The 462167-nt window shown below is 41.0% G+C and overlaps 26 protein-coding genes and 2 pseudogenes across 33 annotated transcripts; 18 read left to right on the plus strand and 10 right to left on the minus strand.

Annotated features, from left to right (window-relative positions):
- Positions 1-9384: 9384 nt before the first annotated feature.
- LOC111220932 lies at positions 9385-9799 on the minus strand (annotated as a pseudogene).
- Positions 9800-10045: 246 nt separating this feature from the next.
- Positions 10046-10606, plus strand: LOC111221061 (histone H3). The gene is made up of 2 exons (XM_022744387.1): positions 10046-10060; positions 10173-10606. Exon 2 carries the CDS (start codon positions 10185-10187, stop codon positions 10593-10595), a length of 411 nt encoding a protein of 136 aa, XP_022600108.1. The 5' UTR covers positions 10046-10060; positions 10173-10184; the 3' UTR covers positions 10596-10606.
- Positions 10607-13711: 3105 nt separating this feature from the next.
- LOC111221060 (leukocyte cysteine proteinase inhibitor 1-like) lies at positions 13712-14597 on the plus strand. The gene is made up of 3 exons (XM_022744386.1): positions 13712-13858; positions 13957-14043; positions 14251-14597. Exons 1-3 carry the CDS (start codon positions 13796-13798, stop codon positions 14377-14379), a joined length of 279 nt encoding a protein of 92 aa, XP_022600107.1. The 5' UTR covers positions 13712-13795; the 3' UTR covers positions 14380-14597.
- Positions 14598-15466: 869 nt separating this feature from the next.
- Positions 15467-17999, minus strand: ccdc58 (coiled-coil domain containing 58). 2 transcript variants are annotated; one of them, XM_022744373.1, is made up of 5 exons: positions 17799-17999; positions 16954-17079; positions 16719-16865; positions 16003-16062; positions 15467-15902 (listed from the first exon to the last, which is right to left on the minus strand). In XM_022744373.1, the coding sequence occupies exons 2-5, from the start codon at positions 17062-17064 to the stop codon at positions 15852-15854; spliced, it is 369 nt and encodes a 122-aa protein (XP_022600094.1). In that variant the 5' UTR covers positions 17065-17079; positions 17799-17999; the 3' UTR covers positions 15467-15851. The 2 variants fall into 2 exon arrangements, with proteins under 2 accessions (XP_022600094.1, XP_022600093.1); XM_022744372.1 differs by having other exon boundaries at positions 15468-15902; positions 17776-17999.
- A 638-nt stretch (positions 18000-18637) lies between these two features.
- Positions 18638-22076, plus strand: fam162a (family with sequence similarity 162 member A). Its single transcript, XM_022744241.1, has 5 exons — positions 18638-18796; positions 19847-19948; positions 20364-20475; positions 20974-21082; positions 21267-22076. Exons 1-5 carry the CDS (start codon positions 18754-18756, stop codon positions 21390-21392), a joined length of 492 nt encoding a protein of 163 aa, XP_022599962.1. The 5' UTR covers positions 18638-18753; the 3' UTR covers positions 21393-22076.
- Positions 22077-22459: 383 nt separating this feature from the next.
- Positions 22460-29649, minus strand: kpna1 (karyopherin subunit alpha 1). The gene is made up of 14 exons (XM_022744240.1): positions 29593-29649; positions 28895-29028; positions 28514-28627; positions 28286-28385; positions 27967-28061; positions 27648-27779; positions 27318-27406; positions 27097-27196; positions 26745-26908; positions 26268-26346; positions 26028-26153; positions 25813-25940; positions 25251-25426; positions 22460-24382 (listed from the first exon to the last, which is right to left on the minus strand). Exons 2-14 carry the CDS (start codon positions 29018-29020, stop codon positions 24195-24197), a joined length of 1617 nt encoding a protein of 538 aa, XP_022599961.1. The 5' UTR covers positions 29021-29028; positions 29593-29649; the 3' UTR covers positions 22460-24194.
- Positions 29650-31516: 1867 nt separating this feature from the next.
- Positions 31517-32014, plus strand: LOC111221039 (nanos homolog 1-like). The gene has a single exon (XM_022744364.1). It carries the CDS (start codon positions 31517-31519, stop codon positions 32012-32014), a length of 498 nt encoding a protein of 165 aa, XP_022600085.1.
- A 766-nt stretch (positions 32015-32780) lies between these two features.
- Positions 32781-39161, plus strand: LOC111220933. Its single transcript, XM_022744228.1, has 7 exons — positions 32781-32880; positions 33013-33157; positions 33272-33385; positions 33732-33876; positions 34032-34180; positions 38542-38681; positions 39010-39161. The coding sequence occupies exons 1-7, from the start codon at positions 32781-32783 to the stop codon at positions 39159-39161; spliced, it is 945 nt and encodes a 314-aa protein (XP_022599949.1).
- Positions 39162-44671: 5510 nt separating this feature from the next.
- LOC111221004 (cylicin-2-like) lies at positions 44672-50046 on the plus strand. The gene is made up of 8 exons (XM_022744322.1): positions 44672-45184; positions 45801-46346; positions 46804-47419; positions 47507-47574; positions 48313-48453; positions 49143-49303; positions 49439-49529; positions 49710-50046. The coding sequence occupies exons 1-8, from the start codon at positions 44719-44721 to the stop codon at positions 49790-49792; spliced, it is 2172 nt and encodes a 723-aa protein (XP_022600043.1). The 5' UTR covers positions 44672-44718; the 3' UTR covers positions 49793-50046.
- Positions 50047-80651: 30605 nt separating this feature from the next.
- Positions 80652-127107, plus strand: LOC111220962 (vasoactive intestinal polypeptide receptor-like). Its single transcript, XM_022744270.1, has 13 exons — positions 80652-80705; positions 89634-89724; positions 92725-92835; positions 104536-104636; positions 106895-106992; positions 111038-111170; positions 117474-117627; positions 117775-117835; positions 117946-118018; positions 121056-121147; positions 121817-121946; positions 122560-122601; positions 126853-127107. Exons 1-13 carry the CDS (start codon positions 80652-80654, stop codon positions 127045-127047), a joined length of 1335 nt encoding a protein of 444 aa, XP_022599991.1. The 3' UTR covers positions 127048-127107.
- Positions 127108-139671: 12564 nt separating this feature from the next.
- sec22c (SEC22 homolog C, vesicle trafficking protein) lies at positions 139672-145364 on the minus strand. The gene is made up of 7 exons (XM_022744231.1): positions 145115-145364; positions 144108-144319; positions 143755-143918; positions 143395-143574; positions 143106-143224; positions 142640-142705; positions 139672-142541 (listed from the first exon to the last, which is right to left on the minus strand). Exons 2-7 carry the CDS (start codon positions 144287-144289, stop codon positions 142341-142343), a joined length of 912 nt encoding a protein of 303 aa, XP_022599952.1. The 5' UTR covers positions 144290-144319; positions 145115-145364; the 3' UTR covers positions 139672-142340.
- Positions 145365-145471: 107 nt separating this feature from the next.
- Positions 145472-160496, plus strand: nktr (natural killer cell triggering receptor). Of its 2 annotated transcripts, XM_022744233.1 has the most exons (17): positions 145472-145533; positions 147923-148001; positions 148534-148608; positions 149675-149782; positions 150196-150240; positions 151768-151855; positions 152708-152737; positions 153150-153295; positions 154132-154354; positions 154496-154663; positions 154753-154840; positions 155310-155458; positions 155539-158262; positions 158509-158592; positions 158881-158940; positions 159829-159930; positions 160155-160496. In XM_022744233.1, the coding sequence occupies exons 2-17, from the start codon at positions 147944-147946 to the stop codon at positions 160222-160224; spliced, it is 4218 nt and encodes a 1405-aa protein (XP_022599954.1). In that variant the 5' UTR covers positions 145472-145533; positions 147923-147943; the 3' UTR covers positions 160225-160496. The 2 variants fall into 2 exon arrangements, with proteins under 2 accessions (XP_022599954.1, XP_022599953.1); XM_022744232.1 differs by lacking the exons at positions 145472-145533; positions 147923-148001; positions 148534-148608; positions 149675-149782; positions 150196-150240 and adding an exon at positions 152122-152147 and having other exon boundaries at positions 151772-151855.
- A 3148-nt stretch (positions 160497-163644) lies between these two features.
- zbtb47 (zinc finger and BTB domain containing 47) lies at positions 163645-184518 on the plus strand. Its single transcript, XM_022744268.1, has 6 exons — positions 163645-163786; positions 178226-179599; positions 181345-181492; positions 182049-182164; positions 183206-183350; positions 184069-184518. Exons 1-6 carry the CDS (start codon positions 163784-163786, stop codon positions 184512-184514), a joined length of 2232 nt encoding a protein of 743 aa, XP_022599989.1. The 5' UTR covers positions 163645-163783; the 3' UTR covers positions 184515-184518.
- Positions 184519-191368: 6850 nt separating this feature from the next.
- Positions 191369-194830, minus strand: klhl40 (kelch like family member 40). Its single transcript, XM_022744269.1, has 6 exons — positions 193657-194830; positions 192961-193121; positions 192752-192859; positions 192403-192588; positions 191952-192101; positions 191369-191600 (listed from the first exon to the last, which is right to left on the minus strand). The coding sequence occupies exons 1-6, from the start codon at positions 194779-194781 to the stop codon at positions 191489-191491; spliced, it is 1842 nt and encodes a 613-aa protein (XP_022599990.1). The 5' UTR covers positions 194782-194830; the 3' UTR covers positions 191369-191488.
- A 2217-nt stretch (positions 194831-197047) lies between these two features.
- Positions 197048-202252, minus strand: hhatl (hedgehog acyltransferase like). The gene is made up of 11 exons (XM_022744356.1): positions 202147-202252; positions 200587-200654; positions 200391-200504; positions 199512-199706; positions 199186-199395; positions 198292-198463; positions 198012-198156; positions 197880-197915; positions 197589-197790; positions 197359-197500; positions 197048-197259 (listed from the first exon to the last, which is right to left on the minus strand). Exons 1-11 carry the CDS (start codon positions 202250-202252, stop codon positions 197048-197050), a joined length of 1602 nt encoding a protein of 533 aa, XP_022600077.1.
- Positions 202253-204848: 2596 nt separating this feature from the next.
- Positions 204849-212589, minus strand: LOC111220973 (glycine--tRNA ligase-like). Its single transcript, XM_022744283.1, has 17 exons — positions 212479-212589; positions 211659-211760; positions 211411-211513; positions 211094-211235; positions 210900-210988; positions 209135-209211; positions 208866-209011; positions 208616-208765; positions 208373-208535; positions 207938-208102; positions 207724-207831; positions 206678-206823; positions 206485-206570; positions 206278-206387; positions 206082-206175; positions 205521-205711; positions 204849-205426 (listed from the first exon to the last, which is right to left on the minus strand). The coding sequence occupies exons 1-17, from the start codon at positions 212521-212523 to the stop codon at positions 205313-205315; spliced, it is 2031 nt and encodes a 676-aa protein (XP_022600004.1). The 5' UTR covers positions 212524-212589; the 3' UTR covers positions 204849-205312.
- Positions 212590-213604: 1015 nt separating this feature from the next.
- On the minus strand, positions 213605-220523 carry LOC111221002 (glycine--tRNA ligase). The gene is made up of 17 exons (XM_022744320.1): positions 220245-220523; positions 219711-219812; positions 219142-219244; positions 218894-219035; positions 218441-218529; positions 217805-217881; positions 217550-217695; positions 217316-217465; positions 217050-217212; positions 216591-216755; positions 216393-216500; positions 216121-216266; positions 215927-216012; positions 215723-215832; positions 214868-214961; positions 214574-214764; positions 213605-214120 (listed from the first exon to the last, which is right to left on the minus strand). Exons 1-17 carry the CDS (start codon positions 220494-220496, stop codon positions 213995-213997), a joined length of 2250 nt encoding a protein of 749 aa, XP_022600041.1. The 5' UTR covers positions 220497-220523; the 3' UTR covers positions 213605-213994.
- A 4912-nt stretch (positions 220524-225435) lies between these two features.
- On the plus strand, positions 225436-256974 carry ctdspl (CTD small phosphatase like). Of its 2 annotated transcripts, XM_022744263.1 has the most exons (8): positions 225436-225973; positions 243123-243289; positions 244638-244670; positions 248064-248165; positions 253401-253457; positions 254677-254769; positions 254881-255066; positions 255761-256974. In XM_022744263.1, the coding sequence occupies exons 1-8, from the start codon at positions 225898-225900 to the stop codon at positions 255884-255886; spliced, it is 840 nt and encodes a 279-aa protein (XP_022599984.1). In that variant the 5' UTR covers positions 225436-225897; the 3' UTR covers positions 255887-256974. The 2 variants fall into 2 exon arrangements, with proteins under 2 accessions (XP_022599984.1, XP_022599985.1); XM_022744264.1 differs by lacking the exon at positions 244638-244670 and having other exon boundaries at positions 225437-225973.
- Positions 256975-258739: 1765 nt separating this feature from the next.
- Positions 258740-273831, plus strand: LOC111220921 (villin-1-like). Of its 3 annotated transcripts, none has more exons than XM_022744213.1 (21): positions 258740-258841; positions 260012-260050; positions 264364-264447; positions 264587-264661; positions 264784-264983; positions 265421-265529; positions 265894-266004; positions 267587-267792; positions 267936-268014; positions 268110-268208; positions 268460-268613; positions 269230-269330; positions 269441-269578; positions 269692-269850; positions 270162-270341; positions 270466-270611; positions 271057-271201; positions 271691-271879; positions 272194-272262; positions 272444-272785; positions 273485-273831. In XM_022744213.1, the coding sequence occupies exons 1-21, from the start codon at positions 258797-258799 to the stop codon at positions 273596-273598; spliced, it is 2784 nt and encodes a 927-aa protein (XP_022599934.1). In that variant the 5' UTR covers positions 258740-258796; the 3' UTR covers positions 273599-273831. The 3 variants fall into 3 exon arrangements, with proteins under 3 accessions (XP_022599934.1, XP_022599935.1, XP_022599936.1); XM_022744214.1 differs by having other exon boundaries at positions 264369-264447; XM_022744215.1 differs by lacking the exon at positions 272194-272262 and having other exon boundaries at positions 273485-273828.
- A 142-nt stretch (positions 273832-273973) lies between these two features.
- Positions 273974-289707, minus strand: LOC111220922 (1-phosphatidylinositol 4,5-bisphosphate phosphodiesterase delta-1-like). 2 transcript variants are annotated; one of them, XM_022744217.1, is made up of 15 exons: positions 289525-289707; positions 285648-285806; positions 281546-281774; positions 281262-281391; positions 280928-281156; positions 280620-280821; positions 279005-279149; positions 278706-278858; positions 277509-277658; positions 277241-277397; positions 277008-277124; positions 276722-276900; positions 275573-275708; positions 275271-275420; positions 273974-274917 (listed from the first exon to the last, which is right to left on the minus strand). In XM_022744217.1, exons 1-15 carry the CDS (start codon positions 289553-289555, stop codon positions 274826-274828), a joined length of 2259 nt encoding a protein of 752 aa, XP_022599938.1. In that variant the 5' UTR covers positions 289556-289707; the 3' UTR covers positions 273974-274825. The 2 variants fall into 2 exon arrangements, with proteins under 2 accessions (XP_022599938.1, XP_022599937.1); XM_022744216.1 differs by lacking the exon at positions 289525-289707 and adding an exon at positions 288201-288351.
- Positions 289708-291953: 2246 nt separating this feature from the next.
- On the plus strand, positions 291954-303131 carry dlec1 (deleted in lung and esophageal cancer 1). Its single transcript, XM_022744319.1, has 37 exons — positions 291954-292038; positions 292123-292263; positions 292387-292588; positions 292687-292871; positions 293276-293499; positions 294203-294287; positions 294414-294501; positions 294811-294984; positions 295089-295225; positions 295321-295413; positions 295640-295730; positions 295860-296022; positions 296374-296566; positions 296725-296801; positions 296970-297132; positions 297230-297328; positions 297475-297603; positions 297764-297916; positions 298006-298136; positions 298334-298484; positions 298660-298776; positions 298943-299064; positions 299224-299409; positions 299505-299572; positions 299681-299832; positions 299926-300041; positions 300155-300225; positions 300425-300645; positions 300811-300969; positions 301059-301181; positions 301300-301394; positions 301555-301642; positions 301771-301968; positions 302078-302239; positions 302368-302518; positions 302776-302893; positions 302986-303131. Exons 1-37 carry the CDS (start codon positions 291973-291975, stop codon positions 303098-303100), a joined length of 5007 nt encoding a protein of 1668 aa, XP_022600040.1. The 5' UTR covers positions 291954-291972; the 3' UTR covers positions 303101-303131.
- Positions 303132-306469: 3338 nt separating this feature from the next.
- On the plus strand, positions 306470-344822 carry LOC111221016 (mitogen-activated protein kinase kinase kinase 3-like). The gene is made up of 18 exons (XM_022744335.1): positions 306470-306828; positions 315964-316047; positions 316720-316764; positions 323072-323175; positions 324425-324462; positions 328596-328695; positions 328949-329065; positions 329460-329574; positions 331684-331817; positions 332717-332790; positions 334343-334404; positions 336023-336094; positions 336711-336875; positions 338397-338545; positions 338697-338828; positions 340015-340144; positions 341507-341684; positions 342636-344822. The coding sequence occupies exons 2-18, from the start codon at positions 316029-316031 to the stop codon at positions 342862-342864; spliced, it is 1863 nt and encodes a 620-aa protein (XP_022600056.1). The 5' UTR covers positions 306470-306828; positions 315964-316028; the 3' UTR covers positions 342865-344822.
- A 705-nt stretch (positions 344823-345527) lies between these two features.
- Positions 345528-351146, plus strand: LOC111220990 (cryptochrome DASH-like). The gene is made up of 14 exons (XM_022744304.1): positions 345528-345696; positions 346325-346497; positions 346937-347030; positions 347130-347260; positions 347437-347585; positions 348013-348101; positions 348236-348309; positions 348417-348506; positions 348777-348856; positions 348943-349002; positions 349135-349292; positions 349451-349570; positions 349801-349977; positions 350591-351146. Exons 1-14 carry the CDS (start codon positions 345634-345636, stop codon positions 350696-350698), a joined length of 1566 nt encoding a protein of 521 aa, XP_022600025.1. The 5' UTR covers positions 345528-345633; the 3' UTR covers positions 350699-351146.
- Positions 351147-351537: 391 nt separating this feature from the next.
- LOC111220934 lies at positions 351538-354532 on the plus strand (annotated as a pseudogene).
- A 3007-nt stretch (positions 354533-357539) lies between these two features.
- On the plus strand, positions 357540-360865 carry LOC111220968 (myeloid differentiation primary response protein MyD88-like). Its single transcript, XM_022744278.1, has 5 exons — positions 357540-357995; positions 358426-358557; positions 359162-359339; positions 359856-359947; positions 360042-360865. The coding sequence occupies exons 1-5, from the start codon at positions 357686-357688 to the stop codon at positions 360194-360196; spliced, it is 867 nt and encodes a 288-aa protein (XP_022599999.1). The 5' UTR covers positions 357540-357685; the 3' UTR covers positions 360197-360865.
- An 862-nt stretch (positions 360866-361727) lies between these two features.
- Positions 361728-399386, plus strand: oxsr1 (oxidative stress responsive 1). Its single transcript, XM_022744285.1, has 18 exons — positions 361728-361950; positions 370041-370153; positions 376372-376480; positions 383252-383393; positions 390284-390339; positions 390611-390720; positions 391151-391252; positions 391380-391513; positions 391866-391914; positions 393274-393339; positions 393442-393564; positions 395906-395941; positions 396099-396278; positions 396441-396496; positions 396701-396753; positions 397093-397161; positions 398837-398901; positions 399237-399386. The coding sequence occupies exons 1-18, from the start codon at positions 361881-361883 to the stop codon at positions 399309-399311; spliced, it is 1608 nt and encodes a 535-aa protein (XP_022600006.1). The 5' UTR covers positions 361728-361880; the 3' UTR covers positions 399312-399386.
- A 5637-nt stretch (positions 399387-405023) lies between these two features.
- On the plus strand, positions 405024-409324 carry slc22a13 (solute carrier family 22 member 13). The gene is made up of 10 exons (XM_022744292.1): positions 405024-405569; positions 406275-406378; positions 406703-406857; positions 407372-407543; positions 407652-407772; positions 407858-407952; positions 408038-408252; positions 408369-408477; positions 408600-408794; positions 408888-409324. Exons 1-10 carry the CDS (start codon positions 405189-405191, stop codon positions 408961-408963), a joined length of 1623 nt encoding a protein of 540 aa, XP_022600013.1. The 5' UTR covers positions 405024-405188; the 3' UTR covers positions 408964-409324.
- Positions 409325-410690: 1366 nt separating this feature from the next.
- On the minus strand, positions 410691-424447 carry LOC111221066. 2 transcript variants are annotated; one of them, XM_022744390.1, is made up of 10 exons: positions 424384-424447; positions 423827-424012; positions 423611-423698; positions 423071-423439; positions 422639-422717; positions 420393-420538; positions 419850-419897; positions 414066-414196; positions 411430-411613; positions 410691-411314 (listed from the first exon to the last, which is right to left on the minus strand). In XM_022744390.1, the coding sequence occupies exons 2-9, from the start codon at positions 423952-423954 to the stop codon at positions 411445-411447; spliced, it is 1158 nt and encodes a 385-aa protein (XP_022600111.1). In that variant the 5' UTR covers positions 423955-424012; positions 424384-424447; the 3' UTR covers positions 410691-411314; positions 411430-411444. The 2 variants fall into 2 exon arrangements, with proteins under 2 accessions (XP_022600111.1, XP_022600113.1); XM_022744392.1 differs by lacking the exons at positions 410691-411314; positions 414066-414196 and having other exon boundaries at positions 411436-411613.
- Positions 424448-462167: the final 37720 nt, after the last annotated feature.

Genomic DNA, 462167 nt, shown 5'->3' on the forward strand with positions numbered 1-462167 from the left:
TAATTTAATATAAAAATGCCAAATAAATTTATGTTCTAATACCTTCATCTTATCTAAAAGATGATGAAACCAAATCATTACTGACCTGTTAATTATAATATTAGCTTATGATACAAATACACTCCAACCACCAAACTTCTTCATATTTCACCCAAAGTGACTCATTAATATTTCAACTAATACTCCAATGAGCTAATGAAACTCACTTGCATCATACTAAATCTTTATGTCCTCCATACACTAAGAAAAAAAGTGTGGTCAGATGGGCAAGAATTCAATAATAGTTATGCTGTGATGATGCAAAAAACCAAAAAAAAAAGAAAAGAAAACAAGAATAACCTCTCATGGCTTGTTCTGGATATTTTTATTTTTTTATACTCATACCTGCAAAATATATTCTCAAAAATAAATAAATATAATGAAATAAATAATACTGGTATGTCTAGGTAACAAACCTCATATAAGAATAAAATCTGTCAAACATGTTGTAAAGGTGTCTTGTTCGTTCCGTGCAGTCTCAGGATCGGGTAGGAAAAACAGATTTCCTATCACTGGTTCTAGACTGAGTCTCTAGAGTTCCACCAGTGAACGCGACAAGTTGTAGTTCGGCCTGACGGATATCACCCTATTCAGACGGAACGTTTCCTCACACAATAATGCTGAGAAATAGCAGCCATTTACATTTGAGGGACGCGGTGTTCTGCTTCTATGTCACTTCTGCTATTTACACTGCATTACACAGACTTCTGACTTGAAGGACATCTCAGTCTTGTGGTGATCAGTCTCAAAGAGAATTCTCATGTTTGCAGTCAACTGATCTATTCTAGCCCAGATTCACACTCCACTTTCCATAATCACCCGTGCGCTTCTGCTCGATGTGCATTGGAAACTATCCTGTGGTAGTTAAACCAGCCACCTCTGTATACTGGATTATGCATTGCAATAATATCGAATTTCTAGCAGCCACAGTTGTAGAGATTTTAACGAATATGCTCAGAAATACGAAAGCCACTACTGAAAACAAGACAAATGAAAAATAGACAAAGAACTCCAACAGCCACAGCAGATTAAAACAGCTATAAAATCAGCCAGGCGCTCTTATTCTTCAAAACTTATGCAGTTTCACACTTTGTTGTCTCTTTGGAAACATGCAGATGGACCAAGACAGGTAGTTGGTTATTCCATTAGTGGAAACTCAAAGATGAAAATCTTCAGTAGAAAGAATCAAAAATAGAGCATTTAAAGAAGCCAACCAGAGACCGTAAACATGACAAATAGGCACAAAATCACAGATTATTATCGCGTGTCCTATAAATAGCCTCATAACTGAGTTACTGATACAAGGGGCTAACATTCATTCACTACAGAATGATCCCTTCATAGACCCTGTCAAACGTCACGAGGCTCCCTCGTTCTGGTTCTTTGAAGAAGTGAACTGGTGCCTTTGCCTCCATTACCAGGATTGGTGGGAGTGGCTCTATTATAAAGAGGAGAGACCTTTTATGAGTCCTGTTTTGTCTAGATCAAAACAAGATCTCCCATTCTTTTGCTCTCGAGGGGAGAAGATTAGGTGCACTGGTATTTGCTTTCGAGCCGAGACCTACTCTGACACGAGTCCAAACGAGAAATTTCAACTTCCCATCGAGTCTCTCAGCTACTGCCCAGTACTTGCTTCTAGGCATGCTTCTCTCATTTAGCTCTATGCCGGCAGTACGTACGGCCTCGATAACAAAGTGGAGTGAACCTCATAGGAAGACACGCCTTGACTCGTGCGGATTTGTTCGAATCCCGGACGTTGCGCATCTTTTAGCTATCGAGCAAACAAAGATGAAAATGTACCCTTCACTATTCTCCCCCGTGCCGTAGATGTTTGGAGGTGTAAGTGCTCGTGTGAACCAGTTTCTTCAAATTGCTCCACTGAGGTAATCCACATCTCTCTGGCTGGGACCGAGTGTCTTCTCGCACAAGAAAGAGAAGCAGATGAAAGGAGAATATTATTGTATTTTAGTGAGGTGCAAAATTGCTGCTCCACCTGCTGGCAGTTGGATTCTTGATCATCATCTAGATATTGAGCAGAGCGTGGTAAACATGCACAATGATATTTTGAAATGCAATACACATCACTGTGCAAGTGTATATGGAATTTAGGTGCGTTCAAATAGCGTGTGTACTCACGATCGGGTACAGTTCTCCCTTGCTGTTGCATTGCGCGAGGTAGAGGGCCACGTCCGACCCTTGATACTGACCGTCCCACAGCTAGGGACTTGAATGATAACTCCAGAAAATCATGCACACGAACATAGTCTCTCATTAATATGTACATTACATTTGTACACGATCGTCGAGTGCTGCGCAGAGGAAGTTGTCTCTGCTGCCAAAGTAACTTTGCCTGGTAAGCTCCTCATAGTCGAGAACTCATCTACACAACGCAGCACCGTTTTCAAAGCACTGGTACTAAGCCTAAGTCACAGATGTCTCGTCTCGCTCAGCAGTACAGTATGCAGGCAAGTGTCACTTACGAATTGTGGTATTGTGGGTAAAATAAGAAGGTTGATGGTGAGACTAGAAAGCATGCTCGCGCAGCACTCAGTGCCGAAACACGCTACCACGCAATACACGCAAAGTCGTACTCTCACAACTTGGGTCGTCTGGATTGCCTCTGGCCGACAGTAGCACTCCAACGTCCCAGATGGAAAAACTTAAATCAAGTGCCAGAAGTGCTTCAAGCGCTCTTGCACAAGCTATAAGAGCGTCTTGAGAACGGTATATCCATGATCTGCCAGTGTTCCATGCTGGAATACCCCTGAGATAAGCTGGGTGAGAAGTAAGAAAAAGCTTCAAATCTGTGAGGGATACTCAAAGGACAGCCGAAGCACAATGGTGAGATTGAAATGTGCAGAACATGGATCATTTGAATCATTCTATACGCTACTATTGTAGCCCATCTGGATGTATCAGTCTTATTTACTCTGGGAGAAGAAGTTATTTGCCTTTTCATCTGGGCTGCATACTCATGTATAGTACTCATTTCACTGGAAGTTAGCATCGATCACCTTCGTTACTAGACAGCTTAGCACCAAGCTGCCATCCACAAGATATCGAAATGATTGTAGGACTTTGTGTGGCTTAGTAGCATAGATATTTTTCATGGTTATATAAGTGGGTGCTCCAAGTAGGTGAGTTAAACATCTCAGAGGAGCTATGTTATATGTCTGTTGGCCGCTCAGCGTGACACTCACCAGCCCTCATTCCACTAGGATGATTTGTATTCTCCGTACTCTCCAGGTTGTAAATCTGATTTTGAGTCAGGTTGTTGAGTGTAACATTAGGTGATAAGGCCTGAGCGATCGAGAGAACTCAAAGCAAACTCAGTAGAAAAGTGACATTAATAGTGTGTAAGAGTGTGATGGTCTCCGTAGAAGCAAGTGTTAATGCCTCACCACTCAAGAGGCAGTACCTGTCAACAGCCATATCTCAGTAAGGGCATCGGTGCCTTGTCTACAAAGACTCGTAGATCTTATATGTTCCACCAACAAACAATAAGTCATATTACTAATGTTACAACAGTAAGCTTCAGTTGAAGTTAGAAGGGTCTTCTGTTATCCGTTACATCTCAATTGTGAGGTCCCTTCCTAGCGTGCGCCCGCCAGTGCGCATCGCAGAGCCGGATCTCCAGCTGGGAAGGCGTCCGCTGCAGTAAGCATGCTGCGTCGCCGCCTTCAGAATCCCTTGCAGTTTGCTGGGTCAAGCCTCACCCTCACGACAGTTCTTTCGCCGGACGCCCTATTCGTGGTTGTCCTAGACCACTAGTGTAGCGCGCCTGTACCCCGGAATCATTCTCGAGTCGGTTTTAGCCAGAGTGTGTTGTCCACTCGCCCACGGCTGTGGTGCCCATGCAAGAGCACGGAAATTGCACCGAGCCAACGACGCGGGAGTCACAGAGCCGGCAGCGTCCCGCCGGTCTGAGTCCAAGCTGTCTCCAAGCTTTAAATCCTCTTGACTCCTGATATCTCCATCATCGAGAGACTGTCACCATCACAGATAAGACGACCCGATACAACGGAGTTTGACATACGTGAGAGTGCCAGGAGATCCAGATGACCTTTAAAAGTGGCACCGACCGCCAGTGCGAGTAAAAGTGCAGAGAGTCCTACCTCGGGGTGACGAGGCAAAGCACGTGACGCCACAAACAGGGGCTGGGTCGACCGAAGAGACTTGACAAGAAAAGTTCGACGTGCAGGCGTCGAGTGAGTAGAAAGCAGAGTCCCACAGACTCGAGCCTCGCGCGTGTTCTCGGCCGCAGTCACCAAGCCCACGCTGATTAGACGTCTATCTAAATTGAGATTAAACATCCCGCGTTATCGTGATGTATGCAGCGGTTCCCGGTTGCAGCTTGCCCGCCTTCGCGTTCCTCCTCTTCCTCGTGCTATTGCTATCCTCTCTCCTGTCCTCTGTTACGCTCCACCTCTCCCCTCATCACCCTCGGGGATACGTACACGTTTACATCTGCGCGTGTCACATCACGGGTTTTTATATCTGCTCTGCTCCTCTCTCTCTCTCTCTCGTCTCTCTCATCCTCCTGTCTGCTCCCTCTCTGCCTGACGTACCTCGTCACCTCTCTGTCTCTCGGTAACCTCCTTAATTCACTTAGCCGCTTTCGTACCAAGTAAATACTTCCAGCGAGGTCATCCGCTTCTGTGCCTCCTCGCTCGCATAGAGCAGTGTGCTGTACAGTGATCCGAGAGACCAGGACCACTCTTGCGCTCCGCGGATCCTGGGCTTATTATAAAGCGAGAGTCGCGTGAAAAGACGAATCACCTTCACAGAGGTTGACTCTTTCTTAGTACAAAGTGGCACCTCCCCGAGAGTCCCTTCCATTGTGAGTCGTGTCCCTCATTCTCTCTGTGCATTTGGCCCGTTTGGCAATAGCAGGAGAGCCGCTTCAGCTCCCTGAGCTCGTCGTTCCCCTGCCTCCTTACCGGGTTTCGGGGTCACTGTGTTCGAGGTACTCAGTGCACCTGATGCGCGACATCCACCGCCAGGGAAACTCTGAGAGGAAATTAAAAACTACTAGATAAAACACATTGCGTGCGACAGGCCCTTATTTCCACTAGCTACGATTTCCTCCTCACGAGCTGACGACGCCACTGGCTTCCTGAAGCGGCTCAGTCGAAGAATTCCGGTTATGATACACGATTAGGCCTATATAAGTCTTCGCCGCTCTCATCCTTGAGACCCCAAGTCTCAGACAGAACGAGCTCATTTATATAAGAGCCCCACGTCGCACATGCTTGATACAACAAACAGAGTGCCGTAGAGTAAGTCTTCGTTTGCAGTGCTAGGCTCGCGATGGAGTGCGCTAGCACTCTTCCCCCAGTCCAAACCATCAAACTGTTGTGTGGTGTAGGTTGAAGCAAAAGTAGATACACCAAAGGATAAGTGGTGTTGTGCATAGTAGCACATGTGGGCATGGAAGTTCTGTAGATTTCAGAGGGATTGTGTGATGCTGTGAGTGTGTGTAGGCATTGAGTGGCGATGATAGAACTATCTTAAAATGTATGTCGCGAGTAGACGATGTCGTTTCGATGGATGTAGTTATTTAACAGCGAAAACATGAGAAATGTTATGGAAAATGCGGATTGTGTGGTTTGAGGTTGGTTACGTCAATAGCACTGTCATGAATGAGTCTTGGATACCGCTATTGGCTAATTAACTCTCTAAGCTGCGCAAACATCGCGTTTTGTACACAGACCTCGCTGGACAAAGCACACCACTCGCTCCTCTTATAGTCTGTGCTTCGTAGACCCACATGACTTCAGTGCGGCAGCTGGGCTAATTAGAAGGCGGTAGACGTAGAGCCAGAGTAATGCCTGCAGCGCAGTTCAGTAGAATAATCATTCGGCCAATCTTAGCATCGTCCACATATTAATAGATGATTGAAAAGTACTTTAGAATATTGCACTCCCCTTAAATAAAGCTTATAGAGTAGAGCCCAAGAGCACGACACGTGTGCACCTCACCCGGCACAATATAAAACACACAACCACACACACACACACACACACACACACACAGTCGCACCGCACGGCCCCACACAACTTGGTAGAATACCGAGGACCCACCACTCTCTCGACTGTACAATCCCTTTTAATTGATCATCTTCACAATGATGCTAATATAACATGTCATTTCTGGGAGCCGTATATCCTCTAATTGTAAGTCTTAAAGACGAAATCAAAAGACCTACCAGAATCTGTCTCTTTTCCTCCTCCTCGTTGTGTACCAACACCTCAAGTTCGAGTGCCCTGATTGAAAGTACGAACGCATCTCGAGTAGGTCTTGAATTTCATATTCGATCTATGCTTTAAGGACCAACAATTAAGGAGTGGCATATTACCTGAGCTCCCAGTGCATCTTACGTCCAGAATACTCAATATGATCAGTGCTGGGAACCAGCGGATTCCACTCAGAAAGGGTAGCAACCTTGACAGTCACACCTCAATTGTGATTCCGTAATTTTGCACACAGGATTGACTTTGAACACATTTTTTAAAATAGTGTACGGATGGGGGCGTGGTCTCGGTATACGAGGTTAGTCGGTGTATGAGTGATAGATGGAATGTGTGTGTTAGTGTGTGTGTGTGTGGTATATGTATATCATGTGCGGGATTGCTGGGCGTGATACGGGCGGGCTGCGGTATATAAAACAGGGTTGACCAATTATATCCACATCACACTCCGCTCTGGATGAGAACGGATTAAAATTGGCACATTTTAGCCAAAATAGGTCTGAGCCCTTGCCGTACGTTCTTACTCCCCTCTTCGCTCGCGAGCACTGCCGTGACCTACATATTCGTGAAGTAGGGGGCGTGTTTCAAATGGGGCTGTAAAGCCGTTTAGGCTAATACGCAGATGAGTCACTGTCCATGGCTAGATGGAACTCTGTGTCAACATACTACCTCACACACACACGACTGTCGACACAACCGCCGACACACAAGCACACACAAGCACACAACACACACAACACACACACACACACACACAAGCACACAAGCAAGCGACAACGACCTGACAACTCTCTTTGTCTTATGTGTCACACACCGGAAGTGTGTTGCCGAGTTGCGCACTCCACTGCACTCTCACACACCACTCACACCAGTTTTTTAAACTGGCAGGTATATTACGCACTGCTGGAGACTATGGAGAGCGAACAACAGTGTGAATGAGGTGAAAAGATCTCTGCACCACTGACGTTCAGCGGAGCTCTAGTTGCTGTAAACGTTGTGTCAGTGACGCAGCCTCAGCTGCTTTACAAAGTGCTGTCAGAGGCCAATTATTTCAATTAGTATTCTTCATTACTCACGAGAAGTCCTGCCGCTCTCCGTACTCGAGACTAATATCCTGAACTGAACATCAAAGGTGAGTATGGCAAGTATAGTGTGACGGCTCTTCAATAGAGTCCCATCTAGAGGGGCTCTGTTTCAAACGGAAACCGAAATGAGCATAAAGGAGGAGATCGGGGTGCATTTGCGATAAAGACGGCAACTTAGGGGTGATTTTTCTTACGGAGTTGTGCTTTATATTAGGCTGGATTGCGGGAATGCGCTGCTAGGTTCGTTCCCTATTTCTCAGTAGATGTGTACTGCTGTGGTGACATACCTGAATGACCTGGTAGGACCGCTGGACTCAACAGCAGCAGAGATGTACCTACAGGCTAGCGCCAGAGAAATACCAAAGGTCTAAAGTTGACTAAATGATGGTTTACCGTTAGTGAGAGCGAAGGAATGCAGATGTGAGCCCGACTTCCTTATCTTGGAAATATTACAGTATTTACACAAAGATGAATGATGAGAGGAGTTGAAGTCACCTCCTCTTGTTGTGAGTTAGGACTGATTATTCAAACAGAAAACAACTGTATAGAGTATGAATGTGTTGAGGATACTTTGATAGGTGGTGCTGAGCGAAGAGAGCAGAGAGCAGAAGTGCGTCATGTCCAAAACCACTGGCTTGTTTTTTGCTTTTGGCTCTTAACCATATGATTGTTCCCACAGTAACTAAGAAATAAGTGTGGATAGTTCATTTCCACCTGAATGGTGTCTGGCAGTTTTGGGAGCTTAAGATGATGATGTGAGAAAATAAGTCCATGGCAGGGAGTACCTCTTTCAAACCGACGGTGATTCAAGTTCCTGCAGAGAAGACAAGTAATTATCAATATCAAAGTTCACAATGAGCACAATAGGTGTTGAGTTTGGAGACAACTGACGGAACAGCGAGGTATGTCTTGTTACTGGCACTGACTGGTGCAACAAAGCTGATGGGTCAAAAGTGAGAGCTATCTCCTGTCGAGGCCACAAATTCGACGAATATGACCTTTGCTGTCGAGACTGAAAATAAAAGGAGTTTAATACGTCCAAATTCATACTCAGTCTATATCATGCCGAGATGGCTTTGTGACCTCCGACCGTGCCAAAACCGGCGCCATCTCATTGGGATCTGTTCTCCGCCTGCACGTCTGCAACTTTTCTTTATTCGTCCGCTGACCCCGCTCACCTTGAGGGTGGTTGCGTACCGAGCGGGCGTAGACTTATATATTCTCGGCCACATCACTCAAGAGTATGTACGAAAGACATACAGGAATTTTAAAACAACGTCAATTTGTGACATATTCGATGATAAGGACACCAACAAATCTTCCTGGAAGAAAGTTACACAAGGACATAATTTAGATTTACATAGGCTTACATAAATCCAGAGAAGGATTAAAGATGGGACGTGTCTATGTGTCTACATCGAATTTAGAGTTTGAAGTTAGTTCAAGTAATTTAATAAAAATGCCAAATAAATTTATGTTCTAATACCTTCATCTTATCTAAAAAGATGAAACCAAATCATTACTGACCTGTTAATTATAAATTAGCTTATGATACAAATACACTCCAACCACCAAACTTCTTCATATTTCACCCAAAGTGACTCATTAATATTTCAACTAATACTCCAATGAGCTAATGAAACTCACTGCCATCATACTAAATCTTATGTCCTCCCATACACTAAGAAAAAAAGTGTGTGAGTGAGTGAATTTAGTGGATTTTCACTTCCTCACAAAATGCGTAGATTAATTAGAGGTCTGCATGTCATCTCATTAATGTAGCTCTTAAGATTGTATATGGTGTTTTATTCCACTTACGTTTTGGTGGGTATATTCTGTAAATCATGCCAAAAACGAAACAAAAAACATACACATCACAAATTGTGCATTTTTTGGTAATTGAAGAAAAAAAAAAAAAAAAAAAAAAAAACACATTTTCCTCTTATAAACATACAAAAATATGCATCAGAGACACGAGGATCTGCTCTTGAGAGGGATGTGTGTGGCTCTTAAAAGAGCCTTTTGGTTTGGTTTCCAAGCAGATCTTTTCTTGCGGGCTTCTCGGTCTTCTTGGGCAGAAAACAGCCTGGAGTTGGCAGCCACACCGCCCTGGAGCGATGGTCACTCCGCCCAGGAGTTTGTTGAGCTCCTCGTCGTTGCGGACAAGCAGCTGCAGGTGCGGGGATGATACGGGTCTTCTTGTTTGCTCACGGGCTGCGTTTCCTGCCAACTCCAGGGATCTCAGCGGTCAGGTACTCCAGCACAGCCGCCAGGTAGACGGGGGCACTCGCGACAGCGCTCCGCATAGTTTCCTTTGCGCAGCAGCTGTGAACACGACCGACCGGGAACTGGAGCCCAGCACGGGAGGAGCGGGTCTTTGCCTTCGCTCTTGGCTTTGCCTCCGGTTTTGCCTCTTCCACTCATGTTGTTTCGATATTGATCTCTACAGAGTAAACTCAGAGAAAATAACTGCGCCCGCTCACTGACACAAGCCTCCTTTATATCTCCGCGGAGAGAGCGGGACTGTTCCTGTCAGACCAACCAGGAAAGAGGCTCCAGCAGAGCAGCAGAGGGCGGCCTGCTCTGAGATTTGGCGGCCATTTCGAAAGGACTTTTCTCCAATGAGCAGCCGAGGATCAGCGGCGGCTCGCTCCTGTGGGCGGTGCTGAGCTCCAGGAGGAGCCCGTCACCAATGAGGACCGGGGATCTGAAGCAGCGTCACCGTTACACAGCCGGTCCCACGCTTTAAGAGCCGAGCGTCGCCTCTAGTCCTCACACTTTTCTACTTTGTTTAGAGAGACGAAGTAAAATGGCAAGAACTAAGCAGACCGCCCGTAAATCTACCGGAGGCAAAGCCCCCAGAAAGCAGCTGGCCACCAAGGCTGCCCGTAAAAGCGCCCCAGCCACCGGCGGCGTGAAGAAGCCTCACCGTTACAGGCCCGGTACCGTGGCTCTGAGAGAGATCCGTCGCTACCAGAAATCCACGGAGCTGCTGATCCGCAAGCTGCCCTTCCAGCGCCTGGTGCGAGAAATCGCTCAGGACTTCAAGACCGACCTGCGCTTCCAGAGCTCCGCTGTCATGGCTCTGCAGGAGGCCAGCGAGGCTTACCTGGTCGGACTGTTCGAGGACACCAACCTGTGCGCCATCCACGCCAAGAGGGTGACCATCATGCCCAAGGACATCCAGCTGGCCCGCCGCATCCGTGGAGAGAGAGCCTAAAGTCTCGGCCTCCTCTAACATCAACAACGGCTCTTTTAAGAGCCACTTCACTCTGAACCAAAGAGCCAAATCCTCTGCTGCTGTTGCACTTAATAACCATCAACTGTTTGGAGTAAAGTATCAATAGTTTGAAGACACATGGCATGGAGTTCTGTAGATTTCAGAGGGATAGCATAGTCAACAAAACTATCTTAAAATGTAGCCAAACACTTTCATGTGAGAATTTAACACAAACAAGAAATGTTATGGGAAATGCATTGGTATTCATTTACTAGAGCTGTGCTGCGCAGCATAACTCTCAAAGCTGCCTGTTTGTCAACTGTGGCAAACAAATGCTCTCGTTAGCTTCTTTAGCACAGCTGGGCTAATTAGCTAGCTAACCAGGTATGCTGAGCGCAGATACATGCCAATTAGCACGTGCTAACATATTAATAAGTAGTACTAGAATTTCACTCGCCTTAAAAAGCAGGAGCACAGACTGTGTTGTGATCAGCCACTCAATAAACCATAATGAAAAATTCTCCAAAAGGTACCAACACCACAAACATGGCCCAGAAGTCACCTTCAGTGACTCAAACTAGCTAAGGTGTCACTGAGCATCTAGCCAACTATGATGGGCACCCGTTCCTCAAAGCAACCATCCCCTCAATTATAATTTACATGACTTGAACACATTTTAAATAGACGAGTTATATAGAAAGTTGTCATGAAAGAGGAATTTAGGTATAGAGACTACCGGGCTGTTGACATTACTCCTGCTGTAAAGTTGGCCATTTTAGCACGAGTCTACCTGGATTTACTCCCTTTTGGAGCCAGACTCAAGTGGCCGTTCAAGGAACTCGTTCATCTCCTGTGTGACGGAGAAGCGACTGAGCTGTGTGGTGTGTGGGAGGACAACAAGAGAAAAGACTGCACCACCCTTGTCTAACGTGATCACGCTCTCTGCTACAGGCTGCAGTATCATACCAAAAGGCCCTGCGCCTTTATCCTGAAATGATTATATATTCCTTAATCATCCCACAGCGTGCTTCTATTTCTCAGTAATGTGAGGGGAAATTCCCTCACAAGTACCTACAGGCAGGTTCTATCAAAATGCATTGCTTCCTTATCTTGAAATTACAGTATTACACAATATGATGCGGTTGAATCCCTCCTCTTGTTGTGAGTTCTGATTATTCAAACCAGGAAACACTTTAGATTATTGTTGGTTACTTTTGATAGGTGTGCTGGAGCAGTCTCATGTCAAAATGCTTTTTTTTCTTTGTCTTGGAATTATTGTTCACTACAGAAATACTTTACAATAATGGTGTCTGCAGTTTGGGACTAAGATTTGTAATAATCCTTCGTACTCCAGCGTTTTATTCCTCAAACATATTTCTACAATTCAATGCACATGGTGTTTTTGACAACTGCAACATTGTTTGTTTTCATGTCAAAGTGATGGTCAAAATGTTCTATGGGCTACAAAGAAATGCCTTTGTTGAAGTGAAAATAAAAAGCACTCATTAACATGCCACCACTACTGAGCAGGAGGAAGACTAAAACAAGACTAATCTTTGAATTTGAGATCAGTATCTCTGCAGTTGGGATCCGTACCACCCATTCATGTATTCAATTCTAGATTTGCTGTTATTTCCTTCATAAACAGGTGAAGCCCAAAGTAGGGAAGTCCCCTGAATTCATAGCTGTTCGTTTTTTGGCCGGACAGTAAAGACCAGTTATTAAACAGATCTCTGAAGGTAGAAAACCCTCACTCTTGAGTAACACAAGATGACGACATAAACATTTATTTAAATGTCCAATTTTCCTCTCTTTTTCCCGCAGGTTCATGTTGGAGGGGTAAACTACATCCACCTGAGTGTCTTCCAAGCACTTCCATGTGATGGAGGACAGGTTGTGTTGCGTGGTGTACAAGAGCATAAAACCGAAGTTGACCCTCTTGTACCTTTCTAAAGTGCTCACACTGCCTGTGTCAGCGGTTGCAGTGTCATATTAAAACGCTCTGCTTCTTTTATTTTGAAATGATTCTACACTGCAATATTCCTTTAAAAGTGATTTGAATCTTTGACTTTAAATGAATTAATTGTCTAGATTTATCTGGTGTTGGGCAGGAGCAAGCTGAATGCACTACTTTCTAAAAAGAAATAAAATAAAGCATTTAAAAATCCTTACATGCTGAATGTTCTTTTCTTGTGTGAAGTCTTATCTTTAATTGACACAGGCTTGGCTGGCCAATATGCTAACAATTAATCAAAATAATAATAATTTATAATAAATATAATCTAATTATAAATTGGATTTTCAGAGTAAAATTACTTTTGCATGGTGTCTATGTAAATTACACTTTCTGTGAATGAGGAGATTGATGTTATAGTCTCCACAGGATCCTTTCTTTAGTATGGATTAATGTGTGGTTAAATTAATCCCACAGTCTCCTGGTAAATCAATCCACCCATCAAACACCTGTATTTACACGAACTTATTTGAAGTGTTATTAAACTTCCTCATGTTGCAGGTTTGGATTACACAAACCAGAAAAACCCTTCCTTATTGCCTGGTTCCTTCGAAAAGGTGCCCTTAACAAGGAATAAGATATCACACATACTTGAGACATTACACAATAAGTGAGGATACAGAATCCAACCAAATGAGGAAATTAACTGACTCCGACTACAGTCCTGTCTGACAACTTTCCTGAATTAAGCCAAAACAAATTAGCTCTGTAAGACTATACTGAGGTGCTGCTTTGACCTAAATGCTAACCTTAGCATGCTAACATGGGCTATGGGCTACAAAAGAAATGCCTTTGTTGAAGTGAAAATAAAAAGCACTCATTAACATGCCACCACTACTGAGCAGGAGGAAGACTAAAACAAGACTAATCTTTGAATTTGAGATCAGTATCTCTACAGTTGAGATCCGTACCACCCATTCAGTGTGATCAATATTAGATTAGATTTGAAACATCGCGTTTTTAAAAGTTCCCACAGTATAAATAAGAATTTTGAAAGGACTTCATAACAGAATAACAAAACTTTGCTTGAGGTTACACATGTAGCTCCTCCCAACATGAAGTGGAGCCACCTGTCACGTATTGCCACGGTTGGTTACACAGGTATAAATTCAGGCACATTTGATACAGTTGAAGACTCATAGCCGACCTTTCTTCTGACTTCAACAAACCTCATCACTTGTCAAACATGACCGGACAATTTAGTGAGACCAAGAATGCCACTAAGGAAATTCAGGTGATTTGTGATCAGGTAAGTGTCAACCTAAATTTCTTTCTTCAAACCTTTCACTTTGATATGTTACAATTTGTATATAATTCTAGATCTGCTGTTATTTCCTTCATAAACAGGTGAAGCACAAAGTAGAGAAGTACCCTGAATTCATAGCGGTTAAATATAGAGAGCAGATTGTGGCTGGACAAAACTTCATCATTAAGGTAAATGAGACCGATATTTGATGTGTGTTTTTACATAATATACAGGTTGAATCATGAATAATATTACGTCAAATATTTTGGCCGGACAGTAAAGACCAGTTATTAAACAGATCTCTGAAGGTAGAAAACCCTCACTCTTGAGTAAAATAAAAGATGACGACATAGATATTTATTTAAATGTCCAATTTTCCTCTCTTTTTCCCGCAGGTTCATGTTGGAGGAGTAAACTACATCCACCTGAGTGTCTTCCAAGCACTTCCATGTGATGGAGGACAGGTTGTGTTGCGTGGTGTACAAGAGCATAAAACCGAAGATGACCCTCTCGTACCTTTCTAAAGTGCTCACACTGCCTGTGTCAGCGGTTGCAGTGTCATATTAAAACGCTCTGCTTCTTTTATTTTGAAATGATTCTACACTGCAATATTCCTTTAAAAGTGATTTGAATCTTTGACTTTAAATGAATTAATTGTCTAGATTTATCTGGTGTTGGGCAGGAGCAAGCTGAATGCACTACTTTCTAAAAAGAAATAAAATAAAGCATTTAAAAATCCTTACATGCTGAATGTTCTTTTCTTGTGTGAAGTCTTATCTTTAATTGACACAGGCTTGGCTGGCCAATATGCTAACAATTAATCAAAATAATAATAATTTATAATAAATATAATCTAATTATAAATTGGATTTTCAGAGTAAGATTACTTTGACATGGTGCCTATGTAAATTACGCTTTCTGTGAATGAGGAGATTGATGTTATAGTCTCCACAGGATCCTTTCTTTAGTATGGATTAATGTGTGGTTAAATTAATCCCACAGTCTCCTGGTAAATCAATCCACCCATCAAACACCTGTATTTACACGAACTTATTTGAAGTGTTATTAAACTTCCTCATGTTGCAGGTTTGGATTACACAAACCAGAAAAACCCTTCCTTATTGCCTGGTTCCTTCGAAAAGGTGCCCTTAACAAGGAATAAGATATCACACATACTTGAGACATTACACAATAAGTGAGGATACAGAATCCAACCAAATGAGGAAATTAACTGACTCCGACTACAGTCCTGTCTGACAACTTTCCTGAATTAAGCCAAAACAAATTAGCTCTGTAAGACTATACTGAGGTGCTGCTTTGACCTAAATGCTAACCCTAGCATGCTAACATGCTCACAATAGCATTTAAACATGTTTAGCAGGTATAATGTTTATCTGAGGCTGATGGAAATATCTTCCGTTTTGATAGTATCTGGTCATGAATAATAAAAAAAAAAATGACCTGATGTTGATTCTAGATGGAAAATTAAGGATTTGAGTTCTTACAATTCATCCTGAGATGGACACGAGGTGGACAAAATGGCGTGTTAATCCATCCAACAGTTGTTGAGATATTTCTGTCTGGACCAAAGTGGTGCCGCACAAACCAAGTGACTGGCAGAGTGACATTCTTCCCAAAAATCTGTATTGATTTGTACAAGAATTTAAGACAGCCCGGATTAAACTGTATCACTCATTTTTTTGGATGTAAAAAAACAACTGAATCACTCGGACAACTTGTGTCACTTGAAAACATTTCACTGTCTTTTTAAAAAACTGATTTTGTACAATGTTTCTCATTAAAGAAGAATACAGATGACTGTTTTACAGCGGTGGTAATGCAGTACATAATCACGGTGGAATAGAAGTTGGAGAAGAGGTCAGAGAGGTCTGGATGGTGAACAGCCTGCGGTCACGACTCTGCAGCGGGTCACAGTCACAGCTCCAGTCTGGGTTTTGAACCTCAAGCGAAGCAGCTCATCTCGCCAGACAGAGCTTCACTTCACCTTCGGAGGCGTGTAGTGGATTCTGCACCTTTCACTGAAAACCTGAAGAAAGGAGATCAGGAATAAGTAACATACTGTATCAGATAATGGCAGATCATTTATGTCTGACTATAGGGTTTTAACGGACGAAGAGTGAGCATACCTTCAGACTTCTATCATTGACGACTTCTTCAACATTCAGCTCTGACTGCATGAGCTTTAACTGGAGACGAGGAAGAGAAAAACAAAAAGTTGCATATCTCGATGTATTATTTTCACTTAAAGTAAGATAACTGATTATATCATTTATATACTTTAAAACAGTGTACTTCAGTGATTTTGTATTGCACTTTCATAAAGTTGTTTGATAAACATGAGATAAAATGGTAAAATTGAAGCAGCAGAGGCTGAAATATTGTGACTTTTAGTCTCAAAGATCAGCCAAGTTCCAATCAACACTAGATCCTACGATTCCCATAATGCTCAATCCATTAGATTCCCCCTTGCCTCTTAAATGTCACACCTTAGGTTTGAAACACTGGCTTTCTATCAAAATAATACGAGTCTCTGAGCCCTCTCTTAAACAACCCTGATGACATCACTATGACATCATCAGGGCTATTTTGCCCTCATATTCACATGTAGCAGTAGAAGCGAGGGAGTGGACATCTTAGAATTTGGCCACATAAATTAACGTATCCCCTCAGATGGGTGAGAATATTTTGTTTTTGTGATTTGAGTGAACGGAGCCTTATTCTCTCTGGGTGAGGAAAATCTTCAGTGAGTCTTCCAGCTGCAGATGGACCTACTTAACAGTACTGCTCACATCTAACAGCTTTAAGGGGTTCAGGGCTTTCTAATATTCAAAACAGGATTTACTTTGGTCTGCTCCTTTCTGAGTTGCTTGTTGACTGCCAGGTTTTCCCCGTCTTTTGCTCTTTCCTCGCGCAGTTGTCCGACCACCTCAGATGTTTGGGCTATACAGGCCTTGATAGCTTTGTCTCTGCTCAGATGGGCCTCCATCATCTGTGAGGAGCAAGGAGGAGAAAATAATTTGCAAGTGACGTACACAGCCCAAACACAAACCGATTTCAGCCGTGACAGTCAAACTCACAGATTCGTAGAGTTGTTTGCATGTTTGTGTGGCATCCACTTTGCCTGAGAAGGAGACTGTGGGCACGGTGGTGTTCAGGGCGTGGACGATGCGGTCATCTATGGTTCGCATCACCTTCAGCACCTCCTGAGAAACGCACAGAGGGACACAGAGACAGCCGGCAGCTTCAGTTAACTGAAATCATCCTTTGAAGGCACGGCTGGCCTCACTCTTGAGGATGAGGTGAGGAGCTCAGTGTAAAGCTGCTGCTGCTCCCTCACATATAAAAAGGAGCAAGCTGAGGTGCTAGTGATGCTAGTATCAAAAATATTTCAAACGATACCCAGCCGTAGCTTATAACTAATGTTTTTCACTGACAATGCAAATTCAGGTTTCTGTAGAGAAAGCAGTGGTTCCAAAGCTTTTTGGCTTGTGGACCAATACGTGTGACTCATCATAATAAAAAAAAACTGTGAGTAGCTGATATTTCTGTTCTTAGATTGTCTGATTTGAAGGATTTCTGGAAGCCTAAAGAGTTGATATTGTGCAGTATTTCACACTTTTAGTAATAACAATATGCCATTAGATAAAACTGTCTGAAGACCAGTATACAACCGCAGGGGATTTGTTATTTTCTTATTACTGTTATTAAACCACATGTAGCCAGTTCAGTTTCCAGATCCAGATCCCACAGTGAGCATTAGTGCTCAGGAGGGTCACTCATTCACTGGACTACACGGAAAATAAACAACACGGCACCGGAACCTCCGAGGAGTAACGACTCGGATCGATTCCATTCCGTGACACGTTTACACAGATCAATTAACGCTTCGTTAAAATTACCTGAAACATTGAAAAGTCCTCACAGTTTAAAGTTCCACCGGGCGCCGCCATAGTGGACTGCGGGGTCCTCTGCAGACGCAACGCCAGGTGACTGTTCGCGAAGATGCCTGAATGAATGCTGAATATATACTTACATTATTACGTATTTACCGAATTTACTCGTGATGTTAATGGGTTTATCTCACTATAACGTACCTCGAAAAAAATGTAATGTCTGTATTTAAACAAACGGCCCTTTTTACAGTTAGTTACATAACTTGTGGTGAAATGCCTGGGTCAAAGTCTGGTCACTTCACCAGTGAGAAAAACAGCGGTGCCTCTCCTCCATGGATGTATTTGCACTGCGCCACATCCTGAAACTGCGCCTTATCTATTTTGGCATTGCTTTTATACATAATTATAAGTACGGTTCATTCATGAATGTTTTTATTTTTAAAGTGAGTAGCACTTAGAGACCTTTAAATCTTGCAGTAATAAGGCTGTACAAAATGTTAATGAGTGTATTGTTTTACCGTCTTTACTTAACTTCATTCAGTTATGTGTTTTTCTATTTCTGCGTTGTTTCTATTTCTGTGTTATAACCTTAAAACAATAGACAGGCGCCCATTTGAACATTAATGGGCAGGATGAGTACTTACAGCGAGCAAAACCTGTTTAATATTCATATAAGCACCTGATTATTGTTTTAACATAGACTTATCTAAAGTCAAACTTAAAGAAAAAAAACAATAGTCATACATCTTAGTGATGCCTAACCATAACTTCAGCTGCAACGCCACCCGCGGAAACAGACTTTAACATAAACGCGTTGCCATTTTTGATCAGGCGCATGGATCCGGCTCCTATGATTATGTGACTGGGTCCTGTTGGGTAGTTAGTTGACTTTCAGCAGCTGATGGTGGGCTATATGTGTTTGGACCGTATACTACGACGCATGGCCTGATTGACTCATTGAATTTTATTAATTTTATCAAAAACATGAATTTCGTCAGGTCTCGCTTTTCCATTGGCAACGTTTTAGGTTCGTATCACGTTGAATTCCTGTGTTGTTTTTGGCTTAATAACTGGGTCGGACTGACTCTTCTCCCACTTTGTATTTGTAGTTAAGTTGATTGTTAAATTACCGACTGCAGTTGTAGCTAATTATCCGACATATTATCGCCTGTTTTCTCATTGTTACACCACGATTCAGTTAAATGATGTTTGATTATGTGGCTGTGAATGGTACGTGACTCGACATCTGTATTGATAGATATAACGATGATTACAGTTCCTGTATTGTGACATTTTTTTAGTCATCCCATAAAAACGTCTTACTGAAACACTTTTTCAGTTGTTTCATTGCACGATATTTAATTTTTATTGCCCTGACACGCCTCCATGTTATCATGACAGTGAGCAGCTCCTAGAATATGGGTTATATTGTGACTACTTACTGGATTTATTCATGTAAAACTGGTTGCTGTTGGGTTTATGTATGTATTATGCATACATGTTTTTGATAGTAAATTGACTACTATTTTTTGGGTTTGTGGACTGATGTTCAGACTAAACAAGCAATTCCAAGAAATCACCCTGAGCATTAGGAAATTCCAACAGGCTTTTTTTTTCACTTTTGTGAATATTTTTCTGACAAAATGATAATCTAGGAAAGTAATTAGCATACTAACTGACAATGGAAATAATAGCTATTTGCAGCCCAAATTAAGGATAAAGATTCTCTTCAGATCCGGCACATCAGAGTTGCAATGATGTGTTGATCAGCTGAAAATAAGTGGCAAAAACTCTGATAATCAATTAAATTTCAAAACTGGTTAATTGATTCTAGGATTTCAGCAGCTTTAATGTGAGAGTTTGACGCTTTCTTCTGTTTGCTGTCATTGTAAACTGAATATCTTTGAGTTTTGGACTAAAAACCAACTAAAACAAGCAGGTTGATGCTGTCACCTCGAGCTCTGATGAAATCATTGCATGAAAAGAATCTGCACATTGATCCAAGTAATGAAAATCATAGTTATTTTTTAGCCGTTCAGCACATTTATTATTTTTGTTTGTTTACATACCCCAACAGGTCAGAGGTGCAGGCAGGCCGCTGAAACATGGAGCCACAGAGGGATGTGCAATAAACCGCAGGAGGTCAAAGCAGAGTCTCTGCCTGCAGCCCCAGCAGAAGGTAGAGCTTTGGATCCAATTCAGCCACAGAAATTTACAACCACTCATCCGCTCTTGATCTCAAGTCTCATAAACTTGGAAATCACCGATGAAAGCTTTTGATAGGAAAACGGATAGCTCAAATCAATCTGGTGTGAAAACGACTACATAAGATTTAAGCACTAGCACATATATTTAAATAGACATTTACATCACAGGTCACTTGTTGTTGTCATAGCAAAGTGCGTGAGCATTCTCCAAGTCCCAAGGAGGAACACAGGAAGTGGGGTCACAGTCAAGGGTTTTGGATCTAATGAGTGGGGCCTGTGATACTGAACTTCTCTCCATTCACTGTTTTTTTAATCACTATTTGGATTTGTGGACTTCTGCTCTGTTTGTTTGTCCTTTTTGAATGCGTGCTTTGTTCTGTCATACAGCAGCTCGCCCTGCGTTCAGAATCCCAGGCTCCAGACCCTCGGAGATGGACAAGAAGTTTTTGGTCTGGTCGGGACGTTTTAAGACCCCAGACCAGATACCAGACTTTGTTTCGTAAGTAGCCTCTTCCTGTTTATACCAGACCTCCCACTGCACTTGAATCTGATTGACCCGATGTGTGATTTAGTTAAGCTGCATCACAAGAAACGGAGCTTACTAACTGGATGAGCGGTGGTGAGACTGCTCCAGTTCAAACATGGGGTTTGTTTGCGGGGAAGGTAATTACTGACATCAGGGCGGAGATAATATCTGATCTGCTGCTTTGATAAAAGACTTGATTGTCACGCATACAAACTGCAGACCTCCCACCTCACGTACACACAATGAGGTCAGGCTCAGTATCATAAAAACACTTGCCTGTTTTGAGTCATTGTGTGGACAAGTGTCAGACGACTGAATTGTAACTCAGATTAATTGCTGCAGCTCAAACAAGGAACATACACATCACTTTTAACACTATACTAGTGTGCTGTGATTTTCTACATTGTTTTCTGATGTGTGTTGAAAAGACTATTCTTGAAAGTACTTTTCATACACCTGCCTGTGCCGCAGGTTCGAGATGCTCGATGCTGCCAGAAACAAAGTCAGAGTGAAAGCCTGCTATGTGATGATGGCGGTCACAATTGGAGCCTGTCTGGTGACGGTGATCCTGGGCAAGCGGGTGAGTAGGTGACGATACACGAGTGCGCCGTGTCCGGTATCTGATTTACAAAGAGTTCCAAGTTAGTTGAATGGTTCACAACTGTGTGAATCTAAATCTTAAAAAAAACCTAAAAAGGTTGCTGCTGTTTATGTATTTCAGGTGACATAAATAGCATCACCTGTGTTTTGTCCTGTTTTCGCAGGCTGCAAGCAGGCACGAGTCCTTGACAGCGTTAAACATGGAGAAGAAAGCTAAGTGGAGGCAGGAACTACAAAAGGAGGGGGAAGCTGCTGCTGCTGCCGCCGCTCTGTCTCAGAAGGCTCAGTGATGAGGGACGGCTCGTCTCTGCACAACCATGTCATTTTCCCCAAATACTGCGCCAGTAGTGTCCCCCCCTCCTTACTGTATGTATCACAGCGTCGAAGCTCTCCACTCCCGTTCCTCTGTGAGAAGCAGAGCAGCAAAAAGGTATCAGAGCAATTGATACTTAGTCGTACTTTTTCAACCAGCAGAGCACACAATTATGGACTTTTTTTTCATTTCATCACTTTGAAACCCAGTGTGTGATTGTATTGAGGTTAATAACTGGCAACTGTTTTTGGGGAAACGCCGCTAATGTGGCGGAATCTGGTTATATTAGAGGAGAATGGAAAATGCAGGTTTTAAAATGTTTTTCAAACAATAAATCAGTTGCACAGACCCACCAGTTGGGATTGAAGTACTCTGTCAATGCTTCTAACAAACCTCTCAAGCTCTCTAACGTAAATGCCTTAGATGTCCCTGTTCTTAAATCTGCCTCAGAGGCAACAGTCTTTGTTTTTATCCGCCTTGTGAAGACACTTCAGACCTCCAAAGGTTTGAAATGGTCTTCAGTTTTCTAAAGCGAACATCAAGAAGTGGCTCAGGCATAAGATCCATCTGTACAACGGTCAGAATCATGTGATCAGGTTTGTCACATTGTATATAGTGAGCACCAAAGGAATTCAGTTTAATAAAGTGATGTTTCTTGAGATTTTCTGCCTGATTTTTATGAGCTGATCTAATTCTGGTTCATATAAACTAATTCCACAGTTTATGGTCTCAGTTGAACTGAAGTTATTACTTTTGTTACGTTAGTATTTCCTCAGTAAATACTGACAATACATTTTCCTTTCACTATATAATGTAGTGTGGTAGATTTTGAAAATCCATGGATCATTTTTTTAAGCAGAAAATGAAACTGTTCCACCTTCATTTGCTGTTTTTCTTAGTCATGAATTTGTCAGTATATTGTGACATCTACAATAAAAATAATAGGTTGCCGCCTTACACAGAAGGTTAAAGTACTACCATTCCATGGCAATAAACGGATCCTCAATCTGAGTCCTAATTATAGTGAAACAGATTCACTTAAAGTATGGTTCATGAAACGGCTTTTATGCAAATGGCATAACAGGACAGTTGCACAAACAATACAACAAACAGTAATGTACATGTAGAGCTGGTCATCTCTTGCAGAGATTTCGACAAAAAGTAAGCAATGTAAAGAGGACTTAGTAAACAAACATTCAGTTTAGCTAACTAAGATGATCACCAGTATTTTCAAGTTTTAATCTGGATTTTCGTTGAAATTATCTGGAAGGATTTTCTGTAGAATAAGGATTATGGCACCATCAGCAACATGACAGATGCTAACCTAAACAGCCAATTTTCCAAAGAGGGTTTGATTTACTTCTTGTTCTTAGTTCTTGTAGCTTTGCTGAGGCAGTATGATCTACTGATTAGTGTGCTAACAGTTTCAGTCCACAATCTGCTTGAGTCCCTCTGTAGGAAGGGTAAACAGTGAAGTACATTGTAATCCTTGTTACACCAAGAAGGGGACCGAGGATACAGATCACACCTCAACACCTCGCTTCCTGAGGAGGGAAGAGCCGTGTCATCAACCAATTAAATAGTTAATGTAAAAACTATGGTATACTCTCAATGAGGCATCAGTCCTGAACTAAAGTGCTGCAAATGAAATGAAAGTATGGTAAAGATAATAAAAATTCCCGCTGGTCTGCTGCTGGACAGAATCCAGGGTTAAATAGTCTGTTTTGTCTTGTCCAAGTCTGTCCAATTGCCTCAGTGCGAGGGAAGACTCCAAATCCCATGGTTCCATGGGGTTATTCACATCACACCAGAGGCAGGAGGCAGTCTAAACTCTTCAGGATGGAGCCTGTGCAGGAGGAAAAGTCCCATTACTGGACAGAGGAATGCATGATATGAGAATCCAGGAGGGAACGCAAGCAGCCTGGTCTGTAACCAACAAGCTCCACCCCTCAGCGACACAGTCAGGTTCCTAATTTGTCCATCTGTGGTCACTTATCCAATGGCCGGAGAGGAGGTAATTCACCCCCTTTCTTTTTTTTTTTTTTTTTTTTTTTTTTTTTTTTGAGTCGTTTAAGTGCCTTTTGTAGAGGTCAGTTGAGTCCGAGGTTTGGGACTGGCCACGTGGCCCCACTGTGGGCAATTCAGTCCAGTGACCACAGTTAAATATGTGGTCAACGTCTCATGGTCAGTCCAGTGTTTAGGTTGGATCATTCTTCTGTGTGTGTGTGTGTGTGTGTGTGCGTGTGTGGGAGGGGGGTAAAATCACGTCCATGGTTGTCTGTCTTGCGAGTCATTAATGCTTCAATCAGACAAGCAGTGCAGTCCTGAAACTCCCACTGACTCAGAGATAGGGATCGCCAATCCTACGGGAACACGGAGAAGTGCTTTTCATTTGGGATGATCTGAGGAGGAATTCCAAAAAAGTAAGACGAGGGTGGTGTTACAGCGAAAATCTGCTAGTAGGAGATGCTGGGGCCTGAGCAGGTAGGAGGGCTCCAGGTGCTGAGGAATTAGGCGCAGAGGTGAGCTCAGCGCAAGACAGAATGATGAGTGAAACCTTCACGAACTGGCTGACAAGACTGCGGAACTTGACCCACGTTGGACGTACGCGCACACACACGTGCTCCTGTAATGTTACATTTTTCATAATCATGATAATGATTAAAATCAATCGCCGAGGGTCGTCGTCGCCCTTGATCATGGCAGTGGGCAGAGAGCGAGAGAAATGAGCAGAGGTGAGGATGAAGGTGGAGCACAGGGGGAGAGGGAGGATTCAGCATTATAGCTGGAAGCCCTCCATCGGGGCCTCGCACTGCTGGAAGAGGAACTGCTGCTGCTGCAGGTCGACGGCCGGAGCCAGAGACGGGTCCTCGTCTTCAGTGTTGAAGTAGCGTTCGATCAGGTCGAAGGCTTTCTGGTAGATTTCCTGGTTCTCGTGCCCCTGCAGGAACTCCAGCTTGTCCAGGCCTGAGAAAAAGAGAGGAAGCATTAATCAACTGACAAATAATTCATTTCCAACTATTGAAATCAATTGCTTAAGTAATTTATCAACCAAATCTGCCTAGCGGTGCAACAATTAGTTAATTAATTGGCATCTATTTTGTTAGTTATCATTTTCAAGCAAAAATGTGTAATATATCTTGTTACAGCTTCTCAAATGTGATGATGGAGGTATTTTTCACAATTTTCTGCCAGTTTTATTAACAACACAATTATTAGTTAATGAAAGCAATAATAGATTAGTCCATAATGAAAATAATCCTTAATTGCAACCCTAAGACTGTCAACCATTCTCTGGTCACCTTCACCTTTTTCAATTTGCTGATTTTTTCTATTTTATATTACTATAAATTCAACATAGTTGGGATTTGGACTGTCCCTTTTTGCTTTTGTTCTTTATTTTTTACTAAATAAAATAAATAAATATATATATATTAAAAAAAAAATACTCATTGGTATCAGTCTTAGATAAGCGGAGTATACAACAATACATGCTAACACCATAAGCTCCATTATTGTATGCATTTTTTGCTAGATCTCCATCTTAACGGTATGCTAATGGGGTCTTTTTCTAATGAATTATATTATTGTAACTGCGGATAACAAACTGGTCAACCATGTGTCTTTGGTTTGTTCATGTCAACTGCATCACACGCTATAGTGCATAAATATTTCCTAAATAAAATTATTTGGTCCATTACTTGATGAGCAGCTGAGACATTTAGGCAATTATTTACTACTTAGTAGGTGTTTAGGGCTTTTTTAAAATTTTTTATAAAACCTCACAGTTTGCACCTTCTAATTAAAATTGTTAATTGAACATATAAACACCAACCGTAGGCCTCTTCGATGAGTGCACAGTAGGGGTTGATTCCTCCTCCTCTCTTGGCCTCCAGTTCTCCCAGTCGCAAGATGTTCTCTAGGCCGTTTAGAGCCACCTGAACTATTTTGGAGTCCATAAGTGTGAGCAGGTCACACAATGGTTTTATGCAGCCCAGCTCCACTAAGTGCCTGCAGGGGGCGGCACACACATGAACTCAGCACTCATCAAACATGATAAGGAATCCACACATCCTGCATCGATTAAACTACACCACAGTCATTACACCAGCTGAAGGAATGTCTATGACAACCTCCTATGTCACAAGATGAAAAACATTCTGATTAATAACAACAGCTCATTTCCTTTAGATTACCATTTTGCAATCAGCCAGTCTTGAAATACAAACCTAACAAACCCATAATCTTTCTTGATATTAAGTGGTACACCTGTATAAATTAATTCCAAATGAAGGTTTCAGAACTCTCATAATATTAGGGACATACTGTACATTAGCTGCTGGCAACAGAGGCTGCATATACTGTACAGGTTTGTTAAAATGCATCAGTGTTCTTACCTGATTTGCTCTGCAGAGCCCCCCGAGGTGGCATTGGTAATGGCCCACGCTGCCTCCTTCCTTGTGCGAAACTCTGCTACTTGCAGAATAGTGATGAGAGGAGGCAGCAGACCGGCATCTATCACCATCTACAAAGAGAGAAAAAAGAGTGATTACAATGCTCGAGTCCGCAAGTCAACACACGCCCGGTTAGCCTGAGGCACACGCACACAGACCTGTATTTGTGCTCGGTTTCCTGCAGTGATGTTGGAGATAGTCCAGCAGGCTTCCTTCTTGATGGACTCCTTGGGGCTGCTCAGGAGGTGATGTAGGGACTGCAGCGCCGAGCAGTTCAGGATCACCTACAGAATAACAAACGCAAATTACAATCAGAGTTAGAAATATTCACTTGTCAGTATCCGGTTACTTTTTGCATAAGTAGTATAACTTCATTTGTGTCGACATGTTGCTTTTACCTGTGTCTGCAGATCATCTCCAGTCACTATGTTCCCAACAGCTCGCAATGCAGGGGATACCACCTTATAATCAGAATGCCTGGAAGAAAGCGGATTTATAGTGTCAGATTGCTCTGATCTTCTTTATATAAGTTTGAAACTATTGACATGAAAAAAAAAATATTTGTCCTCCAGTTTCCAGATGTTAGCAATAACTGTTGAGTCACACTTTCTGTTGTTTTCACATGGAAATACTACTGGGACAACTTCTGCAGTTTGCCACAGCTGGTAATGAATTACTCAAAACTGAATAATGTCCGGGAATATTCACAACACACCCACATCTGGTCTGTCACACCCAATGTAGTGGTGACAAACGGTGCACATAGGAGACTCTGAGGGAAACACATAGCACTAGCGTGTTATCGGCCTGTCGTGCCTGTTTTCCACAGTCAAACCAGAAACCTACATGTGTCTCCAACAAAACTAAAGCCTTACATCAGTAATTCCACCAGCCTGCGACAAACTCCTGAGTCAATAACAGCCTGGATTTTGTCATTGGGGCCATCAGATAGGTAGGAAAGCGCCCAGCATGCGTCAGCCAGGATGTCTGTGTCGTTGACGAACAGCAGCCAAGACAGTACACTGAGACATGGGGACACCTGAGAGAAAAACATGGCACAAAAAAAACATGGTGGGCAGGCTCATTTTGGTGTTAACGTCAGGGGGAGCAAATGTTTTCCAGTTTAGATATAAGCACCTTATGACCTTGGAAAGCGAGATATGATGTACTTTAGCAATGTGAGAGGTGTGCTGTTGCCATGGTGATATGTTTATCTTGGCAAATTACCTTAGTGAAGTCTGGGGGTGGGTTCTTCCCTCTGCATAGGTTTGAGAGCGCCCACACCGCGTTCCTCATCATTGTTAGACGATTCTGTTTGGCCAATAACCTGCAAGAGGAGTTTTGCCAAACATGTTTTACCAAGGACAGAGGATCAAAGGTGTTCTTTATTTTCAAGTGTAACAAGAAGATTTTGAAGGAAGATAATGTGACACCGAGTTCCTACTTACTGCACCAGGGAAGGCAGAATGTTGCAGTCTATGACAAAGTCTCTGCATTCTGTGCTATCTCCTGCTATGTTTCCCAAGGCCCACACTGCCTGAAGGGCACAGCAATAATTCAGGTTATACAATAAATAATATCACAATATATTCAATTACAGGTTTTAGGATAACAGACTTGCAAAATGTTAATGATATAAAATGTTTTAAATCATCATCACTATGTTTTATTCAACCTAATAAGCCAAGCTGAATATTTATAGCAGCATCCAGACTGGCACATTATTATGTAAAAACAGCTAAGAGACATTTTAGTGACTTTCAGTGAACACTTCTTACTTGTTCCTGTACGTCTTCAAAGTCCGAGCTGAGCATCTCTATGAATATGGGCACAGCTCCTGCCTGGATGACCACCCGTGTCTGATGGGATGTACCTGATGCAATGTTGGTCAACACCCATGCAGCCTCAAACTAAAACAATATTCAAAATAAATAAGAAACTATATTAATTTAAGACCTTGTGTTGGTTTAACTGTCAAATTACACATACTACATGCAGTGTTTGAAATTCATTATTAGGACATTAGGAAGAACACTTTACAAACAAGGATAAGAAACTGCAAGAAGCTGAATGCCCCCTCAGATTAAAGAAATGTACCTGCAATGTGCAGTTTTCTCTCCTCTTCAGGAACTCAACAAACCGCTCCACTACCCCTGGAGTGGCAATGACTTCATCAATAGGTGGGTTTGGTTCTGTGTGAAACATACGAGTACAGGTTGACAATATGGAAAAAAATCATATTGTGAATTCCTATCACACAGTCTCTTGATATCTTGATATCAATAGATGAAAATGTTTACTTAAGTATTCAAAATTGTAATTTTTTCATATTGAAGGCATTAAATTATCATCTAGTCCTAGTGAACAGAGGTGAAAAGAACTCATGGCAAATAATAATCATCTCCAGCAACCTTACCTTTAGAGAGGAGTTTCCTAAAGCGCTGAGTGCCTATTAGCTGCTGCTCAGGCGAACTGGAGAAGATCATTTGAGTCATATCTTCAGAGATCACCCCACCCTGTGCAGCATTGGAGATTAAAGAGAGATTTGATCAAACACAAATGAAATACTGCCACATCTGACTTTAAACATTATGCTAAACTTTAATATAAAAAAAATGATTTTATTCAATGTTTTTCTTCTCACCATGAGTGGGTCCATGTTGTTAGCCTGGGACTCCAGGTAGCCGCTATCGGCCATCCCATCGTCCTCCAGGGGGCCATCATCCTCAACTGTGGCAACATTCCTCCTCTTAAACAGCTGGAATACAGTAGTATTTAAATGAGTTATTTTGATCTTATTTGGCACAATTCTTCTTCACAACTGCAGTGTTAGAAAAAAAATAGCATGGTGTCAAGTTTTCTTCCTGACATTAGCAACATTGACAGGAAACAAACTTAGACCCCTTAAGATTGTTTATGTTTGATGGAGGTCTGTTAAGAGTGGTCACAGTGTCCTTTATTTGATTCGTTTGAGAACAATTCTACCTATTAGGAGGACGACGTTACTTGTCTACACTTTGCTCACCTGTTCGTCCTTCTTCTGTTTGCGGAGCTGTAGGCCTTCCTCTTCCCTCCTTCTTCTCATTTCATCTGTGTTGAGAGACTTGTTCTTGTAGCTCTTAAGTCGTGCATTGTCCTTACCTTGACTCATTGTGTAGCCTTGGAATATGCAGAAATATACATGTAAATATTACTCGGACAGCCTTGTAAACAATCACTTACTAAAGCTGCTAAGTTGATATCGAAATTCAAACTGTATTTTAAATAGCTAACTAAACAGGAGATAATTCCTCTTAACAAACATTGTACATCAAATGGGGGCATCTAAGGATACTAGCTAGCTGGTTAGCTTTATGTATATTGACACTGCGTAATTAATAAGCTACCAAACATATCTTTATCAAATGACCCGGTGTGGTGCTTCCTTTTACGATCCACTGATCACCAAAGCACAGAACAATATTAATTACACGGGAAGGCTACACTTAGCTCAGCTAGCTAATGTCATAGCCGTTGTTAGCACAATCTACAACCGAAAGCTAGCTAGCTAGAAGTGGCTAGCCCATTTAGCTAACGTTAGCTCTGAAATCCAACGTTAACGTTAGCTCGTGCGACATCCCAAAGTTTTCCAAACGTTGTCGAAATTGAGAATTAAATTAGCGTCTGATTATAAAGTGTTTTCACACAAAGACTGCCAAATATTAGTAATTATTATTATCTGACCTGTCAAATCGGGCTCTGTAATCCCCTTCTTTGCTAGGCCACCGTTCTTACAGCCGTCGCCGGTATGCTACTGCGCATGCGGGATGTTCAATTCACCACCACCACCACCCCCCCGCAACTCCCCCGCACTTACTTACACTCCACCCCACCTACGCGACGCTAATGCCCTGTAAATAACCATAGACTGCATGTAAACAACTAGAAAACCAACCTCCANGGCGGGTTCAATTCACCACCACCACCACCACCCCCCCGCAACTCCCCCGCACTTACTTACACTCCACCCCACCTACGCGACGCTAATGCCCTGTAAATAACCATAGACTGCATGTAAACAACTAGAAAACCAACCTCCACCATTAATATAAAATAGACTGTACGCTTGTTGTAAATATGTAATACGTAGTCAACAGATACGATACATATTCATAATGTTCTTATATTATTTAGTTTAGCTGGCTGGCTGCAGACTTTATTTCAAGCCACAATATCTAAACAAGCACATCAAGCAGCTTCGATAGCGACACGATCGGGGGAATAAAACTATACATTCAAAACGCCACCGTGCCAACTTCAAGGTAGACTGAATGCATCCGTCGGCCCCTCAGTTCTGTGAAAAAGCCGGCTTATAGGTGCAGGTGTGAGACTGTGTGTCGCTGTAACAATGATGCTGTTTTTAAGTGGAGCACAGACGCCCCGGCGCCAGCGGTCATTAGATGTTAAATAACACACACAAACACATACAAACACACACACACACACACACTCAACCACCTAGGTTACCCCCTACCCACAATCATCATCATATTATTCCTGTAACACCAGAATAACACCTTATACCCCCTTTTTCCATCATCATCATTATCCATATTATTGTAAACAATTTACAAACTTATTCACAACAAACATAACAAGGAGACGTTTCATTATTTTGCCGGGGAAAACGAATGGTTTACATGTAAATGTAAACAAAAGGAAAATAATGTAACAACAAATGTTATTAATCATCATCATATCATCTTCTCCTCGATGATCCATATTCTTGAGAACAAATGTTCCAAACATCAACAGCAAGCGGATAGCCCAAAGAAAGATGATACAGGAGCAGTAAAAAAACAAACAAACAAAGGTAATATAAACACACCAAATCTTTAGATTTACATTAAAATTAGCGCACATAAAAACAAATAGCCTTCATTTTCTTCCTTGTGATATATTAACTTTTTCTTTTTTTTTTTTTTTTTACTCAGTTTAACTCCTCCGTTGTTTGAGTTGCACATTTGTGTTGGAGAGGGGGTGATGGCAGGTGACTATTGACACTCTGTCTGACCCTTCAGCACTTAAAGCATGACAGGTGCACTGTCTGCAAAATTGGAAACAGTAGACTCCACTATTCAACCACCTAGGTTACCCCCTATACCCACTTATTCGTCATTTCATTGTGCTGTACATGATCATTTAAGAGCTTTTTTTTCAAGAGTTTAAGAGCTGGTAAGAATAAATGGTTTTGATCCACCCATGAAATAGTGTCATAGCATTCTTTACATTGACATATAAAATTAGTGAAAATCAATATTTAGTTGTTTGTGTTGTGACTCATATGAGTTCACATTGGACTTTGTTTGTCTTCCTGTTTGAATGTGATCAAATAGTCTAAATGATGTATTATAAATCTATGGGAGCTGTTGTTTTTGTTTTCATGAAAGTTCTTATAGAGGTCCTGACACTTTCCAGCCGTGTCAAGCCTCTGAGATGAAAGGAAACCATCCAAACTGCACAATAGGATTTTTTTTTCTTCCTCCAAACACCTGCCATCAGTCTGCCTATTGGAAAAAACATTGTTGCACTTTAAAGCCATTTCAGACCTCTACAAATATGAGACGCTACTACACACGCACAAATTTGGTGCGATTGCTCTCTAAAAATGTCAACAATGCAAAGACAAGTCGGGGTCCAGGGCTCCCTCCTCGCTGATGGGGACTGCTTCGATATGTGGCACGACTACATGAAGCTGGGCAGGCTGCTGGAGAGGCTGTGCCGCGGGCGTGAGGAGGACCACAGAGACGCCGAGGGCCCAAAGAAGGACCAGGCCGCGCCGTGGAGCCACATCCAAGTCTCATCCCGGCAGGAGGAGTACAAACACTCCACAGAGAGCAGCTCGGCCAGCAGCCTGTCTGACACCAGCTGCAGCGGGACTTCCTCAGTCTGCTGCCGCTTCTGCAAGCAGAACGGAGAGTCTCCGATGGTGTACCGCTCACACAAGCTGAAATCCGACGAAGGGAGAGTCACCTGCCCCATCCTTCGGAACTACACCTGTCCCATCTGTGACGCCACCGGGGACTACGCTCACACACGCAGGTACTGCCCGCAGGCGCAGCGGCGCGAGGCTGCGAGGATGCTGCGAAGGGGCACGTTCTGGTAAGCTGCTGCTGATGGACACTGAAAGACTGAGGACACTGAAAAGACTGTAAATAATTACCAAAAAAAAAAAAAAAGAAAAGTTTTTGGCCATGTGTTCATGTGCGCACAGACTGTTTCAGGTATAGAAATGTGCAGCTTGGAGTGAGATGTTTCATGTTTGGAGCTTCCCTATGTTTTGTAAATATTTGGATTGTAAATTTTCTGAAGTTTTCTAATGCGACGTCTATGTTGCAACAGACTTGGCTGCACTTGTTGGACACTAATTTTGCTAATAAAACCTGATTCTACTGAAGCCTGATTCCGTTTTTTTTTTGAAATACCAATATTGTTGTGCACAATTTTGAGGTACTTGTACTTTACTTGCTGGATTGGATATGAACTCAGTTACGAAGCAGGAAGTTTCTTCATCTCAGCTGATAGGATTTTTTTTCCTTTTCATTCAGTCCATGGTTTGAAAACAAAGGGCACACGAAGCAGATCTCTTAATGCTGATGATATACATTTCAAACACGTACACGTGCTGAAGGGTCATAAAGGCTTGGCTCTTACACAACCTGCCTTTTATGAAATAAAAAGCTCCTCCTCGACAGCTGTCTTTGTGTTGCATTTTCCCTGCTTTCATCCACGATCAACGGTCTGTCTTTATTCATGTTAATATCGGTGCCATTTGGTCTTAAGACTGAGTTATCATCAAGGTCTGCTTCTTACATTATAATGTGCTTTGACTTATAATCCTTGTGCTTTTTAGATAAGTCAACTTAGCCACAATGGCAAAACATAACATTAGCCTTCTGATTGCCATGGTGCTGGCTTTGATTTTCTTCATTATTACCATGGTGTTCAACGTTCTGGCAGGCCCGGGAATATGTAAGTCCAAGTTTTGATGCTTTATATATTATTTTGTTATGTATAAAATTTAAATTCAATGTAATTATTTATTGTACCCTCCCCCCCCCACGAGCCCCCCGCACACAGAGCACAACAGCACAACACACACAGATCCATTTTTGTCGACCACTGGTAATGTTTCGGATGAGTTTGAAACCGAGATCACGCCAGCAGGATGGACCTTCGCCATTTGGTCAATCATTTACACCTTTCTGGCTTTAGTGTTGCTCTACCTCTTCTCCGGCATCTTTCGGAAGTAAGAACCTGCCTAAATTGAAAGTTTTTCATCTTTTCAAAAACAATCAAAGGTTATCTTTCTCTCCTGCACTCTACCTGGCATGTTGAAGTGTACTGTGATTTCTTTCTCTAGGAACGTCTATGGTTACGTCTACTGCAGCCCTGCTGTTTTGCCACACGGATTTTACGTGGCTTGGTGCTTGAACCTGGGCTTCAACACTGGATGGTTGTTCCTGTGGGACAGAAAGTGAGATAACACCTTTTTCTTCATTTTCAACTGAAATCAGTCTGCAATTTATTTCACAGTGTTGAGAAACCATCTTCATTTATATTGTTACAGGTAAACAATCGGTATTGGTAGCACATCTTTAACGGAAAACAACAGTGTCCAGTGCAGATAGTAGACACATGCATTGGACTTTAAGGTGGATTTGGAGTCCTATGTTGTACAGATTGTCGTGTAGATAAAATTGACCTGGCTTGATTGAAAAAAAAGCAGGATATCCACACAAGAAACGCTTTTATTTTTTACTTTATTTCAACTGATCACCGTGATTAAACATACTTTTTTCTATCTGTCATCTCCATCAAAGGTTGATTCCTGCTGCCCTGGCTTTCCTCATCCTGATCGCCTTGACTAACTACATCATGATATTCTTCTCCTGCTTTGGTCTCCATAACTACGGAGCCTGGCTCAACAAATACCACCAAGCAGACCTGTGGCTCCACCGTGTCTTGGTGAGAAGTGCAGCTCAATTTCAAGTTTATTCTTATCTGCTACCTCCCAGCAGCATCTTTTGCGCCAACTTTTTTTTTTAACTAATGTTTTTCTTTTAAAGACATATCTGCCTCCGTCTCAGCATCTAAGTCTTTTCTGTTGTCCTGTATTGCAGATTCAAAATGGAGTTGCCATCTATGCAACATGGACAACCATCGCATCCCTCGTGAACCTGGCTGTTGTGCTGAAATACAATGCAAACATGTCCCAGGCGGACGCCGCCACTGTCTCTCTCGCTGTTCTGGCTGTAGTGTTATTTGTGTGGTAAGGGCAAAACAAAGGAAAATCATTTCAAATTTATAAATAAAAAGTAGAAAACATATTTCTGTAGCAAATGTATCGTCTCTCTCTCACAGGTTTATGCTGGAAAACTCTGTCCTCGACAAACACGTGAGGTTCATTTTCACCATTTACCCTGTTGTGATCTGGGCGCTGACGGGGGTAGTCATGAAAAACACTGCAGCTTCTTCTCGTAATAATATCTTCACTGGTGAGGAACTAAAAAAAAAAAAAAAAAAAATCTTAATCTTAATCACATCACTTGAATGTTTCATACATTTTTCTATTAATTTTCCCCTCAACTACTGCAGAGACATACTGTATTTGCAAAAGCCGAGATATAATATAATGTTTTTCTTCCACTATAGATGCCCTGTTGGCTGTAGCCTGTTTTTTTTGTAGCGCACGGGTATTTTTGGTCACCTGGAAGCAAATCAAACAGCCATTTTACAAAGACTTCAACCTCGAGGTCCTGTCTCCGATGGAGGTCGCTGAGAAGCAGAAGAAGATATTTAAGTGATGCTGAGTGAATATTTTTCTCTGATGAACCTTGGTGTTAGAGCCATTGTTGTCTCTGTATGAGATCTACTTCTAAATGCTTTGTGTATGTTGTAATTGATGACTTTTGTTTTGCGTTGGGAGACACTGCTGACACAGGATGAAGCTTCAAAACATAAAGGCGATGTGAAATTAAAAGATGCTGAAGCTGTCAATACGTCGTATACTCATCCTGTGCTCTGACATCCCTGACAGACACAATTCATGATGCACTTCACCGTTATTTTTCATACAAATGTGAATACAATTGTGTGTCTTTGTGGAGTGATTATAGAGATAATGAACTGTTTCATTAAACAGTACAAGAAACATCCCTGTAGATATAGAGTCTGGATGATGGATGACGGTACTGATCATTCTGCATATCATAAAATCAGGACTACTTTGTGTTGCTACTCTTCTGCCTCCGCTGCTTGTTGAACCACATTGTCTTTCCATGTAATTGCACTGTACTTCCTGTCAGATTTTTATGCGCTTTATTGCTCCATCCTTAGCCTTGTAATAATGTTCCTGTCAGTGTTTGGTACCTGCTTTTCCATTCCCAACATCCCTCTTCTTCTTTCTCTCTCCTTTGCCAATTGTAATTATTACATTTACGGTATCTCTTAATCAGATTATACTTACATATCACCCAGTTGCAATGATATCTTCACTGGTAAGACAAAGATAGTTCAATACGAATGATACAGCTTTACAGCTATGTTTTGTTTCAAAATGAACTATCATCCATTTATTGCCAATATTCCTCTTTAACCTTGACTGACTGCTCTCTGGACCTTTTATGGCTTTTTTCTAACATTGCTTGCTAACACAACTCATTAGGCTCTGATACGGAGACTATTACAACACCTTACAGTATAGACTCTATATTTTAAACATTTGCCAGAATTTATTTTCTATCAAATGCCAACGTATCTTGCAATTATTACTTTGGGTGAAAAAGCTAAAAGTTGAAGATGAAACACAGTAAAAAAAAAAAAATGGTGGCTCAGGACTTTTTCTGTTGAAAACGAAACAAAGAAAATTTTCAGTTTTCATAAACTTTCCACATGTTCACAATTCACAAAAAATTTAAGTGCAAAAGTCGGCAAGAGTTTCACAGTTTAGGAGCCAAACCATTTATGAAAAAGACATAACGTGGTGTGATTGTCTGTATGGCCTCTGTATTTACTGCATAGGACTGAGTATTATCACTTGCCCTGCTCCTCGGGAAGGTCAAAGGTCAGGTTCTAATACAGGTCAGGCTCAGGGATACTTAAAAACATTCTAAGAATTTTCTCATTCAGTACAAACTACTGAGATGAACCAAATGAAACTAAGTACTAGGCTCTATAATGGTTTCTATTTTCTATAAACTGAAAGTCTGGATGTCTCACTGTGGTAGTTCTTTACCAAATATGTAGACTAAAAAAATTAAATACATTTACCAAAATAAAATATTGTATTAATTTAGAAGCAACATATATGAATGATTTCCTAATTGTGGCATGTATGTGGGAAAATATTGACAGTTTGTCTTTTATGATCCACTGCACCGAGGCAACAATGTATACAAGATAAGAGACGCACGTGACGCTTTGTGAGGTGGTAAACTTTCCTCTTACACAACCAGCTATTCTATAAAATAGGCAGTCCTCAGTCACACTCACTCCTGGTCTTCACTCAGGGAGAAGCAAAGAAAGGTATGTGTTGTTTGCCTTTATCGTGTCTTAATCATGTGGGCACTCTTTATGTTAAGCTGGCAACCTTTTATTACCCTGAAACGCAGCGTGTTGCAGTGGCATGTGGACAGGTCTAACAAACATACTACTGTATATACAGGTAGTTTTGAAATGAGTAGTTTCCAGTCTAATTCTGTCTTTAAAATTTCAATGCTAAACATAATTCACTTAGAATGACTTTTTTTAAGTATTCCCGGTGAAAAGCTTCAGAAAAGGTTATAAGACGGCTGGTGATTCACGAAAAAGCTGTAACTTAGTGCAACTGTCTATATGGCCTCTGGATGTACTCCATAAGGTGAATGATTATCATCACTTGTATCACTGCCCCTCAGGGAGGTCAGAGGTCAGGTTCAAATGCAGGTCATCACCACTGAAGTTGAGAGGGATTAACTTGGATGTTTCAGAACTTCTTTTTCAGTACTTTTCAACATATGAAAATAACTGTGTGGTTATGTGCATGTGGCTTAACTAAAATAATCTTTTCTATTTTTGAATCGTTGCCATTTATCACAGTGGATCACAATGGGAAAACATAACTGTGGTCGTCTTGCTGCAATAGTGGTTTCTGTTGTCGGCTTTGCAATAAGCTTAGTGTTCAATGGGCTGTCAGTCGTTGGGATAGGTAAGTCAAAAACCTGTTTTTCTTTTAGATACTTGTTGTTGCTTGTAGAGGATGTTAAGTGACACTGTGAATGGGCACTGCGGGATTATTGAGAAATAACAAATATTATGTGAACATGTCATAAGCCTCTATAATCTTGCCTAATGTTTGCATTACGTCTCCCTCTAGGTCCTTATAACACCACTACAGCCAATGTGTCGGCTGTGTTTGACACCCAGATCACACCTTCAGGATGGACCTTTAACATCTGGAGCGTCATTTACATCTGGCTGACGGCCATGATTATCTACATCCTTGCGAGTCTTTGCAGAAAGTTGTGACCAAATTTTATTTTTTTTTTTACATTTTCATGTTTAAAATGTTAAAATAATGCAAAGCATTCCCAAACGGGTCAAAAAGAATAATTGTCTTTCACAAGCAGAATAATCGGGGAATATATAATACCTGTTATACCTATTGTATATATATATATTGCCTGTTTGAGATGACACATTTCAGTTGCTTTTAGAGCCACAAACAAGAATCAGTGACTAAACTGACAATTTAACACAGATCAAATGTTTGACTTTGGCTCTTTTGTCTTGTAGGAATGGTTATGGCTACGTTTACTGCAGCCCTGCAGTGCTGCCTTATGGATTCTTCATTAGCTGGTGCATCAATCTGTGTTTCAATATTGGCTGGCTGCTTGTTTGGGACAGAGGGTGAGCGTTTTGTCCACTGGAGCTTTTAAAGTGGCTCCGTTGACAGTTCCTCATAAATAAGCTCGCTGTGGTGCATATTATAGGTTTATGTCTCACTATGTTTTTACAACAACTTGTACAACTGTAGACTCCCGTATCGGCTTTTTTCAGACATTCAAATGAAAATATGTTTTTCCGCTGTTATTGTCCTTTACTAAAGAGTGATGATCGCTGCACTGGTTTTTCTCATCCTGGTCATCTGCACAAACTACTCCATGATATGCTTCATCTGCCATGGGCTTCATATTTATGGACCTTGGCTCAAGAAGTACCACAATGCAGACCTGTGGCTGCTCCGCGTGTTGGTTAGTACGATAAATGTACAGCATTTGCATCATTAAGTGTATATGCTAAGGTTTTAATCTTGCATGTGCCAGGTTATAGGAGCCTGTTTTGTTCATGTGGTTTAAATGCATAATGTTTACTAGTGATTTTCTCAATATATTAAACTAAAACACTTCTTAATACAGGTTCAAAATGGTGTAATGATATACACAACATGGACAACCATTGCAACTCTAATCAACCTGACCATTGTACTGACTTATGATGTAAAGATGTCCCCAACGGATGCTGCCACCATCTCATACTCTATTTTGGCTGTTTTGTTGTTTGTGTGGTAAGTGGTCGTAATTAATAATGCAAAATCTCAGATGTGCATGAGTGAGATTATGAAGCAATGTGTTTGTGTTGGGTGTTTCACAGGTTTATTCTGGAAAACATTGTCTTGGACAAACATGTGCGGTACATCCTTGTCATCTACCCTGTTGTGATCTGGGCTCTGGCTGGAAACCTGGACAAAAACTATGACGCCGAATCACCTACTCGCAACGGCATCTTCATTGGTAAGACACTGTAGACAGTTACATATGAATTATATGTGATAAATATTTGATAATCTCTACAGTTGGCTCATAAACAACATCATAAAAAGAGTGAATAAACACAATATTAAGGAAACCATATACTGAGTACAACCTATTGTGACTTTTCAGTAAAATAAATCCACAGTAAAGACAATCTAATTACAGCACATGTGAAAACAATGCTCACATTTCCTTTTCATCTCTAATAAATGAGGAACTATTATAATGCTAAGACTGTGCACAGCAGAAATATTGGTGACCACAAATATCTGGTAAAGGTTGTACTGACTGTATTTTCATATCTCAGCTGCGCTGTTGGCTTCAGCCTCTGCGCTGTTCATCACACGGATTGGCTTGGTGATTTGGAGACACATCAAACAGCCACTTTACGAAGATGTCAGCCCTGACGCCATGGAACCGATGGAGATTGCTAAGAAGCAGAAGAAGATATTTTGCTAAACATATTTCTTAACATTTTTATAATATAACATACTGAGGGTTCACGCCTTATGTCATAGTAAAACGTGTAATTGTTTAGCATTTTATATTGTTGATAATAATTAACAAATTTAATTTTAATGATATATAGCATGTTTTGAAATGCACTAAAGTATAACTTGCCTCATTTTGATTTACCATATTCCTCTTTAACCTTGACTGACTGACTTTTTATGGCTCTTTTCTAACATACAGATTGCTAACACAACTCATTAGGCTCTGATAACACCTTACAGAATACTCTATACTTTAAACATTCGCCAGGGTTTGTTTAATGTTTGTTTTATAATTTTCAGCAATTATGTCTAATGCTCTGTAACTGCAGTACCATTATGATTTATGTCTGTATTATTGACCGTATTATAAATTCAATCTAGTTTGAATTTAACAATGATTAACCTGTAGGGGGCAGCAACGCGAGGCGCCCTGTTTGAGTCAAGTCTGGCGAAAAATAAAGTGTAGAAGAAAAAGAACATCCTGTGAACTCTGAGCGGTTTTTTGCCCAGAGAATTGTTTTTCAGGCAGCAAGTCCACGGCGATCCAAGGCTTTGTCCACCGGTTAGACAGACGTTTATGCTACACTTTTATTACGTTTGTTATTTTTTGGTTTTAGTGGAAGATTTCTGTGGCGGAGATTGTAGGTTATCACCTGCCAAATTAGCAAAACATTAGCGATAGTGCTGCTGAGAGACTGAACTCAGGGCACATAACCGGAACATCAGAATGCGCGGGTTACTTACAAACTGTAAACAGCGGTATTGTTTTGCTAACGGTAACGTTGGTAATCAAGTGAACAAAACAACTGGCCCACCAGCCTTCACATAATTGTGTACTTATTCCTGACGTGATTTTTACAGATTGGAGTCAGATGAATGCATTCTAGGGGGAAGTTAAAAAAAAGAGGTATTGAAATCGAAATGATAGCTAGCTAGCTGCTAGCTTGACTCTCGCCGTCGGAACAGTTGTCTAACGTTATCGTCAAAAAGAAGACATAGCTGGCTGTCATAAATGGAGACAAAGTACCCTACCTTGGTGAGTTAGAGGCTTCTTTTTGTGTGTACATATGTCTGTTGTGCTCCAGAAAACGGAGGACCGAACAAACATGTAACAATAGCCAAAAGACGAGAGAGGGGGCTGACCCCACTTGAGCAAACGTTGAACCTCACTCGGTTATCCCAGCTTTTTAAACAGCTAAAATAGTATCCGACTGTAAATGCTACCTCCGTGAAGGTTATAATGTAATGTTTTGTGTTGTTTTAGAGATGAGTTGATTCAACTTCACGGTTATTGTGCAAGCCGTGGTCTGGGATTATGTTACATTACAATATGTTATACTCGGGTTGGGGGGTTGTCCATAATTCAGTTTTCCTTTACCAGTCGCCATAATTTTGTACTTTTGGGTAAAATGGCGAGATACATTTTTGGACAAAGTAACGAAGAAGTGGTTGCACAACTATCAAAATTGATAGAAAACATCGCAAATTAAACACATGGAAAAATAACATATAAAGTTAAAGGTAGAATTTCATTGTATGAAATGGCTAAATTATGTTAACCCATAATGATGAGCTGCGTCCTACTGTCTTTTTTTGGAGGTGGGGGCATTAATTTCCTTCAATATATTTAATCTTATATGTAAAGTATATTCAAATTATAGAATATTTTTTAAAAGAAGAAGGGCTGCTGTGTTAGGGAATAAACTACAGTAATTTTAGCTCCGTGTACCTAATTGCATAGAATAGCCTAGGGCATAATATTCAAGTGATGTTGTTTACCAGTTTGCTTTTTCCCAGTAATTTGCAATGTAACCAAATTACAATAGTCACAATTAAAACATGGGGCTAATTTTCTATGTACTTGCTGTCTGTTCACAGAGGAGACCAAAGAGGAAGCTCTGCTACCTTACAAACAAAGAAAGGTACATTTGAACATGTTGTTTCAAAGGGAATGTCTTGCAGTTTTATAACTTAAAATAGTTTCAGTGTTCATGTGCTCTGTGTTTTACTAAAGACAGAAACTAGATAGTTGACAATTGGGATTTGCATCTTACCCACCTCAAATATAATAATTACAAACTGGAGATTATAGTTTTAAATAATGTTTTATCTCACTTTATTTCAACTGTTACAGCTATTTTAACTTTGACATTTGTGTTTTCAGTGTGACTAAACAATGGCAAGGAACACTGACATTGGGAGATGTTGATAAGATGTTTGATGACTTGGGTGAGTTGAGTATGTCATTCATTTGCTTAGTTAGCGTTGCATTTTTATTGTGTTAACCTATACTGTACTATTCTTTTCAGATTCTTGCTCAGAGGATGACCTCTTTGCCCCTTCTCTTACGCTCCAAACCTCTGATTGTGAGACAAACCAGAGTGAGAGAGAGGCTTCACCAGTCCCACAGGAGGCACCCCTAACCAAAAAACCTCCAATATGCCAGATGGTAATGTCAGGTGTTCTTCTGCCAATACATATAATATAATAATTTACATATAAATAGTCAAAAAGCATCCTGTTTTGACATAAAGGAATTTTATCTTAATATCCGCTGGGCTTTCTGAATGTATATAGCCACAATGTGCCTGAGTGCAGCAGCTCAATTAATGACATATACAGTTTCCACTTTCTGATTATGTACTTGTTGTTAGACCCAGCAACTCTTATATGTCCTCATGGACTTAATCTTAAATGAGACTAGATTTAATACTTTTAGAAGTGCTGAGCCATTGAATGTATGTTTTGTAATTCTAGGGTCCTAAGGGAGATGTCCTGCTTCCTGCAACAGTGTCACCCAGTCCTAACCTGGACATTGGTAAAATACTTTTATTCAAACTCTTTCTAAATGTACATATTAAATGTGTTAAATGTTTTTCTTGTTTAAGGCTGGTCCTTTTTTCTTGTTTCAGATTTGGACATCCCGTTCGACGTGCACGGACCTGTGAAGACATCCAGCCCTATTGAAGATAATGCGGTTGTAGAAAGTTTAGAAGAGGAAGGCAATGAAAAAAAGCAAGTTGAGCCCCCAATCTTCTTTGACTGTGAAGATGATATAAAGGAAGACGCCAAAACCCAGAAACCCCAGTCCGATGGGCACATTAAAGAGGAGTAAGAAATACATTCACTTCTGTAATGTAGGAAATGTGTAAAACGTAGGATTCTTGTGTCAGCGCTAACATTGTGAGTCAGCATATTTTTTTTTCCTCATTAATCCTTCTGTCAGTAATAATTCTCATTTCCTTTAGAAGTGATGACTGTGAGTTGGTGTCTCCTCCAAGCGCGATTACTTTTAGCAAATCCATGATGTCCAGTCACAAAAACAAGCTGCAGGGTTCATGGTACGGGCTTCTTCGTTCTCAAAATAATGATTAGTTTGCTGCAAGCGCTTCATTGGTATCTGATATTGAATCAATGAGCATATGTATATTTATTTTTTTATTTTTCTCTGCAGCAAAGAGAGTCAACCAGTCAGAGAAAAAACACACAAAAAAACTCAAACACCTGTCATGGAGGGCAAAAGAAAAACCGCAAGGTAAGAAGTGATGACTTTTAATGTATAGTTAGTTATTGTGCACTTTTACTTTGGTCCAGTGACCTTACACTACTGGATATTTAAAGTAACAGTATCTTCATTTGAGAATTTATTAACTGGAAGCAAGATTTACTATTTGCATACATTGCACTGGCCAATCTCTGAGTGGCCAGTCCAACTGCCACTAGTAACAGACAGTAAATAGATTTGTAAATTTTGACCTCCCCAGAATTTCTCAATTTAAGAGTTGTAACAAAGAAATGTGTTGTGTTAGAATATATTACAGTGGGAATACAAGAATAATATAATTCAAGTATAATTAGAGTCTAATATAACAGTAACTTAACTAGACAATGACATCATTATGATCATGAATAACTGTAAATTAAAATAACAGCAAAAGTGTGATAATAAATCGAGTCAAAAAATATTTATTTCTCATTACTTACTTTACTTTTGCAATTTAAAAAAAAAAAAAAAAAAAAAAAAAAAAAAAAAAAAAATGGAGAATGAAGAATGTAATCCCTGAAAAAAGTCACACATTGTTTCATGCAGCAGTTAAATATGCTGTGCAATTTCTAATNCGCGATTACTTTTAGCAAATCCATGATGTCCAGTCACAAAAACAAGCTGCAGGGTTCATGGTACGGGCTTCTTCGTTCTCAAAATAATGATTAGTTTGCTGCAAGCGCTTCATTGGTATCTGATATTGAATCAATGAGCATATGTTTATTTATTTTTTCATTTTTCTCTGCAGCAAAGAGAGTCAACCAGTCAGAGAAAAAACACACAAAAAAACTCAAACACCTGTCATGGAGGGCAAAAGAAAAACCGCAAGGTAAGAAGTGATGACTTTTAATGTATAGTTAGTTATTGTGCACTTTTACTTTGGTCCAGTGACCTTACACTACTGGATATTTAAAGTAACAGTATCTTCATTTGAGAATTTATTAACTGGAAGCAAGATTTACTATTTGCATACATTGCACTGGCCAATCTCTGAGTGGTCAGTCCAACTGCCACTAGTAACAGACAGTAAATAAATTTGTAAATTTTGACCTCCCCAGAATTTCTCAATTTAAGAGTTGTAACAAAGAAATGTGTTGTGTTAGAATATATTACAGTGGGAATACAAGAATAATATAATTCAAGTATAATTAGAGTCTAATATAACAGTAACTTAACTAGACAATGACATCATTATGATCATGAATAACTGTAAATTAAAATAACAGCAAAAGTGTGATAATAAATCGAGTCAAAAAATATTTATTTCTCAGGAACATTACTTTTGCAATTTAAAAAAAAAAATGGAGAATGAAGAATGTAATCCCTGAAAAAAGTCACACATTGTTTCATGCAGCAGTTAAATATGCTGTGCAATTTCTAATTTAGCTAAAGAACTTTGCTCAGTCAATTCTATTTTTTTTTCTTTTTGTTTATCACCAGGCAAGAATCTGAGTCTGAACCCGCGGCTCCTGAGAAACGATCAAAAAGTGTTCACGGCCAGCCACCGGCAGAGATGTCCACCCGTGTGGGAAAAGACATGACAGCGTTTCTACAGAAGCTTAGAGATGCCAGACAGCCAAAACCTGCATGGTGAGTTAAGATGGGAGTACATCTTTGTAATTTGTAAATACTAATGGTATTTAAATATGAAAATATGAAACAATGAAGAATCCATTCAATATTCATTTTTCTTTGTTGTTTTTTTGTTGTTAGTTTCAGGAAGTCGCTGTCACCAGTAAAAGTTCCCAATCCTCCTGAACAAGAGGACGATTTCCTGATTTTGGAGGATGATACACCTCTTTGCTTTTCCATCCCAAGTAAAACTGCCACCAGTAAAAGACAGAGCAGAACTTCCAGCACAGACAAAGACAGTTCAACAGACAAGGGGACGAAAGACAGCGCACTAGAGACTGCGCAAAAAGAGGAGGAACCAGAAAAGGCCAGTGTCAAACTGAGAGTTCAGCCTGTTAATCAGAAAATGAAGAAGAAGAAGAAAGGGAAAGAGAAGAATGAAGTGAGTGGGCCTGGAAATGATGAGGATGATTTGGCCAGTCCTGAGGATCCCCCTGCAGGTGACATGGTGGAACCAGAGCAACCAAATAAAAGGAAACAGCAACGACTCAAGAAGATTCCATCAAAAGAGAGTGACAAGGCAAAGGAGGAACCTAAAGACACAGTCAGCAGGAAACCAGATGAAGAAGAACCAACTCAGAAAGTGGAAAAGAAATCTCAGAAATCCTCTGAGATGAAAAGCTCGAAGCTGTCGGAAGATGGGAAAGAAAAAGCCAAGACAAGCAAGGCTAAGTCATTAAAGGGGACCAGAAAAGCGAGGCAGGGCCCCGGAGACATAAAGGAGACGGTGTATGACGAGGCTGTGAAGGAACAAAGTCGGGAGCAGAAGAATAAGAAGCATGCAGATGGTCGAGACCTGGGTTCCCTCTCAGGTAAAAAACCTCCTACCCTTAAAATCTCTTCCCATGTGTTGACATTGAATCTTTCTGAATGATTTCCTCCTGTTTCCTCCCGCTCCTTTAAAGCCGGAGATGAAAATACATCCAATTTTAAGCCTTTGTGACATTTAAGTAGCAAATTTATTGGTATAATTTGAACTTTAAACATCTTTGTTTTTGTAGTAGCAACAGCTGTAAGTTCAAACACATAAAAAAAAACACAAATTCTCTGTGATATCCCCTGTTTTTTGTTTTTTTATCTGTTTGGCTATACTTTTATTAAATTCATTATTATTATTATTAATTTATTTTTTATTGGGCTCCCCATTAGCTTCCACAACGTAGTTGCTTGTCGAACCCCGTTCCACACTGAACAAAAATGTAACAATAAATTGAGTCTGATACTGTATCAGTGACACAAGAAAAAGAAGAATAAGCCAAACATAGTTTAGTAACTTTACATATGGAAAGGGAAGCATTAGAAACTTGGAATGGAAACATGACTATAACATCATATGTACTGGAAAACATTTTTAGCAACAATTTTCCATCCTTCATTCAAAATCAGTATTACTAATTTTTAAAGGCATTTTTTTTTTCTCTTCCACAGACAAAGAAATGATGAATTCTGATGCGCAGACAGCGAAGGACTTAGCAGACGGAAAGGCTAAACAGAACACGCTGTCGGTCGTGTCTGAAGGGAGCTTGTCTGAAGAAAGTCAGAATCTCGGGAAACGGAAAAGAAAACAGACCGGACAGTGGTGGTTGAGTTGTAGTCAGAGCGCAGAGGAAACAAAGGCTACAGACAACCAGCCAACACTCAAGAAGTCCAAACAGCACAACAAAGAGCCCAGCGCAACAGAACCATCACCTGTGAAGGCCAAGAAGGACAGACCGTTAAAGAAAAGAAATCAGAAACAGCCTGCGCCGTCGTCCAGTCAGAGCACAACTTTAGCTAAAGAAAAGAAACCAAAACAAAATAAAAAAGGGGGAGTCTCACGAGAAAAGACAAAAGCAGCAGATGAAGTATTTAACACGATTGAGGCAGAGCAGTTTGAAGAGCAGCGGCAGGAGGAGGAGGTCCCGGATCACGACCTGGATCCTGGGCACTCAAGCCCTTTGGTCTTGGCACACAGAGACCTCAGTCTTAACCCAGGTAAGGTCAGAGGTGGAAGAAGTACTCCTTTTCAATTTCTTGCATTTAAAATCCTACTTGAATATTAAAGTATTTGAGTTGTTTCTTTATTGTTAATACTCCCTCAATGCATCTTTGTTTAAGCAGTGTTTTACTGTTGTAGCTGCTCAAGATGAAGTACTATATATACAGCTCGATTAGTCCAGTGGTTCCACAAGATAAATCTGAGGGCCAAGAAATGATAGATTGAAGACGAGAGAAGAAAAAACACAGTTCTGCTACAAAAACCTGTTTTGATTTTTTGACTTTTTTAAATCTTGAACTGATAATGATATATACACGTTTAAGTTCCAACTGAAATGTGTTTTCAGTTTGTAATCAGGTGTAACTAATACCTGAATTTGAGTTTTTGCGAATATGAAGACCAACCAATAAGGTTTGTAACTTACTAAGATGTTCCATGTGTGGTGTTTTACAGGGGAGCAGTTATTTCAGAGGGTCTACAATCATGTCTCCGGCACACCAGGGCGTCTCTCTCCCAGAAGACCTCTGGAGAAGCACAGGGCAGCAGAACGAGAGAGACGGAGCAGGAAACCTCCTGGTAACTGGTGGACGGTTAATGATATGTCCGAGGACGTGGGGAGCGCCTCCTCACAACCTCAGCAGCTTAATCCCAAGGAGCCCAAATCTCGTAAGGACAGAAAAAAACAGAGCAGATCTCCTAGACTTGGAACTCCCAAAAACGGCAACATGTTGGTCTCATCAAAACCACTGGGGGGAGCTCATGTTTCTCCGCTGAAAGTGAAGCCACTGTCTGCTCCAAAGACTGTCAAACGCTCTCTGGCCATGTTTAAAGAAATTTTCACATCGGGTGCAGAGACACCGGCTGTACTCAGCAGCAGAGACAAAGGTCAGAATAACACACATAATGTCAACGCGCCTCCTGCTGAGGAAGTCACTGTTACTGACTGTTACACGGTCAGTAAGACTGATAAAGAGATACTCAGCTTGGATGCTGGGGAGTTCAGGAGCTCGCAGAACAGCTCCATCAATCACGACGTTCCACAGGACAACAAGTGTCAGCCAGAGAACATGTAAGGAAAAAAATATTGTTACTCTAAACTTTTCCGTCTTTTTTGTCTGCGTATGTTCATTTGTATCATGTTTACTTTTTATGGCAGGTTAAAAGATTTAAGAAGTGGACCATCCTCTATGATTGAGCTGGCCGAGTATGAGGAGAGTGACTCATGTATGTTTTTAAACATTAAATTTTATATTTCAGTCACACTTTTTGATTTACATATATATTTCTTTTTTTTCTTTATGTTGAGTGTTTCTATTTTCTTTTTCATTTTGGTCTTTTCCCACATATTTTTCTTCTTTAAAAGTGACACATACAACTCTTTATTACTATTATAAATAAATATATTATCATATTATAAATATAATCAGTTTGAAGGTTTGCATCTCTTCCTTGGTGCTGTTTTCTAGAACAAAACAGGTTTAGGGACACGTTTACACTGGGCTGCATTCAGTACATGGCTGTAAAGTTGCATGTAGCCCAGAGAATATATATGCACGAACAATTCAGACTTTTTATGGCTTACTTTATAACTCACGATAGAAACCAGAGAAGCCTGGGTGAATATAATGTTCATTGTTGACACAGTAGAGAGAAATGTCAATGTGAGTTCAGTCTTGAATAAATAAAATGTAAGATCTGAAATGTGGGCCGCCACACTACGATATTTACACCGAGCACTTTCACCTTCTTTGAAGAATTAAAAATGCAGCCTTTGATACCTGGATATGTCGCTCTCATCACCAGGTTAAACAGCTTCATCTGGTGCTTTCTTTGTTAACTTTAATCGACTTGAATGACAATTGTTTGAGCGACTTTGTAAACGTTTAAATGGTGAAAATTGAATTTTCTGATTGATCACCAAACTAACCATTGACTTTTCCTTTTATGTTGACTTTGTTCCAGGTCTGCCATCGTCCAGAGTTCATGCTGCGCTTTCTGTATCAGATCTGTGTGCTCCTCCTCTCAAACCGCTGACCTTACAGCCGAAAGATAAGGCCAACCTGACAGAGTGGTTTAGGACTCTCTGGTCTACCACTGTCAACGGTAAGAACATTTTATGTCTGATTTATACATATATTTGCACAGATTTTGCGGATACATGAATGTGGGGTTTTGTTTTTTTAGAGAAACAACGTCCACCAGGTTACAGTAGTCATCATTCTTGGACAAAATAACCACTCAGCATGTACAATATTTGCCTACTGCCATCTGCATACTTCATGGAGCTTAGCAGGTTTACTCCAAGAAAGAGTTTCAGCCCTGTTTATATTTAATTTCCAGTGTTGTTTGTTATGTTGTGTATTATTTAGACTTTTTTTTACATTCTGTATGAAGTGAGAAGTCTTTTCAGAGATGATCTTTGACCTCAAATAGGCCAAGATTCGATTTAGTTATGAACAATAATCATCCCAGTAGTTTATTTAAATTGTAAGATGAAACTTGCAAATGTATTTTAACAAACAAGGAAGTAAGGCAAAGACATTGTGAATAAAATGAATATATGAACAAATATACAGACTGATGTTCATCACACCATTGCATCAAAATTTATAATAATACTAAAGTAATTTTCACATCATACAGTGAGTTGAATTAGACGTTGCTTTTTATCTGTATTGTAGACAACGTGTTTAATCAAATCTTTAAATGATTCTTATGTAAGGATATAAAACACAAGTGATTTCTCACTAGACCTCTCATTGAATAATCTTTACTGTGTAACATGGTTTTAGATGGTACTGACATCACTCCGGACCAGTTTGACTGGTACTTCTATCAAGGCAGAGCGATCGGCGTCCTGGCGGATCTGAACTGTGGCTCCATCTGTAATGGAAAGATCCTGCTGGGCTCCTACATGAAGAAGCCTCTCTTGGTGGATCACAGCGCCACAACAGTCAGTCAATTCATTTTCTCATTATATTTCCCATACGATTTATGTTCTATTAGAGTCCCCCCAGACCTCTTATATATCGGCTACTTTAATTCTCCTATATTAATTTTGTTCTTTATTGTTTTGTTTTTTTTAAAGGTTTTTAACTTATTAACAAGCTCTGTGAATGTAACCATCAATGGCATGAAGTCCCACTTCAACCCAGGACAATCCTTCATGGTGCAGTGTGGTAAGAATACAATATGATCACATGTATAAATACTGAATTTAAGTTGTTTAATTTAATGAACTGTTTCCTCTCTCTAACGAACTTGGGAAATGCACAAACTTGTTAATTGTGACCACATATCTACTAAAACCTTTTAGCTTTTAGTAGTCTTATTATTAAGACTGTGTTCTGTTCACACAGGACATGCCTACAGCATCCAGAACGTCACTGCTCAACCTGCAGTTCTGTATTTCACCAGGATATCAGCAGAGAGTTCAGATTGAAGTCACCAGCTGGATGGTGGATGGATTACCAGCCACATGTTCCTAAGAAGTGACCAAATACCTAAGGGTTAAAGAAGAGACTGGTGATGTGTACAGTTATTTTTATATTTAAATAGGCTTACTTTCTGTATTGAAATATAAGTTGTAAATAGAAAAAAATGGGTGTAAGTTTTTAATGATCTTATTTGATCCTTAGCTTTCCTTCAATTGATCGATAAAACTGATTTGTGAATAAACTTTTGTGCTATTTGTTACTTGAGCTTCATTTGGTCATTTCCTTTGATTGTGCAGTTATTGCTTTCAGCCTCTAAAGGGCAGTGTGCAGCTGTAGTTTCATTTTGTTAAGCTGAGTTGTCAGCATGCAAAACAAGGCTCTTAATTTTGCTTGGGTTTAAAAACACTTGACAACAAATAAATAAATAATTTCATCAAAATGTTCTTTTAAAAAGTTTGTGTGTGGCTCTGTTGGTAATTCGGCAAACACAATTTGGATTGTTTCTAAAAATCGATTTTTTTTTTTTTTTTTTTACATCCATCACCGAGAACTCTACGACAAAAACTGAATACTCTTAAGATACAGTATATGGAGTTTGAAACAGTTTTTCAACAACCAAATGCACAGATGTGGAAGAAGTATTCAGATTCTAGCAATGATAATACAGTGAGTCCTCTTTAACCTATCACAAGCAAACGAGCTCATGCTGGTCTTTTTCAGTGTTATGTTATTTTTTATATTATATTATTGGATTATTATGGTTGCATTAACATGTAAGCCATCTGAAGGATTTTTTCCTTTTAATTAGGTTTTAGGTATTACTTACACATAGGTCCTAAAAGCTGTTCATAGTCTGTCTATTCAGAGCTGTGAATACACTGATGGAATCCACCTGGTTCAGTTACCAATAACAGTTCTCATAGCAACCAAGTTCCTGAGGGCTAAGTAACTACGTATTAGTATTAATCATCAAATGTCATGTCATGTCATGTCATGTCATATAATAATATATCAGTCTTATGTACTTTTATTGAAGTAGGTGTTTTCATGCAGGATTTTTACCTGTAATGTAGTATTTTACATTGCTGTGTTTGTATCCACCACTACCAAGGTTGTAGCACAGCTCAGGGACAGACTGTCTTCCCATGAGAAAGTATTCCTTATATAACGTGACTTAGAGTGAAAGTGATTCTTTGTTCAAGATTTGGTACGTAAAAGTCTCCACATGCAGTCGTGTTATGTGACTTTAGTTCGGGCTTGAATACACCCTGTAGGGAGGACTACCTACAGGTGGCATTACATAGTGTTAGCTGTGCTGTTGTTATCTCTATTCTCCTCGATCGAGCTTCAGTAAATGCTTCAGCTTAAGACCCGCGGGTCTGCTGACAACTCTTTGAGCAGCTCACATGATTTCATCACAAGCCACGTTTTGATGTTGCAGAGTAGTTGAGAGAAGTATTTCCCGACTTCACCAAGACTCCAGGTTGAGGAGCATTAACGATGCTTGACTTGGAGGCACAATGAGGGTTGCTGGTCCACTAGTGTTAACAGATAGTACGGGGGTCCATCATCAAAAAATAACTCTCCTCTTAAACAGTGTGTGTGTGTGTGTGCGACATCTTCGGAGTCATTACCATCCATCTCTACCCTGCTGTCTGCTCAGGCCTCCCCCTTACTTTTGAAAATATTTGGATTTTTTCATTTCCAACTCAGTGGATATAAATATATTCACATCACCAAATTGTAAATTAAAAGCTACTTCCCACATGTTACAAGACAGCGTAGAAGTCACCTGTTAGATCTTCTGTTGAAGGGAAACTCCACCAGTTTCAAATTGATGAGTAAATTAACATTGGTGGCAAAAATAAGAACTACAGCAGGTGGGAAAAGAAAAAACATTCACTGGAAAATGTAACGCATTTCTTTTAACCTCTGGTGCCGATAAAATAAAAACATTTTCAGATATGAAATTAGACCACTGAATGTTAAATGTAAACACTTGTAATGCCCTGTTTGTATTGTTCAGCACAAAACTGATCATAAAAAATCATAATTGAATAAGCAAGAGGTTTGTCACCAAACCGAGGAACCTGAAAAGCTGCCGCTCTCACACCGACACAACGCGCACCTTCTGGTGGGCAATAAGTCACACCCACTGTTCTGTCATTAAACATTTACTGACCTACTTCATGAAGGCTGAATAATTTTTCTGTAAGCAAATCAGTTATATTTTCTCCCCTCACCATACTATTGAATAGTTTATGATACAATGAAACAAACATGTTTCTGAAACAATAACCTTGGGATTGCTATCTGATATTTGAATAAGCCTTGACCCCTTCACCCTGCGATTTAGCTGTTAACTTGATAATGTAATATACATGGGACTGTGAAGATATATATATATTTTTTTTTGTAAATGAAGGTCTTTGTCTGTTTCTGCAGGCTACAAAATATCCATCACTGATGCAGACACCCTGACTGAGCCACTCAAATTAAATTAATCAACATCCATGACTTGAATACAAAACAAAGGAATAAAGAGTCTTCTCCACAGTAGTGCTTTCAGCCGCCTGCCAGTTTGATAATTTATCACTTTTGAATGTGTACTTTTGGCTGTATATGGTTCTCCAGCAGTCTGACTCGCCTCGGGGCAGGATCTCCTTCAGAGAAGTGGATGCTGCTGCGACCACCAGAGTACACACTGGAACGGCCTCCCAGGTCTGTAATTATAAACCATGTCTATGACCAAATATGCTGCCTGTAACACAACATCTGTGCAGTCCAGTGCTCAAGATACATCACATACACTCTGTTCCTGTGTGTGTGTGTGTGTGTGTGGGGGGGGGCACAAAAACAAAGTGTGAGTGACTTGTTTGTGGGAGAATTTGTGATCAGAATGAACATTTTAAGATGAAAGTGTTGGATTTTCATTTGTTAAGTGTCTGTTGGTGATTGTGAAGTATTTTTGGTTCATCAAGGCAATGAATTAACACGTTTTATCTCATGATGTTTGTTGACAAAGAAAAATGTAGAATAATGCTAGCCTTACCCTGCTAATGCTAACTTCAACAATATGACGTGTCAGGGTTAACTTGGACATCCTGTATCTATATTTCTCACTTTTTAGGCAGTAACTTCGAAGGCTAGGCTAGCTGTGTGAGTGTGCGCAGCAGTGCTCTTGAGCTAAATACTGACATCAGCATGCTAACATATGCTAATCAGCGCTAAGCACAAAGTTCAACTGAGAGAATGTGACTTGTTTCTGCAGGTATTTGGTTATAAACCGCAAATTCAAGACGTGAATAGAAATGTCTGTGATCAGAAATAAAGTGAAAGGAATGGGCTGTGCATTTGTCTTGGCTGCCTTGACTTGAGGTAAAGTGAAAAATGCAAACACCCAGCCTTGGATAAGTTGGTTTAAGTGGGGAGACAGCCACTGAATAATGTATTCCTGAGAGTCTGCCTCACACACAGCTTAATCTCGGCACTCGCCGACAAAATGCACTTTCGTACTCACATCTCCATCCCTTAATGCATCTGACACCTGAAACAGTAATGAGTCATTTAACCACCAGAGAAAGCACACTTACCTTTGGTGGTCTCACTTCTCTCATGAGTATTAACATTGATAAAGTTTCCTCCCAGATGTCAAGTTGTGACACTGACAAGACTGATTTTTTGTTTTTTTGTTTTAATCTGCAGAGATATCACTCTTGGAATAAGAATTATTCCTCCAGTGGTGTAACCCAAAACGGTCGTTAGATCAAACTGAACATACTAAAAATTCAGCTGGAAGTGTGGTGTGCTGCTTCAAGCCTGCTCCAGAGATATGAATAACCTCTTATACTTTAGTCCTTCCAGTAGGAAATGTTTTGATGAAAGCATGTTGTTGTTGTTGTGATGTCTGGTTTGATGTGATTTCCTTTGCAAAGTGCCACAATATAGTAAAGTGCTTATCAGCAAATAACTTTTACTGTGAGAAAATGAGACTTCCAGACATTTCATTTAGGAACTGGAGTGTGCATCTTTTCTTAAAATATATGTTTTCAAACACATCTTTTTTCGGTGCGGCAAAAAGTTTCTATAAGCCACTTATACTCAGCAAATATTTACATTTCTGAATACCAAATTCAGCTCACTGCATTGTAATCCTGAATTGAAGCAGCAGAAAGAAACAGTATCAGTGAGTAACTTGGCCGCTCGTGAGCACATTCAATAATTGGAGAATATTAATTACACGGTATTTGCTTTCGCATGCCCTGAATTCATTTGTCCACACAAAGGCTATGCAAGTCTCAGCTCTTGGAACAGAATTCAAGCATTGAGTATGATTTCCTTCCTTTGTTAAACTTGGCTCTGAACACTCTAGCTAAGTCGTGCTAACAAGCACAACAGTGAATAATAATCTCCTTACAGTGAAGGTGTTGTGTATTCTGTTGTGTGTTGCTCTATAAATCATCTTCTAACAATCTAGGAATTCTTGCAGGTTGAGGCAAATAACCCCAAATTGTTTTTTAATGTTCATTTTAATTCTTCACACAATGGTGCAATTGATTTAGAGGGAGAATTAAAGGCTGTTAATGTTTTTTCTGGAAGAGGCATTTGTGCAACTCTTACACCCAGATATGCATCCTGAATTAAACAAGAAACAAAAAGCGTCACATTCAGGCTGATATCCCACATCCCTCTACCTCTGGTGTGTTGGTTTACATCCTGGTTACAACCTTGTTGACAACTAACAGAAGATGTTGACGCATGCAGCACAGAGACAACTGGACTTTGAATAAATCTCTGCACTCCCTGTGATTAATTATCCACAAAAGTTTTGCTGAAGACTTCATTCTTATAAACAACGTTCAAGTCACTAGGACAATAAATGATACACACAACCGTTGCGCAATGTGGAATTACACAGAGGAAACACAAAAACACCACTTATGTCTGAAGAAAATTCTCTTTACTACATGGTCATTTGAAAGACTGCCGCAATATTGTTTACATGCTTTATGACTTGAATTTTATGTTTGTTTATGATTGAATCAGAAGACGAAACATTTTTGCAGCATGAGATCTTTTTGGTTGTGTGTTGCATCTGTTGAGGGTAGTGCTTGGAGCAAGGTGTTGAGTCTTTGTGACGAGAAAGAAGGAAGCAAGGTTATTTTCCTTTTATTTTACAGGTTCGCTATTTTTCTCACCATTTCTTTCCGGAAAGTACATGTAATTTTTTTCTAATTATAGGGAATTAGAGACAGTTGCTAAATGTCCAGTTGATCAATGGCCAAAAAGCAGACAAAGTTTTTCTTTCAAGGAAATTTTTCTGAAAACCAACACTTCAACAGAACCAACTGAGATAACAGAACACTGTATCCTCGCTTGAATTAGCACCAAATAACACCGTTCTTTCCAAGCCACTCTTATAAGGACACTATGGGCCTGTAAAATGAAGTGTTACTGTCGATACTTTAAATTACAGCCTTCGTACCGTATTCTTACTGTGTAATGGCAGCATTAAAAGGAGAGAACAGCCACACAATACATTACAGCCCACACACTTTATTCTTATGCTGTAATCAAAATAATTAAAATAATAACTAAAATTAAAACAATACGTATTATAGTTTCCCCTCATCAAATGATGATAGAATTGCATTTATAGCACATTTTCAAAAGTATGGACCCATATCTCGACGTGTCCTTATTTCAGATAATGCGTCGACGCAGAATACATAAATATGAGATACATTCCTCTTTTACACCATATTTTCTCCTACACATCTAACACCATGTTAATGAGAGAAACTAGGCTACAACATGTATTTTACAACACATGATAAAACTAAGGTATATGAGCCGTAATATAATGTAATATGTGTGGCTGTTCTTCGCCTTTTAAACTTAAGTTAGACGGTAAGGTCAAGGCTGTTAACAATTTTTTCCTAACTTCAGTTTTGTCTTTCCAACGGACTGTATTATTAAGTGTTACCATTCATTCATTCATTCATTCATTCATGATTCTTAAACAAATTTCTGTGTAAGAAAACTAACTTATGTAAATCAGGGACAGCTTTCTGGGGCTCCGGGGGAAAATGGGTTAGGGCAAAACATGTTATAAGAGAATGAACTGAGCTGCATTACTACATCATCTGTGTCAGGAAGAACACTTCCTAATGAATGCAAACTCGACTTTTTTTGCATACACTAATTGGACGAGGTACAATTTGGTCAATACTTGATGAGATTTCATGACTTTTTGATTTTTATTTTAGGGGCATGGAGATTTTTTTTCTTTTTTTTTTTTTTAATCTACATGAATGACAGCATAGCATTTACTGTGATAAGGTCTTGTTACGGCGTGTTCGGTGAACATTGTTAGTGAATCAAGTAACTTTTCTAAAAACAGAAATAACCAAAAAAAACGAAAATGTTTCTGTTTTGAGTGAGCTGAATTAACTTGTTTTATGATTACATAACACCCACGATGCCCTGTGTATCCCTATGTGATGAAAATAATGAAAAATGATAGTGCTTGTTATGGAAATTTAAACTAAGAACATATGTATGTAAAAGTCACTTCTCAGCATTAACCTATTAGTCTGTAAATGGAAAGATCATATACAGTAATCTATCCCTAGAGCACTTTAATTTAAATCCATGTGGATATTTCACCTTAATGACTTCTATCTGTCTCAGTCCCCAATCCCCAACCTCACCTCAATCCCATCTCATCCACCCACGATCTCCCATGTTAATTGAGTCTTGGTCCTCTGATCCTCTGTTGCACTTATTATTACACAGAGGAAGGGCTGTCAGAGGAAAAGCATACAGGTTTGATATATGTTAGACCCGAGTTTCTCTTGAGAATGAAGCGAAATGAATTATACATGGTACAGTAGAGCACACGTTCAGGGCTGCAGTCTTGATGAGGCTTCTGGGAGCAAAAAACAGCTGTTGAATCTAAAATTCCAATTATCTTTTCAAATATCTTTTGACAGCTGGGTTGGGCAGCTTCAACCAAACATGTTCCTTTGTCAGCATAATAGGTTTGTTAAGAATTATCGTTTGAAAAGGAAATCAATGCACAAACAAAAAATTACAGATGTCCGCGCTTATTTTCTTCTCTTTGTTATACAACGCACAGTTGATTTAGTGGCAAAGTCATTTTTCATCAGGCTGCTGTAATTTTACACACACTTCAGGTATCCTCTCTGGATGCCTCATTCAGTATTCTCTAACCTTGACTTCAGTCTGCTCCCACTGAGCACTTTCAAAACTGTAAATTAATTATGACAGCAGCAATGCCACTCTATTGAGCGGAGGACTGTGAAGTCACTCCACCAATATGAAATAAATAGAAATTACAATTTGATTTGGAAATAAACATCCACAAGTCGGCTAACACTTGAACACCACTTGTTGTGATTAAGAGTGCATATACAGTAGTTTGCAAGCTAACAGTGAAGTGTAACTAAAAGAAATGAACAAACAAATTTGCCTTTTAAATAATAAACAGAAGACTGAAATAGATCAAGTAGTCTCATTGATGGATGGTTAAAACAGTTAACAGCTAAAAGTTAAGGATAAATGCTTGAAATTGTTTGCTGAAAATAATGAGTAGATGTAAATGTTTGCCAAATGGGTAAATGGTTAGTTAGATAGCTTATTACATTAGCTCAAAGTAGCTACTGGTTAAACACAAAATAACTTGTTGCCAAAGATACTGAGTAAATGATATAATTGGCTAAATTAGTGGAACTTAAATAGTTAGCTAGCTAGAAGTTACGGGTAAAAAGCTGGAGTAACATGATGGATAAATGATTCAAATGGATAGCTTAAACTAATGGATAAAAAGTTATTAGCCAAATTGGCTGCAATTCACCAAGGTGGTGCTCGTGAGATAGTCCTCATTGAATGGGAGCAAATGGAGCTAAATTGCTAACACATCTGCATCTAGACAAAAAGCCCAAATTTTATATTAGTTTTTCCATATAGCATTGAATAGAAAATAATACAATAACATAATATAATGGAACTATATACACATATTGTGCCTATTCCTCTGGATTAAAGTTGCTCAGTTGTGTCCCATTTACATAAGACATGACCTCTGTGTCCTCAGCAACTAAGTGAAAAACACGCAAACTATCTGAAAAGAGAATCCCTTTCCAGCATATTAGAACTGCTCATCTCCTGTTGCTAATCTGATCCAGTCCGCGTTAACGAAATGTCATGGCAAATAAATCAGTTTAAAATACAGTATCATGTACTGTACGTTCATGGCAGCAGTCAATTTCACTCGATTCTCAGCATCCTTCCACATGGATCCACGACAGAATGTAAATGTAAATATATAAGATATGGCTTGAACTTTTCTCCTGCTGTCCTAGATAAATGAAAATTGCTTGTTGATTTCCAATAGTTTGCCAACAGCAGTATAGCAGCAATAAACATTTTCTATTTTCCCATAGCCCTTACAACTTTGCAGTCAGATTTTATTGAATTCAGTCATTGCAGCATGACTACCAGCTGAAAACTTTATTTCTCTCTCTGTGTCTGCAGTTTGTTGGTGGTGGAAAAGAAGAAGAAACAAAAACTTTCAAAGTCCTTAAGACTAGAATGAGTGAGAGAGATAGAGCTTTAGTCACAGTGACGGGCTGGAAAAAAGAAAAAGAAACAGATTAATTGGTGTTTTCTGCTACAGCGGCTTTCAACCATGTGCCGCTGGAATCCATGGGATTTCACTCCAACCAAAAACCAGCTGAATGGTTTTCTAATGGTTGAGAAGAAGAATTGGGAGATGTTTTTTTTCTTTCAAAGTGTACAGCTCTGGTCGTACGTAGCCCTGACATCCCAGGTTCAGCTGGAGCTGTACCGCATGTCCTCACCGACTCATTTTCAACGTTCCTGTTCCTCTTTATCTTGATCCAGTAAAGCAGAAATATAGTCCCCTTTATAAATGCTGAAGTTTTCTCCTTATTCTTTTTTGTGTCATTTAATACGCCTACACTGCAATCCATTAACAGCTACACATTTCTCCCTAGAGTTATATCTGTATAGAGGTAATTATTGATGACAGCTCTGCTTAAGCTTTATTACAAACTACTGATACAACTTGACAGTCAGTGTCCCCAATTTATCACTGAAGATACTGTGAAAAAGATCCTCATGCCTTTTTAAACTGAGAGAAACCCTTCATGTAAACATCACACATACATTTTATTAAAGCAACGTAATCTAATAACAATAATAGATCGCAGATACAGGGATGGGCACAAAAACACAAACATATCCAATACAGTGTAATCCAATAGAATGGCCCTGCAATGAAAGATCAGATTTAACTGTTGTTGACACTGTGTCAGAGAAACGTTGAGGCAAATGTAATTTCTGAGGCTGCAGTTTGTGGTGTTGTGGTTGCTGAAACTATGGTGTTGTCACAGTCTGCTCTGCTGCTCAGCCACACCCCTCATCAGCCTAACTGCTTCCACCTGCTGCTCTCACCTGCTCACCATCTCCAATCAAGCCAGTAGATATGCAGCTTCACTCCACTCACTCTCTGCCGGATTGTGTTCGCTCTCATGCCCAACTCTCCAGCGCTTGTTCCCGGACTGCTTACCTGGTATCGACCCGACTTGCCTCCGACCTTCGCCTCACGTCTCAGCCCCGGTGAGTCCACCAGCCTTCTGTCCCCGACTACGAGTATTGCCTGCCTGTTTTCTGTTCCTCGTCTGCCTGTGGCTGGTTGGCACTCAGCCTGTTCCTGCTCCACCAAGAGACCCACCTTGTCAGCTGGGGACGTCAGCCGAACCGACTCCGTCTCAAGGTCCGGATCCACACCCCGCCATATTCACCTGAATCCAGTTCTCTGCTGCCATCCTCGGGTTAGCTGTGTACCTGTTTTGATCTGCCAAATAAGACTAAAAAGACTGTTTCCAGACTAAAACCTGGTTCACTTGTGCTGCTATTGGGTTCTCTCCATACCCGTTACAGTACACTGAACCGGCGAAGGTTGCATTTGTCATTAATGTCGAATATATAGCCTTCCCCAAACAATTAAAACCAGGAAGAGGGCGTGACTAAACCCCATGGTGACCTGGAAGGGATCTCCCACTACCTGTTACACATGCTTCATCCGTCTCCTTCCTGGGGTACCTTGTGACACAAGGCAGTGTGCAGATGGAACCGGCAAAGGTCTCCGCCGTCACCTCCTGGCCTATTCCTGACTCCCGCAAACAACTACAGCGCTTCCTGGGGTTCGTCAGTTTCTACCGCCGCTTCATCCGCGACTACAGCTCTGTGGCCGCCCCTCTCACCGCCCTCACCTCCTCCAAAGTGACCTTCCAGTGGACTTCGGGAACAGAGAACAGAGAATTATTGGCGGTAAAGATGGCTCTGGAGGAGTGGCGGCATTGGCTGGAGGGCGCCAAGGAACCCTTCCTGGTTTGGACCGACCATAAGAACTTGGAATACATCCAAACAGCAAAAAGATTGAACTCCCGCCAGGCCCGCTGGTCCTTATTCTTCACTCGGTTCAACTTCACCCTCTCCTACCGTCCAGGGTCCCGCAACATCAAGCCTGACGCCCTGTCCCGGCAGTTCCAGAAGGGGGAGGATTCTGCTGAGGGGTCTGCCACCATCCTTCCTCCTCCCTGTGTCATCGCCACCCTGAAATGGGATATAGAGGAGAGAGTGAAACTCGCCACGGAGGGCCAACCTGGTCCCAGCGCCTGCCCGCCTAATCGTCTGTACGTCCCGCAAGCCCTGAGGTCGGAAGTGCTACTATGGGCCCACACCTCCAAACTCTCCTGCCATCCGGGTTTGTCCTCCTATAACGCTTCTAGTGGCCTGCTCTGTCTGCAACCAGCATAAACCCTCCCATCAGGGCGGGACTCCTTCAGCCTCTCCCAGTCCCACATCGCATGTCTCCTTGGTCTTTGTCACGGGTCTTCCTCCTTCCAACGGCAACACGGTCATCCTCACGGTGGTCGACCGTTTCAGCAAGATGTCCCACTTTGTGCCCCTGCCCAAGTTGCCATCAGCTAAAGAGACGGCCCAGCTGGTCCTGCTCCACATCTTCCGCCTGCATGGTCTCCCTGCCGATGTGGTGTCTGACCGGGGGCCCCAGTTCTCCTCGGTCTTTTTGGAGGGAGTTTTGTAGCTTGATAGGAGCCACTGCCAGTCTCTCCTCCGGGTTCCAGAGGAGAGACTGGCGGAAGAACCAGGAGATGGAGACGGCCCTTCGCTGCACGGTCTCCTGGAATCCGTCCTCCTGGTCGCAGCAGCTCCTATGGGGGGAATACGACCACAGCTCCCTCACCAGCTCCGCCACAGGCCTCTCGCCCTTCCAGGGTGCCTACGGCTACCAGTCCCCGCTCTTCCCGGCCTTGGAGAAGGAAGTTTCCTGTCCCTCTGTCCAAGCCTTCATCCGTCGCTGTCGCCGAACCTGGGTCCAGGCACGCACTGCCCTCCAGCGCTCCGTGAGTCGCTACACCGCCCCAGAGGGTCATCAGTCCAACAGCGGTGAGACTGAGGTTTCCGCGCACCATGTGTGTCCATCCCACCTTCCACGTGTCCAAAGTGAAGCCGGTCCACGAAAGCCCTCTGTCACCGGCAGCCCCACCTCCTCCTCCTCCTCCTCCTCCTCGCCTCATCGATGGGGGGCCAGTTTTTTCAGTTCTGCGCCTGATCCGTTCCCGTCGTCGTGGAAGGGGCCTCCAGTACCTGGTCGATTGGGAGGGCTACGGTCCGGAGGAGAGGTCCTGGATTCCTGCTCGCCACGTCGTCGACCCCGACCTCATCTCCGACTTCCACCGTGATCACCCTGACCAGCCCTCCAATACCACCGCACCACCTAGGGGTCCCCGTCCGACGGTCCACGCCTCTTCCCTGCCTGTTCCCTCTGACATGGATCTCCCTGCGGAGGGGCCATCCGACGACGAGGGTTCCCTCCGCCGGACCCCCTCCACCCACCCACCAATGTGACATAAGAGTAAGAGGGGCTTTACATTTGTAGCTTATCATGGCTCTGTGTGGAAATAATTTGTGACATCATGTTTGTGTTCTCTCTGTATATCATACCTATACCTATTTATCATCCAGTTGCAAGCACATCTCCGTGACGTCCCTGTATATGCATAGTGACTTGGAAATTGACAATGCTATTGCATAGTGATTTAGGGAATAATCATGCCAGCGGACAGGCATGGAAATATAACGTCTGTAAATCCACCGAGTGGGGGTGGAGACCCATGTGAACATGTGATTCGAGCAGGGTGAGGTACTGCCACAAACATATTAAGAAATACAATCTTTCATCCTTTTTAAGGTCTAAATTTTCAAAATCCGAGTTCAATACAAGCTGCCAGTAGATATTTTCTGTGAGAAATACTTCTGTGGAATATGGCACTAATACTAATCTTTACAGAGCTCCAAATGTTTTCGAAGCTCAATTCATCCGAAGGAAAGAATGAATTTGCTATTTATATAAAAGAAAACTACCAATGAAGTCTCATTTATGGGCCATATCCAAGGTTAGACAATTAAGTTTTGTTCCATTTAAGTGGTACTTCAACTGAAGCGCATGGACTCTGAAGACGGACATGCATCACTCAGTTAGTGTTTACTCTCACATAAGGAGAAAACGTGTATTTTCATTTTAAAGGACAAAGCTGGTATTATTTTATACATTTTTTATTCTCACCAAATCTTGAAATTCAATTCAGTTCTGATTAAGTAGACTACACTGTTCTATCTCAATGGATGGATGCCTCTTAATCACCCTTCACTACGATGGCAGAACTGTGTGGACAATCCACTCTACCTTCTATGGTTTGAGGCTGATATTTCTCCGTGCCACAGACCTCCACTGTTGTCCAAAACCTAAGATAACACATTAATGAGCCAACCTTTTGCACTGGGTGACATGTTCCTTCATTACCATCAGCGCAGGCACTGTTTATTTTTAGTTCATACCACATAGAGCGTTCTGCTGCTGTAAATACCAGCTCTATGTGAATTACGTCCATATCGGACAATAATGCACCTCATTATTTTCATTCCATGCCAGTGATCAGGAAGTAGTGTGTCCTAGCGAGGGCGGAAGTTGTGTTGATGGTGGATGAGTATCAACTTAATGCATTCACATTTTTATTACATACCGTAGTTGACTTGCTGTAATGCTGTTGAAGGTGAGACTTTTAAAAATATTGGCACAGGACAACAATGATGTCATTAAACATAATCTTGGTTTTACAGAATCATAATGTATTGATATTCTTGTCTGATGATAGAGTTGGTAAATACTCGCAGTTGCAATTATTAATCTGCTGCTGAAGATAGTTCCCAACAAATACACTATTTGCTCATGTTTAAGTAAGTTTTCCAAAAACTACAATGCCCAGCTTTTTAGAAATTGTTTACTCTTTTAAATATTAAAGTTTTAGATATATGTAGGAGCCAATGGGCTTGGGGCCACAAACAGTGTTGGAAAGTCTAAGAGACCGTGTTAGACATGGTTGGTTTGGGTTTTTATCTTGATGACAACAAGAAAAGAATAATGAAAGCTTAACCTTTAATCAAATATTCACATTTGTTCTTCCCTTCCCAGCCCTTCATCACCCAGCTGTGTGTCTCAACAGGAGGTTCACGGTAGGAAACTGAGGACAGGATAGTCACGGTCAGGTTTATTTCTGGCTACAATCAAAGTTGTGCAGTTGGCACCATGTGGAGGGATGTTGTGTCAGGAGACTCATCAGAAGCTGTTAAAGGAGGACTGCCCACGTTCTCTTGCATTCATAAAGCCACCAATTACTGTAAAAGCTCTGTGGATCGTCCCTCTTTCACCTTGCGAATGTGGCATTTGGAGTCAGATATAATGGTGTTGAAAAGTAGCCAGTAGCCTCTGAAATCCATCTGTGGTCTGAGTATATTAATCTACTGAAAATACCGACTCAGCCCTCTCAGGTACTTCTGCCTTCTGCATACTGATTTAAGAGCCCAAGATAAATAGTACCTTTTTATAAGGATGTGGGTTGTTAAAGAGCAAGAAAACTCTCCCTCCACTGATTTTAATGGTTAATGAAGAGACTCAAAGTTTGAAAAGAAACAATGAAGACAAATTTAAAGGAAAAACACACTTTTGGATTTGCGCACTCTGTTCTCCATCATCAATTTATGTTAGTGCATTAGGTTATTTTATGATGAAGTGCTGCAATTTACTCCAACTTTCTCTGAGCCGGCCTTGTTGTTATTCTTTTCAGGTAGTGATTTCCTTTATTTCCTTAAATTACCTCTAACAGCCACCAATGAAGATGGCAACCTGTTGAGCCAACCTGTTTTACACCCAATTTGCATTAATTTGCATATGTAAATGTAATAAGCTTATATCAGAAGAATTTTAAGGCCAAAATGCATTTATGAGACCTAATTCGAAAAGTAACATATTTGTAGTTTCTGAAAATGTTCTTGTTTTGCATGTGACTAGAACCTAACCTAAACTATATCAGCTCATACATGGTATTTTTTAGTATTCTTTAATCCTCACCCGTAAAAGTCATATTACATAACTACCAACAGGATATAGCCTATTTTATACAAGAACAAAGAAGAAGCTCCACAATATTTCTAAATCTTGTCAAAAACTGATCTGGGAAGCTTCAAGGCCTCTAGGCCTAATAGTTTAGTTTAGTAGGACTTTATAGTTCATTTTTTGACTGGAGCCCATAAACCTCTCTAAAAGGGAAAACTGGGAGAAATGTGCTTTAACTCTTTAATACGAAATAATAGAAAACATACTGAAGCATTTTGATGCCTAAGAAATCTTTTGGAACCATTCAAAACAGACCTGACCCTTGTCAGTCTGATACAGCTCAGGCTGCAGGCTCTCAGCTGTTTTCTCACACCTCTCAAATCCAATTGGCCCTGCCTCTGAAGTGCCAACCCCCCCCAGTTTGCTCTGATTGGTCAGAGGAGATGTCTATCTACAAGCTTGTCATTCAGAAAAGCTGTGGAAAAAAACAGGCTTTTTTCGACAGGGAGAACACATTACGCTCGCCGTCTTCCCCCGACCCCCTTGATGTGAAACATGATTGGATCTTTACAGGGAGGCCTCCATTTTGTAGCCAGAAAGCTAGCAGCGGATACAAATTGCTTCTCATGATGATATTCATGACTTGGAATACTTTTATAAGGAACCCTTTTGATTTTTGTGATTTGTGTACCCTTACTGACTAAAGCAATACAAATAATATGGGAATGGAGAGAGAATCGGAGTTCTAAATGTTTAAACGGTATGCAGTCACCACGCTCTGCTGGCACACAATGCTGGTAGATATTAATAAATCATATTTATGTGCTTGTGGTTAGCGCAAAATGAACTGAATATTTGAATTCTAGAGACTCTAACCAATCTAACCAGGTGCAGGCTGTCTATATTGACAAACATTTTAAAGTTTACTCCATCAGAACACTTTCAGAACCTTCTACTGGGCCCGTACACGGGCCGGCGGGCCGTATGATTAGAGGCTGTGTATTACAAGTTTTAGCTAGACAGGCAAGGTCAAAAGTGATTTTTTTCTTTTCCATTTCAGTTACAGATTTTACTCATGAATGCACTATATCTTCTGGCTCTGTTGCATTATAGTCTGTTAATGCTACCATCACAGGAGATATTGATTTTTCGGCGCCTTTTGATTCAGAGTCTGACAACAATACCTGATCATAACTGCAGACATTTGAAATAGAGAAAATTATTTCTGTTTCCAAAGTTGATTTGTGGTTGAGATGAAAATATGTTGATGCGATGTTGTCCATGTATGATCAGTTAATTATGAGAATAAGAAATAAGCATCACACCACTAAAGAGCACATTGTCGGTCGCTGCTACTTTAACAGTGTGTCAGCTAGTGCAGTATGGATTTTACCTATAAATTGGTATTTGTTGCTTGTTTCTGGCTTCAGAAATGTCTGTCATTTGTTCTGCCGCTTGTGTTGTGGACAGATTTTCCAATAAGAAATGAGGGAACTGTTCCAGATAATTAGGCAGGAAACTGTATTGTTTCTGTGACATTTGCCATGTCCAAAACAAGACTTCAGTGATCAACAGCAGCTGGATGCATAATTTCCTGGCAGACATCATCAGCATTCCACTCACAACTTGGTTATTCAATTTTCTTGCAAAAATGACTGAACCATATGCAATCTGTAGGTCTGTGACACCGTGTAGCATGTGGCGTGCTGTCTGTAATGGGTAAATTACACTCTTAGCAGTAATCGTGTGGGATGTTTCTCCCAAGGGTGCCAAAACGGGAGTAACATAGAGCCTGTGGTCCTTATTGTGAGTGCATGTTGTGAAGCACAACCCAAGGTAAATGCACAAAGCAGTGTAGTCTGTAGTATTACAGGAAATCAATGCAGTGGCTGAAGCTGCCAGCTGATGTTTCGCGCTTAAGTCAATTGCAGCTGCAAAAACATATTGCGGAGAACATTATTTTTATGTCATGTGTTTGCGTTTTGGTCCGAAGCCTCGATATGATCTGCATTTTAAGGTCAATTCATGGTTTCCATGGCCAGAAGGATCTGCATGGATCCTCGTGATGTAAATTTCAAGGGTGTGCAGACCCTGTGCAGGTGTCCACAATGCAACCCACAATGCAGAGACTGGTGATAATCACCATGAATGACACTGTTCACACTCCATACAGCTATTTCATCCATTGTTGATACAGACATATTCATTAGTGCAGCTTTAAGTTTCGGCAAATAAAAGTGCTGATGAGAGTACAGGAGGAGATGGGACATCAACCACAACCTCTACTGTCAAAGTCAGACACCTTGTTTCTTTGAGCATTATAACAATGCCATGCAACTACCTTGGAAGTCTCATGTCAGGAATATTAAATCATAGGTTTTTTTTTTTTTTAAAACATTTGAACACACAAGCGGTGTTTCCTTTTTTTTTTTTTTTTTTTTCTGGTGAGGAGAGTCTCAGTTGCAAGAGCCCCTCTCTTCTGAAACATGTAACTCTATTTTCTATTTTATACTCGACCAGGTTGACACACAAAAAAAGATTAAACAGTGGTGCTTGCCAATTATTATGTCTCATAGGTGGTATCAGCACTTTTAGATGCGTTTCCCTTTCGGTAGCTGAGGCAGCAAGTTAAAATTTCCGATCACTTTGGATATTTCCAACGCAGTAGAAAGTTTTTTTGGTTTTTTTTTAAACTCTGCAATTTTTAATTGAATGTGATCACCATTCAGACCTTGTATAAAGAAGAGGCAATGGCGAGTGACAGCATATACTGTGGTCCAGGAGCAGGGAGCTGTAAATTCAGTAAGTGCACATCTTCTTGTGCGACCACAATTGAAGTGACAGGTAGCTCAAGCAATCCTCCAGGCCTGAGGTTAAGCTGTGGGGGGTTTAACTGATGGTGATGATGGGCGAAGAGTGGCAGCCTGTGGCAGCCTGGTCGGTGACTGCATAAGTGCAAAATGAGAAGTGAAGCTTAGCGAAAGTTCAGTCAGGGACACTATCTCCTTGCGAACGCTTTCTAAGTCACAAGCAGAGTTTGCCGCTATCTCCAAGCTCCACCACCTCATTTTTATCTTCATCCAATCACATCCTGACATGCCAATTAGCCAATCACTTGTAAGCTGTCAAACGTTGAGCGTTCTCTCTCTCTGCTGTCATTCAGCTGCCATTACGGCACCGTGTGACCCACCTCCACGCCCGCACCACCTCGAGCCTGGCCCTCTCCAATCAAACCCTTCGATCGGGAGTTTCTCTCTCATGAAGATGTCCCACCCTTGAGCTTCATTCCTTCATGTCTAGGCTGTGGGGGAAGTTTACTTCATATTGGAAGCACTTAATTTAATAACTTCCTGTGGTGAGTCAAAGCAGCAAAGTCTTTTCTTCCTGTTCAGAATAAATTTGATTTTACTTCAAATTTTCTCATTCTCTTTATCTCTCCTGACTGAAAAGTTGTTAATGCAGTTTATTTGTGATTCTGTTAAGTATCTCCATGTTCTTTGGTAAACTGAATCTTGCCGGACACCTGTTGTGTAAGAAGGAGGATGTGAAAACATGTTTGTTGGAAATTTCAAATTGGAATTTCACAGTCTTCACAGTGCTGAGCGAAGCTTTATTCTAGTTTTATATGAGCTGTGACTCTGGTTGTGTTGATAAATAAATAGCAGTTTCATACAGAGCTGGAATCAAAGGCTCTGCAAGTTAATATTCTGTCCCTCTCTGTGAGCTCTGCCATGTACTGTGAGGTGACAGTGCAAACTAAATGAAGGATGGAGGAGGAAAGATAGTGTTGTAAAAAATATTTATGTCCACAAAATGCATTTTTTGGTGACTTAATTTACATGGTATCATAAATTTGCATCAATACTGTATGGGGATTAGCTGTCGGTCTGTCATGGTAAAGAAAGTTCTCTGGCGTTTTTTTTTTTTTTTACAGACATTGCTCCTGCTGTGGCGATGGTACCTTTTGAAAGAGATTCAGAGCCTAACGGATGGACACTTCTGAAATTCAATTAAATTAATCTGGCTTGCAGAGCATTTGGAAAAGTGAAAGGTCTGTTGGATAGAAACCAAGTTTGCACCGGGGAGGCATTTTTAATAGAGTTTTACACTTAGTAAAATAATTAAAAAGTTTAACTGAAGATAATGAATAAAGAGAGTGACGCATGTGGAGAGGAAAAGAGCAGGAAGTAGCACAGCCTTTGTCTGGACGAGGCCCACAAGGATGTTAAAACATTTAAGCATTGCACTGTGTTCAGAGTCCATCCTCGGACGCCAAGGCAATATTGATTTATGATGTAATCAAGCAAATCCAATTGGTGTGAAGATGGAAGACCGGTATGTGTGATCACTGGGGTTGCACAGCACCTAACCCAAAAATACTGGTATTAGAGAGCTACTGGAAACAGGTGACTTGACATATACTAATAAAAATGATGATATTCTTTAAATTTACATGTTCTATATTCTTTTACTCTACTTGTCTTTATCCCCAGTTTTCTTTATAAACCTGCACTGTACTATACATGAAGCTCATAAATGTCAAAAACTGAGTAATATCAGGTGTCCTAATCGCATATCTTACTGTGTTTTTTTGTTTTTTTTTTTTTTTTTTTGTTTTTTTTTTTTTAAACATTGATTTTTTTCTCTGCTGGAGTTAGGAAGATAAGGCGAGGCGTTCTGTTTTCAGGCTGTGCTGCAGTAATTTAGAGCGGGTTTATTCATTGGATCAGATGAACCCTTTAATCCGGTCTCTCTAATGAATCCAACACAAGGCCTCAGCCAGTCAACAACCACGGAGATACCAATTCAATACACCTGACTGACATGAACATGGTGAAACTTTGGCGTTATGAAAATTTAGCCGATCGTGTAATTAACCTCTGCTTTTAGATGCAGTGCTTCACATCATTTTCTAAGCAAAACTACCAAATGTTTACTGGCTCAAGATTCTCAAATGTAAAGTTTTGCTGTTTTTTTTTTGTTTTTGTTAAGACAATTAAATTAAAAGGCTAATGTGGGTGTTCATGTTTGAAAATAATGAAGTGAATTTATAATATGTTAAAGGTTCTGTAAGTGATTGTCACTGCCACTGGATGTTGCACTTGACGACCGGCATTATCATGCCTGCTGTAGCCGCTCACTGATGAAAACAGACATGTAACATTATGCAGCCATCAAGTTACTTACACATCAAGGAGGAGAAAAGCCAGTTCTGAGTTTAGTCTTCAGGAGCTTGTTGCTTATTGGAGCTTATCTCCATTTCGGAAAAGCCAGACCAGTACTGACTGGTCCACAGTCAGACTGGAGAAGAAAATTCAGCCCTGGATTTATCCGCTGGAACAAGCCACATGAATGACACTGATGGAGCTGGTAAAAAAAAAAAACAAAAAAAAACTTAATGGATGTTTTGACAGTCCACCGGCTTCATTGTGAACCCTCTCCCAGCATGCACTAGGTAGGGGAAACACCTTGGACATGCTGCTACTGGCCATGCTCTACTTTAATGGTACTTTAATGGTATTCTGTTTATAGTTATTTTGTGTCAATAGATTTTTAAAAAGTTACCCTGCTGCTCCACATGAACAGCATCGATTCTCAGGATCAAAACTGTGACTGGCAGCGCTGAAGCTATAGGCAAACGCAAGCACGGTTCTCTTTGAGTGCAGAGAATATAAATGTCTCTATGTAAATCTATTCACTGAGCCTTTGGCTTTCACCAGCTGTCTGCGGCCAGGGCTCCACAAGCCTGCAGTCAAAATTGTGAATGTTTTTGTTCTTTTTCTTTTTTATCCACAGACAGCAAGCCTGCAATGACTCGGTACTCCCACTCCCAGCAGTGATGTAATTACACTAGACAATCCCATAAGCATATTGTGTCATCTCTGCTCAAAACAGACAAACACTGCACTTTGAAATTATGGAAGGCCATCTGATACGCCACACTGAACTACTCGTGCTGCTCTTCTGAATACAGAAACATAAAGCTAGAGGTGATTCACTCTGCTGGTTTGATGTGGAAGAGGCAGCAAAATCACAGAAAACACAGAGTTCATGCAGATGGGGAGGCTGTGCATCCTACTATTACGATTGGAGAGCAGTCCGTCTGTTTGTCCATCAGTGTAACTGCTCTATGTAGGAAACAGCTAGCTTGCTTCACTCGGTCGTCGTTGCAGCATCTTTCCGTTCTTCTTTTTTTCCCCTTATATACTGTATATATATATACCTGCATATACTATGTGATATACAGTAATACTGTGACAAGGCATGAGGTTCACTGCAGTTCTAAACTACTGCATCCGAGGTGCTGTAGTGTATTTCTACTAGAAGCGGACAACAGTAACAGTAGGATAGTCAGCAAGATGTGAAGATGCCAAACGCATGAGATTTAGCTGCAGTACCAAATTTCCACAGAAGTTGGGTAATTATTAAGTACAAGGAAATGATTGAGTTGGCATCTACCTCCTGCAACCAGTAATCACTCACAGCCAGCTCCACACATTTTCCTCCAGGTTTTTTTATTTTCCTGCATTTATGCTGCCCGGAGTTCAGCTGGTGTTCAGTTTGGAACAATAACTGTAAAACAAGGTTTTAAAAAAAACAAACAAACAAAAAAAAAACAATTTTAGGTGAACTAAAATAGATCAACACTGACTGATTGAAATGGTCTCAAAATGCCAATATCCGTGTGTCAAAGCTGCGTCTACATCTGGCGGTGCATCTTCAGATATTGCACATGCCACGTGAATCGTTCAGAGCGAGGCCAGATTCTGATTTATTGTTTAAGTTCAACAATCCTTTTGACTTTCTATTTCATGAATCCCGTCTGGAGTCATTTTTCCTACCGTCTCAATTCTCTGCTGGCAGACATCTCTGTTGACTCCCTGCAGGTTAAAAAATTGTAACTCAACGGTGAACGCGACCCACAACAAACAGGCGTCAGATTTTCACATCAATATTTGAAAGAATATCTGATTGTTGTAGAAAAAAAAACCCCAAGATATTCAGTTTAACTCAGCATAGTCACACTTACTACATTGTAATTCTCCTGAAAGTAGACTGTGTATTAAGCAGTAAAAAATAATGGAGGTATATAATTTTGGCAAGTTTTAGTCATTTGGCAGGTGGATGGGAGAATCACAAGCTGCTCATACAAATGTCACATAACTAGTCACGGAACAATAATGTTTCCATTTAAGCTGTCACTGCTCTGACAATTGAAGGCTGCTGAACAAAAGACTTTCCGCAAAGTGACTCTTATTCAGCAGCACGGCGGTTTAGAAATGGAGCAATTTCATTTTGATTCCCGAGGCAGCTCCTTAGGCGTCCTTGCAGTGTGTGTTCAAAGTACAGATCCTCCAGCGAGCTTTAAAACACACCGAACTGTACGTTAAGAGGGCTATTAACAGGGAGCAGTGGGAACGTTAAGTAAAACCCTCCGGCTCAAATGGCGATGCGCGTTCTGTTCTCTACATGTTTTGGTGTTTGCTACGGCCATGGCAACGTTTATCAGTGCTCTTGTTGGCTTGTTGGGCTCATCAAAGTTGATATACAGTATTTCATCCTGAGGGGAACTTGAATATTTTTGTATCAAATTTCATGGCAATCCATCCCACAGTCAATATATTTGATTATAATTAATTTAGTGCCAATCTATCAAGTAGGTACTGTAGATGTTGAGATACTTTGAACTGCTGCTGTGGCTGTAGGAGAGGTTTCTGAGATATATCAGACTGAACCTAAGTGGTTGACCAACAGACAGACATTGCTATCCTTAGGGCCAATGCTGTTGGCAAGGCTAAAATCACACTGATCAGTCTTATCCCTTAAATCAACCTTTCTTTTCTTTTTTTCAGTTCGGTGACGGTTTTATCATCTGGTTAGGACCCCCTCCTGGACGCCTTCCTGTGGAGGTATACTGGGCACAAACAACTGGGAGAAGGAGACCCAGAACACACTGGAGGGATTATGCGTCCCATCTGGACTGGGATCCCCCCCAGGAGAGGCAGAAGTTACATGGCTTTCCCCCTGCTGCTAACACGGTCTGGGCCAAGGTAATCCTCGCAAATGATTGTAAAAGATAGACAGCTCGACTACGTGATCCGATGGAGCTGCTAAAATGAATGGTCCAAATTTCAGCCATTAAATACCTGTATCTGTAACACTACTGATCAGATTGAAAAATTAAACCTAGTGCAGGATGTTCAGTTTTTTTCACTCATATTTTATGAATCAAACACATAAATGCTTAGCTCGGGAGCATCAGTGATATTATTTTCACAGGCAAAACTATTTTCCACCAACAAGACAACAAGTGCCATGTTACTGAAATTGAAGTTCAAAAGTTCTTCAGCCCCACATTAGGCTACTCCCTTTTTCTTTTTTTTTTTTTTTTCTTCCCCCAGACGGTGTAAAACACTCAGGCCCTTCAATTACATTTGAAGGCCATAACCATTTTACACTCCAGACAAATAATGATTACATTGGGGTGAAAGGTGAGGTCTCGGTATGAAATAGCATTCTGCCGGGCTAATTTCCCCTCTGGGAGGTGTGAGTGAGGAGCAGGTCTCTGTCAAAGATGGACACATTTTTTCTCTGCAGTAGCTCTGTGACACTAATCCACATACAGTATCCGAAGGCACAGACGAGTTTTGGTGGAGGACTGTACACCGTGACTCTTGACTTTTTTTTCTTTTTCTTTTTTCTTTTTTTTACAGTCACATCATTTCTAATTATGTAGGGATCATTATCAGGAGAGTGGGCATTTTAAAAACATCCAGCACAGATTGCAGCTCAATCCCATACTGTCTTCCTATTGGCTCACTTACTATTGTTGTTGGCCATAAACCTCAGTGATGAAAATGATGCGTTTTCCTTCCTTCAGCATCAGCAGTCTGATTATTATAATAATTTCATGATTGCCAAGTACAAAATTGTGCATGCTGAGTGAATCAAACAGGTGAAAAGAGGCTTGCTAAATAATTTATATTTTCATAATAACAATATAGGATGTGAAAATGTGTTGACAATATGACAATGTGAAAATCAAATCTGCAAGCTACCCTTGACTTTGTGGCGCTTTAATCTGCATTTCATCTCATTGTTCAGTTTGTGGTTCACTCTCACTGCCCCCGAAGTGTCGTTTTCAGCTGTACAGCAAGCAGCTGTTTTCATTGAAAAAGCTCTATAAACCCCACTGTGCACTAGCTGCTCGGGGGCCAAACAGCCGACAGACACAGTTGCAACTAGTTAATGAACATAGTGGCTCATTTAGAAGCTAAAGAGCTTTTTCTCAGGAGCTGGTAGAGACCAAAAATAGAGCTAAAAGAGAGTTAATATTGGACTTACATTCACAAGGTGGCAGCAGACATGACTCCGAATAAATGTTGCTCCATAACTGCTAAATGTGTAAATAAGTATATTTGCCAGTCTGTCATTTCAACTTAAAAGGTCATTATATGTCAGTGTTTTTTTCACAACTTGTTTCTGCAGCCCCCAAGTGGCATTAAAAGAATGTACTTCAGTAAAAGTATGTGAGTATTATCAGTGACATTTACTTAAAATATAAAAAGTAAAATCTCTATTTATTAGCCACTAATAGGTCAAAATGGAGTTATATTGTTATATATTACCCTAACGATAATTATTACTGATGCATTAAAGCAAAGAATGTAAAACAAGATAAGACATTCTTCTTACAAATGAAAAGGGTAAAACTGCTGCATTTTTCAATCCAATACACTCTCAGGTTTCGCTGATGCAGCCTTAGCTGGCTAATGTTAGCTAATGGTAACAAACTCGTGCATGCAGATATTTCTGTGTACCTGGTGTCACTGAGTAATTTTGCAGATTTTAAGAAAAGGTAATACACACTCGCATATAAAAAAAGGTCCACTTACTTGCTTGTTTTTGCTTGAAGTGAAGCTTAATCTAGCTAAACTGTTGTCTATTTCATTTACATTATAACAATATCATATTTCATATAGTCATTGAAGTATAGGTTTTTAAAAAACCATTCTGCAATGGCTGTCAAATAAATGTGGAGTAAAAAAGTACAACGTTTCACTAACGCAGCAGATCAGAGGTATAAAGTAGCATGAAAATAATAAAACGCAAGTGAAGTGCACATGCATCATTTGCTGCAGAAATTTGCAATTTAAAGTGAAATCTGTAGCACAATAAAGTGTGAAAAAAGTGAAAGGGTCTGAGTACTTCCTGAGGCCACTGCACTTCAGAATTGTACTAAAGTACAGTGCTCAAACAAATGTCTTTGCCTTTGTGTTTGGTCAAGTGGCGCAGACCAAACACAAAAGGCAGAGAGAAGTCCATGCGGTGACAGACATGAATGAGAATATACTGTATATCTATAGAGTATAAAAGATGACAGCTGAGTGGCCGTACCACAGCCGGTAGCCTGCTCTTCTGCTCTTCCATAACTCACCACTGAGAAAATCAAGGCGGCTGTCGAGGTGATTGCTCTCACTACACTGTTCCCTTCATTATGATGCATCATGTATATCACGTTTTCACCTTTCCCCTCGTTGCCAGCAGCTCGCAGAAATGTTTAGCACATCTCCACTGCAAACAGCGCAGCAGCCAAGCTAAAGTGCAAACCCACCTTAAAGACACTGGGAGCCTTTAAGCAAAGAGAGCTTATCCTAAGCTGCCAGATCACATTGAATGCTGGAAAATGGGGTTTGGCACTGATTACACAAACGCATGCCTCCGATACTGACATGTAAAAATCCCACTAAAGTAAATAATTCCAGCCAATAGGTTGCTTCACTCACCACGGAGCCAAGTGCCTTTAACCATGTGTACGGAAATATATATGACTTTCGCAAACCAAACAAAGGCTGGGATATAACGTCCATAGTAGAGCAGGGAGAAAGAGGCTTTTTTGTCATGCATTTGCCCTCCGGAAATATTGGCATATTTGTTACTTTGTGCATCACCAAGCCGGTCTTTTGACCATGAGATTCACCTAAGGGGGAAGTCTAACCACTGGAGCAAAATTATATTAATCATCACCATTGCCTCCTCTGCTAAGTGTAGAATGAATTGTTTTTTTTTTAAATGCTGTAAAACTGCAGGAAGAGGCCCTTCTGATTGTAGCCGCTCAGATAAAAGGAGAAGAGATCGACAGCAAAAAGTTTTCCATACAATATTTACACACGATGTAAAAATGTGGAGAAGCATCTATGCAAAAAAAAAAAAAAAAAAAAAACCCAAAAAAAAGTCTGGAGATAAAACAGTAGCTCTGTCTTGCTGTCAGCTTTAAACTGTATTGATTCGGGTCTCAGCTCAAGCTGTGTGTTCGCCGCTATCGCTGCCCTCTTTTGTGTCTCTGAACAGCTAATGAAAAACTCTGGCTGCGGACCCTCCCATTCAATTCATTCCATTCATTTCAGATTCATGATTGACTATCACATACTTGACCTGAATCAACAGCAGCATGCTCATAATTCCCTTTTGTTTGCAGATTACAAAGAGATATCTCTAATGTAAAATATTTTTGTGATCATTGAAAAAAAAAAAAACAACACAGGTTTAGAAACTCCAAACATCCAATTTCCTCTTGCTCTATTCACTGTGACCAGGCTCAGCTTGCTAACATACTGTAGGCGTTTGAATCACAAGATGACAATGACACACACTACACCAATGCTCTCACCTTCACCTTGGGTTAAGGCTTTTTTTTCTTTTCTTTTTTTTTTTTTTTAAATGGGAGCAGGAAAGAAATGTTGCTTGGTGCTTTTATAAATGACAGCCACAGTGGAAGGATTACTGGAAACATATTGTGTCGTAATAGCTGGGGGTTATAATGATGATGAATATACTGCAACTCTAGTTTCATTCTGTTAATTGTCCTCAGCTATTGTTTAACGCACACAGACAAATGAAATGTGGATCCACTTTGAGGGGCAAAACCCTACACACCGTTATTCATTTTAAATGTTACGTTTGGTTTATGATATTGTGCTGATGCGCCTACAACTTCCATACATTAACAATGCCGACTCGCTCAGGTAGTAACCGGCAGGCAAATGAAAAGAAGGTGATTTAATGTTTGAGAAGAAGTTCTGATGATCATCAGAACTGGAAGAGAATCAAGTTTATCATGCAAGGTTAAGGTTAAGATTAAGATTAAATGCAAATAAATAAACATTAAATAAGATGATTTGTATGTTGAAATCATGCTAAAGAAACGGAGATGGTTGAAGCGCAAGAGGAATGTCTTACTTACAGTGTAACCTCCTCCTTTCTGTGAGGCCTTCAGGAACAGTTTATCCTACTTGTAAATAATTAAGTACTTCTATGTGTTATCATCCGTCAGCTCTTCAGTGTGGACACATCTGACACAGGCAGCCCAAGATTAATTCAGTAGCAAAAGACTCTTGACCTTTCTAGGATAGAAATCCCTTTTTTTTTGTTTTTTTTGGGGGGGGGGGGGGGGGTCCTTTAATTTTCCATAGTCTGCTAGTCTAATACATCACCCTCCTTGATGTACAGGCCAAACCTGTTTCAGATGCAACTAGGTTAAAGAAACTATTGATCTCCTTTCATCCGATGACTTATGAAATTGTCTCTTTCAACACGAAGGCTGCTCTTTGTTATTCATCTAAAAAGAAAGAGGTAGGTCAGTTCATGCTGTCAAACTTAAATTTTTAAAAGTGCGGGCTGCACAACAAGGACATTTTGTTTTTCACTTTTTGCATTATTTAACATTTATTGTTATATTTATCACTTGGTGCTTGTCAGCATGCTCTGACCCTTACAATCTTATTATAACTAGAGTATACAGTGGAGCGTTGCTGCACACAGATGGGTGTCATGCTAAAATGAAAAGGCACTATGATAGTATTCATGTTCAAATTAGACTTGGACCATTTAATGAAGCGAGACCACAACAACAGAAATAACCTGTGATGTCACGTTGAAAAATAACATGAAACATTTTCTTGTGTTCTTCATGTGGTTTCATGTTGTTGTTGCGTTCTGCTGCCTTGTGCGAAGCGTATTTTACATCAATATTAACGGGTGGGCTCATGCAGAGAAATGCCTCGCAGGGTGAACTCGGCCCCGTCACAGGGACTGAAGATGAGGCTGTGCTGTGAGGTCCAGTCGGCTGTGAGCAGGAGGTCGATCGACTTGACAGCTTGACCGTGGGATTGTGGTTGAAGAAAAGAGAGAGGAGATGAACGTTTGATGTTGCGGCCAGCAACCCGGGATGGATGGTGAGTGTATTTGTGTGGTACTTTGGGACAGAGTGGTTGTAGAGGTACCAGGAGGGCTAACGGATCATTTTGTATCCCTCCCTGTGACCCAAAATCCAACTTGTTGTCCCCCTGTCACCATCTTTCTCCACTTGTCTTTGCATCAAAGTCTCACAAATTGATCTATCTTCTGGATATGGACTTCCACAGCATCTTATTTTTGATTACACCTTTCTCATCTTTATGCATTAGCAATTGCGAGAGGATGCGCTAGAGTAATTTGGGTAATGGACTTTTTATCATGAAAAGCAGGCAGCTGTTTAGTGGATTCCTCTCTATATGTCTCTTTCCCGTGCTTCACAAATTCTGATGTTTTATTCCCACATTACAGTAAAAAGCTGCAGGCTGAGTGTCATTGTGGTTCATAAATCCAACCTCATATTTCCAGACTGTTGTCTTCAGGAATTATTCAGGAAGTTCTACATGTTTTTTTTTTTTTTTTTTTACTTCAGATGATCATTTCATTCATCCAAAGTGGGGATGTGGGGATTTTTACAAGCCAAGATTTCTGCATGCATATATCCCCATATTGCACTAAATTACTGTAAGTGATTATGAGAGCGCACAGTGGCAGTGACACTCATTAACCTTGTGGGAACTTAGTTCACATTTGATGTGACAGAAAGCAGTTTATACTCTACAGTTAAAAGCACCTTGTAGAGTTCTTGGCCCCTAGTACTGAGAAATGCTTTTATGTGTGGCATCTTTTATATATATTTTTCTGTATTGTACATGCACATGAAGTTGTGCGCGTGCACAGCTCAAGCATGCGGGCCACTCAGTACACATTCCTGCTGTTTGCTGATACGCATACAGTTGATTCAGAAAGTAACCACACCCATTCACTACGATTTAATGGATACAGATGTTTTCCCATCAATCTACACTCAATAAATCTTAACGACAAAGTGAAAACATGAAACAGAAATTTCTTTTAAATTGAACTGAAATCTCTCATTTGCAAAGGTTTCCAGGCTCTTTGCTGTTGCACTACAAATTGTGGTTAGATGTATCCTGTTTGGTTTAATTTTGCTTGAGATGTGTCTAGAACTTTATCGGAGTCCACCTGAGGCAAACTGGATTGATTGGACATAGTTTAGAAAGGCACACACCTGTGTGTGTGTGTGTGTGTGTGTGTATATAAGGTCACAAAATTCCCTCTGCATGTCAGGAGAAAAACCATTCAAGTCATTAAGTCCAAGAGTCTCTGAAGACAATAAAATTGTGGCAAGGCATAGATCAGAGAAAAGGCAGAAAACAATTTCTAAAGCCGAGCGCTCCCAGGAGCAGAGCAGCCTTAATAAGTGTGAAATGGAAGAAGTTTGGAACCACCAGGAGTCTTCCAAAAGTTGACCGTTGACAAAACTAAGTAACCGGGCATGAAGCGCTGTGGTCGGGGGAAGTGGTCATTCTAAGGTCATTCTAAAAGAGATTGGGAGGACCTGCTGAAAAGAAATGACGACCATCTCAGTGGCACGCCATCAATCAGGAAGAGTGGCTAGATGGAAGCCACTCTCGAATATACTGCATATACAGTCTGCTTGGATTTTTTCCAAACGGCATTTAAAAGGGCTCTGAGAGCACGAGGAGAAAGATTCTCTGGACTACTGGAAAGCGCTATGTCTGGCGAACACCACACGCTGCTTGTTAGTTTAGTTCTGTGTATAAACAGCAATTTATTCCTCTCGACCTAAAGTGGCAGTCTCAAAGATTTCCATTTAAATAAATGTCTGTCAAGTCACTATCTATCACTGAATGACGTAACACAATGGTGGCTGAGCCAGTGGCCCACTGTAATAGTATTGCAATATTTATATATTTGCAGTATTGGGAACTCTGTGTCTGTAGAGACATTCCTGGAGAAAATGGTGTATTAAGTTATTACCAATGCAAACAGAACATTTCCTACTATTGTGGCTTCACATTAAAAGCATTTAACAAGCGAAACATGAGTTGACTTTTATTATGAAGCATTCACAGGAAATGCAATGTGTTTGTCAGCGAGATTAGCACTTTAAGCACTCATTCATTTTTGGTATTTTCAGACTGCGGATCATTTTTAAATATTGCAGCCGGAGCTGTGGAAGAAGGAGCGGCCACAGTGAGCTGGTAGATGAAGAGCAGCAGGTGACAGGGCTGCTCACCTCCAACTCCTTTCACCGTGACCTGCTGTTCACAGACCCGTGCCGTGTGCAGCGTAAAATCAGATCACAGTTGCTCACAGAGTGATGGGAAACCGGTCAATTGTTCCCAGAATATCTTTATTATTATTTTTTATTATTTAGTTTGTTTTGTTGCCTCCTGAATTCTCTAACCTGTACGATTAAATCGCTTTTTTGTTTTTGTTTGTTTGTTTCCACCAGTAACTACAGGTGTGACCAAATCAACCAGGATTGAAATCTTTGAGATAAGAACTTTAAATAAAAAGTTGCAGAAAATGTAACAGAAAAGCCCACTAATAGGCTAATGAGAAAAATATAAATAATTGTCAACATAATTATTTGTTGGTTGAGGGGGATGTTGGTATTTGTAATTCCTGGATACGGCCCTGGCACTATAGTGGAAAGATGAGAATATTCAGAATTACTGTAATGACATGATTCTTGTGTCACAACCACTTCAAGGCCCTTCAAGCTGTGTCACAAAGGAGGAGTCGCTGATTGCACAGCAGTTAATTAGTGGCCTCTTTACTTGCACCATCCTCCTCCAACCACATTAGTCCGTCTCCAGCAGCCTTGTTTAACTCACAGTCTCCTGGGACAGGCGGTGTGGAGTTGTGAATGGGCGAAGGGGCGGGTACGGTAGCTACAGTCGAACAGATGGAGCTCTCCTCTCCTGCTGGAGGAGCGCACGCAGAATGAAGCGCAGTCCGATGGAGAGGCAGCGGCAGCAGAGGCAGCAGCAGCGCTAAACCTCACACATTTGAACACGCACGCACGCACACACGCACGCACGCGCGCGCACAGCCTCGCTTTCTTCACACAGACCGCAGCAGATTCACGGAGGAGTTTTGGCCAACATCGAGGAGTCTTCAAATAAGAAAACTCCTAAAGTAAAAACAGGATGGATGCATCACAGCTGTCCTTCCTGCTGCTGCTGTACCTTTATCTGCCAAAAGTAAGTGCCTTTTACAATGAAATTATTGTTGTTATTATTTTATCATCAAACTGAAAAAATATATTTTGTTTTATTGTTTTTAATCGTCAGTTTGCGACGAAGCAACTGCATGAAATTAAGGTTTAATAGATATTAACACAGAGAGAGCAGGATGAGCTGTTGTAAACCCTATCTATCTATCTATCTATCTATCTATCTATCTATCTATCTATCTATCTATCTATCTATCTATCTACTTTTGGCAGTAATGGATACTATGTTAAGAGGTTTAGTATTTATAGTGATATATCATCTGCTTTTTGACAAAGGTTTGCATAAGATCTAAAAAAAAACAAAACAGTGCCTATATCCGATAGTAATTTTGACTCATCTGGACTTTTCACCTGTTTAACATTTCATATCTTTTTACTTTTTTTTACAATGTTCTTAGTTCATAAGGTACATCTCATCTTAAGACGCCTGACTTTAAGAATTCAGAAACATATTTCATCCCTTTGTCTGCATCAGAGTCTGCACTTGTGAAGGTGAAGTTTCTTCCATAGCTGGCAACAATACCAGTCTGCTCTTTACTGCCAACACTAAAACATGACAAACGACACAAAGAAGTCAAACTAATTCAAATAAATCTCTTTAGACTGAGACTGTGTTCCTACAAAATCAGATTTTTATCAGAGGAATGATCCCAAATATGGCTGTGCTCAAATTCAGATTTTTTTATTTATTTAATTTTTTTTGCTTTGTTAAAAAGCAGATGTGTCTGACTTCAGCAACCCCCTTATTTTTAAAGAGTTTAATTTCCTGCTCTTTTTTTAGATGACTTGCATAATGTGAAAGATTACCACAGCTAGTAAAGATATCAACTTTAATGACAATCCGATAAATATCATTACTGATTGTGATAGTGAGACATAGACGGACAGTGCTAAGATAAACTTAATACACACAGTACTGTAAATTAGTGTCTTGTGACTACATCTAAGTATACCAGCCTCTAAAATATTTACAAGTACTGATATCTCATCCACTGCAGGGTTCACCATTATTTTTGATCGATTGTCTCGCATAGGTGATGCACAGTAAATGAACTGGACTAAATTCATGGCTGTGCAGGAAGTAGTTACTCTCTCTGGGTTTAGTTAACCGGACTGAAAGCCTTTGAGCATTGCCACTTGGTAATATGTCACCGTTCAGTGTAACTGTGCGTTTTGCTGCAGCGTATTGTGAAATGACCACTGAGAGTGCTGGATGATGTAAACTATGTGTTTTCAATTACACGTAAATCTTTTGGGGATTAAATGAACAACAAACATGGACGTACACCAAAATCCACCTGGTAGCGATATAAGCTGATTTGCCTCAGGAGTGTAGTCTTTTCATTAGGCTCAAAAAGCCCAAGTGTCATCTGCACTCATGCCTTATTTTTCAGAGATGTTTTATCTTTATTAAGAAATGTCAGAGGTGTTTTGCTGCTGTTGCTCTCACTGCACACAATTCCTGACAGGGATTTTGCCTACTTGTGCATCTTATCTCTTGTCAGGTATCTGTAATTCCAGTGATCAGGAATGACTGTTTTTGGTACAATTTAGGAAATATATGAGAGAAAATCAAAATTAATTTGACTCTAAGAAGCTTAACATTTCAGATTATGATAATGGTCGTGGCTTGGGTGGATTTTAGTCATTTGACAGTCAGCATGTCTTTCTTTAATGCATACCAGTGAAGCTCTTTCCGAGCAGAACGACTGTGAACATCTAAGTGACTATGTGAAAATTCCTTCCTCCTCTCACCTCCGACAATTCTCAGATGTCTGGCCCACCCCGAGGCTTTAAAAGATCAACCAGATACGTCATGTGTTGACATATTTTAATGGCTCTTATAGGCACCAGTGTGGAAAACATTTAACGGTTTGCCGGTGTGCTTCTGATGTGCTACAATTGTGTTTTTTCCACAGTCCGCGGTGGCTGCTTTACAATAACACACCCTGACATCACATCAATATATCTAGTGAGGAAATGTGGTGTTGAGAGGAGAACAGAAAATCCCATAAGTGGTTAAAAGTGCATGTTAGTGGTTGAATGTCACTGTTATCAGTTTAACATATTGCAGATGGGAAAGGAGGAGAAAGAATATTGAGGGTGGGAGGGGGGGCATGACTTCTCCTTGTCTCCTTCCAAACATTAAACTGATAGAAACCGAAAGAAACTTTTACACTTATTCGCTGTGCTGATTTTAGATGAGACGATCATTAACACTGATATGTAGGCCACTCTAAATCTGAAGCTGGAGGCGGAGATTGTTTATCTTAGCTTAGCTAGTTACTACAGATCATTTCAAATGGCAGCAGTTCACTGAATCAGGTTGTGCCAATAAAACTTAAGAAATTGTCTCAGCTAATAAAATTTTTTAGATAGGCTGTGTGTAAATTGGTTGCTAGAAAACAATGGTAGCGCTGTACAATTAAAATAATTAACTGAAGTTAATGTGGCACACATGCTGTAACTGCCAGAACATACACTTTAAGAGGGGTAAACAATATATTAAATTTACCTGCCTGGTAGGAATTATAGGTTTCAGAGTTATAGTAGAGGAGTTTATGCTAACCTAGCTAAGGTTATAACGGTATTTAGCGAAACACTATTGGCATGTTGTGCAATTCGAGATATGTTTTTTGAGAAATGTAATTTAAATTCTTAGTTGAGCTTTCTTAGTAAAGCTACGACTCGTCATGTTCACATTTCTGTTTGTGATAAGATCAAACAAACAACAGAGCCAGGCAAGCTGTTTCCCTCTGCATCCAGTTTTTATGCTAACTTAGCTAACTAGCTGCTAGCTGTAGTTTTTTATGATATTATATATTATTATTCAAATTATGTATAATTATTATATTCAACTTCTGGCTCTAGCTTCATAGTTAATGCACAGATTTGACCGTGGTGTTGATGTTATTATCTAACTCTTGGTGAAACATGAATAAGGACATTCCTAAAGTATTTCTTGTAGACATTTGAAGATAATTATTTCCAGATCAATTTACAGTTCTGCTCAACATTTCACACTTCCTGCGTTCATGTTTGTTTGGCTGGAAAAAGTGAAGTTAACCTTTACATCTTGTCCAATACACACATTGAGCTTTTACTGATTATTCAGCCTGAAGCGTTGGAACATGAGGTGACGGCTGATGTACACGCATGATGTAGATGTTGCTCTCCAGTGAAGTGTAGGATGGGGATAAACGCATTACTCTGCATTGTGTGGCCACACACAGACACAAGTTTCTCCTTTCCTTTCCATTTTCCTGTCAGCTCGCCTCATTTTTTATTTGATCGTTATCTTGTACACAAACGAGGCAAGACCGGCAGCCATTTCATATGAAAACAATCACTAAAAACAGCTTGCCGGCCTTTGTGGTCAACTCTGTGCTAACAAACTATCAAATCTGGCAGGTATTTATGTAACTTTTTACTCATGGAGACACTAAGTGTATGTGTGTGTCCCGGAGGCTTGGCAGAGGTCCACTTATCATCTGCATAGGGATTGTCATTTTGTCATTGCTGGTTCATTGCTCAATACAGCAATATAATAAGTATGTTTTCTGTATCTCTTACTAGCGAACACTTAACATTTGTCTCCAGCATTTTGAGTTTAGGCATAAATCAGTGTCAGGACCCCCCCCCATCTCTTGTATTTTCATAGATTAGGAAATCTAACCCAAATTCAGCCATCCCCATAAATCACATACTCTTAACCTTAACATTGTTTTGTTATCATTTGGCTCCCTCTTTGTGTATTCTGGGTTTTTTTTTTTTGTTTACCAGTGATTTGCATTTCCCAAATGCCAGAAAACACAAAAGCAATGCATATCAAATTAAACTGAAAATCTAAGTTGTTAGCTTGATTTATTTTCAGATTGAAGAAAACCCCTCAGCCTGTTCCTTAATCAGAATCAGAATCAGAAAAACTTTATTGATCCCTACAGGGAAATTGGTCTGTTACAATTGCACAACACTCAATTAGGAAAAAGGAATTAAATCAGTAAATAAAAGTGAAAACTACAAAAAAAGAAAAAAAACGAGTAATTTATACATGAACAGAAAAAATGTACAAATGCAAATGTACAAAAAGTAATGAGGTAGAATCTCTGCACCTCTTTAACATTAGCAGAAAGCAGGTCCAGGGTCCTGTCTCCTCTGGTAGTTAGCAGAGGGGGTGAACAACAATCAAGATGGCGTGTGAGTGGTTTGGACATATAGCCCCACAGCTCAATGTCGGGGATGCAGAAACCTTCCATCCTTTCTGCCTGAACCGTCTGAAAAGCTATCGATTGTAGCAAAGGGATCCCGAGTATCTTCCTGTAGGCACAACTCTGTAAAACACATAACACTGCACTAACAGGAGCCCCTCAAATTCTTCACTAGGGCTGCTAGCTTGTCCATCTTATTGTGTAGTGATCCCCTATTGCCCATGATGATAAGCGGGGGATATGCTCTTCTCCATCAGTCTGTCTGGACCCAGCTCTCTGATTCCACCTCTGCATGCTCTGTGTGTCCTCCTCCTGATGTGTGTTGTCGTGGTTGCCGTGCCTGCCAGCTTCAGTACGATCAGCTGCTCCCCCGTGTAAGCAATGCAAACGCAGAGTTCCTGCATAACATGAGAGTAGCTGAATGATAGCATTCAGAAAAGCAGCTGAATGATTAAAGTAAATCCACTACAAAAAAGAAAAAAAGGCTCTCTGTTTAGAGAGGGCGCATCTTAGTCACAAGTCACAAGTTACAAGTCACTTGTAAAAATGTAAACAACCATTACAGAAGAAGAAAGACAAAGAGTTGGAAAAATAAGAAGGAGCAGGAGCAACTGCAACAGTCTGCATTCACAGTCGGCGCATTTTTAATTTTAAGATGAATAAATTTAAATGTTCCACGAGAAGAACGTCATCTTAAAGCAAGAATATGTAACTTTTGCTGAGCAGTGGCAACCTGTTGCAGCCTCTACGGCCTCTTTATGTTTTTTCGATTTAATCTGAACTGAGCTCTGTTGATTACGAGCCAGGTTATATATTAATGAGATAATGAGCTAATGAGCAACTGTACCAATGAATAATGTATTATGTATCATTGAAGGGCTGATAAATGAAACAAAGCAATGGGAATAAAATGTATTATTTACATCTGTTCCTTTCAAGTCAAAATGTCTCCTATGAAAAAAATTGATTTCTTTGCCACTTGTTAGCAAGCACAAATAGTAGACACAGAGATACGTTAGCATTTATTTGGAGTCGTGTTTCTGACCACCTGATGAATGTAAGTCTAATATTTGCTTCCTTTTAGCTCTGTCTTTTCCATCTCCACCAACCCCTGAGGGAAATATGTTAAATGCTCCACCATGCTCACTAGCTAGTAGCTAACTTTGTCCTCCATTGGGTGATGAGTTGGTGTCCAGTGGGTCTATCAGAGGTTTTGGCTCAGAATAGCTGCCTGCTGATGGAAACAGGGTTAATGAGAGTCCTGAAACTGAATCAAAACAGTACAATTATGCATATGTGATGAAGCCCACGCCAGAATGCACCATACTGTTAAATGGAAACTGGTTGGGTCATAACAGCAGCACCATTAACATTTGGCTTAGTCATTAGAAAACATTAGTTTGTGTTGTGTTATGTTTTCTTCTTCTTGTCCTTTTTGGTTTTCACTTCCTGTTTTATTTTGGTGTGTGTCTAACCTCTCCTCTCATTCTAGATTTCCACTTCCTGCCATCATGTGTTTCCCGCTCCCGTGATTGTTGACCCCGCCCCCTAATGTGTTGCACCTGTGTCTCGTTGTCTTCCACTCCTAGTGTATTTACTCTGCGTACTCTCTGTGCCAGTTCGTCTTTGTTTGTAGTATTAAAACGTACATGCAATGTGTCCGTGCGCTATCTAGTATGTTTTCGACCAGTTTAGCCGTAGCCCGTTGGATTTGTTTGCCTGTTTTGATTGGTCACCCGTGTACCGACCTTGCCTGAGTTAAAGACCCTGCCTTGGATCACTCTGAGTCGTGCATTGTGAGTCCTTATCTTGTGGTTGTCAGTTTGTGCAGCTTTAGCTTAAGTTCTGCTGTTATAACACGGTGCTCTATAGCTAGCTCGTTAATTCTGGGAAGGCAGGGATTACAGAGAAGTCCACAGTTATGCTGCTTTGGCCTGTAAACGGCATAACGTATACATTTGTTTTGAACCTTGTTACTACTTTTGTAGAGCATTATTATATTGGAGTCATACTGGTTTGCATTCATATTGAAACGGCTATCGTCAGGATGCAGTGAGAGCTGGATAATTTAATATTTTATCATCTTTTGGCAGAACCATATTGTGGTGATATTATGGCTGTGAGGGGAGCCCAAGGGAAAGAAATTGCTGTGTGGACATCCTATCAACAAAACACACACCTTTCTTTAAAATATGTTATTAGCAAGAATAATAAAACCAAAATAATGTTGGTATTAAAACTAGGCTTCAACAAAGTGCCTCATATTTAACACCTATTGCCCATGACCAGTTAAATGATCCAGCCTTGGATGATGTTATGTTATCATTGTGTAATAAAATGAGCTACTGAAGTGTTTGTTTTCCAAGTGTGAGAAGTTATGTGAATATGTAATGTATAATAGTGGCACAAGGTTCAATGCACTGAACATGAAACAGTTTGAAAACAGTTTGTTTTATTGTTGTATTTTTAGTAGCTCTAAATAATCAGACATTTAACTTGAATAATGTAAAAGTAGCCTTGCTTGATATTATTATTATTATTATTATTATTATTATCATGATTACAATACTGATGTTAAAGTCATAGATACACCTCGTAGCAGATTATTATTATTATTATTATTATTATTATTGTGTTCTGTTTTAAGTACACTGTGATGATAAGATATTACCTTTCCCTCTGAGGGGCTTTTGGACTCGAATCCTCTCTTAAACGCTGCACTATTACGTTGGCCGACAATCAATTCCTTGGTAGTCAAAAATAAGGTTACCAGAGGGTCTGACCAACATGAGATTTCCTCCTCCATCCATGTTGCAGTGCACAGATAATGTTAGCAGATTAATCTTTTGCCTCCCGGCCAGTGCTGCTGCTATTACTTCAGGATATGTTGGATTTTCTGCTGTAATAGGTTGCAGGCAAAGACTCCTGTGAGCCATGTTCTGTGGATTATGATAGTGTCAGGACGACCTCATCCATGGGGGAGAGGGGAGTGAGTGTGGCGATGAGTTTGTGTGGAGATGGCAGTGTGGAGAAGTGGAAATAAATAACATGGAGGTAATTTGCAGTGTATGTCTGTGCATTTTTGTGTCATATTTCCATGAATGTTTTCCACCAAGAGGTCGCTAACCTCTGTGGCATGAACATGGTGCACATCACTGCGCTTGAGGTAGAGTTGTTGTGATGCCTTTACAGGTCAACAGTTGCTCATTTGGCTCTGATGATTTAAACATAGCTACAGCAGCATAGCTGTATTTTAGGAAATCAGCCACCTTTACCTTCAGCAGAGTCTTTAAAGCCCCTATGCAGGATTTGAATGTTACACAAAAATGTTCAATTATCTTAGAAATTCTTAAAATGAAATGAAATCCAGAATCTGCTGATATTTGAAATTTTTGAATAAAAATGTTTAAGGTTTCAAGTTTCCACATCAAACTTGTGTAAGTTGCATGTTGGACCGTGATTGTTTTCCAAACTTTCTATGAAGTCGCAAATTCTTCTCGTGTGTACATCATCTGCTCCTAGCCGATGTCACGATGTGTGTTAATATGACTGTGCTCTCAAATAGTCCTGCACAATTAGACATCACATACAGCGCATTATTTGTTATGTACTTACTGCTTGTTTTTAAATAATGAACACAGCTTATCTCTGAGTGTATTCTGCCTCATTACATTGAGTCATTACACCACTGCGCATATTCTCTTATTGCTTGTTGGTCTCACGCCGAGAGGAGCCGTTTGCCATAAATGGAAGTTTGGGGGGGGGGGGGGTTTGTCATGTCTGAGGTGAGCGATGCACTGCAGACTGCTTTTATAACAAAGATTTATTGTGAGCTCAACCCCGGACAAAACAGGGCATTTGTGGCTGATTGATGAGGATCATTTCTTGTTTGACAGCTCCGGGGTGGTTGGGGCTCACGAAGGGAGAATGTAAAGACATCTGCAAGGACCAATTAGAGAACATGAGTTGTACAATTGTAAATAGACAGTGGTCTTTGTGCTGCATTACTCCTCTCTCTCTGTGACCTTTTTTGCCTTTAGTCATGTAAGTGTTGTCACTTTGGTAGTAGGGTGCAGGGTGAAGCTCTTCCCTGGGAGTTCATGAATACACTCTGCCTCATGTCGACTTCTCCCCCTCTCACTCTCTCTCTCTCTCTCTCTCTCTCCTCTTTCTCTCCCTTCATCTCCACTGACCTGCTCAAGCTCCTCGCTGCTCATCTTACACATTTTCATTGACCCACCGGCTCTCCGCCAGCGGCTGTCAGCCCGCATTTTTCAGCCTTTGTTGACACAGATGAACAATCGCAGGAGATTACTCAGTGGCTCCCTTCTCCACTTCCTAATCCATTTGCATGATAGCATCTATTTGCCAGGCAAGAGGGAGCTTTGTTTGGATTTCAAACATGGAGAACATTTCTGTGTGTTTACTGTATTATTAGCCGGGGGTTGGTTCTAATAGGAAAACACAGCATGAAAAGCCGTAGTTGTAGGAATGTGATAAAGGGAAACTAAAATATTTATTAGCAATTTTTTTTTTTTCCCCTTGCAGGTCGCCACTCTACCAGCCTTGATCTCACTGGATATGAATTCTTTCACTTACCATAGATGCAATGTGATGGAAGCATATTTGATTCTTGATGCCTAAATGTGCTTTTTTTTTTTTTTTTTTTTTTTTTGCCTCTTCCACAGGTGTTATCGGTGCAGATGTGCGACGTGGTGAACGAGATCGAGCTGGAGAGAGAGCGCTGTGAGAATAGCACCTCTGGGAACGTCAGCTCAGGTCATTCTCTGAAACATTTTCCTCTCTCTGGCTGTTTAGAGTGTGCGGCGGGAAGAGGCTATTTAGAGGAAATGACAGTATGAGTAAATAAATAGTGAGGTATAAGGTAATACAGTGTGGGAGTTTATCGATAAAGCACTGTAATAGGCAAGGAAAAATACAGACTGCAGATTTACTAGAGACGTAGTTGAATTACCCTGACTTTAACCTCAGCCAGCTCTTACAATAACTTCTGGCTTCAAGGTAAAAGATCCAGCAAGTCAGTGTGAGTTGTCAGATGCTAACAACCTTGAGAGAGCAGTTCAACACACATTAGTAAATCAAGCAAAATCTTAACCATGAAACAGGGTGGGGATCAGCTTTGTGAATATTACATTTTTCCAAACCAGAAGAGAGTTTTAACCCTTATTTCTTGCATCTTTTAGACTGGGGCAAATGACACCTTTTCAGTATTTTAATTTCATACAGATTCGGGGGGGGACATCTGTTGTGTCCAAAATCATTCCCACACTCTATAGTTTACTCTACCACAGAAGTTTTCAAACAGCATCCCCATAGGGTCACTAAGAAGTACAGAGTCTTGCCTGAGGTGAAAGGCAATTAAGGTACTTTAAAGTCCATAGAGCCAGTTTCTGCAATTTGCATTAAAATTCCTTCTTCCTCCGTCTGTGAGTCATAACTCTGTCAAATCTGAACACGCAGAGGTGACACACACATATTTTTAGATTCAGTGTGACTCACACTTCCCATGCCCTTCGTCAATAAAAATCCATGAATCTGCCTAGAAATCATGGGGGGAGGGGGGGGTACTCCGTATACCTCCTGGACTTGCCTGAGAATCATCATGTTTTTAAGTTTTCTTCAGTATCAAATTCATCCGGTGACAGTTGTCTGTACATCGATTGGCACGATGCGAACCAGAACTGCTTATAGCTAATTTAGCATACATCTCCCAAATCATTATGGGAACTATAGTTACAAAATGTGTATGAAAGCATGTTTATCCCCCAAAGCAAAGTAAGACATAATAATAATAATAATAATAATAATGTAGCAGTGACAAAAGCAATTAACATGAACTTTTTTCATCATCACTGACAGGTGTTTTTTTGCACAGCAGTAATAATCATATCAACAAAATGTAAAGCATGTAGAAAGCATTGTACATGCCATGGTCACTACTTTTTTTCTTTACATAGTGGGAATGTTTGAGGGAACTATATAGTGCATCTTATAAGGTAAAATCATGAATACAACTGGATGAAGTCACATGGATTTTACCCAACACCGCCACTCAGTCATGAAAACACTTAATGATGACCTCGTTGTCTGACATGAGTATGTAAATATATAATGTATTTACAGAATGTAATGTCTTACTCTACTCTGAATGAACACGCCTCATATGCTCAATAGAATGAGACAGAATATAAATATGAAGCGAACGACAAAGTTTAGGTTTCAGTTTGTTCTCTGGCCCACTGAAGAATCTGGTTTGACCTACTTCCCGTGACCTTACGAACACAGCGAAAAACTCATCTGTTTCAACTTTGTCAGTGCTATCTCCATTTGCTCTCACTGCGGTGAAGAATCGTTGCACGAGCCGTGCATACGGCATCGTGCATTAAGAGAATATACATGAACTGCTTGCGTGGAAACAGCTTTCCTCCTTATCTCTGCAATGACCCTCATTTCTCTACTTCCCTATCTGCTTCCTCAGCAGGAAGGTAGAGGAAGCTGCTTTCAGAGGTCATGTCCCTAATAAATGAATTAGCAGTGTGTGCATTCGTGAGCACCCATACATTCACAGCCGATGGTTATACAACATATTAAATATAGAGATAGTTCAACAGAACAGACATAAAAATGAAAATGTCCTGACACCTGACACAGAAATAACTTTAGAGATTGTTGTACAGACTTGAAGAAGCTGTCTGTACTCTGACAGAAATAGTGTATAAAGTTTTTAACTGTGCCACCATTAGTTTCTGAACTTCTGGAATCTCTTTCTCAGAAATGGTCCATTGCTTGCGTTTTTGTTATTTCACACATTTCTGAACATTTGCTCAGGTGTCGTAGGTCTGTGTATGGCGCTGCTGAAATACGCTTTCAGACAGAAAGTCTTTGACTCTCATTTCAAATATAGAAAAGAGTTTAATTTCTAACAGAGTGCACAATTGTAGTATTTTAATTCCAGTTATTCCATCCGCAGCCAAATAAACTCTTGGAAAAATTATGTTCTGCTAATCTATGGCATGTGTGTGTTCATGCCTCAGTATACACTTTGTCAGAGGAGAAAAAACAACCAGTGATGGTGGTGATGCAGGATTCACTTTTTAGTCAGATGTTTATGGAAGAGAACTGAGATGACTGAAAGCATAACCAGAATAAGATTAAAGAGTAATTACGCACAAAAAAGTTTGAGGAGTTAAATGGGTGGAAATACACAACAGTTACTGAACGTTTCTGTTTAGAAATACAAGGAGAAGGAGAGTTCATTCTCTTGTCCTTTTTGTCATTGTTTGGAACAGGGTTTAGAGAAATGACAAACTACCTGATTATGTATTGATTTTTTTTTATTTATTTTTTTTTTAAATCAATACATTCTACATCTTTCTATCCAGACAGCGAAGATATGAGTCTCTAAATGTCTTGGATTTAAAGCAGATTGAATCACCTGAGATTTTTTTTTTTTTTTTTTTTTTGGCGTCCCTAATATTGAAATGTCTGCAGCATTAAAACACTGTAATTCTGTTTGACCAAATTTGATTAAATAATAGTTTTCTGAATTTAAAGGAGAAAAAAAAAAAAAAAAAGCAGCCACTAAAATCACTGATTGTCCTGAACTGTGCTGAGCAGTCGCTGCACAGCACACACAGTGATTGTGTTTGGGTGTCATGTTAAGCACGCATGATTTCATTTTGTCAATCGAAGTGCTCGTCTGCGTGCGCGTATGTCATAATATGATGCCATGTTAATGGTATTGTCTCTTCGTGGCAGGTTGCCAAGGCACGTGGGATATCATCGCCTGTTGGCCTTCAGCCAGTGTCGGAGAGGTGGTAACAATAACCTGCCCCACGTACTTCAGTTACTTCAGTGACCAGCACAAAGGTGAGAACATCCTACTTCAGTTAATGTAAATATAAAAATACTGTCCATGTCAAGTATCGTCTCTGTAAGAGAAAAACTTAACTTATTTAAATGTCATGTTAGTCATGCTGTTTTAATGGAATTAATTTATTTTGTGGCCTACACACGCCAAAACTGGACCATTTTTGCCACCAGCTCATTTATATACATATATTTTTTCCATTAGTTTGTATTTTTCTTGCTGTGACTATTTTGATATTGAAAAGGGTATTTGCATACAGTCAGGCCTTTGGGCAGATACTGACGATGAAATGTGTTACTGGCATGCAAATGGACATTTAAAGTCACCAAACTGGTGGTTTCACCATCACCGCCTGTGGACATGAGAAAATTATGAGAAACCCTGCAGAAGGCCCAAGGCAAACAAGTCAGAGAAATATTGATTGATTCATGAGCCTCATAAAAAGCTTCATTACAACATTGTTATTTACAGGACTAATCCGTAAAATCGTCCCCATGTCTGTTGTGTTCGTAGCAAGAGGAACGGACTTTTCTCCCACACTCTCTCCCAGTGGTTTTAACAGCACTGCCTTACAGACAATGCTCTTGAACAATTTTATCTATAATAGCGTTGACCCTGTGAACATGTGGTGCATTAAAAACATGTTTCAGGTGGAGGAGGGGAGGGGGTGTTCTCCAGGTGCCTCAAACCCAGGATCAAAGTTTATCCAGGTTACTGTAAACAGTATGTAGTGTTTACACGAGCCAAATGAAAGAGCAGATTTAAACTGCGCATGTAAACTCAGTCACAGATTACTGTGCGGGTCTGAGAAAACAAGCAGGAATCCAGGTCATCCTCTAACCTTTGTTTTGGAACGAGCTCAGAGACGGCTGATGGGGGAGGAAGAGAGACGTTCCACCAACATAAGATAAGAAAGAGAAACATCACTGAATTTTGTGTTTTGTTCATTTGGTTCGTTTTGTTCATGATTATGAGAAAATGGGCCTCCGTCGAATATAGGAGCCACAGACTGAAAAGCTGTGTGTTTTTGTGCTGGTTTTGAACCCTTGTGGTTCTTTGTGTCCCTTTTTGTTAGTTTAAGATCTTTCTGGTTGTTTTGTATCTTTTGTGGTAATTTTTTGTCTCTTTGTATTAATTTTGTGTTTGTTTTTGGTTCATTTGTGTCCTTTTGTACTTGTTTTAATCTCTTTTCAGTTTGTGTGTCTGTGCTATTTGTGTTTATCTGTGTTTCTTTGTAGTAGTTTTGCATATCTGATCATTTTGCATCTCTTTACGCTTGTTTTGTCTTTCTTTTTTTTTTTTTTGTCGTTTTGCATTTATCTTTTTAATTCATTTGGAGCCTCTTTCTAGTTGTTTTATGTATTTCTATTGTAGTTTTGCATCTCTGTGGTGCCTGTGGCCCCTTTTGTGGTTGTTTTGTGTTTCTTTGGGATCATTTTGCATCTCTTCTTAGTTTTTTGTGTCTCTTAATCGAGCTGTATGATTTTCAAACAAGAAACAGTCACTTGATAAAGAGGCTGTGGCTCAGTGGCTCCTTGACATCTCTGGGGTCTGTAGTCGGTGGGTCCGTTCAGTAATACAGCCATGGTTTAATTCATTGAATCAGCTTTTGTCTCTCAACCAGGAACCAAGGTTTTCGACTTTTGGCCTCAAAAAAGTAAATGTTACTTCATTGACAGGGTTTTATTTTCTTCCTGACCTATTTTAGCTCAGTGATCCTTTGTTTAAAAACTGGTGCTCAACGTTGTGTTTTTGCTATCTTCTGATGTCTGATTCGGAGTCCTTCTGTCTTGGATGCATGTCTGCCGTTCACTTTCTTTTCTTTCAAAACCGCGTGTCCTTGTTTAACGCCCTCACCACATCAGCTCCTCTGCTGCCTGTAAATTCTCGGGGACCTTCAAAGTTGCTCAATACCTGCACTATCAGAACTTCAGTCCTGACTCAACAAACTGGGTCTTATTTCCTGACTCATTGGCTACCTTTTTAAATCATAAAAATAAAATGTCTGACATTGTCACCACCAGTTTGTTTTAAATGGTGATTTGACACTGATTATCTCTAATGTTGCGTTGCTGTCTATGTCTACAGAACATTTCATGTATGTAGTATTTTTCCCACGTCCCCGTCGGTGATGTCGCTTTTAGAAACATCACTGCGCATGACCACCTGCGACCTCTAGCCTATCTGACCTATCAGAAAATGTCCCCTTATGAAATCGTACACAACACATTAATGGATCCTTCAATATAGGACACTTTATACTTTCCTTTTTTTCAAAGTTTAAGCAAACAAGATATATGTTAAATGAGTTTGTTTTTCACGTTCAGACAGAGCCGAGCTAGCTGTAGCTGTCCCCTGTTTCCAGCCTTCTTACCAAGCTGAGTTAAACTAACTATTCTGTTTTTGATATTTAACTTTGCACCACCTTTCTCAGACCAGCGCTGCTCTTCTTGATGAACTTTAATGCTTGTGTTGACCTGGTGCTCCTGAACCCTGGTATCAGTATCTTTGACTCGGCCTGAGTCGGACCATGGGCCTCGTGAGTTGTGGGGTCCCTTAGTGTCCCAGCCTCATTTGTATCCGCTCAGTCTATTCTCCTTTTCCTTCTCTTATTTTACTTACTTTTCCAAGGGTCAAATAATCCTGAGGTGTAAGATCTGAATAGATACTCAAAAAAAAAAAAAAAAAAACCATGCAGCTTGAACATTTACCGTATTGAAGACATCAAATGTTTGATTGTGCGACGTTTCATTTATTGAGCTGATGGGGGGGGAAAGGAAGAATGCCATCTTGATACATCAGACCTATTATTCCTCTGTGACCTCCAGACCGGTGCTCACTTACTGGCCACAAAGCCAATTTCAGGAGGTGAAGTCGGCTTTGTGGCCGCTGACTCTAAAACAGAGCATCACTATATCTCAACTTTTGTCAGTTTTAAACATTATTTAGATATTTCATCTTTTGGTAATACTATTCTGATCTTGTACATCAATTAGAAGTTTTTATAGTCACTAACTTTGTGCTGCACTTTGATCAACTTGCGTTTAATGTTTTTTTTATAGTTTAATGAGGCTCAATCTACAATATGAGCAAAAGCCAGAGTTAATGACATCCATGAATATAAACTTTTTTTGACATGCTTTGCAAAAGATTTTTTTTTTTTCTTCTTATTTGACTCAAATATTGAGTTATTAAATTAAACACGCATCACAGCAGGGTACATGGTGGTTCAGATCAGCATGAGCACCAGTTTGGATGGTGTGGATTTGGTTTTCTGTGATGTTCCCTGACCCAAACCTCTCCTTCAGATCCTTTTTTTTTTTTTCTTCCCCTCAGAGTCATTTTCAAATCAGTGCTGATGGATATCCATTTCTTCTTTTCAACACCTCTGGGCTTTTTACCTCCCGCGTTTTACCTGCTCCTCTTGTGCTCCAGCCTGTATGACCCAGCCAGTCAGTGTTCATTTTTGCCCCCTGACTGAGAGATGTGCTAATATCTGACTATTGACAGCACCGCTGGGCACAAGAAGATGGGGCTTTTACTGCTGGGTAACCAGTAACACACTGATAGATATTACCTCATCGTAAGACATATTCTGTATGTACAGACCATATACAAACCCTCCAATGAGATGAATAACACAGCAACTTTGTTAGTAATCTGACAGTTCAAAAGGATTTCAGCAGGTTTTCACTGATAAAAGGGCATATTTGGGAAAAGACCAAAGCCTCACATTAGTTTCTGACTTGGTGTGAATGTAAATGTATAAATCCCTTCCCTGTGTGCAGCCCTTTTCCCCTCACGCTCTGTTTTAACATTTGCTGGTTCCCACATCAATTATATCAAGATACTATTTCATCCATCTCAAGATATAATAAAAAAATAAAAAATGGTTCATTAATCCTCAGTTTCTCCCTACTGCCATTTGTAGCTCTTTACCTGAGCAACTTTTATTGTTTTTCTTTGACTCTTGCATTACTGTTTCCATTTTCATGGTTTAACTTTAAGCTTATACCAAAGCTGAAGAATACATACTTGAAATGTTGTTTCTTTAACCCGTACGTAAATGGAAGTGAAAACAGTAATGTATGGTTTTAAGTGGAGGGTAGAGTTGGAGTTTTAGATTTGTTATCTTCAGAAAAAAATACTCTTTCAAGCTAAGCTAAGCTAACAAGCTTAATATTGAAAGGACTTGAGAGGGATATTGATTTTCTCATTCTTGGCAAGAAAGTGAATGAGTGTATTTCTTTAATGTGCTGTAAAGGATAATTAAGAGTAAATCTAGATGAGCTTGTAATTTATTCTCTAATTACTTCCAGTGTTGTGATTAAAACAGGATTGGATGGCTGGAAGGATACGGCCTTGTTTTGGCTCTTAAACCGACACTTCTCATGCTGACATCATTTGTCACAAAGTCTCTAAAGTTTCAACCACAACTTTCAATACATTTTTTTTCCTGTTAACTACAACTAAAAGTGGGTGCACTTTTACTTTGCATATATTGTGGGTGTGAAAAAAGCCAGTCCATCACCTCTTAAACAGCCAGTAAAATTACAAACATGGTCTCTATCCATGTGTGAATTTTTTCTCTCTCCCTCTCTCTGGGAGTAATGATGCACTCATACAGGCTTTATCACCTAAATGTGACACTTCAAAGATGGAGGATGCACTTAAAACCCCACACGTACCGATGGCAGGATGACGGCAAAAAAAAAACAAACAAAAAAAAACTTCTTTTAATGCTTTGAATGGACATGTGAGATTAAGATAGACCACCACTGACAATATCTTAGAATTTGGTAAAAATGTCATCGAATAACTTTTACAATTCTTTAACAATTCACCTAAATACCTTCTCTCTCTTTCTGTTTTGTGTTTTTTATGCGTCTGCAACAGTCAGGGCTAGAGGCATTATGTTTTCAGGTTGTCCGTCTGTCCATCCCATTCTCCTGAACGTGACATCTCAGTAATGCCTCGAGGGAATTTTTTTTTTCAAATTTGGCAGAAATATTTATTCGGACTCGAAGATGAACTGATTAGGATTTGGTGGTCAAAGGTCAAAGATCAAGGTCACAGTGACCTCACGAAACACGTTTTCGGCCTCTTGTAGTTTTGTCTGGGTGAAGGGAGAGATGTGAGGGGTAAGCTGCAGGATGCATCTAAATCTACGCGTCTTCTCAAAGTCACAATTCAGTCAAATCAGAACAGACGTGTTTTTTTTGTTTGTTTTTTTTTAGATTCAGTGTGACTTACACTTTTCCTCTGATTTGTGTTGCAAATAAACGTCCATAAATCTGCTTTTAAAGAAAAGAAATTTATAAAAAGACTTTCCTCATGACTCCAGAACTCCCCTAAGAATCATCATGTTTTTAAGTTTCCTGTTGTGTAGTGAAGTAATCCAGTGATAATTGTCTGTACATCCATGTGCACATTGCAAATAAGACCTGCTAGTAGCTAATTTGGCAAACTTTTTAATGGTGCCAATTTGCCAAAGTGTAAACTAATGTAGGCTCAAAAAAAAAAAACAGGACTCAAATTGTTCCCCATCGCAAACTTGACACCATGGCAACACTGCACTTCCTCTATGTGGAAGAGTGATTTGAAAGTAATAAAGAACTACATTTGATTTTATTCTGTTACAGGGTTTTGTTCATTTTTAAATTGAAGTCAGGATTGCCTTGAAAATTTTCACTCAGACTCTTTCAACTTGAGTCATATATAAATGAATCATATGAATTTCCCCAAATTTCAGCTCCACTTTCAGCAGGTTTTTGATGTAGTTAAAACCTATTCCTCTTTAATGTACATTTCACCTTGTCATCGCCACATAGGATGTTTTGGATTTTAATATCTTACTTTTTTTTTTTTAAAGCTGTCATATGTAACTCCATCCTGAAAAATTTTGCAGGTGTTGCAGATGAAGCCAAAACTTCAGTAGTTACACATGAACTTTACTTTGAAACCAGCCGAGTTTTTGTCAGACTAGGTGAAGTGGGTGTCTGCAAATTGAGGCAAATGTCACTTTGTAATGAAAAGCTTCACTAACTCTTCCTTTCCTCACTTTCATACACACCGAGAGTACAAAATATTCATGACCTTTTCCCGATATTGAGTCGCGGCTCCTTTCGCTCACTCCACCTCTCCGCTGTCTCTCTGAGATTTAAAATATTATTGACTTTTTATTTATTTTATTTTTTTTTCATCTGCATCTCATCCTTTGTGATTGCTTTGCCTTTGATAAGTAAAATCAATAAGGAGTAATAGCTTTTACCTTGATTCACCTCTGATTCATCTCTGTGTTATATGAAAAGAAGTTTTTTCTTTTCAGACCTTCACAACAGCTTTTTTTGTATTAAGCAGCGATGGTACCAGTTTACTCGGTGCTCCTGTCCTCTGGGATATGGGTTCGTCCCGCTGCACTCCAAGATCATTATAACCACCGCCGCTCATGAGGCTTGTTCCACTGAGGTAGCCAGCCACACACACGCACACACACACACACACACACACACACACACACACACACACACACACACACACACACACACACTCTCTAAGTGAGAAAGATTACAGCAGGGAGGACACACACCTTCTAGACTCCCATTCATGTAATGCATTTTGAAACTGTCACCAACAAGATGGATGGGTACTTTTGTTTACCTGCTATGACCTCAACTGTTCTGTCTTTTTTCTGTCTCCCTTGTCAACCTTTTTAATAATCATAACAGTTTAATTTTGCTGTGATTTCCTTCTGAACTCTGCTGAATTTCAACATTTAAACTGTGCAAACATGTGTCTTTAACATGCTGTAGAAAGGGTCAATACACCAAAACCGAAACATGAAGTGTAGATTACTTCTTTAGCATGAGAACAGTCAGCCAGACATTATTTCTGTGCCACTCTGCAACGAGTGGATGTTTTTCTTTACCAGTCCACTTCTACGCACACGTCACGGCAATTAATCTTTCGCTGTGAGAGATGACTACGAATAAATGCTCATGTAGATGATTATGCACTTTGCAGCTACAATCATGCACAAAACGCAGCACTACATTCAAGTAGAAATCAGAAACAGAAAAAGCCAATATTGCTCTTGTCATGATTCCATTCCTAAACCTTTTATCTTTAAAGTTTCTTCTGTATTAAAGTAAAAAGTGAACGCCAGACTATCAGGCATGGGCCCCACAGCTTTATCCTTTGTGCAGATTGAGACTGTTAAGTGTGTGACTTGACCACTGTTCGTATCTCATCTTCAACCAGCCGCCACATTGGTTTCTTTTTACCACGACCTTCATCTTTTTCTAACCATAACTCCTTAATCGCAAGGCATCATGGTGGCAGATCAATTCGCCAGCTGTGATAGTCTTTATTTTCTTGTTTTAGTTTTGAGGATTTGATTTCATAGTTGCCGCTCGATTTCTCTGAAAGAATTTGTGTATGTTTAGATACAAGCAGCTCCAGTAGTACAGAAGGGGGTGAGGGGTGTTGCCTGGCCCTGTTCTTCTGCGGCAGCACCAAATCACAACATGCAATCGTGGACAACTGTCAGCATTGGCAAGGCGAGAGAATCTGACAGGGCGCAGGTGTTTTTAAAAAGAACCAATGGCATCTGGCTTGATAAAGCGGTTACCATCACGCCTGGAGGACAGGTCGCCAGCGCTGGGTGTGGCAGCCTTCCCGCTACCTGAACGGCTGCGGCAGACGTCACAGTAGCATCATCAGAAGTGACTTGGACTTTTAAAGCTGTGGAATTCACATTTAGTCAAATATCTGACTTGTTGGAAGTTTTGTGACAGATCCCTCCGAGCCACTTCTCTGCACCCATGTGTGGAAATGCCTACAGGACGTATACTGTGTTTTCAAGATGTCTGAAGTATCCGGTAACAGTGAAGTTATAGGGAGATTGGTGGCTGCTAGGATAGAGTGACTGAACGAGTGCTCTGTGAATTTCTGGAAACCTGTTGTGAAGATAAACTGCTCCATAAAATCTCAATAATGGAAAAGGAGGCTCAGTAAAGGTTTGATGGTATTACCCCCTGTGAAGACAGGGCTGTTAACAAGAATGACACACTGTGCATGCAAATAGTGCAGGAATTTACCCTCAAACTCAAGGCAAATAAATTGAGACGACAACAGCTTGAGGTTAACTCCTCTGCAGAGATGTACAGACATGGACTGAGACTGTAGCTCAGGGATAAATCTTTCTAAATCCACAACTTCACAAACAAAAGTAAAACTTCATTTTATCTGGTTTAGCTCTTATTTTCTTTTTCTTTTTTCTCCTTTTATTCTGTCTTCCTTCCTCTCTGACTCACTCTGAGTCTCAGACACACAAATGGGCTCTGATGGCAGGTTGATACGTCTGCTGAGGTTCCACCATTTTGACATTTCCAGGTTAAGAGGACACTTGTAAAGTCTGACTGATATGACCTGGGGGAGCAACATGAAATGACATCCGTCTGTCTCATGTATTTTATCACATCTATGTTTTATAATTGATCTATTAATCTAATCTCGTCTCTGTGCATCAGATGACCTTATGGTAAATTTACATGTCATCAGTATCTGAAATGACGGCCTTAACTGAAAACTTCACAGGCGGGGCGTGTTAATGGTTCCTCTGAACTAGTTCTTAACACTCGCCGGCCATGCCAGACATCAAAAGCGCTTGTAGTTATTTCAAAAGGCAAAGTGAAAAACTCCCACACTTTGACCCTGGTGCTACTTTAGGTGTGTTTTGGTCTGCACCGAACTCAATCATCAAACCACCTTGACAAATTATACGTCGTCTGAAAGCTCTAAATTTCCTGATTCCTTCTGTGCAAAGCGTTTTAGACTTAGGTGAAATGTCAGAGAATCACCAAACATCATCATATGAAATTTTAAATGTGACCAATACTTTGGTTTGAAATCAAATACCTTTTATCTTTAGTGCTAATTAGCAAATGTTAGCATGCTAAAAAGCTAAGTTACAGTAGTAAACGTGGTAAATATCACACCCGCTAAACATCAGAATGCTAGCATTTAGCTCAAAGCTCTGCTGTGTTTAAGAACAGCCTCATAGAGGAGCAAGCATGGCTGTATACTCTTTTTTTTTTTTTTTTCCAACTAAATATCATTTCATCACTCAACTCTTTGACATATTGTCTGATCTCAAAGTCGGCACCAAACCGGGAGCACCTGCAGTACTGCTGAGGGAAACGTCCAGGTATCCGAACACTTTAGTTTCCAAGTGTCTTTTTTTGCACTTATTGAGTTTTTCAGGCAGACACTGACAAATATGCAATATCCAAAAAAAAAAATCAATATCCAACAAGCTGATGCCACTCCTGTGCAACACCAACTTTATTTGTCTAATCTGAAAACATGTCCGTCATCACTCATGCTACACATGCAATCAATCAAGTGCCTCACCTGAATCATAAGGGTTTGCAGGCGCAGCCTGTATCTCGGCGCACTGCTGGATATGCTGCAGTCGACACTGACTGTTTTTTCACAGAGATGACCAGACAAAAACAAACAGGGATGTTTATTGTGAGAGATAATTACAAAAAAAAATGATGTTTGTCCTCTGCTGGTTATTTGCTAAGGGCACATTAATTCACCGCAGGAATGACCGGAGGTTTACTGCACTGTACTTTTAGGTTAGAGTTACCACTGAGCATGCACCCTGTGTGAAAAGACGTGTTGTCCCAGGTGACCGTGACTCAGCATGGCAGGGTCATTTTTTTTCCTCTGCAAATGGCTTGATGCTGTGGCCAATGACAGAGCTCCTCTTCTGCTTTTTTTTTTTTTTTTTGTTACACATGAGAGAATCTTGCTGCTTGAATCAGGAGCCGCATCATTTAGGACTTAATTTGATGAAATGCTCCTCCTGCATGAGAATGCACAGACTAAGCTGTTAGCAGTAGTAATGGGGCTCTCGGAGGTGGCAGTCTTCTGCTCTTCTCTGTCATTTGTGGATACAATATTGTGGCTTCGTCTCTGCCTGAGTAAAGAAATTATAAGAACAAAAGAAAAAAGCTCATAGAAAAAATGTAGCAAGATTGTCAACTAAAGAGTAAAAGACAAAAATTATTGAATGGTAACGTTAGAAATGTAGATGTTGAATAGTTTTTCAGTTTTTTGTAGTTGTTGATTTCTCCAATACTTCAGTTTATGACTTAATACTAATGACATTCCCATCGACTTCAGCTGCACTTTGTGGTTAATGTTTACCTGCCTATACCTGGTCCAGAGAGTACTTACAGAGACATGCTGCTGTGCACATGAAAACAAAGACTCGAGCACTAAAATGATTAAGTCTGTTCAAATATTCTATCAAGAAGATTTGTCCGTCTGTGAAACAGCCTTGAATTCAAGTGCAGTGACTTTGCTATCAGGTGCTTTTTTTTTTTCTTTTTTTTTCCTCCTCCTTCCTCCCCCTGTCTTCCCTTCCGCAATATTCTGCAATGCAGAAATAAATCTGTTGAAAAGAATGGTAGCATACCATTCAGACTACAAATGAACACAGAGTCCAAGGGCCTGAAAGATGACTTCACATCTACTTTACTCAATGTTTCATTCAGGAGCCTCAGGAGAATTCAGCCCACGCCTTCCTACAGCACCACCTCCAAAAACCTCTGAAAAGTTCTTTGGTGACAGCAGAGGAAAGTGCAGGATGTTGGTTTAATGATACTGAAGCTGGGTGTGTGTGTGTGTGTGTGTGTGCGTGTGCGTGTGCGTGTGTGCGTGTGCGTGTGCGTGTGCGTGTGTGTGCGTGCAGCAAACCTACACATCCATGAAAGTGTGTTTAGTTAATAGAGGAAGGTATTTAGGATAAAATGAGAGGAGGAGATAAGGGAGAATTCACATCATCCCAGCATGATGCTCAAATACAGCCACAACAGAGATTAAAAAAAACATGACATTTCAATCACATGACCTTTTCTCTGACTGAGCAAATACCGACCTCCTACTGGACGTTCTTTCCCCCACTGCTCATTACCTGCATATGATAACATTTGGTCCTAATTGGCTACATTTACACGCACAGAGCAACTTAGCTGTCGGTCACATTGTGGTTAAGGTCTCATTCCGGTTAAGCTATTTACATGAACCTTTGATGCCCCGCAAATGAATAAACCATGAATAAATCCCATGAATAAACCAAATATCGGACTATTTCTGGTGCTCTTTTCACAGAGCATTTCAGCTGCAATTAAGTACAAACAGTCTTTTTTAGGTTTAGAAATATAGCAGGTTATTTCTAATGCTGGGGAAATTATATGAACAGTATGTTTTATAATACTGTATTTGACAACCTATGTTTTTAGCAATTTTTTTATATATATATATATATATATATATATCCTATCTTATTAATGTAACATATTGAGCAGTGATGTACAAGTAGACAAGATGGGGTTCAGAATGTCAGCGTCTGTAACAGCCAAGTGCTTTTCTGCAGGCACAGGTAATGCACAAGTCAATAACGGCTCACATTAGTGGGAGAGAGTCGCACGGTGGTTTCTGGAGCTTGTGGTCTTCTAGCTGTTTGCAGTGACCTAACCAATGTATGAGGTCAGTTTCAAAGTCACAGTATGTCACACAGATCATGGAGTGTTGCGTCAATTTTAAATTAAACTGGTGAGGAGATAAAAGAGAAATCTACAGCCTGGGTGGCCCGGGTGACCTCTCTATGTCATCTGTGTCTCCAGGTAATCTCTCCAAAACCTGCACAGCAAACGGCTGGACTGAGATGAGGCCTATTGACATTGCAGTGAACTGTGGATACAATCTCAACAGCACTAGCGACGATGTAAGTAAACCGCCATAGTCTATAAGAGGCAGCGGGACAGATACCTGATGGTCCTACAGTGACACAGTGGGAAACCAAATGAAGAGCCAGTGGGCAGGAAGGATGGGACGAGAATGTCTTTATTTTTCTCGGTGGGTGGGTGTAGTCGGGTCTATCAGAAAAGTGGCTTTACTGATTGTTGGTTTCACGACTCAAGTGTTCCCTCGTGTTTTTTCTGTGCCTTCTTTCTATCCTTTTTGTTGTGTTTTTCTCATGAATCCCCTCAACTGGCTTTGTGACATGACTTGATGTACCAACAATCTAAAACAGTTTGAATGTCCATATTAGGGCTTCAAATGAGGGAAACTCAAGAAATCTGTTGAGTTTTATTAAAGGAATACTTTACTAAGACATTTTGCTTATTGGCTTTCTTGCCAAGAGATAGAGGAAATACTGCTCTCCTCTGTGTTTGAAGAATGGAGCTGGAGCTACCTTGCGATTAGCCTAGCCTAGCTTAACATTAAGACTGGAAGCAGGGGAAAACGGCAGCTACGTTAGCTGTGTCCCCCTTGCCTCTATGCTAGGCTAAGCTAATCGTCTGCTATATCTGCACTTTAACCTGCAATAGCTGTGGAAATTTTTTTCATCGATTTGGAGAAAGTGCAAGCAAGCTGTAAACACAATTTTAAACATAATAAACACATTAGCATTTATTCTGAGGTGCGTTACTGGTCACCTGACTTTTTAACTCTGATTTTGGTCTCCAGTAACTATCTTATCTGGCTCTTAAACCTCTGAATGCCACACTATGTCATTAGCTAGTGGCTAACCTGGCAGTGAGGACAGAGTCGTGATAAGTATGTGTGGGTTTGTAACTGTGGCCGCTCCCTTTCACATTACACATAATTATTTATTGCAGTGTTAACTATCCACTTGAACCCACCGACAGGCGAGTGATAGCATAATTGAACTCTCGACATGAAGGTTAATTAATGAATTTCCACACTGTTGAACTATTCCTTTAAGATCTTATACAAAGAATCCATGACCCTAAAAGAAAAAATAAACTAACTTCATTGAAAGTGAATGTACCAGTAGGCTAAGTCAACATCCTTCTTTATCCGCTGTAGCAGGCACATGTCTTTGAAGCACAACACACTTGATTTTCATTGACAAGGCCGGGTCAGTTAGTAATTCCTGCCTCTGTTATCAGGCATTATGAGTCATTAGAGGTTATTCATGTTGCCTTCAGGGACAGGAAGGGAATAAATACATCAAATGTTGGTCTTATTTTGTTTAGTTTAAATGCAGAGAGAGCTAATCTTGTCTGTGTTGACGAAAGTGGAGCAGGGTGAAGAGTGGATGTGCAGTACAGGGTGGTAAAAGCCTTCTTGGTGGGCATTCTGCTCTCAGATCCACGGAAGCAGGAAGTCAAGAGGGACCTGGCTGCTGAAGTACTCTAAAAGGAATTTGCTGTCCATCTTTCTGCATACTTGATAAGTCCATGTGCCACAGGATTCAGAGCTCTTAATCTCATTTTCATCAAGCGCAAAACATACAGTGCCATGACAGATGCTACTCTGAAAGGATCTTAATGTTCATGTAGCGACTGAAGCCAGTGCTTTCTAAAATCCACTATGCTAATAAAGTATATTAGACAACTGTTAGTTGCCCGCTGGTGTCTAGCTGATTTTCGATTTTTCATTGCATGTATTAGATTTCATGAAGGATAAGAAAGAAGAGGTGTCGTCCTCAGCTCTGGTGTTGATCTTAACCTTGTTATCTGTTACAATAGTATAAAGTCATAACTCCGAATCCCAGGCCACATGTCTTTGTGTAGGGAGTAGTTTAAAAAAAAAGGGTGATTTTTTTCTTTTCTTTTATTCCTCTTGAATCCCTGAATTGAAAGTAAAACGATACCATCCGGGTAGAATCTCCAATTAAATTGTAACTATAATCCTCTCCTCCGGTTATGATGGAGACTGTCAGGGCACAGAGTTCAACAAGCTCGATGCACAGCGACTGATGTGACAGACAAACCCAAATGGCATTCAAGTTTCAACTAGGCCGAAACTTTCTTTTTTTTCTTTTCAAAACATTACTGGATATTATCCCAAAGGCTCTGTGGAAAACACTCATGCACTGAGAAATTTAATCGGTCTCTGATTAAATATTACCTTGAGTAAACGCAAAAGAAGCTCTTAGCCATTTATGTGTCTGTTTTCTTCACCGTGACTTATATTGATGCTGTTTATTTATTTTTATTTATTTTTTTGCAGGGCAAGTTTTTCTGGCAAGTGAAGATTGGCTACACCATTGGCCACAGTGTTTCCCTCATCTCTCTCACCACAGCTATTGTGATCCTCTGCATCTTCAGGTACGTAGAGATACAACGCAGTGTTCTGTCAGAGAGGTTCCTCAAACTGTAGATAAATCTTTTTCCTGGCCTCATGTGGTCACTTATTTTAAAAAAAAAAAAAAGGATGAGAGGATGGGATGAAACAGAAGCAGTCAGTCAGTGCTGCAGGACCCTCTGTGTGGGGAATTAGTAGGAGCAGTTTACCATAAAGCACACTGACATTTTCCCTGCTGCGTGATTTTATATAGGCAACATTTCAACGTCAAACATCAAACATTTTTCACTGTGATTTGATCATCTCTGATAAATGCAGCCTCACACCCGAGCAGAAAGAGGAGGCTTATGTTTAACTATGAAAGACGCGAAGAAAGAGACGGATAATTCCTGAATGAAATTAATTGTCACTCAAATTTGATGAACCTTGATCTTCCGATGACGCACGTCTGCAGTGGTTTGGAGATTATACATCTGAAGTATAGTGGGTTTAAAGAGATTGATGTTTCCTGTTTGACAAGTCAGGGTTTTATTGTAAGCTCCTCAACAATAATTACACTTTTGATATCAAGAGTGGCTGAGATCACAGCTTTAGAGCGCAGCGTTTTCACTCTAAAGGAATGAATAGACAATATGGTACACGAGCGTGACTGACATAATGCTGTAGATTTCTTCCTCTTTGTCGTAGGCCATTCCCCTATATCACTTATAACGTTTAACTCCCAAAAAGGTTACAAAGAAGTGACAAAAATCTTTTTACGTCTAAAAGAAGACAGATGTTCTACATGTAAGTACAGAAACACTCTTTTTATGCCTCTCTGCTGGCGACAGTCGAGGTGTTATGTTCTCAGGTTCTCCACTACGTATAGGCTACGTCCCATTCTTGTGACTGCAGTACCTCAGTTACGCCTTCAAGAAATTTCTTCAAATTTGGCACCAACGTTCACTCGGACTCAAAGATTAACTGATTAGATTTCGGTGGTCAAAGGTCATCAGGTGGTGGCAAAGTCGCTGTGACTTCAAAAAACATATTTTTGGCCTTTTGAAAGCAAGGTCTCAGGAATGCCTTGATCTGCCCTTCTTCACTTCTTCTCCCTGAATGGCCACCAGGACACGGGGCCTCCTGTTTCTCCGGGAGTCCACCATAAGCTCATCGGTTTAGCTGATAGCTCCGTACAAGTCCTCAGTACTCCACTGTAATAACGGTCTCTTAAATTAAAGACAGCATGTAAACTGCAACCGGACTAATTCTAGTCTCTCTTACATTCTAAGAAATTGTTTTTTTGGCAGCATTTTTCATGCGTCCTATATTCAGCCTCTGCCACGACACTGTTTACTGCTGAGTTAGTCACACAGAGCTACTTTTCATGTTTGCCACAATTCCTGCACAAGGTGTGAAAGTGTGACCACTAGAGAGTTTTCTCTGCTCTCGCGAATCAGTGGCACACGCCAGACCGAGGTCAGGATAATAAAATAAAAACTGAACGCCTGAAATTAAAGGCAACCAACAGATTTGAGCCTGAAGGAGAGTTATGACAGGGCGGTGGGAGGTGAGCCTAGCTTGGGGGGACAATGGGAAGGGGTTTCAGTGGGACAGGGAGAGTCACACCTGTTCTTAAAAGACACTACAGATCCACAAGTAGGTAACTGTCGGCCACATTTGTGCTGATTAACCACAATGTGTTGAAATATAAGCCTCAACAAATGGGCCTCAATGGTAAGTTTTAGCAAGCTGGTAATTCCATAGTAGCGCCTACTGTGTATAGGACACCTGCTACCTGTGTAAATGTGAATGAATATGAATAGTTTGGTTACATAGGTTGATGTTTTATCATCAGCTTGATTGATAAGTCTTATTCTTTTCATTGATTACAGCCTATATATGATTTATTTATTATTGAACTAAATCGGTCATACAGCGTGTGAACGGACATGAATTGTTGCAGATCTAGTCGAAGCTGTACATATATTTACATATATTCATTTCATGTCCAGTGTTGAATGTCTACTGGGTTGTTATATGTGGGCTGTTTAAATTTGTATGATGTCATTATATTGTGTTGTAACACAGTGGCAAGTCAGCAAGTGACAAATCAGAGTGCTTGGTTTGTTGTTGATTAATGTGTCTGTAAATGACCAGATGCAAAAATAAAACAATTCACTGTTCAAGCAAATAAACAGTAAAATGTTAAATTAATATAATAGAATAAAATAAATAATGATCAATAATAAAAATGTTTATGAAACAAAATAAAACAAAGAACGATGATGATAATAAACAAAATAAGTTTAAACAAAAACATAAAAAATTATAAACCAGTAAGTTAGACTGAATAGATGGGGGTTTTTGTTTACATTTAAAAATATCTATATTTTTCTCAAATCCTCTAGAACAGTGGTTCTCAAAATGGGGTCCTTGAGGGGGTTCCTGGGGGTCCCCAGCAAAAAGGGGAATTTCTTATTTTCACTATAATTGCATCAATAAGTAACACAGTGACGGACTGTATGGCTATTTTGGCCGTAGGTTTAAAACACTTCCTGTAATAAAACATCTCAAAGTAAAAATCTTATTAGATCGGGGACCCTGGGACAAAATCAGATCAGATGGGCGTCCATGGTCTAATTTGTGTCAGTGTAGGGGTCCTTGATGTGAAAAAGTTTGACAACCACTGCTCTAGAAGTCGTGTCCAGTGTCTTGAAGCATAATGGCTGAGAGCAGCGTCACCAGTTTAATAAAAGAATTTTAAAATCAATATGAAAGTTAGTAGGTAACCAGTGAAAAGACTTTAGAATAGGTTTAGTGTGTGCTCTCCTTTTTGTTCTAAGTCAGCGGTAATGCAGCAGATTTTTGGATTAATTGCAGCTGATTTATTGCATTCTTCAGTAAACGAGAGAGGAGAGCGTGACAATAGTCGACCCTGCTAATGATGAAAATGTGCATCAGTCTTTCTGTGATGCTCTGAGAGAGAAATGGCCTCGCTTTGGAGTCGTTCTTCAGATGATTAAATGCTGTCATTCATTCTTTGTGCTTTCAGCAATTGAGCCTTAAAAGAAAATGTTTCTTTCTGTGCACCAAGGTGCATCACCTCTCAACAGGAAATTATACTTGTGGTAAACGTATTGATTCTCAGCTAAAACGAACAATAATCTCTGTTGTGGGAAATTAGAGTCTGTGGTGACCAGTAGCCTATTGTATCCGTGCAGCGCTAGCATAATGATACAGATAAGAGCCTTCATTTGCACTCAAAGCACAAAAAACTAAATGGTAACATGTGATGGTTCATCACTTTCATTCTGCTGAGCGTCACTCTTTCTCAGTCTGAGTCCGACCGCTTAGACTGTGATTTCACTCAGGCACAAAATGCTCCACATATTTAGAACTGGCGAGAAATGTTAACGTTTGCATTGCAGCAGCAGTTGAAGAAAACAAGCATTAAATGAAATAACAGTCACAGTTTGAAGTGAAGAAGACATTTGGCCATACAACAATTGGTGTTTTAAACAGCTGCGACGGAATGTGAACAAGCTCTCCTGGCTGCGAGATAAGGTTAGATGAAACTTTCATGACTCCCGAGGGAGACATTAAGCTATTGGGCTCGAGTCAGATCGCAGCTAAATATTTCCCCGCCCTGGGAACAACCGCCATCGACGTAAACAAACAGTCGGAGCTAATGGGAGCCTTGACACAACTGCTTCGTTCTCCCTTTTAATCATTTGATCTTCTCAAGCATGATAATGAAATCAAGAGATGTTCAAAAATGGATGCTTGAGGATTTCGAAATGTTTATGAGTCGCAATTTTGAAATCCACCTCTTATCTTTATTGGGGAGGTGTGTGAAGGACCATAAAAAGCATTCATTATGCTCTGAAGCAGAGCCAACCACACACTGACAAAGGGAACTAAGAGGCTTAATTATGAGGTAATTCGGGCTCTGATTTGCTCTCATTTCAAGCTATTAACTCCATGGACATTAGATAATAAGCATAACAGCCCTCTTTATTGAATATAAGTGAGTGTGTTGTCTCCTGTCTTGACCTGCAGTCTTGTATCTCTCACCATGTGTCCCAGGAAGCTCCACTGCACAAGGAACTACATCCACATCCATCTGTTTGTGTCATTTATCCTGAAGGCCATCGCCGTGTTCGTTAAGGATGTGGTGCTCTACGAGGTCGGCGAGGTGGACAACTGCTCCACAGGCTCTGTGAGTTAATTGTTTGCCGCGGGGTGTTTTTGGGATGAGCAATCCTGGGATTGTCGGTGTCCTTGAACTTTTTAAGACGTCAAAACTAAGGAGCTCAGCAGGTGAACGCCGAACGCTCAGGGTGTGCAGAGGAGACGCAGAGCTGGTCGGCTAATTATCCTCATTAAACCCCATAATGAGAGATGTCAGGCCAAACGGGGATGAAACGATGGATTGGTTTGAAGACGCGAGAAGGAAATTGGAGTAGTTTCGTGAAACATTGTCCATTATCACAAAGACAAAATCAAGTCGAGGTGCAGGTTAGTACAAGACAATGTGACTATTCTCAGTTTGTGTAGTAGAGGCCAAAATTGATAATAGATAATTGAGTCAGGCTTGGTATTGTATTGTATAGGGGTGTGAGCGGCATTATTATATGATAAGAAATGTTATTGCTCTATAAATTACAAAAATCGACTTTTGTGTTATTAATAACGTTGACTGTGTCTGTACAGCCATGAGGTGCAGCAGAGTTAAGGTTAACAGCGCTCTGCAACCCCTACACACACACACACACACACACACTCCAGAACCTCAACTTCTCATAAGACTTTGAGAAGACTCCTTAATGTAGTTAACTATTTAATTAAAAACAAAAACTCCTCACTTTCAATCCCTTTTTTCTGCTTCTTTCTCTATCAAAAACAGCGAGTTTAATAAAGACCTGTTAGCTGAACCCTAGTGTCCCCTTTTCTATCATTGAATCAAGAACTGGTGAAGGAAAAATCAATTTTGAATCAAACTGTGACACCAAGAATCAGGGTCAGATTGAATCTTGAGATTCATACATTTTAATCTTTTTCCACTGGCTCCAAGTCTATTTGAGTAGCAATTTGAATGTTTTATTGTTTGTTTAAAAGGCTCTGAATGCTTTAACACCTCCGTACTTAGAGGACTGTCTCTCCTGTTATCCACTGGCTTAGATAATCAGCTCTGCATCTGTTGACTATACCAACATGTATTACAGACAGATTAAGACTTTAAAACTTAAGATTTTATCAAATCTATGGAATTAAATCTTGTATTTTCCATTCTGTTTTATTGTATTTCAAACTGTTCGCTTGCAAGTATTTAAACTAAAGTTTATTTTTAACATAAACATAGAACTTCCCTTAAATTCAGTTATTGAAGATTTGCAACCTGGACATGCAGTGAAAAGGAAACATGCTAAGACTTTGTACTGTAAGAAAGGTGGAATAAATACATTGGGTATTTAAAAAAATATTCTTTTCATAGAGAGGCTCAGAGCAATTTCCTTTTTTTAGATGGGAATTGAATAATTGAATGGATATTGATAATGTAAATAAGCCATGATACCCAGATGATGTTGGCTCTTTCTCAGAGGGTTGAGTTATTGGCAACAGAAACAAGAGATGTGCTGAATATTTTAATATGAGAGCTCTTAGGATGCCAGAATGCCTTCCTGGCATCCTTAAGTTTTATTTCATCTCTGTACCTTTCAAAAAAGTATATATGTAGAAAACAGAAAAAAAAAAAAAAGCTAAGCTAAAAAGCAAAACCACTTATGCTTAGACTTACATCAAACGACAGTGTCTGGATGTCTCCCGGTCAGCTTTCTGTACCACCACCACCAGCAGCTCACGACATACCGCTGAACCACAGAGCAGTGGGCCCCTGAGGCCACAGTCAGGCTCTGTGAACGCGAGGTTTACGTTACATGACGAGGCCACAGAGGCCAGAGAACGAGGGGAGAGCCTCAGAGTGTGTTTGTTAGTGAGCTCTCTGGCCGGCTCCAGTGTGTTAATGGAACTATTGTGTTGACAGGAGCCAGCCGCTGTCATGGGTTGGCTGAAAAAGACATTATAGAGGAAGGTTTGGTGCTACAGCGCTCATCATGACCCTGACATTACTTCCATTACAACTGCTGGCTCGGTTACTGTCGCTTTCTCTGTGTGTGTGTGTGTGTGTGTGTGTGTGTGTGTGTGTGTGCGGGTGTGCGGGTGTGTGTGTGTGCGGGTGTGTAGGTGTTCTGCATGCTTGGTTCATCACCCTTCTTGTATAGCTTCATGTTTGCCTGTGCGATCCGTTAGATTAATTCATGATATAATCGCTGTAGGGAAGCTTGAATCAAAAATAAATGCATTATTTACGGTACCTGTGCGGTTGTCACTGTGCGTGTGTGCACGGGCCTGTTTATTCAAAACCATCTTTTTCCCTGTGTTTTTTCCAGTAGCAAAATATCTCACCATTCATCCACATTTTACCAGTGGTAGGCTTTTTAAAATGGAGCTCCGGTGAACAATTTGCTCTGATTTGCACGCATTACAACCAGCAGAAAAGGTTCAGACATTTACCTCCCCTCAACATACCAAGCGGGAATCCATTCACATAGGCTACAAAATCCCTGTCAGCTTCACTACCAGCTGCTTTAATGAGCCGTCCCAAACTTTACCTCTGTGCTGAAGAAGTGGATCCAAACAAAACAAGACAGGAAGCTACGTTCCTCGGTTGCGTAAACTAGTATCCCCGGTGTATTTGACTCAACAAGCAAACTTACCGGCCTTTTACGAGAGGCTGTTCTGTGTGAAATTCTCTGTCAACATGCCAAAAGAGGAAGTTTTCTCCACTTGGGGGGAAAAAAAAAATGTAGCTCGCATGGTTAAGCAGATCCTAATATGGACAGTAGAAGAAGTATTCAGATCTTTAACTCAAGTAAAAGTATAGTAATAACATGAACTCCTTATCTCCCCATGATGCCTGTATGATTCAGACAGCACTTTTCAGCTGGGCAGAGAGTGGAAATCTCCCCAGCTTCCTCCTTTGTGCGCAAATACAGTGGCCTCTTACTTTACTAGACTTTCCTCTAGGCGGATAAATTAGCATCTATATGCAAAGAAATGTCATAAATTCCCACATCCTACCATATGTGGTTCTTAAATGTTCGGACTAAAACATTTCCTCTGTACATTCCCGCATACGTTATATAAACATACTGCATGTACAAAGACATACATGTTTTTTATGTCATTTGTATTCTGGTGTTGACTATTACGCCATTATTATTTTAGAAGTACTTCTGACTTGTCTGTAAAATATAAAGATCAATATTTATCTGCATCAGTGGTAATGAATATTAGTTTAATGAATTGTTGATGATTAAAAAAAGTAGTAGTAGCGCCATGTAAAAATACTTAATTACAAGTTCAAGTCTGGCACGATTGAAATAAATGTACAGAATAATTAAATGCAAAATGTACTTATTGGTAAGTATCAATAAATATACTTACTTGGCAGATGAAACCTGAGCTTTCACTTGGATTCTTATTACTGTCAGCAGTATTTCTTTCTGTCCTGAGTCCTGGGAAAACCAGGTATCTCTCTCAAATGTCAATATTTCATGAGCTAAGAAAAAGAGCCCTGTGTTTTCGCCTTTGCCAGAATGAGGGGAGTTTTTGATTCTTAAGTTTATCTGAAAAAAAATTGAATCACTTGATACATGGGTTTCTTTAGACTGCAGCAGTTTGTTAACTTTAACTAGCTACTTTATGCTGTAGTTAAGTCCATCCCAATGCATCCATTTTAGCTCTTCATAGGTTAAAAATCATTTTAATGTGCGAGCTGGTAACCACAGGTGTCAAATAAATGTGGTAGAGTAAAAAGCACAATATTTACCTCTGAAACGGAGCTGTAAAGCTCTGTAAAGTAGCATTAAATGGAAATAATACACAAAGGTACCCCCTAGATTTTATTTAAATACTGTACTAGAGTAAATGTCATAATCTGCCATTAATTACAACCACACCATTACATACGCATGGTTCTGTAATCAGTTTTAACATGTACTGAGATGCCCGTGTTATCCCAGGAAAGTGCTGAAAGATCAGTGTACTAAACTAGAAGCATGTTTGACGTCCACTTCTTCAGCCTCAGTGATGATTGATGCTCATGTTTTCATGAAGAGTTCCACTCTTCTGCAGAGGCTCGGGCATTTCGCTGGAGTTCATTTGTCATGTGACACATTTCAAGTTGAAGTAAGAGGTGTGGCATTTTCAGCGTTATGTCACGACTTGTTTGTCCTTGTTTCGGCTTGTGGGAGGAGGATGAGCTCAGTCTGAAAGAAGAAGAAGAAGAAAAAAAAAAGAAGCTTTTAATTACATCTTTGTTATCTGTGCATGTGTGCTCTACTGTCCACATCTCTCCGTCCATAACGTGCATCAGTCCATCCTCAATCACACACACGTCCTTTTCTCTCTCTCCTCCCGTTTCATCCCATGTCTCGCATCTGGTAAATGAACGATTTTTTTTTTTTTTTCTCGCATTTAACGAGAGCATTTTCAACAGCAGGATCCCCGCTCTGCGTTCGAAAAGAGCAAACTGAATTTTGAATGAATTCACTCGTCCTGATGGAAGGGTTGTGCTGTTGTGCAGTCAGCCAACCAGAGCACAGCTGATCGTATTATCCTGCATGGTTGTTTCAGCTTTCCTCACGCGCTTAAATATCTGCTGGAACAGTTTCTGCACTTTGCTGGCTTTGCTTCCTCTGGTTTGGGAAGAGATTACATTTTACATTTTACATTCATCTAACTATGTGGCTTATATCACTGGGATGCTTACTACTGAAAAATACGCTCACCAAGCACTTTATTTATTAGCATCCTAATGCTGGGTTGGGTCTCAAAACAGATCTTCATGGCATGAATTCCACAAGATGTTGGAAACACATGTTGACATGATTGCGTCACATCATTTCTGCAGATTTTTCAGCTGCTCATTCATGCTGCAGATCTTCCGATCTACCAAGGTCCCAAAGGCGTTCTGCTGGATTCAAGTCTGGTGACTGGGCAGGCCACTGAAGTACAATGAACTCATTGTCACGTTCACAAATCCGATAAGAGACGGCTTTTGCTTTTTTTTTTATGCCAGAAGTAGCCATTAGAAGATGCTAAATTGTGAGCAACAACACTCTAATAGGCTGTGGCATTCAAACTATAATTGATTATTGGTATTAAGGGGCCCAACGTGCCAAGAAAACATTCCCCACACTAACACCAGCCTGGACTGTTGACACAAGGAAGGTTGGGTCCGTGGATTTATGCTGTTGAAGCTGAATTCATCAGAGAGATTCATCAGACCAGGACGTGTTTTCAGTCTTCAGCTGTCCAGTTCTGCCGAGCCTGTGCCCACTGCAGCCTCGCATTTCTGTCCGTGGCTGACAGGAGTGGATCCTGACATGGCCCTCTGCACGTGTTCTGCGTCCTGAGATGCTTGTCTTCTCACCACAGTTGTGAAGAGTGGTTATCCGAGTTACCGTAGCATTTCTGTCAGCTCCAACCAGTCTGGCCTTTCTGCTCTGACACTCTCTCTCTCTCTCTCTCTCTCTCTCTCTCTCTCTCTCTGCTTCTCTCTCTTCTCTCTCTCTCTCTCTCTCTTCTCTCTCCTCTCTCTCTCTCTCTCTCTCTCTCTCTCTCTCTCTCTCTCTCTCTCTCTCTCATCAACAGAACTGCTGAGGCAAACAGTTGCTGCTCACTGGATGTTTGTTTGTTTTTGGCCTTCTGGGTAAACTCTAGAGACCGTTGTATATGAAAATCTCAGGAGATCAGCAGTTTTCACAAACACTCATACCAGCCCGTCTGGTCATACCACGGTCAAAGTCATTGAGATTACATTTTTCCCCCATTCTGATGTTTGATGTGGACATTAACTGAAGCTTCTGACCTGTATCTGCTGGACTTTATGCACTGCATTGCTTCCATGTGACTCATTCATCATACAGCTTCATTGAAACGCTACCTAAGGAAATTACCATTATTACACATATTTTAGGCTAATGTTAGACTATAAAAACTACTTTTTCAATGTAGAAAAATACCTTTTTTAATATTAGACTGTCATTTATTGTTCGCTGGAGCCTCAGATTTAATCTGCAATCACATGCACAAAGTCATATCAGCTGACTTGTGCTACTCTCAGTTTACTACGTGAGACACTGTTGTTGATGGTACTCTCTGTCCCTGCTGTTTCACTTGATTATGCATGTGTTTGTGTTAAAGTGCTCGGCTGAATCACGAAGAAGACATTAATTGTCATTTTTATTTTGAAGTTGGAGTACAGGCAGCCTGCATCAATTTTTTCATGCATTTCCATGAGTTTTTCCTCTTTTCAAATTTTTTTTGTCACTGAAGAGAATGAAATGGCACTTTAATAGCTTTGTTGAAATCTTGTTCTCGTTCATTATGTATCCACCTGTGTATCTCAGATGATAACTGTGTAATTTATGCTTTTGTGTATTCTGTCCATCGCCAGGTTGGCTGCAAAGCAGTGATTGTGTTCTTCCAATACTGTATTATGGCCAGTTTCTTCTGGCTGCTGGTAGAAGGCCTTTACCTTCACGCATTGTTGGCCGTCTCTTTCTTCTCGGAGAGAAAGTACTTCTGGGCTTACATTCTGATCGGCTGGGGTGAGAATGTCTTCCTTTTGTGCCTTTATACGCCTCTGCTGTCCCCACACTAACTGTCCGCTGAAGGACTGACTACAGGTCGTGACCCCTTGTTGGTGGAATGCAGTAATAACCTTGTTGTGCATTTTTTTTTTTTTTTTTTCCCAGGAGGTCCGACAATTTTCATCACAGCTTGGAGCATCGCTAAAGCCTACTACAATGATGTGGGGTAAGAAAAGCACCAGCGAATTGGCAGCATGAAATCTAAAGGTTTTATTTTTTTTGCTGTGATTTGCATCATCGCATCTTGTACATGAATATTGTTTCATGTCTTACCAGATGCTGGGATATAATAGAGAACACCGATGTGTTCTGGTGGATCATTAAAACTCCTATTTTAGCATCAATCCTGGTAAGTTAATAAGCCTTAAGCACCTTTTTATCACTCAAACTCTATTACATCAACATTTAGGCACACTGAGCTCCCAAGTCAGACTTTTCCAAAAGTAAAACCAATTGCCAGTGAGAGAGAAAAACGTGTCAGTTATCATCAATCCACCCCAGACTTAACTGTCAGTGTAATTTATGTGAATGCTTTTGAGCTGCAAATCTTTTTGGTAGTCCTACTGTATGTCAGTGCAAATGAGAGGTTAGCATGACCTCAGAGTTCTCATTTCACTTTGCAAAGTTGGCAGAAGAATCTCCATCAAGTCTTTCTTGACTGACAGGTCATCATCCACTTAATTTTACAGCATCTTCATTGCCGTCTTTCCCTCCATTCCCATTCTGAACACAGTAACAGCCTCTACAGAAACATCATCATCATCGTCAGACAGCCGCATACAGAGAGGTTGAAGACAGGGATGTTCGTAGATGTACTGGTCTGATTCACCCAAAAAATAGTCAGACTTTTGATTTACTTTGGGTGTTCAAGGACTAGTTTGACATTTTTGGAAATACCCTTATTTGCTTCTTCTTTTTTTTTTTTACCCAGAGTGACATCAGAAGATCAATATCACTCTCATAGCTGTGTGTTAAATATGGAGCTTGTCATAAGAGGCGATGATCTTGGCAGCAAGGAAACAGTTCAGCCGCTGTTTTCCAAGAAGAAGCACGTAACTCTTTGTGTACAGGTTAAATAAGCAACATATAACATATTAATTAATGAGGTTTATAAGGTCAAGTTAAATCAGGCTAGCTGTCTCTCCTTGCTGCCAGACTTTATGCAAAGCGAACCTAACTGCCTCCTGGCTCACTCTAATATTGTAATAGGATATTTTGAGAAATATGGCTTTTCACTCTCTTGCAGCAAGTTATGACAAGGCTGATACCATGTCTACACAAATAGCTACAGCCGGCATCCAGTTAGCCTAGCTTAGCACAAAGACTGGAAACGGCCCCTAGCTCTGTCCAAAGGTAGAAAAACATCTGTAGGGAGTCGCTGCTCCTTGCCAAGATATAGTTTGACCATTTACCCCTACAAAACCACAGTTTATCAGTTCAATACTTCCATTTTGTACTGAACAAGATATCATGTGTTTATTTGTGAGTTTTATAGGGGCTGGTGGCTAGATTTTGAAGCTGACTGGCTGCTTACCCTTGTTTTGTGCAAAAATAACCTAACAGGCTCCTGGCTTCATATTTAGCATACTTTTCTTAAAATAACTGACACTCCGCAGTGTGTGTTTGTGTGCGTGTGTGTTTGTGTTTGTGTTGGTGTGCGTGTGAACAAATTTGTGGATGTGTGAGGAGTGATAAAAGAAGACACTTTCAGAGAGGTGTGAAGAGGAGGGTAGAGATGAGTTCAACAAGCCTGACTTGAGAAGCTACAGTGGAGCATGTTAAGTTGTGACAGGAAAAATTACTTATAGTACAGGAACTGCATCCAGCCCAGCATTTTTGCACTGTGTTATTAATGCTGTATAATACACATCTGTGATTTCCTATTGATTATCTAGGAAATTTCCTAATAGAACTATTAAATTTGACACCAATTACAGGGACAATAGCTCTTTTTTTTTTTTTGTTTAGTTTCATTGAGTTTCTAAGCAGTTATTTATTTCTGAAATAATTTATTTGAAAGAGCTGCTTCATTTCACCCCAAGAAAACATTTAATTTTGCTTTATTTTCCATATGTGTTCAATTGTATTCTTATTTCTTTACATATTTTCTTATTAGCCGTGCTAGCAGCACGGCTCTAGGGCCGGCAGTGCTGTAGCAAATGTTAGCATAATAACAAAAACTGAGAAGGTGAACATAGTAAACATATATGCTAAACAGCAACATGTTAGCATTGTCACTTTGAGCAAGTTAGCATGCTGTATTAGCATTAAGGTCAACTCAAAATATTATTGCAGGTATAGCCTGACAGAGCTAGCATGACTGTGGACCGTCTTTTACTCTTTAGTAGACTTTTTTTGTTGGACTCTAGGTTATGGAAATTAAATTAACTAGGAAATGAATTTGAATTTAGCAGTTGTACTACTTGAATAATGTTTCTATTTTCCCTATTCTTGATACCAATTAAATAAAATTTAGAGTAACATATTAGTTCCTTTCAAGAAAATTCAAGGAAACCATAAGAACCACAAGACGCATTGTCAAACTTTAAAGGGAATACAAACACCAAGCATCTACATATTTACAGTAAATGAAATATAACTGGTTAATAAGGGAACTTCAAAGATGGTGGTTGAGATTGTGTTACCTTTGGACAGAGCCACACTGGCTCTTTCCCTGTTTCCAGTCTTGCTGGCTTTAGCTTCATATTTACCCCACAGACATGATAGTGTGTGGTATTGTTGGTACTATTACACTGACAACCTGATATTCAGTATTTGCGCCACCAGATTTGAAAAAAGACTTTATGGTATACACAAAGCAAACAGTCTTTGAGATCAAATTCTCATCCTTTACTGATGTCTGCTGAGGTCCTGCTTTGTCTTTTTTTTTTTTTTTTTTTGTTTCCTTGCAGCAGTTGTTGACAAAGCAGGTTCAGTTGTGTTATTTCACATTAGGATCAGCATGAGCGGCCGGGCTGTCAGGTCGCTCTGTCTCTTTCTCTCTGCAGCTGCTGAGTGATGTTTGTGAGTGCATCATGATGTGAGTGATGTGTTGCCGGTTCAGAGGTCCAACCCAAATTAACAATTTAGAAATGCTCATTTTCCCACAGGGCAGCACTACAATCCAATCAGAGCAAGATGAAATTCAGCATCTGGCTTCTATGAGCTGAATTTCTCAAACGTTCCCCCAAATCCATTTGATTTGACTGAAAACATAAAGAGGAGAAGTAGTGACTTTCTTTAGAACAAGCTTCTTTCCATCCAGGAATATCATATTGGAAAAATGTAATATTTTTAAAGAAATATTTCATTAACCAGCAGCATTAAACCCCCTTTACACTGTAAAATACCCCTACACTGTCCTCACAGTTGGATATTCTCCACAGATGAACTTCATTCTCTTCATCTGCATCATTCGAATACTACGCCAGAAGATCAACTGCCCAGATATCGGAAGAAATGAGTCCAACCAGTACTCGTGAGTCTGATTTCATGTCTGTTTCATGCTGTAAAATAAAATATTCATCAGCTGAGATAAGATGAAATATTATTGATCCATCTAAGGACATTGTGAATCCTCTACACCACTTAAACAGTTTTCTGTGTTGGGTTGAATTCAGTCTACAATCTGTGAAAGTGAACTGCACTCACAGAATAAATGAAGATTATCTTGAATAAGTAAAGAAAGCTGAAATTAAAATACATATATTTGTCCTGTAGGTACAACTGGTGCTGTAAATTTAATTTTTTTTTTTCTGTGACTCCCTTTAACTCTTTTATATGCTCAGAGCAATACAGGATGACCAATCCTTTTAGACTTCAGAAAAGAAAAACTAAGCATGTGATGCTCAGAACAGTGTAGTCTCCCCCTGGCAGCTGCTTTATGCAGAGATATAGTGCTCTGTGTGTTTAAGTGATTTTTTCCTGTGTTGGAGAGCCAGCTGCAACGCATGAGCTATTTTCCCACTGACATTTTTAATGATGCGTTTTTCCATCTCTCGTCCATCCAACTCCTCTGAGTTGAAATGTAAAAATGAAAAGTACTCTGGAGTTGCATTTCATTATTGTCACATGTAGAGACAGACTTAAAATTGGTTTCACCAGAGGGAGAAATGCGAATGTGTTTTTTTTTCCTTTGTCGTTTCAGGAGGTTGGCGAAATCAACGCTGCTTTTGATTCCGCTGTTTGGGATCAATTTTATTGTGTTTGCATTCATCCCAGAGCAAGTGAAGACTGAACTGCGGCTAGTTTTTGACTTGATTCTAGGGTCATTTCAGGTACGACATCAACTTTTTAAGAACAAGTGATTAGAAAAACAAAATGCTACATTTTACATTTTGCAAATTTCACTTTGAACTCTTATATTAGAATTTAAATTGGATGCCTTTTGTGAAATATTTCCCCAGAAGGTCAACTTACACTGAAAAAAAAAAATGTTTATTTAATTCTGAAACAGAAGTCCATTTCGGGTCCAAAGTAAAATTATTTGACTATTGACAAAACCCTGGCAGAAAATTGTGGCAGGTCTCCAGGCATTTTGCTGGCCGATTCAGTGGCAGTGTTACCTTTTTAAGCCCCCGGTGTTATTTCAGTTCATCACATAAGGATGAGGAATGATGGAGAGTGCAGCTCGACAGCACAGCTGCATTACAGGCCGCCTGGAAACCAAGGAAACTATTCCAGCACATTCCTCCCATCATTCTTCTCATCCCCCCTTATCATTATTACTATAAACTAGCCATCGTATGGTATGCATTGTTTTTGTTAGTGTAATCCATTTACGTCTCATGAATGCCACACTTTATTCTTAAATTAGCAAATAGCTGTAAAGTCTAACTGGAGTTTTTTACCATAACAGCTCTCTTATTTATGTTTTTCTTCCCCTTTTAGGGCTTTGTGGTTGCAGTCCTTTACTGCTTCCTCAACGGAGAGGTAGGCACCCCCCACACAGTGATGTAAACAGTTTACATACACACACTGTTACATGTCAAGATTCCCATGCAGAGATAGCCCACAGTGCTGCTGTGGTAATTCCCAGAAAATGTAGTTTCTCTGCGGCTCCCCCGGTGCACCATTACAGACACAGGCCTGAAAGGTGGACGGCGCTGTGAGTATGCGTCACCACCGCTGGTCATTCCAGCCTTGGGCTGCTCGCGGTATATTTTCCATGCTCTGCCTGCAGGGTGGGAGGGCTGTAAAAAGCACATCCTTTATGGCAGGGAGCTATTCAGTGATGTCTGCAGAGGCTCTCTGTGGGCAGATTAGTTCTGTTTCCAGCGCTGGGCCAGATTGAATCAAAGTGATGGGCCGGATGGCAAGCCTTGACACTATGCTGCCTGAATTTTAATCCGGTGCAATTTCCAGGTGTCCTTTGTTAGGTGTTGTGTCTTGGTGGTGTAGTCTTTAAATCAATGGAGCCTCAAGAGTGGTATACAGTCCACAACAAAACATGTGGAATGTTTTATCAACAAAAGACAGAAATTACAGGAATTATCTATGAAAACAAAAAGAAACAAAGGGCATAAACATAAGTATTATGCAAGAAGACAAAAAAGCCCAAGAAGAGCTTATTCATTACCCCCCCCCCCCCCCCACACACACACACACTTTAAAAAAAGCTTACCAAAGTAGTAAGTAATTGTTCATGCAAGGCCAAATATGCCTCATCTCCAGTGTCCACACAGGCTGGGATTATTATCACAGTCCAGAAATGTACAATGAGAATGATTTAAAGGGCTGGTCAAAAGGACTGTACATTAAGCCAGACTGAAGAGGGACACATAAATCAACCTACACCACTTAGCTGCGGCCGAGTCACTTTGCTTTCTGATAAAATCAATAAAGGGACACCAGCGAATTTACTGCCCGAGCCAGATGTGGAGTATCTAATCTCCTCTAAATAAAAACAGGAAACCATATCGTTGGCCCTGTCCAAACTTGGCATTTAAATGTACAGGTGTGAACGCACCCAAGATGCATTGAAGATAAATTCGAGATCCAATCACTCAGACCACATTCAGAGGTGGTCTCGGCCTCATGTGGTCACATTCTTTTAGCAGTGTGAACACACATGCGTCCTTGGCCGCATTGAATGAACACCTACTCAACTGCTGTCCTCTGACACAGTTTAATAAGTCCCACCACAGTTTCATAATGAACTGAAAATATGACTATTTCAAACAGCTAAAACCTTATTTCATTGTGCCCAGTGCAATGATTCCCTCAGTCTCTCTGTGTCCCGCTCTCTCTCTCTCTGTTGCTCTCTCTGATACGCACAAACACATTGAACACGGACCCGTCTGTCACAGTCCAATTGGCTAATAACAGCATACATGTTTATTTGCATATAGAGCAGGGGAGTGAGATCCGATCCGATCTATCTCGAGATGCAAATAGAGACCCTTGCGAAGGCCAGGTGTGAACTGGTGCACATAGAGCTGTCCACCGGTGATCAGATCACCCTAGACGCATGTTAATGTCAGGTCTGAACAGGGCCATTGAGCCATTTCCTAAAACAAGGAATGAAGTTACTTCCGGTCTCTCAAAATAACACTTTTTAGGGAAAAACATACAGAATATTAGACATTTTAGGGAGTTTTCAGACCAGCCCAAAACTGCAAGTGCACAGTCTGGGTCAATTATACTTAGTAAATGGATACATTCTTTTTTTTAATCTGTCTCATTTGAATCTTCAAACTTTATGGAAATGCAGTCAGTGGAGTGCAATTTTCATCAATGACATACATTGAAAATTCAGAAGAATGAGGCTTGAATGGGAAAAAGAAGATCTTTTGCAAAGCTTTTCAAATCACTGCTTTGCAACAGATTTGAAAATCGGCTTAGTGTAGACATACATCCAATATAATAACTTTACTCTGTACAGTAAAACCTGCCAGATTTAGAGCAAAAAAAAAAAAACTCTGCATCACTCCTCAGTGCCTTATCATCTTCGTGAGGCAATGCTAATGCTCCCTCTACTTTCATGCTGCAGAAGGTCCCTTTACGTTTTAGTTCACTTTCCTCTGTCTTACCAGAATGAAACGTAATCTTTATGTGGGAGCTTATTTTTCATATTCCTACACTGAGTTGGAAAGCTCTTCAGCTTTGGTTGCTGGCCATGCAACACCTAGTTCTTCTTCTTCTCTTCTTGTTTAATGTAAACTGTATCACGTCTTAGGTACTAGGCAGTTTTTGTTTTGTTTTTTTGCATGGAAAGAGGAACAGGTGCTCTAAACAACACATCTCAAAGCCTTTATGAACTTGGTATGCGTTGTATTATTATTGTCTTATGCAGGTCAGTGGAAGAGACATACAAATGGGGAAAAAAAAAAGGTTCACAATAATTAAATGTAGCTACTGTGGAAGAAAACAAGACCATGGGGAACAAAGGAGTAACAACTGAACATTTTAGAGGAAGGGCACCCCCCATCACTACCACCACCAGAGTCACAAGGTGATAGGCAGCTGGCCTGTTGGTATAATGGATGGATTACTGAATAGGCTTCCTGGGTGTACAGGCGGAGGACCCTTGGATCAAAGCTTCTGTATGAAGTGTCTTTTCACATTTCTGGTCGGAAAGTCAATGGAACGACTACAAAGACGCACAAAATGCTACAAAGAGAGGCAAACACAAAGTGACAAATAACCGCAAAAAATGGCTAAAGTGATGAACAAAACCACCTCAAAGAGATGCGATATCATCCCCTTGTAACTCCAGTCTCTTTCCATCATCATGGTGCCGATTATTGTGAGCTAATGTTTCTGTTTTGGTGATTTTTTTATTACTCGAACTTCTCATACAGCTCATTTTTGAATGACAAGATGCGTCTCGCTATTTCTGAGCTTGACTTCCGCAAGCACAGCTTCAGTATGGAGCCGTTCCCACAGACTTCAGCCAAGAAGGTAACATTATGCTTATCTCACTTAATTAGCATTGTCCGGTATTTTGTTTTCCCTGCATGATTATTGAACTGTTGAGCTTTCAGATAAAGTTTCATTAGGTCTCTTTCATTGCATTAGATTACTAAAATTGGTACAAATACAAGTTCTGTAGTGCGAGAAATATGAGCTAGCTAACAGCAAAGATGTTGTTTCCAGCCTTTTTCATTAAACAGTTAACTAGTTAACAGTCAACTGAAGGCAGCCAACAGCCAGTAAAGTTAACTTTATTAACATTACTCGCCCACTGCAGTGTAAGTATGTAGCTAACTTGTGTTTACTTGTTGTACAGAGTTGACTGTACAACTACAAATGGGAAGGAAGGGAAGATTTTTCAGAAGCAAGTGAGGACCTGGACTTACTAAAGTGCTCCTCGATGATAAAGAAGTGAGGTGAGTCAGAGTGTTATTATTATTAAACCAGATTAAACACATTTTATTGTGTCTGTTCATTTAAACTGAATGACATTGTCATATTAGCCTAGTATTGTCGTGTTTCGCTAACATGCCGTGTTTTTCTGTTCCTAAATTTTTTTTATTGTTTGTTCGTTTGCCTTACAGGCACTCGTCATTGGTGATTGAGGATACCAGCCAAACTCTGTATCCTCATCCTCGCTCACTGGTCACTTTCTCTTCTTTCTTTCTGCGTTTCACTTTTGCTGTCATGCAGTTCACATTCACTTGGGCAAAAGACTTGTTTCCATGCTAGACTGTGATAGTTCTGTTGCACTGTTCGTGATGCTGTTATACTTCAGCATATGAGGATTTTATTGGGGACTTCTCTATAATATGGTTATGCAGTACCTTGTCGGTTTTGTGATACAAATGTTTCAGGACATGTAATAAACTACAGCAATATTTTATTAAATGTGTATTGTCTTGCTTTAAGTTTGTTTTTTTTTAATTTGGGGATTTGTAGGAATCAAATGCAAAAGTGATAGATTGTACTCTTTAAAATTACAGTAAAACTCTGTAATCCATTATACAGTAATGTACTGTTAAAATAATTCACAGTACATGCACTGTAAAATGGCATCTCTGCTGCCAGTTTTTCACTGTAATTTTTTTAATGTGGGTCATAATTACTCATTTTACAGATACGCCCCCCCCCCTTCTTTAAAACTGTGGCACACCATGCCTGGTTTATTGGTTCCTCATTTATACAACAGGTACAAGATTACATGGTGAATCACTGGCTTTATTATAAGCTGCTACCCAGACTTCTTACTGTTCTAATCCATCGTAGGTCCAAGGAGAGATCAAGAGGAAATGGCGGAGGTGGCACCTGCAGAGATACATGACCTCCGACACCAAATACCAACACCCGTCTATTGGCAGCAGCAGCAACAACTTCAGCACCCAGATCAACATGCTGACACAATGCAGCCCAAAAACTCGCCGGGGTTCCTCCTCCTGTCATGACGACTTGTCTAGCATTTGACTCACGCGAACGGTGATACAGACGTACATGCTGTTCAAAATACTCTCGTGCCAAACATCAGGCGGGACACAGCATATGTGAGCTCTGGAAGAAAAAAAAAAACACACACACACTTTCTCATTAACACATGCACTAGTGGAGGATGTGATGCTTGAGTGTAACAGGGATAAAGGACAGTGATGACAGCACAAAAAAAAAAAAAAAGATTTTAGACGACAGTGTGACAGTAATCACTTTCTAAGCAGCTTTTAATCTCCACGCTTATTTAAAAAAAAAAAGGTTTAAGTTAAAGTGACAAAAATACAAATGCATTGCTTTACAAGCACAGCTTCTGCACATTTGAATGCGGATCATTGAATCTTTGTCCTTCATTTCATGACTCAGTGCCTGTACAGGTGAATTTATGAGTCATATCGTTGTGGCTCATTTGGTCAATTGATATTAAGTTCCCTGTGTGCTCTGACACTGGACAAAGCAAAATGTCACATATTAATGGGGTTAGGTGAGGGATCCAAATGTGAACTCCACCAGCAGACACACAATCTGATCTAATTATGTGCTGATTAAAAATCACTTAGTGGATTCCTGTAGCTTCAAATGATCAAGGCTGGTGCAAAGACACAACCATTGGAAGAGAGGGAGCTGATGGTTTTTAACACAAAGTCCTGTTATTTATATTCTTAGTGTGTGCACTGACATCACAGTGGAAGAAAAGTACCAGGAATGCATTATGGGGTTTGTGTTTGAGCACAATATGTTTCAAAGCATTTGTTTAGGCAACCAAAAAGAACAAATCAGTGTGCAACATTTTGTTTTCCTCACTGTGTAGGAAGACAGGAAAAGAGAAACTGGCTGATAACCAGCAGGACACTTTATTTCCATACATGCCAAATGGTTGCGGCTTCAGACCAGGTGACCAGTGTGACGCTGATTCACAACGATGGGTTTGGAGTACAAATGCCCTTCTCTGCACTATCACTCTCATGAGAGACCGATTGCCCTTTGCCTTCCATTTCATCAGTACAGCCTTCCCTCTTGTTGTGTGTGACTCTGAGCCTGTGGTAAGGTTCATGTGTTTTATTATTTGAGGCACTCTGGCAGTTTTGTGCTGATCGCTGACAAGTGCCTGTTTCAGTATTTCGAAGTGACACTTTCAATCCAATCTTCACTGGCTGTGGGGCTGAAAAGCAGCTGTGGAGAGGAAATGCCTTTAAGCAATTCAGTCCTCGAATGTTTACATTTACTTGTCCGGAGTCATTTACCATTGTACAGCAAGTATACGGTGTAAAGTATAATAAATTACTATGGACTGTTGTGCCATACTGATTGCTTTGTGGCTACAATATCAGTAATATGTCACTGTAATTGTTTTTGTTCATGTTACTGCAACGTGAGATTTAATGCTGCGCCAGGTACATAAAATTCTCTTGTACAAGCTTGTTTATGTAGCAGCCAGTGTTTTATTGTCATGCATAAAAGCTAAATAGAAGACCCTGCATTGCATTTTAAAACAGTCCTTGGATTCATAATAAAGAGTATTACATGCAGTTTGACGAGAACCTTTCTTGTTGATGCTTTGGTAGACTGACATTAGCTTTAACTCCAGCATCCTTTGATTGTGCAAAATATTTCCTGACTTCTCCTGACGTGCCAGGTTCAAATTTCTCATTTGAAGGAAGTTGAACTTGACAGTATGTATGTAAAAGCAAAGCAAGGTTACAAGGATGACTGGTGCTGTCACCGGTCTTTTAATCTAACAAGGGTAGACTAGTCACTTCAATGCTTGTGCAACAGGGAACATCCAGTTCAGTCCAGTTTTACCTGCAAAAAACCATCATCTCAACCCACTGCCGATTTAAGGGGTCATACATAAAGCTGTGTTCCAACACACAAGGAAAGCAAAGTTTCACCTTGCATCATTCATGCTAATTTTGCCATTTTCTGGATAGACTGTATTTACTTTCTCTAAACAGCCAATGTATTTTACCAACTGTACAGACATTAGCTGTATGCTAGCTAGCAATGGACGCACCAACCATATCTGTGGGAGCGTGTTTCTGTGTTGGTGTTCAGCTCAGCCTCTGACTGAACTCATAACTCACCAGAATCCCCAGTTCTTTGTTATTTCCCTCCAGGCTTTCTCTGTTTTCCTCTTGTCTCTGTACGGGTATGGAACAGTTTTAAAAAAAAAAAAAAAAAAAAAAAAAAAAAGCCCCTGGATATGATTTTTCACCAAGTTGAAACATTTTTCAACTTGCGTGGACATGAATTTCCTTCCAATAGCGTTGTAACATTGACTTTGTATTCAATTCAAAATTCACCTCACGTTCTGTCTGAATCAAGTGAAATTGAAGAGGAGTAGAGAGGATGAAGAGGAAACAAAGAGCAAAGTCATATTTGATGTTTGGTTGGTAACAAAAGCTTAAAAGAATTTTGGAATAATGTTTATTTGCTTTCTTTCCAAGAGTTAGCTGAAATGGCTGATACCTCTCTCATGTCTGCAGGGTAAATATTTAGCTGAAACGAGCAGCTAGTTAGCTTAGCTTAGCACAAAGGCTGAAAGCAGGTGGAAACGGCTAGCATAGTTTTTCTGAAAGTAACAAAATCTGCATATGACCTCCTCAAACGCACACAAATTAAAATGTCATATTTCTTTCCTGTGAAGTCTTGTTGTCAGGAAGCTAACTGTTCCTGGCCAAGAAACTGTCAAACGCATAACCACAACTCGTTTTTACACTCAGGCTTTCGTACAGATTTAATGATAAGATACTTAGATAATTAGTGAGCTTTTGTTACCTTTAGACAGAGCTAGGCGAGCTGTTTCTACCTATGAAAAGTCCCTGTGCGAAGCTAAGCTAACCGACTGCTAGCTGTAGCTTCAGATTTACAAGGGTATTCCTCTTGTATTGTAATTCCTTAAATTGTTCTGTGCCCTTCTTCTGTTGTCAGTAAAAATTTATGTAACTGTGTGAATTTGCCAATGTACGTCTCATGATGGTGAAATAGATTTGTACGTATGAAAAAAAACAGGTTTCGTATACAGTATTTTAAAATTCAGCCACTGTTGCTAGATATTACCTTTTAAGTCTTTTTGTAACCTGGCATGGTTGTTGTGTATCAGTGAGATGATATTAAAAAGGGACATTGAATCAACAATCATTCTAATGTGCACTTACAGTAACTATTCAGTATTGAAATATGTGTAATATAGATTTGTTTATTTAAAAACTGGATATTGTGTGGTGTGTATTTAAGAACTGAGGGTTGATTTGTTTGGTTTGTTGTAATTGAATTATATTGTAACACTGGTGCAGTGCATACCATTGTGAAGCTACAAATGTACTGTAAGTATTTATTAGCTTAAAGTCACAGTTGTGTACACATAAAACCACTTCTTAGTTTTGTTTTTGTATATTATCATTATTAATTTTGTTGTACAGTGTATGTAAAGAGTGTTACCGTGGCGGAAAATGTAACTTGCATAACAATTTGACATTGTTTCACTCAAACTGAATGAAATAAATTATTTACAAATATACCAAAAAGGCAGAAGTTTATTTTTCCAACCTCATACTCCAAGTCCACGTCATACTTTGCTTAAATTGTGTGTTCAGTGTCTTTTAAAGTAAAAGGATCTCATCATTACTATAAAACTCTGGACCATGAACAGTTTTAATTTCTTCAATGAATGCAACATATAACATGCTGTTGCCTAATTGAAGCTTAAGTGCTCTCTTCTACAGGGACTCAAAGCTGATTCATTTTTTATTCAAGTACCAGAGATGCTCACTTAAAGCTCAAGACTCAGGTTGTTTATGCCAATTTCTGTTACTGAAAAAATTATGTTCAACGAGCTTCATTCAGGTCTTTTTCATTTAAATATTTATATTTCACAGTCGATGCCTCCTCAACAAGCATTCTGTTCATGTAAAGCTTAGAAACAGATGATGATTTGATTAAAAATGCGTAGTTCGAGTATGAAAGCAGACGGCTTGAGGTTCCAGCTGATATTAATGTGTAATATTATTAGAAAGTGTAGCACATTAGGTTCTTTAGGAAACAAAATGTAACAGACAGCTCAAAATCTTAGAAACTCTCACTTCGGCTCACAGAAATAATTATCTGGATAACTGACTGTACTTTTTCACTTGATTGTGTGCTGCTACAGGTCACAATGTCCCTAAAAAAAGACAATAGCAATAGACAATTTCTGAAGAAGTAAAAGACAAAACCACTTTCAGAGCTTCAGATTTTCAACTCTGCAAAGCCAGTATAACCATTTTAACATCATTTATAAGTGCTGCAGAAATCAGCGATGGACAGTAACTAAATACATTTATTCACATACTTTAAGGTAGGTTACGTGTACTTGAAGTACTACTTTGTACTCTTTTATCCCACTACATTCATCAAATGATGATTATTATAGTTGCAACTACTAAACAATAAAGCTGTCTGACTTTACTGCACCACCAGGACCAGCTACAACAAAATTACACACTGCTGTTGCTTTATTGCAATAATATTTTAAAGGCACAAACTGTTACCACTACTAAACATGTGCTTGTCTGTCACTCCCAAATTAATCGACATTTCTTGTTTCAGTTTAATATAGATTATGTATCCATATTAGCTCCACCGCAGCTACAATATAAGAAAATGCTTTAACAATAGTCCCTCTAACTCTCTAAATGGGGCCATTTTGTTCAATCAGTACATTTATTTTTGATATTTTCAGTACACTTTGTCATTTTTATGTACTCAAGTAAAATTTTGAATGCAGATCTTTTACTTGTAATACAGCATTTTATGCATTTAATAAAATTAAAGATCTCGGTAGTTCATCATCCACTGAGTAAATGATATGAATCATTTGTCCATTGGTCAGAAATCAAATCTGCTTGCTCCAGTTCCTCCCAGTGTCAGTTGAACTTCAGTTACAATATTTGACAGGTATGACTAACCTGCTGAGTTTGCTTTGGTGTATTGAAAGTGCAGCTATTTGAGATAATCCGTATGTTGTTCCTCATGTGTATTGGTCCACTTGCTGCCTTTGAGTACGGAGGACCTCTGGCTGTGCTCAGCACCATGAAGAGGAGAGGATTCAGCCAAGGCAAGAAGCCATGTGCTGTAAAAAGATTAACAAACACACCCTGCCATGCCTGGTTTCTCAAATCAGCCGCTCTTGGGTCTAATGTTTCATTAGCTCTTTCCATGAAGTGGAAATGAGCATGCATATAATACGATTAACTATTTATGGGAATTGTAATGATTGTAAATAAAGGGATTTCCAGAGTTGGGTTAGATTTTCTCAATAAAACTGCCTGCATATATATTAAAAACATCAACCCAGAGGCCGATGTGTTGAAATGTGCTGATCAAAAATATACAAATATGCTTTGTTGTATATTTTGTAATCAGACGTTTGGCACTTTTGGTCTATGTGTCTGATACCAGCTGTCAGAATTCATTAAACAGACGCAGACAAGAGAGAAGATAGAAGTTATTTTCAGATTCTCAGTGACTCTTAAAATGTAAGACAGGTGTCTTGCCTTTGAGCATCTTTCAATATTCATGACATCAGTTAAATATTCATGTGACAAATAAGGGAAAGTTTGGTAAGGCGAGTGATTGAGCAAACAAGTGAGCTCCGTCCAAACCACTAAGAGGCTGCTTTGATCACCTCCGCTGTCCTCACACCAACTCCGAGAAACTGACTCCTGATTTGAAGACAGGTTGTCTGCCAAATGTGATCTGATCTGCGGCCGCGAGTCATGCTGATCAGAGGTTTGCCCACTTTTCAAAGGCAGAGCTGCAGGAGAAAGTCATTGTATATCACTGATTTCATGACCTCTGTGGTTGTGATTGGCTGCAGTACTTGGTTGTAATTCACAACACTTACCACTTAAATGAATGAATGATGACAAATGCTTGACTTTCTCTTCCAGACAAAGACTTACGAGGGGGGGGGGGGCATCTTACTTGGCTCTGATCTTTTCATTTGCATATAACAGAGAATGTAAAAACAAACTGTGTTACCTTGAATTTTTTGAACATTTCACTCATTAGCATGCCAGCTGGTATTACCCAAAGATTGATTGTGCGGCATACAACACAATGGGGTTTTACTGGAAATGTGCCGTAGTTTGAGAATAAACTGAATAAAACAAATAAAGAAAATAAAAACATTAGAAAGTCCTGAATTTGAAACCTTTAATATTTAGTGGTTTCTATCATTCATGTATCAAAACCTCATAACTGAAAGCATTTGAACTTGAATCTGCGGCATGTAGATATTTCCTGTCAACGCTGAATGAATTCATAACAAAACAAAAACACACAATTAATTATTTTCTTTTTTTTTCTTTTTTTTTCCTTTGGTCCTGGTGCATTGTTGTGCTGCTCTTTCATCTTGATTTGTAAGGTACACACAGTCATGACTAATGCACACCACATTTTTTTTAAAGCCATTCTTCTAACATATTTACTTACCCTCAGTATGTAAAGTGATCTGTCACTGCTGACACACACTATAGAAGAAAGTGATAGAGCTACACTGTTTGACTCATGTTTAACCAGGGTGTAAACAAGCTTGGGAAATGGTTCCACAGATTCACACAATGACAGGATGCTTGATCTCACTTCTGATATAAATACATAATTCAGTTAGGGAAAATGTGACTCGTGTAGTATTTGAAGTATGCTGCCTCATCTGGGCGAAGCGATTGCATTGTTTTTAGGTCTGGGCCGGTTTGGCTGGGAGAGTTCTGGCATGAGTTTCTGAAAGTGGCGTGTTACACAGAAGCAACTCGCTCAGTGTTTTTGAGCCTTAACGTGGAGAGTGAAGCCGGTCCTTCCCAAATCTGTTGTTGCAGCTAAAGGTCTAAAACCCCTTTCACGACTCCAATATACTCTAATACTAATTTAATGGCAAAACACTTTTATACAAATAAGTCAGTTTCACATACAGTGTAAATTATTGCCACATATATAATATAAATAAACAATTCACTGATTTATACAAACAAATGTCATCTATACTTTTGGGTGCACATAATAGCATAGCTGCAGCTAAGCTCTCACACGTAACAAATACAATGCAGAACATGCTATACCAATGTGGCAGAAGCTTTATACAGCATATATGTCGCATGTTATGTTTCATAAATAATATAATTGATACAAACTGATTCCATTGAACTTCTGTTTAAAAACTGGATTGAATCCTAAAATAATTTTGTTGAACAGATTTATGAAAATAGCCTTGACTTTGCTTTCTTCTGATTTCCTCTCTAATATTTGTGTGCAGCAGCTTTATGGAGAGCTCTCAAAGCAGCAGTTATTGTCGGACTGATAGCAGAGTCAATTTCAGCCTATCTCTGTGTTCTCTGAATTTCATAAGAAGAGGGGACATGGATGAGAGGAAAACAAATAAATCAATTGACTTATGGAAATGTTTTCTTTATCAGAGCAGGCAAATGAAACGGCACATCTCAACAGAGTCTGCTCTTTACACAGATGAAAAGATGTTTTTCGAAGTTTAGCATAGTTTATATCTTTTAGATAGAGAACAAAGAACGAATGAATAGAAGACATGTATATTCCACGGACGGATAAAGGAAAAATCAGTGTATTAGACATTGCAAACAGCTTTTGGTCATATCTCATCACATGTTATCCTTCAGCAGATTGACTTTAACCAGTAATGTCACAGAACTGCAGTTCAAATGTCTGATGAAAATCATGTTATATAATGAAAAGTTCATGAACAGCTGGTAAATGGATCTTGTGTTGAGATTGTTTTTCTTAATACCATTTGATACACCAAACACTAATCTAATGGAGGACAGATAATTACATATATAGGGATTAATATTTTGTTTGTCAACTACTATTCAAGAATGAACTTTGAACCCCAACATTTCAATTATCATGGACGAGAAGTGTCAAAGGTTCTTTGTAACTCAGGAAAAATGACTCCTGATGAGGGTCGTGTAATATGATTGAAGGCTCTACAACAGCTACTAAATGGACCTTGTTTTGAGATTGTTTCTCTGTTTCCAAGGCCACGAGTGAAATTCGACGCTCAGGTTTTATCAGAAGTAACCCCTTGGTCAGAAATGGTTTCTCCTCTGATCCGTTATTCTCACAGCTCCGACTGGCAGCAAATCCATGTGGCGGGAAAGAAAACTTTTATTTTTTGATTTGTCTTTGGTTTGTGATTTCATGCATTGGCTCAGTTAAGTCTCTGTGTGGGGAACATCAAAGGCCCTGGGTTTATGAATTGTTGAGCATCCTAATAAGCATAAGGGACATGCCGTATAGCCTTAAGGTCTGGAGTACCAGACTGCAAATCAATGCATCATAGCTAGAACCTGGTGTGAATGAAAGCTTAGCCATTATTTCTCCCGCAGTTATGAAATCACACCATAGAGAATGCATAAATAAGGAAATGCAAAGGTTTCTGGATTAAAATAATGAGTAGTTCCTCATTCCAGATCTAATTAAATGACTTTAAAGCTACATTAACCGGTACTTTTATATTAACAATCAAACAAGTATTTGTATGTAAGAGGGGTCGCATATACTGACAAATCCACAAAGAATGATCACCTGACACAGTTCTTCTTAGCTTTATGAAGCATTTGAGCATCTTTAACAAATTTTGGCTTTACTTCCTGGAACTGTATTGTTTGGTTTAATCTTACAGCTCTCAGCAGCAGACCTTTAGTGATATAACTAAAACCCACCAACCCTGTTTCCTAGAAATTTTGTTTAGAGACAACTAAATATGTAATTACAAACAATATGTTGTTGGGCGGCATGGTGGTGCAGTGGTTAGCACTGTCACCTCATACCTAGAAGGCCTCCAGCCCTCCTGAAACCCTTTAAGGATAAGCAGTATAGCTAATGGATGGATGGATGGATGGATATGTCACAAATGTGTTGATATCGAACATGTCAGTGCAGTACAATATCCACTTGTAGTGGAGCATTATTCAACTTTTTTATGGTTGGCAAAAGTGGCCAAAAACTCCAAATACATCCTAATGTTGCTCTGGATCTGTAGGCTGATGTTTACATTGTGTTGTTATGCCCCTAAGTGGCCAAAAACATCTGTTAATGCAGGTTACAGTGGACAAGTAGTGTGGGCAACAAAACAGAAGGAGAGTAAATATTGGCCTTACATTCATCTGGTGGAACCAACAGAAATCTGACTGCTAATGCTCTGTTACTAACAGATATGTATAAATAGGAAACTGGCTGCTAACAAGTTCGCCATATCACCGTAAAAAGGTATTGTGTGCTTGTGTCCACATGACTCTAAGTGGCCAAAATATGATACTGATTGTAAAATGATAACACGTCGTCTGTCTCCTGACCACCCAGTTACGTTTTTTTTGTGCCCAAGTGCATTTAAAGCAGAGAGGGAAAAACTGTCGAGGTAATTATTCTTAACTTCTGATATTGGAGACCTCCACAGAGAGACTGCTACACAGAGGGCACCCAGAAAGAGAGATGAATGATGCGTTTGAAATTAATGGAAAACGCAAAAGTGTAGGCCGCCAGCATGTGGCACGGGCACTGAACCTGAGACGATTAAATAGATGAGTGGATGCCAGAGTGACTCACCTTGATTAAATCTACCACAGCTCAGAGTAATTTCAGTACTAGTGTGTACTCCGGGAGACTCTGCCATCATATTGAAATATCAGAGGAGGTCTGTAAGGTTGTTTCGTTGGGTTCTTGCAGCCGCCACAGTCAGGGTAACCACAGAGCAGTAGTTCCAACCTCTTTGTCAGACATGCCCCGCAGCCTGTAGATGAATTCATGCACCAAATGCTCTTTTGAATGATTTTAATTATGGCTATTAATTATATGACAGTTGATATGACAATAATGTTTTCAATTAAACTGTTTATGTTTAGGTCAGTTTGGTCAAGCAGTGGCAGAAGCTGGATTCATGAATTATGTTAAGCTATTTGCACCTTTCATCCATTACTTTTTACTATTTTATCTATTTTAGCAAGCTAACTATTAACTAACAATTACTTCTAGCTAAATTATTTAGCCATTTATCCATTATGTCCAGCTAATTTTAGCCTCTTACCTATTTTGGCTAACCATTTCAAACATTTATTCATTACTTTACGCTATGTTAGCCATTTATCTAGTTAGCTAAACATTTATCCATTATTTTCAGCTCATTTTAGCTACTTATCCATTACTTTTAGCTAGCTAAACCATTTAACTATTACTTTTAGAGATTTAATGCTAACCACAACCTTTAGCAAATTATTTAAACTGTTTACTGTTAGCTACAGGCCTATATTTCAACATCTATTACTTTTAGCTAACTGTTTAGACATATCTCTGCTTGCTTGCTAACTAGTTTGCACACACTTTGTATTGCAACATGTAGTGTTCAGATGTTACAGGTAACAGATACATACAGAATTTTTTTAATGAGCTACTTCACCACTTTTGTAAAATATAATACAGCAGCCCCTACTGTTGACCTACATCTTTATTTTCTGACTCTTCTGCAACACTTAAAACAAACACAGGTCAGCTGTTGTCATATGTTTGACTGACGGGGATGCAGATGTAATGCCTGTCAGCAATATGTCCGTCAATGACAACAAATAGCACAGAGACAGGAAATGTGTGTGTAATAACCATCACATTTGATATTTATTAAGAAACATTAGATTATATCACTTCTATAATACAATGGAGATGGAAATGGTCGCAAATGCTGGATTAAGTCATCTGTCAAAGTCATTTGCTGTGTAATTTATCATTACCTGGAGCTGATAAGGCAACCATTTAAAAAACAACAACAACAGTGCTGCTGTTCTGTGAACATGTAGGAGCAGAGGAGGCACTTGTCTGTGAGCAAAAGAAATGTGAATTATAAACATTTCAGCAGGACCACCCATGCTGTTAAGCCTATTTGCTAAGGGAGAGAGGGCAGCTTCTCAACAGCAGGCGCTTCTGCCAATTAGGATAAAAGAGGTTAATCCCTGCAAGTGAGGACCACATCTGAAACTGATCATTTAATTTGATGCATTGTAGCAGGACTGATGGTACTGCGGATTTATGATGCCACTGTGAGTTCCTGGGGACAAGTTTCATTTATTTCTAGGTTGCGACCTCAAATTTCCCTCTTTAATATACACGAAGATGCTGATAAACACTCTGCCATGCTTTATAGCTTTTGACCTCACTACGTCAATGTCTGTAAACTAGTGTCAACGTCGCAACAAGACAGTGAGTCAGATATTTATGGGAGGGTTTTATATGTGTTGCACAGAAGCTTATTTGTGACATTAGTGGAAATTGCAATAAGTGATATAGGTTTAGGTCAAAGGTCGTGAATCCCAGCATATAGAGGATTAAGAGATTTATCAGTACAGACCCTTGCAGTGAAGCCTTAATGAAGACTGGAGCCAATGTTCTGGCTGAGTCACCTATAAAAGTCCTGGATAAAAGAAAAGAGCAGACATACAGATTTAAGATTTAATTGAATCCCTAAGAATCTGAAAAACAAACAAGATAAACGCAACATGGAGCACTGGCAAATAAAATACTGTCACCCTAACTGACCACCTCAGACACCATCAGCACATCAAAAGCGAAAAACTTCTTATTTAATTGTAACTTATTTCAAAGCCCAAGTCCATCTTTTGATGTGCAAGTCTTTTACCTAAAGGGGAGCCGCATGAAACACACGTTTGCTTTTAATATCTCCTTTTCAAATACAAGCCTTGTCAACAAAAAAAAAAAAAAAAATCTTTTCAGCGCTATAGCAGATTGCACTGAATGTCTCAAGGCTTCTCTGTCTGACACAAGTGTTTGTTCTGTTAGTAGGCATTATGAGAGGTTCGTCTTAAAATATGATCAGTATTTCTGAAAAATAAAAACTCTTACATGACCACTTAATAAGAACACAGATATCTGTCTGGACTTAAAATTGACATGCAAACCTCATAGTTGATGTTGGATGAGGTAAACAAATTTGCCTTGAAGTTATTCATGTAGCTGTTTAAACCTGAATGTGATCCATGTAAATCAGGGTCAGCAGTTCTGGAGGACTAATTGGTCTATTTTCTCAATTGTTAAAATGTTTCATCTAATAATATAATTCATTATTCTGTGCATTTTATTCCCTCCTGTTTTTTTCTCTGAGGCTACACAACACTTTGATCTAATGTATATTTGCAGGAGATGAATCATAGGCCTCCTGTGATGAATATTATCAGCTGTTATCATATTAAACTAGACAGGCGACAATATCTGCTGAGCACAACACAAACGAAAAGGGAACATCAAGATTACTAAGTGGTGAAAGAGCGCCATCTGGTGTAATAATGAAAAAACACAGCAATGAATTTACATGTGGTGCTCAGGTTTGTCAAATCAATTTTTAACATCTTATTTCCTCCGTTTTTTGTTTTTTTTTTGTAATGCAGCTTCAAGCATCAAAACACTTTCTCAGCTGGATGTAGCTTATAGACATTTTTTGAAAAGAAAATGAGCCAAATAATCAAGGTAATAAAATATTTCTTATTGCGTCATATTGTTGATTTTGTGCACACACACAGATAAAACATTAACAGATGGAAAAAAAGACACTGTTTATTAATGAAATGTCAGTTTTACCACAGCAGGAAAAAATAAAGCCCTGTAATCACCAGTGTATTTGGCAGTTACACTGAATGACAATATTTCATTACTTCCCATCATTAGAAACAGACTGCAGCCCACTGAAAACCCATTGAATCGACCTTGCGTGAGTCAAATTAGATACGAACAACTTTTGAGTGTTTGGTATTGAACAAAAGAAAGTGTCCTAGAAGCTTAATGATTTTCAAATTTACAAACTGTGATCATTTAAGACTTGATGTCAGTAGGAAAAGAGATGGCTGCCGCACGTTTCAATTGTACAGTGTATTCCTACTGTATGTCTAAACACCTTCATGTTCAACATAATTAAACTTCATTTTTATGTTCAGTATTAAAATATCCTTACTTGATTCTACATCTTTAAAACACTGATGGCAACATTTCTTTACATTTCATTTGGTCAGCAGGGTATCTGTACACTTCATGTAGTGTAGAGAGGAAATGGTGAATCAGTAAAACCTTTGTATCAAAAATATGACAACCACGGGAAAAACCATGTCGCATAACAAATAATGACAAAGTTTCACTTATTTACTGCGTTTGAACATTTCAAAATCACTAATCACAAAATGTATGCCGACTATGTCAAAGAAAACATAAGAGATATAACATATGAGTTTACCCCTCCGTCATACAGTTGAACACAGCATCAGAGAGCTGCTCACAGGGCCGGTCTAATTCTCAGCTCTGTGCCATAGTTCTGGATAGAAAAAACGAATTAAAGAACGAATGTAAATTTACTAATAGCAGGCTCACCTGCGTAAACTGCAGCTGCGATACATCTTATATGTCCACTGAAAACATTTGAGTTCTCTCACTCTTTATAAACTTTGTAAACTACAAGCTAAAAGTGGCTTTTCTAAACTATTAGAAGGACGTTTGGATTGTCAGATGAGATATAAATGTTTTGTTTTCTTTATAAAATTCCCTCTTACTTTCTTGATAAAATAAGGGAACAGTTGAATGAAGAAGACAGATTTTACAGCTCCACTGCAGCCCCAACACTACCTGTTTGACAAACACTATAAACTAATAATTTATTTCCCTTGCTTAACAGACACCCAATGCAACTGTTAAGTGAATATCTAAGAAGCTCAATACACAAAACGTTAAAAAGTTAACCTAAGGAGACTAATACTTAGCCTATTTATTTAGCAGCGCTACAGTGATGTGTTCTATATTCAAACTTAAATTATATCCCTATGATTTTAAGTTTAACACAATTTGGGAACTACACATACGGAGCAGTGTTATAAACCCAAAAGAGACAGAGAAAAAAAAAAAAAAGTAAACAGAAATCAGGATAAAAATATGCAACACATTCAACTGCCAAAAAAAATCTAACCGTAATAGTGCAGTCAAAAAACTTTCCCAACAATTATCATTCCTATTTTACCGAACAAATCAGTGCTTTCGTATTCTTACCCGCAGTATACATTTGAACAATGCAGAGATCAGTAGAAAAACACACAACTAAAATATCGAACTTTGTTCTGATAGTACAAAAAACGTTTTAAATTAGAGATTATGCGATACAATTCTCCTTAAATCAAAAACGGTGTTGAAAACAGCGTTTAAGCGATAAAATGCCTCAGTAATGTCATGTAAAATGTAATTTCTGTGGAGTCATTAACGGAGCCCTTACATTTGAACTTGCTGAGCACTTCCCGGTGAATCTTTAAATAAGATGATACAATTAAATAAACGAAAACAATCAACTATATTTGCATTGTCACATAGTAAGGCATGAAACAACCCATAGTTTAACATTTACACGTTTGAATTTGTTTTGTTTTTTCCAAAGCCTAATGATCAAATAATTTAAAGCAAATAACAAATAAAAGTTGCATTTCCCTTTCACCTAAAATTTCACTGATCTTTAATCAAACTACACTAAATAGTTCACTTATCACACTGCCCCAATTAAAGATGGGCAACCTAATTATCTCCTAATCAGCCATGTGTGCCTTTTTTAAAAGTACAATTAAATCTAATGTCTGTTACAATCACGAACCGTCACGTAGCTTTGTAAACTGATTATGCAAAGATAATCAATGGCCTGTGGTAGAAATAATACTGAGCAGAATGCAGGCAGAAATGCATCTTAATTCCCAAATCTCAAGCAAACCTAGCTTCAACAACATTGTTGTTTTCTACGTGAAAAACTTTGGTCAACAACTCTAACTAAAGAAAAAAAAAAAAAAAGAAAAGAAAAAAAAAGCTCCTTCATCTTCTTTAAAACCTTTTTGGACTGGAAAGGTCTGACGAGACTGAGCAACATTTTTGTTCGTCAAACAGCAGAAACCTCCTTCTTCCTCTCTGTTTACAGTGTTAGTTTAAGGATACTTTTAGGGATCCAGAAAGAACTGCATTTTCACTGGATAGTCAGTACAGTCTTTAAAACAATGTACACAAAGTGCAAGTACACAAGTAATTCTCAGCGATGACACAAGGTTCAGGAATATGTTTTTTTTTTTTTTTTTTTTAAAGGGCAGGGCATCTCCATGACTCGTGTGGATCAACTCTTTTGCTACCTTGTTTTTCTCACCTGCGCTGAAAACTGGAGACACAAATGGCGAACACAATTAAGTGTCCCATGCTCCTCAGACCCCACAGTCATTAGTTCTGTCTTGGAGTTTGCGGTTGAGGATGAGGACGGTGGAGAGGGAGGCGACAGAAATGTGGAAGATCAGCTGCCAGACATTCCTCATGCCGAGCAGGTACAAGTTGCATAGGACGATCACGCTCAACAGAGTGAAGGACTTCAGCTTCTTCAGAGACGAGTGGAACAGGTAGAGGTGGCACTGTGGACACAGGGAGTTCATTCGCAAGCTTAATGCCACGCGGATTGCAAGGACGATGTGTAATGCCGGTGTGTGTTGAAAATGTGAACTGCGTTTACCTGAGACACGCAGCAGACAAACGCCAGAAGAAATGCCACAACGTTCCATATACCCTCATAGTCATCCTGTGCAAAGGGAAAAGAATAAAAGTTCACTTCAGCTGTTTGTATGTAAAAGTTATTCCAAATTTGAAACAAATTCACACAAGAGTGATAATCTGTCCAGTTTTCTGCAAATCACAATGTTATTATTTTCTATGTAAACACCTTTTGCTTCCACAGCAAAATGCTAATGCATAGCAGCCAGTTCAGCCAGATCAACATATCGGTAATTAATATCATCTCATGCATGACTTAAGTTCAGTTTGTTTATGTGAATGAGAAAGCCACGACGTTTGCATTTTTGTCTTACACATGTATATTTTTTGTATATGTTTGCAAGTTGTGGCACATTGACATGCTGCAAATGTTATTCAACAGTTATTCATTTTAAGTATTTGTGAGAAACATCCAAGCACCGCCATACCTGGAATGTGTACTCTATGAGGTGCACACCACGGATTACATTCAAGGAAGCGCACATAATATTCAGGACCAGAGAGAGGATGCCTGGTGCTGTCACTGGTTCAAGTCTTACATTTTGACCTGTTAAAACAAAAGAAAGTGATCATATGATTAGTGGAGAGCAATCAAACATATTCAAAAAATATGAGGACTGTTCATCATTTGATTCAACCAATAAATCCGTTTTACAGTGCTGTTATAGGCAGTAATAATTTGACAGTACTGCTCATTTTATGCTGTATAAGCCCTACCAGATCCAGAACCTTGCTCCATATGTCCATTTGCGATGCCATTGGTGAGCTCCACCTCGTCCAAGTTAATTACTTGTAGTGGATGGATCCTCAGATCCTCCTGGACCTCTGCCAATGTAACCTCCAGGGCCGGACCACCGCTCTGGTTGTACTGCTGCTTCAGCTTCTGAATGGTGCTGTCTGTCAATTGGCAGCAAGGGTAACAGATTTGTGTCAAACAACTTATCTAACTATAAATTAAAGGAGACGACCAAAACACAGGCGCTTTGTTTGTCATTCAGCATGTGATATTTAAATTCAAAGCAAAATCCCTCGCAATCAACAGCAAATCTATGTGACAGTATTTCGCTTCCTACTCACCAAATTCCAAAAATGGATATGGCCTGGCTGCCAAGGCAACAACAGTGCTATTGAAGCATGCTGTGAACTCCCAGCGCAGATCTTCCAGGAAGCAGAAGGCCTTAGCAACAGGGAGGCTGCAGTGGCACACAGTCATGTAGGATACACCCTCTGAAGAGATGAAGCTGAACAGTCGAGAGGAGAAAAGGTGTTTAGTAAACAAACAGCCTGACACAGCATGACATGGATGCCCCTGTGATCAAATGGACAACATTATTTCTGTGTTCTGCATTAGGATGTGTACTGTGTCTTTGTACAGCTACAGAAGACACCACTGAAACGGTCTGCTGCGGCTTTGATTCCTGAATCCTTACTATATGTTGAGCTCCTGGCCCTTGACCGTCCCTCTGTCAGGGAAGCGGGACAGCGCCTTGCTGATGGCCCTGAGCTGCTGTTTCCTCTCCTGGAGCTCTCTGTTATGTTCAAAGTCTGTGGAGGCTGACAGGGGAAGTCCATCCCTGACCCGAACCACAAAGGCGAAGAGGATCAGAGACATGATCCACTGGGTCCATGAAGAACACACTGTCTGCATGGGTTACAGATCAAGATCAGATCATCAGGATTACTATATGAGGGTTGCAACTAAATTATTATCAGAATGTGACAGTTATTTTCTCAAATAATTGAGAAATTGAGATTTTGTTTACTATCACAACAGACAGAAAAGAGAAGCAATAACTGAGGATTTAATATTTTGGCTTATTGTTGCTTGAATATAACCTAAATGATTAATACATTATCAATATAGTCACAAATTAATTTACAGTCTATTGACTCACTGTATCAATTAATCGACAGCTCTGTATTAAATTAAAATACACTCAATTGCCAGTGTATTACGTACACTTGACTAAAACAATTACAGTCTACTATAACAGCCTTGAAATACAATCTGCCTTGACAGTTTCATGCTGGTGTTGATTCACCTTTATGGTCATTTTGGAGGCTTGTGGTGTTGCTTAATTGCACTGCGCTATTCTGAGAGGCGTTTCTGACAGGTTGCTTACTCTATTTTTATCAACAGACTGAATAATACACCACATGTTTACCTACAACCGGTGTAATTACACTTCAGCAGCACCACTACAACATCCAAAGGGGAATTTAAGGTAAATTAACATCTCTCTACCGCCATGAAGGCTGAATTATTGCAGAGCTTTTGTATTATTGTAGTAGACTGCATGAGTTTTAGCTGGGATACATTATAGAGTGTATAATTTTAACTGCGTAGATTTAAAAATTGTGCAGTCTGAACTTGGGAATCTGTTAACTCTCGCCTGAGATAAATAATGTACGCGTAGTAATACTTTTTACACCTTACCTCATTATCATGGGTTTCATGCTGCACCTTGTTACTTAGCTACTGTAGGTTAGCTGACTATAGCATCATATCAAACAAATACACCACCAGCAGGTAGCCAGCCCCAGCTTCAGATACGCGTTACGAGTGCAATCGCATACTTTCTGATACCGGCGATTAAAATGGAGAACCTGAATAACCTGTTATAACATTTACGTAACAAATTATTAAAATAGCTAACGAGCTAACTTGAAGTCTTCTTCCTGATACAACAAAACCACAACAAATCTTCTACAGGAACTCGGGAGGGACAAAACTACTGGCAACCAGTCGGAGTTATATCTCACAGCGCACCAACCTCCTTCACTAAAAAGTGAAGTTAGCTCATGCTTGCTGACCGTCAGTGACTAGCTAACTGGCCAGCTAGCTACTGTACAGAGGTTAGTTGTGTTATTAACATCTTTGCATCACCTGTAGTGTAATTGTCATCGTTACGTTAAATGTTAATTGTCATTGCAGCAGAAAGAAATCTAACGGAAGCCAGCTAACTCTAGCTAGCTACTAGCTGTTAGCACAACCATTTTGGAAGCGTTTGTGTTAACGTAACCATCGTTAGCTATGTAGCAAGTGGATGATTTCCTTTGTCTTTTACTCTCTCGGCATGGCTTGATCTCACAGTAATGGATGGTTTATTTTAAGCTAAACAAAACAGAGCAATGAGTAAAACGTGTCACACTGATAGTTAGCCAACGTTATGCGAGTAGTGAATGTGGAGATTCTTGTGCTAATAAATGTCGCGCAGTTCCTAGTGTGAATTGACAATATTGCTGGTTCCTGACATTTTTTTTAATTTATTTTTTTATTGCTTTTACATTATTCATCAGGCTTTTTAGCTAGTGTCGTTTTCATGACTTGTATGACATTTAGGTCACATTACTTTGTGTTCTTTGTTAGTTCTCCTAAATATGAAGGTGTTTATTGTTAGAGGGAAGGTTTTACAAAGTGTCAGTGTCAATCTCAGTACATCAAAGTTCATGCAGTCATGGTTTGCAACATGATATGAGTTTGGCTATAAATACAATGCGTTCCTGTCTCTGTGTTGAGCACTGGCAGCTGAAGTGATGTGACCCATAAGCTATTGTACAAATCCAGTATCATCACCTCCAGTTTTTATTCATCAGATTTGTGACCACAGTGTAATTCAGCTACACTGTCACAGTTTTCTCTTCTGTCATTAACTATGCAGGACTATGTAAGATAGTAAGATCTGCACTACCGCTTCAGTTATTGTTCACTCATTTACTTAGAGTTCATATCAGCTGACACACCACACCTCCACAGATGTCAAAACTCTGGAAATTCACAGGTATAATCAAGTGTGTGACTGCATTTCACACGTGGAATTCAAATGGAAATGGAAAAAGTTGTTTAGGCACTCAGCAAATTGCTTTTAAACCACAGTCCAAATCCTAGCTTATTCTTCAGCAGTGGGTTTTGTCCTTGATTATTATATAAGACCCTCTGTTGTACAAACAGAAATTCACAGAAGTTGACCTGTGTCATTCTACTAGAAAGGGTGGTATCATGGCAGATTCACACAGTAAGGTATTGCCAAATTAGGTTGCAGAAATATCTTCTTTATACCCTGCTGATACTACTTCAGAGCCTGCTCTTTCATGTTACATTACTAGTGTCCAATAAATTATTTGATGAAGTGAAAGCTCCATATCCTCCCTTTGGGTTTACTGCTCTCAGTGGCCCGAAATCCAGTAATGATTTCTCCATATTTCACTTGTCAGCGTACTGCATGCATATGCAAAACACTTCCCTGCAACATCCGAACACACCATTTGAGGTGATAATTGTTACATGTCAGCACAGTGACACAGGGTTTGTTTAAATAATAGGCAACTTTAATAAATCCAGACATTAGTGACAGATTATTATGAGACGCTGTACTTTCTCCATGTTGCGCTTTTATTACCAATAAAGCTACACAAACTGTTCACAAACCAAATGTTTTCATATACTGTAGGTATAATTGAAGACGTTAATGACATATTTTTGTGCACAAACTGAAAACCTTGTGCTCTTCAGCTTCTCTACTCAACAATAGAACACTGACACAGAACAAGTTCAGACAGGCTTTTGGAAACATGATTTAGTTGCTACTTGTCCACATAATGAAAAATAAACATTAAAACCAAAAGGCTTCTGACACAATTTGGATATGGTTTTTAGGCAGAAAGAACCTCATCAATAGAAAACTACTTCTACTTTTACACTAAATTTAAAGTAAATATCTAGAATTAAACAAATAGAATATGCTGATTTGGATGTGTAATGTGCAAGCTCCCCCTGATTATATACTTGACTCATGCTTGTGCATTGTCTTGATTAAGGTAAATCAGTGCAGTTTCTTTCCATTTCCAGTTTCATACTGTCACTGACCTGAGTCTGTAAACTGTCATACATTCATATCCAAGTGGACAGTAGAGACAGGGGTTAAAAATGTACAGTGAGGAGGCTGTGTTGTGCTCTGCTTGGATTTGCATTGCCAGTACATTTCCTCATAGACTTCTCTCTGCCTCTCTCTCTCTCTCTCCTCCCATTGTTCTCTCTCCTCCCATTTCTGTTTCTATCTTCTCTCACTGTCTTTTAGTCACTCTACATTGTTTTCCAACACACTCCTGTCAGTATGCTGTACTTTCTAGGCTTAAACTAACAGATAGAAAGGGAACCCAAATTGAGCGCTTAGTGCTTCTTTAAGAGAAGACTGGCTTATTATTTTCTCCTGCTTAGCTGGTTTATACTCTTTCTATATTTTAGGTCACCCAGACTTTGATCACAATGGGGGTGAAAGACCGCCCTCAGTGTTACTTTGATGTGGAGCTCAACCGGGAGCCAGGTAAGAGAATTTAAAATCAGTGTACTGATATGAGAATTAGTAACGTAAACGGCCTTGCTTCAATTTAGTAGATGATTATTTTGAAATGACACCATCAATAAAAATGTTGAGACTTTATGTATGTAGTGTTTTTCTTAGCCTTGGAGCTTTTGATTGATATTCTTGTGGTTGTACAAAGTGATAGTGGATACCAGTATGCTGGCTTGGTGTGCTGAGTGGTTCCATTAAAGTCTAGATTTGCCTGTAGCTATGGGAAAGTTTCTATAACGTCTGAGCTTTGCCACAGGATCCTTGTAATTCCACGTTGGAAGCCAATTAAAAGTGTGCAGTATGCACATTTGGGCCACTTAATTGTTATTCTTAATTGTATCCTTGGCCTATTAAAACTTTTTTTTTTTTTTTTGTTAATTGTTTTTTGTAACACAGTTAATATTTAAGCTATTTTGTATTATTTTTAAACATTTTATAAATTTCTGTAGCTGCAAGCAGAAGGAATCATTTTGCTTACTTTCTTTTCTTTTCTTTCTTGCAGTTGGGCGCATAGTCTTCCAACTTTTTTCGGATGTTTGTCCCAAGACCAGCAAAAACTTTCTCTGTTTGTGCACTGGTGAGTAATGTTCAGTCAAGGACACGTTTAACACAATTATCATCCTCCCTGTGTGTTCCATAAGATGATCACCGTGAGTAGAAAATGAAATGGAAAAATAAGAACCACAGCACCGCGATCCACACCCCTCTTTGGTCAAATAATACCACGAGGGAAGGAGGTATGGCTGTAGTGTAAATGATCCAGTGACAGATGGAGTTACTGGACGGGTAGAGGGGTCCTGGTCTGTCTCCCTAGATATTTCACCCCACTGAGCAGAACACAGTACACTGTAATAGTGATGGTCTGTCTAGAGATGGCCATAAATCTGCAAACAGACGGCAGATCGATCCTCCCTCTCATTTTTCACCCCACCTCGCCGATGGGAATGTGATATTGGCAAAGGCAGACATGGGAGACGGCCGGTTAGTCTGTTACTTTTACCTGAACGCACTTATACACACACAGAGAACATAACACAATAATATACACGAGTCAGCCGGGCAGATTGCTGTGACTTTTCTCAAAGTCTCTAACGTGTCCTTTTAGGAAGGGATCAGCTAACTGTATAAGAAACCAAACCTTTGGAACAATGCTGAAGCCAGTGAAGCAAAATACTAAAAGATTAGCAACCCAAGCTGCCCATCTGAACAGACAGCCCTCTGTCTGCTGAAGCCAACCTTAAAACATATCAACACATCTAATGAAATCTTTGCCTTCACGTCTGCTTTAAGCCAGTGGAAAGGGAAATCCACGGGGTAATAGCTTTGGGCTGCTATTCTGTCCCGAGTCAGTATCACTCCAGTGGAAGATTTCTTAATGAATCATGCAGTCCTGCACTAGAGTATTAACAACGAGACGCCTGAACAAAGGAGTCCTGTTTATTGGAAAACCACCCCCCCACCCGCCCCAACTGTGGGATCATTCCCTTGTTAAGAATGAATCCCACGCGGCAAAATTCAAGACCAACATTTCTTAACACCTCAAGGCATCTGGTACACACAAAGCGGTGTGTACAGTAGCAGGCCCTGTTTTTACTGTATCTTTAGCTGTTTTTTAGATTCAGTTAACACACATGTATTTGCAGGTGAAAAGGGAACTGGCAAAATCACAGGGAAAAAGCTGTGCTACAAAGGCTCCACATTTCACAGAGTTGTAAAGAACTTCATGGTCCAGGGAGGCGACTTCACCGAAGGTAATGGTTTAATGTATAATCTCATTTACATTGAGAGAGTTCTTGTTGAATCAATTCGAATGACTTCGTGAATTACTGTGGGGTTTTTACACGCCAGAAAGTCTTTAAAAACTTTAGTGTTGGATGAAAAATTCTTGACTGTGAGGGGAACGGTCTGATGGCTCAGATTGAAATGTTGTAAATAACATTAGTACAAGGGATTGACAGTGTTTTTTTTAGCTGTTTCAGATATGTAAGAAATGCCCCTAGCATACTATTTTGCTGAACATGTTGGCCACAGAAGGGAAGCACATTAACCACTTCTCAAATATTGTCCAAGACAGCACTTTCATCTAATGTGGTACCATATGTGCACGTCTAGTCTGATTTAGATAAAAAAGAGTTCAATTAATTTACCATTTTAATCTTTGCAGGAAATGGAAGAGGAGGAGAGTCCATATATGGTGGCTACTTTGAAGGTAATGAGAATATGAAGTTATCTAATGAGCAGTCTACATTGCTGATATCTCGTAAATGTACATCTAAATACTTAAATACTTTTGCATGAGCATTAACATTGCATGCGGCTATTGTTGTAAACAGGGTTCTTCTGAATTTTCCTTTGTATGACTCTTGACCTTCACTTTTCCATTGTATAGTGCTGTCTTCTATTTAGTTACAGTAGTGGGCTATATCAAATCAGCATGGAGAGTAGGCATTCTCTTTATTGAAAGCTACAATCTTCCTGCCTAAAATTTTCAACATATTCTTTTATTTATAGAGTGGTCTTTTGCAAAATGAGAAGGTAAGAGATGTACACAGCTCAGTAACACCATGTCAACATTGTCCCCACCACCTTCCTCAGTCAGTAAACAAACAAACAACAACAACAACAACAACAACAAAAGGTGCAAATCTGTGCAAAAGCACAGGTGCAAATTTGTACTGACGGATTTGCCATTCACACAGCTCCTCTGTTAAACCCCCAAAGCCTCTGGCTGCTCAAATTACTTTATATGTTACATATGTGGTATTTATAGCTACAGTATCCTCAGCATGACAGGTACAGAGTGGCAGTATCTTTGCTCAATATGAAGACTACTTGGGAGTGCCACAGTGGGTGTAAGATAATTAACCTTTAAACATGTATAAAGATGTAGAGACAGTTAAGATTTACACATTAGGAAGCTTTTTATTCTTCATGTTTTACAAAATAATATGAATAAAATAACTCCCTGTTACTGTGGATGATGTTACTTCAGTGTTTGATTGTAATCACTCATAGTAAAATGCGTTTAGTTCATATTTTAGTCCATTAAATTACTCTTTATCACTATGGAACAATTTTCCCAAATCATCTGTAGGAGACATGAACTTTGCTTTAGACAGGTGATTCATCACAGTGAGAATTCAGTTGCCTTTTTGTCTATAATTTACATCAATATCGGACACTTGTGGGTACCGTTTTTACAATGTTTTCTTATTGATTATCCTCTCTCCTGCCTTTTAATGTTTTTGACGGCTCTAAAAAATTTCTTGACCCTCCTTGAATCTACCATCATGGAGAATTTCTTCTAAATACTTCAAAACGTTAAGCCACTTGACGATAACGTGACCTTGCGGGGAAGAAAGGCAATGGAGGGATAATCTGTCTCAAGCAGGCATCCAGTCTGCGAATAGCATGTTGATATGAATGGCAGCCATTATGGTATTTTTTGGAAGGTTGTCAGAATGATGTAAAATGTAGGTGATTTGTATTTTAATTGTCTAAATCATACAAGAGCAGTTGTTTGGTGCTTTAGAAAAACGACTACAAGTCAAATTTGGCTCCAACGAAAACAGCTGACTTTGTGGAAAGACTGATTGGTGAGGTAATGATTGGGTTTGATGGATTAAAATGCAGATTTTTTCTTTTTTTTTTTCCCCTGTACGTCCCTGAATATATCTTAACATTAATCGGAGAACGCACCGTGAGACTTCGATCCTTCTTTCTCTGCTCCCAACAGATGAGAACTTCACTCTCAAACACGACAGAGCCTTCCTGTTGTCGATGGCCAATCGCGGGAAGGACACCAACGGTTCACAGTTTTTCATGTGAGCATTCAGTTCAACAATTCTCTCTGCAACTTAAATAACCATACCATTTAATTGAGTGCCATTCTTAATGAAGTTTTTGTTTTTGCTTTCTGTCCCTTCTGTTTTGAAACTGTACAGTAGAATTTGTCATTGAGTGTGACCGTCAACAATCCCCTCTCTGTGTGCAGTTAGAATTCAAAGTAGCAGAGAAACATGGATTCATTCTTTTTTACCTACAAATGTGTTACATTTTTTCTCTTGCCGTTTTTGTGTAAAATTTACAGAAACTCTAGCATCCTGCCCTTCCAAGGTAATGTGTCTCCAAGGCTGTGTTTCTCTCTCTCCTGACTGTATTTATCATTCACTAGTATATATTTGCAAACATTCTGCAGAGTACACTGTTTATTTTGGACATGTTAAAACAGTATTCACACATAATTTAAATTAACTCATGTTATTTGGCTTTGTAGACTTTCTTTATCACTAAAACAGGTTGTCACCATAATTTCCTCCATGAATAAAAATCTCATGAAACATAAAGGAGGAAATGTATACACTCTGTCTTTGTATGATTCAGATATTATTACGTAATTACCCACACTCTGTTGTTGAGTGTATACCTGCCTGTTTGTGGCTGTTTTTAATTGAAAGTATGTCCTAAATTGATGTGCAATCAAATATCATTAAACAACAGGTGGTCTTACAAATTCTGTACCTTTTTTTTTTTTTTTTGAGATGGTACAGTAGCACCCACGCTTTGTTGAAGTTACTTGTTTATTCTCATTCTTTTCCTCTTTTTTCTCCTTTTTTCATGACCCCTCCTCTGCCATTGGTTGATCTTCCCTGGATTGCTGGATTTCCCACAAACAGCACAACCAAGATGGCGCCGCATCTTGATGGGTAAAATCTACTGTCGGTTTTTGCAATTTTTCAAAGATTTATAGAAGGAAATAAAAATGGCGTTTAGAGTTAATTGTGAAGCGTCACGCCCCCGAAAAGTTGTTGAAAAGAATCAGAATTAGACTAAAGTCAGATTGGTGCATGGTAGTGCATTAGACTTTTTATTTTTCAGTAGAACCTTGTCCCTTTAAAACAATGGGAAGCAAACTGAGAGTAGAAATACAACAATGTAAGATTTTCAAAACTGTTCTTACCCAAAAAATAGTTTGTTCCAATAGGACCCCATCACACATGCTTAGAAGCTGATTGAGCAAAATGCATTTTCAGCACCTTCGGCGATATTGAAATAATGTAATAATAGTCAAGACCTGTATAATTATGACGAGTATAATCTTTTTTTGCCTCTGTGCAGAGTCCACGTCGTCTTTGGCCTTGTCATCTCTGGCTTCGAAGTGATAAAGAAGATCGAGGGGCTGAAGACAGATTCAGCCAGTAGACCCTACGCTGATGTGAGAGTGGTGGACTGTGGTCAGCTGATCACCAAGTCTGCAAATGATGGTAAGTTACCTCTTCAGTTACAGATCTTTTTTTCTGAAGATGTAAAGCTGGCTTTATTCTGTATGTTTCTTATCTAATGAAAAGGCCAAAACCAAGCGTGCGTCCACCTCTGAATACTTTCTGACCTCCCTTCTCTGGCTCAGCATTGACCTCACGGGTTCTTACTGAAGATATGAATCTTAAAAAAATGAGCCACAAACACACGGTTTAATCTTTTTGCAGGTGGGCATTGTTGTTTATAGCAAATGTGAAATCTCTCCACTTCAAGACTTTGTAGATTTGATATATTGCTACCCAGCCAGTGCAGTGAGAGTGTAATGTCGGGTTTATATGACTATTCATGATAGTTCTTAATAAAACAGCTTAAATTGATGTTATCCATTGTCCAGTGATCTATACAAAAGCTTACACTTTTGTCATTCTCTGTTTGGTTTTTGTCTTCTGTGCGGAATCTGTGTGTTGCCTCTGATTGTAACTGGGTCATATTTTCTGCTCATCCTGTAAGAGGTTGGCATTTGGATGCCAACCCCCCCAACCCCCCGGTGGCATTAGTACGGGGCGTGTAACGTGATCTTCTGTTTAATGGGGATCAGTGAGGTGATCTCTGTGGATTTCAGTTGGCATCTGCCCACCTGACTGCCAGGGCTGCTTTCATTGCCTCCAACATACCGAGAAGAATCAAACAAAGCCTTTGTTGCAGCAGAGTCATGCCACCCTGAAAATGACTCCTGGCATTTGAACTTTCCTTAATCCCTTTACTTTTACTGATGTATTCCTAAAACACACTGAATATTTTTGAGGAAATAACGTGCATGCTGTTATATTTCTTACTTTAGTTCTTCAAGGCAAGAGGAAAAGAACTTCCCATTCTGCCGACTCATCCCTCAACTCCCGTGACTCGTCCTCTCAGTTCTCGTCTTCAGTGGAATCTGAAAGTGAACCTGACGAAAAGCACAAACACCGCAAGCACAAGAAACATGCAAAGGGGAAACGGTCAAAGAAGAAAAGAAGGGAATCAAAGAAGGAGAAGAACGTTGATGTTCTGCCTCTCCAGCAAAGGTAATTTTTTTTATCCTTCATCACCACAGTTTTGAGCTGTATATCCAAATATATATGCAAGTACTGATATTCGAGACTTGTTGGTTCTTTGCATAACAAAACATTGTTTTGCATCGTGTTGTGTTGTTGCTGCTTTCACAGCTCTGTGGAAAGACAGATGCTGGAGGGAGAGAATGAAGTGGAAGGAGAGAAGGACCACGGTGGGAAGAGAGAGAAGCCCGTAGTCCGACCGGAGGAAATCCCGCCGGTGCCAGAGAACCGCTTCCTGCTGCGCCGGGACATGCCATCTCAGGAGGATAAAACAGAGATGTCAGTTTCAAGTTGGCTTCATTTAGTATTTGTTGTCTCACACTTCGGTATTTACAGTAGGCGTTTACTTTGAATTTTGATCTTTGCAGAGTTGAGAAAGAAGAATTGTCGGTTTCAGCTGACCAGAAACCAGCAGTGTCTAAGTCTGGACGCAAAATCAAAGGCAGAGGAACAATGGTAAGCTCACCTGTTTATGGCAGTTTTCACTCTAGGTATCTGCTTGTAACCGCTCTGTCCCAACTTGGGGTTAGGATCCCTCAAGTGTTCACAAGATAAATCCCTGGGATCACAAATGATTAACCATGTTTATTTTTCAGACTTCCTCTTTTTTTTTTTTTCTTGTGGATTGCTGGATAATTTTATTGTTTTGGGACTTATTCAAATATAGCAAAGCCAAAGGTTTGGAAACCGCTTCTGGAAAGAAATGATCTACATATCTAATTAGTTGACCACAGAGACAAACTATTCATCCTTTGTTTTCTCCTTGTTCATCTCTGCCTCACAAATCTTTACAAATCTGCACTCTTGAGATTATTTTCAGGATAATTAAACCTGATTCACTCCAGACAAAGAATATTTAAGCACAGCCTCTATGTGAAGAACTTTAGCAAGTATTCATATGAATTATTTTGACCTTTTTCTGCAGAGATATCACACTCCCACAAGATCTAAATCACGTTCTGCATCTGTGGAAGAACGGGGCAGCAGTGAAACTCCACCTCACTGGAAAGAAGAGATGAAGAGAACCAAAGTTTATCAACCGCCAAGCATGGAGAGATGGAGCAAAGGAGACAAGTATGACTTATTATTTTACTTTAGTAGCTTGGAATATATTTTTTTCTTTATTTTCCTTCATGCATCTTTTGACTTAACAGATTGAATGACCATTCCTCAAGCAGATGGGATGACAGAAGCGACTCCGCGTGGTCCCGATCTGCAGATCACTCTTCAGACCGCAGCTCCGAGAGGTCCAGCCCGCGCCGGCAGCAGAAGAAAGAGAAGAAGAAAGCCAAACACAAGAAGAAGGCCAAAAAACAGAAGCACAGCAAGAAGAAGAGCTCCAAAAACAAACCTCAAGAGATTTACCTGTCGGAGGGTGAAAAGTCAGCGTCTTCAGGAAGAAAGTCCCGACGGTCCCGCTCTCCGTCTCGTTCCTCCTCAAGTCAGCGCCATTCATCGGCTCGGAGGAGGCGGTCCTCACTGTCTTTCAGAGACTCACGATCCTACTCTAGATCCTACACATCAAGTCGATCCAGATCTCGAGGGAGGTTTTATTCAAGGTCTCGAAGCCTGACCAGATCTAGAAGCCGGTCCCTGTCCAGATCTTCGTCCTATTCTAGATCCAGGTCAAGATCAAGATCCAGGTACAGATCCAGGTCTGTGTCTCCATCCAGAAAGAGGAGTTCATCTAGATCCCTAAGAAAGAGGAAAGCCAGCAAGACCAAACCAGTTACTGTGATCCATTTGACTGACAAGCTTCCTGAGAGCAAAGTCACACCTGTCCCCAGACTCCCTAATGTCCCCGCTCCAGAAAATGTCCCTGTGATCCCACTGAGCGACAGTCCTCCTCCCTCGCGCTGGAAGCCCGGTCAAAAGCCCTGGAAGCCCTCCTACATCCATATTCAGGAAATTAAAGCTAAAGTAGCTCACACTGTTCTCTCCTCCACAGGACAAGCGGTCGACAGGGTTACGGAGAAAGCTCAGACTTCAGTTACGACAAAATCTCTGCCTGGAGACTCCGAAAGCGACAAAGCAAACAAGCCTGCAGGGCGCTCGCGCAGCAGGTCCTCCAGGAGCAAGTCGTACAGCCGATCATACAGTCGCTCACGGAGTAGGAGTTACAGTAGGTCCAGGTCCAGATCCCCTCATCAGTATCACAGCAGTTCATCCTCCTACAGCAGGTCAGACTCCGAAAACTCCCAGAAAACAAGCAGCAACAAAAAGAACTCACTAGACAAAGAGTGGAAAGAGTATTACACCTCTCTGAGGAGGATAAAAAATTTAGATAAGTACATTTCACTCGGCGGTAGTCAAGATGCTCATTCAGGATCGGAGAACAAGACGGGCATTGAGCGTAGTCCTGGTATCAGTGTCTCAAGGAGAAGTGACTCTTCGGAGAAAATAAAAGAGAAAGGCGGCTCACAAGATCAAGAGACAAAACATTTCAGCTCAGTGCCAGTGGAGAGCTTCAATAGCAGGTCTGAGTGGGATAGTGACAGCGATAAAGTGAGCCAAAGCAACAGCAACGTCCCATCAAAAAAGCAGAAACAAACAGCTCTCTCCAGCGAGTCTCATGATAAGAAGTTGTCGGCTCTCACTGGGTGGAATTCAGAAAGCGATTCTGAAAATATGACAGCGAGGACATTAGCCATATCTGAAAAAGAGGAAGGGGAGGCCAGTTCAGAATCAGACTGTGAGACTTCCAGAAAGGCGTCGGAGGCAGCGACCGATTTAGCGCACAAGATCACCGTTGCTGCTGCTGCTGCTGCTGCTGTGTCTAGTCCATCAGAGAGAAATCTGGAGAAAGCCACAGAGCCAGAGAAGCACAAGAGCAAGAAGAAAGCCAAACGCAAACACAAGCATAAGAGGAGAAGTGAGAACAAAACTGGCTCCCATCACAGTAAGGACAAACGTAAGAGATCTAAGAGGAAACATCAGAAGCTGAAAGAGACTTTTCACTGGCAACCACCTTTAGAGTTCGGAGACGAGGAAGATGAAGATGAATCCAAAAAGGAGAAACACAGTCCCGGTAGAGTTGGCAAAGAAAGGCCTGGTGTCGGCAGTACGAATGATGTTGCGTCTTTGAACAAATACCCTAGTAGAGAAGAAGAGAGGGGCCAACAGAGAGCAAGAGAATGTATTAATAAAAACCCCAAACAAGCTGAAGCTCATCAGTCATCCAACAGGAATGCTAATAATGCTAATCTACCCAGCGTCAAAGAACAGGAGTCATTGGATGACATGGACATTTGTACGCCGGAGCATGACGCTGAAATTGAAGAGTCTTCAGTTACACATGATTCTTTTTCTAACACCTCTGAATTAACCCTGAAATCTACCTCAAAGTCTTCTGATATGGGAAGGAAAGATAATGATTTACCTCACAGCAAAGGACAGCCTGCTGTTACCTCCACGACAACTGCTGGACTGGAAGATGAAGCAGCCGGTGGCAAACCTACCGGCACTGTAATTACTTTTAAATGGAGGCCTTTGAAAGGAATGTCGGCTACGCAAAATGTGAACGTGCCACCCGTCGCTGCGAAAAACGTCCAAATTCAAGAGAACCAGAACTCCAACACACAAGGAGTAAGAATGGAGATAAAAAGTAAAAGCCGGGTCAGACCGGGATCCCTGTTTGACGAGGTACGCAAGACCGCACGGCTCAACCAAAGGCCGAGGAACCAGGAGAGCTCCAGTGAGGAAAAATCCCCTTCTGTGGGAAAGACCAAGGGAACGTCTCGCACGCGGTCCCCGAAGAAGTCCAGGTCTGTGTCTAGGAAGTCTCGCTCCGTTTCCAGTCACCGGTCTCGCTCCAGAGGGTGGTCGCACTCCTACAGCAGGTCCAGGAGTAGATCCCGCAGCTCCAGCTACTCATCCAGGTCAGTCCAAAAAAAAAAAAAAAAAAAAAAGGCACTTTGAGTAAATGAAGAGTATGAGGGCACCATCGATAAATGTTTCTAAATGCTGGAGAGGCTTCTTAGATGTAGATCAAGATGGTTGTGAAGTGATAAAGTTGGTGCATGTGCAGTATTTAATCTAGAAGCGAAAATCTATATCTTTGGAACGGACCCTTTGTTCTCGCTTGGGGGGAAAATGTCCTTTATAACGCCATGTGATTCTTTTAGGAGTCGGAGCAGGAGTCGGAGGAGACGTGGAAGAGGACGGTCACGCTCCCGCAGCAGTACATACCGAAGTTACAGGAGTCACAGGTACAACCCGAAGCGCAGATTTAATAATCCGAAACTAATGGATCCCAGTGGGAAATGTTTTCAGCAAAAACCAGGGGTCATCAATATAGAGAAGAAACCTTGGAACTCCTGTTGTTTTAGTATCTTGCCACTGCATTTTACATTTCAGCCATGTAAATTCTTTACAACAGTCAAAAACCTCTGTACACACTTACCTTTCCAAGACTTCCCATTGTATTTTTCCATTGTGTATTTTAACATCACTAGTGTATGACTAGTCTAAACCTCTTTTTTTCCTCCTTCCATCAGTCGGACCTACAGTAGAAGTCATTCCAGAAGTCGCTCGTATAATCGCCGTCGGAGATCCAGGTGTGTGATCCTCCTCAATGTACAAACTCAGAATCAGAAATCTTCCTTTTAATGGGTCACTGAACACACTTAAATGTAGATTGTGATTGAACACAATTGTGCATACTGTATATTGAGATTAAAACAAACACTTTGGATTTTTTAGACACCTGTCAGTTTTCATAAACTGCGATATGAAGTTACAGCTTAGATTATATCATATCAGAGGAGCAACTGATACTGAGTGATACATAGCAACCAAAAGAAGAAAAATGTTGAATATTCAGTTAGTCAAGTTATTGAAATTCCTCAGAATGTTTTGACAAAATAAGCTATTTAAAGATGTAACCTTGGCCTTTAAAAAATGTTATGGGTCTTGTTCATCATTTTCTGACATTGTATAAACCAAAAGATTAATCAGAGTTAGTTGCAGCCGTAAAAGAGACCATTCCTCTCTTAAGCCATTAATTATTAGTTGCATGTAGAAGCAATAACTATTCAGTCTTTCTCACTATGGATGCAGACATTGATGAAGTTACTCTGTCATTGTGATGGGGTTATGACCAGTTTATGAGGTCTTGTCTTTACCAGGGTGATATTGAACTTTTGACTCTTGTTAGTATCTGGAGGTTTTCTATTGGATAAGCATCAGAGGGTCAATCGTGTGATTTCTTAGTTTGCTGGAACTATAAATAGTGAATTATTTCCCCTCTGACTTCTTATGATAAGGTATCGTCTCCTACGTTTTATACAGTATATCCTAACCCTCAACCCATCAGTGTTTTGTGTGTTTGTTGTATTTTGGTCTGAATGATCAACACTACAAAGCTGGACACCTCTACTAAACAGCATTATGTAGATATTCCCAAAGTGATAACACTGTTGTTATGCGGCTGTATGTTAATGCAGGTCAGACTCCTATGACAGCTATTCCAGCCGGAGTCGCAGTGTGAGCAGGAGACGAGGGCGCAGACGAAGTGACAGCTACAGGAGCTCAGACCGCCGATCCCGGTAAGACGCTCTGCTCCCCGGTGAACCCTGACAGACATCAACGAGGTGGCAGGTCTCAGTTCAGCCTTTTACACAAATCCCTGCTTTACTGTCGGAGCGTGGGACCAGTTGATGCGCTCACGTTTTGTGTTTTAGTTTTTGTATTTATCAATCTGCCGTACGGCGAATGCATCTCCTTCATGCCTCAAAGTTCAAATATTTCATCGTGATGTTGCCCTCCACAGGTCGTACCGCTCCTCCAGTCGCAGTTCTTCCCGGCGCAGGAGCCACAGTCGCAGCAGTCGGTACAGCTGAGCCTCAGGCAGCTTGTTGGGTTCAAAGTCTGGACACTGTGCACAAACGATGGCAATCACAGACCAGCAACTAAAGCTCCAAGAGGAAGAGTTACTAGTTTAATATATACACTGTAGTGTATATCCTCCCTACATAAGCTGATATGACGGTCTTTGAAGAAGTGAATGTGATTGAATGTAAATAAATAAACCACTTTACAAGCTAAGGCTGCAGATCTTTGTCTTTAGGGACTGTCACAGCTGAGAACAAAACAAAAAAAAAAAAAAGGCCACTCACAAACAGATTTTTTGTTTGTGAAATATATGGCTTGTCATCAATAATATGAGAAATAAGCTGTACATATTTTATATTATTGTATATTTGTGTATTCCTTTTCTACTTCTGATTTTTATACACTGAAGTGTGAAAATATATTGTAAGTGTCTAACCTTTTCAGCTGTGATGTGTCTGAGGGGTTGGTGGTTATGCCTCAAGTTCAGGGTCAGTAAGACTGGATTGTTTTTCTCTGAAAAAATCCTCATTAAATGGAAAACATTTTTCGTAGCAGTTTTGAGCTGTAATTTCTCCTTTGTTCCAATTGTTTTATTAATGTACTATGAATGTTCAAACTTGAGTATGTTTGATTTTGGTTTTATTCAAATGGTTATGAATGTTTCCGATTAATAAATTCCACTGCATCCTGTGACCCTGTTTTTTTGTTTTGTTTTGTTTTAAATCTCACAGTGTTCAGCAGATAATACTGCAGAGATGTCAGTTTATGTCCTCAAATGTACTTGGAGTGTCTATGCCTCTACAATGGCGCCATCTACACTTCAATTCAGAACTGCAGTGTGTGTGTGTGTGTACCTGTGAAACCAATCCAGTTACCTGCAGGCTCATGTCTTTATCCTGGCAGATTTAAGTGTGTGTATTATATTTATGTCAAACACTGTCAACGCACAGACCGAATACTGACTGCGGTTTTCTGATTAAAGGATCAACTGTAATTTTTTCTATTAAATGTCATGTAATTGGAAGAATCAGATTAATTCATGACTATAATTTCACTCCCTGATCAGGGCACTTCATTGGAATAAGAAAAAAAGAAAGAGACGACTCCATTAAATTATTAATTGTACTCAGAACTAATTGAAAATTTGCTTCCCTCCTTGCTAATATTTGCATACAATTAAAGCTGCTGGTGTCTGCGCTCCTGTCTCTCTCTTGTGGAAACTTCAGCTTGCTAGAAACCAGCCACTGTCCATCAGATACAGATCCTATTGAATTGCTCCAAGTGCGGGACTCGTTTTTATCTGCAAGTGCAGGAGAGCAGGCGGTGAATACGTGTTCTGTTCAGGCTGTTTTGTATGGATGGCTTTCAGCAAAAAAAATCAAATCTGGATTTACAATACTCCCATCGTGCCACCACGCAAGAGTGGAAATGTAACGACGTGCACGCAGGTTTACACCAAAATACATTGTGTGCTGGGAAAAAAACTAATCTGATTAGTCAAAAGATAATAAAAGATACTAAAAAAGCTCTCAAACACTCTGAGTTTTCCATTAAAAAAACTTGTTTATCTTGCAATGAGTTTTTAAGAGGATCATTAAGCTTTTTGCTTCCTACGTCTCCTTTGGTTTATTTTTAATTCATAGTATGCAAGTGTATCTGTTTATATATGCAATTAAATGTCTTGTGTACATTTATCTTTAATAATAGTTGTATTTTTTAATATGCAATAAAAGGGAATAAAACCAAGCTGAGGTTTCATGAGGAAAAATCATCAGCCTGTTGACAGCCTGTTGTTTTTGGGGAATTATATTATTCACTTTTGTCGTTTTCAATTCCTCCTTGTCTGAAATGTTAAACAGCACTAGATATGAAATATTGAACGTTTTTTTGAGCGGCTGGGGCAATCCAAACCACATGATTACTTTGTTTACACTGCCACACTCTGTATCTTTAATTAAAACCCACTAAATGCTAAACATGTTGCACGATTTTTATCAGTCTGGTGGTCGGTTTGGCAGCTTCCCTGAGAGACTGTATCCACATTCATGTTGTGGGCTCAGCTGAGTACTAGACATGAAGTGATAAATGAGACCTCCTCCAGGTTGTGATCAATTTTTTTTTTCCCACCTTGTTATGAGAGTATCGACTTCTCCTCCATACAGTCGGCAGAGCCGTGAGTGATGGCAGTGGGGTCCTGAGGCCCTCGGCTGAATTACCAAACAGGAAAAGTGGGCAGTTGCCTGAGGGCCAAAAACTGTCTGGGGGTCCGGATGCTCGGGTTTTTCTGTGTGACGATTAGAGATGAAATAGTAAATTAGAAAATTAACAAGCTATCGCTGTCGCTATTTTAATAATTGATTAATTTAAAGTCATTTTTCAAGCAGAGGTGCTGAACGTTTGCTGATTCCAGTTCTTAAATGTGAGTTTGTGCTTTTCTTTGTTTTATCTTACTATAAACTTTGGTCAGACAAAACAAGACATTTGAAGGCGTCACCTAAAGAAAACAGTTAATTAAGAAAGTAACTAGCAGATAAATCGATAATGTAAAGAACTGTGGGTTGCGACCTCCTGCATGCCTTACTTAAACAAAGTACGTAAGCTTATTCGCTTTCTTAACTGACAAGTTTGATACCACTGCGTTGAGTATAAATCTTTAGCTTTAAAGGTGCTGGTAGACAGATTTTGTTACATCTGCACAGAACCAGGCTAGCTGTTTCTCCCTGTTTACAGTCTTTATGCTAAGCTAAGCTAATCGACAGCCTTATATTTACTATACAGATACCTGCGTTATAACCCAGACCCCGTCTTGTAAGGAGGCCCATCTCAGTTTGCCCCTGGGGCACCTTAGAAGGTTAATCCGGCCCTGGTGAAAAGGGGGTTAGGTGGTTTTATTTTAGTGTGTTGTTTAGTGTGTTAGAGGCATAACAGGAGTTTCTCTTTTCACATTTTGCCTCTTTTGTGGTCATATTTCTCATTGAAAAACACACATTGTGCATATTCAACAACATTTATGTCCCAGTGGAGAATCTTGACATGGAAAAAAAAAAGTTTTGACCGGGCTGCTGTGTGGCGTTTATTTCCATTTCCATTGTGTAATTTTAAAATCTGCAACATGGGAAATGAATGAACTCCCTGACCTCCGCATCTGTCTGCCCGTCTGACGTCACACTGTTGCAGGAGCGCACGGTGAGAGGAAGCGCACCCGGGTTTGCGCCATATGGCCGTGTGTCCTTCCCAGTCCTCCGCCTCACGCCAAAATAATCAAAGAACGGTACAAAGAAATGCGCCTGTCTCGCAACTCCACGTTTAACAGTACCGTGTCCCTTTAAAAACGTCTGACAAAAAGCCCATATGATCCCCGAGCTCCAATCACCAATTCCTTCTGCAAAAGCAGCCTCTGCATTTTTGTCTGTCTGAATGCTACAGCAGCACGGGGGGAAAAAGATTGTGGATAAGGCAAAAACTGAAGAAATGTGACAATCCAACGGTCATTTTCATGGCGAAGGGAAAACTGGTGCGAAAGGAGTTATTCTTGGACTCCTTTGAGCCTCGAAACGCTGGATCAAAATGGTAGGCTACAGAGGAGCGCTGCATTTTTGTTTATTTTTTTTGTCCCTATTTGATCTCTTGCAAATTTGAGCTACTTAGCAGGCCGATCAAACTTGCCACACTTCTGCCTTATTATGTGTTTGTGCCACGGGCTGTCACTGGCGTATTTCGTGCTTTGTATCCTTTGCGGTGAAGTTTGTAACTTGCCGACATGGCACAAGTTGGAAATTGAAGCTGCTGAAAGAATGCAATGGCTACAATAGCTACATTGATGCGGAGAAGGAGTTAAATTCTTTCATATCAGGGCGCTTCTGCAAAAGCCTCAGGTCGTGACTGGTGCATATGTAGACAGGATGAGTGAAACTCAACTGCCCCCTTTTTCTCCAAGCCACACAGCCAGTGCAGGACAAGTTTGTCAGGCTTTGACATTCATGCATAAATTACAGAATCTGCTCAGTGTAGTTGAACAGAAGAGTAGATGACACTCTTCTGGTCTCAATAACTTGAATGCAGGTGACACAGGTAGAGGTGAAACGGTCCTAGAGATGTAAAACATATCTATTTTGGCTGAAGCTGCATAGTACGAATAAATGCTAATGTAATTGTAGTGTTTGGTAGTAATAGTTTATTTGATAATGTTTCATTTTGTCTGTTGCTTGAGGTCAGTCTCGTTCACTTTTACAGGCTAATATCCCTTGTCACTGTGGATAACTTGCATTTTTCCATGATGTTTTAAATCCTCCATCGGCAGATAAGATTAAGATTCTGTACAGACATACTGATAGAGTTAAGGAAGTAGAGGCAGATAGTGAGGCAGACAGTCAGCTCTGTCTCCAGGGTCATGTTAGGATGCCTCATTAGGAAAGCATGTGGAGCTTGATGCAGTGGTGGAGTAATCCCAGCGCGCGTTCACATCTGGAGGCTTGGGTTAATATCTGGGTCAGGTCACCGGGGTTAGCCCTGGTGCTCGCTGGGTGGCTTCTGGTGGGAGCAAAGAGGGAGTGAGAGGGTTTGGTTTTTGCTATGTTTTCCCTCTTTTTTTTTCTGTTTGCTTTTTTTTCTTTTTTCTTTTCTTTTTTTTTTTGAGCACATGAGAGTAAGCTGCGATAAACATAGTGCAAACTGTGCTTTGCAAATGTGCGAGTGATCAGAGGTAGTGTATCTTTTGACTGTTTTGGTAAACATGCCCCAGATAATTTCCGCAATTACTTAGTTGACATCAAAAGCGGATTAGTCTCAGCCAATTTTGTTTTTGTCAATAGCTTCAATTTTAAACCCCATCAATTCAGTTATTCATGGATGTCTGAATGGGCCTGTGGGGTCAGGAGGCACCTGGACCAGAGCATCTTATGAAGTGACTGTGTTTGGAAAGTACAAATAGCTGCAAAACAACCACAAACGGACACATATAAGTGAAAAGAGACAAAAAATGACTAAAAAGAGATGCAAAACAACTACAAACAGGTGCCAAGTAAGTACAAAGAGATGCAAAAGAACTACAAAATGAGTCCGACTTGACACAAAATGACCCAAAGAGGAGAAAAGCGACCACAAAGAGACACAAAACGATGAAAAAAATAGGCGCAAAATGACAACAAAGAGGGAGACAACAAGCACAGAGAGACGCAAGACAATATATAGATGCAAAATCTCTCGCTGTTATGTTGCAAAGGTGGGAGGCCTTTTACATGTGAGTGCCGAGGGGCTCATTGTCTCATAATCCACCCATGGCCTTATTTGAATGAAAATGATTGCATTTGTCTTTCTCTTAATTTTGGTGGAAAATGTAAATCTGTCTCAGTTCCATGACCACTAAAGATGTTTATACTGTACGTTTTGGCCGCCTGAAACAGTTTAATTTCAGTCAGCATTGTGAGGTCCTGAGTAGCTCCTTCTCTGTCCTCCTCACAGGGTGCTCTGAGTTTTACGTAACTGTCTATTCAGGGCATTCCTGCCCACCCTTGACTTTGAGGCTTCACTGTCTCTGGGTGCTAAGCGAGGAAACTGTCTTTAGTCCTTGTGACAAGTGCAGCCATTCCCGAGCCCCAGCAACAAACTTCAGCAGACATCTTCGGCCCCTGGTAGGAGGCCATTCTCCTTGGAAACTCAGGCCGTACTGTAGGTGCTGCTAATTTATGCCCCTGAGATAAAGAATAGTGGACAAGCTGCAGACAGCAAAGTCAAGCTCGCTGGGCTTATGTAAGGTTTCTTTTGTTGTTGTTGGTTCAAAATGGCACAAGTTGGTTTGAAGTAAGTCAGATTGTTTTTACCCTTTAAATAAATCCACAATTTTATTGTTTCCCAGCAGTGCCTGCCAGCATCGGTGTCTTTTCATGTGGGGAAAACAGTTACTCTAATTTAACCCCTATGGCACTTTTTAAAAAATGGCTTTGAACTCCATTATCAAAGAGGCCAAACAGCTTTTTCTTTTCGTGCAGCTTGATATGAAGATTTCTATTAGCCTTTCATTGTCAGGCATTTGAAGATATTAAGAGAGTTTTAAAAAAGAGGGCCTTTCTAAAGAGTTCTTATAGCTTTTAGCTGAATTCAGGCCAGAGAGAGACTTAGGAGGAGCTTTAAAGCAGATGGGAATGAGTTTTCATGCTGTTTCCAGAGAATAGCCAAGCAGGAAAGCAGAGATTCTTGATCTGATAGTTACCACAAATATTTGTTCATACACACAGATTAACGTTTTGGTTTTATACTGGAATGACGTCCAGCTATCTGCCTAGATTTTTAAGCTCCTATCTGTGTTAACGTTGCACAAATGTTACAAAGATTACGCACAGATCCATTTGAAAAATAAACTCAAATTCTTCAACCTCAAACTTATCACTTATTTGTTCAATTTTACTCTTTCTACTTTTAAAGGAATAGCTAGACATTTTGGGAAACACACATTTGATTCCTTGCAGAGAGTTAGATAAGAAGATTGATACCGCTGTATGCTAAACATGAAGCTACAGCTAGCATCCGCTTAGCTTAGCATAAAGACTGGAAACAGGGGAGCTGCAGGTAACAAGGTCACCTAGCACTTTATGTGCAGTTTGTTGACTTTGTACAAAAAACGTACAAAAGTGTAAAAACAATAGTTTGCTGTTTCGCAGGGTTTATGTGTTGGATTATTTCTTGGCTCTCCGCAGTTGCCGGGCAACCAGTGGAGACTCCAGGAAGTTACTGCTCCCGGTCTAGAAATGGTCTTATCTGGCACATTGCGTCCCATAAGACTACAAATTGACATACTGGCAGGTGTAGTTTTGATACCGTTGAATAAACCACACTAGCCGTTTCCCCCTGTTTACATTGCTTGTGCTAAGCTAGGCTAACCTGCTTCTGGCTCTGGCTTCATATTTACAGTACAGACATTGGAGTGGTATCCATCGTCTCGTTTGACTCTCCATCAGAAAGCGAATAAACATATTCCCTAAAATGTCAAACTATTTCTTTAAGCTCATTATTCGACATTTCTCTGCCGTTCATTGATTGGTTGCGACTATGGAAAGCCGATTCCCCCCCCCCACCTCTTTTCATCCCCCGTCCTCTCTGACCTTCTCATCAAACATATCAACTGCCTCCACACAAACACAAACACAAATACACACACACACACACACACACACACACACACACACACACACGCACACAAACACACACACAAACACAGAAGGAGTATTGCCACACCAGAGAGATTCCTCTGATAAGGAGCTCTCTAGAGTCTTGTGTTAGCCTCTCCTCTCTTTGTGTCATGCTATGAAAGGGATAATGAAGATATCACAGTGTAATAGCCCACGGGTATGTCTGCACCTGCTCGCTGCCGCACATCAGAGTGATCTTTTGTCTCTAATAGATCATTTCAAAGGTGCATCTTTCACCCTTTGTGTCATGTATTTATGAGATTTTTTTCCCTTCACTGACTTTTATTTTGACACTCTTGTTTGCATTTTACAAATAGAAATATCTCTGTTTGTGCAACCCTCCAAACTCTATTGTGCCACAGGTATTTGGCATCACATCCCTGTATTTACTGATGAATCCGTGCACAGCAGGTGAGTGTGTGCGGGCCGCGTTGAGCACATGTGTGTGCGGCGCTGGCTTGGGAACAGTGTGTTATGACCCCAGCAGAGCGGTGGTGTGTGAAGCGTTGTAACGTGTGTGCGTGAGGAGGAGATGCCAGCACCACGGGCCCCTCTCTTGGCCAGGCTTCCTGACTCAGCGCTTCCTCTCCCAGCTCATTGGCCCAGACTCAAACTTCCTGGCAGAGCTTCAGTGCGAACGCTCTAACCTCATCGCTGCTGCCCCCCCACCCCCCCCACCACACCCCACCCCCACTGTCCTCCCCCCACTATACCCGCCTCCAGGCAGCTCCTTTGATTATCCAACCGCTCGTCATCTCAACTCCAGACGACCGGCGGTTGATGTCTTCTTTCAACATCACTTCTGATTGTCCAACACACACTCACACACACTGTCCTCAGCTTCACCAAACTGATAAAAACACAGTCGTCCAGTTTGTTCAAAGGACAACCCAGTAGAAAGGACTTTGCAAAATCATGCAGCTGAAGCAATCCTGCTCACGCTGTCAAATTTTAATGTACTGTACGTCGGCAAGATGCTGCTCAAGCTGTGTTCTCGTCCTTATTTTTGTTTGTGTATCCCAATTTCATGCTTGGGTAAACGCGTATCAGTTGTAGATTGGCTTGTCACCTGTGGTTGCATTAACATATAGATGGAAATGTATTTAAATCTAATGGTGAAAGCTGGTGTAGCTCCACCAGGGCAAGGCTGGGGCAAGTCCAAACTGGTAGATTAGTACAGGGAAAAGTCTGCAGTGTGGAGGGGAGATTGGATGTCTAGGATTAGAGCAGCACTAATGCTGATAATATTGTCTTTATTAATTGCAGCCAGCAGTGAATGCTGTGGTTAAGAAAGTTAAATGTTTTAATAGGCTGAGGGGAATAAAATAATTAGCTAAAGTGGTGGGAAAAAAAACTGAATAACCAGCAGCATATTTTAAAGTAATTTATGATTTGCCTATTGCTATATCTAAAATTATCCAACTGTGCATTTTACCTTACGTCTCATTCAGTTTTCATGTGTTTAGGCAATTAAGGTTGTTGAGCTGAGTTGTATGGAGTTTATTTGACTTTTTCTCCTTTGAATTTAAAAATGTTCATCAGGGCCAGGGATACAACTAACAATGATTTTAATTATTGATCAACTGAATATTTTGCCCACTAAAACAGCATTACTGTGATTTGGTATTGCAATTCTGTTAAGTTTGGGCAACTTTATGGAAGAGGCTTTTAACGGTGACAGATTTCAAACTAAAGGGACAAAATTCACGGGGTAGAGGTCAAGAAGTGCTGACTCAGCCCGGGATCCTAGGAATTACATTTGTACCGGCTCATTCCCTGCTGCACGATTCACGTCCAGTGCCAACGTCCTTTGGCAACGCAGGGAATTAATGTAACTAGGCAGAAAGTTTGGGCTTGTGGATGTGTGATATGAGTGTAGCTCATTTGATTTTCATGCAGGGAACCACATGCATATTCCATTACAAATCTGCAATTAACATCCACTCTGTTATGCTTCCACGTCTGTGACAACCAGGGCCAGAGGCATTATGTTTTTGGGGTTGTCCGTGTGTTCGTCCATGCGTACATACGTACGTTTGTGCGTCCCATGACGTGAAAGCAATATCTGAGTAATGTATTGAGGAAAATTTGGCACAAACATTCACTTAGAAGGAAGGAGGAACTGATTTTACTTTGGTTGTCAAAGGTCAAGGTCACTGTGACCTCACAAAATCTGTTTTTGGCCGAAACTCAAAAATTCGAACACTAATTATGACACAATTTAACACAAATGTCTAATAGGATGAAGTGATTTAGTGATGACATTTCATATCTAAATGGTCAACTTCACTATGACATCATAATGTTCTGCAAAAATCATTTGGACAATTTTTTTTGCTTAAAAAAAGACGACTAATCAAAATAGTTTCCAATGCATTTTCGGGACAATCACAGTTTTTGTTCAACATTAAAGGAAATACAATTATTTGTTTGTTTTATTTGTGGTTTTGATATATAGACAGATTGGTCTTTTCACATTACAGCTGTTTGATGATTTATGACAGTTGATGTTCCACCAATCTGCATCACACGCGCCACTTGTTTACTGGATTATATAATCCCATAGCCTAATACCACAAGGTGTAACTATCAGCCTTAATACCATTATTATCCGATAAACAGTGCCATCCCGGTCAGTATTAAACTCCACTATAATGTGGCTGTGCATGTGACTGTGGCGTGCGTGACCTCGGCAGTGAGTGTGCTGCCATCCGTCGCTGTGGCTCCCCCTTTAGTCATTGAACATTGATTTTTATTAGCATTTTTTTTTTTTTTTTTTATCATAGTGCTGTAATGATCACTGCGGGGCGTGTTAAAAGCAAGACCTTGTCACTTGTGCTATTACCAGTCTGGCTCGTCTGTGCAAGAGCAACATGTTTGAAAACCGGATAATGTGAGTCCCATCACATTCAGATCCCCCTTTTCATCCTTCTGCATCAGCAGTGTCATCACGCACACCGAATTTCTTTATTTCCTGTTTACTGACGTGGGCACAAATGCATAATTATGATGCAGGTATGCATGCATAGGCGTTCAGTTCAGGGTTTGCAGGAATGTGGGTGGATGTGCTCGTGCATCTGCTACTGTATATGCTTACTCCTACCTCAAGGTCAGTGCTGGGTCTCTGTGCTGATTGGATTTAGAGAGAAAAGCAGGGAGTGCAGACTGCAGACAGAGGAGAAATCTTCCACTAGACACATGGACGGATTATGAGACAACGGGCGACTGGGCATGTAAAAGGACCCCTGCCCCTCCTACATTGGCGAAAGACACCCACACCGAAAGAGATGCATAACAATTACAAATGATGTTGCCATGATGTGGTTGCGTCTTGTTGTTTGTGGTCATTTTGTATCTTTGTGGTTGATTTGTGGTCAGTTTGCACGCCTTGTGGTTGTTTTGTGCGACATTGTGGGCATTTGTGTCTCTGTCATAATTTTGCAACTCTGCGTAGTTGATTTGTGTCCCCTTGTGGTCATTCTGTCTCTTTGTGGTCTATTTGCGTCTCTTTGTGGTTGTTTTGCATCTCTTTGAAGTTGTTTTGTGTCTGTTGTTATTTTGCTTCTCTTTGTAGAGTACAAGATCTGCGCCTCTTTGTGGTTGTTTTACGTTTCTTTGTGGTTGTTTTGCGTCTCTTTGATGTTGTTTTGCATCTCTTTGTAGTTCTTTGATTTCCCTTTCCAGTAAAAAATGTTGACAGTGACTCTACAGTAAACACACAGTACAAGAGTGAGCTGCGGCCCAGGAGCCGAAGGTACTTGGTAGGCCCACTCAGTAATCCATCCACGACTAGACACAAACACTAAAATCAGGGAGACAACTTGGCAAACTGCTTTCCATCTACGCCAGTCTTTTCCAGTCTCTATTCTAAACCAAATAACACCCTACACTTTTCAACTGCCGAATCAGAGTTCTCTTCTCTGGCTCAGCATCTCTGGGACTAAACCTGTCTGTTGTTTGGCGTCAGCAGCGGGGAAGGTCTGGTGAGCACACAGAGGACACAGTGTCAGTCATTACCCTGATGACTTTTTAATGGCTGTCTGATTAGACTCCGCCAGAAATGACATGCCCTTGTCCCGTTCGGTTTGCCTGTGTTTACGCGTGAGCTGATCAATTTCCCACCACGTAAAAGCACTCTGACGTTACTGCGGGGCAAGACTTTGCTGTTGTAACGGGGTGATCTCTTTGTGGAGAGTTTGTATTCGGGCCTGTCATGCTCCGCTCTTGTCTGCACTGATGATGACTCAGGGATATGTGTGTGCATGTGCGTGTAGGGGTGGACGCTGCTCTCCTACCATCTTCATACCAGTGAGTGAGATGAGGCCTGACACGGTGCCCACTCTCCTTCCTTCGGGTGTCAGTCACGCCGAGCCCCGCACCGGGCCCCTCAGCGGGAGGCCTCGCTGCTGCGTGTGCTCTTTACTGTAGGTTGAAGCGCTCTGTGGGTGGAAGTGGCAGAGCCCCCCGACCGCCCCGCCTCCCCGCTGGGTGACAAGAGGACCAGGGCATGAGCTCATGGGATTGCTGCCTTCATGAATGTGGATGTGATTTTCTTTTTGTCCCCTGATGGTCATTTCCAAGTGGAGAGACTTCACTGTGCATATGGACAGTTTGACGTTTGGCTGGTAGCAAGTTGCAATCGTTTGTTAATTCATTTAATGAGCATTTTATGGCCTGAATGAGATTCGCAGAAGTCAGATTGAGATGAGAGAATTGCTTTGCAATACATTGTCATATTTGTGGGACAGCGAAACTGAATCAGTGCTTCAAGTAACGGTTATTTTCATTACAGATCAATCTTTTACTCCATTAATCACATAATTGTTTAGTCTATGATGTCAAAAAATAGTAAAAAAAACATTGGACTAACCCAAAACCTTTACTATAATGTAAAACGCAGATTCATTTTCTGTTGATAATCACATAAAGGTTTTGTATCGAGCAAAAAATGCAAAACATCTGGGAAATTGTGATGGATTTTTTAACATTTGAGAGATTATTAATAATCAGGAAAATAATCAACAGGTTCATCAGTAATGGAAATACTCATTAGTTGCAGTCAAAGTGAGATCTGAAATTAACTGATGATCTTGAAGGTTCATTTTTTTTTAAAAACATGTAAATAGCACTTTGACAAAAACAAATTCTCATATTTTCCAGCATTATTTTATTTCACAGTGGGTTTGATGTTTTCAAAATCACACACAAACTTCTTAGTTTTGAATAGATTCCACTGAAAGTCAATAATCGATAACATTGCTTTATTGCCCAGAAATCATAGAAGATATGTACATTTTTATTCACACTAAATTTGTCACACTCTCGTGTGTTCCATACTAGATCTGATTTTGCATGTCTACTCATGCATGATGAGATATCAGCATCAATGTGAGCCACTGAATTCAGACTTGGTGGTAACTTATCCAAAATTCAAACCATTGAATTAATTGTAAGGTATTTATGTCACAATAGAAAACACTAATATATATTGTGGTATTAATTTTGTCCATGTTCAGCTGTAGTTACACTTACGCCAGTTGGAAAAGATAAAGAGGGTGATGTAAGAGGACACTGAGTTCAGTCTGAGCAGTCTGCAGGCAGACACAGAGAAAGCTTTAACCCCCCGCAGTGTTTCCCCCCTGGGACTCCCTCCTGCCAGAATACAACCTGCCCCCCCTCGAACTATTGATGTGTCCATGACTCTGTGCTGTGCTCTGACATTGGCCCCCACTAATGGCTCAGTCTGTTCACTGGTCAGAAAGCAAACAAGACAGTCAAGGCAGATGTTGTTTAGTCCCCTGCTCATAAATCACTCATACAAACGTGTGTGCAAAATAGTGACAGGATTTGATTCCAGGAGGATGCTACGCACTCAGCTTTATTTTCACACAAGAAAAACACTGAGAAGGATGAATGTTTAAGACATTGTTCAGTTTTAGTAGGGCTACTGTCGAAGAGATTTACATGTGCTGCCCTAGCAGGAGGCCTCATTTTTACAGATAAGTGTCCACCTCATTACAGTGAACAGAGAGGGGAACGTTTTAAAATGGCAGCTCAGCGGAGGTCACGGCACATTCACAATCTGTAGCCAAGCTGCGCGGTGATGGAGATGCAGACTTTACAGAGTAGTAAATCTATATGATCATCCAGTGCAAAGGTGTTGGAGAGAAAGGGCATTCTCACCAGTGAAAGTCAAATTAGAAAGAGGGCTCTCATTCTCAGACTCGACTCCTGGCTCAGGTCCAGGAGTCGGAGCGCTGCCAAGTAGATACCACCGGCCCTAACATGGCTGAGGCTGGGTGAGGATTCAACACTCACAAAACCTACTGCTTTAAAAAAAAAAAAAAATCTACTTTTGATTGACACATTGACAGTGAGCTTGTTTTGCACCTCAGAGTCTGACCGTCACTGAAGATAACGAAAGAAAACGGCCATTCAACAGCAATAATTAGTGAAAGTTATTTCTCTCATGATTGATGTAGGCTTCTCTTGGGCCAAGCAGTAATCCTGTGCATCATCCATCACAGCTTCATCAAAACTGGATTAGCGGTGAAGTAGTTTCAGAGTTTGAAACTTTGAATTTTAATTAAAGCATTGCCATTAGGCTGATGAGGGAAGTGTTTTTAAATGCCTGATTATCTTCCCAAAATGCATCATCCTTCCGCATTTGGGCAAATTTGACATCCGACACATACTTGAGTGAAACATTTTTTTTTTTCCCCTTAAATGCCACAGCCCATTAGACCAGTTAAACAATTAATAGCTGGATTTGGTTTTGTATGAGTTGTCGCTTTTCAAAGTTTGAATGTTTGATATTTAATTACAGAGCCTCCATCTGGCCAATTAGTATAATTTTTGAATAGAAAATACAGTAAAACACGGCTGAGTCTTCAGCCTCGCTTACAGCTCTGTGACTATGAGGCTGTACTGAGCTAAAAATGCTAACATTAGCATGCTCACAATGACTGTCAGCAGGTAAAATGTTCAGCACTTTATAGTTGCTTGGTAATTAGCACCAAATACTGCTGAGCCTGAGAGGAATCTCATTAGTTTTGCAGGTATTTGGTCATAAACCTAAGTATTGGGACAAAGAATAGTTCATTGTGATGATGGTATTAGAGGGAAAGTCAGGGAGTCACCAATCTCATTAGAATAAATTGTCTAGAAAACCATGAATTCCTGTGCAAATTTTGTGCCAATTCATCCAGCAGACGGTGAGATATTGCACAGGATAAATGAACACTTTGATTTCACACTAGCGTGGCTTCATCCCTCTGAGTTTTATCAGTTAGGAGATCAGTGATTCAGCAATGTTCACCTTTTACCATTTAAAGATTTAACCTTTAACAGAAAGTGCTGCATATAGACAATGTAATGTAATGTAATGTAATGTAATGTCTTTTTAAGCTTTTTTTTTAACAATGCACCGTAAAGTCAATTTTATGGTCACGGTTTTCTCCTGTGGACTAAAATGCAGAATAACAAAATAACATTTTTATTGGATTAAAACAACCTTGAGTTGTCTTGTGAAACAGGCCCTCTGAGGCCCGATACAACGCAAGACGATCCCCTCCCACTGTTGTGTTTGGCAGATGATGAAATGATCTGCGTGGAAAGGGTGCACAGAGCTTTGATTGAAGCCCGTTTAAATGACACCTCTTGTTGGGTGCGTCGGTAATCCCCCCGCTGCGTGTTTGTCATGGGTCAGGCCAGATATGAATAATGTATTGGGGCGACATCTGACTGAGAGGCTGGTTAAAGGTGGCGCTCCCTCTAATGACAGCAAACAAGCTGTCTCCCTGACATTTCCACTGAAAGTGGGAGGTGGGGAGAAGAGGTGGGGAGAAGAGGGGGGGAGAAGGGGGGGGGGGGGGGAGTAATGACAGACAGAGATGGAGGGAGTTGGATGTGGTCTTTTCAATCCAAAGTACTCACTCAATTTGTTTGGCTACTGAATGTGATGAAATGTGACAAGACGGCTTCATCTTTGTTGCATATTGTGACAGACACAGCAGCTGCTTGGTAACTCCAACTGTTTGCTTTTGGATTAAATAGTTTTTAAAGCATCTGTCGCTCCTTCACTGAAGGAAACCCCTCTATCATTCAGCAGTAAACAGGTAACCTCTAAGAGCATTTACATGTTTTTGCTTCATTGTTTGGAAAGCAGCAACCTCAGCATTACGCAGTTACATATGTACCTTCATATATATTTTATGCCATTAAATATATATATATATATATGTAGCTAATTAATGCTAACTCCTTTAGGTGGTTGAAAAGTCTCCAGCTGACGTTTTAATGTTTCCATCTCACAAGTTTTAAAACAACAACCATGTAAAATAAATTAAAAAAATATAAATGATAATAATATAAAATAAAAAATTCGACATCCTCACGAGTTTATTTTTATTTATTTATAAAGATGTTTTCGCTCAAGGACAGTCTAGACATCTCAATCCCGAAGAGTTAGAAGAAAAAGTGTCCAGTTTTGTTTAAAGGAATATGAACCAGACTTAAGGTAACTTGTCATGGACAAACCTTTACACCACTGTTTGTATCTTCTTTATTTTGACCCTGTTGATGTTTTGAATGTGCCGAAGCTCATTCTGTAGAATTTAATCTTTGTCTGGGTTTTTCCTATTTGAATCCCAGAAGAAGAAGAAGAAGAAGAAGAAGAAGAAGAAGCTGATCTTTATCACTAAAGGAGCATAACTTCCAGTCTGCAACTTATACTTGATCTGATTAAGGCTGCAGCATTTTGCCCTTGGGCGATGTCTCTAGCCTTGCACGGAGACAACCCGATCTCCACTCGTCTCTAGCTCCGAGTCCAATTTAGCAGCTCAAAACTATGAATAAATCTAACACTCCATAATTGAATTCTTCAAACAGGCCAGATTTTCAAGGTTAGGCCTAAATGCAAATCCATTTTTCCGGTCTGAACAATGAAAAGTTATTTTCATTGATCTTAAAGAGAAAATATGTTTGGCAGCAAGGAAAGGCAAATGTTTTTATTTTTATTTAAAGGACAATAACAGTCTTTGCAGTGTGATTCATACTCATTTAGAGTTTACAGTGTAGCTACAATATAAATGCCACAATAGTTATTATCCCAAACTAAATTATTAGTTTAATCACTTGCCCCTTTCTATTTTTTCTTTGTTGTTATGTCTGATAGATAGTGAAAAATAAGCACTGTGGAGATGTAATTATGGTTCACAGTTTCATCGTCTCCAGCAACATATCCGCCCCAAACCAGGCTCATATCAATACTCTTCCTTCTCTGCCTTCGAGAGACACCTAGAATGATAAATTCCATTAATTGTTTGGAGGGTTAGTTAGTATTTATTCAGCATGGTTTCCCTAATTATTTCTCTGGACGTGTTTTGTCTTGTGCATAATTCGCCGTTCCTCAGGGACAGTGTAGTGAGTGGGTGTGCTGAGAGAGCCGGCTAATGGGAGGGAGATGGCAGTGAATACCAATGCTCAGGCCAGTCAGTCCTTGCAGAGACCAGACACTGTGTTTGTGTTTGTTGTTTGTGTGTGTGTGTGTGTGTGTGTGTGTGTGCTCGTGCGTGTGTGTTTGTGTGTACATTTCTGTTTTTTGTGCATGGTCGCACATCGCATATATGTGTGTGCGCACGCATGTGTGTGTGTGTGTGTGTGTGTGTGTGTGTGTGTTTGCTCTGTTTGCTGCTCTGTCCCCACTCACATCCCGTCTGGATCGAAACCCTGCCCTTCCTGTGCTAAAATAAACCCACCTTGGGAAGTTGAGGACCTTGCACAGAGCGCTGAGTGTTACACCTTTTGATTTTTCACTGACTCGTATCGTGCAGGATGCATGCAGACTGCGACTTTGCGCAGTGCACATAATCACCGTGAGCAAAATATCATAACTGCTCTAGGATCGAATTCATTTCAACATTATTTTTTATGTCAAATTACTTCAATTACTTTTTACTTTGAGCAGGAACATTTGACCAAAAACAAACAAGCAAATTAGTGTATGTGTATGCATCTATAGCTGTAAATGTATTTTATCTAGTTTAGTGGTTTTTTTTTCAAAGTAATATACACCACACAAATAATAACACAATAAAAATACCATAAAAACCCCAATGACCCATGGCTACATTCCTGATCCCTCTTCAAAAATGGTTTCACCATGAGTTTTAAATGATCCCATTCATTATCCGTTTTGAGTTCTGTGGGTGAAGATATTGCACATATTGATCCCCGGACGAGGGAAGACCGTCGACTGTTAAATGAAATGATACTTCTCAGTTCCGCATTGATACACCCCGAGTTACTAAGACCCTGAGGGGTTTTATCGTGTCACCAAGCACCTTAAGCGCCTGATTATATATGTATTTATGGATCAGTTTAATGTGGAATCTAGTGAAATAATAGAATATTTAGTTGAGGAAACCAATCACAAACTCTGTTGGGTAGCTCTCCTGGAGCTTTTGATCCTGTCACATGATATTAAGCGGATGGAGTTTCCCCACTTGAATGTGCTAAATGACTTTTTTTGAGCACTTTAAGGGCTCCTTATTCATGTTGGCCTAAATGTACAATTCCATGGCAAGCAGGTAAACTCCGTCTGCTGCGGAAGATTATGTGATCTGATTGAAAGAACAGCTTTTTAAATTATAAATAAATAAATAAACTAGAGTCAGCACATTTAGTTTGTTTGGCAGTGATGAGATCTGATAAGCTTCTAATCCACAATTTTAATTACTATAATATTTATTGCTGAATGATAATGAAGGCCTTTCTGTTTTAACCCTTTTCTCTGTCCCTCTCCCTCCATCACTTTCTGTTTCAGCTCATAGTGGAGAAGACCACAGACTTCCCCTCTGCTGAGTTCTCTCTGGTGGAGGATGTGGCTCTGCACTTCACCTGTTTGATGGACAGGCTGAATGAGCAGCGCCTCTTCCAGCCTGACCTGTGTGACGTCGACATCGTTCTGGTGCGTCAGCGCAGCACCTTCCCGGCCCACAAGGGCGTGCTGGCAGCCTACAGCCCTTTCTTCCACTCCCTTTTCGCCCAAAGCAAACAGCTGCGGCGGGTGGACCTGTCGTTGGACGCCCTGACCTCGCAGGGCCTGCAGCAAATCCTCAACTTCATTTACACCTCCAAACTGCTGGTGAGCAGCCGCACTGTCCGCGACGTGCTGAACGCAGCTACCCTGCTTCAGATGAGCGACATTGCAGCCTCCTGTCGCGACCTCATCAGCAGCCACTCGCTGAGAACCACCTGTGTAGATATGGCCAATCAGGAAGGGCTCGGCAGCAGTGACCCGGCTGCTGTAGCGATCCCCCCCAGCCAGCTGTACCGGGAGATCAAACAGGAGTCAGAGCTAGGCAGGGTGTACACAAGGGAGGGCAGCAGCCCATTTTCTGTTAGAGTGGAGGAGGCAGGAAAGACGCCCTCCCAGCAGAAGCAGTACTACCAGAAAGAGGAGGGGACAGGGGGCGGGGCTGGCACAGGTGCTTTGTGCAAAGTAGAAGGTAATGGGGAGGAGTCAAAGACCGCAGATAGCCACTCCTCCTTCAACAGAGATCAGATCATCGTTGAAGTCAACCTCAACAACCAGACCCTTAATGTGTCGAAGGGATCAGAGGGCAAATCGGCTACCACCACAGAGACAGCCACCATGTTTGGCCGTTGCCATGACAACCAGAGAGATTCAGAGGATGATGAGGAGAATGAGGCAGAGAATGATGATGCAGTTGAAGAAGATGAGGATGACCTGAAGAGGGGAGATATACTCGGGCAGAGCAGCGAGGAGGAAGATGAAGAGGAAGATGAAGAGGAGGAGGAGAACACCCTAAACATTCCAGGCTTGGAGCAGACGGCCATAATGGATCGACCTCGACGCGGCACCAGGGCCTTAGCCATGGCGGGAACCACAGCGTCCATGCGGCAGACACTGGCAGAGGCCACGCGGGCCAATCAGCGGCCGGGTGGGAAGAGGACTCTGGATGCAGAGGGCCTGGGCCAGAAGGTGAGGCTGGAGGAGAAGCAACATTTCCCGTGTAAGAAATGCCCTCGCGTCTTCAACAACCGCTGGTATCTGGAAAAGCACATGAACGTCACTCACAACCGCATGCAGATCTGCAATAACTGTGGGAAACGCTTCCTGCTGGAGAGCGAGCTGCTGCTGCATCAACAGACAGATTGTGAGAAGAGTATCCAGGTATGATGCAACATGATGATGAAAGCACCCCACACCCCACACACACCCTTCACACACCCCCACACACACACACACTTTATTGTTTCCTCAACATTTACAGTTTCACGAAAGCTTTTAAAAAATTTTTTATCTTAGCAGCAAAATCAGATTATTTCAATGTAATCGCTGAAATCAGTTGATTTGATTTGTGGGATGAAGTAGATTAGTGCAATTTTTTTTTCCATAAAGTTCAACTTGTGTGAACTGACACACAAATTTGCACAATTGACCAATATCAAGCCATCTCGACTGTGCTGATCTCCGAGGAAACGAAAAGCCAGAGTCCAAAATAAAGGGCGTCATTGTTGCTAATGGCTGTGTTGCACCATTCACTTCTCTATTTAACCCTCTTTCTGAGAGTAAACGGCTCCACTGAAGAGATGTGGTTTTGCAGGCAGTTATAAGACAGAAGTCAGTGGCACAAATACATCTTTGTGAGAAAAAAAACAAACAAACTGTGTGAACTTAGTGCTAAATGACAGTTAATGAGCTAATTAGCCAGTTAGGAAGCTTGTTAGCTCCGAGCACTTTTTCTCCTCCTCGTCAATAAAACTCCTTATTGACTAAAATGATGTACAACCCTGCGTACAAAATGCCGGGAGATGTAAACAGCCAAGTTCAAAGAAAATGGAAAGAAGCGAGTGATTGTGAGCGACTGGTCAGCCCCAGCTTACCAGCTTACCAGCTATAGGCTCTTAGTAGTTTGCTAACAGCTAGCCCCGGGACTGGTTACTATGTCAACAAGCTGTTGCAGATGAATTTCTTCTTTACCACTTTCTGGTGTGACTGGGATTCTACGGGTACAATTTAATTTCCTTACTATTTTCTGCCCTGGGTTTTGCCTCTGTGGCTATATACAGGCTGCCCTACCACACCGATTGGTGGAACAAGTTGGAGCTGTGTACAGCCAGACACAAAGCTCTAAACACGCTCCTGTGGGATGAAAAAAATATCTCACACCTCCTCCGCATGTTTTAGGGAAAACATTGAATTTATGTTCTGATTTAGAGGCACAATATAATAATTATAATATGTTCCTACAAAAGATAACTAAGGCTGTGTTTTGATTCAAGAATTATTATTTGGTTAAAGCAAGAGTCAGTAATGAAACAAAACATGATTTTAGTTGGGTTATTAAAAATATTGCACAGCTTTTCTCATTGTTCAAGCATCATTATTGCGGGAGGAACAGTGACCAGTTTTATTCTGTAAATGCAGGAATAATATGGTTTCAGCTTGTATATGTCAATTTTATTTTTTTGTTGGCTTCATTATGCCAACCTCTCTCCTAACACAAATGTGTGTTCTTTGTTGTACAAGTAGTTTCAGCTTTTAAAGTATGATTTAGTCACTAATTAGAATATGCACAGTTGCAATCATGTAAATATATTGAAATTGATCAGAGTCACTTACTCAGTCAACTGGCAGTCAGTAATAATAAATTCTCCGTACCTCCACTATTACCCCTCTGCACTGAGCAGCTGGACTCCTGCTGTGGTTCTGAAGATCATTTGCCGCTTTAATCTTCTGACTCTAATTGCTTTTTTTTTTTTTTTTCATACAGTGCACACTCAAGTACCTGTGTAAGCACACACACCTGGATTGTATTTCTAAAGACTATTCCAGATAATGACTCTCTTCATATCTCATGCACAAATAGCTCCAGTGCTAACTGTATTTTTGCGCTCTCCTCTGCTTTGTTTCAGTGTGTGACGTGTGGCAAGGCCTTCAAGAAGCTGTGGTCGTTACATGAGCACAACAAGATCGTCCATGGCTACGCTGAGAAGAAGTTCTCCTGCGAGATCTGTGAGAAGAAGTTTTACACCATGGCTCATGTCAGGAAGCACATGGTCGGTGAGTGGCGGTGATATCAGCGATTCTGGTTGGTCACTTGGTTCCCGTGTGTTACTTTAGGCTTCCTTTGCTACATCCCACTGATTGTTGTGCAGGATTTGTTTTGGGTGTTGCTTTCCTTTTCCACTTTTTGGGGAGATAAGCATCTTATTTCCCAAGCGGTCTTACCTCATTACTTGTGTCCATCCATGTTTCTACAACTGAGAGTTAGTATCAAGTACAGTATGTCACTGAGTCCTATTTATTATTTCTACTGAAGGAGTGACTTGAGAGTGGAAACTTCAGAGGAAATGGCTTATTTACTGACGAAGACACATCCATAGTCCTAAGCACCGTAATTAGCCAATGACATAGCATCTCACTGCTGTGCTGTTTTAGGGAAGCAGCTTGCTTATTTGTCCTCCTGCTGCTATTTGATGTTTAGTGGATCAATATTAAATACCATTCACCGATCTTGTACTGTGTGTGTGTGTGTGTGTGTGTGTGTGTGTGTGTGCGTGTGTGTGTGTGCTGTGTGTGTGTGTGTGTGTGTGTGTGTGTGTGTGTGTGTGTGTAGCCCATACGAAGGATATGCCGTTCACCTGTGAGACGTGTGGGAAGTCGTTCAAGCGCAGCATGTCCCTGAAGGTTCATTCTCTGCAACACTCGGGAGAGAAACCCTTCAAGTGTGAGGTTTGAGCTCCTTTTATACGCTGCTGCTCTCCACTTCACTCACATGAAGAGTTTCGCTCCAAACTGTCATATCCACCAGTTTAAAAAAAAAAAAAAACCCTGTAATTTGTTAAATTATTGGTGTTTGGGATGTAATTAGCATTATATTGGTGTCTATGGCCTTTGCTTATGAAATGGGGGGAGGGATCCAGATGTGCTGATCCAAACAGGTCAAAGTAAAAAACATTATCATTAACAAGTCATATTAGCTCACTTTATATACAGGGAATCTCATTAGGCAGTTAAACTGTCAATATTGATCGGTTTCTGGCATCATTGTCACTATACACTACACTACCTTGTGAATGTGGCTTTAGTTTTTTGCCGGATTCATGTGACCTGGGAACGTTTGATAGAATAACCTCACTGCTTGAAAGAATAGTGTGACATTGTGTGGTTAGCCTAGCATAAAGGCCAGAAACAGAGGGAAACAGCTGGCTTTGTGCAGTGGTTGAAAGATGTGCCAACCGTCTCCTGGCTGTAGCTTCGTATTTACAGATATGAGAGCGGTATTAATCCTCTCATCTAACTCTCTGCAAGCGGAGTGTATTTCCAAAAAATGTTGAACTATTCATTTGAAGCAAAGACTTTGAAATGTTCTTGTGTTCTGAGCGATTTAAAGGTTTGAAACTCACATGACACATGTTTTCTGAATAGCGTGAATGCTTGTGAAATTGGAGTGATTCTCACATTTTATAGTTATATAACTCAACATGTGTAATACCCATAGTACAGTTTAAATTTCACAGCAAGGCCAAAAATAAGCAGCGGTGACCCAGCAATACATTTTATTTTATTAGTGAAATCTATCAGAATGTGTCTTGCAGAGCTTCTCATTGCTAAGACTCAAAATAAATTTGTCCCAAAAGAGACTCACATTTCTGAATGTCATCTATTTCTTGCAATTTAATTTTGCACTCCAACTGTAATACCATTCATCATGTGCTCTTTCGACTACCAGTTCTAACAATTTTGCAAACTGTTCACTGTGTGCCATTTCAGAACTGTAGTGAGCGCTTCCAGTATAAATACCAGCTGCGCTCCCACATGAGCATCCACATTGGACACAAGCAGTTTATGTGCCAGTGGTGCGGAAAGGACTTCAACATGAAGCAGTACTTCGACGAACACATGAAGACACACACTGGTGACTCACCTCTTGTAGTACTTTTTCTTATCTTTGAGAGTTCGTTGATGCTGAATCACAAAAGAGCGACGTATGCCTCAAACTGGCATTCACAGATTTATTTCTTTTTTAAATTAAGACAATGGAAACAAGCTTATTAGCATATTTTCACCATGTAAAACTGACATAGCAAGCTTTTTGCAACAGTTGCTTATTTAAACATCCAGCATCATTTGAAGATTTGTTTTTGCCACCCAATGAATGTAAGTACAAAATTCACCCTCCTTTTAGCTCCTTTTTTGGTCTCTACCAACTCCTGAGAGAAATCTATGGCTCTTTAGCTGCTAAAAGCTTCACTTTTCACCAGCTAGTTTCTAACTTTATATGTCTGCCTTTGGAAGTGTACTGTGTGGTTTTTAGTGCTTATATTGCAGAAAACAGCTGCCTGCTGCAGCAGGAAATGGCAGAGTGGTGAGTTTGAATCAAAACAGTAAAACGTCTGACCATAAACAGTCAGCTGAAAGATGCTAAAACACACCACAGAGCTGACAGACTCTGGGCTTAGGTGATCATTTTCTTTGGATTCGTCAATATAACCAATCCCTGTCACAATACACCTACTCATTTGATCCATTGTTGATATAAAAATATTGATTATAGAAACTTTTCGATTTTATGCTGTGTTGAAAATGTATTAGGAAGCTGCGTTTTTCAGCTCTTTGTGTTCCTCTTTCTGCAGGAGAGAAGCCGTACATCTGTGAGATCTGTGGGAAAAGCTTCACGAGCCGGCCCAACATGAAGCGCCACCGCCGCACCCACACTGGAGAAAAGCCGTACCCCTGCGAGGTGTGCGGCCAGCGCTTTCGCTTCTCCAACATGCTCAAGGCCCACAGGGAGAAATGCTTCCGTGTCAGCAACCCCATGGTTACAGACGGCAACGACCCCCTCGGCCTCGACCAGCCCCTGGCCTCGCCTGCCGTGGACTCTTCCGGTCAGGTCCAACTGGGGACAGTGCTTCCCGCTACGTCTGTGACCACACCCGCTGCTGCCTCTAGCCCCCACCCCCTCCACGGCACCCAGTTGTCTCTCCCACTGCTGCACCCCATGGGGGGGCTGCCTCCCACCCCTCATTTACCCCCACCACCTCCCCTGTTCTCTGCCGGTAGGATGAACTCCAACAACTAACAAATCTCTCTAGCATTGAAAGCACTTTGTTATTTTTGTTTTACCGTTTTTCTTTGAGCTTTTAAGAGGACTCAGCGGGAAAAGTGATGTACCTCAGTGACATTTACACCGAGGGGAAAAACTGATTGAAGGCTACATGGAGGCCTCATAAAAAAAAACACATACACCTACCACAATAAGAGAGTTATTTTTTACTCTGTTGAATACAATAGATAACCTCAGTGTCCAGTAGGACGTATCGTCATCACTCTTCTCGTGAATTTCATAACTCTGTCCTGGTTTCATTTGGGATTTTCTGACACCACACACATCTCTCCAGAGCCTTGCACAATGCGTTGATTGTAGCATCTTTTACAAAGTGGGACGAAGCGTTTCCTAAATACTCACTCATACGGGGTTCATCGGTCAAGTGAGAACCACACCATAATAAGAAAAAATGTTTTATTTTCCGTTCTCTGCCAAGATGTAGCGAGTGGTTCTGGTTCCTACCCAGCAATAACCAAATGCTGATTTGTCTTTGAGCATATACATGTATATGGCATTGCCAATAACCAAATCCTGTTAGCTCACCTGCTATAGTTAGGTAATGTTATACAGCATTTATAATCGATCCTGCACCTTACATTTAACTCTAGTGATATTTAAAATGTACTCCTAATTGTCTTCGTTTTTATAATTGTGATAGTGTGTAATTCGTGGCACGTTAACGTCAATTTATAAGGACTTAAGAGAAGTTGTGATGCGTGGAGAGTCGACAGTGCAATGCAGTATGTGCGTGTGTGTGTGTGTGAGTGAGAGAGAGAGAGAGAGTGTGTGTCAGATGTAAAGCAGATATGGGAGGTGAGAGTACTCAGATCTACATTTAGCTAATTAACACGTGAGCTTCCCCAAATCAGGAGATGGAGTAAATTGCTGACTCTCATCGTTTGCTTACATTAAGCAAGCGCGCTCCTCTCCTGTAGATCTGGCTTTGAGACGATATGGCACTTTTCTGTGACTTGTTAGTAAAAACCTAATGTACTCAGACCTACAGTATATTTGTAGGGTTAATTCTAATATTAGTGTTAACTTACAGCTCATTTCCCGATTAAACCCAATCTGTGTAATTAGTTTGCAGAATACCAACCGTGTAGGAATAATAATATTCACAAAACCCTGCTTATGTAGCTCATTAAGTGTGCACATTTCGTCATGATGTATATTGTGAAATGCTAAACGTTATATTCCAATCTCCAAAATAGCACTGAGAGTGATTACTTTTGGCACAACAGAGCTCATCACTAAAAAAAAAGCTCCCAAACGTTACATCATTATTTCTGTACAAACTCGCATACAGTGACCTGGACATGCAAAATAATGTGGTGTAATACAAAAAAAAAAAAATAGTGGCTCTATGTGCACTTTTGACTTTTTGACAGTCTTAAAGGAATAATTCTACATTTTATGAAATCCGCTTTTTTGCTTTTGCAGAGAGATTAGAAGGTAGATACCAATTTCATACCTGGCCATCAAATATGAAACTACACATTAGATTAGCCTTTCAAAAAGACTGGAAACAGAGCTAACCAGCTGCAACTAGCTTAGCTTAGCATAAAGACAGCTAGCCGATCTCTGTCCAAAGGTAACAAAATCAATGTACCAGCACCTTTTTAAAGATCCAAAATGAACTGGTTATACCTTGTTTGTTTAATCCATTTAAAACTGACAATTTTTGATTTCACAGCGCTGTGCCTTCTTGGTTGTCCACTAATTGTCGCTTTTACACTACAGTTTTTGTACAGCTTAAACAAAAAAAGATATAACTTTGTTAACTTTAGAATTGCTGGTAGTCTGATTTTTTTTTTTTTTACCTTTGAAGCGAGCCATGCTAGCTGTTTCCTCCTGTTTCGAGTCCTTGTGCTAAGGTAAGCTAATCGGTCGGTAGCTGTAGCTTAACATCAAATGGACAGACATGAGAGTGGTATCAATCTTCTCATCTTACTCTCAACAAGAAAGCAAATATACATAATTCCCAAAATGTCAACGTGTTATTGAAATCTGACATTTAAATCGGTTTCTTATCCAAAAAGAGTCTCTGTGCACTATCGATGCACTCCCGCTCACTTTATCTATAGCTAGCCTACTTGTAGTGTAGCACTAACCTGTAAATATTGTTAAGATGTGTTTCTTCCTTGTGATTAATTCCTCATGTTTACATTGGGAGAGTCAGTTGAATGTGCCCCTGCGTGTCTTGGCTGGTGGTAGCGGAAGTTGGAATTTGTGGATTAAGCTTTTGTAATTGTAATAAGCTGTTGATTGTTTTATTTAAAAGACAGATTTAAGCACCTTAGTGTAGTCTTATGTCTTAGCCCACCCCTGTTAAATGTATTTCTTAAACTGCCATGGTTAAATCGTTAGGGCCACATCACATGTTATTTGGTAATGGTACGTTTTAGTTTTTTTTTTTCTATTTTGATTTGCTGCTTTTTGTACAGGGTCCAGTTTGAGACTGCCCTTTTTAAATGAAAAGTGTAGCGCTGTTGAATTTGTTGGCTGTGATAAATCCAATTTAGCCTTACTGGACAGTGAGCTCCAGGTTTCAGAAATGAGCTACAATTTAGATATTTTGAGCAACTTGAGGAGGTAAATGCCAACATTTTATACCCATCTCAAATCTGATCTTGTCATTGGTAGATGGGGACAACAGGCTGTTGACACAGACGGGGATAAATGCAACCTGTCAATGTCACACAAACATAAGGATTGTTGCTCTCTTGTGGCAACTCAGTAAACTGCACTCTGTTAGCAATCCTACACTAAAGAAAGAGAACAGCCTCCCTCGGAGTACATTATCACTCATAGTCATCATTGGAGAAGCCCATAGTTATTTGGGATCGTAAAAAAAGACTGAAGATCCACTTACCACTTCACTGTTTCGAGAAGCACTAGCCCAAGAGACAATACTGAAATACTGTGGTCATAGCTTGTGTGTTTGCCTTATACTTGGAGGGATTTGAATGTTTTTGTGTTATGGATAGTGATAGTAGCTGACAGTAAAGGAGGAGGGATAGTAGTTATTACTACTGATTTATGCACTTTGATTGCCACACTAGTCCATAATGGGGACATGTATGCAGATGCAAGAAGGAAAAATAGAAAGCAGAGATGTGTAAAGGTAGAGAAATCTAAATCCAACAGCATAGGTTTTACATCTAAATGTACCAAGTGACAACATTTACAAATCACAGTGATTTTCTCTGTGTTGTTTGTTTCAAACCGATCAGAAGATGCGGTTAGTAAGTTGCAGAAGCGGCAGACCTGGACCTGACTTGTGCTTTAGAATAACTTAGTGGATCATTGGCTGTGGTGTGGCATCCCGCACACTGAGGACAACTCAGCTGTGAGCAGTCAGTTATGTGTAACCCTGCACCTAAACTGGTGTTTCTGTGTTTCAGTCTGCCTGTTTTGCTATTGTGCTGCTCTTTGACAAGTATTTGTGTCTCCTCCCTGAGGGTGCATTCAGTACTCCTACGGTTGTTTCTGGTTTTGTTTGTTCCCTGATCACTATCATAATCAAGAAAAAATTTGAGGTCTTACCAGTTTGCTCCTGTTGAAGGAGCTTAATATGTGACTGTTATATTTCATGCTATGAGAAAATGTAAAGGAAGGCATCAGCTGCCAAAATTGATTAATGATAAAGATATCCATTACTGCGAGCACTTTATACTCCAGGTCAGCTGGTTGAGTTTGAAGGCTGATACAGTAGCAGTTATTTGAATCAAAATCTGCTGATGGTAGGTGTTTATTCGTTTGTTTGTTTGTTTGTTTTTGTTTTTTTTTTTGTTTTTTTTTTATATTTCCATGGCAGAAGATTATAGGAAATTAGAAAAATGCAGCTTCTGCCAGAATTTTGTTCTTGGCAGGGGTTCAGTCCTCTGAAACAGCATTTCAACCGAAGGGATGACAAAACTGTTTGTTCAGACCCTGCAAAAATAATAAGTCCTACTGTATGTACCTGCTCGGAATCAGATCACAATAATGTTATACTAGAATGTATTTAAGTTACTGGCTTCCAAATCAGTGCAGTATTAATCAGTTGCTGTTATGATAAATCAAACAAAATTATTTGGCTTATCCCACTTTACACACTATATTACATATATAGTGCATGACACGGTATCCATAGAAGGTTTAGAGACTGACTTGGCTATGAAAGTTTAAATCTACCCTAGAGAGCAGAATTTGCATGTTAATCCTTTGTCTTGGATTATTTAGCCTAGCAAATAAGTCTTCCCGAAATCCATCTGCAAAGAAGACAAAACCCATCTGTGACATCATCAAAGTAATGTTTTATAGGGACCCCTTAAAGCACCCGAATCCTGAAAAAGAACTCAACAAATCCTTTTTGTTGAAGTGTGTTTTTTAATTTAGTCTTTTAAAGTTAAATGGCAGTAAAGTCGAGATTCTAGTAAGTGAGAGGGAAAATTTTGCACAGTGTTTAGGAGTCCTATATTCTAGGCATGTAGGTTTTATATCTTTTAATTAGCCAAATTCTCCTTTACTAAGGCTAGCAGCCAAAGGCTTGTATTAGATTTGGCAAAGGTGGACCTGCTCTTGTCCTCAAATGAGAGTTTGCCAGTGATGGTAAGTGGGTGCCTAGACACCACCGTAGTGACTGTGCATTCTGAATTGCACCCAAGGCAAATGTTTGTCACATAATGAAGCATTAAGAACGGCAGTTGTTTCAAAGCAGAGAGTGCTCATGAGATTGCAAAGCTGAGTCTCCGCTGGGACTTGTAATTTTTAGTGTGTGTCCAAAAGGATTTGATTCTGTGGCCTTCAGCTTCCAAGAAAATGGGAATATGACTATCTGACTTTCATAGCATTTACTAAAGTGTCAAGAAGATGGTGGGGGGGAAAGCTTTGTATATATGTAAGAATTTGATGAAATGTTACTTTATTGAGGAAGAAAAAAGTTTTACTTTTTTTTTTTAAGACAATGGAGGAGTTTTTTTTTTTTTTCTTTGTTTGTTTGTTTTTCCATTATCCCGTATTTTGGGCAAAGTTATGGAGATCCAAAACTGACAAAAGGTTATCAGACAAGTCATAAATATAATACATTAATTAACTATATTGTTAGTTCAATGATTAAAATGGAGTGTAAAAAGTAGAACAGCAATTTGTCCATTGACAAAAAAAAAAAAAAAATCTGCAACTATTTTTGATAATTGATTAATGGCTTTGAATCTTTTTCTCTTGCGAAAGCATGGCAGTCTTCTTTAGTCTTCTGTGGTAGTAAACTGTATCTTTGGCTTTTAGACTGTTGACTAGACAAAACAGCACATTTGAAGACATCACTGTGTTTGCTGGGCATTTGTGATGGGCATTTTTTTACCTTTTCCTGAAACTTTATAGACAAACTAATCCTATTGATCAAGAAAAGACTAAACAAATCAATCTATATTGAGATTAATTAATCACAGACCTAGTAAAAAGAAATATAACCTAAAGGTTTCGTTGTTCTTTAACTTAAATCAGTTGGTTAAAAAGCCGAAGGCTAGATGTAAATTTAAGTATATATTGTAAGACATAAAATGTAAAAGATATCACATGAAGTCTGAGATTTACATTCGTTGTTGTTTTTGCTTAAAGATGAAGTTAAAATGAGCATAAGAACAATGTGTCTGTGACTTTCTAATTAGCATTACCTAACTAGCATCAAAGTAAAAGCTAAAATGCTTTAGCTACTGCTGTACAGAGATATTATTGAATGCAGTAGAATATACAGTATAGATGATGATATCAGCTGATTGGCAGGAAATGTATAAAGCTTTATATTTCTTTTTTGCACTCAATTTAGATAATTTAACTAACTGAACTATGTATTTTTGTGTTTCTGACTCGTCTGAAAATATTCGACTATAATTTGTCAGTTGCTGGGCTGATAAAAGAACATGAAATTGGAAAGAAGTGTTGTTGGCCATTTTGCATGTGAAAGTTTGGTTACCTGGTCTAACAAATTTGCTCGATGGTGACTTTTCCCCTTTTTGGGCAAAGGTATATGTGACGATAACCGTAGGTACCAATGCCGTAGTCAATTCAAAGATGTATTATCCACATACCCCTCTACATTTCCCATACTTACTCATTTTGCAGCTGTGTTAAAGAAATCATACTGTGTACTGTTATTTGCTGATTCTACTTTATAATGTAAACACTATGTCTTAGTTAACTCTGGTGTACAAAGACCATGTGTAGGCAGTAGTTGTCAAGTTCAGCTATATTAAAATACTAAAAACAGTACAAGGACAATAGTGTCTAGAGGTGCTAATAACATTAGACTGTATTTTCTGTCTTTTATTGTATTATTGACTAGTGTCTACCATCTGTAACACAGCAGAACGTAATGAAATCATTTCAATATTAAACAGTATAGATATATTATTGAAAACGGAGGTGTGTGCTGTGTCTTTGTCTCTGCACAGACAAACTGAAATTGTTTTTTGAACAGTGTCATGTTTCAGTCAGACTCTCGAAAGGCACTTACATTAGTCCGTGACTTTGCTGCCATCTGTTGGGAAATCCACAACTACTTGTCAGCACATTTTACATGATTATCAAGACCGTTTTTTGGTTGGTACTTAAATACTTAAATTTTATTCCATTCATTGCAAAAAAAAAAAAAACAACTACATATTGTTTACAATTTTACAAACTGAGTCAGTAACATATAAAAATGTCATTAATTAAAAAAGAAAAACTGTCCATGACATTAGGCCAGAATCATAAGTAGCTGCACATTTAGAACTGCTGTCACATTATGTAAAATAAAACAAGGAGAACACCAAACACACAAGCTGATTCGTGACAAATGTGCTCATGTTGTATGTCATTGTGACCTTGAGCACGGCTGTACCTGTCCTTGGACTGCTGTAAAACTACTGTGGACTCCACCATTGATTTTTTTTGTGGACAAACAGGCACCGGAGGTGGTTTTACATCTTGGTGAGACGCAGGGTGTTGAGGCGGACCCCCAGAATGGTGGACCCTGAAGCGTACTGGATCTCTCTGAGGATCCCGTTCCACGTTCGCTCTGACTCATTGTACCTGAGGAGGTCAGACAGGGGTGCAGTAGGGTGCAGAACATCAGTATTTAGTGTTCACTGTCATTTCATACATGCCCTGGGATTTTTTTTTTTAATGTGATGTGTGAAAATGTAGAACACTGCAGAGCACATGCTATTAGAATACCGGCTGAAAATGGAACATCAGTTTAATTTTTCTTTAACATAAACACACAGAGACAATTTATCCGGTGATTTTCTTTGGTTTGGGCTGGAAAAAGTGGAAATATTTAAGTAAATTCCCGTTCTAAATTACCTTTTGTGATGTACATCACAATGTACCGAATGCATGAATGTCTGGATTAAAAGAGGCGTGTCGATCACTGTGACCCACCTCCAGATATCGTTCATCTCTTTGGGAACGATCTCCTCACTGTCCTCCAAAGGCATCATGGCAAAACCTCCTATAGCGTACAGCGAGCCAGCTGAAGACACCAGGTTCAGAGAGCTACGCTCCTGAGGAAACTTTACGAAGTCTGACCACCTGAAAAATGTAAACACACGTACAGAGATACTGTTAATACAAGACACTTAAAGATGAGTTGAGTAGTTCAGTAGGGAAATTAATATTTCTTTTTTTTATGCACCTCAAAGTCTGCCCAAGTCTCTTTTGAAAACACCACATTTAGGGTTATAAATGTTAAAATATGATTGAAAAAAGGGGGTCAGAGGATGTCACACTTGTAGGTTTATACCTCCGATGACCTCGGGGGGTGCGCCAGCTACTCTGTGAGACATCTACATTCTCCTTTGTCAGCCATATTCACTGATTTCGATGAACTCACGTCTTGGTAGCGATGTCGTACACCTCCACAGAGTCTGTCAGGCCGTTGTCGGTGACTCCTGCTGCCACATATATTTTGTCCTTGTGAACGGTGGCTCCGAATAAGGAGCGTGCGGTCTTCATGGGCGGAAGCTCCTTCCATTCAAATCTCTTGGCATCATAAGCACACATCTTTCTTAGACAGCTCCTTTTCACAGGAGACAAAGAAGATAATGCCTCTGAGATTTGTCATTCCGTGGTGGTCACTTTTATATAAAAGTAAAATGAGTTGCTGAATTAATAAATAAAGGCCTATATCATAAAAATTGCCACTGATAAACATTAATATTTTGATCACACTTTATGCTCACTTGTTTTCCCCCTTTCCTCCAATCACATAGACAACATCATTGTGGGATATCGTTGCGTGTCCATAAACTGGGTAAGGAATGGATTCTGATTCACCCCATTTAAAAGATCTGTAAATGCAAAATCACAGGAAATGTGTTAATCAATTAGGTGCAGTGTATTAAATAATCCATTTCTAAGATTCGAAACATGAACTTAAACTTGCACTCACTGTCTGTCGTAGACCAAAACTGAGTCCAGCGTGTGCTCCTGCTCCTTCAGCTCCCTCCCTCCCAACACAAAGATGGAGTTCTCTGCCTCGGCCAGCCCGAACAGGAAACGGGGAGATGGGATCGGAGGCATCCCCAGCCAATCGGCACTGACCGGGTCATACTGAGGTCACAGGAGTAAAACATTTGTACAGTACAGAATACATGCTGTAACACACACGGACAGATATGAACAGATGCATCCGTGTTCTGTATGTGCAAACACAACATGTACTGAAATATTCAACCCAAGTCTCCAGCATTTGTAAGACTACATAATTTCACCAAAGAGATGATTTTTTTCTTCAAAATTCAGCCTTTTGGTTTCTTTAAATCTCCACTTGAATTTAAAATAAAGTTTTATGGGTTTGAACAAATGCTAGCTGGACAGAATGAGTTTGTGCTAACTCACCCAGTAAACGGACAGTGGGTTTTTAAAGCAATTTCAAGCACAAATTCAACAGTATTTTTGTTGCATCATACCATATTTTTTGAAAATGAAAGTAAAACTTTAAAGCTTACTACTGTCTTAAGAGATACTGCAGGGTTTGAGTTATTGATAAAATATCAGAAGAATAGGCTGAGGCGAGTCAGTTTCTGTTACTGCAAATTTTTATCAGCTTCTCTTCTATCAAATCTTTATTTAGAGCCTCTCCTACCTGCAGGAAATAGGAGCACAGGGGATCTTCCTTGTTCTGTTCATCAAAGAATAATCCTCCTGCCACAAAAATCTGGTTCTCCTTGGTGACCAGGCTGGTGTGGTTCTTGGGAATCTGTGTGGACAGTGATGCTACAAAGCAGTCGTTCCCTGATGGATCATACGCCACAGCACCCGTGTCATTGACCATCAGTATCAAGTCCCTGACAAACATGCCAAATCTGAGGTTGTCATTCAGGATGCCTGGAAGAAGACCTTCTACTTCCTCCTCGTTATCCTCCCTCTCTCCGTCTTTTTCTGCTCCACCATTCTCCTTCTTGCTTTTTTTAACCTCAGGTATTTTCCCGGCACGAGCATCCCTAACCAGCTGGAGTTTCTGCTGCAACTCAGGATTTGAAGACATCAGTTTGTGTTTCTCCACTTTTTCTTTCAGGTAATCTTCATTGACCAGACGCAAACGAACGCAATCCAGCATACCTGGCAGCTCTTTCTCTCTGTTCTCTGCATCCTGGGACACCCAGTTTATCAAAGCCTCAAACACGGCCTCTTCTGTCTCTACGTTCAGGTTGTCGTTTGTCAAAATGGCTGCCAGCTCACTGGGGAGCAGCTGGAGGAACTCCTCATCTCTGGAGATGAGCTGGAAGCGCTCACAGGCGTAGTTTCGGGCAGAGACAGCCAACCTGGGACAGTCTAGCATCAGGCCAAGTCTGAAGACAGCCAGGCAGTTGCTGAGGCTCAGGCGCTTTTGTAGGAAAGAGACACATACAGTGAAAATTGAAGGGATCTGGTAGACATTAGCCACAGCGAAGATGTCCTGAACATTCTGCTCCGTCACGTTGATTTTGGAGGTGTACAGGTACTTGAGGATCAGCCCCATGACTCCAGGCTCCACATCCTCAAGGACAATCTCCTTCTTTTTGCTCTCTTCTAGGTCAGATAGAAAGATGGAGCGGAAGTACGAGCTGCAGGCGCACAGGACCAGCCGGTGGCAGGGGAACTCCTTGTCTTTGATCTTCAGCACACAGTCAACCAGCTTGTCATTCTCCAGCAAGTCGTACAGACCGTCCTGGAGCAGCGTCTGCTGGTACATCCTGGGCTCGTCCACGGGGTTTATAGGTAGAGCCATTTTTAGTGGCAGGTGAGTATAAAGAGCCTTTCAGGGGCTGCAAATCAAACAAAAAGTCTTCTTTTTAGCAGAGTAGTTCTAATTTCTAGGCTGGAAAGAGGATTCAGAAGCACAGTCAGTCTGCTATTAGCCCACACCAGCTGAACCCAGGGGCGGCCCTCTCCCTCAGCTGTCCTGACCCTTCAACTGAGCTCCAACTGGGAGGTTATTTATAGACTGGGTGCTCGGTGTGGAGCTATGGGCTTCTTTCTGGAACATGAAATGCAATATCCATGCTTCAGTCCCTCTTTCCCACCTCCAACCCTACAGCTACCCACTCCCCAGGAACATCCACCCACACTCAGACAGCTGACACATTGCTTCATGGGAAATATGTCTGACCTGAGTCATAGGGGGCTGTGTTAAAAGCTGCCCCACCAGGTCTCTGTGGCTGAGTCATCAAAGCCACTGTGTCACCTTGTCAGTTTGTTAGATTAGTTCATTTAAATGATATTTACACAGTTTTATGGAACAAGATACAGATGATATAAAAATTATGACAGATTATTGTTATTACAAATATTGTAATTTGGTTGTCCCCCCAAATCCACTTTTATACAATTCAGATTATTATCTTAAAGAGGGACACTTATGAAACACAATACATATATACATATGTCTATACTGAATTTTGAGATATTGTTTAATTGCTGATAATGGTGATATTTCATTGAATTAAAGGGGTGTTCCAGGGACTTTTAGTCTCTACTGTGCTGCCTGACAACAACAGAGTGTAGTAAATAAATATGAAGTGAAAGGCAGATTATGTTAATTATAATGAGGCATAAAAACTTAATAGAAACATCACAGTGCAGTAAGAAAAAGAAAAAATGTCATAGTTTAGTAAGGCATAAAAAGCCACAAAAACAATATAGTATAGTAAGGCATAAATAAGCCATTTTATAGTAAAAGGTCACAGTATATTAAGGCATTAGAGTCTCCAATCAACCTGATGTGCATGTCAGAGTACCCAGAGAGAAGCCACGCAGGCACAGGAAGAAGATCCAAACTCCACACTGTCAGGGCCCGGTAGTTTTGTTATATATTTTGGTAGGTTTAGTTTTTGTTTCTTGTCTACTTCTACTGTTTGTTTTTTGGTGTGTGTGTGTGTGTTTTCCCTTGTCTTGTCTAGCTTCCTTCCCTCCTGTTGATTGCCTCCCTTCCCCTAATGTGATACACCTGTGTCTCGTTATCATCCAGTGTATATAAGTGGTGTGTTCTTTCGCGTCTGTGCCAGATCGTCTGGTCAGATTCCTGTCAGCGGTCCAGCGGCTGTTTCTCAGTATATATTCCTAGTGTTGTTGACCAGTTTTGCCTTTTGGATTCCGAGTATTTTCCTAGTGATTTTGTTTCTCTGCCCTGTGAATTGGATTTCCTGGTTTTTGAATTTTGGACTGATTAAACGGCTTGAGAACTCTTCTTCTCTTCTGTGTCCCTGTCTGTGCTTGACACACACAGAGTGTAAAAAGCATTGGAGTGGTTTGGTTAAAACAACATCCCCAATGTGATTCATTGAAATCCCCGTGGAGTAGTGAAGTCAGTGTGTCAAACATAATCTCCCCTCTTTCATGTTATTTTTACCTATGACCACACTGTTCAGCTCCAGGCAGTGACTCATCAGAAGTGTGTCCACAGCCATTCCACCGCTCAGTGTTTAAAAGTGTTTCCATCAAACAGGAATTAAGCTATACTACTGATGTAATGCTACAGAAATACCTCACACCCCTAATAACAAGATACAACAGTGAGTCAAATGGTGTAAAAAGCCTCACTCTCACATTCATATTTAAACAGATCCACCAGAAAGGTCAGAAACTTTCCATAAAGAAACAAAACGCGGCACTTTCAACAAATCTTTGCAGTTTATTTTTTTTTGCATTAACAGTGAAAGCAGAGGTTTCAGGAAATGAAATTTAGCTTTTACCTCCCTACAGTGTAAAACAGTTTAAGAGTAACGTTATTTAACTGTCATTCTCAAAGGGAACTAGCCAGTAAACACGAGAGGTGAACTGTACATGTAATACATCAAATATGATTGTCTTTCATTAAGATTTATTTTGTTTTTTACAGTCAACTGATGGTAAACATATTTACAGTAAATGCTGTTTTGGACATCAGCAGAAGTAAAGCATCCATTTAAAAGTTACATTATAAAATCTAGATTGGCAATAATACTGCTGGCTGCTACATCCTTCATTATCTGCATCACTAGTTGAACATTAAAGATCTACTCTGCTTTTTCCTTGCTGGGATCTGCGACTGGCTGGGCAGCGGCAGTTGCAGCTGCAGCGCTGGTCGGGCTGGGGGTGGCATTTGGAGGGGGGGCAGGAGGAAGAGGGTCAGGATCATCAATAAGGGCCTGTCTCCTCTCTCGCTCCTTGATCACTTGAATCAGGCAGTAGGTCATAAACATGACGATGATGGTGGTTATAGGGAAGCCTGGGAAGGTAAAGAGATGCGCAACTTCATTATTAATAGAGCTGGCGAAAAAAAGGAAACCCTCTTCGATGTAAAAAAAAAATGAAACAAAACATTTACCTCTGAGAAGCAGCCGTTTGGTGACCAACTTAGCAAAGTCCAAACTGTTCAGTGCCAGGATGTTGTACAAAACAATACTCCAGAAGTTGAAAGTATTGAAGACGGCTCTAATCCTGCGGGACATTGCTTCTGACATTGCCATCTGTAAAAAAATAAAATAAAATGAAATATAAATAAATAAAAATAAATTCACTAAACAATAAGCATTTTTTACTGAAATGTAAACCAACCTCAAAAGAAGCAAACGGCTCCATGGAGAAGAGCTTGGCAGTCCACAGCTCAAAGTTGAGGCCAAAACAGTTAAAGAAAGCCCAGATCAGCACCACCTCGCAGGGTCCCAGCCAGAGGATGGTAACGCCAAAGGTGCACAGTGTAGCCACCAGCTCCTCCACCACATTCTCATGCTTTCCACCCAGGTAATCATACACATACCTGTGGAGAATGAAACCATTCACAACCTCTAAATTTGACAGGATTAACAAGACTTTAATTTAATGTATTTGTCTCTCTGAAACACTCACTTGCACAGCCAGTCATTGATTCCTCTGTCAAAGTGGCTAAGAAAAGAGAAGTCAAGATCAGGTTTCGTATTACAGAGTTATATCGTGAGTGTAATGAAGCACTTGCGATCAAGCTGTGGAAACTCGACTCACGTTTCAGCAAACACATAGAGCATAGTGATGCACTTTGGTGGCTTGGGAGGGTCCAGATGATCCAGTCTGGATACTGTGTTGATGACTCCAAACATGACAGCTGCTTTTACCCAGTCATACACCAAGTTAAAGTAGGCTAGACCCACTGGAAACAATGTAAGCATATCAGTTATACCTTCAGTTTACACCAAGAACAGTTAACAGTTGGTAGAAAATGTTATTTTGTGCCAAAACTGGCAAAGAACTGCTACGACAGCCATTGCCAGGAGGAGGCCCAGACCTAGAGCCCAGTCAGAGAGGTGTTTCAGCAGCTTCATGTCGGTGGGGATGGTGAGGATGTACATGAAATGGAAGAGGACGTCCACTACAATGACGACCCCCAGGTTGATCAGGCCCTGCAGACTGATATTCCACATCTCCTGCTCTTTCCTTGTCAGGTCCGACTTGTTGGCCTGCAGGGGGCAGCAGACACGTGTCTCAACTACCAAGAGGTCAAAGACACCAAACGTCTACACTGCTACTCTGCAGCTCATGAAAGGGGTGGGGGGGGGGGGCTGGGGGGGGGGGGGTGGGGGGGGGCTTGGTGTACATTACAAATATAATGATTGATTTTATTGTTAACGCAGATATAAATGCATGAAATCTGATTGGAATTCTGAGTCTGTGCTTCACGTGAAAAAGGCAGTAAAGGGAACCCTGACTCTTTTTCCATTAATTCTCATGTTTTTTTTAAATGATCTCCTCCAATATGTTGTGATGGCTTGACCAAGAGAGAACCTGTCAATTTTGGATGATTACCACATCTCAAAGACATCAGAGCATCCTCTAGGACAGTGGCTCCCAACCTGGGGGAAAGGACCACCTCAAGGGGATTGCAAAGTAATTAACAGAACGGGAAAGCAGGAGAAATACATTCATGATAAATGACACAAAACTGTTGCTCCGTCCTTTTCTTCTGAATTACCTGTTACTTATTGTTTTTTTTTTTCCTTTTAGACCTCTAAAAAATTCAAATCAAATCTAAACCTATGAGTAGGCCTAGTCAGGTGACACTCTTTTATTTTAAAGGGTAACAAACCAAAACTGTTGGGAGCTGCTGAATGACTTTAATTAAAAAAAAATGAAGTTAAACAAAAATAATTAGAAATTAAAAAAAGACCCTAGTTCAACTTACTTGAACATAAAATTTATCAAAGGTCATGATGGGCCCGAAATAGAAGAAGGGGAGGTAGAAGTTGTACTTGAGCAGCTCCAGGATGTTGTAGTTCCCATCTTTCCTTTCACAGTTCTCCAGAGCAAAGCTCATACAGCGCATGATCGTAAACCCACAACCTCCATAGAAGAGAACATTACGCAGCTCGAAGTCCCCCTCCACAAATCCAGCCTATGTGGAGACGAAACAAGACAAATAAACAATAAAAGAGAAATAAGATCATCATTTCCTTACATTTTTTATACCTTTGTGTAATCACTTCTCCTACTATCTAGGCAGCATTTTACCTGCCAGGACACGAAGGGTTCACACTTGAATGTAGCGAGGGTAAACAGACCGGTGACAAAGCAAAGCCAGCGGATTTTCACTAAGGAGATGCTGTAGAGCAGGATACAGTGGGACAGGATGAGCGTGACGTAGGTCCAGCCCATACTGGTCCACACAGCCAGGAGTCCATACACCATGTAGACCAAGGACCTGTGCTGTGAGAGAGAAAAATAGTGTCACCGCACAACCACACGACCAAAGTCTACGTAATCACGCAGCTTTAGAATTGTCATATTACTCAGAAATGCACCAGAAGATAAAATTGTTTCTAACTAGAAGAACATTTCCCCACGGAGGCCTGTTCATCATGAGGCCATCTTGTTGATTTGTATCCAGTAGTGACAAAGACTTAAGGATAGACTTTCACCCTCAGACTTTGCTGACACATGATATGACATGTGGTCTAATGGTGTCTAACCAAACTAAACTGACATAACTAATCTTGCTAAATATAGAGCTGCATTTCTATTTATTGCTCCCTCTGTCTCTTTCATTCTTCATCTGCAGTCATCCCTCCATTTGACTCTCGCTCAGTGTTTTTCTTTCCACCTGGTCCCATTCATCATCTGCTGTTTAGATAATGATATAAAAAGCTACTGTGCAATGCAGTAAAAATAAATTGTGACAAAGTGGATTTCTGAAATGTCAAGTTTTCCTAATAACAGCACAGTGAGAGATGAATTCATGGTGGCGGACAACATGATCGTTTCTTCCATCTTATTTCATGGCGACTCGGTGCTTTGCTCAGATCATTAAACCTGAGTCCTTCACCTCTTTTACTACATTACTCTTCCTTAGAGGAGCTCAGTGAATGAATCAATTAATCAGTTATTTAGAACCTGTGGAGCCAGCATGGAGCAGATCTTGGCGAACAGCACATGACCGGAGAGAGCAAACAGGATGTGCTCTCTGAATGTGGAAAACCACATCATCCACTCAAAATCAGCTGTATCCTGCAGAAAGGTGAGCAGAGAGTAAAAATTAGAAACAGCAGATGTGTATCAAAGAACTCTTAATAAACTCATGCTCTCTCACCATTTTCCTCCCAAAGTAGTACCACCCTGGTTTTACAGTGGGTTTGAATGTCTTTCTGTTTGCATTGGCTGGAATTAGAAAAAATAAACAAGGATGAAAATTAAACCAAAGACCAAATGATATTAGACAATTATCTCTATTGTGCTTCCTGGCTTCTTGTCAAAATAAAGTTTGATGGGATAACTGCAACACAGCAAGATACAAACTTATCTCACTCATCTCACTTACATTACATTTTCATTTTCTGTCACTTGATGCCTTATTTTCTGTCTTTTATTTTAATCCCCTTGTCCTTGAATACAGACACGATACACACTATGCAGGGCCAACACTGGGCCTATTTTCCTCTTCTGCTCTGCGGTGTTAATACTGACACCTGATCTCTTCTGCGTGGTCTGCATAGCTCCAAGTCTTCACCCTCCACGCAGTGACACTGCCTCTGTATGTATATTGCACATTGTGTTTGTGTCTGTAGTTGACTGTACTACACAGCAAGCATTAAATATAACTTGGTATGTATGTCTCAACCTGAAGTGCATTGCATTGCACTCTTCTACTTTTGGAAAGACAAGCATTACAGAGCTGCACACGGGTTATGCTGTTATGGCACAGTTAGGGCGATATTTCATCTAAGTTTGGTTTGAACTTTGAACTATGACACGGTCTGTGAGAAAATCTTTCTTCTAAAGAATCCATGGTTACGATCTGGGATAGTTTGTTACACATATGTCAGTATCAGCAATATATGATGATGATATGTACAGAAACGCTACAGATATATTTGAGGTCATTTAGAAACAGCATCACCATACAGAGCCCACCATAGCACTGGGTGCGGACAATGGCTGTGTCAGAAATCACTCCCTCATTTACTTATTCACTGCTTTTTATGTGCTCTCAATTTTTCACTCTATAGTAAGTTGTAAATTTAGATTTTGGACACAAAATCATCACCATCACCGACAGGTTTACTGTCACACCAATGTAAAAAGTGACATTTTGCATTATGGAATCGGTAGCTGAAAGTAGTGTTCATTTGTTCTACGGGCAAATGGAAAACATTTGACCGTGGGATAAGCACAAGTTTAAAAAAAATGAAATCACTGATAGCTGAATTCTATTTCAAATGTCAAATGTTTGTCCGACACATTTATGGTGGACCCACACAGGTGTTTTCATTCAACTGCCTGATTAGACCTCTAATTAGGACTGTGTGGGGGCGTGTGCAGACTGTGCATCCTACCTGTTAGTTTGATTGCAAACGTTCATGTGGAACACCTGTGGCAGCAGGTGTGAATGTGTATCAGCTGATTACATTGTCAAACAGCAGCAGGGGATGGAGAGGTTGTGGTTTTCTTTTTTAACGCTTTTAGTGTTGGCAGAGACGGTGTAGTACCTTCTCCATTTGGAATCATCCAAGACGAAGCCATGAGAAATATATATATATTAGTTTTGTTTCAACTGTGATTCCCAAATTTAAGAGAATTTGGAGTACTTCTACATGAGCATGATATTATATATATATTTCCTCCTGTGTTTGTGTGTTTGTGTCATACTCACAACTGGACACCTCAAAGATCCAGCTGGCGGCCCAGAACATGGCCAGACAGAGCACAGTGTTGTAGAAGTAGATCTCATATTTGGGAAGTGCAGCTTTGATCCCCATGGTGACACAGACAGGAAGAGCTCCAGAGGCTCCTGAACACACAACATCAGACCAGTCAACTTTTTATATGTACAGCTGAAACAAGTTTTACCCCCTATTTGACAAATCAGGAACCTATTCTATTGGTTCCTACAACAGAACTATTACAAAATGTACTCAAAGTATCAAAAGTAAAAGTACTATGTACTAGTAAGTATTATGCAGACTGGCCCCTATCAGTGTTTATAAACACATCATATTTTATATATTACTAACTGTAGCTGTGAAATATGTGATGGAGTAAAAAAGTACAGTATTTCCCACTTAAATGTGGAGCAGTAGAAGTATAAGGAAATTGTACTTCAACACTGTACTGCAGTACAGTACCTGAGTAAATATACCAACATTACACCACTGCTTTGTATTGCACTGCACCACCTACTACATTATCATGTAGCTTACACATTAACACATCACACAACTTAACATCGTTAAGAGCAGTGGAGGAATTACAGTTACTCAAGTACTGTACTCCAGAACAAATTTAGACAAATTTACAAATTGAGTATTTCCTTTTTATGCTACTTAATACTTCTGCTTCACTACATGTAAAGGTTTTAGTTACTGATTAATTTTGCACTGGAGATTTTAGATGTAAAGCACACAAGGAGCTTAGAAAATGTGATACAGAGCTTTATTATTACACTAACCTGTATAAAGTTCCTAAAATCGACCACAAATAGACAAATTGGCATTAGGTAATAATATCCATACACAACACGATGTATTATTAATGATATGACATTCTAAATGATCAGTACTTTTACTTTTGATACTTAAGGTACATTTTCCTCATAATACTTCTGGACTTTTACTTGTAATGGAATATTTTAGATTCAGTATCAAAACTAAAAGTTCTCAAAGGTCAGCATAATGGCTCCTTCCGGAGTGTTTGATATTATTATAATATAAAATTACCAGTGTAATTCGCATTTTAATGCTTAACCAAGAGGTGCTAACGTGATCTGCAAAGTAACTAGTAACTACAGCTGTATAATAAAGGTTGTAGAGCAAAAACTTCAATATTTCCACAATATCTAGTGGAGTATTGGAAAATTAAAATATGCAAGTGAAGAACATCAGAACTGCTTTGAAGTGCAGTACTTGAGTAAATGTACTCAGTTACATTTCTCCACTTACTACTTCTTCATACAAGCTAATATGTATATTAGCCTGTTCAGAATAGCTAGGTGGGTTTATATTGATGCATCTTCTTCTGTACCAAAATACGTCGTTTTCTTTTTAACATTCCAGAGATACAGTACCAGACCCACGCGGCAATAATTGGGTATCTAGTTGCTTGAAACTTTTAGTTATTTAGGAATTTTATCTGCTTTTCCCTCCTTGAGACATATCACATTTATCAAGGAAAGAACAATGGAGGGCAAATGGGCAAGTTTCCAGTGATTGGACTTCAGAGAGGTAAAGACTAACAAAGTGCAGCTGCCTGCTATTTTTATCCAAGCCAACTTCTCTCCAGTGAAATAATCCAGTAGCCTTTGTACTGAAAGAAATCGCTTTGTTAAACAGAAACCCAACTTAACTAAGTTTTTTTTTTTCACAGCACTCACGCTGAATCAAATAAATTATACGCAACATCAAAAACTCTCCCTGTTCTCCCCTCACAATGTCTGCTTGAGATGCCTGCTGTTGAAATGCCACACGGTCATGCTCTTCAGTCTGTCCTCTGCAGCACCTGTTGTGATACTGACCTTGAACGCAGCAGTTGCGAGCCCCTGAAGAAGTTGCTATAAAACGAACCTTTTTTCAGTTTGTTGAGAAAAAAATTTAAGATTTAAAGAATCATGTTAAACAAATCATATGAGAGAATGTAAAGTGTTGTATCTGCTGTGCATCCACGGGGGCGCAGGCTGGGCTGCAGGTCCCTCTGACTCCCTGAGAGGGAGCTGCCACTGGTTAAAGGTGACGGGATGTATTTATACTTTGACCACTGACACAGAGGGGGGCGGAACGGGGGGGGGGGGGGCTAAATCATTATAATAGGTTATAAGCCATACAACATCAGGAGTCACTCAGGGTCTCTGATCTTGGCATGTTATTAATTTCTCCTACCTTTCTAAATAATGCAGTAGAGGGTTAACCCACCTAAACCTACATGGTTATGTATGTCAAGTGCAGAATAGTCATCATTGGTGTAAAACAATTAAGTATCAAACTATTAAACTGTAATTACACACAAATGAGCATGAATTACCATGAAAATACATCTATCGCATTTTCTTACGTCAGCTCTGTGTATTTGTGTGTTTAACATTTGTCAAATTAAAGGCCCTCCTCTCTCTTTTCTCCCTGTGATATTTTCCATATTCCTAGTTGCCAGATCTGTTTTGGGAGCGTCTAAGCTTGTTGCAATTTTGAGCTGTAGCCAAACCTCCATGTCTCAAATTCTACAATGAACTGCAGCTGTGCGACAACAAGCAGTGCTGACTAGTGACAGTGACACAAAACGCAATACAGTGAGATGCAGTGGCAACATTACAGCTGGAAACACAAAGCATACATATAAAAAATACAACGTGCATGTCTACACAATGGAAAGAGTCATATGCGGTTTATTTGGAAAAGTCAAGACATACAGGATGAATGTTTTCTGCTTTAATAGAATCATCCACTGGGAGTTGTTAAGAGAGTTGTTCAAGTGGCAATAATGCAGTTGGAGGTATGAGGCCACAGAGGACTCTGTTAGCCCTCCAGCATGTTTGTGAGTAGTTTTCATTCAGTCTGTGTGACGAATGTGAATCTCCAGAGGCTGCTGTTTACTTGATCTGTATACCATAATATGTCTGTATGTCTGAATACAGATAAAGATACAGTAAATGGAATTAATATTCTATTCACCGCAAATACAGTCATAATATTTAGCCTGTGCATTACCATCATAACAATTTCCATTTGGATTTTTAATATTTTTAAGCGAGTTTTAAAAAAAAAAATGACTGAATGCAAAATCTTTATTGGCAATATGATCCCTGAGTGAACAGTAGAGGAATCCCTGTCTGCCTACTCCTTCTTGCTGGTCTCCTGTCCCTCAAACACTGGGTACTTGCTCTCCACCTCAGCCCACGTCAAGGTGCCGTTAGCCAGATCTCGAACCACCTCTGGTAGCTCAGTGACCTGCAAAAAACACATTTTTGTAAATTAGTACCAAAGATAAAAACAGATGCGGTGCTTTTCATTAATTAAAAGCTACAGTCATTTCAGGTTCTACCTCGGCCCTGATCTGCCTCATTGAGTCCCGGTCTCTCAGCGTGGCTGTGCGAGGCGTCTTGTTGACGGTGTCAAAGTCGACGGTGATGCCGAAGGCCACTCCGATCTCGTCTGACCTGGCGTAGCGACGCCCAATGGATCCTGAAGAGTCGTCCACCTTGTGAGACACACCATTTTTGGTCATCGCCTCAGCTGAAAGGAGAAAAAAAAGGAGAAAAAGGAGTGACCAGACTGAGTTTAAGAAGGAGAAAAAAATCATCTGATGTTCATATAACAACTAAATAAACAGTTGAACATTTTGGGAAAAATGTTTATTCACTTCCTTGCTGAGAGAAAATTGATACCATTCTCATGTCTGGCCTATAGCCAGCAGCCAGTTAGCTTAGCTTAGCATTAAGACTGAAAACAAGGCTAAACAGCTATGCATGGTTCTGTCCAAAGGTAACAAAATCCATCTTTGTTTGTCTATGTGAAGAAAGCAAATAAACATATTTCCCACAATGTTGAACTATTCCATTAAACTGAATGACATTGTATTGAAATCTGTTTGTATCAGACTTACATAACTGGCAGACAAATGGCACGAACTCCTGGTTTTGGCTCAAAGGCAGGATGGAACATTTATATGGAGCTACAGTTGCAGGGAAGCTGAAATACTGGGCAAGAAATAAATAATCATCAATTAAAAGGAACAGTACAAATCAAAACAAGCATGTGATTCTCACTCAGATCTGATTTCTGTTTTGAAGCATTCTTACCGTCCTCTGCTCGTCCCCCTGCCGGATACGAAATGAGTGCTCGAAGATGGAGTACATGATTCTGCCGATGCCAAAGGAGGGCTCGATTACATTCGGAACAATCTCCTCCACTGTGGGAAAACAGAGACGGTTGTTTTCCCACAAGAACAACACACTGAGCTACTCTACAGCTACAAAGCCAGGTTTGATGTGGATGTCACCTCTTACCGTGCAGGGTTTTCTGGAACCTCTTCACGCTGACCATGTCTTTGGTCAGTCTGAATGTTTTGCCCTCCGACTCAAAGCTGAACTCCCTATATAGACACGAACACAGCATCGCCAATATTCATGAATACAATAATATAAATAAACATTATGGCACATTTGTTAGACAGGACACCCTGCAGTGATCAGTAATTACCCAGTGTCACTGAGAAGCTTCTCCTGGTCGCTGATGTAGCATTCGTCACAGACGGACAGGTAGTCCAGAACCAGCTTGGCATCTTTCTTGTAGGCCGTCCCTATGGCTCCTTTGTTGGGTTCAAACTGGACAACATTTACTACTTTGTGTGAAGAAGTTAAGGTGTAAAACAGACACACTATACAAACTAATACAATAGACTACGCACTAACATTGACAGCTCACTCTTTTGGCAGTTTTCAATTTGTACTTGCAGGATTCATGAAAAGCTTGGGTCTTGACTGTACTTTTTAATTAACTTCATCTTCTTCTTTTATTTTTTAATGTCATCATTATTTGATTCATTTTATTTAAAGCACATTCTACTGCATCTTATGCATGTTTTGTGCTATAAAAATAAAGTTTATTATCATGTGTGTCATGGTCTCAGCCTGGAGGCTCCAGGGTTTTGGTTTTTTGGACTTTCTTGATTTAGTTTTCTGTGTTTTGGGTATTTCTAGTGTCTAGTTTAGTCTTCCCTGTCTTGTGCTCTGTTTCCCCGTGCACTTCGTGTTTTATTTTGTAATTTGTTTCCTTGTGTGTCTCAGTGTTTTGCTTCCTGTCTTGGTCCTGTTTTCTGTGTGGTGATTGTCTGCCCCGCCCTAATGTGTTTCACCTGTGTTCAATCAATCTTGCCTCCCTTGTCTATATAGTCTTTGTGCTCCCCTTTGTCTGTGTCGGTTCGTCTGTTTAGTTCTGGGTTTGTCCTCGTCAGTTCACGTCGTCTGTTCATGTCTGCCTTTTTAGTTTAATAAACCCGTCTGCACCGTCTCCCATGCGTCGGCTGCATTTGGGTCCAGCCCTTTACCCCTCAAACCCTTACATCCGTGACAATGTGTAGGATTTGAAGATTACTGAATTTGGCAACTGATGTTTTGATGTTGGATAAATAACATCTTGTAAAGGGACAAATGTCTGTGTTGGCGTGACACAGAAATGAAAATTAACTAACTATAATTTGGTGTGATTAAAGTCAGGGTTGTCAGACTGGGACAACAGAAGGATATGGGTTCTTTCAAAGGCTTCTCTGCCACTAGAGGGACTTTGGTGGCTCTGGAGTGACATGAGAGGTCATAACAGGAGCGATCAGCGCAGCCCACGATTTCTATCCAGCCCTGAGAGAGAAAAACAACCATGTGTAAGAATCAGACACGTAGATGTGGTCCCGTTGTTCTCAACTGTTGAGCTTTTACAGGAGAAATAAAAGAGAAAAAGATTTACGTAGGAGGTTTTGGACTCTGCATCCCAGCAGTCACACGCATAGTGAGCCATCTCGTTGTCCATGTGCTGCCGGAAGCGCACTTTGTCTTTGGAGAGCCCCGCTTTAATCAGATACAGGTAGATTCTTCCAATGAAGTAACCCAGCACTGAATTGTTGATCACTCCCTGCAGCAGACACACAGAAGATATACTGCTGAAAACATTAAGGGCCATATTTGTTATATTTAACTTTGACGCATTTTTGTGCTGTATCTTTTTTTTTTAAATACATCTTTCAAGCGGAATCTGAGCATTTTCATAAATTCAGACTTACCTTATTGTTCATCTGTTTCCTACTGTTTGAAATTAGTATCAGTAACTGTGTCCACATAAGACCAGGCACGTTCCCTTCACTAAGAATAAACATACACCCACATATGATAAGATGAGCCCTACCTGCTCCACAGCATCCCCCAGCCTCATGATCTGTGCAGGCTGTCCGCTGGTCTGAGCCCTCGAGGAGAACAGCAGGATCTCCAGGTCGGCCACTTTGGAGAATTTAGGGTGGACCTTCTCCTTTGGATCCACAAAGTGCTCAATCTCAGCCATGGTGAACTCTCTGCAAACAGGTAGAAGTTTAAGTCTCGTTGTGCATTTGTCGTAATTTGCCAGACGAGCACGCCAGAGTTTTCTGACTACCTGACACGGATGAGTCCAGAGCGAGGAGAGATTTCGTTCCTGAAGGAGTTTCCTATCTGAGCGGCACCAAAGGGCAGTTTCCCTTGGTTAAACTCCAATAAACGCTTGAAGTTGAGGAACATTCCCTGAGCTGTCTCAGGCCTCAGATAGCTGCACAGAAAAACAAACAGATGACACAATTTCAATACAGCAAAAAATGCTTTTTCACGTGAGACGCTAGAGATAGATGGTGTGTTAAGCTGGTCAGTACCCGGGCATGTTGCCTCCCGGCCCAATGGACGTCTGAAACATCAGGTTGAAGGAGATGGGGGATGTGAGGTCATTTCCTGTGGAGGGAGACTTGACGTTGTATTTCACAAAGAGATCAGCAAGCTCCTGCTGAGTGTAGTTATCCATCTGAAAACAAAAGACAGCAGGCAGTGCAATAGATGATTATTTCTCCACCAGCAGATGTCAGTGTTTTCGCCCAACACCAGACGTCTTCCGTGCGCGTCGACGTTGTGTTTGTGAAGCACCCACCTGAGTGATCACATCCTCCATCTCATTCACCTTCTCCACCGAGCATTTCTCATCGGACATCAGTTTTTTCAAGTGAGCTGTGAGGAGACAAACACCTCCGTGAGCGGCCTCCAATCAAATACTAGCTTTGAAAGAAATAGCAGGGATTTACCTGGGCATGCAGAGCAACACAACTTTTTAGTAACTCAGATCTTAATTAACAGGATACTTTTGTAGGTTGTAAACCTACTGTCTATGTCTATATAGACAATAGGAAACTCAGCACCAGAAATGTCATTTTTTTATGATAAAAGAATTTCCTATTGTCATACTGTTGAGCATTAGCCCACTGAATACAAATTCATCATTCATTATTTATCTTCTGAATGATCTAATATTCTACAAATTAATAATTATATCAGTACAATATATTTGCTTTATTTTAGAAATGATTGATATTTTAAGGGATTAGTATTCCAAACAGTATTGTAGTATTTGCGCCTCAAACTTGAGATTCAGTCATTTAAAATGAATGGATTGTGATATATTAATGCATTTTTAATGGAAGTACGATGGGAGGCAAAAATCCCTTTAAATTCACTGCAAATATAGAGATAATTAATGGATAAATTAATGGATTGTAATATATGAAGTTATTTTAAATTGGTTATATACATGGTTTCAGTGAATACAAAGAGGTAAAAGCCCTCTAAAATTAGTAATTACTTAGTATGGGCAAATTAATTTAATTTTATGGTTAAAAAATCTAATTAAGGGATAATAGTACTCTAGAGTCCATGTTCATTTAAGTTCATTTTTGCAGACTTTCTGTGCAGTCATTCTTGTCATTACCCCACATGCATGGTATCTTTTTTTTCAGCACAAATTCAGCTATAAGTCTGACTCCTCATTTTGTCAATTAAACAAAGTTAAATGACACAGGTGCCTATAAAAATGTACAAATAACAAAACTAAAGGTTGAACAATATAGTGTCTCACTTTTTATACAGACAAGTGCAGCAGAAAAACGTAAGAAATTAAACTCTAATACAGTCTATTTACATATAAAGTGATTTTATCCTAACTAATTCTTGTGCCTTTTTCATTAAAAGCCTGTATATGCCTGTAAATCACAGAAAATAATTAGAATTTTAAAAAAAATGGTCTACACATAAATAAAAGTGAAAGTGTGTCAAAGCACAAGATCAGGATTTTCATTTGGTTTTCTTAGCTTGTTACTATATGATATAAACATGGTATATAAATAAACTTATGTTAGTATAATTAAACCATGCCCAGTGTGTTAACTGATGAATAGACAAAGTCTAAATTAAGGAGGAACACCTGAAAAACCAGACCTTCTGCCCCACCAACGCCCTGCCTCTATCTAACCCCCCCCCCGGGGACATACTGTATAACACAGTACAACAGGTTTAAGCCTGTTCTGTACAGGTGATATTGCACATTCTGTTAAAACTGGATCTATAGAAATGAATTCAGAAAGGTGGAAAATAGCAACAAAATCTAGTGGCAGACTGATTATTATAATATAGTTATTCTTATCTATGATGTGCAAATTTCAGATGAATATACTTTGGACAGTCACAGCTCAGCTAGTAATTATCTTCTCTGTTCATGTGTGTTGCCTCCAGGTCACCAGGTCACCTTTCCCTTCAGGGATGAAATCTGACACCTTCTTTGCAGTGCAAAGAAACAATGGAAAACTCAGCGGACTGGACCAGGTGGGGCTTATTTTAATGATGTAATGATGGTAGGACAAAGGCACCTTTGAGGAGGTGATCGGCTCGGTAGCACTCTCCACTCTGGGCATCTTTCACCATGTAGTCAGCAAATTTATCCACATGCCCTGATGTCCTGAAAAAAAAGTTTTTTTTTAGCGCAGATCTGTTGCAAGTTGAACTTAAATTTGCACTTTAACTCGGCCAAGAGCAGCTGGAGCATGAGTTTGTTGGCACCCACTTGAGGACAGGCTCGGGGGTCAGCATGGTGCAGTCGATCTCCAGGATCTGCTCCTCCTGGATGAAGTGCTGCCTCCACACCTGCAGGATGTTGTTCTTCAGGGCACAGCCAACTGGGCCGAAGTCATACAGGCCGCTCACACCTGTTTTCAAAGGGAGGGCCCACCAGTAAAATATTTCAGCTAACATCTCCCTGTTACTTCCATATTGTTGCATTTTTAATTCTCTCTCTGGACGTCAACTGTGTAGAAAGTCATCCATCACCCAAAAGGCAGCTAGGTGGTTTCGGTTCTCCTCTCTATTGTCATGATATTTTACCTCCATATATGGCAAAAGCCTGATCGTAGAAGAATCTCCTCTTTAACGTGTCTTCCATTTTCACCCTGTCCACTGCGTCATCTTTGGGTTGCAAAGCAAGCTCCTAGAGGTGATGAGTGTTTGTAAAATTATTCTTCAAACTGAATGTAAAAACACCCAAATCAACTGTAAAGGAAATATTCTCATACAAAAAGTGAAAGTGAAGCCAAAGGATATCTGGAAAAAGATTAACCAGACTTTGCTCTGACCTTTGCTTCTAGAACCTTCTTCCGCGCCTTCAGCTCCGCCACGGCTTTGCTCACCTCGTGCTCTGAGGAGCCTTTCTCCTTCAACTGATGCACCAAGTCACCCTGTGGGAAAAACAATACCATGTCTTAGCTCATCTTCACACTCACACTCAGGCGCCTTTACAATTTAACCTTTTTTTTTTTTTTTGTGTGTGTGCATTTGTTAACTCTCTTTCACAGCACAGTTGTAGTGGATTCAAGGCAACACATTGGGCACATGGCAAACGCAGCTGAAACGAGATGATGGCTGATATGTGACCTATGAGGATGTAAAGTCATTATGTCTTAGTATTAACTGCAGATAGAGCAGCAGGTGATATGAACTGATCAGTTTTACACATCTTTTACAATCCTTGATTAATGTCACAAATACATGTTTAAAGCAGAGTGTACCCTGCAATGTTCAGTTTAAAATTTTTAATTAAATTTTGGTTTTCACACCATGAGTCTCTGTTATGTATAATTTCTTATCAATTCGGCAAATGTGAATTAATTTAAAAAACATCCCTTGAAATGCAGATAAAAAACCTGTTCCAGCAATTTATCCAAACAACTTGATCATTTTGTAAGAAATTTGTTTTACATCTGTTTTAATGCTCCTAAAATGTAAAACTATGTAAAAAAAAAAAAAGAATTTTTTTTACAGTATGGTAATGTAAAAATGATTACTTCCTCATCTGATCACAGAAATCATTTTGAATCATATAACTGTTCTGAGAAGTGCATACAAACAATTATCCAATCAACAATTTAATTTCATCGCACAATCATTTCGACTCACCTGTTCCTTCACAGCCTCCCTTAAAGGCGCCAATACTTGTTCCATCTTGTCTCGAATAAAAAAGTATGCACTCTGTCTGCAGCCAGCTGTGGATCTCCTCTGGAATACAAGTGATTTCACTTCAGGCTCTTGTCACAATGAGAGAAGAAGAAGGGGAGGTGTCTGACTCTAACTTGTGCTGTCTGAAACCAGGGCTTTTTGTTGCATCATCCAGGAAGCTCAGACAAAAACTACTTTCATTCTCACCATATAGACAATAGTGAGTTAAATATTATTAACAACCCCTGTCCTAATTAATAAATGAATTGGCCCAGTCAAATCACTGGGGGTCAGAGGACAAAAATAAATTACTTGGGGAGCTTTTGACCCCCTGTTGTGCACTTAGTCACTAATGTATTTAGGAATATGTTCCATGATCTGATCTGTGTTTTAGTAGTCTATGAACCTAAACACATTTGCACACATACCCTTGAGGCCCTGAGCCACTTACCCCACTTTGCCCAGCTGTTAGTCTAGCCCTGGTATTGGTTAGTAAGTCAGAATTTCCACATTTTATCACAGGACTATCCAGCTGCAGAGGGGATTTTTTTTTTTTTTTTTTTTTTTTTTTTTAATAAATCGTATCAAGCAATGAAGTAGATTTTGATAACTAATGAGTTAAAGAAACATTTTGACCATCTAGTTAAATCTATACCCAGGAACATGTCTTTATCAAAATACTCTCTACTGGATGTACACACTCTGACAGCAGGAATCCACAGCTTCACATTAAGGAACCATCTAAGACCCGCTAGCGATTAAAGTCACTGTTAAAAAGCTGCCGTTATATTTCGATTCTACATGGGTTAATCAGGACATTTACGTAAGGTTACATTTCATAAAGCAACTGAGGCTTTACCCAAAGTTTCCCTTTTAATAGACTATATTTAAATTATTATTTCATGCTAAACATTGACAGATTCTCTTTCATAACGTGTTTCGAAGCCCCTCGTTCCATCTGAATTTGCAGGTGTTGGTGGAGACGGAGGCAGAGACAGGGATGTGACAGGGAACACTGGACATTAGTGCTTGTACTTGGCTCTGTCCGTTACCTTTTGACAACTTGATAGAAAACATTAGAGTTGTATGTCTGTGTCCAGTAAGTGCTGGCTGTTTTTATTGAAATTGTTAAATATCTCAATCCAATCTGCCTGAAAACTGGAATGGTGGACGCCTCCTTCCACTGACGACTCAAAACAACCTGATTACATTTTCTCCCTTTTAAAACATCGACATGGTCATACATGGATGAAATGTTGCTCATCGAAAGAAACAACAGTCCTGTGCAAGCTTTTCCACAACTGTTAGATATGATGAATACATGACATTTTTAGTGATTGCAGTGGTGGAGAACAGAAGGAGGGCTCGGTGCACCACTATAGCTTATTACAATACAGTTGCAATATTTTCTTTCCTGGTGATGCATACGCAACAAGTCTGTGGATTTTCACGGAGTGGCTGGCAGACGAGTGAGTTTTTACTCTTCAACCGTGTCCTTCTTGCTGGTCTCTTGTCCTTCAAAGATGGGGTACTTGCTCTCCACTTCAGCCCAGGTCAATGTGCCGTTGGCCAAATCCCGAACAATCACAGGCAAATCACTGACCTGAGGAGACAGGAAGAGTGTTAACTTGATTGTGTTACACGGTTTAACTACAGCTGTGTGTAATGAAAACTGACTACACTGAGTAGTTCCTCTTAATCTGACACCCATGGCACAAATCGGACGCACCATTCAGTCAGAAAAGAAGTCGACGTACAGTAGCAACAATGTCTAAATACTGGCAGTTGCCGCTTTTCTGGAGCCTTGACATGCACTGATGCTAAGACATGACACAGTCGCACAGCTTGAGGTGACGACGCATCACCTGGTGTGTTGCCCTTTACACCTTTCTACACAGGATTCATTGCCAAAGTAGCAAGCCAGCATCCACAATAACCATTGAGTGAGCCATGTTCTGGCTGCACTCAGACCCCAATACACACTCACTGTAGTTACACAAGTTACACTGTTCAGACATGTGAAATGGACAACTGAAAAACGGAACTGATGTTCTACCTCGGCCCTGATCTGCCTCATTGAGTCTCGGTCTCTCAGAGTGGCTGTGTGTGGCGTCTTGTTCACTGTGTCGAAGTCGATGGTGATGCCAAACGCCACTCCGATTTCATCGGTCCTGGCGTAGCGCCTCCCGATGGATCCTGAGGAGTCGTCCACCTTGTGAGACACACCATTCTTAGTCATCGCCTCGGCTGAGAAGGAGAAAGAGGAAAGTTAACCAGGACTGTAGAACATACTATTTCTCCTCTTGAGACAAAAACGGAACATATACAATATCATTATGTGGGTACTTACATAATTCCTTCACGAAGGGAACGAATTCCTGGTTTTGACTCAGAGGCAGGACGGAACATTTGTATGGAGCTACAGTAGCAGGGAAGCTAAAGTACTGTAAAAAAAGAAAACACAAATGGTCATTACAGAGAACCAGCCAACTAACAAATTTCTGCTTTACATGCAAAATGCAACAACAGTTTACAAAAGTTGTGGGTGATACAGGCAAACTGTTTTAGGATTTGGTGACACTGCCAAGTTTTTATCATCATTACTTTACAAAACAAAAAAAAAACAAAACAAAACAAACAGCTTTCATCTAATCTGTGTGGTTTCAGTCACTGAAGACTTTGTGCAAGTTGTGAACTATTTAAATTTCAGTAATACTGTCAGAGTTAGCAGCCACAAGTAACCTCTTATCTTCAAGGTCATTAAGCCACACAGTAAACACAAAACAGATGTTATACTCAGGTACTAATAATGTTTCAACTCCGTGTTCCTTCAAGCTGAACCTACCACCTGGTTTATGTCTTTATTTGTTCAGATAATAAATAATTAAATGTATTCCATTTGCTTGTAAGGGGCTTTCACGTTGATGTTATGAGGAAAACACGCTCTTAAACAGCTCTTTACAAAAAGCCCATTAAAGCAGCAGAACAGAAAACTGTTATATGAATGGTTAAGAACATAAATAGACAGCAAAATGAACAGTAAGAATACCGGAGCACAACAATACTACAAGTAGCAGCAAAAAAAATCAGCAAGGCTAAATGGCATTTTACAGGGGCAGTAGTGTCAATATCATTACATAAATCATATCACCCCCTCCCAGTATGCAATGTTACTCAGGACTGTTGATCAACACGCTCTGCTTACCGTTCTTTGTTCGTCACCTTCTCTGACGTGGAATGTGTGCTCAAAGATGGTGTACATGATCCTACCGATGCCAAAGGAGGGCTCGATTACATTTGGAACGACTTCTTCCACTGTGGAGAAGAGAGGCGGATGAATGTTGCTGAGGTTGTCACTCACAGTTTCCCCAGCATAATCTACCTCACATCTGTACTGAGCGAATCTCACCGTGCAGAGTCTTCTGGAAACGCTTCACACTGACCATGTCCTTTGTGAGTTTGAACGTCTTGCCCTCCGTCTCGATGGTGAACTCTCTGAGGAGTAAAGATAAACATGCTGGCTGTTTTGGAAAAAAATAAATAAATCACAAAACCATAATGTTTCATCGGGCGCCCATACGGCCTGCCATCAACAGCACTCACCCAGACTCGTTAAGTAGCTGCTCCTGCTCTGTAATGAAGCACTCGTCACACACGGACAGATACTCCATGGCTATCTTGGCATCCTTCTTATACGCTTTTCCAATGGCTCCTTTGTTGGGCTCAAACTGGACGACATTTACAACTTTGTGTGGAGAAATTAAGGAGACTGACTGAAGAAGAGCTAAGCAGTTGAGTACTTCGAATTTCTTGGACATTTTATGGATCACAGTGGATTTTTTTGTGCAGCGTTAAATGCTGCAATTTAAGGATATGGGTTCTTTAAGAGGCTTCTCAGCAACCAGAGGGACCTTGGTGGCTCGTGCATGGCATAGCAGATCAAAGCAAGACCTGTCAGCACACCCCACAATCTCGATCCAGCCCTGCAAGGGACAGATATATTACTCTGAGGAACAGTGTGTGGACTCCCTGAAGAGCCATGAGGAAAAAAAAAAAACTGCAACGGAACATACATAGGAGGTTTTGGCTTCAGCGTCCCAGCAGTCACAGGCGTAGTGAGCCATCTCGTTGTCCATGTGCTGTCGGAAACGCAGCTTGTCTTTGGCGATACCAACTTTAGTAAGGTAGAGGTAGATCCTCCCGATGAAATATCCCAGGACGGAGTTATTGATCACTCCCTGCATGAGACAGGAGGTGAGAAAAACTAATAATTTTGACCTCGGAAAAAGCAGTTCGATTATAATACTGGACCTTGAGTTAAGACTACTCCTTATCTAATTTGCTTAAACTTTTTTAATAGATCATATTCATCAAGATTTTTCTTCCGATCTCAAAAGCAGAATTATAGTTAAGAAGCAATTTCCTGAGCTCTACATACTTGGTTACATATCCATATTACACTTTATTTATTGAAAGCACCAATACTCCTCTACAGTTGAAATATACTTAGTTCAGATATCAGTGATTCCTACCTGCTCCACAGCATCTCCCAGCCTCATGATTTGTGCAGACTGTCCACTGGTCTGGGCCTTAGAGGAGTATAAAATGATGTCCAGGTCAGCTACACTAGAGAATTTGGGGTGGACCTTCTCATTGGGATCCACAAAGTGCTCAATCTCAGCCATGGTGAACTCTCTGCGTAGAAAATGTAGAGTGGTTACATTCCTGCTTTATCTCTCAGAAATCACTTCTCTTCATGTACAGAGACAAATGACGGTTGAGCAGGAGTAGCGCTCACCGCACACGGATGAGTCCAGAGCGAGGAGAGATTTCGTTCCTGAAGGAGTTTCCTATCTGAGCAGCGGCAAAGGGCAGTTTTCCCTGGTTAAACTCCAAAAGACGCTTGAAGTTGAGGAAGATTCCCTGAGCTGTTTCAGGCCTCAGATAGCTGCAGATCAAAATATGTGTCAGAATGACTCAACAACGACACACATTTGAGAACATCTAAGGACATATTATGTGGCGTTTTTACCCTGGCATGTTCCCCCCTGGTCCAATGGACGTCTGAAACATCAGGTTGAAGGAAATAGGAGGTGTGAGGTCATTTCCTGTAGTGGGTGACTTGACGTTGTATTTCACAAACAGATCAGTCAGTTCTTGCTGGGTGTAGTTGTCCATCTGAAAAACAAAAAAAACAAACAAAAAAAAAAAAAAACAGTACAGTGAATCATCTATAGCTTTGTCGATTACAGCTTTTCCACATAGGCAAGCATTTTCACTCAGTTACCTGAGTGACGACCTCCTCCATCTCAGCCTTCTTCTCTGCTGCACATTTCTTATCAGACATCAGCTTCTGGAGATGGGCTGTACAACGCAAACATGAAAACAGTACTCTCACAAACAGCTATGATAATACACAGTGTGACATATGACAGTTAAAAGTCAAATAAAATAAATCATTTTCTTTTGCCAAAAATGTGAATATTTGCTGAAAAAGACTATAATGTCCAAATGTCACAGGAGATGCATAACACTCTCAAGTTTAATTATATTTCTTTTGGCATTTGGGTCACTTGTCACTAAGTCTTTCAGGCACTGACATATTCTCCCTATATCTGAAATTTTTCTGCCAGCTTTTTGGCACAGTTCCAGCCTCTGTGATCCTAGTAGCTTGTATTGCTATGAAAGCCCTGTGTGATTTCTGCTGGTCCAGTCACTTCCATTCTCCCTCGGGCACAACAGTGATACTCAGAAACTGGCCAACCAGCAGCAGCCACTGACACTACAAGTTTGGACCGTGTCCATGCCTCCCACTGCAGAATCCCATGAATAATACAGATGAAAAACTTAGAGACCTCCGCTGCGGAAGCTTTTGGGATGACTAATCTTTAGTTTACACAGTAGTGGAAGCGTAGAGGCTTACCTTTGAGGAGGTGGTCAGCCCTGAAGCATTCACCATTCTTGACATCTTTTACCATGTAGTCAGCAAATTTCTCCACATGTCCTGACGTCCTGGAGAAATATAACAGCAACAAACAAAAGGAGTCAGATGCATCATGTAAAAAAAAAAAAAAAAAAGATGATAATATTTGATTTTGTTCAAAACTGTATCTGTAGCCGGGCTATGGAAGGCTGCTATGGTGACAGCTTCCATGCATAAAACTACAGAATCAATATGCGCCTGTTAATAAAAACCCAGAGTTCAGCACTTTGGAGCTGACTCTAGGAACCACCAGGCACTTGGTTCATACATAAACAACAATCAAAAACCGTTTAAAACCTGTAGAAGATACGATAGAAGAGAAAAGCACTTTCACGCTACAGTGATAATAACACATTTATAATCAGCAGACAGAAAGCATTTCCATGCACGTACTTGAGGACAGGCTCGGGGGTCAGCATGGTGCAGTCGATCTCCAGGATCTGCTCCTCCTGGATGAAGTGCTGCCTCCAGGCCTGCAGGATGTTGTTCTTCAAGGCACAGCCCACAGGGCCGAAGTCATACAGGCCGCTCACACCTAAGAGGAATTACTGCATGGTAACAGAATGCTTAAAGCCTACGTGTACGGTCGTATACTCAACAACCGAAACCTTCATTCCCACTATTAGCTGTCTTAATCTTACCTCCATAGATGGCAAAGGCCTGGTCATAGAAGAATCGCCTTTTGAGGGTATCCTCCATCTTGGTTCTGTCAACGATGTCATCTTTGGGTTGTAATGCCAGTTCCTGCAAAGAATATAATATTTACTACAATTTTTCTTACATACACCATAATGCTTTCAAGATATAAAAAAACTGAATTTAAGATATAGTTTCCTTGCATAAGCAGGGCTAGTTTTGGAAAATCTAAGAACAGTGTCCATGTTTGAATAGTGGCATATTTGTAATGTCCAAATTGAACACACCATCTACTTGACTGCGTCATGATGCTTGTCAACGCAGTGTATTGATACAAGTGAACAAAAGTGTGCATACACTTCCCAATTTTTGATATAAAGTATATGATTATTTGAGGGACAGTGGACCAGTGTGATGAATAAGCACTTCCCATTGCAAATCATGTTTCATATGTCTGTTATTCTGCAATGACGCAAGGTTTGGAACTGAATGATTCTGACTCACTGAGAAGACTGCGTTCGCATTTAATCAAGTGTATTCAAACTCGCGGTTGAACTGGTTTTTAATAACTCACCTTGGCCTCCAGAGTTCTCTTCCTTGCTTTCAGTTCAGCCACTGCTTTAGTAACATCGACATCAGGGACACCATCCTGTTTCATTTGACGAACCAGGTCCCCCTAAAACAGACAGGAGGCTTGAGACTTCCACACAGAAAATCCCTGAGCCAGATACAAATACTCAACTCAAGTCTGGGCATGTTAACAAAGCCATCAGCTGATTGTTGGATTTTTTTTTTTTCGTAGCAGGATTAAGTTGGCCTCCTTTCTTAACCCCACCCTGCTCACAAATGTCTGCAACAGCAGCAGCAGCAGCACACTGAAACGTGGCAAAGGGCGCAGACATGACTGTCAGCTATCGTTAGCGGTTAGCTAGCAAGAAATGGCTATCCTCATTCATTGACAGGTTTACAAGGAGCCGGTCAGTTAGCCGGTTAGCCTGGCAAGCTACTGGGTGTGTGTGACTGAGCCTCAGACAATAAAGACATATCTAATCCTAAACAAACCGACTTAGTTCATATCAGTTGAGAGTGTGAGATAAGTGAGCGTTACCTGTTCTTTGACTGCAAGCCTCAAAGGGGCGAGAATCTCCTCAATGTTGCCGTCCATGGTTTGTCCTTCCGCCAGCTGCAGCCACAGGCTTTTCTTCTTCTTCTTACACAAGCAGACCGACGTTGAAAACGGCCTGTTTCTGGGCGGGTAGCGGAGCAACTGCCGAACAAACCGGACCGTGGACACCGGACAGAAGGAGGAAATCTCAGTGCTGGTCCTCAGCAGTGCTGATGCTGCGCTACGAAGAAGCATGGACCGCCGTAATGCGAGAAGAGGAGAATGATGAAATCTCTGAACATAGGTAAATGCTGCTTCCGCTCCCGACCAGCACTTTCGTTACGCGTCACAAGCACTTGGCAATTTATCGGCAGATTCGCAACGAACGATTACCTAAACTAAAAGTGAAATAACGTGGCAAAATATAATTTAAAAATATCCATTGGCTATTACATGTCATTTTCCGTGGTTGAAGTTATATGGAACCAACTTATGGCAGGAAAAATAAGAAAATTAAATGTGAAAAAAAGACAACAAAAATAGTGAGACATGAAAAAAAGTAAAATTCTCAAAAAAATAAATAAATAAATAAATATATATGTGTATATATATATATATATATATATATATATATATGAGAGTGAGACAAATGAAATAAAATCTGGATTTGAATTATGACTCACTTTCTCATTATTTTGACAAAAAAAATTGTGCTTTGTAATTATTTTACTTATTTAATAATTATCTCTTAGTTTTGACTTACCATAAGTACTGTTATTATTTCCTGAATCCAACTTTGCTCTGTGTTGCTTAAAGTACAGAATGTAGTCTTATGTAAACAGCTGTCTTTCAAAAAGAATAAAAAATAAACAACAACAACAAAATAACAGTGATTATATTACAGACAGAGAACAAAGTCTTCCTGTGATGAACCACTGGAGTGTGGATTGTGGCCTTTACCAGGGTCAAGGCAGACTTTTTAACTCTAACTGCTTTCGTTTCTCTTTGCACCTTGTTGGTAGATGAAGTACCAAAACACCCTATCTACTTCTGCAATTCAGTGTTTAAAGTAATACATGTTTGATACCCTCCTAATCAACTGTATTTGAACAGTCATCCTACAGATTTTCTTCTTGAAAGCTCAGAAAACCATGCAGTAGCCTTCCCATAGCTTGTTCTAAAACTGTGGTACATAAACACCTCTTAAGAAGCCTGCTGGGGAACAAAGTACGAAGTGCATTTTTCAGATCCTCTTTGTTCATTCAAAGTCCTGTTATGTTGGAGTGGCAGAAAATCAGATTTAATAAGGACTTCACATAAACCGTCATCTATCACTGAAGCCGGAGTAATAACCCATCCTGTGATATCTGCTTCGTCTGATTCCTTTACCAAAATTGTATCTTGGTAAAGACCGTCAATCATTCCTTCCACAGGATAAATCTCCATGTATCCCCAGGGCTCAAATCTAATAATCTGAGCCCTAATTAAAACCTGTCCTGATTTTGCAGGAGAATGACGAGATGTGATTTCTACTGTTTCAATCATTTTAATACCCCTCAATGATAAAAAGACATCGTGGCATTCGATTGATGATGGCTGGTTTCTGAAGCTCTTTTCAGTCAGTTCACGCTCTGTTGAAACCAGCATGTTAGCGTCGGTTTGTCTGCTGATTGACAGTAAACAGCCTGGAGCTCAGGTGGTCATGTTGGATTGTTGACTTGGCAAATTCCATTGATCAAATAGTCCTTTTTCACAGTTGTCCAAAATGTGGTTATCACGTGCACATTTTCATTGTACAAATGATGTATATATATATATATGCTATTAATATCTTTATGTTATAATATTCAGTATAAAGTGTTTTACAGAGGTGTTCATTCAACTTCATGATCATTCTGGAGGCTGCAGATTGTGACACCATTGCATTGTATTGTATTGTATTGTATTGTATTGAATTGCTGCCTTAGACTACAACCATCTCACCTGGGTGTCCCTAATAAAGTCACAACTGAGTGTATGTTACTTAATCTTCCTAAATGTGTCTACATTTAAAATAAGCTCACTTGAAAATAGCCTGTAGCAGTTGAGATCAAGTGTAATCCACAAGGTGGCGCCACAAGAAAACGAATCATTGTTTGTGCAGAAGCAAAACCACAAAAACATCAGCAGTAAATGTCCAAGCACAGCATTTTACTGATTATTTTGTACAAAGAGTGGTCTGAGGGAGCTCTTCAACTCTAAAATTAAAACAGACTGTGACAGTTAATTAGGTTTACATATATTTTTAGACAGCTATAGACAGGCTTTGTTAGTTATCAAGCTTACCTTTGTAACATCTGTCGGCTATCAGCTTGCTCAAAAGGAAAAGCAAGCAAGTTGTATCTGCCTTTTACACGTTTTTTGCTTGTCTCATGTCTTTTTTTTTAGTGTTTGCCTCCTTGAATTTATGTGCAGGCCTCATGGAACTTCTGGACATGAGACTATATTCTCTTCCTGGACTGAACCATGTCCCTTTACAAGCCTCACCATGTCATTGTTTAGCTGTGTTTAACAGCCTGAGAAAATAAAGTGAAAGAGGCCCATGCAGAGAGAGAGAGAGAGAGAGGATTATGCGATTGCAACTCCTCACTGAACTACACCCACGTTCATAAAACATTCAAGCACCCACAGTCTGACAGCGCACCAGATGTATTTGAAGGCAGTGAAAAAGATCATCTGTGTCCTATCAAAGTTAATATCAAGACCATATTTATTTTAATTATTCATCAACAGAAATACGCTGCTGGAGGGCAGTGCCATTCAATTCCCTCCAAGAGAGAAATGTCAGAGGCCAACAGTGTTTGATGTCGATGATCAAGAAGTGAATACTTCAGTGTTTGGTTTCATGTCTTACGGTAGTGTCGGTGCATTATGTGCGGATCTTTCTTTATTCCACCCACCACACCCTCTACCGCAAAGACTGCGAGGACATGTTTTTAGCCTGTAGCTGAAATTTATTCAAAAAAAGAAATGATTATGTACAGGCTCAAATAAGCTCATGCGTTCTGTGCTCAGTCTAACAACGATTAGAGACAACCACAATCATTCATTCTGGACTGACTGCTGTTGGCTGCCACTTCAGGGTTTCATTTAATTTATAGTTTGTTTTAGTTTAGTTTTTTTTTTTATTAATGAGCACCCATAATGCTCAGGCATTGTATGAGTCCCACTTATGTGTTAAACAGCTGTAAATATTGTTATATAAGATTTATTTATAGATGACCATATATGTCATATAAGGTGCTTAGCAATGTTACATGACTCGCCCGTAAAGTGATGTGTTATTGGAGCTTATGTGTTGTATTGTTTAATCTATTTCATTATCATCATTATTTTTGTCTTTCACTTTGTCTAGTTTGTATGTTGTATGATAAAGCCATTGATTACAATGTCTAACAATGTTTGGTTTTTTTTCCTATATATTCTGATTACTGCCTGATTATTGTTATTGATGATGCTAAACCTCCAACATTTACCAAACACTGATTGATCATTCCCCCCCAACAGTTTATGACACAGACGTTTTTTTGCTATAAAAACTCTCAATACTTTCACTTCCTCCTCTTTTCCTTTGAATAATTTTATATCTAATCTATATAAAGTAAACAAGCTGTGGTTACACACATGCTGTGTCATCAGATTTCAAGAGGCCATGTAGTCTTCACACACAGAAACCTGACACCGACTGTCAAGTGCCGAGGAGAGATTGCGATAGTGCAAAGTGGCTCAGAGACCTGTGTTGCTGTGTCAATTGTACACATACATTATTGTAAACACCGTGACAGACCCACACAGCGAGCATCATATCGGCCGGGAGATTACATACTAATTATGAGCAGTATCAACAGATGACAGCCTGCACTTACTGCTGTTTTTCCTCCCGTCCATATGCCATCATACACTTGTCTCTCAGGTGGTGTCATTTAGGGCTGTGTGGGCCTCTGCTCCATTAAAGTGACAGCGAAGGTGAAGAGGGACGAACACTCAGACACGTCACTGTTGGCAACGCACCAGAAAGCCACTTTATCTCCCGTGTTGTTATTCTACGGTCCACTGAGGCTGAAATAGCATGAATAATATTTGTTTATCGGTGCATGTGGAGGGTGTAGGTCTCTGGTGCACAGCAGGATATCAGATCAAGGGACAGGGATGGGCTACATGATGTAAACCTCAGAGTAAAGGGGCACTCCACTGATTTTTACGCACACTGTAGAGGCCATCAATCGTGGGGAGAGCTTCCAAGCGTGTGAAAACAGCTGTTTAAAGTCTTCTGTGGCTCTGGAGGAGTTTCGTGAAGTCTGAGGAAAATAACCCTGATGACGTCACTGTGATGACATCAGGGTTATCTCAGCTTGGGCCCGGGCGGTACTTATTTTTTACCTGAACACACCCACTCACTTTTTGTGTTTTTTGGGAGACGACTAAAGACATGTTCCTAGCAAAACAAACTCCTTTATTAGATCTGTTTGTAGACGCCACAGGCTAGATATTGCTACGTCATGTCCTCAGTGTTGCTTTAAGGGAATTTTAGGGTAATGACATCCTGAGGGGGGAGTTTACATTCTCTATTTACATGTAAATTTCACATGGTTAATTTTTAAAGCCTGGTTCAAATGTTTTTTTTGTGTCAAATTTGTTCAGTTTGACCCTTTTAAGCCAAAAATAATCATTGAAATAGCAGGATTTGTTAAAACGCCACCAGGATTACAGTGCTGGCATTATTAGAAAGGGTTTGAAACAACATTTAGGCAATGGGGAAGACCTTATTCACCCCATAACATTTTTTTTTCAAGTTAAATATATGTTGAAAATGTGAAAAAAAATGTTTTCTTTTACAGAATTGGTTAGTGAGGGTGGGGTTGCACAAATACTTTCTAAATTATATTTGTGCAATTTATATTTGGAAGAATCTGCAAACATATTCTCAATTATGTTTTTGATTATTGTCTGTAAGTGTGTCCTGAGGCTTGAAGCTGTGTGACATGCCCCCCCCCCCAGCTTCTAAGGATAAGAAAGAATACCAACATACAGTGAGTGGTGGGCGGACTGAGTCTTTTCAGCCAGGACGGAGAGGGATAATAGATGTAATGTTGAAGGCGTGTTGTTGTTGTTGTTGTTGTTGTTGTTGTTGTAGTGAGCTCGCTTGGCTCTCTGGCAGGAGGACGGTCGCCATCTCCGGGTAAACACTGTAACCGTATCACGCAGTTGATATTGTAGTGTGTGGAGTGGAGCCGGAGCGTACAGTAGCAGCAGCAGCAGCAGCGCGGCGGCGGCAGCAGCAGCAGCAGCAGCAGCAGCAGAAGGCGGGGGCTATGCTGCCTGCAACAGCTACAGCGGACACACACGGCTTCAAAGCAGGACTGACGCTTTGTTTGTCTCCTGCACATCGGACTGTCACCTCAGATGTTGGACGCACTGTGGCCGCTTTTCCTCACTGACATTTCGTCTCGTCTGTAAGCTCCGGGGAATGGGACTGAACGCTTCGAATAAAATGGGATTTTAATGCTGCAAACAGCGGACGCTCTAGCCTGTGCACAGCCAGGGGACTGTAGTACACTTGGTAATGTTTACCAAGGAATAAAACGGTGTAGCCGAAGGTGCATAACATCTCGTTTCCATGGACAACACGTCCATAATAACACAGGTTGCAAATCCGAAAGAGGAGGAGAGCATTTCTTCAAGTCAAGATAAAGGTAAGGGGCGCACACAAACTGCAAATGTCACTCGCCATTGTTATTCCAATTCTCACATGCCTGAATTTTGATTTCCGTCTGATTTGGTGCAGCCGTAGATTGTTTACGCTGCTCGGTGCCAATCTGATCTGCAGCACCTCAGTGCAGAGAGGATACTGGGCTCCGGACTGCAATAGCAAGCCAGTGTATCGACGGAAAAACCTCCATTGTTCAGCTGAAGCAGAGAGAAACATTAAGAGCTAGAGCCCTCAGCCAGGCTGCCAGTGAATACTATGTTGTGGGTGCACTGTAACTTTACTGTCCAGAGCTTTATTTTGTAGCTTATCAAGACCTCATTTTTAAATCTTAAACATTTAACAGACTTAAAAACATGTGATATTTTCTTATCTGTGTGGAGTGAGGTGGGTTTACTACAGGGGGCGGGTACTCTACTCCTTTTCCCTTGCACTGGCGACATCCCTGTATGCATCACTGACACTGTAAAATGCCTGGTATACTACCAATAACAAATCCCACCAAATATAAAGGGTATATCAACAGTTTGACTATGATACCATCAAAAAAAAAAAAAAAAATTTTTTAAAAGCATTTAAAATGCAAGATATATAATGTGCCTGTGGGAGTCCCTTTATGTGTGTTGTAAAAGCTTGCAGGTTTGTTAAACCAAAAGCCATGAATAACAGTAGATACACATAAATCCATTTTGCACATTCTGTCCATTTTGGAATAAAAGCACGATAGTTCAGCAAAAATGTAGGACGGCAATGGCTCTACAGTAAAAACTGTATTGTTTATCAGCATCATCTGCTCCTTTGTGCAGTGCTTGATGATGATAAAACAATTATCACCATATAGCTGAGAGTGTATATGCACTCTGTTTGAAATGTCCACTTCCAGCTGCGCAAAAAAGTGCCTGAAAACAACAGCTCGACAGCTGCTCTACAGATTACAGAGGCTGAGCGAAAACACATTTTCTCTCTGTTGTTTTGCACAAGAGTCGCCACTAACCATGTGGTGATGACATCAATGACAAATCCCCCTCATGAGTCAGGAGCTTTTCAGTTTCCATTAATGTTGAGAGGGGTTTTCGCCAGTCTGTGCAGGCTGTGACACTTTTTTGAACTCTAAACAGAGAGGAAAGTCCTGCATATTTAACTCATTTCCATTTTGATTGGAGTTCACATAGCATATGCTCCTGTCCACGCAAGAAAATCAGGCAATGGATTGCTGTATACACACACGTAGGACATACGGGTGTCCATGGGAGATCACAGCAGGAGGGCATGGTTGTTTGGAGCTCAGGGCCCCCTTCATTCCCCCAGCACCCAGGGTGCTTGGAGGCCAGAGGGACCACAACTTCCTGCTACACCCATTGCTCTGTGGAAGGAAAGGTCACCTTCCTGCATCACCCTCTGCTGAGCAGCACTGACAAACATGAACCACTCTGACTCACTGACCTCCCAGCTAGTGGTCATGAAAAGAAGTAATAATCTGGACTTGTTTGCTTTGATAAGTAATTGAACACAGACCTAATTCAAAATCAGAAATGAGGTTTTGATAAAAAAAAAAAAAATAAATAAATAAATAAAACCTTTATTCTCACTGCAATAATGCATTATCCTTGCTTGAAACCACACCAGGATGGATCTGCATCATCATGGCGGCTAGAATAATTGTGATTTATGTGACGTATTTGTTCATTCCCTCATCAGCTCACTCCAATCTTATGGTGCTGCCTTGATAATTGAAAACCATTTCAAAGAAGCAAATATTCTGCTTCATCCGTCTCAGCACCGCACTGAGTAATATCACCCAGGAAATTTGTTAGAAGAAAATTAAAACTGTTGCTTTTTTTCTTTTTAGCACATCGCTTAATCGCCTGCACAGAATTCCCACACTTTCTTGTCTGCAACATCCTGCTTGTCTTGAACAGTAAATCCCAGATGATCTGGAATCTGACAATTAATCTGGCAGGATAAAATCCAGGCTCAGTCGCTGACCAGAGCGGTCAACACACACACACACACACACACACACACACACACACATACACACAGTCAGGCTCCTCCAACGGCTGCTGTGAAACACACACACACACACACACACACACACACACACACACGCACACACAGTATCACCAGGGAGCTTCCTGAATGGAGTCCCTGCCCTTCACTACTGCCTCTGTCAAAGCAGACAACAAACAGCACTTGTTGTCCAGGACAGTTACTCTGTGACCTGCTCGGGCTGCACTGAAGCCACAAATGATTCCACACACACACACACACACACACACACACACACACACACTCGCATGCTGAATATTTCAGAACACTGGCAGGCTGCTATTTTCAGAGTCCTATCAGTTTCATTCCAAGCGAAGATGTAGTAACTCATCGGAGCCAACATTTTTAGACATTTGGTCAGGTGGAGATTATATTTTTATGCATTATGGATTATGTTAAATGAAGTGAGGGGTTGGAACCATAATGTGGGTGGTTTCTTTCTTCAGACAGAGCACGTGTATTGGTACAAAGTCAACCATGTTGTATTGAAGTTGGACAAGGCTATGTTTGCACTACAGAGTCCGCTTTGAATGTATGTTTCAAAACACATTCAAACTGTTAAAAGATGAGATCAAGATAAAATATAAAACAGCCATGTTGAACTAATTTAAAGTTAGATACCAGCACTGGAGTACATAGGAGGCCAAGAAAAGAGCGTTTCTTGTCTCCAAACCCAAATTAGGCGTTTCATTTGGCAGCCGTTTACTTTTCAGGGTCTGATGCAATGAGATGTAATGGATGGACTAACAACGCACAGGGAGTCAGAGACCGGCCGGCCTCCGTCTCGCTTCACATCTCACTTGGGCTTTGCTCTGACGACTTCACAGTCCAGCAGGTATCAATGGACGAGCTGTTTACCTTAATCAGATTATCTCAAGTCTGAGTTTAGCTCTTCACTCCTGCCTGGTGACCGATGACAGACACTCCGACCGGCACGTACAGCTGCAAGCGTCGAGTTGAACAATGATTATGATGTTGGTGATTTTTGTAATCTTTTCAAAATGTGGACTGCAACATATTGCTGAAAATATGGTTGTTTTTGTTGTTAGTAGAAAAATGATGCGATTGCTCGTTTTATTTACCAAAGTCATTAAAGGAAGACTTTGAAGTATTTCTCCAAAACCAGGAATGTGTTTGTCCATCTCTCAGTACTTAGGTACTCAGGTCCAAGCTAACTGGTTCCTATCAAAGACACAAATCCCTCAGAAACAAGTATTCAATTTAAAAGAAAGGGTCAGTAATTTTCGTCAAACAGCTGGGCACTGCAGTTTTTAGCAAACATTAGCAGAACTAAATAGTGCATTGGTTGGGGGCTATTTTCAACCATGGATTAATACACATTTGGTAATCTAGTAAATATTTACTACATAAAAGTGGTAAATGTGGATTAATTCTAAATAAACTACAGTGCCCACGTTCATGATGATGAAGATACACGTTACGTACAGTATTAACTTGCATCAGGCTTCGGGTTACACAGACAATACTTGTGAGTGGGATCAATTTATCGTTGCATTGGGCTTCTCGGGGGATTTGCTGACAATAAGAAAAATATAGAATATCACCAGTGTTATTCTGTGAGTCTGCTCCTGTGTCGCACAGGGACAAAGCAGTGTGTTTGTCAGCTTTGCTTCTTCCTCACGGCTCAATATGTGTAGAATTTTCCCTAGAGTCTGTGGAATAACTTGTTTGCTTTTTTAAAAATCCCGTTTTGGGGGAAGAACATGAAACACAAATTCATTTTTTTTTTTTTTTTTTTTAATTACATGTTTGGTTTTCTTGGCTTAGGCTGAGTAATATACTGTACATTCTCCTGAACAGACATAATGTCATTCTCCCCTGTCATTACTCCAGTGGTAGCTCAAGGCCGCAACAACAGTGTAGACACTAAACTTTATATTTTACAGTGCCCATTAACCTTCAGCCTTTTCAAAAACCCCGTGGTCAATGTACTCTACCTGTCCTACTGCATGTGAATGTCTGTTATGGTGATGAGACGTGTAATTTCACTTGAAGCATAGACAAGGACGAGCAGCAGACGCTGATATTTATGTATACCAATGGCAAATGGCAAATATCACGATTCCCTCGAAGGCTTGTTGGTTAGAAAATCTTTGGACCGCCGTGAGGAAAATGAGAAGAAAAATGCTGGAGCTCTAATTTTATATTAATCTGGAGAAAGGCCTGTGAGTATATACACACTTGGCTTTTGTGGTTATTCCTGGAACTCGCTGCTGTACATTAATAAAGTGTTTACGATGTGTGGACCACACCTGCAGGGGTGTGCGCAGCGCAGCGAGCGAGGGGAGCTACTGTGAGTTTTGGCTGCCCCTGGAGTCCCTGGCACAAGTTGCCGCTCTGCTGTGTACGGCACTTCGCTGTCACGGCCGAACTCAAACTGTAGGGGGGAAAGGAGGACAACAATCTTTTACGTGGTCATAAGTGACATAGATGTCTTCGATATATATTTTGAGGATACAGTATGTCGTTCTCAAGCCGTCCACCTCCCTTGAGAATCACATTGGATTGCTATGTGCATACGGTGGAGTCGATATTCAGGGCACCATTTTGACTGAGAGAAAGAGGGAGAGAAAAGCTGGACTGCTCTGAAGTGCAGGTCCTTATTACAGATTTATGAGCCTATTTCAGCCAATGTTGCTCAGAAAAGCTGATTATCTGCACCTCCAGGGAAGTGTGTGAGTGTTAGATGTTTCCCAGCACATCTTCATTACTTTAGTCCAATACCATACTGGGCAGCTGATTGGGAAGAGTTGAATGTTTTTTTCTTCCGAGCCTAAGCTCCTTGACTGATAAGCTTGTTAACTGTATGTGCGAGATCGGCCCCCGCTTCAGCGTTTGCATGAACACGGCTGAGGTGGAATTTTGGGGGATTGTATTAATTTATGTCTTTTACATTCATTGAGGCCCACACCGAGAAACAAAGCTTGCTGTAAAAAAAACAAAAAAACAGCTGTAAGTAGAAAATAAATGCTTTGTTGTAGTAACTTTTGTGCTACGGTTGCTCTGTGCAGAGCTTGTTTGGCGTTGTAAGTAACCGCAGTGGACTTGCCAGCACTGAATTTCATATTATGTATGAGCTCATAAACAGTCAATCACCAATAGTGGCTCCCTTAGGTGTTTGTTGACGTATCAATCTCTTGTTTTGACTTGAAAACGAGGCCTAAAAATCACAGTTTGTGTTCATATCTTCCAGGCTAGCTGTTTCCCCCAATTTCAGTCTTTATGCTAACTTAAGCTAAACCCCCCCGCCCCCCCGCCCCCCGCTAAGATACATCATATGACAAACTCCATGCAAATACAAATATTTCTTTACTAAAAAAGAATGTTTTTTGGACAAAAATGATAAAATTAGATGATGGCCCACTATGTTAATCTTCTTATATTAATCAGTCTTGAATGTTAATCAAATTACCTTTCAATATTTTGATATCTGGAAGCAAGCTGAGTAGCAGTCCTGTATAGTTCCCCCTCTCTTCTGTGCACTTCCTCAGTGGCGGACTTTGGTTCTGACAACATTATGAAATTTTCTTTCTGTTAAATAAAGTGTAATAATGAGTGTTTTTTTTCCCCCCCTTAGCCAATAAGGGTTATCTCTTTTGACACAGAATGCATTAGAAAGATTTATGTCAAATTTTCACATCCGCTCACAATAAAGATTCAAGTTAAAAATCAGCAAAGTGGCCCTTAATTAGGAGGCAGCATGTAGATCTATGGATTGTGAGACACAATGAAGGAGATGCAATCGCACTGCAATCCGTCCTCGGAGAGGCCACAGGGGAAAATAGTGTGGGTTGACTCTTTCTTCACTCCTACACTGGCTGACTGTGAATACTTAAGCCTTCACTCAGAATGCAGTTAACTGGGAAGAAAGAGAAAAGGGCTCACATCGTTCCGGCTCTGAAGTCCAAGCACTGGCTTCCAGTTTAAAATAGACCGTTAACATCCTTTTACTTGTTTATTAAATCTTGTCACAGACTCTATAGTTGATATGCTGCCAGTACGACTTCAGTAGAGCCCTCAGATCCACAGATACTGTGCTACAATCTGCATTTGGGGACCTGAACTCCGTAATAATCTCCCTGTGAGTCTGACCTGAGAACAGTTTAAAGTGAAAGATACTTTCAACGCTGGTGACAGTAACTAAAAATTCTGCATTCAAAATCTTAAGTATGTGCTTGTTTTGCAGCAGAGTGACTGTCAGTGTTATATTATTATATCGATAATGCATTATCGTGTAAGTAGCATTTTAATGTAGCTGGTTACTTTATACACTGTTGGGCAATTCATTTATAACAATGCATCACGTTTTATCAAAACATGAATGTGCTTTGTATAAAAAATATTTTAATAATTAATTGTATAAAAAAGTATCCCAAAATGGATTTACAGGCAAAGGACATCCTGGCACCACTGAGTCTTATATGTCAAATAGTTTTAATTAAAACATATCATTTTTATCTTACTTATTTAATTATTTTATTTGTGTAATTCAGCAATCATGTTTTTGTCAGAGAAAGTACTGTAGGTCCTGAGAGTCACATGAGGCCAGGTTCCTGTTTCTATTCCTGTTCGTACAGTTCAGTTTCATTCCTGTGTTACGAGATGATGACGGGTCGGGATGCAGTACAGTAAATACACAATGTAAATTTAGTTTGTTTTTAGTTATCTTTTCTTTGTCTTTGAGCTGTAAATTATTTACATAAAAATTATTTCTATTTCAAATGCATACACTTAATTCCTCCTCCTTATATAATGCCTTGTGATTGGCTTGTTTCAAGATGTAAGCTGCACATGAAAAACCCCAACAGTTCTCTGCATCCCGTTGGTTGGTTCTGCTGCACAACAAAGGATTGGCTTTTTCTGGGCCTGTTTTTTTTTTGTTTTTTATGCCTGTGTGTTTTGGACTGTATGTGGGAAGTTTTATGTTCAAACGCGGTCTCAAGTGTAGCTCACTATATGCTGTGGTTGCTTGTTTTGGCGCAAACGCTGTTTCAAAATGAAAATGACTATTACAGTAACATTTAAAGCAAATTCTTCATGAAATCATATTCTGCCCCGTTGGGCCTCCATCCTGAGCAGTAACTGGTTGTGATTGCACTGTAATAATGTTGTTTATATTGATTTGAACGAGAAAATATGCACCCCAGCAGATAGGGGCATTGTCTTGTATCCAATTTCTAAGTTTGATTGACCACACCCATCGGTGACTTTCAAGTCTTCAAACTGCTTGACCACTGAAGACAAACAACTGACACTCTGGTTCCTCTGGTGCATGCTTGTCATGCTTAGCTTTAAATGCACGGTATTGTTGTGGGATTACATCACTCTGCCTTGCCTGTATATCTCGACACGTTGGCATTCAGTGGTTTTGAATGAGTGAAGACCATTATTAATGCTCCAAAAGCCACAATCCCATTGGAGCAAAAGGAGCGCCTGCCACATGGCCGCAGCAGGCTGGATGCTACCGCTCGAAACCGTCTCTTAACTGGACGGGAATGCTGGGCGCAGTCGGACAGGCCGCAAGCTAGGGTTTATTTAGCATCCGTTCAGCCAAACGGACATTGTCAAAACAGATCAATACAGTCAGAGAAAGGTGGGGGTCAAGGAAGGAAGAGTGGGTGTGTGTGTGTGTGTGTGTGTGTGTGTGTGTGTTTGTGAAGGAGAGAGAGCACAAGGAAGTGTTCCAATAGCATCTGCGTGTCTCTGGGGTTGCGGGCAGGTACCCAGCCTGGCTCTGACAAGGGGATGGCCTTTCTGCATATTTTGCCCTCTTCTGGCTGGCATTCATCACCAGTAATTGGCTATCTAAAAGGGAGATCATGTTTTGTCCGTAATGATTTTCTGTCACCCTTCCTGAATTATGCTGCATGCCAGTTTGTGAGATATTTGACAGAAGCGCATAAAAGGTTTATGCATTTTTAAAGGGATGAGCAAGGAATACGCAAATACACGAGTACAGAGGCTGGAAGACACACAAAGAGATATTCCTCTGCCTCTCCAGAGGTACAGGTGAATACTGTTTAACTGTACATCTCAAGGGGCGCTAAGTAGGACATGCTGTGTGTGAAAACGTAGAGATCAACCCCTCTCATTGAGCAGAGGCATGGGAAAATGTAGCAGCGGGCAGGGCACGCACACGCTCACACCAACACATGCACAAAAATATGACCTACTTGTTTATTTCCTTTCCAGCCATAGCGAGCCGCATTTTAATGCGCCTTAATCTGATTTACCGTTATTTTTGATGCCTGCGACGTTTATGGGTGAATTTGTATGTGAGAACAAAACTTAGAGGGGCTTAGAGGGTTTTACACATTACGGTTGGTACTGCTCAGCCAGTGAAAATAGTTGTATAATGTTTTTTTGTGGCTGTAAAGAAGCTTTCTAAAGCCTAAAAAATAACCCTAATGATGTCAGAGTGATGTCATCAGGCTTATCTCAGCTTTGACTTGGAGACTACACATTTTTAACAGGAAGCTTAGGTTACAGACTGTGGCTCAGGAGATTGAAAGATGTGGCCATTTACCAGGCAGGAAAGGTCTAATGCTGGTTGCATTGTGGGAAATGTAGGATACATTGTTTTTGGCGCTTGACCCATGTTGGGGGATTAAAGTCGGCATTTCTCTGCCACTGCTGCTTTGATTTTAACTGTTCTGTCTCAGTACCAAATTGTTGGAGTACTCCTTTAAATTCCATCAGCTCACTGGATCAACTTCCAGGATCCAGTTTTACAGCTGCATTGACAGCCTCTCCCACTCTGGGGTCACCAAGTGTACAAGCATGTCCATGTTCAAGTGAAGCCTGAAGACAGGCCTTTAATTTCATCTGACATTAATTCGTCTAACGTTTTTCTTTTTTAACCAACAGACAGGCAAGCAGGATTTCCCATCAGTCGCTGAGCCTCTGGCGTTGAGCGCACAGTTGTAGATGAGAATATAAAAAGATATATAAATAATGAACTGCCACAGCCCCAAACAATGTGGGCTGTGTTGCTGCCGGTTGCGTAACTCCAGCAGAATAGTCAGATCTCCCTCATTATTTCTCCCTGAGCTCTCAGTTGGTTAATTCTCCCATGCTTGTCATCTCCTTCATTTCGCCAAGCGCTCAAGAAGCAGCAGTCCTCGTCCCCCCCCCCGGGGGCTGCATGCAGGCTGGCACTGCCACCACAGCGCCTACAATGCTCCACGGGCTGGAAAACAGGGGCAGACCCACCCACGTCTCTTTGTCAGGTTCACAGCAGCAGCAAGGAGAATTAGTACCTTGCATGACATGGGTGCCAACTGCCAACTGAGTAGTACATGTGTTTGAATCTCAGAAAATTGTGTCTTGACTTGTTCAAATGTAACTGGGTTATTGAGTGAATGTCAGTTACATAAAGTCATGTAGGATGCAAATGTATATATAAATCCTCCTGGTGGAGGGGAATAAAGCCAGAAGGGCAGCTGAGGGTCAGTCAGTGTGACTAAAGGCATCTGCTAGAACTAAGTGTACCTCCACAGCCTGTAATTTTCACCCCAGCCTCAGCTGTCCGTGTGGGGAAGTAAGGAGGCTTAATGGGAGTTTATTTTATCATACTGTGCTATTATTGCCTTGATGGCCTCACACATAACCCACCAAGGACCTCGCCACATTGAACACACACAGGCTGAACTGTCAGGCTCAGCTCATCTGACGTTACCTAACTCCATTCAGCTGTTTGGATTTACTGTTCAAGTGTGTGTGTGTGTGTGTGTGTGTGCGTGTGGGTGTGTGTGTATATAAGCAGGAACATGTTCAAGTGTATTGTGAAGCAGATGCTCCTCGTTGTAAATATTGTTTTGGAAGCTGATCTGTTGTAATTATCAACGCCTCTCTTGGTGGGATTCTGCCTTGTCTGGAAACAATCAATAATCTGTTTTTGATGAGCGAGGGCACAACTCATTCTTTAAAGTTCTGCGTTATGAGATTCTGAAACAATTATTTGATTAATTATTTAATTAGTGGAAGAACAAAACACAAGGTGACTGTAGCTCAGCTGGTGCATCTGGCCTGCACTTCTTTGGACAAAAGCATCTGCTAGATGTGTGTAATGTAATATATTGATTCACTAACCATTTAAGTGATTTAAGCAAACATTTTCAAACATTTCCTGGTTCCAGCTCCACAAATGTGATAATCCTTGGGTTTTAGGTTGCTGATCAAACAAAATTATCATTTTAAAAACATCTCATTGGATATCATTATGGACAATTTCCACTATTTTCTTACATTTTACAGACTAAGCAAATAATAAAAAAAGTAAGCAGTTACAGTGCTAATACGCTGATGTTTAATAGGTATAATGCTTTCCATGTTCACCATCTTAGTTTAGCATGCTAACACAGGTTAGCACTCAACATAAAATATAGCTGAGGGGAACGTCATACATTCGGAGGTATTTCAGTCATTAATGGAAATACTGGACAAATTAAAATTCAAATATGTTGATGGCGCAAGTGGACCACCAAAGTGTGTGCAGTTCGTCCTGTGGGGAGTAATTTCACCTGTATCAGACTCCATGGCAACTCTTTCAATATTGTTGATATATTTCAGTTCAGAATTGAAGTTTAAAAATTGAAGAAACTAAAAAAAAGTAGTCAAGGATTTAATGAAAGTAGCTATAAGTTGCAGCCCCTGTCTAAAAGAATAGGGTAAAAATGTTTCCTTTCTTAGTATCATTGGGTCTGGAGATGCATTACTGCAGGGATTTCTTCCGTAGTGTTATTTTGCTGACACAGTGCACAACAAGGTGTTCCCCCTTGCTGCTGTGTGTTGTTAGTGATAGCCAGGGACAGAAACAGCTTCATCTTCAGTTGCTCACTTTGCCTGTGAATGTTGTCCAGGTGAACAGTGTATGCATGTATGTGTAGAGTCCTGTTCTTCATTTTGACTGCAGCTGAGTAAGTCCTTTATCTCACATGGTGTTATATAAGCCCTAGACAGCTGGTTCCACTTGTAATGCAAACACCCCTCACTCAAAATCTCAGTGACAGGAGGAGGCAAATAATCTGTAAAATTGTGCCCACTGCCTGTGGGGAATGGAGGCTTTTAGCATGTAATTTTTGGCTGTTGGTGTCTCCTTGCAAAGTTATCACAGTATCATGGACGAGTTTTACAGTAGCTTCACACCTCAGCGACGGCATGAAAAATCCCTCTGCCTGCTAGCTGTTTTATTTCAGTGTATGTTAAGTACCCAGCCACGCCATTCAAAACCGACCTGTTTTCCATCTGAATTATTAAAGCCACCTTCACATGGGCTCTTCTCACATTTACCTTCATGCCCCCCAGGTACTGTACACTTTACCTGCCTGGCTGCTCAACCAACTGCTGCTGGAGCGCAGTTTAAGATCTGTCACACAGGCACCAAAACAAATATATTATAGGACAGCTCCAGTTTAATACAACTTCTGTCTTTTGTTTGTAGTTCAGTCTGTTATCGGTGATGAATGGTGTTAGGCAATAAATTACTAATTACTTTTTTTCAGTAACGAGCAGTGTAAGGATTAGAACTACTAGCCTACCAATCCCAGTAACGCTCTGTTACTTTGGGAGTCAACTTGCTTGCTGTTTTATTGGTAGTTTCTGTGCACTCAGAGGACAGGCTGTGAAGGGACATGTTAGCTTAGAGCGGGGACACGGTGTCAAGTTAGCCTCTACTAAAAAAGGAGAAATACACCTCCTGGTATCTCAAAAGTTATCTTACTTACATGTTGTGTCTTGCTAGCTGCTAGCTAACCACTTGTAGATTTGCCTACTTTTGGTTTCAGTTGAGGACAGGTCTTCTTTAGCTAAGATAGCTAAGCTAACGTATGGCAGGTAATGAAATACCTCCTGACCATAGATTGTCTGTTTGCTGCAGTGAAGCACAATGCCTCGTTTTCCATTTCTAGACGTGTTAAATACTGATGATGCAACGTGTAGGTGTGGACCTTTGATGTGCCGGGCTCAGTAAGGAAAGTTACATATTAAGTAATTTGTGAAGTAATGTGGTTTTCAATTGGTTATATGTAACAAGTGATTATATTTTTCCCTTAACTTGCCCGACACTAATATTCATGAAACTGATCAAGATAACTGCTGAGATCTGGGATTCTGTGACACTTGGAAAAAGTCAGACAGGACAAGACACGATTGGTCAGATGATCAGACAGGTTTCGGATGGTAAAATTATTACACAACTGTCAGTTGTAATCCACTATACTTTTTGTTTTTTGTGCGCACACGCAATTTTCTTGTGCAATGAAGGATTATTAAAGATATTACATGTGTGGCCTTTTTTTGTTTATCCCTCAAAAAGTGGTTTAGATAATCTGGCTACACTGTTGGCTGGTTTACAACCTCAAGTTTCTTTTTTTATTTTGTTCGCAACTCTCATGAATCACTTTGGTGAGTACGGCGTTATTATGACCAATAGTAATGACAGCTAGACCTACAAAATTAGACTCAAGGTGTAATAAATTGGAATTATTTAATTTTCTGCTCAGCAAGGCCACCTCACCCAGGACCATATGTCCCAAGCGTGAAGAATGTCCTGCCTCACATAAACCTATGAGACTACATGCACCGTAGAGGAAGAGATGGCTAAACTTAAACCTACTATCATATTTTAAATGTGTCGTGTTGTGTTTTGACTGCTCGCATACATTCTGTGCTTTTAAAGCTACAGTAAAGGAGGCCACCTCAAAAGTCTTGAGCTAAGCCATGGATCATATTCCCTCTCAGAGCCTGGCATTATTCCACGCTGTGGGTCACGGGGTGATTATCTCTTCCTGTCAGGAATGCTGAGAATTTCCTGCGTTTTCTCCCTCTTCCGGCCTTGTTAGTGGTTGTGCCTGAACATGTGACAGAGAAGCCTGGGCCCAGCTGGCTCTGATTGACTAGCGAGCTTTCTATCACTGTTACCTAACACACAGCAGCAGCGCTGACACAGGCACTGACTTAAAGGGCCGTTCTCACAGCTTTCAGATCAAGGGAACATGCTGAATCGAATGAAGTGTATTCAGTGGGTAAATAATGTGCACCTGCTCTGAGGAGGCAAGAGATTTGGCCTAATATCTCTCTCTCTTTCCAGGGAGCTTTTGTTAGATAAAGCCACTTGCGTGCACCACCCTTTACCTAGATCTTACAGGGGCCTATCCTTTATTAACAAGACTGCAGACTGTCGGCTAACTTTCTTCCATCTGGGTGCTTTAGTGTCTTATTTGCTAGATTTAACACACTGTGTTATTGCAGTTTGTGCAGGTTTAGACGCCCTGTGTTCTTAACGGCAAATGCTGCACTTTAACCTTTCGCTGTTATTCTCAGGGCTGACGAAAGCTGCATTACTATGCAACGCAAGCTGACTCCAGTCACATTCCTGGGCAAGGACATTGAAAGAAAAAAAAAAAAGTTTCTGTGTGCTTCATATCCGTCAGTGTGCGGAGTGTACGGTAGACCGCTGTACACGTGGCCGTTTGCCTAAACATGTGAACATATACTGCATGTGTGTGTGTTTGCTCAGTCTCCGGCAGCACTCAACTCTCAGCTATGTTATTTGTGTCAAAGGGAGAAAGGAAAGCTCTGTTTGTGTAGGGTGGTGTTGCAGGAGGGGGTGGAGTAAGAATCAGACCCAAGTATAGGCTGTCTCGCCACAGTAACTCTCCCCACCCATTCTACGCCCTTCTCTCCCCCTTCCAGCTCCCTCTCCTTTTTCTCTCTCTCTCTCTCTCTCTCTCTCTCGCGCACTCCCACCTGCTTTTTCAGGGTAGTCAATCGGGGAAGCGGACAAGGGCGGGAAAATGTAGACGGTCTCAAAATGGAGGAACGAAGAATGACATCAAGGCATTTGAGGCCAACTTTAGGGAGAGTGAAACATGATTCTGGAGCAGGAAACTTATTATGTTAAAGGGTTTTCATTTCAAATAGGCTTTTTTTCCCTCCCCTCTTACCTCTAGTGGTATCCAGCCATGAAAATAGTTTTGGCTTCATCAGCCAATCGTTCTCTCAAATTTCTACCTCCACCCAAATACAGTGGAAGACAATTAGATTTTGTTTGTGGAGCTCACAGCAACAAAAATATCACATTTAAAAACTTCTAACGAGCATGCTGTAAATAGTTTTAATAAGGAATTTATTAATTATTAATTTAATAATCGTGTAGTCTAAGATCATGTCAGGAAAAAAAAAAAAAGATCTTAAATTTACAATTATACAGAAAAGAGAAAAGCAGCAAATCATCACATATTTGTTATGTTTTGTAATTTTTTCTCGATTATTGACAATTACTGATTATCAAAATTGTGGTAGACTAATCAAGTAATTAAGCAGCCCTAAAAGCAGCCCATCCTGCTAGAGAAGAAGGAACTAAAGCAATAGAGATTTTTAATCTGGCAACCCAAAATCTGTTCTTATTAATGGCCTATAAGTGATATATGCGCAGTGTTTTATTGACAAGTAAAAAAGCTGTTAGTTACAACTTAGAAACCCTTTATGAAGGGTGCCTCATTAGAAAATGGTAGCCTTTGGGGTGAGCACCACAAATGATATTCCACTCGCCTAAAATTAAACCCAATCTGATTTGCTACAATATACAATTTGGCATATACAGTATATTTAATTCCACCACACAAACACAAACTTCCTCAACTGTGTGTGTGTGTGTGTGACCTTGGTCTTATGGAGTTAATGCTTTCAGTGTGCATTGTTTTCCCTTTTCTGTAATCAGATGAATTCCTGCTGTCCTTCAGCTGCTGTTATATCCTCAGACAGAGAGAAATATAGACTCTATACTTGTAGCCAGCGGACTGTTATTAGTTTTCTGTAGCAGCAGCGAGTGAATCAAGTCTGCAAGGGCAGAAGATCTCCTTCAATCACCAAACACGTTATAGTAACGCAGCGTGTTGCCTTCCTCTCCCGACCGTATAGCTGTGTTTGTTTACTGAAGTGTTGCCTCTTCAGAACATCTATCAGGCAAGAGGAAGAGCCACAGCAAGCTTTGGACTACAAAGATGGAGAGAACAAAGAAGTCGAACTGCCCGCAGCCTGTCAGATCCAGTCGGAGCAACCCAAGGATAGTTCCAGGCGTCAATCTGAAGACTCTCAGAATAGGAGCAAGCTGCAAACAGCCTCATCATGCATGGCTAACTGGGCTGCCTGTGTCACACGGCTGTATGAACACGTTAACAAGACTGCAGCAAACAGGGACACTGTGTGATGGCCACTCCAAGGCAAGAAAATGATGATTCCAGCTAAAGTCAGCCCGTGGACACTTCAAAGTCCCAAACAGATTTGGAATTTCCATGCCTAAAAATTACCTCTTTTAAAGCAATTAAACTGGCAGAATTTCTACTTCAGGAACACCTTGGGATAATTGCACTGTCAGATTTTAGCCTTTGTACTGTAGCTGCCCAAAATTTCTATTTTTATCCACTCATCCTCACCAACAGAAAATATAAAAAACATAATCCGTGGAGGCCCACAGACCATTCGAGACCGCTTGTTTCTCTTTCAGTGTGAAAGTAGGCCATGGACTTCAGAGACAGGGAAGGAGGAATGATGTAACCAGGGACCTATATGTGTATGTTGTTTTATCCCTGGAGCTTTGCAGCACTCAGCCACTGATCAGTCCTTTTTGCCATGCATGTGAATCTAGGTTTCATCATTTTTGGATATAGTCATATTACAGAAATCATTTCATAATTCAGTTGATTAAATTATTGAATATCCTGTGTGATTACAGCAATTTTCAATCTTACCTGCACTTTCAAGGTCTCTTTCATATAAGAGGTATTGCATTTTCTTTCCCTTTTCTTTTGTCATATTTTCTTCCACTTTCTCTCATATACTGTATATATATATATATGATATTAATCTGTCTATTTTGCTGTCATCTCTCTTCTTGATGTTAATTAACTGGACTGCCTTCCCAGAGGGCACTCTGATGATGGCTATTTTTGTCACTATGCTCCCTATTGCATGAACCGATGCCGCACTGTGTCGTACAACATACATCTCAGTTCCTTTTGTCACGATGATGCGATGGTGCATATGAAACACAGTCTGTCTGCATCTGTGAGCGTCACTTGTGTCTTTTTGTTCCAGACGATGCAGCTTTCATTAGCACGAAGGTTTTTAAACAGATATGACGCCTACTCTCAACAGGTGACATTGCAGCGAGATGGCCTTAAAACAGCAGTTGATTCAAAGTCAAGAGAGGCCATTTTCTTTTGTCTAACAGCGTTATTCGTTAGCAACAGTGGTTGAATATAACTAAGCACATTAACACAAATAATGCACTGACAGCTACTGTTACTAGTCGCTCTACAAAATAAGTTTTAATGTACAAAACATAAATTAAGCTTCTGAAATGTGATGCATTGTTAGACCACGATGTCCACCAAAAATTCCAGGACTTTGGGGATCTTTGTTAAACTAAAATTATATAAACCGATTTAGTATATAATAGTAGTAATTATATATTTCCCTATTGAGTACTTTAAATTTGGGCACTTTGAGTAAATTTTACTGATACTACTGAGATACAGCCAGCTGTTAGCTTAGCTAAGCACAAAGACTTTAAACTGCAGCTTGGCTTTGTCCAAATATAACAAAATCCACCTACCAGCTCACTGATTAACATGTCATATATCCTTTGTTTGATTTGTACAAAAACCATGTGTAAAAATTTGACATCTTTATTAACGGGTGTTAATTAGTGTTAATAATGTGTGTTAATTAGTGAGGTTTCGATATGTTTGGCAGATTTTGTTCCCTTCAGAATGAGCTATCTGTTGCGCCTGTTTCCAGCATTTGTGCTAAGCTAAGCTAACTGACTTAGCTTACTTCTAGCTGTAGCTTCATATTGAATGGACAGCCATGAGAGAGGTATCAATCTTCTCACCTCACTCTCCGACAGAAGGTAACGTTTTGAAGAGAAGAGTTTTCATACAGTGTTGTATTGCTACTAAAGAAAGGGATCTGAATGCGTCCTCCACCGGTGGTTGGCACATGCAAAGCAGCCTGACCTAACCTTGCTTCTTCTGTCTATTTTGGTTGTTATCTCTTTTCAGTCTCCCAGTCCAACAGCAGCCTAAAGAAGCACCGGAGCCGGAGCATTTTCAGCCCTTTCTTCTGCTGCTTCCGCAACTACAATGACTACCACGTGGAGCCACCGCCTGCCAACAACAAGACACTTTCTCTGCCCCCACCACCAGAGGAGAATGGCAGTCCTCCCAAGGTGAAGCTCATTTTTCTCTCACATCATAGTTGGCCAGAATCCAAATTACATACCATTTGCATCCGCATGACAAAAAAAAAAACTTGAGGGAATTAGTTAATGTTTTATCTGAGAAATCCTAGTTAGAGACGAGACTCGAGAGATCCGGTAACGAGTAACATTTGTTTGGTTTTGTTACAGTGAGCTTGTTAGGGTTTGCCTTTTCCTGCAGAGAGCTGAGGCTGAGGCGCTGTGCAGCCTCACTGAGCTCCCTCCACAAATTTTTCCAGCTGCTTCAAACCCGTTGAACCCAGAGCTTGTTTACCATCCACTGCTTGAAAATACGGGCTCGCTTCCCATCTTGCATTCTTCGATATCTGCCTACGCACACAACCGCACACACAAAATAACACACAGAGCACACAGCACGCTGAGAAGCTCAAAAGACACACACACACACACACACACACACACACACACACACACACACACACACGGTTGCTCGCTCGCTCGCTCTCTCTGGCGCATGCTCGCACAAGCTTGCACAGGCCTTACCGTATACCCATGACAACGCATGTACGCACACACGCATGCACTCAAACTGCCGCTTCTTTAATCCCCATAAAGCGGGCCTTGTGTGTGTCCGGTGTGATGGATTGCCCCGGCACCCACGCCTCCCCCTCTCCTCACACACACTCTGACCAGTGTAGTGAGGATGTGTGAAGCGAACGTTCTGGCCGCGGAAAAGGCGCCAAAACCCCCGAGCTCCTCCACAAATACGGTGTTCTCCTGCCAAGGCAGGTACACGGGGCTATAAATGGAGCAGAATCATATCACATTTCCACTCCTGTTTACCTGTAAATGTCTCTCGTTCAGGGGAGGAATGTGTGGCCCTTCAAAGACACTATACATGTGGTCAGCACTGACCCGCTCCGGACCCCTCCTTAACAAATGAGTTCCCATTAATTTAGAGTGAACCTAGCGAACCTTGCCATAAAAAGCCTTGTTATAGAGTGGGGCTGATTTTTGAGCTGGGTCCTTGCCCACAGTCCCTCCCAGCAGTGTACTGTTGCTGGATTTCTGGCCAGCCATATTTGTTACTATGGCAGCTCTGTTTGTTTTTGAGCAAGTTGTTCTCACTTTGGATCACCATGTGTACTATATGTCCCTTTTTTTCTCTGTCCCTCACCCTCCTTTTTCTCCCTGTGCATTTGTTGATTAGAATATTGATGTCGTTGATTTTCTTCCTTGCAACAATTTTTTTTCACTGTTTTTCCTTTGCTTCCTTGTCTCTCTTTTTTCTCTGGTTTTCCGCCCGATCTGTTTCAATCTCTGTCTCTTTTTTCTTCTCTCTGTTTATTTTCTCCAGTGTGACCAGGTCCAGGTCATCCCCATCCCCAGTGTATGTATTATTATCTTTCATCTTTCTTCATCTCGCTCCATCACAGTAGTGTCCTCCCTCTGCTTGCTGTGCTTCATCATTCTAGCTGCATGTGGATGTTGACACGGAGGTGATTTTTCTTTGCTCTCAGGTGAAATTCTGTACTGTCTCATTCTGATAATCATGTGGTTTCCAAGGCTTTGCTTTGTGCTGCTTACCCTCCACTCACACAGCTGGTAGAAAGAAGTCATTTAAATCCATTTATTATCATACCGTTTTTTTTTTTGTTGCTTTGTCCTCCTGTCCGTTTCTCCGTTCTCTTTCCCATCACTGCAACAGAACATGAGATTGATTTTCTTATTGAATCTTGCACTAGACCTTTACAGCTGCAGTTTGGGTCAACAAATGGATCTCTCCCTTAAAAGACTTGATTAAATTACGTATCTGTCTACACTGAGAGAGATTACGTCGTGGTTATGAACTCACTGGTCAATGGACTACTGTCAGTCCATTAGAATGGGACTCGGTTTCAGTGATTTGTACTTTGTCAGACATTCACCAGAAAGGCGGGATTTATCTGATCCTTGCTTTGTTTGTGCTGAAACAGCAATTCATTAAGCTATTTTGGACTGTACACGGTGCCTGTGGTTTACTGTAATTTAGGATATTCACACTCACAGCATCCCACATCACAGCCAATTTTTAAACTACACCACCCAGCAGACACCTCCCTTCAATGGCAGGAAGTGCATGTGGTGATGAGGTCTGCTCTTTGTATTCCCAGCGTGGTCCAGGCAACTTAAATAACTCAAAATGACCTGGACAGGTCACGTCTGCGTCACTGTTTACTGTAACGCAATGTTACAACCGACATCAGACAGTCAAGTCAGCACACAAACGGGATGTCTCTGCAACTTTGTGATAAGTTTTTAGCCTCGCTGCAGAAATACCAAGTAACACAGCACAAAGTAGAGACACAACTTTTTAACTACAAAAGCAAAAATACACAAATCACAAATACATAAAACCCTACAAATATATGCTAATTCTTTACTTTCACCCTCCCAATTTCGCACTCATAAGGGATATATAGAGATTTATCAAGTTGTTCATAACACACCACAAATTAATAGTAAACAGATAAAAAAGGACATTTATAACTGCTAATGCAGTGAATCCATAACTGCAACTCTTAACAGCCGCATCTCCAGGCTTCATCGGTGTACAGTGTGCTCAGCTCTCGTGATAGTGAAGAATAATAACTTTTTTTTTAAATAGCGTTACTGCCTTTATGAACAGCCCTTTGACTTTATTATATAATACACTTTACAAAGTAAATACAATATATTGATTTTAGTCTTTGGTTTCACAACTAAAACATCATATTAAAAAAAACTACAATAGTAGAGGCAGATATTAGAATATATATATACATACATACACACATATAAATATATATATGAGAACAAAAGAATGTTTTTAATAAAAATGGAAATAAATGTTACGTTCGTACGGTAAAATATTACTTGTATGGTAATCATTTGCTCTCTTATATTAATGCAAACGGCTTTAAGTATTGCATGAAGCTACATGGTTTATGGTTTACTCACTGGAGTTTCCATTGTCCCTCTAACTCCCAACAGACAAACATGTTTTTCAGCATCTGTTTGTTGGCGTGTTCTGCTTCACACTGATCAAGTGAAATGACGTCTTATCATTGGGCATGGTGCACTGTGGTTGATATTTATCAGTTTGGGAGAGCACCCCCTGGCTGTGGTGATTTTAAATGAAGAGGGGTTTTTTTTTTGTTTTTTTTATCACAGTGCAGCTGCCTGTTGAAAAGGTCAAGGTCCCAGTCAGTCCTTCTTTCTTTGCTCAACATGCATGTGTAAATCACATTCATCATGGCCTGACAGTTTGTCATTCCGTGTCCTTGCTCACAGGGTATTCTTCCTGTGATACATCAGCATGCAGCCCCGCGATAAGACATGAGAGATACGGCCAGCCTGGCCAACACACACTAAAACACAGATACATGCAGAAAACGGCTGGCATACTAATAGCAGTGTGTGTGTATGTGTGTGTTCATAAGATGGACATTGCCCTTGCTCCTCACCTTTTTATATAGATTTGTGAGACCGTGGCTACGTGTATGAATGTATGTGTGCATGGATGTGGTGAGTGTGTGTGCCCCCCCACCCCCACCCCCACCCCTGTGGTAGTACCATCTGCCCCATGCCTGTCTGTAACCCCAGGCCTGCTTGGCAGAGGACACAAGTTTTTCTCCTTACCCCCCCCCCACCCCGACCCTGAAGGCAGCACAGTCACAGAGCTCAGTCACCATGAGGTATTACAGAAAATATCCGCTGGGACTCGTGAACAGGGAGCAGGCAAACATTTCCAGATGAAGAAGTAATTTTTGATATAGAATGGCTGGTGACATGACAGTAACTGTCACAATACCTCGTGTTACTGAAGATCTGATTGTAGGTGCTACGGCACAATATTGTGATGTGGGCGATATGATCATCAAATACCAAATTCTGTTTACAGCTGAGCAATAATTGAATATTATCTCGTATTATTTATTCACATTCATGACAATACAATCATGACAAGTTGAATACTTCAAGCAAATCTTAACCAAAAACGAACAAGAGCTTAGTTTCACAGGTACATGTGTAGTCCGATGAAATAATAAAGGTGGAATACACTTCCTTGCATTGAACTTTCCATTTGGTTTCTTTTATGAGTAATTTAGTATATTTTGTGACGTACTAACTGAAACAGCAGCAATCCGTCTCTAGTAAAAGGTTTTAAATGCCAAGAAAAATACTACACCACGAGTCTTCCCCAGCGGATGGAGTTTCTTCAGTTGTCATAGCAATAGCTCAGTTGTCACCGCCGTCATCTTCATTTCTCTGAGCAGTTTCAGAACATCTCGTCCATTCCGGCTTAAAAGTTTAATGTGGAACTAATGTGATATATGTTAATGTTGTACAAATGTTCTTATTAATATGCCAGTAGTTCAACCATATTGCTCAGCCTTAATTCAGCTTTTTAAGAACTGAAAAGATTACATTTAAGCCACTTCTGCAATAACACAACAATCAAAGTCCCAATTAAAGTACCACATCAAGTTATCAGCGCATTGATACAGCTCTCAGCTCAGAAGTTAAGGGACACCCTCATGCAGGTCATTAACGCTGTTAAGTGTGTCTTTCGTGTCACCCAGACACGGACAAGGGATCATCTCCAACACTCTAACTGAGCTGCCATCACAGTGTGTGTGTCTGTGTGTGTGTGTGTGTGTCTGTGTGTGTGTGTGTGTGTGTGTGTGTGTGGCAGCCTGGTCCCTCTAATGAACCTCTGTACACACATAATATTGTAAAATGGTGTATGTTGTCTCCGCAGCCTCCAGCCAAGTTCCTCCTGCCGGAGGTCAGTATAGCAGACTACGGCAAGAACTGTGTGGTGATCGACCTGGACGAAACCCTCGTACACAGCTCCTTCAAGGTATTTCACCGCACTGCCTCCCTGTAACACACAGACAAAACACATTTGAGTACCCAGGCACTCGTGTTATGTTCCTTTTTTTTCATCATTTCCGTTGTGTCATGCGCTTATTGCAGAGCCTTAGAGGGATAATAGGATTACACAGAAATAAATCCTGACGATGCCATTCTTTTCCGTGAATGCGGGTACGACGGTATGATGACAATTAATATGAGGTGTTGCCGAGCGCTGGCAGCGTCACTGAAGTATACTGTACATAATCACAAGAAAGTCTGTCTGTGAGGGTATTATGGCTTTTATACATCAGTTCAAACAGGAGAAGGCGAGAGGGAGGCCTAACCAGCGCAGTAACAAGCTGTTGGCATAGCAACCAATACATCCTGTGCATCATGCAATTGATAAGCAGGAGTGGGATTTAGCTTCCGCCAGTCCAGTCGTTTGGCAGGAGGTGCCTCTAGCATCATCTCTGTCCAGTGAAAACCTACGTGCAGTACGTCCAAGATGTCCGGTTTCATGAGCTAAGACCAACTCCCCTTTCTACGAGTCATCCGCCGACATAATAAACCAAATTGACTATTTCTGTTTGTTAGACTCTTGCAATAAATTTTGCAGATAAATTATTACCCTGTAAGATTACCAGGCTGTTTTGAAGCTAGGCAGACACCACGTTTTGAAACACAAAAGCAAACAACAGTTACCCTGAAAGATTTTATTAGATTGGGTGGTGGGAGAATTCCCTCAACCTGCAAAGGAGCATTTCATTCCTATGTTTAAAGCTTGTCTGGAGCCATGCCTGCGGCTCTGTTCGTTCGTACTTGGTTATTCTTTTAAATACTACAAATCATCCCGATGGGGACATGAATGCCTGTAACAAATTATATGGCAACCCGCGCGGTAGTTGTTTAGGCATTTCAGGCAAAAACCAAAGTTGTCAACTTCATGGTGCTGCTAGAGAAGAACTCGGTGGATCGGCAGAATGAGTGGGTTCGTAGTCCTCTGGGGACCATGAATGTCTGTACAAAACGCGATGACAGAACCTCCAGTACTTGTTGATACACTGAGCCAAAGAGGCGGATCGACGGACCGACGAAGACATCCCCAGAGCCCACAGTGTTAACGCCGCGTCATTCTTTATCATCACTCACAATCCCGAAAAATGTGTCCGATTACTGCGCCGCTCTTCTTCGTCCTGTGTCGATGACCCGATCCTGTATCACTCCCATCAAATCTTCCCTCCACTGACACACCTGACACACCTGGCACACCTAGTGACCCACTTCAAGCACGGCTCTGCCTCAGCCCCGGCTGATCTTATTACGTGCGCGCTCAGATAAGAAAGCCGGTGAGCAACGAAACAGCTCGAGATGAAGCTGAAGAGTCTTTGTGTTTGCTTTTAGTTTTACTCAGCAGTGAAGGGGAAAGTATTTGTTAATTAAAAAAATAATGAGAAAACACTTCCAGTACATTTTCATATTGCTTTAGAATGAATTCCTCATTTGCTGTGGAAAGGCAAAAAAAAAAAAAAAAAAGAGAGGGAAAAATGTACACACACACTGCAGTGGACCCGCCCATTACAATCACATGCCAGCAGTACGGGGCCACACACACGTACATGCTCACCCACACTCTAAGGGTGTGTCCAACACAGTGTACTGTTGCCTTGAATGACTGCGGGATGAATTTCACAGAAAATCCTGGATCTGTTCTAATAGTCTGAAGGCTTTTATTTTCTCTCCTGACAAAACATGTCAGAAACTGACACAAGAGCTCCTTCCCCTCCTCTGATGAAACTGGGCTGCACACCGGGTAGTCAGTCCATCAGAAGTCATTTAGTTGAGAGAGATCACTATGCGGTATGAAATGGATTCAAGCGATACAGTAAATGGAGATCAGTTGGGAGAGGAAGAGCGGGAAACAGAAAGCAACACACGCGCAGCATTTTCAGTTCCGTTCACAACACTGCAGGATTTCCTGTAGATTTTTTTTTTTTTTTTTTTTTTTTACATTCAGTTTGTTTTTTTGTCATAATGGATCAAAAATATGAAGCTCTTCAACATACAAGTTAACGCTGGAATTGGACAATTAGTGCAGGAAAAAAAAAAAAAAAAAAAAACCACAGCCACAACTAACAAGGGACATTTTACACAGATGACTCACAGATGGATGTAGACTAAAAGAGAAACGTTACATAATACGTCACGCACTGTATGCTTCATCCTGCTCTAGGATTACATCCAGTGTGTGTTAGATGTGTAAAAGTAGCTGAAGGAATTCAAAGACTATATATAACAAGTATTTTGTTTTTTGTACGGCATGTCTCAAAACCAGTATTACATAAATAGGAAAACATTGTGATTGATTGTTGAACATCTATTTCCAAAACCATGGGCCTTCATCTGCTGATATAACAGCCTCCACTCTTCTGGGAAGGCTTTCCACAAGGGAGCTGGTTTCAGGGATTTGATCCCATTCAGCCTCAAGAGCTTTAGGGGGTGGGTTTGGGGGGGGGGGGGGGGGATGTGGGTGATAAGGCCTGGCTCACAGTCACAGTTACAGTTGATCTTAAAGGTGTCGGATGGGTTTGAGGTCAGACTCCGTGCAGGCCTGTCAAGCAGAAAACCCTTGATTTATGGACCTTGTGTGTGTTGAAACTGTAGCACGCTATTGGCTAAAATATTATATGATCTTTAAGGTTTACCTTATCTGGCACTACGAGGCCAAACCACATCACATCATCCATCATTAAATCCATATGCCAATTTAAATAAAGGCTTCAGAGCTGAAACAATTAGAGGAATTTTTTTTTTTTTATTATGCAAAAATTCACAACTTTCAGCATCTCCATGTAAATATTTGCTGGTTTTCTTCATCTTTTATGATAGTAAACTGAATATCTTTGGATGTTGGAGTAGTGGTTGTACAAACCAAAGATGCTTTGGCCTCTGGGAACTTGTAAGTCGCGTTTTTTTTCTTTTTTTTTTTTTTACCATGTTGATCAATTTATAGGCAAAAAATTTATTGATTAATTGAGAAAATAATCTACATATTATCTGATAATGATAATTGTTAGTTGTAGCTCTTGCCCCCTCTCCTTGCTTTACTTAAAAGTACCTGAAGAAAAATATTTTTCTGTCCACATGCTTGTGGCATTTTAGTATAAAAATCAAACAGTTTGTGGTTTATAGAACAAAATGACAAATCTGGAATTAAATATTCATACCAGTATGTGTGTATGTATATGAAGGAAACACTGGATCCCAGCCAGACTGTTATCGTCGGGTGAAACAACCCAGAAGAAATTCCTTCCATCAACCATGTTGATGTCAACTCTGGTTCAACAGAGATCCATTAAAAAAAAAAAAAAAACCCTCTTCCTTCTTATCATTTACTTCATCCCTCTCCCTCCATATCTCTCAAACATACATTCCCCCTCTCGCCCTCCTCCATTTCCATATCTCCCTCTCCGCCTCAGATCTGGGTCCATTACAGAGCGGCAGCGCGACGAGCAGCTGTTGTGTGTTCAGTCTTCAGATGATGGAGTGATTCAGCAGAAGAGTAATAGGCAGAGGCCAAGTCTGTTTCTGCATCTCTTCCTCCATCTGTGTCTCTCTCTGTTCCTTCTCTTCTCTTTGTGAAAGTCGGACTACCGCTGCCTGTTTGTTTCTCTCTTCCGCCTGTCACTGGCTTGGCTCATTACTGGTACTGTTTTTAGACAACTGAGGCTTCGGTCTATACGTACACGTTAACCAGGGCTGAATATTACGAAACCTATCTGTAGAAGCTCTGGTTGTGCATTGACTCACTCGGTGCGCTACATAAAGAAAAACCACAGATCTCTAATAGGTCCCTCTCTCATCATAACGGTCACGTTAGACTCCTTATACAGGTCACATGTGGGAGGTCAAAGTGCTGTGTTAGTAGCAAACACCCCTTCTACTGGATGGTATTGAACACTTCCTGCTAATTGTGGTTTTTTTATGCTTGAGGGCAAGTGGCACTGAAATTGCATATACAGTACAAACAGAGAGGATGTGGGCAGCTTTACATTCGAAGGCAGCTGGTTTAATTTCATTAAAAGTGGCTTTATGGAAAGAGGGGTGCACAGGTAACACATGTACAGTAATTGTCAACAATTATAACTGTATTTTACAATATTGTCTATTATCTGTTTACGCAGCAGCCTCCACTTACGGTGTTATAGTAACACATTAAGAAACAGTTATATCTATGAGTTATAACTACATATTAAATGTTTATTTGCTGTTTGTGAACACTACACTGTTGCCAAAAGAGACAGTACCTGACAAGAATTATGCAAAAAAAGGCATAAAGTTTTACTGCTTACATAGTTGTTACATACTTTGACTAAGAATCATTCAAACTTCAAACGCCTTTTTCTCAACGTGACTCTTTGCGTGGTTACTGCTGTCTGACTTTGTGAGTCAGACATGTGAATTAAAAACAGATGAAAGCGACGTTCTAGGATTCAAAGTAAACGTTATTTTAATGGAGTAATGTTTTTTGCAGATTTTCCAAATATCAGTGGACAATTTAGTCAATTTGACTTATAAAATGATACTTATAAATAAACCTCTGTTATTTTCTGTCTCTAGAATAATCCATCTAAACCGGTTGACAGCTAAGTTCCTATGGAAGTAGCTTCCTTTTTTTGTTCTGAAAATACAGAGAAACATTTTTTTTTTTTTCTTTTCCTCTGTCACCTATTTTTCTTTCACTCCCGTTCCGAAATGACACCGCTGTGCCTCCTACCTAATCCTTTCATCCTTGTCTTTACGCCCTCCACTTGTCTTCCACCCACACCCCTCTGGCTTCTATCTCCCTCTGCCTCCTGCACCTCTCGTCTCCCCTCTCTTGCTTTCTTTCTTTTTTTTTTTTTTTTTTTTTTAAAGATGACACGAGTCGCACGCTGAGAAAACGCCGGCACTCCTCCTGTCCGCGCTCGCGTCTTGTCATGTTGCTCAGCTCCCATGTTTCTCCCCGGAGTCTCGCTTCTGGTTTTTTCTTTTTTTTAACTAACATTGAGACGTAGAGCACTGGAGCAGAGCGAACCACGTTATGCTTAAAGCCCCCCCTGGTTTGCCTGGGGCACCTTTTTAGAGGAGCATTTTACCTGTGTGGTTTAACCTGTGGACAGATTGTGTTGTGAGTTCAAAAACAAATAAAAAAAATAACCCAAGTTTTAAAATCCTTTCTGTGTTTTGCTTGGTCCTGCAGCCTATCAGCAATGCAGACTTCATCGTTCCAGTGGAGATTGATGGGACTGTTCATCAGGTAACGTTGCACTGATATGGAGCACTTCCCGAAGTGGGCTTGAATAAAATAAAATGTATTAATTTTATAAGGGCTCCCAACGAGGCTTTGGCTCCATTTTTCTTTCCTTTTAGTATTTATTATTCTCTGTCATCCAACAGTTACGTCAGAGTGGGACGACTCAAGCGCTCCTCCCTGAATTTTATGCTTTCTGTTTTTATTCTTTGTGTCTTTGGAGTCCCAGCTCACTGTAAAGATACACGCGCCACAAACACGACCGTGTCACCATCTAAAGGAATGTCACAAGTTGCCTGATGAAGATGCTGTTGAGTGTGCAGCAGAAGAGATGTTTCACTGCATATAAATGTGTGTGTGTGTGTGTGTGTGTGTGGGAGAAAGAACAGAGAGTAAGGAACAGAGGCGCTCTTTACACTCGCATTGAGACAAGAGACGGCGCGCTTGTGTTCCTTCAGTATATTGATGTCAAAGGTTTGTTTTCTGTGTCCTGTTTGAAGCAGAAGAAGCTATAACTTAGCTGTAACCTGGTTCAAGTAATCCAGGATAGGCTTTCTGTATCTGCTTTGGCCTATGCTTGATTACTTGCACTTGGGGGCAGCAACTAACGCAGAGGTACACCGACCGAAGAGGACGATGAAAGACTGCTGATGGCATGAAAATGGCAAACATGAGCGTAAAAGTAATATCTGTTTCACAAAAGAAGAAGCCAAACTTCTCAGTCGCTGGATGACGTCTCAACAAAAGCAGCCCCACGAGAGCTAAATGAAGCGGTTTAAAATCAACAAATGTTTTATTCAAATCTGGAATTGTGTATCGTTCCCAGACAAAAACGATGCTGTTTATGCCACTTGCTTTTATCTAACTCTTTTTAGCATTAAATGTGGATTTATTGTTCATTTCTTTGGATGACTTGAGTGATTTGGAGGTGTGAGACATTTTTTGATGTGAATAACCACATTCAAGATTTATGACAAATTATGTAACGTATAGATTTTAGGTTCACCTAAATGGTCTGTTATAAAATGCATTTTATTAGAATTATGAATATAACAGCTCATCACAGTGATCCAACCCGTCTGTGACATCTATAAGGTCTGACGTGAAATGAAATTGGCTGCGTTTATGAACCGGCAGCAGCTTCATTGGCCGATAAACAACAACAAAATTGATAAAGTGCGACAACAAATACCTTCTAACAGAGTCATATAATGTCTCGTTTCAGGTGTACGTGCTGAAGAGGCCCCACGTGGACGAGTTCCTCCAGAAGATGGGGGAGCTCTTCGAATGTGTCCTCTTCACGGCGAGCTTAGCCAAGGTCGGTTCTCGGGTTACGCCACCGTTTTCACAGTCGCATTAATGTTTCCATACATTCGCTGTATCAACAACCCCCCTCCCCCCCCCTCCCCCGATGTTTGTCTGCTTTCAGTACGCTGACCCTGTGGCAGATCTGCTGGACCAGTGGGGGGTGTTTCGCGCCCGGCTCTTCAGGGAATCATGTGTTTTCCACAGAGGAAACTATGTCAAAGACCTCAGCCGGCTGGGCCGAGAGCTCAGTAAGGTCATCATCATAGACAACTCACCTGCCTCCTACATCTTCCACCCTGAGAATGCAGTGAGTCGTTTCTCCGCTCGATATTTTCGACCTTAAACCTTCATTGTACTTGACTGGCAGCGTTCTGTGTCCATTTGAACAGTTGCACATGTTAAAACGGTCTCATAGAGGCGAGGGAGGGCTGGGTGTTGCGTTTAGGTACATGGTGCAGAAAAATTTGATCTCACTCTTTTGTTTGTGCTTGACCCAGGAGTCTTACTGCTTTCGTTTCCGCAGTTGCAAAAATTCCACAAACGTCACTCGATCTTGAGATGGCTGCTTTGTGAATGGGGGCGACAATGAAATCAGATGCCCCGAAAAATCCTGACTAAAAACAGGTTCAAAATACACTTGTGGAGCAGGGGTAAGTTAGTCGTAAAGTTAATAATGATGTAAACGATCATATCTGTGAGCGGTTGTCACAGTTTTGATCTGCATAGCTGTTTTTGGAGCCAGAGGCAGTGTTCCCAGTTTTATGGTATTTCCCTCCTCTGTGGAGAAGTCGCTCAGTGGAGCTGCTGCCAGTCCTTGTGCCTTTGATGTATTTCCCCCATTAATTATTTACACAAAACTCGCACCAGCTCCTCACCTATAATGCAACATTTTAGCATCAACTGACTGCTGCGTTTTCTCCCTTGATCATATAAATTCAATCTTGTCTCTCTATCTCTCTCTCTCTCTGTTTCTTCTGTTTCCCCCCCCCCCCCCCCCACAGGTCCCGGTGCAGTCCTGGTTTGACGACATGACGGACACAGAGCTGCTGGACCTGATTCCTCTGTTCGAGGGCCTCAGTAAGGAGGAGGACATTTACAGTCTGTTACAGAGCCTGAGGAACAGGTAGCAGACGACAGCTCCAGCTGGTCCCTTCCTGCCTCGGCCCCCGCTGCACAGAGGCCTCACCTCGCTGCCACGGCCCCGCAGCCCCGGCTCCCACCGTCCGACCGGCCCTGGAAGTCCCAGCGTGGCTCCCGATCCGAGGACTTCAGGCAAATTATCTGGTTATAATCAAATCTAGAGAGAACCTCTGTACGGATTCTCACCATCTCTGGATTTTTGAACTCTTTGTACAGGACTCGTACTGGCAAAAGATTATATTACTGTATGTACATACTATATGTTTCTAAGAGCAAGACATACATAAAGTAATTTTTCTATCAGAGAGATGAGGTTTTACTATTCTATCTAGTAATATTTTAGTTACCAAAAATAATCAAATACACAGAATGAAGAGTTTTTTTGTTGGTTTTTTTTCTGAGAATAGGTGACCTTTTGTTTTTGTTTTTTTGTTTTGAGCTATGCTATGCAGGCTGTTTTTTCTTGTCTGACCTTTTGTTCAAACAACTGTGATTTATCTTCTCTTACAGAATGAAGTGCCTTCATTACTGTGCTGATTTTGTTGTGTCAGGTTATGGGGTGCACATTTTTATGCTGCATATTTACTCAAATCTCCAAAAAGCGTATAAAGTAAATCTTTAAATTGAAGTTGAAAAAGAGTCTTTGGTAAGTGTCATTTAATCTGATGAAAATGAAAAGATTGATTCTGAGAAATTTATAAAAAACTAGCCTGTTAGACTTGGATGATTTTGTTGCTTTAGAGTTCAGTGACATTGAATTGTTAAATTTACCAAAGATTTTTACAATTCAATGTGATTTGTTGCTGATTGACATCATTTGATCCTTGACAGTGACTGTAAATTGATGATCCTTCAAGACATTGAAACCCCACTTTATAATGAAAAAAAAATGAAACCTTTGTAAGAACATCACCGTCCACCAATAAATGTTAAACTTTTGAGGAAAATATAATGATTAGCTTAGATGATATGAAAATTCTATTTATTGGGGAAAAGAGGGTTGGGTGCATTGTAAAGAATGCTGTTGAAATCGTACTGTACAACATTATTAAAGTTGCAAGTTTGCACACTGTCAGTTTGTATTGTGGTGTGACTTTAACAACACTTAAAGCTGTTATAATCAGTAGTTTTATATTAACACTGAATCACGTCTGCATACTTAAAGGTGTCGCTCATAGTGATGAAACTACACTGATTTATCACACATCTCTGCAGCTCTACTGAGCATTTTAGCATCTTTTAGCTCATTGTTTAGGTCTTCTGGCCTGCAGCCTCACTGTTTTGGTTCAGGCCCACTGGTGTCATCAGCGGCATTTCCAAGGCAGGTGCTGTTTTCATACAGGAAAAAAGCCCTAATAATCCAGAGGACACTACCTACCCAGCACCACATGAAAGTTAGCAACTAGCCGGTACATGGTGGAGCATTTAGCATCTAAATGAGCTAAAAGGAGAGTGATTATTGGACTTACATCCCTCAGCTGGACACAAGCACGACTCCATATGAAAGCTAATATTTCCCATGTGACCTCTTGATGTGTAAATAAGCAACTGTTTGCTACCTGGTTCACCATATCAACTTAAAGGGTGAGAATATGTCAGTGTTGTCTTTATGGCTTGTTTCCGCTGCCCCCTAGTGGGTAGAAAATCAGATGCATGTTTAAGTGACACACCAAGGGCTGGTTGCCTTTTCAAACATCTGAAAATGCATTTTACTTTGAATTGTCATAAGTCTCAGGTTCAAAGTTCATTCTAGACCTTGGAAACAACAGTTGACAAAAACAGTGTCACACATGAGGTCCATTTAGTAGCTGATCTGGAGCTTTCGATCGTATCGTCATCAGCTGATGGAGTTTACTCAGGAGCCATGGAGATGTGTTTTGTTGATTTAAATCTCAGAAAAAAATTGACATTTGAACATAATAGGTCTGTTTCACCAAATACATTTCAACATGTCACAGTTGGAAAAGCACAGGTGTAAATGATCAAATAAATGACGGCTGAATTCCATTTAGCTGCTTCAGTTTCAGGGTCCTAGTATTTGTGTACACAGCCCCACTGTCACGCTGCTGCGGTTTACTTGCTTGAATATATTTGTAATGATATTAAAGTCATTAGCAAGACCTGTGCTCTTCCTACTATGACAAGTCAAAATGTCAGCTGTGAAAAAGGCCTATTTCTGTACATGACAACTGGGAAAGATATAAGAGATATGATGTGATGAAAGATCCAGAACAGCTACTCAATGGACCTTGTTTTGTCTTAAGATTGTTATAACTAGTTGTTTCTATTTTTCTCCTTTTTTTTCATATTCTTTTAGTTGAGCATTTGCATTGCATTGATGTGGGATTGTTGAATTGCTCAACTGAATTCCTTTGAATCGTCAGGCCAGTCTACCATGTGTAATTTAGAAAAATCTGTATGGACGCATAAAATAATTTTCTTCCAGCACTTTAATCAAGCAACAAATACGATGCTCGATCAAAAATGAATTTGTCAAATGCTGAATAACAGCTGAACAACATCCTGGTATTTTATGGGTTAAATATATGCTTTGAATTCAAGGACATTTTTACCAGAGAAAAACACTAAGCTTCTCTTTAAAGGGTCAAGCTCCATTGTCTGCAGGGTTAAATGATCTGCAGGTGCATAAATTACATGCACTGGTTAATGTGCAACCAAGAGGAGCTTAGCTTCATGTGATATCTTGATGTGAGTTTTCAGCTTCCGCTTACGTTGCAGCCACTTCAACTGCAGCAGTGGATTAGGCATTACACAGCTTATTGTTCAAGCCTGAAGAATTTTTTTTTTTTTTTTTTTTTACACTTAACTTTCCACTTGCCCCTCAGATATGTGGGGACTGAAGTTCACCACGTTGTTGAAATGATCATATTTTCATAATGGAGCCCAGGACGGAATCTAAAAATGAAAAGCCGTGGTCAAAGGTAAGAAAAAGTCTGTTAACTTGAAGCTGTTGGTAAAGAAGAAAACTAGTTTGGTTACATAACATTGTGTTCTTCAGGTTCCCTGGCAGGGATTGCGTGAACTATATAAGGCAAAGACAAGTGTAATTAGGTGTATCCCCAAACAGAAAACATCAGCAAGCAGCCTGATCCATGATTCATGCTCTGACTGCAATGTTTAACAAAAGAAGTTTATAGATTCTTCGCACAGTCTGGAAATGTTTGGGGGCGCCAGCAGAAGCAGCGTTTGATGATTTTGCTGGGGAAATAACGGAGTCTTTATGAGAGCAGGCTGTTTGAATTCTGATGTGCCATTTTCTCATAGCTCAAGGTTATCTTTAGCTACAAAACAAGTAACCCATAATTCATTTCTCTTGTATCTTTACATACAATTCAGTGTTGACGACGGATTAACATCCGCGCTCTGCAAAAAGACTTTCCCTTTCTATTACTTTAAAAAGTGTGCAAATCACTTTGGATACAGTGTGTTAATACATCCTTGCAGTCAGCAAACAAATGCAAACACAAGCTGCCAATGCCTTCTCCACTGGGAGATCAAAGCCCAGAGCTGTAAACCTTCAATAATGTCAAGCGTTCCTCCTTGAGTGTCTGTGTGAGTAGGCACAGAATGAGAGATTTAGCCACAGAAAGCCTCTGATTCCTTTCCAATACCACTCAGAGCTCCTTGAGTCCAAGTCCCCCATCTGCTAGTTGTAACAGTTGTGAAATGAATAATTGGTGTCAAGTGGCTCCTGTAATGCCCACTGTGCTGCTGAGGGCTCACTCGAACGTAAACACACGACTCCGGCTGGCTACTTAAAGCCAGGACTGCAAGTGACGCTGGGGTCCATTTCAACCCAGGAATTGCAGATGATTCTCTCAAGCATTTTCCAAATCCCGTCATTCTGCCAAAAATCAAGCCAGTATCTCCACTACAAAACTGGGAAACTGTGAGAAGAGGCGTATTTAAGGCTACGGTGTTGTAAATATCGCAACAGGAAATTGCAGGTGTGTTCAGACCTGGGTGTGGAGATAAATACATCCAGCCCTCCCTGGCACACACACTCCAGAGTACACACAGGAGGAAAAGCCTAGCGATACTTTATTACATAAAAGACATCATCTCACCGATCTACCTCCACAACTTTGCAGGAGACAGCCAGGCCTTCACTCCGCCAGACGCAACACAAGGTAGGACCCATACTTTTGTTTTGGTATCATATTTCCTCAGATTATTGTGAAGCTCTCCATTCATTTCTTTTAACTGAATAACTGCAATTTGGAAAGAATCGCATCCTTATTATCATATTTGTTGATAAATATTCTTTCAAACAGACTTCATATAGTGTTTTTAAACCTACATAATTTCATATTAGCTACACACCAGGAGATTAATGGAGTTTAGGATGTATTCAGAGCATTAACAAATCTCATTCTGTACGCTGAGGCAGGGGACTCCACAGATTAATTGATGTGCAACCAGTCTTTCCTGTCACAGTAATGGAAACACGGCCGGTCTTCAGTTTATCTTGTCAGAAATTATTTGCTCAGGTTTTTCATCTGTTCTGAGCGGGATCAGATTTCACAATACAATAGTTATTTTCCCGTCACAACAGGGAGTTGCCACTGCAGCCGAGGTCTTCTACAACTGGCAATAAGCAGCGCCATTTAGTCATGTCATTATGTCAATTAAATGAAATAAATGAATTAAAGCAAAGTGGGGGAGAGGGATACTTATTCTCCTCTTCATCCAGTTTTTGTGGGAAATTGAATTGGATAATAAACTCTTGTAACTGGTTATTTTATCACAATTACATCAGTTGAGAGTCAGACCCTGTGTGAGTAGTAGGTTTGCTTTGATTTGTCTTGTCAGCCAAATATACTTTGCCATATTATTACTTTAATCTTACTAAAGAATGCTGTTACCTTTACGTATGCCTGCAGGGTGTGGCCCATACTTTGCCCACATAATAAATAAATTAGTGAATAGGGCGTGTGATTTTGAGGGGTGATTACTGCTTCATTCATTTTATTCTTTTGAATGAAAGCATTCACAATATTAAACATGAATGTTTTATTTTGATATACTGTGCCAGAGTTAGCTTAAAGCTCATTTTCACTTGCAGTAACTTAAGACATACATGTAGTGACAGAACAGCACCGAAGAAACAGGAGAAGGCCACTTAATGCAAAAGTATTACTAATTGCATGATATGTACCGGCAGTAAGTGCAGGCCTATGTTAGACAAATTGGAAACAAGGATATTTGTATACAAAGCAGACAGGTAGTGCTTCCAGTGTTGGGTAGCTTTTAGCAGACCTTTCAGTTTAGCTTTAAAGTGAGACTGTGTAGCTGAATGAACACACGATATAATCCTCCTCTTTTTTTTAATTAATTTATAGAATAGTTGAGTTCATGAGTAACAAAACACACCCTTAATCAATTTAGTACACTCAGGACTTTGGCTGCTACAGCCTCACTTGGTCTGGTATGACCAGTAGCTTAGGGTGGCTAACATTAGCTAAATATAAAGTTTGCTAACTTAAGGTAGATATTGGTATGTAACTGATATTTCTACATCAGTTGGCTGATTTTATGACTCTTCTCTAAATGCTACTGTTACACTATGTTTTGGCTTTCACTATTACTCTGTAATTGTTACTGCTGGCCACAGTGACTGTTTGTATAAAGTTAAGTAGTTTTGCTTTAAAGCTACTAACTGTAGCGCAACTGTATGTATTATATCATTCTTAAGATATTGTAAAATGATTTCAGCATGACTCAGTCTTTGCCTCTCAGCACTCATCAGACTCACACACTAAAAGCCAGATTGAGCAGGAGCCAACTAGAGCCTAAACCCAGTCATTTTATTTAAATCTCAATCTTTTTTCTGTTTGCTTTGTGTGTGTGTGTCACCTCTTTATCTGAATACCTAAATACCAGAGCTTTGATAAGGGTGTGGTTAACATCCTGGTCGAGTACAGCTGACCTGATCTATCTCGCCTCACCTTAACACCACCCACCCCATTAATCACTGCCCAGTGAGACATTCTATTACTAAACCTGGAGTAATGATTAGACTCTGAGGCAGAGAGCAATATAAGAGCCGTGAATTATAGCTTGGTTATTTTTCTGGAGGGTAACTGCAACCACCGTCGCCCCAGCTATTGACAAATATATCATGTATGCATGGATACTGTGTTTGCATTGCTGATATGTTGCAAGCAGTGTAACATCCCACCGAGCCTGTTTCCATACAGCGTGTCACCACTAAGCCTATATTCTTGGCTCAGCTGCTGATAGTGTGTTTGTTCATCAGTGCTGTTGTTTCTGATATCTGAGTCAAGAGGCAGTTTAAGCGCTGCTGATTGCAGAACTTGAATGTTGCTATGGCACCAAGCTGACACTCATTAGGGGGATTAGAAGTGTTTCGCTGTCAGTGATCCAATCTTTTAAAATGGTTCAGTTGTCACTTTAGAGACATCTGTTTCCAATGAAGAGAAAACTCTTCAGGATGAGCAGCGAGGAGGTCTCAAAGCTACATTTTTTTTGGTTCAAGTACTTGGAGTTTCTATCAAACATGTGTTTTCTAATGCACTATTTAAGGTTCTAACCCATATTTAAAAATGTTTGAAACAAGCAATGGTGAAAGAAGTATGAAAATCTGAGTTCTCAGCTTACTGTTTTGGTTTTCCTGTCTGCAACCTCATTGTTTTGATTCACTCTTATTGCTCTCATTGCATCGTTTTGCGCAACAGGCAGCCATTTAGCAAAAAGGCTAAAAACCATTTGTACAGCACTTACTGTAACACCACCGACCGCAGACTGACAAACGTAACGACTAACTGGTGAACATAGTGGAGCACTTAGCAGCTAAATAGCCAGATGTTTCCCTCAAAAGTTGTAAACCAAAAACAGAGCTTAAAGAGAGTTAAAATGTTGGACTTACATTTATCAAGAAGCCAAACACACAGCTCCAATTAATGCTAACATTGCTCTGTAACTGTTGGATGTGTAAACAGGAAACTGTTTGCTGATGACGTACTTTTTTAGGCCAACCCGGAAGTTAGCATCATCCTGGTTCCCTGGACAAAAAGCCAATGGGATTTTTACATTGGCTTTTGGATTATTGCAGCAAATAAGATCTGTGACAAACAAAAGTGTTTGATACTTATTGCAGGTTTAAATAAAACCAGCAATGCAACAATGCAAATATACTTAAATATTACCTATACTATATAACATGTAAAAGGCCTATGTGGCTAAATTAAAAAAAAAGTTTAAAAAAAACAAAACAAACAAACAATAAAATAAAAGTTTATTAAAGTAGTGAAAAGTAGCAAACTAGAAATATAAAATGTCTCAAAACAGGAACCGGAAGTAGGCTTAAAACTGCTAAAGTACGATACATAAGTAAACGTGCGAAGCTACAGTCCACCATTGATCACAGATCCTTTTAGTTTAAATTATGCTTCACCATCAGAAACAGTATTCACGTAATTAACATCTCACAATTAATTAGGTTAACTGGCAACAGGTGAGATTGGATATAAAAGCAGCATCCCAGAAAGGCCTAGTCTTCCTGAAGTGAAAACGGGGAGGTGCCACTACTCTGAAACATTTAAGAATAAGAATCAATGTTTCTCAACGTAAAATTGCAAAGAATTCGGAGATTTCATTGACTACAAAACACAATATCATTAAAAGATTCAGATAATCTGAAGAAATCACTGCGCGGGCTCAGGAACTCTGCCAAAAAAAACCCATTGTCTGTGAACGCAGTTCGTCGCTGCTTCCGCAAACGCAAGATGAAACTCCACCATGCAAAGAGGAAACCGTACTCTGGTGTCCCGACCTCATTTAAGATGGACTGTGGCGAAGTGGGAAAACTGTCCTGTGGTCTGACGAGTCGACATTTGGAAATCATGGACGCCGCGTTCTCCGGGCTAAAGAGGAGCGGGAGCGTCCGGCTCGGTGTGGGGATGCATTAGTGCACGTGGCATGGGTAACCTGCACATTTGTGAAGGCACCATTAATGCTGGACGATATATACAGGTTTTTGGAGCAATATATGCTGCCAAGTAGACGGCGTCTTTTTCACATTCTGCACGTGCTTGTCGCCTATTGGCAATGTTTGGCGAATTATGAAACTTAAAATACGTCAAAGGAGACCCCCGAACTGTTGAGCAGTGGAAATCCTACATCAAGCATGAATGGGAAAACATTCCACTTTCAAAATTAAAGCAATTGGGTCTCAGATCCCAGAAACAATGAAATTTCTCAGTTTCAGCATTTGATGTGTTGTCTTTGTGCTCTTTTCAATTAAATATGGGGTGTCAATGTTTGAAAAATCATTCTGTTTTTATTTACATTTCACACAGCATCCCAACTTTTTTGGAACTGTAAGCCTACATAAAGCTTGAGAGAAACTGAGTTTGGCGTATGCAAAAAAACCCAAATGAGAATCTCATTGCTTTTTGCTTTATATGTTCATTTGTTTCAGTTCAGCAGAATGATGAGCGATGACAATCAAGACGCATTTAGAAGTGTCAGCCGAAAGCCAGGCCTGCAGATATGGACCATCAATGTGAGTCAGCCCCTAAAACAAATATCATGCAACCCACGTTACTGTGAATGTGGGCATTACTGGTTCCAGGTGCGGCATGCTGAAATCTTACTTTTGTGTAAGATTTCCCAACATTTAACATGTTTTTGTCGTTATTCAGAACATGCAGATGGTGCCTGTTCCAGCCCAAGGCTTTGGTAACTTCTTTGAGGGAGACTGTTACATTGTTCTGTATGTGAGTACAATGCTGGCTGATTTCCCAAGAGGCTGCAGTTAGGCTCAGCATTAATACCTGGATAGTATGTATGTGCAAGTGTTAAAACTCCTGTGTTTTTTTTTTTTCATGCTTCTCACCAGATAAGTCAGGGCAAGGGTTCGGGCCAGTCTGCTGACATTCACTACTGGATAGGAAAGTCCTCCTCTCAGGACGAGCAAGGTGCAGCGGCCATCTACGTCACCCAGCTGGACGAATACCTGGGTGGGAGTCCGGTGCAGCACAGGGAGGTGCAGGGCAGTGAGTCACCCCGCTTCAGGAGCTACTTCAAAAATGGCCTCATGTGAGTCAAAGAAAAAGGGGCTGGTATGTGAACTAGAAGTTGGCGGTGACCAAATAAAGAGAAGGAGTCACACACACACACACACACACACACACACACACACACACACACACTTATGCTGTAATCTTCCTCAGACGTGGCTTACAACACTAATCCCTCTGTATGAAATCATTACGACACAAATCACACTTGTTGAGGCTCAGCAAAGAAAAACACAATTTTCTCTCATCCAGTGAATTAACCTTCAACTTCCTGTTGTGTTTTTTGCTTCATGCTCATGAAACGTTAAGGTGAATTTCAAAATTAACAAACAATAAATCCTCCCTGGTGCTTTTTTTTTTTTTTTTTGCATTCATTCACTACTGCATACTGGCATTTTTTTTTTTTTTAATTACACTTGAACTTTGCTCATGTGCAGTATACCGATCTCTCCTCAGCTACAAGAAGGGTGGCGTGGCCTCGGGCTTTCACCACGTTGACACGAATGTCTACAATGTCCTGCGACTACTGCACGTCAAAGGGAGGAAGCACGTCACAGCCGCAGAGGTATACAGAGAGGAATATAAAGGGCTGTGACGGGGATTAATGACTGGGAGGTACTGCCTGGCCCAGGACTTCCCACTGGAGACAACACAGGCTTCACACAGCCACCGTGTTGACACTCCCTTTTATATATTAAAAAAAAAAAAAAGAAAAAAAGAAAATGGCATGCTTGTTGATATCGCTGTCAAAGTAGGTGTTATTTGTCTGAGGAGCGCTAAGACTGTGTGGCAGTTATTTAATATTTCCCTATGTTAACAGTATTTGTTTCTCTCTGAGCGTTTTATGACACGATAAGCTGTCCATTTGAATAAAGGGAAATTACTCGATAACCCTCCATCGTGCTGAAGTTCGTGACGTTTGTTCGCAGGTGGAGGTGTCGTGGAACAGCTTTAACACCGGAGATATATTCCTCCTGGATATGGGGAAAGCCATAGTGCAGTGGAACGGCCCCCAGAGCAACAGGAGGGAGAAGCTCAAGGTAATCTTCCTCTCCGATTAGTCACAAGAGCACTTAAAGTAGCAAAAGTAAAAGAACTCATTACACAGAATGGCTTCTTTTAGAGGTCTGTGTTATTATAGTACTGCATCACTATAATTGCTGTATTAACACGAAAGCAGCGAGGTTGAGGTGGAGCAAATTATGAAGGCAATCAAATGGGTTGCATGTAACATCTGAATCTGCAAAGTAAGTTGTGCAGCACAGCAATACAGTTGTGTAAAAAGGTCTTTATTCCCGACAGTAAATATGTAGTGAGGTGTAGTGAACGTCACATTTTTAAAGTTGCATAGAATAACTTCCTCAAAAGTGTGTATTTAAGCCCAGTACTTGAGTAAATGTGCCTCCTTTTTTATATTTACGCTACTAGTGTAAGTGGACATATAAAAACTTAAAGGTGCCCTGTGGACCAAAGCTGTGTAGAGGTCTAACAAAAGTGTTGAATGCATTTCCTCCCACACACAACCTCCCACATTTTTTTTTTTTTTTTTTTTTTTTTTTTAACTACTGTGTTGACACATAGCTGTGTTTTTTTTGGCACGTTACGACCACCAACTGTCAATCAGTGGAGTAGCATGAACCGGATGCCACCTGTGTGCTCATGCCTGCGCACGGTACCAGCAAAAGTGGGATCCACTCGTAAAAAACATCGCTTAATATTGCTACTAATGGTCAACGATAGAAATATATTTCTTTAGTACCTTTTTTTTTTTTTTTTTTTTTTTTAATATTTTTTTGTTTCATAGAAAAAAACCCTCTATATTCAAATATATATGATTTTATTGTTTTTGTTTTTATTTATTATACGTCTCTCTATCCTTCAAAATCTCTGAAGACTCATCTCTTCTGAGAGAACCTCCTCTCCTTAACACTTCTAACACCCTAACGTGACTAACAAACACTTACCTTGCACTTTTCACCGCACTTCTTTACTTGATCTCCTTTATACTTATTAAACAGACAGTACTTAGTGCTTACACCAAGGTCTTCCACTGCACTGACGCCTTAGAGATGTCTCTCACTTGTAAGTTGCGTCGGATAAAAGCGTCTGCCAAATGAGTAACTGTAAATTTTGAAATGTAAATCATTGCACAGTCCGTTACACATCACAATCAAATAAAAGGAAAAGAGAAAACTACAAAGAACAGCAGTGTTTCCAGGCACCACAGTCACAGTCACTGAAATGTAAGGAGAGCAATTTTTCAAGCTCTACTTATAAAGTTTGTAACTGTCTATTAAATGTGAAGAAGAAAACAGAAAAAGTCAGAAAGAACTAGTTGTGATTCGTTTTGCCATTCTTGTAATTTATAGATCATTTGACAGTATTAATAGTGAACGCTTTCCATCGTGTGGGTCTTTTTTTTTTTTTTTAATGACAACAAGCCAGTGAAGTCTGTAATCAATAGTAAATATTGCCTTCAAATATGCTGCTGTGTCCACAAAGTAGGTTATACTTTATACTGTATCTCTTAAATGGGTTTCCAGGGTAGAAAGCCAAAGAAAATCAAAATGATTTTGAGTAAGGATTTTACTCACTTGGCTTTCATATCTCCTCTCTGTGCAGGCGGTGCTGTTGGCTCAGGACATCCGTGACAGGGAGAGAGGAGGTCGCGCTCAGATTGGTTTGGTGGAGGGAGGAGATGAGCAGGACTCCCCGGAGCTGATGAAGGTCATGACGGCGGTGCTCGGCCAAAGAACCGGGTCGCTGAAAGAGGCCGTCCCCGACGACAGACCCGGTCAAGCGCAGAACGGCAGCGTCAGGCTGTACCAGTAAGGACTCCTTCATGATGAACCATTGTATTGCTGTCACATTTGTGGGATAATGGGACCTTTTTTTTTTTTTTTTTTTTATTATTTTGTTTTTAGCTATTTAACAGCTTCATAAATTGTTTCTTCTCGTTTCTTTCCTCCAGCGTTTTTGAAAATAGCGGGAATCTCGTGGTTCAAGAAGTGGCCACGCAACCTCTAACGCAAGACCTGCTGCACTCCTCTGTAATTGGCTTTTATCCTCCAAACGTGTTCTGAGGAAACTGTTTATGTAGAAGAATCAGGTCCCGTCTCAACGTCTTCTCTTCTCTCGCTGTCAGGACTGTTACATCGCGGACCAGGGCGGCTCTAGTGTGATGGTGTGGAAAGGCAAACAGGCCTCCAAGGAAGAGCGGCGAGAAGCTCTGAACAGGGCAGTGGTGAGTTTACTGAATGATTAAATCTACAGTATATCGGAAGGAAAAGCCAGAACGATACTTTCTCCAGATGAGGTCAGTATATCACAAATAAAAAGGTCACACCCGAGGTATATTTCCTTTTTTGCTTAAAAGATTTACTCTATAACTCTATAATTATTCAATATTAGGGGTTTTTGTTTTGCAAGAATCATTAAATGAAACGCTAAAAATGTATCATGAGAGACACTTTGTCCACTCATCTTTTCTACCAGGGCTACATCAAAGCCAAGAACTACCCACCCAGCACCACTGTAGAGGTGATGACGGAGGGAGGAGAGTCGGCATTGTTCAAGCACCTGTTCAAATCCTGGAGAGACAAAGGGCAAACTCAGGGTCTGGGTACCACCTACAGCGTGGGGAAGATAGGTACAGCTCTGGGTCCAATATCTTTTTTTATTTATTTTTTTTAATTTTCTTATACACTAAAGACATTTTAACACACAGTGCGTAATGCCTAGCGTGTTTTAATTAGGAGTGATGATATTGATATTTGATGTTATGGATTGATGAGGTGATCGATGATTGAACAAAATGTTGTGAAATTTATAATCACTACATAAAAAGTATGCAATATAACTATGCAATTGTGAAGTAATGCAAAAAAAAGTTTTAAACTCGGTTTGTTATTATGAAATATTGTTCTATTGTTTGTCCTTTTTATTTAATTTCAGCAGTTTTTTTTTATTCTCAATATGTTCTTTTTAAAAAAAAAAAACTTAATGACTTTTCATCACAAAACTTTCTGTGAGTCAAACAAACAAGGCAGCCATGATTGGCTGTGTAATTATTCAGAGTAAGGTCAGCAGTAATGATCTGCAATTCAATTATTTTATTGTGGGGGAAAAAAAAATCCTTCCATAGTTGAACAAAATTTCAGATATAGAATTATGTCACGATTTTTGGTTGTATAATATATTTTGTCGATACATACAGAACTTTCAAATTCTCAGTTGTCTCAATGTATGATGCATTAAATTTACAGCTAAGGTCGACCAAGTGAAGTTCGATGTGATGGAGCTCCACGCTCGTCCCGAACTGGCGGCACAGCAGCGCATGGTAGACGACGCATCTGGAGATGTTAAGGCGAGCATCCAGACAGACCCACAGAGCAGATGTGCTGCTGACTTCGTGCGGTCAGCGGTCCACATGACAAAAAGATCTTACATTTCTGTAAATGTTTCTGTCTTCATCAGGTGTGGCGCATCGAGAACCTGGAGCTGGCCGAAGTGAATCCAAGTACTTACGGACAGTTCTATGGAGGAGACTGCTACTTGGTATTGTACACGTATCAGAGGTCGAACAAGCAGCAGTACGTCCTCTACATGTGGCAGGTCAGCAGCATCACAAACGCATCTAAACTTTCATTTCATTTAAAATCGCTCTCTTGTTTCTGTTCAACTGAGAACACGACTTTGTTTTAACGTGGTTTTGTGTCTCGCGCCAGGGCCGTCATGCCACCAAAGACGAGATCACAGCGTGCGCCTACCAGGCTGTCAACATTGATAACGAATACAATGGAGCCCCGGTGCAGGTCAGGGTGGTGATGGGAAAAGAGCCGCGCCACTTCCTGGCTATTTTCAAAGGCAAACTCATCATCTTCGAGGTATGATTTTTTTTTTTTCTGTTGCACAGCAGATGCTCAAATGCAAAAAAAAAAAAAAAAAAGTTCAATATCTTGGTTGGGTGTGAAATCATAGGAATTATTACTGTAATCTGGTAAGAAAATGTCTTTATTTCTCAAGGGGACAACATCATGACATTAATCCTACAGGCTCGGAAAAATGCACAAATAACACTTATCAAATCTGCAAGTAGAAGAAAGATGCAAAAACATTACTTAGTTGTAAAGTGCATATCCTGTATGTGTTTTGTGTGCCAATCTCAACACGCACTTCATTCTGTGTGTGGCTAAAGGGCGGTACAGGTCGCCCAGGTGCGGTCAACCCTGACGCGGGTGCCAGGCTGTTCCAGGTAAGAGGGACTAATGAGCTGAACACCAAGGCCACCGAAGTGCTGGCAAGGGCCTCGTCCCTCAACACCAACGACGTTTTCCTTCTGAAGACCGATCACATATGCTACCTGTGGTACGGAAAGGTAAGTGCATCACAGACGAGCCCCTTTCAACAAATAAACAAAAAAAAAAAACACATTTGTTTTTGTGCTTTCACGCTGATCCATATTTGTTTGTTTGTTTGCTGCCCGGTTCTATCCGGTCCAGGGCTGCAGCGGCGACGAGAGGGTGATGGGGAGAGCGATGTCTGATGTGCTGTCCAAGCAGGACAAGCAGGTGGTGATGGAGGGCCAGGAGCCAGCTGAATTCTGGGTAGCCCTGGGAGGAAAGGCCCCCTATGCCAGTGACAAGAGGTAAACACAGACGACGGCAGCAGCAGCATCACACCTCTGAATCAGGGTTTTTGTGATTGGTGTTTGTGACGATGCCTTTCAGGTAGCTGGCAATCTTCCTGTTCATTTCTCCTCCCTGCTAGATGAATTGCATGCTATTTTTATTTTTTATTATTTCAAATCAGGTAGAAAATAACTATTATAATAACTTATAAACAAGGCACTGTCTTCAGAATTCATTCAAAAGGCTCTTCCATCATATTTTGAACCATTAATAAGCTTAAATTTAAATCTGCATGGATTATTTTTATATCAAGGTCAGTGGAATATGCCCAATGTCATCTGAAGCCAGTGAAATAAAGCATACACACACACACACACACACACACACACACACACACACGCGCACGCATAAACAGAGCAGATTATACAGTTTTTATGATGGAACGGGTCTGTGTAATTTCAGACTGCAGAAGGAGGAGCCTCCCCACAGTCCCCGGCTGTTTGAATGCTCCAATCAGACGGGTCAGTTTAGGATGACCGAGGTGGGTGACTTCGCGCAGAGTGACCTGGACGAGGAGGACGTCATGCTGCTGGACACCTGGGAGGAGGTGAGAGGTCAAAGGGCCTCAGCCAGAAATACATCATCTGCTTGGGAACTGGGAATTGGACAGTAAAATTTAAGAAACAAATAGCAAGCTTGAGGTTGTTACTGTATGTAAGAGAACTGAAAATATATGTTTGTATTTTATACTAAAACATTTCCTGAAGGCATTTGATGTGTACTTGCTGTTTTCCTTTTTAAAGCGGTTTAAATGTCAGTAATCGATGAAAGCATTTGAATTTTTAGTTTCACGTTACAGCATCATTATTGGTTAAATTGTCAGTTTTTCCGTAAACCCTGAAAGAAGTTGATAGTAGTTGACTAACAGTTAAGTGTCAGCCGAAAAGTTAGAGAAGAAATCTGAAATGCCACTGGAAGCCATGGAAGTAGCTGAAGTGTAACTTTCTTCGTTTTCTCTCACTTCTGCTCTGGAGTCGATTTATTAAAATATATCCCATCTGTTATTCTCTCACTTCTTCCCTCCAAATCGCCTCAGATTTTCCTGTGGGTTGGAAAATCAGCCAACCAGCATGAGACCAAAGAGGCTTGGAACAGCGCACAGGAATACCTGAGGACCCACCCTGCGGGCCGTGACCCGGACACGCCCATCATCTTTGTCAAACAGGGATATGAGCCGCCCACCTTCACCGGCTGGTTCAACGCATGGGATCCCCATAAGTGGAGCGTGAGTTTAGCAGCCTCCCTTTGATCTCAGTGGGAGGCACCAGAGTTTTATTAACAGGCTAACGCGGCAATGATCAAGGCATGACGAAGCACTATTCATAGTAGTGTATCGGTGTACATTTCCATTTCATCAACACTGATTATGCCACAAATATCACATGAATGCTGAGAATAATCCTGTGTGAACAAATCATCTCAGGAATTAGGAAGAGCAAACAGTCACATGCGGATGATTAAATGGATTTGTTTCTGAAGATGATGAAGACCCCGCATGCTTACTAATCTTCCCTCCTGGCTCACTTGATCTTTTAACAGGGAGGCAACTCCTATGAGGAGATGAAAAAAAAGCTGAGTGATCCTGCATCTCTCTCACAGATCACTGTTGTAAGTGATTGACTAACACTAATCCTAACTCTAATTGACATGTACTAATATATCAGCCATGTAATGTCTCCAGTGTGATAAATATAATGTCACTAATCTGTGAATGTTTGTACACTTTTGATGTTTTTTTTTCTCCCAAATGTCATGTACAAGTTCACAAGCTCACCTCTCACGTCTGCAGGACCTGAACAACACCAACCTGAGTAAGAGTCCATCCCCAGTTGGGATGGGTGGGGGTGGTTACAGGGCTCCAGGGGGCCCTGTGAACTCCCCTACTCTCTACAGGGTCCATGGGGGTGATCTGTCCCCAAGACCCTCCACTCCCACCAGCCCGTCCACTCAGAGAGTCCAGCCCCCTGCGTCTATGAACCTGTCCCCGTCTGCTAGCTTCACTCCGTCGTCCCCAGCCGGTGGCACCGTGTCCCCCTCTGCTGGAGGCTCTGGGATGTATCTGGACCCGGAGCTGCTCATCAACAAGTCTCCCAGCGAGCTGCCGCAGGGAGTGGAGCCCGGCCAGAGAGAGGTTGGTGCAGGATTCTGGATCTGGTGCGACTGGCACAGCAACATGGAAATCAGTGTGAATGTATCTGCCTAACCAAATCCAATGCAATATTTTCATACTGAGGCTACAGTAACATTTCACGCAAATACACTAAACATTTAATAACTTCATTTGATGGTTTTCCTGTAATATTTTTATAGTGTGCGGTAGTATTTTAGTGCAGTAGCTTTGTGTCGGTGTGGAGCGGTTGTGGCAGGAAAGCTCTGGACACGAGTCACACGGCCTCTCTGTGTGAACTAAATACTGAAGTTCAGCAGCTGTTTCTCAACCAGCAGCAGCGGCAGCCTCACCTGTCGCTTCACCTGTCACCGAAAGACATACAAAATAACTACAGAGGCACAGAACTGCAAATACATGCAAAACAGCTGCAAACAGATGCAAACGACAAAGACACACAAAATGCCTCCGAAGAGACATTACGTTACCATTAAGAGATAAAACAACTACAAGGAGATTCAAAATGGCCACAGAGCATTGACTACAAATGGACCCTGTATCCTTTTCTAGTTGTTCTGTGTCTCTTTGTCTTGCTCCCACATAAGGAGGGGTGGCGGGGCCTTTAACCTTAACCTAACATGTGATTTGTATGCTGATGCACTAACGCTGCCTGGACAGTAGGGGTCAGTCTAACCGTTTCTGTCCTCTGCGCTCTGGTCACAGGCCCACCTGTCAGATGCGGACTTTGAGAACCTGCTTGGCACGAGTCGGCCAGACTTCCAGCGTCTGCCAAAGTGGAGGCAGAATGACTTGAAGAAAAAAGCAGGACTGTTCTGAGAAGGATTTCCTGTTGGAATCAAACGTGTCGTGAAAGACGGGACTGTTAGCGGTCTTCATCTGAATAACATGATGTATTTTCACCCATCAGTGACATTATAGTGATTATAACAGCTGCATAGAAATGTAAAGCTTAACATGATTATTAAAATGACACATTTAATGCACATGACTGAAATTAATATAATATAAATATATAATTATATATATATATAAACATTCCTCAGAATTGTTATGCTTTATACTTTTATCTATATTTAAAATGTTTGAATGTGATCATACAGTGATCAAGGTGTTTTTTTTTGTTTTGTTTTTTTTGGCCATATTATTGTCATTTGCTGAATCACATATATTATGAATAAATAGACAAAACCTTCGACCGACTATCAGAGTTTTATTTGAGAGCTAGTGCAAATGTGGATAAGTGACTCGAGGCACTGACAGTCATAAGTTTGTCATGGAAAAACAAATGGTAAAAAATACAAATAAAGTATGATTTTGTTTTAAAAATATTAGGATTTGCTTGACATAAAATACTTGTTGAGTGAAGTTCAACATGTCTAGAGCAGATTCATACAATATACAGTTAATGTGCTCCTCATATCAACAATCAACAACAAGGAAGTTATAAAGCATTTTGAGTCTTTTTTTGAAAGAAAGGTTAATCGCACTAACATTACAAAAATTATTAGACACCTGGACACATGCGCACAGACACAAATACCATTCATACTGCTCGACAAATAGCGTTTCCATGAGTTATGGCCTGTATGATTCTGAAGGGAAATATATAAAAGTCTGTAAATCTGTAAAATATGAAAATACTTTTCAGAAATTCGTACAATACTAATTATTGTACTCCTCCCCGATATGGCAAACACAGTTTTTTGACTTCCTTTAAATAATTTCCTACACCGATTTTTCACAGCTCTTTCATTCACATTTTCATTCATCCTTGTTTTGTTGCCGTACAGGTACTGTCAGCCACTATTTAAAAAGCTAAAGTTATACAATAACAGGAAAGCGTCAGAGACGACTGTGAGTCAGTGGCTGTTTCTTGGCAGACGACAAAATGTTTTCTCTGTGAAAGACGCTTTTGAAGTATTTTTGAAGAGTTATATTATTTAGCTTTAAAACTGGACAAAATCTTTTTTTTTTTTTTTTTTTTAAAAGAGTTTCCAAAAACACGCTGTTCCATCCTGGCATGAGGCTTTTCCACATGCGGGTCTACTGGACGTCCAGGAGCATGAGGTGCACAAACAGTCCAGCAGAGCAAATGACGTCACCTCTCTTGGTGAGCAGAGGGACGTGGCGATATCCTGGGGGAGAGGGGGGGAGAGGGGGGGAAGGAAGTGAGTTTTTAGCTTTGTCAGCAAATCAGAGTTTTGTTTATGATGAACTGTCAAGATTCACATGTGTTTAACTGTAGAAAGAACTGGAGACACTCTTATTTTGAAATGAAACAACAGTGCTGGTTATCCTGTCATAGCAACCACATAATTCTTTGTATCTTCACTTTGCACTTGATTATATGCTAAGTAGTACAATACTTCAATATTTCAGTCTTTGTAGTCTCGAGGATAACTTCCTGTTGTGACTGTACTCTCATGTGTGTGATGTGGAGTCACTGATCACCCTCTCTACTCTTTGTTCAACATCTGGACTTCTTTACCGTTCTGCACACTGGTGAGTGGTAGACAGTACTGCCCGATGAAATCATTCTGGGTTGTTGTGTCATAGTCCTCCACCACAAACTGCACCATGGCCAGCTCTGGGACTTGGATGTTAAACTGGAAGCGCTCATTCCACATGGGGTTGAACCCTGCAGGGATGGATTATTGTTCAGATGATGTGACTCATTTTTAAAAAATAAATAAATAAATCTGCCAAAGTTTGTGATGTTTGCTCTACGGAAAACTGAAAATCTGTTGCTTGGAAAAACTCATTGTGTATGTGTATGTGTGTTATGCTCACCGTTGTTTTCAATGTGCCGCGTCTCCTTGCTGGCGTTGTCTGCTGGGACCCCGCAGATCTCCACTCTTACCAGAGGGTCCACAATGGATTTGTGTTTGTCCTTGTTGAGTTTCGGTAACTGCTGAGCTGAGATGACCTGTTGCATAGGGATACAAAACACAAACGAATGTAACAAAACCTTATCATTTTTACTGCATGTTCAGTCATTGGTAAATATCAGAGTGTGAATACAAACACTTGTGGTACTAAATGGAGGTTTTGACCGCGAGTTGTGCTGTGGAGGAATGTTTTTTTTTTTTTTTTGGTGGAAAGTAACTCTGCTTTATACCACCTACAGTTCAGGGCCATATATTGTAACTTTTACTCCACTATTATTTTTAAAGCTTTGATAGTGTGGATCAAAAAACTGTTCACTTGGTTTGGATCATTTCTTGAAGGCAGTGCTTGTGCTGGTTCCATTGCTGATCATAAATCTGAGTGAATCACCACGATAGCTGGAGTCTTCTTTCAGCCATCCAGCCAGCCTGATGATCTCACATCTACCCGAACTCCAGTCACTTTCAAATCAAAATTCAATTCCCTTGATGCATTCGGGGCAACTTATAACTTATTACTGCATTAACTCCGCTATAACTGTATTTCTGGTCTACTATTATTTTTGTCTACTTTTTTTCTTTTCATTTTATGTATTTAAAATGTATTCAATTTATTTATTTTAATCTCACTTACTTATCTATATCTGGTTTTTATTGCTCATTGTTTCTTAATGTTAATGCTTTCTTTTTCCTGTGTAAAGCACTTTGAATTGCTTCTGTGTTTAAAATGTACTTCATAAATTAAGCTGCCTTGCTTTGCATATCATCACAAAATATAATTCACCACAATTATGTATCATTATTTATAGAAACCACCCGGAGTAGTTCAAATTTGCCCCCCCTTTACCAGCTGCAGCAGAAAAGTGATTTGCATCAGTAATTCTAAACATAACGTTATTCTGAAATAGAGCAGGCTGCATTATGGGTGCTTTTACTTTTGGTACTTCAATTATATTTTGATGCTAATACTTTTGTATTTTTACATTAGTAACATTTTGAATGCCTTACTTGTAACAGAGTATTTCTAACCGGCAATGTGAACAATCACGCTCACCATGACATGAAAGACCTTCCTCTGTAGCCAGGGTCCCTTGGTAAGTGTGTTGGGATCAAACTGAGAGGACAAACTTCTCTGGAATTCAGGCTTCAGGACGTAGCCGCTGAAACCGTTCGGCAGAAACCGTCCCTGGTTTAGGTGCATCTCTTTGGAGGGAGTCTGGAAGTTCAGCGCCACTAAAAAACCCGAGTCGGAGAGAGAAGGGAGTGATACCGTTGCTCCGCACTTTATATTGGTGACACTGACAGGCTGGATTTTTATGCAGATAGCAATGGGGGCGTACCTATCTGGCAGCCGACGTTCCACATGGGCACGGGGTTGTAGTTAGAGGAGTCGGTTCTGGAGCCCGCTGGGTAGATCCTACTGAGTTTGTCCATGTTGTGATGCATGTAGGCAGTAGCTGCGAAAACACATTAAAACGCTGATGCTTTAACACGCTCTCCTCCTGAGAAGCCGTAATCAGGTTTGCCGTCTAACTCTAACATGTCACTGAGGTCGGTTCCAGTTGCCGTTTACCTGAGGTGTCCGCCAGGTTGAAAGCTTTACTCTCCTTAAAGGACGACATCTCGTAGAAGGCCTGGTTGTCTTTTGCGTGCTCGAAGCCGTTAAAGTGGACACTCTTACAGTAGATGACGATGTCCGAGAGCACTGTGGCAAGTTTGATCTTTGATTTCTGTAAAGAAACACAGGACAGCAGCTCAGGCGTGTTCTGCACAAACCTGATACCTGAAACAAAATCGTTTTGTCGCATTTACAACCAATGACTAATGAGCACTTGGCACACCTTTGACTTGGCTTTTTGTCCATTCTCCTTACAATCTGCCGCCTCATCCTCCTCGGACACCGTGTCTTCCTCTATGCTGCTGTTACTGGTGAAGGCAGCATCCAGTTTGTTCAGTCGTTTGCCCTTGATGAGGAACTTGCCCTTCAGCTCCTGCAATCAGACAGACGAAAATGTTTTTTTTTTTTTTTGTTGCTGTGCAGTTTCTAAACACACAAGTCAAGATACTGTGCAGCATTATGGCACGCCACTGCTCCAAACAAGCCAATGAGAGAAAGGAAAATGTTGTGTGATGCATGCATCATAATTTCCTTTGAGGCTGATTGTGCCAGAAGCATTCATCCCACGGGTGTTACATTTGAAAGAGGAGTGCACACAAGGCCTTGGAGATGTCACTGAAAGTCAATTTGACATTCTGGTACTTCCCCTCCTCTCTTTGTGTCTCTCCTCTCAATTTTCAAATCATCCTGCAGCATTTTCAGAGCCATACTTTTCCGTCAAAGCTACGCTGACCACAGTAAGGGTTAAAAGAGGAAGCATATGAGGAAAATATGATACGAGAAGAACAAGAAGTTGGAATAATAGTGTAAAAACAACAAGGAAAAGCAGAAAAGTGACTCAATAATTCTGAGAGAGGTTCGGGCTGTACACACCCCTTTTGTGTGTGAATTCAAATCCTACTGCAGCTGTGTGTAGTCCTCGCATCTCTGGTAGACAAACACTGAATACTTTTCACATACAAATGAGATTCCACTTGCTAACGAAGTCTCTCGTTAAGCAAGATATTCTCTCGCACGCTTCCAAGTCTCACAGTCAGATCTTATAACGACCTGCTATTCCAAAGACTGCTTCAACAAGTCAATAAAAGGCAAAACCCAAGTCTTCGTGTTGGTCTGTCCTCACACAGAGGAGGATCAGAGGCTTGAGATGGATGCCGTTTGGATTATGTGGTAGTGGTTTATTTGGTACTCACATAATGAGATGGGCCTTACTTCAATCTAATCAACTTCCTTTCCCAGACAAATCTAATAGTCAAGTTAAAGTAAACAGGAAAGTGAAAAAAAAAGCTGGCACAGTGGTTCATTAACTTAAGAGGTGGAATTTTTAGGCGTGGTCTTCCTTTGGTGTTTATTTGGGAGGGTATTTACAGCAAGGCTCTAAATACGCTGAATGTAATGTGTCTCAGTGAGCCCAGGTTACCTCAGGTGAGGGGAAGTTGGTCGGCATGGTTTTGCCCAGGGGCTTTGTGACCAAAGCATCGCCCAGGATGGAAATCAAGTGATGGGCCATGAGCTTCTGTTGGTCCACGGTGCAGTGGTTCTCCAGGGACAGGATCACCGGGTAGTCCGACGTCTGGAAAACAAGGGAAACAATCATTCAGGGAAGGTGAAGCTTATAGCCTCTCAATAACTGTATGAATGAGAACAACAGGAAATTAAATCATCAAAATTAGCAGCCTGATACACCCTGTCCCACAAGTAATACAACATCTCACGTACTTTGAAGGCGTACTCTTTGATGGCTTTGATGACGTCTCTGAAGAGCACTTTGGATGTGAGTGTGTAGCCGTGATAAATGACAGGCTCCCCGTTAGCCCCGTCCCAACAGTCCAGCTCCACACAGCGGCAGCTCTTCATAAGCGCTCTGCAAGAAGAAGAAGACGACCTTGATGACCACCAACGCACCACAGAGATCACTCTTGGCCTCCTCACATTGCAGAAACGTTTCCAGGAACTCAGGAACTTCACTTGAATTTCAACAAAAAGGAGCTAGTGCTAGCTAGCTAGTTTTGGTACCTGCCCCCCCACAAAAAGTCCCTGCTCCTATGGTAGCACTTTATGAAGACCCATGAACTATTCGGGGCATTCAGTCCGACACTGGTTGTCACTTGTAACTAGAATTACTTCCTTGCGGTTGTACGCCTCCACCACTCAGACTAGTTTCAAGTTACTTCCCTGTTTATCCAGAGTCATGTAAAATATTAGTCGTGTAAAATTTAGTCATAATTGCTGTGCTGTGTGAAGTTATGGCTAAAAAGGTATATTCTGTGAGGTCACAGTGACCTTGACTTTGGCGAGTTCATGCTTGAGTCCAAGTCAATGTTTGTGCCAAATTTGAAGAAATTCCCTCAGGGCATTACTGAGATATCACGTTCACAAGAATGGGATGGACAGGCGGTCGGACTGACTTATTAAAGCCGTATTCTGATTGATTAGTTGGTTTGTAGCCGTGTTCTAATTGGTTGGTTTGCCTTATTCTGAATGGTTAGTTGATTTGTAGATTTATTCTGATTGGTAGGTCGGTAGCCGTGTTCTGATCTAAAACAAAAATCTTGCTGTTGCCTGTTTGTGGATGTAGAGAGACTGAGGGAAAGGGTGTGGCTGGGTAAAGTCCTCTTGTATACAAGCTCAAATCTACTGCAGTTTTCTTTTGTTACACTCTACTGGCAAGGTGTGCAATCAGTGCTGCCTCTGCTCAGCCGCTGGGCTCTCACAGCAACCACTTTATCGAATAATGTTAGCCCAACAAACCATAACTAACTACTGTGATGTCTGCTGCTGCTGTATTCACATCATCTCCTAAGTCCAGAAGTTGTGATGTTAAAGTGTGTTTGTTTCCCATAAATTTAGAGATATTGTAAAAAAAAAAAAAAAAAGAAAGAAAGAAAAAAAAAGAGCAGTTTGGCTCTGGTGCAGCTGCCTGGTGGTCAGGAGCGAGGTTAGGGGCTGCTTCCTCTCACATTCAGACAACGGGAACAAAGCAGCAGCATTTTCCTCTTCAGCTTGGGAGTGTGTCACACAATTCTCATAAGTAGTGTAAAGGGCCTGATTGTTATAAATATTAAAGGTCGTACCATTTTTGTGGCCTTTGAGTTTAAGTTGAAATTAATGAAATGATGACTAATATACAATATACGAGCAGCGATTCCTCAATCAACTTACGTTTACAAGCTTTTCAAGGCCATGCATTTCCCTTTGTTACACAGGAGGACTCAAGGCTCATCTGCACATGCACACACCTTGACCTCAGCCCCAGATGGTCTGGGCTTAGCCACAGACCTTGTCAACTCCTAGAAATGCCCCTGATGTACAGCATGTGGGTAAAAATAGTTACTTTATGTAGGCCTCTGTGCTGCTGGGCCCTTTGAGTTGGTCTTCCATCAGGTATGTGTTGTGTGAGGAGGAGATGTAATAATGGTTGAGGGGCTGGCTCATGTCCTGGTACACATGTTTGTGGGCCGGGTTGAGGATGGATCCCTCCTCTTGGTGCAGATACATCAGGAAGCCGTCTTTTGTCATGTGCTTCTTCTGCTTCGCTGGTGAACAGAGGACATGACGGAACGTGACGGATGCGATACGATATGTGGAATGTGAGCTACGTATCAAAGTCAAAGCTGACGGGGTTTTCTGAGTTAACCCTACCTGTTCCATCCATCTCGTATTTCTCGATCAGCTTGAGAGCGTCCTCCATGGACGCCTGCTCCCTCTGCTCATTCAGCAGGAAGCTCAGCAGGTCTCTGGGGCTCATCTGACCCTCTGTTTCAGCGTACTGCCCATAAATCACATCTATCTCCTCCCGCTGCGTTAGTAGGTCGTAGAAGTGCTTGATCTCCGCGCCTTCCAGGGATCCTGAATTGGACTCGTCACATTTCTACACAACATGAGACATTATGAGACATTAATCAATCGACCACATCACTTGATTTGAACTCTGATGAACTATAAGAAGTGAATGGGTTTTCTGAGAGAGAGTCACCTTGAAGATTTCCTCTGCGTAAGTGTCATCAACCTCGATGTTTATCTGTCGCAGGAAGTGCTTCAGCTCCTTCAGGGTCATCTTATTGTCTTCATTCTTGTCTGCTTTTCGCATGCAGTTGATGATCCAGCTGGCATTTAGATGTAAGGATGCTGTTTACTCTTATTCTAGCAAAGTATGCAACTCGAGCACTCTGTGATTTTAAAACATCTTTGAACAAATAAAAGAAAAAAAAACAACAAATCTGGAGGTGCAAAAGGTAATTAGCAATGTCTCGAGGATACTGCTCGCTCTTCTGCTGCCGGTTGAGGTTGCGCATGTTGCTGATGAGCTTGTTCAGGCTGTTGACCCACTGTTTGGCTTCCCCCCCATTGATGGCCATCAGGTCAAGATTTCTCTTGCGACCCTTGAAGATGATGGAGAAGCACTGCTCTTCGACGGTGGCGTCGGTGTATTTATTAAGGCCCTCGGACTGACGGCCCATGCGCACTGAATCAATGTCATCAATGGAGACTGTTAGGAGAGAGGAGAGGAAAGTGAATGTTTAAAATTCTTGCCCTGGAGGCATCGTCAAGGGTTGGCTTGATAATAGCATGGCTTGAGTTAGCAGATGTAAGCCCTCAAGCTCACTTAGAGAGAAACCTAAACAAGTCTAAACAACACTTCAACACGCTGTAAGAAAGAAAGGATTCAAATCCTTTCAATTTCAAGTTAAATTAAGTTTGACATGCAAATACCCTCTTGCGATTTGGAATCAAGTCTCCTAAAGTTTCCTTTACAAACAAAATCAAATCAACATCTCCTTTGTCAGCCTACAAATGTAATATATTTTTAATATTACTTTATAAAAATATTTATATAATTATAGATTTTTGGTTCCCATACCTTTTGGCAAGGCATGGGATGTGGTGCCTATAGTTTTAGATATCTACAGAAAAGACATTTATGAGATACAATACATTTTCCTGTATTTCAGCCGTTAATCAGAGGACAATAAAAAGTTGACACTTGTAGCTTAATGCTAAAAAACTCTTACTGCAGAAATTCTACATTAAACATCATTTTTGTATCAAGGCTTCTGGCGCTTTTTCTATAGATTTTTTTGTTCTGTCATTATCAGTGGTAATCATTAACGGCTTTGTTAGAGCCACATGTAGTTTTGAGTGTGATATTCAGGAAGTAGCTGACAGTCACAGTTGGCACCTGGAAACACAAGTTAACAATCCTCCCGAAGACATGACAGTATCTTGAGGCGGCAGACTTTTTGTCCCGATGGGCACAACAGCACCGGGCGCCAGAAACAGTTTTTACATCTTATCAACAGGAGGCTTTTGTTTCTGTGTGATAGCTCACTTCTGCGGCCTTCACTCACACAAGGAGCATGACGGTAACAGATAAAAACATGGCCTTCAACAGCCTTCAAAGCACACTGCGTGTTTTCATTTCTTGCTAAATGCGCAACGCGCAGCTACCAAACATGTTTGCATAACAAGAAGTTGATCCAATATCTTGTTTACCAAAAACTCAGCAATTTGGCCTAAATAGTTTTAAGAATTACGAGCCCTCTGAGACTGTGTAAGAGGAGGTCTCTCCGACATTTTCTTGTTGTCTGCTGAGCACTTGGATTCTTTGGCAACCCAAACACATTCCCAACAGTTTGATGCAATCTGGCCTGCCTTGATCCCCTTGCCTCACACACTGGCACACCCGGGTAACAACAGAAAAGTGATCGACATTTCTAGTGCTAAAAATATTTTGGTTTATCAGACACCCCACGCACAAAGACAACAAAAACTGACAGCCTCTGCACACACAGCCTGTTTACCCTTACACTGGTGGCTAGCGCTATTGTTGAGCAGCTTAATGTACGGAAGAGTGTGCATGACCACGGATGATGTCATCACGCTAAATGGCAACAACTGCCCTTCTAACAAAACACCAAAGAGTACAGGCTTAGCTAAGAGGTCATATGTTATAGCTGAACCACAATCACAGTGTTTCCACCCTTTACATCTCAAGGTTCGTCTAATGAAGAGCAACCATTGTTCTGGTGAAAATCAGAGACTATCTAGGGGCAGAATGAATCTAAAGGTCAGACTACTTGAAGAGAAAAACAGAGTGAGGGGGGGTGGTATGGTCAAACACACCCAAGGCTGGAGGGTGTACACTCAGCTGACTGCTAGATGAACAAAATACCTTGAAAGCATTCACCAGAAGGGGAGTGTTTGTTTAATCTGTGCATGCACGTTATCCTCAGCAACAACAGACCACTGTGGAGGAGTTTAGGGTTGTGAATTTGGACCCGTTTCAGAGAATCCCATCTGGGGAGACCGACCACAGTGTCCAAGACACGTCAACCGTGTCACGCAGGCATTGCTTGAATACCAGATGAAATTTCACACAAAGAGATTATTGTCCCGGCCCGACAAAGTACATGCTGCTGTTTCTGAAAGTCTTTTCTCCAAAGGGGAAGAAGACAAAATTCAGCAGTGTAGAGAGTGCAGAGGGTTAGTTCGCCGTGTCAGAGTGTGCGCACAAACTTGACCTTCAGGTTAATATTCAGCTTGGGGTTGACTGTTTTGTGAAATGACCAAAACAATATTTGAGGAAAGGCATGCAAAACAATAACCACCTACTTACCCTATCTGTTCGATGTGTTTGACTATGAGCCTGAGAATAGTGTTTTAGTCAAATTCTGATCTGATAAGTCTGCTGACATTATCAATGTTGGAATAGATTTTTCGGCAATGATCAGCTTTTGCTCTGTGACGAACCAACAGTGATATGAGGAACATGTCTCATGAGACATGTGCCAACTTCATAGTGTAATGGAAATCCACTGACATCTACCTTATACGACCCCTGACGGTGTGTACGCATGTGTATGTGTATGTGTGTGTGTGTAAATGCTATAAAGGCAAACAGCTGTCACTGAGTGTGGGAAAACAGACAGACACAGCTTTACACAGTTTTAGAGTATGGGTGGTTTACAGGCCCGGCAGCTTCTAATTTCAGGCACTGAGCAATTATTGAATTCATTAAAGATGCAATAACTGATTGTTTAACTGCTTGGGGCCAGCTGACACAAGCAGAAACTGTCTAAACTATTGATTATTATTGATTCTTATATATAAGTTCATAATCTTCAGACTAAAGTATTGAATAAAGTGTTATTTTGGTACTGATAACAAGTCAGATATCATAGTGGCATTAATACAGAAAAGATTTAAATGATATCCAGCACTGCATGTACTGTACTTCTAAATATTTAGTCAAGTCAAGACGAGTCAACTCTATTTATGTAACCCAGAATTTGATTTGGCTTGGAGGGTTTTACAGTCTGATCAACATATGACACCATCTATTTTTAGATCTCTGAATTGGATAGTTAAAAAAAAAAATCCATTAAAAAAAAGTAGTGAAAAACAGGAAATGGATCCCTCTTCCAGCAGAGAGGCAAACATCCAATAGACATCCTGTCATTTTTATAATATAGATTTACAACATGGGAAAAACAGAATGAGAATATGTCCTATAACTGCTCACTGATAAAAGGCTAAACTTATACCATAAACTTTGTTTTGTTTGCTTTAATAAAATGCTTCAGTAAGGCCGAGCAACAGATGAATCTTATACAAAAACTGGTTAGACAATACGTGCTGTCCTCCCACACTCTCTTACCTTATGCCAAAGCACTTTAGAGCAGAGTGGTAATTGTGGCTTGCTAAAGCCCACAGGAAAGCAATAAAAACACGTAGCTTATTTCCGTAAACAAGGAAATGCCTGTGAACTTAAGGCCCATCTCTAAGCAAGTGTGGTCATGTTGAAAACAAAAAAACAGTTTTGAAACATCACCGTTAACTCACTGCTTGATCACATCCCCTGTGTCTGTGTCTGTTGTGTCTGTGTGGCGACTATAAGACGCGCTGCTCTGTCTTTCAGTGTTTGTTCAAGGCTCAGGCTCGGGGCAGAGGTTAACAGGACTAGTAGCAGCAGCCGTCGCTGGGACGGGATGGGAGGGAAATCAGAGCAACCAGAGGCCCAGGGACTTATATATTTTCACACCCCTGACAGTGGATCACTGAACCAGAAATCACAGAAAAATAAATCTCTCTCAACACCCTTGGAAAAACATAGTCAGGATTCAAACTAGTATTTTCCAGACTGTCTTTGGCCACACACATTATCTGTGTGAGTTGTTTCCATTCCCCCACTTCCTCTCACATATTCTCTATTACTAGAAGGATTTGAGGGGTGTGTTGTGTCTTAAGGCAAAAAGCTATTGTTAAGATCTGAAAGCAGAGCTCCAAGTTGACAGGATAATAGAAAAAGTATGTGCAGGTCAAAAAAGACACAGAGAGGACCCCGGTGGAAGATGACACTCACAGGTGTGATGTTTCTTGAACATTTTATGGGACTCGTGCCACAAGGTCTTGCAGTCTTCTTGCAGTTTGAAGAGACGGTTCTTCTTCCAGGAGCTGGAGCGGACCTTGATCAGCTCCCCGCCGATCAGCAGGAACTGGAGATCCGGATCCCCCTCCAAACCTGCGGGAGCGGGGACAAAAGGGAGAGTCGCACACGATTTTTATAAATTCGGTTGACGCACTGTGTCAGATGTAGCAAGGCGTGTCACTATGGAGAAAAGTTAGGGGTTGGTACTTCAAGAGAAAAGTGTGGTGAGATTTTTCCAATTATCAACCTACAAAACCAACATTTCATTGATCATACGTATAAGTATAGTTTGTGTAGCCAAAGCCTGATAAACTGTTTCTGTGCCGACTATTAAAAATACATCAGTGAGCCGCTGCGTTGCAATCGACTGGCGAGTTCCTTCTCAATGAACTTGGGCACAGTAGTTAATGATGAGTCACCCGACATAATACCGCACTGTTGCCAGAAATACTCATTAACACACCAAATACGCAGCTGAAAATAGTCTCCAACAAAAAAAAAAAAAAATGAAGGTGTACATCTGTGAGTGTTTTATGTCTTTATTAAAAACCAATGGTCTTGAGGCTGAGAGCCACAGACAGAGGAGACGTTTTCTTTTCTTTCAAGGACACACAGCACCACCTAAAGTCCACTAAGAACCCTAATTTACCTCTACCTACTTATCTCTGTGGAAATTTACAATAATTGCATTATAAGGTGGGTCAGGACTGAATTTTTTTGCCTCCCAGCTGAGCTTCAAACCAGTTCACAGAGACAGTGTTTTATAACTCAAGTGAAGCAATTTGCTGATTACGGCTTTCTGCGAAGGGTGTGTGTGACATTTGCTGAAAGCATGATTCATAATTCAATGTTCAACACTACATGACGCCACAAGGACAGTGTTGGCAGTACAATGTTTAGTTTATTTGTTTTCCATTTGTACAAAAGTAAGGTAATGCTAATGTGTTTGTCAGTGTAGATGGGTGGGACTGAACTTTTTACACATATCTTTTTGACTCACACAAGTAAAATGGAATACAGAGCACTCTGCGACATGAGAGTCATGAGAGAGAAATGAGAGTGACTGATGTCCTCTCAGTGTGCAAAGGGCAACTGGGGATAAATACATTCACTCATTTGGGACTGTGTCAGGGTCGTGGGCAGAGCCACAACATTACAGACATTTCTTTTCCCCCTAGGTCGCACCACAAACTCACAGAGGCTGTTTATGAGTCTCTGGCCTGTCTGCAGGCAGGGCGGAGGGTTGGGCAAGGCAACTCCAGAGCTTCAACCCCGCCTCTGCTCAGTCAGGCTTTCTGCTGGGAGCTTAAACTCCCTTTACGCGAAGTTGCAGCTCCCACTTGCGTGTCATCTCCTTTTTCATATAGTCTACATCACCGTAGTTTCAATATGTTGTGGCTGACTGTTCTCTTACAAAGAGTGAACAGTCAGCCACAAATAAATAGTTAATGATTCTTAACATTTCCCAAATCATAAGCGTGAGTCATCCTGTATGTTTGGAAGGAAACTGATGAGAATCAGATGACCTTTCTTTTAACTTTTTTTTTTTTTTTTTTGCAGGGTCATCAGTTTCAGATGCAAGACTGGATCAGAAATGATCTTGAAAGTATATACCCTCTGTGAGGCAAGCTAGGGCAAGAAGGGGTCAAGAATTAAGGTAAAGAGTGATGCCTTGGAGGTATGAGTTAATGATTTGGGTTCACAGAGGGAGGGAGAGGGAGTCTTTGAGTACAACATGATAATAAGTGTGGTTTGAGATTTGAAGAAACTTTTCACGTCCCATTTATGAACACTATTTAAAAAGACCAGACCAAACAAGGTGCAACAGGTTGTATATTATCAAATGATGAAATAAGGGAAGAATGAATTTCCCTCACATGTTCCATTGTCATAGCAACACTCACTGTGTATTATTTTCCCTGGGTGAGTTTTATGACATTTTGCACTTCATTGCCCTGTTGTGCCTTCTCTTTCAAGATGACTAATAAATGAAACTGCCACTGTGTTACACGCGACATGCCCACAAGAGATTGCGCCTTCTTTCACGTATAATCGCCTTCCTGTGTTTGTCCCTTCGTTTGAATCACAGAAAAGGGTATGTCATGACATTTATCAACAGCACCACAACAACCCCACGAGCCACAGCCTCCTCTGAGTTGTCATTATGGCAGAAAGAAGGAAGAATGCAGCGCTCCAGGCAATGAGGAACCATCCATAAAGCCTCTTTACAGTCAAAGATACACGTTACGTCCCAACAACACAAACAGGCGTTTTATCCTCAGATTACATAAGATCATTGACATATGTTAAAGATATAAAGATAAGATCTTCCAAAGTCGACGTTATCTAAACATTGTGGGTGTATGCGGGTGTGTTTATCTGTGTGTGTGTGCGCGCGCGCCTGATAATGTTGGCAAAATAATCAGAGCGCGCGCCACTCTGCTTTGGACACAAGCTCCGCCACATTTGCACCTTTTGGGGACTTACCTAGGCGTTTTCCATTCTCCTGTGCAACTTTTTTCACCTGCTCCTGGAAAGCCAGCTCCTCGGAGGTTGTCCTTTTTGGACGTTTATGTAAACAAGACATTATGGACTAACTTTTTTTTTTTTTTTTGCAGTTAAAAAAAGGAGTAAAATATCCAGTTGGTGTTAAATCTGCGCTCGGTGTGGAGGAGAAGCAGGCACCACGTAGTTCTCCCCTCGTGGGGCGGGTCTAACCTCATCTGTTGCTGTGTTATAGCCGCTGTTCCCTGCGGCGGTGACTGACCAGCTGTGCACACTCTGGGTATGACTTTTAACACTATGGCGAAAAAGCCTGGTATCTGGTAATTTAGTTCCACCTTCAACCTCAAAATCTTATTGGTGTTGATACGTCTTAATACCACTGGGTTGGGACACTTCTGATTGGTTCCAATGGTGATTCAGGTGTTTTAGTCACTGCCTGTCTTAGATCCTTGCAGGAAGGAGAAGTCTCATTCCAATTATGATTATTTAGTTGTTTTTCCAGGAAAATCAAAGACATAATAGGCGACATTATGGCTTTAAATAGGCTACATGTTGCATTGTGTTGTTATGCAGCATCTTTTAGTTAACACACATTTCTTTTTTTTTATATGGACTCGGCTGGATCTGCTACTCTGTCTGTTTCCACACTCCATTAAAATCAATAGTATTTAACTTTACATGTTATTGAATCCTCACAGAACTACTGAGCTGTGAAATAGCGCCACCCTATGATAAGAAGTATATAAAAAATGCAGCTCTGGTTGGATTGCCCCGCGCTTGAAACTTTAATTTAATTGGACATAAAATGTTTCAGTGTCCTTATAGATACGTTATAACACGGATCCACCCAGTCCTTTTAAATCTGTCAGCGATCATCAGCAGGCAACACAGGCCACATGCATGTAGTTATAAATTACAGTGAAGCATGAGATTGTGAAACCAACATACTTCACTCTCCTGCTGTATGAAATGTGATATTGTTCTAGCAACAGAAATATGTCACCAAACAAAACCATTCACCCCACCCTGAACATCAACATAAAAATTTAATATACAGGAAAACAAAAAGCAGCATAGATCATAAAATCGGGAAGCATTTCTCTGAGGACGAAACCACAAGTAGTTTATAAACAGATTATATCGTGCCATGAAGATAAAAGCTGGTCAAACTATTTTTCCATACATAAAGTGGAGGTCTGAATCCAGCCCAGAAATGACACCCTAGGACATAGATGGAAACATTACAGCATGTGAGCTCTTTAATACAGATAGTAATTAGACAGTAAATCTGTAAGTCACCACTCACCAAACTTCCCAGCTGTGCCATTTGCCTCCATTCTGATTTCAGTCAAAATAAATCACCATGCACCAGGGATAAAGTCCTCTTCTTGTCCAGAACACTCTCAGTTATATGATGGGAATTATCACCACCATAAAGCTAGTCTGTTTGTCCTATGTAGGGAAAAATCCAATCTGTGTCCCCCTCTGAGCCGACCCACACAGTGCGCAGTTAATGCCAGCCCATCAGACTCTTATATGCGCCCTCAGCCCACACCCACTGCAACACCGGTCTGACAAGTACAGCACTGTGTTTTCTCTCATGACTTTCATTCAACTCCCTGCCAGTGGAAACTACACCTTTGGATGGAATTCCACCAACACAGACAAAAATAAACACATGCACAAGGACTAAACATTGATAAGATTGTGCTGTATTGAACCTTTTTATTTTTACGTGCATTAACCTGATGTTGTTTTGTAATTTTATGTAGATTCTAGCCTCTAGAGTGTATTTTGATTTATTCAGGGTGTTGTCCCAGTCTGGTACAGACCTGCGATTTACAGTGTGGCGTGCGTTCCTGCCTGCCTCTTCCCTCCACCTTTTCTCCCCTATACCACATAGTTAATGTTGGATGTATCATCACTCCACATCACACCATGTCTGTAGCCATCATTACTGTAATGCTTGAGGTCTTTACAGGATGAAGGCCTACTGACAGCGGCTAAAGGCATCAATCCTTAACAGACATTTCAGCACAGTGTTGTTTCAAGCACAGAAACATGAGCAAAAGAAACAAATCAAAGCTGAACACAGCGCAGCAGGTGTTATTTATCATGCATGCCTATCCCATCTTGTGTGCACTATCTGGACCGAACCTTTTTTTTTTTTTTTGGTGTCACTAATATGAAATAATGGATGAATATTGTTTGTGCATTGGTTGCACAAGCTGCTGTTCATTGTTAGAATGTCATATCTGAGGGCTTAGACAGATCCCTCTTTGTGCCTCTCTATTATCAGTGTCTGCCAGCCTTTTCTGTCCTATGAACTCTCGTGCTGGGGCAAGTCTTGTAAAAAGAAAAAAAAAAACTGCTCTGTCTGTCGAACCACGAGGAGCTACAAAGTGAGTTCAACAATCGCCTCTTTGAGAATCCCACTTGAGCGCTACATGAGCTGATCAACACAGCCAAAGAGTTTGTTTTGGGTGAATTTGGAATCTTGACCTCTTAAACTCTTGATTGTTATATTTCATTAGGATTGTTTTTTCCACAGCAACTGCTCTTTTTTTGTCTTTGCCTGGGCTCCATGAAGCTTTGAAAACACACAATATGGTGAAACCTGATCTGCTTACATGAACCTTTTCAGTACCTGTTTGTACTTCTGCATTATGCAAGAACAGCCAGCTATCCTTTCTATGTAGCCTAATGGAAATGAATCACTTGGGTAACAGGGACAAGGCCACACCTCATATGACAGAACATTATGCATGTGTGATTGTTTAATAAAAGGGTTGCATCTATTCTCCCGAGGTTGTGAATAATAGGCCTACATTGATTGAAATTGTTAACATCAACTGAAAAACGTGATTGAAACCTTTAGAACTAGTGATCAGTTATTGCAACTGCTGGTAATGAATTTATTGAATATCTCTTTGATGATTCACTAAGTTGATCAAATGTAGACAAAATGTTATATTACTTATTTGCATACTTCCCATAAACTGCTTCCTCCACAGGCCATATTCTTTCCTCTAATTCAAATACATTGTAGGTGTGATTCTTTGATGCCAGACAGAAAATAAATGAAGTATAAAATATCCTGTACTGTTTGGTGCAACAGAGACTGTATTAGCTTTACATATGAAATTAGCTGCTTATATCACACCCAAATTGCTGACGGATTAATTTAAATGCATTAATTAATATTCCATTAGTTGTGAATATATAACACATGGGACTCTTCCCTAATGAAAAAATATGTGTAAAATTACAATTAAAATTGTCTTTGAATTTATGATTGATATGATATATTGGAGTAACTGTGCCGAAAACATACAAATTTAAGCAACTGGACTATGCTCTCTCGAATACAAAACAGCTATAGTTATATAAAAACAAACTACACTAAAAAATAAACATGATAAAACTATTTTTTCTTAATGTTTGTGTCTTTGGGAGGGGCACAAGTCTTCCTGCGATTTCTTTCTTGCCTGAGACCTTTGGTTGTTGCTATGGCAACCACATGTACACAAACCTTGCTAACAAGCAACAAGCAGCTGAGGATTTCATTTACATTATGGTATAGGCTACACGTATGTTTTTTAACGTCTTGCTAACGCGCTACATGTATGGGTTTGACGTTGACTTTTACGTGGTCATAAACCAAGTTATTTCAAGGTTACCGTGCTAACGCTAGGTTAGCTGTTTAGCAAGTTAAACATTTAGCATTAGCTAAATGGAAACTACTGTGTCAGCTATGCTTCAAGAACCAGGGACGAGCCCTTCTGTGAGCAGTCACAGACCCGCCTCAGGAAAATCACAGGTAGGATGCACAATAGCCTTTTCACACTTAACATCATGGAAATCACTGCTATTTTAAAGCTGCCTCGTCCCTATTGAATTTTAGGACATTTCTCACGTGTTAGCAAGCATTTTCAAGGACCTGTACACAAAAGACATCATCGGGAAAGACACTTTGTCCAACCTTATCAAGACAAAGAGTGGACAAAGCAGCTACCATGACAAATATGTTGAAGAGCTTCAACAGGTAACCTAACACTGTTAGTAACAATGCCAAACTGAACTGTATGCTTCATAATTCAGTGTTAGGAGTACTGTTAAAATAATTAGTATCATTATTACTTGATTTTTTTCTTCCTCCAACACATAGGCTCATTCTGAATACAGCCATTGTATAAAGAAGGCAGACATGCTTGAGAGTCATATAATTCAGGCAAGAGCTCGGGCTGCAACCACTGTCAACTCAGAATTTTCCTGGTGCTTAGACGAAGACCTTCTCAAAATGAACAACCTGATTTCCCCCCAGGACTACTTACCTACACAAAAACCACGAGTTGGAGCACCAGCAGGAGGTACCTGACCCTCTTAAATATCTTCCCAAATTCCTTAAATCTATAATTATTTATGAATGTGTCTTCACTCACTATTACACTTATACTTTTCTTGTCAGTAAAATCAAATCCTGCCAAACCCACCCTTGCCTACGCCATGCATGTGTCCAAGGAGCCTCAGGATGATGGTTATACACTGATTCCCAGTCCAGAAAAGATTGTATTAGAAATGAACGAGTCAGATCTCAGCCTGACTTTCGAGTCCAGCTCAGATACCCCAAAGAGGAAGAAAACTCCCAAAGAGGTGAGGAATAAGTAGCTTATATCCTTTAGATATGACAGAGCTAGCAAGAGTGATACTTAATCCTTAATTCTGAATAATTTACTGTATGAATTTATGCAATATAATTTTTATTCCTAAATACAATTAAAACATCCTAGTGAAGACAGTGAAAAGAGTAGATAAACCACTGAAACAAAAGATTTTAACAACAAAAGAGACAACAGGGACATTACAGGACATAAAAAATTAAATTAAACTTAATTAAAAGGCGTTCCTCTGAGTTTTGAAAATGACGTTAACGATAATTCTGATCTGGCAAGCCTGAGTTCCTCTGGGAAGGAGGGAGTTGTAATTACATCAATGTACTATAAATGTGGGATATAAATCATTATTAAATTCTGTCCATAACACTCCATGTGTTTCAGAAGCCAAATCAAACCAAACCCAGACCAAAGTGGAAGGGGGAGCCAAGTGCAAAGGATAAGGCAGAGGCGTTGCAGAAACTTCAGAAACTGAAAGATCGACACAGGTTCCTACGCAATCCTCACTTCCTTCCTCCAAATGCACAGCGTGGCGGCATGTCCCTCATCCAGCCTAGGTCCAAAGTGGTGAAGGCAGAACATGAGAGGAAAGGGGTGGAGGAGCAAAGGTACCTGGAATGTGCTGACTTATCATTTTGTCACAGGGCAACAACTATAAAAAAGCAGGGTACTGACACAGTGGGTCACATGAAAATCATGTATGGGTTAGGGGTTAGTTGACGGAATACAATAAACTTAGCTCAGACAATCCCTTTTCAATATTAGCTGCAAACACAAGTGCCATTTACCTCAATGCAAACAACTCTGCACCTCATGTTTTGCTTGTGAATACGAATACTGTTAGTCACAACTAATTGTAGGATATACCACATGAGTGCGGTACTTTGCTTCTTTGTGAAATATATGAATTAAGATAAATACATATGTACATATGCATGGTTTAGTTGATTTTTGTCAGCACTTTTGGTTTTACTTTGTGTGTAATGGCATAGGACATCAGGTTTGTATTTGTGTATATGTGCATGACTCCATTTTCATTTCTGCTTAAAATGCACACAGTGTTCATTATGGGGTCAGCAGTTAGACTCAGGGCCTTGGTTTGAAGTAGTCTTTAATAAGAACTGCTTTTTGTGATATCAGTGCAGCTTCAGCTTGGAACTGAACACAAGACTGAAACATTTGCTTTGTGGTTTTGAAGGCTTTTATGCTGGCAGCTTGTCACCTAGCTCACCACTTCCTGCAAGACTGTTTCTGCTGAGAACACACAGAATACTCAGGTGTTGTTTTGTTTGTGCTCTCTCTGTCTGAAAGCTCCACTGATGATCCTGTCCCAGTCTTCCTAGCAAAACCGTCAGTGGTGGTTTTTACTGACTACAGTGTGGGACATGTTTATGAGGTATGTTTCAGAAGTTTCAGTGACTTACACAGCCTTACACATCAGTGCCAAGAATTCAGAACATCCAAGACTTCAGCATCTTTTACTGTGAGATGATGCACGGTAACATGTCCTGTCCTGTCTTAGACAACACTGGAGCTGAAAAACTTGACTTCCTCAAGCCGTCATGTCCGAGTCATCCCTCCAACCACTCCTTACTTCTCCATTGGCCTGGGTGAACTCTTCATTTTTGTTCTGATTGGATTATACAGGCTCATCCTCCTTGTACCCAATGTAGAGGAGACATCATTAACTGTGTCGAAACTGTATCAAAAAAGAATGCGACAAAGTCTTGACAAATACAGTCAGAAATCTCTGGAATGCAGTTGGTGGTTTTTGGCTTTTATTTGCAATTCTGTATGTGAATACTAGCACCACCCGCTATAACAAACAACATGATTGAAACATGTGTTGCACACAAGTGAATGCAGAGTTACACAAGTTTACTGTAAGAAAGGTTTGATGTTCAGGTATGTTTTGGCAGGGAGATTCCCTGGTGAGGGTGGTGTTGTTGCCCCTGGGATGAGCTGTAAGTACATGGTGCGGTTTGCTCCAGACTCCCTGGCAGACTATGAGGATTTCATAGTGGTGGAGACCCAAGCTGAGGACCTGCTTGTGGTGCCCATCGCAGCCGCACGACCCCCTCCAATACTCACCTGTGAGTCTCATGCATACAATCTACCGTCCATACCTCGTTGTTTTGCTCATCAGTGTATTTTGGTCATGCATTGTTGATATGTTTCTCCTTAATTATTGTTGTAGTGCCAAGAGTTCTGGACTGTGGTTACTGTTTGATTGGAGGAGTGAAGTTTGTCGAGTTTCTGTGCCAAAACGTTGGCCTCAGCAGCGGGACGTTCTGCATAATCCCAAAGAACCAGTGGCCAGCCTCGAACCTCAGGGTAAAAATATGACTCATAACAACTGTATCAGTAACCTTTATTGTGGAAAAGTCAACTGTCTTGTTCTTGACAGGTTCCCTTTTTTCTTTATGCAGCCTGTGACCAGAACATATTTTTCTGAGCAGCCACCCTTTGCAGTCAGCCCGTCTCTTTTTGTCCTGCAGCCAGGAGAGGCCACTGTAGTGGAGGTGGGTCAGTTATTGGGTCAAGTTTAAATTCAGAGGCAACTACAATATGTAGCTACAATACTCCAGAAACATATTTTATTTGAGTTAACAACTGTTAGCACTAACTAAAAATGACTGAAAGCTATCTCAGTCTCAGTTTTTGAGGCACAAGTTTCACTTCTATGCAGCTCTGAGTGTGTTTCAGATTTACACAGTATTATATGTGTGTGTGTGGGGGGGCTTGTAGGTGGTTTTCTTTCCCAGTGCTGCTGAGAGGAGCTGTCAGGTTTTCACTGTTGTCTGTGACAACTGCCAGGTGAAAGACATTTCCATTGAAGGTGAATCTTTTCAGTGATCAGTACAGTTTTTTTTTTTTGTGTGATTTGCTTCCAAATAAGCAATGATTTAAAGTTCCTCTAGATTAAGGGTAAATATACTTCTTTGATATATACGTATGTGTTTTCCAGGGGACGGCCAGCTGATTGCTCTTGAGCTAGTGTCTGTATCTGGGGAGAAGGAACCTCCTGTGATTGGGGAAGTGCATGACCTCACTGCAGACCACTTTGTCCGTTTCAGCCCATGTAACCCTCACTCAATGCAACAGAAAAAACTCATCATTAGAAATAATGTGTAAGCTTTACATCTTCATATATCATCAATGCAAATTGTGAAATAGCAAAACTTTATTGTATTTCTTTAATTGTTTGATTCCAATGTCTCGCCACAACAACAAAAAAGACATCATCCATGCTCTTATTGGCCCCAAGATTACATGGTGTGTAGGGAGACCACTCCTAAACTGGAGTGCTGGGATTTCCGTCCCAGTGTTGGCAGCATTCAAATAGTTGAAGTGTCCTTGAGTAAATAACTAAGTACCGATTAACTTTCACTGACCTTGAGCAGAAAAAAAAGTTTCTCTTCCGAGATCATTAAACATCACATTACATATCTTGTTCTCTCTCTCTTTCCGTGGGGATGAAGCCACTTGGAGCTGCCTTTCCACTGGCAGATCTTGAAGCCCAACCTGCACCCTCTGCTTCCAGGGGAAACCCCTGTGCCTTCCCATATCCAGTTCCACCTGGCCACAGATGATGCTTTCCATGTTAGCCCCCTAACAGGCCTTCTGGCCCCCTGCCAGGACCATGAGTTCCTTTTTACCTTCTGTCCCAAAGAGGTATAAAGGACATGTAAACCGTAACAGAAAACAAGAATCAGGGGTTTATTTTATCACTAGTAATACTTAAAGAAGGCTGTATTTCTTACATTTTTAATGTCCTGTTTAAACGCTACACTTCTCTCATATATTATTGAAAATGTTTGTGCTGTCTTAAGTTGAAGGACTACCACAGTGTCTGTCACTTAGTCCTGAGGGATGTCCCACAGCTGCCACCCGAGCCCAGTGAAAACAGGTAAAGTTCTTCGTATGTACAGTGTTAGAGTTCTGTGTACTGTAAATATTGATATACAAAAACAACAGCATAAGGGCATCACTACAAAGAACTCCAACATCTAAACAGAAGCTCCTTCAGCATACTTTATATTGTGTGTGTGTGTGTGTGTGTGTGTTGGAAATCTAGTGCCCTTCAGCCTGTGCGCACTGGCTCCAAGGTGAGCGATGTCATCGTCATGGAGATAGAGGTCAAGGGGTCAACAGAGCCATACCAGGTCCTGCTTGAGCCGTACGCTGTCGTAATCCCTGGAGAGATTTTTATTTGCACAACCACCCACAGGCGGTTCAAGGTTATTAAAGTCACTGTCAGATGTTTGATTTCCATCAAACCATTGTCTGCCAGTATTACAGTTAGAAATGGTGTTTTCTATGTGTTATGTATATCAGATGTGGAACCACAGCAAGACCTTCATCTTTTTCCAGTGGGAAAGGATGAACAGCAGCAGCCACATAATGGAAGTAGAGCCCTCTACTGGCAGAATAGGTGTGTCACACAATACAATGTAATAGAATAAAAACAAATTCCCTTCCAATTAAACTCACTTGATTTTGTATATTGTAAATTGTAAACATCAATGCAAGTTGTTTGATTTGTTGTTTTATTGACTGATTGTTTGGATTTGTGTCCAGAGGAGAACGAGTGCTTTGATTTTGATCTAATTGTGACTGGAGGGAAACCAGAGAGGGTTGTGACCAGTCTGGTTTGCCACATAGAGCATCGCCATGAGCCCGTCACCTTGGCTGTGGAAGTCTCCTTCAAGGCAAGAATAAACCGTAACATCATCACAAAATTAGTGACTCAAATCATGACTAAAATCTTCAAGTTTCACAATAAGAGTTGTGAAATTTCACTATATGTTGTTGCATAGTAATCTCTGTGAGCTGTGACCCTTTTTATGCTCATCATTTGTTTTTGGATAGGGTCCCATAGTGACCCTCAGTGTGCCCAGTGTGGACTTTGGGCTCATGAGGCTTGGGGAGCAGGTGCAGACCACCCTGTTCCTCACCAACAACATCCAGCTGGAGGCCTCCTGGACAATTGAGGACAGTCAACAAGAGCACCAAGACCCACAGGTACAGTGGACTAATACCTCATTATACCCGTATTAAGATTACATGGATTTTAATGTGTATTTCACTTAGTAATCTGTACTGGTGCTTAGATATTAGTGGAGCCATGCAGAGGTGTGCTGCCCCCCTTGGCCTCTTGCAGTGTGAACGTGTCCTTCAGACCACGTTTCTCCCAGCAATTTGAAACAGAGTTGGAGCTGAAGGTGGAGAATGGAACAGGATGGTAAGGATGCACGGTTATATAAAACTCTATGATTCTTCTCCTTAAGATTTATCATGAGGAGTTGTTGATTTTTCTTTATTTAACCAGTATATTCAGGGTGGGGCAGGGGGGACAACAATATTACAGAGCTTTAATGATGTTTCTCAGTGACAGTGTCCTGTTGATAACAAGTAACACTACCTGTGTGGTACTTGCAGTCACCTGTCAGTGCGAGCAGATGTACAGTCTCCTCAGGTGTGTCTGCTGAACTGTGAGCTGCTCCTCTCTGAACTCTACATTGGAGTTCCTGCCAAGGGCGCTGTCACTCTTTTCAACCAGACGCTGCTTCCTTCAAACTTCACATGGATGGTATGCTGCACTACTTTTTTTTTAATCATCTTATCACCTGTGCGAATAATGACTGTTAGTTTAAAATCATGTAAGGAACAAAGCCCTTACCTGTATGCATGTTTGCAGTTCATATTTTGTATAGTATATAAGGATGCACAACTGAGTAAAATCAGGATGTCTTTTTCTGCACCAGGCTCAGCTGCAGGGTAAACAGGCTTCACTGTGTACAGCCAGTTTTGAGCCTCCCTCTGGCACTCTGGGACCTAATGCCAGCAAGGAGATCACAGTTAATTTTACCTCTCACACAGATGTAAGTACCAGTCTGCGCAAGTTGTTAACACACCTGGAACACTCAAGACTAAACACCAAAGACACAAATTTAATAGGCGAGAGTGAAGGGTGAGGTGTTTAGATTCTTATTCTGCCTTCTGATATGTGATGTTTTCTCCTCCTCCTCCTCCTGCTTTTCTGTCCAGCTGGAGCTGACTGAGGTGGCTGCTCTCTGTGAGGTCCAGGGGATGAACTCTCCTCTTGTTCTTGGCATCCTGGCTTCCAAAACCAAGAAACTCAGTGTGTCTTACTCACTGCCAAGTGTCTGGTAGTTACTTTGGCTTAAAACCTAGTAGCTAACCCCCCCCCCCCCCCACACACACACACACACACACACAGCTGCATTACTTCATATTATAAGTGTTTAGTTAGTCAATCGCACTCATACATTACCATTTGAAATATTATCACTGTTCTTTGTTTTTAGCTCTACCCCAGATGGTGAGAGCCCCTCAACACTGGTACTCGATTTCGGAGGTGATGTCGTTTTGAAGAGAGCTGTCACAAAGCAGCTACTGATAACCAATCAAACTAGTGTCCCTGCCCCTTTCACCATAGAGGCAGCGTATTTCACCTGCCATGCCTCGAAGCCGAGTAACCAGTCAGAGAAAAGGTAAGGCAGCTAGCTCACTGACATACAGTAAATAATGCAACAAAGAGTGACTTCGCTGTACTGTACATGTGACACGGCCTGCATCTTAATCGTAGATTCACATACGTTAGAAAGCCGCTTCACTCCGTCCAAGCTAAGAAAGTAGATGAGAGAGCACATGAGGGTATGCGTTTGATTTTTATTATTATTATTTATATTCCTTTTAGACTTAGGCAGTATTTAGTTTCCAACACTATTATGTGTGATTCTGGATTTCTTTGTCCATTGTCAGAGTTTGTGAGCAGCCTGCTGGCTCATGGAAAAGGTGCAGCTTTCTTCGTGCTGCCAAACAAAGGGACGCTGGGACCATTTGAGACCCAGACTGTGGACGTGACCGCCTACACTGACATGTGGGGGGAATACAGAGATCATCTCATATGCAAAGTATGATGTTGTCTTCGTAGTTTTCATATATGTGTTCTCTTGATTTCGTTGTGGACTGATGGATAATGTCGAAATCTGATTTCCCTCCTGCAGGTGGGGGACCTTGAGCCCCGGCTCATTCCCATGCAAATGACAGTGAAAGGATGTCCGCTCTACTTCCAGATGACCGGCCCCCGACCAGATGACCAGAACCAGGGGCCAATCATACAGTCTGTGCCCCTGTCAATTTCTCCAATTAAATCCACCGTTATTTGTGTATATTTGACGATGACTTTAAATCATTTTAGCAGTATCAAACGTCTTTTGCTTTTTACTTCATTAGATTTGGCACTCATGCATCTGGAGGTGACACAGTGTCTCGTTCTCTTCGCATCAACAATCCCACCATGTCTGGTAAGTATAATCATTAAAACATTCTGGCTGTCTGCTGTCTGGCAGCCTGTCTGTTAGGTTAACAGTAACTGCAACAATAGGAACAGTATTAACAAATTTGTCAAAAAGCTTAGCATTAAGACTGGAAACGCTGGATTTTGTCACCTTGGCTTTTGGGGGTTAATAAAGTTATTTAATCTAAATCTTTATTTGCTGCCAGATATTCGCATGGACTGGGAGACATATAACATAGATCAGAATGACCGTAAATTGGTGGATGTTGTGGTGGCATATGGAGACGCTTTCCCAGTCAAAGACGCTGATGGCAATGAGTTGATGAGTGGAGCAATAAGGCTTCCTGATGGGAACATTCAACCAGCCTGGGAAAGGACTCACACTCCAGGCTCTGATGGAACGAGCACCTCCCTCCAAAGCAAGGCTGTGAGAGCATTTAAAACCACAGCACAGACACACAAACATAAACTTTAATGATTTTTATGATGTGGCCTCTGGGAAATTCGTATGGCTACAATGCCAGTAACTAGACCCACATGGTGTGTTTTATTCTTTCGCTGGCTCAAATTGTCTTTCTCCTATTGAATTCAGGACATGGAAGAGGAGGAATATATAAACAAAGATGACTGTGATGAAAAGGAAACCTGTCTTTATCCCCTTCCTGCAAAGAAAAAACTCTTCTCTGTCCACATCCGACCTCATGTGGGCAACCTCTCAGATTACCCCTTCTGCATCACGCCTCAGCAAATAGTATGTTTATGATATTACAGCTACATACATTTACAAAACGCCGCTATCAATCTGTAATGATGTATTTTCTTTCTGGGGTGTATTTCAAGGTGATTCCAGCAAAGAGAAGCAGCACAATCCATGTATCTTTCACGCCCTTGACTCTTTCCGGTTCAGCCTGTGAGTCCAGATGTGTCGGCTTAGCTCTGGGCTTCATGAGTCTAGACTCCAAGGTAAAATGCTAAATTAATATAAAAAAAAGTATCTTTCAGTTTTAAAACCTGGAAAAGGCAAACAGTACATCACTCTACAGCACTCTAAATTCCCTCGTACTGTTGTGTGTGTTTACAGATGGCTGCCTGTGTCCCGGGGAAAGTTGGAAGAGCTCAGGGTTTGGATTTGGAGCCTGTCAGGGTGGATCTACTAGCAGCCGTTAAGCCTGCAGTGTAAGCAATTACAATCATACTATTTATGTCCCCAAAACCCCAGATGCATCCAACTCAATTTATGCTTCCTAAATTAAAAATCAGCTGAGGTTAGGCAAAAGCAGCTCAGAGGTGGTCTGATTAAGTTGCATATCTTCCTCTTGGCTCCCTGTTGCTGCAGGCTGTTAGTGCAGATGGAAGAGGACGATGGGGTGCTGAAGTTTCATGCCTCGGCTGGTGATTTACTGAGGGCAGAATCGGAGAAGGAGGTCAGTCCGAGAAATCTACAACACTAATTAACAGTGCTATGGCATACTGAATGCACGTATGAGGTATTAATCCCAATGGTGTACAGTATTTCTGATCAGTCATGCTCAGTGGTTGATTTGTTCCACAGCTGGTAGTGCAGGAATTTGACATCACGCAGACACTTCAGCTGAAAAACACCTCAGAGATGCCCCTACACTTCAGGCTGGGGACTGAGCCTCCATTTATAGTGCTCAAGCCCCGGTCTCGAGCCTGGACCAGCACCTCCAGCAACCCGCCAACTGGTGACAGTCACTCTCTGGTGCTGCAACCACAAAAGAGCATGCAGGTTTGATGAGGAGAGGGGACTCCTGGCCTGAATAAAATATAGATATATAAAAAGTAAAGAATATAGAAGATACAGCTGTTACCTTGTTACTATTGTGTGTGAATGCCAGGTGAAAGTGGCCTTCCACTGCTCTCTGCCTCTTCTGGACCACGAGGACCAGACGGATGAGGAAGTCCCTCCTGGGGTGACGCTGATCCATGATGCAAATGGGAAGAGGAAACTGAGGTTCCTGCAAAACCTTCTGATTCGCTACAGCAACAACACCATGCAGGTCAGAGACTGTAATGAATCTCCACTGCAGAAATTAGTGCATAAAGTGAGAAAGAAGAAAATTATTGAGTAGGTAGTTGCAAAATATTCCACCTGAAAAAGTTGAGATTTCCTCTCTGCTCCGATCAGACCGTGCCCCTCTGTGCCTATCTGGATCTTTCTACTCTACGTCTGTCCGCCCACACTGTCAACTTTGGGTTCTGCTACGTGGGGGAGATGGAGATAATAGAAGTAAACCTCTACAGTCATGGAGCCCACATATACTGGGAATCAATTATAGGTAACCACTGCACTGCTTTCTGCATTTTGTTTGCATTCACATTAAGCTCTTTTACTCCGGTTTGTTTAGGTCTTCAAATTTAAGCTATACTAGCTGCAATTATGTGCTGTTGTTACATATACCATACTGTTATTATGCAATAATAATGATATTGCCAAGAAAATCTCTATGATAATTTACACCACTCATATTCCTTTGTCTGCATCCATGTTTACGTATATGCCTGTGAGTTTCACTGAACGTGTGTCTGTGTGTAGAGTCAGATGAAGGGGACCTTCATGTGTTCAGAGTCACACCAGACTTTGGGCTTCTCGGGTCCAAGGAGCTGCATGTCAGCAGCTGCAGCCAGTGTCTACAGATCAGCTTCACTCCCAGGTAACAAACAACAGAAAACTATTACAGTACAGTGTCTACACGGGGATTATACAAGTTCTTTTCTGATGTCTTCCCTTTATTCGCTGTTGTAGTGAGGACAGAGAGTTCAGAGCCAGAGTGGTAATCCAGTCTCCTCTGATGAAGACCCCCCTCACTCTGCAGCTCCAGGGAAAAGGATCTTTAGTTGAAGTGTACAGGTCTAATTAGATGTTCCTGTAACCACCTGCTGTTTAACATACTCTCCTTAAATCAACTTATTCATATTCCTTTTGTAAGATTGTAAATAAATACAAAGAACAACTTGACCTAAATATGTGTCGAGACTTAATACACAGTAGATGTTATATACAGTAGATATACAATATAAGACCTGAACTGAATTGTAGTAACTCAAACTTCTTCTGTTGTTAAGTGCTGTTATGATGTGATGATGCGTAGACAATGCAGTTTCTCTATCTCACGATAGATCTCTTTTATTTAGTGATGTTTCAAATCATTCTCGATTGATCCTGATTTGGTGTCTTCTCCTAGAAAACATAAATCCAAGACAGCTCCAGTTCCTATTCTAGTCCCAGTGCACATGGACATCATGTGATATGCCCTAGAGACATTTTTTTAGAAGAGGAAACTGCCGGACATGGATTCCAGGAAAGCCTGTTTATGCATTTTTTTATTGGAGTTTTATCAAATGAGTCTTGTACTTTTCTAAGAAATGAGCAGCAGTTCTGTGCGTATGCTTGCTGAGCAGTTGTCATCTGACGGGCAGTCGAGAGGATGACCCAGAGCAATGGCTCCTCTACTGGGAATCCCAGACTTGCCCACGGTGTGCTGAATAGGAAATCCATCATTTAATGTGAGTTTGATCTGTAAAAAAAAATCAATTCCCCAGTATTTTTAGGTTTTCTTGTGGAGCTCACCTGATTGCTAAAGGCCTTATTGATTTCCGGTAACTCAATACCAGCCACAGATCACCCTGAGTGAGGAATGGATTTTTCCAGAAGCCCCTTTTAGAAAAGATTAAAAAAAAAGACTGCCAGAAGGATATGCACAAGAATGTGAACAAGCACACTCACACACGCACACACACAAAGGCTGCTTCAATACACATAACATACTGTAAGGGGGGATTCCAAACACTGCACCGGTCTTCAGGACTGAGGTTGACAAAACAAAAGCCTCAACTGCTGACCTGCACACCCCTCAGCTGGATAGAGTTCACCATGACATAATGTATGTATGAGATTAACTCAATTGCTAGTTCCAACATTATTATTGGAGAAATACCTGCTGTAGCTCCATTTAGGCCCACTTGAATTCACATAACTCATGACTGGTATTAATAGAAATGCCATTAATTAAAGTGGGTTATTCTTGTTTAAAGGAATTTTATCCATTAGAATGACCAAAGTTACTGTTTCTTCCTTGTAAACATACAAATTAATGCAGCAATGTGCTTCACAATCTAATTAGAGTTTCTATATACAGAACTCGAACGGGTGCCTATGTGGTTAGTATGAAGTTTTATTTTCAGACAGTCAGACAAACAGATAAATGTCATTACAAAATAATGGTTTAGATGGAGGAAAAACTCCTGATACCCATTTACACAATGTGAAAAAGCAGTTTGATTGCTTTTCATAAAAAATGACAAGCAAAGTCATCCTGCTTTTCTCTGGAGACCCTAAATCTCTCTGAGGCATTCTCTGAGATGATGCTGCAAAACCTACAAGAAACACACACGCACACACACATGCTCACTCACTCACACACACACACACATAGGTTGTTATTGTTCATAACAGCTGCCTGTGGTGTTCGTCTAAAGCACAGTTCAGCTGTGCAGGCATCTACGAGCACTGCAAATCCACAGAGAGATGCAAATGTCCAATTGATATTCATTGCAGTCAAGAAGTCTTACACACAGCAAGGGCATGTCTGATCACAATAAAACAGTGCTGTGCGGAACTAATCTGAAGAGAGCGATGCTGGGACCAAGGTCAGTGGAGCATTTGTTATTCTGATAGTCTGGTCTAATGTGCTGAAAACAGGAGATATCACTGCCCAGGGTTGTATTTTTAGTGCCCATTATGAATACCTTTGGTACACAGGTTGCCTCTTTTCTAGCCTGCATTTGCAAAGGTTCCGCAGTCTGACAAGCGACCAGAAAACTGTTAAGATGTGTAGTGACATAAATCATACCACTTTCAAATCCCTTCCTTTCAATACACTGCTGCATTTGTTTGGTGTTTTTTCACTGTCATGGCCCATTAGTGTGGAGCTCACGTTGACGTGCCTGCTGATTGAACACAACACGCTCCTCGCGCTGCCAGGAAAATAAGGACTGGGTGTCCAAATATTGCAGATGTTTACAGATGTTAAGAGTGTCTTACTCACAAGCAAGGCCCGACTTCCTAATGGCTCCTTCGGACAGTGTAAAGGAAGGAAATGTTTTGGTGGTCGCTCTGTAAGGACTGAGTAATTACTGAGCCATTTAGCTTTTTCCCAACTATGTTTAAGAGGGCCTGTAACCGAGAGGAGCTCCTGTCTGTTGACTGAAGACAGTCACAGTTACTACTGTGCGCTAATGAGAACTGCTTATCACTGTGTGAAGCACTAATGATCAACCTGAGAAAAGGCTGCCATAGGGGCCAACACATACAGTAGGTGGACACATGCTGCAGAATAAACATGTTTATACAGAACTTCTAACTTTAATAGCTGAGGGAAGATACAGAATGGTTCATCAGGTGACAGTCATCATCTACCAGCACTGCCGCCATTAAAGCAGAATATACACTCATTTTTGTAGCTTTGCTAAAGAGACCCTTACTTTTTTTTTTCCAGTATGGCTGTCCTCGGGCCATCAACAGCCATGATGGTTGTTTTCTGGATGGTTCCTGCTTTTTGTTAAGTAAATCTTAGAAGACTGTGAACTTATACTGTAACACTTTTTATTTATATCCCCCTATTTTTCATTTATAAGCATTATATGGACATTTGATATAGCCTATGATTAGTATGACACTAAAATGTAGTCATGAGTGGCTATAAGGACATTTTAAGCATCAAGTAATGTACAGAATTGGTCAAAAATGATGACTTCTCCTTTGAAGATGTATTTTATTTATTATTACAACTATGTACTATGTTAGCATTCATCATCTTTTTTCACACCAGCTTTCACTTATTATATAATTATTCACAGCCACTTTATAGTGTGCCATAAAGCATTTATGTAGCCTACTGCTTAGAAAGGCTAAACAGATGGACTAAAAGTGGTGCAATATATTTTTCTTTGTGTTTGAACATATGTTGTATGTATATACTGTAAATATATGAGGTTTTCCAGTGGCATATAAGTTTCCCAGATGTGTCAGTATCATATCAAGTCTGCAGAATAGTCGGTAAATGAGTAGACTACACAACAGATACCCCCCGGGGGTCAGATGTTGCAATTGCTCCAGGTGTCCACGGGGGGGCGGTACTCCCTACAGTTTTAAACGCCGCTGCCTTGGAAACGCACCACCGGAGAGCGTCACCACTTCCTGGAGCTCACGTTGTTGCTGACATCAGAGGCGCAGCTCCAGGGGAGAAACTCAGCTCCTCTCTGTAGTGTGTGTGGAGACAAGCGAAGCGCAGGGTGAAAAAACTTTACTCTGAAACACATGTAAACGCGACCGTGAGCTCTGGATTATGCACCTGGCAGAGGAGAAGATTTCAATGCCTGAATACAGCCGGTATTTGTAATTTCTGCGCTTCAGTACAGAGCGCAGTTTCCGGATACCAACCCACTGTTTTGGGAAGATTTGCTCTGCATCTGTTGGGATTTTTCCGCTCTCCCTGTCGTTCATCTGAGATAACTTGCACTCCATAATCAAGCCATCTTCAGAAATCCTGCAGCCACAACAACACCATGGAGTCACATAGATAACAAGGTAAGAGTCTTGTCTGGATTTTTTACTTCATTTTCTTATGCCAGTTATCAAGATCACCGCTTTTATACTGTTATTTCCTGTTTGAAGAACCAGGACATTCAAATACACTTGCATCTATCATTTATTTGGTCATTTGTAGTTAAAATTGCTCTTCTAATAAAGCATAAGCATGTGTTTACTTAGAGCAACCTTACTGGAGAGGCCTTCTTGCAAGTGGAAACAGTTACTTGGACAACCCCAAGTACATTTCAATGCAAGTCTTTTCTCAGTCAGTTTAAATCTGGGCAAGTAAACCTTTGCAGACATAACAGCCCATTTTTGTTGTAAAAAGATATGATTTGTTGATAGATCCATATTTTGTTGCTGGATTAAAGGTTTGCATGGGCTTTTTTTGTGGTTATTTCCAGTGCAAAAGACTGTTTTCACAATGTTTTAACAATGGGAGAGGCATAAATTGCATGTCTGGAGGTGTGAGTGATTTCTGGAAAGTCATTGTCATCCTGTGCCTGTCGACTCATTCATCCTCTCTGTGCTTTTTTTAATTTTTTTCTCTGCTGTCAGTCGACCAGACCGCTGTGATTCACAGTGGTCAGTTAAAACGGCGTTTTCCTTGAAAGGAACGATTCTCAGCTCTTGTCCTGAAAAGTCCGCCTCATCTTTGATTATTTCCGCCATCCAGCTGTCTGTCTGGTCCCTGCCCATTTCAATCCATGCATTTTCAAAGCGTTTTAAGTCCACGCCAAGGCCATTATTTGGATTAGGATGCTGATGATCGAGCTTCATCCATTGCTCTACACTTAACCCTGTGATGGCAGACTTCTGAGACAGTCCGCCAAATTAGATTTTAATGAGGCTATCGTGTTCATCAGATCAAATCAATATGAACTGCACTCACAGGAGTCCGAACAGCAAACTGACGGATGAGTTTATCAGCACATTGGCGTGCCCTTGGGGCTCTGAAATGGCCTTAAAGTGAGAGTCAAACTGTCAAGTGGAAACCGCCCACAGATATGGTTGGTGTGCCTCAAACAAAACAATCCATTTGGCTGATAACAGGACTGGATCCCACAGTAAAAGTGCCAGCTAGAGACAGAAGAGACAGGTTACTAATTGTGTTTTGATAGGACTAATGAAAAAAGAGTCTGAAGCTGGAGTTTATTGCATCACTTCCTGTTCTACAGGTAACTTGGTGCAGGAGTGGTATTGTTTTTCATGCGCTGAAGGCGACTTTAAAGGTCTCTCAGTTCATTCTAATAAAAAAGTTTAGAGAAAAGCCTGCGTTGTCATTCTTCAGAGGATTATTTGAAAGCATGTCATGAGCCAGAGAGTCCGCTCCTGCAAGGCTTTGTTCATCAGCAGCTCACTTCTGAGAAAAGTTCATTTATTAACTCTCCTTAACGTCCCGCTGTCAACTCATGCTGGCTCCTTTGCGCAGTCATTAGCTGAGTGTCTTCATCAGGATGAACTCTCCCTCCTCACGCTGTCCGCTCAGCGGAGGAGTGTGAAGTCATGCTATCATATGCTGAACTCACAGAAGCCTGACCGCTGACCGGCAAGCTGAGGGGAGGTCAAAGGTTACTGTGACTCATGTCAGCATTATCTCCCCTCAAAGGCCTGTTTGTAGCTATTGGTTACAGTTCTTGGTTACAGTAGAAAACAAAACAAAATTGTCATCAGAAAAGTGTCATTCTTTCTTAACTAGTCTCACACAGTATTATTAGATTCTGAAAAGTATTACATATGAAATGTTTGACAATAGAAATGTTGTGTTCAGTGGATGATGGTAATGGGAAGCATTTAGAACCCTTTCACTTTATACACATTTCTATGTCTTGCAGTCGAACAGAAAGCCTGCTGGAGGTCGAACCGGAGGTCTGGTGTTTGAAAGACACAGGCACTTACTTACTAAAGATGCTACTGATTGCATTTTGGGAAATGTAGGATGCAAACTACTAAGTCCAAGAAGTTCTCTGTAGACCCCTGTGATGGCATTGTGTTGAGGCATGGATAGTTATAGGTAGATATAGATTACTAACATTTGCAGTAGCCAACTCCGCTCCATCACTGGGACACAGTAATGGGAGATGACTTTCGCTAAAGCTGTCTGTCTGACCAAATGAAGGAGTCGGGCGAGAAAAAAAAAAAACCAAGTAACCATCGTAACTGAACTTCAGAGGACCTCTGAAGTGATGGAGAGCCAGCGAGGGAGACAACTCTCCCTGCAGCGCTCCATCCAACAATCAGGCCTTTGGCTAGAGGGAAGCCACACTTTGGTAAAAGAAAAAAAAAAAAAACTGCTCAGACATTGCCAGATGGTACAGATCATTCTGCGCATGAGAGGAGGAAAATTTCTAGTCTGATGAGACAAAAATATAACTCTTTGGCCTGATTGCCAAGCACTGTGTCTGGCAAAAACCAGAGACTGGCCACCTGGATTGTATCGTATCTAGAGCAAAGCAAGGTAATTGTAGCATCATGCTTCTCGGCTCCTGAGACTGGCAGACAGGTCAGGACAGAGAGAGAGACAACCAACTGGGAAAAATACAGATAAATTGTCCCCTGAGGATACGTTACCTCAGAATTGGGCAAGGATTCACCTCTCGGATCGGCAAAGGTACAGAAATTGCTGCAGCTGCTTTTTGATAAGTCTCTGGTTGACTTTGAGTGGCCCAGTCAAGCCCAGATTTGAAGCCTGTTTTTTTTTTTTAAAAAGAATGAATTAAATGAAAGATCACAGTTTTAGAACGCTTCTTAGACAATGTGTCAGAGCTGGAGTACATGTGCAATGAAGAAGGAGATTGGCACCGCACACATACAGGTGTGCTAAGCTGGTTGCGGCACACCCAAGATGACGTAAATCAGAAACTGCTGACAGTGTTGCTTCACTGTGGCACTGGATTAGGAGTCTGCTTAGGTATGTTAAAAAATATTCTGCCTTTTGTTTTCGGCCTTGTCATAATGGGGTACTTAACAAGAGCTAAAGGTGGAAAAATACAACTTTGGCCAAGTTTGAATTAAGCCTATACAGCAGAGGGAAAATGAGAAAGTGAAGGGGTCTGACTACTTGCCGAAGTCAGTCTGGGTTGCCTTTTGTTATCTGTGAAAGTCCAGTAAGGCCCCGTGCCCCCCTCCTCTCCAGAAACCAAGAGGAAGTTGTCCTGATTGAGCTTTGTCTGCGTGGCTTGTCTGCCCGTAAGGACAATGCCATCAGCTGCAGCAGAGCCCGAGGCTGCAAGGACAGCCGGATAGACACAGAGCCGGACTAGGTCATACGAAAACACTGAGGACAGGACTGTGTGCAAAATTATGTAAAACACCACAAGTGGTTTTCGATGTCTAATGGAGCACATTTATTCAAATAAGAATATATAGATAAAGAAGTGACATTAGTTTGTATTTTGTTGCAGAGATGTTAAATGAAACCAACGGGGGGTGGGGGGGGGGTGGGGCTCTTGAAATTAAATCATAAAATTGCTTTTTGGATTTTTCATTATCACACTCACTCAGCCTTTTGAGTATCAAAAGCCAAGAACCGAGACACTCTTCATGGATAAAAAGGCTTGATGGCGAGGCAGAAATACTTTCTTGCCTCTTCCCCCTGAACCACAGCTGTTTGACATTCTGCCTCGTGAAATGGGTTTAAGTCTACGAGCTGTCTCTGCATGGCTGCATTTGGGTGGAGAAACACAATGAATGAATGTGCTTGTAATAGCATGTCACCACATAATGGAAAATACAGCTTACTTTACAGATTGTGCTTAGATTCCTCTCGGGGGGTGGGGGTGTGGTGGTGGTGGGGGGGGTGGATACGGGTTCTGGTGATCCCAAAGGAGTGGATTTATTGTGGACGTCAGGAGAGTCGCTCCTTCATTTGGCTATTTTTAGCGTGTGTTGTGTGGTTGACGATAATGGCAGACAGCTCTACTTATCTCTGAGCTAATAGAGCCATCACTTTCACTGAGGAGAATCTTCTTACGCTGGAGTCTGATTGGTACCAGCGGATTGGCATCCCGCTCCAGTATTCATACGCCCCTTTGGGCCCTGATTGTACCAACTACTTTCCTCTATGACTGATGCGACTCGTTGGAATTTCACTGGTTCAAAACTTACACCTACTGTTATAACTGCTGAATCATTGAAGTTTTACATCCTCAAATGTGAGGATTTGCTTGTTATCTCTGTTTTATATCATCATAAACTAAATATATCTGAAATTTGTCCTGTAGGTTGAATAAATCAAGCGGAGGTGAAAGGGAAATTACGATTGGTACTTTTCACTTTTTTTTTTTAACATTTAACGGAAGGACTGACATGGCACCTTTCTGATACCATACCTAGGGAAGACTTAGTGTTGCATGTTTTTCAATGCGGCACTTTTTTAAGACTAGAAGTCTTCAGCAGTGCTAGCAGCAATGTAAGGATTTGCTTCTGTTCTTTGTTTTACATCCTTAAACATTGAACATACTTGTATTCTCGGCACAGGGTTGGACAAAACAAGCTATTTAAAGACATCACATTGGGCTATTTGAACATTTTTTTCTCTATTTTCAGACAAACGAAAATGATGAAAATAATCCTGAGTAACAAAGAGATCAAGCTCACTTTAGTAACTGGCACTCCAGAGCAGTTCCTCATGCATTTACAGTTGAAACAAAAGGTAGAAAAGTGTAAATAATGGCTTCATATCAAAAGGGAAATTCCTTTATTTGAAATAAAACATGGATTTAGTGCCAGATGACAGGATGAATCCCATTTATGTGTTGTAGGAAGGCATTATTAAGCCTTTGTGTCCCCATTGAAGAGCCTGGATCTCTTCTCGGCAATAACTTCTGCAATACAAAGCAGAGGAAGCCAAGGTTATGATGAATGAGGGCTGAGGCCCCACATGGAGTGACGTTCTCCCGCCCACACACTCCCACCACCACCCAGAACTCCTCAAGCATGTCCCTGCATAGAAAGCCCTCAGCCTGCTCAGTGTGCTAGAGGTACACACCGTATTGTCTTTCTTCCCAGAATTGGCCCGTATAACCCTTCTGACTCATGTGGGGTGGCCAGAGTGCAGTCTTGGCAAGCATTCAGCGGACAGGACACCCCCGCCGCTGACCTTTTTAAAAAGAGTAAGTCACCTAAATATCCATGGCTCACTAATCACCCCTCACTTCCTGCCCGTGTCGCAACTCATACAGCCTACAGGGTATTGTGACAACCTCAACGTCTCTTCGTGATGTCAGGCCTGTGATACATTATATATGATCTCATCAGCGCTGCAAATAGGTGTTGTTTTTTTTTTTTTTTAATCTTATATTATGGAGACAGCATTTTTAAAGCCTCCGTGTTAGCAAGTTAGCAGTACATGGATTGTATTTGTGAAACACTTTTTTCTAGGTGTCCATTGACTTCCATTAACTTCCATAAGATATGAGTGTAGGGTTACCAGACAGTGAGAGTTGCTCGGGTTCAGAAAAGAAGCAGTTTTCTGGCTGAAAGTCTGCGCTCTTGTGTCCTGTGAGGGACCAGGGTTCTCCTGATCCACGGCCTCCATCACTGCAGCGCCTTGACCACATTGATCAAGCTGTCCCAGCTGTCTCCTCCTCCCCACCCACCGGCCTCTGTGATCCTCTTTATGGATTGTCTATTTTGGCATTCGGTGGTTTCTGCAGACAAGCTGTTCCGGAGAATTGAAAAAGGCACGCAGCAAAATTTAGCAGTTGACCTCTGAAATGGCGATTTCTTTGGGACTCCACAAGAGTGATGTCAGACATGAGGTCATACAGCACAGGCCACCATGCAGCTGCAGAGCAGGCCCTCCACTTCTCTAATCTAAAGATGGGGGAGTTTCCCTTGGAGACCTTGAGCCACATTGTTTACTCGGTTAGAAAGTGATGTAACAGAGCTGGAAGAGGATAGTGCATATGCATATACGTGCGCGCCTGCATAGTCTTGGCTGTGATTTCCTGTTCAATCATTCCAACAAAAATAAAATTGCTGTGTGTGGTTTGAGGAGCACGGCTCTGCTTTGTCTGGCTCAAGCAATTCCCCAAAAACCTCTGAAATCCCATCCTCTGCTGTCCTCTTTTTTAATTAACTTCCTCTGTCATTTCAGCACAGTCCTCACACTGTGACAAAGGAGAGGCCTCTGCCAGTGAAACATTGGCCCGAATGGTGATGTTATCCATTTTTGACAGTGAAGTGCGTCACAGTGTTTGAAGCACTTCTGGATGTGCTCAGCATTGTAGGTTTATCTTGTGATTTACTTCACAAATGATGTAGTGGAGAGACAGGCAGTCGTCTCTGGGAGGACGTGTGGCAGCGGAGCAACAAGAGCGAGCGGCGATTAGCATTTGATCTTCAACAAGCGGGGCTGTCACATTGCCCGCCTGCCAAGACGTGTGTGGAGAATTGGGCTGGCGATCAGTGGGCACCACTAGCCTGGTATCATGCTGGGCAGAGGGGCGAAGCAGATGGGCCATCTGGCGACTTGCTGGCACAGGACTGGGGCTGTTCTGTTCCCGTGTGCGTGCGAGCGCACGTGTGTGTGTGTGTGTGTGTGTGCAGCATCAACAGACCGGGCAACGCGGTGTTAGAAGACCACCTGTCTTGTGGCTGTTCCTCGTCTCTTTCATGTGTGGTCAGCAGCACCATACTAGCACAGCCTGATACAGAGCTTTGACATATCATACCCCCATCCCTCTGCTGTTCACGCTGTGCTGCCTCGTATCAGTTGTACTAAATATACTAATATTTGGTACATTGCAGTTCTTTATAGTTTAGTCCTGATAGAGGTTTCTCCACATTTACTGCTCACGTTGTGATGTATTTAGAACACCCTGTTCTCAGAAAGTGGTCACCCTTGAAACATTTTTGCTCAGGCTTCATATTTCTGCTTTGAAGTTTTAGCTTTTCCAGTCCTTTAGCTGTTGTGATTGGGCCACTGACAGCAGTGTGCTGCGTGTTCCCGTGTTCAGACTCCGCTGGCACCCCGGGTCCCTGCCCCTCAGGCTGTAAATTGCTCCAGTGGCCGTTTTTTATTGCTTTTATGAAAAGTTTTCTGGCTGACACAAAGAGAAAGCTTGCTCTTTGTGTCTCTCAAGACAGGCTGAAGCGTTTGTCTGTGCTGAATATTTGTTGTAAAAGACACTGTACACAGTGGTGCGGGCTTTAAAAACACACACACAAAAAAAAACATGCAACATGGACACTGGAGATAGCCAAACACAAAGCAAATGAAGTTTCAAGAAAAATATCTGGGGAGTGTTGCCATAAATCTCTCTGGAGGCTCTTTAGTATCTTAAGAACTGGTGTTGGAATTTGTTGATGGCCAGACTCCCACAAACTGAATCTGCAAGAAGAGGTTTATATACCCTCACTCCTTTTCTTTCTTATTTCTTTCTATTCTATTATTTCCCTTTTATTCTATTCTATCTTTCTGTATTATCTCCTTGCATGCCTCATATGGATGTATACTGTTATCCCAGTTTATTATTTCCCCTTAACACTGGTGTGCTACATTTGTACACACCCCCTGATCAACCTTTGAAAAGGACTATGCAACTAATCATGTTGGCTGGTATTTAGTTTAAATGTCATATAGTGAAACGGGGGTATTTTTTTTTATTTTTTTGGTCATACTTCAGTGGTAATATCAAACACTGGACCTGTCATTGTTGCTTCAACACTGTGAGAGTGTGCAGCAACTACCGCTCAGATTTCTCACGCGTAACAACCTGTTGTTGGTGCTCTCGTACTTCCTCTTTCATGAGATATGATCACATGTAAATAGTCTGTTTTTTCTCCTGTGCAACTTTTAAAAACAAAATTGCACAATCTACAATCAAAATCTACCCTTGCTTCGTTGAAATGCACTCTGGGGTTTTACCGTTAAAGCCTTATTTGGTCTGGTATGACTGGTAGTTTAATGGTGGTTAAAGTGAGCAAACTTTGAATAGATAATGCAGTATAACTGACATGAGGCAATTCCCTGATCCGTTGACTTTTCTGTGCTTGTGCTACTGTTACGCTACATTTTAGCCTCTTTCCTCATCCCATAATTGTCACTTGTGACCAGAGTTGCTGTTCAGCAAAATATAGATAGGCTCGCTTTAAATAGATCTCAAATTTAGCTCTAGGAATAACCTCTTTTTTGATTTTCCGAAGCTTGCAGCTTCCCTTTGGTCGGCCTTTACATGGCTTTGTCATTGATGCTGTCAGGGGGAACACAGCAGCTTATAACCACCACACAAATTTTAATGTCGCAACATACTATACTGCAGCTGTTTCTCTGGTTCCTGTTCCCCTTTTGTTAATCCTGCATTTAAAGAGAAAACAGTGAGTAAGAAATATCTGCAAGTAGCCTATTACAGGATGTGAGTGTCCTGTTTAAGGAAAATCAGCATTTTGTTTTCATGAAATGATGGTTTAGTATATATAAACTATCTGAGTCGGACTATGAGAAGTGTTTTACTCTGCAATACAGTTGCATTTGCTTCTCTGTTCTTTACCTACTGTCATCAGTGGAACAAAACTGTCAGATGTAAAAGACTCTTTTCTGTATTGCTCCATTATGGGATGTGACAACCATTTTTCTGCTTTCCGCTCACCAGTGTAATGCGTCAAGAAGGCTCTGGCTTTGTCTTTGAAGTGCTCATGGTCTTTACCTGAGGCAGACGGTTAGGCAAACACCCACGCCTTCCTCGCTGCCGCACCGTGGGATCTCAAGGGCACGAGGCTCCTCCATCATCAAACACTGAGAAAATTCCTCCACGGCTGCTGGCTTGTGGCTCTCAGAGTGGCAATAAAGAGACTTCAGGGCATGCACAGGATTTAGACGTGATGGAGCTGAGTTATCAGCATCAAATGCAGCTCTTGGCTGCCGTGTTGTTATTTGTCTGCCAGGAGTTTTCAAAAAAGGATATGTCAACCTCAAGAGACCATCCTGGTTAAATAAAGATTAAATAAATAAAAGAAGCGGGGACACCGATGTGAAGGAAAAAAGCTTTGTGTTGAAACTACCACCTGCGTCCTGTTTTGTCATTGTTTTTGTGCAATCACAGAAATATTATGTGTACTAAGCTGAAGAAAAATGGCACACTTCTTGGATGTTGAAACCGTGTTGCTCTTGTTTTTTTTTCCTCCCAGGGTGAAGTCTTCGCTTGCAGAGAGAAGTTGAGCTCTGTGCTCAAGTTCAACAGGGCCACTTCCTGATGATGACAGTAAACATGGGTGAGTAGTATTCGAAAGCAAGTTGCTGTACAGGACGTACATACACAAAACATACCTGATTACCGGCAAGCACACAAACATACACACCTCACACAGTTCCTCTGGCAGGAACAGTGCGGAGAAAATAAAACATGCACGATAGAGGATAGGTGTGACATGACTGTTAACAGCTCCAGATGGCCCCGTGTTGTACACTTGTATCGGTCTATTTACATTGTTGTTTGTACAATTTTTTTTTTTTTTTCAGTTTTTTTCTTTTGTTTTATTCTTATTCAGTCATGAACACTTGATGAACACTTTGCACATAAGAAGGTTGTGGCACATAACGCCCTCGAACATTCAAAGTAAACACCAGTTTGTTTATATTCACACGTATTATTCCTGTGAACACACACATCCACTCCTACATATATAGAAAAAATACCACCAACACACACATGCACACGCACACACGCATACCCACACACACACACACACACACACACATTTTGGTGCACCAAATGTGCAAACACCTGGAGGAGCTGTGAGTTTCAACTGAACTGCTAAAATATTGAATCAATATATTTTGTCCATTCTTTCTATACAAAACCAAACACAATATAATTTACATCAGAACTGGCCATTTACCATATTTTTGACTTCTTTCCACCATGATGTTGCCTTTTTCCACAGATGACGGTCTCCAAAATGGACCCGGACAGCACAGGAACTCACAAGGTAATCCTTATTTACTCAAATGTAACACCAGCATTGCTTAAAGGACAGGTGTTATATATTTGGCAAGAACTTAGATAAAAAGATCAGTACCACCATCATGTCTGTGAGTTAAGTTGAAAGCTAAGGTGGTTAGCTTGTCTTAGCTCAGCGTAAAGACTGGAAGCAGCTAACAGTTAGCTTGGCTCTGTCCAAATATCAAAAATGCACTAACTGACAGTTAGCAAGCTAGCTGGCTTTGAGAGGTTTTCTTTTTTGTCTCTGGTAGTTTTTTATTGTATGAAATGTTAATAGAGTCTTAAGAGGAAAATGTTAGGGTGTGGAAAAAACATCCCTGTACAGAAAAAAAAGTAGAAAAAGCTGTTATTACTGATGAATACTAGTGTGTTCCCAGCCTGTTAGCTTGTTAGCCAATAGCTTGTCGCTACAGAAGTAGGTTAGTCTTTCTGTCACCAGCTATTTTGATAGAGGACATGTGGATACATTTTCCAACCTGTAAGTGAGCTTTATAGGTGTTGGTGGAAGTATTTTTGCACTTTAGGGAGAGCCAGGCTAGCTGTTTCCCTCGGCTGCCAGTCTTTTTGCTAAGCTAGGTTAATGTTTTCCTGGCTCTAGCTCCATACCTCACAGACACAAGTGTTATAAGTAACTCTTGGAAAAGAAGTGAATGCATATTTCTTAAAATGTTAAACAGTTTCCTTAATTCAGTATACACAAAGCCTGTTTTTAACTCGCATCACATTTCCATGACATTATAGTGGTAATATAAGCATACCCAGGCTGAGAGAAGGAATGTCACAGCCTTCAGATGTTGAATGGAAATGTTTGCAGACATTCTCCAATGAAAAGAGTTTAAGCACAGACCTTGTTCAAACAAATTGCGCAGCTATTTTCACACACCCACAATACCCTGCATTACAACAGAGTCATTATTCTTAGTGAAAGATTAACTGTAAGGGTTTAGGTATTACACCCATTAGGTGTTAAATTAGCTGTATCACAGTTTCGACAAACAGCAAGGTGTGTGAGAGTTTCGCGTGCCTGTTGGTTTGTATAGCTGGTGTGTGTGTATCTTAGTGTGATTGTGAGTGTGTGTCGTGTGTCAGAGCTCGGCCCATGCTGCTGCTGCTGCTGCAGAGTGAGAACACGTTTGGCTCCAGCTGCTAATCCTGCTGGATGCCTTTGCCATGATGTGTCTCTCGGCTCCAGGAAATCCCCTCAATGTCTTCATTCAGGCAGCTTGCCTCACACACAACACACATTCACACACAGTCACTGCCTCGCTGGCCCTTACACACTTTGTTAGCTTGCAAGTTGCAGCACTAGCCTTTTAAAGCCAGTAATATTCTTTTAACACTCCCGGGACTGCAGCATGTGCCTGCAGCTTTAGCTCCAAACTCTTGTTTGTTGCAGTTGCAGAGAACTTGCGACTATCTGCCAGAGCAGTAGGTACAGCTACAGAAGAAAAACTCCTCTTATGTAAACTATCTTAGACTGGAGTTCCTACCTCAATTCACCCACTGCCACTTTCACAGTTCTCAGCTTTAGCCTGAGAAAAAAGAGAAAGATGCGGAGTGATGATGCAATGCCCAGCAATCAGCCACTATTGTGTAATGTTGCTCCCTCTGCTTAGCTTCCTGGAATTCCCCCCTTTTCTTATGCTAGTCACATTTTACCCAAGACACAACAAGAAGCACAGGAAATGAAGTATAGGTATCCCATCCTATCCACATACCAGAAGAAATTATTAGCCATTCTGTGTTACATTGACCTGAGGTTCCTAAAGTTACTGTAGTTGGTTTGTGAGGCTGCTCCTGGCAGTGATATGTGGTTGGTGTGTGAGCTGGTTGCTTTCCACTGTGCTGGTGGTTAGCCTTGGCTGGCCTCGGCCTGGCAGTGGCTGTGGACCAGACCTAAGTGATGTAATAACTTCACTTTTAGGCAGCCATTTCAACCGGCTCTGTACATCACCACGCATTTCTCACACTCTTACTGCCCCTTTTTGCCAACCCACCCTCCCACTCTTCCCGCTCTGCTATTATCCATAGGTTATAACACAGGCCTTAAACACACTAAACAACGTCCACACACAGATATACACACACGAGGGCCTCTGTTGTTTGTTTTGTATCCTTGACTGTGAGCGCACAGGGTAGGCTCTGAGCCTGTGGAGGCAGGACTGATGAAATTATTATTTGGCCACTGTCCAGCACTACATCCCTGCATGTCAGTGAGTGAGTGAGTGAGTGGGTGAGTGAGTGAGTGAGTGGGTGAGTGAGTGAGTTACACCATTGGTCGGTCAAATGTTGGACTTCTGTCATTGGCCATTGTTCTTTTAAGATGATTTGTCGTGAACATTTTCCATAGCAACGGATCCACAACAACCTCTTTTCCTTTTCAACCCCTTTAGCAACTTTGGAAAAAAAAGAGCACCTTAGCAACAAATCAACTTTTTGGACAAACCTTAGCAACTTTCCATCGAAGAGAATCCCACAAGTGAGAGGCACACCTCTCTTAATGGGCTGCGTTTCAGTGACTATTTCATACTTGTTCTGTTGTCTGAAAACATAAACAGAAGAACATGTAAATGAGAACAGTTTTATTGGGGATTCGGCTGTATTCAAATACTGTATATGTGAGCACAGAGAGTAGGAGAGGAGCAAATAAAGGGCTCAAACCGGCTGACACTAGGCAGAATGCAAATATGTCACAGTGATGTCATGAATATGATAATGAGCACATTATATCGTGTAGTGACGCTTGGAGCAACTTTTTGAATTTCGCACATTGACCATACACAGTCCAGCCTTATACAAGGTTTTGAACTCATCTTGCTGTAGAAGGATCCAACATGTTTAACTCCCTGCAATAAAGTTAGCAACAGCTGTGATGGACATTTTTCTGTATTTTTGGACCTTTTATAGACTAAAGGATTTTAGATTTATCAAAAAATAAATAAAAAATAGAGCATTTGATCCTGAAAAAGAAAAAAAAGATCCCTGCACACTTTTCTCAGTAATGTACATACATGCAAGAGATGAGTGTTGATTATTTTCGGTGTGGCCATGGAGAACCCTCGTGTCTGTCTTTGACTGATTCAATCAAAAATCCATTAATTTTCTGATGTGGAATAACGTGGTTAGCCCAGCTCCATATTCAGAACAGAGACAGTGACTCAGTTCCTTCCTGTTCGGAGAGGACAGGCCTGGTTTAGCTGTTAGTCACCCACTGCTGCTGACAGCTTATATTATAACTACCCGGGCCTCCTCTGTGAGTCCCAACAGGGAGTTTCAGTTTGACACAGTATGTAACCGCTATGTGGTGAAGGAACATAGTGTGGTTTGGCCTGTGGAGGTATGCAAGTTGTGTACATATGTAGGCGTGATTTCCTTTTTCCCTTGTGTTCTGTTTGTCTTATCTCTTTAAAAAAACAAAAAAAAAACCAGGGGGGGGAAGACACCAGAAGTGGCTCACCTTACAATTATCTGGTGTTATCACAATCAAATAACCCACACAAGTAATAATAAATCTGTTGCTACATAAAGGAATGTTCTTAGCAGGTACATTCTCCGCATGACAGGAAATACATATTGGGTTTCTTCTAATTTCACTGAGTTTTCTGTCACTTTGTTGCTTTGACATATTAAATCATCCAATATGTTGCTTGATTTGTCTTCATTCATTTCAACAATATCAGCCCTGTCTTCGCTCTGTTTTTACTATTTGCACTGTGGGCAGAGATTGTGGGTGTAACTTTTCTTATCACTATTCCTTTTTTTAGCTTCTCTGTTAGTGCAGGGAGTGTGCAGGTCAGTGGAGAGGAGAGTTATGTCATTCCTCACTTCACTCCTGCTGCTATATTGGGGTTTGTCAAACAAAACTTTCACCTCTGTGGCTAGCTGTTGATGTCGTTCACCCTCAGTTTACGTTAGCTCGCTGACTGGGCCAGAGGGAAATATTGTAGTTGCTAAGAGAGCTGGTAGAGAAAAAATATTTTTGTGTGAAAAACAGAAACTTAAAATTGCAGAAAGTTTAAATCATCAGAAATTTCTAAGTAATAAAGGATTTAGGTGTTTGGTTATCCAAATTAAACAAACATATTATCTCACTGAACTCTCTAGTCTAGTACAGATAGTTCTGGTTTCATGTGCCCAGGTTTTGAGTCATCACTGAAATAAGCTAATTCAGATATATTTCCCAGAGCTTATCGAAGGTCTTTAGGAAAATATTGGAAAGTATAAACCTAAATTGAAATAGATAAGGCAGATGTTGTGGAAAATCTTTAAATGACAGCACTTCATTACTATGTTGCTGGAAATGATTGCCTTTAAAGATTTATTCAATTGAATTCCTTCAATTAAGAAGGGTAGAACTACACATACCTACTAATACATACTAAATTTTCAGATTTGGGATCCACTGATCTGATCCATCAGTTTGTCATCAGGAGTGACTGACCTATTACACTGAGTGGGTGTCAGCCTGATCATTCATTTGGTCATGGCAGGTACTTTATATTGCCATAGCAATCGCTGACCTCATGTTATCTTACATAAAAGTGATCCCACTCTGTAGTATACAGATTTTGAATTTAGGGAAAAAAGACTGGTAATTGTAATTGAGAGATAACCTGAGTTCAGGAAAAATTCAGATCGGGGCTTCCCTAATTTGTGTGTGTATACTAATATTTGTGCGTGTGTGTGTGTGTGTGTGTGTGTGTGTGTGTGTGTGTGTGTGTGTGTGTGTGTGTGTGTGTGTGTGTGTGTGTGTGTGTGTGTGTTGTGACCGCTGGGTGACCCCACCGGACTGGCCCACTGTCGGCAAACAGCTGGCCACAAGAGCCACGCAGTGCGAACAAGATCAAATGGCATGTCAGAGCCCATCTGCTCCCTGTACTACTAACACACTTGCTATGTGAATGGCATTCCCAGTGGTCTTTCACGCGCACACAGATCCTTTTTATTTTCAAGAATGTGGTCTTTCCTGCAGGTGCTGTTTGTGTTGCATGACACACACCTGGTCTGGTTTCCTATGAACGTTGCACATGTGTGTGTGTGTGTGTGTGTGTGTGTGTGTGTGTGTGTGTGTGTGTGTGTGTGTGTGTGTGTGTGTGTGTGTGTGTGTTTTTTTTATAATGAATGCACCCAGAGCTCATCTAAGAGGCAGCCAGGAGCTGAGGTCAACAACCTCTTCTTTATATTGTAATCACTGCACTCAGATAATTGGTTCTATTAAAGTCTCTTGATATGGTAATGTCTGACATACTCATCTGCATGATTGCTCCTCTTACACATGAGAGTGTGGGTTATGGTGTTTGTGCAGGTGCATATGTGTGTGTGTGTGTGTGTGTGTGTAGCAGAAAGTGTGAAGTGAGAAATGAAGAACCATCTAGATGCTGAGCAAGGTTTTCATGAACACTACAGAGCTGACACCTTTTTCCTGTACGGAGCGAGTTCTGAATTGGAAACACACTCCCGATTCCTTCATCAAAGTCAATAATCGCTGCTCATGTTGAAGCCTGCAGCCGCTTTTCATTCAGACTCTGTCAGTGTTTGACAAAAGAAAACATCAGTCTTTGTCTGATTACAGGAGACCACATTTCAACTAAAGTAGTGTGTTCCTGAAATCTCTCCACTGATATAAAATGAAATGAAAAGTGCTTAATTACTGAGCTCCAGGCTACACACTCGCGACCAGATTGCCCTCTGCGCCAGGCGCTCGTACACACGCATGCTGCATTATTGAACACCTTTGCTCTTTCACAGCTTTTGTATGCAGAGTAGAGAGTTTGAGAGCAATCAGCACTGTGAGGTTTATCCACAGCATCAGAGAAATTCACCTTACTCACACCTTAAATAGTGGTAAAGATCGTACAGAAAAAAACCCTCTATTTTCTAGGTGTCTTTTCTTTCCGTAGATAATATCTTGTTATGCTTCAGTAAGAGAGAAAGTGGATTCTCTGGATTCTTTCCATTACTAGATACTAGATACTAGATTCCATTAGATTACTAGACTTGCACAGATGGCATCAGAACAGGAAGTAACAGACCAGGTGTTGCCTCATTGTCTGGTCTGAGCCGACACAAGCACTAAGGCAAGGCACATGACAGATGATGAGACCACACTTATCTTAAGCTAAATGTCAATGAATGGTTACACGGGAAGCTCATGTCACTCATATAAAGTGAGCTTATACAGCTATAGGACATCAAACAGTTCAGACAAATCTATTTCAGTTCCTACATTGAACCTCAAAGGTAGGACAGTGGTTGCATGCAGAATAACTGATGTGTGTCTTTTGTCTTTTTAGACGACGAAGAGGCGCTCAACTCCATCATGAAGGACCTGGCAGCCCTGGGTCGCTGCTACACCCAGCACAACAAACCCAAGAACAGAACCTTACTCTACAAACAGGTACATGTGATTCCCAGTTTTCCACCACCTGTCAAGCCTACAGGGGTTAAATGTAGATCTTTGCTGTAGGAGTGCCGCTTTAAAGTAGTCACGCATTAGTTTAATGAGCCTGAGTTTACGCACAAAACCTCCGCCTCACTTCCTTTTCATTTTTTTTTCTTTTTTTTTTTTGTTTTTGTGCTGTACTGACAGTTTGTTGGGTGCCAAAGTCAGGTGAAGGTTGTGCTGCAGTTTGGGAGAGAATACAACTGAAAGCAGCTTAATCTGAGTCCAATTGGAGCATGTTGCCGGCGCTAATGTGACAGTGGACTGTATTTGCCACCGTTCAGAATAACGAAATGCGTTCAGAAAAGCGGAGGTGACACTTTAAGCCAAATCTGTGACTCGTCCACAGTTAAACCAAGTAGCTTGGTGCAGGTAGACACAAACAAAACACTGAAGTACTGACTGGTCTACTGTGTCAATTCAAACTCAACTCCCACAGCATTTATATTAGCAAATTTTAAGTATAATATTTGGAAAAATAAAAATTGGCACTGGCAAAGAGGGGTTTACTATCTTCTTATGTCCACTACTTATTAAATGGCCACAGTAGAGCAATGTAGAAACTGTTGAAAATAATGAACAGACACATTTTGGATGTCTTATCATTCCCCTTCGTGGTTTTTGTACACTAAAAACTTCAGTGCTCCCAGGATTTAATTCCTCTCAATCACCTTGTGCCTCTTTCTGAAGTCGTTCACTGGTGCGTTTGTTCCCTCTCTGTGGAATGATAATTGGCAAATCCTCTTAAAGCACCAATGTTTATGATGAGACATAAACAAACAGTGAGGAGCAGAGAGAGTTTCCGCTCAGAGTGCCGCTGTCCTCTGTGAGTTAGCTGCTTTTCACCCAATAGCATGCGCTGATATGATGTCAGTGTAGGTTTATCACCATGACCTCATGCAGACTTGCAGGCTCCTCCAGATTCCTGCTCCCTTGGGTAATGACATTATAAATAGAAAACTTAGATTCTGTTGTGCCATCCTTGTGAGTCACGTTGAAGGATAATGTTGCCTTTGTGCTGCAGAACAAAATTCAGCGACAGCAATACAAAACATGTATCACTATAATGCTCTTTGTCACTTAAATTCCTTGCCTAGCTTATCACTTTCATTTATTCAGCAGTCTAAATCCCACATACAGCCATGAATCATTTTTAATTTCCACTTCCATAACTCCCCTCTGTTGTTATTTTTCCTCTCAACAGGATTTAAGAGTCAAGCTGGAGCATGAGAGAGAAAAACGGTATGTTGGAACCTCCGTATTGTTTTTTCTACTCCTCTGTCCAAGCCTTAACTCTTCAGTTCGGATCCTTTTTGTTATGCTTTGCCATGCCTGGGATTTTGTGTCTAGGGGAAATCACAGCTACATGCCAGAGTAGCATAAAGAGAGGGAAAATTCCTGCTTTGACATTTAGCCGAGGCCTTGTGTTTCAGACTCGGACAGGCCGTTTGAGAGGGGAGGGGGAAAAAAGAGAGGGCCTGAGAGAAGGAGTGAGCGCAAAAGACAGTGGGAGTGCCAAGTGTTTCAGTTCAGTGTCCAGTCTTCCAGGCACACCCCAAATTAATTCTTCATCTTATGTGTTTTCTTGTGCTCTCCCTCTGTCCTCCACATCCTTCACCCAGCAGCCATCTGTTCTCCCTCACACCGCCAGCTTTAGAGTTGCTCAAGAGGCAGAGCGTGGTTACACTAACTCTGTCTGGAGACAATCTTACGAGCAGTCTTTCCACCAAGGTGCCTTACAGTTTGTTTACCACATTGGAGCACTTCGAAAGTGAGGCGCCCAGTATAAATAAGGGTTCTTTTGAACAGGGGAAGCTTTATTTGGTGCTGAGCTTCATTTTGTCCACACTAGGATTGAAGCTACATCAGTCCATGAATGGTTGCTGTATGATTCTCCCAGGTCCTTGTCTGGCCCTTAGCTTTGCATCCTGGGAGAGGTTCAAGATCACTTACAGATTTTGTCCCCATGAAATCCTCATTCGACAACCCATGGAAAGAATAAAGTCAAAACAACTCTTTAGGGGGGAAATGACAAACACAGAGTGCACTGTAACAGTGGAAAATTATCAGGGGGAGACTGACCAGAACCTACAAGAATAATTGCTTTGATTCGACAGACTATAGACCAGAGGAACAGGCATTGGTTCAGTGAGGCTGTGATTAGAAAGCCACAGGCTCACAGGAGTGAGAAAGAGAAGGGAAACGGCACGCTCCTGCAGCAGAATATGGCTTCACACTGGGCCTCTCACTTTTTCACAGCCCTAATTGGCTACTGCTGAGGAAGAGACGAGTTTTTCATGTTCCTGTCTCTCTGCGTTTCGGCCTCCCTCTGTTTCTCTGTCTCGCAGTCTTCCTCTCTTTCTCACGCGCTCCCCGCACACTGCACAGCTCTCTTGGAACAGGCAGACAACAGCTCACTCTGGAAGACACCATTCATAGATTTTAAAAGACTTTTTTTTTTTTTTATTCATTTTTTATTCACTCTGTCAATTCACAACTGTCTCTTTCTCCCCTCTCTTCTCCTGTCATGTTGTTAGTTAGCTCGCTCCATGTTATGCCTGTCTGAGCTCTGAACTCTTTCACTTTGATTTAAGGGGCCTGTTTTGGAAATCAATAGGATATCCTCAGTTTGTTGCCTCATGGGGTAAAATAATAATATCACATAGTAACATTAGCATGACTTGCATATTTATTTATTTAAAGCGGCTTTTATCAATACTTTTATGTTAACAGTGGATTACAGGACTATGTGTTTATGAAAAAGGTCACTTGTAGTGACGAATTATCAGCACACCCTGCAGTTCCTCTCAGCTGTACTGAGTGTTTTAGCCTCTTTCAGTTCATTGTTTTGGTTTTCCGGCCCACAGCTATAATGTTACGGTTCACTCTCTCCATTTACATCAGCAGGCAGCAGCTTTTTTAGCGCAAAAGCTTTGATAAAGCAGAGTGTACACTTCCTGCCCTGCACCAAACAGCAGACAGACAGCTAGCTGCAAAGAACATAAAACATAAAACATAAAAAAACAAACAAACAAACAAACAAAAAACTAAAAGGAGAGTGAATATTGGATTTACACAGTTGTCAGGTGGACAGAAACATGATTCCAAATGAATGCTAATGCTGCTCTGTATCTTTTAGTTTAAATAGGCAACTGTACAACTGTAAACTCGCTAGCAAGTAAGACATATCATCTTAAGATGTAATATTACATCAGTGTTGTGTTTACAGCTTGTTTCCACTGCCCCAAAATTGTCAAAAAAAATCGGTTATTGTAACTTTAATGATTGTATGTGTAAGGATAAGCACATAGCGTTGACCAAAGCTGCATAACATAGCATTTATAGTCTAAGCTAGCTAGCATCTTCCATCTCTGTATTTGCCTTTATGCAAATACTCACAGTTCAGTAAGAAAATACATACAAAAGACATAAAACACAAGCAGTAATTCAATAAAAAAAATCCCATAAAAACCTAATGAAAGGCAACTGGACAACTTTGTTGAGCCCTCCCCAAAAAACGGTTTCAAATTGAGTTATGGAACAAGAACTTCCTGCGCCTGATTATGAAGGCACTTATGAGTAAGTTTAATATTTAGAAGTTTAATGAAATTCTGAAAATTTCCTTTCATTCTTGAGAACACAGTGGTGACATTTTATTGGCTTTTTATCAAAAAAAAAAAAAAAAAAATCTCTACTATTATAATCCGAGTTGCAGCACCAGTGTGTATTACATGTTATATCCGAGCAGCGTCCACAGCACTTGAGGTATTAGGAGTCCCTGAGTCAGGATAACCGTGTTGTCTGTTCACAATGGAATCAAATTGGACGGTCTCTCTTTTCATTGGCAAGCGCTGAAGGTTTAGGGCAGGAAATAGGAGCTGTGTCTCTCTCTTCCCCTGGCTCTGCCTCAGGGTCTCCTGCCAGAGAGTGAAGGAACAGAGCCAGACCTTTTTTTTTTTTCTTTTTTTTTTTTCTCCGTATATATGATTGTGATTGCGTTCATGAGAGAAGGGGGAAAGAGAAAGAGAGAGTGCGCTGGGATGTGCGGGGGCATTCGTTTCACAAAATCTGTGTGTTTTTCTGTGACTGAGTGTGTGTCCACATGCTTGCACAGAGGCAGGAAAGCCATATCTTTTGGAGCAGCATCCTCATACCACCTCCTCCTCCACATCCCTCCAGCTCTTTATCAGACACATCATCGCAGAGTATAAACAGAGACGGAGAGCGTTTAGTTGTGCCGCTGCTCGGCTCTGATCTGCAGGCCTCCCTCTTCCCAGAATCCTCTCCTCAAATGAGCGAACCAGTGAGCAGTCATTAAGATAGGCAGAGCTTTGCCCTCTGATGAGGAAATGATGGGATAAAAACAAGTCCTTTATCAGGATACTATAAAGAGATGGTGGGCTGCGGATTCTTCAAAAGCAGAGAGTGAGGGGAGATAGACAGAGAAAAGAGGAGAAGAAATGCCATAGAGAATCTCTTTCTTTGTCTTTCCTTTATTTTCTCAGGCTGTCTCCTTTATTTTCTCTCTCACAGTCTGTAAATATCTCCGCGTCTCTGTATCTTTCACTCTGTCACTCTTTAAAAGAGGAGGGAAAGACACACATCCTGCTGCTTTTGCTGCCGCTCCAGATTTTTTCCCCTTTCCTCTCAGGAAGTTTCCCATCTGCCTTTGTGCTGGCTTAGTGGAGAGGCCCAGTGGTGTTGAAACAGTGTCCGATGCACACACTGATTGGGAAGCACACTCATGCATGTAGAGTTTTACAAACACACACGCATCCATATATACACACACTACAAACACTCGCTGATAAGCTCGGACTCGGACAGACAGACTAAGTGCGCACACTCAGTCGTACACGTAGGCATACAGTAGATAAGATATTCATATACATCAGAGGGGGTTGCTCTGGTGCGCTCTGTTTTCATTGCATTGATTAATGCCCTGTTAGCATCTTCGTTGCTCGGCTCACTCCTCTCCTTGACCCATCCAACCTGTCCTGTCCGTTTTTTTTTACTCTTGTTACCTTGGAAACACGATCATAACATGGCTTACAAAGAGATTTCTTAGATGATCATCCAATCTAAACATATGTTCAAGAGATAATGGGTTGTGGAAAACCAGACAAGATACAAAGAATAGGAAAAAAAATGAGCTTCTCTTTTTTTTTTCCTACCCCTCCTTTTTGCTCTAATATGTCATATTATTGTGAGCATGATGATAAAATTATAGATAGCTAGAAAACTATGTGCACGCATGGTGTCCACTCAGTGGCTCAAGCTGAGCTTCTGAGTCTGTGCTCTGGAAATTTACAGCTAAACACGGCGTTAGCTTCTTTTTACGACCTCTGACCCTGCTGCCCTTCTCTGCTTCCCAGAATCATCCCGTTCCAGAGGCCGCTAAAGATCAAGGAGCTGCTGCAGAAAGTGACCGAGGCCTTTGGCCAGCAGATGGATATGTTCTTTATGGAGAAAGAGGTAAAAGAACAACTGGTCAAAATCCTTGACTGCTGTTATGAATCTCATTTGCATTCAATTATGCAGTGTTTTGCTTTTTTGAGTTTTTTTCCATTAAAATCCCTAAAGTTAGATTAATGACACTTTCACATGACAACAGTAGCAATATCTGCAGTGCGTCATGCATGCAGTGATGCATTTGCATGCCGCCATTACGGAACAATGGAGAAGGGAAAGGTCATGTGCTGTATGTTATGTTTTCTTGTCCTTTCAGTTGCTGCTGCCCCTGAAGACCCAGGAGGACCTGGATCAGGCGGTGCTGACACTGGGCTGCAGCTCGGGGACCAACGGGTTGCTCAGGATACTGCTGAAGACCCCCAAGAACAACCATGTGAGTCCCTAACAATGTGCACTATGCTATGTGGATAATTTTTCAGAGCAGCATCTGTACAAGCACATACAATGTATGTCATGATGTCATACAGAGATTCAGTCATTGTGCTTTATCACTGTGTAAATTGTATCCATAACAACCATGGTAAGAAGCAGGTGAAAGTTAGTCACATGCTGACGGTTTTTACTTAGCAGTGTGAAGTAGTCACACTGTGAGGACGAAAGCATCAGCGCCGCTGTTTGCTGAAAACAGTAACTTAGAGGAAGCAAACTTCATTCACTGATGTGATGATGTAAATAGACAATGATGTAATGCTGCCCTCGCTTCCTCTTTCGATCCTGATTTCCCTTTCTCCCTTTTCTCCTACTTCCTATGCATTTCCCCTTTTTAGTACCTACAGGTGAACAGCAGGGACAAACAGAGCGAGATGAGATCATCGCGGTCACTGGGAGATTTAAAGGGCTCTCTGCTCAAGGGGTCAGAGAGGGTGCGCAAACACTCGACAGGTGAGCTGGCACACAGAAATGCAGAATCACAGGCGATCCGGCCAATCAGAGGAGATGTTAGACGCAGGTTCTACACATTTTTTTTTTTAATCAATCAGGGTAGGAGGAAAGAGAGAGGATGCAGCAAAGCAAAAAAAGCACAGCCAAATCCTGCTGACGTCAAGGTTTCTTGCCCCCCCCCTGCTAAAACCTCAAGGGTGGCCTGTCAGTGTCAATTTACAACACGGAGTGATGCCAGTGTCATAGGAATGTTAATGGCAGGATGAGGGGCATGCTTTGTCTGGACAGAAAAATGCAAATTGGAGGTGAAAGTGACAACTTTAACAGCCAAAGAGAAGACAGGTCAAAGCAAGGACGAGTTTCTGCTCTCATACCAAGCAGCTCCCTGTCTGCATCCTCACCTTGATCGGTTAAGAGCTTTGATTCTGAAGTTGTTGTATTAAAAGTAGATGTTAAAGGCATAGTTTGACATCTGCCTATTCACTTTATTGCTGAGAGTCATATAGAAAGATTGACACAACTACTCGTGAATGTCGTTTCAATATAAATTTACAGCCAGCGACCGGTTAGCTTAGCATAAAGATTGTAAATAGGGGAAACAGCTAGCTTAGCTCTGTCCCAAAAGTAACAAACTCCGACTACCAGCACTGGGCTACTACAGTTCACGAATTAACAATTTAAAGTTTATCTTGTGTGTTTCATTAGAAGAAAAACCAAAGTGAGAAAATAGCATGTTGTGGTTTTTACACTGGGTTATGAGCTCGGCTATTTCTTGGTTTTCTACAGATTAAATAAATACATTGGATTTTTTTTTTTTTTTTTTTGAACCTTTGGACAGAGCCAAGCCAGCTGTTTCCCTGTGTTTCCAGGTGGTTTGCCATTCAGCTGTAGCTTCATATTTAACCCAAGCATATGAGACAGGGTTTCAATCTTCTCACCTAACTCTTGCAAGAAATCCCAAAATGTCAAACTATTCCTTTAAGACAGATAAAGGTCCTTTTCTTGTCATGTCACACTTCACGGCTCCGTAACACGGCACACTCCAGTTCTGTTGTCCCTCCTGGCTTGTTTGGTAACACAGCATGAAGGTTTATTTTTGCTCTGCGAAATACTGAGCCCCTCCTCCCCTCCTCCCCGTCTCCCATGTCTGAATCTTTTCAGTCCCCTTATATCAGGTCTATCCAGAAAGGTCAATGTTTCAGTCATATCTCGAGCTCAGACACATGCAGAAACAACCGGCGCTCACTTCTGCGTCGCATTTGCATTTTCACATAGCAGCTGAAAACACTTTATGATTGCTGTCAGCGCCAATCTTTCTCACGTAGCTCCAGTAACATCAGCGCTGTCACCATCCCGACTCATATAAATTGTATAGAATTACCCGCTCTCTGTCAATTCCCCCGCCAGCCGCGAGTCAGAAGAAGGAGAAGGCTGAAAGATGGAAGTGGAGGGAGTGGTGGCAGATGAAAGGTGACAGGAGAGCGGTCACAGTGGATGGTTGAGTGAAGATGTGATGTGAGCCCCGGGTACCTCAGTGACGTATAGCAGCAGGAGGGGATGGAGAGAGGGAGAGAGGCAGAAAGAAACTGATGTGTGAAGAGAAAGGAGTTGGAATTTTAGCTCTCTGTCAAAATTTAGACTCTTTACTCAGTCCCCTCCTATACGTCTTAGTATCCTGGCCCCTTTCTCAGTATCCCTGCCTGTGCAGTCAGCGATAGTCAGAGTTTCAGTAGGTCTTCTCACTGTGTCAAGGACGAGTGCTCAGTCTCCGCTGTAGCTCAGCCGGGGGGGGGGGGCGTTTGTCACAGTAATTGAGGTTAGAGGTGGCGGCAGTGTGGTTTAGTAAATCATCTCTCGTAGTCCTGGCACAGTTGAACTTGTACCCATGAATAACACCAAGACGCTTTTTTTTTCCCCTCTGTCCCTCGTTTTCATCTCTTCTTCATCTCTCCCTCATACGCCCTCCATTCCTTCTGGCCTTCACCTCTCAATCTCTCCTTTTGTTCTCCAACTTTTACATTTCTGCTCCCTTCTGTGCACCTAATCCCTTCATTTCCCTCTTCGACTCGCTGCCTCCTGTTCTTGCTTTCCTCACTTCGCTCTTCCCAGGTTCCCTCCACACAGGTCGGACGTCCCCACCTCCAGGCAGCGTCCCCGAGGAGCAGCAGCAGATCGCCCGCCAGGGCTCTTACACCAGCATCCACAGTGAAGGGGAGTTCATCCCTGAGACCCTGGACCAGAATGTAAGAGCCTATGCAGAGGAAAAAAGACAATTAAAAAGCCTTATTATTAAACCAGGCTCTGGATAAACACTCCTTTATGATTGGCTGGAGGTTGACTGTTTCAACATGCTATAACTTCAGTCCAAGTTGATGCACTGTAGTGACTTACCCTCATGACTTTGGCTAGCGACCCAGGCGTACACAGAAGACATCACTTTGAGATGTGTGTTTAACGATTTTAACACAACAGAGGCCTGACTTCTTCTTTTCCTCTGTTGGACTCATTTGAGAGAATACCACTCTGCTTTGTAGTGACTTTGTTTGCATCTGACATGTCCATTATTTTTCACTGGGACATCTCAGGAGAGCCATGCTTGTCATGGCCACTTACCAAAAAACAAAAGCAGAGGATAGTCATTCATTTTCAGACTTCTTGCCTAAGTCAGTCTCCTTTATTTAACTGTTAGGTGTTTAAAAGGAGAAGTTTACTGGGGGTTTTTTTTAACAGGGATCATATTAAGATCTTGTTTCCTATCATGTATTAATGTGTGTAGCACAAAAAATGCGGCTAAAAGTTAGTCTTCCGCAACCAAGATAAATCATCTCTTAGAAAATAGGCAGGAAGAAACAGGGGCTCTGTTCAGCGGTGAGTGGACTGACCTTTTGACCATTTGTTGTTGAGATTTTATCAGAAACGTGTCAGCAACACACACTTCTTCATTTATGACAGACTGTTTTTTTTTCCCTCTCATTATACCCATGAATGAAATACTGTGTTTTAATAATAGTAGTACACGAATGCAGGAGTTACTGCTCAGAAGAAAATGTACTGCCCCCCCCCCACACACACACACACGCACACACACACATGATTGCAAGCTCTGTGACACTTGATCTCTCTGTGTTATTATATCTGCCAGATTTTGGATCCCTTTGGGAGCGCAGACAATTCACTGTCCAACAGCTGTCAATCAATAGATCAAGCACTTGACAGGTGAGTCATCATGAAGCGTGTGTGTTTGATTTATGACCCCCGTCTGTCATGTACACACTCTTACTGCTGACTGGCGTTATTTGCAGAGATATCAGACTCGGTTTGCATCACAGCGTTGGGGCCCGTTAACACATTTGGAGTGTGTTGCAAACACACACACACACAGAAGCAACCAGAGGGGTCTCAGTGAAGTTTGTAAACGGTGTTAAAGGTTAAAAGCTGCCTGACCCTGCCTGGGCTGCCTATGTGGAAAAGGAATCAGGTCGCTTTGCTGTTGCCATGGCGACAAAACTCTTATCTGGACGCCTGGATTCCTCCGTTATCATTGGAGAGAGAAACAGAGACTGAGTGGGAGATGTGAAAGAGTGAGCAAGAACATGCTGGATGAGAGGGGAAAACTGAGCCAGAAAATGAGAAGCGGTGAAAGAGTGAGAGTAAAGTGGAAGGGCTGAAGAGTGAAAAGATTGAACATGAATCATAGGGAAAAGAAAGTGAGCAAGACTTAGAGTTAGAGCAAGAGAGAGAGAGAGAGCGAGAGTAGGACGGAAGCAGCTCTACCTGCACGAGGCTTATCTGGGCTCCAGGCTGCAGAACAATGGCAGGAAACGAGTGCATGGAACTTTTCCCTGCGAGCGGGCATGCGTGCCCCTTATCCAGGGTCTCGTGGCCCCACGCCGCCCTGCGGTCAACAGAGACGTCACTCTCTGTCGGGTCGTCGGGGCAGGGCCGGCCACAGACGGCCAGGGAGAGTGGGAGAGTGGGAGGCTGGGGGTTGGATATACACGACCAGTCAAAAGTTTTAGATCACTTCCATTTTACAGTTGAAAGTAACACAGTGTGATGTCTCAGTGTACTCTGAAATGAACGCATAGAACAAAGAAATAATAACATTTTTATAAAAGGAATCATGGAAAATTAAATCCTAAATTTAATCTAAAATTTTGACTCATTCAGCAGCTGAACACAAACCAGATCCATGGGGTGGAAGTCTGGAGACTGTGCTCCTCTTCCACCGTCTGGTTCTTTTCTTCTAATGTTTGGGGTCATTATCTTGCTGCAGGATGAACCTCTGACCAACCAGTCTGTCACCATTCTGATAGAAATATACAGTAAAACATGCAGTACACTATTGTCCCGATGCATCATAATGCATCAGAGGGTGGAGTAACACAGTTTCTTCCAACACTCTCTTTAAACAGACAGAGGGTTTGTAAGTCATCAACCTGTAGGAACTGTTTGCATTAACTTTCAAAGCTTGAAATGAAACGAAATGTACATGGTTTTTCAGTTTTTGGTGACCTAAACTTTTATTTACCTCGGGCAGTTTACTTAGCTTTGTAACATTTAAGGTTATTTAAGGTTATATTTATAAGGTAAGGGGGTGGAAAAATGGGGGTTTTCATCAGCACATTTAATCATAAAGTTATAGTTTCACTGCCAGTTTAGGAATTCAGCACCATGCACTTCACTTTCACTTTCTTATTGTTAATCTCAACTTTCAGCTTATCTCCTCTAATTCAGTACCTCCCCTCTTGTTCTCTTGTCATTTCAGCCCTCCTTTCTCACAGAACAACCGTGACAATAATTACCTGAACCTCAACTATGAATACAAAGGTAAGAGAGGAGAAATCTGCAGCCGTTCTAAAAATTGCTTCCCTCCCTTAGTGTTAATTTTCAACTCAAACACTACAGAAAGATAAAAAGAGGTGCAAAAAGCTTGTTCGTTATTAGAAAAAAAGTTTTTGTCTGTTTGTATTTTTTGTTCTGTGGTAATTATAGCCACACAATCAGTTTCACAGAAACAGAACTAAAAGCTCTGTTCCTGTAGCTCCTGATTACCTAAAACGTTTCCTCATTGCCGGTGTCCTCCAGAGATTACTAATGAGGAGGGAGATGATATTATTTGATGGTTTTATCTAGGAGTGCATACTTAAAATGAGGAATGGGTCATTGGAAGATATTTAATATATTGGTTATATTTCTTGTGTCTCATGAGGTGATGAAAGGAGTGCGATACTATCATAACTCTCATCACACTCTCCTCTGCGTAGCCTTTCTCCATCTCCATTCCCCTTTTGTGTCTCCCATCTCCCCTTTTCGTCTCCTTCCAGTTCCAAGTACATTTCTGTTTTCCTATCTTTTCATGATCACTTCCCTGCGCCGTCCCCTCGCCTCTTGATGCCCCCCTGCCCGTCTATTCCTTGTCCCTCGGGTCTCTATGTCTGTCCCCTTTCCTTCAGAACCCAGATCAAATAGAGCAGGATGACAGATAACGCCACACTAATCCTTGTGAACAGTGGAGCAGCTCTCCCAATCTGGTCATTTCTTCTTCTCATGCGCCACCCCAATGCTGTAAAGTAAAAAGGGAGTGCTGCACATTGTATACACACGCTGGGAGCATGGGAGCTTCATATAGCTGCACCAGCAGTACTGGAGGACTCCCTTGGGCACGCTGGCATGCACGTGCCTACACACACTCCCCTCCCTGATGTAAAGCTGTGTGGCCCTTCCTGCTGAGGGCTACAGTATTTGTTTACCATTCCCTGTGAGTAGATTTTTCCTCTCCATCCCGCGCTGCCAAACACAAAAAATAACTCCCGTCTCCATGGGATACGGCCACAAAAAAGGGGAGGCAGTCATCTGACAGAACAGCTGTTTTCAATTGCAAGTGGCTCCGCCGCTCTCCATTTAGTGTGCGTGTGTGTGTGTGTGTGTGTGTGTGTGTGTTTGTGAGAGAGTGAGTGTCAGTGCTCGCCTGCGTCAGCAGTGCTCCCCACCTGCCTTTAGTTACTGCTCCACTGGGTTCAGAGCTAAGGCTAACCTAGCGTACATGAGCTGTTTTCAGTTTCTCTCTTGGCTGCAGTGAGGCGATACAACAGCTCTGTTCAGTGTGTGAAAAGCTGTCTTCCATTCTGCTGGTTTTGAACTTGACTTTGATTTGACATGCCAACATGAGCAAAAGCAATGTAGTGTCTGTCAGAAGTTGAAATGTGAACTTCTGTTAGCCTTATTACACGTCAATATGTTCATGCAGCAGTGTCTCACCAGCTCGAAGCAATCAAACCTGCATTATTGTATCTGAAAAGTTAAAAAAAAAAAAAACTCACAGCTGTAATCTGGGAAGTATTGTAACTATACATTGAAAATTCAATGTATAAAACTCAATAATGTGAGTTGCTGAGGCTCTAACTACTTCCTAACTGACAGCTCTGCCTCACTGCTCCCTCTTCAGGTCGCCATGGGAAAGGAGGGACTTTCCCTCGCCAGTTCCAGTTGCCCAATCGCAGCAAGGATTATGGAGACCGTAAGAAACAACAACACTGCTATTACACAGATTAAACAGATATGTTACTATGGTTCAAGAGGATAACACAGACACACACCACTACCAGATGCTCCCATTTTTTTTTTAAACTCTAGATAGATAATATAGGATCTCATTCTTTACAGTGCCTCTTCCTCACATTCACTTCATTCTACTTCCAGATGAAGTATTTTAGTTTTTCTCATCTGCTTTGGCATTTTTTAAAAAATTTTTTTTTTGTATAGTAGATTGTGCAGATTTGGTACACAAAGTGCTGGCTTGCTGTTCCAGGCAGCTGCTAGTAATTGCTTACTCAGAGGCTAACCTTGGCTAGCAATGATTTACGTTTCCCTGTGGTGAACCCGAACTTGTATAAAAACACAGCGCCCTGCTTCCTGTCTGAGGGGAAGTGGGACGGAGTGGCGAGAGGCACTCTGCTCTAGCTGGCCCTAAGTCTTGGCCAAGAGCTCGCTTTATGCACAACACCTGTAAAGTAACTGTGTGCAAACAGTGTAAAAACCATTCACAGTAAAAAACAAAAAGTTGCAGTGGCCAGTGCATGTAAAGTCATTAATATATCTCTTTTTTAATTTTTTTTTTATGTATGTGTTTTCAGGTCGTAGGACACTTCCCCGGAGCTTCATGCCGCAGGAGAACCTGTTCCAGCTGGTTCCCTCCAGTCGCACACGCAGTTATAATGGAGACAGTACGCTGCAGTACAGCGACCTGCGCTCGCTGGGTCGCACCACTGACAAAAGCTGCCAGCGTGGTACAGCCAAGTGTGAGTAGTTCTCCTAAAATCTTAAACACTTTGAAATCGAGGAACAGAGAAGCATTAAGGAGTGGGGAGGAAAATTTCACCCCCCAAACACATAAACACTGTTAAATAAACTGTGTTTCTGGGCCTTTGTTGTTGATTGCTGTTGCATTTGTCTGGTTCCTGTGGATAATCAGACAAATTAAACCCCTCACTCTTAACCCAGAGACGTACACACAAAGTTCAGGCTTGTTGTTTTGGTCTGCATGTCAAGAGCAGAGCCGAACATCGAACCTCAATACTTTAGTGCCGTAAACCTCATTATATAATATGCATATACAACCATATGTATATTGTATTCATTGCATGTCGAGTCTCCAACGTGTGCAGGCTTTGATAATAGATTTTCCTCCTACAACAATCTATCTATCTATCAATCGAGCTGGCAGAGAATAGTTGGTCAGATTTGTAATCTTGGTTAGAATCATGCGGCAGTGACCCAAGTGACAAGAATAATGGTCAAATAATAACTGGTTAAAAAATCGTTTTGATTTGATTTTGCCAGTTTTAAAATGCATTTTATTCAGGCATAGTTCATGTACGTTCTGGTTTTTACATGACATAAGTGTTTATAGAAAACATGGTTATATATCTCAAAGTAAGGGACTGAAAAGAGAATGTGTTTTTGTGCTTGCACCACAAAATACAACACCAAGGAACAAGGTAAACTGATGATATATGTTAGTGTGAGAGTATGTGAGGGTGGTATTGTTCTTTGAATAAATTGCTTACGAAGGACAAAGTCAAACACACTGTAATGTCTAGAGTTTTAAATGTGTTATGCCATTATGGAAAGAGACAAAACAGGGATAATCTCTTTTCAATTAAACACTCTATGGTTGTCAAACATGTTTTAGTTCTTTAGTAGTAGCTGTTGAGAGGGAGGGAGGGAGGAAATAATGTACAGTAATACTGTACGTCACAGCAGGCAGAATTCCCCTCGTCACAGGCTCACTAATCACATCTGTCCTCATTCAGCATACGGTTGCTGTTTGCCCAGAAACTGTCTTTGTCATGAAATGAAAGCTCAGCTCAGCAGTCTGTGGCCGACGTGTCAGCCTCCGGTGTCCTTCTCACCCACACACAACCAAACCGTCTAACCCGGCCACAAAGACGCCTGTTAGTACCAAAAACAAAGCCTCAGAGTCTGGGTCTGTGAGGATGAGAATCGTTGAGATGATCTTTCTAGGTTTTGACAACTTTGTGTAGGCTGAGCGCGGTTTGACTCATATCTGGGGTTTCTCCCTCTGAGAGGGTCTGCGGTGGGAATTTATTGAACAACAACCCTGCGGTGGATTTGACGCCTGGTTTCAGTGAAGTTACTGTGCGAGTTACAGTCGGATCTTGTGGTGGATTTTGACGCATGCTTTAGAGTTAATGTTTGCTCAAATCAGTACATCAAAGTGGATCTGTCTGCCTCTGGGAGTTTAGCAACAAAATGAATTACTGGTGGGTTTTTCATAATCTGGTGTTTTGTTTCTGCAGCACCGCGGGCGCCAGTCAACTGGCGACAAGGAAAGCTCCTGGGGCGCGGGGCGTTCGGGGAGGTCTACCTCTGCTATGACGCTGACACGGGACGCGAGCTGGCCGCAAAGCAGGTGCCCTTTGATCCAGACTGTCAAGAAACCAGCAAGGTGAGAGAGAACAGCTCACATCTGTGTGGAATTAGTCACTGACTGCATGTAGTTTAGAGCATAAGACAGTGATTTCATGATTTGAGAGCATAGTAGCTTTCTGATGACCTCAATTCAATTCCTGTTTTTCTGTGGCTCTTTTTCTCTGTAGGAGGTGAATGCTCTAGAGTGTGAGATTCAGCTGCTGAAGAATTTACGTCATGAGAGGATCGTTCAGTACTATGGTTGTCTTCGGGACCTGGAGCAGAAAAAACTCACAATTTTTGTTGAGTTTATGCCAGGGGTGCGTACTCTGCAGGGCATGTCATTTGGATTGATCAAAGTCACATTGTCGTCGTGAAAGTTTGATGCAGCTATAATAATGAATAACGTCTGTGAATGTCAGAGTTTAAGTTGTTTTGGCTGCAGCAATAGGTACACAGACTTTTTAAAACAACAACATCAAATCAAACCCATACAAGCCACATCTGCTAAAAACCAATTTTGAAAAGTCACCAGCTGTCAACAAACATGTCCTCAGCGGTTGATGTCAGCAGAACAGCTCAGTTTATGAGATCATTTTCTCACTAAATGAGCGTCTTAATGAGCTGCTGTCGCCTGTGGACCCCGTCCCTGAGCCTGTTTTTAATATTTCCTAAGCTGCTTTTTTTTTTTTTTTTTTTTTTTTTTTTTAATGCTTTTTTTTTTTTTCTGAGTGGCATTGAGTGTCTTAGTCACACATTGTCTGGAAATTGGAAATGTTTATGTTTCACTGGAAATCTGGCAGAAGCAAATGCGGAGGTGACAGAGCCAAGTTTGTGTGTGACTGCTCAGCACGGCTGCACCGCTGCGGTTGACCGATAACACTTTAGTGGCTCGAGGGGGTGGAAGTTGTGGGGGTGGGGGTGGGGGTGGGGGGGGTGGTCTGGCTGAGAGGGCCGGAGAGCTGTTGAGGTGTCTTGTTGACAGCTGAAACTGAAGCGGGACAAGTTTTTGTTTTCACTGCGCAAGAGTCCAAAAGTGCGTCACAGGTGTTACTGGATCAGGTCTTTGCTTCTGCAATTTCCTCATGAGGAAATGAAAACAGGAAATGAAAGGAAATGCAGGAGATTGGAGGTGTTTGGACTCAAAATCGAGCAGATTTCTCTCTGCGCGTTGTATGTTTATTTGCTTGGTTATTGTACTTGAAACTTGGCTTGGAGTCTACATTCACAAAAAAGAAAAAAACAAAACAAAACAAAACAAAATAAATCCTCTTCAGCTGAAACAACCACATTTTCCTTGAAATCACACTGAACCATTTCACCTCCATCATGCACAACACTCCAAAACGGGTCCGCTATCATTTTTATTCACTACAGCTGTGACAGTAATATTAGCTGACAATACAGCCAATATAAAGATCATAAATGCATTTTGTCAACCTTTCTGAGTTCCGCTCACTCTCTCGCCGGCTTCCTGTTTTTCTCTCTGTGTCGCTGTCTCTCCAGGGCTCAATAAAGGACCAGCTTAAAGCCTATGGGGCACTGACAGAGAAGGTGACAAGGAGATACACCAGACAGATCCTCCAAGGAGTCTCCTACCTGCACAGCAACATGATTGTACACAGAGACATCAAAGGTAACAGAAAGAGATAGCTTGCGAAGGTCGGGATAGGTTGTTAATTGGATTTATAACCAGCGCACACCCACACTTGAGACACAGTGTGTAAACAGCAAGTGAGACATCTTTACGGTTCATATTGCAGCAACTGTTGCTGAGGAAACTACAGATTCATTCATTTTATTCTCTTTGACATTTCCTCATTTAGTTATTCATCGTCTGCAGAATGAGCCTGGAAAAATGTGCTATTTTGAACTCCCCTTTGAGATATATTAGGCTTCATGCTGGTGAAATCGTCCAGTCTAAAAATGTTCAACACCGGATGGAAAGGCTTTAGTCTGGCTGCCCACAGCTTTGGGAGTCACTGCTTTGTTCAACCACGGCCAAGAAGAGGGAAATATACCGTCTGGTGGGGAAAAAAAATATAGTATGTCTCACAGGACATAGCTGGGCTCTATGAGAATGTATGTGGGTGGGATTTTTTCACTTATAAATGCTCTTCATGTGTAATATATGTTGCATGCTCATCCCAGCACACAAGAGCTCTTCTGTATGCAGTAAGAGGGAAAAAAAAAAGAAGAAGCTGTCAGCACATGCGGTTTTCGGATGAAGCTTGGCACCGCAGCAATGGCATTAGGCTATAAAGTTTCTGTGAATGTAATGTTTCACAGAGCCAAACAAAACCCTAAATGTAGTTACATTTGATTTATTGGAGAGTCTCACATCCTCACGACAAATGTACAGGCAGTGGAAACAGATCGATGAAGTGAGAAGTAAAGAGTGAAGGGTTACGGCTCTGGTCGTCTCAATCTCTTCTTGTCACCCCCGTGCCCTCTGGTGGGTGTGGAAAGTGAGTGTTGAGTGGTGTACATTAGTCACTGATCAAACAAGTGTAGCGTCTGAAGGAAATGGGATAGACACAGCTACATGTTGGAAAATTACTAAGGAAGGAGGCAGAAGGGTGCTGGGGTTCGATCCATGTGGAACAGACAGTTTATTCAGTATTTTATTTTTTCTAATTTGTGTAAATCCGGGAGGCATTTCCCCAATGTGAGAACAGTGAAAGAAAGATAAACTTCATCCTGTTTGTAGAGTTGAGTCAGCGTATGAGTATTTATATGAAGCTCACTAAACGGTATACTTTTGGGCATTTTTAAAAATAAGTCTGCAAGTGTTCCATCAATCCCGGACTTGTCAAGCCATAGGAAAAGTCTGTCTTCCCCCTCAGGTTGCTCTGTCAGTTGAAGTGCTGGCACAGGCACTGTAATGGCCAACTGCATTAATTGAACTTCCAAACTGTCAAAGTACACCTTAAAGGATATTGACAGTCCTCGAGAGACTCTTGAATAATTCTGAGCTCATTTTGCTTCGTTCCACCAGGTGCTAACATCCTGAGAGACTCCTCGGGGAACGTGAAGCTGGGAGACTTTGGAGCCAGCAAACGTATCCAGACCATCTGCATGTCTGGTACAGGAATCAAGTCTGTCACGGGCACCCCCTACTGGATGAGTCCTGAAGTCATCAACGGGGAGGGATACGGCCGGAAGGCTGATGTATGGTAAGGAAAAGATCAGATGGAACTGTAATGAGGCCCAAAGGGGATATTAGACTGTTGCAGCACAAAAATACACATTAGTAAAGCAGTAAAACTATCTCTGTGGTTGAGTGGTAAAGCAATAAATTCAGTGGGAACAGTGTTGGAGGTATGTGTGCATGTGAGCAAATACCTTTAAACATGTCAATACCACACAGAGCGGAATAAATCAACATGAAGTCCTGTTAAATATAGTGTAATCAAATGCAATAGCAAATGCATATCTTAGTTAGTTTTGTGAGATTCAACTGTGTTAAAGAAGTGTGAGTTATTAGCACTATACAGGAGAGCTGTACCTATAAAAATAAAACACATTAATATGAACATGTGATATATGAATCAATAGATTTGTCTTTTTGGTCCTTATTGTTAATGTCAAAATGAATGCTCTGTCCTAAATGCAATACAGCAACAAAGATGTCCAGGTAGATAGGTGGTAAATCGAAGAACTTAATGGTGGTATGTGCGTGAGCAAATGGTGGAGACAGTTAAGTCCGACAAGTACACTGTCACTACAGCTGTCAAATACAAGACATAAACGCTAACTGAAATTTGTTTTAGAAAACAGAAATATTGGCTAATAAATACTCGATTCGTGAAGCTCATAATGTTCACTGTTCCACCTATAGGGGAGATAACACGATATACAGACTGCTATGAAAAAAAGATTTAAATCTTAAAAATATGGTTGAAGCACTCTGACAGTCCGACAGTCATAAATCAATTAAAAAATTCATAAAACTAAAAAGTATTTGTAATGTTACTGTGTACAACCTCAGGACGTACAATAAAGATCCTATGATATAAATACACACGCCTTAATGGATATTAGGCTATGTTAATGTACAGTGTTAGTCATGTTGGATTATATAAGATGTACTGACAATCAACTCTGCTGGATGCTCTTTTCCTCAGGAGTGTTGCTTGCACTGTTGTGGAAATGCTGACCCAGAAACCTCCTTGGGCGGAGTATGAGGCCATGGCGGCCATTTTTAAGATCGCCACCCAGCCTACAAAGCCCATGCTTCCAGAGGGTGTGTCCGACGCGTGCAGGGACTTCCTGCGGCAGGTGTTTGTGGAGGAGAAGTGGCGGCCCACTGCAGACGTTCTGCTCAGCCACCCGTTCGTCCAGGGCAGCTTCTGAGGCCTAACGGACCCCCTTCCCCTCCCCTGCCTGCGAGGCCTCCATGGCCCCGGTGCCTCCCCTCCTCTCCGGCCCGCCCCGTCCCCAGGGCCCCCCCCGCGTCACCAGGCTCCAGGACTCAGCACCACTCCAACTTCCTGCCCTGTCATGTATCACCAGTGTCTGCCTTGTCAGGACCCCTGCATTTCTCACCAACTAGCTCAACCCGGATAATTCACTGAGAGGCCAGGTTGACTGCTGTCAGATCTCCAGAGTCCTCAAGGCATAGCAGCGAGTTCCCTCAGGACGGGACTGGCAAGAAAGCACTTAGCAGTCTCACAAGCAACAGAATGCTTTCTTATATCAAGAGCAGGAAAAGTGACCCACGTTAGAGAGAGAGAGAGAGAAGTGATGTCTCAAGTTTTCTGGGTCTTTACACTCATCTACTGCCGCAGAAAACAGTGTCTAGGAATGGCCAGGCACCATGTAATCGTGACTGACTGGTGATTTATCACATCTGATAATACTGTAAGTTACTCATCAGTCGACGTTAGCTGTGAGTGAAATTAAGATGGTAAAATATTTTTATATGCCACATGCAAAGTCATCTTAGCAGATGAGTTTTCTATTGTCACCTAGAAAAAAAATGTAAATGTATTTTCGTCAACGCCTTACAATAAGAATTTGTAAGTAAGAATGTCTTTTTTAACATCTTAGAGGGTTGTATTACCCTATTTTCATAGCACTCACAACCCCATTTAGAAGGACTGTCAACATTGCACTTTTGATATCATGCATTGAAACATTTCCAACATGCAGGATAATCAACTGAGGAGATATTTTTCTATTTGATGCATTTTTATATGATTTCATAAAGAACAAATTGTGTAGTTTGTTCCAATGTAAAGAAGAAAAAAACCAAACTTTTGCATTAGTGTGCAATGTCTGTTAAGCAATACCAACAGTACTGTTGGAGTCTGTGACATCCATTCCAGCGTCCCATGCAGTGAGCCTTGTTCCATTCAGAAAGGCCAAAGAAAAGTTGCAGAGACAGAAGCTTTCATGGATATTAGGCTAAGTTAATGTACAGTATTAGTCATGTTGGATTGTTTTGTCACCTCAGAGCCCTGTAGCCTTGTCTATGTTATGGCAGCTTCGTGCACAGTAGACTGCACAGACCAAATCAGATGCATTGACATCACATTATGTTGCTATAAAAAAAGATCGTGAAATTAGCATGAAGGAAGCATCCCATTTACATTTTTCGTTGTAAATTCAATATGAATCCAGTCACCCCATGCCTTTACTTTGCTTTTCACACTATACGAATGGGTCACTTAATGACCACTTGACAGCACAGCTTGCTATGTGTCATGTCATGTGAGATAAAGCATAATATAAGTTGCCAAAAAGGGTCAAGTTGGAAAGACGGGGCTAAATGCTGTATTCTTGTAAGTGGAGATGAGATAAAACTTTGGGGGGATTGATGTTGGATGTGTAGTGGCTAGCTGTAATACAGTGGCACTTAACAGATGATCAAATCTTTTTAGACCTTTGTCAGTGCCTTATCTGAATCTGCTTGTAAACACAAATGTTCACTGCCAAAGCGGGAAGCTTCTTAATAAAGTGAGCAGCTGTTCAGTAGAGAACACACACAACAATTGCTGAAGTTGTTTTTATATGGAAAAAAAAAGATTATCTGTAAATACATATTGTTCTGCACTTTTGTATGAAATTTCTTTTACATTATATACAAATCTATTTGATGAAATAGCTACGTTATACAGTAGATTGTACTGTGATTTAGACAGGAGGATGTATGATTGTCTCTTTGAGAGCTGTTAGGCAGTATGAAAAGGCTGGGAGGCTTTTGATTGGGACAGTCTGTTTTGTCTGAATGACAAAGCCTTGAAACATGAAATGTATCAAGTCGTTGATCTTTTGTACATTTAACTTAATAAATCAAAGGTCTAAGACTATTTCCTGAGTGATTTTATTGTCATTTTCTGATCGAATTTCCCCACACCATGCTGCTGTCTTTGTTTTAACCATTTTTAACTGATATTTCCATTATTAAATATATCCAGAGTATGTATCAATTTCAACACTGAGTTGCCTTTCATTTTTGTATGACATTATCTGTTCTTTGTGCGAAACTATTATCACAAACAACATCCATCCAAATTAGGCCTAATTATTGAAAAAACCTTGACTCACTTAAGTATTAAAGCTATTTTCCTGATATTTTCCTCACAAAAGAAAACTGAATCATTTGACTGAATCTTAAATGAAAAATGTCTAATTAAACTAACCAAGATACCATTCGTCCTTTCTGGCTCATAACAGATTAAACAATTACCATTATGATATAGACCATATTACGGTATCATTTTTAAACGTACTTTTAGACTTACATACACTATAGTACTACTAAGAACAACAGAAAAGGAAGAAACCTTACAGGCCTTCTAAGTGGAAAATAATTAAAACTACATTCAATAAAATAAACTATAAATAGCATGAAACACAGACTTAAAATGTGAAGCATTAATGAAAGCACTGGAGGTGTGCAACTCAATTAGCTAACAACAGAAACGTATTCGCAGCTTGAGGCAGCTGTTAGAAAACGACCTTACAAAACCCGACGTTGTGTAACGTCGTGTCTGAAAACGTGAGGGGGACGCTCGACACGAGAGAACTCGCTGGTGAGAGAGACAACACATCTCTCTGAAACGAAGCGAGTTATTTGTTTCAGACAAAACTACTGCTGCATTATCGAAGACGAAAAGCATGTCTACTTCCCGTACAATTATATGTTTATTGAGAAACGACTTGCGTCTCCACGACAACGAGGTAAGAGTGTGAATCTGTTATGAATCCAGTTATGAAGTCCGACGTTATTTAACATCAGAAAACCTAATTAAATTACAAGTAAACGTACCCACTAACGGTATGTGTTTAACGCTTTGCACTTGATGTGTTAACATCGTTACGAGAACATTTTGAAAACATTATGTAGCATGTTTGCTGCCAGAATCAAGCCATTTTTGTTTTGCCAGCTGCAACAATTACACATCCGGTACAAAGCTATGAAAATAAGAGCTTAATTTTCAAATTAAATGAACACAATATTTACATGCGTCCAAAAAACATAATAAGTTATATCAGAAATATTCTTATGTCTTTTATTCTTACATTGTAAGATTAGGCCTAACTTGTTGAGATAGAAAAAAAAATCTCCAGTCATTCGGCAAGCCAGAATGTATCATACATAACGTGTACGACTCCTGGAAAGGGTTTTCAAAATAAGAGACAGAAGTTACCAAACAAAATTGTATCCAGGGAAAATGCATTTCCTTACTTTAGGCTTACAGCAGCTTAAACTGAATCAACCGTGCTATATGTGTTTTTCTTTTTCTTTTTTTTTCTTCTATTTTTTTGCTGTCACTTTAATCAAGCCATGATCACTTTGTATATGCAGCTTTTCCATTGGGCTCAAAGAAATGCAGAGTACATTGTTCCACTGTACTGCTTCGACCCCAGACATTATGCGGGAACATACAACTACAACCTCCCAAAGACTGGGCCTTTCCGCCTGCGCTTCTTACTGGAGAGTATCAGAGACCTCAGAAACACACTGCTCAACAAGGGCAGGTAATTAAACTATCATTCGCTGACTGATCCTCCTGTATATGACCTCAATTTTATTTAATATTAGACTTTCTCAACAGTTCAGCTGTCTTTGTTATAGCACTTAAGCACCATCATCTGTTTACAAATTTTGAAAAATGATCATGAACTTATGTGTCATGTTATTGTTACACATACGCTCAGTGCAGACCTCTGTTTTCTAGGATTTCACCGGTACAGATATAACAGGATCAGGACACACCTGGGCTTATAGGGGGTCATGTTTACATTAACATGTCTGCTGCACACACTGTTCCCATCATTTTTTCCGGTCAGCAGGGGCTTGTGGGGGGGTGGGGGGGGGCTCTACCCAGGATGCAGCTTGCCTGGCATGGTGTGAACTGGGACTTATGTGTATGTGCGTCTGTGTGTTTATTTTTGTGCGTGTGCGCTTGTATGACAGCAACCTGGTGGTGAGACGGGGTAAGCCAGAGGATGTTGTTGCCGAGCTCATCAAGCAACTGGGCTCTGTCAGCACGGTGGCTTTCCATGAAGAGGTAGTTCTAAACAGTTTCTCTCTTTTTAGCATTAATAATCACAACTTTATTGCACTGTCTGGTGATTCTGACATAGTCCTTCATGTGTTCATGTCCCAGGTAACATCAGAGGAGCTGAATGTTGAGAAAAAGGTGAAGGATGTCTGTGCACAGATGAAGGTCAAAGTTCACACCTGCTGGGGGTCCACACTGTACCACAGAGATGATCTTCCATTTCATCACATATCTAGGTGAGGGAGGACATTGCTTGCTTAAGACAAAACATTCAGGCACTGCTCAACATCCTGTTGTTATGTAATTTGCTTGAAAACAAAAGTATAGAGGATATTGTACTTTTTAATAGTGTACAGTTTAAGAAGTGTCAAGTCCTGGGAATGTCTTGTAATATTTCCTCCTGGTCTGTTAGCCTCCCTGATGTGTACACTCAGTTCAGGAAGGCAGTGGAAACCCAGAGCATGGTGAGGCCTGCGTTTCCAACACTCGAGCAGTTAAAACCTCTTCCTTCAGAGCTCGAGGAAGGAGCCGTTCCCACAGCACAGGAGCTGCAACAGACAGGTGAACGTCCTAATATCTTATTATGCTCAATACAAATAGTTTTGATTTAAACAGGATCTCTTGGGCTCTTCCTTTGTGTCTTCGTGTACAGAGAAATTACAGAAAAGTCCTATACATTGATTTTATGTGCTTATTAAATTGACTTTTGTGTAAATGTCTTGACATGCTGCTTCCAGTTAGGAAGCACAAATGGTCCAATTAACGGAGTGGCTCAATTAAGGAAATCAATACTGCCACTATTTTCAGTATTCAACAGAAAAACTGCTGAGCACAGATTTCCTCATTAAGTGCCAGCGAGCAGACTGGTTCGATTTCCATGTATATGATTGAGCTTTTATGATTCTGTGTGTCTTAGTGTACACCGGGGACTGTTTAACATGATTGAAGCAGCTTGATGCTGAAATGCTTTGCGGTGTTATTCTTACAGAGCCGTTGACTGATCCTCGCTCAGCCTTCCCCTGTAGTGGTGGTGAAAGTCAGGCTCTGGCCAGACTCAAACACTATTTTTGGGATACTGTGAGTACAAGATTCATTACAAATGGACACTAACTTATTTTTATAAAGCAGTAAAATAAAATAAAAAACCCTCCTGTAGTGATGTATAATCTACTATGTAGGTGTAATAAATATAGTGAATGTCTGTTTTGTAGGATGCAGTTGCAACTTACAAGGAGACTCGTAATGGCTTGATCGGTGTAAACTATTCCACTAAATTTGCACCTTGGTGAGTGTAATTGTTTTATTTCCTCTACTGCTAAAAGCTTACTAGAGTTTAATGTTGTGTGTAAGTCATAAAGATATCCCTAATGGTGCTGCACTGGCATTCTGCAGGCTGGCGATGGGTTGCATTTCACCCAGGTACATTTATCACCAGATCAAGCAGTACGAGAGGGAGCGGACAGCCAATCAGAGCACATACTGGTGAGTATGGAGTAAGGACAGGAATATTTAGATGGATTTAATACAAAACAATAAACACTATAATAGGGCCATACCGGTAAAGTATGTGCAAATGCTCACCAGTAGTTCCGGTGTTGCCTCTGTAGCTGATGATATAAAGCTTTAATGTGTCAAATGTATAGGTACTTTGGAACAATGACCAGTTTTTCATAGATTTATCATAGACCACTACTGAATCACAAATAATACAAATTTGTTTCACTCTCCGACGTCTTCACTGCTGTCTTACAGGGTGATTTTTGAACTTTTGTGGAGGGATTACTTCAAGTTTGTGGCTGTCAAGTATGGGAACAGACTATTTCAGCTCAAAGGTAACATTAGCTCAAGTTTCTATATCTTATTTTCTTTATGCATTATAAATGAATGTAAAGCTGATATCAGGGTCACTTTACCTCAGGACTTCAAGACAAATCTGTGCCACGGAAAAAGGACATGAAGCTTTTCAATGCATGGAAAGGTTTGTACCATACATTTCCCCCGTCATTGTTTATAAAATATTCTTCATTAAATAGCAATAAGTGGCTTTAAGAAGTGTATTAACAGTATAGTGTATGTTTTAAGAATATTTACATACATTTCATCATTACAGATGGAAGAACAGGAGTGCCCTTTGTGGATGCCAACATGAGAGAGTTGGCGATGACAGGTTTCATGTCCAACAGGGGGCGGCAAAATGTTGCCAGCTTCCTCACAAAGGATCTGGGCCTGGACTGGAGGATGGGAGCAGAGTTGTTTGAATACCTTCTGGTAAGTATTTTAGTCCAGGGTTTGAGTCAGACTGGAAGTTTTGAAAAGTGAAATTGTATTTTTAAGACATAACTAATCATGTAATGTATGAATTATTTTATTGTTATGTTGTAAAATATTTTATTTTAAGTCTCATTATTTTAAATTTCCCTTCAAAGATTGACCACGATGTCTGCAGCAACTATGGCAACTGGTTATACAGCGCTGGTATAGGAAATGACCCCAGAGAGAACAGGAAATTTAACATGATCAAACAAGGCCTCGACTATGACAATAATGTGAGTTTGACAAGAAGCATTAATTGTTTACGTATGTCATTTTGCTTTAACATTTTCTCTGGAGTTTGGAGTTGTTTGCATTACAACAAGTAATGTCACACTTAATCACTGGTTGTGTTGCTGTCACATGACGGTGATGAAACCAGTACAAAAGGAAACAAAGTTTTGGTATGGAAATTTCAGTCACTGATTTATTAATTATCGCGCGGTCACCCATGCGTCTGCTTCAGGGTGACTACGTCCGGCAGTGGGTTCCAGAGTTGCAGGGGATCAGGGGAGCTGATGTGCACACACCTTGGACCCTCAGCACTGCTGCGCTGTCACATGCTCATGTGTCCCTTGATGAGACCTACCCCACCCCCATCGTCATGGCGCCTGAATGGAGTAGACACGTTAACAAGAAATCAGTAGGTGTTTTGGAAAAAAAGGAAGTGGATAGTGAGATTGTGTGCTGCGGCTGGAATAGATTTTTTTTTTACCTTTATGGCTGCATACAACAGTGGTGGAATGTAAGTAAGTGCATTAAGTGCTTTAATGTACAATTTTTGAGGTACTTGTACCTAACTTGAGTATTTCTATATTATGTTACTTTATATTTCTACTCCCCTACAGTTCAGAGAGACACATTGCACTTTTTACCACTGACAAATACAATTACTTGTTGCTTTTCAGTTAAAAGTTTTATTTAAAACATATCCGGTTTTACCAAACCCGGTCAGTTACCGGGAGAGCTCTGTTGAACTCCTATCCAAATTAGAATCATATGTGCTTTATTACTACAGCTAAGCTGTGCAAACCTGTGCGAAAAGCTAGTAAATACCGGAAAACCAACTAAAAAGCAAAGCCAACCTATAGATGAGCAGTTCTCTGAAAATAGTCAAGGTGACGAACACAAGCTAGACAAAGCCAACTTAATCTCGGCTCCATATTATGTGCCTCATCGCAGATTTGTCTCTCTGTCTACTTTTAAACCTTCACAATAAGTGCAAATGTTTATTTCAACTTTTTTATTTTTTTCAGGGCGGCACAGGGCCTTCACCCAGAGGAAAGAGAGGCCCATCTCACACTCCCAAACAGCATCGTGACCGAGGCATAGATTTCTATTTCTCCAGGAGCAAAAATCTGTGATCTGCCTCAAAGCAAACACTAAAGACGCGATGATGCTCAGAGGATGGAAGTTCCTGTGATGCCAACCTGGACTGTTGCTGTACGATCTGTGTTGCACACTGAGGTGTCGAGTGAGGGAAGTTTTTTCATGAGGATTTGAGGAAATACATGTTCCAACTTACACTTTAATAGTTGAACTTGACTAATGTACATTTATGCTATCTCTCAAAATATGGGTTTTGTGAAGCACCTTTCATAGACTTTCTGCTGTTTCCTGTCATGCTGCAGCATCAGGGAAAGCCACACCGGTTTTGTTTTATTGGAGTGGATCAGTCACAATGATCTCTTTACTTTTTGTGCAGATTATTTTCTTGCAGTTTTCTTACGCCGGCTTGGATACACTCTTGTTGTTACTTTGTATTAACTTTTAAGGTTTGCCTATTTGTGGCAGTTGCAAAATAAAACACGAAACGTGAGAATTTTTCTTATGTGATTTTGTTATGAAACGTAGTAAATTACACCCTTTCAGCATTACACTCAAACTTCAAATGTTGATTTAATGTTATATTAAATATTATAAAATAGTCAATATAATGTGATAGTAGCAGGAAATTAACAACTGTAGTCTTGTGGAAGTGAACTTCTTGGGCAGTGGTTTCGGTGGGTAAAAAGCTCATATCCTCCCGTGTGACACAGTCCATTGCAAAGATCATTTGACATCACTTCCTTGTTCTGTAGTCAGGTCAGCTGTGGACCCCTGAGACAACTTGGCACTTCAAATCACCCACTCTGTCATTAGTATATTTACTTTTTTTTTGTATTTTAACTAACGCCCGCAGTCCCACAGAGGTTCCCAAAAACTCTTTAACATGGCTTATGCTGATTCAGACGTTGACCTGGAGCAGATTCCTCTCATCGCACTGAATGTGACTGTGAGGAAAAAGTTAGGGCTTTACCTTAATCCCAGAAATGCAGTTGCCGCGGACTGGATGATTGTTGCAGAGGCCATGGACTTCAGTTACCTGGAGATAAAGAACTATGAAGCAGCGAAAAACCCCCCACCAGAGGGGTTCTGGACGACTGGCAGGCTCGGGCCACACATGCGACGGTGGGAAAGTTGTTGTCAATCCTGACGAAGGTGGAGAGGAATGACATTGTGGAGGATCTTCACCCTTTGATAGGTGGGTTTAAGTTATTCTGGCAATCTTCCGTTGTTCTTTTTTCCGTTAATATATATCAGGAAAAGTGCATAATATCTACCACTTTATAGATTAAGCTTGTTTACATTGCATGTTCCGTTCTTGTACTTCAGGAAATTCTTCAAATCCCTGAATTTGCTTATGGCAAAAATTATCTACACACGTAAATTAGAATTTAAATGGAAATATTTGCTCAAATCGGAGCCAGTCCTGACCTCCCAGGGGCCCTTGGCAATATTCAGCTCATTGGCCCTCCTGACCTGTAAGCCATGTAAACCTGACACCACAGTGTTCCCACTACAACCTTCCCTCCTTTAAAACAATTTGCTCCATCCAGCCATCTACTTTGGCTTGGCTGAATACTTGATGGGTATTTTTGACTGAGAGAGGTGCATCCATATTTCCCCTTATGCCCAACTAATCAACATTTTAAATTCAAAATTTTTTATCAATAGTCAATGTCAATCCATTGCTTTCTATCTTGCTTCAGTCCAGAGTTTCAACTAAACCTTGAATGTGAGAATTGTCATGTTTTCATAGTATGTGCGCCATCAGGGATATGATGATATATTATGGTTTCTGCTGGAAAGCGCGTTTCATTACGTGCACGCGCATTTGAATTCCTGTTAATACTTTTCTATGCTGCAGTTTAAAAACACCGTTGACTGTATCATAAGTTAAAAAAATAAAAATAAATAAAAAAAAAAAAAAAACTGTATTTCACTCTCACTGTTGTCAGGCACAGAGTCACGTACAGCACCCTGGAAGTGTTAGGTAAGCAAGACAGATAGACCGACAAGGAGACTGCCCCGGAGTCTACGTCCGTGTTTAATACAGTCAATGGTGAGCGTTCAGGGCGTAGACTCTATGGTACAGGACAGCCTGGCTCTGGCTCGAATTGTTAATGTATTAATAAGCTCAAAATGTATTTTCAGTCCAGCTGTTTCAATAAATTTGTATTCAAAGAACATTTCAGATAGTTCTATCCACTTCCAGGATGCAAACCTCTGTATTTGTGGTGGTGTTTAGGTGTTGTTCACACATATCCTACTCTGTATCATCTCTTGTGTAGCAGATGAGGATGTCAGGAGACATTGTGAGAGTCTTGAGAAGAAGATTGAAGTGGACGGATGTTTCCCTCGCATCCCTGAGAGGAATGATGTCACCCTAAAGATTGGCCCCGAAGGTCAGTATTTGTATAAGCTTCATTTTTGTTGTTTTCTTGTTTGAAATGCAATCCAAATAGAAGGACGTCCCATTGGTTGAACACAACGATTTGTGTCTATATACATATCAGAGACAACCCTGCAGTCCAACCTCTGTCCGCATTAATCACATCACTTCAGAAACACATATTGTGCATAATTCAGCACAATTTAACTAATCATTGCTTCTCTTTAAAATGTTTATGACGTTGTTGCTGTAGCTACATTTGTGCTGCTTTTTAGGTTACAAAGTACCTCCAAAATCCAGAATATGTCAAGTTATTCTGGTCAGAGACAATAAGCGGTGATGGAAAATAACTGAGTTCATTTAGCATAGTATTATAATTAAAAACTATTTTAAGGCACATGTACTTTTATTTGTGTATTTCCATTTTATGCAGTTTTATACATCTACTTCGCTACATTTAAATATTGTACTTTTTACTACACTACACTTATCCGACAGTAATAGTTAATAGTTACTTATTTGCAGATTAAAGTTTCATACGAAGGAATTTATGATCAGCCTCTAAAATATGATGATTTCTTGTCCACAACAGTAAATGAATCTGTCTGTGAATGTTCTCATTCGTCCAGGTCATAGTTATCTCTCTCTCAAATTGAATCGAAGGCAACTGGCCCTTATCCAAGCGGCTTCATCCTGAAGCCGCTTGGATAAGGGGCGAAACGTCTTCCACAGACAAATACAAGTCCAGTTGCCTTCGATTCAATTTGAGAGAGAGATAACAGTAAATGAAGTAGTTCAAAATAGCTCCACCCTAATCAGCTACAACAGTAAAATTCTGCTCACATGTTAATGCATCTGTAATAATAATACAAAAATGTAAAATATACAAAATTACAACTCTGATTTGGGCCATTTTGCATTATAAGAACATTCACTATTACGTGCAACAGAGTACATTCATAGTGGTATTAATACTTTCACTTAACGTTACTTTCATTTCAACTAAACAGATGAGTGAGTTACCATTTCAAACTGCACTTTGAGCTGTTGTACTAGAACAAAAAGGATAAAATGTATAATTAATTTATGAACTGAAAGTTGCTGCAAACGTTCTGTTTGACTTGTTAGTGCTTGCAGTCCATTCAACACCACGAGAACAGATCATAAGTTTGCATAAATGCATGTCAGCCGAAACAAGTGAAAGTAGCAACACTGCAGAATTAGTTTTCCAAGTTTCTCATGCATACATGTTGGATCACAAGCTGTGGCGCAATATCGGTCTTAAAGGGATAAACAAAGTTGTGTTAATGAATTTAATCAAACTGAATGGATTCCAGGTACTCCTGAGCTGTTTGATGCCTTCATCTGCCACAGCCAGAGTGACTTTGAGTTTGTCCACGAGGCGATCCACGAGCTGGAACAGTCCAAGTTGCAAATGTGTGTGTTCGGCAGAGATGTCGATGCTTTGAACTTGAAAAATTGACTAAGAAAACACTGGCACATGGAGCAGGGTCTGGTCCTTAAACTCCAAGTAGGTTGGCACAAACAAACAGAGCAGCCAAAGCAAAGTCACATTAATCTGACGTCTTCACTGCTGTCTTACAGGGTGATTTTTGAACTTTTGTGGAGGGATTACTGCAAGTTCGTCGATTTCAATGCATTTACATGCATTATAAATGAATGTAAAGCTGATATCAGGGTCACTTTACCTCAGGACTTCAAGACAAATCTGTGCCACGGAAAAAGGACATGAAGCTTTTCAATGCATGGAAAGGTTTGTACTGTTTTTTCCCCGTCATTGTTTGTAAAATGTTCTTCATTAAATATTAATTAGTAGCTCTAAGAATTGCTTTGCAAGTGTATGAACATATTTACACATATTTTATTATCACAGAGGGAAGAACGGGAGTGCCCTTTGTGGATGCCCAAAATGAGAGCGTTGGCGGTGACAGGTTTCATGTCCAACAGGGGGCGGCAAAATATTGCTAGCTTACTTGCAAAGGATCTGGTCCTGGCCTGGTATAAGGGAGCTAAGTGGCTTGAAGACTCTCCGGTAAGAAGTGTAGGCCACGGTTTAAGTCAGATTGGAAGTTTTGAAAAGTGAAATATTTATTTTTAAGACATAACTAATCATGTACTATATGAATTAATTGCTGTTATCTTGGGAAATACCTCAGTCAAATTTTCCTCCAAAGATTGACCACGATGTCTGCAGCAACTATGGCAACTGGTTATACAGCGCTGGTATAGGAAATGACCCCAGAGAGAACAGGAAATTTAACATGATCAAACAAGGCCTCGACTATGGCAATAATGTGAGTTTGACAAGAAGTATGAATTGTTACAACACAAAATGTCACACTTTATCGCTGATGGTGTTGCTGTCACACAATGATGATGAAACCAGTACAAATGTGAACAAAGTTATAGAAATTTGATATGGAAATTTCAGTCATTGATTTCATTATTATTGCCTGGTCACCCATGTGTCTGCTTCAGGGCGCCTACGTCCGGCAGTGGGTTCCAGAGTTGCAGGGGATCAGGGGAGCTGATGTGCACACAGCTTGGACCCTCAGCACTGCTGCACTGTCACATGCTCATGTGTGCCTTTGGTGAGACCTACCCCACCCCCATCCATCGTCATGGCGCCTGAATGGAGTAGACACGTTGACAAGAAATCGCTGAGTGTTTTTAAAAAAAGGAAGTGGATAGTGAGATTGTGTGCTGCTGCAATAATAGATTGTTTTAACCTTTATGGAAACTGTATTTACTTGGCTTTACTTTACTAAGTACTTTATGTAAAATTTTTGAGGTACTTTTACTTTACTTTATGGCTGCATACAACAGTGGTGGAATGTAAGTAAGTACATTAAGTGCTTTATTGTACACTTTTTTGAGGTACTTGTACTTAACTTGAGTATTTCTATTTTATGTTACTTTATATTGCTACTCCACTACAGTTCAGAGAGACACATTGCACTTTTTACCAGTATATTCATTTGACAGATACAACTTTACCATTAAAGTTTTCCCTAAAACGAAATATGATACGCCCATAAAATACAATGTATTGTTAAATATTTAACCAGTGGTTCCCCATGTCTTTTGCTTGCCTACAATAAAGCGGTGTGTGGTTGGGGCCCCTTTGCATTGTTTCACATTTGGACAAGTTGACAGAAGTTCCATCAAACAGGCAGTTCCCCTCTAAACTTCCAGAATGGTTTCCAATATTTAATTAAAAAAAAGCAAAAGATTGGAAAAAAAATCTGAAAAAGTGAATACAAACTTCTCTAACCAAAAGTTGTTTTCAGCACTTTCTATCTCACAACCCGTCAGATTTATCTTGAACCTCTGAAGGGGGCCCAGCCACAGGTTGGGAGCCATTAGACTAACTTTATGAAGTTATGAAGCATAAGTATTAACAATCTAATGTCATATTCAATGACCTATCGCTCACGTGAGCTGTACTTTTTTATTTTAACTTTTGATGCTCTGAGAAAATTCAGCTGATAATGCTTTTTGATGATTTAGTTTCACTTTCCCCTTTTAAAAGTTCACAATAAGGCGAAAATATTTGTTTTCCCTTTTTGTCAGAGTGGTAAAAAAAAAGAGGAAGAGGAAAGAAAAGCCTGTCTCACACTCCCACACAGCATCACGATAAAGGCATAGATTTGTATTCCCCCAAAAGCAAAAACCTGCTATCTGCCATAAAGCAAAACACATTGATGATGCTCAGAGGATGGAAGTTCCTGTGATGCAAACCTGGACTGTTGGTGTGAAATCTGTGTTGCACACCGAGGTGTCGAGTGAGGGAAGTTGTCATGAGGATTTGAGGAAATGCATGTTCTCACCTTTTATTGGTCAACTTGACTGATGTACATTTACGCCACCAGTTTTCTAGAGAACTAGGCTTTGTGAAGCACCTTTCATTGACTGTCGGCTATGTTTCCTGTCACGTTGTAGCATCAGGGAAAGTCACACTGTGGTTTTTTATTTTCATGCATAGGAGTTATAAAGATCTATTCACCTATGTTTTTGTACAGATTATTTTCTCACAATTTTCTTAGTTAGCTATTTTGGATACACACTTTGTATTAATTTTTAAGCTTTGCTTATTTGTGGCAGTTACAAAATAAAACACGAAACGGGAGAGTTTTTCTTATGTGGTTTTGTCGTGCAACGTAGTAAATTAAGCCCTTTCAGCATTAGACTCAAGCTTGAATGTTGGTTTTAGTTTTATATTGAATATTGTTAAAGTAAGGAAGCAGAGCAAATGTTTCTGAAGATCTAGTTTAACTGTACATTTCACTGCTGCAAGCTAGAAATCTAATCAATGAGAAGGATCTGAGGTAGTTTCCGGTCGCCAGACCGTTAGTACCAGTAAATTAACAGCTGTAGCGCAGTGGAAATGCACTTGCTGGGCAGTGGTTTCAGCGGGTAAACAGTTCACTACATCTCCTCCCCCGTGTGACGCAGTCCTATTACAAAGACCAGTTGACATCACTTCCTTGTTCTGTAGTTTATGTAAACTGCGAGACATTAACGTGACTTGTCTGTAGTTACTATGTTTCCTTTTTTCGTATTTTAACTAAACGTCCGTCGTCTCACAGAGTTTTCCCCCCGAAAACTCTCAAACATGGCTTGTGCTGATTCAGATCTTGACCTGGAGACGATTCCTCTCATCGCACTGAATGTGACTGTGAGGAAAAAGTTAGGGCTTTACCTTAATCCTAAAAATGCAGTTGCCGCGGACTGGACGGCTGTTGCAGAGGCCATGGACTTCAGTTACCTGGAGATAAAGAACTATGAAGCGACGAAAAACCCCACCACAATGGTTCTGGTCGACTGGCAGGCTCGGGCCACAGACGCGACGGTGGGAAAGTTGTTGTCAATCCTGACGAAGGTGGAGAGGAATGACATTGTGGAGGATCTTCAGTCTTTAATACGTGCGTTTAAATTAATCTGAAAATCCATTATTAGTTCCTTTTTTTTTTGAAGCCCTTATTTTAATGGGACAAGTGCATAATATCGATTTATATATAGCTTAGATTTCTTCAATGGCATGTTCCGTGCTCCTACTTCAGGAAATGATTCAAATGCTTGAAATCCCTCATTGCAAAAAACATTTACATACGTGATTCAGAATGTATTAAGCAATGTTTGCCCAGGTGAAGTAATTATTCATTAATTTAGTTAATGTATTAATAATTCTCAGTCAAGCTGTTGCAACAAAGTTGTGTTTAGAGGAGATTTCAAATAATTCTATCCTCTTTCTATGACATATCTCCCAGTTTACATTATGCAAACTGTATATTTGTGAGTGTGTTAATGTGTTGTTCACACATATCTTACTCTGTATCATCTGTTTTGTACCAGTTGAGGATGTCAGGAGGTATTGTGAGAGACAGAAGAAGAAGGCTGATCCCCCACTTCAGGTTCCTGAGGTGGACAGCTGTGTCCCCCGCACCCCTGAGAGGAATGGCATCACCCTGGAGGATGACCCCGAAGGTCAATATTTGTATAAACTTAAAAATGTTTTTTTTTTTTTTTTTAGAATAAAAGTTGCTGCACATTTGTTCTTCTTGACTTGTTTGTGACTTGTGAGTGTGTGCACAACTTGATTAATTAGAATCACGTTTTTTTAGATTACATTCAGTAGGTTTTGCTATTCTGTATGGATTTCCATGCTACCTCTATTTTTCTCCAGTATGCCACATAAATTTAACAATTTAGCAACTCTAGTATTATAAAAATGATTAACTTGTGACTTTGCACAACTTGAGATATTGATTGTGGCTTTATTTTCTGTGGTAAAGTTTCATACAGGAAACGCTCCAATTTGCCTACTAATCTAAAGTTATCTGAAGCTCTAATCATACATCTGCAGCACTGCACTGTTCCACTTCTGTGCACAGTCTTGTGGCTTCCGTACAATGCCTATGTTTTACTTCTGTGGAATATATTTTGGCCCCTTTTTCTTTTTTTTTTCTTTTTTTTTAAAGTTTTTTAATGTGCACATGTTGTCTTGGGCTGCAAGCTGTTGCGCAATACCGGCCCTGAAGGAATAAACAAAGTTTTGTAACTGAATGTAATCAATCTGAATTAATTTCAGGTACTCCTGAGCTGTTTGATGCCTTCATCTGCTACTGCCAGAGTGACTTCCACTTTGTCCATGAGATGATCCGGGAGCTGGAACAGACAGACTACAAGCTGAAACTGTGTGTGTTCGACAGAGATGTCCTCCCAGGCTCCTGTGTATGGACCATCACTAGTGAACTCATTGAGAAGAGGTGGGATATTGACACATGCTAACCATTTCTAGGTCTATTTTGTTGATTTGGCTTTTTACTTTAATTTGAACTTGGAAAAATTGACTAAAAAAAGCACTGGCATGTGGGGCACAGTCTGGTCCTTAAGCTCCTGTGCTTTGTATTTGTAATTCTGATGCGGCACAGACTCCTGTATGCACAGTTATCAAGAATATATTCAGGCACAGGATGTGTACCAGGCCCGCTGTTTATCAGCTTCAACAAATTATATTCTACTATCTGCTACATTAATAATCTGAGTGGGCAAAAAATAGAAATGGATATTTCAGAGATACAAAAACATGAACGTTTCGGGTATTGTGGGAAGCTGAGTTTGAATAATAACAGTTTAATTTTAAATTTAGATATAGAAAGTCACCTGAGAGAAAGTAATTCAAGTTTCCTGTGAGCTGGCCAATAGGCAACTTGCTGAATATCTCCCTGTTTTCTGGCTCTCACATTTTGTAATGACTGTAATGTATGTGACCATCTGTGCAGGTGTAAGAGGATGGTGGTGGTGATTTCTGATGAATACCTTGACAGCGATGCCTGTGACTTTCAGACCAAGTTTGCTCTCAGCCTCTGTCCTGGTAAGTTACATTTTTGTGATGTTAAACAGCTCAATCTTGATTTTTTTTTTTCTGGCATATGCATAATTAACCTCTTTTCCTTTTGCCATTACAGGAGCCCGAAATAAACGGCTTATCCCGGTGGTGTACAAGTCAATGACAAAGCCATTCCCCAGCATCTTGCGCTTTCTCACCGTATGTGACTACACCAGACCATGCACGCAGGCCTGGTTCTGGATACGGCTGGCCAAAGCTCTTTCACTGCCATAATTATGGACCAGGCGGTTAACTGTGTTTAAAATGTTGGACAGTGGTCAAACATTACAGGTTCAAGTGTGTGCTGTTGCTTTCGATGCACATCCTGCTGGCATCTAAACCCACCTGTGACTTCCTGTGTGTATATGGTATATATTGCAATGCTACTATTTGTGCTTCTTTTGAAGATGACACAGTGATTTCTGAACATTATGATTATGAAACTCAATGTAAAGTTCTCAGAAAGCACACAGCCATTATTATGTTGTTAAAATTTCAAGAATAACAGAGGTTGTGCCCGCCTGTCACTATTCTGTATTTATGTGAGTAATAATGTCAAAGATGACCTGTTTCTATTTAGGGCAGCATGTACTAAATGCTCTGTAAAAGCTGTCTTCTTTTGCACTGGCCACTTCCTCTTATGAGTAAACTTCTAGATGAGATTGAAGCCTAAAGAGGAAGACATATTGTGATTGTGATACTTCCCCATATTCACTTTTATCGTCTGCTAACATCTGCTGTTCTCTCTCACTTTGTCTGTCACCATGATGTCTTTACATTTGATTTTGTATTTTTGATAGTCTTTTTGGTGACAGTTTTATGAAAACATGAATTTATTGTAGGCTACTTTTAATAAATGGTCTAAATATTGTTATATCAAAAATAAATGTGATACACATTAAATTTTCAGTTTCAATTATTTAAAAGCATATGTGCAGTCATAAAAGCGTGGTGTGCTGTGGTCCTCCAGTATGCGTCGTGATTGTGCAACTCTTGCATGTAATAAAATACACCACCAGAGGTGTCGCTAATTGAATGCTGTTATGAGGAAGCAGGGCGAAATACATTTTACAGTTAACGCATGAACATCCAATCACAGAGCAATGTACGTGGTAATATCCAATCAGAGGACAGGATGTTCCTGGCCCGCCTCTTTTCACACGCTCTTATACTGGAGTATTATCTGCCCTGATTTTGGCCTGTCAGGTGCCACTTTCTAGCCACACAAATACCTACATGTGATCTAGAAATCTAATTGTTCCTAATGGGCAAGAACTTTAAGTGCAGTGGGTCAATGTGAGCAAAATAAGATGTGATTTGTTCGCTGTATGAGGAAAAAAAATAATGCCTGCAATGCCGAACTCAGGGCACAAACATATCCTCAAACCCACAGCCCACCATTAAAAGTGTGGCGGAACCCCACGAATTGAATGGATTTGTTTTTGGGCACGTTTTATTTAATTTAAACACTCTTTGTGGTGGCTTGTGTTTGCCTAGAAAATAAAATTCAGCGGCATAACTACGTTTAAAAGTCTTAACATATGCATTTAAAGTTTTAAACAGTAAGGCTTCTGTCTCCATGTTTGACAATACCTCTGTAGATCTTCGTTAGCCGCCAACTTGTGTCTATAATCATTTCCTCCACTGACTTCAGTGGATTCCGGAGCTCATTCGGTGCAACGTCCCACACTCAATATGTCCGACGGGAAGGTCCACATTTGCTCAGTAGGAATGCGGTAGGCGGGGCTGCTAGGCTAGTGTCAAACTTTGGGAATGACAGGAGTGCTGCAGGATTCGCAAAGAAGGGGAAGTGTCGCCCTTGTTGGTCCTGTTTGGATTACTTTGACTTGTTTTTACGCACAGTCTTTGGATTCACCACCTTTCTACACATAGTACGGCCTCAGCAGATTCCTCAGCCATGTCGGAGGACCTGAGCTCCCAACCCTGGTCCATCAACAAAGATGATTATGAGCTACACGAGGTGATTGGTATGTAATCATTAGCCTGTTAGCTTAACGTATGTGTTAACCGACAGTTTATGAATTTCTGCCGTTAGCTCACTTAAAAGGGGGCTTACCACAGTTAACGTAAGCCTTAATATTTTCAAACGAGCAGAAGGCATCTTCTTTCTCTTCAGCTAGGCTGAGTTCATCGCGTTTGGCAACTTGGAAATCCTACCCGGGCGGTGTTGTGACTTGGAGTCAGTGGAATGTTTCCAGTGCGAGCGGTTACTCCGTCCACTCGGGCTATGCCGAAGTAGTAAACGAGCGTCATAACGTTACTGTCTATTCAGGCTCTGACTATTTGCTGGAAAAGAACCGTTTTCATTCAGCAGTTCGTTCGTGTGAATAGCTAGCTCTATACTTTCTTAAATGTGCTCTAGCCAGAGGGCGTCGTATATATGAGATTCCAAGTGTATTTACTGTATCATATTTAAATTTGCCAGTGCCAGTAGTGCAGACAGAACATAAATAGAGTAGTGTTTAAACAGAAGTGACACCACAAATTACATATTCTCAAAGTTATCATCTAATTGTGGGGAAGACTGCATTGTTAAGGCTAAAGCAATGTATCTGTAGCAAGACAGAGACTTATACTGTGTGTGCGTTCACGCCCATTTCCAATTAAAATACACTGGCTATCCTAACGCAGGACTTTTCTTTCCAAAACATTAGTGTTACCAATACAGAGCACAGAGATTATACTTCATGGTCCTTCCCAGAGAAGGGTATTGTTTTGGGCAATTTACTGCCTGAATTAATCCAGTTATGCATAAGCTCTTTGGAGATTAATCAGTATTATGGGGCTTCTAACATCCCTCACAAAAAATGTTATTTAAGAATTTACTGGGTAACATCATCAATACTGTTTTGTTTAACCTAGTCCGGGATTGAACCTGTAAGCATGTTAATTGTTAGTCTAAATTTCATTTAAATCTCAGTGATCGCTTTGAATGTATCTCAGATATCCTCGCCTTTCCGTGTGACGGGAGGCATTCTGCACCTCTCCTGTGCAGTGTCAAGCCTTGGTGAGTCCTGAGGATGGCTTACAGGTTGGCTGGCCTGAGGAATGACAGCTTTTACTTGTGAAGTTCTGAAAAGTCCCACCCCACAAATAATCGCCCTACCTTTGGCTAACTTTGTTGAGATGGGTGAAGGAGAATAAGAAGGAGTGTGTAACATATAAGCAAAGTATTGTCCTCTCAAATCAGTTAGTTTGTGCCTCTGGTTTACTTTACCCAAGTGGTGCGTGCTTCCTCTACAGGGAATCCGTGTTTATAGAGGGTCCATTCTGCAGGCTCTAAATTAACCTTTTTGTATATTCTTAAAAGACTTGAATTTAACTTTAACCCATTTCTACATTTCCTCTTGGTTTCTTGGAAAATTTGAACTGGGGCACCCCACAAGATAACGCCCTGTAATTTAGCATGCACACAGAGATAAAGCCCCTCTTGTATAGAAACCAGTTCTGTGGCATTTTCTTATGCAGTGTGTGACACAAATTGTCAACATAGGTTTGAAACTGGTAAGGCTATTTCAAGGCTGGACTGCTGCATGCTTACTTGGGGTTAGGGGAGGGGATCATGATTATCATCTTAGCTTCGGAAATGAATTGTGCAGTTAGCCTAGTTTCTTCCCCTCATTTTATAAATTACTTAAAGCTGATTACATGTTTCTTACATTTGTCGGAGCTGATCTACTTTACAGATCATTTAAATTAGCAGAACCCTATGTTTGCGGCTCTGTCCCAAGAGTCCTCATGAACAAAGGTTTAACGAGAAAACTCCTCCTGTTTGGCATCTGTTTCTGTTCATATTAAACCTTGCCATGGAGTCCTGTGGAGCTTTCTCTCTCCTCCTGCCCTCTCAGGCAGGCTTTGCTTTATTACCATATACCAACACTTCAAAAGTTTAACTAAACTAAAGTCTGACTTGCTGCGATTTCATCTTTCAGGCCTTTTACTTTAAATGAATGAACACTGACGACCTGTTGTACTCATCATTTCGACTGGTCATCGCTCCTTGAATTGAAATCGCTTCTCTGACATGGTTATGGTCTTGACATTTGCCTGCCGGGATTCCTTTAACATATTGCCCACTTGTAAAACTTAACAGGGAATTTAACTTTCTCTGGAAAAGCCTATAAGATTTGGATTTGACCTTAAATGACCAAAGAAATTGCCTGAGCTTTAAAGCCAGTAGTGTGTATTCATAGGCAGATTGCATACCGTATGCTTAAAGTTGCACAATCGGTCAGGGTGGGCTGGTGTGGTGTTTTGTGTTTATTTGGGGAGACGGGTGGGTAAACACAAATGCATTATTGAGTACTGCAAATGACCCTGTTATTACAGGCTACTGTTTTTATTAGACGGTAAATATAAATAGGCATTTTAATTTAGATCTTTTTCTGATTGCAGCAGCAGGTAAAATGTGTTGAGTGTTGTGTCTCTCCATTATGACTTGCAGTTTTACTGATGTTTTAAGTGCTTATGGCAGAAGAGTGGATTTTATTAAATCAGTAATTTTCTAAACAATAAGTTAATACCCCACTACTACATACAGTCCAGCACATGCACCTGGAAGACCTAAAAGCAATGAGATGTTTTTCTTTTCCCAGAGCAAACTCAATGCAAGAAATCCACATATAAAATCTATGGGCTTGCAACTAATTAATATTTTCATTATTGAATACCCCACTAATTATTAGATTGATTAATCACTTGTTCTATAAAATGTCAGGAACAGGTGAAAAATACCCATAACAGAGGAATAAAGTTCAGCTAACCTCCAAGATAATGTCATCAAATTGCTTATTTTATCCAACCAACACCTCAGAACTTAAAGATATTCAGTGAACAGTAACATAGGACAAAGAGAAGCAGAAAAATCCTCACACCTGTGAAGCTGAACAGAAAATATTCATCATTCTTGCTTTCAAAAAGTCACCTTAACTATTAAATGCTTGTCAAAATAGTTCCTGATTATTTTTTCTGTTGATCAGCTCATCGTTGGACCGACTTATTGTTTCAGCTCCACTTGAATATGCAGCACTCAAAAACCTCAGCAGGCGGCCTAGCTTAATCAAGCTAAATGAAAGCTGCACATGAGAACAGGAGCAAGCTGCGCTCCCAGACCTAAACCCACCTCTGCTCCCCGCCCTTCACTGAAACTGTTGGGGAGATACTGTATAAGCTGTTTGATTCCAGCGATGCTGCCCACAGCTCTCCTGCTCAGCTGGAAGCTTGCTGTTCTGAGGATGGCCCTGCATACCCAGCAGAGCTATTGTTTTGGTAACTTACCCAGGGAAAGAGGACTTGTTATTACATGGTTCACACCTACTCTTTTCATCCCAGTGAGCATTGGATCGTACTGGACAGAGCCCATGAAAGAAAAAAGTACTGCGCTCTCTCTGATTTTGGATCAGACCTTGGATCATTCATGTTGGCAAATCTGGACTGGAAACTTTCTGCTCCCACTGTTTGTATCCACCGGCAACCGTGTTTCCTCCCTGTTGCTTGTGCTGTCCCTCAGATGATTTTTAGAAAACGTCAGTATGATCATTGTCTAGGAAACATACCACAACTTCAGGCTAACATTTCTCTCATTTAATGTCAACTTAAAGATTTAGGCCACATTCATTTTTAGAGTATTACATCCTAGGAAATCGAGGGGATGGGTGGGTGGGGGATAGACACTAAAAGGCATTTGCTGGTGGTGCGATTGCTAGTCATGTGTGACATTTCTCATTGTATCTTTGAATAATGTGTGGAATGTCAGCCAGGTATGCAGAGGAAATGTAATAAAAGACGAGTGACGTCAGGCAGCAGACTGGCCTGGTGAGGGCAGGAAAGACAAACTGAGAGCTGCTGCAAAAGTGCTGGTCACAGCTCATGAAGGAGGACATTGACACAGGCCTAACAGAGTGACCTCCTCCATTAAGAAGTTCATTCAAGGCCAAGCTAATCTGATAAGATATTATTGTACACTATGTACCTTTTTGCGTTAAAAAAAAAAAAAAAAAAAAGAACTTGAACAGTGAATGTTCTGTCTTGACCTTACCTGGCCCATTCTTGCCAAATATATTCACCTTCTCATCGGGCAAATGTTGGCCCGTGATGTGAGGTATCATTTTATTTGGAGTCCACATCTCATGATCTCTTTAATGAAACCTTGAGATTTAAATGGCCTCCTGGTGTTTTCATGGTCTTTGAACCGCTTTAATAATTTTAATTAAGTGTAATACAGTAGCTTTGGCTGTACTCTTGGTAGGCCTGTTATTCTCTTTACTATTCCTTTGTGTTTTGCATGTCATGCATATTTAATGGACTTCACAGAGATGCGGCAGAACAGGAGGCATGCAAACATTCCATACTCAAATGTCAATTCCCCAAAGAGCAACAATGTTAGTTTACATTGTTAGCTTACATGCTAATGGCATGCCCTCGCTATTGTATAGAAGCTTACACATTTAAGTCGATTACGAAGAGAAAGCTCTAGTCTTTGCATGTCCCGTTCACACATTGCCCGGGTACAGTATAATGCTCCTGAGGTTTCTCATGCCAGGCTTGGCTTGTTTGGGGGAAACATGCTTACAGGAAACATTGGCAGCCTTTTCAAAGATCATAAATGTTTTGTCAATGTCCCCCCCCCCCCACACACACACACACACACAGACACACAGAAGTGATCAAGTTGTTTCACGCCATCTGCAACTTTTTTTCCGCTATCATAGAATAGAGCTTGTTATTGTTGCACACACAGTGCAGTAAGAGTAAATGTCAGGAAGGATGATGCGTTTAAATTAAGTCACATTTAAACACAAATTACTGAGTGAAACTTAAACTTATGACTGAATACAGGATCAGATGAATCCGGACAGTGAATAGACGCCAAAGATCAATAGTAGCTCTTGACTAATTGCTGGGATAACTATAGATCTTAATTACTGGAAACATAAAACGATCATCAGCAGTATATCTGCTGAGATAATGTTTCCTTTCATTGGACTGTTTGGCTTCAGCTCTGACACAAGAAGAGAAAATAGAGACGCTGCCTAAATTGCATTTGTAGTGATATTTTTCGTTTTCCTGTTTGTTTTTGTTTTTTTTGTTTATTTTATGAAAAATGAAATGGAAATAAAAGGCTGTAAAAGAAATCAAATATGGAAATGAATGTAAATCAACAAACCAAAAAAGTTTACATAACTTGGTAACCCTCAGCCATGTCAACATGCCACATTTTCAGCTGTCAGCTGGATCATCTTCATTTGATTTTGCCTAATGTGGTAACTTAATATATAGATTTGATTTAGCCATCCACTTCCAAAACAAGCCAAATGTTGTTGTGCCTCTGGAAATAGCAAATATTAGCAGAACTTTGAAGTATTTTTTTTTTATTTGTACAGGTTGACAGTAGATGTGGTTGACTTCTTCCCCTTATTAATTAATTTACAAAAAAAATAAAATAAAATAAAATAAAAAAGATCCCACACCTTTTGCTTGATATGCAGCCAATGCCTGTGCCAGGCTGTTTAGCAGATTAAATGTTGGCCTGGGTTTTTGGCTCTTTCGTGTGTTTCCTCTCATCCTGATGGAGAGGGTGGCATTGATGTTATCTGCGTGAATGACCGAGATGTGACAGAGTGTAGCTTATTTTATAAATCAGACATTTTTTCTAACTTGCGCCTGTTAATGTTTAATGCCTTCAAGTAAACACCTACAGCCTGGCGATCGCCGGCACTGCGGTTGGCGAATATGATGACAGGAACGCTCTGCCTTCCCCCCGTGTGCATCATTGTATACTGTTCATCATATAAATACTACTTTGATAAGAACCTCAAACCACCCTGAAGTATGATTATCATGTGACTTGATAGAAATAGTAGAAACATCTCTTCTTTGTTATTTGCTACTTCCAACCTCAGCACAAGGTTATTCTGCTCATCAGCTCTATATTAACTCAAAGTCCCAGCTGGCTGGTAGATTCGGCTTCTAAAGGTCTAAGAGGCTCCGTGCCCCTTGACCTTGCCTGCTGCAAACCCAACAATGTCCCCCTTTTTCATCTTCTCCCCACACACACACACACACATAGAAGAACACATGCTCCCCAGCTTGTCTGGCCACCCCTGACGACTGGCTGTTTGTTTGTGTGGAGGAATTTACACTCCACTGTGTACAGGGCAACTGGCTCCCTGTCGTCCTCCCCGGGCTGAGCTCCCCCATCACTGGCGAGCCTCCAGAGGTTTGTTTGGTATTGGTGGTGGTGGTGGTGGTGGTGGTTGTTGTTGTGAGAGGGGGCTGGAGGATATATTTACAAATCTGTTCAGCCTCTCAGTTTTGAGCAATAGTGGAGTGATCCAGGATTATTTGGATGCTGGAGAGATGAGAAAGGCCTAACACGCAATATCAGCGGTTTCAGTCAATACACAGCACCCACTACGGCTGTAGGAAGTAGGCCTTCACATATAGGATGAGTCGGTGACCCTGACCATCTGTCAATTGCAAAAAAATTACAAGGAAATTGCAATTTTATTGGATTATTTTAGAGAGCAAGAGTTTCTGGTTAATCTCAGTCTCAGCTGTATTGAATAAGTTTGTGCTGTTATATTCTCTGCTTCTCTCATTTAAGCCTGAGGTGATAATTATCTTGAATGAAAACAGTTCAATAAAAACCAGTCACATCTTCAGGGACAGCTTTACTTTTTAATTAAAGTCAGGGAACTGTTTTTTTTTTTTTTCATCAATACAGCCCCCCCCCCCCCCCCCCTTTTTTTTTTTTTAAACCTCCATACACTGCTGGCTCAATGAAAACTCCAAACAATGAGCACTTTGTTAATATTTGGGCATAGCGAAGATGAGGGCATGGGAGGTTAGGAAAAGCTTACTGGAGGGTGGACCGATTCACCGCTCACTCTTTCTCTCACTAAAGCCTGTTGCCAGAGGAGACTGTGCTCCCAGCATTGCTCAGCGTCACGTATACACCAGAGATCTTGTGGAAACAGCCGTGTGCGTGTGTGTGTGTGTGTGTGTCTGCGCATGGTGTTTAATAAGAGGCATTGAGGGGGCAGTGAAATGACCTCACACGATGCAGGAACAACAGGCGTACCTCTCCAGGGGGAGGATTTTTACAAGGTTTTACTCAGGCTATCACATGTTATTCAAAATAAAGATTAGCCCAATGTGCGATTGAAGCTTTAACCAGATCGTGATCTGTGTTTTGTTTGCAAGTACATGAAAATATTAGTTGTGGTGGCATAAACTAGCATAGACCTGCAACTGTTGCAATGATCCAGCTGATCCAACTGAACATTGTTCAGTTCTGATGCATACTACAAAAGCGCACATATTATAAATTGTAGGCTCCAATTTTTATTTTCATCCTTTAATTTTCTTTTGTATAATCCTTAATTTTCTCACTAGTCTTTTAGCACAATTTAAGGGCCACGACATGTTGCATTTCTCTGCATATATTACTTATATATCTGACAAAAAAAAACTTCTGAATTCTTGAATCCTCTTACTTTAAGAGCTACTGACATGTTCTGGATTTTGCCAGGATTCAATGACCAGTGAACAAAATCATAAAATCGTGCCAAGAATATAAGATACTAACTTTCTAAACTATGTAAGGACCAAAGTGTTGGGGCACCATTGTAGGATCATCGCCATGTAGATATGCTTGGTTTAGCAGAGTCACTGGCCCCTGTCAGACCTGCTCCATCAGGCGGGATTTGGGAAAGCTGATTCATAATTGATGAATAGACAGATAAGCTGTACCAAAGAGAAATCGGATGAACTGTAGAAGCAAAAACTCTGTTTAACCTTCTTGAACTCGGCAGGATTTTGAGGTAATGGATAAAAGTTAGGTTTATTATCCCACGAAGACAGGAGGTGAGGGAAGGGACATACAACTGAAAGAAGCCCAGGCAGCCCTGGGAATATAGCCTGAAAAGATTGTGCTCAGTGTGCCAAAGTTGGGTTCTACAAGAGCACGGGCAGTTTTATATTTCCTGAGATGACTGATATTATTATATTGAATCATAATCAGGGTGATGATATGTTGTTTTTCTGTGTGTTCCAGGGAGTGGAGCCACAGCGGTGGTCCAGGCAGCCTACTGTATACCACGCAAGGAGAAAGTGGCCATCAAACGCATCAACCTAGAGAAGTGCCAGACCAGTATGGACGAACTCCTGGTAAGACACACAACACTGCAAAGTAATTGCATATTAGACTTGAGTATTTATGTGACCTTGTTACTTCTCATGTTTGATCAAAGGGAGCTGCTGGCTTACAACACGAGATTTCATTTAGGGCTTTGTCTCCGCGGTCTGCGTGTGTGTGGATGGAGTCAGTTCCACCTCTGCTTTTCATTACCGGTTTTCTCCGAGCCCTCCTCCAATCACCCCTGTCACTTCAAACACTATTCTGGTTGTTCTCTGAAGGAGGACTTCGCTCACTGCCAGGAAACTATTAGACCACCGTGGGACATCTTCCTCAGGGCTGTGTTGTGCGTCCTTTATACCCTCAATGCAATCTCGCACCGCAGAACGACTCATCATTTACTGTTTGACGTGGTTTACGATTTAGCTTGAGAGGTGGAAGGATTATATCAAGCTCCCCTGCACGTAGAGATGATCAAGTGGTCGTTTTGTTCCTCGTGGTCTGGCTTTCTCGCAAGTAATGTATCTGTCAAAGTCGAAACCATCTTTTTTTTTTTTTTTTTTTTAAGGCAAGGCCAGATTATTTATATGGCACCATTCAGACACAACACAATTCAAAGTGCTTAACACGAGCCTGGAAATACATTAAATATAGGCACTTATAGGACAGTTTAATTAGTTTTATTGTTACAAATGGGGAAAGGTGTCTCACTACTTGGCTTGGGCAAAAGTTGTGTTTTAGCTGTAAGTTAGCCTTTTGTTACCCAGAGCAACCAGATCTAAGGATTCGGTCTGACACCAGGAAGTGACCTTTTATCAACTTAACAAAAGCATGATTGATGGATTTTTCCAGTCCTCTCCCGTAGTTATCATCCTAAGCAACCTATGGGGAAATAAATATTGTGTAAGCCTATACGTGTGCATGGAAGATCATGACTAGAGAGCACCGGCAGGTTTCTCTCTACTCACTCGAAATACTAAACCGAGGAGGAGCCCCTCACCACGATTTTTGGAGGATGAATCAGGGGAATGTTGCTCCCGGATTCTCGGAGCAGGCGGTCACATGGAATACAGCGAGGTCGGATTTCCTGCCTGTGGCCCCCCCCACCCCCCACACCCCCACACCCTCCCCTCAAACCAATTCCACAGCCTGCTGGGTACCCGGTTAAACGGCTAGGAAGCATTAAATTGAACCCAGATTGCCTCTCTAAAGAAGCAGCTTTGAAAAGAGGATGCCGCAAGTTTTAAAGAAGCCTGCAGGTCTTTAACCTCGCCGAACCCTTACCTGTGAAATTCAGAAAAGCAATTATGTCATGTGTCCGGGTCTCCATATGTAGAGGTATGTTGTAGTTATTTCTGGCACAGCAGTTTGACGGACGGGCGCTTTTGAGTGACTCAAACTAGATCAGATGAGGAGGAGGTTTGTTTACAATTTAAATGCGGTGTAGTTATCCTCTCGCATAATTACACAAGTTTTCCAGCTATTGATTTTAATTGTTTATTAAAACCTGTCAGAAGAAGATCAGTGCTGTTGAAATGTTCTCATATTGTAATGTCCGGTTTACTACACAGTGTGACTTCATTCTTGGCTTTAAAATACCTGGAGATACAGATATTGAGGGTGAGAGGAAAGATGAAAATGCTATTTTTCTGGCACAGGACGTCTGAAATGAGCTAAAAAAAAAAGTGAGTCAGAGGTGTATTAGTGTCCTCAGCATCAACATCACCTTCTATTAAGTTTTCCGGTCAACTGGGGATCAGCAGCCTCTCTGTTCCTCAGTAGTTTTGCGCGCGCGTGTGTGTGTGTGTGTGTGTGTGTGTGTGTGTGTATGTGTGCGCACGCTGCAGTGAGATTGGGTCATAGTGAGTGAGTGTGTGTGTGTGTGCGTGTGTGTGTATGTGTGTGTATGTGTGCGCACGCTGCAGTGAGATTGGGTCATAGTGAGTGAGTGTGTGTGTGTGTGTGTGTGTGTGTGTGTGTGTGTGTGTGTGTGTGTGTGTGTGTGTGTGTGTGTGTGTGTGTGTGTGAGCCTCTGAGTAACTGATAGTGACGTAACATTGCTCCTATAGTGGCTTCTCTGTGTGTCTGCCATCAGTGTGATTCTGTGGCACCAGTTTGTGACCCAGCACTGTATTCAGTTCGTGACAATAGGTCATTTATTTAATTTTTTTTTTTTTTTTTTTTGCTCAGTTTCAAGGTCGTCAGCCACGACAAACACTCAAAAGATCAGGCCTAATATAGAAAAACACAATTGGTGTGGACTGGTCTATTTCCTGGAGAACCTGTATAATTTGCAGGCCAAACCAACGCTAAGGGTTCAGTGTTCAGCTTGGATTCTGCATGAGATCACTGTAAATTTAGAGACCCATAACGAGGCAGAATAGGTTAGTTTCAGTTATTTTTGTAAAAATTAGCTTTTTTTTTTTTTTTTCCTGTAAAAAATGGAATTTGAGTTGTCATGTTTGGGAGATATCAGTCAAAGATTACAGACTTCATAAACCAGCGTGATTTCCATTAAGGAGAGAAAAACTGTTTTATTCCATGGGTGGAACGAGGGGATGGAGGGGTGGTCTGATGTTGTTATTTATTTGGATTTTTGGCCGGCTGACTGCCTGCTGGTCCTCCAAAGAAAACACGGAGTTAAGCCATACTCTTACTCCATGGAAGTTAACTTCTCATGTCAAAGGCTTTGACATAAGAAGTCGGCATGTATTGTTAAACAGCTGTATGTATATCGTGACTTGAACATTAAGAGTATAGGGGGAGAAAAAGAATTTCATCGTGACTTCAAAGATATTTCTTGGCAGTTTATCATTATTAAGCTAGTTTGTTGTTAAATTGATTCAATTAAATGATGAAAATCCCCTCTAATAGATGGTTTACAGCTAACTGGGGCAAAAGCAGTGGGTAAGGAGAAATATACTATGCTAACAGAATGCAGCATGCAGTAACACAGATGGTCATTATTACCATTCATTTGACAAGAATGCCCTACACAGGTTTTCATATGTGCTTCAATGACTTGTTTATTAAATCCAAAAAATGTGATCATGGGATAGTGAAATCTTTTGTGTTGCAGGTGGCTTTGTGTGGGGGGGGGCAGGGAGGTGGTTTTCAGGTCGGATGCATTGAATAAAACAGCTCTGAATGCCCATGTCTTCGGATGAGGTCATTGCGGTAAACCACAATCAAACACAAAGGCCAAAAAAACCAAATAGCGCTGGGAGACATATTTGCCTGTTTTTGTTAATACTTGTGGTTTAAGCTGAAAGACTTAAGCAAACAGTTTTTTTTTAATCACCAAACATTTGATGTCGACAGCTTCAAAGCTTGTTTTTACGTATAAATGAAACACCTTCGGTTTCTTTGCCTTTTTGTCAGACTTAATAAGCAGATCCAACGCATCAATTAGGACCCTGTCAATGTGTAAGTGGCACTTGTTATTACATTTTGCAGTAACATATAAATACTTTTGTCACTGTCTAGGCTTATCCAATTTTTAAGCTTCAAGTGCTGATAAAACTATGAGGAATTTTCACAGAAGAGAATCAGCTATAAGAAATAAAAAAAAAAAAAAGTGAGTCCTTGATTGAAGTGTTTTCATTAGTAGTTTCATGGACTAGTTGGGTGAGTTGTATCTCTTGATAAAGATCACCGTACAGTACAACTGATGTCAAGATTGAGGAAGTATTTCACCCATCTGTTTCACATGACTGAGTCGGTAGCCAATGTAAAATTTATAGGCAAACGAAGCTGGAGTTCATGCAGGAGAAGTTACATAACCTGCCATGCATGATGCGCCCTTACAGGAATGAGTCTTACACCGAGGCTATACAGCAAGTGCCTGCCCCATCACGCAGACGTGACGTCCATAAAATCATTTTTGTTTTCCACTCATCATCGAGATGTACCAAAAAATATTTTCGCAGAGCAAACTGTCATCAAAGCTAAACGGATAGAAGCAGTACGTGTGGTTTTTAAGCACTGAGAACATTTCCAGTGTCTTTGCTGCAACATTTACAGTGACCTAATCCCCGCAACAAAGAGTCTCTCTGATTCTCACATTGTCTGCTGGAAAAAGATGGGAAAACCTGCCAACTGCCAGAGCGCGATATCCTCCCAGTTATCCCATTGTTTTTCTTTTCTGGGGTTACCCTGGCCCACAGAGCGGTGGTGACCTGCCTCTTACACTGTGCTGAGAACAGAGGCGGGGGTTAGGCTCCACTGAAGCCTGTTAGCAGCAAACAGGCTATATCATTATTGTTCCCTCTCAGTCTGTAGTATCCACACAAAGAATGATAGGGGAGACGACACGCAGCGCTCGCCGTCTGGCCCCGACAGAGTGGAAGTTATTAGACTGCTTGATAATCAAAAACGGCTTTAGTTTAGAAGCGGGGTGGTATGTGGTTCTCACCTGTTGGTCTGTTGCCGGTCAGTCTGGGCACGGTGCAACTGTTTGGTCTGAAAATTTCTCACACTTTCTCAGACAGATTTGAGTTCGTTTGAACACGTCTGTACCCATCATGGTCTAATGAATTTTTTTTTGTCATGCACAGCCTGTATCCACCCTATTATGACTCAGTTCGTGTTTTTAAACCTCTTTTCTCAAGTGCTTTCTAATGGCATCATGATGTCACTTGCCCGTCCTAGCCTTTCTTGGCTGAGGCACTCACTGACGGCCCCGCGCTCAATAGTGATGACTCCGCAGCTGAAGCACACTGCTGCTAATGCACTTTGTGTAAGCTAAGCATTTATGCTGATGGGACATCAGGCTTTGGTTGCTTACTCTTTGACCCGCAAGCATGTATCGATCGATGTCTTTAATCTTGAATTGATGTTTTCCGCTCTAGTGTTAAGGTTTCTCGGTTGACAGGCTTGTGGCGCACCTGTCGTGGCGCAAATCTGTATTAAATAACACTCCTGAAACCCACAATCGGATGAGAGGGTTGATATTTCAACTCTGTGTAACTAGCACAAAGACTGAAAAATGGGGAAATGCTCCCCTAATATTCACATTTAACAAATTGGAAACAGATTTTTTGCTGAAAGAATTAGTTAAATGCTTTAATGTTTATGAAAGTTGTTGCTGATTAATTTCCCTTTGACTGACTGATCACATCAGCTCTGGATTTGTAAAAAGAATTGTGATTTTAATTATAAATGATAGTGTGTTGTATTTTTTATTTTTTATACTTTTTTTGACAATAGCAAGGAAATTCACACTTACACTTGTTATATATATTATTAACAATCTAAACTGATATTTGAAATATTATTTTTAGACATCCTTGAATAGTTCAGCACTGTTTGTATTACTATCTGAATACACTCATCTCATTGCAGTCTCATTTCCATTTTTCAGCTATATGGGGAATTTTCACAGCAGGCACAGAGATGCTTTGCATTATTATGGAGCCCCAGTAACAGGTTCAGTCATTTGTCAAGTATTCGGGTGCAGAGACAAAAGCAAAGCCCCTGTGAATCAGTGGTCCCAACTCCGAAGTCAGCTAGATTTTCTTTTTCTTAGGAAGCTTGTCTATCCTTAAATGACTTTGGGACTGGTGTTGAAGTGATGGATTAGACTTCTGTGCCAGCATTACCTCAGCTCTGCCGCTTTCCAAGCGCACACACGTACACACACACACACACACACACACACACACACACACACACACACACAAACACACAAACAGAAAGAGACCTTTACAGCTGTATAAAGGGCTGAGTACCGGCTGTTTTTCGCTTCTGCATAGATATGCATTATATTGACCTAGTCTTTTTCCCATCTGACTTCTGACGTCATTAAGATCTTAAGTATCTCACTAAATTTCAAGAATAGCTGCAGCATCAAAGGCATAGGCATTTATTGTGACTGCATTCACCTTTTTTCCTCCAGGCTTTTCTCATACCTTATGGTGGGAGGCTAATGGGAACAGCTTCCTAGTAGGCATTATTTGTGTTGGATGAAAATCTATGGAAAGTGTATATTGTGTTTTGTTAACAGCTCTAAATACGGTCGTTTGTGCTGCTTCAGAAGCTAATGGGTAATGAATGTGATTAATGAAAATGCATTGGCTCTGCTACAAAATTTCAACCCACATCCACCAAATTAGAAGTGTTAACAGATTACACCTGCTTTTATCAGGTCAGTGGCAAATACAGCAGGTCTGTCATTAGACATCAAAATCATTTGTACCTTTCTGATTAATCGGATTTTCTTCTGTCTCTGTCATGCATTTTCCTCTAACAGAAAGAGATTCAGGCCATGAGCCAGTGCCACCACCCCAACATCGTGTCTTACTACACCTCGTTTGTGGTAAAGGATGAGCTGTGGCTGGTCATGAAGCTGCTCAGTGGCGGTAAGTGCATACCGTATATCTTTTAAAGGCTTTCCTGCTCCTCTTAATACACTGCTCTCAATTTCTACCTGTCAATCTGAATGTGACAGACAAGTAAAAAAAAAAAAAATCTCATCATTTGCCATTGAAGAAAACATTACTGTCAGAAGAGAGGACCCAGAGGATGATTTGGTTCGGAGTGAGTATCTTTCTGGCCTTAAGTCATATTATGAGGGTCCAGGATTTTTTGGCAGGGCCCCTCGTAATGAGAGAGGGGCAGGAGGAAGAGCTGGGCTACTTGCTGTCGATGATGTTAACTGTGATTGTAGGGAATGTGACAGCACTGATCCTCACTGTGTCCTGTGTGAGCTGCAGCTCTTTCCGGGCTTTAACTCAGTACAGTACAGGAGCTAATGACAGGGCAGAGGTAATAACAGCCCGCAGGCTGGCGTCATGGCATCCATGTGGCAGCGCTGCAATTAAATAGTGAGAGGAGCATGAAGAGGAGGCCACCATGGAGAAAAAGACTGCAAAACAATTGCATCTGCTTCTAATTGTATTGTTCTTTTTATCACCGGCAACATATTCAAATACTTTATTAAGCTATAGTAAATGATATTTGTAGCTCTGGATCTAAATGTTAGTGAGAAGGGCTTGTGAGGGCTCTGAGACACAAACACCATGTAGATGAAGGCGTCTTTTGCCAAACATTTAACAAGCGAGAAGCAGTGAGCTTCTCTCACTCAGAGGTGAAGAAAGCCCGATGAGAGCAATGGTGATGTGTTTACAAAGAGGCAAAAAATTGCCACCCGTCTCGTATCCGTACTGCTTTAAGTCTCACTCACTTAATTTTACCAGCACACGTTTACACAGATACATTCACGCACCAAACATTTACACTCTGTTTTTACCTCCCCCATGTTCGTCTCAGGCTCCCTGTGTAAACAGCGTCCCACTGTAACGGATAGAGCCCAGGTGGCATGCCTGGCTCCCACAGATACACTGGAGTCATGAGCTGCTTGGCAGCCGCCTTGCAGCTGGGCCCAGGGCACAGTGCCCGCCAAGCGACGCTTGAACAGGCGGCCAGCCTCACAGCAGGAGCAGACACCACTTAAGATGGCCTCTCTCATTCCCCTTATCCTAGTTAAACAGAGGCCCTTGATGTTGAGTTTTATTGTACGAAGTAATTAAATGATGGCCATGGTGACGTCTGCCATGGAGACAGACCTCAAATGAGGTCAGGTTTATAGACCATCACTCCACAGGGCAGAGTATACCAGCTCTTAGGAAGGCCAGCTCCTGTCTGCTCCTCTGGCTTTATGGAGCGTAAGAAACCCTCCACACTCTGACTCATTCCTGTTTGTGTGTTCTGCTTTTCAAAGGCCGATAATGTGAAAAAGGCCAGGCATGTTTTTGAATTGATATATGAGAATAGTAGGGCTGCACAATTAATCCAAATATGATTGAAATCGCAATATGGCTCAAGTGCAATATCCAAATTTGTTTTGATAAAGGTAAAATGTGTCACAACATTGTTGTGCATTGTTAGCACCATAAGCATTGTTGTGCTACCGAGTCGCCCCGGCCTACAAAACATATTCTCCAGACGTACCAAAACATGTAAACATGTTTGTTTGGTGCAAGACCCAAAAATCCCATCATCATCATTACATTTTCTTTTTCAGTGAAACTGAAATGCAAAAACGACCGTTCCAACTGAAAAATGCCAAAATAATTGCAATATGATTTCTTTTGCAGATCATGCAGCCCTATAGTATAGGCCTATTATTAGTTATTATTGGTCGTTTTTCCTTGTAAAGTTCCTACTGATGAAGCAGTACATTCCTACAGGTCTCATTCCTAATGGAGAAGTATGTTGTTAGACTACATTACTACACAATATCATGTTTGTTTAGCAGTATTTTCACATTTGCTCCAGATGCACTTGACAAACACCACGGTTACTACAGTAAAGGGAGTTTAGTCTTTTGCAGAATAACTGCTAAATGATCTGAAGACGTTTCCAAAGGTAGCTTTTGAACAATCAGTCGGTACTCTCCCGTTTTTGTTGCATATGCCAATTCTTAGTTGTATGTCACGGTTGACTATTGGTATGCCTCTGCTGCTCTTCTGGCTTATGGCACTTATAGATGGTGTATACATCAGTAAAAGCAATGCATCATGTAACAATTCTTCTTTGACACACCCTACCCCACGTCTGCGTGCGGTCACAAATAAGTCAAAAATATGTTGGAAACACTGTATTTCAATGGCAGATATCAGTGGGACCGCCCTCTTGTTTTAATGTCATATGCCAATTCTTAGTGGTATGCCACTTGGACTCGTTGTATGTTGCTGCTGTTCACGGCATTTCACTGGTCTTTCTTTGGCACATGCTGTACCACTACCCTGCATACAAGCCCTATTTAACCCTGGAACGTTTGCAAATTCCTGTGAGTAAAGTAATGCTTTAGGTTCTGTACATCCCAGTTCTCTGCCCCAGACTTCATGTCATATGTTGGACTCCAAAAGTTCTTATCTTTGTCGCGACCGCCCTCCTCTCTGGCGAATCCGTTCAAGGCCACACCTGTAGAGCCGAGATCCGAAGGGTGGTACACTGTAAAGCTCGGGGCTTTTCAGGAAATTCCTGTTCTGAATCTGACATGTGAACAACTGTTTCATTAGAGTGCTGCATAACCTGTCACCGACTGTATTCAAATCGGAGAGACGTCCACTGAAACCCAGGGGGAGAGAATATGAGTCATGCCAAAGCAAGCGGAGGAATGCATTCCTAGGAGATTAATGTGCAGCCTTCCCTGACCTACAATCACTGCTGAGCTCAATCGAATGTCACTCAGAGTGCTATCCAGCTAAAGGCAGATTGTCATTGACTGTTTGAATTTACCATATGAAAAGACTTTGTCAAGTTTAGAGCCAGTGGATGTGTCACATCATGATGTGGCCCTCAGCTATTGCCAAAATGTGGACAGGGGAGCCTTGATGACGACTCCATGTTCACAGAATTACAACAATGTAATTCTAACTTGCAAAGTTACCTCTGTTCACTTTTGTATCATAATGTTCTTTCCCCCCTAGCTTATTATGTACCTTATTAAAAGTTGTATAGACTCCTCCCTGGGCTTGAGCCAAAGATCCTCTCTTCTACACCTTGTTTCTGCACCACCCATGCCTCGCCACACCCCTCCCATGCGCCACCCTCCCTCTCCCCCTCCAACTTTGCTTGGCACTCCACATTGTCCTTTCGCCCAGTTGGCACCGGTTCTTATCTCCTTGGTCCACTTCCCCCTCCTCCCTGCTCCCCGCTTTACTCGCTCATCCTCTCCCTCAGCCTCAAACCTCCTGCTCTGACCAGGAGAACGGAAACACTTGAAAGGTGATGTTGCTGGATGAAGTAGAGTCGTGTTAAATTCCTGGCTTTTGCACCTATGCAGTTTTTTTTTTTTTTGTGTGTGTGAAATCCTGAGAAAGAAGGACTTTTGTCTAATCCAGCATGTAACTGAAATGATGATTTGACATTTTCCCGAGGGTTTGAATACTCTACAGCGGTCCGCTAGTCAAGACTTCATTTATTCCCTGTGATTTGTATAAAGTCCTCCACTGGCCCCCAGTGACACGCACTGTTCAGACCAAGCCAACAGGTGTCATTTGTCTTGGAAGCCATATTCTTTCCCATGCAAATGAACCTTTCGATTGTTAACCTGTCAGTCAGTGTCAACATGTTGAAACAACCTAATGAGGCATGAAGAGTTCAATCAGATGAATCTGAAAGAGGCTGACAACACTGGCATTTAGTGATCCTCCAAAGACTACATCATGCTGTGTGTGCGTGTGCGTGTGCGTGTGTGTGTGTGTGTGCGTGTGCGTGTGCGAGAGAGAGTTTTGTCTGCACTTGATGATCTTTTCCCCTCAGTGCCACCTCAACTTAAAGTGTGTAAACTGAAAAAAAAAAAGGTTTCTATATACCATTTGTCTTGTTTTCCCTCCCTTTCTTTATCTTTGCCGATGTTTTCCTGTTCCCTTAAAGGGAAACTTTGGCGTTTTGGGAAAAACACTTATTTGCCTTGTTTGCCAAGAGTTAGATGACGAGATTACTACTAGAGCCTGAAACACTCGGCTCAAGTCAAGTTATATAGGCAGCATTTTATGTATATTTGGTCCTTTGTTTTCATTCAAGCTAAATATATATATATTATTACCTTTGGACAGAGTCAAGCTAGCTGTTTCCTGTTTTCAGGCATTATGCTAAGCTAAGTTAGCCAGCTACTGTGGGTAGCCTTGTACTTGGTGTACAGACATCAAATAGATAAAGGGGCTGGAACTTTTCATATCCAGTTGAATGAGCAAGATAAGGTCCAGCACATTAGCTACTTCATCACTTTGTCTACTAATCACACGCTCTTCATTTGTTGGCTCATTAGGACTACATCTCCCCTGTAATTGGGACTCGGCTCTATTCACTTACCCTCCTCCCCTCAGCGCCCTCTTCATTGTCACCTGTCACTTCTTGTCACTTCCTCTCCTCCCTCCAGCCATCTCAGACAAGGCGGATGAGCGTCAAGCCGAGCACAGAAGCTCTGAGAGAGGAGAGAACCGTGTGTGGAGAACAGAGGAGGGGAAAAAAAAAAAGAAAAAAGAAATCAAACAGGCTGTCTTTTCTCAATGAGCTTCAAAGAGCTGTCACATCAGAGACACGAGGCTGCACTCTTCCTACACTCTCCTCCCGCTTCTTGCCAATTCACTCACTCACATGCTCGCATGTGCACCCGCTATCTCCCACACTCAGACACACATCTAGGCTGCTTTTTCCCGCCTTTCCTCGCCCGTCTTCCCTTTGAATGGGTTCGTCTCTTCTCCTCACTGCTGAATCACATTTCCCACTGTGCACTGTAACTGCGCGAAGAACCCGTTGAACCCATCGTCACTCCCTCACTCCCTTCTTACTCTGCCTCTCTGTCTCGCTGTGTCTGAGACTCTCTGCAATAACACTGTCTAGTCTCAGGTGGCCCGTCATTGTCAGTTCCTCCGGTTAATGCAGCGAGTGCTCGTCTGAGTGTTGCAGGCGAGGACATCCTGAAGTGATTGAGCAAATAAATATCTTTGCACCTCTTGCCTGGCACAATTGCTAAAACACAATCGATTTTAGGTCTGGGATTGTGGCACGGACGGCGTTTTGGGGACCTTGAAAAAGCGATTTCCAGCTTTTGTTTGCAAGTGCTGCTCAGTGTGTGTGTGTGTGTGTGTGTGTGTGTGTGGCTGAGGGTGTGTGTGTGTGTGTGTGTGTGTGTGAGAGCAAGAGAGGGGAGGGACAGATAGACAGTGTGGCAGTGTGATGTTTGTGTTTGTGTATCACTGCAGCACAATGAAGCTTGTCAGGCAAGTGGCATTCTTTTTGCTTCTCTGCTTTGTCCCCATTCACCGGTGTCGCCCAATTTTCTGTCGTGCCCAATGCAAATACCGAACCTCTATTCAGTGAGATGTTCTTTATTCTGTGGAAAGTCGCACAAAGGAAATCATACACTGACAGCAGTCTGACTTTTCATCCAGAGCGCTCCTTTATTCAGCAGGAGCTGGGCTGAGGGAGATATGGTGAATGACCTGTCTTTTTCTGGGTCCGAACCATGCCAGGGCAATTAAAAGAGCCGCACTACCTCTCCATTCAGCCGGGGCAAGACAAAGAGAACAGCTTGACTTATAACCCCAAATGTTAACCTGCACAACCTGCACTTTACTGCAGCTCTCGACCTACTTCACGAGGCCTTGAAGGCAGATTCACGCTACAGTAGAATTCACACACAGCCTCTTTAAAACTGTAGAGCTCATTTTGTATTTGTGAATTCGACTGCAGAGAGACTGTAATGATGATGTCATCGAGAGCCATATCCTCGAGCTGCTTTGTAGACAGTGAATAATGAAATGACTCCGACAGTAGCCACAGTGATTTTAACTGGGCACATTATCTGATTACCAGCTGTGAGCTCCACATCTAAATGAAACTCATTTGGATGGAAAACTTCAAACGAAAATCGTCTGAGCCTATAATCTAATTTAAAGTCAATGGACTAAGTAAAAAAAAAAAGTCCTGTAATGACATCATAAATTTAAGTCTTCCTGCTGTTTAGTCAATGAGACAGTTGTCTGTGTCATTAGATAATGGCTTTCCTTTCTGAAAACATAGATTGCACAACATAAATTCTGAAGGACGGATTTACCCTTTACAGAATGTGTGCTAATGAATGTTCAGATTTCTCTCCCTCCACCATTGGTTTGTTTTGCCATGGCCAAATTAAAAGGTTATAGTGATGTTTATGGTTAAAGCACTTTGTCTTAGCACAGCTAAATCATTTGTTTTTTTCCCTTAGTAAAATCCATCTTGGATCTTGGACTGAAACTGGGAAAAAAAAAGGTCTTTGTGTACCCACAATCTAATTTATCCAAACAATATAAGATTATACATGAATTATCTTGACTGAATGTCTGCCAATCCGCCAGGAAGTATGTGTTTTCATAAATAAGTTTTGATTTAGGGAAGGCCTAACAAATGATATCAGCCAGCCTGAGGGGACTTTCTCATAGATGCGGGAGCTTGATCATCAGTTGAGACCAGAAACAAGACAATTTATTTACCCAACGAGGTTGTCTGCTGGATCGTTTTCCTTTTCTCTCTGTCACTAATGTTGACAATCACAAATGTGGTTTTCAGCAAAGAAAAATGAAGCATGACATTGTAAACCCAGCCTTTTTATTAACCAATATTCTTTATTTGTTCGCCAGGCTCCGTACTGGACGTGATCAAGCATATCATCTCACGAGGTGAACACAAGACGGGCGTCCTGGACGAGGCCAGCATAGCCACTGTTTTGAAAGACGTGCTTGAGGGCCTGGAGTACCTACACAAGAACGGACAGATCCACAGGTAACGAGGCTCGTCGCCCCTCCGCACTGGTGCTGTAATAAAAGTGACACAGGACTTTTCATCACAGCTTAAGTACAAAGGCTTTAACAGGCTTCACCTTGAGGGTTTATGGAGCAGTAGTACGTAACTCCACCCCTGACTTTTCCCCATCTCCCGTAATAGTTGTCGTAGTAATATTTTGTCCGACCTTGACTACATGGGACATTCTGTGTGTATACTGGAGTCTGTGTCCGTTTGTGTTTGTATTGACACATTTGTTTGTAGTAATAACATGCAGTGCAGTCTACCCTGTGCAGAGGTTCACTCTGTAAAACAGATTGATGTAGATTAGATAAAATTTTGGATTAAATTAGCATTTTATTGAGGAATTTATCATTTTCCTGTGAATACCGGATTTCAGTGTTTTTGAAATATAGATTTCTTATTAATACTTAATATTAATTGATACATGCCATTATATGGAGACATCTCTACATACTTTCCTAATACCTTTCCTTATGGGGGTTCATTAATGTCATTATTAGCCAGGCTATTTTTATAAATCATGGTGACTAATTGCATCATTATGTGCCCGTTATCATTATGAGCTATCTATTACCATCATACTCCTTTCATTCTTCAGAGATATTTCTTTTGTCTTAGTCAAAAAAGTAATTGGCAACCTATGCAAATTAATCCAAGCTCTTAGTACGTGGTTTAATGCAAAGTACATTACATGGAAGCGGTGTGTGTTCTTCATCCGATCAGACATATGACTGTACCCAGGAAGTGGTATTTTCAGCCACAGCCACTTTCACTCCTAAAGGTCAGGGGATTCATTGGGATCTGAATAGAGATAAGGCGGCATACTTCACTAATGGGGCCTGCGACAAGTGTTCCAGAAGAAGAAGCAGTAATGATGTGTTTATGGCTCACCACCGGAGAATGGCTCTGGATTAAAAAAACAAAAAAAAAAAAAAAAACTGTCCGCTCACTTTTTTATCTTTCCTGTTCATGTTAAATCTGTACACAGTATATAAGCCCCTGGTGTTTTAATGAAACTGCAACAACTTTAAGTCAGAAACTCCAGTGAGACGTCTCTAAATAGACTTACCACATACCACTTCCGAGCTGATAATCTTTAAGAGTTACTAACTGAATATGCATAAGTGGAATGTGTCAATGGCAGATTTGCGTGCCACAGGAAACGCGACGCTGAAAGCTCTCCTCTAAGCCATTTCAAGACCTGGCTAAGTCCCTGCACTCGGGCTGTTACAATGAACCCAGTCAAACACACTGACTGTAGAAGCCATCACACTACCTCCTCTGTATTTAATATTCATCACTCACTTTTTCATACGACTCCTTTATACACACACACACACAGCCCGGGACAGGCTACATGTGTAAATAATGCATAGCTTTTTGGCTTGGTTAAGTGCTGAGCAGCTTTCAGAGTAGCATGCCAATGAGAGAGAGAGAGAGAGAGAGAGAGAGAGAGAGAGAGAGAGAGAGAGAGAGAGAGAGAGAGAGAGAGAGGAGAGAGAGAGAGGAGAGAGAGAGAGAGAGAGAGAGAGAGAGAGAGAGAGAGAGAGAGAGAGAGAGAGAGAGAGAGAGAGAGAGAGAGAGAGAGAGAGAGAGAGAGAGAGAGAGAGAGAGAGAGAGAGAGAGAGGGATGGCCTTGATTGAAGACTTTAACCATGGGTTTGGATGAGGGATATATTGTCTTCAGCGGTGCAGATGAAGCTAACAGATCGTCCGCTCATTAACCTGCTGATTAGAAAACTGCTTTATCCTATAGAAACTGTAGGCGGATATAAAAGGAAATTGCATAAACACTGATTAAAGTACTGTGTTAATTAAAAGGAAAGTCTGCTGCGGCATTTCAGTATCCAGCTCCAGCATAATGTGACAGGGTTATCGGTCAGTGCCACAGAGAAGGAAATGTTTTTCCTGAATTAAAACCTGCCTTCAACTCTGCGCCCTGTCTCAAGAGACATTAGGGAATCATTAATAGATCATCTATTCTTCACATCTGTCCTACCTCGGGCTCTGAGGCGTGAATCATGAAAAAAAAAAAGAAAAAAGAAAATGTGAGGTAATCTCCCAGCACTGAAAATCGTTGACATGCTGAGAGTGGAGAGGCCATGATCAGTCGGTCGGGGTCTGCTGGCGACGGCTCTGTGCGTTCCTCATGTGTAAGCTGTATCATATGAGTCGGAGCCTCAGGGCAAGGGGGACGATGGAGAGAGTCAAGGGGGTGAGGCTCTGCGGGGAGGGAGAGAGAGAGAGAGAGAGAAAGCATCACATGATATGTTCCATCCAGACCAGGATGGCAGAAAAGCAATTAGAGTCTTGCGGCCTGGACTGTAGGCACAAGCAGAGACATTTACCACAGGACGGCAAACTCCTCCACCTCCACGTTCACAGCAGCTCGGAAAGTCAGTGACTCAAAGGTGACACTTGTCCACTAACTCGAGCAGCAGGTAGACACCATGCACGTGACATAAAAAGAATACCAGTGCAGTCTGGATTTTGTCAGTTGAATCTCAGAAAATCGGCCTGCGAGTTTTTTATTTATTTGGAAAGTGATCTTAAAGTTGCGGTGAGCTCTTACTTATTCTCAGAAACCTCACGTCTTCTGAGGGTACATGGGAAATTACTCAGTGTGTGGTTTGCTAATGATCAGGTAATGGCTGTAGTTACGCTGCCTCTGGGAGCAGAGAGACTCTTGCTGTGGATTAAAGCTAAATTCACAAAATAAGAAACAAAAAATTAGAAAACAGATGAGAATGCAATTCAGCAGTATGGAAAAAGCAATCAAAATACAACAAGGGGAGATATTTGTGCGGTCAAAACAGGGCACGAATAAAAGAGGGGAGGTATTTCATCTCCACAGGAGACTCACGGGGCATCTCATAAACCCTCTTTTTTTTTTTACTGCCCTGTCAGGGGCACTGTGAGCCTGGCACCAGGATGTGATGTCACAGGAGGTGACCCGGTGGAGCTGAAAGGTGCGAGGGGCTGCCAGATGAGGGAGATAAATCCTCCTGACATTTTGATAGCCTGGCTGTTCCCACCTGGCTACTGTCTGGCTATCATTTCAGTAGGTCACAAATGTGGAGAGACCACACATATCTTGTAATTTTCAGTCATTTTAAGTTGCATAACACCTCAACACTTTAATTCACTTCAGCACAAAGAAATTAGCATGATGTGTCAGTTATTCTTAAGGCTCAAGCCCACCTATTATTGTAGCATATGGCTGGATGACTAGTAGGAATTGGGACTTAAACTGCAGGTTGGCTTTTTCTTTTTCTTTTTCTTCGCTGCTACAGTATTTCTTTGAACTTGCATGGTGCATTGTGTCACCACCTCCTCCCCCTCCTCTTCCTCTCCTGTGAATGTTAATGACTGTCTACACTCTGCAGACTTTTTCTCCGAGCATTACAATCTGCTGCAGTGAACCATAGCCCCCACGCTCCTTGAATGAGTGCAGAGGGACACTATCAGTTCGTCTTGATCACTCTCTTTTTGTAAATGAAGCAGCTTCGTGGTTTGTCTGCTGTCAGAGCGGAGCGTATTAAATCGAAGATTCGGCGTATGATAATACTGAAATCGCAGAGATTAGTTTTAATTTGTCAATTTCAACAAGCTGAACAGCACAATATCACGACTGTAGTGATGATGATGATGATGTCATACAGACATATTGAGAATGAGCACTGAAATAACTCTAACATTGCTCTGGTTCATAGCTTTAATACGGATAAAACTCACTAATTTATTAAACAACTTCAGAAAAAGTTTTCTGATGATTTGATCATTTCATGTCTCGATCTTGACTTTTAGCCCTAGAGATGGTGATATAGGTCGGTCGGTCGGTCGGTCGGTCGGTCGGTCCAACACTTTGGTCCAGACATTGGTCAGCAGCTAGTGGATGGATCGCCTTGAAATTTTGTCCAATCATTGTCTCCAGAGAATGAATCCCTCTGACTGCGGTGATCCTCTGAGTTTTCATCTAGCACCATCCTCAGGTCAAAGTGTACATTTGTCAAATACTAAAAAACTTCAATACTGCAAAACTAATGACATTCCCTTTCAGCCTCAGCAGCAGTTTGTGTTTAGTGTTGATTGGCTAATGTTAGCATGCTAACACTGAGATGGGGAATATGGTAAACATCATTTCTGCCTAACATCTGTATGTTAGTATTGTCATTGTGAGCATGTTAGCTTGCTGATGTTAGCATTTAGCTAAGTAGAGCCTCACAGAGCCACTAGCATGGCTGCAGACTCTAAGGCTCGATGGATACTGACTTTTACTGTCCAAAATCATTAAGATAGCTTAGTATAAATTCTGTATTGGGGGGTACTTCTCTCTTCAAATGGCATAGGTCAACTTTCTGGCATGTTTCCAGATACACAGACAGAAGACATTCATACAACTACTCCTTTTTCTTGGGAAAATGAAAGAAGCGAGATGACAAGTTAGCGGATCTTGTGACATGGCCAGAATGGGTAATTGGCCTGGATTGAACCCGCAATTCCTTGTTAAAAATACTGTACATCTTTAGCCTGTGCTTAACCCTGACTCACAAACAGTAAAAGACATGACTGGAGCCCCTGAGAGAGGGACGTGGTTGTGTAAACGAGGGGAATGTATTTTGGGATACTCCCGGACTTGCCTTTCGGCCTTAGGTGGTCCGGTCTAATCTGTAAAAAGCAACATCTCAAATTACAAGACGTGAATCATACCTATTGTACGTGCTAACACCCAAGATAGAGGATGAACATGTTTATGATTAAGAGGAAGTAGAAAAGTGCACGAAAAGGGGGAAGATATTGTGACCTGATGTCGCCTAGCTGTTATGTGAGGGCAGCAAAGTGACAGTGGGACAAGCCGGAGAGCCGCGGAGCACAGACATCTGTACGGCAGCAGACATTTCTAACTGTCGCTTTTTCAAAGCCACTAGCAAAGGCTGTCAAGTCCGTTCTTCGTCCACCCTTTTTCCTTCCTCTGCATCATCCCCAGTCTGACACTTACGTAATTGAACTCGTCTAGACACAAAATGCACATCAAAGTTTTGCCACATGTAGTACACAGACAGCTCTCTCTGCCTGAGCTGATAACTGCAAACACTGTTTAGAGAAGACTGATACAGTCACCTAACACCCTGCTCTGTATCTCAGCATTCCAGTCTTCTTCTGGTTACTTTTTGCTTTCCCAGCGTTCATTTTGCCCTGCAATGGCAATCCCCGTCTTTTCTTTTCAGCCTATGGTCCCAATATGTCACACATGCTCCATTTCTTCTTCTGTGGCTCACTGTTTGCCGCTCCCTACCCTTGTCAGTATGAGATCTGTTGGCTGTGTGGTATTTTACTGGAGCGCTCTCAGCGAAAGAGGCCTCTACACTCAAGTATTCAGCGGCTTTTGGGCAAACATCTGAACTGTGACCTGTAAGCTCTTGAGTCCTCTCAGCTCATTGTGCTTCTTGAGTAGGCTGCTTGTAAAGATTGCAGTCCCCCAAATACTTTCCCTCGTTTACACAACCACTGTTCCTCTTTCAGAGGGTCTGGTCGTGTCTTCCACAGCTCTCAGTACCTTGTGAGTCTTAAGTAGGTTGCTTGTAAAGATTTGTACTTGTAGCTTGTAGCAGCAAGAGAAGAGGGTGCTCAAGCCAAACTGCCAACTCCACCTCTTTCACTTTTTTTTTTTTGCTACAAAACAGGGGCCTCTGGAAGCGTCCAGGAACCCAGGTAATAGATTTTTTTATTTTTTTTGTGATCCATGGAAAGTTTCAGCACAGTAGCGTAACAGTCTTTTCGATCACTACATTTATCTCTGTCGTCTCCCACCACCCCCCAACTGCCCAACCCCCCACCCCCCAATCCCATAAAGTGGTAAAGTGAACCTTTGTTTCTTGGAAGCTGTGTCATGTCTCATCTCTAAACCAGTACTCCGAAGACCAGTCTATTTTTACATTCATTGAGACCTTTTTGTTTCCTGGAATGATCCAACAGTATTTGTCTCATCAAAAGCAGCAAGCTTTTTACTCCAGTGCCCCCATCTGGTAGCAAGGTGAACTGCTCAGCTGTTGAGACTGCATCTCTTTTTTGGATCTTTTGTCTGCCTGTCAGTACAGTTTTAAGATCTGTCTGTGGGTAATTTGTGAAAAACAAAATCTTTTAGAAGATGTTTAAGTCAGTTTAATGGCTGACAATGTTCCGGGGCTTAACCCTGTCAAAGTCTTTCTCTCATTATTCTCTTTTTAAAATGTACATTCACTTCCTGAAAGGCTGGACAGCAGAAAGAGCTGACTGTTGTCCTCCGTGACCCTGCTGACATCCTTACTTTTTATTTCCTCGCCTTTCACTTGACCCTTCGACTTTATCTCTGAAAGTCTGTTGCTATGACAACCCTGTCTGGCTGGTGAGATGGCACCATTCGCTCTGTGTGGCAGCGAGTGTGTGCGAGTGCGCACGGAGGCAGACAGGCAGTCAGACAGCTGTCCCTGCTGAATCCGCTTATCACCACCAGGGGAGGCTGAACAGGGTTGAACAAATTAACTACAGTATGTGTGTGTGTGTGTGTGTGTGTGTGTGTGTGTGTGTGTGTGTGTGTCATTAATCAAGTCTTTATAAAAGCTCAGCCTGTGAGAAAGGTGAAAGCTTTGAAGCCTATGTGTTGCACCAAGATGTATTAAATCAAGTGTTTTTGACAAGTTAAGAGTAAGCAATCAAGTGAGGAAGAGATCCTACGCTTGAACTGAGTCGGTAACATAACTGAACTGTGAATGTGCGTCTCTACTTTTTCTGTTTATCTTTTAATCTACATGAGACTCTTTATCTGTGTTTTGGCAGCTCCTTGTGGAATTTATTTAATGTACAAATTCTTGTCTTGTCTTTCACAGAGATCTTAAGGCTGGAAACATTCTCCTCGGGGACGATGGTTCAGTGCAAATTGCAGGTATTTACCCACAAGGCAACACCACCCTCCGGCACCTGTCACTAGTGACGCAAATTAGGTGCGAAGAAGCAGAAGTTTTCCCCTCACCTGTGCTGCAGCCCCATTTACCCCTGTTAGACTGCTGACTCTGTTCCAATATCTCAGTGTATTTATACTCAGGAGGGCCAGTCTGTGGAGGAAAATGTACCGCCATGACAGTACCATTATTGACTAACCGCTTTGTGTCCTTTGTGTGTTTGTCTCTTTTTTTTTTCCTCTTCCCTTCCTCCAGACTTTGGCGTCAGTGCCTTCCTAGCCACAGGTGGTGACATCACTCGAAATAAAGTGCGCAAGACGTTTGTGGGAACGCCATGCTGGATGGCCCCGGAGGTCATGGAGCAGGTCGGTCCTCTTTACCATAGAGCCAAGAAGTAACCATGACAACAGAAAACGCACAATTAGCAACTAACATTCTAATGTTCAGACCAACTGGCAACGAAGGTCACAAAGTCATTTTTACTCACACTCTTTTAGAAATCTGAGCTCTTTTGCCATAATTCATCATCTCTAAAATGACTGGACAATCCCTGACCAACAATAAGACTCAATAAAGAATAAATTATGAAAAACTCTAACAGGGGAACAACTTCTTTATTGGAAACCGACTGTGCGGGGTTTTTTTTGTTTGTTTTTTTTGCTATTTCTTAATTCAAGAATGAAACAAACCAGCTTTTCTGTGAACAAACGTCACGTTTTAAGGTTTAATATTTATCTGAATACAAGACAAAGAAAGAGCTGAAGTACAAAAGCTGAACGTGATCTGTTCCTGCAGGTGAGGGGTTATGATTTCAAAGCAGATATTTGGAGTTTTGGGATCACAGCCATCGAGCTTGCCACAGGGGCCGCACCGTATCACAAATATCCGCCAATGAAGGTGAGAACACTTCACTAAAAATGCGCAGTTAATGGCGCGGAACAAATGCAAAGTCAGTTCCTTCTGACTCGCTGTGGATTTGTGCCCTTGTGACATGTGAGTAAAAGTGTTTTCTGGTGTTGTTCAGGTGTTGATGCTGACGCTGCAGAATGACCCTCCTACCCTGGAGACCGGCATCACAGACAAGGAGATGGTGAAGAAATATGGCAAATCCTTCAGGAAGATGATCTCCCTGTGTCTACAGAAGGACCCAGAGAAAAGGTGCTGATTGTAATGCCTTTAAATAAAGTCTCATATGTTAATACTTAAAAGTGGCATCTGGTAGACGCAGAAGGCTTCAGTGTTTTTGCTTCTTCCGCAGGAGGCCAATTATGCGCTTATCACAAAAGCATGTGACATGTGCAGCTGTGGACATTGAATTACACAATTTAGCACTCATTAAGCAAAGCAGCATATAATTGCTTTTATTGTCCTGATCACAATCACTTTGTTCCATTATGCTTCAATAGTTCCATTAAACATTCCAGCTCAAGTTTTTCCTGTCACTGGGAGTGCGAAAGCTGCGAAAGACAAATTAAACGGACTAATTCATTGTTATTCTGCTGTTTTTCAGGCCAACATCCTCAGAGTTGTTGAAGCATAAATTCTTTCAGAAAGCAAAGGTAGGTGCTTGAGCTCCCTCTTGGCCTGAGACTGAATCAGTTACAGAATGAGTCAGCATCATCCCTGTTTCAGGCACCGGTTGAGCTGGTTGATGAGTAAAGGTCTGAGCCTGCAAAAGTGATTGTGTCTAAATTGCCTCAGTTTAGCCTCCGTTTAAAATGAATCTCAATGCTCTCAATGACCATATATTGGTTGTTTTGTTTTTTTTTTGTTTTAGCTCCAGAGGTTTTGAAATGATTGAAGGATGGTTTAATGTTGGAAAAGGAGAAAAAACACAAGGCATCAAGGGATGAAAATACTCCAATAAAGTTTCTCTCCCTGAGGTGTTTGTGTGAGTCAGGCTACTTCACACTTGGCTCTATTTGTCAGTGTATCTGACCCAAACTGAGGTCATTGCAGCATTCCTCTCATTATTGGCCGTGCAGAGCTGCTTCTAACAAAGGCAGGGATAAGCAGTCTAACTCCAGCCTCCGGCTGCCCAGTACCCTAGCAACTGGAACAACTAGAGTGCTGGCTCAGCATGTCACACAGCCCAAATACAACCTGGTTGGTTTACTGGACGTGACCCTGGTCAGCAGCTGGAACCCCAGTACTCTGTATGTACAGCAGAGGGCAGGCTCTGTCGTTGTTGTAGAACAGATAAATCTCGGGGCCGTATCAGCCTGCGGGGGGGGGATTCAACTGGCTAACAAGCAAACATATGATTATTGATTTGCTATACTGCTGATGAAATCTGCTCATTTGCCGCCGTGTCGATAACAAGAGTTTGTTTGTCAATAATGTATTTATAACTGTATTCCCAAATTCAATATCCATCATTTGAAGAGCAAAAGTCACAGCGACACTTAGAGTAGGACTGTTGAGTTTATAGTAAGTAAAGCTTAGTTCATATAGAAGTTTAGAAAACCAGGCTTACGAAACAGATATAAAAAAGAATTATGAAAAGAATAAAGATAAATCAGGAGAAGGAAGCAGATCTTAAGATGAAATTTCAAACATTTACTGACCTGATCCTCACAGGGAGGCAGTTAACCTGGGAGCCAGGACAGAAGAAGCTCAGTCACTGTGAGTCTTGTACTTTGAGCAGAGAACAACCAGGAGCCCTTGTTTTGATGACCTGAGAGGCCCTGTGTGGTTATATGGGGTCAGCAACTCACTCATGCAGGATGTGGTGGAGCCAAGTTGCATAAGGCCTTAAAAGTATTTCAGTCCTGCATTTGACAGTATGGTGGTCAGTATAGAGAAGAGTCTTAGTTGGTAAAGCACAGTGTTTTTTAAGACTTAATCAGGCAACAGAATAAACAGATACAGAGGATTTTGTGGTGACATCCTTTTCTCTTTCTTGCCTCTCATGACAGACCCATGAGTATTTACATGAGAAGTTACTTCAGAGGGCGCCCACAATAACAGAGAGGTCAAAAAAGGTAAGACAGCAAAGGTTTATATGTAATTAAATACATTTATATTTTCAGTGAATTGCTAACAAGACAGGTTTGTGTGTGTGTGTGTGTGTGTGTGTGTGTCAGGTACGTCGAGTGCCAGGTTCCAGCGGCCGGTTGCATAAAACGGAGGATGGCGAATGGGAATGGAGTGACGATGAGCTGGATGAAGAAAGCGAAGAGGGCAAAGCGGCTGTTGCGGCCTTAAGGGTGAGATGAACCCGCGATTCGTTTTTTCCTCTCACGTGCACACATTAACACTTTTGTTACACTCCACACGTCTTGTCTTTTAATCGCTGTACCCTGTTGAAATTGTCATTCTCGTGTCTGTGCAGTAGCATGTTTTGTCCATTGTCTCTCCACTGAGTCTCCCCTGTATGTGTGTATGTTCTGTCTGACGGCCAAGGAGCAGCAGGGGAAGCCTGTTAGCGCCCCCAGGCGACAAGTGCGCTTCTCCTACCCACTCGAGCTGCCTGCGTCCAGGGTTGTTCACTTGCCAAAACAATACAGATGGCATTCCCCTAACAAGGAAGGACTCTCTCCGCACATGTTAGCTAGGGAGCATGTGACCGCTTGGAAGGGGCAGGAAAGACCTTGTAGGGTGACATGAAGGTGGAGAAGGGAGCAGATAACCTCTGTTGTTGGAGCAAGCGAGGGTCGTACACATGTGGCAGATATTGAAATGTATCATTATAGTCTATACATCAGGTTTCATTTTGACTTTTGGTTAAATTCCCTTTAGATCTTTATGATTAAAGAAAGATTAAATTGATTTCCCAGAGTAAATCTGTGCACAGATAAGCTCTTATCCTCTAGATAGTGCTGACTTTGTTCTCCCATTATATAACTTTACACTAACCTATCAGAAGACAACTAGCAATTATTTGTTACGCAATGGGTTTGTTGAAAGGAAAGGTTCACTGCATCGTGTCTGAGCAGAAATCTGTCCATGCTGTAGATCACATGCGAGTGGAATTTGACCCACAAGTTAACCTCGTCAGAACCCATTAGTCAGTACAGTAGGCGTCTTTTTCAACAGTGAGCTACTTTGTCACATGGGAAAGAAGCAAATATGTGGTTTTCACTGGTAAATAGCCGAGATCAAAGGGTAGTTTTGCCCGTCAACAATAACATACAAAAGATATATCCTTTATAGACAGTAAATTCAATACATTAAAAAAAGAAAACAAGAAATAAAATTAAACTTTATTAATTTACTGTAAATTTGAAGGACTTCAGTTGTAGTTGTCACAGTCACAATGATGTAGATTGACAGTTGTGTGAGAGTTCCCTTTCCTGGAAGCCATCTGTATTTCCATTTCTCTTTTCTAAATCACTTTTTGTTTATACTGACTAAATCACTTTTAATCAATACAAGCCAAATTACTTATCAGTCCTGTAATTGATATTTAATTACCATCAAGGAATTCAAATTTGACAGTATCTCTGCTGCTTTCATGCTGCTTTGTCACTGGCTACTTGCTGGCAAACTGAACTTACATTTCTTACAACAGCTCTATTTGAAGATACAGTATATCTCGAAACTTCAAAGAACTGATGCTCAATAATTCAATCAATCCATGTTTTTATTTTATTTTTTTTATTTTTTTTATGCCAATATGAAATGATAACTCTTCAGCCCAGAAAACAGATTCATATTGTCAGACTCTAGAGCCTGGCTGAGCACCTGTGTAGTGTCTGTCTGTGCTGTAAAGACCAATACAGTCTCCTCAATAGCCGCCCGAACACCAGTCGCTTTGTCTGAATCTGACAGCAGGTTTCAGCCTAGACGCCACATCATGTTCTCTCAGTCAAGTCAGTTTGTCTTCATTTGGGCCCGCAAGGCTTCTGTCTGACTCTACATTGCTGCGATTGGTTTGAACTTTTTTGTTTGACTTTGTAACAGTGTGACCTTCTTCTGACTTACTCTGCTTCCAAGCTTTTCAAATCTAAAACCTGAAGGATATATGAAACTGCAGAATGTATGTCTTCACTCGTTTACCACTCAATTATAGATGTAATCTTACACTCTATATAGTTTTCTGGTGAATTTTCTGGTAATTTTACACATTTATGGCCATTCAAGTAAATATCTGACATTTATCTGTACTTCATTGCAGTGATGCAAAAATTCCCATAATTCAGGACTGTGTATTGAGCCTAATACAACCAGAAATATTAAATAGCCACCCTGCTAGACACTGTATAGCAACACCTCTCACTAAATACTCTCATATCACCCAACCACATCAGCACCAATACTTCAAGGATAGTTGAAGTATTATTAGCATATAATATCTCTGTCCCCACTGTATTGATATCACTGTATTCATCTTAAAGGAGATCATGATAAATCAAGTGGGCCGCCGATAAATGAGACAAGTAAACGAGTGAGCCGTTTTTTTTTTTTGTTTTGTTTTTTTTTAATCCGTTTACCTCTCTCGCTTTCTGTGTGTTCTTTGCATCCATGCGTGCTGTTTTTTGCTTCGCTAAAACGCATCACGGCGAAATCCTTCTCTGAGTGTAATCCTCTCTCGTCTGTTTTTATCAGTCACCACGAGTGAAGGAGGGATCACAGAATTCAGAGGTGAGTCTCGAAAAACTCCTCTCTCTACAGTCGAGTTTCCGTTCACTGGTTTTAGACCCTTTTTAAACACCGAGATTATATTTTGATTCACTTTTGGTCGAACCCCGTACAGGGGTGTGAAAGCGTGAGTGAGATTAGATGAAATCTCTCCTCGTAGGTTTTCCAGACTCCGGAGCCCTTAAGTAGTCAACTCCAGCCGACGGCCGCAGGTCAGGCAGAACTACCTCAGGCTGCAGGCCAGGTTCCACTGCAGCCCACACCAGTCAACACTCAATCCACTGCCCAGGCTGCATCTCCCACACCGGGCGTACCTGCTGCTGCTGCTGCTCCCACACAGGTCCGGCCTGACCTCGCTTAGAGGATGTTTTCCATCATATGCTTCTATTTTAAGACGTCAAATATATCTATCATATGTTTGCCGCTCTATTTTATGATGTTGCTTCCTTGTTTTTCTCCTATAAATGTGCAAATTAATTGCTTTATTTCTTTGTTTTGACAGGTTCCAACTGCTTTAGGGGATGCTAAGGCTCCTATTAGTTTGGTATTAAGGTTAAGGTATGTTTCTGCATTATCAGATAAAAACTGGTTTACAAAGAGATGATTTTGTCAGTCTAACTTTCACCATCCCTGTGTACTTGATACCTTTGTTAGTATGTTGCAGTTTCAGGTGAATGGAATAAATCTTATATGTTTTACCGACCAATGAATGATCAAGTTGACCCCTCTGATCTGGTTTCTGTTTTCCTTTCATCCCTTCAGAAATTCAAAGAAGGAGCTAAATGACATCCGCTTTGAATTTATGCCAGGGAGAGGTAAGTGGACTTTCTTTTTTAAGAAAATTTTACCACCAGTCTCCAGTTAGTTTAAAAAAATAAAAATAAAAAACAAACAACCAGAACTAAAATCAGCTCATTTCAATAACTGTCAGCACTGAGGACAGAAGCGGCTGTTTGTTTTTATTTATTTATATATATTTTTTTTAGCAGCCCTCTGAGTACTATTGCCCAAACCCAGCTGTTTTGACGGTTGCATCAGGAACCAGAGTGTTCTGGAACTTATTAAGCCACTTTGTTAAAATATTTGTTTTCATTATAAATACACTGTTTTTGGTCCGTGCGTCACAGTTGGTCTCTCATGCTCTGACTTTTCAGACACAGCAGATGGTGTGTCCCAGGAGCTGGTGTCAGCGGGCCTGGTGGATGGGAGGGATTTAGTAATAGGTCAGTGGTTAAACACACATAATCTATTTCCATCAGAATATTTATCTGAAGGTTGAAAATTGCCTCTTGATTTTTATATTTAAAAAGGCCAGATTACAGCGCAATACACACTCCCATTTTCTCACATTGGGCCTCGTGCACGAAGCACTTTTTGCATGCAGATTGGTTTCTTAAGTGCCTCTGAGGTATTTATGAAAACGTGTCCCATTTACAAATTTTCTCATATGTTGAATTTTTCCTTTTATTAGCTATGGTTCAGTACTTGTTTGAAAATGCTCTGACTCCAACAGCTGCTTTAGGATCAACTTGCTTTCCAGGGGAACATCCTCTGTTACATCACCTAAAAGTGTAATGTCACCTACTCTATAAAGCGGAGGTCGCACCACGAAGCGACATTTACTCGTCCATGCGAAATAGGCGGGGCCGAAATCTTGGACGGGATAGTGACTGCTCGCGCGGCTCGTGGTGAACTGCTGTAGCCGAACCCGTGAACCCGTGAGCCCATGAGCCCGTGAGCTGGCGCGGCCGGACTAGCACTAATCGGTCACAACAGCTCCTGGAGTATATTTTTCTCTTTTTTTCTCTCCTCTGTTCCGTTCCCTTCCTCCTGGCATTTAGTTCACCATAACACACCCTTTCATTCAGTAAAAAGATATTGAAGAGGGCAAATAAAGCTGTCTAAGCTAACAAGTTTGACTACCTCTAATTTACTGTTAACAAACTTGTTAGCGTAGCTCAGTCACTAACAGGACAAATTGTTTATTCAAAAGATATATTAGTTCCATTGACTCATTTCACATAACTGTCTACCAAACATCCCTCTGAGGTTTTTACTCCAGCAGAGGTTCAATAAAACTGGACGATAGCTTCCTCCATTTTGGAATCTCCGACTCCTCGTTCCCTCAAAAGTGTCAGCACTGTCCAGACAGCTTGCTATTGGTCAACTGCAGCGTGTCAAAGTTCACCAAAGTTGAACACTACGCAGAACATTTCTGGTTGTGGTCTAAATGCTGGTGTGAGCAACTCTTAATATTCTCGCGTCCACCTCCATGACTTCGTGAATGCTTCTGTCTGCCCCAGACACGACAACCTGCACTGCTACCTTTGTCCTGTGTTTGTGATTTCCGACAGCTGTACTTTTGGTGCTGACACATTCTTATTTTTTACTCTTTTGTGAATGAAACTTGACCACAAACGGAGTGGAAAAAGGTATCCGTATGCAGTGCATTCAGAAAGTATTCAGACCCCCTTTATGTTGCAGTCTTATGCGCAAATAAAAAATAATAATTTTCTACACTGCAGAAATGTCTAAAATTCTGTTTTCACTTTGTCCTTATGGGGTATTATGTGTAGATTGATGTAGATGGATGGAATTTTTTTTTTATTATAGCATAAGGCTGCAACATAACAATATGTGAAAAAAAACTTTCTGAATGCATTGTATGGCACTTTAGAAGCATCAGTTGTGCTATTGATGACATCTCACCAGCGCGGAGATTGAGATATGAAATCAACTTACAGAAAAATGATTTGCATGAGGCCCAGTGTGTCACATTCTTCTCACATTTTCTGTTTTTAGATATTTTGTCAAAGTAGTTCAAGATTTATATATATATATATATATGTATAAATATTTTTTTTTTTTATTGGACTGAAACATAGTTTTTCTTTGCAGTTGCTGCAAATTTGCAGAAAATAGTTGATGAGCCTCAAGCCAATAAAAATGTCACTTTCAAACTGGTGAGTGTAACATTTACAGTATAAACCTTTGGAGTTTGTTTTTAGGAAATCATTGGTACATCTGTAAGCATTATAGTATGAGCTATTTTATTATAGTTGTGTTTTTGTAGTTATTGAATCTAACAACAGAAGTTACTGATGAACTGCCATTTTGACAAATTACAGTGACTCAATAGACAACGTGGATATGAAACTGAATGAATTCAAATCAGGAAATTTTCTCTTAACACTTCAGTAATAGTTTTGTAATAATAATCCTCTTAAAGTAAATATTGTAATGTGTCCCTCATGTTTTTTGTTAACCAGTTTTTAATCGCTCCCTCTTGTTTTCACAGGCCTCTGGAATTGAGGGATCTGAAATACCAGATGACGTCAAACTGATGGGCTTTGCTCAGCTCAGCATTAGTTAAACTGTTGTTCTACCTGGGACCGTGACTTGCCTAAAAAATGTGAAAATTTAAAAAAAAAATAGTTTAATGCATTTTTTTTTTTTTTTTTTTTCTTTCTATGGCTGTAAAGAAACCACTACTGCCAAAGAAAACAGTACCGTTTTGTCACCCATAGGATTATACAATGCCGCCTCGTTGGCTTAGGTGGTCGGCTGAAGTATCAGAACGTACAGTATAAGAATCACTCAAAAAAAAAAAGTTTACAGTGTATACGTAGAAGGATGCAACTATCTACAGCAAACCGTTTTCATTTCCCATCCTGGTCGCCCTCATTCTGTTATCTTTTTCTCTCTAATATGTGATGCATTTGCACAATCTAAACTAACACCCCTTGAATCCTGATAAGTGTAACAATGCCTTATATTCATCAGAACTACTGAATGCACGTTTTGGGGAGGTCCCCAGTTACCATATAGAGCATTATGTTGTCTGAAATGTACAAAAGTGGTTTCAAGTGCAGATGTCAAACTTTTCACTTTATTTTGAAACTGCAGACTAGAATTTAAATTTTGTACACAACCTGAAATACTCTCTCACAATGAGTTCTGTTACGATGTGGCAAAGTTTAACGTTGACTTTTTTGTGAAAGATGTGAGCTCCAACAGTAAGCAATCTTTAAAGGATAAAGTTTTATTCTGTATTTTTTGCTTTTTTTGTCGATAAATACAATTTAAAAAAGACAAAATAAAACTTTCCAACTTCGCTATTGTGACCTTCACATCAACGCCAATTGGTTCTGAAGGAGGATTTAAATCTTTAAAACTGGGGCATCCATATGTAGTTTCATTTTTTTAAAGCCAAATAATTTGCTGAAACACCAGGGCACTTTAATTTTTAGAAAATGTTACTCAATGAGAAGTAAATGGGGACTTTTCACCCGTGGAATGATACGCATTTGGTGCACTTTGATTTTTTTTTTTTTACAGTAGAAGGATAGCAAATGTGGAGTAGACTCAATAAAATACGGTGCCCTTGTTCATTGTTATGAAGGAACATGTCAGTCACTGAAACAGCGTGGCTCACTGATGTGTTTTTTAGTTTTTGGGCAATGAAGGAGCACATGAGGAATGAGCTACCAGGATACTGGACTTTGGCTACACTGTCAAATCTTTTTAGTAGAATCAGTTCAGTGCTGGCTTTGGTCTTTTCATGGGATTTATTGACCATAAGAAAAGTATAGATAAAAAACAAGGATAACTCACAAGACGTATCCTTCTGATACAAATCTCAACTAATTGACACAATAATACAAGTTAACTATTTAGGAAGGATAGGATTTTATTTTACCCTGTCAAATGAGCTCATTTGTCTTTTTGGTGCTACCATATTGTTGTCAAAACTTAAAATTGATGTAGAATGAAACCAGAAAGTCAACTTAGAAAACCAAATTAGCTTTTTTTTTTTGTTTTTTTTCTAAAGATTGGCTTCCTTTGAATGTGAATATCCATTGAAAATTGTTGTGAAGTAAAATGTTTGACAGCAGCTGAAACCACTCATGTCGTATGAGCAGATGTGTCTGTCTGTTGGAATCAGTTTCTCAAATTCTTTAAAAAAAAAAAGAAAAGAAAAAAGACTTAAGTGCATATTTCTTTATGTGGATGAAAATTAAGTTCTTGATTTAACCTCTAGTATGTAAATAATGACATTTGGCTTTGATTTGTTTTTATACTGGGTGTTTCACTCTTGGCCTTTTTTTCTGTCCTATGACACGATAGTGGGTTGTAGCGCTGCATGAAGGAAGACGACAACAACACTGCAAATTTGGCTTTGAATTCCCCCTCATTTTGCAGGACAAACTATCACTTACTGTATGTCATGTATGACGTTTATTTACCTTTACTCAAAAAAAAAAAAGAAAAAAAAGAAAAGAAAAAAAGTCAGCTTTTCACTTTTTGCCTTTTGAAAAGTTTGAATTTATTTTTGCCGTGGAGCCACAGCTGTCCTGATGCACCGCTTAATGCCTGTCCGCCATAAAATTCCCCAAATTTTTAGCTGAGAAATTGTCTCCAACTCTTAATAAACACCAAGCGGAGGCTGTTTACAGAAGTTATTTTCACCCACATCTCAAGTCATAGATACTGCGTTAGCACTTGTGAAGTATTTTTTTTTTTTTTTTTTTTTTTTTTTAAGACGAACATTTTACATCATCCGGTTATGAAAAGCTCAGCTGTGATTGTAAACCGTGCGAAAGATCAGAAATGTGTTTTTGGGTTGGGATGGAAAAAAGTCCATTATCAGCACAGATGTTACATCCTTTTCAGCCACTCTCTGGGTGTTTGTGTGCATTAATGGCATGTCTTCGGTGGCGAGTGCGCATCTCACAGTTTATTGGCGCCGGCGGTGGCAGTGGCAGGTTCATTCAACACTCTGCTCCATTGTGTAGATCTGAAATGCCAGTAAGGTTTTACTGTTCAATTCGGTGATGTGGTAATATCGTAACCCTCCAGATGCCATATTGAATGAATTTTTTTGCTTGCAGATAAAATGTTAAGAGGAAATCTTTGTATTTTGACTTTAAACATGTAAAAAATTTTACGCTAGCCTTAAATTGAAAATGACCAAGTGTATTTTTTTTTTTTTTTTTTTTTTTGACATAATGTCAAGGTTTTGATTCAGAATTTCAGTGTCTTTGAAATGTAGTTCTTGTTACACGTGAAGATACCTGAAATAAAGATGCGCAGGTGTGTCGACCCTGTCTTCTCCTCGAAGGGGAGTGGCAAAGTCAGCAACCTAATGTTACTCTTAAGTTTCTAAACTGCAGTATTTGGTGCCATTCTCCTGGTTTAGTCTGAATCTGACAACAGACAAGGACAGGATAGGTGTGTATGAGGGATGTGTGTATGTGTGTGTGTGTGTGTGTGTGCGTGTGTGTGTGTACGTGTGTGTTGCATAGATTGAGCCCTGCTTCTAATGGAGTTGAAGATCTCATGGCTTTGTTCTCATCCTCTCTCCAACAGTCTCTTCTTTCCTGCTTACATGTAGTCTAAAAAAAAAAAAAAAAAAAAAAAAGAAAGGAAAAAAAAAAAGATTGGAGCAACTGAACAGATGACCGACAAAAACACTTTTGTCCAGGCAATAACTCATCAAGGCTGTAATATATTTGAATTTTTCCACCTCTTTTCAGTTTTTTCATTCTTTTCATTTGCTCTATTTTTGATCGTTTTTGGAGTTCAAAGCATGTTTCTCTTGATTATTTTTAATCAATAAAGAATGAGCATATCAGCCTCTTTTTAGCGCTTTCTGATTATTATTTCTTTTCAATGCACATCATTTTCTGTGATTTTAAATAAGTTGTTCCTGTAAATAAGTACCTGTTTATAAAATGAATGATACAGTGAGAACCAGTCACATCCATATACTGAACCTACTGTGCCAATTCTGACTTTACAGTATTGTCTTCTCCCTCGTCCTGTGTATTCTCTTGCTGTATCATTCTATTAGGAAAGTTGTTCATCTCAAATTGTGATTGTGATTTTACAGCTGTTTTATAGCTCTATTTGTTCCTCTGCTCTCACTGCCTTCAAGTTAATTATCCTCGCTATCTTTCATCATGACTACAATTATTCATTTACAACCCATTCATCCAGAGAAAGTCCATATAGCCACTTCCTGCTTTCTAAAGATTAAAGAGGCGCTCCAGCCGTTTAGTCATTTATTAATGCACTTTTAGGAAGTTGGGGGACATTTAAGAGACAGAATTTTTTTCAAATGATAAAACTTGGTGAAGCAGAGGGACAGATATCCTGACTTTTACTTCTTTTAGTTCCTGAGTAGTACTTGACGAATGATAAATGAACTATAAACTTCATATGTTTAAAAAAAAAAAAAAAACTTGGTTAGTATTGTGTTAGTATTAAAATTTCAATACTTCAAAACTCAGATTATCTTCATCAGGACTGTGTGGGTGTGATTTGATCAGATGTGATTGACAGTGAACAAACAGTGCACCATCAGTTCCAGTGTTGCTGAATCCTGATTGGTGCATGGAGGTACATGAGCTTGCGGTGGATATTGTGATTTAAAACGCTGGACACAAAGACAGAAATGAAAACACAGACACTGACTGACTAAAGATTAATAAAAAAAAAAAGAATAAGAATAATTATTGATTAATAAGCGGACGAGACTCACACTGAGTTGGCAGAGTAACCCTTTATAGAGCAAGAACTAGGGACAAGGAGGTGGACACGGATTGGTCACACAGATTGAGTGTTGAGCACAGACCCCAGGGCACTCCAGCATTACTCATAATCCCAGTGAGCCTGTGTTCTCTAGGAGTCATCTTTGCTGTCTTATCATGTGCATCTTATACACAGAGAAACAAAGGCTTTAACACTTTGACATACTTTGTCAGTCTTATCTCTATCACCTGCTTCCCTCTCCCGCAATTTCAGACTTTCAAGTTGCTGTCATCTCTTATCATAAACTTTCTTACTCCCACATTGAAAGAAGTTTGAGTCAGACTGAAACCTTATCATTTTTTATCCAAATAATACCTATTTTGAAATGAACTCCATAGTTTGTGTACTCGAGAGCTCTACTGTTCCAACTGTAAATAATCCTCCTTTTTCTCAGGAATTTGGACTCCAGGTTTGAAATTGTTCGAACTCCCAACGCGAGTCTTTACTTGGCGTATTCTGTACTGAGAAAGTCCTAACATGTTTCTAAATGATCCCCGCGCACTTAAAAACCAGTATCGGGTTTTCTACCATTGTAAGACATTGTCAAAGAGCTGATTGTGAAAATAGGTTTTCAAGGCCTTTAAATTTGTGGAGCTTCACTTTAACAATTCAACCACTTGGATCAAGTTACATCTCCTTACAACAAAGCACAAATGCGCCTGTAGAAAAGGTTCGTAGCTTCATGATGATTTTGGGAAAATAAAGAATCAGGTGTTTCAGGTATTTATTCTCAAATATTTTACTGTGTATATTGACATAAAGAGTAGATGAGATGTGCACCAACAATAAAAAACAAAATAGTACATCCAGGATGTTTTGTAACTGCGCCAAAAGGATTTCTGTAAGTGTTGTGTTTTCTACTTCTTGTGCTTTGCACTTCAAAGGTACTGTAGATAAAAAGGTTTCTGGCTCCACATTTGGGACCAATCGGAGAGGAGCTTCTGGTTTGGCGGTCGGGGGCCCAGTGTCCACTCAAATCAGACTTTGACTGATTCCTGATAAGACTTTTAGACCCGCAATCACAAGTTCACAATTCTGCAGACTTTGCTTTAGGGAATCACCCACAGTTATAGAGTTTTTTTGAAAATGGATGATACAGGGGAAATCATGATATCTAAAAGTTAGCTTTACAGCACATATAGTAGCAGCGGGTACTGTATATCTTTATTCTGTAGTTACGGGGGCAGGATCATCTAGATCTGTATTGATCTGATCTCTAATTACCTCCATAAAATTATCAACATTTTTTAAGTGACTATTATGACATAAGAACCTCAAACATACCTGTCCACAGAGAGCCATCCGACCATATAACGTTATTATACAAAGTGCTCCACCTAAAGCATTTTGAGCTCTTGCACCCTCTCGTGCTCACACATCTTTTGCTGAGCAGAAAGATGATGTTAAAGTCCAAAAGTCTTAATGCCGGGCCTGTGCCATAGATCTGAACAGCTGCACAACAGCTGGACTTCAGCCTGTCACATTTTAATACTTTGGTAGTCTGTTTGTTGGCAACTTTTGCGTGTCATAAAAGCATTGCGATTGTCAGTTTAACCATTAACTTGCAGGGTGACAGTCAGGTTGACTGCTGGTGGCTTGAGGCTGCTTTTAAGCTGGACATTACTCTGTCACTGCACTCTGAGGACATCAACATAGCATGAGCATGAGCAACTTTGGGCAGATCCTGAAGGAGATCGGGGAGTTCGGTTTATTTCAGAAACGTCTAGTGGCTGTATTATGTATCCCCAGCATTTTTGTCGCTTTCGATGTGATCGGTCAGGTTTTTGTTGGCATGAACTTCCCACATCACTGCAACACTGACTGGATCTTGGGCCGAGGACCCAACCTGACGGCTGAGAGACAACGAAATCTCACCATCCCCGTGAACAAGGATGGAAAGTATGAAAGCTGCGAAATGTTCACACCTGTGGATTTGGATTTGGAAACCATTGAGGCATACGGGATCAACACAACAACGGGATGCATAAATGGATCAGATTTTGAAGCAGCCAAAGGTGCCTTCAGCATTGTGACAGAGGTAAGAGAAACCCGCTGTCCCACTTTTTACAGTATCAGAACAGTAAAAAGCAGTGCCGGGCAAAAATGTGTGAACATCTCTTTTTGTACCACTTCATTTAATAAGAAATAATTCGTTTTCGTGGGAATGTCGATATAGCGGATAATCCATTTCATTAAGTGAAAAATCTAATGTTTGTTGTGCGGCTGCTGCACTGTGTTATCTGTGATTTGCTGACTTTCACTTTTAGTCCCTTCAGAGCCACCGTACTTATCTGATAGCATTTAGCAATGGCACTTGCGTCTTATCCTGGTTGAGGTACAGGCTGCTATTTAGCACTGGGTTTGATTCGTTAGTCTCTATTTATTTATCATTTTTAAACAGGAACTTAACTAGAAAAAACAAACAACAACAACAAGTGCACAAAATAACATCATAACATCAAGCACCCAATAATTTACAATAATTTACAACCAATTGTAATGCTAGGATGATGAAAAATAATAAACTAATTTACACCCATTCAACAGGAGCATGAAAACTATAAGCGCGCCCCGCTCTGTAGCAGCTGAATGATACAGAAAACTTCATTAGAAACAGGATTTAAAGACCTGGAAAATTTGGAAGCTGGAGTTAGGAGGAGATGATGGAGTCACCACCAATGTTAAGGTCAAGCTCTCCACCTAAACTTTTTTTTATTGATTTCTTTTTCTTTCCTGTAATCAGTTCGACCTGGTGTGTGACAGGAGCAGTCTGATCGAGGCATCGCAGTCCATCTACATGGCCGGTCTTCTGGTTGGAGCGTTTGTGTTGGGGCAGATGGCTGACAGGTGCTGACCGCCACTCTAATGCAACTGAGTATTAGAAATTGATTAAACTGGAAATTAATTGCAATTAAAAGCTAACAAGTAGAGTCACACTTGTTCAACTGTTCTGCTGTATCTGCAAATGCTCTTATTTTGGTAACATGACACAAAGAAATAAAGAGAAATATGAGTTTTATTTTTCTTTTGAAAGATGGCAAGTAGAGATTTTAAGGAAAATTAAATACAAACTAAAATTCATTAGGTGATATTTGAAGACTAGAAATGATCCTGCATTCAAATATAAACTATTCTGTACATAAGTGTATAATAGCTCTCTTCTTTTTATAGGTTTGGTCGACGCTTTGTGGTCCTGCTTTCACACCTTCTCCTACTGTTGTTTGGTGTCGGCGCTGCTTTCTCACCCAACATCTATGTTTATATAGTTCTCAAATTTTTAGCTGGCATCTCAATTTCTGGCATCATTGCTAATGCGTTTGTGATAGGTAGGTACAATGTTCTCAACTGAAACTTAATACCACAATATTTCATCAACCTCACTGGTGTAGTTTGTTGTACTGCCACCATGGGGTGCCAATGTCAAACATTTTTAAACTTGAAAGCCACTGATAGATCACAGGCTGATGATACAGTGAACTTAAAGTGGACGCCTGAACACAAGTCTGCGGAAAGTGCATTTGTGATTAGCATATATTTACAGTGGTACACTGTGCCCTAATGCACAGAGCATATGATGATATCATAAGTTATGTCTATATGCAAATTTGTACATTGAAAATAATCCTGTGGGACCTGAAGCTGTTGATCTGATCACATTTAACTGAAAGTCGCAGCAGTGCCTCGACTTACATTGCAGATGTGTTATGATCTGTGTTGCAGGTGTTCATGACAGAAGCATATGTGAACTAAACTTTATGGTTTTTTTTAGATGTTAAACCTGTACACACACTTAGTTAGCAGAAATGATGCCTTTTCTGTCTTATTATTATTGCTTTGAAGGTGGAGAATGGAGTGATTCTTCCAAGTTTGCTCTCTGCACCATTATCGGCCACACTTTTTCCCCTGTTGGAATGATGATGTTGTCTGGCATCGCCTTTTTGGTCCGTGACTGGAGGATCCTGCAGCTCGTGCTCTTCAGCCCCCTTGTCCTTGTCCTGGGAATCTTTTATTGGTCAGCAGCCTCATACGCCACAATAGATGCTTATTTCTAAAATTGTAACCACAGACAAAACAGAAGTATGGATTTTATTTTGTGATCATGGACCTATATGTCAACTAGGATTCTTCCAGAGTCGGCTCGCTGGCTCATCACCCAGGGCAGGAAGAAGGAGGCCGTGAAGGAGATCCGGAAGGCAGCTAAGGTGAATGGGAGGAAGGTCCCAGAAGACCTGCTGGACAAGGTGAGCAGCCTCAAACACACACACACAAACACAAAAGCACTGAAACAAATATACACTAACTCAAAATTACACCTAAATTATTTAGCTGGAGGTTGAGGGTACGTCCAAAAGAGGAAGCATGCTGGACATCTTCAGGATATCATATCTGAGAAAACGTGCTCTCGTAATGAGCTTCATTTGGTGAGTCTATTTCAACCACAACCTGCTGACATGTCTACACCCTTACCTTTGTGCTGGCACTGAAAATATCTCTCCCACTTAATAGGTTTGCAACAAGTTTGGTGTACTACGGACTGAGCCTGAACGTTGGCAATTTTGGTCTTGATATCTACCTCACGCAGTTCATCTTTGGCGCAGTAGAAATTCCCGCACGTCTGGGCAGTTTGCCTTTCCTCCAGCACTTTGGGAGGAGAATATGTCAGGCAGGGGTGTTATTTTTCGGAGGTGCTGCTTGTCTCGGATTACTTGCTATTCCAAAGGGTAATGTGTTACATAATAATAGGAATTTGTTGTAACTCTGGAACATATCTTTACCATGATTCCATGTATTTGTGTCTCAAATGTGTTTTTTCTCTGATTTATTACTTGTCCATCAGATCTTCCAGTAGTGGTAACAGTCATAGCTGTACTAGGAAAATTTGCTGCAACTGCCAGCTTCTCCACAGTCTATGTTTATACTGCAGAACTATATCCTACTGTTTTAAGGTAAGGTAGGTAATGTCCCAGAGGTAAAACGTAAAATATGTTATTATACATCATACTGGCAGAAAATGCCATGTTTGCTTGCTATGAGATTTCTGATGAGCCCATTGTCTTTACTGGTATAGGCAGAATGGTGTCGGTCTGAACTCCATGTGTGCTCGTGTGGCGGGCATCCTCGCTCCGCTGATCAGACTCCTGGACGTCTACCATCACACCATCCCCATGCTGATATACGGCATTGTCCCCCTTGCTGCTGGATGTTTGTGTTTACTGCTGCCTGAAACCCGCAATGCTGAACTCCAGGACCACGCTGAACTCCCGTGAGCTGATGAACCCTTTCATGACCGAGCACTTATTTCTCTTACAAGAAAATCAAAACAGTTGTATATAATAATCTATTTTTTTTATTTCAGGAAACCTGAGAATTGCACGGCGGAGACGGGATCCGTCACTAAAGAGGCCACATTAGGAAAGAGCACTAAAATGTAATTTATATGGACATGATTGTTTTTACAGTCTTTTTCATATCGGGAGGAGTAGTGTGCTTCCTCTCAGCTGATACAGTGGTAACGGTAATCTGTTAGTATGCAAAGTTTTAACTGAATCATGTTCATAACTGTCATTATGTTTCATATTTAATGTCAAAATTGTATTTTTTGTACAATATTGTTCTGTTAAAATCTTTTATCTGTTAAGAAATTGTTTTACTATTGCTGAAGTTGTAGACTATTTGATAACTGGAATTTGTATGAGTATTAAAAATGATATATCGTATATTTGCTATGCACTTGTTTTCTCCTCTCAGTTTAATTGCTGATCAATTAACTGTAGAGTATTTTGGAAAATGGGAATAAGAAGATATTTAGTTGTCACTTTTCTTCATTTTTGAGCTGATTGTGATTGTGTTTGTGATACTGTACAAGTAATCAGTCAGTAATTATCATTGGTAAAACAAGGTATTCTTTCTTATTTTATATTTGCAGTTTGTTAAATGTTTGTGTTTAGTGCATATTTGAGCTTTTTGAGCCCAACACACAACACATACTCATTGGCTACATCATGAAAACTCAGATGATTTCAAACACACCACCAGCTGACAGAACAGGCAAAAGCACTTCACTAGGTCCTTGATCAGAAGAATGTTTAGCAGACAGTCAGTACAGGCATTTTCTGACAGGTACAAACCCTTCCCGAATCTGCTCACGCTGTACATTTTCTGTGAGAGACTTTATGGTAAATGGCTATTTTATTTTTCTTGATCTAAACAGACTTTATGAGACTTCAGGGGTGTCTCTACATCCAAAAGAAAAACATGAGGCTAAATTTAAAAAAGGCCTTATTTTGAATATAAGCCCTTAAAGTTTAATATGAAAAATTAATGAAGTTGATGCAATGACTAGAAATAGCAAGACTAAGAGTCTACTGCTATGCTAGTGGCTCCGTCAGGCTGTACTTAGTTAGCTAAACGCTAACATTAGCATGCTAAAATGCTCACATTTACACTGATGCTGATGTTTAATGGGTATAATGTTTACCATGTTAGCATGCTAACACTTATGAACATGTTATTAGTTTTGCAAGTCATAAACCAAAGCATTGGGCAAATTTAAATGTTCACCTTCCTGTGGCTCAAGAGGAAAAGTTAGGGTTATTTCAATGCAATCAATGCAGTATTTCAGCCTGGACCAAAGAGGGGGACTGACTAACCAATATTGCCTTCCTTAAAGCCTGACTGTTTCACTGTTGGAGAACAACATAGTTGAACTAAAAACAGACAAACGTCCTCCTCTGGTCTCTTTGTAGGTTTGATTGACGATTTGCAATCCTACCTTACAGAGTTGTTTGCTTCTTTCTCATCCAACATCTACATTTGCATGGTTTTCATATTTCTCTAACACTGATGAACTGTTGTCATTAGGATGAACACAGTTGTCATGGTCAAGTCTCTATGTTGTTTTGACACTTCCATCCAATTCTGTCAAGAAACAGTCATAGCTGTAGTGAGGATATTTGCTCCCACTGCCTCTTTCAGCACATCCTAACCTATATTTATACTGATAAATTATAGCCTATACCCTTTTAAAGTAATGCCCTTCTTTTCTTACTAATGATTGAAACATAATAATCTATTTTATAGTTTACACACATTAAAATTCCATGTTAAATATTAAAAATTAGCATGAGATATCTGGTGAGTGCATTATGTGTTTTAAACTAAACTCCATGTGTGCTCGGGTGCATCCTCACTGTCTACCATTACACCATATGCTGATATATGGCATCATCCCCGTTGCTGCTGGAAGTTTCTGTTTACTGCTGTTGAAACCTGCAACACTGAATCTTCAGCACAACATCAAACTCAAGTGAGATGGTGAATCCTCCTGAACCCAGATTATGGAAAAAGTAGATGGATGAATCATTACTATAAATACACCTCCTGCACAAGGGACAGTACGTGTAGTTAAAATCAATTTAATTTTCAATTTTACATCTTTGTTATACTTGAATAAAATTTAAAAACCTGGTTTTCAATTTTACTTCATGTCCATTAAAAATGATTATGTACAATGTATGCAAACTAAAAAGCAATTCATTTAACAAATTGGAATGAATGAAGACAATTACATGTGTCAGCACCTGTCATACTTACGCTGCACAGTTTCTTACAATGATTAAGCCATTGTTGCAATTAAATTGTGAGTTATGTGTCAACACATTGTTAATCATTACCATTACATAAATGAACACACTGTAAAACTTGGACGGCAGTAGCATCACATGGTGCCTCAAACACATCTTCAAGAAGATTTTTCATGTTCTTACAGTCACCGTCCCATTAGCTGAGGAGAGAAACAGAACACAGTTTTAATCGAGAAAAGACACCGTAATGATTCATGATCGTGACAATAAATATACATAATGGAAATCAATTTTGCCTCACCCACTGGTACTCACATTTACACTGTATATTTATGCTTCAGATTCATCATGCACCACATCAGCAGTATTCCTGAGTAGCCACTGGTTCTTGTGTTGAGCATGTCCAAAGCCCTCATCATAATTCCCTTTTCTTCTGAACAGTTGTTGGTAGTGAAATATGCAGTAGAATTCCCCATGTAAAGGTGCATAATTGTGCATGCTACAAATGAACACAATATGTCAGTTACAGTACAAATTAATAACCATATTTGATTGGAGGAAGAAAGGGTATTTTTGTGGTTATCGTAGCTGTGAGATTGATTTAGAGATCATTGGATTTACAATTTTGTAAATTTATCATGTAGATTTCATTTAATTTCATTTGGCATTGTCTATAGTTCCTTTGAAGTTCAAATTGTCTTTAAACCCAAACTTACTTTTTACTTATTATAGCACAAAAAGCACAGGTGGAACTAATGAAATTAAAGGTGCAACGTGTAAGTATTTTAGTTTAAGACATTCAAAAATTAACAAAATTTATCAACAAATTGTTGACATGTTATGTCAAAGATGTTTATATGTATACATGTATGTATACAGAGATATCTACTGAAGTTTGCATGATAACCAGCTAACCCTGGCTCGTCTCGTGATACCACTTTGTACCTCAAGAGGTGATAGTGAGGCACTGTAGTGAACGGTCTGCCCTCAGTATAACATGAGAGGATGAAGAAGTAGTGCTGTCCATAGGACAAGAAACTGAGACATGTTCAGCAGCAAAGAAAATAGTGATAGAAATAGAAGCAAAACAACAGTTAGCATTAGCATTGCTATCAACCACGGGAGACGGCCCTTGGCGAGTACAGGAATTAAGTTTGATGCTGAACTCACAATGTTTCCTCTAGGCTGGTAAGTAAACAACTGTTAATGCTAACATTGGCTATGTAGCGATATCAAATACTTACATACAGCACCTTTAATGATGGCTCTTTTCCAGCAGTTAACAGTTAACGATGTCATTGCTTATACCTGTGGTTAACAACTCAAAATCTCTCTTGTGAAAGTTGGACTGTTATTTCAATCTGTTAAATTCTCTGTAAAAAGCATGTCTTCTGGTGAATTTAATCAATCAATCAACCAATAAATTAATTAATCAGTTAAATATTTTGAGTCTGTAGTAGCTATTGGCCCAAATATAAAATGATATTTCTTGTAATTGTGTTCTTTTACAACAGCAGATGCTCTCCATGGATGGAGTGTGTCCATAACTTGTTGTTGCATTATTTAGCTCTATGTTGCTAGCCTAGCAAGTTTTACCCATCCACTCGTTGCACACCTGCTTAAGTTAACCAACTGCAAAAGTGTCAGGTCTAACCCACAGGAGTTATCTCCCAGCTGTGCTAAGCTGTCTCAAAGATGCTAACAGTAAGAAAACATCGTTTGTTTCAAAGGTCCTGCTTCAGAGAGCTTTCTTGGAAAAGTGTTTGAATATAGGACTTAAAAACAGAGTGAGGTCAGGAATGAAAAAAGTTACATATTTACTTTAATTGATTTACCATATTTTATAATGATACCTTGATGACGCATTTAAAAATATGTTAGCATTAAATATGGAATTAGGGATGTCACGAATGTCAAGGACGCATGTAGGAGTGAAGCATCTGAACTTATAGAACAGCTTTGGTAGTAACGGGACTGTGCCGAGCGTTAGGATTGGCTGGGGGTTTTAAGGAAGTAAAGGTAAACTAAAGGCACGGTCAAGTTGTGTAGACTGTTCACGTGTTGTCTGACCCGCAGTGTTTCTCAGTAAACGACTAACTGTAACTGAAAACAGGCTCTGGTATCTGACAACGAGAACCGATAGGCCTGTTTCGGTACCAAGGCAGTGCTATAATTCTGACAATATGATGTCTGCAGTAGGTACAGAAGGGTGATATAGATGATCATATGTACTCTCTATTCTTCCAGGACTGTGGAGAGCAGTATAATAACCCCCACGAGCGGTGTAGTCTGACATCAAACTCAAAAGAGAAGGAGAAGACAGGCACAGTAAACATTAACTACAACACGTGGGATGGCAGCAGCAAGTGATGCATGGTGAGTGGGTTTCAGTTATGAACATTATATTAACAACACGTGTTAAAATGTTCACGTCCTGGCATGTTACTCCGGTTGTTTGTGAATTGAGACAGCATCTGTTGCAAGGCTCCACACAAAACTTTCACAATAGCTTGTTTAGGCTCACAACATCAGCAGGCTACAGCCGTTACCGTTCAGTGTGTCAAAATATATTACTGACTTTTTAAATGAATATTTTTACACCATTTGAGGTGTGTGCATGTGCGCGTGTGCAGCAGCCTCTGTTGTTTCCTGTTTTTTGCTGAGGTGTCAAATTTGATATTCAGAGTTGTGGAATTGCATTGGTATTGGTTCAGACTCCCAAAGGTCTGACATCATGACATCCCTACATGGAATAATTGTTCTTTTCTTTATCTTTTTTTTCTCACAGTTGTTGCATAGGGGGGAGGTCAGATTGCAAACAGGTCTATCTTATATTTAGGCCAATATGAAATTTATCAGTGTGGAAGGGACAAACGAGAAATGAGTCGAATATTGAGAATCATTTATATGTATTGCAGGTGATTTTCCTGTAGTATGCTGTAATATCTCACCTTAGTTTTTTCTTGCAGTGTTTACAACAGAAGCAATTTTTGTGAAAAATGTATTTGTCTGCAGTTATTTTTTCCATTGGATAAACTGGCTTCAGACAGGCAGAGCACATCTCTTGACCAGTTGGTTGAAACTGATGAGAAAAGTTAGATTTTAAGCTTGATTAAACCAAAAAGATGTTTTTTTTTATAATAATCATCATTAATAACAACAAACACAAAGACATGAATTAAAACCAAAAATGTGTATTTAATTTCAATTATAAGTCAAAAACCGTTTTTTAAGAATATAAGCTGAAAAAAAAATCCTCAAACATAAATAATATCTCAAATCAATGACAACCTCTTACAAATAAAGAAACCAGCAATGATAAACAATGTAATTTATATCTTAGCCAATAAAATTATTTACATGACAACTTTGCCATAAAGAATATGAAAAACATTGCCCTATACAGTGACCAACTGCATCCTGACATGTGAATGATCTAAGGTTTCTGATTGATCGGCAGCCGAACTTCTGGGTATGTTGTGACCTGACATGTAGCCGGGCTGACCACTGCCTGACATGTGGATGATGTCGTTGTCTCTGGCTGAGTAGTGACAACAGTGGAGGTTTTGGATGAGTAAAACCGATTACCAAAGTTATCGGTCCGCTCATAGTTCTCTGTGACTGTTTTGGTTCCTTTAATACTGTTTCCATCACGGTCAGTCTGCACCTCAAGTACACTAAGCTCTCGTTGAGGATGAAGTGGACTGCAAGTGGATTGTTTTTGACCTCCTTTTCTGGGGTCCCTCTTTCTGTTTTGAGCAGGGCTGTTGCATGTCAGGGTCTTTGTTGTCCGGAATTTCTCCTCCGTCTTTGGGCTTTGCTGACATGTTGGACAGATTGTGGTCTCTGGTGGCGCCACATCTATTTTATCCGTCTTTCTAGCAGCTGACTGTATGGAGATGAAGGCAGGTGAAGATGTGGGACTTGCTCGTTGTTTTGCAGAGGCTACTTCATCGCTTGCACCTTGCCCAGCTTGGAGAGCTGTGTTTCCCGTTATGGTAGCACTTTCCTGTGTCTGTAGTGATTTTGTTCTGCTTGACCCGATGCTAATTTTGCTAATATTACCAGAGGATGGGGATCCTTGCGCTGCCCCTAAGGACTCTTTGAACAGGCATGATAAACCAACAATATCTGAGTCAGATTTCAATGTAGAGACAGAATAAAGAGCCTTCTTTATGGCTTCCTCTATGTCCATAAGTCTGGCCAATGTCTGCTCTTTTAGATTCATGATTTCCTCACTGGCTCTCTCAAGATCTCCAAAAACATGTGCCATTGAGGACTTACTTTCAGGGTGATCCTTCAAATGTGACTTTTCCTCTCTGTGTTCCACTTCTACCTTTTTTTGTTTCATTTTGTTGGAGCTGACAACCCAGTCAGGGACGTTCTCAAATACTCCCCTCAGAGACCTCACATCAACCTCGCTTGTGTCCTGTTCAATTTCCTCAACTCGACCGAGAATGCTCTGCAGTTCCTCCTGTTTTCGCAAGTTGTCAAAAATTTCCATGGCTGCTGTTATGTTCCCTCTCATGATCTCATCCATGTGAACTGACAGCCGCTGTCGGCGCTCGTCCTCTGTCTCGGTTCGTCCTTTTTTTCCCCTCATCTCAACTTTGCTTTCTTGTATCGTTTCTCTCTTGTGGTTGTCTTTGCTGTCAGCAGTTTGTCCACTGGTGTTTGCACCATTGTAAGATGGACCAGTTATGGTCTGTTGCGGTTTTGAATCTGCATGTGTGAAAATAGTAGAATTATTATCTCCAGATGTATCTTGTGGGTTTTTGTTGTCAGGCTGGGCAATTTTTACTCTCTTTGGCTTTACAGGGGCATTCTTCACTGAAAATGCCTTTTTACCTCCAAATTTCTGGCATGCTTCATGAAAATCTACATGACTTTCATCTGTTTCATTCATATTCTCGCTGACAGGGGTTTTTTCCAGGGGTTTTTCCGCTCTTGCTGTGGGATTTTTCTCTTCTGGACGATTAAAAGTATTCTTGTCTGTGTTATCGATTGAGCCTTGTACTTGATCTCTTATTTGAATTTTCTGAGACACCTGAATAATTTCACCTTTATGATCTGCTGAATATGGCCCTGAGTCTGCACCACTGTTCGTTTTGGGCAGGTCTTTCATATGTTCATCCTTACACGACACTGATGTTGTCAGTGGTTGAGCAACAGTTTCTTCTTTGGATTGCTTTTTCATTTCAGGTCTTATATTTTTTGTTTGGGTTGCCTCAGGATTCTTTGTGTTGGTTGATTGATTATCTCTTTGTTTTGCTTTCAGATGCTCCGGTTTAGGTGGGAGGGTGGGCTTTGGACCAACAGGTCTTTTGCTTTTCTCTGGTACAATACTTGTAGCTGGTTTATTTAGGGCTGCAGTCACCTCTTCCTTGGAGATCTCTTGTCTCAATGGCACTTGAGTTGATTTAGATTCAGTCGAAGGACAAAACTCCTCAATAATGGGGTTTTGAACAGCTGCCACATCCACATTTTGTGATCTTTCTTTGGGATTTTTGGAAGAGTTTCTATATATCATAGCTGCTTTGAAATCTCCCCTTGTGACATTAATGTTGGATCTCCCCAAGGAGTCCAAAGCTGCCTGAAGTTTACCCTGAAAAACAACTTCCTCTTCCTCTTGTTGTGCAGGTGATGTTTCTGAATTATCAACCACAGCCTCACAGTGTTTCTGGACCACATCCATGTCTTTTTGATCCTTTTTAATGCATGTCTCAGTAGTTTGCAGTTTGTTAGAATTAATGTCTGCATGGCATGTCTCTGTATTTGCATATTGGCGGTCTGATTTATATCCGGATGTGACGTTGGATGGAACTTGATCCCACCTTGGCTCAGTGCATGAGTCCACTTTTTGGTCCTCATTTTCTTGATGTGATCCTGCTTCTGTTCTTGAGTGTTTGACATCACATGCTGTAACTGAAACAACAGGTTCCTGGGAAGATTGATTCTTGATTTGTGATGAATCATACAGTGATTTGGCCTCGATTGTGGCCTGTTGGAGGCTGTGGATTGCAGTTTGGAGGTTTGAGATTTCGTCATTGTCATCTACCACCCGAACTAATTCAGCCTGGTGGACCCTGTCATCATCCCGTGTCTCAAGATGTTGAAAAGACTCTTGTGGTTCAATTGTGAAGTTACACACTTTCTCTTGTGCTTGGCCCCCACACTCCAAAAAGGTATTTTTACTTTGCCCATGGTTGAATACCCCAACGTTGCATTCTTTAGAGGACTGGCTCTTTCCAAGTGGCACAGTTTGACCTGTAAATGCATGAGAAATGGTGGTAGATTGGGCACGGTTTTTATGAATATTTTGCTTTTCTTGGTTTTGTCTTTGTTCTCCAGAGAACATGCTTTTCAGTTTCTTTACATCCACTGGTATCCACTCTGAACTTTCCTCTGATTGATCTCCTCTCAGTTCCTGATCAAGCTTTGTGCTTTGTTCAGCCACAGTTTGGCTCGGAGTGACTTCTTCTTCTTCCATTGTTGGCTCAGCCTGAAGAGTTTTCAAATATTCCAGATCTCCCTTTTCAATACAGCTCCTGAACAGTTTCACATTCCCTTTTACTGTGACTTCAGGCCTGGTTGATCCTGTGCAGGTTTGGTCTTGAGACGTTTCTAGAAGGCAGTTTATGGTTGATTCGATAATGCCTTTTCTTAGTCCTTGATTTTCTGTTTTAGTAATATCAGTTTTCTCTGTTTCTGGTTCATCATACTCCACAGCATGCCCTTGTGGAGCACTGTAACCTTTCACATCTTCCTCATCAAAATAGTTGTAGAGGGAGTAAACAATGACTTCAGCGCATTTGTTGGCATCCTCCTGAATGATCACTCCTTTCCTCAGAGAGTTATCTTGATTGAGAATATCCTCAACAAGCTGAACGACATTGGCGGTTTTGACCTCTGTGTCTTGGCTGGTAGTGAACTGACGCTGGTGCACAGGTACATTCACCACTGTGGCCTCCATAATTCCTTTACTATCCTCCTTTAAGTAAGTGATCTTAGGCTTTAGGTGGGCCCGTGGTAGCAACTGGACTATGAAGTTTTGTGCACCGCCTTCAGCCACCTCATCATATTTGATCTCAGGCCCACTCTCTGATAGTGTGAATTTAGCCCTTTTAGCAATCATTGTCTCATTCACTTCGATGATCGAGCCATCTGAATGTACAGCATTAACACGATAAAGGGTATTCAGTGTTTCCTTGATGTTCTCTACCAACGTCTCAATTTCATCCTTGTTCTGATGCCTAATTTTGTCAAATGGCATTGATTCAAACAGATAGGCTCTGTTTTTGACATTAGTTATTAGACAGTCCTCAGCAGCCCCACTGGGACTAGCTGGGATCTGGGATATTGATGCATGAACACAGGAATTTTCTCTTTCTATGTTTGTTGTGATGAACGGGTTGTTTTTGAGAAGAGCTGCACTTGTTTTAATAATTTCCTCTGATTCTTCTGCACCTGAAAGACTTGAAGGGTTGTCCTCAAAGGCTGCTTCACCAGAAAAAACCTCTTCCCCGCCAGGAAACTTACTTTGAGTGCTTTGCCCAACAACATGAACAAATGGACCTTGTTTATGGGGCCGATCTGTCAAACCAAGACTTTTGGTGCATGCGTTGCTTTTATTTTCACTGTGTAGACTTTCTTTGCTACACATTTCCAACTCGTGTTTTCGTTTTTGGACTGACCCTGTCTCATCTCCGCAAATAGAAACTTTCCCTTGCAACTTATTATCTGGATTTGACCTTGATGTTTTCAGAGACTGACTCTCAAATACCCTCCTGGTAGCATGGACATCTATTCTTATCATCTCCTCATCACACTCTCTGTTAGGTTCTGGACTAGAACCAAGGGTTTTGTCATCCTCCGCAAATTCTTTAACGCTTTCATTACATGGCCTCTGCCCTTGCTCCTCAAACACTGCTGACGTTTTACTGACATCACCTCCATCCACTGCTCCATCTGCCATGTGAATCTTGGGGGTGTAATGAGAATTTTTGTTACTCAAGGCACAGTTCTCAAATATCAAGCATCTTGAGAGGACCTCTCCCTCGTATCCAGTTTCACCAGCTGTCACCCCAGTCTCTGAGCTCAAAACCTCAGCGAGCTCCTCGTCCACAACTTCATCCAGCATCTTCAGCTCTGGGTGGGTGTGCTTCAGGAGTCTTCTCAGCTCACATTTCTGCCGCTGCTGGTATAACTCTTCTTTGGAAAGCTGGGCAGGCATGGATTGTTGCAAATGTGCACCAGAGATGTCTTCTGGTCCTGACTGATGTCCGGCTAAACGAGGAGGAGGAAGGTCATCTTTCCTTTGTTGGGAGTCTTCGGCCATCTTAGAAGAACAAAGTAATGTTCTCATCATTGAGTCCTTTGTAACAGAAACGAGCTATCCAGTGAAATTCATGCTCCAGAGTGGTCACACGTGCAACAAGAGCCATATGTTACCTTCCAAATCATGCCAGTTGATTTGCTTTCCACACACCAGGTGTCAGTGGGTTAGTTGAACTCCAAAGCAACCAGCAAATGCAACCACAATGATGGATTAAAATATATAATATGTAGAGTGAATGGCATCCAATATCTGTTTCTTTGTTTTGAAGAAAAGCAGTCATATTTTTGGGTCTTAAAATATAGAGAATATGATAATGAAGAAGATGTTTATGTTATTGCGACAATGCAAATTCAACGCACGCCATCATGCAAAAATGTCCGGTGAAATTCTACCTTACCTTGGTTAGTTTAACTCTTTTCTCAGGTTCAGATGACTGATCTTGTGCCTGGATGGAAGCAATAATTATTTCAGCTCAAGTTAACCTTTAGTAATCAATGTCTTCTTGACTGACAGAATTTGCTCACTAATCATTACATGATATAGTTTAGTGTTATGTTGTGGGATTTGTCATGTGACTGTCAAAAATAAATTCTACAACATTTACTACGTGGAAGATGTTGCCATATTGGGTGTACTGTGTTGCATTGCACTGTGGCTGCATTTGTAATATCTGCAATGCAATCTCATAATTTAATGCACAAACATAACAGAACATTATAATGCATAAGATGTAGCTGCTAAAATACATTTGTAGTTCCCCTCTTTTTGTCATGCTAGATTGTGAAAATATCATATAGCTGAGATAATGCTAATTAGGTTAGGGTTACAAACAATTCTACACATTAAAGAACAGTTTTCCTGATATGAACTCTGACTTCTACAACTTCTTCTACAACACCAAGACCATTAATGAATGAATAATGAGTAGAGAAATGTTTACCGCTCTCAAAAGACTGCGTGTTTGCTCCTGAGGTGCGGCCTTTGACAGATAGAGGGCAGACATAGCTTTGACCGAGACACACAGTTTCTCCTTGGTTTGGACGAAGGAGCTGTCTCTGAAGTCTGCAATCGACCTCCTCTTTTCATCTGCAAGGATATCAGACACGGCAGTTCTAATGTGTTAAATTAGTTTTTTTTGAATATCTGACATCCTTGTTGACAATGGTATCAAGTAAACGCTGTGATATAAATGTGCCATCGAATTTATCAGATGGCATCTGGAGTAAAGAGAAAAGTAGTTGTAATTTAGTGCAGCTTTGTTTACTGGTTAGCATTAGGTGTCAAAATAAAGCGCCGCCACAACATCGTGTGACTGAGAGAAAGGCGATTTCAACAAAATTTAAAGTGACTCATTTTAATAGCATGCAAGTGACACCTATGTTCCCATCCATGTCCCCAAACAAGTGGGTTAACAGTTATGAGTTTTGAGTCACTTGCAGTCACTCTTTCTAAGCTGATATTTAACAGCTGCCGTGTGGTCGAGTTATAAATGTACCACTTGTGTGTGGAGCGGCACAGATACCTGACTCCGCTGACACACATACTGAGAGTTAAAAGGACAGACACAGTCACCGCAGCCACAGTTGACTAAGCATAGAAAAGTAAACACATAACACGTCTTAGCATCGCTCATAAAGGCACAGATAGTAAATGAGTATTCAACCGGCAGCTGCCAGTAAAGGGAAACACGGCACACCAGAAACAGGGATTTGAGTATAAAGCAAGAAGTCTTTAGGATAAGGCTTTGGTGAAAGTTTGCCTGAACCATTTAGATCAGCCTGTAGTGATTTTGAAAGCGTCAACACTCTAGTATTTCCACATTCACATAGCGGTGAAAATTATCAGTCATAAGTGCAATTATCTGTGTCAATATATACTGTAGTTATTCAACTTTATGGCTTTAAAAGGAAGTTTTAAAGTTAGACCATGTGCAAGCCATGTGACATGCAGATAACGTTTGTAATCAGCTGACACACAGATTATTCTCCAGTTGGACTCATTCGGTCAAAATGCAGAATCTGTACTCACAGAAAATGAGCAGCCTCCAATTCCTTGCGCCCTTGCCTTTCTTCTTATTTCCCTTTAAGTGTGTGTGAATGTGTTTTGGTCTAAGTGATGTCGCTGCTGTAGGTTTGTGTCCGGTAACGCAGCCTCTGCCACTTTCAGTCGCTCCCTCTCCCCCATCTGACAGCTGACCCCTTTCACCCTCCTGCACTTATTCAGGACTTGTAGCGTGCCGGCTATTTCCGTCCTGCTCTGGAGTGGCCTGCTATGCCCGCACCAGGTTGAGTCAATCACGGCTTCTTGCAAAGTCACGGTGCTGATATTCATCTCCATTTCATCTCTTCCCTTTCATTCGCACCGTCCACAGCTTTGACCTGAGTCACAGATCCGGGAGAGACGGCTTCCCAGGGAATGTTGTCAGACACTGAATTCGGCTTAAAAGGGGGAAGCTAGACATTTCTCATATGTGCTGAATTGGATGCTTGCCTATGGAGTAATTTTTACATTTTTGCATGTTTAGCTTACCAGCTGTACACAGACTATATAAATTTGAATTAATTAATTGGAAATATACTAGTTGAACATGGCTTCTGTCTTCTAATTAGTATAATTCGAACCAAATTAAATAGTTAATTTTCCTGGGAAATTAGAGACAAAGTTTCTCGTGGAACTTTTTATTCTGTTGTGTTTGTGTTACTCTGCCAGCGTGTCTGTTAATACATGCAGAGTGTCCTTTCGCAGTAGTATCTGAATGTTTTTTAGGCCTTGACGAGGACATGATGGTGATGATCACTTGCTCTTATCAACTGGTTCTGGAAGTGTGTATGTTGAGTTCATTTGTAGATGTTTCTATTATTGTCATATGTAGTATATGACTGGGCTTTTCATTATTTGTTTTGTTAGGTTTTTGAAATTGTTAACTGTGGCTGCCATCTAATGTCACATCACCAAACATTATGAAGTTTTAATCTCAGTTCTACTGATAACTGCTCCACAGCGAGATCCTTCTTTGACTTTACAAATGCCCATCTATCATGTGCAGTTAAACTTTCAACCCTTCATTCTTTCCCCAGCTTTACCGGGCAGTAGGTAGGGGAACGATGTGATCAGGCTGGCGGGTCATCACAGAACAAACCGAGATGAATGTTTTTTTGACCTAGAAGGAAATAACGTTGTACTCACCGGCTTGAGAGGCTGCAAGTTCCTCGAAATCAATACCCCCTATTGTTTTTCTCCTCTCTCTCTGGGTCTGATTCACCACCTTGAGAGAGAAACAATGAGTAGACGTACAGTGTATCTTTCTATGTGACAGAATGCAGCCTTGATTCTGATTTTGGAAGTAAAATGATACATGATGGATTTGATTGATCAGTCAATCAACTGACTTGCGCGGAGGTTCCTTCATACACAGATTAGCACTAGATGACAACTGAATGTTGAATACAAGTCACTGATGTTTTCTGGTGCTTGTTTACATCAGTAATATTTGTAAAAACTGGAGTCCAAGTCAATATTTTCTATTGTGATCAGTTGAGAAATACAAATTTCTGTCTTCACTTATTAAACCTCGCCATAAAATTTGTCCTGTATGGTAAAACCAGTCATTTTATTTACCTTTCGGGTCACTCGATCCTCTTTTGCATCAGTTTCCTTTACCGGCGCATCAGCTGGAGGTTTTGTCTGGTCCTCTGCAGACCTCTTCACCTCCTCGCTCTCCCCATTCATCACTGGCCTGAAGTCTGCCGCCTTGTAAGGCGACGTGAAGTCTGCAGCTCTGAAGCCGCTCCTCACCTTGTCTTGTGCGCTAGCCTTTGACTCGAACAGAGCCTTCAGGGCCCCTATGGAGCCGGCGCTGCTGTGAAGGCTCCCCATCGACTTACTGCGCTTTAAGCCGGTTTCGGCTCGAGACCCTTCCCTCTCGTCATTTCTCCTCATCAGAGACACCAGACGAGTCTCTTTAACCTCCACAAGAGATGGTGATATCTGATACACAGTGATACACAGAAGAAAAACAAAAAACAAACATGTTTTCCTGCAGCTGCATTGATAACCCCCCCCCCCCACACACACACACACACACACACACACACATGCTTTGTTTGTGAATTGTGCAAACAGCTAAAAAAAAAAAATATATATATATATATATCTTACCTCTTTCAACACTTGCTTTGGCATCACTTCACCATTCTTGACCGGGGTTGATCGAATCGATGCGCTCACTTCCGCTGTAGTTTGATACCTGTTATGCACACAACAGCCATGTTATATTAATAATCCACCAGCGTTCGAGTGCTGCACGTAGAAGCTTGCAGAGAGTGTGGTCAGCTGTCGCCACACACTTAGGAAGAGATGATGTTTTCTTTTCACCTTGCGACTAGTAAGGACACAGATGCTTTCTTGTCCCACAGTCCTGCCTCCGTCCAGGTGGGCTTGTCACATGACGAGGCGACGCTCTTCAGTGACTGGGTGCGCCGCAGGTTACTCTTCCATTCCATGGCAAAGTGGCAAATCGCGTCACGGGCAGAGCAGAGTGTTTGCAAATAACTGTATGACCTAAAAACACATGGCGAATAATCGATGACGTTATCTCCGTTATTGCAACACATTGGATCTGCAGGCTCTGGGTGACATATTCTATTTATTCCTTAAGCCCAGCAATGAATCGCCCCCCACCCCACCCATCGCCTCAACACCAATAGTGAACATTTTATCTACTCATAAAGCTAAACGTTTTCCCATTAACTCCATAGAAATCCAAGGTTATAACATCAATAATGCAGAGCTGGGAACGAGTGAGATATAGCAATGTACAGTGATTTGGAAGATGTTATACAATTTAACAGCAATGCAAAAGTAATAACTAGACATCATTTATATTCTGTGTGAATGAGGGGAAAGAAAGAGTTTTTAAACTGAATAGTTACCTCACAGATGTCAGTCAGCGTCTGCTCTCGTGTGACGATCAGAAGCAGATCTGCAGCATCACAAGACTTGCACAAGATATGAGCAAAGTCCTTTTTCTTCCTCATTACCACAGACTGTAAAGTGATTTAGGAATATGTCGAGAGTAGCAAACAGACACTGCAAACACTGGTTAGTAATACAGACTTTAATCTGAAACACTGGTGTTGTCAGTTCAGAAAACATTTATCCAATATTGGGCATCTTTAGTACTTATTGTGTGTTTTGGCCTCTACACGAGTTTTCAGGAGATGCCTCGGTGTTTGACGTCAGGTTAAACCTCCAAAGCTCAGATGTAATTACTCGATCTTTGGGCAGCAACAGACCATGCATTAAGATGAAATGAGATTAACTTTATTGATCCTGAGGGGAAGTTGGGTCATTACAGCAGCAGAGTGTGGAACGTAGACAAAGAACAACAAATGGAAAATGAGGAGAATTACCTGTTGCGTTGAGGGTGTTTTGCGTGGGCTGAGTTTTGACAGATACTGATTAACAGAGGTTGTCAGGTTACACATTGACAATGCAGCATAAAAAAAACACATGAACACAAAATTACATTTACAGTGTAAATGCTGAATGTGCATTGCTGTATTTTTTATCTGTAGCATTTCAAAAGAAAAATGCTTCAGTTATTTTAGAGAACTGTGTCGATGAAAGGCGTAATTCATTTCTAAATGTTGGTTAATAATCACATGTAACTAGATTATACACTGCAGTATGCATCACAAAAAAAGTTTAAATCTAGCACCAAGTTATTGTTGAAAAGATGTGTTATGCACGAGGTTGTAATGCCAAAATTTCTTCCTAGCACTTCACACAGAACCATGTGGGTGCGTCAACTGGAACAGGTTTACATTATAAATGTTGCTCATCCTTGCTTCAGTACAAAACAGCATCCATACAGAGGCCCTAGTGATTCAGTGTGTCCAGTACGGTGGATGCAGCAACATCACCACTATCAGTTTTGTGCACTTTTCTCATCATTGCTACCAAACAAACAAAGAAAATGACTTTAATGACACACTTTAATGGAAATGTTGAAAACTGCTTGATGGCAGAAATTTGAAGATAAAAAGTGTTGTGATCAGCGCAGCCCTCTGTTAAGCCTGTGCCTGTGTTTGGATGCCTTATTATCAAAATAACCTGAAAAATAATTTGTTTTTTACTGTTCTTTTTAAAGGTTTTAAGTTCTTAAATTAGATTTCAACTGGCAGGGGTTAAGTAGTCCTAGAAAACCTGCTGAGAACAAGTGTTGTAGATGTTCGTCTCCACCCAGGAATTCCAAGACTTCCTGACCCTCAGGGGGTCAAGAAGTAAGAACAGGAGGAAGCTCTGCTCCCGCGTGATCTCGCTGACGACACCGACACCGACCCCGAGCAGACTTCCCCTGACACACACTGCAACAGAACTGCAGTCATCGGAGAAATGTATAGGCCACGAGAGTAAACTGTAAAACGCAACTTCCATGTTTGTTAGAAGTAAACACACCGTACTCGTCACATTATTGCATGGTTTAATCATAGTGAATATGTTTTGTTTTGTTTTTTTTCTTATGTGAAATTACATTTTTGATTATAAGAATTCAAATAAGATGTGAAATCAATTTGCTTAAAGCTCTTTAAACTGTTGTGGACATAGAAGAAACTAAGTCAATGTATGGACACATGCAGATACAGCACAGAAGTTACATGTGCTTAAAGCTGCATTAATTGAGCTTTCTGGCCACTTGGGGGCAGTGGAACATGCTCAAAATTGACACTATTGCCTTACAATGTTGTTATTTAGTATTTCTATTCTGTTAAACACAATACTTTTATTAGTATTTACCAGCATTCAGTGCTACTTTTTAAAATGTATTTTTTTCTCAACTGCATAAAGGCTGTAGTCCCAAGTTAGCAGTCACTAGTTATTTTAGATTTTAAGACATTAAGCTTTTACTTTCAAACATGAGATAAGATCATAAAATATTAAAAACAGTATAATAAGTGGTTAGAGCGAATGCCACCACAACCAGCTAAAACATTAATAGCATTACAATATTTAAAGGAGCCTTTCTTCATGAGGACTCATTTTACTCGTGATGCTTGAGTTCAGTTTACTTTTATTTTGAATGCATGCACTTTTACTTGCGCCGGAGTATTTTTACATTGTGGTATTTGTGTTTTTACGCAATCTGAACACATCTTTGTCGTGCCTGTTATCTGGGTTTCCCTCCATTTCACACACTTGTAAAAATGCAGCAGAGGGTTTGAGACAATGACGGCTTTTGTCAGTGCACACAATTCATATTCACTCACTTTAGTCATGCTTTCTGTTAATCAGTCTTCAGACAAAGAAAGAGCAACAGCAGCAGCACACACCCCTGGGGCAAAAAATGAGAGATTCAGCCTGGCTGTCTCTCCACCCCCCCACCCCCTTCTCCATGCCCCTCCTTTGACTACAACCCTCATCCCTCCCTTCAAAACCCCACTCCTGTCTCTGTCTCAGAGGCACTGGAGAGATGAAAGGGAATATGCAATGCGCCGCCTTTGACTGTGAACTGTGCAGTGTTATTAGGGGAAGTTTACTGGCCTTGTCTGCGTTTTAAACACACTTGCTTACACCAGCCAGCTGTAAACAAGGAGGATCTGTGGCCGGGTGTGAAGGGGGGGGGGGCTCAAATACCTGAAGAAAACACTGCGTGGCTGAGGAAGGCGCAGATTCACTCGCGGACACATCTGGACTGTCCTCCCTGTGTCTTCAGTGTGACTACCTTTTCTTGAATGAACGAAAATAACTACGAGAGCAGATTGGCCTTTCATATTGTTCTTGCCTGACATTATCAGGGAGTCCAGTAGGGGGCGGTAAAGACCGTTAAAACACAATGCTCTGTATTGTCTTACCCACATTTGGGCTATGTGGGAAACTTTACAGTGGGGCTATTCAAGGCCAAACTAGGTTATTTCAGTGCACCAAAATAAAATGTACAGCGGTGAGCACAGAGACCAGATAGTTGAGCAAGATATGGTCATTTCTGTGACGCACACGTTAGCATATTTTACCACAGATAGCGATATCAATTCATACTCATCATGTATTAGAGAAATATTCTGTTATCACAAAGTGTTAAACTTCTGTTACCTCACTTAACCCTGCTGCAGTCAAATATTTTTATTTATTTATTTATTTATTTTTTTAAGTCTTCATTTGTACAGCATCCTGTGCGCATCACAGGAAGGGCAATCTGAGGTCTGCAGTGCTTTACAGAGCCTGTGAGACTGGTTGGATGTCCTGCTTTCGCATGCGACACATGCGAACGCGCCTCACTCGGCCAGCCGTCATGAGTCTACTTCAGATGGATAATATGCGTGCATCACAACACACAGGGCAGGCAGAGTGTGTGTGACTCAGCAGTGGTGTGTGTGTGTGTGTGTGTGCATATGATTCATGCTGCTGCTACTAGTGATACTGCCCAACATGTAATTGAAGTAATCTGCTTGGTGTTCATTCAGAGCCTTTTCAGAAAAACAGGCTTGTCATTTGTGAATGTGGGAAAAAACACATGTTTATCTTTTTTCTTTTTTTTTTTATTCAAAATGTTTTGATATTTATTAAATACTTTTCATTCTCTAGCTTTCAAATACTGTTAGTTATCGGGTTCTGTTAGCAGAGCTGGGCTTAAGTAATTATTCACATTATTTTTGGCACATCCAGTAATATCTTATTTTATTTATCAGTCATCTCCTGGCCAGCTTGCTTTGATGCCAAGATGAATTAGTTTGAAATGTTCCATCTGTAGTTTAGATCTTGGTCTTCTTTTCAGCATCAGACCACCCCTGGTGCAAGGGAGGTAGCATACTTAATACTTACTTTTACTGTTTGCTTTGATAATAATATGAGCCCTAACTAATTTGCTCTCTGATGGTCAAGCTTCACTGCTATTTAACTTTGATAGTTTTTACATTTAAAGAAGTGTCAGGCCGTAAAGTCTCATATCTCCCTCTCTCTGCTGTATGTACAGCTACAGACTGCCTCAATATCAAACATATTCATTAAATAAACAACGCGTTTTTAAATAGGATTAGGAATACTAAGACTTCTGATGAGCGTCAGTGCTGTAGATGATCAGATTCTTCAGCATCCTGGACGTCATATACCACACATGACTAGTTATTAGTGAGTATGTCAGCTCTATCTCAATATGCGCTCTCGTGCGTTCATCTGTTCTTCATGACGTGTTTGACGTAAGAGCAAATGTTCGGTGCGTGGATCCAAAACAGAAGCGCGCAGAGAACAGATGAAGGCTGCGGAAGTGTTGTGCCAAACGACAAAATCTGGACGACCCACTGAATGATGATGAGACAGAGACGAAGAAACAACGCTGCAAGACTTGTTTTCCTAATGACACGCCACTTCTTACAGGACGTAGTGCTGCCGGCCTTTAATGAATGAAACCACCTGCGGGTCTTTGTATATTGTGTGACTTCTAAGCCACACGATGTCTTCAATATCTTCTTTATCTGCAAGAAAACAGAACAAGAAGACAGGAGAATAGTCCACACATGAGTACATTTTGTTTGTTACTATGTGTGAAGGACTGATGATGATATTGTAGTACCTGACAGTGAGGTTCCAACCTCGGTTTTTGACTTTAACACTTGTCAAAACCATCACACATCAAGAGGCGTCAAGTGAAAGAAACATCATAAAGCAGGACCAGTGTGTTTGAGCCTTATGTAAAGGTACATACTGTAAATGATCAATGTCAAGAAAAGACTAGCAACAGTGGCAGAAGTAAGTGGTGTTTATGATAATTATGAAAAGAACTTTGTCACTTTTTCTTTATCAGCAGAGAAGATGTGAATATCAGCTCAATCTCCCAAAACCAAATTTTACTTCTTGTTTTCACTCAGTTGTTTTAGCGCCGTTATTATTTCTTTAGATTCACATAAATTAGCATATTTAAGGTGATTAGTGAGACATCTGGATGGTACTGCAGTTTGCCTTTTATCTTAGTCCTTAGCAAACACAGTTTCTCATGTTTTGAGTCCACATTTGAGGATATGTTTGAGATCCTCATCACATCTTTGTGAATCCCTCCGCTCCTGATCGCTACTGGCTGGTTCTTCATTCTTCCCCTTAGCAGGGAAAAGTGAGGAGGAGGAGGAGGAGGAGGAGGAGGAAGAGGACCAAGAGGAGGAAGAATGAAAAGAGCAAGATAAAGTTGCATAAATTTATCCTTTAGCTGAGTCACAAATCAAAGACGCAACTGAAATGAAGCCAAACGCTTAGAAAGAAATCACTTTATGTAGAGAGACGGCTCGGTGCTGATCTATGGTTGCTGAGCTTACAGTGCATTTTACATTTAGATTTAATTAACTCTTATTGAGGATAACAGAAGAGTATAAAAAGCTTAAGTTCTTTGATCACCAAATCACAAGAAAGCAACAGCAGGAATCAAAACAAACCCTGTTAATATTCCTGTGTCCACAGAGAAATAACACAAGAAAAATATGTTATTGTTCTGTTGTTGGAAAAAACTAGATTGTTTGGCTGTTTTTCTAGCCCATATTTGATTATAATTAGGTGTAGCAGCTCACCCAGGCTGCATCATGTTTTGGAGAACAGTGAAGGAAAGAGAACACAACTAAAGCAGAGTTTTACCAAAGCATTTCTCATTTCATTTGCGCTCAGTGTGTGATGGAAGGATCTAAGTGGGAATCTATGTGTCATTAGGAAAGTGTATTCTTTCCAGTACTGAGAAGAAGAAAAAAAAAAAAAAAAAGTTCAGGAACACACTGTCAGCTTCTCCTAACACATGGGTATGATTTGTTGGAACAGTCGTCCCCTCCCTCTTTCCTACGAGGAACATGAGAAGTTGTGAGAAGCAGTACATTGTGTGTGTGTGTGTGTGTGTAGTCTCTGTCCCTGTGTCCTGCATGTTTTTTTTTTTCTTTCTGCAGGTGTGTGTGTGTATGTATGTGTGTGTACAGTGTGTTGTGCCTGAGGGGGAACGTGCTTTGGTACAGCTGAGTGGGAGTGACTGTGACCTAACCCGTCCCCTTTTCGTCCATATGAAGCTGCACAAAGCCCCGCCTATCTCATTGTGGCCATGCACAGGCGGTGGCGAGCCTTGCCTGCATGTGTTTGTGTGTTAGTGAGAGTGCACGTTTCACACGTGTGACCACCGTGGAGGCGGCCGGAGCTCTAAGCTGCTTTGCGAGGCTTAGGAGGGCAGCCGCTCTCTGGCTACTCAAAGGGCTGTGTTTGCTACATGCCTAGAGGGGGTGACGGCATAGCTGAGCACTGGAGCGCGGTGCCCAGGGTTTCACATAACAATGCTGGGTCAGGGGCAACACACAGAGGCGCTGCATTGAACTGTACATGGTCACAAACACAGCTCTTGTTCAACAGTCACAGAAGCAGTATTAATCAGTCAATGAAACTGAAAGTATTTATCTTTCTTTGACCGTTTAACCGAGAAAGAGCTGCTTTTTATTAATGAGAAATATCTTTGTAAGTGCACGCAATTAATGTGATGTATTTTAGTGATTTGCATTCATTTAAATATCCTTTTGCTGCATTCGGTGCTCAGAACTAATAAAAAGCTTAAGTGTGAGTGCACGGGGAAAGCAGGTTCACCTCTGCACTGGCACAGTTCCTCAACTCACTTTGGTCAAGGATGATTAATTGTGGTGCTGATGAACTGTTGACTCACTCACGCACACACACACACGCACACGCACGCATTCAGCGTACCCATCTGCGGAGAGAGAGAGAGCGCGTCATGCAGGACTTAATGTTCGCTGCCGTTGATATCGAACACACCACAAGCACACACTCTCCCTCCCTCTCGATTCAGTCCATGTCGAGAGCTGGAATATCAGGTTTCCTGTCTGTGTGCATAGTTTGTACTCACAGCTTCACCTTTGTTCCTACTCTGTCAGCACACAGCAGCACTGCATCAGGGCTCTCTCTCTCTCTCTCTCTCTCTCTCTCTCTGCCGCTCTCTAAGAACACACAAAGCAAACCACTTGCAAACTCTGTCACCAGTGGATTTCGGGTTGCCAGGAGATAATTATCACAGGGAGTTAAAACAGCCTTTGCATGCATTTGGATAATTGGTAGCATATGAGCAACAATGAATCCTAAAAGTGTCTAATGAGAGTCTCTTGGTCAGTGCTGCCATGTTTTTGCCAGCCGGAGTATTTTCTCTCTTTCTTTCTTTCTTTTTTTTTTTTTTTTGTGCTTTGTGCTTTGTGTGTGGTTCATTCATGGTTTCATTCTGTAAAAATGTACGATTGTTGTTTCTACACATTCCCCTCTGCTGTGGAACCCCAGATGACCCTGCTGTGGCGCCAGTAGAGGCTGGGCCCTGCAAAGGAGGAAGAGGAGGAGGAGGAGGAGGGAAGGGGAGGAGGGCGCAGAGGGAATGAAGTGAAGTATATGAGGATATTAGCGTAAATTTATGAAGCACGGGTGGTGGGGGAAAAAAAAAAGATGACAAGCGCATAATACTGCAGCGTAGTCACATGCAGCACGAGAGAGGGAAGAGAGTTTGATTCTCTGCAGTTGCTGGGGAATGAATCGCTCCTCTGTATACGCTCGCCTTTATCTAATAAGCCAGTCCTGAAGTTGTTTAATGCTTGCAAGTAATCAGCTGCACCGGGAAAGAGGTCTGTGGTTTGACTCCGGGCCCCCGTGGAGCTGTGCCTTTTTTGAAATGTGATCCTGTGTGCGAGACGTCATACAGTGCAGCTCCTGGAATGTCCTGTGTAGAGACGGTACAAACTCAAACAGAGGCCAACTGTAATCGCTTATCTCTGGCTATGACACTTTGTACTGCAATACCGTCAAATAGGCGCATATCTGCACCGAGCGAAGCCATAATATTGACATTTCATAGCTGGAGAAGATTTTAAAATATAGATTTTGTGAAGATCCTATTCATGTGTCTTTTTTTTTTTTATACATTTTTTTATATACTTGCTACCCTGTTTATCTTTATCTCTTAACTCTCATCTTTACTACGGACAACAACAACAACAAAAAAAACCCACAGAATGATCAGCAAGATCAAAACAGCGGTGTAATGTCGTGCGTGGCTCTGAAGGGAGCTTTTGTCATCAGGTTCAGTCTTGGGGTGTGGCCTGGAAAGGACACAGTTTTGACACAAACCCTGACTTACAAACTATGGGTGTGGAGTTTTGAAGATGTGGGTTTTAACCGGACAGGACGGGTTTAACAAACACTTGATATGGAGTTGCATTATGGGTGTAGCAGGACCCAGTGTTTGACCTTTAGTATATTACAAATATTCACTTTACAGCCTTGTTAAAATTCGTATAAACCCATAACAGTATTCCCAGCTGCCTTTACACTCATATAACATGCAGGAGAAATAATATAACCACTTTACAGGATCATGTGATTAAATACAACAACACAAATGTATTCCTTTATTGTTTATTGTATTATATTATAGTCAAAGGTGTCCATATTATTTTGTCCACCCCCAGTGGCTGGTTTGCCGTGCTGTCATTAGGGCCTGTTTTGGTTATACCGGCCCTCTCCACTGGGGGCAGTGTTCTGCAGGCTCTGGGCACACAGTCCCTGTTCATGAAGTGCAGGATGCTACCGTAGACACATGATGCAATCATGTTGAATATCGTCACACTGTTGCAGCATTTACACGCCTTTGATATGCATTTGTTGCGCATGTTTGTGCACGATCAAGGACATAATAATGTATGACTGTAAGGAGAGGAGGGTGCTTGTTTCTTACACAAAGAGGTACAGTGAGAGAAAAATACATGTAAATCAACCAAATTAGCATCATTTGTTAGCTGGCCAAATCATGTGGAGAGTCTGACAACTGATCCGCTGATCAGCTGGTATGAATATTGCATCTGACCTCAGGATGTTCAGTCGCACATGTGATGCTTTGCAAATGCACATGCGGAGTCCTCCCCTGTTACACAAGGCAGTCACTGGATACGTGCATGTATTTGTGTGCGTGTGTGCCTGTGCCTGTGCGTGTGCGTGTGCGTGTATGTGTGTGTGTGTGTGTGAGCGTTGCAAGGGCTGGGGAGTGTGCACATGACCAGCAGAGAAGTGATTAATTACTGTAGCTTGAAAAGACATTGAGATGGAAAACAGACTGCACTTGCACATCTGTGTATGCTGTGCAAACCGATAGAAAATCCTCTTTACATTTTAAGCAACTCAATTTATATTAGATTATTGTATTTATACTCGACGTGGCTTGTCTGATACTCGGTTTCCTTTGCTTAACCCCTGTGGTTGCTCTCCTGATTTATTTTTCATGTTCAAATATCACACAGCTGAAGCTCTCGGGGGGGATATCTGCAGATCTGCACTTTCTCAAGGCTGATTAGCAACGTGCACCTGGGATATTAGCCTGCTGTAATGTAATTCATGTGCTGCAGAATCCAGCCACAATCTACAGTCTGACCTGTTGTTTACTCTTATGATCTCAGTGATAGGCCTCCTTTTACTCGCATGGTTTATCATCTCATTGCGTAACAGAGACCGTTTTAGGTGCTGTGGCTTTAGCAGACAACATACGGTAATCAGAGTGCAAAAAGTAATGTGACTCAGATCTCGTCCTCTTTAAGCTGAGGTCAGCTGTGTGTGTGTGTGTGTGTGTGTGTACACATTGTGGAGTGACGCCAGAGAGTGAGACATAAAGAGGTCTTTTGTTGGAGCTTCAGTCTGCAGAGGGAGGTTGGGAGGAAGATGACAGCCTGCTGGTTGTGTGCAGTCCTGCTGAGTCTGTACGTCCCTCCGCCTCCCCTCTCTCCACACTCACACACACACACACACACACCTCCGCACCATACTCTCCCTCCCGAGGCACGACTCTGGTCACCGTGGATATTAATACACTGCTCTTCCACTGAGTGTGCTCAGCACAGGAGTGAAAATATCTGACAGGCACTATTTATAGACCCTGTAGGCGGACAGGCGGAATCCACAGCAACACGATCCAGCCTATTCTGGAGTCGTGTTCCACAGAAATCGCCTCAACGGAAAGGAGCAGCAAAGCCCAGGGGCTGGGAGCACAACTTGGCCATGGCGGGGAAAAAAGTTTTTTTTTTTTTTTTTTTTTAATAGAACGCCGGTGGCAATTATGGGTGGGGAATGCTGTTGTGGAGTGTACACATGAAAGAAATACACATGTGGCTGTTAAAGCAAAAACACATGCAATGTATTATTCATGCAGGTGTGCACTTTTGCTTGCCTGTGTCACTCTCCTGAGTCTTTCTAGATACACACACACACACACACACATGCAGCCACAGTGAGGGTTTTCATGTATGTATGTACATGTTAAAACAGTGATGAAACCTCTAAAGAATGCATGTGTCTGTGTGTGTGTGTCATGCTTTTAATCACGTCCACATTTAGATTTTAGGCAGACATGAATAATGGAGGGTGAATCACACACACCAGCAGCCGCATGAGAGCGTAATAGTGGAGTGTCAGGGGCAGGTCAGCTGGGCGGATTGACCTTTGTTTGGCTTAGGCGTCCTGTGTCATCTCTGAGTATGTGGACGAAAACAGAGAGGCTGGGATGGATGAATAATGAAAAGCAAGCAGGCTGCATGTTGACCTCCGTCACCTGCCTGATTTTGCAAATCCCAGATAGAGCTAAGACACAAGGACAGAGGAGAGGTACAGTATTTTCTTCCCTCCTCAGGTCTGCAGTGGAGACCTGGACCGGGCCGATCTAGCCTCATTCATCACCGGTGACATTTTAATAAGAGGTGCTTGTGATGGGCTCAGAGCTTGTTCCTGTGTCCCAACAAAACAGTTTGATTTGGCTAATTGGGAATCTTTCCATTCCAAAACATGTCCGTCCTAATCACACGTGGCTGCCAGGCAGTACGTGCATTTTTATTGTGTTTTTGGCAGCCTGCAGCTTTACAGCCTGATGATACTTTGTATTGTTGGATATGAACCAGAGGCTGAAGCCCTGTCACTGTATACGAGTAATCCATCAGCGCGTGTCACGCACTGCAAGAGGGAACGCAGCAGATAGCACAAATTACTCACAGGCAGTATCTTAGTGATAAACAGAGTCAATAATAAACAATGTAACATCCTGGTAATATTTCCTTCCAGTAACTGCAACGTGTTTCTATGTACACACTATGCAGCACGTGATTTTGTTTTTATTTTGAATCCATTTTGAAACACTTTCATTGAATTGAATTGACTAGTGTAAATCACAGAAAAGGATACACTCTTTAAGTTCCTAACAATACATGAATAGAACATATCAGGTTAAATTAAAAGATTAGTTTTTTCTGAGAGTGTTAAGCTCCTGTTTTTCTCTGAAGTCCTATAGTTAGCAGAGCTAGCACAGCATGTTGGCTCATACGAAAACATGGTCATCTTTATGTTTCACATATGTGATTTGTGGTTTGAGTCTTACAGCAATGACAACAATGTTTTTCCGTCACAGTAAACAGCCTGATTACACACTGTCTTGTGGTCCCTGTGAGGATCAGGCCTACTGATTTTTGCTATCCACTAACTTCTCCGCGAGTGTCACAGGTCACACTGGTTTTTAGTCACATGTCTCGGCAACTGTTGGATGGATTGCCGTGAAAGTTTTCACAGGCATTCATGCTCCCTGCTCAGGATGAATTGTATTCACTTTGGCGATCCCCTGACTTTCATCCAGTGCCATCCTCAGGTCAAAATTTAAATGTATTTAGCGGTAGGTTATTAGCAAAACTAATGACATTCCCATGAGACTGGATGGTACTTTGCGTTTAGTGCTAATTAGCAAATGGTAGCGTGCGAGCACTCTAAACTAAGATGAACATAAAAATGGACAGCGTTTTTATCTTAGGTTTATTTTTCTCACAAGATGATCCTCCTCTTCTCTCCCAGTCATTCCTGTGATTTTATTTATTTATTTTTTCATGCTCCGCTCACCCTGCTGCTCCACCATCTCCTTCTCCTTTTGCTGCTGTAGCAGAACCAGACTTGATGTTCAGTGGGTATGACACATCTCAGTTGCCCCCCCCCCCCCCCCCCTGCAGGGTAGCCTCCTCCTCTTCTTCTGCACTCCACAGTACAGTGTACGTGTTTGTGTGTGCATGTGTCACAGAGAGAGAGAGAGACAGCGACAGACACAGAGAGTGGTAAACAGACGGACTGGCAGACTGGTCATCTGCTTGTCTGCTTTCAGACTTACTAAACATCGCCTTTTTTTGTGACTACACCGTCTACTTTCAAGTTCGAGTAAAGGAGGGAGTTCGCCTCCTGTTATCTGAGAGTGTGTGCTCTGCCTGAGCATGTGGAGGGAGTCAAATGTTCTTCGCCATGCTTTCCAAGCCTGTCTGCTCACCTGGTGGTTGCCATGGGAACAGCCAGACAGCGGCAGACTTTGCACCAGCCTCCTCGGGGGGATTGTGAGAACAGAGAGGAAGGTTTAAGGGCGAGGAATCTCTCCGGGTCTTTAAAAAAAAAAAAAAAAAAAAAGCTTTAGGGAAAAGCCTCAAAACTTCATGCTTTTCGGGGCTGTTAATTCTACAGGAGTTGGTGTGTTTTTGAAGATTTCAGCAACTTTCTATTTTTTTTTTTAATCTCAGGTTTTTAATAAGGACTCTTTGTTCTCTTTTGTTAAGCCATAAAGTTTTAAAACACCTTTTAACAATTAACTTCATATGAATATCCCACTGTGTGTTGTAGCTGAGGAATTTAAGCTTTTGGGAATTTTAGACAAAGGGAGTAATGTTTGCACACACTGATATATCAGACCTCCCTAATAGTATCATGGCAGCACATGTGAAGTTAAAACACGCGTGCTTTGTACTCTCTCAGTATGTCACTGTCTGATCATTTGCATTCCCAAAAAGGGGGAGAGGAGGGGGTGCTAACAGAAAAGCTCTGTTGTCCTTTTTTTTTTTTCCCCGTGTCCTAAAGACAACCCGCAGCTGGACTGAGGCGCTGAGCGCTGCTGCAGCACTGAGCACTTGTTCTTGTGGTTGGGGGATTTTTTTTTTTTTTTTTCTCCTTAATTGTGCCTCCAGTTTATTATGCTGACGCTTGAATAGCAAGATGTTCCCAGCTTTATCGCACCAGTTGCACACTTCTCTCCTTTGTGTTTTGCCAGCTGCCCCTGAGAGAGGGGGGTGGGGGGGGTGGAGAGAAAGGTGGCTGCGAGGCTGAATGTGTGTGGTGATGTCTGTGCGTTTACAGTATGTGGCTGATGTTGTGTATTGAATGTTATTTATAGCATCTGCGCTGATGAGCTTTTTTTTCGAAGATATTTTTGGTGGTTTGCAGTGGCACACGCAGGACTGGAAGTGGTGTCTCTCGCTGCTCTGAACTGCAAGTTTTGTGTGCGTGTGTGTGTGTGTGTGTGATGGACTAGATTTCAGCCACTGTTTGTGTTTTGGGCTCGGCTCTGATGTCTACTATGTCTGAAGGGAAACGGAGTCGGCACCTCTGATCTGTCCTCCTCCTTTTCCCGTCTCCCCCTCAACCCTCCCCTTTCTTTGCCTCCGCCTGTTCCTCTCTGTCCCAGCTGCAAGCCCTCGCAGCCAGGGGTGAACCAGGGAGCAGCAGCAGGAATGGAAAGAGGAATGGGAAGATGATGACGGGAGGGGCAGACAACAGAGAGACAGACAGACAGCGAATGGACACACAAAAAACAAACCAGCAAATCGTCAGATGGAGACGGGGGGGGGGGGGCACGGATGATAAGTGGTTCAAGGCATGACACTCTGTGGTCCGGTCTGGCCCGAGCCCTCCCATGTGGGATGACCACCACACAAACATGTGAGGCTCTCCAGCAGTCCCACGGGCTGCTGGGAGACGCTTACATAAAGCGGCTCCCGTTCTTACTTGGCTCACTCTCACATGGAGGAGCATGTGAGACAGCCGCTCTATGTTGCTGCTGCTGCTGCTGCCGCTTTCGCTCTTTCCCACCCCCTTTGTCTCTCGCTCTATCTGGACGGCACCGCGAGGCTAGCATGCAGACATCCAGACCGACACCGAGCGTTTATCACCCTGCTCTCGCCGCTCTCTGATCAGTCAGTCTGCAGAGGAGAGAGGTTTACTGACCTCGCCACCCTTCCCTCCCCCCCAAAAAAAAACCTTAGCTCCTATCCCCCCTTTGCTTTTTGCTTGTCTCCCCTGATCCTGTGTGCAGGGCTGCTGGTTGCGCCCCCCCCCTCCCCCCTGGGCCCCATGGAGGATGGCCAGAGGTCAGTGTGTGATGTGCAGCTGTAGGGCGAAGAAGAAGAAGAAGAAGAGGAGGAGGACGAGGACGAGGAGGAGGAGGGGTGAAAAGTGGAGACTACATAGGAACGGCCACCCACATGACGTCACGGTCACAGTTGCAGCTCACAGCATTGTTTCTGTGCCAGACTCCCATGCTGCCTCTGTGGTGTAAGCAGCACAGCCTCAGATAAACATTCACGACTAAACTGGCTGCCTGGAAGCCAGCCCTGTTTGGGACGTAACACACACTGTATGTAGGAGTCATAGTAGTTTAGAAAAAAGGGATTTTGAGGGATTATAAACAAAATATTACATAAATTATTGTGTTCTCTTATACTGCAATATCTGCGACAAATGATTTTTTTCATTACTGATTAATCAGTCCTTTTGTTGATGAATTGATTAATCCTTTTTCTATAAGTGAAATATCAACAAAAAAAAAAGGAGGGTGCTGTATCGGTTTATCAGAGTTTTGGAAACCGATGCTTGTACAATACTTTTAGTTTTGTTACTAACGCCAAAACAATGCTGCTTTTAACACCTTAGTTTTGAGAACATAAAGATGTTTTTCATTTAGCAGAGTATGCCAGACTTCTTAAGGGATCAGTGTTTCATATTGTAGCAGCTGCACAAAGCCTAAGTAAAATTCAGACACTAACAAAGTTATGATTTAGATCATTAAATATCTGATCGACGACTAAGAATCTGATCAAGAATTCTTCGCCAACTTACCTTGTTAGCTTTTATTTCAAAAATATTTCATAAAGGAGATAATATTTGACAAATTTACTTAAACCACCTGAACAAGTGGTTCTGTTGCTTTTATTTCTTCTCCATTTTCTTTTATGCCTTTTGAAATGCGTGTTCCTGCCATACAAATGAAAAACAAGACAAACTACCTAAACTGTTATCATACACTAGCTGCTTCTGTTATCCTGACAGTGCAGGACACATGTGTCATGTTTAGCTTGATCAGAGCACTCTTGTTTGTTTATTGTTTTTCCATGAAACAGAAATTCAGCTTTAGGCTCACTCCATCGGAATTGTTGTCAATTAATATTCCGTGAATCAACTAATTGACTAATTGACTGATCGACTAATCGCTTCCGCATTACAGATTCACATGCTACTCTTGGAAGGACTTTGGCAGCCTCCCATGCCATGTCTTGGCACCCCAGTGTTGCTTTCTATAGGATGCAGCATTAATAGCACATCCAGACTGATTTAATCCTGTGTATTCTGAGAAAAAAAAAAAAGCAGCTGCATTGCCTCCTGTCACCTGTAGAGACACCACACTATCACCCTCATTTCCTGCTTACTGTGTGGGGAAAAGATCCCTCAGATTGTTTTCTATCTGTACACATATTCTGGGCGTGCTTCCCAGTCGGCAGATCGCCCTTGGCACCGCCAGCCGTAGCGAGCGCTGATTCCTCCCTGTCCTTTACCTACTTCCCCTGCAGCTCCGCTCCAGTGTGCCGGCGGCGGCCTGCAGACTGAGGCTCCCGGGCAAACAGGCACAGTACACATTGAACTAGACGGATTATCTTTGTCGAGGGAAGAGATCGAGACAGATTATCGCATAACAGTCCTCACCATCAGTATTTCACTCCCTCCAGGGAACCCAACAAAAGTCTCTGACTTATACAGATTATTATCAGCAGAATACGGTGGTTAGCTCATTTGGATGCTCTGAGGAAAGAGCTTCAACAAAAGGGGTTTATCCCGAGCATCCTATTTAGATGTTGTACGGCAAAGATCAGCCTCTGATCTGTCTCTGACAAATTCTAGACATATCACCCTGATAATCTAATTTGTGGTTGTCAGACATAAATTGCTGGAACGGGACAAAACTATGAATAGTTAATGAGTAAGTGTAAATTAAAGCATCAACATTCAGTATGACTCTGAAAACAGTCTGTGTTTGTGGAGACTTTCTAATCTCAACACTGTTGGCTTTGTTGCAGATCTTGAACGCTGTCAGCATTTTTCCTCCACTTATTGTCACATCCATCTCGGAGGGAAAACACACTTCCATTGTGGCAGTGATTACTGGCATGTGTTTGCTCTTCAGGAGAAGGGCAAGCTACTGCCTCGGGTCGGTTTAAACCGAGAGGTCGTGACCCCTTTAGGCTCAGTGTGAGAGCAGAGTGGTGACAGGGAGTGTACGTGTTGCTCTTGTCTCATGATCATGTTTGTGTCTTTTATTGTTTTCCTTCTCATTCGGTGACCAGCACCTTGTGCCTTTTAATGATAGCCTGTGGAAATTTGGGGAGTTTAATGATGAAAAAGAAAAACTTTGAGACTACAATATGACTCTCTTTCTCAGGATAATTTAAATGAACAACACTCTTTGGAGCTGAAGTCTGTTGTATTGACTCTGACCCAGTCTAAATAAAGCACAATCCCACAGCTTTTGTGGTTGATTCGCTAGAGGCAATGAGTGGTCGAGATTACCACAATTTTTCTTGGGTTTTGGCAGTTGCGATCTACAGTAGATTCATGTCACGGGCATTAATCATTTTCAGCTGTGGATTATCTTTGGATTGTTGCCACTGAACCTCCATTTACTGTCAGAGCTGCATTGTGGCTGTCCAGAGGCAAGTCCTATTTTAAAGAAATTACAGGCATGCATCCTTTTTATCGCCGCCAACTGGACCCATATTTAATTTTTATTTTTTTTTATCATCTTAAAATGTCAAGTTGTTGCTGTTACTCCTGTTGTACTATAAAGGACTGAAGAAAGGCAGTAAAGTGGCGTTGCATAGCATCAGCCCCACGGCTTGTTAGTGAAAAATAGGTTTTATAGATTGTTAACAGTGGCAAAGAGTGATGGTGTATTGGTCATATGGTTGCCGCGGCAACCTTGACATCAATGCAGACATAGTGATGCATGAAAACTCTAATAGCAGGGGACCGGTTGCTAGGCGACCCGAACTCAGAGAAGTCATGGGGCAGACGGCCAAAGTCTTGTGAACTGGGGGGCTCAGCGGAGGAACGGTGGGATTACCCCCCCACCCCCCACCCTTCCGACTCCAATGTGCAGCTCTGTGATTTTGATCTGTGAGAAAAAACACTCGGCTCACACTGGAAGTCACACGGAAACGTGCACTTTCAACACGGCATATAATCGCAGCTTCTCTGTAAGTAAACAACTTATTGTAAGTAATGTGCGAGCCCTGAGAAAGCGAAGGCTGTAACAGCTGCTGTCAATGCACTGAGAGTGTTACATCGGGACAAAGGCATGACTTTGCATTTCTGGCTGTTTTTGCTGAACATCAGGCCTAATTTGATCTGTAATTTCACTGTAATTATTCCCAGTCATTAAACGTATCCAGTGTGTCTACATTTCTGTTTCAAAGCCGCCTTCTGACCCTTTCAACCCCCACAAGTATTAAGTGTTCGTGCTGGAGCTGCAGAACAGTACCACACTTTGTCCGCCCACAGGTTTTGTCCATGAATTTCAAATCTTTTAAACAAGTAGATAAATAAATAAACAAATCTCACAATATGTTGTATTGGTCATTAACATAACTGTCGGTTACCATACGTCCACTCTAGTTAATTAGGTAAACGTTATGTAACATTTCACACAGACACACAAAAAGTGAGAAAAGTTCCCTTTTTTTTCTGTCTCTTTTTTTCTTCTTTGTTCATTAAAAGAAACAATGCAAACACCGTGGATATTTAGATTTAATATCAACAATATTGCAATTCAGAATTCAATAATTCAGGGATATATTGATGATTTTTTTTTTTTTTCATTTAATTTTTGTGAGATGCTGCTGCACCTATTGCATTAAGTCTCTTTAACCATATTTCTGCTAAACCGACTCCTCAGGATGAGCCGTGTCTGCACACGGCACATGAACAAACAGCCGTCAGTGAAAATCAATTTCGGGACATGGAGGGGTGCATAACGGGGTGGCAAACGGTACACCATGCGCTGGCACGTTAGGTGAGAATGTAAGTCACATGACCTCAAGGAAGCATTGCATGTTGACTTGACACCAGTGACTTGTGACTCCACGTGGACTTGAATCTTTTACATGACTGACTTATTGCCTCTCCAAATGTTTTGGTTTAATATTGCGTTGTTAAAAAAGTTTCCAGCCGGGCGGTGCTTCAGTTTCCTAGACATAACGTTTCATTTGCCAGTACAGAGCAGATAGATGAGAGATGATGCCAACATAAAACAGCATATTGAGGCTACAGAGCAAGCTCAGAGCTAAGTTGCTAACATGAACTCAATAAGCCCTCAACAGGTCAGATGTGACTGGAAAAGTAGGTCATTTCTGTGAAAGCACATCCATCTTCTATTGAATAATCACACCGCCTCCTCTTTCACTCTTTCACTTCTTTTTCTTTCTTTCTTTTCTTTTTTTTTTTTTTTTTTTTAAACGTTTGCTCCATTGTGACATTTGTAACGCTGTGGTGTTCCACATTGTAGAAGTTGTAGTAATGGTTATACTCAGACACAGAGTTTCTGTTCATGTGAGAGTGAGAATGAGTTGTTCAAGGATAAAAATAACAGAATGGACTCTGTGCTGAGGAATAAACCATACAGAAAAGGAATTGTACTGCTTTTATTACGCCTTTGCTCCATTTTTTTGGTAGTTTTTGCCATCGCTTCTGTCAATTGTCAGAATATTGCACTCATCGACTTAATTGCTGAGATTTACGAAGGCGGTATCGTACCGCCTGGGCACAAAATCAAACAATCTAACGGGCTTGTAAACAATCCAGTTTTCCAGATTATCTACAATTCCTTTATTTAGAGCTCCGACTGACAGTGAGTGCACCTGAAGTGGAGCTAATAATCCATCATTATGAAGGAAAAGTCTGTGTGCACACGACTACAGTAAGTTACTGACAGTTTGGATAGTAAACGCAACATTAGCCTTTTCTTCCCTCTTCCAAATAAGTTTGTTTAAAACCTAAGTGCACGTGTTTCCGGCCCTGTCTGCTTGATTTTTTTTTAGCAATGTTGCTGCGTTCCCAGTTATAAGCAATTCACTTGGAGAGAACGCTGTCACTGTAATCGACTTACTTATGACTTGCAGAAGACCTGTGACAAGCTAACAGAGCAAGGAGGCAGAGAGAGGAGGATTTATGACCCGCAGATGAGCTTCAACGTGTCAAGGCACTAATATTATGACTCAGGATGAGATCACCATCACAATGGAAGATGGATGATGAGGTGCTCCTCTCTCTCTCTCTCTCTCTCTCTCCCTCTCCCTCAGGTAGAGCACATGAGTCATATGCTACAGGAAATGTGTGCCATTATGAATGAAGCCTGTCAGACACCCTCGCTATTATCAAGTTAATTAGAAAAGGGAATCATTCACACGTTCACCGAGTTCGTGGTGGTTTTTTGTGATGATGAGTGTGTTAGTCGCAGCAATCGAGAGACACCCGGTGAACTCTTCAGTACGAGCTGAGCTGTTAACCAAAACCAATTCAAACCAAAGACTGCTACCGAAAACGTGCTGCGTCTTCACTCTCTCATGTCAAAATCTTGAGATTCATGCAATGACGTCTAGCACAAGTTACTCATCATCCCCGACCTTGAGCTGCGATATCGGGGTCTGAGCTATTTGTATTGGTATGGAATTGGCACATGACAGCACATGCTTTCCCCCCCATATGTGGTAATGGGTAAATAGAGAGAAGTTAAAAAAGGAACCAAGCCACTGTGGTAGACTGAGGTACTTATGTCATCTCTATGGCCTCGGGTGAGGCTATTTATAGGAAGTGTTGCCTTTTATATCAATGCCAGCAACAGTGGCCTTTTATCCTCCACAGACAGCGCAGCATTAGTTATTGCTTGTTGATGTGGCTGGAACCTAATGACTCACATGGATGACCACAAAAACATGACCCCAAAATAGATTTGAACACAGTCAGGGCTGCAGTGCACAGATTTTCATCCACTGCAATTAATGAAGAGTATCCTCAAATATGAATTTTGAGTTGATTTTGTGGCATCTAAAACAGATGAGTTTTGATCCTTCTTTTTTTTTCTTTTTCTTTTTTTTTTTTTCTTTTTTTACAAAATACCAGAAGCTAGAAACAGGAGTCATATTTCCTGAAACTATTATTCAAAATTTAGTTCAGCTTCCTATGACTTCTCAGAATAACAAACACGCCTCCGGCTACAGAACTCTTTGCAAATGAAAGGTTTTGCAATGAGTGATGCTGTTTGCCAGAGCCTGGCCGGCTTGTTTTCGCTCTGAAACGCGATAGCCCCTTGGGATGCACCACTCAGTCTTCACCACCCAGGGACTTCTCGGGAACAGAGGGCTGCATCTGCAGAACAAACAGCATGTCGGCCTTGTTGTCTTACTACCATCCCGCCAACTGCCCTTTCAGCTGGTTGCCATGACAGCGTGGGGAAAACTCCTGGAACCAAAACATCGGCCCAGCTCAAAAAACAATTCCTCGTTCCACGTTTGGGCCACGGAACATTGGAAAAATCAATCTAAACAAAACACTGAATGCATTTTCAAGCTTCCTTGAAGGGAATACTTTGTTTTGAAAAACCAACCCTTCCTTTTATTCTGAAAGGCACCAGGAGGGACCATAAGGTGGAGGGCTTTAACCTATAATAACACACAAGCTGCTCCTGACCGATTGTTGCAACCTCTCCTTACCTCACCTAGTGTAGCCTCCCCCTTCACCCTATCAGCAGAGAGTTGCACAACACCGCCTGGCGAGAGTGACAGTCACCATGGTGATAGAATATGCACTGACAAATATTGTTGGGGGGGGGGTTGTTCAAGGTTTTTGCACACTGCTAGTGGCTTAGTCTAGAGAAAAGCCTTGACACAGATTGACCAGAGAGGCTCCAAGTCTTGCCAAATATAGGACACGGATCAAGTCGGATTTTATTTATTTATTTATTTATTTTTAGATCAAAAGTCAACGCAGCGGGCCGATGTCTGAGCAGAGCGAGTGTTTCTGCCTGCTTTGACATTATCCACAGGATCTTAAGATATATTTTAGATGAGAAATATGAGTGTAGGAGTGTATGAGGGCACAGAGAATGAGGGTGGGAGGAATCTGTGTGTTTCACTACAAAGAGAGTAAAAGTGTGTCACCCTGCCGCCGCCGCCGCCGCCGCCACCGCTGCTGCTCAGCTCAGGGTTTATTTCAAGTTCAGGGTAACTTCAGAGTCGCTGACAATCCGACTGTCACCTCGACTGACTATGTGTAACTAATGTATGGCTGACCCAAGACTTCTTGTCGCCTGTCTTTGTCTCTGCAGCTCTCTCTCTCTGTCGCTCTCTCTCTCTCTCTCTCTCTCTCTCTCTCTCTCTCTCTCTCTCTGTCATGACTCATATGTGCCTCTGTACGCCCAAACACAGACGGATTCATGACTTGATGATTTCTGGCTACACCATGAGTCAGCCTCAGCACATGCCTCCTCCGTAGTGGTGTGGGCTCAGCAAGTGTTGGTGCCTGAATGTACTTTACTGGAGACTCAATTGAAAAAAACACAAAAAAAACCCACCCATAATTATAAGTTTTGTATAGGAACAATTTATTTTTGTTTGTTTGTTTGTTTTGTCTTTATCTGTCTTTTTACACCATGTATGTTTTATATATGAGGTACAGTACATATCACATGCTAAACATACAGGCAAACCACGTGGGACGCATAAAGCACAAAGTGACAAGACACACAGTGCTCGGCATTGTGTGTCACACAATGTGAGGTCATGGGAGACCTTAAAATATATGAAGCAACAAAAACAGTAGACTTGTAGGAAAGAATATGATGAAATTGATTTTTACATTCATTTTTTAATATGGGGTGATTTGTTTACCTCTGTGTGGAGAGGATGTAGGTGTGGACGTGCAGTATATACATATATGTGTGTGTGTGTGTGTGTGTGTGTGTGTGTGTGTGTACTGTGTTATTGTGGTGTAGTCCGCAGCCCAGTGTCTCTGTTTGTGCGAATAGGCAGGAAAAAGAGAAGGAAAGTTTTCGACCACTTGTTCAACCAATCAGCATACGGCTTTTTTCCTAGTGGGTGTTTCATGGTTGAGTCAGATCTTCCTAAGACTAACTTGAAATATGATGGTTTTTTTTTAAGAACTGCTGAGCAACAACGAAAACACCTCAAACTTTTTAAGGAGGATAGAGAACGGTCTGTTTTATTAGTGTAGAAATAGATGTTGTATAAGTTGTGTTTCACACAAGCAGATAAAACCAACATGACTTCATGATTCACTGTCACCTCAGCGCCCTGTAACATACAGGCAGCCACAACTATTTAGAATCAGGCAGCATGAACAAACATTAAAGCAGACCCTGACATCTGCAGTGACCAATATATTGTCTGTCTCTGTGTGTGTGTGTGTGTGTGTGTGTGTGTGTGGGTGTGTGTGTGTGTGTGTGTGTGTGTGTGTGGGTGTGTGTGTGTGTGTGTGTGTGTGTGTGTGGGTGTGTGTGTGTGTGTGTGTGTGTGTGTGTGGGTGTGTGTGTGTGTGTGTGTGTGTGTGTGTGGGTGTGTGTGTGTGTGTGTGTGTGTGTGTGTGGTGTGTGTGGTGTGTGTGTGTGTGTATGTGTGTTTGTGTGTGACCCTGAGGCAAGCTGGCGCTCCATGCAGGTGACAGGTCGGGCAGATTGTTACGTGGCTGGAGCTCAGAGGTCAGAGCTTGGGAGGCCGGTGGTATCAGGCTGCAGCTGGGTGTGACGTACAAAGCACACACACACACACACACACACACTTTTCCCTGCGTCTACACACTCGTATACTGCACTACACTACGTCCACGGAGATCAGGGTTGTCTGGTTAATGAATGTCAAATCCAGCTCTGTAACATCCTGCTCACTGTTATACTTACAAGTGATTCAGAGCCTTTTTGGCCAGTTTATCTTAAATACACACATAGTCGATCATCAGCAGCGTGTGTGTGTGTGTGTGTGTGTGTGTGTGTGTGTGTGTGTGTCTGCGCATGTTGTCAAGGCCCCACTCCTCAGATTGCTGTGTTTGCTGATGAAAGCAAAAAAGACAGATCTGGCACATTTGCATGTTGCTGAATATGACGCAACAGAGAAGAAGAAAGATTGTTTTTCCACTAAAAACTGACTTTCACTCTCTCTCATCATCAAATATAAATGTCAGTTACTGAAAACAGGCCACTACCACAAACTTAAGAATCGGAGTAGGTGCTGTATGAAAAGCCACCGTCAGCAGAGTAATGTCTAAAACTAGTTGAGCCGTTACCAGGCTGATGTCTGTGTCGTCAGGGCACCGTTTTGGCGGGAGGGGGTTTAGAGAAAAAAAATTGTATTTCGTGGCGTTTATTTTAGATGTGTCAAAAGCTGAAAAAATACATAATCTTAAAATCTGAGTTCATTTTCGATCATAAAGAATAGCATTTACAGCTGAAACATCATGGTTTAACCACCATTTCCTACTCTTTTTAAGATAAAAATAAGATGGAGATAAAAAATCAACTTAGGATCAAGCTCTTGTTTTGTCACAAGTCACAACTTGTAGTAATAACACTTCCATACAGAGTAAAAATCAAAAACTGTTGTGCATCTATGAGCAAACGATCCACAATAAACAAAAATATAATAAACAAATGGAAATAATTTCGGGACGTCTGTGTGACTCTTCTTCATATTATACTTCATCAAGTGCTAAGGTTCCTGATTTCATAATCGTCTTTCAAGTTAACAGTGTGGGAGGTGAAACAATGCTTTGATTGCATGAGATTTCTCCTCGCATCGCGGCAGTATATCAGGGCTCCCAGAGCTGATGTAAAATATTAGTGTGCCATTACCCAAACGGTGCCGTTACCCCGAGAAATCCCATTTTTATGAAGAGCAGGCACTACAGACCAACCCCGGCATCGCAAATAAACTAAGTTTATGGTCGCATGTGGATGGGCTCATCAAATATAGCCTATGTGTATTATTCATAAGATAACTGCTTGTGAAAGGTATTGCAATCTCGTGGTTCATAAATCTGCACCGACCGTCTGAATGCTGATGACTGTCCTGTTTAAAACTCCATCAGCTGTTTGTTTTATTGACTCATCATGTGCAGTCTGTGGCGGCACACCTGTCTGGTGTATTCTCATATGTATCCCTTCAGTTTATGTGTCTGTGATGTTCCTATGACTTGCTGTTCCCACACACACACACACACACACACACAGACAGACACACACACAGACAGACAGACTGGCCTCAACACAAAGGCATTATTCAATCCCTTGCTCTCAAGTAGACGAGCTCTTTCCCCAGCGGGCATGTCCTGGTCCCACCCCTCGGCTCCTCTCAGAGAGCTTTTAGGCTCCTCTAACTCGCTCTTTCCCAATTAGCTGATCACAGAGATGCGGGTCAGGGGTCAGGCTCCAGGGGAAAGGTCCGCCCGTCTCCACCAGGGGCCATTCCACCTTTTCAATAACCCCTATCATGTGCGGAAAGAGGTTGGTTTCCTCAATTGATTATTTGAAGCGGGACAACCGGCTTCTATTATATTTACAGACCATAAGGATACTGAATTAAAAGCAAAACATCCACAACTATCAATTCATATTTTAATCAACCGATCACCTGCTCTGTAAAATAGCTTGTTTCGATCTAAAATCCGCAAAAGTTGAGTTTACAGCGATGGCGCTGCTTGGCTCCACGCATCACATCGCTCTGGACCAACAACCATTTTCCACATTCAGAGCACCAGCTCTCTCCGTCTATTTGGGAACTAGTTGATTAATCAAGATGTGCTGGAGGCCTGCTGTGATGTACAGACAGCCCAGGCGAGCTTATTGTGTCAGTCGCTCTGTCTCCCTGGAGCACGTCTGGTATGTAAACAAAGAGGTGCCACAGGACCGGAGAAATATGTTCATCGTGCCCTCTCCTTAAGCCTGTGGAATGTGTGAATCATGCAAACACGCACAAGAATGTGCACCTACACCCCTGGACACATACACACACACACCCACACACAACAAAAAGTACAACAACAACAGCAGCAAAAGAAAAAAAAAACAAATAAAAAACAGAAGAAGAAGATTGACGAAAAGAATTTCAAGTCAGTAGCAGCTCTGGAGCTTCCTGGAGCACTTAATGTTTTGTCCGTGATAAAATAAAAAAATTTGAGATTGACAGTTCAGTCCTGACCTTCGAAACTGCAGCCGCAAAGAATGAACTCAACACAGATAATATTCAGTGTGTACGCATGTGTATGAATATTTTATACGTATATCTTTGTGTATTTGATGTATTTTTGATGCGTGACAGCAGCAACACGTCCACTCACCTGGTTTCATTCACATTTTTTTTTATTTGAGATTAAAACAAGAACAGAAACATGCATAAATTTAAAATATGATACGTTTTCTCGGTGGCTAAATAATGCTGTGCTGTATTTCAGGTGGGAAACATAAGTTAAACAGCATGATGAACTATATCTGCAGTGTTACAGGACGTTGTTTGATGTAATCTTGTTGTCTGCTTAGCGACACAAATATTTAATGTCTGTTTATGTTTAAAAGCTGTTATAGGCTTTCACTTATTGGTTTTGGATTAGATACAAGGCAAACAGGAAATTTGTTCTTATATATAAATATACAATTTATTTTTTTTCCTCACTGTTTTTATCTGAGCAGAAGCCGGCTGCACCTGAGAATTCAACATTATCAGCTGAGCCCTGCTCTGCACCCACAGGACCACGGACCACAAAGCAGTAACCACTAATGCTGAACAGATGTTCATCAGCTGCCGAAATGGGATGAACTCTTGCCGCACGGTGGCTGGTTTCATTGGGGCTTTAGCTGCATTAAGGCGTCACCGCAGTTTATTCGCCTGCTGCAGTATAAAAATCACATGATAACAAGGTAAACGGTCGTGACCTAAATTCAACGCCCGGTTCCACAGCAGGGGAGATAGGTTTGTAACATTTTGACACAAATTCTAAAACGGGATATGTGTGCATTAGGGGTATTAGCACCAGGCTACTGTTTTTAATGTATCTGTGATTTGACCGAGATCTGGTAACTGGTTCTCCTCTTTGCACTCGGCTAGTGGAGTAAAAGTGCTTACGTGACCCATAAAGAGATTGAGGGGGATTGAGGGAGCCGTGTGGAGTTCCTGTGACAAACCCGGCTACACAGATGGGCTATGTGGGAGGACAAGGTCAACAGATTTCTGAAAAATAAAGAGAAGAACGAGAGATTTGCCTTACTCAGAACTGACAGTAACTTCCGTTTTCTTTTCTCTGACATAAGCGGGCATTTGGTATGAGGGTCATACGAGCTGGAAGCCTTTATCTGTGGTGGACAGCAGTTTGGAACCTGCATTACCATATCATTAGCATTTTTCACAGGGGATATGATTTATCAAACCATACAGCAATCAGTGTGTGGGGTGGTGGGGTGGGGGGGTGGGGGGGTGGGGGGGGGGGCGGGAATCAGCCAGGGGATAGGAGGACATATGGCTGGCTGATTAGACCAGCATTCACCTGCTGACTGAGATCTACATCCTGAATTAAGATGCCTTGGTCCCAGCAGGAGAGGGATGGCACCCAGAGCTGTTAAAACGCAACTGTTAGACATGCATCCCCTCAGCACGATCAAAATCCGGCTTATAATTCAGGGTCACGCCGCGCGAAGGAGACGGCTCAGATAGGCAGCGTAACAGAAATATAATTCACAGGTTATATGTCCCATGTTGTATACAACAGACTTGTTATGGTGTGTTTATGGAAGTGGCCCAGGCAGTGTGGGTCATTAGACCTAATCCTGTGTGTGTTGAGAGTGGCTGTCTTATCCAGAGCCTTTTGATTGACTTAACACAGGTCATTTACTGAGGTGACCCATAAAGTAGCTCAGACGTGACTTACTTTCTATTGTATGAGCTTACAGATGGCTTTAATAATAACTTACTTTGTACTGTCACTTTAAGACTATGTAGCCTTTGAAAAAAAAAAAAAAAAATCTTCACATTCTTCCGCTCACAAATGAAAAGTGTAATTTATAAGCTATAAAATGCAGCGTTCAGTGCACTCAAAGATTTTGCTGCTGTAGCCTTGCTTTGTCTGGTATGACCAGTAGCTTATGGTGGCTACATGTAGCTAACGTTAGCAAACTTTTAGAGTGATATGACTGTGTAACTGACATTTCACAGTCATTTTGCTGTAATCGTGATTGTTTACTGTAGTGTTTACTGCATCATACTGCCTTGTGGTCACAGCGGCTACTGATTAACAAACGTTACAGAGTCTTGCTCTGACTCACAAAGGCACCGAACTGGCTCAGTGATGTCGGTTACACAACCGTCCATCTAAACTTTGCTAACGTTATCCAATATTATCCTGTAGCGGCAAAACCTTTGGGTGTACTGAACTAAAGAAGGATGCATTTTGTTGCTTGTGAATTCAACTTCTCATTTTTTAAGAAGTTATTTCTTCTTTTAAAAATTTCATTGTGTCATACTAAATATCATAAATACTAAAACAAGTCCTTGCACTTTTCTTTCTTTTTTTTTACAGATTGCCAATAAGCGCATGGGGAATAAGGTATGGATAAAATCTTCTATTGGGGTATATGTACTTTTATATCACAACATATCTATATGTTTTTATAGAAAAAAACAAAAAACCAGATGGGAATGTCTGCTAATCCGATGAATTATTCACAAATAAAATCACGGTACTTCACATCACACTGATGCAACAGTCCTGTAATCCAATATAGCCATAAAGCAGTCCTGATTATTGATTTGTAGCATTGCCTACAGAGGCCTAACACAGCCAGAGATATTAAAGGGATTGCAACCTTGGCATAAACAGTGCAGCAAATTTTTTGACAGTTGACAAATTTTTATTGTATGGTCATATCGCCCAATCCTGTTTACCATCTGTTTTGGAAGCAGGATTCTTCGCTCCTCTGATGAGAGGAGCGAACAACCCCCCCCCCCCCCCCCAAAGCTGACCCTTCTTCTACAGGGCCTCCGCACATTTAGAGTTACATTCCCTTAAGAGGACATGCCATCACTACTTATTACACACACGGGGAAAAGGCAGGGGAAAATAAGTAGGCCACGCTAGCATTATCTGTTTTTCATGGCGTGAAGTTGCTTCGGAGCAAAGCCGACAAGGGCTTCATGTCCGGTGGGGGATGTCAGAGGTGGTAAATAGACAGTGACATGTCTTAATGTATACTGAGCTGAGGAATGACACTTAGTATTAAAAATCCTGCCGCGCACGAGTGTGAGTGCTGCGAGGAGCTGATTCGTTGCGATATTCCATATTTAACACAAAGTTATTCATATTCGGTCCTTTGAGGTTTATATTTGTCTGTTTTTTTGAAATTCTGACAGGTATTTTCCTCTTCATGAGCTTCCTAATTCTTTCTTTTTTTCTTTTTTCTTTTTTTTTTTTCTTTGGAGGGGGTTTATTTTTGAATTAGTGCAGCAGCCGGGGAATGTCTTCAGTATGCTGATGTTCAGGTATGGTGAGAGCTGTCCAAGATAACAATCAGTCAGCAGATGGTCCGCTGACCTCCCCATATGTGATCAGGCTTTTTAGTAGAGACTCTCAGAAGATCTCTCATTTACTGCCTATTATACTATCCGTGGCTCAGTGTATTAGAGTGATAGCCACTGGCACAGACTCGTCCTGTTGCAGTGTGTCCTATAGCTGATGTCTGAGAAACATGAGCTGCCATAGCATAACAAAGGAGCGCTGAAAAACACGTCTGTAATCTGTGTTTCTCGTGTATCAACTGACCATGCAGTGGGACTTGTGAAATTAAATTTGTCATTCAAATATTTGTGAAATATTAAGGGGAATTTCAAACAGGAAGGGACAGCCTTTTGTCTCTTAATCCTGATAATCTTTGTGAAATCCCTCAGTATCAACTTGCATTAAATATTCAACTTAGGATCCAGCTGGCCGTTATTAAATGTTAAAGGGGCGTAAGCCTAATTAGGCGAAGAAGTCCACTCCTGGGACAGTCCTGGGTGAGAGGCCTTCCTGCACATTCCCGACCACCATGCAAGAACGCAGCAGCTCCTGTGTAGCCCAGCCTCATTTAACCTCTTCCAGGGCTCTTTTCCCAGGGTTTAATTATTTAACAAGCACCAGCTTAGTTCAGGAACCGTGTGACTAAACGTTGCTGCCGTTCGCTGCAGCGCACGACTGTTTTGTCAAACTCTATAAAATACATGACTCAACTAGCGAGGGCAGACATTTGTCACCGAAGTGTCACTGCTTCAGACTGGTGGAAGCGGGTGAAATGAGCACATGAGTCCACGTCTGTCACGTGTGGGTCAGTCACAGCGTCCCTCTGACTCAGGTCAATGATAGTGAACGGAACAAAGAGGGAAAAGAGTTGTACTCTCACTGCTGTCACTGTTAACGTGTAGCCCTTCTTTACATGATCCGAGATCCTTGTTTCCAGGGAGAGCACACGGGCAAGGGGGAGATAAAAAGTAAAAAAAAAAAAAAAACTTCATACATTGTCCATTTTTCCATTATAACATAGATACAATGGTGCATTCATCAGGCTACACTCAGTGCTAATTTCCCTGTAGGCAACATGCTCCATTTCACTCTCTGTGTCTGCCTTTAAAAAAGCCAAGCCCCCCACCCCTTCCCCACTCACCCCCACACATACCCCCCAGCCCCCCACCCCCAGCCCCCCCCCCCACCCCCACTCCATCTCCTATTACTTCCTCCTGTCAGCAAAATGCTGATATGCGCGTAAGAGTGCTTATTTTTCTCATCCATTACCAGATTAATTAACGTGTGGCTCTTGCCAATGCCCAGACGGATCCTCAATACTTCAAATGAGCTTAATCACCATGCACTCCCTAATCTCGTGCTAATTTAAAGAATTGCCTGGAACATACTGATGACTGGACTCTCCCAATTTTCTACCAGAAAGCTTTATCTGGAAAATCCCTGCGCTGACTGGTTCCACCATCAACCGCTCTACTGTATTTCATGTCGAGTAGAGCTATTTGACAGGGCTTTTTCGTTTGGATACGGTGCTTAAAGATTTCACTGTGTTCTGTGACATGTAATGCTCCCTGTGCATGGGGATAGGCTTGTGTTCTGGGGAGATAGTGCACCGCGCGCTGCCTTCTAAGACGCAGTGTGGTGTGTGTGTGCACACTAAGGCAGGCATTCTTGTAGCTCTTTGTTGTCCACATGTCATGATGGATTTGGTCATTGCCAGCAGTGAGCGAGACTGACACGAGAGCATGCAGTATGCCTCCAGGAAAACACAAGCTCAGCCTATTGTGCCTATTTCACAGCACTCATTCCCCACTGCAATATCCCACTGTCTAATATGCAGCAGGCTCACTGTAGAATAATGCAGATTAAATCAAAACCTGCATGCTTAAATCATATTACTCCTCAAGTGATATGCCATTTTCATCCTCTTTGATTCAAATTTGATTAATTGGTGCTTTATCTCCTCATTAATTGTTTACCATTGTGTGTTATTCTAGTATTCCCATGGCTAAATAATCTAAATGGGTGCTTATTCAAATGCATATAATGCTTCCAGGCTCATTTATCAGCTAATTCCAGAGGGGGACACATGTGCCGAACTGGTAACTGTGAGACCAGAGGATGAGAGAATAAATAAATTATTAATAGATAGATGAATTTTGGATCGGTAAACATATTATTCCTGTGAATGTAAATATGCATAAACTGCACACTGAGTGTTTTGTATCCAGGTGTTGGGCTACTCACAGCCTTCCCTGTGCCTTCGTACCTGGAGACTGGCAGATGATGCCCGCTGTGCCCTGGGGTCCCGGTGCTCTGACCCACAATCCTCTGCTGCTGTGTTACACTGAGTCCACAGAGAAAGCTATTAATCCTCTCCATACTCTCAAATCAGCCAGCTCATATTTGCATAAAGATATCAAAGAGACTGAAGGGGAGCAGTGCAGGGCTTAGGGTACATACACTGCAATATGCTTCTAGTGTCTGCCTGCTTAACAGTTTCCCTTTTCTCACCTGTTTCTTTTTCTTTCCTCGTTTTTTTTGTCCAGTTTCTAAACAGACGAGGTCCCTGGAGTCCTCTCTTGAGGATGTGCTTGTACAACAGCATGAGGATAGATTTGTTTAAAGTGGCAAATCGCCTGATTCATCAGCAAGGACAAAACCCCTATTGATGCCATCCATCTCTGACAATTGAAAAGCCTCCTGAATAAATCATTCATCCCACTGTCAGTTAATGTAACGTGCAAACAACATGCATGCACAAGACACTTAATGGATCCTCGATGGAGGGAAATAGCTGGGAATCGACCCATTCTTGCTGCTTTTGTATGTGCGTGTGTGTGTGTGTATGTGTGTGTGTGTGTGTGTGTGTGTGGGGAGGGGTGCGTTTGCGTACATGTGTGTTTGCGGAGGAGAATGGCATTGGCCTTGTCTTTGGTTTATGCGTGGCTGACTGGGTTCAGGCCTGAGGCCAGTTCGAGAGAGAGAGTGGGGTCACATTCTGCTGCTACTGGGTGGAAGCCCACTGGATTGCCCCTGCCGTGCTGCAAACACCCCCAAGGCTCAGGCAGGGGGACAGGAGTATGTGTGCAGTCCCCCCCCCCCCCCCAACCCACACACACACACACACACACACACACACACATATACCCCCCGCCCCCTCCAGCACCATCTGCTACCCCACTACTGAGCCACCCAGGATGGGGCCTGAGGAGGGGCAGCTGGGGGTGCTGTAGGGGAGGAAGGACTTAAAGTAGCCTCAGCACTGGCTGTCTCCTTCACATGTATCCTGCAGGATTCTGTTCAACAAGATGTGCTCAGACCTGTGCACAAAACCCAGAGCGTGCAGTTTGCAGTATTGGACATTAGATCCTGATTAACACAATGTGGAAAATGTAATGGGCTGTGTAGGCTCCTGCTGAGATCGGGATAGAATTACTAAGGAAGGGGCAACACAATGTAATCCTGCTTTCACAATACAAGCGTGCGCTGGTCCCTTACAACAGCCACCGGGGGAGGGACTGATGATTGTTCATTAGCAAACTCAGTTGGAGCCTGCACTCCAACCATCCTACTGAACATCCCGGATTAGATTCTGTTCTTTCCCGCAGCCAAACCTGACGCACAGTCAGTAGTGAAACCGGAGATGCAACATCAACTTGATGCTGAGATGTGGTGGTGTAAGGGAAACCAGTCTTCCTTTTGTTTGTAAACAAAGGAATGTTTATTTCATGGGGTGCGAGCACAGTCGGTTCCCGTTTTTTTAATTTTTTTTTTTTTTTTTTTTTTTTTTTCACACAGTTGCATGTGAGAGTGCGTCTGTGAGCACACACGGCTCTTGAGCAGAGCCTAAAGTCATTAATGTTAATGTGTGTGTGCATCCCTCACTATTCCCCGCGCGTCTCTATATATAGGGCTGTAATGATAGCCAGCTCGGGGAGATGAGAGTAGTGAATTAATAAGCCTTAGTAGAAGATCTCTGCACCGTCTCTAGACAATGCCGGGGCTCTCTGTGGAAAAGCAGCAGAGATGAGATGTTAAGAGACTTTTTTTTTTTTTTTTTTTTTTTTTTTTTTTTTTTTCTCATTTCTTTTTCGGCTTTTCCACTGAAAGCTGAAAATGAATTGATTTCTGGTGGAGGCACAAATGGTTCCATTTTAGTTTGAAAATTAATTTCTGTTTCAGACCCGTCTTGAAATTCTGAAGCGAATGTCTGATTTATTGATGAGCCTGGGGAGCAGAGTAGCATGGGTCACATTATGATGAAAGGGGTTATAGAGTTAAATTAAGGATTAAGTTGTATTGCCATCATCATAAGAGAATAATAATGACCTGGTATGGCTGATTCAAACAGGAGCAACAAGGTTGATAACTTTTATATTACTCCTAAATATAGAAGGAAAGGAGGCAAATAATTAATTAATTGATTAATTAATTAATTAATTGTATTAATATGATCAGAATTAAGGAATTGGTGAAAGGATGAAGCTGTTAAGCAGCTTCATGTTCCATCAAAGGAAGAGACAATATTTTCTCTCTGTCCCAGTGTTACCTTCACTCAGTGTGATTTGAGGACAGGACCCCTCCCCATGTTTCCACTGCTGTGATGCTAAGTCAGATGAGCCAACGTCCAACCAGAGAGGGTGAGCTGAGGATAAGATGCCCTAGTTGCTAGGAGTGATTGACTGTCTCTGTCTCCCCTGGCAGAGTGCGTGTGTGTGTGTGTGTGTGTGTGTGTGTGTGTGTGTGTGTGTGTGTGTGTGTGTGTGTGTGTGTGTGTGTGTGAGAGAGAGAGAGAGAGAGAGCTTTATGACATGCAGCGTATTGTCCCTGGAGCTGCAGCAGCCGCAGTCCGGCTTCCTGTGATCTGGCGACTGGGTGGCAAATGTGTAGCCTCCCTGTTAGCAACATCATATCTCCCAGTTATGTGTATGTGGGTGGCTGCCGGAGCATGACGGGTTCATGGGAATGTTCGGGACAGTATTATCTCCAGACGTCCGAAGGATGATTACAGAGAAGCAATGCTAGATTTAATAAATATGATCCATTTCAGCACTGAATTCGAATGAGCTTTTTATAAATGACTGAGATGTGGTTACTCAAATCACAACAAAGGAAGTGAACATGGCACAAAAGGCCAGAGAGGATAAACAAGGTAACAAAACGAGGTGATATAACTCAAGTACAGGTCCATTTGAATACTTTCTTGATCTTATACATAATCTCAACTTGTGGGATATAAGATAGATGGATTTGAAAGGAAGCAAGTGATTATTGCATGATAAGTCATCTTAGAAAAAAAGAGTTATATGACTATAGGATTTCATGTAAATGAAAGGGAATGTAGATTTTTGATCATTACGTATTTTTTACTACTACGCATAACAAGGTAGAGTTTTATATTCATTCATATTAAATATGAGAATTTTAGCCCAGTTGAAAAGTGATGTAAATTCTGATTAGGATAAAATTAGATGGAAAACATGTTGGATATAATGAGGGTGTAATATTAAAAAGAAATAAAGGTTAATAATTGATATAGCAAGGTATAATATTTTTTATGCAATTGCGAGTTGTACATCCTCATTCACTCATCACCATACATACATGACACACAGTACGACATATAACTATAAACTCAACTACATCCAATAATATCCATGCACTGCTATCACACTTCTTGCACACCATGGGATCACTCTCTCGCCGCACTAAAACAAGCACTTTCATCACTGCTACATCTCAACCTGTAAACACTCTCAACACAAACCACGGAATATAAAAAAGGAGGGCTTGCCATGCACAAAGGATATACAATATTACTGATGGATGCACCGGACAGGGTGTATATTGATGATTATGTGTAGTTGAAAAAGAATTTACATATCTATATCATAGACTAATGAACGGGCTTAGACAACCTCACAAACCGTCACACACCTACACTCACACACACACATCACCATCACACACACACACACCACCACCACACCCCCCCCCACCAACCACAACCCTACACAGACACACACAACACAACACACACACAGCGCAACCACACACACACACACACACACCCAGACACACACACACCCACACACACCACACAGCCACACCACACACACCACACACAGCACACAACACACACACACAGCTTAATGTAAGTAAAATGGGCTCCCTACTAACTAAGAGAATGACATGCCTTGGTTTCGAGAGACCAGCAGGTCATTGATCTGCATATGTGGGCGTGGGTGAAATCATAAAACAAGCACCGACTTCTTTATCTTCGCCAACCGCTGGAAAACGACGGTATTTGCGAGAGAAACCATGAGCCCACTCCAACACACTCAGTCATCTGCCACTTTGCTCCACAGTTCTGGATCCGCAGATAAAGACAAACCTTGTCCTAGATGTTCTGCAAGAGCTCAAGCATGCTAACAAGCGTGAACTTCTGAAAGTATGTGAATTTTAGAACTTTGTTGACTGCCTACCTTTTTCACGGGACAAGCCCCACTGGACCACAGCTAATGCTCACAATTGGGGACCGAGGAATTTGGTGATGCACGCCTTTTGAAAATCGCTGATAAACTCTGAAGCGGTGCAATAGGTGATTTCTGAAAAACAGCAGGGCAGACTCCAAAAGCAGAACACCCATCTCTTGAATATAAACAGCCTCTAATCAACTTTTTCAGGCGAATGGTGTTGTACAAACAGTTTCCTCCTTCACATCCAGCAGACACAGGAGCGACGTCCCGGTGGACTGAACGTAATGCAGATCCAGTATTTCAATTCACTCCTGTTATTCTTTTTTTTGTTGATTTGAATTGTCATTAACACAATTACTCTACTCTAAGTAACACATGAAAAAAAATGGTCCAGGATAAAAAACAAAAAAAAACCCACAAAAAAAACCGCATTTAAGCGATAATTTATCACAGATTTTGCGGTCACTTGGATTTAAAAAGGTGAGACAATAGCCAAAGAGAGAGATGATATGCGGAGATGGAGTTTAGGAAAGGCTGAAAGTTGTAAAATTACAATGGCATGTATCAGGACCTAGCATTGTCAATGGAGCATGGAAGATGAAAAGACTGATCGAAAGGCAGGGGTGAGAAGCTGAACCTGCAGCAGGGGGGGGGGGGGGTGGGGCGGCTGTTTAAAATGTCCTCCATTTCTCATCAAAGTGATTATTGGAGCGGTACTTAGCAGCTTCATATTAAAAATGCATTAACGTGTCTCTTTGAAGAAAAGCTAAGAGCTGGTGTGAGCTGTGGAGTCGGTGGGAGCGCCCTGGAACTAAAAGGTTCTTGTGGAAGAGAAAGGAATGAGGCTTAAACTACCTCACAGAGGACGGACTAGCGGTGCGGGTTTTGGTCCTCCCCGGTGCCTGCTCGCTGCCACTTCCAGGTATCCCTCTGCTTGTCCACAACTGCCTGCTGCATTACAGAGAATCAAATGTTAATGAAATGAGCAAGTAGCTTCTCTAATAAACAATGCTCGCTATGTTATAGCATCAGTTTATTTCTAGCCCCCCCGTTCCTCCTGTGTTTGCCCCAGTGGAGTATCAGTTCTCAGCCATTCACTTTATGGCTCTGTACAGCAACGGATTCACAACGCTAATCTCCAGCTATCACAAGGTAATTCGTAAAGCTGTCTTCCTAACATGTATGGTCAACCAAAGCAAACAAGGTGAGACTGTCTGTTTTCTGGCCCGCTCTCTCACGGACATCCTCAGGGGTGCAACACTAGCCTCACATAATCTGTGCCGGGAACATAACAGCCTGCACAAGCCTAATAACGCCCTTCAAATAGAAAGACATTAGCTCCTTTCTACGTCACCGCTGGACCTTTGAGGACAAACTGCGCATGATTAGCAAACACAAGCAGTGGCGGGCCTACATTAGGAATTCGTTAGACTCACTTTGACAGTAAACTGGCAACAGAGAGAGCAAATATATTGATCAATTGATTAGCCGTCTGAATGTTGACTTCTGCTCGGTTGAAATGTTAATGACAGATGCTGGAGAGGACGCTGGCTACCAAAAAAAACAAAAAAAACAACAAGTTCTTCCATTTTGTCTGGATTGAAGGCCTCTGTCACAAAATCACTGACCTTAAGTGAACAGGCGAGAGGGTCGTGACCTTCCAGATGGGGGCCCAATCCAATTTGGGACTTGAGACTGGAACTAGACATCAGTTTTGTTTAAAGGAAAAAAAAAAAGGTCAGTCCTGTTCCGCAGAAATGATATAAAAGATCACGCCGTCTTAAAGTGCAAATGTTCAATTCAAATGTAGAGCTCGCTCCACCAAACATGACAGAATGTTCTTTTTCTCACTGCAGAGGGATTATAGAGACGACTCAAGGTTAATATTAAGATATAGCATGCGGTGGAAGTAAAAGCTCTCGTGGTTGGAGTGTGAGGTGGGCATACGCAAATTTGAACTTCAATTCAATAACCTGAAGCCAACTGACAATCATGCTGAGGCGCTCAAAAGGCTTTTCTGTCTTCTATTTCAATTCAATTTAGGACTATTAATCTATATCCATGTGCTCGCACTGATACTGTGCGTGTCATTTTTCTTTCTCTTACTTACTCTGTGCACTCAATTTTAGATCTTCGTATACCAATAAAGTTGTCTTCTTATAAATGAGTGTGAAAACTTTTTTCCCTTTCAAACCCCAAACCTTAAACTAAGATGTTTTATTTTGCATTATTGACGTCTATATTTGTGTTTACAAGGCTCGTTATCTGTATTCAGAGTTTGTGTGTGCAGGGCCTGAGTAGAAGGTCACTGGGCCACCACTTCATTATATTTGAATGGAAACCTGTGACCACTGTGTTACAAGCTGACCAAAGAGTTCAGCAGCGTGAATCCTCCTACGGCTTCCCTTGACATCTCACTGTATGATTTATCTTATACAACAGACTGCTTTTACCAATGACTTTTTTTTCTATGCTAATACGACAAGAGTAATGTCCCTTTGCCTCACGTGCGAACTTTTTGCACTGAAATCAAA

The sequence above is a fragment of the Seriola dumerili genome, unplaced genomic scaffold (assembly GCF_002260705.1).
Source record: "Seriola dumerili isolate Sdu_G_001 unplaced genomic scaffold, Sdu_1.0 BDQW01000079.1, whole genome shotgun sequence".
Taxonomy (NCBI): domain Eukaryota; kingdom Metazoa; phylum Chordata; class Actinopteri; order Carangiformes; family Carangidae; genus Seriola; species Seriola dumerili.

Excerpts from the sequence above, each read along its gene's own strand:
- LOC111221061 (XM_022744387.1), top strand. The coding sequence starts at position 10,185 with ATGGCAAGAACTAAGCAGACCGCCCGTAAATCTACCGGAGGCAAAGCC.
- LOC111221060 (XM_022744386.1), top strand. The coding sequence starts at position 13,796 with ATGACCGGACAATTTAGTGAGACCAAGAATGCCACTAAGGAAATTCAG. Across the intron at positions 13,859-13,956 it reads TTCAGGTGATTTGTGATCAG|GTGAAGCACAAAGTAGAGAA; the intron begins GTAAGTGTCAAC and ends CTTCATAAACAG. Across the intron at positions 14,044-14,250 it reads GACAAAACTTCATCATTAAG|GTTCATGTTGGAGGAGTAAA; the intron begins GTAAATGAGACC and ends TTTTTCCCGCAG.
- ccdc58 (XM_022744372.1), bottom strand. The coding sequence starts at position 17,826 with ATGGCGGCGCCCGGTGGAACTTTAAACTGTGAGGACTTTTCAATGTTT. Across the intron at positions 16,063-16,718 it reads TCAGAAAGGAGCAGACCAAA|TTAAAGCTCATGCAGTCAGA; the intron begins GTAAATCCTGTT and ends CCTCGTCTCCAG. Across the intron at positions 15,903-16,002 it reads TCAATGATAGAAGTCTGAAG|GTTTTCAGTGAAAGGTGCAG; the intron begins GTATGCTCACTC and ends TCCTTTCTTCAG.
- fam162a (XM_022744241.1), top strand. The coding sequence starts at position 18,754 with ATGAATTTCGTCAGGTCTCGCTTTTCCATTGGCAACGTTTTAG. Across the intron at positions 18,797-19,846 it reads TTCCATTGGCAACGTTTTAG|GTCAGAGGTGCAGGCAGGCC; the intron begins GTTCGTATCACG and ends ATACCCCAACAG. Across the intron at positions 19,949-20,363 it reads GCCTGCAGCCCCAGCAGAAG|CAGCTCGCCCTGCGTTCAGA; the intron begins GTAGAGCTTTGG and ends TCTGTCATACAG.
- kpna1 (XM_022744240.1), bottom strand. The coding sequence starts at position 29,020 with ATGAGTCAAGGTAAGGACAATGCACGACTTAAGAGCTACAAGAACAAG. Across the intron at positions 27,407-27,647 it reads TTGAAGACGTACAGGAACAA|GCAGTGTGGGCCTTGGGAAA; the intron begins GTAAGAAGTGTT and ends TGTGCCCTTCAG. Across the intron at positions 26,347-26,744 it reads AGGCTGGTGGAATTACTGAT|GCATTCTGATTATAAGGTGG; the intron begins GTAAGGCTTTAG and ends GCTTTCTTCCAG.
- LOC111221039 (XM_022744364.1), top strand. The coding sequence starts at position 31,517 with ATGTCAACAATGCAAAGACAAGTCGGGGTCCAGGGCTCCCTCCTCGCT.
- LOC111220933 (XM_022744228.1), top strand. The coding sequence starts at position 32,781 with ATGGCAAAACATAACATTAGCCTTCTGATTGCCATGGTGCTGGCTTTG. Across the intron at positions 33,158-33,271 it reads TTCTCCGGCATCTTTCGGAA|GAACGTCTATGGTTACGTCT; the intron begins GTAAGAACCTGC and ends TTCTTTCTCTAG. Across the intron at positions 34,181-38,541 it reads GCTGTAGTGTTATTTGTGTG|GTTTATTCTGGAAAACATTG; the intron begins GTAAGGGCAAAA and ends GGTGTTTCACAG.
- LOC111221004 (XM_022744322.1), top strand. The coding sequence starts at position 44,719 with ATGAAGAAGAAGAAGAAAGGGAAAGAGAAGAATGAAGTGAGTGGGCCT. Across the intron at positions 47,575-48,312 it reads GTATGAGGAGAGTGACTCAT|GTCTGCCATCGTCCAGAGTT; the intron begins GTATGTTTTTAA and ends ACTTTGTTCCAG. Across the intron at positions 49,530-49,709 it reads ATCCTTCATGGTGCAGTGTG|GACATGCCTACAGCATCCAG; the intron begins GTAAGAATACAA and ends CTGTTCACACAG.
- LOC111220962 (XM_022744270.1), top strand. The coding sequence starts at position 80,652 with ATGGATGCATCACAGCTGTCCTTCCTGCTGCTGCTGTACCTTTATCTG. Across the intron at positions 121,148-121,816 it reads AATGAGTCCAACCAGTACTC|GAGGTTGGCGAAATCAACGC; the intron begins GTGAGTCTGATT and ends TTGTCGTTTCAG. Across the intron at positions 121,947-122,559 it reads TGATTCTAGGGTCATTTCAG|GGCTTTGTGGTTGCAGTCCT; the intron begins GTACGACATCAA and ends TTCCCCTTTTAG.
- sec22c (XM_022744231.1), bottom strand. The coding sequence starts at position 144,289 with ATGTCTCTGATCCTCTTCGCCTTTGTGGTTCGGGTCAGGGATGGACTT. Across the intron at positions 143,225-143,394 it reads GGAGCAAGGTTCTGGATCTG|GTCAAAATGTAAGACTTGAA; the intron begins GTAGGGCTTATA and ends TTGTTTTAACAG. Across the intron at positions 142,706-143,105 it reads TCATAGAGTACACATTCCAG|GATGACTATGAGGGTATATG; the intron begins GTATGGCGGTGC and ends CCCTTTGCACAG.
- nktr (XM_022744233.1), top strand. The coding sequence starts at position 147,944 with ATGGGGGTGAAAGACCGCCCTCAGTGTTACTTTGATGTGGAGCTCAAC. Across the intron at positions 148,609-149,674 it reads CTTTCTCTGTTTGTGCACTG|GTGAAAAGGGAACTGGCAAA; the intron begins GTGAGTAATGTT and ends ATGTATTTGCAG. Across the intron at positions 158,263-158,508 it reads AGCTCCAGCTACTCATCCAG|GAGTCGGAGCAGGAGTCGGA; the intron begins GTCAGTCCAAAA and ends TGATTCTTTTAG.
- zbtb47 (XM_022744268.1), top strand. Across the intron at positions 179,600-181,344 it reads ATTGTGAGAAGAGTATCCAG|TGTGTGACGTGTGGCAAGGC; the intron begins GTATGATGCAAC and ends GCTTTGTTTCAG. Across the intron at positions 183,351-184,068 it reads ACACATGAAGACACACACTG|GAGAGAAGCCGTACATCTGT; the intron begins GTGACTCACCTC and ends CTCTTTCTGCAG.
- klhl40 (XM_022744269.1), bottom strand. The coding sequence starts at position 194,781 with ATGGCTCTACCTATAAACCCCGTGGACGAGCCCAGGATGTACCAGCAG. Across the intron at positions 192,860-192,960 it reads GTTTTGGTCTACGACAGACA|ATCTTTTAAATGGGGTGAAT; the intron begins GTGAGTGCAAGT and ends TTGCATTTACAG. Across the intron at positions 191,601-191,951 it reads GAGATGAACGATATCTGGAG|GTACAATGAGTCAGAGCGAA; the intron begins GTGGGTCACAGT and ends TGACCTCCTCAG.
- hhatl (XM_022744356.1), bottom strand. The coding sequence starts at position 202,252 with ATGGGGATCAAAGCTGCACTTCCCAAATATGAGATCTACTTCTACAAC. Across the intron at positions 200,505-200,586 it reads ACTACTTTGGGAGGAAAATG|GATACAGCTGATTTTGAGTG; the intron begins GTGAGAGAGCAT and ends ACCTTTCTGCAG. Across the intron at positions 197,791-197,879 it reads ATCAATGACTGGCTGTGCAA|GTATGTGTATGATTACCTGG; the intron begins GTGAGTGTTTCA and ends CATTCTCCACAG.
- LOC111220973 (XM_022744283.1), bottom strand. The coding sequence starts at position 212,523 with ATGGAACAAGTATTGGCGCCTTTAAGGGAGGCTGTGAAGGAACAG. Across the intron at positions 211,236-211,410 it reads GGCTTTTGCCATATATGGAG|GTGTGAGCGGCCTGTATGAC; the intron begins GTAAAATATCAT and ends CTTTGAAAACAG. Across the intron at positions 208,766-208,865 it reads CCGGGAGGCAACATGCCCGG|CTATCTGAGGCCTGAGACAG; the intron begins GTACTGACCAGC and ends TTTTCTGTGCAG.
- LOC111221002 (XM_022744320.1), bottom strand. The coding sequence starts at position 220,496 with ATGCTTCTTCGTAGCGCAGCATCAGCACTGCTGAGGACCAGCACTGAG. Across the intron at positions 219,245-219,710 it reads AGAGAACTCTGGAGGCCAAG|GAACTGGCATTACAACCCAA; the intron begins GTGAGTTATTAA and ends TATTCTTTGCAG. Across the intron at positions 214,121-214,573 it reads TGAGGCAGATCAGGGCCGAG|GTCAGTGATTTGCCTGTGAT; the intron begins GTAGAACATCAG and ends CTGTCTCCTCAG.
- ctdspl (XM_022744263.1), top strand. The coding sequence starts at position 225,898 with ATGGACAACACGTCCATAATAACACAGGTTGCAAATCCGAAAGAGGAG. Across the intron at positions 225,974-243,122 it reads TTCTTCAAGTCAAGATAAAG|TCTCCCAGTCCAACAGCAGC; the intron begins GTAAGGGGCGCA and ends ATCTCTTTTCAG. Across the intron at positions 244,671-248,063 it reads AGGTCATCCCCATCCCCAGT|CCTCCAGCCAAGTTCCTCCT; the intron begins GTATGTATTATT and ends TTGTCTCCGCAG.
- LOC111220921 (XM_022744213.1), top strand. The coding sequence starts at position 258,797 with ATGGAGCCCAGGACGGAATCTAAAAATGAAAAGCCGTGGTCAAAG. Across the intron at positions 269,851-270,161 it reads GCAAACTCATCATCTTCGAG|GGCGGTACAGGTCGCCCAGG; the intron begins GTATGATTTTTT and ends GTGTGGCTAAAG. Across the intron at positions 270,342-270,465 it reads GCTACCTGTGGTACGGAAAG|GGCTGCAGCGGCGACGAGAG; the intron begins GTAAGTGCATCA and ends TATCCGGTCCAG.
- LOC111220922 (XM_022744216.1), bottom strand. The coding sequence starts at position 288,300 with ATGTCTTGTTTACATAAACGTCCAAAAAGGACAACCTCCGAGGAGCTG. Across the intron at positions 281,392-281,545 it reads CGGCAGCAGAAGAGCGAGCA|CTGGATCATCAACTGCATGC; the intron begins GTATCCTCGAGA and ends TCTAAATGCCAG. Across the intron at positions 277,125-277,240 it reads CAACCTGGCGGACACCTCAG|CTACTGCCTACATGCATCAC; the intron begins GTAAACGGCAAC and ends GTGTTTTCGCAG.
- dlec1 (XM_022744319.1), top strand. The coding sequence starts at position 291,973 with ATGCTTCAAGAACCAGGGACGAGCCCTTCTGTGAGCAGTCACAGACCC. Across the intron at positions 293,500-294,202 it reads AAAGGGGTGGAGGAGCAAAG|CTCCACTGATGATCCTGTCC; the intron begins GTACCTGGAATG and ends TCTGTCTGAAAG. Across the intron at positions 295,414-295,639 it reads GAGAGGCCACTGTAGTGGAG|GTGGTTTTCTTTCCCAGTGC; the intron begins GTGGGTCAGTTA and ends GGGGGCTTGTAG.
- LOC111221016 (XM_022744335.1), top strand. Across the intron at positions 338,829-340,014 it reads TTGTTGAGTTTATGCCAGGG|GGCTCAATAAAGGACCAGCT; the intron begins GTGCGTACTCTG and ends CTGTCTCTCCAG. Across the intron at positions 340,145-341,506 it reads TGTACACAGAGACATCAAAG|GTGCTAACATCCTGAGAGAC; the intron begins GTAACAGAAAGA and ends TCGTTCCACCAG.
- LOC111220990 (XM_022744304.1), top strand. The coding sequence starts at position 345,634 with ATGTCTACTTCCCGTACAATTATATGTTTATTGAGAAACGACTTGCGT. Across the intron at positions 346,498-346,936 it reads ACACTGCTCAACAAGGGCAG|CAACCTGGTGGTGAGACGGG; the intron begins GTAATTAAACTA and ends CTTGTATGACAG. Across the intron at positions 349,571-349,800 it reads GCCTCGACTATGACAATAAT|GGTGACTACGTCCGGCAGTG; the intron begins GTGAGTTTGACA and ends CGTCTGCTTCAG.
- LOC111220968 (XM_022744278.1), top strand. The coding sequence starts at position 357,686 with ATGGCTTGTGCTGATTCAGATCTTGACCTGGAGACGATTCCTCTCATC. Across the intron at positions 357,996-358,425 it reads GGATCTTCAGTCTTTAATAC|TTGAGGATGTCAGGAGGTAT; the intron begins GTGCGTTTAAAT and ends GTTTTGTACCAG. Across the intron at positions 359,340-359,855 it reads AGTGAACTCATTGAGAAGAG|GTGTAAGAGGATGGTGGTGG; the intron begins GTGGGATATTGA and ends CCATCTGTGCAG.
- oxsr1 (XM_022744285.1), top strand. The coding sequence starts at position 361,881 with ATGTCGGAGGACCTGAGCTCCCAACCCTGGTCCATCAACAAAGATGAT. Across the intron at positions 393,565-395,905 it reads CGGCTGTTGCGGCCTTAAGG|TCACCACGAGTGAAGGAGGG; the intron begins GTGAGATGAACC and ends TGTTTTTATCAG. Across the intron at positions 397,162-398,836 it reads TGGGAGGGATTTAGTAATAG|TTGCTGCAAATTTGCAGAAA; the intron begins GTCAGTGGTTAA and ends TTTTCTTTGCAG.
- slc22a13 (XM_022744292.1), top strand. The coding sequence starts at position 405,189 with ATGAGCATGAGCAACTTTGGGCAGATCCTGAAGGAGATCGGGGAGTTC. Across the intron at positions 408,478-408,599 it reads CTATATCCTACTGTTTTAAG|GCAGAATGGTGTCGGTCTGA; the intron begins GTAAGGTAGGTA and ends TTACTGGTATAG. Across the intron at positions 408,795-408,887 it reads CAGGACCACGCTGAACTCCC|GAAACCTGAGAATTGCACGG; the intron begins GTGAGCTGATGA and ends TTTTTATTTCAG.
- LOC111221066 (XM_022744390.1), bottom strand. The coding sequence starts at position 423,954 with ATGGAATGGAAGAGTAACCTGCGGCGCACCCAGTCACTGAAGAGCGTC. Across the intron at positions 422,718-423,070 it reads AGGATCGAGTGACCCGAAAG|GTGGTGAATCAGACCCAGAG; the intron begins GTAAATAAAATG and ends TTCTCTCTCAAG. Across the intron at positions 419,898-420,392 it reads CACGCAGTCTTTTGAGAGCG|GCACAAGATCAGTCATCTGA; the intron begins GTAAACATTTCT and ends GCTTCCATCCAG.